The 504,861-nt window shown below is 44.9% G+C and overlaps 11 protein-coding genes, 3 long non-coding RNA genes and 6 pseudogenes across 60 annotated transcripts; 8 read left to right on the top strand and 12 right to left on the bottom strand.

Annotated features, from left to right (window-relative positions):
- Positions 1 to 14,606: 14,606 nt before the first annotated feature.
- Positions 14,607 to 36,303, top strand: ZNF28 (zinc finger protein 28). 8 transcript variants are annotated; one of them, XM_054672738.2, is made up of 5 exons: positions 14,607 to 14,852; positions 17,981 to 18,068; positions 25,659 to 25,785; positions 28,530 to 28,647; positions 32,132 to 36,303. In XM_054672738.2, exons 2-5 carry the CDS (start codon positions 18,054 to 18,056, stop codon positions 32,217 to 32,219), a joined length of 348 nt encoding a protein of 115 aa, XP_054528713.1. In that variant the 5' UTR covers positions 14,607 to 14,852; positions 17,981 to 18,053; the 3' UTR covers positions 32,220 to 36,303. The 8 variants fall into 8 exon arrangements, with proteins under 8 accessions (XP_054528713.1, XP_054528712.1, XP_063658299.1 ...); XM_024351977.3 differs by having other exon boundaries at positions 14,613 to 14,852; positions 32,090 to 32,344; XM_054672737.2 differs by lacking the exon at positions 28,530 to 28,647 and having other exon boundaries at positions 14,612 to 14,852.
- On the bottom strand, positions 23,051 to 25,321 carry LOC104003434 (polyadenylate-binding protein 2-like; annotated as a pseudogene).
- Positions 34,333 to 34,861, top strand: LOC134809123 (zinc finger protein 888-like; annotated as a pseudogene).
- A 10,540-nt stretch (positions 36,304 to 46,843) lies between the features above and the next one.
- On the top strand, positions 46,844 to 68,816 carry ZNF600 (zinc finger protein 600). Of its 6 annotated transcripts, XM_063802218.1 has the most exons (6): positions 46,851 to 47,078; positions 49,666 to 49,970; positions 51,906 to 53,072; positions 54,748 to 54,828; positions 58,907 to 59,033; positions 66,538 to 68,816. In XM_063802218.1, exons 4-6 carry the CDS (start codon positions 54,766 to 54,768, stop codon positions 68,721 to 68,723), a joined length of 2,376 nt encoding a protein of 791 aa, XP_063658288.1. In that variant the 5' UTR covers positions 46,851 to 47,078; positions 49,666 to 49,970; positions 51,906 to 53,072; positions 54,748 to 54,765; the 3' UTR covers positions 68,724 to 68,816. The 6 variants fall into 6 exon arrangements, with proteins under 6 accessions (XP_016789793.3, XP_063658288.1, XP_063658287.1 ...); XM_063802217.1 differs by lacking the exon at positions 49,666 to 49,970 and having other exon boundaries at positions 52,602 to 53,072; XM_054672735.2 differs by lacking the exon at positions 49,666 to 49,970 and having other exon boundaries at positions 52,602 to 54,433.
- A 2,635-nt stretch (positions 68,817 to 71,451) lies between these two features.
- On the top strand, positions 71,452 to 212,690 carry LOC104001134 (zinc finger protein 83). 5 transcript variants are annotated; one of them, XM_063802232.1, is made up of 5 exons: positions 185,312 to 186,444; positions 189,604 to 189,691; positions 206,053 to 206,179; positions 208,336 to 208,433; positions 210,350 to 212,690. In XM_063802232.1, exon 5 carries the CDS (start codon positions 210,427 to 210,429, stop codon positions 212,047 to 212,049), a length of 1,623 nt encoding a protein of 540 aa, XP_063658302.1. In that variant the 5' UTR covers positions 185,312 to 186,444; positions 189,604 to 189,691; positions 206,053 to 206,179; positions 208,336 to 208,433; positions 210,350 to 210,426; the 3' UTR covers positions 212,050 to 212,690. The 5 variants fall into 5 exon arrangements, with proteins under 5 accessions (XP_016789823.1, XP_054528714.1, XP_016789821.2 ...); XM_016934334.3 differs by lacking the exons at positions 185,312 to 186,444; positions 189,604 to 189,691; positions 208,336 to 208,433 and adding exons at positions 71,452 to 71,571; positions 73,867 to 73,954; XM_016934332.3 differs by lacking the exons at positions 185,312 to 186,444; positions 208,336 to 208,433 and adding an exon at positions 169,063 to 169,163.
- Positions 77,477 to 90,067, bottom strand: LOC107969563 (uncharacterized). The gene is made up of 3 exons (XR_001711527.4): positions 89,907 to 90,067; positions 89,484 to 89,544; positions 77,477 to 80,376 (listed from the first exon to the last, which is right to left on the bottom strand). It is a non-coding gene; the product is annotated as an uncharacterized LOC107969563 (long non-coding RNA).
- On the top strand, positions 99,238 to 122,480 carry ZNF611 (zinc finger protein 611). 2 transcript variants are annotated; one of them, XM_063802231.1, is made up of 5 exons: positions 99,263 to 99,317; positions 109,752 to 109,833; positions 111,502 to 111,628; positions 118,085 to 118,235; positions 118,771 to 122,480. In XM_063802231.1, the coding sequence occupies exon 5, from the start codon at positions 118,788 to 118,790 to the stop codon at positions 120,699 to 120,701; it is 1,914 nt and encodes a 637-aa protein (XP_063658301.1). In that variant the 5' UTR covers positions 99,263 to 99,317; positions 109,752 to 109,833; positions 111,502 to 111,628; positions 118,085 to 118,235; positions 118,771 to 118,787; the 3' UTR covers positions 120,702 to 122,480. The 2 variants fall into 2 exon arrangements, with proteins under 2 accessions (XP_003316675.6, XP_063658301.1); XM_003316627.7 differs by lacking the exon at positions 118,085 to 118,235 and having other exon boundaries at positions 99,238 to 99,317.
- Positions 130,276 to 184,939, top strand: LOC456265 (zinc finger protein 816). Of its 2 annotated transcripts, XM_063802222.1 has the most exons (5): positions 134,674 to 134,830; positions 150,447 to 150,518; positions 163,867 to 163,948; positions 169,037 to 169,163; positions 170,321 to 184,939. In XM_063802222.1, the coding sequence occupies exons 3-5, from the start codon at positions 163,886 to 163,888 to the stop codon at positions 172,054 to 172,056; spliced, it is 1,926 nt and encodes a 641-aa protein (XP_063658292.1). In that variant the 5' UTR covers positions 134,674 to 134,830; positions 150,447 to 150,518; positions 163,867 to 163,885; the 3' UTR covers positions 172,057 to 184,939. The 2 variants fall into 2 exon arrangements, with proteins under 2 accessions (XP_003316664.3, XP_063658292.1); XM_003316616.5 differs by lacking the exon at positions 150,447 to 150,518 and having other exon boundaries at positions 130,276 to 134,830.
- LOC134809124 (uncharacterized) lies at positions 134,092 to 136,238 on the bottom strand. Its single transcript, XR_010153954.1, has 2 exons — positions 135,414 to 136,238; positions 134,092 to 134,930 (listed from the first exon to the last, which is right to left on the bottom strand). It is a non-coding gene; the product is annotated as an uncharacterized LOC134809124 (long non-coding RNA).
- Positions 212,691 to 227,335: 14,645 nt separating the features above from the next.
- Positions 227,336 to 238,835, bottom strand: LOC748947 (zinc finger protein 816-like; annotated as a pseudogene).
- Positions 238,836 to 238,957: 122 nt separating this feature from the next.
- On the bottom strand, positions 238,958 to 307,889 carry LOC456264 (zinc finger protein 701). Of its 5 annotated transcripts, none has more exons than XM_063802246.1 (5): positions 251,798 to 251,885; positions 249,920 to 250,046; positions 249,750 to 249,751; positions 246,759 to 246,874; positions 239,173 to 241,533 (listed from the first exon to the last, which is right to left on the bottom strand). In XM_063802246.1, exons 1-5 carry the CDS (start codon positions 251,810 to 251,812, stop codon positions 241,404 to 241,406), a joined length of 390 nt encoding a protein of 129 aa, XP_063658316.1. In that variant the 5' UTR covers positions 251,813 to 251,885; the 3' UTR covers positions 239,173 to 241,403. The 5 variants fall into 5 exon arrangements, with proteins under 5 accessions (XP_016789835.2, XP_063658316.1, XP_063658317.1 ...); XM_063802247.1 differs by having other exon boundaries at positions 239,173 to 241,491; XM_016934346.4 differs by lacking the exons at positions 246,759 to 246,874; positions 249,750 to 249,751 and adding an exon at positions 255,556 to 255,613 and having other exon boundaries at positions 238,958 to 241,533.
- On the bottom strand, positions 260,286 to 260,673 carry LOC107969561 (large ribosomal subunit protein eL39-like; annotated as a pseudogene).
- Positions 260,330 to 297,108, bottom strand: ZNF808 (zinc finger protein 808). Of its 9 annotated transcripts, none has more exons than XR_002940814.2 (6): positions 296,982 to 297,062; positions 291,670 to 291,771; positions 281,341 to 281,422; positions 277,085 to 277,211; positions 268,651 to 271,596; positions 260,330 to 261,439 (listed from the first exon to the last, which is right to left on the bottom strand). XR_002940814.2 is itself a non-coding variant. In XM_063802175.1 (6 exons), the coding sequence occupies exon 6, from the start codon at positions 271,577 to 271,579 to the stop codon at positions 269,075 to 269,077; it is 2,505 nt and encodes an 834-aa protein (XP_063658245.1). In that variant the 5' UTR covers positions 271,580 to 271,596; positions 272,114 to 272,263; positions 277,085 to 277,211; positions 281,341 to 281,422; positions 291,670 to 291,771; positions 296,982 to 297,082; the 3' UTR covers positions 260,330 to 269,074. The 9 variants fall into 9 exon arrangements, 8 of the variants coding, with proteins under 8 accessions (XP_063658245.1, XP_063658246.1, XP_054528698.1 ...); XM_063802175.1 differs by adding an exon at positions 272,114 to 272,263 and having other exon boundaries at positions 260,330 to 271,596; positions 296,982 to 297,082; XM_063802176.1 differs by adding an exon at positions 272,143 to 272,263 and having other exon boundaries at positions 260,330 to 271,596.
- Positions 307,890 to 310,667: 2,778 nt separating the features above from the next.
- On the bottom strand, positions 310,668 to 371,734 carry ZNF578 (zinc finger protein 578). 4 transcript variants are annotated; one of them, XM_009436243.4, is made up of 6 exons: positions 371,466 to 371,734; positions 368,115 to 368,205; positions 333,719 to 333,820; positions 323,261 to 323,342; positions 320,393 to 320,519; positions 310,668 to 314,595 (listed from the first exon to the last, which is right to left on the bottom strand). In XM_009436243.4, exons 4-6 carry the CDS (start codon positions 323,321 to 323,323, stop codon positions 313,013 to 313,015), a joined length of 1,773 nt encoding a protein of 590 aa, XP_009434518.4. In that variant the 5' UTR covers positions 323,324 to 323,342; positions 333,719 to 333,820; positions 368,115 to 368,205; positions 371,466 to 371,734; the 3' UTR covers positions 310,668 to 313,012. The 4 variants fall into 4 exon arrangements, with proteins under 4 accessions (XP_009434518.4, XP_054528705.1, XP_054528704.1 ...); XM_054672730.1 differs by lacking the exon at positions 320,393 to 320,519; XM_054672729.1 differs by lacking the exon at positions 333,719 to 333,820.
- A 1,307-nt stretch (positions 371,735 to 373,041) lies between these two features.
- Positions 373,042 to 373,879, bottom strand: LOC104003441 (deoxyuridine 5'-triphosphate nucleotidohydrolase, mitochondrial-like; annotated as a pseudogene).
- An 11,443-nt stretch (positions 373,880 to 385,322) lies between these two features.
- Positions 385,323 to 401,350, bottom strand: ZNF534 (zinc finger protein 534). Its single transcript, XM_016934329.3, has 9 exons — positions 401,254 to 401,350; positions 400,160 to 400,292; positions 398,389 to 399,016; positions 395,563 to 395,768; positions 393,489 to 393,528; positions 393,323 to 393,404; positions 390,726 to 390,852; positions 389,599 to 389,727; positions 385,323 to 387,339 (listed from the first exon to the last, which is right to left on the bottom strand). Exons 6-9 carry the CDS (start codon positions 393,335 to 393,337, stop codon positions 385,625 to 385,627), a joined length of 1,986 nt encoding a protein of 661 aa, XP_016789818.1. The 5' UTR covers positions 393,338 to 393,404; positions 393,489 to 393,528; positions 395,563 to 395,768; positions 398,389 to 399,016; positions 400,160 to 400,292; positions 401,254 to 401,350; the 3' UTR covers positions 385,323 to 385,624.
- On the top strand, positions 393,500 to 398,917 carry LOC100615706 (developmental pluripotency-associated 5 protein-like; annotated as a pseudogene).
- A 9,222-nt stretch (positions 401,351 to 410,572) lies between the features above and the next one.
- On the bottom strand, positions 410,573 to 455,593 carry ZNF528 (zinc finger protein 528). Of its 4 annotated transcripts, none has more exons than XM_512870.9 (7): positions 431,072 to 431,209; positions 430,357 to 430,609; positions 427,262 to 427,329; positions 426,987 to 427,068; positions 422,973 to 423,099; positions 422,363 to 422,491; positions 410,573 to 413,858 (listed from the first exon to the last, which is right to left on the bottom strand). In XM_512870.9, exons 4-7 carry the CDS (start codon positions 426,999 to 427,001, stop codon positions 412,243 to 412,245), a joined length of 1,887 nt encoding a protein of 628 aa, XP_512870.3. In that variant the 5' UTR covers positions 427,002 to 427,068; positions 427,262 to 427,329; positions 430,357 to 430,609; positions 431,072 to 431,209; the 3' UTR covers positions 410,573 to 412,242. The 4 variants fall into 4 exon arrangements, with proteins under 4 accessions (XP_512870.3, XP_009434522.1, XP_016789820.1 ...); XM_009436247.5 differs by having other exon boundaries at positions 431,076 to 431,162; XM_016934331.3 differs by lacking the exons at positions 426,987 to 427,068; positions 427,262 to 427,329; positions 430,357 to 430,609; positions 431,072 to 431,209 and adding an exon at positions 455,511 to 455,593.
- Positions 431,317 to 433,778, top strand: LOC107969562 (uncharacterized). The gene is made up of 2 exons (XR_001711526.3): positions 431,317 to 431,530; positions 433,128 to 433,778. It is a non-coding gene; the product is annotated as an uncharacterized LOC107969562 (long non-coding RNA).
- On the bottom strand, positions 436,291 to 494,607 carry LOC468984 (zinc finger protein 610). Of its 11 annotated transcripts, none has more exons than XM_054672718.2 (7): positions 494,337 to 494,577; positions 482,875 to 483,112; positions 482,146 to 482,235; positions 481,589 to 481,670; positions 477,028 to 477,154; positions 476,457 to 476,585; positions 463,747 to 465,167 (listed from the first exon to the last, which is right to left on the bottom strand). In XM_054672718.2, exons 4-7 carry the CDS (start codon positions 481,649 to 481,651, stop codon positions 464,104 to 464,106), a joined length of 1,383 nt encoding a protein of 460 aa, XP_054528693.1. In that variant the 5' UTR covers positions 481,652 to 481,670; positions 482,146 to 482,235; positions 482,875 to 483,112; positions 494,337 to 494,577; the 3' UTR covers positions 463,747 to 464,103. The 11 variants fall into 11 exon arrangements, with proteins under 11 accessions (XP_009434523.3, XP_063658236.1, XP_063658237.1 ...); XM_054672719.2 differs by lacking the exon at positions 494,337 to 494,577 and adding an exon at positions 485,280 to 485,403; XM_003316595.5 differs by lacking the exon at positions 482,146 to 482,235 and having other exon boundaries at positions 494,337 to 494,607.
- Positions 494,608 to 504,861: the final 10,254 nt, after the last annotated feature.

Here is a 504,861-nt window from a genome sequence, read left to right as displayed (position 1 = left end):
AATATCCACCCCAGTCAGTTCTTAAATGGCTGAGACCACAGATGCACACCACCACGCCTGGCTAATTTTTTGTACTTTTGGTGAAGCATCTCCTACTCGAAACAACAGTGACTCAACCAGTAATGTACAGGTGAGGAATAAGACCAGAAAAGCTCAGTCAGAGTGACTCTGACCCCTGAAATACTTTGTCAAATAGTTTGTGGCTTTTCCTTTAGGAGAGGGTGATGCTCAGGTGTAATTTGAATTTTTAATAGATTCCTGTCCTACAAAAATGTAAAAAACAAAAATACCGGAAGGGAAAAAACAAGGGATTAGACTCAAATTGTCTTGAACCTATTCTTGTCTCTGTCCACACCCACTGCTTTTCCTTATCTCATCTCACAGCTTTAACCCACCTACCCATGTCCCCTGCAGGCCTCTCCACTGAGCTCTACAATCCTGTGTGCAGTTGTCTGCTCAGCTCCCTGCTGGGACATCAAACAGGCATCTCCACCTTCACGTGTCCATAAGTGACTTCCTAAACCCCCAAATACATTCCCTTGCAGTCTGCACATCTCAGATGAGGGTGACTGTGTACGTCCGGAAACTTAGCTGAACTTGACAGCATGTATTTTAAATATGGGAAATAAATTACTTTATTCGTAAGTGTTGTAATTTGTAATGTAAAGAGAAATTTGCATGTATACATGAAAGGACTGAGAAGATACATCACTTCTGAAATTCTTTTTTTGTGTGTGTGTTGGAGTTTGGCTCTTCTCGCCCAGGCTGTAGTGCAGGGCTTTATCTCTGTGGGTGGAGGATCATCCAGCTGCTGAGGCAAGAGACTGAAGGCACAAAGTGTTTCAGTATAATAGAGAAAATAGTTAGAATAAGAATAGTCATAATACAAATTAGATATAGAGATGATCATGGACAATTATCAATCATTATTATAAACATTATTAATCATTAGCTTTTAATATTACTCTTTGTTGCATTACTAATATAACCTAGGAATAACTGGCGGGTATAGGGTCAGGTGCTGAAGGGACATGGTGAGAAGTGACCTAGAAGGCAAGAGGTGAGCCCTCTGTCACGCCCGCATCAGGGCCGCTTGAGGGCTCCTTGGTCAAGCGGTAACGCCAGTGTCTGGGAAGGCACCCGTTACTTAGCTGACCGCGAAAGGGAGTCTCCTTTCCTTGGAGGAGTCAGGGAACACTCTGCTCCACCAGCTTCTTGTGGAAGGCTGGATAGTATCCAGGCCTGCCCAGTCATCCCGAGGCCTAAACCCCTCCCTGTGGTGCTGTGCTTCAGTGCTCACGCTCCTTGTCCACTTTCATGCTCCTCCCGTACTCCTGGCTCCTCTTTGAAGTTCATAGTAGATAGTGGTAGAAGAAATAGTGAAAGTCTTAAAGTCTTTGATCTTTCTTATAAGTGCATGGAAGAAAACGCTGACGTATGCTGCCTTCTCCCTCTCTCTCTGCTTCGGCTACCTAAGAGGGAAGGGCTCCCTGTCCTGTGATCACGTGATTTGCTTCACTTTGTCAATCACTTAGAAGATTCACCCTCCTTACCCTGCCCCCTTGTCTTGTATGCAATAAATATCGGCGCACCCAGCCATTCGGGGCCACTGCTGGTCTCCACGTCTTGATGGTAGTGGTGCCCTGGGCCCAGCTGTTTTCTCTTTATCTCTTTGCCTTCTGTCTTTATTTATTACAATCTCTTGTCTCTGCACATAGGGAGAACACCCACTAAGCCCCAAAGGGCTGGACCCTGTAGATCTTGATTCAATGCAACCTCCTTCTCCCAGGTTCAAGCAGGGAGGTGACTTCCAGGTCACAGATAAATGAGGCACAGATGGTTGCAATCTTTTGAGGTTTTTTTTTTGAGATGAAGTCTCATTTTGTCGCCCAGGCTGGAGTGCAGTGGTATGATCTCAGCTCACTGCATCAGCCTCCCACAGTGCTGGGATTACAGGCATGAACCACTGTGCTGGGCCCTTCTTTTGAGTTTCTGATTAGCCTTTCAGAGGAGGCACTCAGACATGCATCTATGTCAGGGAGCAGAGGGGTGACTTTGAATAGAAGGGGAGTCTGGCTCACTAAGCAGTTCCCAGCTTGACTTTTCCCTTTTGCTTAATGATTTGGGGGCTCACAGATTTATTTCCTTTCACACAGCCCATCATTCACCCCACCCCTGGTCCATGTTGCCTGTTCTGTGTGATTATTTTTGCGCGTTTGACTTCCGCTCTTTGGATCCTGGTGAGAACAAGGCCCCAAGGGGAGGGCAGAGCCAGAATGTGGGGCTGTGCTGGGCTCACCCCCTCTGAGTGGAGCTCAGCCCTGGCTTCAGATTAGAGTCTAGAGGCATTTTTCAAATAGAGCTTTTGTGCCGCTTTAGCAGGGATTCTTATTCTGACGGGATGGAACCCACCCTCAGTAATACCTGCAGTGGCGCAGGTGCTTGTCATCTGTGTGCAGCATTGAGCATGGAAGCTCTGAGTCCTCCATTTCTGAGGGCTGAGCTCAGCCTGTGATCCACAGAGAGGTGAGGGGCTGTCCTCTGGATGGGGATTGATCAGGGATGAGTGTGTGCCCGGAAGGGGAGATCAGTCCAGCCCAGCTCCCCACTGCTGCCTCGTGTGTGGTGGCTTCTCCAGGAGGGGAGTGAGATCTGAAGACCGGGGTCAAACACACTTATAGGTCTTCCTGTGGGACTTTCTTATCTCTGCATGATCTCTGGTGCAGTGGGCAGCAGAGGACCATCTTTCTACAGGGTGAGGTCTCCCCTGTCTGTGTGTTTTTGTCGCAGGAAGGGAGTGAGTCATTTCTACATGAAGTTTCATATTTTTTTCACATACGGGATTGATTTCTAAAGACTCATGTTACGTGAGGAAGCAGCTCAGAAGAGGAAAGGAAAGGAGCCAGGCGTGGCTCTTCCTCAGGTGAAGTGATATTCCTCTTTGGATTAATCTGTCTCTTTCCTTTTTGAAACACCAGGTATTTAGTAGCCAGTCATTTCTGAGTCTGAAGCATTTTGCCTGACAGGTTCACTCACACTCACCCATGCCTGCCCTCAGTTCCTCTCAGCTGCTCTGAGATTCCATCTCCTGTGACCCAGTGACATGAACTTGAGAAGAGGTTCCACTGGGCATGGTCCTGGGAAGGGCTCACACCTAGACATGTATGGACACGGGGTGTGGGCCCCACGGTGTCAGTGCTGCTGGGCAGCCTGGATTGTTCAAGGGTCATGTCTGGATGTCAGCTCTTCGTGGACCAGATCAGAGAAACTACATATGAAATACATACATTAATGTGCACAGATATCTGGTAAATTCTGGAAAAGGAGACCAATAAGGGGAGACATTTTGTATGCGATTTCTTAATGCATTTGAAGGCACACTAGTAGACAGGATGTTGGTCTGGGTGTGGTGGCTTATGCCTGTAATCCCAGCACTTTGGGAGCCAAGGCAGGTGGATCACTTGAGGTCAGGAGTTTGAGACCAGCCTGGCCCATGTGGTAAAACCTCATCTCTAATAAAAATACAAAAATTAGCTGGAAGTCATGGCTCATGCCTGTAATCTCAGCTACTCAGGAGGCTGAGGCAGGAGAATCACTTGAATCCGGGAGGTGGAGGCTACAGTAAGCCGAGATTGTGCCACTGCACTCCAGCCTAGGCAACAGAGCAAGACTCCATCTCAAAAGAAAAAAAGGAGAGAGAGAGAGAAAATGTCGCTCTGTAGCTTAGTTCTGGAGTACAATGGCACAATTTAGTTTACAGCAGCCTGAAACTCCTTGGCTCAAGTAATCCCCACTTCAGCCTCCCAAAGAGCTTGAATGATAGGCATGTGTCACCATAAGCGGCTAATTGTTTTATTGATTTATTTATTTTGAGATGGAGTCTCGCTCTGTTGCCCAAGCTGGAGTGTAGTGATGGGATCTCAGCTGACTGCAACATCTGCCTCCTGGGTTCAAGCAATTCTTCTGCCTTAGCCTCCCGAGTGGCTGGGATTACAGGCATGTGCCACCATGCCTGACTAATTTTTTTGTATTCTTAGTAGAGATGGGATTTCACCATATTGGTCAGGCTGGTCGGGAACTCCTGACCTTGTGTTTTTTCACCTTAGCCTCCCAAAGTGCTGGGATTACAAGCCTGAGCCACCGTGCCCAGCCAGTCTCTGCAGTTTTAATGACTTGGAATGGAATGGAAAGTGAAGATACACATCAGTGGTACAGGATGCTTTATCACATCGTTGATTTTACTTATTTTTTTGTTAGTTCAGTTTCAATCTGTCACTCAGGCTGGAGTGCAGTAGTGAGATATTTTCTCACTGTAGCCTCCACTTCCTGGATTACAGTGATTCTTTTGCCTGAGCCTCTAGAGTAGCTGGGATTAGAGGTGTGCACCACGACGCGTGTAACACCGTGATGTGATGTGTGTGCATGAATACGTGGATGGGTAAGCCCATGGTTTATGTAGAAAACACAACATTTGCAATAAGTTTTATTTTTTATAATAATTGTAATGATTTTAAGATTTTTCATTGTTGTCAACTATCACAATAATGAGTTAATAGTAAGAAGGGGCTGGGCATGGTGGCTTATTCCTGTAATCCCAGCACTTTGGGAGGCCGAGTCGGGTGCTCAGGAGTTCAAGACCAGCCTGACCAAAATGGTGAAACCCTGTCTCTACTAAAAATACAAAATCTAGGATGGGCGCGGTGGCACATGCCTGTAATCCCAGCACTTTGGGAGGCCAAGGCGGGCAGATCACGAGGTCAGGAGATCGAGACCATCCTGGCTAACACGGTGAAACCCCATCTGTAATAAAAATACAAAAAAAAATTAGCTGGGCGTGGTGGCAGGCACCTGTAGTCCCAGCTACTTGGGAGGCTGAGGCAGGAGAGTGGCATGAATCTGGGAGGTGGAGCTTGCAGTGAGCCAAGATCGCGCCACTGCACTCCAGCCTGGGAGACAGACCAAGACTCCGTCTCAAAAAAAACAAAAAACAAAAAAACAAAAATAAATACAAACTTTTAGCCAGGCCTGGTGGCAGGCGCCTGTTAATCCCAGCTACTCGGGAGGCTGAGGCAAGAGAATTGCTTGAACCTGGGTGGCAGGGGTTGCAGTGAGCCGAGATCACACCACTGCACTCCAGCCTGAGCAATAGAGTGACACTCCATCTCAAAAAAAGAGAAAACAGAAAAAACCTGTCATTATTATTATTATTGTTATTACAGGCATGAGCCACTGCGCTCAGTCTGTCTCTGTTTCCACAGACACATCTCTACCTACTCAGCCAGGGAATTCTTCACATCCATGGTCTCCTTCGTTGCTGCACTCCTCATAGACTTTACTCATTTTTTTTGTGTGTATGAAATTCTGGAATCTATACACGGCATATTGTTGAGTATATGCTTGAAACTAGGTATCAGAGGCCATTTAATTTAAGAGATGTAAAACTGCTTTCACCTTAGGCCACCATACTGCTGCTTTTTTGGATCTCGTTCATTCTTGTCCCTTGCCTGTATTGTAATTTGCATATTTAAGCTTGGGTCAATATTTTACCATTTGCTAAATTAGTTCCACTTTCCTCCGAGCTCAAGATTTGGTCTATCCTAGTGGAATTATATTCCCACAGACGTGCATGTACAAAGTTCGCTCCTACATGCCCATTACTTCCTGCCGTCCACCCTTGCCCTTCCTTTCCTGGCCTTGCCTCACATAATACATTGATCTGGATGCAAATACCAGCCTAATGACTTTGTAATAGTGAACACTCCAATTTCCCTGTGAGCCCCTCCCCTCCAACACTACTCTCACTGAGTAAGTCAAGACCTTATTCATCCACTGGACAAAATTATTGGAGGCTGCCTAAATCAACGTGTGCAGGGCATGATGACTCAGCACATGATCCATGAGGGATGGCTTTAGAACCACTGTCAGCAGCACAGCTCAGCCCTTGTGTCCCAGCTCAGCCCTTGTATCCCCCTTGTAGTATTTCATTCTGTTCTCCTTGCAGCATTTTTTGTGACTGGTTGTTTTCTGTACTTTCTTGGTGGACTATTGTGCTTAGAAACGTGTCGTGGGATCCTTCAGGCCCAGGATCAAGTTTGTCCCTCACTTACTGTATGTGCAAATTGGAGTCATGTACATGAACACTGGGGGCCTGCTGTACTTATATGAGAACTTATTTGAGAAATAATGTTAATTTTTCTCCAGATTTTTTGTTTGTTTGTTTTCTGAGATGGAGTTTCGCTCTTGTTGCCCAGGCTGGACTGCAGTGGTGCAATCTCAGCTCACTGCAGCCTCCGCCCGCAGGTTCAAGCTATTCTGCCTGAGGCTCCAAAGTAGCTGGGATTACAGGCATGCGCCAACACACCCAGCTAATTTTGTATTTGAAGTAGAGATGGGGTTTTTCCATGTCAGTCAGACTGCTCTCAAACTCCCAACTTCAGGTGATCCACCTGCCTAGGTCTTCCAAAGTGTTGGGATTACAAGCATGAGCCACCGTTCCCAGCTGCCTCCAGGTTTTTAAACAAGTTAGTGCTATCAGATGGCTTCACACATTGCAGCTTTTATACGACAGGCTGTAAACTGCCTTTGTGTAATAAGAGTTGTCAGCCTTCAGTGATATTGATGATGGCATGCTCCTTTTCCTGTCTCCGTCATTTCACTGTCCTGTCAGAAACAGCTTAGACTGGCTGGCCACGGTGGCTCACACCTCTAATCCCAGCACTTTGGGAGGCTGAGGTGGGTAGATCGCTTGAGGTGAGGAGTTTGAGACCAGTCAGTCCAACATGGTGAATCCTCGAATCTACTGAACACAAAAAAATGGATGGCTGGGTGCGGTGGCTCAAGCCTGTAATCCCAGTACTTTGGGAGGCCAAGACAGGCAGATCACCTGAGGTCAGGAGTTCGAGACCAGCCTGGCCAACATGGTAAAACCCCATCTCTACTACAAATACAAAAATTAGCTGGGTGTGGTGGCACATGCCTGAAATCCCAGCTACACAGGAGGCTGAGACAGGAGACTCACTTGAACCCAGGAGGCAGAGGTTTCAGTGAGCCAAGATCAGGCCATTGCACTCTAGCCTGGGCAATAAGAGTGAAACTCTTTCTCAAAAATAAATAAAGAAAAAATAGGGGGGAGGGGGGAGGGATAGCACTGGGAGATATACCTAATGCTAGATGACGATTTAGTGGGTGCAGCGCACCAGCATGGCACATGTATACATATGTAACTAACCTGCACAATGTGCACATGTACCCTAAAACTTAAAGTATAATAACATAAAATAAAATAAAAAAAGAAAAAAATAAAAATAAGGCTGAGCAAGGTGGCTCACGCCTGTGATCCCAGCACTTTGGGAGGCCGAGGCGGGTGGATCACAAGGTCAGGAGATGAAGACCATCCTGGCTGGCATGGTGAAACCCCATCTCTACTAAAAATACAGAAACAAAATTAGCCAGGCGTGGTGGCAGGCACCGGTGTTCCCAGCTACTCGGGAGGCTGAGGCAGGAGAATGGCGTGAACCTGGGAGGCGGAGCTTGCAGTCAGCCGAGATCCTGCCACAGCACTCCAGCCTGGGTGACAGGGGGAGACCCCATCTCAAAAAAATAAATAAAGAAATAAAAATAAAAATAAAGGCACTGGTCTTATTCATGAGTAGTCAACACCCATGATCAAATTATCTGAAAGGCCCCATCTGCAGGAACATCTTATTGGAGAATAAGAACTGTGAACATGGCTTTTGGCCAATACAAACATTCAGACCAGGGAGCCTGCATCATTTTTTTAATGTTTTTATTGTGCAATTTGTTTTATACAATGTTTGATCCCAGTTTATCAATTTTCCCAGTACACATTCTATGTTTTATGCATGGTGAACTAGATAACTAAGGGAAATGCGTATATATAGAATTGCTGTATGGCCTGGCTGTTATTTAACTGTAGTTGTAACATCGTAATTGAGCCCTCTGACACTGTTAGTCATTTCTTCTTTTCTTTTTTGAGAGAAAGTCTCTCTGTGTTACCCAGGCTGGAGTGCAATTGCATGATCTCGGCTCAGCGCAACTTCTGCCTCCCGGGTTCAAATGGCACTCCACTTGTTAATGTCACAAAGTGCCGCCGGGTGCAGTGCCTCATGCCTGTAATCCTAGGACTTTGGGGGGTTGAGGTGGGTGGATCACTTGAGGTCAGGAGTTCGAGACCAGCCTGGCCTACATGGTGAAACCTTATCTCTACTAAAAATGCAATCATTAGCCATGCATGGTGGAGCATGCCTGTGATCCCAGCTACTCAGGAGCCTGAGGCAGGAGAATTGCTGGAACTCAGGAGGCGGAGGTTGCATTTAGGTGAGATCACGCCATTTTACTCCAGCCTGGGTGACAGAGCAAGACTTTGTCTCAAAAAAATAAAAATACATAAAATTTAAAAAAATCACAAAGTGCCTGTTTTGTATGGGTGTACGTGATATTCCTTGGTGGATTATCCTGTCTCCTTTCTTTCTGAAAAGCCAGGTGTTACAGTAGCCAGTCTTTTCTGAGTCTGAAGCGTCCTGCCTGACACGTTTGCTCGCACTCACCCATGCCTTCTGTCAGTCCCTCTCATCTTCGCTTAAATTCCATCTTCTAGGCCGGGCGCGGTGGCTCACGCCTGTTATCCCAGCACTTTGGGAGGCTGAGGCGGGCGGATCATGAGGTCAGGAGATGGAAACCATCCTGGCTAACATGGTGAAACCCTGTCTCTACTAAAAATACAAAAAAATTAGCCGGGCGTGGTGGCGGGTGCCTGTAGTCCCAGCTACTCGGGAGGCTGAGGCAGAAGAATGGCGTGAACCCGGGAGGCGGAACTTGCAGTGAGCAGACACCGCAAGACTCCATCTCAAAAAAAAAAAAAAAAATCCGTCTTCTATAACTCAGTGACATGAATTTCCATAGAGGCTGCACTGGGCATGGTCCTGGGAAGGGCTCACACCAGACATGGATGGAGATGGGGTATGGGCCCCATGGTGTCAGTGCTGCTGGGCAGCTGGGATTGTTCAGGCACCACATTTGGATGCACGTTTAGCTCTTTGTGGACTGGATCCCAGAAACTACATATGAAAGTCATACATTAATGTGCACTGATATCTTGTACATTCTGGAAAGGAGACCAATAAAGGGAGATATTTTGTTTCTGATTTTGTAATGCATTTGAAGCCAATTTTTTTTTGTTTTTAGAGACAGGGTTTTGCTCTGTGGCCCAGTCTGGAGTGCAATGGTACAATTCTAGTTTATAGCAGCCTCAAACTCCTGGTCTCAAGTGATCCACACATTACCCTCCCAAGGAGCTAGGATGACAGGCATGTGTCACCATATCTGGCTAAGTCTTTCATTTTTTATTATGTGGCTATGGGATCTTGCTATTTTGTCCAGGCAGGAATACGGTGGTATAGTCAAAGCTCACTATAGCTTTGAGCTCCTGGCCTCAAGTGATCTTCCCATTTCAGCCTCCCATTTCAGCCTCCCAAATTGCTGAGATAACAGATATGAGACAGCCAGCCTGGCTGGACTCTGCACTTTTTTTTCTTTTTTAGGTGGGTGAGAATGGAGTCTTGCTCTGTCGCCAGGCTGGATTGCAGTGGCACAATATCTGTCAGCTCACTGCACCCTCCACCTCCTGGGTTCAAGCAGTTCTCCTGGCTCAGCCTCCCAAGTAGCTGGGACTACAGGTGTGCACCACCAGGCCCAGCTGAGTTTTTGTTAGTTTGTTTTTTGAGATGGAGCCTCATTCTGTCACCCAGGCTGGAGTGCCTTGGCGCGGTCTCGGCTCACTGCAACCTCCACCTCCCGGGTTCAAGCAATTCTCCTACCTCAACCTTCTGAGTAGCTGGGACTACAGGCATGCACCATCACACCCAGCTAATATTTGTATTTTTAGTAGAGATGGGGTTTTGCCTTGTTGGCCAGGCTGCTTTCAAAATCCTGACCTCATGATCTTTCCACCTCATCCTCCCAAAGTGCTGGGATTACAGGCATGAGCCAGCCCACCCAGCGCTAAGTTTTGTACTTTTAGTAGAAACAGGGTTTCACCACATTGGTCAGGCTGGTCTCAGACCTCTGAACTCAGGTGATCCATCCACCTTGAACTCCCAAAATGCTGGGATTACAAGCATTTGCCACAATTCCCAGTTTTGACTCTGCACTTTTAATGACTTAGAATGGAATGGAAAGTGGAGGTAACATCAGTGGTAGAGGATAATTTGTTCTATTATTGCTTTTAAAACAAGAAATCGGCCTCCCAAAGTGCTAGGATTACAGGCGTTGAGCAACCACTCCCGGACAAAGAAAGTTCACTTAGGCATCCCCTTTCCTGTCCAGCCTTCCACCAGTTCCCTTGGCTCAATGGGGAATCACTGCTGAGAGTACTGTGGCAAGTCAGCGTAAGTCCTACAGAAATGTATTCAGACACCATTATGAGATTTTAGATAAAATTCTTTGATGAATGTGCCTGTCGCCCAGACTGGAGCGCAGTGGTGCAATCTTGCCTCACTGCAGACTCTTTCCTCCAGGTTCAAGTGATTCTTGTGCCTCAGCCTCCTGAATACCTGGGACTAAAGGTGTGTGCCACTATGCCTGGATAAGTTTTTTGTATTTTTAATAGAGATGGAGTTTCACCATGTTGGCCAGGGTGGTCTGGCACTCCTGGCCTCTAGTGATCCATCTTCCTCAGCCTCCCGAAGTGCTGGGATTACAGGCATGAGCCACTGTGCCAGGCCAAATGATTTTGTTGTTGTTGTTTTGTTTTTTGTTTTGTATGTTTTGTGAGACAGGTGTCTGACCCTGTCAACAGGCTGGAACTTACTAGCACATTGCAACCTCTGCTTCATGGGTTCAAATGATTCTCTAGCCTCAGCCAACTGAATAGCTGCATTACAGGTAGGTGCCATCATGCTTGGCTAATTGTTATATTTTTAGTAGAGACGGAGTTTCTCCATATTGGCCAGGCTGGTCTTAGACTCCTGGCCTCAAGTGATCCTCCCTCCTCGGCCTCCCAAGTACTGGGATTACATGCGTGAGCCAAAGAGCTCGACATGATAAATGTTTTATTGTGGTATTTCATCCTGCAAGTCTTGAAATATTCCACATTTTCAAGGTAGGAAACAAGATAGCTTACTGTTTTTCATCCTCCTTGGAGCATTTTCTGAATGAAGACACGTGAGTCCTTCCCAGTTTTTCACTGTTACCAAGAATGCCACACTGGCTGCCTGTGAGTGTGCTGACTTCGCTACATGTATCTGGAGGGTTCCTGCAGGAGGGGCTATTGAGAAACTGACTGCTTCTTCTAGGACGTGGCATTTCCTCATTTCTTAGCTCTGGGAAGATTCCATCCGTACCCCCAGGTGTAAAAGCGCCCTCTCTGAGAACATGAGAGAGCACCATGTGCCCTGCAGCCTCTGCATTTCAGGCTCAAGCGATCCTCCCATCTCAGCCTCCCAAGTGGCTGGGACTACAGGTGTGCACCACCGTGTCTAGCTAATTTTTGTATTTTTGGTAGAAACATGGTTTCAACATGTTGCCCAGGCTTATTTTGAATTTTTAGTCCCGTTATTTCTAAGTCTCTGTTTTATAAATTTGTGTATAATTTCTTGGGATCATCCATGTTATGTCTTTGTATATCTGGTTATGTTCTGTTGGAACTTCAGCAGTTCAGAAATCAGCCAGCTTTCACGGTTTTTGGTGTCTGACTTCAGTGAGGAAGAACACTCTCCAATCAGACTGGCTAGAGATTCCTGAGACCTCTCCAGATTTTTCTTTATTTTCGTCTTTAAAGTTAGTTATTTCTTTTTTTGAGATGGAGTCTCTCTATGTCACCCAGGCTGGAGTGCAGTGGCACAATCTCAGCTCACCGCAACCTCTGCCTCCCAGGTTCAATTGATTCTTCCGTCTCAGCCTCTTGAGTATCTGGGACTACAGGCGCGCACCACCACACCTCGCTAATTTTTGTATCTTTAGTAGAGATGGGGTTTTACCATGTTGGCCAGGCTGGTTTCACAGTCCTGACCTCAGGTGATCTGCCCACCTCGGCCACCCAAAGTGCCGGGATTGCAGGCATGAGCCACCGCAACCAGTCATGGATAGCTTTAAATCAACAAAGTAATAAGTTGTGTTAGACTGTCAGCCAACCGGCAGGTAGACATATCTTTGTATTTACCTGGATGCCTATGTAAGAAAAACTTAAAGAGGAGGCATTTCCTTTGTTTTTGAGGACACCCTACTGTGGAACTGGTAATGTGTTTTTTTTGTTTTTTGTTTTGTTTTGTTTTGTTTTGAGACGGAGTCCCACTCAGGCATGAGCCACTGCGCCGGCCATATATATATATTTTTTATTATTATTATTTATTTTTTGTTTTTGAGACGGAGTTTCACTGTTGTTGCCTGGGCTGGAGTGCAATGGCGTGATCTTGGCTCACCACAACCTCCGTGTCTCCTGGGCTCAAGCGATTCACCTTCCTTAGCCTCCCGAGTAGCTGGGAATAGAGGCGCATGCCAACAGGCCAGGCTAATTTTTGTATTTATAGGAGAGATGGGGTTTCTCCATATTGGTCAGGCCGGTCTCCAACTTCCGACCTCAGGCCATCTGTCCTCCTCGGCCTTCCAAAACGCTGGGATTACAGGCTTGAGCCACCGTGCCTGGCCTGAAGTGGTATTTTTTAGAAAGTAACTAAACCTTTTTTCAGTTTAATGACCCAAGGATGTATTTCTGAAGGTCTTGGGAGCGATCCTTGTAAGGCAAACTACAAGGGAGATAGTACCTATATCTCAGTAGGAAATTAAATAATTCAAACATCAAATATTTCAAATTTAAAGCTACGGACATTTAAATAATTCTGAGCCTTGAGAGGAACGTGGTCATGCAACCTGAGTCCAGTGGTGTGCAGGCGCAACTTCTGAGTTTTACTGGCCAGGTGCGGTGGCTCACGCCTGTAGTCTCAGCACTTTGGGAGGCTAAGGTGGGTGGATCACTTGAGGTCAGGAATTAGAAACCAGCCTGGCCAACATGGTGAAACCCCGTCTCTACTGAAAATACAAAAGCATTAGCCAGGCATGGTGGCGTGTGCCTGTAATCCCAGCTACTCAGGAGGCTGAGGCAGGAGAGCTGCTTGAACCCGGGAGATGGAGGTCACAGTGAGCCAAGATTGCACCACTGCACTCCAGCCTGGGCAACAGAGCAAGACTCCATACCAAAAACCAAAAAAACACAAAACAAAAAAAAAAGTGCAATAAAATTTAGTTTCCTAATATAAATTTTAAAAAAAGTTTACCTGTAAATAATTAGGAAGACTAACCTGTTGGCATCATTGTCCCTTCTTATGGAGTGATAAACTAACCTTCCTTGAAGTGTATCAGTCCATCACCAATCAACTTGCTGCAGCCTATGCACTGGTCTTGAATGGAAAATGTGATTCTGGTAAAGCTTCTCTGTCTTTCCCTGTGTGTGAAACCTTAACGTCTCTACTTGGGAACACGGGCCCCCTTCATTTGGAGTTGACGTTTCCAGGTGGCTATCCTCAAGCTTTGTGTTCCAATAAACTCTATAATTAATTATGTATTCTAAATTTTATTATTTACTGCTGACGTCAGTTTCTGTCGGATTGTAGGAGCCTCACTAGAGACGGCATCTGTCGCCATGTTGTAAAACTCACACTTGCCAAAAAGACGTGGGTTAAAGTAATTCCCCTCTCTCTGCATGAAGCTAACTAGCTGACACAGATGGTAACCTCCATTACCAAGTACAGCCAGGATGAACTATGTGTGACCAAGGGTGTTGTTAACTAATCTTCCCTGAGGACTGATTAGTGTTTATCTTGAAAACACGTACTTAATGGGTTGCATAGAACAATGAAGTTTCTTTCTCTCTTTTCAACCTCTTAGCTGTTTGCCTCTATTTCCCAACACATTCTGGTCTAAGGCTTATTTATTAATAAAATGGTTCTTATTTCTTCCTGTTTTGTCATGAAGATGATTTCTCATTTCGGGGAAGATTTTTTTAGTTTTCAGTTGTATTTTCTCAACATTTAAAAAGCAAAGTAAAGAGTATTTCCTGGGCCAGGCACAGTGGCTCACGCCTGTAATCCCAGCACTTGGAGAGGCCAAGGCAGGCGGATCACTTGAAGTCAGGAGTTCGAGACCAGCCTGTCCAACATGGCGAAATCCTGTCTCTACACAAAATACAAAAATTAACCGGGCATGGTGGTGTGTGCCTGTAATGCCAGCTACTCCGGAGGCTGAGGCAGAAGAATCGCTTCAACCCAGGAGGCAGAGGCTGCAGTGAGTCAAGATCTCGCCACTGCACTCCAGCCTGGGCGACAGAGAAATAGCCTCAAAAAAAAAAAAAAGAAAAAAAAGAAAAAAAAAGGGGGGGAAAGAAAAAATGTAAATAAAAAGGAGAAAGTAACAGATCTCTTTTACAAATGTGCTGAGACAACTAACTGGATATCCACATGGAAAAGAGTAATGTTGTATCCCTGTCTCGCACAAGCAAATTTTATTTATTTTTATTTTTTTTTAGAGACGGAGTCTGGCTCTGTTGCCCAGGCTGGTGTGCAGTGGCTCGATCTCAGCCCACTGCAAGCTGTATCTCCCGGGTTCAAAAGCCTGAGAACATGGCCTGGGAGGAGGCTGAGACTCACAGGTCCCGCTGCGGCCCCGCCCTCTGCGGGTTCTAAAGGGCAAGGTCTCGCCGCTGCGCGCCCCGCCCACACCTCACCCGGGCCCCGCTCACCTCCTCGTTGGCTCCACCCAGGCCTGGTTTCTGTCCTGCGCGCGCAGATTCGCGCAGACCAGGAAGCGGATCCCGTGGAATGACGGTCACGCCGCGGCGGGCGGTGAGTTTTGCTCTGTGTGGTGTTAAGTCTGCGCTTCCCAGGTCCCCGGCACTTCTGTACATGGGATGTGGGGTCCCCATAGACCTGGAAGTTCTCCCCTTTCTTCCTTCACTCAGAGCAAATGGAGATGTTCTACTGGGAGTCCGGAAGCCCCTTCTTTTTAGGTTTAAAGTCGCCCTGAGGCTGGTCCCGTCCTCGGTCTTTCTGCTACAGGGCAATGTATACACTTCCTATCGCGTAGTTTTCCTGCTCAAAGCCTTTTTTTGACTCCTTCCGCACTGCTCTTTTTAAAGTCCTCACCCTAGAGGTGTATCTCCGCCCTGTGCGCCTCCCAGCCTTACCCTCCTGGGTTCCTGGAGCACAGCGCGGCGACCCCAGTCCCGGGAAGGCTGCGTTCTCTGTCTGGTCCTGGGATCCTGCGGATCCCACCCTTGTCCGAAGGCGGCGTCGCTCCCCACCTCCCTCCTCCTCTTGCTGGGCCCTGCTGCTCCCCAGATCTCCCCTCCGCAGTCACCGCTTCCCCTGAGCCTGCATTGGAGAGGTGCCTGGGGCTTGTCCTGTGACACGGGGTGTTCTTGCCTGCCCAGCTCCAGCACTTGGAAAATGCGCTTCTCCGAGATGCAGGAGTCTTACTCCAAACCCTCTTGTGATTGTGTGGGCCAAAGGGATCAGGAGACAGAAAGAGGAACTAAGAGAGCAGTAGAAAACCTGAGACAGAGAAAAGAAGAATGAGAAAGACCCATAACAGATGGCAAAGTAGAGGATGGTGAGGGATTTGCCAAGAGACAGCAAAAGTGATAAAAGATAAGAAAGCAGGAGGAGAAAAGCAACTGGAGAAATGTAGAGAAAAGCTAGATGTACAGAGAGATGAAGGACAGACAGCAAGGTAGGGAGAGGGGCAGAAATGTGGAGGCTCATCAGAGTGAGGGAGAGGAGGAGAGATGTGGAGCCAGGGCAGACAGAGCAGAGTGGTGCTGGTGGCAAGGAGAACAGAGGGAGAAGCACAGCAGGGAGGACACCTGGGGATCTGGGGTGCCCGATTGGGTCCAGGGGGTTATAACAGAGAAGAGAGAATTTAACAGGGAGAGCAGAGAGGGGAGAAGAGGCAGAAATCTATGGAGATTGAGGACGATCTAAAGATTGGGGAGAAGGACCAACAAGAGGTTAAATAAGTTGCAAGGATGGAGCCCAGCTAATTTTTGTATTTTTAGTAGAGATAGGGTTTCACCATGTTGGCCAGGTTGGTCTCAAACTTCTGACTTCAGGTAATCCACCCACCTCCACCTCCCAAAGTGCTGGAATTACAGGTGTGAACCACCTCAGCTGTCCACCTGTGTATTCTTGATTGAAAAAATTTGCTTATGTCTTAGTTCTACAGCTGACCCTGTTTCCCTGTTTTCAAGGTCAAGAGCTGTGTGTTTACACTGCTGCATTTTATAAATGTTACTGGGATTTTCTTGTAAGGAAGAATTCAGTGTTGGGAGTCAATTTCATCCGAACCTTTCAAAAGAATTTTCTGTAACCCAGGCATGTGAAAAATGCTTCTCTAATTTTAAGAATGGGATGATAAGACCAACCCATCCCATTAGCCCTTCCAGGCCACCATGTAAGAATTCAGGTACACCTTCTCACTCATCTCAGACCTTCTCAGGGTAACTTCGTGAAAATGTTTCCCACTCTGCGCCCCAGTGAACCTCCCTGCATCTTTGCGACGAAGGGCTAGACCAGAAAAGCTCAACCTAAGTGACCCTGACCCCTGAAATGATTGGCAAAATAGAGGCGGTGTCTGGGTGTGGCTTTTTTTCTGGGAGAGGGGAGTGCCCAGTTGTAATTAGAATTTTCAGTGGGATGCAGTACCCCAAAAATGAAAAAAAAAAAAGCAGAAGAATGGAAGAAACAGAGCGGTAGACTCAGAAACAGAGAGGATCTTCGGAGGCCTTTGTCTGTATTAGAATATCACGGCTACATCTAAAGCAGGTCATGTCAGTGCCTGGCAGGGAACCCTCCACCTGCTTCCCGTGTTCCCCAGGACAAAAGCCCAACTCTTCACTTTGGCTCCACAGCCCTGTGTTCAGGGTCCCTGCCAGTGTCCAGCCTCCTCCTGGGAGCTTGCCCTCATCTGACTCCCTCTGCCCCAGTCACATTTGCTTTTCTCTTTTTTCAAACATCAAAATCCTTCCTGTCTCAGGTTGTTGTCCCTGCTCTTATTCAATGTTTCTAAATGAAGATGGCACTGTCCCTTTCTCCTTCAGGTCTAGGCTCAGAGCTGTCTCCCATGCCCTCCCACCCCCATCTGAAGTTCCCTCTGCCCATCAGTGTCTATCACATTACTCAAGTCTTCTTATCTCTGTGTCAATCCCATCAGAAATGCACTTTTTTTTTTTTTTTTTTTTTCAGACTCACTCTGTCCTCCGGGCTGTGAGTGCAGTCTTGTGATCTTGGCTCACTGCAACCTGTATCTCCTGGGTTCAAGCAATTCTTGTGCCTCAGCCTCCCAAGTAGCTAAGATTACAGGTGTGTGCCACCACACCCTGCTAATTTTTGTATTTGTATTTGTATTTTATTTTTATTTTTGAGTCTACGTAAGCCCAGCTACTTTTTGTATTTTTAGTAGAGACAGGGTTTCACCATGTTGGCCAGGCTGCTCTTGAACTCCTGACCTCAAGTAATCCACCCACCTCGGCCTTTCAGAGTGTTGGTATTACAGGCATGAGCCACTGAGCACAGCCCAATTTTTGTATTTTTAGTAGAGAGAGGGTTTCTCCATGTTGGCCAGGCTGGTCGCGAACTTCTGAGCTCAAGTGATCCTTCCACCTCAGCTTCCTAAGTAGCTGGGACCACAGACACACAGACGCGCACCACCATACCTGGCTAAGTTTTTGTATTTATGGTAGAGATTTCCTGAAGGGGAGCTCACCCCAGCCCAGCTCCCCACTGCTGCAGCGTGTGTGTGGGCTTCTCCAGGAGGAGAGTGGGGGTTTTCCTGTAGGAATTTTTTGTTCGTGGTGCGGTAGGCAGCATAGGGGACCATATTTCCTCAAGGTGAAGTCTCGTTTGTATGTGTTGTTGTGTTACAGGGAGGGGATGTGTTGATTCTGAGCAATAAACAACATATTTTTAACATTCAGGATTGACTTCTAAAGAATCCTGGTACGTGAGGAAGAAACCCAGAAGAGGAAGAGGAAAGCAAAGGAGTCAGGGATGGCTCTTCCTCAGGTGAGATGATATTCTCGGTGGATTGTTCTGTCTCCTTCCTTTCAGAAACGCTGGGCCTTGGAGTTGGGAATCTTCGCTGAGTCTGAAGTGTCCTGCCTGATATGTTTGCTCACACTCACCCATGCCTTCCTTCAGTTCATCTCATCTTGCTTAGATTCCATCTCTTGTGACCCAGTGACATGAACTTGGGAAGAGGCTGCACTGGGCATGGTCCTGGGAAGGGCTCACACCCAGACATGGATGGAGACGGGGTGAGGGTCCCGTGGTGTCAGTGCTGTTGGGCAGCAGGGATTGTTCAGGGGCCACATCTGGATGCTCTGTCAGCTCTCTGTGGACCAGGATTAGAGCAGCTGCCAATGGGAGTCACGTATTAATGTGCACAAAGTACGTGGCAAATTCTAGAAAAGGAAACCAATAAGGGAAAATCTTTTCTCCCTGATTTTATACCACATTTTTAGTTAATTGAGTGAGTTACTGTGTTTCTGACTCCAAAAATCTTACTAATTAGAATGGAAAGTTCATACATAGATGAATAATACATTAATGATTCCTTCATTATTATTATTTTTTTTGAAGCGGAGTTTCACTCTTGTTACCCAGGCTGGAGTGCAATGGTGTGATCTCAGCTCACCGCAACCTCCGCCTCCTGGGTTCAAGCGATTCTCCTGCCTCAGCCTCCCGAGTAGCTGGCATTACAAGCATGCGCCACCATGCTCAGCTAATTTTGTATTTTTAATAGAGACGAGGTTTCTCCATGTTGATCAGGCTGGTCTCAAACTCCTGACCTCAGGCGATCCGCCTACTTTGGCTTCCTAAAGTGCTGGGATTACAAGCGTGAGCCACTGTGCCTGGCTTATTCCTTCATTATTTTAAGAACATGAAATCAATGTAAATAATAGGAGATTCATTCAACCATTCTTAGCACATCCAGCTCACGGAGACTATGGTGTTACTGTGGAGAGGCTTGTGAAACAGGTGCAGGTGTTTTTGGTAAAAATGGTTGCAATTTTTCTCTAATATTGGAGAGTACTGCTTTTTTATCTAAGAGGATAAAGCTGTATTCTCAGTCAACGTTTTATTATTATTATTATTATTATTATTATTATTTTCTGAAACGGAGTCTTGCTTTGTTGCCCAGGCTGCAGTGCAAGTGGCATGATCTCAGCTTACTACAACCTCTGTCTCCCAGGTTGAAGCGATTCTCTGTCTCATCCCACCTAGTAGCTGGGATTATAGCTGCGTGCCACCATCCCCAACTAATTTTTTTTTTTTTTTTTTTTTTTTTTGAGACGATGTTTTCACTCTGTCACCCAGGCTGGAGTGCTTTGGTATGATCTTGGCTCACTGCAAGCTCTGCGTCCTGGGTTCATGCCATTCTCCTGCCTCAGCCTCCCAAGTAGCTGGCACTACAGGCACCCGCCACCATGCCTAGCTAATTTTTTGTGTTTTTAGTAGAGACGGGGTTTCACCGTGTTAGCCAGGATGGTCTCGATCTCCTGACCTCGTGATGCTCTTGCCTCGGCCTCCCAAAGTGCTGGTATTACAGGCCTGAGCCACCGCACCTGGCTCGCCTGGCTATTTGTTTTGTATTTTTAGTAGAAACAGGGTTTCACCATGTTGGCCAGGCTGGCCTCGAACTCCTAACCTCAGGTGGTCTGCCTGCCTCAGCCCCCGAGAGTGTTGGGATTACAGGCGCAAGCCACCATGCCCAGCCCCACCAATTATTATTAAATATAAATGGTTATATTTCACCGTCACATGATGTACATATTTTGTGGTAAAACTCCAAGCAAAGCTGCAGCTTAGACCCTTGGCCATAAGGCATCTCCTTTCCCTGTCACATCCTCCACCCTCCTTCCAGCCTCACTGGGGAGCCGCTACTGTCAGTTCTGTGTTAGGTGTCAGAGCAATTCTTGTACACGTGTATTTCTGCATCGTTATGAGACTTTAAAAAAAATTCTGTTGTAAATTAAAGAAAAAATTTTATGTATTTTTTTTTTACTTTACGTTTGGGGCTACATGTGAAGGTTTGTTACAGAGGTAAACTCACGTCATTGGAGTTTGTTGTACCAATTATTTCATCACACCGGTATCAAGGCCAGTACACAATAGTTATTTTATTTTATTTTATTTTTGAGATGGAGCCTCACTCTGTCACCCAGGCTGGAGTGCAGTGGTGCAATCTCGGCTCACTGCAAGCTCCACCTCCTGGGTTCACACCATTCTCCTGCCTCAGCCTCCTGAGTAGCTGGGACTACAGGCACCCGCCACCACCCCCAGCTAATTTTTTTGTATTTTTAGTAGAGTGAAGTTTCACTGTGTTAGCCAGGATGGTCTCGATCTCCTGACCTCTTGATTCACCTGCCTCGGCCTCCCAAAGTGCTGGGATTACAGGCGTGAGCCACCGCGCCCAGACATTTTTTTTTTTTTTTTTTTTGAGACTGAATTATGATCTTGTTGCCCAGACTGGAGTATTATGGCATGATCTCGGCTCACTGCAACCTCCACCTCCCGGGTTCAAGTGTGTCTCCTGCCTCAGACTCTTGAGTAGCTGGGACTACAGGTGCTTGCCACTATACCTGGCTAATTTTTGTATTTTTAATAGAGACAAGAGTTTCGCCATGTTGGCCAGGCTGATGTTGAACTCCTGTCTTCAGGTGATCCACCAGCCTCAGCCTCCCAAAGTGCTGAGATTACAGGTGTGAGCCACTGTGCCCAGGCCCAATAGTTATTTTTTCTGCTCCTCTCCTTCCTCCCACTGCCAAAGTATCCTTTCCACCAAGGCGAGATTCCTCTTCAGTTAAACAAATCTTGCTACTTTTTATATTTTAAAAACCTTTATATATATAAATATATATATACACATACATACACACATATCTATACGTATACGTACATATATACACACACGTATACTTTGAAAGTCTGGGGAAAATGACAACTTTGTTATTAACATCTAATTTCTTGTGAGTCTTTGAAGGTTTTATTATTTTTTGGGCATATATATGCAAAAAAAGATTTTGTACTTTGAGTAATTCTGTTTTCATACATTTATTTTATTTTGAGACAAGGTCTGGCTCTGTTGCCCAGGCTGGAGCGCAGTGGCGTGATCTTAGCTCACTGCAACCTCCACCCTCAGGCTCAAGCCATCCCCCGACCTCTGCCTGTCAGGTAGCTGGGACCACAGATGTGTACCACCATGCCTGGTTAATTTTTTTTTTTTTTTTTTTTGGAGACAGAATCTTGCTCTGCAGCCCAGGCTGTAGTGCAGTGGTGTGATCTTGGCTCACTGCAGCCTCTGCCTTCCCGGTTCAAGCGATTCTCCTGCCTCAGGCTCCTGAGCAGCTGGGAATACAAGCGAGTGCCACCATGCCCAGATAATTTTTTGGTATTTTCAGTAGCGATGGGGTTTCACCTTTTTAGCCAGGATGGTTTCCATTTCCTAACCTCGTGATCTGCCCACCTCAGCCTCCCAAAGTTTTGAAATTACAGGCGTGAGCCACCTCGCCCAGCTTTTTTTTTTCTTTTTGAGACAAAGTCTCGGTTGCCCAGGCTGGAATGCAGTGGTGTGATCTCGGATCACTGCAGCCTCTGCCTCCCAAGTTCAAGTGATTCTCCTGTTTTAGCCTCCCAAGTAGCTGGGATTATAGTCACGTGCCATCACCCGTGGCTAATTTTTTTTGTATTTTTAAGAGAGACGGTGTTTCACCATTTTGGCCATGCTGGTCTTGAACTCCTGACCTCAGGTGATCTGCCTGCTTCAGCCTCACAGAATGCTGGGATTACAGACACGAGCCACCATGCCCAGCCCCACCAATTGTTATTAAATATATATTGTGATATTTAAACATCACATGATGTGTATGTTTGTTTAGTGGTAACGCTCCAAGAAAGCTGCAGCTTAGGCCCTTGGCCATAAAGTATCTCTTTTCCCTGTCACGTCCTCCACCCTCCTTCCAGCCTCCCTGGGGAGCCGCTACTGTCAGTTCTGTGCCAGGTGTCAGAGCAAGTCTCATACATGTGTATTTCTGCATCGTTATGAGGCTTTAGAAGAAATTCTGTAGTAACTTAAAAAGATGTTTTTCTTTTTTTTAAAGCCCAAACAATTTTTATTTTCAAAAATAACTTTATTCATGACACATATTAAAAAAAATTCCCACCCCTGGAAATGAGCTAAAAGAATAAACCAAATCCATCTTCCACCTCCCTGTTCCCACTTCCTCCCATTCCCTCCAAATAAAAGGGAAAAAAAGCCAAAGGAAAACACAACACAACAAAACAAAAAACTGAAAAACACAAACACTCCTAAACCCCCCAAAACAAGGTAGTGCATTTCCCCATGGGGAAGGGAAATTTACAGTGGAGCTGCTGGGAGCGGAACGGAGATCTTCTGGCTGCAGAAACCTGCAAACAAAGACACTCAACACAGAAAAAGAAACACAAAAGGAAACAAAATAGACCACCAGGCAATCTGGAGAGGCAGGGAGCCGGAGAAGAGGGGTGGGGTGGGTGGTAGACCTGGAGGGACAGGAGCAGGCAGGAGGGGACTGAAAGGCGAGGAGAAGACAGAGGAAAGGTAACAAGCAGAACTGTTTGTTGTCCTTCCAGAGCCCCGGGTAAAAAAAAAAACCTCCTGCCATCCACGCCCGCCTACCCTTGAGCAGCCCCTACGGGGGCGAAGTGGGGCAGGGAAACATGGGGAGCAGCTTGCACTGTTGAGACGTGTCCATGGCGAATCCCCAGAGTGAATAAGCCGCCCCCTGCCCCACTCCCTGGGCCTTCCCCTGCTCCCCAAAACAGGTCGCTCCTCAGCAGTTTGTTAGGGATTCTCTGTCCTTCCACAGTATATCTTTTTTAAAAAATATATATATATATTTTTCCATCAAGGTCATCTTCTGGTTTTTTTTGTTTTTTGTTTTTTTTTTTTTTGATTCTTTTTTTCCCCTTTCTTTCCTCTTTTTTTCCTCTCTCTCCTAATACACATTTTTTTTAGTAAGGGGAATACGGTGATGTCGCTCTAGCCCGGCCCCTGTAGACGCGCCCCCAGGACCTGCTGTTAAAACCACTGTAGAATGGGGAGCGGGGACTGCTGTAGCTGGTGGTCGGGGCGCGGTAGCGGGCTCGCGGAAGACCCCGGTCTGTTGTGCTGATGCCTGGTCTGTTGGTTCGTTTTGGGATCCCCTTGATTTGCCTTCCTCTAAATAGGGACTCCTCCAAGGCCAAGGAAGTCCTCACTGACTCTTTGAGAACTCTATATATGCAAACCCTTTGGGATGACCACTAAATTTGTCACAGAGTATGGTAACATGGTTGACTGAACCACAGCCGTGAAAGTGAGCTTCCGGCTCTTCTGCTGTTGCGCCGCAGTCCCCATTGCCAGCACTGATGGAACGGGCATCAGCCTCCATCTTCTCCTCAATGGACGTGATCACTGGGCCAGCATTGCCTGGAGGTAGACTCACATTCATCTGCTTCTCTGCGTCGTTCTGTAGCTCCTTTAGCTTCTCAGCTTCTTCGTCCACCTCCCTGACTCCAGCTTTGATAGCTTCCAGCACCGGGTCCTCAATGGCACCGTCCCCCGGGTCACCCTCGACCGGTCCCGGCTCCTCCCCCTCCTCTTGGCTGCCGGTGGCTCCTGAACGAGGCCCGGGTCCTGGAGCTCCCAGGCACGGGGCGCGGGGCTGGAGCGGCTCCTCTTCGGGCTCCGGCTGCAACAGCAGCTCCTCAGGCTCCAGTTCCTCAGATTCCAGGCCGTTCCCATGGTCCCCTGCGCCCCCCGGGGCAACCTCCCCCGCCTCCCCACCGGCCCCGGGCACAAGATGGCGCCGCCGCCCCGGCCCGGAGCCCGGACAGCCCGCAGGCCCAGTGCTACTGCCACCACTGCCACCGCCGCCGCCGCCGCCGCCGCTCAGACTGGGCTCCTTTTTTTCGCTCTGTCACCCAGGCTGCAGTGAAGTGGCATGATCTCCGCTCACTGCAACCTCCTCCTCCCGGGTTAAAGCGTTTTGCTGCCTCAGCCTCTCGAGTAGCTGAGATTACAGGCAGCCAACACCACGTCTGGCTATTTTTTGTATTTTTAGTAGAGAAGGGCTTTCATTATCTCGGCCATGCTGGTCTTGAACTCTTGACCTGGTTATTCGCCCGCCTCGGCCTCCCAAAGTGCTGGGATTACAGGCGTGAGCCACCGCGCCCAGCCCATAATAGTTATTTTTTCTGCTCCTCTCCTTCCTCCCACCCTCCACCCTCAAGTAGACGCCAGTGTCTATTTTCTTCTTTGTGTTCCAGTAAATATTTTAGTTTGATATTTCATCCTGCTAGTTGTGAATTTACATGTTGTCATGTTAGTAAACATGGCTAGCTTGCTCTTTGACATCTGCATTGGAAATTGGCTGAATGACAACACGTGTGTCCTTTGCAATTTTTCCCTGTATAAAGAGTGCCTTAGTGGCTGCCTCTGTGCACGCCTGCGTTACTACAGGTATCTGAAGATTCCTCCAGGTCAGGCAGTTGAAAGGGTGATTGCTTCTTCTGGGATGGGGCATTTCCTGTTTTCTTAGATCTGACAAGATTCCCCCCTGCCCGCAACTGCCCAAGTGTCCTTTTCCAGCAAGATGAGATTCCTCTTCAGTTAAACAAAACTTGCTACTTTGTATATTTTTAAAAACTTCATATATGTACATACACATCCACACACACATGCACACACATATACATACAAATACATACATACACACATATGTATATATTTTGAAAATCTTTTGTATTTTGAAAATCTGGGACAATTGACAACCCTTTGTATTCACATCTAGTGTTTTGTGAGTCTCTAGGTTTTATTATTTTGTGAAAATATAGAAACACAATTGATTTTTGTACTTTGAGTAATTTTGTTTTCATGTATTTTATTTTATTTTGAGATGGGGTCTCGGTTTGTTGCCCAGGCTTGAGTGCCCTGGTGGGATCACAGCTCACTGCAACCTCCACCCTCAGGGTCAAGCCATCCTCCCTCCTTAGCCTTCCAAGTAGCTGGGACCACAGGTGCCTGCCACCAGGTCCAGCTAATGTTTTGCTTTTTTTTTTTATTTTTTTATTTTTTTGAGACGGAGTTTCTGTTGCCCAGGCTGGAGTGCAGTGACACAGTCTGGGATCTCTGCAACCTGTGCCTCCCAGGATCAGGCAATTCTGCCTCAGCCTCCTGCGTAGCTGGGATTACAGACATGTGTCACTGTGCCCAGCCTGTCTCTTACTGTGGACATTGTCATCTTTTAAGACATCAGTCATGCTCTCTCTCATCTAGACAATGAATGTCACTTGGTGTGTCTATAAAAGTTTCAAACATTTTTATAACAGGAATCCAACACTGATTTTTTATTTATTTCTTGAATTTTTCACAAACTTAGGAATTTCATACTGAAAGTGTGTCTTGATCACTTCAAAAAGTATAATAAAAACATCATGTGGTGAAAAATCCCTCACTCGGATTTGTGAGAACACTCACTACAACTAAATCCATGCTTTCCCCCTCTCTTGTCATTTTCTGTAAAGATAAGAACTCCACCATAACCATTTGGTTAAAATGTGTTTTCATTTCAGGGTCTATTGACATTCAGGGACGTGGCCATAGAATTCTCTCAGGAGGAGTGGAAATGCCTGGACCCTGCTCAGAGGACTCTATACAGGGATGTGATGCTGGAGAATTATAGGAACCTGGTCTCCCTGGGTGAGGATAACTTCCCTCCTGGGGATGTGCCCTTGTGTATCTTTGTATTTTCTCTTGTTGCCTCTTGGGAGCCACATCCTTACTTGACTAAAATGGAAGCCGTATTGATTTTGAAATGAAAAGCTTCATGATGTAGCATCTGGACTTTCACTGTCCCCTTTGTTTAGAGGTTCTGCATTCTTCATGATAGCTCAGTGGAGCTTCCAGAAGTAAAGTAGGCTTAAAACCTTATGGCAGCCTGGTCGTGGTGCCTCACGCCTGTTATCCCAGCACCTTGGGAGGCCAAGGCGTGTGGATCACTATGGGTGAGGAGTTCAAAACCAGCATGGCCAACATGCAGAAACCCTGTCTGTACTAAAAATACAAAAGTTAGCCGGGCATGGTGATGCATATGTGTAATCCCAGCTCCTAGAGAGGCTGAGGAAAGAGAATTACTTGAACCCAGGAGGCCAAGGTTTGCATTGAGCTGAGAACACACCACTGCACTCCAGCCCGGACGACAGAGCAAGACTCTGTCTCAAAAAACAAAGACAAAAACAAACCTTATGGCAGACTTTAAAGATATCCAGTTCCCTGTTTGCTTCTCCTGTGCTTTCGATTCTGTAGTTCTTGGAAGAGAGCTCGATGTCCACATACTACATATTACAGTGCTCCGCAAGCATTCAGAATGAGGCAGTCAGTGGAGGAATTTGAGAAATATTTTCCTAGATTCATCTGTAATGTCTTCTTTCCTGCAGAAACATAGGGCTGGGACTCTAGAAAAGCTCCAGCATGTTATGGTCCTTTCTTTTTATAAGCAGGAGTCTCTTTCTGACCTGCTGTCTCCATGTTGGAGCAAGGGAAAGAGCCCTGGACTGTGGAGAGTTAAGTGAAAATAACAAAAAAATCCAGATGGGTGGGAATGTATTACAGGTGTAAACGCAGGTAAGAGCTCAGATGGGCAGAGTGGAAGCTCCACCTTCAAATAGTGTGTGGGGAAACTCTCTGCAAGTGGGAGAATTCTGTGGCAAAAGAAAAGTTTAAATCCTCACGTCTCTGAAAAGATATCTTTCTTTGCCCCCGCTTATCTCTCTGCTCTTTCTTTCTATTCTTTCTTTCTCTCTTTTTTTATGACAGAGTCTCACTCTGTTGCCCAGGCTACAGTGCACTGGTACGATCTTGGCTAACTGCAGCCTCTGCCTCCTGGGCTCAAAGGATGCTTATGCCCCATATTCCTGAGTAGCTGGAACTGCAGGCGCTCACCACCATGCCCAGCTAATTTTTGTGTTTTTAGTAGAGACGGTGTTTCACCATGTTGGCCAGGCTGGTTTCAAACTTCTGATCTCAAGTGACCCACTTGCCTCAGATTCCCAAAACACTGGGACCGTAGGCATGAGCTGCCATGCCTAACCATTGTTATTATTTTAAATAGTTTTGTCTTGTAGTTCTTTAGATATTTGGGCAGAGGTTATTGTTGCAGGTATGTTAAACATATTAAAGTTATAGCATAATAAAGAAACTTAAAATTACCATAACCTGGACGTGTGCAGTGGCTGACACCTGTAATCCCAGCACTTTGGGAGGCTGAGATGGGCAGATCACCTGAAGTCAGGAGTTCAAAACTAGCCTGGTTAACATGTTGAAACTTCGTATCTACTAAAGTTACAAAAATTAGCCAGGTGCCGTGGTGGGTGGCTGTAATCCAAGCTACTCAGGAGGCTGAGGCAGGAGAGCCACTTGAATCTGGAAGGCAGAGGTTGCAGTGAGCTGACATCGCACCGTTGCACTCCAGCATGGGAGACAGAGTGAAACTCTGTTTCAAAAGAAGAAAAAAAATTCTGTAACCTGCAAAAATGACTTCTTCTTCTCCACTAGAACATTTTTTTATTTGTCAGAATTATTTCTGTGTATGTTGCATTTTTGTTAACATATATGTACAGTGTTTTTCATGCCTTTTATTTTAAATATGAAAAAAGTTTAGTTATGAAGGTATACATATGCCAGTTTCTGTATCTGTCCTTTTATTAATTAATTACTTTATGTATTTATGAGACTGAGTTTTGCTGTTGTCACCCAGGCTGAAGTACAATGCTGCGATCTCAGCTCACTGCAACCTCTGCCTCTCGGGTACAACCGATTCTCCTGCCTCAGGCCCCTAAGAAGCTGGGATTACAGATATGCACCACCACACCCATCTAATTTTGTATTTTTAGTAGAGACTGTTTCTTTTTGTTGGCCAGGCTGGACTCGAACTCCTGACCTCAGGTGATCTGCCCAACTCATCCTCCCAAAGTGTTGGGATTACAGGCATGAACCACCATGCTTGGCCTATCTGTTTTTACTACCTTTACTGGAGAACTTTATTTATTTATTTATTTATTTATTTATTATTATTATTTTTGAGATGGAGTCTCACTCTGTCGCCCAGGCCGGAGTGCAGTGGTGTGATCTCTGCTCACTGCAACCTCCACCTTCTGGGTTCAAGCAATTCTCCTTCCTCAGCCTCCCGAGTAGCTGCAACTACAAGTGTGCACCACTACACCCAGCTAAGTTTTTTATTTTTAGTAGAGATGGGGTTCCACCATGTTGGTTGGCCAGGATGGTCTCGATCTCCTGACCTGGTGATCTGCCAGCCTCAGCCTCCCAAAGTGCTGGGATTATTGGCGTGAACCACCACACCAGGCCTGGAAAACTTTATATATGTTTGTGGGTTGGAGTTACTCTTTAGCCTTCTTTCATTTCTTTTTTTTTTTTCTTTGAGACAGATTTTCGGTCTGTCACCCAGGCTAAAGTGCAGTGGTGTCACCTCGGCTCACTGCAACCTCCACTTCCCAGGTTCAAGCAATTCTCCTGCCTCAGCCTTCCAAGTAGCTGGGACTACAGGTGAGTGCCAACACCGCGGGCTAATTTTTTGTATTTTTTTAGTAGAGACAGAATTTCAGCTTGTTAGCCAGGATGGTCTCAATTTCCTGACCTTGTGATCCTCCCACCTCAGCCTCCCAAAATGCTGGGATTACTGGCATGAGCCACCGCACCTGGCCTGTCTCAAGTTTTTAAAAACATGTTAGTGCTATTAGATGGCTTCAAGTATTGCAAGTTTTACAGTACAGACTCTTAACTTCCTTTGTTTAATAAGATTTGTCAGCCTTTGGTGATGTTGATGATGAGATGCTCTTTCTCCTGTCTCTGTCATTTCACTGTCCTGTTAGAAATAGCTTAGACTGGCCAGCTGTGATGTCTCACTTTTCTAATCCCAGCACTTTCAGAGACCAAGGTGGGTAGATCGCTTGAGGTCAGGAGTTTGAGACCAGTCTGGCCAACATGGTGAAACCTCGAATTTACTAAATGCCAAAAATGGGCTAGGTGCAGTGGCTCACACCTGTAATCCTGGCACTTTGGGAGACTGCGATCGGTTGATCACTTGAGGTCACGAGTTTGAGACAAGCCTGGCCAATATGGTGAAACCCTGTCTCTACTAAAAATGCAAAAATTAGCTGTGTATGGTGGCGTGCGCCTGTAATCCCAGCTACTTGGGAGGTTGAGGCAGGAGAATCACTGGAACCCAGGAGGTGGAGGTTGCAGTGCGCCAAGATCACGCTACTCTACTCCAGACCGGGAGACAGAGTAAGACTGGGCTGAGGAGGGAGAATCACTTGAGGTAGGAGAATCATGCCACTACACTCCAGCCTGGGTGATAGAGCATGACTCCATCTCAAGAACAAACAAAAAAGGAAATTGCTTAAACTGGGAGGCTTAAGACAAAGACATTGATTTCTCATGAATTTGGAAAGTGGGAAATCCAAGAGCAAGGTGCCAGCCAAATTGGTTCCTGGTGACAGCCTTCTTCATGGTTTAGCCCAGCCATCTTCCTGCTGTGTCCTAATACAGTGGAAAGAGGAACAGGCAACACGCTCTTTAATGTCTCTATAAATGCACTAGTCCTATTCATGAGTAGTCGACACCCATGCTAAATTCTCTCAAGGTCTGCATCTGCAGGAACATCCTATTAGAGAATACCACATCTACCAAAGCTTATTTGAGAAGTAGTTATTTATCTTATTTTATTTTTTTGAGATGGAGTCTCATCCTGTTGCCCAGGCTGGAACGCAGTGGCATGATCTCAGCTCACTGCAACCTTTACCTCCTGGGTTCAAATGTTTTCTGCCTCAGGCTACCAAGTACCCGGGATTACAGGCACCCTCCACCACACCCAGCTAATTTTTTTGTATTTTTAGTAGAGATGGGGTTTCACCATGTTGTTCAGGCTGGTCTCGAACTCCTGATTTACCTGCCTCAGCCTACCAAAGTGCTGGGATTACAGGCATGAGCCACCATGCCTGACTGTTAGTCAATTCTCATTCCTTATAATGCTGTATATTTTCTTGACCTCATATATCAGAAGGTAGTGATCTTAACATCTATTTCAGTTCTTATGTTGTGTGCTGGTGGTAAGTACAAGTTTTGGCTTTTTTCTTAAGAGGGAATTGTTTAGAATTCTTCAGTCTGTATAAATCTACTTGTTATTTTCTTGCTTGTTTTATCGTGGGTTGCAATATTTGATTAATTGATTTTTATGACTTTATATGTGAGTTTTCGGTATGTGGTATGCAATATAACTGACACTCCCCTAGATAATGTCACAAAGTGCCACAGGGTGCAGTGGCTCATGCCTGTAATCCCAGGTCTTGGGAGGCTGAGATGTGTGGATCACCTGAGGTCAGGAGTTCGAGACCAGCCTGGCCAACAGGTTTCACCAAACCCCATCTCTACTAAAAATACAAAAATTAGCCGGGCACAGTGGCATGTGCCTGCAGTCCCAGGTGCTCAGAACCTAAGGAAGAGACTCACATGAACCCCAAGGCAGAGGTTGCATTGAGCCAAGATCATACCATTGCACTCCAGCCTGGGTGACAGAGTGAGACTGTATCTCAAAAAAATAAAAATACATAAAATTTTTTTAAAAAGTCGGCTGGGTGCGGTGGCTCATGCCTGTAATCCCAGCGCTTTGGGAGGCTGAGGCGGGGGGATCACAAGGTCAGGAGATCGAGACCATCCTGGCTAACACAGTGAAACCCTGTCTCTACTAAAAATACAAAAAAGTTAGCTGGACATGGTGGTGTGTGCCTGTAGTCCAAGCTGCTGGGGAGGCTGAGGCAGGAGAATGGCGTGAACCCGGGAGGTGGAGCTTGCAGTGAGCCGAGATCATGCCACTGCACTCCAGCCTGGGCAACAGAGCGAGATTTCGTCACACACACACAAAAAAAGTCACAATGTGCCTGTTCCACATGGATATAGGTAATTTTGTAACAGTTATTCAGAAAAATATGGTATTAACATTTTCTTTTTTTTTTGAGATGGAGTCTCACTCTGTCATCCAGGGTGGAGTGCAGTGGTGCGATCTCAACTCACCACAATCTTTGCCTCCCAAGTTCAAGCGATTATCCTGCCTAAGCCTCCCAAGTAGCTGGGATTACAGGCACCTGTGACCACGCCGACAACTTTTTGTATTTTCAGTACAGATGGGGTTTTGCCACATCGGCCAGGCTGGTCAAACTCCTGATGTGAGGTGATCTGCCTGCCTTGCCCTCTAGAGGTACTGGGATTACAGGCATGAGCCACCATGCCCTGCCTTTTTTTTTTTTTTTTTTTTTTTTTTTTAGATGGAGGCTCATTTTGTCACCTGGGCTGCTGGAGTGCAGTGGTGTAATATTGGCTTACAGCAACCTTTGCCTTTGGCTTAACGCAATTCTTGTGACACAGCCTTCAGAGTAGCTGTGAGTACAGGCACGGGCCACCATACCTGGCTAATTTTTATAATCTTTTGTTATCTTGTCAGTGCTATGATTGTTTGACAATACAGAATTTCCATTGATTTTGGTTATCCTTACAACAGCTTGTTTTGGATTATTTACCAATATAGTATATTGTGTGGTTCTTTAGCATTTATTTGTATACACTAAATACGCTGTAAATATGAAGAATATATATTTTTCTTTTTTTGATGTGATAGTGATGTGTTTTTTGCAAAGTGTGATACACTTTAGGGTCACAGTGGAAAAACATTCCTTACTTTAGGCTCACACATGTTTGTGCCCTGTCAGTGTTTTGTCACGATATAGGAAATAGACTTTCATGGAATTGATTTGAAAGACATATAATCGCCCTTTATTTATTAAAGAATCTTACTCCTTTTGTGTTCCTAAACTTTGAAGATCATGTTTGGGAAGTTTAAAATAAGTATTGTTTTTTGTGTCATATTTACACATTTCAGTATTATACACCATCTGTACTTAATTGGAAACCTATTGGTATTTATATTTTGTAGATATCTCTTCCAAATGCATGATGAAGACATTCTTCTCAACAGGGCAAGGCAATACAGAAGTGATCCACACAGGGACATTGCAAAGACAAGCAAGTCATCACACTGGAGATTTTTGCTTCCAGAAAATTGAGAAAGACATTCATGGCTTCCAGTTTCAGTGGAAAGAAGATGAAACAAATGACCATGCAGCACCCATGACAGAAATCAAAGAGTTGACTGGTAGTACAGGCCGACATGATCAAAGGCATGCTGGAAACAAGCCTATTAAAGATCAGCTTGGATCAAGCTTTCATTCGCATCTGCCTGAACTGCACATATTTCAGTCTGAGGGGAAAATTGGTAATCAAGTTGAGAAGTCTATCAACAATGCTTCCTCAGTTTCAACAGCCCAAAGAATTTCTTGTAGGCCCAAAACCCATATTTCTAATAAGTATGGAAATAATTCCCTCCATTCTTCATTACTCACACAAAAACGGAATGTACACATGAGAGAAAAATCTTTCCAATGTATTGAGAGTGGCAAATCCTTTAATTGTAGCTCACTTTTAAAAAAACATCAGATAACCCACTTAGAAGAGAAGCAATGTAAATGTGATGTATATGGCAAGGTATTTAATCAGAAGCGATACCTTGCATGCCATCGTAGATCTCACATTGATGAGAAACCTTACAAGTGTAATGAGTGTGGCAAGATCTTTGGTCACAATACATCCCTCTTCCTTCACAAGGCGCTTCATACTGCAGACAAACTATATGAATGTGAAGAATGTGACAAAGTTTTCAGTCGCAAATCACACCTTGAAACACATAAGATAATTTATACTGGAGGGAAACCATACAAATGTAGGGTTTGTGACAAAGCTTTCACATGTAATTCATACCTAGCAAAACATACTATAATTCACACTGGAGAGAAACCTTACAAGTGTAATGAATGCGGCAAGGTTTTTAATCGACTGTCAACCCTTGCACGCCATCGTAGGCTTCATACTGGAGAGAAACCTTATGAATGTGAAGAATGTGAAAAAGTTTTCAGTCGCAAATCACATCTTGAAAGACATAAGAGGATTCATACTGGAGAGAAACCATACAAATGTAAGGTTTGTGACAAGGCTTTTGCATATAATTCATACCTGGCAAAACATAGTATAATTCACACTGGAGAGAAACCTTACAAGTGTAATGAGTGTGGCAAGGTTTTTAATCAACAATCAACTCTTGCACGCCATCATAGACTTCATACTGCAGAGAAACCGTACAAATGTGAAGAATGTGACAAAGTTTTCAGGTGCAAATCACACCTTGAAAGACACAGGAGGATTCATACTGGAGAGAAACCATACAAATGTAAGGTTTGTGATAAGGCTTTCCGGAGTGATTCATGCCTTACAGAACATCAGAGAGTTCATACTGGAGAGAAACCATACACGTGTAATGAATGTGGCAAGGTTTTTAGTACAAAAGCAAACCTTGCATGTCATCATAAACTTCATACTGCAGAGAAACCGTACAAATGTGAAGAATGTGAGAAAGTTTTCAGTCGCAAATCACACATGGAAAGACATAGGAGGATTCATACAGGAGAGAAACCGTACAAATGTAAGGTTTGTGACAAGGCTTTCCGGAGGGATTCACACCTGGCACAGCATCAGAGAGTTCATACTGGAGAGAAACCTTACAAGTGTAATGAGTGTGGCAAGACCTTCCGTCAGACATCATCGCTTATAATCCATCGTAGGCTTCATACTGGAGAGAAACCTTACAAGTGTAATGAGTGTGGCAAGGCCTTCAGTCAGATGTCATCCCTCGTATACCATCATAGGCTTCATAGTGGAGAGAAACCTTACAAGTGTAATGAATGTGGCAAGGTTTTTAATCAACAAGCACACCTTGCACAGCATCAGAGAGTTCATACTGGAGAGAAACCTTACAAGTGTAATGAGTGTGGCAAGACCTTCAGTCAGATGTCAAACCTTGTATACCATCATAGACTTCATAGTGGAGAGAAACCTTAAAAGTGTAATGAGTGTGGCAACACCTTCCATCACAATTCAACCCTTGTAAGTCATAAAGCCATTCATACTGGAGAGAAACTTTACAAGTGTAATGAATGTGGCAAGGTTTTTAATCAAAAAACAACCCTTGCACGTCATCATAGAATTCATACTGCAGAGAAACTTTACAAATAGGAAGAATGTGACAGAGTTTTCGGTTGCAAATCAAACCTTGAAACACATAAGAAAATGCATACTGAACAGAAACCACACAGATGTAAGGTTTATGACAAGATTTTTGAATATAATTCATACCTGGCAAAACATATTAGAATTCAAACTGGAGAGAAACCTTACAAATGTGATGAGTGTGGCAACACCTTTGGTCAAAATTCACACCTTGTAATTCAAAAGGCAATTCGTACTGGAGAGAAACCTTACAAGTGTAATGAATGTGGCATAGTTTTTAATCAACAGTCACACCTTGCAAGTCATCATAGTCTTCATACTGCAGAGAAATCTTACAAATGTGAAGACTGTGACAAAGTTGTCAGTCACAAATCACAGCTTGAAAGACAGGAGAATTCATACTGGAGAAAAACCATACAAATGTAAGGTTTGTGACAAGGCTTTCGGGAATGATTCACACCTGGCACACCATACTAGAATTCACACTGGAGAGAAACCTTACAAGTGCAGTGAGTGTGGCAAAGCCTTTAGTGGGCAGTCACCACTTATTCGCCATCAAGCAATCCATAGTATAGGGAAACTTGACTAATGTAATGATTGTCACAAAGTTTTCAGTAATGCTACAACCATTGCAAATCATTGGAGAATCCATAATGAGAGATCTTACAAGTGTAATAAATGTGACAAATTTTTCAGATATCGTTCATATAGCTATTCATCATCGAACTCATGCTGGAGAGAAACCTTATAAATGTCATGATTGTGGCAAGGTCTTCAGTCAAGTTTCATCCTATGCAAAACATTCATACAGGAGATTCATACAGGAGAGAAACTCACAAGTGTGATGATTGTGGCAAAGCCTTTGCTTCACATTCACACCTCAATAGACATCAGAGAATCCATGCTGGACAGAAATCTTACAAATGTCATCAGTGTGGTAAGGTCTGCAGTCCGAGATCACTCCTTGCAGACCATCAGACAATTCCTTTTGGAGACAGTTGTTTCAAATGCCATTAGTATAGCAAGCCATCAAGCATTAATTGACATTACAGTTAAATGAGCACTGACCTGAGTTTGAGTTGACTTAACATTGAGTTTTAGCATTAATTGACATTAAACTGTTTATGTTAAGAGGACTGGGCTGGGCACTGTGGCTCACGCCTGCAATGCCAGCACTTTGAGAGGCCAAGACTGGTAGGTCACTGGAGGTTAAGAGTTTGAGAACAGCCTGGCCAACAGACGGGAGCCACTTTTCCCAGCCTGTGTTTTCATTTCTATTCTTTCTTTCTTTTTTCTTTTTTTTGTTTTTGTTTTTGAGATGGAGTCTCTTGCTGTGTCATCCAGGTTGGAGTGCAGTGGCATGATCTTGACTCACTACAACCTCCGCCTCCCAGGTTCAAGCGATCCTCCTGCCTCAGTCTCCCGAGTAGCTGGAACTACAGGTGCGTGCCACCACACCTGGATAATTTTTTGTATTTTTAGTAGAGACTGGATTTCACCGTGTTAGCCTGGATGGTCTCGATTTTCTGATCTTATGATTCACCCACCTCCACCTCCCGAAGTGCTGAGATTATGGGCGTGAGCCACCGTGACTGGCTTGTTTTTTGTTTCTTTAACAAAAAGTTATGGGGATTTCTATGAGTATTGTGTTGAATCTAAATCACATTCGGTTATATAATCATTGAGCAATACTAATTTTTCCAATCAATATGGATTGTATGTGTATTTATATGTTTTTAATCATTTTGATCAATGTTTGTAGATTTCAAGGTACAAACTTCTCACCTTTATATGTTTATTCCTAAATATTTCTTACTTTAAGCTCTTTAGCAAATGGAAGTGGTTTTTAATTTTATTTTAAAATTATTTAATGTTAATGTATGGAAATTCAACTAATTTTTGGTGCTATTATTCTATTCTGCAAATACACTGAATATGTTTATTAGTTCCAGTTGTATTTTGGTTGACTGTGATTTTCTCCACAGATCATGTCATCTACAAACAAATAAAATTTGACTTCTTTCTTTCTGATTTGGATGAGTTCGATTTCTTTTGCTATTTCATTGTTCTGGCTGGGACAGCCAGCATTGATTGAATAGAAAGGGTGAGAGCATTCTTGCATCATGTGAGATCCTACAGGAAAAGCATTCCATTTTCCCTGATTGTTTATTTCCACTGTGGTCGTTTCATGGATTGTCTTTGTATTGTTGAGGTAAATTTCCTTCTCTAACTGTTTTGGGTAGGATTTCCATGATGATGTTGAATTTTGTGAAATGCTTTTTCTACATGTATTGAGATGATGTGGTTTTCATCTTTCATTATGTTCAAGTGGTATATCACATTGATTTGCTTGACTATGTTGAACCATCCTTGTATCTCAGAAATAAGTGGCACTTGCATATCTACAATCCTTTTTATATCCTCTTGAATACAGTTTGCTAGTACAAGGGGTCTTCACGAAGTTCATGAAAAAATACATGTTATGAGAAAATTGTGCATGATGTCACATTTTTTGCACCAAAATAAAATGGTACAAATCTGTTATAACATGTCTGAACAGGGTCTAGTTTGAAGCACTCAGAAGGGGAAAACATGAGTTTGAAAAAAGAAACAAAGCAATGTAAATTTTGCTAAAATTGAAACAAGAAGAAACATCAAATTTATGATGAGAGCAGATGCAGTGGCTCAGGCCTGTAATCCAAGCACTTTCAGAGGCCGAGACAGGTGGGTCACGTGAGCCCCGGTATTCAAGACCAGCCTGGACAGAATGGTGAAACCCCTGTCTCTACAAAAAATACAAGAATTAGCTGGGCATGGTGGCACATGTCTGCTGGTTCAGCTTCTGTGGAGTCTGCAGTGGGAGGATGGCTTGAGCCTGGGAGGTAGAGGCTGCAGGGAGCCGTGATCATGCCACTGTACTCCAGTGTAAGATGTAAGTGACTGTTCCTCCTCCCACTCTCACATATAAATTGTGTATTTAGTGAAAGGCTGATCAAAGACTCAAAGAATGTGATCATTTGTTATCTACCTGTGACCCGGAAGCCCCCCAGTTCCAGTTATTCCACCTTTCCAGACCGGAACAATGTATATGTTTTATGTATTGATTGCTGTCTCGTGTCCATAAAATGTGTGAAAGTAAACTGCAGCCTCAACACCTTGGGCACACATCGTCAGGACCTCCTGAGGTTCGTGTTAATTGGCCTTAGACTCCCCCTGTCCCCAGACCCAGGATGCATGTGTTTCCTCTTTTGTCATTTTTATTGGAGATGGGTCTCATTCTGTTGCCCAGGCATGAAAGCAGTGACAGCATCAGAGCTCACTGCAGCTTCAACCTCCTGGGTTCAAGGGATCCTCCCATTTCAGCCTCCAAAGTCGCTGGGACCACAGCCATGCGCCATTGCACCAGGCAAATTTTTGTGTTCCTAGTAGAGATGGGCTTTCACCATGTTGCCCAAGCTGGTCTCGAACTCCAGGGCTGAGGCGATCCAGCTGCATCGGCCTCCCAAAGTGCTGGGATTACAGTCATGAGCCACCAAGCCCGGCTTGTTTCTTAATTAAAAAAAAAAAAAAAAAAGCCAGGTGCTGTGGCTCACACCTGTAATCCCAGCACTTTGGGAGGCCACGACAGGCGGATCACCAGAGGTAAGGTATTTGAGAACAGCATGGCTAACATGGTGAATCCTCATCTTGACTAAAATATAGAAATTAGCTTGGTTTGGTGGTGAGTGCCTGTAATCCCAGCTACTCAGGAGGCTGAGGCAGGAGAATCGCTTGAATCCAGGAGGCAGACATTGCAATGAGCTGAGATGACGCACCTACACTCCAGCTGGGCTACAGGGTGAGACTCCACCTCAACAAAATAAAATTAAAATAAAGTAAATAACTGCTTCTCAAGTAAGCTTTGGTATAATCTTACGAAGTCACATCATTGTTTTCCAACTATGATATGTATTGAAAAATTTCTTCTTTGACCCCACATTTTATTATATATATATTTTTTAACCACTGTAAATTGTTTTTCTCTGAAATTTATTGTGTTTAGTTTACATTGAGGACTGCATGCTTTCTAGTCTGTGTCATATATTGGAAACATTTTCTGGTACCTGATAAATGATTCTAGTTTGTTTCAATGTGTACTTGATAAAGATATCAAGGAACTTTTTCTTTATGCTAACATCAAAATTTAGTTCACGTAGCCTATTATTCCATTTTCTTTATGTCATCTGACTAAATAGTGAGCTGTGAGCTTTTAAGTAAATGTGCCCTTCAAGTTCCTCTGGTCCATAATATTCTTTGCAGATGTTGAAGGATGGGCTGGATTGACCTGGAACCTTGTTCCAGCAGAGCCCATATGTTCATGACGAAAACATTTGCTCAGATCTCATTTGTACCGCTGCTTCTTTTTCAATGTTTTAAACACTTATAGCTATGTGTTCAAAATTGTGTTTATTTTGAACGTATTACAATCATTTTTCTCAGAAAATAATTATGTTTAGGATTCATGCCATCAAAACCTTAGACATTGAAAGAGACATTTCATTTGCTCAGGTATATAGAATGGTCCTGAAACTTTTTTCTTCCTTTTTTGAGACAAGAGTGTCACTCTGTCACCCATACTTGAGTGCAGGGACACGATCTTGGCTCACTGCACCCTCCATCTCCCAGGCCCAATGATCCACCCCAGTCCACCTCCCAAATAGCTGAGACCACAGATGCACACCACCAGGCCTGGCTAATTTCTTATACTTTTGGTAGAGACGCGGTTTCACCACGTCTCCCAGGTTGGTTTCAAATTCCTGGGCTCAATGGTCTACCCACTTCAGCCTCCCAAAGTGCTGGGATTACAGGGTGAGCCGCCATACCCAGCCCATCCTGGAATTTTCTAGAGAAGGAAGACCAACACAGCCTATTGGCGCTTCCAGACCATCACGTGGGAATCAGCCACACCTCCTTCTGACTCAACTCGGGGCTTCTCAGGATAACTTGGTGAAGTGTCTCCTGCTCATAACAACAGTGACTCAACCAATAATGTACAGGTGAGGAATAAGACCAGAAAAGCTCAGTCAGAGTGACACAGACCCCAGAAATACTTTGCCAAATAAGTGTGTGGCTTTTCCTGTAGGAGAGGGTGATGCTCAGGTGTGATTTGAATTTTAAATGGATTCCTGTCCTCCAAAAATGTAAAAAAACCCACAAATACCGGAATGGAAAAACAAGGGATTAGACTCAAATCGTCTTGAACCTATTTTTGTCTCTGTCCATACCCACTGCTTTTCCTTATCTCATCTCACAGCTTTAACCCACCTACCCATGTCCCCTGCAGGCCTCTCCACTGAGCTCTACAATCCTGTGTCCCGTTGTCTCCTCAGCTCTCTGCTGGGACATCAAACAGGCATCTCCACCTTCACGTGTCCATAAGTGACTTCCTAAACCCCCAAACACATTCCCTTACAGTCCTACATGTCTCAGATGAGGGTGACAGTGTATTTCTGGAAGCTTAGCCAAACTTGACAGCATGTATTTGAAATATGGGAGATAAATTACTTTATTTGTAAATGTTGTAATTTATAATATAAAGAGAAAGTTGCATGTATACATGAAATGACTGAGAAGATATATCACTTTTGTGTGTGTGTGTGTGTGTGTGTGGCAGAGTTTGGCTCTTCTCACCCAGGCTGGAGTTCAGTGGCTCAATCTTGATTCACTGCAACCTCCTTCTTCCGGGTTCAAGCGATGCTCCTGCCTCTGCCCCCCGAGTAGCTGGGATCACAGTGGACTTTCAAAATGCTTTTGGGTTGTGGGAGAAAAATGTTTGAAGTCCTTAACCCTATGGATCTCTGTCCCCAGGACCTCTCTGACCTCATCTCCTACCTGTGCCCTTCTCTCTTCCACTGCTCCAGCCACTCGGGCTGCTTTCCTTTGTTGGGAGGGTGATGTTGCTCCTGTCCCAGGGCCTTCACTTGAGCTGTCCCTCTGCCTGGGACTCTCTAGCCCCTCAGCTGCAAGTGATAAGCAGCCTTTCTGTCCCATGTGACATTGCAGCTTTGAACTCAGAAAATCTCAGACAGATCTCAGTTAATTTAGAAAGTGTATTTTGTGAAGGTTGAGGACGCATCTGTGACACAGCCTCAGGAAGTCCTGATGACATGTGCCCAAGGTGGACGGGGCACAGCTTAATTTTATACATTATATGGAGACGTGAGACATCAATCAGTATACGTAAGAAGTACGTTTTGAGGTAATAGTTCAAAATGCAATGAGTATAGCAAACCATCAAGGCGTACATTACAGTCAAATCAGCATTGACCTGAGGATGAGTTGATTTAACATTGAGTTCGAGCATTAATTGACATTAAAGTGTTTAAGAGGATTGGGCCGGGCCAGGTGCAGTGGCTCACGCCTGTAATCCCAGCACTTTGGGAGGCCAAGGTGGGTGGATCACGAGGTCAGGAGATCGAGACCATCCTGGCAAACACGGTGAAACCCTGTCTCTACTAACAATACAAAAAAAAAATTAGTTGGGCATGGTGGTGGGCACCTGTAGTCCCAGCTACTCGGGAGGCTGAGGCAGGAGAGTGGTGTGAAGCTGGGAGGCGGAGCTTGCAGTGAGCCGAGATCGTAACACTGCACTCCAGCCTGGGCGACAGAGCGAAACTCCGTCTCAAAAATAAAATAAATAAATAAATAAATAAAAAGAGGATTGAGCCGGGCATGGTGGCTCACATACATTGGTTTGTTCTGGAAAGGCGGGACAACTTTAAACAAAGCCAGAAGGACTTGAAGCAGCGAGGGTGCTTCCAGGTCGTAGATAAATGAGGCACAAATGGTTGCAATATTTTGAGTTTCTTTTTTGTATTTTTTGAGATGAAGTCTCGTTTTGTCGCCCAGGCTGGAGTGCAGTGGCACGATCTCAGCTCACTGCATCAGCCTCCCACAGTGCTGGGATTACAGGCATGAACCACTGTGCTGGGTCCTTCTTTTGAGTTTCTGATTAGCCTTTCGGAGGAGGCACTCAGACATGCATCTGTGTCAGGGAGCAGAGGGGTGACTTTGAATAGAAGGGGAGTCTGGTTCCCTAAGCAGTTCCCAGCTTGACTTTTCCTTTTTGCTTGGTGATTTGGGGCTCAAAGATTTATTTCCTTTCACACAGCCCAACCCTCACCCCACCTCTGGTCCACGTTGCCTGTTCTGTGGGATTATTTTTGTACCTTTGCCATCCACTCTCTGGATTCTGTTGAGAACTTGGCCCCACGGGGAGGGCAGAGCCAGAACGTGGGGCTGTGCTGGGCTCGCCCCCTCTGAGTGGAGCTCAACCCTGGCTTCACATTAGAGTCTAGAGGCATTTTGCAAATAGAGCTTTTGTGCCGCTTTAGCAGGGATTCTTATTCTGACGGGATGGAACCCACCCTCAGTAATACCTGCAGTGGCCCAGGTGCTTGTCATCTGTGTGCAACATTGAGCATGGAAGCTCTGAGTCCTCCATTTCTGAGGGCTGAGCTCAGCCTGTGATCCACAGAGAGGTGAGGGGCTGTCCTCTGGATGGGGATTGATCAGGGATGGGTCTGTGCCCCGAAGGGGAGATCAGTCCAGCTCAGCTCCCCACTGCTGCCTCGTGTGTGGTGGCTGCTGCAGGAGGGGGGCGAGATCTGAAGACCAGGGTCAAACATACACTTACAGGTCTTCCTGTGGGACTTTCTTATCTCTGCATGATCTCTGGTGCAGTGGGCGGCAGAGGACCATCTTTCCAGAGGGTGACGTCTCCCTTGTTTGTGTGTTTTTGTCACAGGAAGGGAGTGAGTCATTTCTAACATGAAGTCTTATTTTTTTTCACGTACAGGATTGATTTCTAAAGACTCATGTTGCATGAGGAAGCCGCTCAGAAGAGGAAAGGAAAGGAGCCAGGGCTGGCTCTTCCTCAGGTGAAGTGATATTCCTCTGTGGATTAATCTGTCTCTTTCATTTCTGAAATGCCAGGTATTGTAGCAGCCAGTCTTTTCTGAGTCTGAAGCATCTTGTCTGACACATTCACTCACACTCACCCATGCCTGCCCTCAGTTCCTCTCAGCTGCTCTGAGATTCCATCTCCTGTGAGCCAGTGACATGAACTTGGGAAGAGGCTCCACTGGGCATGGTCGTGGGAAGGGCTCACACCCAGACGTGGATGGACACGGGGTGTGGGCCCCGTGGTGTCAGTGCTGCTGGGCAGCCTGTATTGTTCAGGGGCCATGTCTGGATGTCAGCTCTTTGTGGATGAGATCAGAGAAACCACATATGAAACATATACTTTAATATGCACAGATATCTGGTAAATTCTGGAAAAGGAGACCTATAAGGGGAGATAGTTTGTATCTGATTTGATAGTGCATTTGAAGTCACACTAGTAGATCAACATGTCTCTGACTTCAAACTTTTTTTTTTAAAGAGACAGCATGTTGGTCTGGGTGTGGTGGCTCACACTTGTAATCCCAGCATTTTGGGAGTCCAAGGTGGGTGGATCACTTGAGGCCAGGGGTTTGAGACCAGCCTGTCCCACATGGTGAAACCTCATCTCTACTAAAAATATGAGTTGGGGGTGATGGTGCACGCCTGTAATCTCAGCTACTCAGGAGGCTGAGGCAGGAGAATCACTTGAATCCGGGAAGTCGAGGTTACAGTAAGCCGAGATTGTGCCACTGCACTCCAGCCTGGGCAACAGAGCAAGACTCCATCTCAAAAAAAAAAAAAAAAAGGAGAGAGAGAGAGAGATAATGTTGCTCTGTTGCTTAGTTTTAGAGTACAAAGGCACAATTTAGAGTTTACAGCAGCCTGAAACTCCTAGGTTCAAGTAATTCCGACTTTAGACTCCCAAAGAGCTTGAATGATAGGCATGGGTCACCATATGTGGGTAATTGTTTTATTTATTTATTTATTTATTTATTTTGAAATGGAGTCTCACTCTGTTGCCCAAGCTGAAGTGCAGTGATGCAATCTCAACTCGCTGCAACCTCTGCCTCCTGGGTTCAAGCGATTCTTCTGCCTCAGCCATCCAAGTAGCTGGGACTAAAGGTGTGCACCACCACACCTGCAAAATTTTTGTATTTTTAGTAGAGATAGGGTTTCACCATGTTGGCCAGGCTGTTCTCAAACTCCTGACCTCATGATCTCCCCTTCTTGGCCTCCTAAAGTGCTGGAATTAAAGGTGTGGGGCACATGTATGTCAGGCCTCTGAGCCCAGGCCAGGCCATGGCATCCCCTGTGACCTGCACGTATAAGCCCAGATGGCCTGAAGTAACTGAAGAATCACAAAAGAAGTGAATATGCCCTGCCCCACCTTAACTGATGACATTCCACCACAAAAGAAGTGTAAATGGCCGGTCCTTGCCTTAACTGATGACATTACCTTGTGAAAGTCCTTTTCCTGGCTCATCCTGGCTCAAAAACACCCCCACTGAGCACCTTGTGACCCCCACTCCTGCCCACCAGAGAACAAACCCCCTTTGACTGTAGTTTTCCTTTACCTACCCAAATCTTATAAAAGGGCCCCACCCCATCTCCCTTCACTGACTCTCTTTTTGGACTCAGCCTGCCTGCACCCAGGTGAGATAAACAGCCATGTTGCTCACACAAAGCCTGTTTGGTGGTCTCTTCACACGAATGCGCATTAAAGTGTACGGCCGTATTTTTCATATTTTTTTTTTATTTTGTTGTCCAGGCTGGAGTACAGTGCTGCAATCATACCTCACCATAGCCTTGATCTCCTGGCCTCAAGGGATCCTCCCATGTTGGCCTCCCAAATTGCTGGCATTCCAGGTGTGAGACAGCCTCCCTGGCTGGACTCTGCACTTTTTTGTGATAGAGTCTCGCTCCATCGCCCAGGATGGATTGCATTGGTGAAGAGGTGGGTTGCCCCTCTACACCTGTGGGCATTTCTCATCAGGTGGAATGAGAGACTTTGAAAAGAAAGAGACACAGAGACAAAGTATAGAAGAGAAAGTTACATGTATACATAAAATGAGTGAGAAAATACATTTCCAAAATTCTTTTGAGTTGAGATGTGAGAGAAAAATGTTTCAAGACCTCATCCCTAGATATCTGAGTCCCAGGAGCTCTGGGACATCATCTCCTGCCTGTGTCCTCCTCCCTACCTCTACTGTAGCCATGCAGGCTTCTTTTCTTTTTCTGGGACTCAGGTTGCTCCTTTCTCAGGGCCTTCACCTGGGCTGTCCCTCTGCCTAGGACTCTCTGGCCACTCAGCTGCAAGTGACAAGCAGCCTTTCTTCCCTAAGTCTTTGTTCTGATATCACTTTTTCTATGAAAACTTTTGTGTTCTCCCACAGCCCCCCATTTGACATGACAGCCCCACCTTCACCCCCACCTCTGGTCCATGTTGCCTGTTCTGTGTGATCCTTTTTGCTCCTTCGCTGTTCACTGGATCCTGGTGGGAACAAGTCCCCAAGCGGAGAGCAGAGCCAGAAGGTGGGGCTCTGCGGGGCTGGCGCCCTGAGTGGAGCTCAAACTTGGCTTCACATTAGGGTTTTCAGGCATTTTGCAAATATAGCTTCTATGCTGTTTTATCAGAGATTGCTATTATTACAGTATGGGACCCACCCTCAATAATACCTACAATGGTGCAGGTGATTCTCATCTGTCTCCAGCATTGAACATCAAGGCAGTTTCCTCCATGTTGAGAGCTGAGATCAGCCTGTGATCCACAGGGAGGTGAGGGGGCTGTGCTCTGCATGGGGTTTGGTTAGGGCCAGATCTGTGTCCTGAAGGTCTGTGTCCTGCTGCAGCGTGTGTGTGGACTTTTCCAGGAGGGAGCAAGACCTCAAAACAGGTCAAAATTACCCTTGTAGGTCTTCCTGTGGCACCTCCTTTTCTCCGCTTAATCTCTGGTGCAGTGGGCAGCAGAGAACCATCTTTCTCCCTGGTGAGGTCTCCCCTGTGTGTGTGTTTTGTCACAGGAAAGGAGGGAGTGATTTCTAAAAATTAAATCTCGTATTTTTTTTTACATACAGGATTGATTTTCCGAAGACTCATGTTACGTGAGGAAGACACCAAGAGGAGCAAAGAAAAGGAGCCAGGGATGGCTGTTCCTCAGGTGGAGTAATATTCCTCGGTGGATTCTTCTGTCTCTTTCCTTTCTGAAATGCCAGGTATTGTAGTAGCCAGTCTCCTGTGAGTCTGAAGCATTCTGCCTCACACGTTTGCTCACACTAACCCATGCCTTTTCTCAGTCCTTGTCATCTTCACTTAAATTCCATCTTCTATAACCTAGTGACATGAGCTTGGGAAGAGGCTCCACTGGGCATGGTCCTGGGAAGGGCTCACACCAGAGATGGATGGAGATGGGGTGTGGACCCCAAGGTGTCAGTGATATTGGGCAGCAGGGATTGTTCAGGGGCCACATCTGGATGCACATTTAGCTCTTTGTGGATCAGATCAGAGAATCTATATATGAAAGTCATACATTAATGTATGCACTGGTATCTGTGTACTGGTATCTGGTAAATTCTGGAAAAGGAGACAAACTAGGGGAGATATTTCTTTTTCTTTTTCTTGTTTTGAGACGTTCTGTCGCCCAGGCTGGAGTGCAGTGGCACGATCTTGGCTCACTGCACGCTCCACCTCCTGGGTTCACTCCATTCTCCTGTCTCAGCCTCCCGAGTAGCTGGGATTACAGGCACCCACCACCACGCTTGGCTAATTTTTTTGTATTTTTTAGTAGAGATGGGGTTTCACTGTGTTAGCCAGGATGGTCTCGATCTCCTGACCTCATGATCTGCCCTCCTCAGCCTCCCAAAGTGCTGAGATTACAGGTGTGAGCCACCGCGCCCGGTCTTGTTTTGTTTGGGTTAGGCGGGCTCCTGTAGTTCCAGTTCCTCGAAAGGCTGAGGCAGGAGAAGGGCGTGAACCCAGGAGGCTGAGCTTGCAGTGAGCCAAAATTGTGCCACTACACTCCAGCCTGGGCGACACAGCGAGACTCCGTCTCAAAAAAAAAAAAAAAAAAAGGAAAAAGAGCGAGAGAGAGATGAGGAAGAGGACCCTGCAGTTAGGGGGTGTTACTTTGTCGCCCAGGATGGCCTGGACCCCCAGGTTCAGGGATTCTCCCGCCGCTGCTTCCTGAGTAGCTGGGAACTCAGACTTCCGCCTCGTGCCCGCATCCCTGCTGCGTTTAAGCAGCAGGTGGTGACCTCACTCCTCCCTTCCCTGAGCACTCCGTCCCGCATCCCAGGCGGAGGCCCTGGGGAAGTCTCTGAAGCTGAGCACGGGGTGGACTCTCCCTCCTGAGTGAATGGAGAATAGAAAGGGAGAGGATTTCTGTTCTGTTCTGTGGGCCATCAGCATGAAATCGTATGTTCCGCCCCGGCAGGGCTTTGCATTTCACATTCTAGTTTGCATTCCCGTTCCAGACAATTCCAGGGCTTTTGAATCATGCCTCAGCCTTCCTGGCCGCTGTCGCCTCCAAAAACTCGAAAAACAGAGGCGCTGAGTGCGAGGCTGAGAAGCACAGGTCCCGCCCCGGCCCCGCCCCGGCCCCGCCCTCTGCCGGTTCTAAAGGGCAAGGTCTCTCCGCCTTGCGCCCCGCCCCTACCCCACCCAGGTCCAGCCAACCTGCCCGGGCCTGGCTTCTGTCCTGCGCGCGCAAACCCGGAAGCGGATCGCGTGGAGTTAAGGTCCTACCACGGCGCGTGAGTTTCGCTCTGCCTTGGATTAAGTCTGCACTTCCCACGTCCCCGGCGCTTCTGCCCCTGGGATGTGGGATCCCCACGGACCTGGAAATTCTCGCCTGTCTTCCTTCACCCAGAGCAAATTGAGACGTCCCGGTAAGAGTCCGGAAGTTGCTTCCTTTGGGGTTTGAAGTCGCTCGGAGGCTGGTCCAGTCCCCGGTCTTTCTGCTATAGGGCAATGTATACACTTATTATCGTGTATTTTTCCTGCTCAAAACATTTTTCTGACTATTCCCGCCCGGTGCTTTTTAAAGTCCTCACCCGCTAGGTGGATTCCTGCCCTGGGCGCCTCCCAGCCTCGCCCCAGTTGGCACCTGGAGCGCAGCGCCCCGGCCCCAGCCCCGGGGAGGCTGCGTCCTCTGCCTGGTCCTGGGATCCTGCAGGTCCCACCTTTGTCTTAGGGTGCCGTCGCCCACCACGTCCCTCCTGGTGCCGGGCCCTGCTGCTCCCCAAGTCTTCGCTTCCCCTGAGCCAGCGTTGGGGGGGTCGCAGGGGCTTGTCCTATGATACCAGGTGTTCTTTCCTGTCCAGCTCCACCCCCTGGAAAATGCGCTTCTACGGGATGCAGGCGTCTTACTCCAAACCCGCCTGTGATTACTCCAAACCCGCCTGGGCCAAAGGGATCAGGAGATAGACAGAGGGACTGAGAGAGCAGTAGAAAACCAGAGACAGAGAAAAGAAGAATGAGAAAGGCCCATAACAGATGGCAGAGTAGAGGATGGGTTAGGGATTTGCCAAGAGACAGCAAAAGTGAAAGAAAAAAAACTAAGAAAGCGGGAGGAGAAAAGCAACTGGAGAAATGTAGAGAAAAGCTAGATGTACAGAAAGATGAAGGACAGCAAGATAGGGAGAGGGGCAGCAAAGAGGGAGGCTCACCAGAGTGAGGGAGAGGAGGAGGGATTTGGAGCCAGGGCAGACAGAGCAGAGTGGTGCTGGTGACAAGAACAGATGGAGAAGCACAGCAGGGAGGACACCTGGGGATCTGGGGTGCTGGAGAGTGGGGACAGAGGGGTGTAACAGGGAAGAGAGAATTTAATAGGGAGAGCAGAGGAGACGGAGAGATAAGAGAAGAGGCTGTAATATATAGACATTGAGGACGATTGAAAGATTGGGGAGAAGGAACAACAAGAGGTTAAATAAGGACCGGGCGCTGTGGGTCATGCCTGTAATCCCAGCATTTTGGGAGGCCGAGGCGGGCGGATCACCTGAGGTCCGGAGTTCGAGACCAGCCTGATCAACAGGGAGAAACCCCGTCTCTATTAAAAATATAAAATTAGCTGGGAGCGGTTGCACATGCCTGTAATCCCAGCTACTAGGGAGGCTGAGGCAGGAGAATCCTTTGAACCTAGGAGGCGGAGGTTGCGGTGAGAGCCAAGATCGCACCGGTGCACTCCAGCCTGCGCAACAAGAGTGAAACTCCGTCTCAAAAAAAAAAAAAAAAAAAAAAAAGGTTAAATAAGTTGTGAGGATGGAGCAGAAGAGGTGGAAGAGGAGTAACAGAGGGAAGAAGGGGATAAATAGCAGGAGAGGAGAGGGGTACAAAATGAGGAGCACAATCCCAGGGAAAAAGAAAAGAAACCAAGAGCTAGAGAGAGAAGGGGAGAATGAGAGATATGTACAGAATTAGGGAGGGAAGCACAGTAATGAAGAAAGAGGGGCCGGGCGCAGTGGCTCATGCCTGTAATCCCAGCACTTTAGGAGACTGAGGCAGAGGGATTGCTTGAGTCCAGGAGTTCAAGACCAGCCTAGGCAAAATACCCCATCTCTTTCAAAAAGAAAGAAAAAATTAACGGGGCATGATAGTGTGCAGCTGTAATTGCAGCTATTCTGTAGGCGGAGGCTGGAGGATCACTTGAGCCCAGGAGCTCCAGGCTGCTGTGAGCAGAGATCATGCCACTGTACTCCAGCCTGGTCAAAAGAGCAAGACCCTGTCTCAAAAGAAAAAAAGGGTGGGGGACTTTGGGTACAGATAAGTGGGTGAGTTCATTGGATATGATTAGTTGTGACATGTTGACTTCTGCGTATATCATCTAATACCTTGTTTAAGTTATACAGATGAGATTTAGAATTTTAAAACTCCTGTCTATGAGACATGTACATTCTATAAATCTTGGTATCAGAGGTTAGCTTCCAGTTGGAATCCCAGTTATTCAGTTGTGAGTCAGTCTCTTCCCTTTTCCCAGGGTGGGGTAGGAAGTGGGACAGTGATGTGGGGGAAAAAAAATCACTTTCTCTTATTACATAATACTTTTAATTTATTACTTAGTTTATATTTTGAGACAGGGTCTGGCTCTATCACCCAGGCTGGATTACAATAGCGTTATCTACTCTAACTGCAGCCTCGACCTCCTAGGCTCAAGCGATCCTCCTTCCTCAGTCTCTCTAGTAGCTGAGACCACAGGTGTGAGACACCAAGCCCAGCTAGTTGTTTTTTTTCTTTGTTTGTTTGTTTTTTTGTAGAAACAGGGTTTCAGTATGTTTCTCAGGCTGGTCTCAAGATCCTGGGCTCAAAGTTTCCTCCTGTCTTGGCTTTGCAAAGTACTGGGATTACAGGGATGAGCCGCCATGCCAGGCCTACCTACTAATTATTATTATTATTATTTTTTGAGGTGGAGTTTTGCTCTTTTTGCCCAAGCTGGAGTGCACTGGCACGATCTTGGCTAATGACTATCTCTGCCTTTAGGGTTGAAGCGATTCTCTTGTGATACTTCCCCCGAGTAGCTGGGATTACTGGCATGCGCCACCACACCCTGCTAATTTTGGATTAGGAGGCTGAGGCAGAAGAATCACTTGAACCCGGGAGGCAGAGGTTGTGGTGAGCTGACATCGCACCATTGTACTTCAGCGTGGGCAACAAGAGCGAAACTCCGTCTAAAAAAAAAACCAAACAAACAAAAAACAAAAAAGAATGGAGCAAAACAGGAGAGGGGCATAAAATGAGCAGAAGTCCAGGGGGAAATGCAGAAAAGAAACAGATGGAGAGAGAAGGTGAGAAAGAGCTATGTATAGAATGACGAAGGGAGGCCGGGTGCAGTGGCTCACGCTTGTAATCCCAGCACTTTGGGAGGCCGAGGCGGGCGGATCACTAGGTCAGGAGATTGAGACCATCCTGGCTAACACGGTGAAACCCTGTCTCTACTAAAAAAACTAAAAATTAGCTGGACGTGGTGGCGGGTGCCTGTAGTCCCGGCTGCTTGGGAGGCTGAGGCAGGAGAATGACATGAACCCAGGAGGCGGAGCTTGCAGTGAGCCGAGATCGCGCCACTGCACTCCAGCCTGGGTGACAGAGTGAGACTCGGTCTCAAAACAAACAAACAAACAAAAGAATAATGGAGGGGAACAGTAATGAAGACGAAGGGGGACACTGGGTGCAGATGAGCGGTGAGTTGATTGGATGTGATGATGAAGTGATGACATGTTGCTTTCTCTGTTTATAAGGTAACAAATTTAAAATTAGTTTAAATTATACAGATGAGAATGAGAGTTGCCAAACTCCTGTGTCTAAGTGTGGTGCATTTTATAATGATGGCATCAGAGGCAGCTTCCCTCTGCAACCCCTCTTCAGCCAGAGGACAGTGACTTGACTCATTAGTTGTGGATCACCCTCCTCCCTTTTCATGGCTGGGGTCGGGAGTGGGGGAGAGAAGTAGGGTAAGAAGTGACTGACTCTGTTACTATATGGAACGTGATGAAAGGAGTATTAAAAGTGCTTTTGTTCTCTTTTTGTAATTTTTTTTTCTAGTTCCTCTCTTCATTAGTTTAGTTGTTTTTTTTGTGTGATTATTTATTTATTTATTTTTTATTTTTGAGATGGAGTCTTTCTCTGTCATGCAGGCTGGAGTGCAGTGGAGCGATCTTTACTCACTGCAACCTCCGGCTCTCGGGTTCAAGCAATGCTCTGTCTCAGCCTCCCGAGCAGCTGGGATTACAGGCAGCCGCCACCACACCTGTCCTGTCGATTTTTGTATTTTTAGTAGAGACAGGGTTTCACCATCTTGGCCAGGCTGGTCTTGAATTCATGACCTCGTAATCCACCCGCCTCGGCCTCACAAAGTGTTGGGATTACAGGCGTGAGCCATCACACTGGGCCTCATTAGTTGTTATTTTTTAATTTTACTTTAAATTTACTTATTTTTGCTGTTGTCGGTTTTTTTTTTGGATGCAGTTTTGCTCTTGTTGCCCAGGCTGAAGTGCAATGGCGTGATCTTGGCTCACCACAAACTTCGCCTCTGGGGTTCAAGTGATTCTCCTGCCTCAGCCTCCTGAGTAGTTATGATTACAGGCACGCACCACCATGGCCGGCTAATTTTGTATTTTCAGTAGAAACGGGGTTTCTCCATCTTGGTCAGGCTGGTCTTGAACTCCTGACCTCAGGTGATCCTCCCGCCTCAGCTTCCCAAGGTGCTGGGATTACAGGCATGAGCGGCTGCGTCCAGCCTTTAATTTTTATTTTTTTGAGACACTCTTACTGCTGTCCAGGCTGGAGTGCAGTGGCAGGATCACAGCTCAGTGCAGCGGCAACCTCCTGGGCTCAAGTGATTTTCCCACCTCAGCCTCCGGAGTAGCTGGGACCACAGGCACGCCCCACGAGGCCTGGCTAATGTTTAGATATATATATTTATTTATTGAGACTCTCTGTCACCCAGGCTGGAGTGCAGTGGCACGATCTCGTCTCACTGCAACCTCCGCCTCCCGGGGTCAAGCGATTCTCCTGCCTCAGCCTCCTGAGTAGCTGGGATTACAGGCATACACCCCTACGCCTGGCTAATTTGTGTGTTTTTAGTAGAGACGGGATGTTGCCATATTGGCCAGGTTGGTCTCGAGCTCCTGGCCTTGTGATCCACCCACTTCGGCCTCCCAAAGTGTTGAGATTACAGGTGTGAGCCACCTTGCCTGACCGCTGTTTTTTTTTTTTTAAGATAGAGTGTCACCCTATCACCTAGGCTGGAATGCAGTGGAACAATCTTGGATCATTGCAACCTCTGCCTCCCAGGCTCAAGTGATCTTGCGTCAGCCTCCCAGGTAGCTGGGACCACAGATGCATGCCATGATGCCTGGCTAATTTTTTGTATTTTTGATAGAGATGGGGTTTGTATGTTGCCCATGTTGGTCTCAAACTTCTCGGCTCCAGTGATTGGCCTGCCTCAACTACCCAAAGTGCTGGGATTACAAGGGTGAGTCACCACTCCTGGCTGGTCTTGGAATTTTCTAGAGGAGGAAGACCAAGGCAGCCTATTGGCCGTTTCAGGCCATCACATGGGAATCAGCCACACGTCCTTCCTCCTCACCTCAGAGCTTCTCAGAATAACTTGGTGAAATGTCTCCCGCTGTGAGCCTCAGTGAGCCCACGTGTAACATAGAGGTGAGGAATAAGACCGGAAAAGCTCAGTCAGTGGCACTGACCCCTGAAATGACTGACAAAATACAGTGTGTGGCTTTTCTTCTGGGAGAGGGTAGTGCCCAGTTTTAACTCGAATTTTAAATGAATTCCAGTTCTCCAAATATTTAAAAAAAAAAAAAAGCACAAGATGAGCAAAAACAGGGGATTAGACTCAAATCACCTTGAACCGTATCATCTCACAGCTTTAACCCACCTACACGACTCCATGTCCCCTGCAGGCCTCGCACCTGAGCTCTACAATCATGTGTCCACTTGTCTCCTCAGCTGTCTCCTGGGTCATCAAACAGGCATCCCCACCTTCAGGTGTCCATAAGTGACTTCCTAAATCCCCAAACACATTCCCTTGCAGTCTGCACATCTCAGATGAGGGTGACTATGTACTTCCGGAAACAGCCAAACTTGACAGCATGTATTTTAAATTTGGGAAATAAATTACTTTATTAGTAAGTGTTGTAATTTATAATATAAAGAGAAACTTAGATGTATACATGAAAAGAGTGAGAAGATACATCACTTCCAATTTTTGTTTGTTTGTTTTTTTGAGAGGAATTTTCACTCTTATGGCTGAGGCTGGAGTGCAATGCCATAATATCAGCTCACTGCAACCTCTGACTCCTGGGATCAAGGGATTCTCCTTCCTCAGACTCCCGAGTAGCTGGGATCACAGTCGACTTTCAAAATTCTTTAAGGTTGTGGGAGAAAAATGTTTGAAGACCATGTCCCTATGGGTCTGTGCCCCCAGGACCTCTCTGACCTCATCTCCTACCTGTGCCCTCCTCTCTTCCACTGTTCCAGCCCCATGGGTCGCTTTCCTCTTCCTGGGGCTGAGGTTGCTCCTGTCTCAGGGCCCTCACTTGAGCTGTCCCTCTCTCTAGGATGCTCTTCCCCTCGGCTGCAAGTGACAAGCAGCCTTTCTTTCCTAGGTCCTTCTTCTGATATCATCTTCTCCGGGTTTCCTTTGTGATCTCCCACAGCCCTCATTCGACACTGCGGCTGTGAAACCAGAAAATCTTACAGAGATCTCAGTTAATTTAGAAAGTTTATTTTGCCCAAGGTGGTTGGGGCAGAGTTTAATTTTATACATTTTATGGAGACATGAGACATCAATCAATATATGTAAGAAGTACATTGGTTTGGTCTGGGAAGGTGGGAGAACTTTAAACAAAGGCAGGAAGACTTGAAGCACGGAGTGGGCTTCCAGGTCACAGAGAAATGTGGCACAAACGGTTGCAATCTTTTGAGTTTCCTTTTTTTTTGAGATGAAGTCTCCTTTTGTCACCCAGGCTGGAGTGCAGTGGCACAGTCTTGGCTCACCGCAACCTCTGCCTCCTGGGTTCAAGTGATTCTCCTGCCTGAGCTTCCCAAGTAGATGCCCGGATCAGTTTTGTATTTTTAGTAGAGATGTGGTTTCACCATGTTGGCTGGCTGGTGTCCACCTCTTGACCCCAAGTGATCTGCCTGTGTAATCCCACAGTGCTGGGATTACAGTCCTGAGCCACTGTGCTGGGTCCTTCTTTTGAGTTTCTGATTAGTCTTTCGAAGGAGGCACTCAGACATGCATCTATGTCAGGGAGCAGAGGGGTGACTTTGAATAGAAGGGGAGTCTGGCTCACTAAGCAGTTCCCAGCTTGACTTTTCCCTTTTGCTTAGTGATTTGGGGCTCGAAGATTTATTTCCTTTCACACAGCCCATCATTCACCCCACCTCTGGTCCACGTTGCCTGTTCTGTGTGATTATTTTTGTGCCTTTGTCATCCACTCTCTGGATGCTGGTGAGAACAAGGCCCCAAGGGGAGGGCAGAGCCAGAACGTGGGGCTGTGCTGGGCTCACCCTCTCTGAGTGGAGCTCAACCCTGGTTTCACGTTAGAGTCTAGAGGCATTTTTCAAATAGAGCTTTTGTGCTGCTTTAGCAGGGATTCTTATTCTGACGGGATGGAACCCACCCTCAGTAATACCTGCAGTGGCCCAGGTGCTTGTCATCTGTGTGCAGCATTGAGCATCTTTGTCCTGCATTTCTGAGGGCTGAGCTCAGCCTGTGATCCACAGAGAGGTGAGGGGCTGTCCTCTGGATGGGGATTGATGAAGGATGGGTCTGTGCCCTGAAGGGGAGATCAGTCCAGCCCAGCTCCCCACTGCTGCCCCGTGTGTGGTGGCTTCTCCAGGAGGGGGGCGAGATCTGAAGACCGGGGTCAAACACACTTATAGGTCTTCCTGTGGGACTTTCTTATCTCTGCATGATCTCTGGTGCAGTGGGCGGTGGGGGACTTCTTTCTTCTGGGTGAGGTCTCCCCTGTTCATGTGGTTTTGTCACAGGATGGGAGTGAGTCATTTCTAACATGAAGTCTCATTTTTTTTCACATGCAGGATTGATTCTAAAGACTCATGTTATGTGAGGAAGCAGCTCAGAAGAGGAAAGGAAAGGAGCCAGGCATGGCTCTTCCTCAGGTGAAGTGATATTCCTCTGTGGATTAATCTCTTTCCTTTCTGAAATGCCAGGTATTGTAGCAGCCAGTCTTTTCTGAGTTTGAAGAATTTTGCCTGACACGTTCACTCACACTCAACCATGCCTGCCCTTAGTTCCTCTCAGCTGCTCCGAGATTCCATCTCCTGTGACCCAGTGATGTGAACTTGGGAAGAAGCTCCACTGGGCATGGTCCTGGGAAGGGCTCACACCCAGACATGGATAAACATGGGGTGTGGGCCCATTGATGTCAGTGCTGCTGGGCAGCCTGGATTGTTCAGGGGCCACATCTGGATGTCAGCTCTTTGTGGACCGGATCAGAGAAACTACATATGAAATACATATGTTAGTGTACACAGATATCTAGTAAATTCTGGAAAAGGAGACTAATAAGGGGAGGTATTTTGTATCTGATTTGGTAATGCAATTGAAGCCACACTAGTAGATCAAGATGTCTGTGATTCCAAACTTTTTTTTTTTTTAAGAGAAAGGATGTTGGTCCAGGTGCTCACACCTGTAATACCAGGAATTTGCGAGGCTGAGGCAGGAAGACCACTTGAGGTCAAGAGTTCGAGACCAGCCTGGCCAACATGGTGAAACTGCACCTCTACTAAAAGTACAGAAATTAGCTTGGGGTGGTGGTGCATGCCTGTAATCTCATCTACTCAGGAGGCTGAGGCAGGAGAATCACTTAAACCCAGGATGTGGAGGTTACTGTATGCCGAAATTGTGCCACTGCACTCCAGCCTGGGAGACAGAGTGAGACTCTGTCTCAAAAGAAAAGAGAGAGAGAGAGAGAAGGTGTCGCTCTGTGGCTTAGTTCTGGAGTACAATGGTACAATTCAGAGTTTACAGCAGCCTCAAACTCCTGGGCTCAACTAATCCCTGCTTTAGCCTCCCAAAGAGCCTGAATGATAGGCATGGGTCACCGTATGTATGTATATATGTATGTATCTATCTATTTATTTACTTATTTTAAGATGGAGTCTCGCTCAGTCCCCAAAGGTGGAGTGCAATGGAATGATCTCGGCTCACTGCTACCTCCATCTCCCAGTTTCAAGCAATTCTTCTGCCTCAGCCTCCTGAGTTGCTGGGACTACAGGACGCACCACCACACCCAGCTAATTTTTGTATTTTCATTTGAGACGGGGGTTTCACCGTGTTGGTTAGGCTGGTCTCGAACTCCTGACCTCATGATCTGCCTGTCTTGGACTCCCAAAGTGCTGGGATTAAAGATGTGCACTACTGTGTCCGGCCTTATTTTTTATATTGTATTTTTATTTTGTTGTCCAGGCTGGAGTGCAGTGGTGCAATCATAGCTCACTATAGCCTTGATATCCTGGCCTCCAGTGATCCTCCCACCTTGGCCTCCCAAATTGCTGGCATTCCAGATGGGAGACAGCCAGCCCAGCTGGACTCTGCACTTTTTAGAGATGGAGTCTCGCTCCGTTGCCCAGGTTGGATTGCAGTGGTGGGATCTCAGCTCCCTGCCCCTCTGCCTTCTGGCTTTAAGCAGTTCTTTTGCCTCAGCCTCCCGAGTATCTGGGATTACAGGCATTTGCTGCCTCGCCTGTTTAATTTTTTGTATTCCTGACCTTGTGATTCATCCACCTCAGCCTCCCATAGTGCTGGGATTACAGGCCTGAGCCACCACGCTTAGCCAAACTCTACACTTTTAATGACTTGGGATGGAGTGGAAAGTGGAGATAGGCATCAGTGGTACAGGATGCTTTCTTACATCATTGATTTTACTTTATTTTTTAATTTGTTTTGAGTTGAGTCTCTGTGGTCCAGGCAGGAGTGCAGTGGTGTGATTTGGTTTCACTGTAGCCTCTGACTCCCAGATGACAGTGATTCTGTTGCCTCAGCCTCTCCAGTAGCTAGGTTTACAGGTGGGCCACCACGCGTGTAACGGCATGATGTGATGTGTGTGCATGAATACGTGGGTGGATAAGCCCATGGTTTATGTAGAAAACACAACATTTGCAATAAGTTATTTTTTATAATAATTGTAATTATTTTAAGTATTTTTCATTTGCAATAAGTTTTATTTTTTATAATAATTGTAATGATTTTAACTATTTTTCATTTGGAAGGCTGAGGCAGGTAGATCACAATGTCAGGAGTTCGAGACCAGCCTGGCTAAGATGGTGAAACCCTGTCTCTGCTAAATATACAAAAATTAGATGGACGCAGTGGCAGGTGCCTCAAATCCCAGCTCCTGGGGAGGCTGAGGCAAGAGAATTGCTTGAACCTGGGTGGCCGAGGTTGCAGTGAGCTGAGGTTCTGCCACTGCACTCCAGCCTGTGCAATAGAGTGAGACTCCATCTCAAAAAAAAAAAAAGTAAGAAGTATTGGGAAGGATTATATGTATGCCTGTGTGTGTCCATTCAGCGACCTTGTAGGATGCTCCATGTTCTCACCCTGGGACCTTTATCACATTCTCTGCACTAGATAAACCCGTGTCAGTTAGTTTAAAGCTGTATCTGTTACTTCAGCGTTTATATTCAAATGTGAATCCCAGACATCTGGATTCAGTGCTTGTGTTGACATTTTTAGCTATTTGATTTGTGGTAATTTTCCTAGTATGTGTGATGCACTTGTCTCCAAGTACAGACCATTCTTCATGAGACAGTATGTTATTTTATGGCTTAAGACATGGGAAACACTTAGAACAGTGTATAGCACTTGGGAAGCATTCAAAAATGTTAGTCATGGCTATTGCTGTCATCATGACAGTTTTTGGTTTTTGTTTTTTTTTTTTTGGAGACAGAGTATTGCTCTGTCACCCAGGTGAAGTGCAGTGGCATGATATTGGCAAACAGCATCCTCCACCTCCCAGTTTCAAGCAATTCTCCAGCCTCAGCCTCCCAAGTATTGGGGATTACAGGCACCCACCATCACTCCCAGCTAATTTTTGTATTTTTAGTAGAGAAGGGGTTTCAGCATGTTCCCAAGCTGGTCTCGAACTCCTGACCTCGTGATCCACCTGCCTCGACCTCTCAAAGTGCTGGAATTACAGGCATGAGCCACTGTGCCTGAGCAATCATGACAGTTTTGAGATTCAGACTTTTCATTCAAAGCCGTTGGATTTTGTCCTCTCTGAAACACCGCTTGTATCTTAGCTCATCTAGAGACTTAATATCACCTGGTATGTTGAACGTAATATCTGACATGTCTGTAGAAAAAACCCTGTGTTTGTTTGTTTGTTTTTGAGAAGGAGTCTTGCTCTGTTGCCAGGCTAAAGTGCAGTGGTGTGATCTTGGCTCACTGCAACCTCCACCTCTCGGATTCATGCAATCCTCCTGCCTCAGCCTCTTGAGTAGCTGGGAGTACAGGCCTGCACCATGACACCCAGCTAATTTTTGTATTTTTAGTAGAGACGTGGTTTTGCCATGTTGACCAGGATGGTCTCGATCTCTTGACCACATTATCTGCCTGCCTTGGTCTCCCAAAGTGCTGGGATTACAGGTGACAGTCACCGCCCAGCATTGCTTTTTTTGTTTTGTTTTGTTTTGTTTTTTGAGATGGAGTGTCAGTCTGTTGCCCAGGATGGAGTGCAGTGGTGCGATCTTGGCTCACTGTAGCTTCCATCTCCCAGGTTCAAGTGATTCTCCTGCCTCAGCCTCCTGTGTAGCTGGGATTACAGGTGCCTGCCACCATGCCCGACAAGTTTTTATATTTTTAGTAGAGACAGGTTTTCACCATGTTGGCCAGGCTGATCTCGAACTCTTAACATCAAATAATCTGCCCGCCTTGGCCTCCCGAAGTGTTAGGATTACAGGTGTGAACCACCATGCCTGGCCCTGTGTTTCCTTTTTATTTTTATACTTTTTATGTTGTCTATGAAATTGAGACTTCCATAGTGACTTATGGCATCTTAAAATCTTTCAAAGAAAAGTACAATAAAATGCAACTATAGGGAAAAAATATTCAAAATACCTTAACATTTTGTCAGAACACAGTCTTTGATCAAATACTTATTTTCTCTTTTCTCATTTCCCGTGAAGGTGATAACTCAATCCTCCATAATGTTTTGTTGAAATGTGTGTTTCATTTTAGGGACGCTTGACTTTCAGGGATGTGGCTATAGAATTCTCATTGGCAGAGTGGAAATGCCTGAACCCTTCGCAGAGGGCTTTGTACAGGGAAGTGATGTTGGAGAACTACAGGAACCTGGAGGCTGTGGGTGAGGAAAATGATGTCCCGCAGACATGAGGAGTCTGCTCTTGTCTATCTTGGCTCTTCCTGGTTTTGTGTTCTCTTTTGTGATTTTGCCTCATACATGGTTTTTTTTTTTTTTTTTTTTGGTTGCTTTTTTGTTTTGTTTTTTTTTTGAGATGGATCTTCGCTCTTGTTGCCCAGGCTGGAGAGCAATGGTATGATCTTGGCTCACCATAACCTCTGCCTCCCAGGTTCAAGCAATTCTCCTGCCTCAGCCTCCTGGGTAGCTGGGATTACAGGCATGTGCACCACACCCAGCTAATTTTGTATTTTCAGTAGAGACAGGGTTTCTCTATGTTGGTCAGACTCATCTCTCATTCCTCATCTTATGTGATCCACCCACCTCGGCCTCCCAAAGTGCTGGGATTACAGGCGTGAGCCACCATGCCCAGCTCATTCTGGTTTTTGAGGAGCATCACAGAAGCGTCTCTCACTGGCACTGTGACAATGTTCATCCCATAAACTAATGATCATCTTCTCTAAGCAGCAGTCAGTGGTGTTGAAATTCCTCCCAGCGAGGATGTCATTTGGGCTCACAGCCTCATATGTATGAAGCTCTTGACTGAACTCTTGTTCATTTCACATTTTTCACACCAATGTGTGTCATTGTTCATTTTTAACAGGAAAACTTAATGTTCAGTTTGTTATAGGATCAACCCTGTAACAGATACGGTTTTCATCAAAATTATTGAGGGAGCTTGTGAGGTTGAATGAGGTTTCCATTGTTTAGTCCTACTGTCATTTCCTTAAGACACAGTGGCTTTCAACTTGTTCATTCCTACGTTCTGTTTTTTGTTTGTTTGTTTGTTTTGAGTCAGAGTCTCACTCTGTTGCCCAGGCTTGAGTGCAGTGGCGTGATCTTGGCTCACTGCAACCTCCACCTTTTGGGTTCAAGTGACTCTCCTGCCTCAGCCTCTTGAGTGGCTGGGATTACAGGCATGTGTCACCACACCTGAGTAATTTTTGGTGGTTCTATTACAGAAGGCGGTTTTGCCATGTTGGCCAGGCTGATTTTGATAGCCTGGCCTGATGTGATTCACTTGCCTTGGATTCCCAAAGTGCTGGGATTACAGGCATGAGCCACAGCCCCTGGACCCATCCAAGTTTGTTTTTAAGGCTGAATAATATTCCATTGTATGTGTATACCACATTTTGTTCATATATTTATCTGTCGATGGACATCTGGGTTGGTTTCTTCTCTTTACTATTATAAATAATATTGCCAGGCTGGGTGCAGTGGCACACGCCTGTAATCCCAGCACTTTGGAAGGCTGAGGTGGGTGAATCACCTGAGGTCAGGAGTTCAAGACCAGCCTGGCCAACATGGTGAAACCACATCTCTATTATAGTTTCTTCTTTTTTTTTTTTAGATGGAGTATTGCTCTGTCACCCAGGCTGGAGTGCAGTGGTGCAATCTCAGCTCACTGCAACCTCCACTCCCAGGTTCAAGCAATCTCCTACCTCAGCCTTCTGAGTAGCTGGGATTACAGACATGCACCACCATGCCGGGCTAATATTTTATATTTTTTCAGTAGAGACAGTGTTTCACCATGCTGGCCTGGCTGGTCTCGAACTCCTGACCTTGTGATCCACCCATCCATCCTCCTAATGAGCTGAGATTACAGACGTGAGCCACTGCACTCAGCCTGGCTCTGTTTTCACGAACACATCTCTACCTACTCAGCCAGAGCATCCTTCTTCACCCCCATGGTCTCCTACATTGCTCTACTGTACTCTTCATAGGGTTTACTTATTTTTTTTGTGTACACATTTCTGGAATCTACACAGGGGATTATTGTTGAGTATATGCTTGAAACTAGAAATCAGAGGCATTTAATTTAAGAGATGTAAAATTGCTTTCACCTCAGGCCACCATACTGCTGCTTTTTTGGATCACTTTCATTCTTGTCCCTTGCCCATATTGTAATTTGAATATTTAACCTTGGGTCAATATTTTACCATTTGCTAAATTAGTTCCACTTTCTTCCAAGCTCAAGATTTGGTCTATCCTAGTGGAATTATATTCCCACAGACATGCTTGCACAAAGTTCCCTCCCACATGCCCATTACTTCCTGCTCTCCACCCTTGCCCTTCCTTTCCTGGCCTTGACTCACATGATACATTGATCTGGATGCAAATACTGTTTCTTTCCAGCCTATTGACTTTGTAATAGTGAACACCCCAATTTCCCTGTGAGCCCCTCCCCTCCAACACTACTCTCACTGAGTAAGTCAAGACCTTATTCATCCACTGGACAAAATTATAGGAGGCTGCCTAAATCAGTGTGTGCAGGGCATGATGACTCAGCACATGATCCATGAGGGATGGCTTTAGAACCACTGTCAGCAGCGCAGCTCAGCCTTTGTGTCCCAGCTCAGCCCTTGTATCCCCCTTGATGTACTTCTTTCTGTTCTCCTTGTATTTTCTGTGTCTGGTCATTTCCTGTCCTGCCTGGGCTGACTATTGTGCCTAAGAACATGTCGTGGGATCCTTCATGCCCAGGATCAAGTCTTGTCCCTCACTTACCGTACGTGCAAACTGGGGTCATGTCCATGAACACCGCGGGCCTGCTTTTGTTATTTGAGAAATAATGTTAATTTGCCTCCAGGGTTGGTTTTTGGTTTTTGTTTGTTTGTTTTTTGAGATGGAGTTTTGCTCCTGTTGCCCAGGTTTAAGTGCAATGGCACAATCTCAGTTCACCACAACCTCCACCTCCCGGGTTCAAGGGATTCTCCTTCTGCAGCCTCCCAAGTAGCTGGGATTACAGGCATGCACCACCACGCCTGGCTAATTTTGTATTTTTAGTAGAGATGGGGTTTCACCATGTTGGCCAGGCTTGTCTTGAACTCCTGACCTCAAGTGATGTACCTCCCAAAGAGCTGGGATTACAGGCCTGAGCCACTGTGTCTGGCCTTTTTTTTTTTTTTTAAATGGAGTTTCTCTCTTCTTGCCCAGGCTGGAGTACATTGGTTCAATCTCAGCTTACCACAACCTCCACTTCCTGGGTTCAAGTGATTGTCCAGCCTCAGGGTCCCAAGTAGCTGGGATTATGCCTGGTGCAAGTCTGGCTAATTTTTGTAATTTTAGTAGACATGGGGTTTCTCCATATTGGTCAGGCTGGTCTCGAACTCCCAACCTCAGGTGATTCGTCCACCTGCTTTTTAAAACAAGTGAATACTATTAGATGGCTTCATATAAGTTTTATAGTACACACTCAACTTCCTTTGTTTAATAAGATTTGTCAGCCTTCAGTGATGTTGATGATGAGATGCCTCTTTTCCTATCTCACTCTTTTCACTGTTCTGTCAGAAATAGCTTAGACTGGCCAGCTTCAGTGGCTTAGGCCTCTAATTCCAGCACTTTGAAAGGCTGAGGTGGGTAGATGGCTTGAGGTCAGGAGTTTGAGAGCAGCTGGGCAAACATAATGAAACCTTGAATCTACTAAATTAAAAAAAATTGGACGGGCGTGATGGCTCACGCCTATAATCCCAAAAATTTGGGAGGCGAAGATGGGTGGATCACCTGAGGTCAGAATTTCAAGACCAGCCTGGCCAACATGGTGAAACCCCGTCTCTGGTAAAAATACAAAAATTAGCTGGGTGTGTTGGTATGCACCTGTAATCCCAGCTTCTTGTGAGGCTGAGACCTATAGGAGAATCATTTGAACCTGGGAGATGGATGTTGCAGTGAGCCATGATTGCGCCACTGCACTCCAGCCCGGGTGACAGAGTGAGACTCTGTTTCCAAAAAAAAAATTAGCCAGGCATGGTGGCATGTTATCTGTAGTCCCAGCTACTCAAGAGGCTGAGGCATGAGAATCTCTTTAGGTAGGAGGATCGTGCCACTGCACTCCAGCCTGGGTGATGAAGCATGACTCGGTCTCAAAAACAGACAAAAAAAAGAAATAGCTGAAACTTGAAAGCTTAAGACATAGAAATTTATTTCTCATGAATCTGGAAAATGGGAAATCCAAGAACAAGATGTCAGCTAGATTGGCTCCTGGTGAGAGTATTCTTCGTGGTTTAGCCCAGCCACCTTCCTGCAGTGTCCTGACATGGGGGAAAGAGGAGCAGGCAATGAGCTCTTTACTGTCTCTTTTTATAAAAGCAGTAGTCCTGGCCAGTCGTGGTGGCTTACGCCTGTAATCCCAGCAGTTTGGGAGGCTGAGACGGCCAAATCACATGAGGCCGGGAGTTTGAGACCAGCCTGACCAACATGGAGAAACCACGTCTCTACTAAAAATACAAAATTAGCCAGGCATGATTGCACATGCCTGTAATCCCAGCTACTCGGGTGGCTGAGGCAGGAGAATCGCTTGAACCTGGGAGGTAGAGACTGTGGTGAACCTAGATCACACTATTGCACTCCAGCCTGGGCAACAAGAGTGAAACTCTGTCTCAAAAGTAGACAAAGAAAGAAAAAATACAATTAAAAGCCCTAGTCCTATTCACAATTAGTCAACACCCATGACCAAATTCTCTAAAAGGCCCCATCAGCAGGAACACCCTGTTGGAGAATAAGAAATCTGATAGTGACTTTTAGCCAAGGTGAACATTCGGGCCAGGGAACATACATCATATTTTTTGTTCTTATTGTGCAATTTGTTTTATACAATATTTTCTCTGATCTCAGTTTATAAATTTTCCCAGTACACATTCTATGTTTTATATTTTACGCATAGTGAACTACATAACTCTGGGGAATGCACAAATGTAAAATTGCTGTATTGCCTGACTGTTACATGAGTGTAGTTGTGACATCATAATTGCACTTTTCTACACTATTAGTCAATTATTTATTTATTTATTTGAGATGGAGTCTTGCCCTGTCACCCAGGCTGGAGTGCAATGGCACAATCTTGGCTCACTGTAACCTTTGCCTCCTGGGTTCAAATGCTTCTTTTGCTTCAGCCTCCAGAGTAGCTGAGATTACAGGCATCTGCCACCACACCCAGCTGTTTTTTTTGTATTCTTAGTAGAGATGGGGTTTCCCCATGTTGGCCAGGCTGTTCTCGAACTCCTGACCTCGTGCTCCACATGTCTCCACCTCCCAAAGTACTGGGATTACAGGTGTCAGCCACCGTGCCCAGCCATTAGTCAATTCTTATTTCTTAAAATGCTGTGTATTTTCTTGACCTCATACGTGAGAAGGTAGTGATCTTAACATGTATTTCAGTTCTTATATTGTGTGCTAGTGGTTAAGTAGAAGTTGTGGCTTTTTTCTTAAGAGGAAATTGTTTAGAATTCTGCAAGCTGTATAAATGTACTTATTTGCTTGCTGGTTTTTATCATGGGTTATAATATTTTATTTTTATAATTTTACATATGGCTTTTTGGTATGTGGTATGCAATATAACTGACACACTCCACTCGTTAATGTCACAAAGTGCCACCAGGTACAGTGGCTCACACCTGTAATCCCAGAACTTTGGGAGGCTGACGCGGGAGGATTACTTGAGGTCAGGAGTTTGAGACCAGCCTGGCCAACCTGGTGAAACCCCATCTCTGTAGGGACCAGCCCCACAGGGTCGGTGGGTTTTGCTCTCTGTATGTGGAGACGAGAGACTGTAGAAATAAATACACAAGACAAAGAGATAAAAGAAAAGACAGCTGGGCCCAGGGGACCACTACCAGCAAGATGCAGAGATGGGTAGTGGCCCTGAATGCCAGGCTGCGCTGATATTTATTGGATACAAGACAAAGGGGCAGGGTAAGGAGTGTGAGCCATCTCCAATGATAGGTAAGGTCACGTGGGTCACCTGTCCACTAGACAGGGGGCCCTTCCCTTCCTGGCAGCCGAGGCAGAGAGAGGGAGAGAGAGAGATAGCTTACGCCATTATTTCTGCATATCAGACACTTTTAGTACTTTCCCTAATTTGCTACTGTTATCTAGAAGGCAGAGCCAGGTGTACAGGATGGAACATGAAGGCGGACTAGGAGCGTGACCACTGAAGCACAGCATCACAGGGAGATGGTTAGGCCTCCGGATAACTGCAGGTGGACCTGACTGATGTCAGGCCCTCCACAAGAGGTGGAGGAGCAGAGTCTTCTCTAAACTCCCCCGGGGAAAGGGAAACTCCCTTTCCCGGTCTGCTGAGTGGCGGGTGTTGTTCCTTGACACTTACGCTACCGCTAGACCATGGTCCGCTTGGCAACGGGCATCTTCCCAGACGCTGGCATCACTGCCAGACCAAGGAGTCCTCTGGTGGCCCTGTCTGGGCATAACAGAAGGCTCGCACTCTTGTCTTCTGGTCACTCCTCACTGTGTCCTCTCAGCTCCTATCTCTGTATGGCCTGGCTTTTCCTAGGTTATGATTATAGAGCGAGGATTATTATAATATTGGGATAAAGAGTAATTGCTACCAACTAATGATTAATGACATTCATATATAATCATGTCTATGATCTAGATCTAGTATAACTCTTGTTATTTTATATATTTTATTATACTGGAACAGCTCGTGCCCTCGAACTCTTGCCTTGGCACCTAGGTGGCTTTCTGCCCACACATCTCTACTAAAAACACAAAAATTACCCAGGCATAGTGGTGCATGCCTGTAACCCCAGGTACTCAGGAGGCTGAGGCAGGAGGATCACTTCAACCCAGGAGGCAGAGGTTGCAGTGAGCTGAGATCATGCCATGGCACTCCAAGCTGGAGTGCAAGACTCCATCTCAAAAAAATAAAAATACAAAAATTTTTTGAAAAGTCATTAAGTGCCTGTCCTGTGTGGATATAGGTAATTTTATGACATTTATTGAGAAAAATATTGAATTAACTTTTTTTTTGCTTTTTTTTTTTTGAGGTGGAGTCTCACTTTGTCACCCAGGCTGGAGTGCAGAGGTGCAATCTTGCCTCACCGCAACCTCTGCCTCCCAGGTTCAGGTGATTCTTGTGCCTCAGCCTCCCAAGTTGCTGTGACTGTCAGGCACGGGCCAGCACACCTGGTTAATTTTTGTAATCTTCTCTTCTCGGTGCTATACTTGTTTGAAAATATAGAACTTCCATTGATTTTGGTTATCCTTACATGAGTTTGTGGATTATTTACCAATATAGTATATTGTGTGGGTTTCTTTTTTTTTTTTTTTAGCATTTGTACACAGTAAATATGGTTTAAATATGAAGAATATATATTTTTCTCTTCATTGATGTGACAGTGATATGTTTTTTGCAAATTGTGATACACTTTAGGGTCACAGTGGAAAAATACTCCTTACTTTAGGCTTACACGTTTGTGCCCTGTCAGTGTTTTGTGATGACATAGGAAATAGACTTTCATAGAATTGATTTGAAGGACATGTAATTGCCCCTTGTTTATTAAAGAATCTTACTCCTTTTGTGTTCCTAAACTTTGAAGATGATATTTGGGAAGTTCAAAATAAGTATTGTTTTTTGTGTCATATTTACACACTTCAGTATGATTTACCATCTGTACTTAATTGGAAACGTATTGGTGTTTATATTTTGTAGATATCTCTTCCAAACGCATGATGAAGGAGGTCTTGTCAACAGGGCAAGGCAATACAGAAGTGATCCACGCAGGGACATTGCAAAGACATCAAAGTTATCACATTGGAGATTTTTGCTTCCAGGAAATTGAGAAAGAAATTCATGATATTGAGTTTCAGTGTCAAGAAGATGAAAGAAATGGCCATGAAGCACCCATGACAAAAATAAAAAAGTTGACTGGTAGCACAGACCAACATGATCACAGGCATGCTGGAAAAAAGCCTATTAAAGATCAGCTTGGATCAAGCTTTTATTCACATCTGCCTGAACTCCACATAATTCAGATCAAAGGTAAAATTGGTAATCAATTTGAGAAGTCTACCAATGATGCTCCCTCGGTTTCAACATCCCAAAGAAGTTCTCGTAGGCCCCAAATCCATATTTCTAATAACTATGGGAATAATCCCCTGAATTCTTCATTACTCCCACAAAAACAGGAAGTACACATGAGAGAAAAATCTTTCCAATGTAATGAGAGTGGCAAAGCCTTTAATTGTAGCTCACTGTTAAGGAAACACCAGATACCCCATTTAGGAGACAAACAATATAAATGTGATGTATGTGGCAAGCTCTTCAATCACAAGCAATACCTTACATGCCATCGTAGATGTCACACTGGAGAGAAACCTTACAAGTGTAATGAGTGTGGAAAGTCCTTCAGTCAGGTATCATCCCTTACATGCCATCGTAGACTTCACACTGGAGTAAAATCTCACAAGTGTAATGAGTGTGGCAAGATCTTTGGTCAAAATTCAGCCCTTGTAATTCATAAGGCAATTCATACTGGAGAAAAACCTTACAAGTGTAATGAATGTGACAAAGCTTTTAATCAGCAATCAAACCTTGCACGTCATCGTAGAATTCATACTGGAGAGAAACCTTACAAATGTGAAGAATGTGACAAAGTTTTCAGTCGGAAATCAACCCTTGAGTCACATAAGAGAATTCATACTGGAGAGAAACCATACAAATGTAAGGTTTGTGACACAGCTTTCACGTGGAATTCACAGCTGGCTCGACATAAAAGAATTCACACTGGAGAGAAAACTTACAAATGTAATGAGTGTGGCAAGACCTTCAGTCACAAGTCATCCCTTGTATGCCATCATAGGCTTCATGGTGGAGAGAAATCTTACAAATGTAAGGTTTGTGACAAGGCTTTCGCATGGAATTCACACCTGGTAAGACATACTAGAATTCATAGTGGAGGAAAACCTTACAAGTGTAATGAATGTGGGAAGACCTTTGGTCAAAATTCAGATCTTTTAATTCATAAGTCAATTCATACTGGAGAGCAACCTTACAAATATGAAGAATGTGAAAAGGTTTTCAGTTGTGAATCAACCCTTGAGACACATAAGATAATTCACACCGGAGAGAAACCATACAAATGTAAGGTTTGTGACAAGGCTTTCGCGTGTCATTCCTATCTGGCAAAACATACTAGAATTCATAGTGGAGAGAAACCTTACAAGTGTAATGAGTGCAGCAAGACCTTCCGTCTGAGGTCATACCTTGCAAGCCATCGCAGAGTTCATAGTGGTGAGAAACCTTACAAGTGTAATGAGTGCAGCAAGACCTTCAGTCAGAGGTCATACCTTCATTGCCATCGTAGACTTCATAGTGGTGAGAAACCTTACAAGTGTAATGAGTGTGGCAAGACCTTCAGTCACAAGCCATCCCTTGTATACCATCGTAGACTTCATACTGGAGAGAAATCTTACAAATGTACGGTTTGTGACAAGGCTTTCGTGCGTAATTCATACCTGGCAAGACATACCAGAATTCACACTGCAGAGAAACCTTACAAGTGTAATGAATGTGGGAAGGCTTTTAATCAACAATCACAACTTTCACTTCATCATAGAATTCATGCTGGAGAGAAACTTTACAAATGTGAAACATGTGACAAAGTTTTCAGTCGCAAATCACACCTTAAAAGACATAGGAGAATTCATCCTGGAAAGAAACCATACAAATGTAAGGTTTGTGACAAGACTTTTGGGAGTGATTCACACCTGAAACAACATACTGGACTTCACACTGGAAAGAAACCTTACAAGTGTAATGAGTGTGGCAAAGCCTTTAGCAAGCAGTCAACACTTATTCACCATCAGGCAGTTCATGGTGTAGGGAAACTTGACTAATGTAATGATTGTCACAAAGTCTTCAGTAACGCTACAACCATTGCAAATCATTGGAGAATCTATAATGAATAAAGATCTAACAAGTGTAATAAATGTGGCAAATTTTTCAGACATCATTCATACATTGCAGTTCATTGACACACTCATACTGGAGAGAAACCTTACAAATGTCATGACTGTGGCAAGGTCTTCAGTCAAGCTTCATCCTATGCAAAACATAGGAGAATTCATACAGGAGAGAAACCTCACATGTGTGATGATTGCGGCAAAGCCTTTACTTTATGTTCACACCTCATTAGACATCAGAGAATCCCTACTGGACAGAAATCTTACAAATGTCAGAAGTGTGGCAAGGTCTTGAGTCCGAGGTCACTCCTTGCAGAACATCAGAAAATTCATTTTTGAGATAACTGTTCCCAATGCAGTGAGTATAGCAAACCATCAAGCATTAATTGACACTAGAGTCAGTCCAGCATTGACTTGAGTTTGTGTTGACTTAACATTGAGTTCAACCCTTAATTGACATTCAAGTGTTTATGTTAAGAGGATTGGGCCAGGTGTGGTTTCTCACACCTGTAATCCCAGCACGGTGGGAGGCCAAGGCACATAGGTCACTTGAGGTCAGAAGTTTGAAACCAGCATGGCCAAGAGATGTCAGCCACTTTTCCCAGCCTGTTTTTTGATTCTTGTTTTCTGTTTTTCTTTTTTGAGATAGTACTTTTTAAAGAGATAGTACTTTTTTGATATAGTACTTTATAAAAGGGAGATCAGGCCAGGCACGGAGGCTCATGTAAGTAATCCCAGCACTTTGGGAGGCCGAGACGGGCCCATGACAAGGTCAGGAGATCGAGACCGTCGTGGCTAACACGGTGAAACCCCATCTCTACTAAAAATAGAAAATATTAGCCAGGCGTGGTGGCAGGTGCCTGTAGTCCTAGCTGCTTGGGAGGCTGAGGCAGGAGAATGGTGTGAATCCTGGAGACGGAGCTTGCAGGGAGCCAACATCGCGCCACTGCACTCCAGCCTGGGTGACAGTGAGAGTCTGTCGCAAAAAAAAAAAAAAAAAAAAAAAGGATATCAAAGCTGGATGGTGGCTCATCCCTGCAATCACAACACTCTGGTAGACTGATGTGAGTGGATCACCTAAGGTCAGAAGATCAAGAGCACCCTGGCTAACATGGTGAAACCCCATCTCTACTAAAAATACAAAAGTTAGCCGGGGGTGGTGGTGTGCACCTTTAGTTCCAGCTACTTGAGAGGCTGAGGCACAAGAGTCGCTTAAACCTGGGAGGTAGAGTTTGCAGTGAGGCAAAATCGTGCCACTGCCCTCAGCCTGGGCAGTAGAGTCAGTCTCCATCTCAAAAAAACCAGCAAACAAAAAATATTTAAAAAAACATTAAAAATGCTTTTGTTCTCATTGTTCAATGGACTTCCTTTTTTTTCCTTTCTGATTCCTCTTCATTTCTCTCTCTCTCTTTTTTTTTTTTTTTTTGCAGTTTGAGTTTGAGATAAATCTTAGTTTTAAAAATTTTATTTCTTTCATAGTATATAATCACATCTGAAAGATGCCTTTGCAGCATCGTATAATCAGCTCACATCATTCATTTCTGTACTTGTATATTTTCCTGTTATTTTCCAGTTGACCCCAGAATTCGTTAGATTAAAAAAAAAATACAATTTCAAAATAGTTGCTGTTTGAAATTAGTTGCATCCAGTTCAGATCGAAGTCTGCATGCGAAAGTCTTTGTTATTTATTGGAAGCGTTTCATACCCAGTACTTAAGTTTGATTGTTTCAGTGTGTACTTGGTATAGATGTCAGTGGCCTTTTAACTAAACATCAAAATGTACTTTAACCAGTTAGTCTGTTTTTCAGTTTTCTTTCCTTACGTCATTTGTTAAAATCTTGAGCTGGGAGCTATTTATTGCGTGTTTCCCTCAAGGCCCTCTGGTCCGTTCTGGAAAAATGTTGAAACATGGGCTGGATTGGCATAGAACTCTCCTCCAAAAGCACCCGTGTATTATTTTTCTTTTTTTTCCCCGAAATGGAGTCTTGCTCTGTCGCCTTGGATGGAGGGCAGTGGTGCGATCTCCGCTCACTGCAACCTCTGCCTCCCGGGATCAAGTGATTCTCCTGCCTCAGTCTCCTGAGTAGCTAGAATTACAGGCACCCACCAACATGCCTGGCTAATTTTTGTATTTTTAGTAGAGACAGGGTTTCACCATGTTTGTCAGGCTGGTCTCTAATTCTTGACCTTGTGATCCGCCTGACTCGGCCTCCCAATGTGCTGCGATTACAGACATGAGCCACCCCGCCTGGCCTCTGTTTTTTTTTTTCTTTTTCTTTTTCTTTTTCTTTTTTTGAGATGGAGTTTTGCTCTTGTTGCTCAGGCTGGACTGCAATGGTGCGATCTCGTGTCACTACAGCGTCTGCCTCCCGGGTTCAAGCGATTCTCCTGCCTCAGCCTACCAAGTAAGTAGTTGGGATTACAGGTGCCCTCCACCACTCCTGGCTAAGTTTTTGCATTTTTAGTAGAGACAGGGTTTCACCGTGTTAACCAGACTGGTCTCGAACTCCTGACTTCAGGTGATCTGCCCACCTCGACCTCCCAAAAGTGCTAGGATTACAGGCGTGAGCCACCGTGCCTGACCACTCATGTATTCTTGATTGAAACAGTTTGCTTATTTCTTAGTTCTACAGTTGACCTTCTTTCCCTGTTTTCAAGGTCAGTAGCTGTGTGTTCACACTTCTGCATTTTATAAATGTTCCTGTGATTTTCCTGTAAGGAAGAATTAACTGTCAGGAATCAATGGCATCAGAACCTTGCAAAAGAAGTTTCTTTAGCCCAGGTTTGTGAAAGAGGCTTCTCTAATTTTCCAGGATGAGGATGATAAGACCAACCCTTCCTATTAGCCCCTCCAGGCCCCCATGTAAGAATTCAGGCACACCTTCTCACTCCTCTCAGACATTCTTAGGGTAACTTGGTGAAAATATCTTCCAATCTGAGCCCCAGTGAGCCTCCCTGCAACTTGGCGATGAGGGGCTAGACCAGAAAAGCTCAACCCGAGTGACCCTGGCCCCTGAAATGATTGGCAAAATGGAGTGCGTGTCTGGGTGTGGCTTTTTTTTTTTTTTTTATTTTTTTTTTGAGGAGAGGAGTGCCCAGTTGTGATTAGAATTTTCAATGGGATGCAGTGCCCTCAAAATAAAAAACAAAAGCAGAAGAATGGAAGAAACAGAGGTAGACTCAGACACAGAGACCATCTTTGGGGCCTTTCTCTGTATGAGGATATCACAGCGAAATCTAAAGCAGGTCACCTCAGTCCCTGACAGGGAACCCTCCACCAGCTTCCCGTGTTCCCCAGGACAAAAGCCCAGCCCCTCACTGTGGCTCCACAGCCCTGTGTCCAGGGCCCCTGCCAGTGTCCAGCCTCCTCCTGGCAGCTTGCCCTCATCTCATGAATCCCTCTGCCCCAGTCACATTTGCTTTTCTCTTTTCCCAAACATCAAAACCCTGTCATTGTCCCTGCTCTTACCCTATGTACCCTGTCCATTTCTCCTCCAGATCTAGGCTCAGAGCTGTCTCCCATGCCCTCCCACCCCCGTCTGAAGTTCCCTCTGCCCGTCAGTCTGTATCATGTTACTCAGGTTTTATTATCTCTGCATCAATCACATCAGAAATGCGCTTTTTTTTTTTTCTGAGACTGAGTCACTCTATCGTCCAGGCTGTGAGTGCAGTCTCGTGATCTTGGATCACTGCAACCTCTGTCTCCTAGGTTCAAGCAATTCTTGTGCCTCAGCCTCCCAAGTAGCTGAGATTACAGGTGTCTGCCACCACACCTGGCTAATTTTTGTATTTTTACTTTTATTTTTGAGTCTTTGTCACCAAGACTGGAGTGTAGTGGCGCCATCTCGGCTCACTGCAACCTCCACCTCCCGGGTTCAAGCAATTCTCCTACCTCAGTCTCCCGAATAGCGGAGATTACAGACACTTACCAAGCCCGGCTACTTTTTGTGTATTTAGTAGAGAGAGGGTTTCACCATGTTGACCAGGCTGGTCTCGATCTCCTGACCTCAAGTAATCAGCACACCTCGGCCTTCCAGAGTGCTAGGATTACCGGATGACCCACCACGCCCGGCCCATTTTTGTATTTTTAGTAGATACAGGGTTTCACCATGTTGGCCAGGCTGGTCTCAAACTCCTCAGGTCAAGTGATCTTCCCACCTCAGCCTCCTAAGTAGCTGGGACCACAGACACACAGACGTGCACCACCATACCTGGCGAAGTTTTGTATTTTTGGTAGAGATGGGGTTTCACCATGTTGCCCAGGCTGGTCTCAAACTCCTGAGCTCAAGCGATCTACACGCCTTGGCCTCCCAGAGTGCTGGGATGACAGGCATGAGCCACCGCACCCAGCTCTGCATGTGGTTTCCTCAGGGCTGGGTCTGTGCCCTGAAGGGGAGCTCATTCCAGCCCAGCTCCCCACTGCTGCAGCGTGTGTGTGTGGACTTCTCCAGAAGGGAAGCGGGAGTTTCCCTGTAGGAGTTTATCGTCCATGGTGAAGAGGGCCGCAGGGGGGACTGTATTTGCTCAGGGTGAGGTCTCCTTTGTGTCCGAGCTCTGAGCCCAAGCTAAGCCATCGTATCCCCTGTGACCTGCACATATATATCCAGATGGCCTGAAGCAACTGAAGATCCACAAAAGAAGTGAAAATGGCCTTAACTGATGACATTCCACCATTGTGATTTGTTTCTGCCCCACCCTGACTGATCAAAGTACTTTGTAATCTCCCTCACTCTTAAAAAGTTCTTTGTAATCTCCCCCACCCTTCAGAAGGTTCTTTGTAATTCTCCCCACCCTTGAGAGTGTACTTTGTGAGATCCACACCCTGCCCGCAAAACATTGCTCCTAACTCCACCGCCCATCCCAAAACCTATAAGAACTAATGATAATCCCACCACCCTTTGCTGACTCTCTTTTTGGACTCAGCCCGGCTGCACCCAGGTGCAGCCTCATTATTTAAACAAAGCGTGTTTGGTGGTCTCTTCACACGGACGCCCATTACACTTTGTATGTGTGATTGTGTTCCAGGGAGGGGATATGTTGATTCTGAGCAATAAATTGACATATTTTTAACATTCAGGATTGACTTCTAAAGACTTTTGGTACGTGAGGAAGAAACCCAGAAGAGGAAGAGGAAAGCAAAGGAGTCAGGGATGGCTCTTCCTCAGGTGAGATGATATTCTCGGTGGATTGTTCTGTCTCCTTCCTTTGAGAAACACTGGGCCTTGGAGTTGGGACTCTTCTCTGAGTCTGAAGCATCCTTCCTGACAGGTTTGCTCACACTCACCCATGCCTTCCCTCAGTCCCTCTCATCTCGCCTAGATTTTATCTTTCGTGATCCAGTGACATGAACATGGGAGAGGCTGCACTGGGCATGGTCCTGGGAAGGGCTCACACCCAGACATGGATGGAGATGGGGTGAGGGTCCCGTGGTGTCAGTGCTATTGGGCAGCAGGGATTGTTCAGGGGCCACATCTGGATGCTCTGTCAGCTCTCTGTGTACCAGGATTAGAGCAGCTGCCAATGGAAGTCACGTATTAATGTGCACAAAGTACGTGGTAAATTCTAGAAAAGGAAACCAATAAGAAAAAATCTTTTCTCCCTGATTTTATACTACATTTTTAGGTAATTGAGTGAGTTACTGTGTTTCTGACTCCAAAAATTGTACTAATTAGAATGGAAAGTTCATACACAGACATGAATGATAGGTGTTTTATTCCATCATTACTTTAAGAATAGGAAATCAACCTAAATAATAGCAGGAGATTCATTCAACCATTCTTAGCACATTAAGCTCATGGAGACTGTGGGGTTACTGTGGAGAGGCTTGTGAAACAGAAGTTTTCGGTAAAAATGGTTACAATTTATTTTTTGAGACGGAGTCAGCCTCTGTCACCCAGACTGGAGTGCAGTGGCATGATCTCAGTTTACTGCAACCTGCACCTCCCAGGTTCAAGTGATTCTCCTGCCTCAGCCTCCCAAGTAGCTGGGGTTACAGGTATGTGCCTCCAGGCCCGGTTAATTTTTTTGTATTTTTAGTAGAGATGGGGTTTCATCATGTTGGCCAGGGTGGCCTCAAACTCCTGACCTCGGGTTATCCACCCACCTCAGCCTCCCAGAGTGCTGGGATTACAGGCACAAGCCACCGTGCTCAGCCCCACCAATTATTATTAAATAGATATTTTGATATTTAAACATCACATGATGGATATATTTGTTTTCTAGTAAAACTCCAAGCAAAGCTGCAGACCCTTTGCCACAAAGCATCTCCTTTCCCTGTCATGTCCTCCACCCTCCTTCCAACCTCACTGGGGAGCCGCTACTGGCAATTCTGTGTTAGGTGTCAAAGCAAGTCTCCTACACGTGTATTTCTGCATCATTATGAGACTTTAAAAATAATTCTGTAGTAAATTAAAAAAATAAAATGTTTTATATTTATGTTTTTACTTTAGGATTGGGGCTACACGTGAAGATTTGTTACATAGGTAAACTCATGTCATTGAGGTTTGTTGTACAGATTATTCTATCCCTCCAGTATCAAGCCCAGTACCCAGTAGTTTTTTTTTTTTTTTTCTTTTTTCTTTTTTTGACACTAAGTTTTGCACTTGTTTATTCAGGCTCGAGTATGATGGCATGATCTCGGCTCACTGCAACCTCAGCCTCCTGGGTTCAAGCAAGTCTCCTGCCTCAGCCTCCCGAGTAGCTGGGATTACAAACACATGCCACCACCACACCTGGCTAATGTTTGTATTTTTAGTAGAGGCAGGGTTTCACCATGTTGGCCAGGCTGATGTTGAACTCCTGATGTCAGATGATCGAAGCCTCTCAGCCTCTCAAAGTGCTGGGATTACAGGTGTAAGCCACTGTGCCCAGCCCCCAGTAGCTATTTTTTCTGCTCCTCTCCTTCCTCCCCCTCTCCACCCTCAAGTAGACGCCAGTGTCTATTGTTTTCTTTGTGTTTTAGTAAATATTTTACTTTGATATTTGATCCTGCTAGTTGGGAAAATTTACATGTTGTCAAGTTAGTAAACATGGCTAGCTTGCTCTTTGACATCTGCTTTGGAAATTGGCTGAATGACAACATGTGGGTCCTTTGTGATTTTTCCCTGTATAAAGAGTGCCATAGATGCCATAGTGGCTGCCTCTGCACATGCCTGCATTACTACAGATATCTGAAGCTTCCTCCAGGTCAGTCAGTTGAAAGGGTGATTGCTTCTTCTAGCATGGGGCATTTCCTGTTTTCTTAGATCTGCCAAGATGTCCCCCTACCCCAACTGCCAAAGTGTCATTTTCTAGCAAGATGAGATTCCTCTTCAGTTAAACAAATCTTTCTACTTTTTATATTTTTAAAATCTTTATATATACATATACATATGCACATACATATACGTACATATTTACACACACATATGTATGTATTTTGAACATCTGCTGGGCGTGGTAGCTCATGCCTATAATCCTATCACTTTGGGAGGCCGAGGTGGGTGGATCACCTGAGGTCAGGAGTTCACGACAAGCCTGGCCAACATGGTGAAACCCCATCTTTACTAAAAATACAAAAGTTAGCCGGGCATGCTGGTGGGCACCGGTAATCCCAGCTACTCTGTGGCTGAGGCAGGAGAACCGCTTGAACCCAGAAGGCAGAGGTTGCAGTGAGCCAAGATTGCATTACTGCACTGCAGCCTGGGCGACAGAACGAGACCCTATCTAAAAAAAAAAAGAAAGAAAAGAAAATCTGGGGAAAATGACAACTTTTTTTGTTAACATCTAGTTTCTTGTGAGTCTGTGTAGGTTTTATTATTTTGCGGACCTATATAAACAAAATGGATTTTCGTACTTTTAGTTATTCTGTTTTCATATATTTGATTTTATTTTGAGAGAAGGTCTCGCTGTGTTGCTTAGGCTGGAGCGCAGTGGCATGATCTTAGCTCACTGCAACCTCCTTCAGGCTCAAGCCATCTCCAAGCCTCAGCCTCCCAAGTAGCTGGGACCACAGGTGTGTACCACCATGGCCGGTTAATTTTTTTTTTTTTTTTTTTGAGATGGAGTCTTGCTCTGTAGCCAGGCTGGAGTGCAGTGGCGTGATCTCGACTCACTGCAACCTCTGCCTCCCAGGTTCAAGCGATTCTCCTACCTCAGGCTCCCGAGTAGGTGAGACTACAGTTGAGTGCCACCACGCCCGGATAATTTTTTGGTATTTTCAGTAGAGACGGAATTTCACCTTGTTAGCCAGGACTGTCTGGATTTCCTAACCTCGTGATCCGCCCGCCTTTGCCTTTCTAAGTGCTGGGATTCCAGGCTGGTCTTGAACTCCTGTCCTCAGGTGATCTGCCTGCTTCAGCCTCATAGAGTGCTGAGATTACAGGTACGAGCCACCGTGCTCAGCCCCACCAATTATTATTAAACATATATTGTGATATTTAAACATCACACGATGTATATGTTTGTTTGGTGGTAATGCTCCAAGCAAAGCTGCAGCTTAGACCCTTGGCCATAAGGCATCTCCTTTCCCTGTCACGTCCTCCACCCTCCTTCCAGCCTCCCTGGGGAGCCGCTACTGTCAGTTCTGTGCCACGTGTCAGAACAAGTCTTGTACACATGTATTTCTGCATCGTTATGAGACTTTGGGAAATATTCTGCAGTAAATTTCACTCCCGTCTGTGAGAAGAGACCACCAAACAGACTTTGTGTGATCAACAAGGCTGTTTATTTCACCTGGGTGCAGGCAGGCTGAGTCCAAAAAGAGAATCAGCGGGAGTGATAGGGGTGGGGCTGTTTTATAGGATTTGGGTACATAAAGGAAAATTACAGCCAAAGGGGGTTGTTCTCTTGAGGGCAGGGCCGGGGGTCACAAGGTGCTCAGTGGGGGAGCTTTTGAGCCAGGCTGAGCCAGGAGAAGGAATTTCACAAAGTAATGTCATCAGTTAAGGCAGGAACAGGCCATTTTCACTCCTTTTGTGATTCTTCAGTTACTTCAGGCCATCTGGATGTGTACCTGCAGGTCACAGGCGATATGATGGCTTAACTTGGGCTCAGAGGCCTGACATTCCTGTCTTCTTATATTAAATAAAAAATAAAACAAAATAGTGTTGAAGTCTTGGAGCGGCAAAAATTTTTGGGGGTGGTATGGAGAGAGAATGGGCAATGTTTCTCAGGGCTGCTTTGAGAGGGATTAGGGGCGGCGTGCAAACCTAGAGTGGGAGAGACTAAGCTGAAGGAAGATTTTGTGGTAAGGGGTGATATTGTGGGGTTGGTAGAAGAAACATTTGTCATATACAGTTATTGGTGATGGCCTGGATACAGTTTTGTATGAATTGAAAACTAAACAGAATAAGAGAAGGAGAAAAACAGGTATTAAAAGACTAAGAATTGGGAGGACCCAGGACATCCAATTAGAGAGTGCCTAAGGAGGTTCAGCATAGCCTTGCCAGCAAAGATTATTTATTTACTTTAAGAGTTAAGAGTGGTGGTTTGGGGATAGCACCAGGAGATACCAGCTGTGATGGCTTGGAGAAACAGTGTAAACTGGCAGTGTAAAGAAGAGCAGGGCATTTATGAGTAGTTGAGAAGGGTGAATAGACTAGACAGAAGTATGACTAGACAGAAGATATTAGGGATGACAAGTTTTTTGGGGCACATTCCAAGTTGCTCTGGTGTCTGGAATGATACTGGGGCCTAATAAAAAGGAGCATTCACACAGGAGCTCAAATGGGCTGTACCCCGTAGCATTTCAAGGACAGGCCCTAATTCTGAGAAGGGCAAGTGGTAATAGTATTGTCCAGTCCTTTTTAAGTTGGTGGCTGAGCTTGGTGAGGTGTGTTTTTAAAAGACCATTAGTCCATTCTGCCTTTTCTGAAGATTGAGGACGGTAAAGAGTATGAAGGTTCCTCTGAATACCAAGAGCCTGAGAAACTGCTTGGGTGATTTGCCTAATAAAGGCTGGTCCGTTATTGGAATGTATAGAGGTGGGAAGGCCAAACTTGTTGGGAGCAAGCCCCCCAAAAACAAAATCTCTGTAGCAGTGTAACATGTTCATAATGGCCCTAACACCCATGCTGGAAGGTTGTGGGTTTACGGGAATGAGGGCAAGGAACACCTGGCCAGCCCAGGGTGGAAAACCACTTAAAGCCATTCTTAAGCCACAAACAATAGCATGAGAGATGTGTGCCTTAAGGACATGCTCCTGCTGCAGTTAAGTAGCCCAACCTATTCCTTTAATTTGGCCCATCCCTTCGTTTCCCATAAGGAATACTTTTAGTTAATTTAATGTCTATAGAAAGAATGCTAATGACTGGTTTGCTGTTAATAAATGCGTGGGTAAATCTCTGTTCGGGACTCTCAGCTCTGAAGGCTGTGAGACCCCTGATTTCCTACTTCACACCTCTATATTTCTGTGTGTGTGTCTTTCATTCCTGTAGCACCACTGGGTTAGGGTCTCCCTGACCGAGCTGGTCTCGGCAAGTGGCGTACCTTCGTGGGGGCTCGAATCCAGGTTGAAGGGTCACCGGAGCAACAGTTGGAATGGAAAACTAGCTGGAGGACACCCAAGTACTCTTAAAGCAATCCCTGTGGTGAGTAACAACAGGAGCTCAGAAGCCTCAGGGTAACAGTGGGACAGGTGTGGGGTCTGGTTCGTTCCACCTTGGAACTTATTCACAGTTATGATGAGGAGGAAGTGACAGAAGAGGTTACAGAGCAGGTTTATTTGCCAGCTAAAGCTAAAGCGGCAAAAGAGGAAGAGGTTCATCCCTACCTTTCTGCACCCCCTCATTATTATTTTGAAGAAAATGACCTTCCAGATCTTTCTTTTCTGGAGAACACTGGGTGAAAAGGAGTTGCCCCAGTGACTGTTTGAGCAGTGCCTCAAGCAATCGCTCTTAGTTCTATTCAGGCAGGAATTCAGCAAGCTAGAAGAGAGGGTGATTTAGAGACTTGGCAGTTCCCTGTTCGAGTATACCCCCCAGATCAACAGGGAAATATTACAGCTACATTTGAGCCTTTTCTTTTTAAATTACTCAAAGAATTTAAACAAATTATAAATCAGTATGGACCAGGTTCTCCTTTTGTAATGGGACTATTAAAGAATGTTGCTGTTTCCAGTCGGATGATACCTACTGACTGGGACTGTCTTACTTGAGCTTATCTAACTCCTGCTCAGTTCTTACAATTTAAAACTTGGTGGGCAGATGAAGCTTCCATTCAGGCTGCTCGCAATGCCCAGGCCCAACCTCAAATTAATATAACTGCAGACCAGCTTTTGGGGGTTGGCGGCTGGGCTGGCTTAGGTGCACAACTGGTCATGCAGGATGATGCCACAGAACAGCTTAGAGGAGTGTGCATTAGAGCTTGGGAACAAATCACTTCATGTGGAGAACAGTACCCTTCCTTTAGTGCTATGAAACAGGGACCAAGAGAACCATACGTTGATTTTATAGCTTGGTTACAGAAGTCTCTTAAAAAGATGATTGCAGATTCAGCTGCTCAGGATATAGTGTTGCAGTTATTAGGTTTTGACAATGCTTTTTTCTTTCTTTCTTTTTTTGAGATGGAGTCTCGCTCTGTAATCCCAGTTGCCACGCTGCTCTGTGACCTATTAGAAGGAAAGCACATTTAGTTAATTATATCAAGGCCTGTGATGGTATCGGAGGTAATCTGCATAAAGCTGCCTTGTTGGCACAGGCAATGGCAGGACTGAGAGTGGACAAAGGAAATACTCCATTTCCTGGTGCTTGTTTTAACTGTGGGAAGCATGGTCATACTAAAAACAAATGTAGAAAAAATCAGCGAATCAGGCCACCAGACAGGGGAAAAAAGAAAACTGCTGATCCTGAAATATGTCCAAAATGTAAAAAAGGAAAACATTGGGCTAATCAGTGTCCCTCTAAGTTTGATAAAGATGGGAATACGATTTCGGGAAATGCCATGAGGGGCCTGTCCCGGGCCCCATTCTAAACCGGGGCATTTCCAGCTCAGACCATTCCCTCACCCCTGTACAATGTCTGTCCCCCGCCATAGCCGGTAATGCCACAGTAGATTTATGCTGCATAAAAGCTGTGAGACTTCTACCTGGGGAACCCCCGCAAAAGGTCCCAACAGGAGTCTGTGGACCCTTGCCAGCGGGTACAATCGGATTACTTTTAGGAAAGTCTCGTTTAGGTTTAAAAGGGGTACAAATACATACAGGAGTCATTGATTCAGATTACAATAGGGAAATTCAAATTGTTATACCTACTTATGTTTCCTGGAAAGCAGAGCCAGGAGAGCCCATAGCACAGCTCCTGATTGTGCCATATGTGGAAATGGGAAAAAGTGAAATTAAATGAACAGGAGGATTTGGAAGCACAAATAAACAAGGCAAAGCAGCTTATTGGGTCAATCAAATTACTGATAAATGTCCTACCTGTGAAATAACTATTCAGGGAAAGAAATTTAAAGGTTTGGTAGATACAAGAGCAGACATTTCAATCATTTCTCTACAGCACTGGCCGTCCACGTGGCCAATTCAACCCGCTCAATTTAACATAGTTGGAGTTGGTGAAACCCCTGAAGTATATCAGAGTAGTTCTGTTTGGCATTGTGAAGGGCCCGATGGACAACCTGAGACTATTCAACCAATTATAACTTCTGTATCTATAAATTTATGGGGAAGAGATTTATTACAACAATGCAGAGCCCAAGTTCTAATTCCAGAACAATTATATAGCCCTCAAAGTCAACATATGATGCATGAAATGGGGTATGTCCCTGGTATGGGACTAGAAAAAAATTTGCAAGGTTTAAAAATTTCCCGCCAAAGATTAGGATACCATTTTTGATGGCGGCCATTGTTAAGCCTCCAGAACCTATACCTTTAAAATGGTTCACAGATAAGCCAATTTGGATAGAACAATGGCCACTAAGTAAAGAGAAACTGGAGGCTTTAGAGAAATTAGTTACTGAACAGATAGAAAATGGCATATTGCTCCAACAGTTTCCCCTTGGAATTCTCCAGTTTTCATAATTAAGAAAAAATGAGGTAAATGGAGAATGTTAACTGACTTAAGAGCTATCAATTCAACTGTATAACCTATGGGAGCATTGCAGCAAGGATTGCTTTCTCTTGCTAAAATTCCAAAAATTGGCCTTTAATAGTCATAGATTTAAAAGACTGTTTCTTTACTATCCCCTTAGCTGAACAAGACTGTGAACGGTTTGCATTTACAATTCCTGCAGTAAACAACCTGCAGCCTGCTAAGCGTTTTTATTGTTTCACAGATGTGTCTAGTAATGGTAAAGCTTCTTAGTTTGGCTCAAAAAGTAAAGTTTTCAGACGCCCTATACTTCAGCTCAAAAAGCTGAGTAGCTGTAATTGAGTTATTGACTGCTTTTGATATGCCTATTAATGTGATTTCTGATTCTTCATACGTGGTTCATTCCACACAGTTAATTGAAAATGCTCAATTACAATTTCATACAGATGAACAACTGAAGACTTTATTTACCCAATTGCAAACAGCAGTTAGAAGTAGAATGCACCATTTTTGCATCAGTCACATTTGGGCTCATACATCTCTTCTAGGACCTTTGACTGAAGGGAATCAAATGGCTGATCGCTTAGTTGCTAATGCAATAGCTAATGCTAGACACTTTCACCATTTAACCCATGTTAATGCCTCTGGTCTCAAATGCAGATACAGCATTACCTGGAAAGAAGCTAAAAATATTATCCAGTGATGCCCAACTTGCCAAATGATACATTCCTCATCTTTTACAGGAGGGGTTAATCTTCAAGGATTGGAACCTAACTCGGTTTGGCAAATAGATGTCACACATGTTCCCTCGTTTGGGAGACTAGCTTATATACATGTATGTGTGGACACCTTTTCTCACTTTGTCTGGGCTACATGCCAAACAGGAGAGTCTTCTGCCTATGTTAAATGTCATCTTTTGCAGTGTTTTGTGGTGATGGGCATTCCAGCTTCTATAAAAACAGATAATGCCCCAGGCTATACTAGCCAAGTTCTCCTACATTTTTCTCTATGAGGAATATTAAACACATTACTGGTATCCCATACAATTCTCAAGGACAAGCCATAGTGGAAAGAATGAATCTCTCCCTAAAACAGCAGTTGCAAAAGCAGAAAGGGGGAGACAGAGAATATGGAACACCACAGGAGCAACTGAATCTGGCATTATTAACTTTAAATTTTTTGAGCCTGCCCAAAGGCCAGATGTTATCAGCAGCTGAACAGCATCTACAGAAACCAGCTGCAAAGACAGAAGCAGAAGAATGATTTGGCAGAGAGATCCAATAACAAAAATTTGGGAAATAGGTAAAATAATAACTTGGGGTAGAGGTTATGCTTGTGTTTCTCCAGGCCAAAATCAACAGTCAGTTTGGTTACCATCAAGACACCTGAAATCTTGTCATGGGCCAGATGCCAAGGAAGAGATTCCGGGAGGATCCTGAGGACCCCCCGGTTGCAGCCATGTCGAGGCTGGTGCTGAGGAGGACCCCAACTGTCACGAGCAACACCCATTGAATACAGCCACCCACCTGGAGACAGATCAAGAAGCTGTCACAGATCCAGGAAGACAACCTGAGGAAAGCAGGACAACCACTCACAGTGAATAATTTAATGGTAGCTATGATGGCAGTGATCACCATTTCTGTGAGTATTCCTTCAACAAAGGCTGACACAGAGAACCATTGTACTTATTAGGCATATTTATCAATCTTAGCTGGTAATAATGCCTGGATGTAAATCACTGTATGACACAGTTACACATGCTTTCTGATCTCAGTATTTACCATAATAAATCTGCTCCTGTAATTGAGGCATACAACCCCCAAAAACCTATTTGTAAACAGGATTGGACCCAGTTAGAAAAAATGAACGTATTTGTTTAGCAAGATTGCATTGCAGAACAGGCAGAGGTGCTGCACAATGATTCGTATGGAATCATTATTGACTGGTCCCCTAAGGGATATTTAGCTTGACTTGCACTTCTCAGTCTATGTGTCACGGTCACACTATGTTCAGCAGATCTGAACAAAATGGTCAGATGCTAGCAAAGATAAGAAGTGTGGGGAAAAGAAAGAGAGATCAGACTGTTACTGTGTCTGTAGAAAGAAGTAGACATAAGAGACTCCATTTTGTTCTGTACTAATAGAAATTCTTCTGTCTTGAGATGCTGTGAATCTGTAACCCTAGCCCCAACCCTGTGCTGGCAGAGACATGTGCTGTGTCAACTCAAGGTTTAATGGATTTAGGGCTGTGCAGGATGTGCTTTGTTTAAAAAGTGCTTAAAGGCAGTATGCTTGGTAAAAGTCATCCCCATTCTCTAATCTCAAGTACCCAAGGACACAATACACTGCGGAAGGCCGCAGGGACCTCTGCCTCAGAAAACCAGGTATTGTCCAAGGTTTCTCCCCATGTGATAGCCTGAGATATTGTCTCATGGGAAGTGAAAGACCTGACTGTCCCCCAGCCTGACTCCCATAAAGGGTCTGTGCTGAGGAGGATTAGTGAAAGAGGAAGGCCTCTGCAGTTGAGATAAGAGGAAGGCATCTGTCTCCTGCTCCTCCCTAAAAATAAAATGTCTTGGTGTAAAACCTGATTGTATGTTCTGTTTACTGAGATAAGAGAAAATCACCTTAGGGCTAGAGGTAAAACATGCTGGCAGCAATACTACCGTTTAATGCACTGAAATGTTTGTGTACGTACACATCAAAACACAGCACCTTTCCTTAAACTTATTCATAACACAGAGATCTTTGTTCACATGTTTTCCTGCTGACCCTCTTCCCACTATTACCCTATTGTCCTGCCACATCCCCCTCTCTGAGATGGTAGAGATAATGATCAATAAATAGTGAGGAAACTCAGAGACCAGTGCCGGCGCGGGTCCTCCATATGCTGAGCGCCAGTCCTCTGGGCCCACTGTTCTTTCTCTATACTTTGTCTCTGTGTCTTATTTCTTTTCTCAGTCTCTCATCCCACCTGACAAAAAAGACTCACAGGTGTAGAGGGGCTGGCCACCTTCACCTGGTATCTAATGTGGGGCTTTTCTCTAGGGTAAACGTACGCTTGAGCATGGTCATTGAGGACAAGTCAACGAGAGATTCCCAAGTACTTCTACGGTCAGCCTTGCGGTAAGCTCGTGGGCTCAAAAAAAGCCAGGGTAACAATGGGACAAGCTAAAAGTAAATATGCCTCTTATCTCAGCTTTATTAAAATTCTTTTAAGAAAAGGGGGAGTTAGAGTCTCTACAGAAAATCGAATCAAGCTATTTCAAACAATAGAACAATTCTGCCCATGGTTTCCAGAACAGGGAACTTTAGATCTAAAAGATTGGGAAAAAATTGGCAAAGAATTAAAACAGAGAAGTAGGGAGGGTAAAATCATCCCACTTATGGTATGGAATGATTGGGCCATTATTAAAGCAGCTTTAAAACCGTTTCAAACAGAAGAAGACAGCGTTTCAGTTTCTGATAGCCCTAAAAGCTATGTAATGGATTGTGAAGAAGAGACGGACAGAATCCCAGAAAGGAACGGAAAGTTCACATTGTAAATATGTAGCAGAGTCTGTAATGCCTCGGTCAAAGCAAAATGTTGACTACAATCAATTACAGGAGGTAATATATTCTGAAACATTGAAGTTAAAAGAAAAAGGTCCAGAACCATCGGGGCCATAGGGGCTAAAACCACGATGTCCACCTCCTCCTCAGCCGAGTGAGTGCTGGGGGAGGGAGCCTGAAACTAGGCTCACTGCAACTTGGCTCGCTGTGCCCATTATTGCCCAACTTACAGTTCACTATGGTGAAGGAGCAATTCAGACTCACCTTGCAGCATCCTGTCTGGGTCAAACAGTGGCTGCTCCCTAAGGAAAATTTGGGGGCGCTACATAAAATAGTTAAAAAACTACTTAAAAAAGGACATGTTTCACCCACTTTCTCTCCTTAGAATTCTCCTGTGTTTGTAATTCAGAAAAAATCCGGCAGATGGTGTATGTTAACTGACTTAAGAGCCGTAAATGCCATAATTCAACCCATGGGGCCTCTCCAACCCGGGTTGCCCTCTCCGGCCATGATCCCAAAAGACTGGCCTTTAATTATAATTGATCTAAAGGATTGCTTTTTTACCATTTTTCTGGTGGAGAAAGATTTTGAAAAATTTGCCTTTACTATACCAGCCATAAATAATAAGGAACCAGCCACCAGGTTTCAGTGGAAAGTGTTACCTCAGGGAATGCTTAATAGTCCAACTATTTGTCAGACTTTCGTAGGTCAAGCTCTTCAACCAGTTAGAGATAAGTTTTCAGACTGTCATATCATTCATTATGTTGATGATATTTTGTGTGCTGCAGAAACAAGAGACAAATTAACGGACTGTTACACATTTCTGCAAGCAGAGGTTGCCAACGCAAGACTGGCAATAGCATGTGATAAGATTCAAACCTCTACTCCTTTTCATTATTTAGAGATGCAGATAGAAAATAGAAAAATTAAGCCACAAAAAGTAGAAATAAGAAAAGACACATTAAAAACATTAAATGACTTTCAAAACTTGCTAGGAGATATTAATTACATTCAGCCAACTCTAGGCATTCCTACTTATGCCATGTCAAATTTGTTCTCTATCTTAAGAGGAGACCCAGACTTAAATAGTAAAAGAATATTAACCCCAGAGGCAACAAAAAAAATTAAGTTAGTAAAAGAAAAAAATCAGTCAGCACAAAGGTCCCTTAGCCCCACTCCAACTTTTGATTTTTGCTACTGCACATTCTCCAGCAGACATCATTGTTCAAAATACTGATCTTGTGGAGTGGTCATTCCTTCCTCACAGTACAATTAAGACTTTTACATTGTACTCGGATCAAATAGCTACATTAATTGGTCAGGCAAGATTACAAATAATAAAATTGTGTGAAAATGACCCAGACAAAATAGTTGTTCCTTTAAACAAGGAACAGGTTAGACAAGCCTTTATCAATTCTGGTGCATGGCAGATTGGTCTTACTAATTTTGTGGGAATGATTGATAATCATTACCCAAAAACAAAAATCTTCCAGTTTTTAAAATTGACTACTTGGATTTTACCTAAAATTACTAGACATAAACCTTTAGAAAATGCTCTGACAGTGTTTACTGATGGTTCCAGCAATAGAAAAGCAGCTCACACAGGGCCAAAACAGCGAGTCATCAAAACTCAATATCAATCGGCTCAAAGAGCAGAGTTGGTTGCAGTCATTACAGTGTTATAAGATTTTGATCAACCTATTAATATTGTATCAGATTCTGCATATGTAGTGCAGGCTACAAGGGATATTGAAACAGCTCTAATTAAATATAGCATAGATGATCAGTTAAACGAGCTGTTCAGTTTATTACAACAAACTGAAAAAAAAATTTCCCATTTTATATTACTCATATTTTAGCACACACTAATTTACCAGGGCCTTTAGCTAAAGCAAATAAACAAGCTGACTTACTGGTACCATCTGCATTCATAAAAGCACAAGAACTTCATGCTTTGACTCATGTAAATGCAGCAGGATTAAAAAACAAATTTGATGTTACATGAAAACAGGCAAAAGATATTCTACAACATCGCACCCAGTGTCAAGTCCTACACCTGCCCACTCAAGAGGCAGGAGTTAATCCCAGAGGTCTATGTCCTAATGCATTATGGCAAATAGATGTCACACATGTACCTTCATTTAAAAGATTATGATGTGTCCGTGTAACAGGTGATACTTATTCACATTTCATATGGGCAACTTGCCAGACAGGAGAAAGTACTTCCCATGTTAAAAAACATTTATTATCTTGTTTTGCTGTCATGGGAGTTCCAAAAAAAATTAAAACTGACAATGGACCTGGATACTGTAGTAAAGCTTTCCAAAAATTCTGAAATCAGTAGAAAATTACAAACACAACAGGAATTCCCTATAATTCCCAAGGACAGGCCATTGTTAAAAAAACTAATAGAACACTCAAAACTCAATTAGTTAAAGAGAAGGGGGAGACAGTAAGGAGTGTACCACTCCTCAGATGCAACTTAATCTAGCACTCTATACTTTAAATATTTTAAACATTTATAGAAATCAGACTACTACCTCTGCAAAACAACATCTTACCAGTAAAAAGAATAGCCCACATGAAGGAAAACTGATTTGATAAAAAGACAACAAAAATAAGACATGAGAAATAGGGAAGGTGGTAACATGGGGGAGAGGTTTTGCTTGGGTTTCACCAGGAGAAAATCAGCTTCCTGTTTAGATACCCACTAGACATTTAAAGTTCTACAATGAACCCATCAGAGATGCAAAGAAAAAAAAAAAAAAAGCGCCTCCACAGAGACGGAAACACCACAATCGAGCACCATTGACTCACAAGATAAACAAAATGGTGATGTCAAAAAAACAGATAAAGTTGCCATCCACCACGTAGGCGGAGCCGCCAACTTGGGCACAATTTAAAAGCTGACACAGTCACCGAAAAAAAGCCTAGAGAACACAAAGGTGACACAAACTCCAGAGAACACGCTGCTTGCAGCTTTGATGATTGTATCGACGGTGGTAAGTCTCCCCACGCCTGCAGGAGCAGCTGCAGCTAATTATACCTACTGGGCCTATGTGCCTTTCCCGCCCTTAATTCGTGCAGTCACATGGATGGATAATCCTATAGAAGTATATGTTTATAATAGTGTATGGGTACCTGGCCCCACAGATGATCGTTGCCCTGCCAAACCTGAGGAAGAAGGAATGATGATAAATATTTCCACTGGGTATCATTATCCTCCTATTTGCCTCGGGAGAGCACCAGGATGTTTAATGCCTGCAGTCAAAAATTGGTTGGTAGAAGTACCTACTGTCGGTACCACCAGTAGATTTACTAATCACGCGGTAAGTGGAATGTCACTCAGGCCACAGGTTAATTATTTACAAGACTTTTCTTATCAAAGATCATTAAAATTTAGGCCTAAAGGAAAGCCTTACCCCCCCAAAATCCCAAAGGATCAAAAGACACAAAAGTTTTAGTTTGGGAAGAATGTGTGGCCAATAGTGCGGTGATATTACAAAATGATAAATTCGGAACTATTATAGATTGGGCACCTCGAGGTCAATTCTACCACAATTGCACAGGACAAACTCAGTCGTGTCCAAGTGCAGAAGTGAGTCCAGCTGTTAACAGTGACTTAACAAAAAGTTTAGACAAACATAAGCACAAAAAAATTGCAGTCTTTCTACCCTTGGGAATGGGGAGAAAAAGAAATGTCTACTCCAAGAACAAAGATAATAAGTTCTGTTTCTGGTCCTGAACATCCAAAATTATAGAGGCTTACTGTGGCCTCATACCGCATTAAAATTTGGTCTGGAAATCAAGCTATAGAAACAAGAGATCGTAAGCCATTTTATACTATCGACCTAAATTCCAGTCTAACAGTTCCTTTGCAAAGTTGTGTAAAGCCCCCTTATATGCTAGTTGTAGGAAATATAGTTATTAAACCAGACTCCCATGTTGCCCATGTTGGTCTCAAACTTCTGGGCTCAAATGACCTGCCTGCCTCAACTTCCCAAAGTGCTGGGATTACCCAGCTGGGCCACGACTCCCATCTGATCTTGCAATTTTCCAGAGGAGGAAGACCAAGGCAGCCTATTGACCCTTCCAGGCCATCTCGTGGGAGTCAGCCACACCTATTTTCTACTCACCTCAGAGCTTCTCAGGATAACTTGGTGAAATGTCTCCCGCTGTGAGCCTCAGTGAGCCCCCCTGTAACATAGAGGTGAGGAATAAGACTGGAAAAGCTCAGTCACAGTGACAGTGACCCCTGAAATGACTGGCAAAATACAGTGTGTGGCTTTTCTTCTCGAGAGGTTAGTGCTCAGTTTGTTTGTTTGTTTGTTTGTTTTTGAGACTGACTCTCGCCCTGTGGCCCAGGCTGGAGTGCAGTGGTGCGATCTCGGCTCACTGCAACCTGCACCTCCCGGGTTCAAGTGATTCTCCTGCCTCAGCCTCTCGAATAGCTGGGATCAGAGTTGGCTTTCAATATTCTTTTGGGTTGTGGGAGAAAAATGTTCGAAGACCTTGTCCCTATGGATCTGTGCCCCCAGGACCTCTCTGACTTCATCTACCTGTGCCCTCCTTTCTTCCACTGCTCCAACCACATGGGCCACTTTCCTCTTCCTGGGGCTGAGATTGCTCCTGTCTCAGCCTTTGCTTGAGCTGTCCTTCTGCCTAGGACTCTCTGTCCCCTCAGCTGCAAGTGACAAGCATCATTTCTTCCCTAGGTGTTTGTTCTGGTATCACCTTCTGTGTGGAAACCTTTGTGATCTCACACAGATCTGCATTTGACATTGCAGCTGTGAGCCCAGGACTTCTCAGACAGATCTCAGTTAATTTAGAAAGTTTATTTCACCAAGGTTGAGGACGCACCTGTGGCACAGCCTCAGGAATTCCTGATGACATGTGCCCCAGGTGGACGGGGCACAGCTTAATTTTATACACTTTAGGGAGACACCAGTCAATATAGTTACAAGTACGTTGGTTTGGTCTGGAAAGGCAGGACAACTTTAAACAAAGCCAGGGAGACTTGAACTTGAAGCAGGGAGGGGGCTTCCAGGTCACAGATAAGTGAGGCACAAATGGTTGCGATCTTTTGAGGTTCTTTTTTTCTTTTGAGATGAAGTCTTGCTCTGTGGCCCAGGCTGGAGTGCAATGGCAGGATCTTGACTCACTCCAACCTCTGCCTCCTGCATTCAGGTGATTCTCCTGCCTCAGCTTCCCACGTAGCTGGGACTACAGGTGCATGCCACCACGCTCAGATAACTTTTGTATTTTTAGTAGAGATGTTGTTTCACCATGTTGGCCGGGCTAGTCTTGAACCCTTCACCCCAAGTGATCTGCCTGCCTTGGCCTCCCAAAGTGCTGGGATTACAGTCCTGAGACACTGTGCTGGGTCCTTCTTTTGAGTTTCTGATTAGCGTTGCCAAAGGAGGCACTCAGATATGCATGTATGTCAGGGAGCAGAGCGGTGACTTTGAATAGAAGGCGAGTCTGGTTTCCTAAGCAGTTCCTAGCTTGACTTTTCCCTTTTGCTTAGTGATTTGGGGCTCCATATTCATTTTCCTTTCACACAGCCCAACCCTCACACCACCTCTGGTCTATCTTGCCTGTTCTGTGTGATTACTTTTGTGCCTTTGCCATCCACTCTCTGGATCCTGGTGAGAACAAGGCCCCAAGGGGAGGGCGGAGCAAGAACTTGGGACTGTGCTGGGCTCGCCCCATCTGAGTGGAGCCCAACCCTGCCTTCACATTAGAGTGCAGAGCATTTTGCAAATAGAGCTTTTGTGTTGCTTTAGCAGGGATTCTTATTCTGACGGGATGGAACCCACCCTCAGTAATACCAGCAGTGGCACAGGTGCTTGTCATCTGTGTGCAGCATTGAGCATGGAAGCTCTGTGTCCTCCATTTCTGAGTGCTGAGCTCAGCCTGTGATCCACAGAGAGGTGAGGGGCTGTCCTCCAGATGGGGATTGATGAGGGATGAGGGACGAGTCTGTGCCCTGAGGGGAGATCAATCCAGCCCAGCTCCCCCCGGTTACCTCGTATGTGGGTGTTTTCTAGGAGGGGAGTGAGATCTGAAGACCTGGGTCAAATATACACTTGTAGGTCTTCCTGTGGGACTTTCTTATCTCTGCATGATCTCTGGTGCAGTGGGAAGCAGACGACCATCTTTCTACGGGTGAAATCTCTCCTGTCTGTGGGTTTTTGCCCCAGGAAGGGAATGAGTCATTTCTAACATGAAGTCTCATATTTTTTTTTTGTGGGGAGAAGAAAGAGAGATCAGATTGTTACTGTGTCTATATAGAAAAGGAAGACATAAGAAACTCCATTTTGATCTGTACGAAGCAAAACTGTTCTGCTTTGAGATACTGTAAATCTGTAAATTTAGCCCCAACCCTGTGCTCACGGAAACATGTGCTGTATTGAATCAAGGTTTAATGGATTTAGGGCTGTGTGGGCTGTGCCTTGTTAACAATATTTTTGCATGCAGTATGCTTTGTAAAAGTCATGCCATTCTCCATTCTCTATTAACCAGGGACACAATGCACTGCGGAAAGCCACAGGGACCTCTGCCCAAGTAAGCCTGGGTATTGTCCAAGGTTTCCACCCACTGAGACAGCCTGAGATATGGTCTTGTGGGAAAGGAAAGACCTTATATCCCCCAGCCCAACACCAGTGAAGGGCCTGTGCTGAGGAGGAGTAGTGAAAGAGGGAGGCCTCTTTGCAGTTGAGATAAGAGGAAGGCATCTGTCTCCTGCTCGTCCTGGGAAGGGAATGTCTAGGTGTAAAGCTGACCATTCTTTGTATTCTGAGATAGGAGAAAACTGCCCTGTGGCTGGAGGTGAGATATGCTGGCAGCAATACTGCTCTGTGACTCTTTGCTACACTGAAATGTTTGTGTAAAGTGAAACATAAATCTGGCCTACGTGCACATCCAGTGAAGGGTGCCAGCCCCTCCACACCTGTGAGTATTTCTCATCAGGTGGGACAAGAGACAGAGAAAAGAAATAAGACACAGAGATAAAGTATAGGGAAAGTACAGTGGGCCCAGGGGACCAGCGCTCAGCATACGGAGGACCCGCACAGTCTCTGAGTTTCCTCAGTGTTTATTGATCATTATTTTTACTATCTTAGTGAGGGGAGTGTAGCAGGGCAACAGGTGGGGAGAAGGTCAGCAGGGAAACATGTGAACAAAGGAATCTGTATCATGAATAAGTTCAAGGAAAGGAACTGTGCCCCGATGTTCACATAGGCTAGATTTATGTTTCTCTTCACCCAAACATATCCGTGTAGGAAAGAGTAACAGAGCAGTATTGCTGCCAGCATATCTCGCCCCCGCCCACAGGGCGGTTTTCTCCTATCTCAGAATAGAACTAATGGGAATGGTCAGCTTTATACTGAGACATTCCATTCCCAGGGAAGAGCAGGAGACAGAAGCCTTCCTCTTATCTCAACTGCAAAGAGGCCTCCCTCTTTCACTACTCCTCCTCAGCACAGACCCTTTATGGGTGTCAGGCTGGCAGATGGTAAGGTCTTTCCTATCCCATGAGGCCATATCTCAGGCTGTCTCAGTGGGGGTAAACCTTGGACAAAACCCAGGCTTTCTAGGGCAGAGGTCCCTGCGGCCTTCCACAGTGCATTGTGTCCCTGGTTAATTGAGAATGGCGAATGGCGATGACTTTTACGAAGCATACTGCCTGCAAACATGGTTAACAAGGCACATCCTGGCTGGGCATGGTGGCTCACGCCTGTAATCCCAGCACTTTGGGAGGCCGAGGCGGGTCAGGAGTTCGAGACCAGCCTGACCAACATGTTGAAAACCCGTCTCTACTAAAAATACAAAAATTAGCCGGGCGTAGTGGCCGGTGCCTGTAATCCCGGCTACTCGGGAGGCTGAGGCAGGAGAATCGCTTGACCCAGGTGGCAGAGGTTGCAGTGAGCCGAGATCATGCCACTGCACTGCAGCCAGCACGACAAAATGAGACTCCACCTCCGAAAAACAAAACAAATCAAGGCAAACCCTGCACAGCCCTAAGTCCATTAAACCTTGATTCAATACAGCACATGTTTCTGTGAGCACAGGGTTGGGGCTAAAGTTACAGGTTAACTGCATCTCAAAGCAGAAACAATTTTTCTTAGTACAGATCAAAATCGAGTTCCCTTTTCTACATAGACACAGTATCAATCTGATCTCTCTTTCTTTTCCCTACAATCCAGGCACAGTACATTTCCTTAAGCTTATTCATGATACAGATTCCTTTGCTCACGTTTCCCTGCTGACCTTCTCCCCACCATTACCCTGTTGCCCTGCCGCACTCCCCTTGCCAAGATAGTAAAAATAGTCATCAATAAATACTGAGGGAACTCAGAGAGCAGCGCTGGTGCAGGTCTTCGCATGCTGAGTGTGCCTGTCCTTTGGGCCCACTGTTCTTTCTCTATACTTTGTCTTTGTGTCTTATTTGTTTTCTCAGTCTCTCATCTCCACCTGATGAGAAATATCCACAGGTGTGGAGTGGCAGGCCCCTTTCATTTTTCACATTCAGGATTGATTTCTAAAGACTAATGTTACATGAGGAAGCAGCTCAGAAGAGGAAAGGAAAGGAGCCAGGGCTGGCTCTTCCTCAGGTGAAGTGATACTTCTCGGTGGATTAATCTGTCTCTTTCCTTTCTGAAATGCCAGGTATTGTAGTAGCAAGTCTTTTCTGAGTCTGAAGCGTCCTGCCTGACAGGCTCACTCGCACTCACCCATGCCTTTTCTCAGTTCCTCTCATCTGCTCTGAGATTCCATCTCCTGTGACCCAGTGACAAGAACTTCTTAAGAAGCTCCACTGGGCATGGTCCTGGGAGGGGCTCACACCCAGACATGGATGGACACGGGGTGTGGGCCCCTTGGTGTAATTGCTGCTGGGCAGCCTGGATGGTTCAGGGGCCACATCTGGATGTCAGCTCTTTGTGGACCAGATCAGAGAAACAACATGTGAAATATATATGTTAATGTGCACAGATAACCGGTAAATTCTGAAAAAGAGAACAATAAGGGGAGATATTTTGTATCTGATTTACTAATGCATTTGAAGCCACAATTTGGGGGCGGGGCCTGGTTAGAAGGTGGGGGCGGGGACTGGGGTGAGTCAAGAGGGAGGAGGCTGCCTGGAGGCCAGGCTGGACAGCGGGTCGGTGCTGGGGGGCCAGAGGTTTATCCTGGTCTTGGGGGCGGGGCCTGAAATGGGGTGTTGTTCTTAAGGGCAGGGCCTGGCAGCGATGCGTCGGGGCTCTTTCCTCAGCTGGGTCCATGATGTGGCCTGCTGTCATCCTCTTGATCTCCAGCACTCGATCCCCCGGGTTCTGATTGGTGGATTGTTTCTGATGTGCCGTCATATTACCCCTAATATCACAGGGAGGCTTCCTGCCCGTTTTCAGTTAACATTTCAAACAATCGAAGGTAAAACAACATTTGGTAGTGGGCCATTTTGTACTGAATGCTGAATCTTTTTTTCTCCAAAGTTGAAAATGGTTTTAAGGCAAAGTGCCTTTTTTGAGCAGGTGGAGTCGCGCGTCCTGCAGGCGGGGCAAGCTCCCCTCAGGCTGGGACAGGATGGGGTACAGGGGCAGGTACCTCGGTAAAGGGGTGGAGTAGGGCGCTGCTTACAACGGGGACTGATAATCTGAATGGCTTAGTAAACCAAGCAAGGTCCTGGGTTGTTTGAGCGGATAATGAAAGTAGAAAGGTGACATATAGAACTGCCTATTATACACAGAATGTGGAGGAAAATTTCTTATTTCATGGAAATAAAGCCAGAACTCCGAGCGGTGGGTCACACCTGTCATCCCAGCACTTTGAGAGGCCAGGGCCGGAGGATTGCTTGAGCCCAGGAGTGTGTGATCAGCCTGAGCAACATAGTGAGACCTCGTCTCTACTAAAAATAAAAAAACTCAGCCAGGTGTGGTGGTGCACACCTGTGTTCTCAGCTGCTTCGGGCACTGAGATTGAAACATCACTTGAGCCAGGGAGTTGGACGCTGCACTGAGCCCTGATCTCACTAGCACACTCTAACCTGGATGACAGAGCTGGACCCTGTCTCAAACAAACAAGCAAATAAGTGAGAGGCATAATTCCTCCTTCGAAAATAAAGTAAGAGATTTTCTTTCCTGTAGTCTCTTTTCTTAGGACATTTATTTAGAAAATGTGTAAATGAATTTTCTCTGTCTTCTGAAACAGTATTTTTTTTTTTGAGATGGAGTTTCGCTCTTGTAGCCCACGCTGGAGTGGAATGGCGTGATCTCCGCTCGCTGCATCCTCCGTCTCCCAGGTTCAAGAGATTCTCCTGCCTCAGACTCCCGAGTAGCTGGGATTGCAGGCATGTCCCACCATGCCCAGTTAATTTCGTATTTTTAATAGAGAAGGGTTTTTTCCATGTTGGTCAGGCTGGCCTCAAACTACGACCTCAGGCGATCCGCCCGCCTCTGCCTCCCAAAGTGCTGGGATTACAGGCGTGAGCCACCGCGCTCGGACAGAAATGGAATTTTTTTAGAAACTAACTAAACCGCTTTTTAGCTTAATGACCCAGGAATGGATTTCCGAAGGACTTGGGAGCTCTCTCTGAAAGGCAAACAACAGAGATAGCACTTGTGTCTCAGTAGGAAATTAAGTAATTCAAATATCAAGTGATTCCAATTTAAAGCTATGGACCTTTAAATAATTCTGAGCCTTGAGAGGAATGTGGTCATGCAACCTGAGTTCAGACGAATGCAGGCGCAACTTCTAGGAGTTTTTCTGTAAATAATTTGGAAAACTGGCCGTGAACAGTGGGTCACGCCTGTCATCCCAGCACTTTGGGAGACTGATTCTGGCAGATCACGAATTCAAGAAATAGAGATTATACTGGCCAACATGGTGAAATCCCGTCCCTAAAAAAAAATACAAAAATTAGCTGGGCATGTTGGTGCTTGCCTGTAGTACCATCTATTCGGGAGGCTGAGCCACGAGAATTACTTGAACCAGGGAGTCGGAGGTTGCAGTGAGCCGAGATTGCACCACTGCACTCCAGCCTGGCGACAGAGCGAGACTCCATCTCAAAATAAATAAATAAATAACAATAACAATAAAAAAAATTAGGAAGACTACAGAGCCCCAGTGATAAGACCTCCTCAGAGCATTGTCCCTTCTTATGTAATGATAAAGTAACTTTCCTTGAAGTGTATCAAATCATCACCAATCAAGTTGCTGCAGCCTATGCACTGGTCTTGAATGGAAAACGTGGTGATTCTGCTAAAGCTTCTCTGTCTTTCCCTGTGTGTGAAACCTTAACGTCTCTACTTGGGAACGCTGATCCCATTCATTTGGAGTTGATGTTTCCAGGTGGCTTTCTTCAAGCTCTGTGTTCACATTAACTCTGTACTTAATCATAAACTTTAAATTTTATTATTTACTGCTGACATCAGTGTCTGTCGTATGGTAGGAGCCTCACCAGAGAGGGCACCTGTCGCCATGTTGTAAAACTCACACTTGCCAAAAAGACATGGGTTAGAGTTTCTCCCCCTCCCTCAGGATGACACTAGTTAGCTGACACAGATGGTCACCTCCATTACCAAGTAGAGCCAGGATGAACTATGTGTGACCAAGGGTGTTGTCAAGTCCTCTTCCTTGAGGACTGATTAGTATTTATCTTGAAAATATGTCCTTAATGGGTTGTATAGAACAGTGACGTTTCTTTCTCTCTTTTCAATCTTTTAGCTGTTTGCCTCTATTTCCCATCACATTCTGGTCTAAGGTTTATTTATTAATAAAATGGTTTTTATTTCTTTCTCTGTTATCGTCGTGGAGATGATTTCTCATTTGGGAGAAGACTTTTTAGTTTTCAATTATATTTTGTCAACATTTAAAAAGCGAAGCAAAGAATATTTCTGCGGCATGGCACGGTGGCTCACGCCTGTAATCTCAGCAGTTTGGGAGGCGGAGGCGGGTGGATCACGAGGTCTAAAGATCGAGACCATCCTGGCCAACATGGTGAAACACCGTCTCTACTAAAAAAAATACAAAAAAACCCCCAAAAAATTAGCCAGGCGTGGTAGCGGGAGCCTGTGATCCCAGCTACTCGGGAGGCTGAGGCAGGAGAATGGCGTGAACCCGGGAGACGGAGCTTGCAGTGAGTCGAGATTGCGCCACTGCACTCCAGCCTGGGCGACAGAGTGAGACTCCGTCTCAAAAAAAAAAAAAAAAAAAGAATATTTCTGGCCGGGCGCGGTGGCTCACGCCTGTAATCCCAGCACTTTGGGAGGCCGACGCGGGCGGATCACAAGGTCAGGAGATGGAGACCGTCCTGGCTAACTCGATGAAATCCCATCTTTACTAAAAATACAAAAAATTAGCCAGGCATGTTGGCTCACGCCGTAACCCCAGCACTTTAGGAGGCTGAGGCAGGCAAATAACTTGAAGTGAGGAGTCCAATACCGGCCTGGTCAATATGGTCAACCCCGTCTCTACCAAAAATACAAAAATTAGCCTGGTATGGTGGCGCACGCCTGTAATGCCAGCTGCTCCCAAGGCTGAGGCAGGAGAATCGCTTGAACCCAGGAGGCAGAGGATGCATTTAGTCGAGATCTCGCCACTGCACTCCAGCCTGGGCGACAGAGAAGTACTCTGTCTCAATAATAATAATAATAATAACAATAATAACAATAATAATACAAGAAAGTAATAGATCTCTTCCATAAATGTGCTAGGACAATTATCTGGATATCCACATGGAAAAGAATAACGTTGGATCCCTATGTCACACAATCAAAAATTTTATTTGGGAAAGTTTTTTTTAAAAAAGAGAGAGAGACAAGGAAGGGAGACCGCGGCAGTGGGTGTTATTTTGTCGCTCAGGCTGGCTTGGAACCCGAGGCTCAGCGATTCTCCTGCCGCTGCTTCCTGAGTAGCTGGGACCTCAGGCTCCCGCCCCCGCGCCTCTGCTGTCTTTAAGCAGCAGGTGGTGACCTCACTCCTTCTCGGCCTGAGCACTCCGTCCGGCATTCCAGGCGGTGGCTTTAGGGAAGTCTCTGAAGCTGAGCACAGGGTGGAGTCTCCTTCCCGAGTGAATGGACAATAGAAAGGGAGAGGATAGCTATCTGTTCTGTGGGCCCTCAGCATGACATGGTACATACCGCCCAGGCAGGGCTTTGCATTTCACATTCTAGTTTGTATCCCTGTTCCAGACAATTACAGTGTAGCAGGACGAGCCGCAGACAAAACCTCTCAGACACCGAGTTGTAGAAGGAAGGGCTTTATTCAGCTGGGAGCATTGGCAAGCTACTGCCTTAAAATCCAAGCTCCCCGAGTGCACAATTTCTGTCCCTTTTAAGGGCTCACAACAGTAAAGATTTCAGATGAAAGGATAGTGACTGATTTGAGCAAGCAAGGGATACGTGACAGGGGCTGCATGCACCGGTGGTCAGGGAGAAAGAGAACAGGGCAGGGAGTTTCACAATGTTCTTCTATACAATGTCTGGAATCTATGCCTAACATCAGCTTCTAAATCATCAGTTGATTTTTAACTACTGGGTTTAGGCCAGGCGGATCCAGGCCTGGTTTCGGGCCTGGCGCGGGGCTGCCTGTCTTTGGTTTTACTTCCTGTTGTTTTTACTGACTATAAAACTATATAAAACAATGTCAGAGGGTCTCTCTCTTCTCTCAACAGGGCTTTTGTATCATGCCTCAGACTTTCTGGCGCTCTCGCCTCCAAAACCTGAAAACAGAGACGCTGGGAGCGAGGCTGAGAGACGCGCAGATCCCGCCCCGGCCCTGCCCTCTGCCGGTTCTAAAAGGCAAGGTCTCTCCGCCTCGCGCCCCGCCCCTACCTCGCCCAGGCCCCGCCCCTACCTCGCCCAGGCCCCGCCTACCTCCCACTTCCCGCCCAGGCCTGGCTTTTGTCCTGCGCGCGCAGATTAACGCAAACCCGGAAGCGGATCGGGTGGAGTGTAGGTCATATCGCCGCGGTGAGTTTTGCTCTGTGTTGTATTAAGTCTGCGCTAACTAGGTTCCCAGGGCTTCTGTCCCTGGGACGTGGGGTCCCCACAGACCTGGAAATTCTCCGGCGTCTTTCTTTGCCCAGAGCAAATTGAGACATCCCCGTGAGAGCCCGAGGGTCGCTTCCTTTTGGGTTTAAAGTCGTCCCGAGGCTGGTCTCGTCCCCGGTCTTTCTGCTATACGTCAATGTATACACGTTCTGTTGCGTAGTTTTCCTGCTGAAAACCTTGTTCTGACTCCTCCCGCCCCGCGCTTTTTAAAGTCTTCACCCGCGATGTGGATTCTTGCCCAGGGCGCCTCCCAGCCTCCCGCTCCTCGGCCCCGGGAGCGCCGCGCCGCAGCCCCAGTCCCGGGGAGGCCGAGTCCTCTGCCAGGTCCTGGGATCCTGCAGACCCCATCCTGGTCCTAAGGCGCCGTCGCGCTCCCCGACCTCGCACCTCCCTCCTCATGCCGGGGCCTGCTGCTCCCCAGGTCTCCCCTCCGCAGTCACCGCGTTCATTGAACCTGCACTGGGGAGGTCCCAGGGGCCTGTCCTGCGGCACGGGGTGTTCTTGCCTGCGGAGCTCCAGGCCCTGGAAAATGCGCTCCTCTGGGATGCAGGCGTCTTACTCCAAACCGTGTTGCGATTGTGTGGGCCAAAGGAATCAGGAGACAGAGAGCAGTAGAAAACCTGAGGCAGAGAAAAGAATAAGAAAGGCCCATAACAGATGGCAAAATAGAGGATTGGTGAGGGATATGCCAAGAGATGGCAGAAGTGGAAAAAAAAAAAAAAAAAAACCTAAGAAAGCAGGAGAAAAGCAACTGGAGAAATGTAGAGAAAGGCTAGATGTACAGAGAGATGAAGGATCACAAGGTAGGGGGAGTGGCAGCAAAGAGGGAGGCTCATCAGAGTGAGGGAGAGGAGGAGGGATTTGGAGCCAGGGCAGACAGAGCAGAGTGGTGCTTGTGTCAAGGAGAACAGAGGGAGAACCACAGCAGGGAGGACACCTGGGGATCTGGGGTGACACAGAGTGGGGACAGGGGAGTATATCGGGGAAGAGGGAATTTAACAGGGAGAGCAGAGGAGGCGCAGAGATGGGAGAAGAGGCAGAAACAGATGGAGATTGAGGACGATTGAAAGATTGGGGAGAAGGAGCAATAAGAGGTTAAATAAGGTTTGGGGAAAAAAAAAGAGAGATCAGACTGTTACTGTGTCTATGTAGAAAGAAGTAGACATAAGAAACCCCATTTTGGTCTGTACTAAGAGAAATTAGTCTGCTTTGAGATGCTGTTAATCTGTAACCCTAGCCGCAACCCTGTGCTCACAGAAACATGTGCTGTGTTGACTCAAGGTTTAATGGATTTAGGGCTGTGCAGGCTGTGCTTTGTTAAAATGTGTTTGCAGGCAGTATGCTTGGTAAAAGTCATCGCCATTCTCCAGTCTCGAGTACCCTGGGACAAAATACACTGTGGAAGGCCTCAGGGACCTCTGCCCAAGAAAGCCTGGGTACTGTCCAAGGTTTCTCTCCACTGAGACAGCCTGAGATATGGCCTCATGGGAAGGGAAAGACCTGACCATCCCCCATCCAGACACCCATAAAGGGTCTGTGCTGAGGACGATTAGTGAAAGAGATAGCCCTCTTTGCAGCTGAGATAAGAGGAAGGCCTCTGTCTCCTGCTCATCCCTGGGAATGGAATGTCTTGGTGTAAAACCCAATCGTACATTCTGTTTACAGAGATAGGAGAAAACTACCTTATGGCTGTAGGTGAGACATGCTGGTGGCAATACTGCTGTTTACTGCACTGAGATGTTTGTGTAAAGTCAAACATAAATCTACCCTACATGCACATCGAGGTACAGCATCTTTCCTTAAACTTATTTATGACACAGAGAGCTTTGCTTACATGATTTCCTGCTGACCCTCTCCCCACAATTACCCTACAGTCCTTCCACATCCCCCTCTCCGAGATGGTAGAGATAGTGATCAATAAATACTGAGGGAACTCAGAGACCTGGGCTGGCGCGGATCCTCCGTATGCTGAGTGCTGGTCCTCTGGGCCCACTGTTCTTTCTCTATACTTTGTCTCTCTGTCTTATTTCTTTTCTCAGTCTCTCATCCCACCTGATGAGAAATACCCACAGGTGTGGAGGGGCTGGCCCCCTTCAATAAGGATCAGACGCTGTGGCTCATGCCTATAATCCCAGCACTTTGGGAGGCTGAGATGGGCAGATCACCTGAGGTCCAGAGTTTGAGACCAGCCTGACCAACATGGAGAAACCCCATCTCTACTAAAAATACAAAATTAGGCAGGCACGGTTGCACATGCCTGTAATGCCAGCTACTAGGACGTCTGAGGAAGGAGAATCGCTTGAACCTGGGAGGCGGAGGTTGCAGTGAGCCAAGATCGCACCATTGCACTCCAGCCTGGGCAACAAGATGGAAACTCCGTCTCAAAAAAAAAAAAAAAAAAGGTTAAATAAGTTGTGAGGATGGAGCAGAAGAGGTGGAAGAGAAGCAATAGAGGGAAGAAGGGGATAAATAGCAGGAGGGGAGAGAGGTACAAAATAAGGAGCACAATCCCAGGGAAAAAGAAAAGAAAACAAGAGCTAGAAAGAGAAGGAGAGAATGAGAGATATGCACAGAATTAGGGAGGGAAGCACAGTAATGAAGAAAGAGGGGCCGGGTGCAGTGGCTCACGCCTGTAATCCCAGCACTTTAGGAGACTGAGGCAAAGAGATTGCTTGAATCCAGGAGTTCAAGACCAGCCTGGGCAAAATAGTCATTGCCCCCATCTCTGTCAAAAAAAAAAAAAAAACGAAAACAAAAACCAGGCATGATAGTGTGCACCTGTAATTTCAGCTACTCTGTAGGCAGAGGCTGGAGGATCACTTGAGCCCAGGAGGTCCAGGCTGCTGTGAGCAGAGATCATGCCACTGTACTCCAGCCTGGTCAAAAGAGCAAGACCCTGTCTTAAAAGAAAAAAAGGGTGGGGGACTTTGGATACAGATGAGTGTGTGAGTTCATTGGATATGATTAGTTGTGACATGTTGACTTCTGTGTATATAATCTAATAACTTGTTTAAATTATACAGATGAGTTTGAGAACTTTAAAATTCCTATGTGAGTCATGTACATTCTATAAATCTTGGTGTCAGAGGTTAGCTTCCACTTGGAATCCCTATTCAGCCCGAGGGCAGTGACTCACTCAGTTGTGAGTCAGTTTCTTCCCTTTTCCCAGGGTGGGGTAGAAAGTGGGGCAGTGATGTGGGGAAAAAGAAAAAAACAACTTTCTGTTATTACATAATACTTTTAATTAATTAATTAATTAATATTTTGAGACAGGGTCTGGCCCTATTGCCCAGGCTGGAGTACAATGGCGTTATCTACTCTAACTGCAGCCTTGACCTCTTAGGCTCAAGTGATCCTCCTCCCTCAGTCTCCTGAGTAGCTGAGACCACAGGTGTGAGACACCAAGCCCGGCTAGTTATTTATTTATTTTTTATTTTTTGTTTTTTTTTTTGTAGAAACGGTTTCAGTATGTTTCCCAGGCTGGACTGAAAATCCTGGGCTCAAAGGTTCCTCCTGTCTTGGCCTTGCAATGTACTGGGATTATAGGGATGAGCCACCGCACCTGGCCTACATACTAATTATTATTATTATTTTGCAGTGGAGTTTTGCTCTTGTTGCCCAGGCTGGAGTGCAATGGCACATTCTTGGCTAATGAGTATCTCTGCCTTTAGGGTTGAAGTGATTCTCCTGTGATACTCCCCCTGAGTAGCTGGGATTACAGGCATGGGCCACCGTGCCCTGATAATTTTGGATTAGGAGGCTGAGGCAGGAGAGTCACTTGAACCCAGGAGGCAGAGGTTGTGGTGAGCTGAGATCACATCATTGCACTTCAGCGTGGGCAACAAGAGCGAAACTCCATCTCAAAAAACAAAAAAAAGCTCTCCCTCTCCCTCTCTCTCTCCCTCTCCCTTTCCCTCTGCCTCTGCCTCTCCCTCTCCCTCCCTCTCTCCCTCTCCCCTCTCGCTTTCCACGGTCTCCCTCTGTTGCCAAGGCTGGACTGTACTGCCGTGATCTGGGCTCGCTGCAACCTCCCTGCCTGATTCTCCTGCCTCAGCCTGCTGAGTGCCTGGGATTGCAGTCACGTGCCGCCAAGTCTGACTGGTTTTTGTATTTTTGGTGGAGATGGGGTTTCGCCATGTTGGCCGGGCTGGTCTCCAACTCCTGACCTCGAGTGATCTGCCCACCTCGGCCTCCTGAGGTGCCGGGATTGCAGACGGAGTCTTGCTCACTCAGTGCTCAATGTTGCCCAGGCTGGAGTGCAGTGGCGTGATCTTGGCTCGCTACAACCTCCACCTCCCAGCCGCCTGCCTTGGCCTCCCAAAGTGCTGAGATTATAGCCTCTGCCCGGCCACCACCCCATCTAGGAAGTGAGGAGCGTCTCTGCCTGGCCACCCATTGTCTGAGATGTGAGGAGCCCCTCTGCCCGGCTGCCCAGTCTGGGAAATGAGGAGCACCTCTGCCCGGCCGCCATCCCGTCTAGGAAGTGAGGAGCGCCTCTGCCTGGCCGCCACCCCGTTTGGGAAGTGAGGAGCGTCTCTTCCTGGCCGCCCCGTCTAGGAAGTGAGGAGCCCCTCTGCTCAGCTGCCCTGTCTGGGAAGTGAGGAGTGCCTCTGCCTGGCCGCCCCGTCTGGGAAGTGAGGAGCACCGCTGCCTGGCCACCCCGTCTGGGAAGTGAGGAGTGCCTCTGCCCGGCCGCCCCGTCTGGGATGTGAGGAGCGCCTCTGCCTGACTGCAACCCTGTCTGGGAAGTGAGGAACGCCTCTGCCCGGCCACCCCATCTGAGAAGTGAGGAGCATCTCTGCCCGGCCGCCCCATCTGGGAAGTGAGGAGCACCTCTGCCCAGCCGCCACCCCATTGGGGAAGTGGGGAGCACCTCTGCCTGGCCACCCCGTCTGGGATGTGAGGAGTGCCTCTGCCCGGCCACACCATCTGGGAGGTGGGGAGTGCCTCTGCCCAGCAGCCGCCCCGTCTGAGATGTGAGGAGCACCTCTGCCCGGCCGCCCCATCTGGGAGGTGAGGAGCGCCTCTGCCCAGCAGCCGCCCCATCTGGGAAGTGAGGAGTGCCTCTGCCCGGCCGCCCCATCTGGTAGGTGAGGAGCGCCTCTGCCCAGCAGCCGCCCCGTCTGGGAAGTGAGGAGTGCCTCTGCCCGGCCGCCCCATCTGGGAAGTGAGGAGCGCCTCTGCCCGGCCGCCCCATCTGGGAGGTGAGGAGCGCCTCTGCCCAGCAGCCGCCCCGTCTGGGAAGTGAGGAGCACCTCTGCCCGGCCGCCCCATCTGGGAGGTGGGGAGCGCCTCTGCCCAGCAGCCGCCCCGTCTGGGAAGTGAGGAGTGCCTCTGCCCGGCCGCCCCATCTGGGAGGTGAGGAGCGCCTCTGCCCGGCCGCCCCATCTGGGAGGTGAGGAGCGCCTCTGCCCAGCAGCCGCCCCGTCTGGGAAGTGAGGAGTGCCTCTGCCCGGCCGCCCCATCTGGGAGGTGAGGAGCGCCTCTGCCCGGCCGCCCCATCTGGGAGGTGGGGAGCGCCTCTGCCCAGCAGCCGCCCCGTCTGGGAAGTGAGGAGTGCCTCTGCCCGGCCGCCCCATCTGGGAGGTGAGGAGCACCTCTGCCCGGCCGCCCCATCTGGGAGGTGGGGAGTGCCTCTGCCCAGCAGCCGCCCCGTCTGGGAAGTGAGGAGCGCCTCTGTCCGGCCGCCCCGTCTGGGAGGTGAGGAGCGCCTCTGCCCGGCCGCCCCATCTGGGAGGTGAGGAGCGCCTCTGCCCAGCAGCCGCCCCGTCTGGGAAGTGAGGAGTGCCTCTGCCCGGCCGCCCCATCTGGGAAGTGAGGAGCACCTCTGCCCGGCCGCCCGTCGGGGAGGTGGGGAGCGCCTCTGCCCGGCTGCCCTGTCTGTGAGGTGGGGGGCGCCTCTGCCCGGCCACCCCCTCGGGGAGGTGGGGGGTGCCTCTGCCTGGCCGCTGTGCAATCTTCCAAGTGTGAAGTTACAGCCTTTCTGCAGGTGTACCCAACAGCTTATTGAGAACTGGCCATGATGACAATGGCGGTTTTGTCAAAAAGAAAAGGGGGAAATGTGGAGAAAAGCAAGAGAGATCAGATTGTTACTGTGTCTGTGTAGAAAGAAGTAGACATAGGAGACTCTATTTTGTTCTGTACTAAGAAAAATTCTTCTGCCTTGAGATGCTGTTAATGTGTAACCCTACCCCCAACCCCGTGCTCTCTGAAACATGTGCTGTGTCAACTCAGGGTTAAATGGATTAAGGGCAGTGCAAGATGTGCTTTGTTAAACAGATGCTTAAAGGCAGCATGCTCCTTAAGAGTCATCACCACTCCCTAATCTCAAGTACCCAGGGACACAAACACTGCGGAAGGCCGCAGGGACCTCTGCCTAGGAAAACCAGAGACCTTCATTCACGTGTTTATCTGCTGACCTTCTCTCCACTATTGTCGTATGACCCTGCCACATCCCCCTCTCTGAGAAACACCCAAGAATGATCAATAAATACTAAAAAACAAAACAAAACAAAAAAGAATGAAGCAAAACAGGAGAGGGGCATAAAATGAGCAGAAGTCCAGGGGGAAATGCAGAAAAGAAACAGATGGAGAGAGAAGGTGAGAAAGAGCTATGTATAGAATGATGGAACAGTAATGAAGACGAAGGGGGACCCTGGGTGCAGATGAGCGGTGAGTTGATTGGATGTGATGATGAAGTGATGACATGTTGTTTTCTCTGTTTATAAGGTAACAAATTTAAAATTAGTTTAAATTATACAGATGAGAATGAGAGTTGCCAAACTCCTGTGTGTAAGTGTGGTGCATTTTATAATGATGGCGTCAGAGGCAGCTTCCCTCTGCAACCCCTCTTCAGCCAGAGGACAGTGACTTGACTCGTTAGTTGTGGATCACCCTCTTCTCTTTTCATGGATGGGGTGAGGAGTGGGGGAAAGAAGTAGGGTAAGAAGTGACTGAGTCTCTGTTACTACATGGAACGTGATGAAAGGAGTATTAAAGTGCTTTTGTTCTCTTTTTGTAATTGGTTTCCTTTTTTCTAGTTCCTCTCCATTTCATTCGTGTGGTTGGTTTTTTTGTGTGTTTTTATTTATTATTTTTTTCTTTTTGAGATGGAGTCTTTCTCTGTCACGCAGGCTGGAGTGCAGTGGAGTGATCTTGACTCTGCAACCTCCACCTCCCGGGTTCAAGCAGTGCTCTGCCTCAGCCTCCCAAGCAGCTGGGATTATAGGCAGCTGCCACCACACCTGTCTGACTTTTTATTTTTAGCAGAGACAGAGGTTCACCATCTTGGCCAGACTGGTCTTGAACTCATGACCCCGTGATCCACCCGCCTTGGCCTCCCAAAGTGCTGGGATTACAGGTGTGAGCCACCATGCTTTGCCTCATTAGTTGCTTTTCATTTTTTAAGTTTACTTTTAATTTACTTATTTTTGCTGTTGTCGGTTTTTTTGTTTTTTGTTTGTTTGTTTTTTGACTGAGTTTTGCTCTTGTTGCCCAGGCTGTAGTGCAATGGCATGATCTTGGTTCACTGCAAAGTTCGCCTCTGGAGTTCAAGTGATTCTCCTGCCTCAGCCTCCTGAGTAGTTATGATTACAGGCATGCACCACCATGGCCGGCTAATTTTGTGTTTTTAGTAGAGATGGGGTTTCTCCATCTTGGTCAGGCTGGTCTTGAATTCCTGACCTCAGGTGATCCTCCCACCTCAGCCTCCCAAGGTGCTGGGATTACAGGCATGAGCAGCTGCCGGGCCTTTAATTTCTGTTTTTTTGAGACACTCTTAATGTTTCCCAGGCTGGAGTGCAGTGGCAGGATCACAGCTCAGTGCAGCGGCAACCTCCTGGGCTCAAGTGATTTTCCCACCTCAGCCTCTGGAGTCCCTGGGACCACAGGCACACCCCACCAGGCCTGGCTAATGTTTAGATATATATTTTTATTTATTGAAACTCTGTCACCCAGGCTGGTGTGCAGTGGCATGATCTCGTCTCACTGCAACCTTCATCTCCTGGGGTTAAGGGATTCTCCTGCCTCAGCCTCCAGAGTAGCTGGGGCGACAGGTGTGCACAACCATTTCCTGCTAATTTTTGTATTTTTAGTAGAGACATGGTTTCTCCATGTTGGCCAGGCTGGTCTCGAACTCCTAACCTTGTGATCATGCCCTGGTCTCCCAAAGTGCTGGGATTATAGGTGTGAGTCACCATGCCTGGCCTCATTGTTTTCAAAGTATGGTATATTTTCAAATATTTCTCCTTTGACCCAAGATTTCATTAGATCTATATTTTTTAACCATTTTAAAATCGTTTCTCTATGAAATTGTGTTCAGTTTACATTGAGGTCTGTGTGCTTTCTAGTCTTTATCATATATCGAAAACATTTTCTACTACGTGATATATAATTTTAGGTTGTTTCAGTGTGTACTTGATAAAGATATCAAGGACCTTTTTTCCTTACCCTAACATGAAAATTTAGTTCAAGTAGCCTATTCCATTTTCTTTCCTCATATCATCTGAAAAAATGGTGATCTGTGAGCTTCTAAGTAAGTCCCTCTGGTCCATAATATTCTCTACAGATGTTGAAGGATGGGCTGGATTGACTTGGAACCTTGGTTTAGCAGAGCCCATGTGTTCATGAGAAAACATTTGCTCAGATCCCATTTCTACAGCTGCCTCTTTTTCAGTGTTTTAAATACCTGTTGCTGTGTGTGCACAGTTGTGTATATTTTGAACATTTTTCTCCTCATCTCCTACCTGTGCCCTCCTCTCTTCCACTGTTCCAGCCACACGGGCCGCTTTCCTATTCCTGGGGCTGAGGTTGCTCCTGTCTCAGGGCCTTCACTTGAGCTGTCCCTCTGCCTAGGACTCTCTTCCCCTCAGCTGCAAGTGACAAGCAGCCTTTCTTTTCTAGGTCCTTGTTCTAGTATCATCTTCTCCGGGTTTCCTTTGTGATCTCCCATTTGACATTGCCACTGTAAAACCAGAAAATCTTACACAGATCTGAGTTAACTTAGAAAGTTTATTTTGCCCAAGATAGTCGGGGCAGAGCTTAATTTTATACATTTTATGGAGACATGAGACATCAATCAACATATGTAAGAAGTACGTTGGTTTGGTCTGGGAAAGTGGGACAACTTTAAATAAAGGCAGGAAGACTTGAAGCAGGGAAGGGGCTTTTAGTTCACAGAGAACTGAGGCACAAATGGTTGCAGTCTTTTGAGTTTCCTTTTTTTTTTTTTTTTTGAGATGAAGTCTCGTTTTGTCCCCCAGGCTGGAGTGCAGTGGCACAATCTCAGCTCACCGCAACCTCTGCCTCCTGGGTTCAAGTGATTCTCCTGCCTCAAATTCCCAAGTAGATGCCCGGATCAGTTTTGTATTTTTAGTAGAGATGTGGTTTCACCATGTTGGCTGGGCTAGTCCCTACCTCTTCACCCCAAGTGGTCTGCCTGCCTTGGCCTCCCACAGTGCTGGGATTACAGTCCTGAGCCACTGTGCTGGGTCCTTCTTTTGAGTTTCTAATTAGTCTTTTGAAGGAGGCACTCAGATATGCATCTGTGTCAGGGAGCAGAGGGATGACTTTGAATAGAAGGGGAGTCTGGTTCCCCTGCAGTTCCCAGCTTGACTTTTCCCTTTTGCTTAGTGATTTGGGGCCCCAAGATTTATTTTCCTTACACACAGCCCAACCCTCACCCTACCCCTTCTCCACATTGCCTGTTCTGTGTGATTATTTTTGTGCCTTTGTCATCCACTGTCTGGATCCTGGTGAGAACAAGGCCCCAAGGGGAGGGCAGAGCCAGAACATGGGGCTGTGCTAGGCTCGCCCCCTCTGAGTGGAGCTCAACCCTGGCTTCACGTTAGAGTCGAGGCATTTTGCAAATAGAGCTTTTGTGCCGCTTTAGCAGGGATTCTTATTCTGACGGGATGGAACCCACCCTCAGTAATACCTGCAGTGGCCCAGGTGCTTGTCATCTGTGTGCAGCATTGAGCATGGAAGCTCTGAGTCCTCCATTTCTGAGGGCTGAGCTCAGCCTGTGATCCACAGAGAGGTGAGGGGCTGTCCTCTGGATGGGGATTGATGAAGGGTGAGTCTGTGCCCTGAAGGGGAGATCAGTCCAGCCCAGCTCCCCACTGCTGCCTCGTGTGTGGTGGCTTCTCCAGGGGAGAGGTGAGATCTGAAGACTGGGGTCAAATATACACTCCTAGGTCTTCCTGTGGGACTTTCTTACCTCTGCATGATCTCTGGTGCAGTGGGCAGTGGGGGACTTCTTTCTACAGGGTGACGTCTCCCCCGTTCGTGTGTTTTTGTCACAGGAAGGGAGTGAGTCATTTCTAACATGAAGTCTCATTTTTTTTTCACATACAGGATTGATTTCTAAAGACTCATGTTACGTGAGGAAGCAGCTCAGAAGAGGAAAGGAAAGGAGCCAGGCATGGCTCTTCCTCAGGTGAAGTGATATTCCTCTGTGGATTAATCTGTGTCTTTCCTTTCTGAAGTGCCAGGTATTGTAGCAGCCAGTCTTTTCTGAGTCTGAAGCATTTTGCCTGACACATTCACTCACACTCAACCATGCCTGCCCTCAGTTCCTCTCAGCTGCTCTGAGATTCCATCCCCTGTGACCCAGTGACATGAACTTGGGAAGAGGCTCCCCTGGGCATGGTCTTGGGAAGGCCTCACACCCAGACATGGATAAACATGGGGTGTGAGCCCGTTGATGTCCGTGCTGCTGGGCAGCCTGGGTTGTTCACGGGCCACATCTGGATGTCAGCTCAGAGAAACTACATATGAAATACATATGTTAATGTGCACAGATGTGTGGTTAATTCTAGAAAAGGAGACTAATAAGGAGAGATATTTTGTATCCGGCATGATATCAGCTCACTGCAACCTCTGCCTCCTGGTTTCAAGCAATTCTCCAGCCTCAGCCTCCTGAGTATTGGGGATTATAGGCACCTACCACCACGCCCAGCTAATTTTTGTACTTTTAGTAGAGAAGGGGTTTCAGCATGTTCCCAGGCTGGTCTCGAACTCCTGACCTTGTGATCCGCCCACCTCAGCCTCCCAAAGTGCTGGGATTACAGGCATGAGCCACTGCGCCAGTTTTTAGATTTGGACTTTTCTTTGAAAGCCATTGGACTTTGTCCTCTCTGAAGCACCACTTGTATCTTAGTTCATCTAGAGACTTAATATCACCCGGTATGTTGAACATAATATCTGGCATGTCTATAGAGAAAACCCTGTATTTTTTTTTTTTTTTTTTTTTTTTGTGAGATGGAGTCTTGCTCTGTTGCCAGGCTAAAGTGCAGTGGTGCGATCTTGGCTCACTGCAACCTCCGCCTCCCAGATTCAAGCGATCCTCCTGCCTCAGCCTCTTGAGTATCTGGGAGTACAGGCCTGCATCACAACACCCAGCTAATATTTGTATTTTTAGTAGAGACGTGGTTTCACCATGTTAGCCAGGATGGTCTCGATTTCTTGACCACATTATCTGCCCGCCTTGGTCTCCCAAAGTGCTGGGATTACAGGCGAGAGCCACCGCCCGGGATTGCGTTTTTTTTTTTTTTTTTTTTAGATGGAGTGTCAGTCTGTTGCCCAGGATGGAGTGCAGTGGTGCGATCTTGGCTCACTGCAGCCTCCATCTCCCAGGTTCAAGTGATTCTTCTGCCTCAGCCTCCTGTGTAGCTGGGATTGCAGGTGCCTTCTACCATGCCCGGCTAATTTTTATATTTTTAGGAGAGACAGTTTTTCACCACATTGGCCAGGCTGGTCTCGAACTCTTGACCGCAAATAATCTGCCCGCCTTGGCCTCCTGAAGTGTTGGTATTACAAGCGTGAACTGCCATGCCTGGCCCTGTGTTTCCTTTTTATTTTTATAGTTTTTATATTGTCCATAAAATCGAGATTTCCATAGTGACTTATGGGATCTTAAAATCTTTCAAAGAAAAGTACAATAAAACGCAACTATAGGGAAAAAATATTCAAAAATACCTTAACATCCTTTTGTCAGAACATAATCTTTGATCAAATAAATACTTATTTTCTCATTTCTCATTTCCTGTGAAGGTGATAACTCATTACTCCATAATGTTTTGTTGAAATGTGTGTTTCATTTTAGGGACGCTTGACTTTCCGGGATGTGGCTATAGAATTCTCATTGGCAGAGTGGAAATTCCTGAACCCTGCGCAGAGGGCTTTGTACAGGGAAGTGATGTTGGAGAACTACAGGAACCTGGAGGCTGTGGGTGAGGAAAATGTCCCTGCAGACATGAGGAGTCTGCTCTTGTCTGTCTTGGCTCATCCTGGCTTTGTATCCTCTTTTGTGATTTTGCTCCATACATGGGTTTTGTTTTTTGTTTTTTTGTTTTTGAGATGGCGTTTCGCTCCTATTGCCCAGGCTGGAGTGCAATGGTATGATCTTGGCTCACCATAACCTCCGCCCCTCAGGATCAAGCGATTCTCCTGCCTCAGCCTCCCGAGTAGCTGTTATTATAGGCACGCGAGACCACACCCAGCTAATTTTGTATTTTTAGTAGAGATGGGGTTTCTCCATGTTGGTCAGGCTCGTCTCTAACTCCTGACCTCAGGTGATCCGCCCACCTCGGCCTCCCAAAGTGCTAGGATTACAGGCGTGAGCCACCATGCCCAGCTCATTCTGGTTTTTGAGGAGCATCACAGAAGCGGCTCTCAATGGCACTGTGACAATGTTCATCCCATAAACTAATGATCATCTTCTCTAAGCAGCAGTCAGTGGTGTTGAAATTCCTCCCAGCGGGGACATCATTCGGGCTCACAGCCTCATATGTATGAGGCTCTTGACTGAACTCTTGTTCATTTCACATTTTTCACACCAATGTGTGTCATTGTTCATTTTTAACAAGAAAACCTATGTTCAGTTTGTTGTGGGATCAACCCTGTAACAGATATGGTTTTCTTCAATCTTATTGAGGAAGCTTTTGAGGTTGAATGTGGTTTCCATTGTTTAGTTCTACTGTCATTTCCTTAAGACACAGTGGCTTTCAACTTGTTCATTTCTATGTTGTTGTTCTTTTGTTTGTTTGTTTTGAGTCAGAGTCTCACTCTGTTGCCCAGGCTTGAGTGCAGTAGCATGATCTTGGCTCACTGCAACCTCCTCCTTTTGGGTTTAAGCGACTCTCTTGCCTCAGCCTCTTGAGTGGCTGGGATTACAGGCATGTGTCACCACACCCGACTAATTTTTGGTAGTTCTATTACAGATGGCAGTTTTGCCATGTTGGCCAGGCTGATTTTGATAGCCTGGCCTGACGTGATTCAGTTGCCTTGGATTCCCAAAGTGCTGGGATTACAGGCATGAGCCACAGCCCCTGGCCCCATCCGAGTTTGTTTTTAAGGCTGAATAATATTCCACTGTATGTGTGTACCACATTTTGTTCGTATATTTATCTGTCGATGGACATCTGGGTTGGTTTCTTCTCTTTACTATTATAAATAATGTCAGCTGGGTGAAGTTGCACATGCCAGTAATCCCAGCACTTTGGAAGTGGGTGGGTGAATCACCTGAGGTCAGGAATTCGAGACCAGCCTAGACAATGTGGCAAAACCATATGTCTATTAAAGGTACAGTTTCTTTCTTTTTTTTTTTTTTTTCAGACGGAGTATTGCTCTGTCACCCATGCTGGAGTGCAGTGGTGCAATCTCAGCTTACTGCAACCTCTGCCTCCTGGGTTCAAGCAATCTGCTACCTCAGCCTCCTAAGTAGCTGGGATCATAGATGTGCATCACCATGCCCGGCCAATGTTTTTTTTGTTTTTTTGTTTTTTTTTAGTAGAGACAGTGTTTCACCATGCATGCTGGCCAGGCTGGTCTTGAACTCCTGACAACATGATCCACCCACCCGTCTTCCTAATGAGCTGGGATTACAGAAGTAAGCCACTGCACTCAGCCTGGCTCTGTTTTCACAAACACATCTCTACCTACTCAGCCAGGGGATCCTTGTTCACCCCCATGGTCTCCTACATTGCTCTACTGTACTCTTCATAGAGTTTAGTTTTTTTGTGTGTGTGTGTTTGTATGCATTTCTGGAATCTACACAGAGGATTTTGTTGAGTACATGCCTGAAACTAGAAGTCAGAGGCATTCAATTTAAGAGATGTAAAACTGCTTTCACCTCAGGCCACCGTACTGCTGCGTTGTTGGATCTCTTTCATTCTTGTCCCTTGCCCATATTGTAATTTGCATATTTAACCTTGGGTCAATATGTTACCATTTGCTAAATTAGTTCCACTTTCCTCTAAGCTCAAGATTTGGTCTATCTTGGTGGAATTATATTCCCACAGACGTGCATGCACAAAGTTTACTCCTACATGTCCATTACTTCCTGCCGTCCACACTTGCCCTTCCTTTCCTGGCCTTGACTCACGTGATACATTGATCTGGATGCAAATACTGTTTCTTTCCAGCCTATTGATTTCACAATGCTGAACACCCTAATTTCCCTGTGAGCCCCTCCCCTCCAACACCACTCTCCCTAAGTAAGTCAAGACCTTATTCATCCACTGGACAAAATTATAGGAGGCTGCCTAAATCAACGTGTGCAGGGCATGATGACTCAGCACATGATCCATGAGGGATGGCTTTAGAACCACTGTCAGCAGCGCAGCTCAGCGCTTGTGTCCCAGCTCAGTCCTTGTATCCCCTTTGATGTACTTCTTTCTGTTCTCCTTGTATTTTCTGGTCTGGTCATTTTCTGTACTGCCTGCGCTGACTATTGTGCCTAAGAACATGTCATGGGATCCTTCATGCCCAGGATCAAGTCTTGTCCCTCGCTTACCTTACGTGCAAACTGGGGTCATGTACATGAATGAACACTGTGGGCCTACAGTCATTATTTGAGAAATAATGTTAATTTGCCTCCAGGGTTGGTTTTGTTTTTTGTTTTATGTTTTGTTTTGTTTTGTTTGAGAAAGAGTTTTGCTCCTGTTTCCCAGGCTGAAGTGCAATGGCACAATCTGAGTTCACTGCAACCTCCACCTCCCGGATTCAAATGGTTCTCCTGCCTCAGCCTCCCGAGAAGCTGAGATTACAGGCAAGTGCCACCACGCCTGGCAAGTTTTGTATTTTTAGTAGAGATGGGGGTTTCACCATGTTGGCCAGGCTGGTCTCGAACTCCTGACCTCAAGTGATCTACCTGCCTCAGCCTCCGAAAGTACTGGGATTACAGGCATGAGCCACTGTGCCTGGCCTTTTTTTTTTTTTTTTAAATGGAGTTTCCCTCTTGTTGCCCAGGCTGGAGTGCAGTGGTGCAGTCTCGGCTCACTGCAACCTCCACTTCTTGGGTTCAAGTGATTGTCCTGCCTCAGGGTCCCAAGTAGCTGGGATTATGCCTGGCGCGAGCCTGGCTAATTTCTGTATTTTTAGCAGAGATGGAGTTTCTACTAGTGACTCATCCACCTGCTTTTTAAAACAAATGAATACTATTAGATGGCTTCATATAAGTTTTATAGTACACACTCAACTTCCTTTGTTTAATAATATTTGTCAGCCCTCAGTAATGTTGATGATGAGATGCCCCCTTTCCTGTCTCACTCTTTTCACTGTCCTGTTAGAAATAGCTTAGACTGGCCAGCCGCAGTGGCTTTGGCCTCTAATTCCAGCACTTTGAAAGGCTGAGGTGGGTAGATGGCTTGAGGTCAGGAGTTTGAGACCAGTCGGGCAAACATAATGAAAACTTGAACCTACTAAATTAAAAAACATTGGACGGGCGTGATGTCTCACACCTATTATCCCAATATTTTGGGAGGCCGAGACGGGTGGATCACTTGAGGTCAGAAGTTCTAGACCAGCCTGGCCAACATGGTGAAACCCCATCTCTAGTAAAAATACAAAAGTTAGCTGGGTGTGTTGGTATGAACCCGTAATCCCAGCTTCTCGTGAGGCTGAGACATGAGAATGACTTGAACCTTGGAGTTGGATGTTGCAGTGAGCCATGATTGCACCACTTACTCCATCCCGGGTGACAGAGTTAGATTCTGTTTCCCAAAAAAAAAAAAAAATTAGCCAGGCATGGTGGCATGTGTCTGTACTCCCTGCCACTCAAGAGGCTGAGGCATGAGAATCTCTTTAGGTAGGAGAATCATGCCACTGCACTCCAGCCTGGGTGATGAAGCATTACTCGGTCTCAAAAACAGACAAAAAAAGAAATAGCTGAAATTGGAAAGCTTAAGACATAGAAATTTGTTGCTCATGAATCTGGAAAGTGGGAAATCCAAGAACAAGATGTCAGCTAGATTGGCTCCTGGTGAGAGCCTTCTTCATGGTTTAGCCCAGCCGTCTTCCTGCCGTGTCCTGATGTGGTGTAAAGAGGAGCAGGCAATCAGCTCTTTACTGTCTCTTTTTATAAAAGCACTAGTCTTTGCCGGGCATGGTGGCTCACGCCTGCAATCCCAGCACTTTGGGAGGCTGAGACGGCCAAATCACATGAGGCCGGGAGTTTGAGACCAGCCTGACCAACATGGGGAAACCACATCTCCACTAAAACTACAAAATTAGCCGGGAGTGGTGGCACATGCCTGTAATCCCAGCTACTCGGGTGGCTGAGGCAGGAGAATCGCTTGAACCTGCGAGGCAGTGGTTGTGGTGATCCTAGATCACGCTATTGCACTCCAGCCTGGGCAACAAGAGCGAAATTCTGTCTCAAAAATAAATAAAGAGGCCGGGCGTGGTGGCTCACGCCTGTAATCCCAGCACTTTGGGAGGCGAGGAGGGCGGATCATGAGGTCAAAAGATTGAGACCATCCTGGCCAACATGGTGAAACCCCTTCTCTACTAAAAATATAAAAATTATCTGGGCATGGTGGTGCATGCCTGTAGTCCTAGCTACTCTGAAGGCTGAGGCAGGAGAATCGCTTGAACCCGGGAGGCAGAGGTTGCAGTGAGCCAAGATTGCACCACCGCACTCCAGGCTGGGCTACACAGTGATACTCCCTCTCAAAAAATAAATAAATAAAAATAAATAGTAAAGAGAGAAAGAAAAAATACAATTAAAAGCCCTAGTGCTATTCATAATTAGTCAACACCCATGACAAAACTCTCTAAAAGACCCCAACTGCAGGAACACCCTATTGGAGAATAAGAAATCTGATAGTGGCTTTTAGCCAATACGAACATTCGGGCCAGGGAACATACATCATATTTTTTGTTCTTATTGTGCAATTTGTTTTATACAATGTTTTCTCTGATCTCAGTTAATAAATTTTCCTAGTACACATTCTATGTTTTATATTTTATGCATAGTGAACTAGATAACTATGGGGAATGCATATATATAAAATTGCTGTATTGCCTGGCTGTTACATAAGTGTAGTTGTGACATCATAATTACACTTTTCTACACTATTAGTCAATTCTTTCTTCCTTTGTTTATTTTTTTTGAGACGGAGTCTTGCCCGGCACCCAGGCTGGAGTGCAATGGTGCGATCTCAGCTCACTGCACCCTCCACCTCCTGAGTTCAAACGATTCTTTTGCCTCAGCCTCCAAAGTAGCTGAGATTATAGGCGCCCTCCACCAGGCCCAGCTGATTTTTTTGTATTCTTCGTAGGATGGGGTTTCCCCATGTTGGTCAGGCTGTTCTTGAACTCCTGACCTCATGATCCACATGCCTTGGCCTGCCAAAGTACTGGGATTACAGGTGTGAGCCACCGTGCCCAGCCATTAGCCAATTCTTATTTCTTAAGATGCTGTGTATTTTCTTTATTTTATTTCATTTTTGAGACAGAGTCTCGCTCTGTCGCCCAGGCTGGAGTGCAGTGGCGCGATCTGGGCTCACTGCAATCTCCATCTTCCAGGTTCATGCCATTCTCCTGCCTCAGCTTCCAGAGTAGCTTGGACTACAGGCACCAGCCATCATGCCCAGCTAATGTTTTTGTATTTTTTTAGTAGAGACGGGGTTTCACTGTGTTAGCCAGGATGGTCTCAATCTCCTGACCTCGTGATCCGTCTGACTCGGCCTCCCAAAGTGGTGGGATTACAGGCTTGAGCCAATGCGCCTGGCCTAATGCTGTGTATTTTCTTGGCCTCATACATCAGAAGGTAGTGATCTTAACATGTATTTCAGTTCTTATATTGTGTGCTGGTGGTTGAGTAGAAGTTGTGGCTTTTTTCTTAAGAGGGAGTTGTTTAGAATTCTGCAGGCTGTATAAATGTACTTATTTGCTTGCTGGTTTTATCTTGGGTTACAATATTTTATTAATTAATTTTTATAATTTTGCATATGGCTTTTCGGTATGTGGTATGCAATATAACTGACATGCACTACTCGTTAATGTCAGAAAGTGCCACCAGGTGCAGTGGCTCACACCTGTAATCCCAGAACTTTGGGAGGCCGAGGTGGGTGGATTACTTGAGGTCAGGAGTTTGAGACCAGCCTGGCCAACATGGTCCCCGTCTTTACTAAAAACACAAAAATTAGCCAGGCATAGTGGTGCATGCCTGTAGTCCAAGCTACTCTGGAAGCTGAGGCAGGAGAATCACTTCAACCCAGGAGGCAGAGGCTGCAGTGAGCTGAGATGGCACCACGGCACTCCAAGCTGGAGTGCAAGACTCCATCTCAAAAAAATAAAAATACAAAAAATTTTTGAAAAGTCACAAAGTGCCTGTTTTTATAGGTAATTTTATGACATTTATTCAGAAAAATATTCTATTAACTTTTTTTTTTTTTTTTTAGGTAGAGTCTCACTTTGTCACCCAGGCTGGAGTGCAGTGGTGTGATCCTGGCTCACTGCAACCTCTACCTCCCAGGTTTAAGTGATTCTTGTGCTTCAGCCTCCTGAATAGCTGTGACTACAGGCATGGGCCACCACACCTGGCTAATTTTTGTAATCTTTTCTTATCTTCTCAGTGCTATAATTGTTTGACAATACAGAATTTCCATTGCTTTTGGTTATCCTTACATGAGCTTGTTGTGGATTATTTACCAATATAGTATGTTGTGTGGGGAGTTTTTTTTTTTTTTTTTAGCATTTATTTGTATAGAGTAAATATGCTTTAAATATGAAGAGTATATATTTTTCTCTTCACCGATGTGATGGTGATATGCTTTTTGCAAATTGTGATACAGTTCAGGGTCACAGTGGAAAAATACTCCTTACTTTAGGCTTACACATGTTTGTGCCCTGTCAGTGTTTTGTCATGACATAGGAAATAGGCTTTCATAGAATTGTCTTGAAGGACATGTAATCTGTAATCACCCTTTATTTACTAAAGAATATTGCTCCTTTCGTTTTCCTAAACTTTGAAGATGATGTTTGGGAAGTTCAAAATAAGTATCATTTTTTGTGTCATATTTATGCACTTCAGTGTGATTTACCATCTGTACTTAATTGGAAACGTATTGGTGTTTATATTTTGTAGATATCTCTTCCAAACACATGATGAAGGAGGTCTTGTCAACAGGGCAAGGCAATACAGAAGTGATCCACACAGGGACATTGCAAAGACATCAAAGTTATCACATTGGAGATTTTTGCTTCCAGGAAATTGAGAAAGAAATTCATGACATTGAGTTTCAGTGTCAAGAAGATGAAAGAAATGGCCTTGAAGCACCCATGACAAAAATAAAAAAGTTGACTGGTAGCACAGACCAACATGATCACAGGCATGCTGGAAACAAGCCTATTAAAGATCAGCTTGGATCAAGCTTTTATTCACATCTGCCTCAACTCCACATATTTCAGATCAAAGGTGAAATTGGTAATCAACTTGAGAAGTCTACTAATGATGCTCCCTCGGTTTCAACATTCCAAAGAATTTCTTGTAGGCCCCAAAGTCAGATTTCTAATAACTATGGGAATAATCCCCTGAATTCTTCATTACTCCCACAAAAACAGGAAGTACACATGAGAGAAAAATCTTTCCAATGTAGTAAGAGTGGCAAAGCCTTTAATTGTAGCTCACTCTTAAGGAAACACCAGATAATCCATTTAGGAGACAAACAATATAAATGTGATGTATGTGGCAAGCTCTTTAATCACAAGCAATACCTTGCATGCCATGATAGATGTCACACTGTTGAGAAACCTTACAAGTGTAAAGAGTGTGGCAAGACCTTCAGTCAGGAGTCATCCCTTACATGCCATCGTAGACTTCATACTGGAGTAAAACTTTACAATTGTAATGAGTGTGGCAAGATCTTTGGTCAAAATTCAGCCCTTCTAATTGATAAGGCAATTGATACTGGAGAAAATCCTTACAAGTGTAATGAATGTGACAAAGCTTTTAATCAGCAATCAAACCTTGCACGTCATCGTAGAATTCATACTGGAGAGAAACCTTACAAATGTGAAGAATGTGACAAAGTTTTCAGTCGGAAATCAACCATTGAGACACATAAGAGAATTCATACTGGAGAGAAACCATACAGATGTAAGGTTTGTGACACAGCTTTCACGTGGCATTCACAGCTGGCTAGACATAGAAGAATTCATACTGGAAAGAAAACTTATAAATGTAATGAGTGTGGCAAGACCTTCAGTCACAAGTCATCCCTTGTATGCCATCATAGACTTCATGGTGGAGAGAAATCTTACAAATGTAAGGTTTGTGACAAGGCTTTTGTGTGGAGTTCACAACTGGCAAAACATACTAGAATTGACTGTGGAGAAAAACCTTACAAGTGTAATGAATGTGGGAAGACCTTTGGTCAAAATTCAGATCTTTTAATTCATAAGTCAATTCATACTGGGGAGCAACCTTACAAATGTGATGAATGTGAAAAGGTTTTCAGTCGTAAATCAAGCCTTGAGACACATAAGATAAGTCATACTGGAGAGAAACCATATAAATGTAAGGTTTGTGACAAGGCTTTTGCGTGTCATTCCTATCTGGCAAAACATACTAGAATTCATAGTGGAGAGAAACCTTACAAGTGTAATGAGTGCAGCAAGACCTTCAGTCACAGGTCATACCTTGTATGCCATCATAGAGTTCATAGTGGTGAGAAACCTTACAAGTGTAATGAGTGCAGCAAGACCTTCAGTCGCAGGTCATCCCTTCATTGCCATCGTAGACTTCATAGTGGTGAGAAACCTTACAAGTGTAATGAGTGTGGCAATACCTTCCGTCACTGCTCATCCCTTATATACCATCGTAGACTTCATACTGGAGAGAAATCTTACAAATGTACAATTTGTGACAAGGCTTTCGTGCGTAATTCACTCCTGTCAAGACATACCAGAATTCACACTGCAGAGAAACCTTACAAGTGTAATGAATGTGGGAAGGCTTTTAATCAACAATCACACCTTTCACGTCATCATAGAATTCATACTGGAGAGAAACCTTAGAAATGTGAAGCATGTGACAAAGTTTCCAGTTGGAAATCACACCTTAAAGACATAGGAGAATTTATACTGGAGAGAAAGCTTACAAATGTCATGACTGTGCCAAGGTCTTCCGTCAAGCTTCATCCTATGCAAAACATAGGAGAATTTATACAGGAGAGAAACCTCACAAGTGTGATGATTGTGGCAAAGCCTTTGCTTCACGTTCACACGTCATTAGACATCAGAGAATCTATACTGGACAGAAATCTTACAAATGTCATCAGTGTGGCAAGTCTTCAGTCCAAGATCACTCCATGCAGAACATCAGAAAATTCATTTTTGAGATAACCATTCCCAATGAAATGAGTATAGCAAACCATCAAGCATTAATTGACATTGGAGTCAATTCAGCATTAACTTGAGTTTGTGTTGACTTAACATTGAGTTCAAGCCTTTATTGACATTCAAGTGTTTATGTTAATAGGATGGGGCCAGGTGCGGTGGCTCCCACCTGTAATCCCAGCACGTTGGGAGGCCAAGGCACATAGGTCACTTGAGGTCAGGAGTTTGAAACCAGCATGGCCAACAGATGTGAGCCACTTTTCTCAGCCTGTTTTTTGTTTCTTATTTTCTATTATTTTTTTTGAGCCAGTACTTTTTTCAGTTAGTACTTTTTAAAAGGGATATATCATAGTAATTTTTAAAAGGTATATGAGGCCAGGCACGGAGGCTCATGCCTGTAATCCCAGCACTTTGGGAGGCCGAGGCAGGCAGATCACGGGGTCAGGAGATCGAGACTTTCCTGGCTAACAGGGTGAATCCCTGTCTCTACTAAAAATACAAAAAATTAGCTGGGCATGGTGGCTGGCGCCTGTAGTCCCAGCTACTCCAGATGCTGAGGCAGGAGAACGGCATGAACCTGGGAGGCGGAGCTTGCAGGGAGTCGAGATCACACCACTGGGCTCCAGCCTGGGCGACAGAGTGAGAGTCTATCTCAAAAAAAAAAAAAAAAAAAAAAGGATATCAAAGCCTCGGTACGTGGTGGCTCATCCCTGCAATCAGAGTACTTTGGTAGACCCATGTGAACCGGTCACCTAAGGTCACAATTTCAAAAGCACCCTAACATGGTGAAACCCCATCTCTACTAAAAATACAAAAGTTAGCCGGGGGTGTTGGTGTGCACCTTTAGTTCCAGCTACTTGGGAGGCTGAGGTATGAGAATTGCTTAAACCTGGGAGGTAGAGGTTGCAGCGAATCAAAATTGTGCCACTGTACTGCAGCCTGGGTGGCAGAGTGAGTCTCCATCTCAAACAAACAAACAAAAAATAACAAAAAAAAGACCTCAAAAATGCTTTTCTTCTCGTATAATAGACTTATTTTTTTTTTCTGGTTCCTCTTCATTTCTCTCTTTATTTTTTATTTATTTATTTATTTTGCAGTTTGAGTTTGAGATAAATCTTAGTTATAAAAGTTTTATTTCTTAATACATAATGACTTCTGAAAGATGCCTTTGCAGCATCCTATAATCAGCTCACATCATTCGTTTCTGTACTTGTATATTTTCCAGTTATTTTCCGGTTGACCCCAGAATTCGTTAGATTTTTTTAAAAAACAATTTCAAAATAGTTGCTGTTTTAAATTTGTTGCATCCGGTTCATATCAATGTCTGCATGCTTTCTAGTCTTTGTTATTTATTGAAAACCTTTGGTACCTAAACTTAAGTTGGATTGTTTCAGTGTGTACTTGGTAAAGATGTCAGTGGCCTTTTAACTAAACATCAAAATGTAGTTTAACCAGTTAGTCTGTTTTTCAGTTTCCTTTCCTTATGTCCTTTGTTAAAATCTTGATCTGGGAGCTATTTATTGCGTGTTTCCCTCAAGGCCCTCTGGTCCATTCTGGAAAAATGTTGAAACATGGGCTGGATTGGCATAGAACACTCCTCCAAAAGCACCCGTGTATTCTTTTCTTTTCTTTTTTTTTTCTTTTGAAATGGAGTCTTGCTCTGTCGCCTTGGATGGAGGGCAGTGGTGCGATCTCAGCTCACTGCAACCTCTGCCTCCCGGGATCAAGTGATTCTCTTGCCTCAGTCTCCTGAGTAGCCGGAATTACAGGCACCCACCAGTATGCCTGGCTAATTTTTGTATTTTTAGTAGAGACGGAGTTTCATCACGTTTGTCAGGCTGGTCTCAAATCCTGACCTTGTGATCCACCCGACTTGGCCTCCCAATGTGATGAGATTACAGGTGTGAGCCACCGCTCCCAGCCTCGGTTTTTTTTTGTTTGTTTGTTTTTTGTGTTTTTTTTTGACATGGAGTTTTGCTCTTGTTGCTCAGGCTGGACTGCAATGGTGCGATCTGGTGTCACTACAAGGTCTGCCTCCCGGGTTCAAGTGATTCTCCTGTCTCAGCCTACCGAGTAGTTGGGATTACAGGTGCCCTCCACCACTCCTGGCTAGGTTTTTGCATTGTCAGTAGAGACAGGCTTTCACCGTGTTGGCCAGGCTGGTCTCGAACTCCTGACTTCAGGTGATCTGCCCACCTCGACCTCCCAAAGTGCTGGGATTACAGGCGTGAGCCACCGTGCCTGACCACTCATGTATTCTTGATTGAAACAATTTGCTTATGTCTTAGTTGTACACCTGACCTTCTTTCACTGTTTCCAAGGTCAATAGCTATGTGTTCACAACTCTGCATTTTATAAATGTTACTGTGATTTTCTTGTAAGGAAGAACAAGCTGTCAGGAGTCAATGGCCTCAGAACCTCGCAAAAGAAGTGTGTTTCTTTTTTTTCTTTTCTTTTTTTTTTGGAGACGGAGTTTCGCTCTTGTCCCCCAGGCTCGAGTGCAGTGGCACGATCTCAGCTCACTGCAACCTCCGTCTCCCGGGTTCAAGTGATTCTCCTGCCTTAGCCTCCCAACTACCTGGGATTAGAGGCATGTGCTACCACTCCCAGCTAATTTTGTATTTTTAGTAGAGACGGGGTTTCTCCATGTTGGTCAGGCTGGCCTCAAACTCCTGACCTCAGGTGATCCACCCGCCTCAGCCTCCCAAAGTGCTGGGATTACAGGCTTGAGCCACCGTGCCCGGCAAAAGAAGTTTCTTTAGCCCAGGTTTGTGAAAGAGGCTTCTCTAATTTTCCAGGATGGGGGTGATAAGATCAACCCTTCCCATTAGCCCCTCCAGGCCCCCATGTAAGAATTCAGGCAAACCTTCTCACTCATCTCAGACCTTCTCAGGGCAACTTGGTGAAAATGTCTTCCAATCTGAGCCCCAGTGAGCCTCCTTGGAACTTGGCGATGAGGGGCTACACCAGAAAAGCTCAACCCTAGTGACTTTGACCCCTGAAATGATTGACAAAATGGAGTGCGTGTCTGGGTGTGGCTTTTTTAAAATTTTTTTGAGGAGAGGAGTGCCCAGTTGTGATTAGAATTTTCAATGGGATGCAGTGCCCTCAAAATGAAAAACAAAAGCAGAAGAATGGAAGAAACAGAGGTAGACTCAGACACAGAGACCATCTTCGGGGCCTTTCTCTGTATGAGGACATCACAGCGAAATCTAAAGCAGGTCATGTCAGTCCCTGGCAGGGAACCCTCCATGGGCTTCCTGTGTTCCCCAGGACAAAAGCCCAACTCCTCACTGTGGCTCCACAGCCCTGTGTCCAGGGCCCCTTCCACTGTCCAGCCTCCTCCTGGCAGCTTGCCCTCATCTCATGACTCTCTCCGCCCCAGTCATATTTGCTTTTCTCTTTTCCCAAACATCAAAACCCTTCCTGTCTCAGGTCGTCGTCCCTGGTTTTACCCTATGTACCCTGTCACTTTCTCCTTCAGGTCTAGGCTCAGAGCTGTCGTCCATGCCCTCCCACCGCCGTCTGTAGTTCCCTTGTCCATCAGTCTGTATCACGTTACTCAGGATTCATTGTCTCTGCATCAATCACATCAGAAATGCATTTTGTTTTTTGTTTTTTTTTTTTGAGACACAGTCACTCTATCTTTCAGCCTATGAGTGCAGCCTCTTGATCTTGGCTCACTGCAACCTCTGTCTGCTGGGTTCAAGCAATTCTTGTGCCTCAGCCTCCCAAGCTGAGATTACAGGTGTCTGCCACCACACCTGGCTAATTTTTGTATTTTAACTTCCATTTTATATTATTTTTGAGTCTGTCTGTCACCAAGACTGGAGTGTAGTGGCGCCATCTCGGCTCACTGCGACCTCCACCTCCCGGGTTCAAGCAATTCTCCTACCTCAGTCTCCCGAATAGCAGAGATTACAGACACTTACCAAGCCCGGCTACTTTTTGTGTATTTAGTAGAGACAGCATTTCACCATGTTGGCCAGGCTGGTCTCGATCTGACCTCAAGTAATCAGCACACCTCGGCCTTCCAGAGTGCTGGGATTACCAGATGACCCACCACGCCCAGCCCATTTTTGTATTTTTAGTAGATACAGGGTTTCACCATGTTGGCCAGGCTGGTCTCAAACTCCTCAGGTCAAGTGATCCTCCCACCTCAGCCTCCTAAGTAGCTGGGACCACAGACACACAGACGTGCACCACCATACCTGGCGAAGTTTTGTATTTTTGGTAGAGATGGGGTTTCACCATGTTGCCCAGGCTGGTCTCAAACTCCTGAGCTCAAGCGATCTACCCGCCTTGGCCTCCGAGAGTGCTGGGATGACAGGCATGAGCCACCGCACCCAGCTCTGCATGAGGTTTGGTCAGGGCTGGGTCTGTGCCCTAAAGGGGAGCTCATTCCAGCCCAGCTCCCCACTGCTGCAGCTTGTGTGTGGGCTTCTCCAGAAGGGGAGTGGGAGTTTCCCTGTAGGAGTTTATTGGCCATGGTGAGGAGGGCAGCAGGGGGGACTGTATTTCCTCAGGGTGAGGTCTTTAGTTAGGCCTCTGAGCCCAAGCTAAGCCATCATATCCCCTGTGACCTGCACATATACATCCAGATAGCCTGAAGCAACTGTGAAAATATCCTTAACTGATGACATTCCAATTTTGTGATTTGTTTCTGCCCTACCCTGACTGATCAATGTGCTTTGCAATCTCCCCCACCCTTAAGAAGGCTGTGTAATTCTCCCCACCCTTGAGAATGTACATTGTGAGATCCACACCCTGCCCGCAAAACATTGCTCCTAACTCCACCGCCTATCCCACAACCTATAAGAACTAATGATAATCCCACCACACTTTGCTGACTCTCTTTTCAGACTCAGCCCGGCTGCACCCAGGTGAAATAAACAGCCTCGTTGCTCACACAAAGCGTGTTTGGTGGCCTCTTCCCACAGATGCGCATGACACTTCACATGTGTGGTTGTGTTCCAGGGAGGGGGTGTGTTGATTCTGAGCAACAAACAACATATTTTTAACATTCAGGATTGACTTCTAAAGACTCTTGGTACGTGAGGAAGAAACCCGGAAGAAGAAAGCAAAGGAGTCAGGAATGGCTCTTCCTCAGGTGAGATGATATTCTCGGTGGATTGTTCTGTCTCCTTCCTATCAGAAACCCTGGGCCTTGGAGTTGGGAATCTTCTCTGGGTCTGAAGCTTCCTGCCTGACACGTTTACTCACACTCACCCATGCCTTCCCTCAGTCCCTCTCATCTCGCTTAGATTCCATCTCTGGTGACCGAGTGACATGAAGTTGGGAAGAAGCTGCACTGGGCATGGTCCTGGGAAGGGCTCACACCCAGACATGGATGGAGACGGGGTGAGGGTCCCGTGGTGTCAGTGCTGTTGGGCAGCAGGGGTTGTTCAGGGGCCACATGTGGATGCTCTGTCAGCTCTCTGTGGAGCAGGATTAGAGCAGCTGCCAATGGAAGTCACGTATTAATGTGCACAAAGTACGTGGTAAATTCTAGAAAAGGAAACCAATAAGTGAAAATCTTTTCTCCCTGCTTTCATGTGGGGAAAAGAAAGAGAGATCAGATTGTTACTGTGTCTGTGTAGAAAGAAGTAGACACAGGAGACTCCATTTTGTTCTGTACTAAGACAAATTCTTCTGCCTTGAGATTCTGTTAATCTATGACCTTACCCCCAACCCCGTGCTCTCTGAAACATGTGCTGTGTCCACTCAGGGTTAAATGGATTAAGGGCGGTGCAAGATATGCTTTGTTAAACAGATGCTTGAAGGCAGCATGCTCCTTAAGAGTCGTCACCACTCCCTAATCTCAAGTACCCAGGGACACAAACACTGCGGAAGGCCGCAGGGACCTCTGCCTAGGAAAGCCAGGTATTGTCCAAGGTTTCTCCCCATGTGATAGTCTGAAATATGGCCTCGTGGGAAGGGAAAGACCTGACCGTCTCCCAGCCCGACACCCGTAAAGGGTCTGTGCTGAGGAGGATTAGTATAAGAGGAAGGCATGCCTCTTTGCAGTTGAGACAAGAGGAAGGCATCTGTCTCCTGCCGTCCCTGGGCAATGGAATGTCTCAGTATAAAACCCGATTGATTGTATGTTCCATGTACTGAGATAGGGGAAAACCGCCTTAGGGCTGGAGGTGGGGCATGTGGGCAGCAATACTGCTCTGTAAGGCATTGAGATGTTTATGTGTATGCATATCTAAAGCACTGCACTTGATTCTTTACCTTGTCTATGATGCAGAGACCTTTGTTCACGTGTTTATCTGCTGACCTTCTCTCCACTATTATCCTATGACCCTGCCACATCCCCCTCTCTGAGAAACACCCAAAAATGATCAATAAATACTAAGGGAACTCAGAGGCCGGGGGATCCTCCGTATGCTGAACGCTGGTCCCCTGGGGCCCCTTATTTCTTTCTCTATACTTTGTCTCTGTGTCTTTTTCTTTTCCAAGTCTCTCGTTCCACCTAACGAGAAACACCCACAGGTGTGGAGGGGCAACCTACCCCTTCACTTTCATACTACATTTTTAGGTAATTGAGTGAGTTATTGTGTTTCTGGCTCCAAAAATCGAACTAATTAGAGTGGAAAGTTCATACACAGACATGAATGATAGAAGGTGTTTTATTCCATCATTATTTTAAGAATAGGAAATCAACCTGAATAATAGCAGGAGATTCTTTAAACCATTCTTAGCACATTGAGCTCATGGAGACTGTGGGGTTACTGTGGAGAGGCTTGTGAAACAGGTGTTTTTGGTAAAAATGGTTACAATTTATTTTCTGTGATGGAGTCAGCCTCTGCCACCCAAGCTGGAGTGCAGTGACATGATCTCAGTTTACTGCAACCTGCGCCTCCCGGGTTCAAGTGATTCTCCTGCCTCAGCCTCCCAAGTAGCTGGGGTTATAGGCGTGTGCCACCACGCCCGGCTGATTTTTTTGTATTTTTAGTAGAGATGGGGTTTCACCATGTTGGCCAGGGTGGCCTCAAACTCCTGACCTCGGGTTATCCACCCACCTCAGCCTCCCAGAGTGCTGGGATTACAGGCATGAGCCACCGTGCTCAGCTCTACCAATGTTTATTAAATATATATTTTGATATTTAAACATCACATGATGGATATATTTGTTTTCTAGTAAAACCCCGAGCAAAGCTGCAGACCCTTTGCCACAAAGCATCTCCTTTCCCTGTCATGTCCTCCACCCTCTTTCCAAACTCACTGGGGAGCCGCTACTGTCAGTTCTGTGCCAAGTGTCAGAGCAAGTCTTGTACACCTGTATTTCTGCATCATTATGAGACTTTAAAAATAATTCCGTAGTAAATTAAAAAAATAAAATGTTTTATAGTTATGTTTTTACTTTAGGATTGGGGCTACATGTGATGGTTTGTTACATAGGCAAACTCATGTCATTGGAGTTTGTTGTACAGATGATTTTATCACACCGGTATCAAGCCCAGTACCTAGTAGCTTTTTTTCTTTTCTTTTTTTTTGACACTGAGTTTTGCTCTTGTTTTTTGAGTCTGGAGTATGTTGGCATCATCTCGGCTCACTGCAACCTCTGCCTCCTGGGTTCAAGCAACTCTCCTGCCTCAGCCTCCTGAGTAGCTGGGATTACAAGCACATGCCTCCATGCCTGGCTAATGTTTGTACTTTTAGTAGAGACAGGGTTTCACCATGTTGGCCAGGCTGATCTTGAACTCCTGACCACAGGTGATCCAACCCCCTTGCCCTAGCAAAGTGCTGGGATTACAGGCGTGAGCCACTGTGCCCAGCCCCATTAGCTATTTTTTCTGCTCCTCTCCTTCCTCCCCCTCTCCACCCTCACGTAGACCCCAGCGTCTGTTGTTTTCTTTGTGTTTTAGTAAATAATTTACTTTGATATTTCATCCTGCTAGTTGTGAAAATTTACATGTTGTTATGTAAGTAAACATGGCTAGCTTGCTCTTTGACATCTGTATTGGAAATTGGCTGAATGACAGTATGTGGGTCCTTTGCAATTTTTCTCTGTATATAGAGTGCCATAGTGGCTGCGTCTGAGCATGCCTGCATTACTACAGATATCTAAAGATTCCTCCATGTCAGGCAGTTGAAAGGGTGATTGCTTCCTCTAGGAGGGGACATTTCCTGTTTTCTTAGATCTGACAAGATTCCTCCCTGCCCCCAACTATCAAAGTATCCTTTTCCAGCAAGATGAGATTCCTCTTCAGTTAAACAAAACTTGCTACTTTTTATATTTTAAAAATCTTTATATATATATACACACACACACACACACACACATATACGTACACATTTACACACATATATGTATATATTTTGAAAATTTGCTGGATGTGGTGACTCATGTCTGTAATCCTAGCACTTTGGGAAGCTGAGGTTGGTGGGTCACCTGAGCTCAGGAGTTCAAGACAAGCCTGGCCAACATGGTGAAACCCCATCTTTACTAAAAATACAAAAGTTAGCCGGGCATGGTGGCAGGCACCGGTAATCCCAGCTACTCTGTGGCTGAGGCAGGAGAACCACTTGAACCCAGAAGGCAGAGGTTGCAGTGAACCAAGATTGCATTACTGCACTGCAGCCTGGGCGACAGAACGAGACCCTGTCTAAAAAAAAAAAAAAAAAAAAGGAAGAAAGAAAAGATCTGGGGAAAATGACAACTTTTTTTATTAGCATGTAGTTTCTTGCGAGTCTCTGTTTTATTATTTTGCGGACCTATATCAACAAAATGGATTTTTGTACTCTGAGTTATTCTGTTTTCATATATTTGATTTTATTTTGAGAGAAGGTCTCGCTGTGTCGCTTAGGCTGGAGAGCAGTGGCGTGATCTTAGCTCACTGCAACCTCCTTCAGGCTCAAGCCATTTCCCAACCTCAGCCTCCCAAGTAGCTGGGACCACAGGTGAGTTCCACCATGGCCGGTTAATTTTTTTTTTTTTTTTTTGAGATGGAGTCTCACTCGGTAGCCAGGCTGGAGTGCTGTGGCGTGATCTCGGCTCACTGCAAACTCTGCCTCCTGGGTTCAAGTGATTCTCCTACCTCAGGCTCCCAAGTATGTGGGACTACACGTGAGTGCCACCACGCCCGGATAATTTTTTGGTATTTTCAGTAGAGATGGAATTTCACCTTGTTAGTCATGATGGTCTGGATTTCATAACCTCGTGATCCGTCCACCTCAGCGTTTTAAAGTGCTGGGATTACAGGCATGAGCCACCTCTTCTGGCCTTTTTTTTTTTTTTTTTTTTTGAGACAAAGTCTCTGTTACCCAGGCTGGAGTTCAGTGGCATGATCTCAGATCACTGCAAACTCTGCCTCCCAGACAATTCTCCTGTTTTAGCCTCCCAAGAAGTTGGGGATTATAGTCCAGTGCCACCACCCCCAACTAATTTTTTTTGTATTTTTAGTAGAGATGGGGTTTCACCATTTTGGCCCAGCTGGTCTTGAACTCCTGCCATCGGGTTGTAGCAGGATGAGCCACAGACAAAACTTCTCAGACACTGAGTTGTAGAAGGAAGGGCTTTATTCAGCTGGGAGCATAGGCAAGCTACTGTCTTAAAATCCGAGCTCTCTGAGTGAACAATTTCTGTCCCTTTTAAGGGCTCACAACACTAAAGATTTCACATTAAAGGGTAGTGATTGATTTGAGCAAGCAGGGGGTATGTGACAGGGGGTGCATGCACTGGTGGTCAGAGTGAAACAGAACAGAACAGGAGGTTTCACAATGTCCTTCCATACAATGTCTGGGATCTATAGATAACATCAGTTGCTAGGTCAGGGGTGGAATTTTAATTACTAGGTTTAGGCCAGGCAGGCCGAGGCCTGGTTTCAGGTCTGGTTTTAGGTCTGATGCCTGGCACCGGGATGCCTGCCTTTGGTTTCACTTCCTTGTTTTTTTCTTAAAACAGGTACTGAGTATAAAACAATATAAAACAATATAAGAGGGTCTCTCTCTCTTCCCTCATTTCCCCCCTTTGAGAGTCTCACTTTTTATTAGTGGGAATTCTCACTCTTATTTTTGCTACTTATGTCTTTTTGTGTAACAGATTGATAGTGATTCATATAGTACACTTGTGCTGAAGCATTTTGGTGAACTAAAATAGTGATGAAGCTTTTTATCGTTTGAAGAAGTACAGGTAGCAAACAAGGCAGCAGTAAGCAGGTTTCTATTACTATAATAACTCCTATTATAAGAGTTTTAAATCCTCCTAGTGCTGGGAACTACTTTCTAAACATGGCATCAGGGTTGAATCCATGCTACACTTGTACGGGCACATGTGTCAGTTTTGTCTTTTTTTTTTTTTTTTTTTTTGAGACGAAGTCTTGCTCTGTCGCCCAGGCTGGAATACAGTGGGTTGATCTCGGCTCACTGCAAGCTCCCCCTCCCAGGTTCACGCCATTCTCCTGCCTCAGCCTCCGGAGTAGCTGGGACTACAGGCACCCACCACCACACCCTGCTAATTTTTTGTATTTTTAGTAGAGACGGGGATTCACCGTGTTAGCCAGGATGGTCTTGATCTCCTGACCTTGTGATCCACCCACCTCGGTCTCCCAAAGTGCTGGGATTACAGGCTTGAGCCACCACGCCTGGCCCGTTTTGTCATATTTTAAACTATGTCTTTAACTACTTGCCTTTGATTATCTATGTGTAGACAGTAAGTAGTAAGGATAAATTTCTTTTTTTTTTTTTTTTGAGATGGAGTCTTGCTCTATCACCCAGGCTGGAGTGCAGTGGCATGATCTCAGCTCACCGCAAGCTCCACCTCCCAGGTTCATGCCATTCTCCTGCCTCAGCCTCCCGAGTAGCTGAGACTACAGGTGCCCACCACCACGCCTGGCTAATTTTCTGTATTTTTTTTTATAGTGGGATTACAAGCGTAAGCCACCAGGCCTGGCCTATTTTATTATTATTATTATTATTATTTGAGACAGTCCTGCTTTGTCGCCCAGGCTGGAGGGCAGTGGGGTGATCTCGGCTCACTGCAACCTCTGCCTCCCACGTTCAAGTGCTTCTCCTGTATCAGCCTCTAGAGTAGCTGGGACTACAGGAGCCCACCACCACACCCTGTTAATCTTTGTATTTTTAGTAGAGACAAGGTTTCACCACATTGGCCAGGTTGGTCTCCAAACTCCTGAGCTCAAGTGATCCACCCACCTTGTCCTCCCAAAGTCCTGGTGTGAGCCACCTCACCCATCCCCTCTTCACTAATTTTTAATTTACCTAATGAATTCTGATTTTGAACCCATGTATTGAGTTTTTTCATTTAGTTACTCTATTTTTAGCCCAAGAGTTTCTGTGTAGTTCTTCATAATTGCTGTATGTTGGTTGACGTTTGAATTTTCTTCATGCATTGCTTTTATAGTTTCTTGAAGCTGTCTCTTATTTCAATGCATTTCCAACTTTTTGGTGGATGTGGGTAACGGGGTCTCACTATGTCCCCCAGGCTGGAGGGCAGTGGTGCGATCTTGAGTCACTTCAACCTCTGCTCTCCAGGGTCAAGCGATCCTCCCACCTCAGCCTGGTGAGTAACTGTGGATGTGTCCTCTCTAGGTTTTTGCTTCTCATCTCTGAACTGAAGTTGATTTAAGTGTGTGTGGATGTGGTCTGAAGTGTGCAGGAGAGATTAATGGAGAAGCCCAACATGGTGAAACCCAGTCTCTACTAAAAACAGAAAACAATTAGCCAGGCGTGGTCGCACTGGCCTGTAATGGCAGCTACCTGGCAGACTGGGGCAGGAGAACTGCTTGAACCCGGGAGGTGGAGGTTGCAGTGAGCCGAGATAGCGCCAGTACACTCCAGCCTGGGTGACAGAGCTAGACGCTGTCTGAAAAAACAACAGCAACAACAAACAAACAACTAAAAAAAAAAAGGTTATTCTGTAAATAATTAGGAAGACTAAGCAGCCCCAGAGTTAAGACCTTTCGGCATCATTGTCCCTTCTTATGGAGTGATAAAGTAACCTTCCTTGAAGTGTATCAACCCATCACCAGTCAAGTTGCTGCACCCTATGCACTGGTCTTGAATGGAAAATGTGTTGATTCTGGTAAAGCTTCTCTGTCTTTTCCTATGTGTGTAAAATCTTAACGTCTCCACCTGAGAACGCTGATCCCATTCATTTGAAGTTGATGTTTCCAGGTGGCTATTTGCAAGCTTTGTGTTCAAACTCTGCACTTAATCATATATTCTAAATTTTATTATTTACCTCTGACATCAGTGTCTGTCGTATTGTAGGAGCCTCACCAGAGAGGGCACCTGTCCCCATGTTGTAAAACTCACACTTGTCAAAAAGACATGGGTTAGGGTTTTTCCCCCTCCCTCGGGATGAAGCTAATTAGCTGACACAGATGGTCACCTCCGTTACCAAGTAAAGGCAGGATGAAGTACGTGTGACCCAAGGGGTTGTCAAATCCTCTTCCCTGAGGACTGATTAGTGTTTATCTTGAAAACATGTGCTTAATGGGTTGTATAGAACAGTGACGTTTCTTTCTCTCTTTTCAACCTCATAGCTGTTTGCCTCTATTTCCCATCACATTTGAGTCGAAGGTTCTTTATTAATAAAATGGTTTTTATTTATTTCTCTGTTGTCGTGGAGATAATTACCCATTTGGGGGAAGATTTTTTTTGTTTTCAATTATATTTTGTCAACGTTTAAATAGTAAAGAGTATTCCTTAGGCTACGCAAGGTAGCCCACGCCTGTAGTCCCAGCACTTTAGGAGGCCAAGGCAGGTAGATTACTTGAAGTTCGGAGTTTGAGACCAGCCTGGCCAACATGGTGAAAGCCCGCCTCTATCAAAAATACAAAAATTAGCCGGGCATGGTCGCGCGTGCCTCTAATACCAGTAATACTCCGGAGGCTGAGGCAGGAGAATCGCTTCAACCCAGGAGGCAGAGGTCGCAGTGAGCAGAGATCACGCCCCTTCACGCCAGCCTGGGCGACAGAGGGAGACTCCCTCAAAGAAAAAGAAAAGAAAAACGTGAAAAAAAAGTAATAGATTTCTTCCACAAATGTGCTGGAACAACTAACTGGATATCCACACGGAACAGAATAATGTTGGATACCTATGTCACACCATCAAAAATTTTATTTAAAAAGGTTTAAAAAGCGAGAGAGAGAGAGAGACGGAGAGAGAGGGAGACAAGGAAGGTGGCCTTGCGGGAGGGAGTGTTACTTTGTCGCCCAGGCTGGCCTGGACCCCAGGGCTCAGCGATCTTCCTGCTCCTACTTCCTGAGTAGCTGGGACCTCAGGCTCCCGCCTTCGCGCCTGCATCCCTGCTGTGTTTAAGCAGCAGGTGGTGACCTCACTCCTCCCTGGCCTGAGCACTCAGTCCCGCATCCCAGGCAGTGGCTTTAGGGAAGTCTCTGAAGCTGAGCACAGGGCGGACCCTCCCTCCCGTGTGAATGGAGAATAGAAAGGGAGAGGATTTCTGTTCTGTTCTGTGGGCCGTCAGCATGAAATCCTATGTTCCGCCCACGCAGGGCTTTGCATTTCACATTCTAGTTTGCATCCCCGTTCCAGAAAATTCAGGGCTTTTGAATCATGCCTCATACTTCCTGGCCACTCTCGCCTCCCAAACCGGAAAAACAGAGGCGCTGGGAGCTAGGATGTGAACACACAGGTCCCGCCACGGCCCCGCCCTCTGCCGGTTCTAAACCGCAAAGTCCGCTTCGCGCGCGGCCGCTACCCGGCCCAGGCCCCGCCCACCACCTCGCGGGGCCGCCGAGGCCTGGCTTCCGTCCTGCGCGCGCAGATTCTCGCAAATGTGGAAGCGGATCGCGTGGAGTGACGGTCACACCGCGGCGGTGAGTTTCGCTGTTTTGTATTAAGTCTGCACTTCCCAGGTCCTCAGCGTTTCTGTCCCTGGGACGTAGGGTCCCCACGGATCTGGAAATTCTCTCCCGTCTTCACCCAGAGCAAATAGAGACATCCCCGTGAGAGTCCGGAAGTCCCTTCCTTTTGGGTCTAAAGTCGCCCTGAGGTTGGTCCCATCCCCTGTCTTTCTGCTATAGGGCAATATATACACTTCCTATCGCGTAGTTTTGTTTTGTTTTCTTTTTTCTCAAAATCCTTTTCAGACTCCTCCCGCCCTGCGCTTTTTAACGTCCTCACCCGCGAAGTGGATTCCCGCCCTGGGCACCTCCCAGCCTTGCCCTTGTCGGCCTCCGAAGCGCAGCGCCGCGGCCCCTGTCCCGGGGAGGCCGTGTCCTCTGCCTTGTCCTGGGATCCTGCAGACCCCACCCTTGTCCTCAGGCGCCGTCGCCCCCCACCTCCCTCCTCGTGCCGGGCCCTGCTGCTCCCCAGGTCTCTCCTCCGCAGTCACCGCTTCTCCTGAGCCCGCGTTGGGGAGGTGCCCGGGGCCTGTCCTGTGACACGGGGTGTTCTTACCTGCCCAGTTCCAACCCCTGGAAAATACGCTCCTCCGGGATGCAGGCGTCTTACATCAAACCCTCCTGTGATTGTGTGGGCCAAAGGGATCGGGAGACGGACAGCAGTAGAAAACCCGAGACAGAGAAAAGAAGAATGAGAAAGAACCATAAGAGATGGCAAAGTAGAGGATGGGTGAGGGATTTGCCAAGAGACAGCAAAAGTGAAAAGAAAACGATAAGAAAGCAAGAGAAAAGCAAGTGGAGAAATGTAGAGAAAAGCTGGATGTACAGAGAGATGAAGGACAGCAAGGTAGGGAGAGGGGCAGCAAAGAGGGAGGCTCATCAGAGTGAGGGAGAGGAAGAGGGATTTGGAGCCAGGGCAGACAGCAGAGTGGTGCTGGTGGCAAGGAGAACAGAGGGAGAAGCACAGCAGGGAGGACACCTGGGGATCTGGGGTGCTAGAGAGTGGGGATGAGGGTATAACAGGGAAGAGAGAATGTAACAGGGAGAGCAGAGGAGGCGCTGAGATGGGAGAAGAGGTGGAAATATTTGTGTTAGGGTAAACTGAAGAAAGGAGAGAATATGAGAGAAACAGAATTGTTTATTTTAGGTACGCACTGGCTCAGTGGATTCATATCCAAAAAGCTGAGCACTGAACAAAGACAGAGCGGGGTTTTTATAAGTGGCCTTACAAAAGCAAAACAAAAGCAGTTAATTATACAGTGACAGGTCATGTAATCTATAGCATAACATATCTTGTGACCTTGCGTAGCCGGTGGCCTTGTAGCTGCATCAAAGGAAAAACAAGAACTGACTAAATACAGACATTTGTAAAACATAATAATGCTTAAGAAGCCTGGAAAAAGAGTAACAGTAAAATAATCTCTCTCTTTTTTTTTTTTTTTTCCTTCAACCTTGCTCTGGAAGGTGGGGGTGTCTGGAGCCCATTCGTTTAGACTTGGCTATTCGGACAGCGTTATCCTGTAACCGTTCTTGATGTGAGCTTGACAGGCAGAGGAAAACTTGTTCTTTTCTTTTTATTTTTAAGCCTTGCCTTGCCACATTGTGGGCCTTAGCTTTTACTTTTCTTGGAGTGAATAAATGCAGTACTTATTATTTTTAAATTTCTGTCCATATAGAGATAGAGGATGATCAAAAGATTGGGGAGAAGAGCAGCAAGACGTTAAATAAGTTACAAGGATGGAGCAGAAGAGGTGGAAGAGAAGGAATAGAGTGAAGAAGGGGATAAACAGCAGGAGAGGAGAGAGGTACAAAATGAGGAGCAGAACCCCGGGGGAAAATAAAACAAGAGCTAGAGAGAGAAGGGGAGAATGAGAGATACGTACAGAATCAGGGAAGGAAGCAAAGTAATGATGAAAGAGAGGCTGGGTACAGTGGTTCATGCCTGTAATCCCAGAACTTTAGAAGACTGAGGCAGGGGGATTGCTTGAGTCCAGGAGTTCTAGACCAGCCTGCACAACATAGTGAGATCCTTATCTCTGCCAAAAAAAAAAAAAAAAAAAAAATTAATTGGGTATGATGGTGCGCACCTGTAATCCCAGCTACTCTGGAGGCCAAGGGAGGAGGATCACTTGAGCTCGGGAGGTCCTGGCTGCAGTGAGCCAAGATCATGCCACTGCACTGCAGCCTGGTCAACAGAGTGAGACCCTGTTTCCAAAGAAAAGAAGGGGCGGGGGGACTTTGGGATCAGATGAGTAGGTGAGTTTATTGGCTATGATTAGTTGTGACATGTTGACTTCTGTGTATATAATCTAATAATTTAAAACTTGATTAAATTATAAAGATGAGATTGAGAATTTTAAAATTCCTGTCTATGAGACGTGTACATTCTGTAAATCTTGGCATCAGAGGTTAGCTTCCAGTTGGAATCCCTATTCAGCCAGAGGGCAGTGACTTATTGAGTTGGAAGTTACTCTCTTCCCTTTTCCCAGGGTGGGGTAGGACGTGGGGCAGTGAAGTGCAACAAAAATCACTTTCTGTTATTACACAATACTTTTAATTTAATTAATTAATATTTTGAGACAGGGTCTGGCTGTATCACTCGGGCTGGAGTGCAGTGGCGTGATCTCCTCTAACTGCAGCCTTGGCCCCCTGGGGTCAAGTGATCCTCCTACCTCAGCCTCCTGAGTAGTTGGGACCTCAGACATGAGCCACCAAGCCCGGCTAGTTATATATATATATATATATAATTTATTTATATATATAATTTATTTATATATAATTTTTATATATAATTTTTATATATAATTTATCTATATATAATTTATATATAATTTATATATAATTTATCTATATAAATTATAATTTATATATCTATATAAATTATATATCTATATATATAATTGTAAAACGGGGTTTTAAATTCCCAAGCTGGTCTCAAAATCCTGGGCTCAAAGGATCCTCCTGCTTTGACCTCCCAAAGTACTGGGATTACAGGGTTGAAGGGTTGAGGCACTGCGCCTGGCCTACATAGTACTTTTTTTTTTTTTTTTTTTTTTTTGAGATGGAGTTTTACTCTTGTTGCTCAGGCTGGAGGGCAATGTTGCAATCTCAGCTTAGTGCAACCTCTGCTTCCTGGGTTCCAGCAATTCTCCTGCCTTAGCCTCCTGAGTAGTTGGGATTACAGGCATGCGCCACCACTCTGGGCCAATTTTGTATTTTTAGTAGAGACAGGGTTTCTCCATGTTAGAGAGGCTGGTCTCAAACTCCTGACCTCAGGTGATCTGCTCACCTCGACCTCCCAAAGTGCTGGGATTACAGGTGTGAGCCACTGCACCCAGCCCATAGTACTTTCTAAAATGGACATCAAAGCCAGGTGTGGTATCTCATGCCTGTAATCCCAGCACTTTGGGAGACCGAGGTGAGAGAATCACCTAAGGTCAGGAGTTCAAGAGCAGCCTGGCCAACATGGTGAAACGCCGTCTCTATGAAAATACAAAACTTAGCCAGGCATGGTGGCGTGCACCTATAGTTCCAGCTGCCCAGGAGGATGAGGTACAGAATCACTTGAACCTGGGAGGTAGAGGTTGCAGAGAGCTGAAATCATGTCGCTGCACTGCAGCCTGGGTGGCATAGCGAGTCTCCATCTCAGAAAAACAAACAAAAATAAAAATAAAAAATAAAAGGGGTATCAAAAGTGCTTTTGTTCTTGTTGTGTAATAGATTTCTTTTTTTTTTCTTTCTGGTTTCTCATTTATTTATATATATACATATGTAATTTTTTTGCAGTTGGAGTTTGAGAAAAATCTTAGTTTTAAGAGTATCTTTTTTAATACTTAATCACTTCTGAAAGATGCCTTTGTGGCATCCTATAACCAGCTCACATCATTCCTTTCTGTACATGTATATGTTCCAGTTATGTTCCCGTTGACCTCAGAGTTTGTTAGATTTTTTTTTAAAACAATTTAAAAATAGTTTCGGTTTGAAATTAGTTGCATCCAGTTCAGATCGAGGTCTGCATGCTTTCTAGTTTTTATTATTTATTGGAAACCTTTGGTACCTCATACAGAAGTTTGATTGTTTCAGTGTGTACCTGGTAAAGATGTCAGTGACCTTTTACCTTAACATCAAAATGTAGTTTAAGCAGTTAGTCTGTTTTTCAGTTTTCTTTCCTTATGTCATTTGTTAAAATCTTGAGCTGGGAACTATTAAGTGCATGTTTCCCTCAAGGCCCTCTGGTGCGTTTGGACAAATGTTGAAAGATGGGTTGGATTGGCATGGAATGCTGTTCCAGAAGCACTCCTGTATTTTTTTTTTTTTTTTTTTTTGACAGTTACACTCTTGTTCCCCAGGCTGGAAGTGCAATGGTGCCATCTCAGCTTGCAGAAACATTTGCCTCCAGGATTTAAGTGATTCTCCTGCTTCAGCCTCCTGAGTAGCTGGGATTACAGTTGCCTGCCACCATGCCTGGCTCATTTTTTGTATTTTTAGTAGAGACAAAGTTTCACCATGTTTGCCAGGCTGGTCTCGAGCTCCTGACCTCAGGTGATCCGCCCACCTCGACCTCCCAATGTGCTGGGATTACAGGCATGAGCCACCGTGCCTGACCACCCATATATTCTTGATTGAAACAATTCGCTTACGTCTTAGTTCTACAGCTGACTTTCTTTCCCTGTTTTCAAGGTCAATAACTGTGTGTTCACACTTCTGCATTTTATGAATGTGACTGTGATTTTTTTTTAAGGAAGAATTAAATGTCAGGAATCAGTGGCATCAGAACTTTGTAAAGGAAGTTTCTTTAGCCCAGGTATGTGAAAGATGCTTCTGTAATTTTCAAGGATAGGGGTGATAAAGACCAACCCTTCCCGTTAGCCCTTCCAGGCCCCCATGTAAGAATTCAGACACACCTTCTCACTCATCTCAGATCTTCTCAGGGTAACTCGGTGAAAATGTCCCCGCTCTGAGCCCAGTGAGCGTCCCTGCAACTTGGAGATGAGGGGCTAGACCAGAAAAAGCTCACCCCGAGTGACCCTGGCCCCTGAAATGATTGGCAAAATAGAGTGTGTGTCTGGGTGTGGCTTTTCTTCTGGGAGAGGGGAGTGCCCAGTTGTAACTAGAAGTTTAAATGGGATGCAGTACCCTAAAAATGAAGAAAAGCAGAAGAATGGAAGAAACAGAGCGGTAGACTCAGACACAGAGACCATCTTCGGGGCCTTTCTCTGTATGAGGACATCACAGCCAAATCTAAAGCAGGTCATGTCAGTGCCTGGCAGGGAACCCTCCACCGGCTTCCCGTGTTCCCCAGGACAAAAGCCCAACTCCTCACTGTGGCTCCACAGCCCTGTGTCCAGGGCCCCTGCCAGTGTCCAGCCTCCTGGGAACTTGCCCTCATCTCATGACTCCCTCTGCCCCAGTCACATTTTTTTTTCCCAAACACCAAAACCTTTTCTGTCTCAGGTCATTGTCCCTGCTCTTACCCTATGTCCCTAAATGATCACTGCATTGTCCCTTTCTCCTCCTTCAGTTCTAGCCTCAGAGCTGTCTCCCATGCCCTCCCACCCCCATCTGAAGTTCCCTCTGCCCATCAGTCTCTATCACGTTACTCAGGTTTTATTATCTCTGCATCAATCATATCAGAAGCACTTTTTCTTTCTTTCCTTTTTTTTTTTTTTAAGACAGAGTCTCACTCTATTGTCCAAACTATGAGTGCACTCTTGTGATCTTGGCTCACTGCAATCTCTGTCTCCTAGCTTCAAGTGATTCTTGTGCCTCAGCCTTCCAAGTAGCTGGGATTATAGGGGTGTGCCACCACACCTGGTTAATTTTTGTATTTTTATTTTTTTTATTATATTTTATTTTTGAGTCTCACTCTGTCACCCAGGCTGGAGTGTAGTGGTGTGATCTCGGCTCACTACAACCTCCACCACCAGAGTTCAAGCAATTCTCCTGCCTCAGCCTCCCGAGTAGCTGGGATTACAGATGCCCACCAAGCCAGGCTACTTTTTATGTTTTTAGTAGAGATGCAGTTTCACGATGTTGGCCAGGCTGGTCTCAAACTCCTGACCTCAAGTGATCCACCAGCCTCGGCCTCCCAGAGTGCTAGGATTACAGGCATGAGCCCTGCACCCAGCTCAATTTTTGTTTTTTTAGTAGAGACAGGGTTTCACCATGTTGGCATGGCTAATCTCAAACTCGTGACCTCAGGTGATCCACCTGCCTTGGTCTCCCGGTGTACTGGAATTACAGACGGGAGTCACTGTGCCTACCCAGAAACACCCTTCTGCGTGGATTACTTTATGTGTTGTGTCTCCCTTACTTGAAGGATGCACAATTACCATCTTGGCCACAGGACAACAGCAGCACCTACTCTGGGGTTGCAGTTTAGATGCTGAGGTGTCCTCAGGGAAGACTGAGGGGCTGGGGCAAATGTGAGGATGTTCCCACATTTCTTCTGGAAATTTCAACTCTAATTGATCTAAACTTCCTGTGGCAATTTGTTTTAGTCAAAATAAGAGGAGAAGGCCTCACTAAGGTCAGAAAAGCCCTACAGACCAGACCCTGCATCTTCAGCCAGTCCTGAGGCATCTCCATTTTTGTCATCTGTGTCAACTGCCTCACTCCAGCTCCCAGGTCTTCCATGCTCTGCACATCACCAGGACCCAGTTTGGCCATTATGGGCAGGGACTTTGCCACCAGCAGGTGATGCGCTCAGAGTGAGGGTCCTGGATTCCCTTCAGGAAGGGTGGGGAGAAGGTCAGGGACCTGAGGGGCATGAAGGACACACTCCTACACAACTAGTTCTGTTCTGGAGGAGCTGGAGGCTCCGTGACTTCAGGAAGATTCTTCCAAGAATCAGAGTGCAAACAGCACAGTGAACTGCAGCCCAAGGGCCACCTCCTCCTGCCAGGCCAGTGGCGATGATGCTCTAGTGGCTTTTCCTTGCCTGTCACAACACGTGAGCATACACACACACACACACACACACACACACACACACACACACAGAGTCACAGGGCAGCTGAGGAGCTGGGGATCAAGTCAAGATGCCATAATGTAAATGTGGGGCTGGGTGTGGTGGCTCACCCCTGTAATGCCAGCACTTTGGGAGGCCAAGGCGGGTGGATCACTTGAAGTCAGGAGTTTGAGAGCAGCCTGGCCAACATGGTGAAACCTCATCTCTACTAAAAATACAAAAATTAGCTGGGTGTGGTGGCACATGCCTATAATCTCAGCTACTCAAAAGGCTGAGGCAGGAGAATCACTTGAACCCGGAAGGTGGAGGTTGCAGTAATCCGAGATGGTGCCACTGTACTCCAGCCTGGGCAACAGAGAGAGACTCCATCTAGAAAAAAAAAGAGAGACAGAGAGAGAGAGAAGGTGTCGCTCTGTGGCCCAGGTCTGGAGTACAATGGCAAAATTCTAGTTTACAGCAGCCTTGAACTCCTGGGCTCAAGTGATCCCCACTTTAGCCTCCCAAAGAGCTAGAAGGATAGGCATGTGTCACCACACATAGCTACATCTTTTCTTTTTCTTTTTCTTGTTTTTTGAGATGGAGTCTTGCTTTGTTGCCTAGGCTGGAGAGCAGTGGTGCAATCTCAGCTCAGTGCAACCTCTGACTCCTGGGTTCAAGCAATTCTGCCTCGGCCTCCTGAGTAGCTGGGACTACAGGTATGCACTGCCATGCCTGGGTAATTTTTGTGTTTTTAGTAGAGATGGGGTTTCACCATGTTGGCCAGGCTGGTCTTGAACTCCTGACCTTGTGATCTGCCCACCTCAGCCTCCCAAAGTGTTGGGATTTCAGGCATGAGCCACCACTTCCAGAATTATTTTTTATATTGTATTTTTATTCTGTCCAGGGTGAAGTGCAGTGGTGCAATCATAGCTCACTATAGCCTTGATCTACTGACCTCTAGGGATCCTCCCATCTTGGGAGAATACATGGATGGATAAGTCCATGGTTACGTAGGAAACACATCATTTGCAATAAGTTTTTTTTTATAATTTTAATAATTTTAAGTATTTTTCATTGTTGTCAACTATCACAATAATGAGTTAATAGTAAAAACAGGCCAGGCACGGTGGCTCATGCCTGTAATCCCAGCACTTTGGGAGGCTGAAGAGGGTGAATCATGAGGTCGGGAATTCAATACCAGCCTGGCCAAGATGGTGAAACCTCGTCTCTACTAAAAATACAAAAATTAGCTGGGTGTGGTGGCAGGTGCCTGTAATCCCAGCTACTTGGGAGGCTGAGGCAGAAGAATTGCTTAGACCTGGGCAAACGAGGTTGCAGTGAGCTGAGATTGTGCCACTGCACTTCAGGCTGGTTGACAGAGTGAGACTCTGTCTTAAAAGGAAAAATAGTAAGAAGGATTGTACAGTATTATATTCATGCCCTATGTGTCCATTCAATGACCTTGTAGGATGCTCCATGTTCTTACCCTTGAACCTATTTCATGTTCTCTCCATTAGATAAACCTGTGTCAGTTTAGTTTTGAAGCTGTATCTGTTACTTAGGTGGTTATATTCAAATCTGAATCCCAGACATCTGGATTCAGTGCTTGTGTTGACATTTTTAGCTATTTGATTTGTGGTAATTTTCCTAGTATGTGTGATGCACTTGTCTCCAAGTACAGATCTTTCTTCATGGGACAGTATGTTATTTTATGGCTTAAGACATGGGAAGCACTTAGAACAGTGTATAGCACATGGGAAGCATTCAAAAATGTTAGTCATGGCTATTGCTGTCATCACAACAGTTTTCAGTTTCGGACTTTACTCTCTTTTCTTTTCTATCAAATTCATTGGACTTTATCCTCTCTAGACACCACTTGTATTTCAGCTCATCCAGGTAATGAATATCACCTGTTATGTTGAACATACTATCTGTAGAGAAAACTCTGTGTTTGTTTGCTTTTTTTTTTTTTTTTTTTTGAGAAAGTCTCACTCTCACCCAGGCTGGAGTGCAGTGGTGTGATCTCAACTCACTGCAGCCTCCGTCTCCTGGGCTCGTGATTCTCCTACCTCAGCTTCCTGTGTAGCTGGGATTACAGGTGCCTGCCACCATGCCTGGCTACTTTTTATATTTTTAGTAGAGAAGAGGTTTTACCATGTTGGCCAGGCTGGTTTCCAACTCTTGACCTCAAATGATCTGCCCGGCTTGGCCTCCCAAAGTGTTTTGATTACAGGCATGAGCCACCACGCCAAGCCCTGTGTTTCCTTTTTATTTGTATATTTTTTACATTGTCCATAAAACCGAGACATCCACAGTGACTTAAGGGATCTTAAAATATTTTGTGGAAAAGTACAATAAAACACAACTGTGGAGAAAAAATGTGCAAAAATACCTTAATGTGGGTTTGTCAGAACACAGTCTTTGATCAAATTAGTACTTATTTTCTCTTTTCTCATTTTGTGGGAAGGTGATAACTGACTCCTCCATGATGTTTTGTGGAAATGTGTGTTTCATTTTAGGGACATTTCACTTTCAGGGATGTGGCTATAGAATTCTCTTTGGAGGAGTGGAAATGCCTGAACCCTGCGCAGAGGGCTTTATACAGGGAAGTGATGTGGGAGAGCTACAGGTACCTAGAGTCTGTGGGTGATGAAAATGTCCCTGCAAACATGAGAAATCTGCTCTTGTCTATCTTGGCTCTTCCTGGTTATGTGTTCTGTTTTGTGATTTTGCCCCATGCCTGCTTTCTTGTTTGTTTGTTTTTGAGACAGTTTCCCTCTTGTTGTCCAGGGTGGAGTGCAGTGGTGTGATCTCTTCTTACCACAACCTCTGTCTCCAAGGTTCAAGCAATTCTCCTCCCTCAGCCTCCCAAGTAGCTGGGATTACCAGCATGTGCCACTACGCCTGGCTAATTTTGTATTTTTAGTAGCGACAGGACTTCTCCATGTTGGTCAGTCTGGTCTCGAACCCCAACCTCAGGTGATCCACCCGCCTCAGCCTCTCAACGTGCTGGGCTTACAGGTGTGAGCCACTGTGCCCAGCCCCCATACATGCTTTTGATGTACGTGTCATTGTTTTCTGCAGTGATGACCCTCCTATCAGTCATGGATAGCTTGTTAGGCACTCCCCTATGGAGTGAGTTTGCATAAAAACAGAAAATTCATGAAGAACACTTTGACTATTATGATTGAACATCATCCTGCTCTAGGCAGAGGCGCCCTGGAAACCCTGAGCAGAATTGTCAGCGTGGACCAGGATATGAGATAGAAAGCATCACACTGACTGATAAGTGTTTCCAGCTGTCATGCTTTCTTTTATTTATTTATTTATTTATTTATTTTTTTTGAGATACAGTCTCCCTCTGTCACCCATGCTGGAGTGCAGTGGTGCAATCTGTGCTCATTGCAACCTCCACCTTCTGGGTTCAAGCAATTCTCCTGCCTGAGCCTCCCTTGTAGCAGGGATTATAAGCATGCTCCACCATACCTGGCCAGTTTTTGTATTTTTAGTAGAGTCAGAGTTTCACCTTGGTGCCCAAGCTTGTCTTGAACTCCTGACCACAGGTGATCCACCCACCTTGGCTTCCCAAAGTGCTGGGATTACAGGCATGAGCCACCATGCCTGAGCCATTCTGGTTTTTGAGGAGCATCATAGAAGTTTCTCTCAGTGGCACTGTGGCAATGTTCATCCCATAAACTAATGATCGTCTTCTCTAAGCAGCAGTCAGTGGTGTTAAAATTCCTCCTACTGAGGATGTCATTTGGGCTCACAGCCTCCTATGAGGCTCTTGACTGAACTGTTGTTCATTTCACGTTTTTCACACCAATATGTGTCACTGTTCATTTTTAACAAGAAAACCTTTGTTCAATTTGTTGTAGAATCAACCCTGTAACAGATATGGTTTTCATCAATCTTATTAAGGGAGCTTGTGAGGTTGAATGAAATCCCTATATTTTAGTGTTCATTTCTTTTTTTTTTTTTTGAGATGGAGTCTTGCTCTGTCACCCAGGGTGGAGGCAGTTGTGTGATCTCAGCTCACTGCAACCTCGGCCTCCTGGGTTCAAGTGATTCTCCTGCCTCAGCCTCCCGAGTAGCTGGGATTACAGGCATGTACCACCACACTTGGCTTAATTTTTGTATTTTTAGTAGAGACAGGGTTTCACTATGTTGGCCAGGCTGGTCTTGAACTCTTTACCTCAGGTGATACACCCACCTTGGTCTCCCAAAGTACTGGGATTACAGGCGTGAGCCATGCCTGGCCTACAAAGATATTTTTGATGAAACATTTTTGTTGAGTTGGTGTCTCCATGAGGATATGAGGGCCTGGCATTTGCTAGTCTGTCACCTTCACTTTTCATGTCTCATTTATTCCAGAGATTGTGTTTAAAAGTCCAGGGATATGACTTCAAATAATATAGGAACCAGGAAAAGAGACACCCTTGTTTTTACATAAGAAACAAGATTTACCCTCCAGTTTTTTTTTCTTTTTTCTTTTTTTTTTTTTTTTTTGAGATGAAGTCTCACTCTGTCACCCAGGCTGGAGTGCAATGGTGCAATCTCAGCTCACTGCAACCTCTGTCCCCCAGGTTCAAGTGATTCTCCTGCCTCAGCCTCCCAAGTAGCTGGGATTATAGGCGCCTGCCACCATGCCTGGCTAATTTTTATATTTTTAGTAAGACGGGGTTTCACCATCTTGGCCAGTCTGGTCTTGAACTACTGATCTTGTGATCTACCTGCCTCGACCTCCCAAAGTGCTAGGATTACAGGCTTGAGCCACCGAGCCTGGCCTTATCCTCTAATTTTCATATGCAACCATTTTAGTTAGCGCATTATTGTTTTTCTTCACTAATTTGACCAATCACATATGTAGGCAACAATCTCCATCTGGGTCTGTTTTGTTTTGTTTTGTTTTGTTTTGTTTTTTGAGACAGAGTCTCACTCTGTCACCCAGGTTGTAGTGCAGTGGTGCAATCTCGGCTCACTGCAACCTCCGACTCCCAGGTTCAAGCAGTTCTCCTGCCTCAGCCTCCCGAGCAGCTGGGATGATGGGCACGTGCCACCATGCCCAGCTAACGTTTTGTATTTTTTTAGTAGAGATGGGGTTTCAGCATGCTAGTCAGGCTGGTCTTGAACTCCTGACCTCATGATCCACCCACCTCCACTTCCCAAAGTGTTGGGACTACAGGCATGAGCCATCCCCTCTGGCCTGGCTCTTTTTTCACAAACCGATCTCTACCTACTCAGCTAGGGGATCATTCTTCACGCCCGTGGTCTCCCCCATTGCTGTACTCTTCATAGAGTTTACTCATTTTTTCATGTGTATACACAATTCTGCAATCTACAAGGGGGATTTTGTTGAGTATACATTTGACACTGGAAATCAGAGGCCATTTAATTTAAGAGACGTAAAACTGCTTTTACCTCAGACCACCATACTGCTGATTTTTTGGATCTCTTTTTCTTTTTGAGACAGAGTCTCACTCTGTCACCCATGCTGGTGTGAAGTGGCCACATCTCAGCTCACTGCAACCTCCACTGCCAGGGTTCAAGCAATTCTCCTGCCTTAGCCTCCTGAGTAGCTGGGATTACAGGCATGCACCACCACACCCGGCTAATTTTTGTGTTTTTTTTTTACTTCTCAATTTGTCTGTCTTTAATATTCAAAAGCAAAATGCCCCTCACCAACTTCCAGCCCAGTCTCACTCATGCTTTGTTGTGTGAACTGCTGGCTGATTTTGATTGTTTTTTTTGTTTGTATTTTGTTTTTTTGATTGTATCTTCTTCCTTTATTTTTTTTCTTTTTTCTTTTTTTTTTTTAATTGATCGTTCTTGGGTGTTTCTCACATAGGGGGATTTGGCAGGGTCATAGGACAACAGTGGAGGGAAGGTCAGCAGATAATCAAGTGAACAAAGGTCTCTGGCTTTCCTAGGCAGAGGACCCTGTGGCCTACCGCAGTGTTTGTGTCCCTGGGTACTTGAGATTAGGGAGTGGTGATGACTCTTAAGGAGCATGCTGCCTTCAAGCATCTGTTTAACAAAGCACATCTTGCACCACCCTTAATCCATTCAACCCTGAGTGGACACAGCACATGTTTCAGAGAGCACGGGGTTGGGGGTAAGGCCATAGATTAACAGCATCCCAAGGCAGAAGAATTTTTCTTAGTACAGAACAAAATGGAGTTTCCTATGTCTACTTTCTACACAGACACAGCAACAATCTGATTTCTCTATCTTTTCCCCACATTTCCCCCTTTTCTATTCGACAAAACCGCCATCATCATCATGGCCCGTTCTCAATGAGCTGTTGGGTACACCTCCCAGACGGGGTGGCGGCCGGGCAGAGGGGCTCCTCACTTCTCAGAAGGGGCGGCCGGGCAGAGGCACCCCCCACCTCCCTCCCGGATGGGGCGGCTGGCCGGGCGGGGGCAGGCTCCTCACATCCCAGACGATGGGCGGCCAGGCAGAGACGCTCCTCATTTCCCAGACGGGGTCGCGGCCGGGCAGAGGCTGCAATCTCTGGCACTTTGGGAGGCCAAGGCAGGCGGCTGGGAGGTGGAGGTTGTAGCTAGCCGAGATCAGGCCACTGCACTCCAGCCTGGGCACCATTGAGCACTGAGTGAACGAGACTCGGTCTGCAATCCCGGCACCTCGGGAGGCCGAGGCTGGCAGATCACTCACGGTTAGGAGCTGGAGACCAGCCCAGCCAACACAGCGAAACCCTGTCTCCACCAAAAAAATACGAAAACCAGTCAGGCGTGGCGGCGCGCGCCTGCAATCGCAGGCACTCGGCAGGCTGAGGCAGGAGAATCAGGCAGGGAGGTTGCAGTGAGCGGGAGAGGGAGAGGGAGAGCGAGAGCTGTATTGTTAGTAGAGACAGGGTTTCACCATGTTGATCAGGCTGTCCTGAACTCCTGGCCTCATGATCTGCCTGCATCGGCCTCCCAAAGTGGTGGGATTACAAGCATGAGCCACTGCACCTGGCCTGAATGTCGTTCATTCTTGTCCTTTGCCCGTATTGTAATTTGTATAGTTAACCTCTGGTCAATATTTTACCATTTGCTAAATTAGTTCCACTTTTGTCCAAGCTCAAGATTTGGTCTATCCTAGTGGAATTATATTCCCACAGACATGCATGCACAAAGTTCCCTCCTACATGCCCATTACTTCCTGCCCTCCACCCTTGCCCTTCCTTTCCTGGCCTTGCATCACATGGTACATTGATCTGGATGCAAATACTGTTTCTTTTCAACCTATCGATTTTGTAATGCTGAACACCCCAATTTCCCCATGAGCCCATCCCCTCCAACACCACTCTCACTGAGTAAGTCAAGACCTTATTCATCCACTGGACAAAATTATAGGAGGCTGCCTAAATCAACGTGTGCAGGGCATGATGACTCAGCACATGATCCATGAGGGATGGCTTTAGAACCACTGTCAGCAGCGCAGCTCAGCCCTTGTGTCCCAGCTCAGCCCTTGTGTCACCCTTGATATATTTCTTTCTGTTCTTGTATTTTCTGTGACTGGTCATTTCCTGTACTGCCTGGGCATACTATTGTGCTTAAGTACATGTCGTGGGATCCTTCAGGCCTAGGATCAAGTCTTGTCCCTCACTTACCGTACATGCAAATTGGGGTGAAGTACATGAACACTGTGGGCCTGGTGTCCTTATTTGAGAAGTAATGTTAATTTGCCTCCAGGTTTTTAAAACAAGTTAATGCTATTAGATGACTTGAAGTAATGCAAGCTTTATAGTACAGATTCTGAACTTCCTTTGCTTAATAGGATTTGTCAGCCTTCGGTGACGTTGGTGATTAGATGCCCCTTTTCCTGTGTCACTCATTTCACTGTCTTGTCAGAAATAGCTTAGAGTAGCTGGCCGTGGTGGCTCATGCCTGTAATCCCAGCACTTTGGGAGCCCAAGGTGGGTAGATCACTTGATGTCAGAAGTTTTAGACCAGCCTGGCCAACAGAGGTTAGCCACTTTTCCCAGCCGGTTTTTTGTTTCTTTGACAAAAACTGATAGGGATTTGTATGGGCGTTGTGTTAAATCTAAATCATGTTGGGTTGTATAATCATTTAACGAGATTAAGTTTTCCAGTCTATCAATATTGGTTGTATCTCTCTGTTTTTAATCATTTTGATCAATGTTCATAGATTTCAAGGTAGAAACTTCTCGCATTTTTACGTTTATTCCTAAGTATATCTTAGTTTAAATTCTCTAGAAAATGGAAGTGTTTTCTTAATTTCCTTTTAAAATTTTTTATTGTTAATGCATGGAAATTCAACTAATTTTGGTGCTAATATTGTACTCTGCAAATCCACTGAATGTTTATTAGTTCCACTTGTATTTTGGTTGAGTCTTTGTGACTTTCTACACAGAGGATCATGTCATCTACAAACAAATAAAATTTTATTTATTTCTTTCTGATTTGTATGAGTTTGATTTCTTTTGCTATTTCATTGCTCTGGCTAGGACAGCCAGTATTGATTGAATAGAAAGGGTGAGAACGTTCTAGCATCATGTGAGATCCTACAGGAAAAGCATTCCATTTTTCCTGATTGGTTATTTCAGCTGTGGTCATTTCATGGATGGTCTTTTATATTGTTGAGGTAAATTTCCTTCTCTATTTTGTTTAGGGTTTCTATGATGACCGGATATTCCTAAGTCTTCGCACATCAGGGCCACAGCCCCAACCTCACAGGAAACAGGTGATCTTTTGAAAGGCTTAAGGCCCAAGAGTTCATTTGAGGGCTTTTTAACCTGTGGATTTGGTCTAGAGCCATATCAGAGGGTTGTGTCTGTGTGAGTGTGCAAATGTGTGGTGCTTTCCAAGTTCAGTTGACATTGGTAATTTTTTTTTTTTTTTTTTTTTTTGAGATGGAGTCTCACTCTGTTACCCAGGCTGCAAGGCAGTGGCATGATCTCGACTCACTGCAGCCTCCACCTCTCAGCTTCAACCAATTCTCCTGCCTCAGCCTCCCTAGTAGCTGGGATTACAGGCACACACCACCAGGCCTGGTTAATTCTTTGTATTTTTAGTAGAGATGGGGTTTCACCATGTTGACCAGGCTGGTCTCGAACTTTTGACCTGAGGTGATTGGCCCACCTCAGCCTCCCAAAGAGCCGCCGTGCCTGGCCTAATAATTTTTTATTTTATTTTATTTTTTTGATTTGGAGTCTCGTTCTGTCACCCAGGCTAGAGTGCAGTTGCGTGATCTCTGTCTCCAGAAAAAACAAAAAACAAAAAGATAATATTTGCATCGTTATTGGCTCATTTTTGAGTACTTGGGAAAACAGCTTTCAAAAGCTTAAGGTTTTTAAATACATGTGACTTTCTATATTTTTTTTCTGATGTTCTGTTTATAGCATTTTGTGTGTGTGTGTGTGTGTGTGTGTGTGATGGAGTTGCACTCTTCTTGTGTACCCTGGAGTGTAGTGGTGCGATCTCAGCTCACTGCAACCTCTGCCTTCTTGGCTCAAATGATTCTCCTGCCACAGCCTCCTGAATATCTGAGATTACAGGCATGCGCCATCACCCTCGGCTAATTTTGTATTTTTTTAGACACAGGGCTATACCATGTTGGTCAGGCTGGTCTCGAACTCTTGACCTCAGGGGATCCACCCACCTTGGCTCCCAAAGTGCTGGGATTACAGGCATGAGCCACTGTGCCCAGCCATTTGTTTAGTTTTTTGAGATGGAGTCCAGCTCTTTCGCACAGTCTGGAATGCAGTGGTGCAATCTCCACTCACTGCAACCTCTGCTCCCTGGGTTTAAGTGATTCTCATGCCTCAGTCTCCCGAGTAGCTGGGATTACAGGCTCACACCCAGTTTTTTTTTTGTATTTTTGGTAGAGACGGGGCTTATAGGTTTGAGCCACCACACCTGACCATCCCCATTTTTATATGTACAATTTAATCATTGACTACAGTCGTTCTGTTGTGTTATGAAATAATAGGTCTTATTCTATTTTTTGTACCCATTATCATGTTCTATTTATTAATTATTTCTAATTAAAATAAACTTTTTTGCCATGCACGGTGGCTCACGTCTGTAATCCCAGCACTTTGGAAGGCCAAGGTGGGTGGATCATCTTAGGTCAGGATTTGGAGACCAGCCTGGCCAACACGGTGAAACCCCGTCTCTACTAAAAATACAAAAATTAATCCAGCATGATGGTGAGCACCAATAATCCCAGCTACTTGGGAGGCTGAGGCAGGAGAATCATTTGAACCCAGGAGGCAGATGTTGCAGTGAGCCGAGACCGTGCCATTGCACCCCAGCCTAGGCAACAAGAACCAAACTCAATCTCAAAAATAAATAAGTAACTTAATTAATTTTTAAAACATAAAGATGAGGTTTTGCTATGTTGCCTAGGCTGGTCTCCAACTGTTGGGCACTAGCCATCCTCCTGCCTCAGCCTCCCATCATGCTCGGATTACAGGCACGAGCCACCATGCCTGACGACATTATGCTTTTTTAAACTTGCTAATATTCTAGATATGCTAATTTCCCTTCTAAATGTAATCATATTTTAGCCAATTACTAGTGTTTGATAGATGAATTCTTCCATAGCTAGGGATGTGGGAGAAAAACATAGTTCATAGTACATGTTAACTTACAGATATTGTCATAAAATTATTACATGCAGAAATGAGATTTACAATTTCATTTTATTTTTATTTTTTTGAGACAGAATCTCACTCTTTTGCTCAGGCTGGAGAGCTGTGGTGAGATCTTGGCTCACTGCAACCTCTGCCTCCTGGATTCAAGAGATTCTCCTGCCTCAATCTCCTGAGTAGCTGAGATTACAGTTTTGTGCCACCTTACCCAGCTAATTGTTGTATTTTTAGTACAGATGGGGTTTCACCATGTTAGCCAGGCTAGTCTCAATCTCCTGACCTCAGGGTCATCCACCTGCCTCGACCTCCCAAAGTGCTGGGATTACAGGTGTGAGTCAATGTGCCCAGCCAATTTTATAACTTAGTTATATTTTTTCAGGGCCCAAGTAAAACAGAATAACTTGACTGCAATGTATTCTTAGTAATATTTCATGATCTTTCTCTATATGAAAATAAATCCTAACATTTAAAGACTGCATATTTTATAGCCTTTGTTGTTCCCACCTGATAGAACACTCAGGAGAGAATAACAAAGAAAACACCTAAAATAGATTACAATTGGATGGGTGTGGTGGCTTGCCTGTAACCCCAACACTTTGGGAGGCAAAGGTGGGTTGATCGCTTGAGTCCAGGAGTTGAAGGCTAGCCTGAGCATCATAGTGGGACCACCCCTCTACAAAGTACTAAAAAATTAGCCGGGCTTGGTGGTGAGGGCCTGCAGCTCCAGCTAGTTGGGAGGTGTGGCGGGAGGATTGCTTGAGCACCAGAGGTTGAGGGGGCAAGGAGCAGTGTTCCTGCCACTGCATTCCAGCCGGGGTGACAGAACTAGGTCCTGTCTGAAGGAAAAAGAAAAAGTACAACTTGAAGATAAAAAGTACATTTTCTAATTTTTTCAGAAGGCACATAGAGTGAATTTAATATTACAATACATTTAGAAATTATTGATGTTAGCATATTATGTTGTCAACAACATTTATCATAAAAGTAGTTATATTGCAGGGAAGAACTGTAAAAAAAAAAAAAAAAAGTATTTGAGAATGAGGTGTAAGCTCTGATTTTTTTATCTTGTCCAAATTCCTATGTAAAGAGTCTAGGGGGTCATGCCTTACAAACCACAAAACATATGACAAAGAAGAAAGTCAAAATATTTGACCTCGAAACATGTTTCTGTGCCATATTTTGAAATGGTCCTTCAAAGGTATCCTTTGTGAGGGGTTCATGTGCGTCTGCAAAGAATCTCTGTTAACATAGCTAGATCTTTTTCTTCTAGGCCCTACCAATCCTGAAGAGAATAACTAAAAATCTAACACCTTTTAAAGGTCTGAATAAAAAACATTTATCATGTATTTTCTCTGAAGGCAGCCAGCAGAGGACTTCAAAAGAACCTTGGTCTCCAACATCTTTTATCTTAACCTGAACATTTCCTCTCTATTGATCCCAGGTATTTTTAGACAAACTCAACCAATTCTAATCAGAAAATGTTTAAATTTACCTGTAGCCTGGAAGCTCTCACTTTGAGTTGTCCCACCTTTCTGAACAAAATTATTGCATCTTTTAAATGTGTTTGATTGATGTCTAATGCCTCCCTAAAATGTCTAAGAAGAAGCTGTTCCCCATCACCTTGGACATATGTTCTCAGGACCTCCTGAGAGTTGTGTCATGGGCCATGATTATTCACATTTCGTGCAGAATAAATATTTTAAAATATTTTACCGAGTTTGACTCTTTTCCATGACAAATATAACTCATTTTAAGTGTGTTGTAAATAAAGTTTCGGTGCTGCAAAAGAAATAGCACTCAAATATAAAATTTTCTTTTTTTCTTCTCAGAAAGGCAATTTACTTATATAGAAGGTTGTGCCCTCACAGAGGGAGCAATGGTGAGTGCGTACCTGAACAAGGGAGGGGAAGGGGTTATTTCTGATGCACATGGCCCTTGCTGCTGTGTCATTCCCCTGTTGGCGAGGGTTAGACCACACAGGCTAATCTAATTCCAATTGGCTAATTTAAAGAGAGTGACAAGGTGAGTGGTTTGGCAGGAAAAATGTTATGGAATGAGGGTGGAGAATGAGTCAGGGTGGAGCAGATAATCGGAGTGAGTCAGGGTGGGGCAGGTGATCAGAATGAGTCAAGGTGGAGCAGGTGATTGGAATGAGTCAGGGTGGAGCAGGTGATCTAAAAAGGTTGCTTTATGAGGAAGTTTAAAAGTAGAAGGCAAATAATTGAACATACTGACTTATTGATTCTTTGAAAAGAAATTTAGAACTCATATCTAACATTCCCTTCTCTTGCATTTTCCTTACAGCTCTTTCTCTTCAAACTTCTTTAACATGTCTTGGCTTAGTCATTCTCTTTGATTTTCCAAAATAAGAAGAAGCTTCTTTGGATAAGGTGGAGGATAGTTAAGGGAGATTTTAGTAACTGACATTTTTATGAGCCTCTGCACCAACCCACGGATGCATGGTGTGACAGAGCACCTGCCAAGAATAAGTACACCCATTACGGCTGTGAGGGAAGTAAGAATTGAGGCTACTATTCTTTTCCATCTACCGAACCACTTTTCTAGCCATCCTGAAAAGGGGTCATTTACCCCTGAGTTGTTCACTAACTTATTGGACAGAGCAGTCAGACCTTGCAATGTCTTTGTTTTACTTTCAATGGGCGCAGTGTTGTTTGGGATGAAGGTACGACACTGAGTTTTAATTATGATGCAAACTCTTCCTTTCTATGCTAGTATCATGTCAAAGGCTATCCCATTTTCCCAAGACATCTGGCTGGTAGCCCCTAATTGCTCAGCTATTCCTTTAACAGCATCTCTAGTGTAGTTAATAGACAGCTGTTGGTTGTCATAGATTAGTTTATCCAGTTTACATTTTATTAATTGTCACCCACCAAAACATTGACTCAAATCCTGCAGCTATTTGATTTTGGGCTTTAAATTGATCTAGTATTCCCTATGGGACTCTAATTGTGTCTAAATAGACGTGAGAGTCAAAAGACCCATAAGGGACTTCTTTTGCTTTATGGTGTCTCATTTTTCCTCTCTCTGGTTGATGAAATGCCAGGGCGAAAGGGATAGCCAATTGGACTAAAGCATAAGTGCCACTTCAGTTACTCGGTAAAGTGTCCAGTAAAGGCCCACCATAATACCACTATGCATCTGCTCAGGGATGAGTAAAGGGTGACTGATTGGTAAACTTTTGAAAAATTTTAAGCTCTCTGCATCCCTTCAGGTCTCCAAGGAATGTTGTTTCCTCCTTGTCATGAGGGACACAAAGTGAACTTAGTGTTGGGAGTCGGAAGCTGGATGGCCCTGGAGGGCTGACCCACAGGGTGGCGAACTTTGGGATGTAGCAGACAGAGAGAGCTTGGCACGACTTGTTACCCCAGGATGTAGAATCCCGGAAAAGAGCTAGCATCCAGCCCACACCTGGTCTACTGGAGGACAGCCCTCGTGGAAAGGGGACAATCTGGGCCTCTGGCCTGCCATGTGCACAAGCATAACAATTGCCTTTGTTCAACATGCAGAGGGAATATTTGATCCATTTTAGCCAGGCATTTACATCTTTATACCCTGTTTCAATAGTTATGGTTTGCCTTAGGTCTCCTATTTCTACTACTGAGAACTTGCTTTTGTCATTTGGCACGAGGCATGTCATAGTTTGATTTCATAGATTTGGGAAAGGGGCAGCTGTAGGAGGTGGAGGAGGGAGAAAAAAGCACACCTTAAAGAAGCCTATAGGATCCTTTCCAGTGACCTCTGCTCCTAAACCATAGAAATGCTCTAAAGTCGGGTTAGAGTTGCTAGTGGTAGGAATAGTAATGGATATAAGCACTGGGAAAGGAAAGGAAAAGATAGACTAAACTTTCCTTAGCTTTAATTTGGTAGGGCTTGATCCAGGAACAGTGGCCCATGATTCTGATGATAATGGCACCTGCTTGACTCGGGTGTGATGTGTCCCTCCCTTTCTGCTGTATGAGCAACAGTCTCAGTGGTTAGCAGCACAAGATAGGGTCCTTCCTAGGCTGGCTCGAGTTTCCATTCTTTCCATCCTTTGATGGGAACGTCATCCCCAGGCCGATGCTGATGTACTGGAAACTCCGAAGCTGGCGCCTGTGCTGAAAGACCTCTTGTTTTAAAGGAAGAGAAGGTGGAGGATAAACCAAGTATATAATTTCTAAGAAATTTATCGTTTGTTTTAAACGTGGGGACATCAGCAGTGGACTTTATAATCCTTGGTGCCTTCTTGCTGAGAAATTTTCTTTAGCACCTATTTTTATTAGTTTTTAGACCAAAGAAAGCCAAATACCATTTTATATTTAACACTTCATGTATGATTTTTATACCAGATAAGCTAAATTTCACCTTTATATTAGTATTTTATTAATGTTAAACTTAATTTTAATAAAACCTTGTAGACATATTTATCCAATGTTAATGTCTGACCATAAGGTAAGATTTTTATAGACTCTTTAACCTTTTATAATTTTTGTTAAAGAGCATGTTAGTGCTTTAAGAAAAACCGGTTGTGCTTTTATTTTAATATCCAGTTCACAGAAAAACTGGATATTACCCCTTTAACTTTTGCCAGTATGTTTACACACAGAATTTCCTTTACAATTAACATTTCGAAACTTGCTTAAACCTTTAAAACAAATTTTTTTAACCTTTTAATGTAGGTAAAAATCCACATTCTTCTGCCTCCTTATAATCCTTTTACCAAAAGTATATTTTACTTTCCTTACACACCTTGCACATAAACTGTTTCTTCAATAGTTTTACAATCAGGAGGACTAATTACTTTCAAATTATATGACATTTCTTGCATAAATTCCCTCTTATAACTTTTCTTTTTTCACAACTTTGACAGACAATTCTTCAACATGCCTCAACTTTCTGAATTGTTGCAAACATCCCTTTCTTTAAACCACCAGTGAATTTATTTTAGGACAAGAATTTACCATATAACATTCTTTTTACATAAATTCTCCTTCCTCCTTTTTTTTTTTTTTTCAAAGATGATAACCATTCTTTTCCAAAGTGAACTTCCTTCATGTCTGTGAACTAGACTGCCTAAGGTCACAAGATTAGAAGTTAGGATAATACATGTTACAATGTTAACTTTTAGCAAACTTGACTTTTGTTGAAAACGTTGTAAGTTTGGGATTTCAATTCTTTGCTACTAATAAGACCTTGTTCAGTCCATATTAACTTAGAATTGGTAGAGATGGCCTCCTTCCTGATTCTGTAAGTACTTAAAGGTTTGGCTGAGTGCAAACAGCTTGCACATTTCAGCAGTACAATTATTAGGCAATTTTCCTAACTCTGCTTCTGCAAGAGTTTCTTTATCACTTATTGAATACCCATTGTGTCTTTTTCCCTCAGTCACCTGGGAGAAACCCTGTATAGTCCTGTCTGGAAGGGAGTTCCTCCTAGGCCTGGTCGGACCTTTGCATGGTAAATAATTAAGATTTAGATCCCCTGTTAGAAAACCTGCCGGGTTAATGGAATTTTCAGTGGTTAATGTTAAATCATCTTTTTCTACCAGAATAGCCTCATACTTGAAGATTCTTGAGTCAGTAAGCTACCATTTTGCCTTTTTTTTTTTTTTTTTTTTTTGACTTAGGATAGTTCTTCCTTGATGAGGTGTGCTCACAATGAGGTTTCCTCTAAAAGTTATTTTTCTATTTCTTCTGTTAGCAAAGCAGTTGCCGCTACAGATTGAATGCATTTGGGCCATCCGCAGTTTACTGGGTTAAGGATTTTTGATAGGTAAGCTACGGGTTGTCAGTGGCCTCAGTGCTTTCAGGATATGCCATTGTTTACACTGACAACAGGGTGGTATTGGAGTGTTATAGGGTCATGGAGAAGACCTTCAATTATCAATTATAGGTTTTAAATTTACCCTGGCTTTTAAAGGAATAGGGTATACTGTTTTCTCTCTACTACTACTCTCTCTCTCTCTTTTCTGACTCTCTGTCTCTTTCTCCCTCTCTCTTTGACTCCCTTTTTGTCTCTCTGTCTCTTTCTCTCTCTCTCTTTGACTCTCTGTCTCTTTTTTTTTTTTTTTTTTTTTTGAGATGGAGTCTTGCTCTGTTGCGCAGGCTGGAGTGCAGTGGCGCGATCTTGGCTCACTGCAAGCTCCACCTCCCGGGTTCACACCATTCTCCCACCTCACCCTTCCAAGTAGCTGGGACTACAGTCACCCGTCACCATGCCCGGCTAATTTTTTTTTTTTTTGTATTTTTAGTAGAGACGGGGTTTCACTGTGTTAGCCAGGATGGTCTCAATCTCCTGACCTCGTGATTTGCCCACCTCAGCCTCCCAAAGTGTGGGGATTACAGGTGTGAGCCACCGCACATGGCCAAGGCAATTTACTTCTATAGAAGGGTGCGTCCTTATAGATGGAGCAATGGTGAGTGCACACTTGGGCAAGGGACGGGAAGGGGTTCTTACTCCAGACGCATGAGGCCCCTGCTGCTGTGTCATTCCCCTATCGGCTAGGATTAGACTGCACAGGCTAAGCTAATTCCGATTGGCTAATTTAAAAGGAGTGATGGGGTGAGTGGTTTGGTGGGAAAAATGGTTATGGAATGAGTCAGGTTGGAGAATTATTCAGGGTGGAGCAGGTAATCAGAATGAGTCAGGGTGGAGCAGGTGATTGAAAAAGGTTGCTTTATGAGGAAGTTAAGTTTAAAAGTAGAAGGCAAATAATTGCACATACTGACATATTGATTCTTTGAAGAGAAATTTAGAACTCATATCTAACAAGTACAGCATAAAATAACAAATGTAAGGAACAACTGGGCAATTTATATGCACTGTTACAAGGTCAGTGCTTTTTTTTTTAATCACTTTTTTTCTTATTGAGACGGAGGAGGGAACTCTGGGGTAGAGGGTCTTACTTTGTTGCCCAGGCTGGCCTGGACTTCCCAGCTCAGCGATCCTCCTACCCCTGCTTCCTAAGTAGCTGGGACTCCTGGCTCCCACCACCCCACCTACATCCCTGCTGTGTTTAAGCAGCAGGTGGTGACCTCACTCCTCCCTAGCCTGAGCCCTCTGCTCCACACCCCAGGCGGTGGCTCTAGGAAAGTCTCTGGAGCTGAGCACAGGGTGGATTCTCCCACCCCAGTGAATGAAGAATAGAAAGGGAGAGGATTTCTAATTGGTTCTGTGGGCCGTCAGCGTAAAATTGTACATTTGGCTGAGGCAGGACTTTGCATTTCGCATTCTAGTTTGCATTCCTGCCCTAGACAACTTTGGGGTTTTGGAATTAAATTGCTAAAATTAATTTCAATAGTAAGGAACTTTCCTGGATCTAATTACCACCCCATGTTCACTTCTCAGGGAGGTACTATTTCCCTGACTCCTGAGCTGTTCCAGCCTCACTGGTGGGTTTCGCCTTCAAAACCTGGAAAACAGAGACACGGAGAGTGAGATAGAGGGAAGCTCAGGCCCTGACCCCTTCATTCCCCTGCGAAGCCCTCACAGCCCAGGCCTCTTCCCCCCCACCCCCCCACCCCCCCCCGCACCAGGCCCCTTGTCCTTCATGCCTCACCCTGGCCTCACTCAGGCCCCACCCACTTAATCTGCATCCCTTCATGGCCTTGCTCAGGCCCGGCTCACCTCCTGGGGTTCCACCCCCCAGTCCTGGCTTTTGTCCTGCTCTGATTGGCACAGACCCAGAGGCAGATGGCGTGGACTTAAAAATTCGTGTTAATTGGCCTTAGATTCCCTACCCCTAGACCCAGGACCCAGTGCTTCCTTCTTCTTCTTTTTTTAATTGGAGATGGGGTCTCACTTTGACACCCAGGTTGGAGAGCTGTTACAGGATCAGAGCTCACCGCAGCATAAACCTCCTGGGTTCAAGGGATCCTCCCACTTCAGCCTCCAGAGTAGCTGGGACCACAGCTGCATGCCACCGCATAGGGCAAATTTTTGTGTTCCTCATAGAGACGGGCTTTCTCCATGTTGCCCAGGCTGGTCTCGAACTCTAGGGCTTAAGGGATCCAGCCGCATCGGCCTCCCAAAGTCTTGGGATTACAGGCATAAGCCACCACACCCAGCTTGTTCTTAATTAAAAAAAAAAAAAAAAAAAATAGGCCTGGTGCAGTGGCTCACACCTGTAATCCCAGCAGTTTGGAGGCCGAGGCTGGTGGATCACCTAATTTCAGGAGTTCGAGACCAGCCTGGCCAACATGGTGAATCCTCATCTCGACTGAAATACAGAAATTAGCTGAGCATGGTGGTGCTTGCCTGTAATTCCAGCTACTAGGGAGACAGGCAGGAGAATCGCTTGAATCCGGGAGGCGGAGGTTGCAGTGAGCCGAGATCGCATAACTGCATTCCAGCCGGGCAACAGAGCGAGAGTCCGTCTCAATAAAATAAAATAAAGTAAAATAAACAACTGCTTCTCAAATAAGCTTTGGTAGAATCTTACGAAATCACATCATCATTTTCAAACTATTATATGTTTTGAATTTTCTTCTTTGACCCCACATTTCATTAGATGTATATTTTTTAACCATTTTAAAATTGTTTTTCTCTGAAATTTATTGTGTTCAGTTTAGATTGAGCACTGCATGCTTTCTAGTCTTTATTATGTATTGGAAACATTTTCTGGTACCTGATAAATGATTTTAGGTTGTTTCAATGTGTACTCAATAAAGATATCAAGGAAATTTTTTCTTTACACTAACATCAAAATTTAGTTCAAGTAGCCTATTACTCCATTTTCTTTCCTCATGTCATCTGATTAAATGGTGAGCTGTAAGCCTCTAAGTAAACATTTTCCTCAAGTTCCTCTGGTCCATAATATTCTTTGCAGATGTTGAAGGATGGGCTGGATTGACTTAGAACCTTGTTCCAGCAGAGCCCATGTGTTCATGAAGAAAACATTTGCTCAGATCTCATTTCTACCACTGCCTCTCTTTCAGTGTTTTAAACACCTATAGCTAGGGGTTCACAATTGTGTGTATTTTGAACGTATTACTGTCATTTTTCTGGGAAAATAATTGCATGTTTAGGATTCATGCCATCAGGACCTTAGACATTGAAAGAGACATTTCTTTTGCTCAGGTATATAAAAGATGGTCCTGGAATTTTTTTTTTCCTTTTTTGAGACAGAGTGTCACTCTGTCAACCATGCTTGAGTGCAGTGATACGATCTTGGCTCACTGCAACCTCTGCTTCCCAGGTCCAAGTGATCCTCCCTGGTCAGCCTCCCAAATAGCTGGGACCACAGATGCACATCACCATGCCTGGCTATTTTTTGTACTTTTCATAGAGACAGGATTTCACCGTGTTGCCCAGGTTGGTCTCAAACTCCTGGGCTCATGTGATCTACCCCCGTCAGCCTCCCAAAGTGCTGGGATTACAGGCATGAGTCACCACACCCGGCCCATCCTGCAATTTTCTAGAGAAAAAACCAACACATTCTGTTGGCCCTTCCGGTCCATCACATAGGAATGAGCCACACCTCCTTCCGACTCAACCCAGAGCTTCTCAGGATAACTTGGTGAAATGTCTCCTACTCTGAACCTCAGTGACCCCCATCTGTAATATACAGGTGAGGAATAAGACAAGAAAAGCTCAGTCAGAGTGACACTGACCCCTGAAATGATTTGCCAAATAGTGTGTGGCTTTTTCTATATGAGAGGGCAATGCTCAGGTGTAATATGAATTTTAAATAAGTTACTGTTCTCCAAAAATATAAAAAACAGAAGTACCGGAATGGAAAAAACAGGTAATTAGACTCAGATCATCTTGAACCTCTCCTTGTCTCTGTCCACACCCACTGCCCTTCCATATCGTGTCATTTCACAACTTTAACCCACCTACACAACTCCATGTTCCCTGCAGGCCTCTCCCCTGAGCTCTACAATCGTGTGTTCAGTTGGCTCCTCAGCTCTCTGGTGGGATATCAAACAGGCGTCTCCACATGCAGATTTCCATAGGTGACTTCCTAAACCCCTGAACACATTCCCTTGCAGTCCTACATGTCTCAGATGCGGGTGACAGTGTTCTTCTGGGGACTTAGCCAAACTTGACAGCATGTATTTTTAAAATGAGAAATTAATTCCATTATTTGTAAATGTTGTAATTTATAACGTAAAGAAAAGTTGTGTGTACACATGCAAGGAGTGAGAAAATACATCATTTCCAAAATTCTTTTGAAGTGTGGGAGAAAAATATTTCAAGACCTCATCCCTATGGATCTGTGCTCCCAGGACCTCCCTGATCTCATCTCCTGCCTGTGTCCTCCTCACTCCCTCTGCTCCAGCCACGCAGGTTTCTTTCCTTTTTCTGGGGCTGAGGTTGCTCCTGTCTCAAGGCCTTCACCTGGGCTGTCCCTCGGCCTAGGACTCTATGTCCCATCAGCTGCAAGTGACAAGCAGCCTTTCTTCCCTAAGTCTTTGTTCTGACATCACTTTATCTACAGTAACCTTTGTGATCTCCCACAGCCCCCATTTGACATTGCAGCCCTACCTTCACCCCCACCTCTGGTCCATGTTGCCTGTTCTGTGTGATTCTTTTAGCTCCTTCGCTGTTCACTGGATCCTGGTGGGAACAAGTCCCCAAGGGGAGAGCAGAGCCAGAAGGTGGGGCTGTGCTCAGCTGGTACCCTCTGAGTGGAGCTCAACCCTGACTTTACATTAGGTTTCTCAGGCATTTTGCAAATACATCTTTTATGCTATTCTATCAAAGATTGCTATTATAGGATGGGACACACCCTCAATAATACAATGGCGCTGGTGATTCTCATCTGTGTCCAGCATTGAACATCAAGGCAGTTTCCCCCATATTGAGAACTGAGGTCAGTCTGTGATCCACAGGGAGGTGAGGGGGCTGTGCTCTGCATGGGGTTTGGTTAGGGCCAGATCTGTGCCCTGAAGGTCTGTGCCCTGCTTCAGCGTGTGTGTGGACATTTTCAGGAGGGAGCAAGATCTGAAAACGGGTCAAAATTACCCTTGTAGGTCTTCCTGTGGGGCTTTCTTATCTCTGCATGATCTCTCATGCAGTGGGCAGTAGAGGACAGTCTTTATACCGGGTGAGGTCTCCCCTGTGTGTGTTTTGTCACGGGAAAGGAATGTGTGGTTTCTAAACATTAAATCTCAGCTGGGTCTGGTGGTTCACCCCTGTAATCGTAGCTCTTTGGGAGGCTGAGCTGGGCAGATCTCAAGGTCAGGAGATTGAGACTCTCCTGGCCAACATGATGAAACCCCATGTCTACTAAAAATACAAAAATTAGCTGTGCATCGTGGAGTATGGCTTGAATCCCAGCTACTTGGGACACTGAGGCAGGAGAATTCCTTGAACTGGGGAGGCAGAGGTTGCAGTGAGATGAGATCATGTCACTGAACCCCATCATGGTGACAGAGCTGGACTCCATCTCAAAAAAAAATTAATTAAATATCATATTTTTTTCTCACACAGAATTAATTTCCAAAGACTCATGTTACATGAGAAAGCCACCAAGAAGACCAAAGAAAAGGAGACAAGGATGGCTCTTCCTCAGGTAAAGTGATATTCCTCAGTGGATTCTTCTCTCTCTTTTCTGATATACCAGGTATTGTAGTAGGCAGACTTCCGTGAGTCTGAAGTGTCCTGCGTCACAAGTTTGCTCGCACTCACCCAAGGCTTTTCTCAGTCCCCGTCATCTTAAATTCTATCTCCCTTTATTGCCCAGGCTGGAGTTCACTGGAGCAATCTGGGATCACTGTAACCTCCACCTCCCAGGGTCAAGAGATTCTCATGCCTCAGCATCCCAAGCAGCTGTGATTACAGGTGTCCACCACCACTCTGGGCTAATTTTGTATTTTTTAATAGAGACAGGATTTCACCATGTTGGCCAGGCTGGTCTCAAACCCCTGACTTCACTTAATCTCCTTGACAATTTTTCACTGTTACTAAGAATAACACACTGGCTGCCTGTGAGCATGGTGACTTCACTGCAGATATCTGGAAGTTTCCTGCAAGTTGGGGCATTGAAAACTGATTGCTTCTTCTTGGATTTGCCATTTCCTCTTTTAGATGTGGGAAGATTCCATCCCTACCCCCAGCTGCAGAGGTGCCCTCTCTGACTAAGACTATGCAAAATTTCCCACTCACTTAAGCAAAGCTTACTACTGTGGTCTTATCACCATGATTCTTACCACCATGGTCTTACCACCGCAATTCTCCTGCCTCAGCCTCCTGAGTAGCTGGGATTACAGTCGCACACCACCACACCCCGCTAATTTTTTGTATTTTTAGTAGAGATGGGTTTCACTATGTTGGCCAGACTGGTCTCGAACTCCTGACCTCATGATCTGCCCGCCTCAGCCTCCCAAGGTCGTGGGATTACAGGCGTGAGTTACCGCCCGCCCAGCCGAGAAATATCTTGATAATATTACAGGAGCTTCCTCTTGGGTGACAGTTAGCTCTTCTTTTGGCTGTTGTTAGGATTCTTTCTCTATCTCTGAATTTTGACAGTTTTATTATGATGTTGTTTGTTATAGGTCTCTTACTTAGATTTATCCATGTTGGATATTCTTAAGGTGTTGAATTTGTTTCTTTTGCATCCTGAAATTAGAAATTTTTGCCATTATGCCTTCCAACAAGCTTTTCTGTTCCTTCCTTCTTCTCACTCACTTCTGTGACTTCTGGTACTCTTTTTTTTTTTTTTTTGAGATGGAGTCTTGCTCTGTTGAGGTATTGCTCCTCACAAGAGAGCATTAGCTGTGGGATCTGCATGTCAACCCTGACCTAAACCACGTATGAATAAAACATACACTGACACACAGATAATTCTGTTTTGCTAGTTCTGCTGTGTTTCCGACCAGTAGCCTTAAGCAACTGTCTGAACGTTTTTATATACTGTTTCTGTTGAGCTGACAACTATTGTCCCGTGATGAAACCTTAGCTTGACTCAACTTCCCCCAGAAGGTGGTAACCTCGAGTGGGCACCAATGACTTACTGATTACTCACTGGCTTGACCACAATATCCTTCTTTGCCTTCGTTTTCGGGGGTCGCGTTCCTCATGCTTCCATCGCAGCTTTCCTCAAGAGGGCGGTCCTCACCCTTCCTTCGCAGGTTGCCTCAAGAGAGGCTTGAACTGTGGGGGGTCTGTTTCTGCAGATCCCTGACTTTCCTCACACAGGACATCAACTGAGGTATTGCTCCTCACAAGAGGGCATTAGCTGCAGGGGTCTGCCCACGGACCCTGGCCCAGACGGATGAATGAAACGTACACCGACACGTAGATATTCTGCTTTGCCAGTCCTGCTGGGTGCCCAATCGCCTGCACACCAAGAGAGGTTTGTCACTGCAGCCGGCCCTGAGCAGCTCGCACTCCAGGCATTTATTTAGAATAGAATTAACAACAGAAGTTTGAGTAAACACACTTGAGGATAATTAGCATGGTTAAGAGAGTAGTTTCATGAATGATTAAAGCTCAGGTACTGTGGTCTGAAGTAAATACCATTAAGGGGCAATTTCCCTGGTCAGCCTCCCCCTAGAGGGCCATCTGGCTCAAAGGTTAGTTAATGGAGGTAGGGTAAACAGACTTAACTGGGGAAGCCTCTATTGTCCCTAGTATTTACCCTATGACCTAATGCTCTAAGGTAAGAACCGGGTGCCTTCAGCCTGTTCAATTATTACAAGCTATATAACCTTTCGGCCTTCCAAAAGGTTTGTGACTATTCCCTATAACTTTCCCTAATATTTCTCTTTAATATTTCTGCCCCTATCTTGAGTAAATCCCAACACTGTCACCCAGGCTGGAGTGCAGTGGTGCAATCTCGGCTTACTCCAGCCTCTGCCTCTGGATTCAAGCGATTCTCTCACCTCAGCTTCCCAAGTAACTGAGGTTACAGGTGCGCACCACCAAACCTGGCTAATTGTTGTATTTTTGGTAGAGATGAAATTTCACCATGTTGGCCAGGCCGGTCATGAACTTCTGACCTCAGGTGATCCCCACACCCTGGCTTCCCAAAGTGCTGGAATTACAGGCGTGAGTGCTGAAATTACAGGCATGAGCCAGAACCTGGCCTGGGACTTTCATAATGTGTAGGATGGTGTCCTTGATGGTGTCCTGTTAGTCTGTTTAGACTCCCTTCATTTTTCTTTATTCTTTGTTGTTGTTTCTTTTCCTATTCACTACTTTTTTTTTTTTTTTTTTTTTGAGATGAAGTTTCACTCTGGTTGCCGAGGGTGGAGTGCAATGGCATGAACTTGGCTCATTGCAACCTCCTCTTTCATGGTTAAAGCAATTCTCCTGCCTTAGCCTTTTGAATAGCCGGGATTACAGGCATGCATCACCATACCCGGCTAATTTTGTATTTTTAGTAGAGACAGAGTTTCTCTATGTTGATCAGGCTGGTCTTGAGCTACCAACCTCAGGTGATCCCCCCGCCTTGGCCTCCCAAAGTGCTAGGATTACAGTCATGAGCCACCATGCCTGTTTTTTTTTTTTTAGACAGAGTTTTTCTCTTGTTGCCCAGGCTGGAGTGCAATGATGCAATCTCGGCTCACTGCAACCTCCACCTCCCAGGTTCAAGTGATTCTCCTGCCTCAGCCTCCTAAGTAACTGAGATTACAAGCATGCACCACCACATCTGGCTAATTTTGTATTTTTAGTAGAGACGGGGTTTCTCTATGTTGGTCAGGCTGGTCGCGAATTCCTGACCTCAGGTGATCCGCCTGCCTTGGCGTCCCAAAGTGCTGGGATTACAGGCATGAGCTACTGTGCCTGGCCCATGCCTGGCCTTTTTTAAAAAATTATTTTATTATTTTTTGAGACAGTCTCACTCTGTCACCCAGGCTGGAGTGCAGTGGGGAGCCCACCACTACACCCAGCTAATCTTTGTATTTTTAGTAGAGACAAAGTTTCACCATATTGATGAGGCTGGTCTCCGAACTGCTGACCTCAAGTGATCTACCCACCTCAGCCTCCCAAATTCCTGATATGAGCTACCTCACCTGTCCCCTCTTCACTAATTTTTAATTTACATAATGTATTCTGATTTTGAACCCATGTATTGAGTTTTTCCATTTAGTTACTGTATTTTTAGCCCGAGAGTTTCTGTGTAGTTCTTCATAATTTCTGTATGTTGGCTGACCTTCTCATTTTCTTCATGCATTGCATTTATGATTTCTTGAAGTTGTCTCTTAATTCAATGAGCTTCCAACTTTTGGGAGGGTGGGGGTGATAGGGTCTCGCTGTGTCCCCCAGGCTGGAGTGCAGTGGTGCAATCTTGGATCACTTCAAACTCTGCTCTCCAGGCTCAAGCAATCCTCCCACCTCAGCCTGGTGAGTAGCTGTGGATGTGTCCTCTCTAGGTCTTTGCTTATAATGTCCCGACTGAAGTTAATTGAAGTGTGTGTAGGTGTGATTTGAAATGTGTCCAGGAGAGCATTAATGGAGAAGCCCATGATTTTTTTTGAGACAGTCTCCCTCTGTCGATAGGCTGGAATGAAATGGCACTATCTCGGCTCACTGCAACCTCAGCCTCCCGAGTTCAAGTGATTCTTCTGCCTCAGCCTCCTGAGTAGCTGGGGCTACAGGCGCACACCACCATACCAAGCTAATTTTTGTGTTTTTAATAGTGTCAGTGTTTCAGCATGTTGGCCCAGCTTGTCTTAATCTCTTGACTTTGTGATCCACATGCCTCAGCCTCCATAAGTGTTGGGATTATAGGTGTGAGCCACCATGCCAAGCCAAGCCCATGGTTTTAGTAGAAAACACATTATTTGCAATATATACATACATATATTTTTATTTCGAGAAAGACTTGCTCTGTTGCCCTGGCTGGAGTGCAGTGCTGTCATCTCAGCTTACCACAACCTCTGCCTCCAGAGTTGAAGCAATTCCCCTGCCTCGGCTTCCCAAATAGCTGGGATTACAGGCACATTCCCCCACCATGCCCAGCTAATTTTTCTATTTTTAGTAGATATGGGGGTTTCACAATGTTGCCCAGGTTGGTCTCAAACTCCTGACCTTAAGTGATCCACCTACCTTGGTATCCCAAAGTGACAGGATTATAGGTGTGAGCCCCCATGCCTGGCTATATATATATAGAGAGAGAGAGAGAGAGAGAGAGACGGAGTCTCACTCTGCAGCCCAAGCTGAAGTGCAGTGGCACAATCTCAGCTCACCGCAACCTTTGCCTCTGGAGCTCAAGCTATACTCCTACCTCAGCCTCCCAAATAGCTGGGACTAGAGGCATGTACAACCACACCCAGTTAATGTTTTTGTGTTTTTAGTAGAGACTTGGTTTCACCATGTTGCCCTGGGTGGTCTCGAACTCCTGAGCTCAGTTGATACACCCACCTCAGCCTCCCAAACTGCTGGGATTTCAGGTGTGAGCCACCGTGCCCAGACATATATTTTTTATATTTTCCATAAAACTGAGACTTCCACAGTGACTAGGAGATTTCAAAATCTATCATGGGAAAATACAATAAAATGCAACTGCACAGAAAGAAATGTTCAAAAATACCTTAATGTGGGTTTGTCAGAACACCGTCTTGGATCAAATCAATACTTATTTTCTCTTTTCTCATTTTGTATGAAGGTAATGACTCCTCCCTAATGTTTTGTTGAAATATGTGTTTAATTTTAGGGATGCTTGACTTTCAGGGATGTGGCTATAGAATTCTCTTTGGAGGAGTGGAAATGCCTGAACCCTGCACAGAGGGCTTTATACAGGGCCGTGATGTTGGAGAACTACAGGAACCTGGAGTCTGTGGGTGAGGAAAATGTCCCTCCTGATGTGAGGAATCTGCCCTTGTCTATCTTGGCTCTTCCTGGTTTTGTATTCTCTTTTGTGATTTTGCTGCATACATGCTTTTGATGTACATGTCATTGTTTTCTGCAGTGATGATCCTCCTGTCTGTCATAGACAGCTTCTTAGAGACTCTCCTATGGAGTGGTTTTACATAAAAACAGAACATTCATGAACCCTTTGACTAATAGAATTGAACGTCATCCTGCTCTAAGCAGAGATGCCCCTGGTAGCCCTGAGCAGAATTGTCAGGGTGGCCCAGGAGATGAGCTAGAAAGCATGACAGTGACTGACAAGTGTTTCCAGCTGTGATTCTGCTTTTGTTTTGTTTTGTTTTTTGAGACAGAGTCTCCCTCTCTTGCTCAGGCTGGAGTGCACTGTTGTGATCTCAGCTCATTGCAACTTCCGCCTCCTGCATTCAAGCAATTCTCATACCTCAGCCTCCCAACCTAACTGGAATTACAGATGCAAGTCACCATACCTTGCTAATTTTTGTATTTTTATTAGAGATGGGGAATCACCATGTTGGCCAGGCTGGTCTCAAACTCCTTGTCTCAAGCAATCTGCCCACCTCAGCCTCTAGCCAAGTGTTGGGATTACAAACCTGAGCCACCACCCTTGGCCTTTTGTTCTGGTTTTTAAGGAGCATCACAGAAGCATCTCTCACTGGTACTGTGACAGTGATCATCACATAAACTAATGATCATGTTCTCTAAACAGCAGTCACTGCTGTAGAAATTCCTCTTAGGGAGGACATCATTCAGGCTTACTGCATCATATATATGAGGCTCTTGACTGAACTCTGTTTGACATGGAATTTTGCTCTTGTTGCCCAGGCTGGAGTGCAATGATGTGATCTCTGTTCACTGCAATCTCTGCCTCCTAGGTTCAAGAAATTCTCCTGCCTCAGCATCCTGAGTAGCTGGGATTACAGGCATCCACCACCATGCCTGGCTAATTTTTGTATTTTTAATAGAGACAGGGTGTTCTTAAACTTTGAAGATCATATTTGGGAATTTTAAAATAAGTATTGCTTTTTGTGTAATATTAACACATTTCAGTATTAAATATTATTTACCATCTGTACTTAATTGGAAACCTATTGGTCTTTATATTTTTTAGATAGCTCTTTAAAATCCATGATGGAGTTCTCATCAACAGGGCACGGTAATACAGGAGAAGTGATCCACACAGGGACATTGCAAAGATATAAAAGTCATCACATTGGAGATTTTTGCTTCCCAGAAATCAAGAAAGATATTCATGACTTTGAGTTTCAGTGGCAAGAAATTAAAAGAAATGGCCATGAAGCACCCATGACAAAAATCAAAAAGTTGACTGGTAGTACAGACCGATGTGATCAAAGACATGCTGGAAACAAGCCTATTAAAGATCAGCTTGGATCAAGCTTTTATTCACATCTGCCTGAACTGCACGAATTTCAGACTGAAGGGAAAATTGATAATCAAGTGGAGAAGTCTATCAACAATGCTTCCTTGGTTTCAACATCCCAAAGAATTTCTTGTAGGCTCAAAACCCATATTTCTAATAGGTATGGGAAGAACTTTCTCCATTCTTCATTATTGACACAAATCCAGGAAGAACACGTGAGAGAAAAACCTTTCCAATGTAATGAGTGTGGCAAAGCCTTTAATTATGGCTCACATTTAAGAAGACATCATGTAACCCATTCAGGAGAGAAACAATATAAATGTGATGTATGTGGCAAAGTGTTTCATCAAAAGCAATACCTTGCATGGCACCATAGAGTTCATACTGGAGAAAAACCTTACAAGTGTAATGAGTGTTCCAAGACCTTCGGTCACAAGTCATCTCTTACACGCCATCGTAGACTTCATACTGGAGAGAAACCTTACAAGTGTAATGAGTGTGGCAAGACCTTCAGTCAGACGTCATCCCTTGTAGGGCATCGTAGACGTCATACTGGAGAGAAACCTTACAAATGTGAAGGATGTGACAAAGTTTACAGTTGCAGATCACAACTTGAAACACATAGGCGAATTCATACTGGAGAGAAACCATACAAATGTAAGGTTTGTGACAAAGCTTTTAGGCATAATTCATGCCTTTCACGCCATAACAGAGTTCATACTGAAGAGAAACCTTACACATGTAATGAATGTGGCAAGGTTTTCCAGCGTGATTCATACCTTGCACAACATCAGAGAGTTCATACTGGAGAGAAACCTTACACATGTAATGAATGTGGTAAGGTTTTTAATCAAAAAGCACACCTTGCATGTCATTATAGGCTTCATACTGGAGAGAAACCTTACAAGTGTAATGAGTGTGGCAAGACCTTCAGTCAGAAGTCATCCCTTGTGGGCCATCGTAGACTTCATACCGGAGAAAAACCTTACAACTGTCATGAGTGTGGCAAGACCTTTGCTCGAAATTCATCCCTTCTAATTCATAAGGCAATTCATACTGGAGAGAAACCTTACAAGTGTAATGAATGTGGCAAGGTTTTTAATCAACAATCAAACCTTGCACAACATCAGAGAGTTCATACTGGAGAGAAACCTTACAGGTGTAATGAGTGTGGCAAGACCTTCAGTCATATGTCATCCTTTGTATACCATTATAGACTTCATACTGGAGAGAAACCTTACAAGTGCAATGAGTGTGGCAAGACCTTCAGTCATATGTCATCCTTTGTATGCCATCATAGACTTCATACTGGAGAAAATCCTTATAAGTGCAATGAGTGTGGCAAAGCCTTTAGTGGGCAGTCATCACTTATTCATCATCAAGCAATCCATGGTATAGGGAAACTTTACAAATGTAATGATTCTCACAAAGTCCTCAGTAATGCTACAAGCATTGCAAATCATTAGAGAATCCATAATGAAGAGAGATCTTACAAGCGTAGTAAATGTGGCAGATATTTCAGACATTGTTCATAGCTTGCAGTTCATCAGTGAACTCATACTGGAAAGAAACGTTACAAATGTCATGATTGCAGCAAGGTCTTCAGTCAAGCTTCATTTTATGCAAAACACAGGAGAATTCATATGGGAGAGAACCTCACAACTGTGACAATTGTGGCAGTCATTTTTTTTTTTTCTTTTTTCAGATGAAGTCTTACTCTTTTGTCCAGGCTGGGGTGCAGTGGCGTGATCTCGGCTCACGGCAACCTCCACCTCCCAGGTTCATACGATTCTCCTTCCTAGCCTCCTGAGTAGCTGGGACTACAAGCATGCTCCACCAAGCCTGGCTAATTTTTATGTTTTTAGTAGAGACAGGGTTTCACCATGTTGGCCTGGTTGCTCTCAACTCTTGATCTTGTGATCCGCCTGCCTCGGCCTCCCAAAGTGCTGGTATTACAGGCATGAGCCACCACGCCCAGTGTGGCAATGTCTTTACTTTACATTCACACCGCATTAGACATCAGGGAATCTATACTGGACAGAAATCTTACAAATGGAATAGGTGTGGCAATGTCTTTAGTCTGAGGTCACTCCTTGCAGAACAGTAGAAAATTCATTTTTGAGATAATTGTCCCAAATACAATTACTATAGAAAATGACAAACTTTAATTGACATTAGAGTCAATTCTGCATTGACTAGAGTTTGAGTTGACTTAACATTGAGTTCAAGCATTAATTGACATAAAAAGTGTTTACGTTAAGAAGAATGGGCAGGGTGTAGTTGCTCACACCTATAATCCCAGCACTTTGGGAGGCCAAGGCAGACAGATCACTTGAGGTCAGCAGTTTGAGACCAGCTGGGCCAACAGACCTGAACCAGTTTGCCCAGCCTGTTTTTTCTTTCCTTCTTTCTTTCTTTTCTTTTCTTTTTTTTTTTTTTTTTTTTTTTTTTTTGAGACAGAGTCTTTCTCTTGTCGCCCAAGCTGGCGTGCAATGGCACAATCTTGGTTCACTGCAACCTCCACCTCCTGCATTCAAGCAATTCTCTTTTCTAAGCCTCCCAAGTAGCTGGGATTTCAGATGTGTGCCACCACACCACATAGTCCCTCTCCACAGAGATGGTTGAGAAGGCTGATGGAAAAGCCAGATACTTGTTCTACAGCTTTCCCTGACACTAGTATATCATCCACATACTGGAGCATAGATATACACTTTGGGATGCTCATCTTTTCTAACACCTCCTCAAGAATTTGGCCAAACAAGTTAGGAGAATCTGTAAATCCTTGGGGTAAGACTGTCCGGCAGTATTGTTGTTTTCACCCAGAGTGAGAATCTTCCCATTCAAAAGTGAATATATCCTGACTATCTTCAGCTAAAGGACATGCCCAGAAGGCATCTTTCAGGTCTATTTCTGTAAACCACTGATGGTCATATGGAATTTTGCTGAGAATAGTATATGGATTGGGAACAACAGGATGAGTGGTTTGAACAGTTTGATTAATGGCTTGAAGATCTTCTACAAGCCAGTATCACCAATCTGACTACTTTACAAGTAATATTGGAGTAGTATAGGGAGACATGCACAGTTCAAGTAGCCCATCTCAGATAAGGCTCTCAATTAGAGGTTTTAAACCTAATCTACCTTCTAAGGGAATTGGATATTGGTTTCTTTTCACTGTTTCCCTGGGAGTTTTTAACTTTATGTGAATTGGAGGAACTTGTAGCTTCCTTCAATTTCCCTCCCTTGACCACTCATTAGCATTGATGTAGCTTTCTTCTGCTGTAGTAAACAGGTTTAATGAAGTGAAGAATCCTTCTGGGCTTACATGCAAGCCTATACCTAACTTTGCCATTAGGCCACTTCCTAACAAGTTTGTCCCAGCCTTAGGAAGTAGCAAAAATTTAACATTGGTTGATCGGGTTTCAAATCTGACTTCTGTTTTTTCTGAGACTTTGGCTTTAAATCCTTGCCCTTTGACTCCTAAAACTTGAAGTTCTTCTAATAAACAATTTATATTAGAGGGCACAAAACAAACAGAGGAGTGGGAAGCTCCTGAGTCTATTAGAAAAGTAATAAGTTCGGCTGGGTGCCATGGCTTACACCTGTAATCCCAGCACTTTGGGAGGCCGAGGTGGGCGGATCACCTGAGGTCGAGAGTTCGAGACCAGCCTGACCCACATGGAGAAACCCCATCTCTACTAAAAATACAAATTTAGCCAGACTTTGTGGCACATGCCTATAATACTAGCTACTTGGGAAGGCTGAGGCAGGAGAATCACTTGAACCTGGGAGGTAGAGGTTGCAGTGAGCCAAGATCACGCCATTGCACTCCATCCTGGGCAACAAGAACAAAACTCTGTCTCAAAAAAAAAAAAGAAAGAAAGAAAAGTAACAAGCTCATGTTTTGGTCCCACCTTTAAATTTACCACAGGCTCTCAGTGGGACTGGAGATAGAAAAGACAGAGCCCTTGACTTCCTTATTCTTTAAATTCCTTAAGTGGGATTTTTTTTTCTCCTTTCTCCACTCAGGACATTCTCTTTTGAAATGACCTAATTTTCCACACTTGTAACATTTGTCTTGTCCCTCTCCCTTTTCAGTTTTTGGAGTCTTAGGGTACTGGGTTTGCTTTCCCTTTTTACCTGTCTTTGAGTTCTGTGGCCCCCCTGTCTCATATCTTTTGTGAGGCCTGGCAAATGGAAGCTTAAGCTTGGCCTCTGGTGCATTCTGTCAGAAAATTTTTCTTTTTGCTTTGGTTTTTCTTCATCCCTCCTTACATATACTTTTTGAGCTTATTCTAAGAATTCCCGTATAGACTGTTTTTTCCAGTTTTCTAGTTTCTGTAACTTTTTTGCAATGGCTTGCTAAATGGCTACCAATGGCTAGCTATTGGTAACAAAATGTAGCTTTAACATTTCTTGCCTGCTAGGGTCTTCTGGATCCAAATGTGCATATTTTCTCATTTGTTCTCGTAGTCTTTTTAGAAAGTTTATAGGGCTTTCATCTTTTTTCTGTTTTATCTAAAATGCTCAGGAAAGATTCTGAGCACAGGGCACTGACTCCTGAATTCCTTTAATTATCATTTCCCTTATATCTTTCATGAATTTTTAGTGGACTGTGTCGTTATCCCATTGAGGATCTTGGGTCGGGAATTTCTGGTCTACAATGGGAACGTTTTGGCTGGATAGGTATTTACGTTCCCAAACTCTCATAGCAGTCCTGCAAATCAACTGCCTTATATATAATACTCCAATATTACCTGTAAAGTTGTCAGATGTGTCATACCGGCTCATACAAGATCTTTTGTATTATTTTATAAAACGATACAAAAGCTGCAAAGCCACCAGCCTGCGTGCTTCCCATGGAGAAGTTGGGACTTCCTGACAACTGCACAAACTCACGTGGGGGATTTCAATATCCCAAAGCACGCAGATTCCTGGTGTGGCTGGACTTGGTGCTGGGGTGCTGCGAAAGCCAGGTTTGAAGCAGAAAGACAAAAAAACCACTCACCTGTGTCAGCCTCGAGTGCTGAAGAACAACCGTGTGTGGGCCTTCAACCCTGTCTGGGTGGGTTCTGGACAGTGGGTGGGGACCCGGCGGGAGAAGGGAAAGGTCGTTGAGGGGGCAGGGCATGAAAACTGTTGCTGGAGCTGGGCAAGAGGGTGGAGGCTGCTTTGGAAGCTGGGCCTGGTTAGAGGGTGGAGGTGGAGGTAGGGCCTGGAGTTTCAAGCTTCAGCCATGCATAGACTAGTCAGCTTCTGGTGTGTGACTAGAACAGGGCTTGTTCCCTCAAGCTTCAGCTGTGCATAGACTGGTCAGACTCCGTAGTGACTAGAGCAGGCAGTCTTCTTTAGCAGCAGCTTGATCTCATCTCAGGATCAGCCAAGTTGGATGATCTGGGTCCTGCTGGCTTGTCTACTTGTCTTGAGCTGCCAGTTTCAGCTGACTGTGGTGGATCTAAGGCACAACACCTGCAACTTTAACAGCAGTGGGACTGGACAAGATTACAGTATAGGGCTTATATTGTATGAGTCTTAGAGAAGTTGGATTCTACATAGCTGGTGGCCTTGTAGCTGTGTCAAAAAAAAGAACTGGCTAAATACAGACATTTGTAAAACATAGTCATGCTTAAGAGACTAGGGAAATGAGTAACAGTAGAAGAATTTGTCTTTCTCTCTCTCTCTCTTTTTTTTCCCTTCACTTTGTTCTGGAATTTAAAAAGTGTCTAGAGCCCATTCCTTTAGCCTTAGCTTTTTGGACAGCGTTATCTTATAACTTTCCTTGAAGTGAGCTGCTAAGCAGAAGAAAACTTGTTTCTTTTTCTTTTTAACCTTTACCACAATTCTGTGGGCCAAAGGGATCAGGAGACAGACATACAGCAGTAGAAAACCTGAGACAGAGAAAAGAAGAATGAGAAAGACTCATAACAGATGGTAAAGTAGAGGAGGGGTGAGGGATTTGCCAAGAGGTGACAAAAGTGAAAAAAAAAAAAGATAAGAAAGCAGGAGGAGAAAAGCAACTGGAGAAATGTAGAGAAAAGCTAGATGTACAGAGAGATGAAGAACAGCAAGGCAGGAAGAGGGGCAGCAAAGAGGGAGGCTCATCAGAGTGAGGGAGAGGAGGAGGGATTTGCAGCCAGGACAGACAGAGTAGAGTGGTGCTGGTGGCAAGGAGAACAGAGGAAGAACAACAGCAGGGAACACAGCTGGGAATCTAGGGTGCCAGAGAGTGGGTACAGAGGGGTAGAACAGGGAAGAGATAATTTAACAGGGAGAAAAGAGGAGGTGCAGAGATGGGAGAAGAGGTGGAAATATACGGAGATTGAGGATGATTGAAAGACTGGGGAGAAGGAGGAACAAGAGGTTATATAAGTTCCAAGGATGAAGCAGAAGAGGTGGAAGAGAAGGAATAGAGGTAAGAAGGGAATAAACAGCAGGAGAAGAGAGGGGTACAGAATGAGGTGCAGAATCCCAGGGAAATAGAAAAAAAAAGAGCTAGAGAGAGAAGGAGAGAATGAGAGATATTTACAGAATTAGGGAGGGAAGCACAGTAATGAAGAAAGAGGGGCTGGGCACAGTGACTAATGCCTGTAATCCCAGCATTTTAGGAGACTAAGGCAAGGGGATTGCCTGAGTCCAGGAGTTTGAGACCAGTGTGGGCAACATAGTGAGACCCCCCCATCTCTTCCAAAAAACAAAAATTAACAGGGCATGATGGTGCACACCTGTACTCACAGCTACTCTAGAGGCCAAGGCAGATGAGTGAGTGAGTTCATTGGATATGATTACTTGTGACATCTTCACTTCTGTGTATATAATAAATAAATTATTTAAATTATACAGATGAAACTGAGAATTTTAAAATGCCTATCTATAAGACATGTACATTCTATAAATCTTGGCATCAGAGGTTAGTTTCCACTTGGAATCCCTATTCAGCCACAGGATAGTGATTTATTCACTTGAGAGTCACTCTCTTCCCTTTTTGCAGGGTGGTGTAGGAAGTGGGGTGGTGAGGTGGGAAAAAAATCACTTTCTGTTATTACATAATGTGGGAAATGAGAGGACTGGAGAGATCGATGGGTGAAACATAGGGGTTTTATTAAGGTGCACACCAGCTCAGTGGACTCACATCCAGAAAGCTAAGCCCAGAACAAAGACAGAGCTGGGCTTATATAGGCAAGCTTACAGAAGCAGGACAAAGATAGTAAATCATACAGTGACAGGTTATGTAATCTATACCATAACTGCTGCCTTGGTATAACTTGTGGCCTTGCTTAGCTGTGACCTTGCAGATGCATCAAAAGAAAAACAGGAACTTACAGAGTTTGCTAAATACAGACATGCAGACATTTGCAAAAATAGTCAAAATTAATGATTCTGGGAAAGGAGAGACAGTAAAGGAATTTGTTTTCTTAACCATGTGTAGTTGGGGGGGATGTATCCAGTTTCTTAGACTGGGTCACCACAAACCTTTCTATGGCCTTTCATGTTACTATCCTTGGAGTGAGTTAGCTCAGCAGAGGAAAATTTGCTTTCTTCTTTAATTTCTGCCTCAATAATACTTTTAATTTAATTAACTAATTAATTAATATTTTGAGATAGCATCTGGCTCTATCACCCAGGATGGAGTGCCATGGAGTGATCTCCTCTAACTGTAGCCTTGACCTCTGGGGGTCAAGTGATCCTCGTACCTTGGCCTCCCGAGTAGCTAGGACCACAGGCATGAGCCACCAATCCCAGCTAGTTTTGTTGTTGTTGTTGTTGTTTGGAGAAATGGGATTTCACTGTTTCCCAGGCTGGTCTCAAATTCCTTGATGCAAAGGATCTTCGTGCCTTGGACCCTCAAAGTACCAGCATTACAGGGATTAGCCACCACACCTGGCCTACATATAATTTTTTAAAGGAATATCAAACCATGGTGGCTCATGCCTGTAATCCCAGCACTTTGGGAACCTGAGATGAGCAGGTCACCTAAGGTCAGGAGTTTAAGACCAGCCTGGCCAACATGGTGAAACCTGGTCTCTACTAAAAATACAAAACTTAGCTGGGCGTGGTGGCATGCACCTGTAGTCACAGCTACTCAAGATGCTGAGGCATGAGAATCACTTGAACCTGGGAAGTAGAGGTTGCAGTGAGCCGAAATCATGCCACTGCCCTGCAGCCTGGGTGGCAGAGCAAGTCTCCATCTCACAAAAACAAGCAAACAAACAAAAAATAAACAAAATCAAAAACAGGAACATGAAAACTGCTTTTGTTCTCTTGTGTAATAGATTTACTTTATTTTTTTTTTCTGTTTCCTCTTCATTTTTCTATTTTTCTTTCTTTATCCTTTTTTTGGCGGGGGGGCAGAATCTCACTCAGTCACCCACACTGGAGTGCAGTGGCATGATCTTGGCTCACTGCAACCTCTGTCTCCCGGGTTCAAGTGATTCTTTTGCCTCAACCTCCTGAGTAGGTGGCACTACAGGTATATGTCAGCACGCCCAGCTAATTTTTGTATTTTCAGTAGAGATGGAGTTTCACCATGTTGGTCAGGCTGACCTTAAACTCCTGACCTCAGGTGATCTGCACATCTTTGCCTCCCAGAGTGCTGGGATTACAGGCGTGAGCATCTGTGCCTGGCCAAGATAAATCTTAGTTTTCAAAATTTCTTTTTTAATACATAATCACTTCTGAAAGATGCCTTTGTTGCATCCTGTAATCAGCTCACATCATTTTTTTCTGTACATGTATGTTTTTCAGTTATTTTCCTGTTGACCCCAGAATTTGTTATATTTTTTGAAACAATTTCAAAATAGTTTCTGTTTGTGTCTGGTTCAGATCGAGATGTGCATGCTTTCTAGTCTTTATTATTTATTGGAAACCTTTGGTACCTAATGCAGAGGTTTGATTGTTTCAGTGTGTACCCGGTAAAGATGTCAGTGACCTTTTACCATAACATCAAAGTGTAGTTTAACCAGTTAGTCTATTTTTCAGTTTTCTTTCCTTATGTCATTTGTTAAAATCTTGAGCTGTAAGCTATTAAGTGCATGTTTCCCTCAGGCCCTCTGGTCCATTCTGGACAAATGTTGAAAGATGGGCTGGATTGGCACGGAACGCTGTGCCAAAAGCACCCCTTTTTTTTTTTTTTTTTTTTTTTTTTTTTTTAAGATGGAGTTTTGCTCTTGTTGCCCAGACTGGAGTGCAATGGTGAGATCTCAGCTCACCACAACCTCCTCCTCCCGGGTTCAAGCTATTCTCCTGCCTCTGCCTCCCAAGTTGCTGGGACTACAGGTGCCTGTCACCACGCCCAGGTAATTTTTTGTATTTTTAGTAGAAATGGAGTTTCACCATGTTGGCCAGGCTGGTCTCAAACTCCTGACCTCAGGTGATCCACCTGCCTCGACCTCCCAAAAAGCTGCAATATCAGGCATGATCCATCGCACCCGGCCACCCATGTATTCTTGATTGAAAACATTTGCTCATGTCTTAGTTCTACAGCTGACCTTCTTTCACTGTTTTCAAGGTCAATAACTGTGTGTTCACACTTCTGCATTTTATAAATGTTCCTGTGATTTTCTTGTAATGAAGAATTAAATGTTGGGAGTCAGTGGCATCAGAACCTTGCAAAAGAGGTTTTTTTAGCCCAGGTATGTGGAAGACACTTCTTTAATTTTCAATAATGGGTGTGATAAAGACCAACCCTTCCCATTAGCCCTTCCAGGCCCACATGTAAGAATTCAGACACATCTTTTCACTCATCTCAGACCTTCTCAGTGTAACTCAGTGAAAATGTCTTCACTCTGAGCCTCAGTGAGCCTCCCTGCAACTTGCAGATGAGGGGCTACACCGGAAAAGCTCAACCTGAGTGACCCTGGCCCCTGAAATGATTGGCAAAATAGAGTGGGTGTCTGGGTGTGGCTTTTTTTCTGTGAGAGGGGACTGTCCAGTTGTAATTAGAATTTTAAATGGGATGCAGTACCCTAAAAATGAAAAAAAAAAAAAAAAGCAGAAGAATGGAAGAAACAGAGTTGTAGACTCAGACACAGAGACCATCTTCGGGGCCTTTCTCTGTGTGAGGACATCACAGCGAAATCTAAAGCAGGTCATGTGAGTCCCTGGCAGGGAACCCTCCACCAGCTTCCCGTGTTCCCCAGGACAAAAGCCCCACTCCTCACTGTGGCTCCACAGCCCTGTGTCCAGGGCCCCTGCCAGTGTCCAGCCTCCTCCTGGGAGCTTGCCCTCATCTCATGACTACCTTTGCCCCAGTCACAGTTGCTTTTCTCTTTTCCCAAACATGAAAACCCTTCCTGTCTCAGGTCATTGTCCCTGCTCTTACACTATGTACCTAAATGATGACAGCACTGTCCCTTTCTCCTCCTTCAGGTCTAGGCTCAGAGATGTCTCCCATGCCCTCCCACCCCCATCTGAAGATTCCACTGCCTGTCAGTCTCTCATGTTACTCAGAAATTTTTTTTTTTTTTTTTTTTTTAAGACAGAGTTTTGCTCTTGTCACCCAGGCTGGAGTGCAATGGCACAATCTCGGTTCACCACAACCTCCACCTCCCAGGTTCAAGCAATTCTCCTGCCTCAGCCTCCCGAGTAGCTGGGACTACAGGTGCATGCCACAACACCCAGCTAATTTTTTGTATTTTTAGTAAAGATGGGGTTTCACTGTGTTGACCAGGATGGCCTCAATCTCCTGACCTCTTGATCCACCCACCTCAGCCTCCCAACGTGCTAGGATTACAGGAGTGAGCCACCATGCCCGACAGTTGCTCAGGATTTTTATCTCTGCATCACTCACATCGTTAATCCTTTTTTTTTTTTTTTTTCTATTTGAGACAGAGTCTGACTCTGTGGTCCAACCTGTGAGTGCAGTCTCTTTTTCTTGACTCACTGCAACCTCTGTCTCCTGGGTTCAAGCGATTTTTGTGCCTCAGCCTCCCAAGTAGCTAGGATTACAGGTTTGTGCTACAAAGCTGGCTAATTTTTGTATTTTTATTTTTAGTTTATTGTATATTTGAGTCTCACTCTGTCACCCAGCTGGAGTGCAGTGGCATGATCTCGGCTCACTACAACCTCCACCACCCAAGTTCACTGGAACCTCCACTCCTAGGTTAAAGCGATTCTCCTACCTCAGTCTCCCCAGTAGCTGGGATTACAGATACCCACCAAGCCTGGCTACTTTTTGTGTTTTTAGTACAGACAGGGTTTCACCATGTTGGCCAGGCTGGTCTTGCACTCCTGACCTCAAGTAATCTGCCCATCTCAGCCTTCCAGAGTGCTAGTATTACAGGCATGAGCCATGGTGCCCAGCCCAATTTTTGTATTTTTGGTAGAGACAGGGTTTCACCATGTTGACCAGGTTGGTCTTGAACTCCTGAGCTCAAGTAATCCTCCCACCTCATTTTCCTAAGTAGCTGGGACCACAGACACACAGACATGCACCACTAACCCAGTTCATGATAGACCCTTGGACTTTACTGTTATGGAAAATGTATATAAAGAAATATCAGTGTGTCAAAACATTATGTCTGTCACAAGCTGGTGAAAGAAAAATAAAAATTACTAAGCCAAAGAGAAAAGTCAAGCTAGGAACTGTGTCAGACAAACTTGCCTCCCGTTTTATTCCTAAACAAGATAGCTACAAGGATTTTTAAAAAGTTACAGAGAGGCTGATCACCTGAGGTCGGGAGTTCGAGACCAGCCTGACTGACATGGAGATACCCGGTCTTTACTAAAAATACAAAATTAGCCAGGTGTGGTGGTGCCTGCCTGTAATCCCAGCTACTCAAGAGGCTGAGGCAGGAGAATCGCTTGAACCCAAGAGGCGAAGGTTGCAGTGAGCCGAGATTGGGCCACTGCACTCCAGCTTGGGCAAGAGCAAAACTGTCTCAAAAAAAAAAAAAGAAGAAAGAAAAGCTACAATACTCCCCTCACAAACTGGAAGCCTCAAGCTCTTCACCCTAAAATAGTTCTGTTGAATTTCACCCTGGCAATGTAAACTGATAGCTTATCTGCACAGGTGTGGGACAGAACCCGTCCCTCTGCACACCTGAGTCAAATGCCTATCTGACTGTTTCCCCTGCCCTATTTATGTAAAAATTCAGAGTCAATGAGCCAGATTAAGGCATAAGTGACTATTCCTCTACTCCCTCTCATATATAAATTGTGTATTCAGTGAAAGGCTGATGAGTCACTCAAAGAATATGATAATTTATTATCTACCTGTGACCCGGAAGCCCCCCAATTCCAGTTTTTCCACCTTTCCAGACCGAATTAATGTACATCTTATATGTATTGATTGATGTCTCATGTCTCTGTAAAATATGTAAAACCAAACTGCAGCCTGAAAACCTTGGGCACCTGTGGTCGGGACCGCCTGAGGCTGTGTCACAGGTGCATTTTTAACCTTGGCAAAGGAGATTTCTAAATTGATTGAGACCTGTTAGATACTTTTGGTTCACAAGCTCATGAACACAGAAAAAAAAGAATAGGAAAAAAACTAGCACAAAATCAGTTCCAAAATGATCGCGATGCCGCCATTGCACTCCAGCCTGGGCAACAAGAGAGAAACTCCATCTCAAAAAACAGTAAAAGAAAAGAAAAGAACTAGGTGTAATGGAAAACACGAAATCAGTTCCAAAATCTGAACTCCTTCATATTTATTCAACATAGGGAAATGCTCTTCAACTTTGTGTGGTTAGATTCCATTTATGAATGATATATTTCTAATATTTGATTAAAATAAAAACCCATGCTATGTAATTTTAGCCAATTTAAAGCTGCAAATAATAAATGATCAATTATATACATACATGAAACTTCCTAATATTTCGCTTAGTATTGCTATTGCTATGTTCTTGAGGCAGACGCTCCGTCTGTCAGATAGATACATTACCAGAGCTTGGTGTCTTCCATATTTGTGCTTAGGACTCTGTGGTGCATGAGTGTATAAACTTAAGCAGGAACCTAGGAGAGCTAGAGCGTGGGGGCGGTGCCTGGAACAAGACTGGGGCGGGGCAAGAGGGAGGAGGCCGCCTGGGGGCCAGGCCATACAACGGGAAAGGGCAGAACCAGAGGGTTATCGTCATCTTGGGGGCGGGGTCTGGAGGGGGTGTTGTTCTGAAGGGTGGGGGCCTGCAAGGGTCGGGTTCGGGCTCTCTCCTCAGCTGGGCCCCGGATGTCGCCTGCTGTCATCCTCTTGCCCGCCTGGACTAAATCCTCCGAGTTCTGATTGGTGGATTGGTTCTGATGTGCCGTGATATTACCCCTAATATCACAGGGATGTTTCCTGCCCATTTCAAGTTAGTGTTTCAGACAATCGAAGATAAAACAACATGTTGTAGTAGGCCACCTGTACTGAACGCTGAATCGTTTTTCCTCTTAAGTTGAAAATGGTTTTAATGCAAAGCGCCTTGTTTGAGCAGGCAGAGTCCTGCAGTCGGGGCGAACTCCCCCCTCAGTCTGGGGCAGCGCAGTGGGGAGGGCAGGGACCTCAGTAAAGGGGTGGAGTGGGGCGCTGCTTGCAGAGGGGACTGAGAATTAGTCAGTAGAACTGCTTGAACCCAGGAGGTGGAGGTTGCAGTGAGCTGAGATTGCACCACTGGGCGACAGAGCAATACTGCCTCTCAAAGAAAAATAAAAAAGAGTTTTCCTGTCAATAATTGGGAAGACTAAGCAGCCCCAGAGATAAGACCTCATGGGATCATTGTTACTTCTTATGGAGTGATAAAGTGACCTTCCTCGAATTGTATCAATCCACAACCAATCAAGTTGCTGCAACCTATGCACTGGGCTTGAATGAAAACTGTCATGATTCTGCTAAAGCTTCTCTGTCTTTCCCTGTGTGTGAAACCTTAACGTCTCTACTTTGGAACGCCAATCTCATTCATTTGGAGTTGGTGTTTCCAGGTGGCTATCCTCAAGCTTTGTGTTCACATAAACTCAGTACTTAATCGTATATTCTAAATTTTATTATTTACTGCTGACGTCAGTTTCTGTCAGATTGTAGGCGCCTGACCAGAGAGGGCACGTGTCGCTATGTTGTAAAACTCACACTCGTCAAAAAGACATGGGTTAGGGTTTTCCCCCTCCCTCTGGATGAAGCTAATTAGCTGACACAGATGGTCACCTCCATTACCAAATAGAGCCAGGATGAAATATGTGTGACCAAGAGTGTTGTCAAGTCCTCTTCCCTGAGGACTGATTAGTGTTTATCTTGAAAACATGTACTCAATGGGTTGTATAGAACAGTGAAGTTTCCTTGTCTCTTTTCAACGTCTTAGCTGTTTGCCTCAATTTCCCATCATATTCTGGTTTAAGGCTTATTTATTAATAAAGTGGTTTTTATTTCTTTCACTATTATCATCGTGAAGATGATTTCTCATTTGGGGGAAGATTTTTTTTGTTTTCCATTATATTTTCTCAAAATTTAAAGAGTAAAGAAATGAATATTTTTTGGGCCAGGAAGTGTGGCTTATGACTATAATCCCAGCACTTTCAGAGGCTGAGGCAGTCAGATCACTTGAAGTCAGAAGTTCAAGACCAGCCTAGCCAATATAGTGAAACCTCGTTTGTATCGAAAATACAAAAATTAGCCGGGCATGGTTGTGCGCACCTGTAATGTCAACTACTCCAGAGGCTGAGACAGGAAAATCGGTTCAACCCAGGAAGCAGAGGCTGCAGTGAGCCCAGATCTCGCCACCGCATTCCAGCCTGGCCAACAAAGCAAAACTCTGCCTCAAAAAAAAAAAAAAAAAAAAAAAAGAACAGAAAAAACTAAATATATAAAAGAAAATAAGCCGGGCGCGGTGGCTCACACCTGTAATCCCAGCACTTTGGGAGGCCGAGGCGGGCGGATTACTTGAGGTCGGAAATTTGAGACCAACCTGACCAACATGGAGAAATCCCATCTCTACTAAAAATACAAAATTAGCAGGGCATGGTGGCACATCCCTGTGATCCCAGCTACTTGGGAGATAGAGGCATGAGAATCGCTTGAACCTGGGAGACAGAGATCGCGCCATTGCACTCCAGCCTGGTCAACTAGAGCAAAACTCCATCTCAAGAAACAAAAAAAGAAACTGATAGATCTCTTACACAAATACGCTGGGACAACTAACTGGATATCCACGTGGAAAAGAATAATGTTGGATCCCTATGTAACATCATCAAACATTTTATTATAAAAAAGAAAAGAGAGAGAGAGACGAGGAAGGGAGCCCTGCGGGAGGGGGTGTTACTTTGTCGCCCAGGCTGGCCTGAACTCCCAGGCTCGGCGATCCTCCCGCCGCTGCTTCCTGAATAGCTGGGACCTCAGGCTCCCGCTCCCGCGCCCATATCCCAGCTGTGTTTAAGCCGCAGGTAGTAACCTCACCCATCCTTGGCCTGAGCACTCCATCCTGCATCTCAGGCAGTGGCCTGAGTCTCTAAAGCTGAGCACTGCGTGGACTCTCTCCCAAGTGAATGGAGAATAGAAAGGGAGAGGATTTCTATTCGGTTCTGTGGGCCGTCAGCATGAAATTGTACCTTCCGCCCAGGCAGGGCTTTGCATTTCACATTCTAGTTTGCATCCCCGTTCCAGATAATTCCAGGGCTTTTGAATCATGCCTCAGCCTTCCTGGCCGGTCTCGCCTCCAAAACCCGAAAAATGCCTCTGCGCTGGGAACGATGCTGACTCACAGGTCCCGCCCTGGCCCCGCCCACTGCTGGTTCTAAAGGGGAAAGTCTCTCGGCTTCCCACCCCGCCCCTACCTCGTCCAGGCCCCGCCCACCTCGCGGGCCCCGCCCAGACCTGGCTTCTGTACTGCGCGCGCAGATTCGCGCAAACCCGGAAGCGGATTACGTGGAGTGAAGGTTACGCCGTGGCGGTGAGTTTCGCTCTTCCATTAAGTCTGCGCTTACCAGGTCCCCGGCGCTGCTGTACCTGAGACGTGGGGTCCCCACAGACCTGGAAATTCTCTCCCTTCTTCCTTCACCCAGGACAAATTGAGACGTCCCCATGAGAGTCCGGATATCGCTTCCTTTTGGGTTTAAAGTCGCCCTGAGGCTGGGCTGTCCCCGGTCTTTCTGCTGTAGGGCGATGTATACACTTCCTGTCGCGTAGTTTTCCTGCTCAAAACTGTTTTCTGACTCCTCCCGCCCCTCGCTTTTTAAAGTCCTCACCCGAGAGCTGGATTCCCGCCCTGGGCGCCTCCCACCCTCGCCTTCGTAGGCCACTGGAGCGCAGCGCCGGGGCCCCAGTCCCAGGGAGGCCGCGTACTTTGCCTGGTCCTGGAATCCTGCAGACCCCAACCTTGTCTTAAGGCGCCGTCTCCCCCCACCTCCCTCCTCGTGGCGGGCCTTGCTGCTCCACAGGTCTCTCCTCCACAGGTCTCTCCTCCACAGTCACCGCTTCCCCTGAACCCGCGTTGGGGAGGTACCCGGGGCCTGTCCTGTGACACGGGGTGTTCTTGCCTGCCCAGCTCCAGCCCCCGGAAAACGAGCTCCTCCGGGAGGCAGGCGTCTTATCCAAACCCTCCTGTGATTGTGTCGGCCAAAGGCATTGGGAGACACAGCAGTAGAAAAGCTGAGACAGAGAAAAGAATGAGAAAGACCCATAACAGAGGGCAAAGTAGAGGATGGGTGATGGATTTGTCAAGAGACAGCAAAAGTGAAAAGAAAAAAAAAGAAAGCAGGAGGAGAAAAGTAACTGGAGAAATGTAGAGAAACCTAGATGTACAGAGAGATGAAGGACAGCAAGGTAGGGAGAGGGGCAGCAAAGAGGGAGGCTCATCAGGGTGAGGGAGAGGAGGAGGGATTTGGAGCCAGGGCAGACAGAGCAGAGTGGTGCTGGTGGCAAGGAGAACAGAGGGAGAAGCACAGCAGGGAGGACACCTGGGGATCTGTGGTTCCACATAGTGGGGACAGGGGGTATAACAGGGAAGACAGAATTTTAACAGGGAGAGCAGAGGAGGCACAGAGATGGGAGAAGAGGCGGAAATATATCAAGATTGAGGACGATAGAACGATTAGGGAGAAGCAACAGCAAGAAGTTAGGTAAGTTTCGAGGTTGGAGCAGAAGAGGTGGAAGAGAAGTAATAGAGGGAAGAAGGGGATAAACAGCAGGAGAGGAGAGAGGTACAAAATGAAGAGCAGAATGCCAGGTAAAAAGAAAAGAAAACAAGAGCTAGAGAGAGAAGGGGAGAATGAGAGATATGTACACAATTAGGGAGTGAAGCACAGTAATGAAGAAAGACGGGCTGGGCGCAGTGGCTCACGCCTGTAATCCCAGCACTTTAGGAGACTGAGGCAAGAAGATTGCTTGAGTCCAGGAGTTCGAGTCTAGCTTGGGCAACATAGTGAGACCCCCCATCTCTACCAAAAAAAAAAAAAAAAAAAACAACCGGGCATGATATTGTGCACCTGTAGTCCCAGCTACTCTGAAGGCCGAGGCAGAAGGATCACTTGAACCCAGGAGGTCCAGGCTGCAGTGAGCCGAGATCATGTCACTGCACTCCAGCCTGGTCAACAGAGCAAGACCTGTCTCAAAAGAAAAAAAGGGGCGGAGGACTTTGGGTTTAGACGAGTGGGTGAGTTCATTGGATACGATTAGTTGTGACATTTGACTTCTTTGTATATAATCTAGTAACTTAAAACTGCTTAAATTACACAGATGAGACTGAGAATTTTAAGAATCCTATCTATAAGACATGTACACTCCATGAGTGTTGGCCTCAGAGGTCAGCTTCCACTTGGAATCCCTATTCAGCCAGAGTGGAGTGACTTATTCACTTGTGAGTCACTCCGTTCCCTTTTCCCAGAGTGGGGTAGGGAGTGGGCAGTGAAATGGGAAAAAAATCCCTTTCTGTTAACACATAATTTTTAACTTAATTAATTAACTAATATTAAGAGACAGGGTCTGGCCAATTGCCTGGGCTGGAATGCAGTGGCATGATCTTTAACTGCAGCCTGGTCCTCCTTCGCTCAAGTAATCCTCCTACGTCAGCTTCCTAAGTAGCTGGGACCACAGTGATGAGCCACCAAGAAGCCCGGCTAGTTTTCTTTTTCTTTTTCTTTTTTTGTAGAAATGAGGTTTCACTGTGTTTCCCAGGCTAGTCTCAAAATCCTGGGCTCAAAGTATCCTCCTGCCTTGGCTGCCCACAGTACTGAGATTACGGGAAAGAGCCACCGCACCTGGTCTACATAGTTTTTTTTTTTTTTTGAGTTAGAATTTCCCTGTTGTTTCCCAGGGTGGAGTGCAGTGGCGTGATTTCGGCTCACCACAATCTCAGCTTCCCAGATTCACGCGATTCTCTTGCTTCAGCCTCCCAAGTAGCTGGGATTACAGACGCCCACCAAGCCCAGCTACTTTTTGTATTTTTAGTACAGATGGGGTTTCACCATGTAGTCCAGGCTACTCTCGAACTCCTGACGTCAAACAATCTGCCCGCCTTGGCCTTTCAGAGTGCTAGTATTACAGGCATGAGCCACTGTGGCCAGCCCAATTTTTGTATTTTTAGTAGAGAGAGGGTTTCAACATGTTGGCAGGCTGGTCTCTAACTCCTGAGCTTAAGCGATTCTGTCTCCTCAGCTTCCTAAGTAGCTGGGACCATAGACACACAGACGTGTACCTTCATGCCTGGCTATGTTTTTGTATTTTTGGCAAAGATGGGGTTTCACCATGTTGTCCAGGCTGATCTCAAACCCCTGAGATTAAGCGATCCACCCGCCTCGGCCTCCCAGAGTGCTGGGATGACAGGCATGAGCCACCGCACCCAGTTTCTGCATGGGGTTTGGTCAGGGCTAGGAGCTCATTCCAGCCCAGCTCCCCACTGCTGCAGCGTGTGTGGACTCCTCCAGAAGGGTGCGGTGTGGGCTTCTCCAGAAGGGTGCGGGAGTTTTCCTGTAGGAGTTTATTGTCTCTGGTGCAGTGGGCAGCAGAGGGGACCATATTTCCTCAGGGTGAGGTCTCCTTTGTATGTGTTGTTGTGTTACAGGAACGGGGTGTATTGATTCTGAGCAATAAACAACATATTTTTAACATTCAGGATTGACTTCTAAGGACTCTTGGTACATGAGGAAGAAACTCGGAAGGGGAAGAGGAAAGCAAAGGCGTCAGGAATGGTTCTTCCTCAGGTGAGATGATATTCTCGGGGGATTGTTCTGTCTCCTTCCTTTCAGAAACCCTGGGCCTTGGAGTTGGGAATCTTCTCTGAGTCTCAAGTGTCCTGCCTGACAGGTTTGCTCACACTCAACCCATGCCTTCCCTCAGTCCCTCTCATCTCACTTAGATTCCATCTCTTGTGACCCAATCACATGAACTTGGGAAGAGGCTGCACTGGGCATGGTCCTGGGAAGGGCTCACACCCAGACATGGATGGAGACGGGGTGAGGGTCCCGTGGTGTCAGTGCTGTTGGGCAGCAGGGATTGTTCAGGGGCCACATCTTGATGCTCTGTCAACTCTCTGTGGACCAGGATTAGAGCAGCTGCCAATGGAAGTCACGTATTAATGTCCACGAAGTATGTGGTAAATTCTAGAAAAGGAGACAAATAAGGGGAAATCTTTTCTCCCTGATTTTATACTATATTTTTAGGTAATTTAGTGAGTTACTTTGTTTCTGACTCCAAAAATCTTACTAATTAGAATGGAAAGTTCATACACAGACATGAATGATACAAGGTGTTTTATTCCATCATTATTTTAAGAATAGGAAATCAACCTGAATAATAGCAGGAGATTCTTTAAACCATTCTTAGCACATTCAGCTCGTGGAGATTGTGGTGTTAAGAGGCTTCTGAAACAGGTGTTTTTGGTAAAAATAGTTACTATTTTTCTCAACTATGGGAGAAGCACTTTTGTATCCTAGAGGATGGAGCCATATTCTCATTCCACCTATTATTATTATTGTTGTTGTTGTTGTTTTGAGACGGAGTCTTGCTCTGTCACCCAGGCTGGAGTGCAATGGCCTGATCTTGGCTTACTGCAACCTCTGCCTTCTGAGTTCAAGTGATTCTCCTACCTCAGCCTCCCGAGTAGCTGAGATTACAGGTACATGCCACCACACCCGGCTAATCTTTTTGTATTTTTAGTAGACACAGGGTTTCATCATGTTGGCCAGGCTGGTCTCGAAGTCCTGATCTCAGGTGATCCTTCTGCCTCAGCCTCCTATAGTGCTGTGATTACAGGCGCGAGCCACGGTGCCCAGCCCCACCAATTAATAATGAATATATATTTTTATATTTGAACATCACATGATGTATATATTTGTTATTTATTTATTTATTTTGAGAGAGTTTCACTCTTGTTGCCCAGTCTGGAGTGCAATGGCGTGATTTTTGCTCACTGCAACCTCCACCTTTTGGGTTCAAGTGATTCGCCTTCCTCAGCCTCCTGAGTAGCTGGTACTCCAGGCATGCGTCACCATGCCCGGCTAATTTTGTATTTTTAGAAGAACTGAGGTTTCTCCATGTTGGCCAGGCTGGTCTCAAACTCCCGACCTCAGGTGATCCGCCTGCCTTGGGCCTCCCAAAGTGCTGGGATTACAGGCATGAGCCACCATACCTGACCAATGAATATATTTGTTTTGTGGTAAAACTCTAAGCAAAGCTGCAGCTTAGACCCTTGGCCATAAAGCATCTCCTTTCCCTGTCACGTCCTCCACCCTCCTTCCAGCCTCACTGGGGAGCCGCTACTGTCAGTTCTGTGCCAGGTATCAGAGCAAGTCTCGTACACGTGTATTTTTGCATCATTATGAGACTTTAGGAAAAAACGGCAGTAAATTAAAAGAAATTATATTTTTCATGCACGTCCATGTGAAGAGACTACCAAACAGGCTTTGTGTGAGCAATAAAGCTGTTTATTTCACCTGGGTGCAGGTGGGCCGAGTCTGAAAAGAGAGTCAGTGAAGGGAGATGGGGTGGGGCCATTTTATAGGATTTGGGTAGGTAAAGGAAAAAGGGGGGTTCTCTGGTGGGCAGGGGTGGGGGTCACAAGGTGCTCAGTAGGGGAGCTTTTGAGCCAGGATGAGCCAGGAGAAGGAATTTCACAAGACAATGTCATCAGTTAAGGCAGGAACCGGCCATCTGGATGTGTACATGCAGGTCACAGGGGATATGATGGCTTAGCTTGGGCTCAGAGGCCTGATATTCCTGTCTTCTTATATTAATAAGAAAAATAAAACGAAATAGTGGTAAAGTGTTGGGACGGTGAAAATTTTTGGGGGTGGTATGGAGAGAGAATGGACGATGTTTCTCTGGGCTGCTTCGAGCGGGATTAGGGGTGGCGTGGGAACCTAGAGTGGGAGAGACTAAGCTGAAGGAAGGTTTTGTGGTAAGGGGTGATATTGTGGGGCTGTTGGAAGAAACATTTGTCATTTAGAATTATTGATGATGGCCTGGATACAGTTTTGTATGAATTGAAAAACTAAATGGAATAAGAGAAGGAGAAAAACAGGTATTAAAGGACTAAGAATTGGGAGGAACTAGGACATCTAATACTAGAGAGTGCCTAAGGAGGTTCAGCATGCTTTGCCAGTAAAGATTATTTACTTTAAGAGTTAAGAGTGGCGGTTTGTGGACAGCACTAGGAGCTATCAGCTGTGCTGGTTTGGAGAAACAGTGTAAACTGGCAGTGTAAAGAAGAGCAGGGCATTTATGAGTAGTTGACAAGGGTGAATAGGAGCATGACTAGACAGAAGATAGTAGGGATGACAAGTTTTTTGGGGCACAGTCCAAGTTGGTCTGGTGTCTGGAATGAGACTGGGGCCTAATAAAAAGGAGCTCAAATGGGCTGTACCTTGTAGCATTCTGAGGACAGGCCTGAATTCTGAGAAGCGAAAGTGGTAAAAGTATTGTCCAGTCCTTGTTAAGTTGGTGGCTGAGCTTCGTGAGGTGTGTTTTTAAAAGACTTTTAGTCCGTTCTACTTTTCTTGAAGACAGAGGACCATAAGGGATATAAAGGGTTCACTGAATACTAAGCCTGAAAAACTGCTTGGCTGATTTGACTAATAAAGTCTGGTCTGTTATCAGACTGTATAGAGGTGGGAAGTCCAAACTGAGGAATTATGTCTGACAGAAGGGAAGAAATGACTGCAGTGGCCTTCTCAGACCCTGTAGGAAAGGACTCTACCTGTCCAGTGAAACTGTCTACCTAGACTAAGAGATATTTTAGTTCCTGACTCAGGGCTTGTTGAGTAAAGCTAATTTGCCAGTCCTGGGTGGGGGCAAATCCTTGAGCTTGATGTGTAGGGAAGGGAGGGGGCCTGAATAATCCCTGAGGAGTAGTAGAATAGCAGATGGAACACTGAGAAGTTATTTCCTTGAGGATAGCTTTCTACAATGGAAAGGAAATGAGAGGTTCTAAGAGGCAGGCTAGTGGCTTGTCCTATAGTATAGCCTGCCTTTGCTGGTGTGTGGTGATTAGGCCTGGTGGAACTGCCATCAATAAATCAAGCGTGATCAGGTGAAGAACAGGAAAGAAGGAAATATGGGGAAATGGGGTGAATGTCAGATGGATCAGAGAGATACAGTCATGGGGGTCAGGTGTGGTATCCAGAATAATGTGGGAGGCCAGATTGAAGTCCGGGCCAGGAACAATGGTAATTGTGGGACTTAATAGTGAGTGAGTACAGCTGAAGGAGCCGGGGAGCAGAAAGTATATGCATCAGGTATGAGGAAGAAAATAGATTTTGGAAGTTATGAGAAATGTAGAGAGTAAGTTGAGCATAGTTTGTGATTTTGAGGGCCTCTAAAAGTATTAGGGCGGCAGCAGCTGCTGCACGCAGACATGATGGCCAGCCTAAAACAGTAAGGTCAAGTTGTTTGGACAGAAAGCCTATAGGGTGCTGTTCTGGCTCTTGTGTAAGAATTCTGACCACACTAACTATGCCTAGGAAGGAAAGGAGTTGTTGTTTTGTAAGGGATTGAGGTTTGGGAGATTAATTGGACACGATCAGCAGGGAGAGCACGTGTGTTTTTATGAGAATTATGCTGAGATAGGTAACAGATGAGGATGAAATTTGGGCTTGACTGAAGTAATGGGGTCTGTCTGTGAAGCTTTGCGGCAGTACAGCCCAGGTAATTTGCTGAGCCTAATGGGTGTCAGGGTCAGTCTAAGTGAAAGCGAAGAGAGGCTGGGATGAAGGGTGCAAAGGAATAGTAAAGAAAGCATGTTTGAGATCCAGAACAGAATAATGGGTGGTGGAGGGAGGTATTGAGGATAGGAGAGTATATGGGTTTGGCACCACGGGGTGGATAGGCAAAACAATTTGGTTGATAAGGCACAGATCCTGAACTAACCTGTAAGTCTTATCTGGTTTTAGGACAGGTAAAATGGGGGAGTTGTAAGGAGAGTTTATAGGCTTTAAAAGACCATGCTGTAACAGGCGAGTGAAAACAGGCTTTAATATTTTTAAAGCATGCTGTGGGATGGGATACTGGCATTGAGCGGGGTAAGGGTGATTAGGTTTTAATGGGATGGTAACGGGCATGTGAGTGGTTGCCAGGGAAGGAGTAGAGATGTCCCATACTTGTGGGTTAAGGTGGGGGGATACGAGAGGAAGACGTGAAGGAAGCTTTGGGTTGGGGAGAAGGGTGGCAATGAGATGCGGCTGTAGTCCAGGAATAGTTGGGGAAACATAATTTGGTTAAAATATCTCGGCCTAACAAGGGAACTGAGCAGGTGGGGATAACTAAAAAAGAGTGCATAAAAGAGTGTTGGCCAAGTTGGCACCAGAGTGGGGGAGTTTTAAGAGGTTTAGAAGCCTGGCTGTCAATACCCACAACAGTTATGGAGGCAAGAGAAACAGGCCCTTGAAAAGAAGGTAATGTGGAGTGGGTAGCCACCGTATTGATTAAGAAGGGGACAGACTTACTTTCCACTGTGAGAGTTACTTAGAGCGTCTGTGATGGTCCTGTAGGCTTCTGAGGCAATCGGGCAGTGTCAGTCTTCAGCCACTAAGCCAAGAAGATCTGGGAAGGAGTCAGTCAGAGAGCCTTGGGCCAGAGTTCCAGGGGCTCTGGGAGTGGTTGCCAAGTGAGTTGAACAGTCCGATTTTCAGTGGGGTCCCACACAGATGGGACACAGCTTAGGAGGAATCTGGGGCTGCAGGCATTCCTTGGCCTGGTGATCAGATTTCTGGCACTTGTAGCAAGCTCCTGGGGGAGGAGGTTCTGGAGGAATGCCTGGCCGCTGCGGTTCAGGCGTTTGGAAGTTCTTGTGTGCTGGAGATGTGGCTGGGGTTTGTCTCACAGTGGAGGCAAGGAATTGCAACTTTTTTCTATTATTGTACACCTTGAAGGCGAGGTTAATTAAATCCTGTTGTGGGGTTTGAGGGCTGGAATTTAATTTTTGGAGTTTTATTTAATGTCAGGAGCAGATTGGGTAATAAAATGTATATTGAGAGCAAGACAGCCTTTTGACCTTTTAGGGTCTAGGGCTGTAAAGTGTCTTAGGGTTGCTGCCAAACGAGTCATGAACTGGGCTGGATTTTTATATTTGATGAAAAAGAGCCTAAACGCTATCTGATTTGGGATAAAGAAAAAGGAGCATTAACCTTGACTATGCCTTTAGCTCCAGCCACCTTTTTAAGAGTAAATTGCTGGGCAGGTGGGGGAGGGCTAGTCACGGAATGAAACTGTAAGCCAGACCGGGTGTGAGGAGGGGAGGTGATAAAAGGATTATAGGGTGGAGGAGTGGAGGCTGAGGAAGAATTGGGACCCAGCTCGGCCTGGCAAGGAGGGGAGATGTCAGATGGGTCTGTAGAAAAGGAAGATTAGAAAGACTCAGCGATGCTTGGGGTTGGGACTGAGGGAACAGGTGGGAGGGAAAGAAGGAAGATTTGGGACGAGTTGCACTGGGCACAGAGACTAGGGAGGGACCGATGTGTAAAAGAATGCCTGGACGTCAGGCACCTCAGACCGTTTGCTATTTTATGACAAGAATTATTTAGATCTTGCAGGATAGAAAAATTGAAAGTGCTGTTTTCTGGCTATTTGGAACTACTGTCGAGTTTGTATTGGGGTCCAGCAACATTGCAGAAGAAAATAAGATGCTTAGATTTTAGGTCAGGTGAGAGTTGAAGAGGTTTTAAGTTCTTAAGAACACAGGCCGGCCGGGCGCGGTGGCTCACGCCTGTAATCCCAGCACTTTGGGAGGCCGAGGCAGGCAGATCACCTGAGGTCAGGAGTTCGAGACCAGCCTGGCCAACGAAACCCCGTCTCTACTAAAAAAAATTACAAAAATTAGCCAGGCTTGGTGGCGCATGCCTGTAATCCCAGCTGCTTGGGAGGCTGAGGCAGGAGAATCACTTGAACCTGGGAGGCGGAGCTTGCAGTGAGCCGAGATCGCGCCACTGCACTCCAGCCTGGGCAACAGAGCAAGACTCCCTCTCAAAAAAAAAAAAAAAAAAAAGAACACAGGCCAAGGGAGAAGGAGGAGGAATGGAGGGTGGAAGATTGCCTATAGTGAAGGAGGCAAGCCCAGAGAAAAGAGAGAGTAGAGACACGGAGGGAAGGGGTTTGGGGGTTCTTACCCTCCAGAAAAGCGGGAAAGGGGTCGGGGCACAGAGATATGAGGTCAGGGCATGGAAATAAGGGATTGGGGCACAGAGATATAAGAGGTTGGGGCACAGAGATATATGAGGTTGGGGCATGGAAATAAGGGATCGGGGTGCAGAGATATAAGGGGTTGGGGTACTTGCTTCTCCCCTAGGAAAGTGGGACTTGCTGCTAAGGGTGAAGGAGAAGGGGTTGGGGTTTCTTGCCCCCCAGAAAGGCGAAGAAGGGGTGGAGACACAGAAGGGGTTGGGGTACTTACACATTCCCTAGAAAAGCGGGACTTGCTGCTAAGGGTGAAGGACCAAGGCAGGCGTCCCTGCGTGGTCTGACACCTCTGAAACCTGGGTGAATAATCAGAGAGGCATCCCTGCAATGATTAAACAACCAAGGGAAGGCTGCCTTCCCTAGTCCGTGACCGGCGCCCGAGTTTTGGGTTCACGGATAAAACATGTCTCCTTTGTCTCTACCAGAAAATGAAAGGAATTGAAATTAAGAGAAGGGAGAGATTGAAGTGTGGTGCCAAGATTGAAAGGAGACAGAGGTTGAGGGATAGTGAGGGAGGTTGGAGAAGAGAGTAAAGAGGCCACTTACCGGATTTAAAATTGGTGAGATGTTTCTTGGGCTGGTCGGTCTGAGGACCTGAGGTCATAGGTGGATCTTCCTCACAGAGCAAAGAGCAGGAGGACAGCGATTGATCTCCCAAGGGAGGCCCCTAATCTGAGTCATGGCACCAAATTTCATGCGTGTCCGTGTGAAGAGACCACCAAACAGGCTTTGTGTGAGCAATAAAACTATTTCACCTGGGTGCAGGTGGGCTGAGTCCAAAAAGAGAGCAAAGGGAGATAGGGGTGGGGCCATTTTATAGGATTTGGGTAGGTAAAGGAAAAAGGGGGGTTGTTCTCTGGCGGGCAGGAGTGGGTGTCACGACTTACTCAGTGGGGGAGCTTTTGAGCCAGGATGAGCCAGGAGAAGGAATTTCACAAGACAATGTCATCATTTAAGGCAGGAACAGGCCATTTTCACTTCTTTTGTGGTGGAATGTCATCAGTTAAGGAAGGAACCGGCCATCTGGATGTGTACGTGCAGGTCACAGGGGATATGATGGCTTAGCTTGGGCTCAGAGGCCTGACAATATTCATTTTTTTACTTTAGGTTTGGGGCTACATGTGAAGGTTTGTTACACAGGTAAACTCGTGTCATCGGGGTTTGTTGTACATAGTTCATCACCTTGACATTAAGCCCAGTACCCAATATTTATTTATTTATTTAGTTGAGACTGAGTTTTGCTCTTCTTGCTCAGGCCAGAGTATACTGGCATGATCTCAGCTCATTGCAATTTCTGCCTCCCAGGTTCAAGGGATTCTCCTGCCTCAGTAGCTGGGATTACAGGTGCCTGCCATCATGGCTGGCTAATTTTTGTATTTTTAGTAGAGACAGAGTTTCACCACGTTGGCCAGGCTAGTCTTGAATTCCTCACCTCAGGTGATCCACCCACCTGGGCCTCCCAAAGTGCTGGAATTACAGGCATGAACCACAACACCTGGCCCCCAATAGTTTTTTTTTTTTTTTTTTTAATGCCTCTACTTCCTCCCACCCTCCACCCTCAACTAGACTGCAGTGTCATGCTCGTCTGTGTGAAGAGACCACCAAATAGGCTTTGTGTGAGCAACAAGGCTGTTTATTTCACCTGGGTGCAGGCAGACTGGGTCTGAAAAAGAAGTCAGCAAAAGAAGATAGGGGTGGGGAAGTTTTATAGGCCTGGGGTAAGCAGTGGCTAGTTAGTTACAGTTAAAGGTGGTTATCTATTGTCAGCAGAGGAGGGGGTCACAGGGTGCATTGTGGGGAGATCATAAGACTCATTGTCCAGAAGAATTTCTCGAGGTTGATCGATCAGTTGGGGCAGGGCAGGAACAAGTCATAATGGAAAGTCATAAGGTTGGTCAATCAGTTAAGACAGGGGCTGGCTGTTTCACTTCTTTTGTACTTTTCGGTTGCCTCAGGCCATCTGGATGTATACCTGCAGTCTTGGGCTCAGAGGCCTGACATTCCTGTCCTCTTATATTAATAAGAAAAATAAAACAAAATAGTGGTGAAGTAAGTGTTGGGGTGGCAAAAATTTTTGGAGGTGGTATGGAGAGATAATGGATGATGTTTCTCAGGGTTGCTTCGAGTGAGATTAGGAGCTGCGTGGACACCTTAAGGAAAATTTTATAATGAGTTACAAGGAATAGGGATTTAGGCTGTGGGGAGATCTTGGTGCAGGGGATGGTACTGTGGGGTTGTTAAAAGTAGCATTTGTCATATAGAATGATTGGTGATGGTCTGAATGCGGTTTTGTATGAATTGAGAAACTAAATGGAAGACACAGGGCCTGAATAAGAGAAGGAGAAAAACAGGTACCAGGGGACTAAGAATAGGGAGCAGCCAAGACACTCAGTTAGAAAGTGTCCAGATGGGTCCTGGGTAATTATTTGCCTGGTTGGCAAATTTCTGGGTTCTATCCTTGAGTTTATGTTGTCATATACCAGACCAGACTGATTTACGTAAAAACAATACTCTTCATTTAAAAATATACAGAGTCCTCCTTTTTCAGCAGTGAGTAAGTCCAGGCTTCAGCGATTTTGGAGGACAACTGGGGCTAAGAGTTGACTTGGCCTGAAGGACTGATAGAGTTTGTGATATATCTGTAATGCTAGTAGAAATGTCATTTGAAAGGCTTTGGAAGGTCGTGACAGAAGTTGAAATGCCTGCTATTCCAGCTCCAAGGGCAATAGTGGAAGCAGAAAGTCCTAACCCTACAAGTAGAGGGATTAGAGGAATAACTCTTTTTTGTGTGTTTGGTATCATGAGTGGGATAGGAAGTTGTTCAGTCCCATTTGCAAATTGAATTTTGGGAATAAGAAAAACGAGTGTACGTGCACCTGTCCAATTAGCAGGCAGACGCATGTGAGTGGAGGAGCCGCAGAAGAAGAGGCCTTTTGCAAGGTAAAATTGGAAATGCAAAGTGAAAAGCTGAGAAAGAGTACCAAAAGAGGTGTCTTTTACCCAGACTCAGGGATCCAGCTAGGGCGGCAGCCATCAGAGGTTGTAATGGGGACTGATGGGGCAACTGTGTAGAGGGGGAGGTTCAATATTCATGGTGTATGAGAAAGCGTTGAGTGTCTACAAGCAAACTTTCACTGTTATTTATGGGGCTGGATATAAGTAAATAAGAAGAGGGCCTGGGAGGAGAGTCTGAAGAGCAAGGGGAAGGTAGCCAAGGATGGAGTGAAATACAGGGTAAATGTTTTCCTAAGCAACAGTAACTGCTAATGTTTTTAAGTTTGCCAGTATTGATAGATGTCTTATCTGTAATATGGAGCTGGAAGGCCCCAATTGTTTCAGTGATATGTGTAGTTGGGCTTTGGAGATGAAGAGTGAAGCAGCAATGAGAAGGTGAAAAGTTACCCAGGGGAATTCCAGTGGGTCTTTGCTGAGAGATGCATAACAGAGTGACCACAGAAATAGTAGCTTGTGTTGTGGGGAGTCCAAATATGGGAGGAGTAGACTTGACATAAGGAGAATGCGGCCTTGAGAAGAGTTTTTATTAAGGAGGCATTAATGATGGAGGACACTTGCATAGGGGGGAAACCTCTTTCAGCCCATGTAACAGCATGGTGGTGCAAGATATGGAAGGTATATTTTGAGTCAGTATAAATATTGATGTGTAGTCCCTTTGCAAGAGTGAAGGCCTGAGTTTAGGCAATGAGTTCTGCTTGCTGAGAGGCAGTGGGAGGGGGGCAGAGTGGTAGCCTCAATGATAGATGTGGAAGATACTATAGCATAGCCTGCCTTTGCTGGTGAGTGGCAATTAGGCCTGGTGGAACTGCCATCAATAAATCAAATGTGATCAGGATGAGGAACATGAAAGGAGGGGGAAATGGAGTGAATGTCAGGGGGATCAGAGAGATATAGTCATGGGGGTCAGGTGTGGTATCTGGAATAATGTGGCAGGCTGGATTGATGCCTGGGCCAGGAACAATGGTAATTGTGGGAGACTCAACAAAGAGTGAGTATAGCTGAAGGAGCCAGGGAGCAGAAAGTATATGCATCAGGTGTGAGGAAGAAAATAGATTTGGGAAGTTATGAGAAATGTAGAGAGTGAGTTGAGCATAGTTTGTGATTTTGAGGGCCTCTAAAAGTATTAGGGTGGTGGCAGCTGCACGGAGACATCATGGCCAGCCTATAACAGTAAGGTCAAGTTGTTTGGACAAAAAGGCTACAGGGTGCAGTCCTGGTCCTTGTGTAAGAATTCCAACTGCACAACCCTGCACTTCGGCTGTGTGTAGTGAAAAGGGTTGGGATGAGTCAGGGAGAGCTTGTGTGGGAGCAGTCTCTAGAGCTGTCTTCAAGGAACGGAAAGAGGAGTGGGGAAAGGATTTAGGATCTGTGCAGTCAGCTAGGTTTCCCTTTGTGAGTTGATACAATGGTTTTGTTAGGACAGCAAAGCCAGGTGTCCAAAGGTGAAAGTATCCAACCATGCCCAGGAAGGAAAGGAGTTGTTGTTTTGTAGAAGGGGTTGGGGTTTGAGAAATCAGCCAGACACAGTTGGCAGGGATAGCATGCATGTTTTCATGAAGAATTATGCTGAGGTAGGTAACGGATGGGGAAGAAATTTGAGCTTTGGTGGGGGATACCTGATATCATTTGGAGAATAAATGTTGAAGGAGTAGGAGGGTATCCTTTTGCGAAGACTCAAAGTAGGGACTACAGAGTAGAAGATCATCAATGTATTGAATAAGGTAGGAAGAGGAGGAGTGGAAAGAAAGTAAATCATGAGAAAGATCTTGGCTGAAGTAATGAGGGCTATCCCAGAAGCCTTGTGGCAGTACAGCTCAGGTAAGCTGCTGGGACTGATGAGTGTCAGTGTCAGTCCAGGTAAAAGCAAAGAGGGGCTGGGATGAGGGGTGCAGGGGAATAGTGAAAAAAGCATCTTTAAGATCAAGAATGGAATAGTGAGTTGTGGAGGGAGGTATTGAGAACAAAAGAGTGTACAGGTTGGGCACCACAGGGTGGATAGGCAAAACAATTTGGTTTAAAAGGCACAGATCCTGAACCAACCTGTAAGACTTGTCCAGCTTTTGGACACTTAAAATGGGGGAATCATAAGGAGTTTTTAGACTTTAGAAGCTCATGCTGTAGCAGGCAAGTGATAACAGGCTTTAATCCCCTTAAAGCCTGTTGTGGGATGGGATACTGGTGTTGAGCAGGGTAAGGGTGATTAGGTATGGGTGTGTGATCAGTTGCCAGGGAGGGAGCAGAGGTGTCCCATACCTGTGGGTAAAGGTGGGGGGATACAAGAGGAAGACGTGAAGGAGGCTTTGGGTTGGGAAGAAGGGCAGCAATGAGATGTGGCTGTGGTCCAGGAATAGTCAGGGAAGCAGGTAATTTGGTTAAAATGTCTCAGCCTAATAAGGGAACTGGGCAGGTGGGGATAACTAAAAAGGAGTGCTTAAAAGAATATTGTTCAAGTTGGCACCAAATTGGGAAGTTTTAAGGGGTCCAGGAGCCTGGCCATCAATACCCACAACAGTTATGGAGGCAAGGGAAACAGGCCCTTGAATAGAAGGTAATGTGGAGTGGGTAGCCCCTGTATCAATTAAACAGGGGATGGACTTAAATGCTCCACTGTAAGAGTTACCCAAAGCTCAGCATCCCTGATGGTCCAGGGGGCTTCTGAGGCAATTGGGCAGTGTCAGTCTTCAGCTGCTAAGCCGAGCAGATCTGGGAAGGAGTCAAAGAGCCATGGGCCAGAGCTTTAGGGGCTCTAGGAGTGGCTGCCGGGTGAGCTGGGCAGTCTGATTTCCGTGGGTCCCTGCACAGATGGGACATGGCTTGGGAGGAATCCCTGGCTGCAGGCATTCCTTGGCCCAGTGGCCAGATTTCTGGCACTTGAAGCAAGATCCTGAGAGAGGAGGTCCTGTAGGAATGCCTGACCACTGCAGCTTAGGCGTTTTGAAGTTCTTGTGTGCTGGAGCTGCAGCTGAGTTTTGTCTCACAGCAGAGGCAAGTAATTGTAACTCAGAAATGCATTGCCATTTGGCTGCCTCCTCTCTATTATTGCACACTTTGAAGGTGAGGTTGATTAATTCCTGTTGTGGGGTTTGAGGACTGGATTCCAGTTTTTGAAGCTTTTTTCTAGTTTTTCTAATGTCAGGAGCTGACTGGTTGATAAAATGCATATTGAGAATGAGACAGCCTTCTGACCCTTCAGGGTCTAGGGCTGTAAAGTGTCTCAGAATTGCTGCCAGATGAACCATGAACTGGGCTGGGTTTTCATCTTTACCTTGGGTCGTTTAAGTTTGTCATAATTAACAGCTTTGTAAGCTGCCTTTTTAAGCACTTCAACTAGGCAGGAAATCATAATCTTGCCTAGCTATACCTGGGGAGCCTGTCTGGTATTCCCATTAGGGATCTTCCTGGGGAACTACCCAGATGCCTTGTTGAAGGTTTGGCTCATGAGGCCTGCAGGTGTCAGTGTGGGACTGGGCTAGGGTATAAACTCTATCCCACTCATCTGGGGAAAGGGTAGAAGTTAGGATGACATTTAAGTCACTCCAGGTTAAGTTGTAGTATTGGGTTAAATACTGGAATTCCTGTATATATTTAGTGGTGTCTCACGAGAAGGGGCCTAAGTGTTGATTAATTTGGGAAAGGTCAATAGAGAAAATGGTACATGCACTCTGACGATGCCCTCAGCTCCAGGCACTTCTCAAAGAGGAAATTGTTGGGCAGGTGGGGGAGTATTTGCTGCAGAACGAAATTGTAAGCCGAACTGGGTGTGGGGAGGGGAGGTGACAGCAGGGTTACAGGGTGGGGGAGTGGAGGCTGAGGAAGAATTGGGACTTGATTCAGCCTTCTGAGGAGTGGCCTGGGGAGGGGGAGAGAGCTAAGAGGGGTCTTCAGAAAAGGAGGATTCAGAAGACTCAGCGGCAGTTGGTGTTGGGACTGAAGGGACAGGCAGGAGGGAAAGAAGGATTTGGGACTAGTCACATTGGGAGCAGAAGCTAGGGAGGGAGTGAAGTGAAAAAATGCCTGGACATAAGGCACCTCAGACCATTTACCCATCTTATGACAAAAATTATTTAGGTCTTGTAGGATGGAGAAATCAAAAGTGCCATTATCTGGCCATTTAGAGACATTATCAAGTTTGTATTGGGGCCAAACAGTGTTGCAGGAGAAAATAAGATGCTTAGGTTTTAGATCAGGTGAGAGTTGAAGAGGTTTCAAGTTTTTAAGAACACAGGCTAAGGGGGAAGTAGGAGGAATGGAGGGTGGATGGTTGCCCATAGTAAAAACGTAAGTTTAGAGAAAAGAGGGGTAGAGACACAGAGAGAGTGGGGTGGTACTTGCCACCAAGGTGGAGGATCAAGGCAGGTGTCCCTGTGGTGATCGAACAAGTCTGAAATGTGGGTGAATAATCAGACAGGCATCCCTGCAGTGATTAAACACCAAGGGAAGACTGTCTTCCCAAGTCCGTGACCAGCACTGGAGTTTTGGGTTCATGGATAAAACATGTCTCCTCTGTCTCTACTAGAAAAGGAAAGGAACTGAAATTAAGGGAAGGGAGAGATTGAAAGGTGCTGCTGAAATTGAAAGGAGAAAAAGGATGAGGGATAGTGACAAAGTTGGAGAAGACAGTAAAAAGACCACTTACCCAATTTGAAATTGGTGAGACGTTCCTTGGGCTGGTTGGTCTGAGGACCTGAGGTCATAGCTGGAGCTCCTCATGGAGATCAGGACAGGGGATCAGTCTCCCGAAGGAGTCCTCCTGTCCCAGATCTCACCAAATGTCACATACGTCCCTGTGAAGAGACCACCAAACAGGTTTTGTGTGAGCAACAAGGCTGTTTATTTTACCTGGGTGCAGGCAGGCTGAGTCCAAAAAAGGAGTCAGCAAAGGGAGATAGGGGAGTGGCAGTTTTATAGGACTGGGGTAAGCAGTGGAAAGTTACAATTAAAGGTGGTTATCTATTGTCAGCAGAGGAGGGGGTCACAAAGTGCATGGTGGGGAGGTCATAGGACTCATTGTCCAGAAGAAGTGCATGGTGGGGAGGTCATAGGACTCATTGTCCAGAAGAAGTGCATGGTGGGGAGGTCATAGGACTCATTGTCCAGAAGAAGAATGTCATGAGGTTGATCCATCGATCAGTTGGGGCAGGGCAGAAACAAGTCATAATGGAAAGTCATAAGGTTGGTCAATCAGTTAAGACAGAAGCTGGCTGTTTCACTTCTTTTGTGCTTTTTGCTTGCCTCAGGCCATCCGGATGTATAGTGCAGACTTGGGCTCAGAGGCCTGACGCCCAGTGTCTGTTGTTTTCTTCTTTGTGTTTAGTAAATATTTTACTCTGATATTTGATCCTGCTGGTTGTGAAAATTAACATGTTCTCATATTAGTAAATATGGCTACCTTCCTCTTTGATGCCTGCATTGGAAATTGGCTGAATAACATGTGGGTCCTTTGTGACTTTTCTCTGTATAAAGAGTGCCATAGTCACTGCCTCTGTGCTCACCTGCATTACTACAGATATCTGAGGATTCCTCCAGGGAAGGCTGTTGAAAGAGTGATTGCTTCTAGGATGGGTAATCTCCTGTTTTCTTAGAACTGAACAGATTCTCCCCTGCCCTCAACTGCCAAAGTTCCTTTTCCACCAAGATGAGATTCCTCTTCAGTTAAAGGAAACTATATACACACACACACACACACACACACACACATAGATATACACACACATATATACATATACACACATACGTATATATTTTGAAAATCTTTTGTATTTTGAAAATCTGGGGAAAATGACAACCCTTTGCATTCAACTCTAGTTTTTTGTGAGTCTGCGTAAATTTTATTATTTTGTGGACATATATATAAAAAATGTATTTTTGTACTTTGAGTAATTTTGTTTTCCTGTATTTTGAGATGGGGCCTCGCTTTGTTGCCCAGGCTGAAGCTCAGTGGTGCAATCGTAGCTCACTGCAACCTGTACCCTCATGGTAAAGCCATCCTCCCACCTCAGCCTCCCAAGTAGCTGGAACCACAGATGCCTGCCACCATGCCCAGCTAAATTTTTTTTCTTTTTTTGAGATGGAGTTTCTGTTGAACAGGCTGGAGTGCAGTGGTGTGATCTTGGATTACTGCAACCTCTGCCTCCCGGGATCAAGCAAGTCTCCGGCCTCAGCCTCCCATGTAGCTGGGATTACAGGCATGTGCCGTTGAGCCCGGCTATTTCACTGTGGACGTTGTCATCTTTGGAGGCATCGCTCATGCTCTATCTCATCTAGATACTGAGTGTCACTTGGTGTGTCAATAAAAGTTTCTAACTTTTTTTTTTTTTGAGATGGAGTCTCACTCTGTTGCCCAGGTTGGAGTGCAGTGGCATGATCTTGGCTCACTGCAACCTCTACCTCCCGGGTTCAAGCAATTCTCCTGCCTCAGCCTCCTGAGTAGCTGGGACTACAGGCATCTACCACCACATCCGGCTAATTTTTGTATTTTTAGTACAGACAGAGTTTCACCATATTGTCCAGGCTAGTCTCGAATTCCTGACCTTGTGATCCACCTGCCTCAGCCTCCCAAAGTGTTGGGATTACAGGCGTGAGCCACAGCACCTGGCCAAAAGTTTCTAACATTTCTATAATGGGAACCAGGCATCTATTTATTTGAGTGTTTCTTGGATTCTTCACAAACATAAGAAATTTATACCAAGAGGGTATTATGACCTCTTCAAAAAGTATAATCAGACACCACTGGGGAGACATCATGTGGTGAAAAATCCCTTACTCAGATTTGTCAGAACATTCTCTACAATTAAATCCTTGTTGTCACTGCTCTCCTCATTTTCTGTAAAGATAAGAACTCCTCCCATAACCATTTGCTTAAAATGTGTTTTCATTTCAGGGTCTATTGACATTCAGGGACGTGGCCATAGAATTCTCTCAGGAGGAGTGGAAATGCCTGGACCCTGCTCAGAGGACTCTATACAGGGACGTGATGCTGGAGAATTATAGGAACCTGGTCTCCCTGGGTGAGGATAACTTCCCTCCAGAAGTGGGGATGTGCCCTTGTGGATCTTTGTATTTTCTCCAGTTGCCTCCTGGAGCCCCATTCTTGCTTGACTAAAATGGAAGCCGTATTGATTTCAAACTGAAAAGCTTCATGATGTAGCATCTGGACTTTCACTGTGCCCTTTGTTTAGATGTTCTGCATTCTCTTTGTTTAGATGTTCTGCATTCTTCGTGATAGCTCAGTGGGGGTTCCAGAAGTAAAGTAGGCATAAAACCTTATGGCTGGCAAGGCGTGGTGACTCATGCTTGTAATCCCAGCACTTTGGGAGGCCAAAGCTTGTGGATCACTTCAGGTCAGGAGTTCGATACCAGCCTCACCAACATGGCAAAACGTCATCTCTACTAAAAATACAAAAATTGGCTGGGCGCAGTGGCTCACGCCTGTAATCCCAGCACTTTGGGAGGCTGAGGAGGGCGGATCACAAGGTCAGGAGATCGAGACCATCCTGGTGAACACAGTGAAACCGTGTCTCTACTAAAAATACAAAAAAAAATTAGCCGGGCGTGGTGGCGGGCGCCTGTAGTCCCAGCTACTTGGGAGGCTGAGGCAGGAGAATGGCATGAACCCAGGGGACGGAGCTTGCAGTGAGCCGAGATCGTGCCACTGCACTCTAGCCTGGGAGACAGCCAGGCTCCATCTCAAAAAAAAAAAAAAAAAAAAAACACAAAAATTATCCAGGCGTGATGGCACATGTCTGTAATCCCAGCTACTAGAAAGGCTAAGGTAAGATTGTCACCCGAACCTGGGAGGCAGTGGTTGCAGTGAGCCGAGAATGCACGACTGCACTCCAGCCCTGGTAACAGAGCAAGATTCTGTCTCAAAAAACAAAAACAAAACAAAACCTCATGGCAGACTTTAAAGATATCCAGTTCCCTATTTGCTACTCCTGTGCTTTTGATTCAGTAGTTCTGGGAAGACAGCTCAGTGTCCACATATTACAGTGCTCTTTAAAGATTCAGAAGGAGGCAGTCAGTGGAGGAATTTGTGAAATATTTTCCTAAGTCCATCTGCAATGTCTTCTTTCCTACAGAAACATAGGGCTGGGGCTGTGGAAAACTTCCAACATGTCATGTTTCCTACTTTTTATAAGCAGGAGTCTCTTTCTGACCTGTTGGAGCAAGGCAAAGAGGCCTGGACTGTGTAGCATGAAGTGAAAATAAGATGGGTGGGAATTTTTTTTTTTTTTTTTTTTTTTTTTTTTTGAGACAGAGTCTCGCTCTGTCACCCAGGCTGGAGTGCAGTGACATGATCTCGGTTCACTGTAACCTCCACCTCTGGGGTTCAAGCAATTCTCCTGCCTCAGCCTCCCAAGTAGCTGGGACTGCAGTCACATGCCACCATGCCCAGCTAATTTTTGTATTTTTAGTAGAGACAGGGTTTCACCATGTTGGCCAGGCTGGGTTTGAACTCCTGACTTCAGGTGATCCACCTGCCTGGGCCTCCCAAAGTGTTGGGATTAGAGGCATGAGCCACTGCTCCCGGCCTACTGTCACTTCTTAACATATTAATCTTTGTATTTCTGACCACCTCAATATCCACAGTACTCTCTCAGTCCCCATGCTACTCTCACCATGTAAGGAAAGACACTTGCTTATCCATAGGACAGCTTTCTCAGGACACAGCCTAAACCAATGTCTGCTCTGTACGATGGTGGACATACCGCTGTCTAGGAAGGATTACCAAGTGACATGGTCAGCAACACAACCCAGTTCTTGTAGCTCCCTTGAAATGATTCCTTTCTATGCATCTATTTGCCGTGTCGTGTTGTGCAGGTTTGTTGTGTGGGTATATATGTGCCATGGTGGTTTGCTGCACCCATCAACCCATCATCTAGGTTTTAAGCCCTGCATGCATTAGGTATTTTTCCCAATGTTCTCCCTCCCCTTGCCCCCTACCCCCTGATAGGCCCTGCTGTATGTTGTTTCCCTCCCTGTGTCCATGTGTTCTAATCGTTCAACTCCCACTTATGAGTGAGAACATGCGGTGTTTGGTTTTCTGTTCCTGTGTTAGTTTGCTGAGAACGATGGCTTCCAGCTCCATCCGTGTCCCTACAAAGGACATGATCTCATTCTTTTTTTTCTTTTTCTGAGATGGAGTTTTGCTCTTGTTGCCCAGGCTGGAGTGCAGTGGCACAATCTCGGCTCACCACAACCTCCGCCTCCCGGGTTCAAGCTATTCTCCCACCTCAGCCTCAAAAGTAGCTGGAATTACAGGTATGCACCACCATGCCCGGCTAATTTTGTATTTTTAGTAGAGACTGGGTTTCACCATGTTGATCAGGCTGGTCTCCAACTCCCAACCTCAGGTGATCTGCCCACCTCAGCCTCCCAAAGTGCTGGGATTACAGGTGTGAGCCACTGTGTCCTGCCAATCTCATTCTTTTTTTATGGCTGCATAGTATTCCATGCAGTATATGTGCCACATTTTCTTTATCCAGTGTATCCTTGATGGGCATTTGGGTTGGTTCTAAGTCTTTGCTATTGTAAATATTGCTGCAAGAAACATACATGTGCATGTGCCTTTATAGTAAAATGATTAATAATCCTTTGGGTATATACCCAGTAATGGGATTGCTGGGTCAATACTGCATCCACTTTTAAGAAATGTCTGGATCTGCAGCCCAAGATCAAATCCCATTGACCTCACTTACTTTCAGTGTAAATTGGTGGACCTACTCTATTTGAAAAGCAATAATTTTCTCCAAGTTTCTTTTGGCAAGTTGGTGTTGGTAGACGGCTAGGAATATTGAACAGTTTTTGTAAAGATGGAAAAGTTACTTTATTTAAGAAAAGATTTGGCTGGGCGCAGTGGCTCACACCTGAAATCCCAGCACTTTGGGAGGCCAAGATGGTTGGATCACCTAAGGTCAGGAGTTCGAGACCAGCCTGGCCAACTTGGTGAAACCCCGTCTCTATTAAAATACAAAAGTTAGCTGGGCATGGTGGCAGTCGCCTGTAATCCCAGCTACTCAGGAGGCTGAGGCAGGAGAATCGCTTGAACTCGTGTGGCGGAGGTTGCAGTGAGCCGAGATCGTGCCATTGCACTCCAGCCTGGGGCACAAGAGTGAGACTTTGTCTCAAAAAGGAAAAAAAGAAAAGATTTATCAGTCTCTGTCATGTTTATTAGATGGACCTTTTCATCCATCTAACTTTTCATGTCTTAACCACATCAGCCTGCCATAAGAAATACTGTAGACTGAGATGCTTACATCCTAAACTGCAGGAAATAATTTCTCATAAACCTGTAAGCAGTGAAGTCCAAGATCAAAATGCATAAAAACACTTCCTGGGTGGTGCCTTCTTTCTATTTTACCCCAGTCTGCTTTTTTTTTGAGATGGAGTTTTGCTAATTTTTGTATTTTTAGTAGAGACAGGGTTTAATCATGTTGGTCAGGCTGGTCTGGAACTCCTGACCTCAGATGATTCACTCACCGTGGCCTCCCCAGTTGCTGAGATTACAGGCATGAGCCACCGCACGTGGCCCCAGCCTGCTTCTTGCTGTGTCTATCATATGTCAGAGTGAGAGGAAGCAAGTACTCTAGTGGTTTTTCTTATACAGGCACTAATCCTGTTCATGAGAGCTTCCTCCTCATGGCCTAATTGTTGCCCAATGTCCCCACTTGCAATAACATAATATTGGGGAATAGGATCTTTTGGTCAGTGCAAACATTTAGGCCATGGGTGCCTTCGTTGTGTTGTATACCTTTTTATTTTTCAGTTTGCTCCAAAGAATGTTTTCTCTGACCTTAGTCAATAAATTTCCTAAGTACAAAATTCTTTCAACTATTAGACAGCCATGTTTTCCTTCTATTGCAGTATGCTCAGGCTTCATGTTGGAAAAAATCTCAATTTTGGGGAGCTAACCTAAATTTTTGCAATGTAAGTGGTTTGGCCATAGGTTTCTTTATACTAGGCTTTTCTGCAATTAGTTTGAATTATGTGCAGTCACCCTTTCTCTATTAGAAAATATCTGTTCCTTTTGTTTTCCAAAAAGTTAAAAATCATGAATGGGAGTTTTATAACTTTCTTTAACATAAGTATTACTCTTAGTGTACTATTACACATTTCAATAGGAGATATTTATTGACTATCTAATTAATTGGAAACTGTGGGATCCTTATATCTTGTAGGTATTTTTTCTAAATGTGAGATCAAGGAATTACCACCAAAAAAGGAGAGTAATACGGGAGAAATATTCCAGACAGTAATGTTGGAAAGACATGAAAGCCACGACATACAAGATTTTTGCTTCAGAGAAACCCAGAAAAATGTGCATGACTCTCAGTGTCTGTGGCAACATGATGAAAGACATTATAAGCGAGTGTGTGTGACCTGTAAGGAAAGTCTCATTGGTAGAAGAGACATGCTTGGAAGAAAGGATGATGCACAGAAGCAGCCTGTTAAAAATCCGCTTGGATTAAACCTGCAGTCACATCTACCAGAACTGCAGCTATCTCAAGCTGAAGGGAAAATAGATAAATACGATCACATGGAAAAATCTCTCAACAGTAGTTCCTTAGTTTCCCCACCCCAACGTATTTCTTCTACTGTCAAAACCCACATTTCTCATACATGTGAATGTAATTTTGTGGATTCATTATTCACACAAAAAGAGAAAGCAAATATTGGGACAGAACACTACAAATGTAATGAGCGTGGCAAGGCCTTTCATCAAGGCTTACATTTTACTATACATCAAATAATCCATACTAAAGAGACGCAATTTAAATGTGATATATGTGGCAAGATCTTCAATAAAAAATCAAACCTTGCAAGTCATCAAAGAATTCATACTGGAGAGAAGCCATATAAATGTAATGAATGTGGCAAGGTCTTCCATAATATGTCACACCTTGCACAGCATCGCAGGATTCATACTGGAGAGAAACCATATAAATGTAATGAATGTGGCAAGGTCTTTAATCAACTTTCACACCTTGCACAACATCAAAGAATTCATACCGGAGAGAAACCTTATAAATGTAATGAATGTGGAAAGGTCTTCCATCAAATTTCACACCTTGCACAACATCGGACAATTCATACTGGAGAAAAACCTTACGAATGTAACAAATGTGGCAAGGTGTTCAGTCGCAATTCCTACCTTGTACAACATCTGATCATTCATACTGGAGAGAAACCTTACAGATGTAACGTATGTGGAAAGGTCTTCCATCATATTTCACACCTTGCACAACATCAGAGAATCCACACTGGAGAGAAACCTTACAAATGTAATGAGTGTGGCAAGGTCTTCAGTCACAAGTCATCCCTAGTAAATCACCGGAGAATTCATACTGGAGAGAAACCTTACAAATGTAATGAATGCGGCAAGGTGTTCAGTCGCCATTCATACCTTGCCCAACATCTGATAATTCATACCGGTGAGAAACCTTATAAGTGTGATGAATGTGACAAAGCATTCAGTCAAAATTCACATCTTGTACAACATCGCAGAATTCATACTGGAGAGAAACCCTACAAATGTGATGAATGTGGCAAAGTCTTCAGTCAAAATTCATACCTTGCATATCATTGGAGAATTCATACTGGAGAAAAACCTTATAAATGTAATGAATGTGGGAAGGTCTTCAGTCTAAACTCATCCCTAGCACATCATCGGAAAATTCACACTGGAGAGAAACCTTACAAATGTAACGAATGTGGCAAAGCTTTTAGTATGCGTTCAAGCCTCACTAATCATCATTCGATCCACACTGGAGAGAAACATTTCAAATGTAATGAATGTGGCAAACTCTTCCGCAACAATTCATATCTTGTACGTCATCAGAGATTTCATGCCGGAAAGAAATCTAACAAATGTAATTAATGTGGCAAAGTGTTCAGTTAGCATTAAAGCCTTGTAAGACATACAATCATTTATACTGGAGAAAAACTTTGGAAGTATAATAAATGTAGCAGAGCCTTTAGTTTTTGTTCAAGGCTTAATAACCGTTAGCTAGACCATAGAGGACAGAAACTTTACTAATGTATTGAATGTGGCAAGGTCTTAAGGTAAAATCTGAGATCAGGATTTTTCAAAGAATTCTTGCTGGTGAGAAACCTAACAAATGTAATGAATGTGGCAAGGTCTTCTGGCACAATTGTCACATTGTACAATATTGCAAAAATTCATGCTTGAGAGAAACAGAAACACTGAGAGTGGGAAACCATTATGACTTCAAACATTCATCAACATCAGAGAATCCATACTAAAGAGCATTTATAATAATTATATGTGATAGAGATTTTCCGCAGGCCAAAGTCTTACTAGGCATCAAAAACTTTTTTGATGAAACCATACAAATGTAACGTGCATGCTTAAGCTTTTACCCAGGGATCAAAAGCGGAACATCACAGGGTTTATACTGGAGAGTAACTACACAAAGATAATGAATGTAATAAGCCTTTCAGTGTAATATTCATGATTTTGTCGTGAGAGATCCACTCAATAAAAACCAGGCAAATGTAGTGAATCTGGAAAGGTTACTAATCTAAGATGCATCCTCAGGGTTCATTAAAAATTCATAGTGGAGGGCCGGCCCCAGTGACTCATGCCTGTAATCCCAGAACTTTGGGAGACTGAGGCAGGTGGATCATGAGGTCAAAAGATTGAGACCATCCTGGCCAACCAACATGGTGAAATCCTGTCTCTACTAAAAATTCAAAAATTAGCTGGGGGTGGTGGCACACACCTATAGTCCACACTACTTGGGAGACCGAGGCAGGAGAGTCACTTGAACCCGGCAGGCAGAGGTTGCAGTGAGCCGAGATCACACCACTGCACTCCAGCCTGGTCGACAGAGTGAGACTCTGTCTCAAAAAAAAAAAAAAAAAATTCATAGTGGGGCCTGGGCATGGTGGCTCACGCCTGTAATCCCAGCACATTGGGAGGCTGAGGTGGGCGGACCATGAGGTCAGGAGTTTGAGACTGGCCTGGCCAACATGGTGAAACCCTGTCTCTACTAAAAATACAAAAATTACCCAGGTGTGGTAGTGCGTGCCTGTAATCCCAGCTACTTGGGAGGCTGAGGCAGGAGAATCACTTGAACCTGGGAGGAGGAGGTTGCAGTGAGCCAAGGTCCTGCCACTGCACTTCAGCCTGGGCAACAGAGTGAGACTCCATCTCAAAAAAAAAAAATAAAAATTATAGTGGAACAAGCCCTTACAAATGTAATGATATGGTAAATTATTCACAAACTGTAATCCATCTGAGAGCTCACAGGAAGTCTAATTCTCTTTTTTTGTTGTTGTTGTTTTTTTGTTTTTGAGATGGAGTCTCACTCTGTTGCCCAGACTGGGGTGCAGTGGTGAGATCTCGGCTCACTACAAGGTCTACCTCCCGGGTTCACGCCATTCTCCTGCCTCAGCCTCCCGAGTAGCTGCGATTACAGGCGCCCGCCACCATGTCCGGCTAATTTTATGTACTTTTAGTAGAGACGGGGTTTCACCGTCTTAGCCAGGATGGTCTCTATCTCCTGACCTCGTGATCCACCCGCCTCAGCCTCCCAGAGTGCTGGGATTACTGGCGTGAGCCACCGCGCCCAGCCAATAGGAAGTCTAATTCTCTACCATAAATCTTTTATATTACATTCTGCAGAATAATTACAATTCAAAATATGTTAAAAATCATGACATATGTCAAAGACTCAAGGACATTTGGAAATGGCCAGTTACTTTCAGGTCATGAAATAATGTATTATATTATTGAAGGAGAAAGACTTCTTTACCAATGTTGACTTTCAAGCTGACATTTGAAATGTTTTTATGATGTCTTTCTTAGTCATTTCATGATCTATAGGCAGGAATACGAAACAATGGCCTACTTCATTAGGTGAAATCATTTCTCTCCATGTTCCTGTGAAATAGGGATACTATCTTTTGAAATTAATTACTGGCTGAATATTGGCTAATCCCAGCACTTTGGGAGGCAGAGATGGGTGGATCATTTGAGGTCAGGAGTTCGAGACCAGCCTGGCCAGCATGGTGAAACCCCATCTTTACTAAAAATATAAAAATTAGCCAGATATTGTGGCTGGCACCTGTAATCCCAGCTACTCGGGAGACTGAGGCAGGAGAATTGCTTGAATCTGGGAGGCAGAGCTTGCAGTGAGCTGAGATCATGCCACTGCACTCCAGCCTGGGTGACAGGCGAGACTCCATCTAAAAAAAAAAAAAAAAAAAAAAGAAAAACACAAAAGGAAACAGAACCAGACGGAGATTGTTGCCTATGTATGTGCTTCTGTGATGCTCCTCAAAAACCAGAATGGGCCGGGCATGGTGGCTCATGCCTGTAATTCCAACACTTTGGGAGGCTGAGGCAGGTATATTACCTTAGATCAGGAGTTCGACACCAGCTTGGGCAACAAAGTGAAACCGCATCTCTACTATAAAAATACAAAAACACGCCGGGCATGGTGATGCATGCTTGTAATCCCAGCTACAAGAGAGGCTGAGGCAGGAGAATCACTTGAATCCGTGAGGCGGAGGTTGCAGTGAGCCTAGATTGTGCCACTTCACTCCAGCTTGGACAACAGAGTGAGACTCTGTCTCAAAAAAAAAAAAAAAAAAAGGAAAAAAAATGGCTGAATTAAGATTTGTAAGGGGCTGAGAATAATGTAAAGCTGTGATATCAGTCATATTATTGCATACAGGGCATTCTTCACAGAGAGGGCCAGTGTGGATTATAGGAAAGAAATGCTCTACTAACCAATCATGAAATAGAGCAGTCCAAGACCTTAAGAGGCTGCAGTTTTTATTGGAGGAGATTAATACGTTAATAGGAAGTGATTACATATACAGTAGAGGTAATGCAGGGGACATGTGAGCCCCATCTCCATTGAATGGCAGTAGCTGTCATTTAGCAAGATTGAGGAAAAATTTCTCTTAATCTTGAACTTGAAAAGAGCAGTTACCACAGAGAAGAGGGATTTTTAGCTTTTTTTTTTTTTTTTTTCTATTTGTAGAGACGGGGTTTCACTATGTGTCCCAGGCTGGTTTTGAACTCCTGAGCTCAAGTGATCCTTCTGCTTGGCCTCCCAAAAGTGCTGGGATTACAGGTGTGAGCCACTGTGCCTGGTCCAAAAAGGAGAGTTTATTTAAAAAAAAAAAACCCACAATAGCATGTCCTTGATTAGGAATCCTATTAAACTGTCGGCATTACATTCTCTATTGTTTGTTTTTTGAGACAGTGTCTCACTCTGTCACCCAGGCTGGAGTGCAATGGAGCAATCATGGCTCACTGCAACCTCTGCCTCCTGGGTTCAACCAATTCTCCTGCTTCAGCCTCCCTAGTATATGGGACTACAGGTGTACCACCACTATGCCCAGCTAATTTTTGTATTTTTTGGTAGAGATGGGGTTTCACTGTGTTGGCTAGGCTACAGTTTCTATTGTTTTATTTAGAATGTATCACAGATGTCATGTGTTAACAACATTTAATTTTTTTATAACTGAGTTAATTATGTTCCATCTACCTGCATAGCTTTATCTCACCTCTATAGGATCCTTCATGTCTAAACACAAACAGTGCACCATCAGGTTGCTAAGGCTGAAGGAGCTACAATTTTTTTTTTTTTCTTAGACGGAGTCTCACTTTGTTGCCCAGGCTGGAGTGCAGTGGCACGATCTCAGCTCACTGCAAGCTCTAGCTCACTGCAAGCTCCGCCTCCCGGGTTCACACCATTCTCCTGCCTCAGCCTCCCAAGTAGCTGGGACTACAGGTGCCCGCCACACCATGCCCGGCTAATTTTTTTGTATTTTTATAGAGACAGGGTTTCACTGTGTTAGCCAGGATGGTCTCGATCTCCTGAGCTCGTGATCCGCCCGCCTCAGCCTCCCAAAGTGCTGGGATTACAGGCATGAGCCACCATGCCCAGCCTACAATTTTTTTTATGATGGAATTAAACATCATACAATTTGAGAACATACAATCACACCTTCCACTTCAGTTATCCTCTCTGCAGTCAGCCTTAGGATACTTATATGAACATGATGAAAATCCCATAGCAGTGCAGTTTCACACTCTGACAAACCTGCATCCCTATTGATAAGTGGGACTTGTATTCTTCCAAATGCCTTTCTCTTACGCCCCAAATGAACACATGGCATGCATTTTACTTTACATAGAGCAAAAATACATACAGAGTAAGGATATAAAAAGTACTGTGAAATAAAAGTAAATATGGGGAATACGAATAAAAATAACACAAAATTTAGCTGGGCGTGGTTGTGCACGATTGTAAGCTACTCGGGAGGCTGAGGCAGGAGAATCGCTTGAACCCAGGAGGCGGAGGTTGCAGTGAGCAGAGATCGCACTGCTGCACTCTAGCCTGGGTGACACAGCGAGAATCTGTCTCAGCAAAAAAATATATATATATATAAAAAATCTATATTATATATAGATTATATATATTACATATATAATATATATTTTATATATTATATTTTATATATTATATATATTTTATATATAATATATATTACACATATTATATATTTTATATATAATATATTACATATTGTATATTTTATATAATATATATTACATATTGTATATTTTATATAATATATATTACATATTGTATATTTTATATATAAAATATATATTACATATATTATATATTACATATATATTTTATATATTATATATATTACATATATATTTTATATATAATATATTACATATATTATATATTATATATATAATATATATTTTATATATAATATATATTTTATGTATATATTTTTATATATTTTATATATTATACATTATATATATTTATATATAATATATATATATATTTTATATCTGTCTCTCTCTCTCTCCAGTTGCATCCATGTTGTTGAAAATGACAGGATGCCATACTTTTTGACGGCTGAACATTACTTCATTGTGTATAAGTATACACACAATATACTGATTTCTTTTATTTCTTGTATTTAGCCTAGTGCTGGGTATATATACCCAGCACTGGGCTTGCTGGATGATATGGTAGCTCAATGTTTAGTTTTTTAAATAGCTTATTTGCCTTATCTCTTTGCTTTCCCCCTGTTCCCACTAGCCAGACTCCTTCTCCCTAATTAGGACTCCACAGTAAATCCAAATATATTCTGAAGGCTATCTATGTTACAGGTTTTCTTACCACACCTGACAGAAAGAAAAACAAAGAAAAGGTATAAAATAACTTACAGGGCCGGGTGCGGTGGCTCAAGCCTATAATCCTAGCATTTTGGGAGGCCAAGGCACGCAGATCACCAGGTCAGGAGTTAAAGACTAGACTGGCCAATATGGTGAAATCCCATCTCTACTAAAAAGACAAAAAAAACTTAGCTGGGAGTAATGGCTTATGGCTGTAATCCCAGCTACTTGGGAGGCAGAGGCAGGAGAATTGCTGGAACCCAGGAGAAGGAGGATGCAGTGAGGCAAGATCGTGCTACTGCACTGCAGCCTGGGTGACAGACTGAGACTCCGTCTCAAAAAAAAATAATAAAAATAATAAAAAATAAAATACCTTATAATTGGCCAGGTGTGGTGGCTCATGCCTGTAATCCCAGCACGTTGGGAGGCTGAGGCAGGCAGATCACTTGAGGACAGGAGTTCAAGACCAGCCTGACCAACATAGTGAAATGCCGTTTCTACTAAAAATACAAAAATTAGCCGGGCATGGTGGCCCACACCTGTAATCCCAGCTACTCAGGAGGTTGAGGCAGGAAAATTGCTTGAACCTGGGAGGCGGGGGTTGCAGTGAGTCGAGATCGCACCACTGCACTCCAGCCTGGGTGACACAGTGAGATTGTCTCAAATAATAACAAACAAACAAAACACCTTATAATTTGCAAATAAAAAGTATCTTTTCTAGTTACTTGCAGAATGCACGTAAAGTGAATTTAAAATTCTGCCGTGATAAAAGTTCATCTTATCAATTGGGTCACTCTTGCCATATCCAACTTATACAGGAGGTAAAAATAAACTATTTAGGCAGATAGTAAGGGCAAAAACTCCTCTGCAGAGCTTCCCTTCTAACAAAAAGCTGCCCAAAATATCGTTTTGTTCTAACAAAGAGCAGCCCGAAAAATCGATCTGCAAACATGTGTAAGCAAGCTGGAAGCTTGCATGGGGGAAGTCAGCAGCTGCGCCAATAGAAAAGGGGCTACCTTGGGGCTGGGCATGTCCACCATGGAAGCTCCGTCTTTCCTTTTTTGTTAGCACGTGTACAGTAAGAAAGAAATGGGTGACATGGCACAGCTCAGGCAAAGAACCTGCATAATAAAAGATTGGGGAGGGGGCTGCCAGAAATTCATGCCGTATGCAAACGTCACATCTGGTCCTATGTAGATAAGACACTACCTCCCCACCAGCTCATCTATAAAACGCCTACGTTTTGCCACGAATCTGCAAACCATTTTTCCAGGACCTCTCTCTGTAGCAGAGAGCTACTGACTTTCTTTCGCCTATTGAACTTCCACTCTTAACGCCACTCTTGGGTGTCCGTGTCCTCGATTTCCGTGGCCATGAGACAACGAACCTCAGGTATTACCCCAGAAAATGAGGCTGCCTCACAACTAAACCAAAGTCAAGAGGACAGATGAAAAATGAACTCAGGACACAAACATTGCTTCAAGAATGTGATTCTCTGAAGTATGGCTGCTGAAACTTCCTGTTGTAACCAGAAACTCCTGAAACCAGCTTTTTTTTTTTTTTTTTGGACAGTCTTGCTCTGTCACCAGGCTAGAGTGAAGTGGCACAATCTCGGCTCACTGCAACCCACGACTCCCTGGATCGAGCGATTCTCCAGCCTCAGCCTCTGAGGTAGCGGGGATTACAGGCACGTGCCAAGATGCCTGCTAATTTTTGTATTTGTAGTAGAGACAAGGTTTCACCATGTTGGCCAGGATGATCTCAAACTCCTGACCTTGTGATCCACCCGCCTTGGCCTCCCAAGGTGCTGGGATTACAGGCATGAGCCAACGTGCCAGCCGAGATTTTTCTTTTAGCTGCTAAAATAAATTACCTGGGACTTTAAAAATAGTTTGTGAACCAAGTATCTGAGACAAATCTCAATCAGTTTAGAAAGTTTATCTTGCCAACGTTAACTGCATGCCCACGACACAGGCTCAAGAAGTCCTAATGTCATGTGCCCAATATGGTCTAGGTAGAGCTTACATTTTAGGGAGTCATGACGTATCAGTAAGTGTCAGATGTACGTTGGTTAAGTCGGGAAAGGTGGAACAACCCAAAGCGGGGTGGGGGGGTGGATTCCAGGACATAGGTAAATAAGAGACAAATGGTTGTTTTCTTTTGAGTCTCTGATTAGCCTTTTGTACTTTGAGTAATTTTGTTCTCACATATTTTATTTTATTTTGAGATGAGGTCTTGCTCTTTTGCCAGATACTCAGGAGGCTGAGGCAGGAGAATCGTCTCAACCCGGGAAACAGAGTTTGTGGTGAGCCAAGATCACACCATTGCACTCCAAGATGTGGTTGGGGAGAAATCCACAAATTTTGGTGATCAGAACTGAGGCATTCCGTGCTCAGTGGCATGAGAGAGTAGGAAAAACACTTTTTTTTTTTTTGTATTTCTTTTTTTTGGCGGGGGGTGGAGTCTTTCTTTGTTGCCCAGGCTAAAGTGCAGTGTCGGAATCTCGGCTCACTGCAGAGTCCACCTCCCGGGTTCAAGAGATTCTTCTGCCTCAGTCTCCCGAGTAGCTGGGATTATGGGCACCCACCACCACACCCGGCTACTTTTGGTATTTTTAGTAGAGATGGAGTTTCACCATGTTGGCCAGGCTGGTCTCAAACTCCCGACCTGAAGTGATCCGCCCTCCTCAGCCTCTCAAAATGATGGGATTACAGGCATGAGCCACCGCGCATGGCCTTTTTTCCTACTTCAAATAGGCAAGCCAACTATTCGAACAAGCAGAGAGGGCTCCGTGCAGTATCCCGGGCCCCGGTTGCAAAGGAGGAGCAGCCCAGGTTTTCCGATCTCTTGATTAGGTGTTCCAAGTACAGGAAATGGGATGGAACCTGGTAGGTCAAGGGGTAGGTGTATGGAGGCCTCAGATCTTATCTATAGCGACAGAGAATGGAGCGTCAGAAGGAGTCAAGTACAGAATGAGAGACCACAGGGGAAGGAGACCCCTTTGACACAGCCCTCCCTGTTCCAGAGTCAAGAAACCAACGAGGTCACAGAAGCCAGATGACACGGTGTTGCCCATCAGGATAAAGACTCTGCCTTTGTCTCTGAGCTGCAGCATCACTAGAGGACAAAAAAATCAAACTACTACACGTCTAAAGGGCAGAGGGGCTGGCGTGGTGACTCACACTTGTAATTTCAGCACTTTGGGAGGCCGAGGCAGGCAAAACACCTGAGGTCAGGAGTTCGAGACCAGCCTGGCCAACATGGCACAACCCTGTCTCTACCAAAAATGCAGAAATTAGCCTAGTATGGTGGTGATGCATGCCTGCAGTTCCAGCTACTTGGGAGGCTGAGGCAGGAGAATCACTTGAACCCAGGTGGCAGAGGTCGTAGTGAGCTATTGTGCCACTGCACTCCAGTCTATGCAACAGAGTGAGACGCTGTCTCAAAATAAAGAAAGAAAGAAAAATAAAATAAATAACAGAGACATAAGAGGGGGCAAAGAAAGATGTCCACTCAGAGATCTCAGGATTTAAACTTTTCTTTTCCCGCCGAATTCTCCCACTTGCAGAGAGATTTGAGGGTGGAGCTTCCACTCTGCCCATCTGAGCTCTTATTTGTGTTTACACCCATAATACATTCCCACCCATCTGTATTTTTTTTGTTATTTTCAATTCACTCTCCACAATCCAGGGCTCCTTCCCTCACTCCAACACGGAGATAACAGGTCAGAAAGACTCCTGCTTATTAAAAAAAAAAAAAAAAAAAAAAGGAAGATGGCGTGCTGGAGCTTTTCTAGAGCCGCAGCCCTATGTGTTAGTAACAAAGAAGACATTACAGATGGATCGAGCAAAATATTTCACAATTTCCTCCACCGACTGCCTCCTTCTGAATGCTTAGGGAGAATGGTAATATGTAATATGTGGACAATGAGCTCTCGTCCAAGAACTACTGAATCAAAAACACAAGAGTAGCAAACAGGGAAACGGATATCTTCTTGTTTTTTTTAGACGGAATTTCACTCTTGTTGCCCAAGGTGGAGTGCAATGGCGCGATCTCAACTCACCGCAACCTCCGCCTCCCGGGTTCAAGTGACTTCTCTCACCTCAGCCTCTCGAGTAGTTGGGACTACAGTCATGCCCCACCACCCCTGGCTAATTTTGTGTCTTTAGTAGAAACAAGGTTTCTCCATGTTGGTAAGGCTGTTCTGGAACTCCCGACCTCTGGTGACCCGCCTGCCTCAGCCTCCCAAAGTGCTGGGATGACAGGCGTGAGCCATCGCGCCCGGCCAGAACTGGATTATCTTTAAAGTCAGCCAGATGGTTTTGTTTTGCTTTTTGAAACAGAGTCTCGCACTGTCACCTGGGCTGGAGTGCAGTGGCAGGCTCTTGGCTCACTGCAACCTTCTGCTCCTGGGCTCAAGCGATTCTTTTTCCTCAGCCTTTCTAGTATCTGGGATTTCAGGTGAGTACCACCATGCTCGGCTAATTTTTGTACTTTTAGTAGAGACGGAGTTTCATCATGTTGGCCAGGCTGGTCTCAAACTCCTGACCTGAAGTGATCCACTAGCCTCACCCAAAGTGCTGGGATTACAGTCGTGAGCCTGGGCTACAAAGCCAGAGCCCATCCCAAATATTAATTAATTAAATTAAAAGTATTATGTAATAACACCAATTTTTTTTTTCCCACTTCACTGCTCCACTTCCTACCCAACTCTGGGAAAAGGCAAGAGGGTGACTCACAACTGAATAAGTCACTGCTGTTTGGCTGAATAGGGATTTCAGGTGGAAGCTAACCTCTGATGCCAAGATTTACAGGTACATGTCTCATAGACAGGAGTTTAAAAATTCTCAACCTCATCTGTATAATTTAAACAAGTTTTAAGTTATTAGATTATATACAAAGAAGTCAACGACTAATGATATCCAGTGAACTAACCTACTCATCTTTACCCAAAGTCCCCCGCTCCTTTTTTTCCTTTGAGACAGTGTCTCACTCTGTTGACCAGGCTGGAGTGCAGTGGCATGATCTCGGCTCACTGCAGCCTGGGCCTCCTGGGCTCAAGTGATCCTCCTGCCTCGGCCTCCAGAGTAGCTAGGATTACAGGTGTGCACCATCACGCCCGGTTAATTTTTTTTTCGTCAGAGATGGGGAGGTCTCATTATGTTGCCCAGGCTGTGCTCGAACTCCTGTACTCAAGCAATCCCCTTGTGTCAGTCTCCTATAGTGCTGGGATTAGAGACGTGAGCCACTGCGCCTGGCCCCTCTGTCTTCATTACTGTGCTTCCCTCGCTAAATCTGTACATATCTCTCATTCTCCCCTTCTCTCTCTAGCTCTTGTTTTCTTGTCTTTTTCCCTGGGCTTCTGTGCCTCATTTTGTGCCCCTCTCCTCTCCTGCTGTTTATCCCCTTCCTCCCTCTATTACTTCTCTTCCACCTTTTCTGCTCCATCCTCGCTACTTATTTAACTTCTTATTGCTCCTTCTCCCACAATCTTTGGATTGTCCTCAACCTCCATAGATTCCGCCTCTTCTCCCATCTCTGCGCCTCCTCTGCTCTCCCTGTTACATTCTCTCTTCCCTGTTCTGCCCCCCTGTCCACACTTTATGGCACTCTAGACCCACAGTAGTCCTCCCTGCTGTGCTTCTCCCTCTGTTCTTGCCACCAGCACCACTCTGCTCTGTCTGCCCTGGCTCCAAACCCCTCCTCCTCTCCCTCACTCTGATGAGCCTCCCTCTTTGCTGCCCCCTCTCTTCCTTGCTGTTCTTCATCTCTCTGTACATCTAGCTTTTCTCTACATTTCTCCAGTTGCTTTTCTCCTCCTGCTTTCTTTTCTTATCTCAGGTTTTCTACTGCTCTCTCTCTCCTGATTCCTTTGGCCCATACAATTACAGGAGGGTTTGGAGTAAGACGCCTGCATCCCGGGGGAGCTCATTTTCCAGGGGCTGGAGCTGGGCAGGCAAGAACACCCCGTGTCACAGGACAGGCCCCGGACACCTTCCCAACGCGGGCTCAGGGGAAGCGGTGACGGCGGAGGAGAGACCTGGGGAGCAGCAGGGCCCGGCACGAGAAGGGAGGTGGGAGATGACGGCGCCTTAAGACAATGGTGGGGTCTGCAGGATCTCAGGACCAGGCAGAGGACGCAGCCTCCGCGGGACTGGGGGCACGGGCGCTGCACTCGAGGGGCCGTCGAAGGCGAGGGTGGGAGGCGCCCAGGGCGGGAATCCACCTCACCTGTAAGGACTTTAAAAAGCGCGGGGCGGGAGGAGTTAGAAAAAGGTTTTGAGCAGGAAAACTACCCAATACAAAGTGTATACATTGCCCTATAGCAGCAAGACCAGAGACCGCACCAGCTTCAAGGCGATTTTAAACCCAAAAGGAAGTGAACCCCGGACTCTCAAAGGGAAGTCTCAGTTTGCTCTGGGTGAAGACGGGCGAGAATTTCCAGGTCTGTGGGGACCCCACGTCCCAGGTACAGAAGCGCCGGGGACCTGGGACGCACAGACTTAATATAAAACAGAGAGAAACTCACGCGCTGCGGTGGGACCTTCACTCCACGCTCTCCGCTTCCAGGTTTGCGCTAATCTGCTCGCGCAGGACAGAAGCCAGGCCTGGGCGGGGTCCACGAGGAGGTGGGCGGGGCCTGGGCAGGCCGAAGCGGGGCGCGAGGCGGAGAGACTTTGCCCTTTAGAACCGGCAGAGGGCGGGGCCGGGGCCGGGGCGGGGCCGGGGCGGGGCCGGGGCGGGACAGAGTCAGTCTTGAGCCCAGCGCCTCTGTTTTTCGGGTTTTGGAAGGGAGACTGGCCGGGAAGGCTGAGGCATGATTCAAAAGCCCTGGAATTGTCTGGAACGGGGATGCAAACTAGAATGTGAAATGCAAAGTCCTGCCTGGGCAGAACTACGATTTCATACTGAGGGCCCACAGAACAGAACAGAAATCCTCTCCCTTTCTATTCGCCATTCACTCGGGGTGGGGGAGGGCGGGTCGGCGGTGGGGGCAGAGTCCACCCCGTGCTCAGCTTCAGAGACTTCCCTAGGGCCACCGCCTGGGATGCGGGACGGAGTGCTCAGGCCAGGGAAGAGCGAAGTCACCACCTGCTGCTTAAACACAGCAGAGATGCGGGCACTGGGGAGGGAGCCTGAGGTCCCAGCTACTCAGGAAGCAGCAGCGGGAGGGTCGCTGAGCCTGGGGTTCCAGACCAGCCTGGGCGACAAAGTAACACCCCCTCCCGCAGGGCTCCCTTCCTCGTTCTCTTTTTAAAATAAAATTTTGATTGTGTGATGTAGGGATCCAACATTATTCTTTTCCATGTGAATATCAAGTTTGTTGTCCCAGCACATTTGTGGAGGAGATCTATTACTTTCTTTTTTTAATTTCCTTTTTTTTTTTTTTTAAGACAGAGTATTTCTCTGTCGCCCAGGCTGGAGTGCAGTGGCAAGGTCTCGGCTCAGTGCAGCCTGTACACCCTGTGTTGAAGTGATTCTCCTGCCTCACCCTCCGGAATAGCTGGCATTACAAGCGCGCCAGCATGTCCGGCTAATTTTTGTATAATTGGTAGAGATGGGGTTTCACCATGTTGGCCAGGCTGGTCTCAAACTCCTGACTTGAAGTGATCTGCCTGCCTTGGCCTCCCAGAGTGCTGTGATTACAGGCGTGAGCCACCATGCCTGGCACAAGAAATACTCTTTACTTCACTATTTAAATGTTGAGACAATATATTTGAAAACAAAATGATCTTCCCCCAAATGAAAAATCATCTCCACGATAATAAAGAAATAAAAATCATTTTATTAATAAATAAGCCTTAGACCAGAATGTGATGGGAAATAGAGGAAAAGAGCTAAGAGTTTGAAATCAGAGACGCTTCAGTGTTCTATACAACCCATTAAGGACATGTTTTCAGGATAAACACTAATCAGTCCTCAGGGAAGAGGACTTGACAACACATTTGGTCACAAATAGTTCATCCTGACTCTACTTGGTAATGGAGGTGACCATCTGTGTCAGCTAACTAGCATCATCCTGAGGGAGGGGGAGAAACCCTAACCCACAACTTTTGGCAAGTGTGAGTTTTACAACATGGCGACAGGGGCCCTCTCTGGTGAGGCTCCTACAATCCGACAGAAACTGATGTCTGCAGTAAATAATAAAATTTAGAATATATGATTAAGTACAGAATTTATTTGAAGGCAAAGCTTGGAAATAGCCACGTGGAAACATCAACTCTAAATGAATGGGATCAGCGTTCCCAAGTAGAGACGTTAAGATTTCACACACAGGGAAAGACAGAGAAGCTTTAGCAGAATCACCACGTTTTTTATTCTGGGCCAGTGCGTAGGCTGCAGCAAGTTGATTGATTACGGATAGATACACTTCAAGGAAGGTTACTTTATCACTACATAAGAAGGGACAATGATCCGAGGAGGTCTTATCTCTGGGGCTACTTAGTCTTCTTAATTACTTACAGGAAAACTCTTAGAAGTTGCACCTGCATTCCACTGGACTCAGGTTGCCTGACCACATTCCTCTCAAGGCTCAGAATTATCTCAAAGTCCATAGCCTTAAATTGAAGTTATTTGATGTTTGAATTATTTAATTTCCTACTGAGATAAAGGTACTGTTTCCCTTGTTGTTTGCCTTTCAAAGAGAGCTCCCAAGTCCTTCAAAAATACATCCCTGGGTCATTAAGCTGAAAAAAGGTTTAATTTCTAAAAAAAAAAAAAAAACAAAGTTAGCCGGGCATAGTGGTTCCTGCCTGTAATCCCAGCTACTCGGGAAGCTGAGGCAGGAGAATCGCTTGAACTCGGGAGACGGAGGTTGTGGTGAGGCGAGATCGTGGCTTGCACTCAAGCCTGGGTAACAGGAGAAAAACTCTGTCTAAAAAAAAAAAACCTCAGAAGACAGAGAAAATGCATTTACAAATTTTCTAATTGAATGTTCTAAGAGACAAAAGGAAAGAAAAATCTCTTCCTTTACTTTTAAAGGAGGACTTATACCTCTCATTTATTTGCTTGTTTGAGACAGGGTCTAGCTTTTTCACCCAGGCTGGAGTGTGGTGGAAAGATCAGAGCTCACTGCAGCCTCCAACTTGCTGGCTCAAGTGATCCTCCCACCTCAGCGCCCCGAGCAGCTGGGACCACAGGTGTGGACTAACACACCTGGCTGGTCTTTTTGATTTTTAGTAGAGATGAGGTCTCACTATGTTGCCCCGGCTGATTTCGAATTCCTGGGCTTAAGCGATCCTCCCTCCTTGGCCTCTCAAAGTGCTGGGATTACAGGTGTGAGCCACCGCTCCGGGCCCTGAGTTTATTTCCATGAAATATGAAATTATCCTCCACTCCTGGGTGTAATAGGCAGTTTTGCACGTCACCTTTCAGTTTCCATTATCCACTCAAACAACCCAGGACCTTGCTTAGTTTAATAATCCCTTCTAATTGCCAGTCCCCGCGGCAACCAGCGCGCCACTCCACCCCTTTACCGAGGTCCCTGCCCCTCTCCCCCACCCTGCCCCAGACAGAGGGGAGCTCGCCCCGCCTGCCGGATGCGTGACTCTACCTGCTCAAAAAAGGCGCTTTGCATTAAAACCGTTTTCAACTTAAGAGGAAAAACGATTTAGCGTTCAGTACAGGTGGCCCAACACAATATGTTGTTTTACCTTCGATTGTTTGAAATACTAACTTAGGGGCCAGGCGCGGTGGCTCGCGCCTGTAATCCCAGCACTTTGGGGGGCTGAGGCGGGCGGATCACGAGGTCAGGAGATCGAGACCATCCTGGCTAACACAGTGAAACCCCGTCTCTACTAAAAATACAAAAAATTAGCCAGGCATGGTGGCGGGCGCCTGTAGTCCCAGCTACTCGGGAGGCTGAGGCAGGAGAATGGCGTGAACCCGGGAGGCGGAGCTTGCAATGAGCCGAGATCGCGCCACTGCACTCCAGCCTGGGCGACAGAGCAAGTCTCCGTCTCAAAAAAAAAAAAAAAAAATATATATATATATATATATATAAACTTAAAATGGACAGGAAGCATCCCTGTGATATTAGGGGTAATATCACGGCACATCAGAAACTATCCACCAATTAGTACCCGGAGAATCTAGTCCTGCAGGGCAAGAGGATGACAGCAGACAACACCTGGGGTCCAGCTGAGGAGAAAGCCAGGACGCGCCCCCTCGAGACCCTGCCCTTCAAAACACCACTTCCAGACCTTGCCCTCAAGATGACGATCACCCTCTGGCCCGGCCTCCAGGCAGCCTCCTCATTCTTGCCCCGCCCAGATTCTGTTCAAGGCCCTGCCCCTTCTAATCAGGTCCCACCCCAACGGCCACCTACACACTCTCATAGCCAGGTGTGGCTGTGATCTATCAGCCTTGGCCTCCCAAAGTGCTGGGATTACAGGCATGAGCCACGCCACCTGGCCCAATCTTCTTAACATAAACACTTTAATGTCAATTAATTCTTAAACTCAAGGTTAAGTCAACTCAATCTCAAGTCAATGCCTATTTGGCTCTAATGTCAATTAAAGCTTTATGATCTTCTATAGTCACTGTATTTGGAACAGTTATCTCAAAAATGAATTTTCTGATGTTCTGCATGGAGTGCCCACAGACTGAAGACCTTGCCACACTTAAGACATTTGTAAGATTTCTGTCCAGTATGGATTCTCGGATGTCTAATGAGGTGTGAACGTGAAGTCGAGACTTTGCCACAATCATCACACTTGAGGTTTCTCTTCTGTATGAATTCTCCTATGTTTTGCATAGGATGAAGCTTGACTGAAGACCTTGCCACAGTCATGATATTTGTAAGGTTTCTCTCCAGTATGAGTTCGCTGATAAACTGCAAGATATGATCAATGTCTGAAAATTTTACCACATTTATTACACTTGTAAGATCTCTCTTCATTATGGATTCTCCAGTGATTTGCAATGGTTGTAGCATTACTGAAGACTTTGTGACAATCATTACATTTGCAAAGTTTCCCTACACCATGGATTGCTTGATGATAAAAAAGTGACGACTTCCCACTTAAGGCTTTGCCCCACTCATTACACTTGTAAGGTTTCTCTCCAGTATAAACTCTCTGATGTTGTGCAAGGTTTGATTGTTGATTAGAAACCTTAGACAGTATGAAGTCTATGATGACATGCAAGGTGTGCTTTTCTCCTAAAAACCTTGCCACATTCATTGCATGTGTAAGGTTTCTTTCCAGTATGAATTGCCTTATGCATTACAAGGGCTGAATTTTGAGCAAAGGTCTTTCCACACTCGTGAAATGTGTAAGGTTCTCTCCAGTATGAACTCTCTGATGTTGTGCAAGGCATAAATCATGGTGGAAAACCTTGTCACAACCCTTACATTTGTAAGATTTCCCTCCAGTATGAAGTCCATGATGTGCAAGGTTTGCTTTTCTACTAAAAGCCTTGCCACATTCGTTACATGTGTAACATTTCTCTCCAGTATGAACTCTTATGGCATGAAAGGCATGAATTATCCCAGAAAGCCTTGTCACAAACCTTACATTTGTATGGTTTTTCTCCAGTATGAATTCTCCTGTGTGTTTCAAGTTGTGATCCTCAACTCTAAACTTTGTCACATTCTTCACATTTGTAATGTTTCTGTCCAGTATGAAGTCTATGATGACACTGAAGGGATGACTTCTGATTGAAGGTCTTGGAACACTCATTACACTTGTAAGGTTTTTCTCCAGTATGAACTCTATGGTGCCATGCAAGGTATTGCTTCTGATGAAAGACTTTGCCACATACATCACATTTATACTGTTTCTCTCCTGAATGGGTTACGTGATGTCTCCTTAAACGTGAGCTATGATTAAAGGCTTTGCCACACTCATTACATTGGAAAGGTTTTTCCCTCATGTGTACTTCTTGTATTTGTGTGAATAATGAAGAATAGAGGAAATTCTTCCCATACTTAATAGAAATATGGGTTTTGAGCCTACAAATTATTTGGGATGTTGAAGCTGAGGAAGCATCATTGATAGACTTCTCCACTTGATTACCAATTTTCCCTTGGGTCTGAAACATGTGGAGTTCAGGCAGATGCGAATGAAAGCTTCATCCAAGCTGATCTTTAATAGGCTTGTTTCCAGCATGTCTTTGATCACGTCGGTCTGTACTACCAGTCAACTCTTTGGTTTCTGTCATAGGTACTTCATGGCCATTTCTTTCAATTTCTTGCCACTGAAACTCAAAGTGATGAATATCTTTCTTGATTTCTGGGAAGCAAAAATCTCCAATGTGATGACTTTCATGTATTTGCAATGTCCCTGTGTGGATCACTTCTCCTGTATTACCATGCCCGATTGATGAGAACTCCATCACGGATTTTAAAGAGCTATCTAAAAAATATAAAGACCAATAGGTTTCCAATTAAGTACAGATGGTAGGCCAGGTGCAGTGGCTCACACCTGTAGTCCCAGCACTTTGGGAGGCCGAGGCAGGTGGATCACGAGGTCAGGAGTTCGAGACCATCCTGGCTAACATGGTGAAACCCTATCTGTACTAAAAATACAAAAAATTAGCCAGGTGTAGTGATAGGTGCCTATAGTCCCAGCTACTTGGGAGGCTAAGGCAGGAGAATGGTGTGAACCCTGGAGGCAGAGCTTGCAGTGAGCTGAGATCATGCCAGTGCACTCCAGCCTGGGTGACAGAGCAAGACTCCATCTCAAAAAAAAAAAGTACAGATGGTAAATAATAGTTAATATTGAAATGTGTAAATATTACACAAAAAGCAACAGTTATTTTAAACGTCCCAAAAGTGATCTTCAAAGTTTAAGAACACCTTATCTCTACTAAAAATACAAAAATTTGCCAGGCATGGTGGTGGGCGGCTGTAATTCCAGCTACTTGGGAAACCAAGGCAGGAGAATCACTTGAACCCAGGAGGCGGAGGTTGCAGTGAGTGGAGATCACGCCATTGCACTCCAGCCTGGGCAACAAGAGCAAAATTCCATGTCCAGAAAAAAAGAGTTCAGTCAAGAGCCTCCTATATATGAGGCAGTCAGCCTGAATGATGTCCTCCGTAGGAGGAATTTCTACAGCAGTGACTGCTGCTTAGAGAAGATGATCATTAGTTTATGTGATGAACACTGTCACAGTGCCAGTGAGAGATGCTTCTGTGATGCTCCTCAAAAACCAGAACGGGCCAGGTGCGGTGGCTCATGCCTGTAATCCCAGCACTTTGGGAGGCCAAGGTGGGCAGATCACCTGAGGTCGGGAGTTTGAGACCAGCCTGACCAACATGGAGAAACCCTGTCTCTATTAAAAATACAAAAATAGCCGGGCTTGGTGGCACATGCCTGTAATCCCAGCTGCTAGGCAGGTTGAAGCAGGAGAATCGCTTGAACCTGGGAGGTGGGGGTTGCAGTGAGCCGAGATCGCACCATTGCACTCCAGCCTGGGCAACAAGAGTGAAACTCTGTCTCAAAACAAAAAACAAAACACAAAAAAACAGAACAAAAGGCCAGGTGCAGTGGCTCATGCCTATAATCCCAACACCTGGGTGGAGGCTGAGGCAGGAGGATTGCTTGAGACCAGGAGTTCAAGACCAGCCTGGCCAACATGGTCATATCCCATCTCTAATAAAAATACAAAATTAGCCAGGTATGGTGACATGCACCTGTAATTTCAGTTAGATTGGGAGGCTCAGGTACATGAATTGCTTGAGCCCAGAAGGTGGAGGTTGCAATGAGCTGAGATCACGACACTGCACTCCAACCTGTTCAGCACTCTGTCTCATAAAAACAAAATGAAACAACAAAAAACACAAAACCAGAACCACAGCTGGAAACACTTGTCAGTCAGTGTCATGCTTTCTATCTCATATCCTGGGCCATGGTGACAATTCTGCTCAGGGCCTCCAGGGGCATCTCTGCCTAGAGCAGGATGATGTTCAATCTTATTAGTCAAAGTGTTCTTCATGAATTTTCTGGTTTTATGTAAAACCGCTCCATAAGGGAGTCTCTAAGAAGCTGTCCATGACAAATATGAGGGTCATCACTGCAGAAAACAATGACATATACATGAAAAGCATGTATGGGGCAACATCACAAAAGAGAATACAAAACCAGGAAGAGCCAAGATAGACAAGGGCAGATTCCTCATGTCTGGAGGGATATTTTCCTCACCCACAAACTCTAGGTTCCTGTAGTTCTCCAACATCACTTCCCTGTATAAAGCCCTCTGTGCAGGGTTCAGGCATTTCCACTCCTCCAAAGAGAATTCTATAGCCACATCCCTGAAAGTCTAGTGTCCCTAAAATGAAAGACACATTTCAACAAAACATTAGGGAGGAGTGAGTCATCACCTTCACATGAAATGAGAAAAGAGAAAATAAGTATCGATTTGATCCAAGACGGTGTTCTGACAAAGCCACATTAAGGTATTTTTGAACAGTTTTTTCTGTATAGTTGCATTTTATTGCACTTTTCCTTGATAGATTTTAAAATCCCCTAAGTCACTGTGGAAGTCTCAGTTTTATGGACAATATAAAAAATATATGGCCGGGTGCAGTGCCTCAGGCCTGGAATCCCAGTACTTTGGGAGGCCAAGGCAGGTGGATCACCTGACCTGAGGAGTTTGAGACCATCCAGGGTAACATGGTGAAACCCCATCTCTACTAAAAGTACAAAACTTAGCTGGGCGTGGTGGCACCTGCCTGTAATCCCAGCTACTTGAAGGCTGAGGCAGGAGAATTGCTTGAACACAGGTGTGGTGGTGTCCGCCTCTAGTTACCTGGGAGGCTGAGGCAGGAGAATTGCTTGAGCCCCAGAGGCGAAGGTTGCAGTGAGCTGAGATTGTGCCACTGCAACTCAGCTTGGGCTGCAGAGTTAGACTCTGTCAAAAAACAAACAAACTATATATATATATGGCCGGGCATTGGGGCTCACACCTGTAATCCCATCACTTTGGGAAACCAAGGTGGGTGGATTACTTAAGGTCAGGAGTTCAAGAACAACCTGGCCAACATGGTGAAAACCTGTATCTACTAAAAATATAAAAATTTGCTAGGCACGGTGGGGGAAAGCGCCTGTAATCCCAGCTATTTGGGAAGCTGAGGCAGAAGAATCGATAGAACTCTGGAGGCAGAAGTTGCAGTAAGCCGAGATCACACCACTGCACTCCGGCCTGGGCAACGGAGTGAGACTCTCAAAATAAAATATATGTATATATATACTGAAAATAATGTATTTTCTACATAAAACACGGGCTTGGCCAGGCGTGGTGGCTCACACCTATAATCCCAGCACTTATGGAGGCCGAGATGGGTGGATCAGGAGGTCAAGAAATCAAGAGCATCCTGGCCAACATAGTAAAACCCCGTCTCTATTAAAAATACAAAAATTAGCTGGGCAAGATGGTGCTTGCCTGTAGTTCCAGCTACTCAGCAGGGCGAGGCAGGAGAATCTTTTGAAATCAGGAGGTGGAGGTTGAAGTGAGCCTAGATGGCGCCACTGCACTTTAGCCTGATGACAGAGTGAGACTGTCTCAAAAAACAAACAAACAAAAAATCATAGGCTTCTCCATTAATGCTCTCCTGTACACACTACAAATCACACCCACACACACTTAAATTAACTTCAGTTAGGAGATTATAAGCAAAAACCTAGAGAGGACACATCCACAGATACATGCCAGGCTGAGGTGGGAGGATCGCTTGAGCCTGGAGAGCAGAGGATAAAGTGACCCAAGATTGCACCACTGCCCTCCAGCCTGAGGGACACAGTGAGACCCCGTCACCTCCAACCCAAACAGTGTTGGAAACTCATTGAGTTAAGAGACAGCTTCAAGAAATCATAAAAGCAATGCATGAAGAAAATGAGAAGGTCAACCAACATATGGAAATTATGAAGAACTACACAGAAACCCTAGGGCTAAACATAGAGTAACTAAGTAGAAAAACTCAATACATGGGTTCAAAATCAGAATTCGTTATGTAAATTAAAAATGAGTGAAGAGGGGACTGGCAAGGTGGCTCACACCAGGACTTGAAAGCCGAGGTGGGTGGATCACCTGAGGTCAGGAGTTTGCAGAACAGCCTGGTCATTATGGCAAAACCCTGTCTCTACTGAAAATACAAAGATTAGCTGGTTGTGGTGGTGGGCTCCTGTAGTCCCAGCTACTCTAGAGGCTGAGGCAGGAGGAGCACTTGAGCATGGGAGGCAGAGGTTGCAGTGAGCTGAGATCGCCCCACTGTACTCCAGCCTGGGCAACAGAGCAAGACTGTCTCAAAAAAAATAAAACAATAAAAAAAAACAGGCCAGGCACGGTGGCTCACGCCTGAAATCCCAGCACTTTGGGAGGCCAAGGTGGGTGGATCACCTGAGGTCGGGAGATCGAGACCAGCCTGACCAAAATAGAGAAACCCCGTCTGTATGAAAAATATAACAATTAGCCAGGTGTGGTGGTGCACACTTGTAATCTCAGCTACTTGGGAAGCTGAGGTAAGAGAATCACTTAAACCCAGGTGACAAAGGCTGGAGGTGAGCTGAGTTTGCACCACTGCACTCCAGCCTGGCAACAGAGCAAGACTTCATCTCAAAAAAAATTTTTTTAAGTACCAGAAGTCCCAGAAGACAGTGAGAGGAAGAAAGGAATAGAAAAGCCTGTTGGAAGATATTAATGGCCAAAAATTTCTAATTTCAGAAGCCAAAAGAAATTATGGCCATCGTGGTGAAACACCATCTCTATTAAAAATACAAAACTTAGCTGGGAGTGGTGGCACCTGCCTGTCATCCCAGCTACTCGGGAGGCTGAGGCAGAAAAACTGCTTGAACCCGGGAGGCGGAGGCTGCAGTCAGCCAAGATCGTGCCATTGCACTCCAGCCTGGGTGACAAGAGCAAAACTCCGTCTTAAAAAAAAAAAAAAAAAAGCAGGCATGTGAAAGAACGTTTCTGTTTTATCCTAAAAAAATGCATAATGTGAACAAAACACCAGGGCAAAAATAAAGAACTAAAGAATACAAAATAGCTCTCAAAACACATGAAAAGTATGCTCAGCAAAGTATTAAAATCTATTTTAAATATACAAGTCCATGATTAATGACATCTACTCAGACTCTCAAGGAATAGAAAATATAAATAAAAAGGGCTTTCATTTTCACCGAATACAAAAAAGAACATGGTGGTAAGACCACAGTAGTAAGATTTGCTTAAAAGAGTGAGAAATTTCTCATGTTCTCAGTCAGAGAGGGCACCTCTGCAGCTGGGGGTCTGGATGGAATCTTCCCAGATGTAAAAGAGGAAATAGCAAATCCAAAAAGAAGTAATCAGTTTTGCAGGAATTCTCCAGATATCTGCAGTGAAGTCACCATGCTCACAGGCAGCCAGTGTGTTATTCTTGGTAACAGTGAAAAACTGTCAAGGAGATTACATGAAGTCAGGGGTTTGAGACCAGCCTGGCCAACAGGGTGAAAACCTGTCTCTACAAAAAATACAAAATTAGCCAAGCCTGGTGGTGGACACCTGTAATCCCAGATACTTGAGAGGCTGAGGCATGAGAATCGCTTGACCCTGGGAGGTGGAGGTTGCAGTGAGCCCAGATTGCTCCAGTGAACTCCAGCCTGGGCAATAGAGGCAGATGGAATTTAAGATGAGAGGGACTGAGAAAAGGCATGGGTGAGTGCGAGCAAACTTGTGAGTTAGGACGCTTCAGAATCACAGAAGACTGGCTACCACAATACCTGGTATTTAAGAAAACAAGGAGACAGAAGAATCCACCGAGGAATATCACTTTACCTGAGGAACAGCCGTCCCTGGCTCCTTTTCTTTGCCCTTCTTGGTGGCTTCCTTACATAGCATGAGTCTTTGGAAATCAATCCTGTGTGTAAAAAAATATGAGATTTAATTTTTCTTTTTTTTTTTTTTTTTGAGATGGAGTCTAGCTCTGTCACCAGGATGTGGTTCAGTGGCATGATCTCAGCTCACTGCAACCTCTGCCTCCCTGGTTCTAGTGATTCTCCTGCCTCAGCCTCTTAAGTAGCTGGGATTACAGGCATGCACTGCCAGGCCCAGCTAATTTTTCTATTTTTACTAGAGATGGGGTTTTACCATGTTGGCCAGGATGGTCTCGATCTCCTGACCTTGAGATCTGCCCACCCAAGCCTCCCAAAGAGCTGGGATTCCAGATGTGAGCCACTGCACCCAGCTGAGATTTAGTGTTTAGAAATCACTCCCTCCTTTCCTGTGACAAAACACACACACAGGGGAGACCTCACCAGGGAGAAATACGGTCCTCTGCTGCCCACTGCACCAGAGATTATGCAGACATCAGGACATCCCACAGGAAGACCTACAAGGGTAATTTTGACTTGTTTTTGGATTTTGCTCCCCTGCTGGAAAAGTCCACACACACGCTGCAGCAGGACACAGATCTTCAGGACACAGATCTGGCCCTAACCAAACCCCATGCAGAGCACAGCCCCCTCACCTCCCTGTGGATCACAGACTGATCTCAGCTCTCAATATGGAGGAAACTGCCTTGATGTTCAATGCTGGACACAGATGAGAATCACCAGCGCCACTGTAAGTATTATTGAGGGTGGTTCCCATACTATGATAGTAGCAATCTTTGATAAAACAGAACAAAAGATATATTTGCAAAATGCCTGAAAACTGTAATGTGAAGTCAGGGTTGAGCTCCACTCAGATGGCGCCAGCCCAGCACAGCCCCACCTTCTGGCTCTGCTCTCCGCTTAGGGACTTGTTCTCACCAGGATCCAGTGAACGGTGAAGGAGCTAAAAGAATCACACAGAACAGGCAACATGGACCAGAGGTGGGGGTGAAGGTGGCGCTGCAATGTCAAGTGGGGGGCTGTGGGAGATCACAAAGGTTTCCATAGAGAAAGTAATATCAGAACAAAGACTTAGGGAAGAAAGGCTGCTTGTCACTTGCAGTTGAGGGGCCAGAGAGTCCTAGGCAGAGGGACAGCCCAGGAGAAGGCCCTGAGATAGGAGCAACCTCAGTCCCAGAAAAAGGAAAGAGGCCTGTATGGCTGGAGCAGAGGGAGTGAGGAGGACACAGGCAGGAGATGAAGTCAGAGGGGTCCTGGGAGCCCAGATCCCTAAGGATGAGGTCTTGAAACATTTTTCTCTCACACCTCAAAATAAATTTGGAAATGATGTACTTTCTCACTCCTTTCATGTATACATGTAATTTTCTTTTTACATTATAAATTACAACACTTACAAATAATGTAATTTATTTTCCATATTTAAAATACATGGTGTCAACCTCAGCTAAGCCCCCAGAAGTACACTGTCACCCTCATCTGAGATGTGTAGGACTGTAAGGGAATGTGTTTGGGGGTTTAGGAAGTCACTTATAGACACGTGAAGGTGGAGATGCCTGTTTGATGTCCCAGCAGAGAGCTGCGGAGACAACTGGACGCAGGATTGTAGAGCTCCGGGGCGAGGCCTGCAGGGGACACGGAGCCATGTAGGTGGGTCAAAGCCGTGAGATGATAAGGTTCAAGGTGATTTGAGTCTAATCCTGTTTTTCGGAGGACTGGAATCCTTTAAAGTTCAAATTACAACTAAGTACCTCCCTGTCCTACAGGAAAAGCCACACACTCCATTGTGCCCATCATTTCAGGGGTCAGTGCCACTCTGACTGAGATTTTCTGGTCTTCTCCCTCACCTGTATATTACAGGTGGGCTCACTGAGGTTCACAGCGGGGGACGTTTCACCAAGTTATCCTGAGAAGCTCCGAGTTTTGTAAGAAGGAGGAGTCGCTGATTTTCATGTGATGGCCAGGAAGGGTCAACAGGCTGCGTTGGCCACCCTTCTACAAAATGCCAGGACTGGCTACGTGTGGTGGCTCACTCCTGTAATCCTAGCACTTTGGAAGGCCAAAGCAAGCGGATCAGTTAAGCCGAGGAGTTTGAGACAAACCTGGCAACATGGTGAAACCCGTCTCCTGGATAGAGGAGAATCGGCCTCCCAAAGTGCTGGGATGACAGGCATGAGCCACTGCGTTCAGTCTACATATACATTTTTTTTTTTAATTAAGAAATAAGGCGGGCATGGTGGCTCAATCCTGTAATCCCAGCACTTTGGGAGGCTGATGCTCTTGGATCGCTTTAGCCCTGCAGTTGGAGCCCAACCTAGACAACAAGGCAAAACCCGGTCTCTACCAAGAACACAAAAATTGGCGCGGTGTGGTGGCGCGCGGCTGTGGTCCCAGCTACTCTAGAGGCTGAGGTGGGAGGATCCCTTGAGCCCAGGAGGTTGACGCTGCAGTGAGCTGTGATCCGGTCACCGCTCTTCGGCCTGCGCAACAGAGTAAAACCCCATCTCCATCAAAAAAAAAACAAAAACAAAAACAAAAACAAAAACCATATGGGTCCTGGGTCTAGGGAGGCAGGGAACTTTCCAAAACTAGACTAAAAGGAAAAACCCCATCTTCCCACCCAAAGTAACAAAGGATCAAAGGCTACTCTCCCTAACACCCTCCCCCTTCCACCAGGTCGCAGGTGGAAAGAGAAAGAGCCCAGGAGTGGCCAAGTCCAAGCACCGGCCACCCCTTCATCTGCATAGGGCACCCATCTGCTCTGGCCTCAGGCCAATTCACCTCAGTATTTCCCTGGCCAAGGGCCAAATTCTTCATCCAGATAAGGGGTAGCCCATAGGGACCTCAAAAAAAAAAATACTTTAACCTCCAAAAACTTTGTAAATGGGGCCCTGGAGACGCTGGCTTGGGCCCACTCCCACCCTGTGGAGTGCTTTCTTGGTTGAGTAAATTTCTGCTTTCGCCGCTTCATTCTTTTGTTACTTTGTGGGTTTTTTTTTTTTTTTCTTCAATTCTATGTTTAATATCCATCTACCTGGAAACTTCACATTCCAGGCCTGCCTTCCGGGAACAACAGGGCGAGGGTGGAAAAAAAGGGTTGCCTCCAGGAGAAGCACGTTTTCCTGGGGTTGGAACTGGGGAGAAGCAGGGCCCGGCACGAGGAGGGAGGTGGTGGGCGATGGCGCCTTCGGACAGGGGTGGGGTCTGCAGGATCCCAGGACCAGGCAGAGGACGCCGCCTTCCCGGGACTGGGGCTGCAGCGCTGCCCTCCAGGCGACGATGACAGCAAGGCTGGGAGGAGCCCAGGGCGAGAGTCCAACTCGCTGGTGAGGACCTGAAACAGCGCGAGGCTGGAGGACGGGTCGGGAAGGGTTTTGAGAAGGAAAGTTTCGCGACAGGAGGTGTCTGCACGGCCCCACTGCAGAAAAGACCGGGACGGGACCAGCCTCAGGGCGACTTTAAACTCAAAAGGAAAAGACTCACGGACTCCCACCCGGACGTCTCAATTTGCTCTGAGTTGAGAAAGAGGGGCCGGAATTTCCAGGTCTGTGGGGACACCCACGTCCCCGGTATAGCAGTACCAGAGAACTGGGAAGCGCAAACTCAACGGGGCAACCTTCAGTCCATGCCATCAGCTTCCGGGTCTGTGCCAATCAGCACAGTACAGAAGCCAGACCCGCGGGAGACCCCCGAGGAGGTGGGCGGGGCCTGGGTCAGGCCAGACGGGAGGCGAAGAGGTGGGCGGGGCCTGAGTCAACCAAAATACTACTGGAAATAATCAACACATTCAGTGGATTTGCACAATGCAATAGCAGCACCAAAAATTAACTGAATTTCCATAAACAATAAAAAATTTTAAACGAAAATTAAAAAACACTTCCATTTGCTAGAGATCTTAAAGTAAGAAATACTTAGGAATAAACATAAAAAAACTGAGAATTTCACACCTTGAAATCTACAAACATTGACCAAAATGATTAAAAACATATATATACAACCCACATTGATGGTTTGGAAAAATCAATATTGTTATTATATAAGCCAATGTGATTCAGATTCAACATAATACCTATAAAAATCCCTATTGGTTTTTGTTAAAGAAACAAAAAGCAGGCTGGGAAAAGTGACTCATGTCTGTTGGCCAGGCTGATCTCAAACCCATGACCTCAAGTGATCTATCCACCTTGGGCTCCTAAAGTGCTGGGTTTACAGGCGTGAGCCACACGCCTGGCCCAATCCTCTTAACACAAACACTTTAATGTCAATGCTTCAACTGAATGTTTTAAGTCAACTCAAACTCAAGTCAATTCTGAATTGACTCTACTGTCAATCCTTGATGGTCTGCTATGCTCACTGCATTTGTAACTATTACCTCAAAAATGAACGTTATGATATTCTGCAAGGAGTAACCTCGGACTGAAGACCTTGCCACACATAGGACGTTTGTAAGATTTCTGTCCAGTATGGATCCTCTGATATCTAATGTGGTGTGAACGTGAAGTAAAGGCTTTGCTCACAATCATCACACTTGGGAGGTTTCTCTCCTGTATGAATTCTCCCGTTTTGCAAAAGATGAAGCTTGACTGAAGACCTTGCCACAATCATCACATTTGTAAGATTTCTCTCCTGTATAAGATCACCAATGAACTGCAAGTTATGAATCATGTCTGAAAAACTTGCCACATTTATTACACTTATAAGACCTCCTTCATTATGGATTCTCCAATGTTTCGCAATGGCTGTAATATTACTGAAGACTTTGTGACAATCATTACATTAGTCAAGTTTCCCTATACCATGGATTGCTTGATGGTGAGTAAGTGTTGACTGACCACTAAAGGCTCTGCCATACTCATTACACTTGTACAGTTCCTTTCCAGTGTGAATTCCAGTATGTTGGGCCAGGTGTGAATCACACCCGAAATCCTTGTCACAAACCTTACATTTGTATGGTTTCTCTCCAGTATGAACTCTCCTATGTATTTCAAGGAGTGATTTGAAATTGAAAGCTTTTGTCACGTTCTTCACATTTGTAAGGTTTCTCTCCAGTATAAAGTCTATGATGACATGCAAGGTTTGACTGTTGCCTAAAAACCTTGCAAATTACACTTCTAAGATTTCTTTCCAGTATGACGTCTATGATGACGTTCAAGGTTTGATTTTCGATTAAAAACCTTGCCACATTCATTACACTTGTAAGGTTTCTCTCCAGTATGAAGTCTACGATGACATGCAAGGTTTGATTTGTGATTAAAAACCTTGCCACATTCATTACACTTGTAACGTTTCTCTCCAGTATGAATGACCTTATGCATTACAAGAGATGAATTCTGAACGAAGGTCTTGCCACACTCATTACACTTGTAAGGTTTCTCTCCAGTGTGAATTACAGTATGTTGTGCCAGGTGTGAATCACGTCTGAAAGCCTTGTCACAAACCTTACATTTGTACGGTTTCTCTCCAGTGTGAATTCTCCTATGTCTTTCAAGGTGTGATTTGCGACTGAAAACTTTGTCACATTCTTCACATTTGTAAGGTTTCTCTCCAGTATGAACTCTATGATGACGTGCAAGGTTTGATTGTTGATTAAAAACCTTGCCACATTCATTACACTTGTAAGGTTTCTCTCCAGTATGAATTGCCTTGTGAACTAACAGGGCTGAATTGTGACTGAATGTCTTGCCACACTCATTACACTTGTAAGGATTCTCACCAGTGTGACATCTATGGCATGCAAGGTATCGCTTCTGATGAAAGTCCTTGCCGCATACATCACATTTATACTGTTTGTCTCCTAAATGGATTATCTGATGTTTTTTTAAGAGTGAGCTACCATTAAAGGCTTTGCCACTCTCATTACGTTGGAAAGATTTTCCTCTTGTGTGTACTTCCCGTTTTTGTGTGAGTAATGAAGACTGGAGGAAATTATTCCTATACTTATTAGAAATACGAGTTTTCGGCCCACAGGAAATTCGTTGGGATGCTGAAACTGAGAAAGCATCGTCGATAGCCTCCTCAACTTGATTACCAATTTTCCCTTCGGGGTGAAATATGTGCACTTCAGGCAGATGCGAATGAAAGCTTGATCCAAGCTCATTTTTAATAGGTTTGTTTCCAGCATGCCTTTGATCATGTCGCTCTGTACTACTTATCAACTTTTTGATTTTTGTCATGAGTGCTTCATGGCCATTTGTTTCATTTTCTTGCCACTGAAACACAAAGTCATTAATATCTTTCTCAATTTCCTGGAAGCAAGTATCTCCAATGTGATGACTTGCATGTATTTGCAATGTCCCTGTGTGGACTACTTCTGTATTGCCTTGTCCTGTTGATGAGAACATCTTCATCATGCATTTGGAAGAGGTATCTACAAAATATAAACACAAATAGGTTTCAAATTAAGTACGGACGTTATACAATACTGAAATGTGTAAATATTACATAAAAAACAATACTTATTTTAAACTTCCCAAACATGATCTTCAAAGTTTAGGAACACAAAAGGAGTAAGATTCTTTAATAAATAAAGGGTGATTGCATGTGCTTCAAATCATTTTTATGGAAGCCTATTTCCAATATCATGACGAAACACTGACAGGGCACAAACATGTGTAAGCCTAAAGTCAGGAGTGTTTTTCTACTGTGACCCTAAAGTGTATCACACTTTGCAAAAAACACATCACTGTCACATCAAAGAAGAGAAAAATATATATTCTTCATATTTATAGGGTACTTAGTGTATACAAATAAATGCTAAAAAACCAGACAAGGTACTATTTTGGTAAATAATCCACAACAAGCTCCTGTAAGGATAATCAAAATCAATGGAATTTCTGTATTGTCAAAGAATCATAGCACTGAGAAGATAAGAAAATATTACAAAAATTAGGCAGGTGTGGTGGCCCACGCCTTTATAAAGTCCCAGCTACTCAAGTGGCTGATGCACAAGAATTGCTTTAAGCCAAGAGGCAAAGGTTGCAGTGCGCCAACATCGCACCGCTGCACTCCAGCCTGGGTGACAAAGTGAGACTCCATCTCTAAAGAAACAAGGCAGGGCATGGTGGTTCACGCCTGTAATCCCAGTATTTTAGGAGGCCGAGACAGGCAAATCACCTGAGGTCAGGAGTTCGAGACCAGCCTGGCCAACATGGCAAAATCCCTTCTCTACTAAACATACAAAAAGTAGCCAGGTGTGGTGGTGGGCACCTGTAATCCAAGCTACTTGGGAGGCTAAGGAAGGAGAATTGCTTGAACCCGCGAGGCCAAGATTGTGGTGAGCTGAGATTGTGCCACTGCACTCCACCCTGAGTGGCAGAGTGAGACTACATCTCAAAAAGAAAAATGTTAACATCGTATTTTTCTAAATAACTGTTACAAAATTATCTATATCCATGTGGAACAGGCACTTTGTGACTTTTTAAAAAAAATTTTGTACTTTTATTTTTTTGAGATGGAGTCTCGCTCTGTCACTGGACAGAGTGCAATGGCATGATCTTGGCTCACTGCAGCCTCTGCCTCCTGGGTTCAAGCAAGTCTCTTTGCTCAGCCTCCTGAGTAGCTGGGATTACAGGCATGCACCATCATGCCCGGCTAATTTTTGTATTTTTAGTAGAGATGGGGTTTCACCATATTGGCCAGGTTTGTCTCAAACACCTGACCTCAGGTGATCCACATGTCTCAGCCTCCCGAAGTCCTGGGATCACAGGCATGAGCCACTGTGCCCAGCAGCACTTTGTGACAGTAACAAGTGGAGTGTGTCAGTTATATTGCATATCACATACTGAAAACTCACAGGTAAAGTCATAAAAATCAGTTAATAAAATATTGATAAATATTTTCTGGCTTGATTAAAACAAGCCATAAAAATCAGTTAATAAAATATTGATAAATATTTTCTGGCTTGATAAAACAAGCCAGAAAATAATAAGTACATGTACGCAGCCTGCAGAATTGTAAACAATTCCCTATTAAGAAAAAAGCCACAACTTGTACTTACCACCAGTACACAACATAAGAATTGAAATACATGTTAAGGTCACTACTTTCTGATGTATGAGGTCAAAACTATACACAGCACTATAAGGAATAAGAATTGACTAATGTCCGGGCACGGTGGCACATGCCTGTAATCCCAGCACTTTGGGGGTCTGAGGCAGGTGAATCACGAGGTCAGAAGTTCGACACCAGCCTGGCCAACATGGTGCAACCCCATATCTACTAAAAATACAAAAACATTAGCTGGGCATGGTGGTGGGTACCTGTGATCCCAGTTACTTGGGAGGCTGAGGCAGGAATCGTTTGAACCTGGGAGGCAGAGGTTGCAGTGAGCCAAGATCATGCCACTGCACTCCAGTGTGGGCAACAGGATGAGACTCCATCTCAAAAAATAAAATAAAATAAATAACTACTTCTCAAATAAGCTTTGGTAGATTTAGTATTCTCTAATAGGGTGTTCCCGCACATGCGGACTTTCAAAGAATTCAGTCATGAGTGTTTACAACTCGTTAATAGCACTGGTACCTTTAGGAAGAGACATTAAAGAGCTCATTGCCTGTTCCTCTTTCCACCAGGTCAGGACATGGCAGGAAGATGGCTAGGGTAAACCGTGAAGAATGCTCTCACCAGGAACCAATTTGGCTGGCACCTTGCTCTTGGATTTCCCACTTCCCAAATTCATGAGAAATAAATTTCTGTGTCTGAAGCTATTTCCCTTTTGTTAGTTTTTGAGATCCAGTCACACTCTATCACCCAGGCTGGAGTGAACTGGCAGGACTGTCCTACCTCAGGTGAGTCTCCCTCCTCAGCCCAGAGTCTCACTCTGTTGCCCGGGCTGGAGTGCGGTGGCATGATCTTGGCTCACTGCAACCTCCACCTCCCGGGTTCAGGTGATTCTCCTGCCTCAGCCTCCCAGGTAGCTGGGATTACAGGCACATGCCACCATGTACAGCTAATTTTTGTATTTTTAGTAGAGACGGAGTTTCACCATGTTGGCCGGGCTTTTCTCAAACTCCTGACCTCAAGTGATCAGCCCGTCTCAGCCTCCCAAAGTGCTGGGATTACAGGTGTGAGCCACTGCACCTGGCCATTTTTAGCATTTAGTACATTCGAGATTTCACCATGTTGGTCAGACTGGTCTCAAACTCCTGACCTCAAGTGATCTACCCACCTCGGCCTCCCAAAGTGCTGGAATTAGAGGTGTGAGCCACTGCTGCTGGCCAGTCTAAGCTATTTCTAACAGAACAGTGAAATGACAGAGACAGGAACAGGATCATCTCATCATCAACATCACCGAAGGCTGACAAATCTTATTAAACAAAGGAAGTTAAGAGTCTGTACTGTAAAACTTGCAATACTTGAAGCCATCTACTAGCACTAACATGTTAAAACCTTGAGACAGGCCAGGCACGGTGGCTCACACCAGTAATCCCAGCATTTTGAGAGGCTGAGACAGAAAGTTCATGAGGTCAGGAGATTGAGACCATCCTGGCTAACAAGGTGAAACCTCGTCTTTACTAAAAAATACAAAAAATTATCCCGGCATGTTGGCACTCGCCTGTAGTCCCAGCTATGTGGTGGGCTGAGACTGGAGAATTTTTGGAACCTCGGAGGTGGAGGTTGCAGTGAGGGGAGATCACACCACTGCACTTTAGCCTGGGTGACAGACCGAGACTTTGTCTCAAAAAAAAAAAAAAAAAAAAAAAAGAAATGAAAGAAGGCTAAAAAGTAACTCCAACCCACAAACATATATAAAGTTCTCCAGTAAAGGTAAATAAAAAACAGATAGACCAGGCGTGGTGGTTCATGCCTGTAATCCCAGCACTTTGGGAGGGCGAGCCAGGCAGATCACCTGAGGTCAGGAGTTCGAGTCCAGCGTGACCAACACAGAGAAACTCTTCCTCTACTAAAAATACAAAATTAGCTGGGTGTAGTGGTGCATGTTTGCAATCCCAGCTACTCAGGAGGCTGAGGCAGAAGAATTGGTTGAACCTGGGAGGTGGAGGTTGTGGTGAGCCGAGATAGCAGCACTGCACATCAGTATGGGCGACAAGAGCAAAACTCTGTCTCATAAATACATAAATTATTTAATTAATAAGAGGACAGATACAGAAACTGGCATACATGTACCTTTTGTTCAGAACTAAATTTTTTAAAATAAAAAGGCATGAAAAAACACTGTATATATACGTTAGCAGAAATGCAACATACACAGAAATAATTCTGACAAAAAAAAAAAAATTTCTAAAAAGGCTGGGCGCGGTGGCTCACGCCTGTAATCCCAGCACTCTGGGAGGCCGAGGTGGATGGATCACAAGATCAGGAGATCGAGACCATCCTGGCTAATACAGAGAAACCCCATCTCTACTAAAAATACAATAAAAAATAGCCGGGTGTGGTGGCAGGCGCCTGTAGCCCCAGCTGCTCGGGAGGCTGAGGCAGGAGAATGGTGTGACCCCAGGAGGTGGAGCTTGCAGTGAGCTGAGATCGTGCCACTGCACTCCAGCCTGGGCTACAGAGCGAGACTCCATCTAAAAAAATAATAATAATAATTCTAGAGGAGAAGTAGTTTTTGCAGGTTATGAAATTTTATTTATTTATTTATTTATTTATTTATTTAATTTATTTTGAGATGGAGTCTCACTCTCTCTCCCATGCTGGAGTGCGACGGTGCGATCTCAGCTCACTGCAACCTCTACCTCCCGGGTTCAAGCAACTCTCGTGCCTCAGCCTCCTGAGTAGCTGGGATTACTGCCACCCACCACCGTGCCTGGATAATTTTTGTAATTTTACTAGAGACGAAGTTTCACCATGTTAACTAGGCTGGATTTGAACACCTGACCTCTGGTGATCTGCCCACCTCGGCCTCCCAAATTACTGGGATTATAGGCATGAGCCACTACACCTGGCCAGGTTATGAAAATTTTAGGTTTCATTATTATGCTATAACTTTAAGATTTTTTTCTTTTTTTTTTTTTTTGAGACAGAGTTTCGCTCTCGTTGCCCAGGCTGGAGTGCAATGGCACAATCTCGGATCACTGCAACCCCCGCCTCCCAGGTTCAAGCAATTCTGCCTCAGCCTCGCGAGTAGCTGGGATTACAAGTGCCCGCCACCACACCCGGCTAATTTTGTATTTTTAGTAGAGACGGGGTTTCTCCATGTTGAGACTGGTCTTGAACTCCTGACCTCAGGTGATCCACCCGCCTTGGCCTCCCAAAGTGCTGGGATTACAGGCGTGAGCCACCGCGCCTGGCCAACTTTAAGATCTTTAACATACCTGCAACAATAACCACTTCCCAAAACTACTTCTCCTCTAGAACTTTTTTTATTTTTGTCGGAATTATTTGTGTATGTTGCATTTCTGGTAACATATATGTACAGTGTTTTTTTCACGCCTTTTTATTTTATCTATACAACACACTTCATTTCTGTTTACTGAAAGAAATGGGCACGGCGGGGCGCGGTGGCTCACGTCTGTAATCCCGGCACATTGGGAGGCTAAGGCGGGTGGATCACGAGGTCAGGAGATTGAGACTACGGTGAAACCCTGTCTCTAATAAAAATACAAAAAATTAGCCGGGCGTGGTGGCGGGTGCCTGTAGTCCCAGCTACTCGGTAGGCTGAGGCAGGAGAATGGCGTGAACCCGGGAGGCGGAGCTTGCAGTGAGCCGAGATCGCACCACTGCACTCCAGCCTGGGTGACAGAGCGAGACTCCGTTTCAACAAAAATAAAAGAAATGGACACTAACGTAGTTGTTATATTCACACTGGAATCATGTTTAAACCATTTACATGTTTACAAAGAACTAAAAGACAAAACTGTTTAAAATAATAACAATAGTTGAGCTTGGCGGCTCACGCCTGTAATCGCAGCGCTTTGGTGTAGGGTCCAGCCCTGCGGGCTTAGCGGGTGTTCTCTTCTTATGCGGAGATGAGAGATTGTAATAAATAAAGACATAAAACAAAGAGATAAACAGAAAGCAGCTGGGCCCGGGGGACCACTACCATCAAGACGCGGAGACCGGTAGTGGCCCCAAACAGCTGGGTGCGCTGATATTTATTGCATACAAGACAAGGGGGCAGGGTAAGGAGGGTGACTCTTCTAAGTGATTGATAAGGTGAAGCAAGTCACGTGATCACAGGACAAGGGGCCCTTGCCTTTTAGGTAGCCAAAGCAGGGAGAGAAGGCAGCATACGTCAGCGTTTTCTTCTATACACTCTGTCGCCCAGGCTGGAGTGCAGTGGTGCGATCTCGGCTCACCGCAAGCTCTGCCTCCCGGGTTCACGCCATTCTCCTGCCTCAGCCTCCCAAGTAGCTGGGACTACAAGCGCCCGCCACCACACCCAGCTAATTTGTTGTATTTTTAGTAGAGACAGGGTTCCACCGTGTTAGCCAGGATGGTCTCGATCTCCTGACATCTTGATCTGCCCGCCTCGGACCCCCAAAGTGCTGGGATTACAGGCAAGAGCCACCGCGCCCGGCTCTTCTATGCACTTCTTTTTTTTTTTTTTTGAGATGGAGTCTTGCTCTGTCACCCAGGCTGGAGTGCAGTGGCGCAATCTCGGCTCACTGCAAGCTCTGCCTCCCGGGTTCACGCCATTCTCCTGCCTCAGCCTCCCTAGTAGCTGGGACTACAGGTGCCCGCCACCACGCCCGGCTAATTTTTTGTATTTTTAGTAGAGGCGGGGTTTCACCATGTTAGCTAGGATGGTCTCGATCTCCTGACCTTGTGATCCACCCGCTTCGGCCTCCCAAAGTGCTGGGATTACAGGCGTGAGCCACCGCGTCCGGCCTCTTCTATGCACTTCTAAGAAAGATCAGACTTTAAGACTTTCACTATTTCTTCTACCACTATCTACTATGAACTTCAAAGAGGAACCAGGAGTACAGGAGGAGCATGAAAGTGGACAAGAAGCGTGAGCACTGAAGCACAGCACCACAGGGAGGGGTTTAGGCCTCGGGATGACTGGGCAGGCCTGGATACTATCCAGCCTTCCACAAGAAGCTGGTGGAGCAGAGTGTTCCCTGACTCCTCCAAGGAAAGGAGACTCCCTTTCGTGGTCTGCTAAGTAACGGGTGCCTTCCCAGACACTGGCGTTACCGCTTGACCAAGGAGCCCTCAAGCGGCCCTGATGCGGGCGTGACAGAGGGCTCACCTCTTGCCTTCTAGGTCACTTCTCACAATGTCCCTTCAGCACCTGACCCTATACCTGCCAGTTATTCCTAGGTTATATTAATAATGCAACAAAGAGTAATATTAAAAGCTAATGATTAATAATGATTATTGTCCATGATCATCTCTGTATCTAATTTGTATTATAACTCTTCTTATTGTAACTATTTTCTTTATTATACTGAAACACTTTGTGCCTTCAGTCTCTTGCCTTGGCACCTAGGTAATCTTAGGTCCACACTTTGGGAAGCCAAGGCAGGTGGATCACTTGAGATCAGGAGTTTGAGACCAGGCTGGCCAACATGGTGAAACCCTGTCTCTACTAAAAACACAAAAATTAGCTGGGCATGGTGGTGAGCGCCTACAGTCCCAGCTACTCAGGAAGCTGGGACACAAAAATCCTTTGAGCCTGGGAGGTGGAGGCTGCTGTTAGCCAAGATCATATCACTGCACTGTAGCCTGGGCAACACAGTGAGACTCTTTCATAAAATAAGAAAAAGAAAGAAAGGAAGAGCAGACGGGTAAGTGGAGGCAAAGAAAGATGTCATTTCAGAGATCTCAGGATTGAAACTTTCCTTTTCCAACAGAATTCTCCCACTTGCAGAGAGTTTCCCCACACACTATTTGAAGGTGGAGCTTCCACTCTGCCCATCTGAGCTCTTACCTGCGTTTACACCTGTAATACATTCCCACCCATCTGGAGTTTTTTGCTATTTTCACTTCACTCTCCACAGTCCAGGGCCCTTTCTCCTGCTCCAACACGGAGATAACATATCAGCATGAGACTCCTGCTTATAAAAAGAAAGTACTAAGACGTGCTGGAGCTTTTGTAGAGTTCCAGCCCTATATTTCTGTAGGAAAGAAGACATTACAGATGGATCTAGGAAAATATTTTACTAATTGCTCCACTGACTGCCTCCTTCTGAATGCTTGGAGAGCACTGTAACATGTAATATGTCGACATCAAGCTCTCTTCCAAGAACTACTGAATCGAAAGCACAGGAAAAGCAAACAGGAAACTGGATATGATTAAAGTCTGCCATAAGGTTTTTTTTTTTGTTTTTTGAGAGAGAGTCTTGCTCTGTTGCCCAGGCTGGAGTCCAGTGGTGTGTTCTCAGTCACTGGAACCTTGGCCTGCCGGGATCAAGCGATTCTCTTTCATCAGCCTTGCTAGGAGCTGGGATTACAGGCATGCACCATGACGCCCGGCTAATTTTTGTGTTTTTAGTAGAGACGGGATTTCTCCATGTTGGCCAGGCTGGTCTTGAACTCCTGACCTGAAGTGATCCACACGCCTCAGCCTCCCAAAGTGCTGTGATGACAGGTGTGAGCCACCATGCCTGGCCTGCCATAAGCTTTTATGCTTACTTTACTTCTGGAACCCCCACTGAGCTATCATGAAGAATGCAGAACATCTAAAGGGGACAGTGAAAGTCCAGATGCTACATCATGAAGCTTTTCATTTCTAACTCAATACGGCTTCCATTTTAGTCAAGCAAGGATGTGGCTCCCAAGAGGCAACAAGAGAAAATACAAAGATCCACAAGGGCACATCCCCACTTCTGGAGGGAAGTTATCCTCACCCAGGAAGACCAGGTTCCTATAATTCTCCAGCATCACGTCCCTGTATAGAGTCCTCTGAGCAGGGTCCAGGCATTTCCACTCCTCCTGAGAGAATTCTATGGCCACGTCCCTGAATGTCAATAGACCCTGAAAGGAAAACACATTTTAAGCAAATGGTTATGGGAGGAGTTCTTATCTTTACAGAAAATGAGAAGAGGGGAAAGCATGGATTTAATTGCAGAGAATGTTCTGACAAATCCAAGTAAGGGATTCTTCACCACATGATGTCTTCCCAGTGGTGTTTGATTATACTTTCTGAAGAGCTCAGGATACCCTCTCAGTATGAACTGCTTACGTTAGAAATAAATAATTAGCCAGGTATGGTGGCAGGCATCTGTTGTCCCAACTACTTGGAAGGCTGAGGTGGGAGGACGGCTTGACCTTGATGGTGGAGGTTTCAGTGAGCTGCGATTGCACCAAGGCATTCCAGCCTGGGCAACAAAGCAAGACTCTCTCTCCAAATAAAATAAAATACATGAAAATAAAATTAATCAAAGTACAAAATTCTATTTTGTATATGTTCAAAAAAAAAATAAAACCTACACACACTCACAAAAACCACGTTAATACAAAGTGTTGTCATTTGTCCCAGATTTTCAAAATATATACATGTGTGTGTGTATGTATGTATGTGTATGTATATATGTGTGTGTATATGTATGGGTATGTGTGTATATATATAAAGGTTTTAAAAATACAAAAAGTAGGCCAGGCACAGTGGCTCATGCCTGTAATCCCAGCACTTTGGGGTGCTGAGGCAGGTGGATCACAAGGTGAGGAGATCAAGACCATCCTGGCTAACACGGTGAAACCCCGTCTCTACTAAAAAATACAAAAATTAGCCAGGCGTGGTGGGGGGTGCCTGTAGTCCCAGCTACTCAGGAGGCTGAGGCAGGAGAATGGTGTGAACCTGGGAGGCGGAGCTTGCAGTGAGCGGAGATCATGCCACTGCACTCCAGCCTGGGCAACAGAGCAAGACTCCGTCGCGAAAAAACAAACAAACACAAATATATATATATATATATATATATATATATATATATATATATATGCAAATTTTGTTTAACTGAAGAGGAATCTCATCTTGGTGGAAAAGGATAATTTGGCAGCTGGAAGTACTGCTCCCGTATTTGAGAAAAATTGTAACCATTTTTACAAAAAACACCTGTTTCAAAAGCCTCTCCACAGTAACACCACAGTCTCCATCAGCTTAATTTGCTAAGAATGGTTTAATAAATCTCCTGCTATTATTTAGGTTGATTTCATATTCTTTAAATAATGATGGAATAAAACCCCTGTATCATTCATGTCTGTTTATGAACTTTCCATTCTAATTAGTACAATTTTTCGAGTCAGAAACACAGTAACTCACTCGATTACCTAAAAATGTGGTATAAAATTAGGGAGAAAAGATTTTCCCTTATTGGTCTCCTTTTCTAGAATTTACCACGTACTTTGTGCACATTAAGAGGTCACTTCCATTGGCAGCTGCTCTAATCCTGGTCCACAGACAGTTGACAGTGCATCCAGATGTGGCCCCTGAACAATCCCTGCTGCCCAACAGCACTGACACTGCGGGACCCTCACCCCATCTCCATCCATGTCTGGGTGTGAGCCCTTCCCAGGACCATGCCCAGTGCAGCCTCTTCCCAAGTTCATGTCACTCAGTCACAAGAGATGGAATCTAAGTGAGATGAGAGGGACTGAAGGAAGGCATGAGTTGAGTGTGAGCAAACCTGTCAGGCAGGACACTTGAGACTGAGAGAAGATTCCCAACTCCAAGATCAGCATTTCTGAAAGGAAGGAGACAGAACAATCCCCCGAGAATATCATCTCACCTGAGGAAGAGCCATCCCTGACTCCTTTGCTTTCCTCTTCCTCTTCCGTGTTTTTTCCTCACGTACCAAGAGTCTTTAGAAGTCAATCCTGAATGTTAGAAATATGTTGTTTATTGCTCAGAATCAACACATCCCCTCCCTGTAACACAATGACACATACAAAGGTGCCCTCACTCTGAAAAAATATGGTTACCTCTGCTGCCCACTGCACCAGGGATAATAAATTTCTATAAGAAAACTCTCGCTTCCCTCCTGGAGAAGCCTTCACACGCTGCAGCAGTGGGGAGCTGGGCTGGAATGAGCTCTCTTTCAGGGCACAGACCCAGCCCTGACCAAATCCCACGCAGAGGCTGGGTGTGGTGGCTCATGCCTGTCATCCCACCGCTCTGGGAAGCCAAGGTGGGTACATCGCTTGAGCTCAGGAGTTTGAAACCAGCCTGGGCAACATGGTGAAACCCCATCTCTACCAAAAATACAAAAACTTAGCCAGGTATGGTGGTGCACGTGTGTGTGTGTCTGGTCCCAGCTACTTAGGAAGCTGAGCGGGAGGATCAGTAGAGCTCAGGAGTTTGAGACCAGCCTGGCCAACATGGTGAAAACCTGTCTGTACTAAAAACACAAAAATTGGGGCTGGGTGCAGTGGTTCATGCCTGTAATACTAGCATTCTGGAAGGCTGAGGTGGGAGGATTACTCAAGGTCAGGAGTTCGACAGCAGCCTGGCCAACATGGTGAAACCCCATATCTACTAAAAATACAAAAAGTAGCTGGGCTTGGTGGACATTGGTAAGCCTAGCTACTCGGGAGGCTGAGGTTGGAGGATCGCTTGAACCTGGAAGGTGGAGGTTGCAGTGAGCCAAGATCGCACCACTGGACTCCAGCCAGGGCAACAGAGTAAGACTCAAAAATAAAATAAAATACAAATACAAAAATTAGCAGAGTATGGTGGCACACACCTGTAATCTCAGCTACTTGGGAGACAAAGGCACAAGAATTGCTTGAACTCGGGATACAGAGGTTGCAGTGAGCCAAGATCACAAGACTGCACTCACAGCCTGGAGGACAGAGCGAGACTCTTTGGAAAAAGAAAAAAAGTGTGTTTCTGATGTGACTGACACAGAGATAATAAAACCTGAGTAACGTGATAGAGACTGATGGGCAGAGGGAAGTTCAGTTGGGGGTGAGAGGGCATGGGAGACATTTCTGAGCCAGGACCTGAAGGAGAAAGGGACAGTGCTGTGAGCATTTAGAGAAATAGGGTAAGAGCAGTGAAAAGACCTGAGACGGGAAGGGTTTTGATGTTTGGGAAAAGAGAAAAGCAAATGTGTCTGGGGCAGAGGGAGTCATGAGATGAGGGCAAGCTCCCAGAAGGAGGCTGGACAGTGGCAGGGGCCCTGGACACAGGGCTGTGGAGCCACAGTGACGAGTTGGGCTTTTGTCCTGGGGAACACAGGAAGCCCATGGAGGGTTCCCTGCCAGGGAATGACATGATCTGCTTTAGATTTAGCTGTGACATCCTCAGAACGGGGACATTTTCACCGAGTCACGCTGAGAAGGTCTGAGATGAGTGAGAAGATGTACCGGAATTCTTACATGTTGGCCTGGAAGGGATAATGGAAAGGGTTGGCCTTATCAAAACTATCCTTGAAAATTAGAGAAGCCTCTTTCACATACCTGGGATAAAGAAACTTCTTTTGCAAGTTCTGATGCCACTGATTCCCAACATTTAATTCTTCCTCACAAGAAAATTACAGTAACATTTATAAAATGCAGAAGTACAAAGACACAGCTAGTTACCTTGAAAACAGGGAGGCTGAGTGCGGTGGCTCACACCTGTAATCCCAGCACTTTGGGAGGCCGAGGCAGGCGGATCACCTGATGTCGGGAGTTCGAGACCATCCTGACCAACATGGAGAAACCCCATCTCTACTAAAAATACAAAAATTATCTAGATGTGGTGGCGCATGCCTGTAATTCCAGCTACTCAGGAAGGCCGAGGCAGGACAATCGCTTGAAACCAAGAGGTAAAGGTGGCGGTGAGTAGGCCGGGCTCGGTGGCTCATGCCTGTAATCCCAGCACTTTGGGAAGCCGAGGCGGGCAGATCACCTGAGGTCAGGAGTTCAAGACCAGCCTGACCAATATGGAGAAACCCCATCTCTACTAAAAATACAAAATTAGCCTGGTGTGGTGGCACATGCCTGTAATCCCAGCTACTAGGGAGGCTGAGGCAGGAGAGTCGCTTGAACCCGGGAGGCGGAGGTTGCAGTGAGCCGAGATCGCACCATTGCACTCCAGCCTGGGCAACAAGAGCGAAAGTGCATCTCAAAACAAACAAGCAAACAAACAAACAAAAAGCAGGGAAAGAGGGTCAGCTGTAGAACTAAGACATAAGCAAACTTTTTCAATCAAGAATACTTGGGTGACCAGGTGCGGTGGCTCACGCCTGTAATCCCAACACTTTGGGAGGTCGAGGCGGGTGGATCACCTGAGGTCAGGAGTTCGAGACCAGCCTGGCCAACATGGTGAAACCCTGTCTCTACTAAAAATACAAAAATTACCTGGGCTCCATCCTCACATCTTATTTAATCTCTTGTTGCTCCTTCTCCCCAATTCTTCGATCGTCCTCAATCTCCATATATTTCCGCTTCTTATCCCATCTCTGCATCTCTGCCGCTCTCCCTGTTAAATTCTCTCTTCCCTGTTGTACGCCCCGTCCCCACTCTCTAGCACCCCAGATCCCCAGGCGTCCTCCCTGCTGTGGTTCTCCCTCTGTTCTCCTTGCCACCAGCACCACTGTGCTCTGTCTGCCCTGGCTCCAAATCTCTCATCTCTCTCTCTCTCACTCTGATGAGCCTCCCTCTTTGCTGCCCCTCTCTACCTTGCTGTCTGTCCTTCATCTCTCTGTACATCTAGCTTTTCTCTACATTTCTCCAGTTGCTTTTCTCCTCCTGCTTTCTTATCTTTTTTTTTTTTTTTTTTCACTTTTGCTGTCTCTTGGCAAATCCCTCACCCATCCTCTACTTTGCCATCTGTTATGGGTCTTTCTCATTCTTCTTTTCTCTGTCTCAGGTTTTCTACTGCTCTCTGTCTCCTGATCTCTTTAGCCCACACAATCACAGGAGGGTTTGAAGTAAGACGCCTGCATCCCGGAGAGGCTCATTTTTCAGGGGTTGGAGCTGGGCAGGCAAGAACACACCGTGTCACAGGACTGGCCCCGGCACCTCCCCAACGCTGGCTCAAGGAAAGTGGTGACTGCTAAGGGGAGACTTGGGGTGCAGCAAGGCCCAGCATGAGGCGGGAGGTGGGGTGCGACGACGCCTTCGGACAAGGGTGGGGTCCACAAGATCCCAGCACCAGGCAGAGAACGCGGCCTCCCTGAGACTGGGATAGCGGCGTTTGCGCTTCAGGCGCCTACAAGGTTGAGACAGGGAGGCGCCCAGGCGGAAATACACATCTCGGGTGAGGACTTTGAAAAGCGCGGGGAGGGAGGAGTTAAAAAACGGTTTTGAGCACAGAAACTACGCGATAGGAAGTGTATACATCGCCCTGTAGCAGAAAGACTGGAGACGGGAACAGCCTCAGGGCGACTTTAAACACAAAAGGAAGCGACTTCCGGATTCCCAGGGGAACGTCTGCATTTGCTCTGGTTGAAGGAAGACGGGCGAGAATTTACAGGTCTGTGGTGACCCCACGTCCCAGGTACGGAAGTGCCGGGGATATGGGGAGTGCAGACTTAATACAACACAGAGCAAAACTCACCGCCGCGGTGCGACCTTCACTCCACGGGATCCGCTTCCTGGTCTGCGCGCATCTGTGCGCACAGGACTAAACCCAGGCCTGGGTGGAGCCAACGAGAAGGTGGGCAGGGCCTGATCGAGGTAGAGGCGGGGCCCCAGGCGGAGAGACCTTGCCCTTTAGAACCGGCAGAGGGCGGGGCCGGGGCGGGACCTGTGCGTCTCTCAGCCTCGCTCCCAGCGACTCTATTTTTCGGGCTTTGGAGGCGAGAGCGGTCAGGAAGGCTGAAGCACGATTCGAAAGCCCTGGAATTGTCTGGAACGGGGATGCAAGCAAGAATGTAAAATGCAAAGCCCTGCCTGGGCGGAACGTACAATTTCATGCTGACGGCCCACAGAACAGAACAGAAATCCTCTCCCTTTCTATTCTCCATTCACTCAAGAGGGAGAGTCCACCCTGTGCTCAGCTTCAGAGACTTTCCTAGGTCCACCGCCTGGGATGCGCGACGGAGTGCTCAGGCCAGGGAGGAGTGAGGTCACCACCTACTGCTTAAACATAGCAGGAATGCGGCCAGGTGGGCGGGAGCCTGAGGACCAGCGGCGGGAGGATCGCTGAGCCTGGGGGTCCAGGCCAGCCTGGGCGACAAAGTAACACACCCCTCCCGCAGGGCTCCCCTCATCGTCTCTTTTACTTTTTAAAATAAAATTTTGATTGTGTGAGATAGGGATACAACATTATTCTTTTCCATGTGGATATCCAGTTAATTGTCCCAGCACATTTGTGGAAGAGATCTATTACTTTCTTTTTTCTTTTCTTTTCTTTTTTTTTTTTTTTTTTTTTTTGAGACGGAGTATTTCTCTGTCGCTCAGGCTGGAGTGCAGTGGTGACATCTCGGCTCACTGCAGCCTCTGCCTCCTGGGTTGAGGCGATTCTCCTGCCTCAGCCTTCGGAATAGCTGGCATTACAGGCACAGGCCACCATGCCCGGCTAATTTTTGTATTTTGGGTAGAGACGGGATTTCCCCATGTTGGCCAGGCTGGTTTCTAATTCCTGACGTCAGGTGATCCGCCCGCCTCAGCCTCCCAGAGTGCTGGGATTACAGGCCTGAGCCTGCATGCCTGGCCAGGAAAACTTGTAGAAGTTGCGCCTGCATGCCACCAGACTCAGGTTGCGTGACCACGTTCCTCTCAAGGTTCCGAATTATTTAAAAGTCTGTAGCTTTAAATTTGAAATAGCTGATGTTTGAAATATTTAATTTCCTACTGACATACAGGTACTATCTCCCTTGTTGCTTGCCTTTCAGGAAGAGCTCCTAAGTCCTTCAGAAGTACATCTCTGGGTCATTATGCTGAAAAAGGGTTTAATTACTTTCTAAAATATTCTACTTCAGGCCGGGCGCGGTGGCTCAAGCCTGTAATCCCAGCCCTTTGGTAGGCTGAGGACGGCGGATGGCCTGAGGTCGGGAGTTCGAGACCAGCCTGACCAATATAGAGAAACCCCGTCTCTACTACAAATATAAAAATTAGCCTGGCGTGGTGGCATGCGCCTGTAGTCCCAGCTACTCGGGAGGCTGAGGCAGGAGAATCGCTTGAGCCCAGAAAATGGAAGCTGTGGTGAGCCATGGTCATGACATTGTACTCCAGCCCAGGGAACTAGAGTGAAACTCAGTCTCAAAAACAAAACAATAATAATAATAATAATAATAATAATAATGATAAATACAGCTGGACAAGGTGTCTCAAGGCTGAGCGAGACTCCGTCTTAAAAAAAAAAGAAAAAAAAAAGAAAACTACCAGTTACACAGTAGGGCGACCTCAAAAACAAAGGGAATTGCCTCCTCTTAAAGTTTCTCTCACATAGGTGCTTAGGTAAAAACTAAGGTATGTCTACCTGCCAGTTGGCTGACAGTGTAACAAAACTCATTACTTTGTTGATTTAAAGCTATCCTTGGCCGGTTGCGTTGGCTCCCGCCTGTAATTCTAGCACTTTGAAAGGCCGACGTGGGGGCATCACCTGAGATCAGGGGTTCGAGACCAGCCTTGCAAACGTCATGAAACCCCGTCTCTACTGAAAATTCAACAATTAGCCGGGGGTAGTGGTGCATGCCTGTAATCCTAGCTACTCAGGAGGCTGAGGCAGGAGAATCGCTTGAATCCAGAAGGCGGAGGTTGCAATGAGCCGAGATTGTGCTATTGCACTCCAGCCTGGATGACAAAAGTGAAGCTCCATCAAAAAAAAAAAAAAAAAAAAACACCTATCCTTGGTATTTTAGTGCGCAAGTACGTGAAAGCATGACTGTAATTATCTTAGAAGCATACATTGTCATGGGACATTGGGTCATCTGGACATTGTGTTTATGCAGGAGTTTGTCCTTGTAGGTATGATTAAACTGCTTTTCTTAACTGTAAACATCTTAAGACTGTGAGTCATGCGTGAGCAGTAAGGAATGTGTCTTGCTAGTTTTAATGGACTTGAACTTTGTCACCCTAGCTCCCCTAGGATCCTGTTTAACAGTTTATCCACTTATGCACCAGAGTCCTAAGCACAATTATGGAGACACCATTCTTTTGTAATGTATCTGACAGACTGAGCTTCCGCCCCAAGAACATAGTAATAGCAATACTAAGTGAAATATTACAAAGTTTTGTGTATCTATGTAATTATCTATTATTTGCATTTTAAATTAGCTAAAGTTATACAGAATGGGTTTTTATTTCAATCCAATACTAGAAATATATCTTTCGGCCCAGCATAGTGGTGCATACCTGTAATCCCAGCACTTTGGGAGGCTGAGGCAGGTGGATCACCTGAGGTCAGGAATTCAAAACCAGCCTGACTAACATAATGAAACCCAGTCTCTACTAAATACAAAAGAATTAGCCAGGCATGGTGATGCATGCCTGTAATCCGAGCTACTTGGGGTGCTGAGACAGGAGAATCCGTAGTACCTGGGAGGCAGAGGTTGCAGTGATCCAAGATCACACCATTGCACTCCAGCCTGGGCAACAAGAGTGAAACTCCGTCTCAAAAAACAAAACAAAACAAACTATATATATATATATATATATATATATATATATATATATAATCTTTCACAAATGGACTCTAATCCCACAAAGTTGTAAAGCATTTCCCTATGGTGAATAAATATGAAGGAGTTGAGATTTTGGAACTGATTTGTGCTTTCCATTACACTCGTTTTTTCCTTATTCTATCTTGATTTTTTCTGTGTTCATGAGCTTGTGATCCAAAAGTATCTACTAGGTCTCAATGAATTTAGAAATCTATTTTGCCAAGGTTAAAATGCACCCATGACACAGCCTCAGGAGGTCCTGATGACGTGTGCCCAAGGTGTTCAGGCTGCAATTTACAAATTTAGGGTGACATGAGACATCAATCAATACATATAAGATACACCTTGGTTCGATCTGGGAAGGTGAAATAACTGGAATTGCGGGATTCCGGGTCACAGGGAGATAACAAATGATCACATTGTTTGAGTCTTCGATCAACCTTTCATTGAATACACAATTTATATGTGAGAGAGGGTGGAGGAATAGTTACTTATGCCTTAGGCTGGCTCAGTGACCCTGCATTCTTACATAAAAAATAGGCCAGGGGAAGCAGTCAGATAGACATTTGACTCAGGTGTGCAGAGGGATGGGTTCTTTCCTACACCTGTGAAGATAAGCTCTCAGTTTACATTGCCAGGGTGAAGTTCAACAGAACTCTTTTGGGGTGGAGATCTTGAGGCCCACAGTCTGTGAGTGGAGTATGTAGCTTTTTTGTTTAGTCCTTGTAGCTATATTGTTTAGGAATAAAATGGGAGGCAGGTTTGTCTGACACAGTTCCCAGCTTGACTTTTCTCTTTGGTTAGTAATTTTGATTTTCCTTTCTCAAGTATTGTGACAGACATAATGCTTTGACACACTGATATTGTTTTTTATTTTATTTTTTCAGATGGAGTTTTGCTCTTGTTGCCCAGGTTGGTGTGCAATGACGTGATCTCGGCTCACAGCAACCTCCGCCTCCCAAGTTCAAGCAGTTCTCCTGCCTCAGCCTCCTGAGTAGCTGGGATTACACAGGCATGTGTCACCATGCCCTCCTAATTTTGTATTTGTATTTATTTATTTTTTTGAGACGGAGTCTCACTCTTTTGCCCAGGCCAGAGTGCAGTGGTGCTATCTCGGCTCACTGCAAGATCTGCCTCCAGGGTTCATGCCATTCTCCCCCCTCAGCCTCCCGAGTAGCTGGGACTATAGGCCCCTGCCACAGCGCCCGGCTCATTTTTTCTATTGTTAGTAGAGACGGGGTTTCACTGTGTTAGCCAGGATGGTCTCGATCTCCCGACCTCATGATCCGCCTGCCTCAGCCTCCCAAAGTGCTGGGATTACAGGCGTGAGCCACCGCACCCGGCCTAATTTTATATTTTTAATACAGTTTCTCCATGTTGGTCAGGCTGTTCTTGAACTCCTAACCTCAGGTGATTCACCCGCCTTGGCCTCTCAGTGTTGGGATTACAGGCATGAGCCATCACTCCCAGCCGCTGATATTGTTTTATATAGATTTTTTCCCTAACAGTAAAGTCCAAGGGTCTTTCATGAACTGGGTTAGGGGAGATGAGAAGATTCCCAGGAAACTCCTGGTCTCAGGCAATCCTCCCACCTCAGCCTCCCAAAGTGCCAGGACAACAGGTGCGATCCACTGAACCGAGTGGAGTCTCCATCTCAAAAAACGTTTAACAAAGCAAAACAGAAATTTAGGTAATCTATTATGTCATTTAAAATTTTTTTTGAAATGAAAGGTCTCACATGTTTATTACTGAACCCACCCAACCAACGCGTTCATAACAGATTTAGAGAGAAAAATATATATTCCCAATAAAACATGTCCAAGTCTCCAGATGGTAGTGACATTTTCAGCTTGAGTAACGTGATTATGATGCTCACACAGCATAAATATGTGTGCCATCTCACGTGCAATTCCTTATAGACCCAGCTTGGTTCTTCTCCAATGTCTCCTTTTACAGTTGGACCTGATTTTATTGCCAGTTTTCATTCGAATCCACTGGGAAATCGGACGATTTTACTTTTGGTTGTTGGCCAGAAACCGCTTAATCCTGAAAGTCTTGTGAGAAGACATGACAAGAAGTGGAGTCAAGCACACACCACGATGGTGGAGAAAGGAGGAGAGGGGGCTAGACCTTTTTGTTTGTTTGTTTGTTTTAGACAGAGGTTTGCTCTTGTTGCCCAGGGTGGAGTGCAATGGCAGGCTCCCGGCTCATCGAAACTTCCGCCTCCCGGGTTCAAGCGATTCTTCTGCCTCAGCCTCTTGAGTAGCTGAGATTACAGGTGCCCACCACTGTGCCCAGCTAATCTTTGTATTTTTAGTAGAGACGGGGTTTCATCATGTTAACCAGGCTATTATTGAATTCCTGACTATTGTTTCTCCTGGTTGCTGTTAGTTCTCTTCACTGCAGCACGAACAAGATTAACTTTTTTTCTGTAAAACTGATGTGGATGGTCTGCCTGCCGCTTCATGCATCACTTTCAACATTGTCTTGTCACAACTCAAAATGAGTTATTCATTTACAAACTGTTTATTTCTTTTGGGCATCAACTCTATAGCCTGTTCATAAACTATCAATGACTTCATTATTCCTGTACCCAAACTTTACAATAAGTATTCTTTTTTAGACAGCATCTTGCTCTGTCAACCATGCTGGAGTGCAGTAGCATGATTACAGCTCACTATAGTCTTGACATCCCAGGCTCAAGCCATCCTCCCACTGCAGACTCCACAGTAGTTGATACTGCAGGCATGTGCCATCATTCCCAGCTAATTTTTGTATTTTTTGCAGAAACGGGGGTCTCACCATGTTTCCCAGGCATACCACTTACTGAAAAGCCTTATGTAAAATCATAAAAATTAATTAATAAAATATTGTAACCCATGATAAGACTAGCAAGGAAATAATAAGTACATTTATACAGCCAGCAGACCTCTAAACAATTCCCTCTTAAGAAAAACGCCACAACTTCTACTTACCACCAGCACACACTATAAGAACTGAAATACATTTAAGATCACTACCTTGTGATGTATGAGTTCAAGTAAATACACAGCATTATAAGGAGTAAGAATTGACTAACGACAGGGTGCGGTGGTTCAGGCCTGCAATCCCAGCACTTTGGGAGGCAGAGGAGGGCAGATCACGGGGTCAGGAGTTCGAGACCAGCCTGGCCAACATGGTGAAACCCCATCTCTACTAAAAATACAAAAAAATTAGCTGGGCACGGTGGAAGGCAACTGTAATCCCAGCTACTCTGGAGGGTGAGGCAGAAGAATCATTTGAACCGAGGAGGCGTAGGTTGCAGTGAGCCGAGATCATGCCATTGCACTCCAGCCTGGGTAACAGGGCAAGACTCTGTCTCCAAAAAAAAAAAAGAATTGACTAACAGTGTCAGAGGGTTCAATTATGATATCACAACTACAGTTATATAACAGCCAGGCGATACCGCAATTCTATGTACATGCATTGCCCTTAGTTATGTAGTTCACTATGCATGAAATATAAAACACAGACTGTATACTGGGAAAATTTATAAACTTGGATCAGAGAAAACATTTTATAAAACAAATTGCACAATAAAAACATAAAAAATATGATGCAGGCTCCCTGGTCTGAGTGTTCATATTGGCCAAAAGCCATGTTCAGAGTTCTTATTCTCCAATTGGATGTTCCTGCAGATGGGGCCTTTGAGAGAATTTGGTCATGGGTGTCGACTACATGTGAATAAGACTGGTGCTTTTATTTATATTTTTTCTTTCTTTATTTATTTTTGAGATGGAGTTTTTCTCTTGTTGCCCAGGCTAGAGTGCAATGGCATGATCTTGGCTCACTGCAACCTCCACCTCCAGGGATCAAATGATTCTACTGCCTCAGCCTCCCATGCAGCTGAGATTTCAGGCATGTTACACCACACCCAGGTAATTTTTGTACTTTTAGTAGGGAAAGGGTTTCACCATGTTGGCTAGGCTGCTCTCAAACTCCTGACCTCAGGTGATCCACCAGTCTCAGCCTCCCAAAGTGCTGAGATTAACTGACTGGTCTCAAACTCTGGACCTCAAGTGATCTATCCACCTTGGCCTCCCAAAGTGCTGGCATTAGAGGTGTTAGCCACCGTGGCCAGCCAGTCTAAGCTATTTCTAACAGGACAGTGAAATGAGGGAGACAGGAAAAGGAGCATGCCATCATCAACATCAGGGAAGGCTGACACATCTTATTACACAAAGGAAGTTTAGAGCCTGTAGCATAAAACCTGCAATATGTGAAGCCATCTAATAGCACTAATTTGTTTTAAAACCCTGGAGGCAGCCAGGCACCGTGGCTCATGCCTGTAATTCCAGCACTTTGGGAGACTGAGGTGGGTGGATCACCTGAGGTCGGGAGCTTGAGAGCAGTCTGACTAACATGGAAAAACACCATCTCTAATACAAATACAAAATTAGCTGGGTGTGGTGGTACACGCCTGTAATCCCAGCTACTTGGGAGCCTCCGGCAGGAGAATCGCTTGAGCCTGGGAGGCAGAGGTTGCGGTGAACCGAGATTGCGCCTTTGCACTCCAGCCTGGGCAACAAGAACGAAACTCCGTCTCAAAAAAAAAAAAAAATCTGGAGGCAAATTAACATTATTTCTCAAATAAGTACAGCAGGCCAGTGTGTTCATGTACATGACCCCAATTTGCACATACGGTAAGTGAGGGACAAACTTGATCATGGGCCTGAAGGATCCCATGTTTTTAAGCACAATAGTCTGCCAAGAAAGTACAGAAAATGACCAGTCACAGAAAATACAAGAACAGAAAGAAGTATGATGAGTTAATGGGTGCAGCACACCAACATGGAACATGTATACATGTGTAACAAACCTGCACGTTGTGCACATGTACCCTAGAACTTAAAGTATAATAAAAAATGTATATATATATATATATATATATATATAAAGAGAAAAAAAGAACAGATAGAAGTACATCAAGGAAGATATAAGGGCTGAGCTGTGCTGCTGACACTGATGCTAAATCCATTCCTCATGGATCATGTGCTGAGTCATCATGCCCTGCACACACTGATTTAAGCAGCCTCCTATAATTTTGTCCAGTGGATGAATAAGGTCTTGACTTACTCAGTGAAAGTAGTGTTGGAGGGGAGGGGCTCACGGGGAAATTGGGGTGTTCACTATTACAAAATCAATAGGCTGGAAAGCAACAGTATTTTGCATCCAAATCAATGTACCATGTGAAGCAAGGCCAGGAAAAGGAGGGCAAGGGTGGAGGGCAGGAAGTAATGGGCATGTAGGAGTGAACTTTGTGCATGCACATCTGTGGGAATATAATTCCACTAGGATAGACCAAGTTTTGAGCTTGGAGGAAAGTGGAACTAATTTAGCAAATGATAAAATACTGACCCAAGGTTAACTATGCAAATTACAATATGGGCAAGGGACAAGAATGAACGAGATCCAAAAAATCAGCAGTATGGTGGCTGAGGTGAAAGCAGTTTTACAGCTCTTAGGTAAAATGGCCTCTGATTTCTAGTTTCAAGCATATACTCAAAAATATGCCTTGTGTAGATTCCAGAATTTCATACACACACAAAAAATGAGTAAAGTCTACGAGGAGTACAGCAATGTAGAGACCATGGATGTGAAGAAGGATCCCTTGGCTGAGTAGGAAGAGTTGTGTCTGTGAAAACAGAGGCAGGCCAAGCACAGTGGCTCATGCCTGTAATAATAATAATATTAATAATTATGACGTTTTTAAATTTTTTTTTTGAGGAGTGTCACTCTATCACCCAGGCTGGAGTGCAGTGGCACGATCTTGGCTCACTGCAACTTCTTCCACCCAGGTTCAAGCAATTCTCTTGCCTCAGCCTCCCGAGTAGCTGGCATTACAGTCACCTGCCACCAGGCCTGGCTAATTTTTAGTTGAGATGGCGTTTCACCATTTTGCCTAGGCTGATCTCAAACTCCTGACCTTGTGATTCACCCACCTGGGCCTCCCAAAGTGCTGGGATTACAGGCGTGAGCCACCTCACCTGGCCAATCCTTACTAATAACTCATCATTGTGATAGTTAACAAAAATGAAAAATACTTACAATCATAACAACTATAAAAAATATACCTTATTGCAAATCATGTGTTTTCTACATAAACCATGGGCTTATCCAACCATGTATTCATGCACACACATCACATCCTGCCGTTACAAGCGTGGTGGCGTGCATCTCTAATCCCAGCTACTCGAGAGGCTCAGGCAACAGAATCACTGTAATCCGGAAGGTGGAAGCTACAGTGAGCCAAAATCTCACCACTGCACTCCATCCTGGGTGATAGAGGGAGACTCAACTCAAAAAAAGAAAAAAATAATAAAATCAATGATGTGATAAAGCACCCTGTACCACTGACGTGTATCTCCACTTTCCATTCCATTCCTGAAGGGGTGGGCTGCCCCTCCACCCCTGTGGGCGTTTCTCGTCAGGTGGAACGGAGAGATTTGAGAAAAGAAAGAGACATAGAGACAAAGTACAGAGAAAGAAAAGTTGGCCTACAGGACCAGCACTCAGCATACAGAGGACCCGCGCCTGCACCGGCCTCTGAGTTCCCTCAGTATTTACTGATCAGTATCTCTACCATCTCAGAGAGGGGGATGTGGCAGGACAATAAGGTAATAGTGGAGAGAGGGTCAGCAGGAAAACCTGAACAAATGTCTCTGTCATAAACAAGGTAAAGGAAAAAGTGCTGTGCTTTTGATGTGCATATACATAAACATCTCAATGCCTTAAAGAGCAGTACTGCCTCCAGCATGTCTCACCTCCAGCTCTAAGGCAGTTTTCTCCTATCTCAGTAGATGGAATATACAATCGGGCTTTACAAGGAGACATTCTATTGCCCAGGGACCAGCAGGAGACAGGTGCCTTCCTCTTATCTCAACTGCAAAGAGGCCTTCCTCTTTCACTAATCCTCCTCAGCACAGGTGTCGGGCTGGGGAATGGTCAGGTCTTTCCCTTCCCATGAGGCCATATCTCAGGCTATCACATGGGAGAAACTTTGGACAATACCTGGCTTTCCTAGGCAGAGGTTCCTGCGGCCTTTCACAGTGTTCTGTGTCCCTGGGTACTTGAGAGTAAGGAGTGGTGATGACTTTTAACAAGCATGCTGTCTTCTAGCATTTGTTTAACAAAGCACACCCTGAACAGCCCTTAATCCATTTAACCTTGAGTTGACACAGCACATGTTTCTGCGAGCACAGGGTTGGGGCTAGGGTTACAGATTCACAGCATCTCAAGGCAGAAGAATTTTTCTTAGTACAGAACAAAATGGAGTCTCTTATGTCTACTTCTTTCTACATAGACACAGTAACAGTCTGATCTCTCTCTTTTCCCCACAATTCCAAGTCATTAAAAGTTCAGATGCTGCCGGGCATGGTGGCTCATGCCTGTAATCCCAGCACTTTGGGAGGCCGAGGCGGGCGGATCACGAGGTCAGGAGTTCAAGACCAGCCTGGCCAATATGGTGAAACTCTGTCTCTACTAAAAATATAAAAACTAGCTGGGCGTGGTGGCACACGCCTATAATCCCAGCTACTCGGGAGGCTGAGGAACGAGAATCGCTTGAACCTGGGAGGTGGAAGTTGCAGTGAGCCGAGATCACACCACTGCACTCCAGCCTGGGCGACAAGAGTGAGACTCTGTCTCAAAAAAAAAAAAAATAAATAAAACAAAGTTCAGATGCCGGGAGCAGTGGCTCACGCCTGTAATCCCAGCACTTTGGGAGGCCGAGGCGGGCGGATCACGAGGTCAGGAGATTGAGACCAGGGTGAAACCCCGTCTCTACTAAAAATACAAAAAATTAGCCAGGCGCGGTGGTGGGCGCCTGTAGTCCCAGCTACTTGGGAGGCTGAGGCAGGAGAATGGCGTGAACCCAGGAGGCGGAGCTTGCAGTGAGCCGAGATTGCACCACTGCACTCCAGCCTGGGCGACAGAGCGAGACTCTGTCTCAAAAAAAAAAAAAAGAAAGAAAGAAAGAAAGAAAATTCTAATTACAACTGGGCACTCCTATCCTCAAAAAAAAAAAAAAAAAAAAAAAAAAGCCACACCTAGACTCGCACTCCATTTTGCCAGTCATTTCAGGGGTCAGAGTCACTCGGGTTGAGCTTTTCTGGTCAAGCCCCTCATCGCCAAGTTGCAGGGAGGCTCACATTTTCACCAAGTTACACTGACAGGGTCTGAGATGAGTGAGAAGGTGTGTGTGAAGTCTTACATGGGGGCCTGGAGGGGCTAATGGGAAGGGTTGGTCTTATCACCCATATCCTTGAAAATGAGAGAAGCATCTTACGCATACCTATGCTAAAGAAACTTCTTTTGCAAAGTTCTGATGACATTGATTCCCGACAGTTAATTCTTCCTTACAAGAAAATCACAGTAACATTTATAAAATGCAGAAGTGTAAACACACAGTTATTGACCTTAAAAACAGTGAAAGGTCAACTGTAGAACTGAGACATAAGCAAATTATTTCAATCAAGAATACATGAGTCGTCAGGCACGATGGCTCACGCCTGTAATCCTAGCACTTTGGGAGGTCAAGGTGGGCAGATCACCTGAAGTCAGGAGTTCGAGACCAGCTTGGCCCACATGGTAAAACCCTGTCTCTACTAACAATGCAAAAAATTAGCCAGGAGTGGTGGAGGGCACCTGTAATCCCAACTACTCGGTATGCTGAGGCAGGAGAATCCCTTGAACCCGGGAGGCAGACGTTGCAGTGACACCAGATCGCACCATTGCACTCCAGCCTGAACAACAAGAGCAAAACTCCATCTCAAAAAAAAAAAAAAAGAGGCAGGGCACGGTGGCTCATGCCTGTAATCCCAGCACCTTGGGAGGCTGGGTCCGGCGGATCACGAGGTCAGGAGTTTGAGACCAGCCTGACAAACATGGTGAAACCCCGTCTCTACTAAAAATACAAAAATTAGCCAGGTGTGCTGGTAGGTGCCTGTAATTTCACCTACTCAGGAGACTGAGGCAGGAGAATCACTTGATCCCGGGAGGCAGAGGTTGCAGTGAGCTGAGATCGCACCACTGCACTCCATCCAAGGCGACAGAGCGAGACTCCATTTAAAAAAAAACAAACAAACAAAGGAAAAGAATACATGGGTGCTTTTGGAGGAGCATTCTATGCCACTCCAGCCCATGTTTCAACATTTTTCCAGAATGGTCCAGAGGGCCTTGAGGGAAACACGCAACAAATAGCTCCCAGCTGAAGATTTTAACAAATGACATAAGGAAAGGAAACTGAAAAACAGACTAACTGGTTAAAATACATTTTTTTATTTATAATTTTTTTTTAATAGACGGAGTCTCACTCTGTCTCCCAGGCTGGAGTGCAATGGTGCTATCTGGGCTTACTGCAAGCTCCACCTCCTGGGTTCACCCGCCATTCTCCTGCCTCTCAAAAAAATTAAAAAATAGAAAATAAGAAACAAGACCGGGTACGGTGGCTCATGCCTGTAATCCCAGGACTTTGGGATGCCAAGGTGGGCAGATCACCTGAGGTCGGGAGTTTGAGACCAGCCTAATATGGAGAAACCCCGTCTCTACTAAAAACAGAAAAAATTAGCCGGGTGTGGTGGCACATGCCTGTAATCCCAGCAACTAGGGAGGCTGAGGCAGAGGAATCACTTGAACCCGGGAGGCGGAGGTTGTGGTGAGCTGAGATCACACCATTGCACTCTAGGCTGGGCAACAAGAGTGACACTCCATCTCAAAATAAATAAATAAATAAATAAGAAAATAAGAAACAAAAAACAAGATGGCAAAAGTGGCCGACATCTGTTGGCCATGGTGGTTTCAAACTTCTGACCTCAAGTGACCTATGTGCCTTGGTCTTCCAACGTGCTGGGATTACAGGCCTGAGCCACCACACCTGGCCCCATCCTCTTAACATAAACACCTGAATGTCAATTAAGGCTTGAACTCAATGTTAAGTCAACACAAACTCAAGTCAATGCTGAATTGACTCCAATGTCAATTAATGCTTGATGGTTTGCTATACTCACTGCATTGGGAACAGTTATCTCAAAAATGAATTTTCTGATGTTCTGCAAGGAGTGACCTCAGACTGAAGACCTTGCCACACTGATGACATTTGCAAGATTTCTGTCCAGTATGGATTCTCTGATGTCTAATGAGGTGTGAATGTGAAGTAAAGGCTTTGCCACAATCATCACACTTGTGAGGTTTCTCTCCTGTATGAATTCTCCTATGTTTTGCATAGGATGAAGCTTGACTGAAGACCTTGCCTCAATCATGACATTTGTAAGGTTTCTCTCCAGTATGAGGTTGCCAATGAACTGCAATGTATGAACAATGTCTGAAAACCTTGCCACATTTATTACACTTGCAAGATCTCTCTTCATTATGGATTCTCCAATGATTTGCAATCGTTGTAGTGTTACTGAAGACTTTGTGACAATCATTATATTAATCAAATTTCCCTACACCATGAATTGCCTGATGGTGAATAAGCGTTGACCGGTCACTAAAGGCTTTGCCACACTCATTACACTTGTAAGGTTTCTCTCCAGTATGAATTCTCCTATGTCTTTTAAGGTGTGATTTGCGACTGAAAACTTTGTCACATGCTTCACATTTGTAAGGTTTCTCTCCAGTATGAATTCTATGATGACGTGAAAGGTGTGATTGTTCATTAAAAGCCTTCCCACATTCATTACACTTGTAAGGTTTCTCTGCAGTGTGAATTCTAATATGTCTTGCCAGGTATGAATTACGCACGAAAGCCTTGTCACAAATTGTACATTTGTAAGATTTCTCTCCAGTATGAAGTCTACGATGGTATACAAGGGATGACCAGTGACGGAAGGTATTGCCACAGTCGTTACATTTGTAAGGTTTCTCACCACTATGAAGTCTACGATGGCATAGAAGGGTTGCCTTCTGACTGAACGTCTTGCTGCACTCATTACACTTGTAAGGTTTCTCACCACTATGAACTCTGCGATGGCATACAAGGGATGACCTGTTACTGAAGGTCTTGCTGCACTCATTACACTTGTAAGGTTTCATTCCACTATGAATTCTAGTATGTTTTGCCACATAGGAACGACACACGAAAGCCTTGTCACAAACCTTACATTTGTAAGATTTCTCTCCACCATGAAGTCTACGATGCCATACAAGTGATGACTTGTAACTGAAGGTCTTCCCACACTCATTACACTTGTAAGTTTTTTCTCCAGTGTGAATTCTTGTATGTCGTGCCAGCTGTGAATTCCACGTGAAAGCTGTGTCACAAACCTGACATCTATATGGTTTCTCTCCAGTATGAATTCTCTTATGTGACTCAAGAGCTGATTTCTGACCGAAAACTTTGTCACATGCTTCACATTTGTAAGGTTTCTCTCCAGTATGAAGTCTGTGATGACGTGAAAGATGTGATTGTTGACTAAAAGCTTTCCCACATTCATTACACTTGTAAGGTTTCTTTGCAGTGTGAATTCTAGTATGTACGGCCAGGACTGAATTACGCATGAAAACCTTGTTACAAACCGTACATTTGTAAGATTTCTCTAGAGTATGAAGTCTACGATGGTATACAAGGGATGCCCAGTGACGGAAGGTATTGCCACACTTATTACACTTGTAAGGTTTTTCACCACTATGAAGTCTACGATGGCATAGAAGGGATGACCTGCGGCTGAAGGTCTTGCGACACTCATTACACTTGTAAGTTTTCTCTCCAGTGTGAATTCTTCTATGTCGTGCCAGCTGTGAATTACACGTGAAAGCTGTATCACAAACCTTACATTTGTATGGTTTCTCTCCAGTATGAATTCTCTTATGTCTCTCAAGGGTTGATTTCTGATTGAAAACTTTGTCACATTCTTCACATTTGTAAGGTTTCTCTCCAGTATGAAGTATATGATGACGTGCAAGGCTTGATTGATGATTAAAAGCCTTACCACACTCATTACACTTGTAAGTTTTCTCTCCACTATGAATTCTAGTATGGTTTGCCAGATAGGAATGACACGCAAAAGCCTTCTCACAAATCTTACATTTGTAAGGTTTCACTCCAGTATGAAGTCTTTGATGGCGTGAAAGGTGTGATTGTTGATTAAAAGCCTTGCCACATTCATTACACTTGTAAGGTTTCTCTCCAGTATGAATTGCCTTATGAATTACAAGGGCTGAATTTTGACGAAAGATCTTGCCACACTCATTACACTTGTAAGGTTTTACTCCAGTATGAATTCTACCATGGCATGTAAGGGATGACTTGTAACTGAAGGACTTTCCACACTCTTTACACTTGTAAGGTTTCTCTCCAGTGTGACATCTACGATGGCATGCAAGGTATTGCTTGTGATTAAAGAGCTTGCCACATACATCACATTTATATTGTTTGTCTTCTAAATGGGGTATCTGGTGTTTCCTTAAGAGTGAGCTACAATTAAAGGCTTTGCCACTCTCATTACATTGGAAAGATTTTTCTCTCATGTGTACTTCCTGTTTTTGTGGGAGTAATGAAGAATTCAGGGGATTATTCCCATAGTTATTAGAAATATGGATTTGGGGCCTACAGGAAATTCTTTGGGATGTTGAAACCGAGGGAGCATCATTGGTAGACTTCTCAAGTTGATTAGCAATTTCACCTTTGATCTGAAATATGTGGAGTTCAGGCAGATGTGAATAAAAGCTTGATCCAAGCTGATCTTTAATAGGCTTGTTTCCAGCATGCCTGTGATCATGTTGGTCTGTGCTACCAGTCAACTTTTTTATTTTTGTCATGGGTGCTTCATGGCCATTTCTTTCATCTTCCTGACACTGAAACTCAATGTCATGAATTTCTTTCTCAATTTCCTGGAAGCAAAAGTCTCCAATGTGATAACTTCGATGTCTTTGCAATGTCCCTGTGTGGATCACTTCTGTATTGCCTTGCCCTGTTGACAAGACCTCCTTCATCATGCGTTTGGAAGAGATATCTACAAAATATAAACACCAATACGTTTCCAATTAAGTACAGATGGTAAATCATACTGAAGTGTGTAAATATGATACAAAAAACAATACTTATTTTGAAATTCCCAAACATGATCTTCAAAGTTTAGGAACACAAAAAGAGTGAGATTCTTTAGTAAATAAAGGGCAATTACATGCCCTTCAAATCAATTCTATGAAAGTCTATTTCCTATATCATGACAAAACACTGACAGGGCACAAATATGTATAAGCCTAAAGTAAGGAGTATTTTTCCACTGTGACCTTGAAGTGCATCACAATTTGCAAAAAACATATCACTGTCACATCAAGGAAGAGAAAAATATATATTCTTCATATTTAAACCATATTTACTGTGTACAAATAAATGCTAAAAAAAAAACCACACAACATACTATATTGGTAAATAATCCACAACAAGCTCATGTAAGGATAACCAAAAGCACTGGAAATTCTGTATTATCAAACAGTTATAGCACTGAGAAGATAAGAAAAGATTACAAAAATTAGCCAGGTGTGATGGTCCGTGCCTGTAGTCACAGCTACTTAGGAGGCTGAGGCACAAGAATCACTTGAACCCGGGAGACAGAGGTTGCAGTGAGCCGAGATCACACCACTGCACTCCTGCCAGGGTGGCAAAGTAGACTCCGCCTCAAACAGAAAAAAAAAAAGAAAAAAGTTAGTACAATATTTTTCTAAATAAATGTCATAAAATTATATATATCTACACAGAACAGGCACTTAGTGACTTTTGAAAAAATTTTTGGGCCGGGTGCGGTGGCTCATGCCTGTAATCCCAGCACTTTGGGAGGCCGAGAAGGGCGGATCACAAGGTCAGGAGATCGAGACCATCCTGGATAACACAGTGAAACTCTGCTTCTACTAAAAACACAAAAAAATAGCCAGGCGTGGTGGCAGGCGCCTGCAGTCCCAGCTACTCGGGAGGCTGTGGCAGGAGAATGGTGTGAACCCAGGAGGTGGACTTTGCAGTGATCCGAGATCATGCCACTGCACTCCAGCCTGGGCGACAGAGTGAGACTCCATCTCAAAAAAAAAAAAAAAAAAAAAAAAAAAAAAATTTTTTTTCCATTTTTATTGTTTTGAGAAGGAGTCTTGCACTCCAACTTGGAGCGTCATGGTGTAATCTCAGCTCGCTGCAACGTCTGCCTCCTGGGTTGAAGTGATTCTCCTGCCTCAACCTCCTGAGTACCTGGGATTACAGGCACACACCACTACACCTGGCTAATTTCTGTGTTTTTAGTAGAGATGTGGTTTCACCATGTTGGCCAGGCTGGTCTCAAACTCCTGACCTTAAGTAATCCACCCCCCTTGACCTCCCAAATGTCTGGGATCACAGGTGTGAGCCACAGCACCTGGTGGCACTTTGTGACATTAACGAGTGGAGTGTGTCAGTTATATTGCATACCACATACTGAAAAGCCATATGTAAAATTATAAAATTAATTAATAAAATATTGTAACCCATGATAAAACCAGCAAGCAAATAAGTACATTTATACAGCCCGCAGAATTCTAAACAACTTCCTCTGAAGAAAAAAGCCACAACTTCTACTTAACCACCAGCACACAATATAAGAACTGAAATACATGTTAAGATCACTACCTTCTGATGTATGAGGTCAAGAAAATATACAACATTTTAAGAACTAAGAATGGACTAACAGCTAGGCAGGGAGTACAGACACATGCCACCATGCCTGGCTAACTTTTTTTTTTTTTTTTTGGTGGCAAATGGAATCTAACTCTGTCACCTTGGCTGAAGTGCAGTGGCATGATCATGGTTCACTGCACCATCCACCTCCCAGGTTCAAGTGACTCTCCTGTCTCAGCCTCACAAGAAGCTGGGATTACAGGTGCATACCAAAACGCCCAGCTAATTTTTGTATTTTTACTAGAGACGGGGTTTCACCATGTTGGCCAGGCTGGTCTCGAACTTCTGACCTCAGGTGATCCACCCGTCTCGCCCTCCCAAAATTTTGGGATTATAGGCATGAGTCATCATGCCCAATTTTTTTTAATTTAGTAGATTCAAGGTTTCATTATGTTTGCCTGACTGGTCTCAAACTCCTGACCTCAAGCCATCTACCCACCTCAGCCTTTCAAAGTGCTAGAATTAGAGGTGAAAGCCACTGAAGCTGGCCAGTCTAAGCTATTTCTGACAGAACAGTGAGATGAGTGAGGCAGGAAAAGGGGCATCTCATCATCAACATCACTGAAGGCTGAAAAATCTTATTAAACAAAGGAAGTTGAGTGTGTACTATAAAACTTATATGAAGCCATCTAATAGTATTCACTTGTTTTAAAAAGCAGGTGGATGAATCACCTGAGGTTGGGAGTTCAAGACCAGCCTGACCAATATGGAGAAACCCCATCTCTCCTAAAAATACAAAAATTAGCCAGGCTTGTGCCAGGCATAATCCCAGCTACTTGGGAGCCTGAGGCAGGACAATCACTTGAACCCAGGAAGTCGAGGTTGCAGTGAGCCAAGATTGCACCATTGCACTCCAGCCTGGGCAACAAGAGGGAAACTCAATTAAAAAAAAAAAAAAATAGCCGGGACACAGTGGTTCATGCCTGTAATCCCAGCACTTTGGGAGGCTGAGGTAGGTAGATCACTTGAGGTCAGGAGTTTGAGACCAGCCTAGCCAACATGGGGAAACCCCATCTGTACTAAAAATACAAAATTAGGCAGGTGTGGTGGTGCACGCCTGTAATCCCAGCTACTCAGAAGGCTGAGGAAGGAGAATCGCTTAAATCCAGGAGGTGGAGGTTGTGGTGAACTGAGATTGTGCCATTGCACTTCAGCCTGGGCAACGGGAGCAAAACTCCATCTCAAAAAAAAAAAAAAAAAAAAAAAAAAAAAAAACCAACCCTGGAGGAAAATTATCATTATTTCTCAAATAACAACAGGAGGCCCACAGTGTTCATGGACATGACCCCAGTTTGCACGTAAGGTAAGTGAGGGACAAGACTGAATACTGGGCATGAAGGATCCCACGACATGTTCTTAGGCACAATAGTCAGCGCAGGCAGTACAGAAAATGACCAGACCAGAAAATACAAGGAGAACAGAAAGAAGTACATCAAGGGGGATACAAGGGCTGAGCTGGGACACAACGGCTGAGCTGCGCTGCTGACAGTGGTTCTAAAGCCATCCCTCATGGATCATGTGCTGAGTCATCATGCCCTGCATACATTGATTTAGGCGGCCTCCTATAACTTTGTCCAGTGGATGAATAAGGTCTTCACTTACTCAGGGAGAGTAGTGTTGGAGGGGAGGGGCTCACGGGGAAATTGGGGTGTTCAGCATTACAAAATCAATAGGCTGGAAAGAAACAGTATTTGCATCCAGATCAATGTATCATGTGAGTCAAGGCCAGGAAAGGAAGGACAAGGGTGGAGAGCAGGAAGTAATGGGCATGTAGGAGTGAACTTTGTGCATGCACATCTGTGGGAATATAATTCCACTAGGATAGACCAAATCTTGAGCTTGGACGAAAGTGGAACTAATTGAGCAAATGTTAAAATATTCACCCAAGGTTAAATATTCAAATTACAATATGGGCAAGGGACAAGAATGAAAGAGATCCAAAAAAGCAGCAGTATGGTGGCCTGAGGTGAAAGCGGTTTTACATCCTTAAATTAAGTGACTCTGATTTCTAGTTTCAAGAATATACTCAACAATATCCCCTGTGTAGATACCAGAAATGCATACACACAAACAAACAAGTAAACTCTATGAAGAGTACAGTAGACCACGGGGGTGAACAAGGATCCCCTGGCACAGTAGGTAGAGATGTGTTTGTGAAAACAGAGCCAGGCTGAGTGCAGTGGCTCATGTCTGTAATACCAGCACATGGGGAGGATGAGCGGGTGCATCAGGTCAGGAGTTCAAGACCGGCCAGGCCAGCATGGTGAAACACTGCCTCTACTAAACAAACACAAAACATTAGCCAGGCATGGTGGTGCATGTGTGTAATCCCAGCAACTCAGAAGCGTGAGGTATGAGATTGCATGACCTGGGATGTGGAGGTTACAGTGAGCTGAGATTACACCACTGCACTGCACTTGAGCCTGGGTGACAGAGCAATATTCCGTCTTAAAAAAACAAAAACAAAAAAAAAAACTGTACCTCTAATAGAAATGTGGTTTCACCAAGTTGGCCAGGCTGGACTCGAACTCCTGACCTCAGGTGATTCACCCACCTCAGCCTTCCAAATTGCTGGGATTACAGGCATGAGCCACCGCACCCAGCCAGGCAGTATTATTTATAATAGTAAAGATGTGCATCGACAGATAAATATGTGAGGAAAATGTGGTACACACATACAATGGAATATTATTCAGCCTTAAAAACAACTCGGATGGGCCAGGGGCTGTGGCTCATGCCTGTAATCCCAGCACTTTGGGAATCCAAGGCAGCTGAATCACGTCAGGCCAGGCTATCAAAACCAGCCTGGCCAACATGGTGAAACCGCCATCTGTAATAGAACCACCAAAAATTACCCGGGTGTGGTGACACATGCCTGTAATCCCAGCCACTCAAGAGGCTGAGGCAGGAGAATCACTTGAACCCAAAAGGTGGAGGTTGTAGTGAGCCAAGATCATGCCACTGCACTCAAGCCTGGGCAACAGAGCGATACTATGAGAAAAAAACAACAACAACATAGAAACGAACAAGTTGAAAGGCACTGTGTCTTAAGGAAATGACAGTAGAACTAAACTACTGAAACCTCATTCAACCTCACAAGCTCCCTCAATAAGACTGATGAAAACCATATCTCTTACAGGGTTGATCCTACAACAAACTGAACATAGGTTTTCTTGTTAAAAATGAACAATGACACATATTGGTGTGAAAAATGTGACATGAACAAGAGTTCAGTCAAGAGCCTCATACATATGAGGCTGTGAGCCCGAATGATGTCCCCGCTGGGAGGAATTTCAACACCACTGACTGCTGCTTAGAGAAGATGATCATTAGTTTATGGGATGAACATTGTCACAGTGCCATTGAGAGCCGCTTCTGTGATGCTCCTCAAAAACCAGAATGAGCTGGGCATGGTGGCTCACGCCTGTAATCCCAGCACTTTGGGAGGGTGAGGTGGGCAGATCACCTGAGGTCTGGAGTTAGAGACGAGCCTGACCAACATGGAGAAACCCCGTGTCCACTAAAAATACAAAATTAGCTGGGCGTGGTGGCGCATGCCTGTAATCCCAGCTACTCAGGAGGCTCAGGCAGGAGAATCACTTGAACCTGGAAGGTGGAGGTTATGGTGAACTGATATACCATTGCTCTCCAGCCTGGGCAACAAGAGCAAAACTCCATGTCAAAAAAAAAAAAAAAAAAACAGCATGGATGGGGCAAAATCACAAAAGAGAATACAAAACCAGGAAGAGCCAAGACAGACAAGAGCAGACTCCTCATGTCTGCAGGGACATTTTCCTCACCCACAGCCTCCAGGTTCCTGTAGTTCTCCAACATCACTTCCCTGTACAAAGCCCTCTGCGAAGGGTTCAGGAATTTCCACTCTGCCAATGAGAATTCTATAGCCACATCCCTGAAAGTCAAGCGTCCCTAAAATGAAACATACATTTCAACAAAACATTATGGAGGATTGAGTTATCACCTTCACAGAAAATGAGAAAAGGGAAAATAAGTATTTATTTGATCAAAGACTGTGTTCTGACAAAAGGATGTTAAGGTATTTTTGAATATTTTTTCCGTATAGTTGCATTTTATTGTACTTTTCCTTGAAAGATTTTAGGATCCCATAAGTCACTATGGAAGTCTCGATTTTATGGACAATATAAAAACTATATAAATAAAAAGGAAACACAGGGCCGGGTGAGGTGGTTCATGCCTGTAATCCCAACACTTCAGGAGGCCAAGTTGGGCAGATTATTTGAGGTCAAGAGTTTGAGACCAGCCTGGTTAACGTGGTGAAAACCTGTCTCTACCAAAAATATAAAAATTAGACCGACATGGTGGCAGGCACCTGTAATCCCAGCTACACAGGAGGCTGAGGCAGGACAATCACTTGAACCCAGGAGATGGAGGCTGCAGTGAGCCAAGATCGCACCACTGCACTCCATCCTGGGCAACAGACTGACACTCCATCTAAAAAAAAAAAAAAAAAAAAAGCAATTCCAGGCAATGGCTCTCGCCTGTAATCCTAGCATTTTGGGAGACCAAGGCAGGTAGATAATGTGGTCAAGACATCAAGACCATGCTGGCCAACATGGCGAAACCACATCTCTACTGAAAATACAAACATTAGCTGGGTGTTGTGGCACAGGCCTGTACTCCCAGCTACTCAAGAGGCTGAGGCAGGAGAATCACTTGAATCCAGGAGGCGGAGGTTGCAGTGAGCCGAGATCACACCACTGCACTTTAGCCTGGCAACAGAGCAAGATTCCATCTCAAAAAAAAAAAAGCAAACACAGGGTTTTTTCTACAGACATGTCAGATATTATGTTCAACATACAAGGTGATATTTAGTCTCTAGATGAACTAAGATACAAGCGGTGTTTCAGAGAGGACAGAGTCCATTGGCTTTGAAAGAAAAGTTCAAATCTAAAAACTATCATGATCATCGGTCAGGCACAGTGGCTCATGCCTGTAATCCCAGCACTTTGGGAGGCCGAGGCAGGTGGATCATGAGGTCAGGAGTTTGAGACCAGCCTGGGAACACGCTGAAACCCCTTCTCTAGTAAAAACACAAAAATTAGCTGGGTGTGGTGGTGGGTGCCTGTAATCCCTGATACTTGGGAGGCTGAGGCTGGAGAATTGCTTGAAACCAGGAGGCAGAGGTTGCAATGACCCAATATCATGCCACTGCACTTCAGCCTGGGTGACAAAGCAATACTCTGTCTCCAAAAAAAAAAAAAAAACTGTTATGATGACAGCAATAGCCATGACTAACATTTTTGAATGCTTCCCAAGTGCTATACACTGTTCTAAGTGCTTCCCATGTCTTAAGCCATAAAATAACATACTGTCCCATGAAGAAAGATCTGTACTTGGACACAAGTGCATCACACATACTAGGAAAATTACCACAAATCAAATAGCTAAAAATGTCAACACAAGCACTGAATCCAGATGTCTGGGATTCACATTTGAATATAAATGCTGAAGTAACAGATACAGCTTTAAACTAAACTGACACGGGTTTATCTAGTGCAGAGAATGTGATAAAGGTCCCAGGGTAAGAACATGGATCATCCTACAAGGTCGCTGAATGGACACACACAGGCATACATATAATCCTTCCTAATACTTCTTATTTTTTTTCTTCCAGATGGAGTCTCACTCTATTGCACAGGCTGGAATACAGTGGCACAATCTCTCAGCTCACTGTAACCTGTGCCACCCAGGTTCAAGCAATTCTCTTGCTTCAGCCTCCCCAGTAGCTGGGATTTGAGGCACCTGCCACCACATCCATCTAATTTTTGTATATTTAGCAGCGACAGGGTTTCACCATCTTAGCCAGGATGGTCTTGAACTCCTGACGTCATGAGCTACCCACCTCAGCCTTCCATAGTGGTGGGATTACAGGTGTGAGCAACCGGGCCCGGCCCCATCTTACCATTAACTCATTATTGTGATAGTTGACAACAATGAAAAATACTTAAAATCATTACAATTATTATAAAAAATAAAACTTATTGCAAATGTTGTGTTTTCTACATAAACCATGGGCTTATCCACCCATGTATTCATGCACACACGTCACATCATGGCGTTACCCACGTGGTGGCCCACCTCTAATCCCAGCTACTGGAGAGGCTGAGGCAACAGAATCACTGTCATCTGGGAGTCAGAGGCTACAGTGAAACAAAATCACCCCACTGCACTCCTGCCTGGACAACAGAGACTCAACTCAAAACAAATTTAAAAATAAAATAAAATCAATGATGTAATAAAGCATCCTGTACCACTGATGCCTATCTCCACTTTCCATTGCATTGACAGTCATTAAAAGTGCAGACTTTAGCCAAGTGCAGTGGCTCAGGCCTGTAATCCCAGAACTTTGGGAGGCCGAGGTGAACAAATCATAAGGTCAGTAGTTCGACCAGCCTGACCAATACGGTGAAACCCCATCTCTACTAAAAATACAAAATAATTAGCCAGGCGTGACAGCGAATGCCTGTAATCCCAGATACTCAGGAGGCTGAGGCAAAAGAATTGCTTGAAGCCAGAAGGCAGAGGTTGTAGTGAGCTGAGATGCCGCCACTACAATCCAACATGGGCAACAGAGCGACACTCCATCTCAAAAATGTGCAGAGTCCAGCCAAGCTGGCTGTCTCCCATTTGGAATGCCAGCAATTTGGGAGACCAAGAGGGGAGGATCACTTGAGGCCAGGATATCAAGGCTAAAGCAAGCTTTGATTGCACCACTGCACTCCAGCCTAGACAACAAAATAAAAATACAATATAAAAAATAAGGCCTGACATGGTGGTGTGCACCTTTAATCTCAGCACTTAGGGAGTCCGAGATAGGCAGATCATGAGGTCAGGAGTTCCAGATCAGCATAACGAACATGATGAAACCCCGTCTCAACTAAAAATACAAAAATTAGCTGGGTGTGGTGGTGCATGCCTGTAGTCCCAGCAACTTGGTAGGCTGAGGCAGAAGAATTGCTTGAAACTGGGAGGGGGAGGTTGCAGAGAGCCGAGATCGTACCACTGCGCTCCAGCTTTGCTGACTGAGACTCCATCTTAAAATAAATAAATACATACATAATATACACACATACATATGGTGACCCATGCCTATCATTCAGGCTCTTTGGGAGGCTACAGTAGCGATTAGTTGAGCCCAGGAATTTGAGGCTGCTGTAAACTCTGAATTGTGCCATTGTACTCCAGAACTAAGCCACAGAGCGACACCTTCTCTCTCTCTCTCTTTTTTCTTTTGAGACAGAGTCTCGCTCCATCTCCCAGGCTGGAGTGCAGTGGCACAATTTCGGCATACAGTAACCTCCACCTCCTGGACTCAAGTGATTCTCCTACCTCAGCCTCCTGAGTAGCTGAGATTACAGGCATGCACCACCACATGCAGCTAATTTTTGTATTTTTAGTAGAGATGGGGTTTCACCATGTTAGCCAGGCTGGTCTCGAAGTCCTGACCTCAAGTGATCTTCCTGCCTTGGCCTCCCAAAATGCTGGGATTACAGGTGTAAGCCACTGCACTGGGACCAACATCTTGTCTCTTAAAAAAAAAAAAATGTGGACACAGAGACATCTTGATCTACTAGTGTGGCTTCAAATGCATTACCAAATCAGATACAAAATATCTCCTCTTATTCGTCTCCTCTCCCAGAATTTACCACATATCTGGGCACATTAACATACATATTTCATATGTAGTTTCTCTGAGCTGACATCCAGATGTGGCCCCTGAACAATCCAGGCTGCCCAGCAGCACTGACATCAACGGGCCCACACCCCATGTTTATCCATGTCTGGGTGTGAGCCCTTCCCAGGACCATGCCCAGGGGAGCCTCTTCCCAAGTTCATGTCACTGGGTCACAGGAGATGGAATCTCAGAGCAGCTGAGAGGAACTGAGGGCAGGCATGGGTGAGTGCGAGCGAACGTGTCAGGCAAAATGCTTCAGACTCAGAAAAGACTGGCTGCTACAATACCTGGCATTTCAGAAAGGAAAGAGACAGATTAATCCACAGAGGAATATCACTTCACCTGAGGAAGAGCCATGCCTGGCTCCTTTCCTTTCCTCTTCTGAGCTGCTTCCTCACGTAACAGGAGTCTTTAGAAATCAATCCTGTACGTGAAAAAAAGTAAGACTTCATGTTAGAAATGACTCACTCCCTTCCTGTGACAAAACCACATGAACCGGGAGATGTCACCCTGTAGAAAGAAGTCCCCCACTGCCCACTGCACCAGAGATCATGCAGAGGTAAGAAAGTCCCACAGGAAGACCTACAAGTGTATGTTTGACCCCGGTCTTCAGATCTCACTCCCTTCATGGAGAAGCCGCCACACACGAGGCAGCAGGGGGGACCTGGGCTGCACTGATGCCCCCTTTATGGCACAGACTCATCCCTGATCAAAGCCTCCCCCCTCCAAAAAAAAGATCTGGGCATGTACTTGGGAAGCTGAGGCAGGAGAATCACTTGAACCCAGGAGGCAGAGGTTGCAGTGAGCCAAGATCGTGCCACTGCACTCCAGCCTGGGTGACAAAATGAGACTTCATCTCAAAAAAAAGGAAACTCAAAAGATTGCAACTACTTGTGCCTCATTTCTCTGTGACCTAAAAGCCGCCTCCCTGCTTCAAGTCTTCCTGCCTTTGTTTAAAGTTGTCACGCCTTCCCAGACCAAACCAATGTACTTCTTACATATATTGATGTCTCATGTCTCCATAAAATGTATAAAATTAAACTCTGCCCCAACCACCTTGGGCCAAATAAACTTTCTAAATTAACTGATCTCTGTAAGATTTTCTGGTTTCACAGCTGCAATGTCAAATGGGGGCTGTGGGAGATCACAAAGGAAACCCGGAGAAGATGATATCAGAAGAAGGACCTAGGAAAGAAAGGCTGCTTGTCACTTGCAGCTGAGGGGAAGAGCATCCTAGAGAGAGGGACAGCTCAAGTGAGGGCCCTGAGACAGGAGCAACCTCAGCCCCAGGAAAAGGAAAGTGACCCATGGGGCTGGAGCAGTGGAAGAGAGGAGGGCACAGGTAGGAGATGAGGTCAGAGAGGTCCTGGGGGCACAGACCCATGGGAACATGGTCTTCAAACATGTTTCTCCCACAACCCAAAAGCATTTTGAAAGTCGACTGTGATCCCAGCTACTCGGGTGTCTGAGACAGGAGAATCCCTTGATCCCAGGAGTCAGAGGTTGCAGTGAACTGAGATCGTAGCATTGCACTCCAGCCTGGGCCACAAGAATGAAAATTTGTCTCAAAAAAAAAAAAAAAAAAAATTGGAAGTGATGTATCTTCTCACTCTTTTCACGTATACATCTAAGTTTCTCTTTATATTATAAATTACAACACTTACTAATAAAGTAATTTATTTCCCAAATTTAAAATACATGCTGTCAAGTTTGGCTAAGTTTCCAGAAGTACACAGTCACTCTCATCTGAGATGTGCAGACTGCAAGGAAATGTGTTTGGGGGTTTAGAAAGCCACTTGTGGACACCTGAAGGTGGGGATGCCTGTTTGATGTCCCAGGAGAGAGCTGAGGAGACAACTGGACACAGGATTATAGAGCTCAGGTGCGAGGCCTGCAGGGGACATGGAGTCGTGTAGGTGGGTTAAAGCTGTGAGATGATAAGGTTCAAGGTGACTTGAGTCTAATCCCCTGATTTTCCTCATCTTGTGCTTTTTTTTTTTTTTAAATATTTGGAGAACTGGAATCCCTTTAAAATTCGAGTTAAAACTGAGCACTACCCTCTCCCAGAAGAAAAGCCACACACTGTATTTTGTCAGTCATTTCAGGGGTCAGTGTCACTCTGACTGAGCTTTTCCAGTCTTATTCCTCACCTCTATGTTACAGGTGGGCTCACTGAGGCTCACAGTGGGAGACATTTCACCAAGTTATTCTGCGATGCTCTGAGGTGAGGAGGAAGGAGGTGTGGCTGATTCCCATGTGATGGCCTGAAAGGGCCAATAGGCTGCCTTGGTCTTCCTCCTCTAGAAAATTTCCAGACCAGTCAGGATTGGTGACCCACCCTTGTAATACCTAACTAGATATCTACATGGAAAAGAATAATATTGGATCTCTATGTCACACCATGAAAAATTTTATTTAAAAACGGTTAAAAAAAAAAAAAAAAGGCCGGGCGGGGTGGATCACTTCTGTAATCCTAGCAGTTTGGGAGGCTGAGGCGGGCAGATCACAAAGTCAGGAGTTCAAGATCATCCTGGCCAATATGGTGACATCCCGTCTCTACTAAAAATACACAAATTAGCCAGGCGTGGTGGCGGGGGCCTGTAGTCCCTGCTACTCAGGAGGCTGAGGCAAAAGAATTGCTTGAACCCAGGAGGTAGAGGTTGCAGTGAGCTGAGATCATGCCACTGCACTCCAGCCTGGGTGACAGAGCGAGACTCCATCTCAAAGAAAAACAAACAAACAAACAAACAAAAATTCCAGGACCATCTTATATACCTGAGCAAACGAAACTTCTTTCGAGTTGTAAGATTCTGATGGCATTAATCCCAAACATATCATTACTCACTCCCAGAAAAATGTTCAAAATACACACAACTGTGCACGCATAGCAATAGGTGTTTAAAACACTGAAAAAGAGGCAGCTGTAGAAATGAGATCTGAGCAAATGCTTTTCTCATGAACACATGGGCTCTGCTAAACCAAGGTTCCAAGTCAATCCAGCCCATCCTTCAACATCTGTAGAGAGTATTATGGACCAGAGGGACTTGAGGGGGACACTTACTTAGAAGCTCACAGATTACCATTTTTTCAGATGACATAAGAAAAAAAAATGGAATAGGCTACTTTAACTAAATTTTCATGTTAGGGTAAAGAAAAAAGGTTGTTGATATCATTATCAAGTACACACTGAAACAACCTACTAACATATATCACATAGTAGAAAATGTTTTCGATATATGATAAAGACTAGAAAGCACACAGACCTCAATGTAAACTCAAAAAAATTTCATAGAGAAACAATTTTAAAATGGTTAAAAAATAAAGATCTAATGAAATCTTGGGCCAAAGGAGCAATATTTGAAAATATATCATACTTTGAAAACAATGAGGACAGGCATGGTGACTCACATCTATAATCCCAGCACTTTGGGAGGCCGGGGCAGGAAGACCACAATGTTAGGGGTTCGAGACCAGCCTGGCCAACATGGAGAAACTATGTCTCTACTAAAAATACAAACATTAGCAGGGCATAGTGGGGCACACCTGTAACTCCAGCTACTCAGGAGGCTGAGGCAGGAAAATCGCTTGACCCCCAGGAGGCGGAGTTTGCAGTGAGACGAGATCGTGCCACTAGACTCCAGAATGGGTGACAGAGAGTCTCAATAAATAAATACATATATCTAAACATTAGCCGGACCTGCTGGGGTGTGTCTGTGGCCCCAGCTACTCCGGAGGCTGAGGTGGGAAAATCACTTGAGCCCAGGAGGTTGCCGCTGCACAGTGCTGTGATCCTGCCACCGCACTCCAGTGTGGGAAACAGTAAAAGTGTCTCAAAACAATAACAAAGGCCGGGCGTAGCGGCTCATACCTGTAATCCCAGCACCTTGGGAGGCGGAGGTGGGAGGATCACCTGAGGTCAGGAGTTCAAGACCAGCCTGACCAAGATGGAGAAACCCCGTCTCCACTGAAAACACAAAATTAGCCGGCCATGGTGGTGTGTGCCTGTAATCATAACTACTCAGGAGGCTGAGGCAGGAGAATCACTTGAACCCCAGAGGCAAAGGTTGCAGTGAGCAAGATCGCACCATTGCACTTCACCCTGGGCAACAAGACCAAAACTCCGTCAAAAAAAAAAAAACAAAAAACAAAAAACCACCACAACAAAAATAAGTAAATTAAAACTAAAATTAAAAAATAAAAAACAATTACTGAGGCCAAGTGTGGTGGCTCACGCCTGTAATCATAGCACTTTGGGAGGCCAAGGCGGTGGATCACAAGGTCATGAGTGCAAGACAAGTCCCGCCTAGATGGTGAAAACTGTCTCTACTAAAAATACAAAAATCAGACAGGTGTGGCTGCAGGTGCCTATAATCCCAGCTGCTTGGGAGGCTGAGGCAGAGAATTCCTTGAACCCAGGAGGCAGAGGATGCAGTGAGTCAAGATTGCTCCACTCCACTCCAGCCTGCATGACAGAGAGAGACTCCATCTCAAAAATTAAAAAAAAAAAAAAAATGAAATGAGGAGGAACTAGAAAAAAGGAAACCAATTACAAAAAGAGAACAAAAGCACTTTTAATATTCCTTTCATCACGTTCCATATAGTAACAGACTCAGTCACTTCTTACCCTACTTCTCTCCCCCACTCCCGACCCCAGCCATGAAAAGGGAAGAGGATGATCCACAACTAATGAGTCAAGTCACTGTCCTCTGGCTGAAGAGGGGTTGCAGAGGGAAGCTGCCTCTGATGCCATCATTATAAAATGCAGCACACTTACACACAGGAGTTTGGCAACTCTCATTCTCATCTGTATAATTTAAACTAATTTTAAATTTGTTACATTATAAACAGAGAAAACAACACGTCATCACTTCATCATCACATCCAATCAACTCACCGCTCATCTGCACCCAGGGTCCCCCTTCGTCTTCATTACTGCTTCCCTCCATCATTCTATACATAGCCCTTTCTCACTTTCTCTCTCCATCTGTTTCTTTTCTGCATTTCCCCCTGGGCTTCTGCTCATTTTATGCCCCTCTCCTGTTTTGCTCCATTCTTTTTTTTTTTTTTTTTTTTTGAGACAGAGTTTCGCTCTTGTTGCCCATGCTGAAGTACAATGGTGCGATCTCAGCTCACCACAACCTCTGCCTCCTGGGTTCAAGTGATTCTCCTGCCTCGGCCTCCTAATCCAAAATTAGCAGGGCATGGTGGCCCATGCCTGTAATCCCAGCTACTCAGGGGGTAGTATCGCAGGAGAATCGCTGCAACCCTAAAGGCAGAGATACTCATTAGCCAAGATCATGCCATTGCACTCCAGCCTGGGCAACAGGAGTGAAACTCCACCTCAAAAAACTAAGAATAATAATAATAATAATTAATATGTAGGCCGGGCGCGGTGGCTCATCCCTGTAATCCCAGTACTTTGCAAGGCCAAGACAGGAGGAACCTTTGAGCCCAGGATTTTGAGACCACCCCGGGAAACATACTGAAACCCTGTTTCTACAAAAAAACAAACAAAGAAAAAAAAACCTACTAGCTGGGCTTGGTGTCTCACACCTGTGGTCTCAGCTACTCTGGAGACTGAGGGAGGATCGCTTGAGCCTAAGAGGTCGAGGCTGCAGTTAGAGTAGATAAAGCCATTGTACTCCAGCTGAGCGACAGAGCCAGACCCTATCTCAAAATATTAATTAATTAATTAAAAGTATTATGTAATAACAGCGATTTTTTTTTCCCACCACTTCCTACCCCACCATGGGAAAAGGGAAGAGTGACCCACAATTGAATGTCACTGCCCTCGGTCTGAATAGGGATTCCAAGTGGAAGCTAACCTCTGATACCAATATTTATAGAACGTACATGGCTCACAGATAGGACATTTAAAATTCTCAAACTCATCTGTATAATTTAAACAAGTTATTAGATTTTATAGACAGAAGTCAACATGTCACAACTAATCATATCCAATGAACTCACATACTCATCTGTACCCAAAGTCCCCCACCCTTTTTTTTTTTTTTTTTTTTTTGAGACAGGGTCTTGCTCTTTTGACCAGGCTGGAGTACAGTGGCATGATCTCTGCTCACAGCAGCCTGGAGCTCCTGGGCTCAAGTGATCCTCCAGCCTCCGCCTACAGAGTAGCTGCAATTACAGCTGCACACTATCATGCCCCGTTAATTTTTTCTTTCTTTTTGAAAGAGATGGGGTGTCTATTTTGCCTAGGCTGGTCTTGAACTCCTGGACTCAAGCAATCCCTCTGCCTCAGTCTCCTAAAGTGCTGGGATTACAGGCATGAGCCACTGCGCCTGGCCCCGCTTTCTTCATTACTGTGCTTCCCTCCCTAATTCTGTGCATATCTCTCATTCTCCCCTTCTCTCTCTAGCTCTTGTTTTCTTTTCTTTTTCCCTGGGATTCTGCTCCTCATTTTGTACCCCTCTCCTCTCCTGCTATTTATCCCCTTCTTCCCTCTATTACTCCTCTTCCACCTCTTCTGCCCCATCCTCACAACTTATTTAACCACTTTTTTTTTTGAGAAAGAGTTTCACTCTTGTTGCCCAGGCTGGAGTGCAATGGTGCGATCTCGGCTCACCGCAACCTCTGCCTCCCAAGTTCAAGCGATTCTCTGGCCTCAGCCTCCCTAATAGCTGACATTACAGGCATATACAACCGCGCCCAGCTAGTTTTGTATTTTTAGTAGGGATGGGGTTTCTCCATGTTGGTCAGGCTGGTCTCGAACTCCGGATCTCAGGTGATCCGCCCGCCTAAGCTTCCCAAACTGCTGGGATTACAGGCATGAGCCAAAGCGCCCGGTCCTTATTTAACCTCTTGTTGCTCCTTCTCCCCAATCTTTTGATCGTCCTCAATCTCTATATATTACCGCCTCTTATCTCTGCGTCTCCTCTGCTCTCCCTGTTAAATTCTCTCTTCCCTGTTACGCCCCCCTGTCCCCACTCTCTAGCACCCCAGATCCCCCGGTGTCCTCCCTGCTGCGGTTCTCCCTCTGTTCTCCTTGCCACCAGCACCACTCTGCGGGTTTGGGGTAAGACACCTGCATCGCGGAGAAGCGCATTTTCCGGGGGGTGGAGCTGGGCAGGCAAGAATACCCGGTGTCATAGGACAAGCCGCTGGGACCTGCCCTACGCTGGTTCAGGGGAAGCGGTGACTGCGAAGGGAAGAATTGGGGAGCAGCAGGGCCCACCACGAGGGGGGATGTAGGGGGCGACGGCGCCTTAAGACAAGGGTGGCACCTGCAGAATTCCAGGACCAGGCAGAAGACGCAGCCTCCCCAGGACTGGGGACACAGCGCTTCGCTCCAGGGGCCGAAGACGGAGAGGCTGGGAGGCGCCCAGGGCGGGAATCCACCTCGCGGGTCGGGGACTTAGAAAGAACGGGGTGGGTGGAGTCAGCACAAGGTTTTGACCAGGAAAACTAAGCGATAGGAAGTGTATACATTGCCCTATAGCAGAAAGACCGGGGTCGGGACCAGCCTCGGGACGAGTTCAAACCCAAAAGCAAGCAACTTCCGGACTCTTACGGGGACATCTCAATTTGCTCTGGATGAAGGAAGACAGGCGAGAATTTCCAGGTCCGTGGGGACCCCACTTTCCAGGGACAGACGCGCCAGGGACCTGGGAAGCGCAAACTTAATACAAGGCAGAGCAAAACTCACGCGCCACGGTTCGACCTTCACTCCACGCGATCCGCCTCGGGGTTTGCGCGCCCAGGACAGAAGCCAGGCCTGGGCGGGGCCGGCGAACAGTCTGGCGGGGCCTGGGCGGGGTAGAGGCGGGGCGCGAGGCAGAGAGACCTTGCCCTTTAGAACCGACAGAGGGCAGGGCCGGGGCGGGACCTGTGCATCTCTCCGCCTCGCACCCAGCGCCTTTTTTTTTCGGTTTTTGGAGATGAGAGCGGCCAGGAAGGCTGAGGCATGATTCAAAAGCCCTGGAATTGTCTGGAACGGGCATGCAAACTAAAATGTGAAATGCAAAGCCCTGCCGGGGCGGAATATACGATTTCATGCTGATGGCCCACAGAACAGAACAGAAATCCTCCCCTTCTATTCTCCATTCATTCAGGAGGGAGGGTCCACCCTGTGCTCAGCTTCAGAGACTTCCCTAGGGCCTCCGCCTGGGATGCGGGACGGAGTGCTCAGGCCAGGCAGGAGTGAGGTCACCACCTGCCTAAACACAGCAGGGATGCGGGCACGGGGCGGAAGCCTGAGGTCCCAGCTACTCAGTTAGCAGCGGCGGGAGAATCGCTGAACCTGGGGGTCCAGGCCATCCTGGGCGACAAAGTAACACCCCCTCCCGCAGGGCTCCCTCCCTCGTCTCTCCCTCGCTCTTTTTCTTTTCTTTTTCTTTTCTTTTTTTTTTTTTTTTTTTGAGACGGAGTCTCGCTCTGTCACCCAGGCTGGAGTGCAGTGGCACGATTTTGGCTCACTGCAAGCTCCGCCTCCCGGGTTCACGCAATTCTCCTGCCTCAGCCTTTGGAGTAACTGGGACTACAGGCGCCCACCACGACGCTCGGCTAATTTTTTGTATTTTTAGTAGAGATGGGGTTTCACCATGTGAGCCAGGATGGTCTCGATCTCCTGACCTTGTGATCCGCCCACCTCAGCCTCCCAAACTGCTAGGATTACAGATGTGATCCACCCCGCCCAGCCTTTTTTTTTTTTTAACCCGTTTTTAAATAAAATTTTTCATGGTGTGACATAGAGATCCAATATTATTCTTTTCCATGTAAATATCCAGTTAGTTGTCCCAGCACATTTGTGAAAGAGATCTATTACTTTCTCTTTTTTTTACTTTTTTCTTTCCTTTTATTTTTGAGACAGAGTATTTCTCTGTGGCCCATGCTGGGGTGCAGTTGCGAGATCGTGGCTCACTGCAGCCTCTGCCTCCTGGGTTGAAGCTATTCTTCTGCCTCAGCCTTTGGAGTAGCTGGTATTACAAGCGCACACGACCATGCCCAGCTAACTTTCATATTTTTGGTAGAGACGGGGTTTCACCATGTTGGCCAGGCTGGTCTCGAACTCCTGACTTCAAGTGATCCGCCTGCCTCGGCCTCCCAAAGTGCTGGGATTACACTCGTGAGTCACCATGCCTGGCCTAGGAAATATTCTTTACTTCACTTTTTAAATGTGAGAAAATATAATTGAAAAACAAAGAGTCTTCCCCCAAATGAGAAATCATCTCCATGACGATAATAGAGAAAGAAAGAAAAACTATTTCATTAATAAATAAGCTTTAGACCAGAATGTGATGGGAAATAGAGGCAAACAGCTAAGAGGTTGAAAAGAGAGAAAGAAACTTCAGTGTTCTATACAACCCATTAAGGACATGTTTTCAAGATAAACACTAATCAGTCCTCAGGGAAGAGGACTTGAAAAGCCCTTGGTCACACATAGTTCATCCTGGCTCTACTTGGTAATGGAGGTGACCATCTCTGTCAGCTAACTAGCTTCATCCCGAGGGAAGGGGAGAAACCCTAACACTAAGCCTAATACAAAAATTAGCTGGGCATGGTGGCAGGCGCCTGTAATTTCTCTCTATTTTTAGTAGAGACAGGGTTTCACCAAGCTGGCCAAGCTGGTTTTGAAATCCTGACCTCAAGTGATCCGGAAGCCTCGGCCTCCCAAAGTGTTGTGATTACAGGCTTGAGCCATGACAGTCAGCCAGGAAAACTCCTAGAAGTTGCACCTGCATTCCATTAGACTCTGGTTGCATGACCACATTCCTCTCAAGGCTCAGAATTATTTAAATGTCCATAGCTTTAAATTGGAATCATTTGATGTTTGAATTACTTAATTTCCTACTGAGACACAGGTACAATCTATCTTGTTTGCCTTTTTTTTTTGAGACGGAATCTCGCTTTGTCACCCAGGCTACAGTGCAGTGGCACAATCTTGGCTCACTGCAACCTCTGCCTCCCAGGTTCAAACAATTTTCCTGAGTAGCTGGGACTACAGGCATGTGCCACCATGCCCGGCTAATTTCTTCGTATTTTTAGTAGAGACAGGGTTTCAACATGTTTGTCAGGCGGTCTCAAACTCCTGACCTCGGGATTGACCCACCTTGGCCTCCGAAAGTGCTGGGATTACAGGCGTGAGCCACTGCGCGCAGCTGTTGTTTGCCTTTCAAGGAGCTCCCAAGTTCTTCAGAAATACATCCCTGGGCCGGGCGCAGTGGCTCACACCTGTAATCCCAGTACTTTGGAAGGCCGAGGCTGGAGGATCATCTGATATCAGAAGTTCAAGACCAGCCTGGCCAACATGGTGAAACCCCGTCTCTACAAAACTATAAAAATTAGCCAGGCATTATAGCCTGTAGTCCCAGCTACTCTGGAAGTTGAAGCAGTAGAATCTCATGTACCTGGGAGATGGAAATTGCAGTGAGCCGAGATCACACCATTTAACTCCAGCCTGGGCAACAAGAGCGAAACTCTGTCTCCATTGGAAAGGAAAGAAAAGAACAGAAAAGGAAATAAAAGAAAATTAAACAAAAGAAAAGAAAGAAAACATACTACCTCAGAAAACAGAAAATGCACTTGCAAATTTTCTAATAAATGTCCTAAGAAAAGAGATGAAAGGAAAGAAAATCTCTTTCTTTAATTTCAAAGGAGGAATTATACCTCTCATTTATTGGCTTGTTTGTTTGAGATAGGGTGTAGCTCACTCACCCAGGCTGGAGTGTGGTGGCAAAAACAGGGCTCACTGCAGCCTTCAACTCCCTGGCTCAAGTGATCCTCCCACCTTTTTCATCATGCATTTGGAAGAGATATCTACAAAATATAAACACCAATACGTTTCCAATTAAGTCCAGAGGGCAAAACATACTGAAATGTGTAAATATGACACAAAAAACAATACTTATTTTGAACTTCCCAAACATGATCTTCAAAGTTTAGGAACACAAGAGGAGTAAGATTCTTTAATAAATAAAGGGCAATTACATGTACTTCAAATCATTTCTATGGAAGCCTATTTCCAATATGACAAAACACTGACAGGGCACAAACATGTGTAAGCCTAAAGTAAGGAGTATTTTTCCACTGTGACCCTGAAATGTATCACAGTTTGCAAAAAACATATCACTGTCACATCAATGAAAAGTATAGATCCTTCATATTTACACAATATCTACTGTACACAAATCCTAAAAGACCACACAATATACTATATTGGTAAATAATCCACCAGAAGCTTATGTAAGGGTAACCAAAATCAATGGAAATTCTGTATTATCAAATAATCATAGCACAGAGAAGATAAGAAAAGATTCCAAAAATCAGCCAGGCGTGGATGGTGGTCACCTGTAGTCCCAGCTACTCAGGAGGCAGAGGCACAAGAATCACTTGAACCTGGGAGGCAGAGATTGCAATGAGCCAAGATTGTGCCACTGCACTCCAGCCTGAGTGACAGAGCGAGATTCCATCTCAAAAAAAAAAAAAAAAAAAAATGTTAATACAACCTTTTTCTGAATACCTGTCATAAAATTACCTATATCCATGCAGAACAGGAACTTATTGAAATTAACAAGTGCAGTGTGTCAGTTCCATTACATATCATATACTGAAAAGCCATATGTGAAATCTTAAACATTAATCAGTAAACTATTCTAACCCATGATAAAACCAGCAAGCAAATAATAAGTACATTTATACAGCCTGCAGAATTCTAAACAATTCTCTCTCAAGAAAAAAGCCACAACTTCTACTTACCACCAGCACACACTATAAGACTGAAATACATGTTAACATCACTACCTTCTGATGTATGAGTTCAAGTAAATACACAGCATTAAAAGGAATAAGAACTGACAGTGTCAGAGGGTGCAATTACGATGTCACAAGTACAGTTACATAACACCAGGCAATACAGCAATTTTATATATATTCATTGCCCTTAGTTATCTAGTTAACTGTGTGTAAAATATAAAACACAGAATGTGTACTGGGAAAATGTATCAACTGAGATCACAGAAAACATTGTATAAAACAAATTGCACAATAAAAACATCAAAAATATGATGCAGGCTCCCTGGTCTGAATGTTCTTATTGGCCAAAAGGGATGTTCAGAGTTCTTATTCTCCGATAGGATGTTCCTGCAGATGGTGTCTGTGAGAGAATTTGGTCATGGGTGTTGACTACACGTGAATACGCCTACTGCTTTTATTTTTATTATTAATTAATTAATTTATTTATTTATTGAGATGGAGTTTCCCTCTTGTTGCCCAGGCTGGAGTGCAATGGCGTGATCTTGGCTCACCACAACCTTTGCCTCCCAGGTTCAAGCAATTCTCCTGCCTCAGCCTCCCGAGTAGCTGAGATTACAGCCACACGCCACCACACCTACACACTAATTTTGTAGTTTTATAGAGACCAAGTTTCTCTATATTGGTCAGGCTGGTCTCGAACCCCTGACCTCAGGTGATTCGCCCACATCAGCCTTCCAAAGTGCTGGAATTACAAGTGTGAGCCACCGAACATGGCCAGGACTACTGCTTATATAAAGGGAGACATTAAAGAGCTGATTGCTATTTCTTTTTTTGTTTTTTGAGACCAAGTCACACTCTGTCACTCAGCTTGCAGTGTAGTGGCATGATTCTCCTGCCTAAAGAGATTCTCCTGCTTCAGCCTCCTGAGTAGATGGGACTACAGACGCATGCCACCACCCTCGGCTAATTTTTCTTTTTTTGGGGGGCGGGGAGACGGAGTCTCACTCTGTCACCCAGGCTGGAGTGCAGTAGTGTGACCATGGCTCACTGCAACCTCTGCCTCCCAGCCGGGTCCAAGTAATTCTCCTGCCTCAGCCTCCGGAGTAGCTGAAATTAGAGGCGTATGTCTACATGGCCAGCTAATTTTTGTATTTTTGGTAGAGACGGGGTTTCACCATGTAGGCCAGGTTGGTCTCGAGCTCCTGGCCTTCAGTGATTTGCTCCCAAAGTGCTGGGATTACAGGAATGAGCCACCACGCCCAACTTTGATGTTCCTTACTTTTTCTTTCTCTCTCTCTTTTTTTTTTTTGTCAGATGGAGTCTAGCTCTGTTGCCCAGCCTGGCATGCAGTGATGCAATCTCGGCTCACTGCAACCTCTGCTTCCCGGGTTCAAGTAATTCTCCTGCCTCAGCCTCCTGAGTAGCTGGGATTACAGGCATCTGCCACCATGCCTGGCTAATTTTTGTATTTTTTAGTAGAGATTGAGTTTCACTGTGTCGGCCAGGCTGGTCTTGAACTCCTGACCTCATGATCCACCCACCTCTGTCTCCCAACGTGCTGGGATTACAGGTGTGAGCCACCATGCCTTGATGTCCCTTTTAAAAACTACCATGGGTTGAGAGTGGTGGCTCACGCCAGGAATCCCAGCACTTTGGGAGGCCGAGGCAGCGGGTCACTTGAGGTAGGGAGTTAAAGACCAGCCTGGACCAACATGAAGAAACCTTGTCTCTACTAAAAACACAAAATTAGCCAGGCGTGGTGGTGCATGCCTGTACTCCCAACTACTCTGGAGGGTGAGGCAGTAGAATTGTTTAAAGCCAGGGAGCGGAGGTTGTGGTGAGCTGGGATCATGCCATCGCACGCTAGCCTGGGCAAAAAGAACAAAACTCCCTCTCAAAAAAAAGGGGGGGGGGGCTATGTAGGCCAGACATGGTGGGCCATCCCTGTAATCCCATCTGTAATCCCAGTAATTTGGGAGGCCAAGGCAGGAGGACCCTTTGACCCCAGGGTTTTGAGAACAGCCTGGGGAACATAGTGAAACCACGTTTCTACAAAAAAAAAAAAAAAATATATATATATATATATATATATATAAAAACTAGCTGGGCTTGGTGGCTCATGCCTCTGGTCCCAGCTACTCAGAAGGCTGAGGTAGGAGGATCACTTGAGTCCAAGAGGTAGAGGCTGCAGTTAGAGGATCATGCCACTGCACTCCAGCCTGTGTGATACAGTCAGACCCTGTCTCAAAATATCATTTAATTAATTAAATTAAAAGTATTATGTAATAACAGACAGCGACTTTTTTCCCACTTCTCTACCCCACATCCTCCCAATCCTAGGAAAAGGGAAGACAGTGATTCACAACTGAATAAGTCACTTCCCTCTGGTTGAATAGGGATTCCAAGTGGAACATAACCTCTGATGCCAAGATTTATAGAATGTACATGTCTTATAGACACCAATTTTAAAATTCTCAATCTGTATAATTTAAACAAGTTCTTAGTTATTAGATTATATACAGGGAAGTCAACATGTCACAAGTAATCATATCCAATGAACTCATCCACTGATCTAAACCCAGTCTCTCGCCCCTTTTTTTCTTTTGAGACAAGATCTCGCTCTGTTGACCAGGCTGCAGTGTAGTGGCATGAGCTCAGTTCACTGCAGCCTGGACCTCCTGAGCTCAAGTCATCCTCCTACCTCCGCCTCCAGAGCAGCTGGGAGTACAGGTGCACACGATTATGCCCCGTTATTTTCTTTTTTTTTTTTTTTTTTTTGGCAGAGATAGGGGTCTCACTATGTTGCCCAGGCTGGTCTCGAACTCCTGGACTCAAGCAATCCCCTTGCTTCAGTCTCCTAAAGTGTGGAGACTACAGGCGTGAGCCACTGCGCCCAGCCCCTCTGTCTTCATTACTGCACTTCCCTCCCTAATTCTGTATATCTCTCTCATTCTCCCCTTCTCTCTCTAGCTCTTTTCTTTCTCCCTGGGATTCTGCTCTTCATTTTGTGCCCCTCTCCTCTTCTGCTGTTTATCCCCTTCTTCCCTCTATTCCTTCTCTTCCGCCTCTTCTGCTCCATCCTCACAACTTATTTAACCTCTTGTTGCTCCTTCTCCCCAATCTTTCAATCGTCCTCAATCTCCATCTGTTTCTGCCTCTTCACCCATCTCTGCGCCTCCTCTGCTCTCCCTGTTAAATTCTCTCTTCCCTGATATACTCCCCTGTCCCCACTCTGTGTCACCCCAGATCCCCAGGTGTCCTCCCTGCTGTGTTTCTCCCTCTGTTCTCCTTGACACCAGCACCACTCTGCTCTGTCTGCCCTGGCTCCAAATCTCCTCTCCCTCACTCTGATGAGCCTCCCTCTTTGCTGCCCCTCCCCCTACCTTGCCGTCCTTCATCTCTGTGTACATCTAGCCTTTCTCTACATTTCTCCAGTTGCTTTTCTCCACCTGCTTTCCTAGGTATTTTGTTGCTTTCTTTTTCCACTTTCGCCATATCTTGGCATATCCCTCACCAATCCTCTATTTTGCCATCTGTTATGGGCCTTTCTTATTCTTTTTTTCTCTGTCTCAGGTTTTCTACTGCTCTCTGTCTGTCTCCTGATCCCTTCGGCCCACACAATCGCAGGAGGGTTTGGAGTAAGACGCCTGCATCCCGGAGGAGCGCGTTTTCCAAGGGCTGGAGCTCGGCAGGCAAGAAGACCCCGTGTCACAGGACAGGGCCCTGCGTCCTTCCCGGTGTGGGTTCAATGGAAGAGGTGACTGCGGAGGAGAGACCTGGGGAGCCGCAGGCTCTGGCACGAGTAGGGAGGTGGGAGGAGGGGGGACGGCGCCTTGGGAGAAGGATGGGGTCTGCAAGATCCCAGGACCAGGCAGAGGACGCGGCCTCCCTGGGACTGGGGCTGCGGAGCGACGCTCCAGGGGCCGACGAGGGGTGGCTGGGAGGCGCGCCCCGGGCAAGAATCCACCTCGTGGGTGAGGACTTTAAATAGCGCGAGGAGGGAAGAGTCAGAAGAAGGTTTTGAGCAGAAAAACTACGCAATAGAAAGTGTATACATTGCCCTATAGCAGACAGACCCGGGACGGGACCAGCCTCCAGACGACTTTAAACCCGAAAGGAAGCGACACCCGGCCTCTCACTGGGCTGTCTCAATTTGCTCTGGGCGAAGGAAGACGGGCGAGAATTTCCAGGTCTGTGGGGACCCCACGTCCCAGGGACAGAAGCGGCGGGGACCTGGGAAGCGGAGACTTAATGCAACACAGAGCAAAACTCACCATGGCGACGTGACCTTCACTCCACCCGATCCGCTTCCGGGTTTGCGTTAATCTCCGCGCGCAGGACGGAAGCCAGGCCTGGGCGGGAGGTGGGAGGAGGTGGGCGGGGCCTGGGCGAGGTAGGGGCGGGGCGCGAGGCGGTGAGACCTTGCCCTTTAGAACCGGCAGAGGGCGGGGCCGGGGCGGGGCCGGGGCGGGACTTGCGCGTCTTTCAGCCTCGCTCCTAGCGTCTCTGTTTTCAGGTTGTGGAGGCGAGAGCGCCAGAAAGTCTGAGGCATGATTCCAAAGCCCTGGAATTGTCTGGAACCGGGATGCAAACTAGAATGTGAAATGCAAAGCCCTGCCTGGGCGGCACGTACGATGTCATGGTGACGGCCCACGGAACAGAATAGATGTCCTCTCCCTTTCTATCTCCATTCACTAGGGAGGGAGAGTCCACCCTGAGCTCAGCTTCAGAGACTTCCTTAAAGCCACCGCCAGGGGTGCGGGACGGAGTGCTTAGGCCAGGGAGGAGTGAGGTCCCCACCTGCTGCTTAAACACAGCAGAGGCGCGGGGGCGGGAGCCTCAGGTCCCAGCTACTCAGGAAGCAACGGAGAGAATTGCTGAGCCTGGGATCCCAAGCCAGCCTGGGCGACAAAGTAACACCCACTGCGGCAGGTCTCCCTTCCTAGTCTCTCTCTCTCTCTCTTTCCCTTTTTTTTTTTTTTGAGACAGAGTCTCACTCCGTCGCCCAGGCTGGAGTGCAGTGGCGTGATCCCAGCTCACTACAACTTCCGCCTCCTGGTTTCAAGCGATTCTCCGGCCTCAGCCTCCCGAGTAGCTGGGACTACAGGCATGCGCCACCATGCCCAGTTAATTTTGTATATTTAGTAGAGACAGGGTTTCACCATGTTAGCCAGGCTGAACTCCCGACCTCAGGTGATCCGCCCACGTCGGCCTCCCAAAGTGCTGGGATTACAGGCGTGAGCCACCGCGCCCGGGCCTTTTCCCTTTTTAAAAAAAAAAAACAAAAAAAACAAAACTTTTTTAAATAAAATTTTTGATGGTGTGACATAGGGATCCAACATTACTCTTTTCCATGTGGATATCCAGTTAGTTGTCCCAGCACATTTGTGGAAGAGATCTATTACTTTATTATTATTATTATTATTATTATTATTACTATTATTGAGACACAGTATTTCTCTGTTGCCCAGGCTGGAGTGCAGTGGCGAGATCTCAACTCAATGCAGCCTCTGCCTCCTGGGTTCAAGCGATTCTCCTGCCTCAGCCTCGGGAGCAGCTGGCATTACAGGCGCGTGCCACGATGCCCGGTTAATTTTTGTATTTTTCATAGAGACAGGGTATCACTACGGTGACCTGGCCGGTATCGAACTCCTCACTTTAAGTTATTTGCCTGCGTCAGCCTCCCAAAATGCTGGGATTACATGCGTGAGCCAACATGCCTGGCCCAAGAAATATTCTTTACTTTGCTTTTTAAATGTTGACAAAATATAATTGAAAACTAAAAAATATTATCCCAGATGAGAAATCATCTCCACGACGATAACACAGAAAGAAATAAAAACCATTTTGTTAATAAATAAACCTTAGGACCGGGCATGGGGGCTCACGCTTGTAATCCCAGCACTTTGGGAGGCTGAAGCGGGCGGATCACGAGGTCAGGAGATGGAGACCACGGCGAAACCCCGTCTCTACTAAAAATACAAAAAATGAGCCGGGAGGCCGGGCGCGGTGGCTCACGCCTGTAATCCCAGCACTATGGGAGGCCGAGGCGGACGGATCACGAGGTCAGGAGATCGAGGTCATCCTGGCTAACATGGTGAAACCCCGTCTCTACTAAAAATACAAAAAAATTAGCCAGGTGTGGTGGCGTGCACCTGTGTCCCAGCTGCTGGGGAGGCTGAGGCAGGAGAATGGCGTGAACCCAGGAGGCGGAGCTGGCAGTGAGCCGAGATAGCACCACTGCACTCCAGCCTGGGTGACAGAGCAAGACTCAGTCTCAAAACAAACAAACAAACAAACAAACAAACAAAATCAGCCGGGCGTGGTGCCCAGCGCCTGTAGTCCCAGCTACTCGGAGAGGCTGAGGCAGAAGAATGGCATGAACCCTGAAGGCGGAGCTTGCAATGAGCCGAGATCGCACCATTGCACTCTAGCCTGGGCGACAGAACGAGATTCCGTCTCTAAATAAATAAATCAATAAGCCTTAGACCAGAATGTGATGGGAAATAGAGGCAAACAGCTAAGAGGTTGAAAAGAGAGAAAGAAACTTCACTGTTCTATACAACCCATTAAGGACATATTTTCAAGATAAACACTAATCAGTCCTCAGGGAAGAGGACTTGCCAACACCCTTGGTCGCACATAGTTCATCCTGGCTCTACTTGGTAATGGAGGTGACCATCTGTGTCAGCTAACTAGCTTCATCCCGAGGGAGGGGAAGAAACCCTAACCCATGTCTTTTTGGCAAGTGTGAGTTTTACAACATGGCGACAGGTGCCCTCTCTGGTCAGGCGCCTAACATACGACAGAAATTGATGTCAGCAGTAAATAATAAAATTTAAAATATATGATTAAGTACAGAGTTAATGTGAACACAAAGCTTGAAGAAAGCCACCTGGAAACATCAACTCCAAATAAATGGGATCACCGTTCCAAAGTAGAGACGTTAAGGTTTCACACACAGGGAAAGACAGAGAAGCTTTAGCAGAATCACCACGTTTTCCATTCAAGACCAGTGCATAGGCTGCAGCAACTTGATTGGTGATGGATTGATACACTTCAAGGAAGGTTACTTTATCACTGCGTAAGAAGGCACAATGCTCTGAGGAGGTCTTATCGCTGGGGCTGCTTAGTCTTCCTAATTATTTTTTTATTTTTATTGCTGTTTATGTGTTTATTTTGAGATGGAGAATCGCTCTGTCGCCAGGATGGAGTACAGTGGCGCAATCTCGGCTCACTGCAACCTCCGACTCCCTATGCTCATGGCTCAGCCTCCAGAATAGACGGTACTAGAGGCATGCACCAACATGCCCAGCTAATTTTTGTATTTTTATTAGGGACGGGGTTTCACCATGTTGGCCAGTATGATCTCTATCTCCTGACCTCGTGATCTGCCAGCCTCAGTCTCCCAAAGTGCTGAGATGACAGGCGTGAGCCACTGTGCATGGCCAGTTTTCCAAATTATTTACAGGAAAACTCTTAGAAGTTGCGCCTGCATTCCACTGGACTCTGGTTGCATGACCACATTCCTCTCAAGGCTCAGAATTATTTAAATATCCATTGCTTTAAATTGGAATCACTTAATGTTTGAATAATTTAATTTCCTACTGAGACACAAGTGCTATCTCTGTTGTTGGTTGCCTTTCAAAGAGAGCTCCCAAGTCCTTCGGAAATACATCCCTGGGTCATTAAGCTAAAAAACGGTTTAGTTCTTTTCTAAAAAATTCCACTTCTGGTCGAGTGCAGCGGCTCACACCTGTAATCCCAGCACTTTGGGAGGCAGAGGCGGGCGGATCGCCTGAGGTCAGGAGTTTGAGACCAGTCTGACCAACACGGAAAAACCCTTCTCTACTAAAAATACGAAATTAACCAGGCGTGGCGGCACATGCGTGCAATCCCAGCTACTCGGGAGGCAGAGGCAGGAGAATCGCTTGAACCCGGGAGACGGAGGCTGCAGTGAACGGAGATCACGCCATTCCACTCCAGCGTGGGCTACAAGCGCGAAACTCTGTCTCAAATAACATACCGCTTCAGAAGACAGAGAAAATTCATTTACACATTTTCTAAATAAATATCCTAGGAAAAGAGACTACATGAAAGAAAATCTCTTCCTTTATTTTTGAAGGAGGAATTATGCCTCTCACTTATTTGCTTGCTTGTTTGAGACAGGGTCTAGCTCTGTCATCCAAGTTGGAGTGTGCTGGCAAGATCAGGGCTCAGTGCAGCGTCCAACTCCCTGGCTCAAGTGATGTTTTCTTTTTTTTCTTTTTTTTTCTTTTTTGAGACGGGGTTTCACTTTTGTTGCCCAGGCTGGAGTGCAATGGCTCGATCTCGGCTCACCAAAACCTCCACCTCCCGGGTTCAAGCGATTCTCCTGCCTCAGCCTCCCGAGTAGCTGGGATTGCAAGCATGGGCCACCATGCTCAGCTAATTTTTTTGTGTTTTTAGTAGAGACAGAGTTTCTCCTTGTTGGTAAGACTGGTCTCGAACTCCCGACCTCAGGTGATCTGCCAGTCTCAGCCTCCCAAAGTGCTGGGATTACAGGCGTGAGCCACTGCGCCCGGCCTCAAGTGATGTTTTCATCTCAGTGCCCCGAGCAGCTGAGAACACAGGTGTGCACCACCACATCTGGCTGATTTTTTTTTTTTTTTTTTTTTTTTAGTAGAGACGAGGTCTCACTATTATGCCCTGGCTGATCACACACTCCTGGGTTCAAGCAATCCTCCCGCCTCGGCCTCTGAAAGTGCTGGGATGACAGATGTGACCCACCGCTCCGAGTTCTGGCTTTATTTCCATGAAATATGAAAATTTCCTCCACCTTCTGTGTATAATAGGCAGTTTTCCATGTCACCTTTCTATTTCCATTATCCACTCCAACAACCCAGGACCTTGCTTAGTTTACTAAGCCATTCTAATTGTCAGTCCCCTTTGTAAGCAGCGCCCCACTCCACCCCTTTACCGAGGTACCTGCCCCTGTCCCCCGTCCTGCCCTAGCCTGAGGGGAGCTCGCCCCGCCTGCAGGATGCGCGACTCTACCTGCTCAAAAAAGGCGCTTTACATTAAAACCATTTTCAACTTCAGAGAAAAACCGATTCAGCGTTCAGTACAGTTGGCCCACTACAATATGTTGTTTTACCTTCGATTGTTTGAAATGCTAACTTAAAAAGGGCAGGAAGCATCCCTGTGATATTAGGGGTAATATCACGGCACACCAGAAACAATCCACCAATCAGAACCCCGGGGATCCAGTCCTGGAGGTCAAGAGGATGACAGCAGGTCACGTCATGGGCCCAGCTGAGGAGAGAGCCCCCGACCCATCGCAGCCAGGCCCTGCCCTTAAGAACAACACCCCATTTCAGGTCCCGCCCCCAAACGAGGATAAACCTCTGGCCCCGCCCGGTCCCGCTGTCCAGAGCGACCTCCAAGCAGCCTCCTCCCTCTTGCCCCACCCCAGGCCCCGCCCCCACCGTCTAACCAGGCCCCGCCCCCAAAGTGATTTCAAATGCATTACCAAGTCAGATACAAACTATCTCCCTTTATTGGTCTCCTTTTTCAGAATTTACCAGATATCTGTGCACATTAACATGTATTTCATATGTTGTTTCTCTGATCTGGTCCACAAAGAGCTGACATCCAGATGTGGCCCCTGAACCATCCAGGCTGCCCAGCAGCAATGACACCAAGGGGCCCACACCCCGTGTCCATCCATGTCTGGGTGTGAGCCCCTCCCAGGACCATGCCCAGTGGAGCTTCTTAAGAAGTTCTTGTCACTGGGTCACAGGAGATGGAATCTCAGAGCAGATGAGAGGAACTGAGAAAAGGCATGGGTGAGTGCGAGTGAGCCTGTCAGGCAGGACGCTTCAGACTCAGAAAAGACTTGCTACTACAATACCTGGCATTTCAAAAAGGAAAGAGACAGATTAATCCACCGAGAAGTATCACTTCACCTGAGGAAGAGCCAGCCCTGGCTCCTTTTCTTTCCTCTTCTTGTGATACCCTACCTTGTTTGTTTGTTTGTTTCTTTGTTTGTTTTTGAGACGGAGTCTCTCTCTGTCGCCCAGGCTGGAGTGCAGTGGCCCGATCTCCGCTGACTGCAAGCTCCGTCTCCTGGGTTCACGCCATTCTCCTGCCTCAGCCTCCCGAGTAGCTGGGACTACAAGCGCCCGCCACCACGCCCGGCTAATTTTTTATATATTTTTTTAGTACAGACGGGGTTTCACCATGTTAGCCAGGATGGACTCGATCTCCTGACCTCGTGATCCGCCCGCCTCGGCCTCCCAAAGTGCTGGGATTATAGGCGTGAGCCACAGCGCCCGGCTACCCTACCTTGTTTTAACCTAAGTGACTCTCCTAGAGAGAGAGCCGGACAGACTCCATTTTAGCTTCTTCACTTGCAGTGCCCTTTATCCCCCTTAAGGGACTAAATAGTGCAAGCTGACTCCAAGCACATCCAGGAATGCACCTGCTGATAAGATATTCAGGCAGGCTGTACAAGCAGCCCCTGGGAATGTGCTCGGTGGAAGATACCTAAAAGCCGCTGCATTTATCTCTTAGTGATAGTTCAAGCCCCTGTGCCTGGTACTGTTTGTTTTTCTGTAACTATCTCTGTAACCATTAATTTTTTGCTTTTTGCCTATTCTGTTTCTGTAAAATTGCTTCGGCTAGGCTATCCCCTCCCCTTCTTAGACCAAGGTATAAAAGAAAATCTAGCCCCTTCTTCAGGGCTGAGAGAATTTTGAGCGTGAAGCCATCTCTTGGTCACCAGCTAAAAAAGGACCCCTGAATTCGTCTCTAAGTATGGTGTTTCTCTAACTCGCTCTCTTACAACATTCTGAGCTGCTTCCTCATGTAACACGAGTCTTTAGAAATCAATCCTGTATGTGAAAAATGAAGGGGGCCTGCCCCTCCACACCTGCGGATATTTGTCATCAGGTGGAGATGAGAGACTGAGAAAAGAAATAAGACAGAGAGACGAACTATAGAGAAAAAACAGTGGGCCCAGGGGACCAGCACACTTAGCATGCGAGGACCTGCACCGGAGCTGATCTCTGAGTTCCCTCGGTATTTATTGATCACTGTTTTTACTATTTTCGCAAGGGGAGTGCGGCAGGGCAACAGGGTGATGGTGAGGAGAATGTCAGCAGGGAAACATATAAGCAAAGGAATCTGTATCATTAATAAATTTAAGGAAATGTACTGTGCCTGGATTGTGGGGAAAAGAGAGATCAGATTGTTACTGTGTCTATGTAGAAAAGGAAGACGTAAGAAACTCCATTTTGATCTGTACTAAGGAAAATTGTTTCTGCTTTCAGATGCTGTTAACCTGTAACTATAGCCCCAACCCTGTGCTACAGAAACATGTGCTGTAATGAATCAACATTTAATGGATTTAGGGCGGTGCAGGATGTGCCTTGTTTTGTTTTTTGTTTTGTTTTGTTTTTTCCGAGGGGGAGTATCATTTTGTTATGGAGGCTTAGTGCAGTGGCATGATCTCGGCTCACTGCAACCTCTGCCACCCAGGTTCAAGCGATTCTCCTGCCTCAGACTCACGAGTCGCTGGAATTACAGGCGCCCGCCACCACGCCCAGCTAATTTTTGTATTTTTAGTAGAAACGGGGTTTCACCATGTTGGTCAGACCGGTCTCAAACTCCTGACATTGTGATCCGCCTGCCTCAGTCTCCCAAAGAGCTGGGATTACAGGTGTGAGTCACCATGCTCGGCCAGGATGTGCCTTGTTAACAATATGTTTGCAGGCAGTATGCTTGGTAAAAGTCATCGCCATTCTCCAATCTCAATTAACCAGGGACACAATGCACTGCAGAAAGCAGCAGGGAGCTCTGCTCAAGAAAGCCTGGGTATTGTGCAAGGTGGACAATACCTTGCACAGTGTCCAAGGGGGACCCACTGAGACAACCTGAGATATGGCCTCATGGGAAAGGAAAGACCTTACCATCCCCCACCCGGACACCAGTAAACGGTCTGTGCTGAGGAGGAGTAGTAAAAGAGGGAGGCCTCTTTGCAGTCGAGATAAGAGGAAGGCTTCTGTCTCCTGCTCATCCCTGGGAATGGAATGTCTCCCTGTAAAGCTGACCATTCCCATTGGTTCCATTCTGAGACAGGAGAAAACCACCCGGTGGGTGGAAGTAAGATATGCTGGAGGCAATACTGCTCTGTTACTCTTTGCTACACTGAGATGTTTGGGTGAAGAGAAACATAAATCTAGCCTATGTGCACATCCAGGCACAGTACCTTTCCTTGAACTTATTCATGATACAGATTCTTTTGCTCACTTGTTTCCCTGCTGACCTTCTCCCCACCTGTTGCCCTGCTACACTCCCCTCGCTAAGATAGTAAAAATAATGATCAATAAACACTGAGGAAACTCAGAGGCTGGCGCCGATGTGGGTCCTCCGTATGCTGAGCGCCGGTCCCCTGGGCCCACTGTTCTTTCTCTATACTTTGTCTCTGTGTCTTATTTCTTTTCTCAGTCTCTCATCCCACCTGATGAGAAATACCCACAGGTGTGGAGGGGCTGGCGCCCTTCACTGGATGTGCACGTAGGCCAGATTTATGTTTCACTTTACACAAACATCTCAGCGTAGCGAAGAGTCACAGAGCAGTATTGCTGCCAGAATATCTCACCTCCAGCCACAGGGCAGGTTTCTCCTATCGCAGAATAGAACCAATGGTCAGCTTTACACCGAGGCATTCCATTCCCAGGGATGAGCAGGAGACAGAAGCCTTCCTTTTATCTCAACTGCAAAGAGGCCTCCCTCTTTCACTACTCCTCCTCAGCACAGGCCCTTTACAGGTGTCAGGCGCGGGGATGTAAGGTCTTTCCATTCCCACAAGGACATATCTCAGGCTGTCTCAGTGGGGGGAAACTTGGACAATACCCAGGCTTTCTAGGGCAGAGGTCCCTGCGGCTTTCCGCAGTGCATTGTGTCCCTGGTTAACTGAGAATGGAGAATGGCATGACTTTTACCAAGCATACTGCCTGCAAACATATTGTTAACAAGGCACACCCTGCACAGCCCTAAATCCATTAAACCTTGATTCAATACAGCACATGTTTCTGTGAGCACAGGGTTGGGGCTAAAGTTACAGATTAACAGCATCTCAAAGCAGAAGAATTTTTCTTAGAACAGATCAAAATGGAGTTTCTTATGTCTCCCTTTTCTACAAAGACACAGTAACATTCTGATCTTTCTTTTTCGCACAAAAAAAAAAAAAAAAAAAGACGAGCTTTCATGTTAGAAATGACTCACTCCCTTCCTGGGGCAAAAACAGACAGGGGAGACCTCACCCTGTAGAAAGACGGTCCTCTGCTGCCCACTGCACTAGAGATCATGCAGAGATAAGAAACTACCACAGGAAGACCTACAAGTGTATATCTGACCCTGGTCTTCAGATCTCACTCCCCTCCTAGAAAAGCCCCCACACACGAGGCAGCAGTGGGGAGCTGGGCTGGACTGATCTCCCCTTCAGGGCACAGACCCATCCCTAATCAAACCGCATCCAGAGGACAACCCCTCACCTCTCTGGATCACAGGCTGAGCTCAGCCCTCAGAAATGGAGGATACAGAGCTTCGATGCTCAATGCCGCACACAGATGACAAGCACCTGCGCCACTGCAGGTATTACTGAGGGTGGGTTCCATCCCGTCAGAATAAGAATCCCTGCTAAAGCAGCACAAAAGCTGTATTTGCAAAATGCTCTGCACTCTAATGTGAAGCCAGGGTTGAGCTCCACTCAGAGGGGGCGAGCCCAGCACAGCCCCATGTTTTGGCTCTGCCCTCCCCTTGGGGCCTTGTTCTCACTAGGATCCAGACAGTGGATGACAAAGGCACAAAAGTAATCACACAGAACAAGCAAGATAGACGAGAGGTGGTGTGAGGGTTGGGCTGTGTGAAAGGAAAATGAATATGGAGCCCCAAATCACTAAGCAAAAGGTAAAAGTCAAGCTAGGAACTGCTTAGGAAACCAGATTCGCCTTCTATTCAAAGTCACCGCTCTGCTCCCTGACATACACGCATATCTGAGTGCCTCCTTTGGCAACGCTAATCAGAAACTCAAAAGGACCCAGCACAGTGGCTAGTGTCTGTAATCCCAGCACTCTGGGAGCCTGAGGTGGGCGGATAACCTGAGGTGAGGAGTTTGAGGCCACCCTGGCCAACATGATGAAACCCCATCTCTACTAAAAATACAAAAAATTAGCTGGCCGTGGTGGAACATGCCTATAACCCCAGCTACTTGGGAGGCTGAGGCAGGAGAATCACTTGAACCCAGGAGACGGAGGTTGCAGTAAACTGAGATCATGTCACTGCACTCCAGCTTGGGTGGCAGAGGCTGACTCCATCTCAAAAAATAAATTGTAACCATTTTTACCAAAAACACCTGTTTCACAAGCCTCTCCACAGTAACCCCACAGTCTCCATGAGCTTAATGTGTTAAGAATGGTTGAATGAATCTCCTGCTATTATTCAGGTTGATTTCCTATTCTTAAACTAATGATGGAATAAAACACCTTCTATCATTCATGTCTGTATGAACTTTCCATTCTAATTAGTACGATTTTTGGAGTCAGAAACACACGAACTCAATCCATTACCTAAAAATGTAGTATAAAATCAGGGAGAAAAGATTTTCTGTTTTTGGTTTCGTTTTCTAGAATTTACACGTACTTTGTGCACATTCATACGCGACTCCCATTGGCAGCTGCTCTAATCCTGGTCCACAGAGAGCTGACAGAGCATCCAGATGTGGCCCCTGAACAATCCCTGCTGCCCAACAGCACTGACACTGCGGGACCCTCACCCCGTCTCCATCCATGTCTGGGTGTGAGCCCTTCCCAGGACCATGCCCAGTGCAGCCTCTTCCCAAATTCATGTCACTGGGTCACAAGAGATGGAATCTAAGTGAGATGAGAGGGACTGAAGGAAGACATGGGTGTGAGCAAACCTGTCAGGCAGGACACTTGAGACCCAGAGAAGATTCCCAACTCCAAGGCCCAGGGTTTCTGAGAGGAAGGAGACAGAACAATCCCCCGAGAATATCATCTCACCTGAGGAAGAGCCATTCCTGACGCCTTTGCTTTCCTCTTCCTCTTCCGGGTTTCTTCCTCACGTACCAACAGTCTTTAGAAGTCAATCATGAATGTTAAAAATGTTGTTTATTGCTCAGAATCCACACACCCCCTCCCTGGAACACAACCACACATACAGTGTCACACTCGTCCGTGTGAAGAGACCACTAAACAGGCTTTGTGTGAGCAACGAGGCTGTTTATTTCACCTGGGTGCAGGCGGGCTGAGTGTGAAAAGAGAGTCAGCAAAGTATGGTGGGATTATCATTAGTTCTTATAGCTTTTGGGATAGGCGGTGGAGTTAGGGGCAATGCTTTGCAGGCAGGGGGTGGATCTCACAAAGTCCATTCTCAAGGGTGGGGAGGATTACAAAGAGCCTTCTTAAGGGTGGGGGAGATTACAAAGTAATCAGTCAAGATGGTGCAGAAATAAATCACAATGGTGGAATGTCATCACTTAAGGGTATTTTCACTTCTTTCGTGGATCTTCAGTTGCTTCAGGCCATCTGGATGTATACGTGCAGGTGACAGGGGATAGGATGGCTTAGCTTGGGCTCAGAGGCCTGACACAAAGGAGACCTCACCCTGAGCAAATACAGTCCCCCCTGCGGCCCTCCTCACCATGGACGATAAACTCCTACAGGGAAACTCTGGCTCCCCTTCTGGAGAAGCCCACACACACATGCTGCAGCAGTTGGGAACTGGGCTGGAATGAGCTCCCCTTCAGGGCACAGACCCAAAGTTGAGGAAACCCCACGCAGAGGCTGGTTGCAGTGGCTCATGCCTGTCATCCCAGCACTCTAGGAGGCCGAGGTGGGTAGATCACTTGAGCTCAGGAGCTTGAGACCAGGGGTGGGAGGGCATGGGAGAGAGCTCTGAGCCTAGACCTGAAGGAGGAGAAAGGGACAGGGTACATAGGGTAAGAGCAGGGATGATGACCTGAGACACGAAGGGTTTTGATGTTTGGGAAAAGAGAAAAGCAAATGTGACTGGGGCGGAGAGAGTCATGAGATGAGGGCAAGCTCCCAGGAGGAGGCTGGACAGTGGAAGGGGCCCTGGACACGGGGCTGTGGAGCCACAGTGAGGAGTTGGGCTTTTGTCCTGGGGAACACAGGAAGCCGGTGGAGGGTTCCCTGCCAGGGATTGACGTGACCTGCTTTAGATTTCGCTGTGATGTCCTCATACAGAGAAAGGCCTTGAAGATGGTCTCTGTGTCTGAGTCTGCACCTCTGTTTCTTCCATTCTTCTGCTTTTGTTTTTCATTTTTAGGGCACTGCATCCCATTGAAAATTCTAATCACAACTGGGCACTCCTCAAAAAAAAAAAAAAAAGCCACACCCAGACACGCACTCCATTTTGCCAATCATTTCAAGGGTCAGGGACACTCAGGTTGACCTTTTCTGGTCAAGCCCCTCGTCGCCAAGTTGCAGGGAGGCTCACTGGGGCTCAGATCGGAAGACATTTTCACCAAGTTACCCTGAGAAGGTCTGAGATGAGTGAGAAGGTGTCTAAAGTCTTACATGGGGTCCTGGAAGGGCTAATGGCAAAGGTTGCTCTTATCACCCCCATCCTTGAAAATTAGAGAAGCCTCTTTCACAAACTTGGGCTAAAGAAACTTCTTTTGCAAGGTTCTGATGACATTGATTCCTGACAGTTAATTCTTCCTTACAAAAAACTCACAGGAACATTTATAAAATGCAGAAATGTGAACACACAGCTATTGACCTTGGAAACAGTGAAAGAGGGTCAGCTGTAGAACTAAGAAATAAGCAAATTATTTCCATCAAGAATACATGAGTGGTCAGGCACAATGACTCACGCTTGTAATCCTAGCATTTTGGGAGGTCGAGGTGGGCAGATCACCTGAAGTCAGGAGTTCAAGACCAGCCTGGCCAACATGATGAAACCCTGTCTCTACTAAAAATGCAAAAAATGAGCCGGGAGTGGTGGAGGGCACCTGTAATCCCAACTACTCAGTAGGACGAGGCAGGAGAAATCACTTGAACCCAGGAGGAAGACATTGGAGTGACACCAGATCGCACCATTGCACTCCAGCCTCAGCAACGAAAGCAAAACTCCATCTAAAAAAAAAAAAAAAAAGAGTCTCGACGCGGTAGCTCATGCCTGTAATCCCATCACAGTGGGAGGCTGAGTCGGGTGGATCGCGAGGTCAGGAGTTTGAGACCAGCCTGACAAACATGGTGAAACCCTGTCTCTACTAAAAATACAAAAACTAGCTGGGTGTGCTGGTGGGTGCCTGTAATTCCAGCTCCTCAGGAGACTGAGGCAGGAGCATCACTTGATCCAAGGAGGTAGAGGTTGCAGTGAGCTGAGATCGCACCACTGCACTCCATCCAAGCTGACAGAGCGAGACTCCATTTCAAAAAAAGAAAAGAATACATGGGTGCTTTTGTTTTGTTTTTTTTTTTTTTTGAGACGGAGTCTCGCTCTGTCGCCCAGGCTGGAGTGCAGTGGCGCGATCTCGGCTCACTGCAAGCTCCGCCTCCCGGGTTCACGCCATTCTCCTGCCTCAGCCTCCCGAGTAGCTGGGACTACAGGCGCCCGCTACCACGCCCGGCTAATTTTTTGTATTTTTAGTAGAGACGGGGTTTCACCGTGTTAGCCAGGATGGTCTCGATCTCCTGACCTCGTGATCCGCCCGCCTCGGCCTGCCAAAGTGCTGGGATTACAGGCGTGAGCCACCGTGCCCGGCCCATGGGTGCTTTTGGAGCAGCGCTCTATGCCACTCCAGCCCATGTTTCAACATTTTTCCAGAATGGACCACAGGGCCTTGAGGGAACACGCAATAAATAGCTCCCAGCTCAAGATTTTTAAAAATGACATAAGGAAAGAAAACTGAAAAACAGACTAACTGCTTAAACTACATTTTGATGTTTATTTAAAAGGTCACTGACATCTTTACCAAGTACACACTGAAACAATCAAACTTAAGTAGTAGGTACCACAGCCTTCCAATAAATAACAAAGACTAGAAAGCATGCAGACCTCGATCTGAACTGGATGCAACTAATTTCAAACAGCAACTCTTTTGAAATTGTTGTAGGAAAAAAATCTCACGAATTTTGGGGTCAACCGGAAAATAACTGGAAAATATACAAGTACAGAAACGAATGATGTGAGCTGATTACAGGATGCTGCAAAGGCATCTTTCAGAAGTCATTATGTATTAAGAAATAAAACTATTAAAACTAAGATATATCTCAAACTCAAACTGCAAAAAAGAAAAAATAAATAGAGAACTGAAGAGGAACCAGAAGGAAAAAAAAGGGAAGTCTATGACACAACGAGAACAAAAGCATTTTTGATGTCTGTTTTTTCATTTGTGTGTTTGTTTGAGATGGAGACTCACTCTGCCAACCTCGCTGCAGTACAGTGGCACGATTTTGATTCGCTGCAACCTCTACCTCCCAGGTTTAAGTGATTCTCATGCCTCAGCGTCCCAAGTAGCTGGAACTAAAGGTGCACACCCCCACCCCTGGCTAACTTTTGTATTTTTAGTAGAGATGGGGTTTCACCATGTTAGCCAGGGTGCTCTTGAACTCTGATCTTAGATGATCCACTCACTTCAGTCTTCCAAAGTGCTGTGGGATGAGACACCCCGGGTTTGATATCTTTTTTTTTTTTTTTTTGAGACAGACTCTCACTCCGTCGCCCAGCCTGGAGTGCAGTGGCACGATCTCGGCTCCCTGCAAGCACCGCCTCCTGGGTTCACACCATTGTCCAGCCTCAGCCCCCTGAGTAGCTGAGACTACAGGTGCCCACCACCATGCCCGGCTAAGTTTTTGTATTTTTAGTAGAGACGAGGTTTCACCGTGTTAGCCAGGACGGTCTCAATCTCCTGACTTCGTTATCTGCCTGCCTTGGCCTCCCAAAGTGCTGGGATTACTGGCGTGAGCTGCCACACCCAGCCTGATATCCCTTTTAAAACTACTATGGTATATCCCTTTAAAAAAGTACTATCTCAAAAAAGTACTATCTCTTTAAAAAGTACTATCTCAAAAAAAAAAAAAAAAAAAAGGAAAAGAAGAAACAATGCCAGGTGCGGTGGCGTATGCCTGTAATCTCATCACTTTGGGAGGCTGAGGTGGGCGGACCACCTGAGATCGGGAGTTCGAGACCAGCCTGACCAACATGGAGAAACCCTTTCCCTACTAAAAATACAAAAAATTAGCCAGGCGTCGTGGCATATACCTGTAATCCCAGCAACTAGGGAGGCTGAGGCAGAGGAATCGCTTGAACCCAGGAGGCGGAGGTTGCTGTGAGTCAAGATCGCACCACTGCACTCTAGCCTGGGCAGCAAGAGCAACACTCCATCTCAAAAAATAATAATAAACAGGCTGGGAAAACTGGCTCACATCTCTTGGCCATGCTTGTTTCAAACTCTTGACCTCAAGTGACCTATGTGCCTTGGCCTCCCAATGTGCTGGGATTACAGGCGTGATCCACTGCACCTGGCCCCATCCTCTTAACATAAACACTTGAATGTCAATTAAGGCTTGAACTCAATGTTAAGTCAACACAAACTCAAGTCAATGCTGAATTGACTCCAATGTCAATTAATGCTTGATGGTTTGCTATACTCACTGCATTGGGAACAGTTATCTCAAAAATGAATTTTCTGATGTTCTGCAAGGAGTGACCTCGGACTGAAGACCTTGCCACACTGATGACATTTGTAAGATTTCTCTCCAGTAGGGATTCTCTGATGTCTAATGAGGTGTGAACATGAAGTAAAGGCTTTGCCACACTCATCACACTTGTGACATTTCTCTCCTGCATGAATTCTCCTATGTTTTGCATAGGATGAAGCTCGACTGAAGACCTTGCCACAGTCATGACATTTGTAAGGTTTCTCTCCAGTATGAGTTCACTGATGAACTGCAAGGTATGAACGATGTCTGAAAAATTTGCCACATTTATTACACTCGGAAGATCTCTCTTCATTATGGATTCTCCAATGATTTGCAATCGTTGTAGTGTTACTGAAGACTTTGTGACAATCATTACATTAGTCAAGTTTCCCTACACCATGAATGGCCTGATGGTAAGTGTTGACTGGTCACTAAAGGCTTTGCCACACTCATTACACTTGTAAGGTTTCTCTCCAGTATGAATTCTCCTATGTCTTTTAAGGCGTGATCTGTGACTGAAAACTTTGTCACATGCTTCACATTTGTAAGGTTTCTCTCCAGTATGAAGTCTATGATGACATGCAAAGCTTGATTGATGAATCAATCAAGTGATTGTGAGCCTTACCACACTCATTACACTTGTAAGGTTTCTCTCTGCTATGAATTCTAGTATGGTTTGCCAGATAAGAATGGCACATGAAAGCCTTGTCACAAACCTTACATTTGTAAGGTTTCTCTCCAGTATGAAGTCTATGATGACGTGAAAGGTGTGACTGTACATTAAAAGTCTTCCCACATTCATTACACTTGTAAGGTTTCTCACCACTATGAAGTCTACGATGGCATGGAAGAGATGACCTGTGACTGAAGGTCTTGTGACACTCATTACACTTGTAAGGTTTCTCTCCAGTATGAATTATCTTGTGTCTCTCAAGGTTTGATTTCTGACTGAAAACTCTGTCACATTCTTCACATTTGTAAGATTTCTCTCTAGTATGAAGTCTATGATGACGTGCAAGGCTTGACTGATGAATAAAAGCCTTACCACAGTCATTACACTTGTAAGGTTTCTCTCCAGTATGAAGTCTATGATGACGTGAAAGGTGTGATTGTTGATTAAAAGCCTTGCCACATTCATTACACTTGTAAGGTTTCTCTCCAGTATGAATTGCCTTATGAATTACAAGGGTTGAATTTTGACCAAACATCTTGCCGCACTCATTACACTTGTAAGGTTTTATTCCAGTATGAAGTCTACGATGGCATCTAAGGGATGACTTGTAACTGAAGGACTTTCCACATTCATTACACTTGTAAGGTTTCTCACCAGTGTGACATCTATGATGGCATGTAAGGGATGACTTGTAACTGAAGGACTTTCCACATTCATTACACTTGTAAGGTTTCTCACCAGTGTGACATCTACGATGGCATGTCAGGGATGACTTGTAACTGAAGGACTTTCCACATTCATTACACTTGTAAGGTTTCTCACCAGTGTGACATCTACGATGGCGTGCAAGGTATCGCTTCTCATGAAAGACTTTGCCACATATATCAAATTTATATTGTTTTTCTCCTAAATGGATTATCTGATGTTTCCTTACAAATGAGCTACAATTAAAGGCTTTGCCAGTCTCATTACATTGGAAAGATTTTTCTCTCATGTGTACTTCCTGTTTTTGTGTGAGTAATGATGAATGGAAAAAATTATTTCCATAGTTATTAGGAGTATGTGTTTCAGGCCTACAAGAAATTCTTTGGGATGTTGAAATTGAGGAAGCATCGTTGACAGACTTCTCCACTTGATTAGCAATTTTCTCTTCGGGCTGAAATACGTGGAGTTCAGGAAGATGCGAATGAAAGCTTAATCCAAGCTGATCTTTAATAGGCTTGTTTCCAGCATGCCTTTGATCATGTCGGTCTGTGCTACCCATCAACTCTTTGATTTTTGGCATGGATGCTTCATGGCCATTTCTTTCATCTTTTTGTGACTGAAACTCAAAGTCATGAATATCTTTTTCAATTTCCTGGAAGCAAAAATCTCCAGTGTGATAACTTTCATGTCTTTGCAACATCCCTGTGTGGATCACTTCTGTATTGCCTTGCCCTGTTGACAAGACCTCCTTCATCATGCGTTTGGAAGAGATATCTACAAAATATAAACACCAATACATTTCCAATTAAGTGCAGATGGTAAATCATACTGAAGTGTGTAAATATGACACAATAAAAAATACTTATTTTAAACTTCCCAAACATGATCTTCAAAGTTTACGAACACAAAAGTAGTAAGATTCTTTAATAAATAACAGACAATTACATGTCCTTCAAATCAAGTCTATAAAAGCTTATTTCCTATATCATGACAAAACACTGACAGGGCACAAACATGTGTAAGCCTAAAGTAAGGAGTATTTTTCCACTGTGACCCTACAGTGTATCACAGTTTGCAAAAAACATATCACTGTCACATCAAGGAAGAGAAAAATATATACTCTTCATATTTAAACCATATTTACTGTGTACAAATAAATGCAAAAAAAAAAAAACACCACACAATATACTATATTGGTAAATAATCCACAATAAGCTCATGTAAGGATAACCAAAAGCAATGGAAATTCTGTATTATCAAACAATTATAGCACTGAGAAGATAAGAAAAGATTACAAAAATTAGCCAGGTGTGCTGGCCCGTGCCTGTAGTCACAGTTACTCAGGAGGCTGAGACAGGAGAATCACTTGAACTGGGGAGGCAGAGGTTGCAGTGAGCCGACATGTCACCCCTGCACTCCACACTGGGCGACAAAGTGAGACTCTGCCTCAAACAGAAAAAAAAAAAGGAAAAAAAAAAAAACTTAATACAATACTTTTCTCAATAAATGTCATAAAATTACATATATCCACACAGAACAGGCACATAGTGACTTTTGAAACCATTTTTTGTAGTTTTATTTTTTTGAGACAGAGTCTTGCATTCCAGCTTGGAGTGCCATGGTGCCATCTCAGCTCACTGCAACCTCTGCCTGCTGGGTTGAAGTGATTCTCCTGCCTCAGCCTCTTAAGTACCTGGGATTACGGGCACACACCACTATGACTGGCTAGTTTGTGTGTTTTTAGTAGAGACCGGGTTTCACCATGTTGGCCAGGCTGGTCTCCACCCCCTTTGGCCTCCCAAATTTCTGGGATTGCCGGTGTGAGCCACTGCACCTGGTGGCACTTTTGACATTAACGAGTGGAGTGTGTCAGTTATATTGCATACCACATACTGAAAAGCCATATGCAAAATTATAAAAATTAATTAATAAAATATTGTAACCCATGATAAAACCAGCAAGCAAATAAGTACATTTATACAGCCTGCAGAATTCTAAACAATTCCCTCTTAAGAAAAAAGCCACAACATCTACTTAACCACCAGCACACAATATAAGAACTGAAATACATGTTAAGATCACTACCTTCTCATGTATGAGGTCAAGAAAATACACAGCATTATAAGGAATAAGAACTGACTAACGGCTGGGCACGACGACTCACAACTGTAATCCCAGCACCTTGGGAGGCTGAGGCAGGTGGAGCACGAGGTCAGGAGTTCGAGAACAGGCTGGCCAACATGGGGAAACTGCATCTCTACTAAGAACACCAAAACATCAGCCGGGTGTGGTGGCGGGTGCCTGTTATCTCAGCTACTTTGGAGGCTGAGGCAAAAGAATGTTTTGAACCCAGGAAGCGGAGGTTGCAGTGAGCCGAGATCGTGCCATTGCACTCCAGCCTGGGTGACAGGGCAGGACTCCATCTCAAAAAAAAAAAAAAAAAAAAAAATTGACTAATAGTGTAGAAAAGTGCAACTATGATGTCACAACTACAGTTATGTTCGTATTGGCTAAAAGCGATTATCAGATTTCTTTTTTTTTTTTTTTTTTTGAGACAAGAGTTCCACTCTTGTTGCCCAGGCTGCAGTGCAATGGTGCAATATCAGCTCACCACAACCTACGCCTCCTGGGTTGAAGCAATTCTCCTGCCTCAGCCTCCTCAGTAGCTGGGATTATAGGCATTCACCACCACACCCGGTAATTTTGTATTTTTAGTAGAGATGGGGTTTCTCCTGTTGGTTAAGTTGGTCTTGAACTCCCAGCCTCAGGTGATCCACCCACCTCGGCCTCCCAAAGTGCTAGGATTACAGGCGAGAGCCACCGCGCTCGGTCCACTATCATCTGATAGTGGACCAATAGAACCAATAGGATGTTCCTGCAGATGGGGCCTTTTAGAGAATTTGGTCATGGGTGTTGACTAATTGTGAATAGGACTAAGGCTTTTAATATCTTTCTTTCTTTTTCTCTCTTTCACTTTCTCTTTCTCTCTCTCTCTATTTCTTTTGTGATGGAGTCTTGCTCTGTCACCCAGGCTGGAGTGCAGTGGTGCAGTCTCGGCTCACTGCAACTTTGCCTCCCGGGTTCAAGTGATTCTCCTGCCTCAGCCTCCCAAGTAGCTGGGACTACAGGCATGCACCACCACGCACAGAAAATTTTTATATTATTAGTAGCAATGGGGTTTCACCATGTTGGCCAGGATGGTCTCGATCTTTTGACTTCGTGATCTGCACTGCGCGGCCTCCGAAAGTGCTGGGATTACAGGCATGAGACACCGTGCCCCGCCTCTTTATTTATTTTTGATTCAGAGTTTCACTGTTGTTGCCCAGGCTGGAGAGCAATGGTATGATCTCGGCTCACCATAACCTCCACCTCCCAGATTCAAGTGAGTCTCCTGCCTCAGCCACCCGAGTAGCTGGGATTACAGGCATGTGCCACCACTCCCGGCTAATTTTGTAGTTTTAGTAGAGATGTGGTTTCTCCATGTTGGTCAGGCTGGTCTCAAACTCCCGACCTCGTGTGATTTGGCCGTCTCAGCCTCCCAAAGTGCTGGGATTACACTCATGAGCCAGCTCGCCCAGCCAGGACTAGTGATTTATAAAAAGAGACAGTAAAGAGCTGATTGCCTGCTCCTCTTTCCCCCATGTCAGGACACAGCAGGAAGACGGCTGGGCTAAACTACGAAGAAGGCTCTTACCAGGAGCCAATCTAGCTGACATCTTGCTCTTGGATTTCCCACTTTCCAGATTAATGAGAAATAAATTTCTATGTCTTAAGCTTTCCAGTTTCAGCTATTTCTTTTTTTGTCTGTTTTTGAGACCGAGTCATGCTTCATCACCCAGGCTGGAGTGCAGTGGCACGATTCTCCTACCTAAATAGAGTCTCGTGCCTCAGCCTCGTGAGTAGCTGGGACTACAGACACATGCCACCATGCCTGGCTAATTTTTTTGTTTTGTTTTGTGGCAAACGGAATCTAACTCTGTCACACAGGCTGGAGTGCAGTGGCGTGATCATGGCTCACTGCACCATCCGCCTCCCAGGTTCAAGTGATTCTCCCATCTCAGCCTCTCAAGAAGCTGGGATTACAGGTGCATACCAACATGCCCAGCTAATTTTTGTGTTTTTACTAGATACGGGGTTTCACCATGTTGGCCAGGCTGGTCTCGAACTTCTGACCTCAAGTGATCCACCCATCTCGGCCTCCCAAAATATTGGGATTATAGGCGTGAGCCATCACGACCATCCAGTTTTTTTCAATTTAGTAGATTCAAGGTTTCATTATGTTTGCCCGACTGCTCTCAAACTCCTGACCTCAAGCCATCTACCCACCTCAGCCTTTCAAAGTGCTGGAAATAGAGGCATAAGCCACTGCGGCTGACCAGTCTAAGCTATTTCTAACAGAACGATGAAATGAGTGAGACAGGAAAAGGGGCATCTCATCATCAACATCACGAAAGGCTGACAAATCTTATTAAACAAAGGAAGTTTAGAGTCTGTCCTGTAAAACTTATAATATATGAAGCCATCTAATAATATTCACTTGTTTTAAAAAGCAGGTGGATGAATCACAAGTAGAAACTCCATCTCTACTAAAAATACAAAAATCAGCCAGGCTTGCGCCAGGCATAATGGGCAGGTGGATCAAGAGATCAGCAGTTCAAGACCAGCCAGGACAGTATGGTGAAACACTGTCTCCACTAAAAAAATACAAACAAGTATTAGCCGGGCATGGTGGTGAACATCTGTAATTTCAGCTACTCAGAAGGCTGAGGTAGGAGATTGCTTGACCTGGGAGGTGGAGGTTGCACTAAGCTGAAATTGCACCACTGCACTCCAGCCTGGGTGACAGAGCAATACTCCATCTTAAAAAAAAAAAAAAAAAAAAAAAGAAACTGTACCTTTAATAGAGATGTGGTTTCACCATGTTGGCCAGGCTGGTCTCGAACTCCTGACCTCAGGTGATTCACCCACCTCAGCCTTCCAAAGTGCTGGGATTACAGGCATGGGCCACCGCACCCAGCCTGGTAGTATTGTTCATAATAGTAAAGAGAAAAAACCAACCCAGATATCCATCGACAGATAAATATATGAGGAAAATGTGGTATACACATAAAATGGAGTATTATTCAGCCTTAAAAACAAACTCAGTTGGGGCCAGGGGTGGTGGCTCATGCCTGTAATCCCAGCAGTGTGGAATCCAAGGCAAGTGAACCACGTCAGGCCAGGCTATCAAAAGAAGCCTGGCCAACATGGTGAAACTGCCATCTGTAATAGAACTACCAAAAATTACTAGGGTGTGGTGACACATGCCTGTAATCCCAGCCACTCAAGAGGCTGAGGCAGGAGAATCACTTGAATCCAATAGGTGGAGGGTGCAGTGAGCCAAGATCAAGCCACTGCACTCAAGCCAGGGAAACAGAGTGAGACTCTGACTCAAAAAAAAAAAACAACATAGAAACTAACAAGTTGAAAGCCACTGTGTCTGAAGGAAATGACAGTAGAACTAAACTATGGAAACCTCATTCAACCTCACAAGCTCCCTAAATAAGATTGATGAAAACCATATCTCTTACAGGGTTGACCCTACAACAAACTGAACATAGGTTTTCTTGTTAAAAATGAACAATGGGCCAGGCGCAGTGGCTCACGCCTGTAATCCCAGCACTTTGGGAGGTCGAGGAGAGTGGATCACAAGGTCAGGAGATCGAGACCATCTTGGCTAACACGGTGAAACCCCGTCTCTACTAAAAATACAAAAAAAACTAGCTGGGCATGGTGGCGGGCACCTGTAATCCCAGCTACTCAGGAGGCTGAGGCAGGAGAATGGCTTGAACCCGGGAGGCGGAGCTTACAGTGAGCCGAGATCGTGCCACTGCAGTCGGCCTGGGTGAAAGAGCGAGACTGTCTCAAAAACAAAAACAAAAACAAAAACAAAAAAAAAATGAACAATGACATATATTGGTGTGAAAAATGTGAAATGAACAAGAGTTCAGTCAACAGCCTCATACATATGAGGCTGTGAGCCCGAATGATGTCCCCGCTAGGAGAAATTTCAACACCACTGACTGCTGCTTAGAGAAGATGATCATTAGTTTATGGGATGAACATTGTCACAGTGCCAGTGAGAGACGCTTCTGTGATGCTCCTCAAAAACCAGAATGAGCTGGGCATGGTGGCTCACACCTGTAATCCCAGCACTTTGGGAGGCCAAGGTGGGCGGATCACCTGAGGTCTGGAGTTAGAGACGAGCCTGACCAACATGGAGAAACCCCATCTCTACTAAAAATACAAAGTTAGCTGGGTGTGGTGGCGCATGCCTATAATCCCAGCCCCTCGGGAGGCTGAGGCAGGAGAATCACTTGAACCCGAAAGGTGGAGGTTATGATGAGCCGATATACCATTGCTCTCCAGCCTGGGCAACAAAAGCAAAGATCCATCTCAAACCAAACAAACAATCAAACAATCAAACAAAAAAACCACGTATGGGGCAAAATCACAAAAGAGGATACAAAACCAGGAAGAGCCAAGACAGACAAGAGCAGACTCCTCATGTCTGCAGGGACATTTTCCTCACCCACAGCCTCCAGGTTCCTGTAGTTCTCCAACATCACTTCCCTGTACAAAGCCCTCTGCGCAGGGTTCAGGAATTTCCACTCTGCCAATGAGAATTCTATAGCCACATCCCTGAAAGTCAAGCGTCCCTAAAATGAAACACACATTTCAACAAAACATTATGGAGGATTGAGTTATCACCTTCACAGGAAATGAGAAAAGAGAAAATAAGTATTTCTTTGATCAAAGACTGTGTTGTGACAAAACCACGTTAAGGTATTTTTGAATATTTTTTTCTCAATAGTTGCATTTTATTGTACTTTTCCTTGAAAGATTTTAAGATCCCATAAGTCACTATGGAAGTCTCGATTTTATGGACAATATAAAAACTATATAAATAAAAAGGAAACACAGGGCTGGGCATGGTGGTTCACGCTTGTAATACCAATGCTTCAGGAGGCCAAGGTGGGCAGATTATTTGAGGTCAAGAGTTCGAGACCACCCTGGCCAATGTGGTGGAAACCTGTCTCCACTAAAAATATAAAAATTAGACGGGCATTGTGGCAGGCACCTGTAATCCCAGCTACACAGGAGGCTGAGGCAGGAGAATCACTTGAAGTCAGGAGATGGAGGCCGCAGTGAGCCAAGATCACACCACAACACTCAATCCACGGCAACAGACTGACACTCCATGTAAAAAAAAAAGCAATGCCAGGCATGGCTCTCACCTGTAATCCCAACATTTTGGGAGACCAATGTGGGCAGATAATGTGGTCAAGAAATCGAGACCATCCTGGCCAACATGGCAAAACCATGTCTCTAATAAAAATACAAAAATTAGCTGGGTGTCGTGGTGTGGACCTGTACTCCCAGCTACTCAAGAGGCTGAGGCAGGAGGATCGCTTGAATCCGGGAGGCGGAGGTTGCAGTGAGCTGAGATTGCACCACTGCACTTTAGCCTGGCAACAGAGCAAGACTCCATCTCAAAAAAAAAAAAAGCAAACACAGGGTTTTCTCTACAGACATGTCAGATATTATGTTCAACATACGAGCTGATATTTAGTCTCTAGATGAGCTAAGATACAAGTGGTGTTTCAGAGAGGACAAAGACGAATGGCTTTCAAAGAAAAGTCCGAATCTAAAAACTATCATGATTGGTCAGTCTCAGTGGCTCATGCCTGTAATCCCAGCACTTGGGAGACCGAGGTGAGTGGATCACGAGGTCAGGAGTTCAAGACCAGCCTGGGAACATGCTGAAACCACATCTCTACTAAAAATACAAAAAACTTAGCCAGGCGTGACAGCGAATGCCTGTAATCCCAGATACTCCGGAGGCTGAGGCAAAAGAATTGCTTGAAGCCGGAAGGCAGAGGTTGCAGTGAGCTGAGATCCCGCCACTGCAATACAGCCTGGGCAACAGAGAGAGACTCCATCTCAAAAAAGTGCAGAGTCCAGCCGGGCTGGCTGTCTCCCATCTGGAATGCCAGCAATTTGGGAGGCCAAGAGGGGAGGATCACTGGAGGCCAGGATATCAAGGCTGTAGCAAGCTATGATTGCATTACTGCACTCCAGCCTGGACAACAAAATAAAAATACAATATAAAAAATAAGGCCAGACATGGTGGTGCACACCTTTAATCCCAGCATTTGGGGAGTCCAAGACAGGCAGATCACAAGGTCAGGAGTTTGAGACCAGCCTAAAGAACATAATGAAACCCTGTCTCAACTAAAAGTACAAAAACTAGCTGGGTGTGGTGGTGCATCCTGTAGTCCCAGCAACTTGGGAGGCTGAGGCAGAAGAATTGCTTGAAACCCAGAGGGAGAGGATGCAGTGAGCCGAGATCCTGCCATTGCACTCCAGCTTTGGTGACTGAGCGAGACTCCATCTTAAAATACATACATACATATGGTGACCCATGCCTATCACTCAGGCTCTTTGGGAGTCTAAAGGAGGGATTAGTTGAGCCCAGGAGTTTGAGGCTGCTGTAAACTCTGAATTGTGCCATTGTACTCCAGAACTAAGCCACAGAGCAACACCTTCTCTCTCCCTCTCTTTTTCTTTTGAGACAGAGTCTCGCTCCGTTTCCCAGGCTGGAGTGCAGTGGCAAAATTTCAGTGTATGGTAACCTCCACCTCCTGGGCTCAAGCGATTCTCCTGCCTCAGTCTCCTAAGTAGCTGAGATTACAGGCATGCACCGCCACACACAGCTAATTTTTGTATTTTTAGTAGAGATGGGGTTACCCATGTTGGCCAGGCTGGTCTTGAACTCCTGACCTCAAGTGATCTTCCTGCCTTGGCCTCCCAAAGTGCTGTGATTACAGGTGTGAGCCATTGCACCTGGACCAACATCCCGTCTCTTAAAACAAAACAAAAAGTTTGGAGACAGAGACATCTTGATCTACTAGTGTGGCTTCAAATGCATTACCAAATGAGATACAAAATACCTCCCCTTATTCGTCTCCTTTCCCAGAATTTGCCACATTGTCTGGGCACATTAACATATGTATTTCATATGCAGTTTCTCTAATCTGGTCCACAAAGAGCTGACATCCAGATGTGGCCCCTGAACAATCCAGGCTGCCCAGCAGCAATGACATCAACGGGCCCACACCCCATGTTAATCCATGTCTGGGTGTGAGCCCTTCCCAGGACCATGCCCAGTGGAGCCTCTTCCCAAGTTCATGTCACTGGGTCACAGGAGATGGAATTCTTTTGAGCAAATGAGAGGAACTGAGGGCAGGCATGGGTGAGTGCAAGCAAACGTGTCAGGCAAAATGCTTCAGACTCAGAAAAGACTGGCTGCTACAATACATTACTACAATACAATATAATACTACTACATTTCAGAAAGGAAAGAGACAGATTAATCCACAGAGGAATATCACTTCACCTGAGGAAGAGCCATGCCTGGCTCCTTTCCTTTCCTCTTCTGAGCTGCTTCCTCACGTAACATAAGTCTTTAGAAATCAATCCTGTATGTAGAAGAAAAATAAGACTTCAGGTTAGATATGACTCACTCCCTTCCTGTGATAAAAACACAGGAACGGGGAGACATCACCCTGTACAAAGAAGCCCCCCCCCACTGCCCACTGCACCAGAGATCATGCAGACATAAGAAAGTCCCACAGGAAGACCTATAAGTGTATGTTTGACCCCAGTCTTCAGATCTCGCCCCCCTCCTGGAGCAGCCACCACACACGGGGCAGCAGTGGGGAGCTGGGCTGGACTGATCTCCCCTTCAGGGCACAGACCCATCCCTGATCAAACCGCATCCAGAGGACAGCCCCTCACCTCTCTGTGGATCACAGGCTGAGCTCAGCCCTCAGAAATGGAGGACTCAGAGCTTCCATGCTCAATGCTGCACAGATGACAAGCACCTGCGCCACTGCAGGTATTACTGAGGGTGGGTTCCATCCCGTCAGAATAAGAATCCCTGCTAAAGCGGCACAAAAGCTCTATTTGCAAAATGCCTCTAGACTCTAATGTGAAGCCAGGGTTGAGCTCCACTCAGAGGGGGCGAGCCCAGCACAGCCCCACGTTCTGGCTCTGCCCTCCCCTTGGGGCCAAGTTCTCACCAGGATCCAGACAGTGGATGACAAAGGCACAAAAATAATCACAAAGAGGCCAGGCGCAGGGGCTCTCGCCTATAATCCCAGCACTTTGGGAGGCCGAGGCGGCTGGATCACAGGGTCAGGACTTCAAGACCAGACTGGCCAACATGGCGAAATGCTTTCTCTACTAAAAATACAAAAATTAGCTGGGCATGGTAGCGGGTGCCCATAATCCCAGCTATTCAGGAGGCTGAGGCAGGAGAATTGCTTGAAGCCAGGAGACAGAGGTTGCAGTGAGCCGAGATCCCACCACTGCACTCCAGCCTGGGTGACACAGCAAGACTCCATCTCAAAAAAAAAAAAAAGTCACACAAAACAGTCAATGTGGACCAGAGGAAAATAAATCTTGGGGCCCCAAATCACTAAGCAAAAGGGAAAAGTCAAGCTGGGAACTGCTTAGGGAACCAGACTCCCCTTCTATTCAAAGTCACCCCTCTGCTCCCTCACATACATGCCTATCTGAGTGCCTCCTTTGAAAGGCTAATCAAACTCAAAAGAAAGACCCAGCATAGTGGCTCAGGACTGTAATCCCAGCACTGTGGGAGGCCGAGGCAGGCAGATCACTTGGGGTCAAGAGGTCGACACCGTCCCAGCCAACATGGTGAAAAGACATCTCTACTAAAAATACAAAAATGATCTGGGCATCTACTTGGGAAGCTGAGGCAGGAGAATCACTTGAACCCAGGAGGCAGAGGTTGCAGTAAGCCAAGATCGTGCCACTGCACTCCAGCCTGGGTGACAAAATGGGACTTCATCTAAAAAAAAAAAAAGGAAATTCAAAAGATTGCAACCATTTGTGCCTCAGTTCTCTGTGACCTAAAAGCCCCTTCCCTGCTTCAAGTCTTCCTGCCTTTGTTTAAAGTTCTCCCAACTTCCCAGACCAAACCAATGTACTTCTTACATACACTGATTTATGTCTCATGTCTCCATAAAATGTATAAAATTAAGCTCTGCGCCGACCACCTTGGGCAAAATAAACTTTCTAAATTAACTGAGATCTCTGTAAGATTTTCTGGTTTCACAGCCGCAGTGTCGAATGAGGGCTGTGGGAGATCACAAAGGAAACCCGGAGAAGATGATATCAGAAGAAGGACCTAGGAAAGAAAGGCTGCTTGTCACTTGCAGCCGAGGGGAAGAGCATCCTAGAGAGAGGGACAGCTCAAGTGAAGGCCCTGAGACAGGAGCAACCTCAGCCCCAGGAAAAGGAAAGCGGCCCGTGTGGCTGGAGCAGTGGAAGAGAGGAGGGCACAGGTAGGAGATGAGGTCAGAGAGGTCCTGGGGGCACAGACCCATAGGAACATGGTCTTCAAACATTTTTCTCCCACAACCCAAAAGCATTTTGAAAGTCGACTGTGATCCCAGCTACTCGGGAGTCTGAGGAAGGAGAATCCCTTGATCCCAGGAGACAGAGGTTGCAGTGAGCTGATATCATGGCATTGCACTCCAGCCTCAGCCATAAGAGTGAAAATTCCTCTCAAAAAAAAAAAAAAAAAAAACAATTTGGAAGTGATGTATCTTCTCACTCTTTTCACATATACATGTACGTTTCTCTATGTATTATAAATTACAACACTTACAAATAATGTAATGTATTTCCCATATTTAAACTACGTGCTGTCAAGTTCAGCTAAGTTTTCAGAAGTACACATTCACTCTCATCTGAGATGTGCAGACTGCAAGGGAATGTGTTTGGGGATTTCGGAAGTCACTTATGGACAGCTGAAGATGGGGATGCCTGTTTGATGTCCCAGGAGAGAGCTGAGGAGACAACTGGACACAGGATTGTAGAGCTCAGGGTTGAGGCCTGCAGGGGACATGGGTAGGTGGGTTAAAGCTGTGAGATGATAACCTTCAAGGTGATTTGAGTCTAATCCCCTGTTTTTGCTCATCTTGGAGAACTGGAATTCATTTGAAATTTGAGTTAAAAATGACAACTACCCTCTCCCAGAAGAAAAGCCACACACTGTATTTTGTCAGTCGTTTCAGGGGTCAGTGTCACTGACTGAGCTTTTCCGATCTTATTCCTCACCTCTATGTTACAGGTGGGCTCACTGAGGCTCACAGCGGGAGACATTTCACCAAGTTATCCTGAGAAGCTCTGAAGTGAGGAGGAAGGAGGTGTGGCTGATTCCAATGTGATGGCCTGAAAGGGCCAATAGGCTGCCTTGGTCTTCCTCCTCTAGAAAATTCCAAGACCAGCCAGGAGTGGTGACCCACCCTTGAAATCCCAACACTTTGGGTAGCTGAGGCAGGCCAATCACTTGAGCCGAGAAGTCTGAGACCAACACGGGCAACATAGTAAACCCCATCTCTAACAAAAATACAAAAAATTAGCCAGGCCTCGTGGTATGCATCTGTGGTTCCAGCTACTTGGGAGGCTGATGCAAGATCACTTGAGCCCGGGAGGCAGAGGTTGCAGTGATCCAAGATTGTTCCACTGCATTCCAGCCTGGGTGATAGGGTGACACTCTGTCTTACAAAAAAAAAAAAAAAAGCGGCCAGGCGAGGTGGCTCATTCCTGTAATCCCATCATTTTGGCAGGCCAAAGTGGGCAAATCACAAGGTCAGGAGTTCAAGACCATCCTGGCCAATATGGTGACATCACGTCTCTACTAAAAATACACAAATTACCATCCTGGCTAACACGGTGAATGCCTGTCTCTACTAAAAATGCAAAAAATTCTCTGGGCGTGGTGGTGGGTGCCTGTAGTTCCAGCTTCTCCGGAGGCTGAGGGAGGACAATGGCATGAGCCAGGGAGGCGGAGCTTGCAGTGAGAGGAGATGGCGCCACTGCACTCCATCCTGGGCGACAGAGTGAGACTCCATCTCAAAAAAAAAAAAAACACAAATTAGCCAGGTGTGGTGGCAGGCACCTGTAGTCTCTGCTACTCGGGAGGCTGAGGCAAAAGAATTGCTTGAACCCGGGAGGTGGAGGTTGCAGTGAGCTGAGATCATGCCACTGCACTCCAGCCTGGGCGACAGAGTGAGACTCCATCTCAAAGAAAAACAAACAAACAAAAATTCCAGGACCATCTTATATACCTGAGCAAAGGAAACTTCTTTCGAGTTTTAAGGTTCTGATGGCATCAATCCCAAACATATCATTACTCACTCCCAGAAAAATGTTCAAAATACACCATGTGCACACATAAGAATAGGTGTTTAAAACACTGAAAAAGAGGCAGCTGTAGAAATGAGATCTGAGCAAATGCTTTCCTCATGAACACATGGGCTCTGCTAAACCAAGGTTCCAAGTCAATCCAGCCCATCCTTCAACATCTGCAGAGAATATTATGGACCAGAGGGACTTGAGGGGGACACTTACTTAGAAGCTCACAGATTACCATTTTTTCAGATGACATAAGAAAAGAAAATGGAATAGGCTACTTTAACTAAATTTTCATGTTAGGATAAAGAAAAAAGGTCCTTGATATCATTATCAAGTACACACTGAAACAACCTAACATCATATATCACATAGTAGAAAATGTTTTCGATATAGGATAAAGACTAGAAAGCAAACAGACCTCAATGTAAACTGAACACAATTTCACAGAGAAACAATTTTAAAATGTTTAAAAAATATAGATGTAATGAAATCCTGGCTCAAAGGAGAAATAGTTGAAAATATATCATACTTTGAAAACAATAAGGCCGGGCATGGTGACTCACACCTATAATCCCAGCACTTTGGGAGGCCAGGGCAGGAAGACCACAAGGTTAGCAGTTCGAGACCTGCCTGGCCAACATGGCGAAACTATGTCTCTACCAAAAATACTAAAATTAGCAGGGCATAGTGGTGCACAAGCACTTTGGGAGGCCAAGGTGGGCGGATCATGAAGTCAGGAGTTTGAGACCAGCCTGGCCAACATGCTGAAATCTGTCTCTACTAAAAGTACAAACATTAGCTGGGAGGGTGGTGGGCGTCTGTAATCCCAGCTACTCAGGAGGCTGAGGCAGGAGAATCGCTTGACCCCGGGAGGCGGAGGTTGCAGTGAGACGAAATCGTGCCACTGCACTCCAGCCTGGGTGACAGAGAGTCTCAACAAATAAATATATATATCTAAACATTAGCCAGGCCTCGTGGGGCGTGCCTGTGGCCCCAGCTACTCCGGAGGCTGAGGTGGGAAAATCACTTGAGCCCAGGAGGTTGCTGCGGCACTGAGATGTGATCCTGCCACTGCACTCCAGCCTGGACAACAGTAAGAGTGTCTCAAAAAAATAAAAATTAAAGGCTGGGCGCGGCGGCTCATGCCTGTAATCCCAGCACCTTGGGAAGCTGAAGCAGGAGGATCACCTGAGGTCAGGTGTTCAAGACCAGCCTGACCAAGATGGAGAAACCCCATTTCTACTGAAAATACAAAATTAGCCGGCCATGTGCTGCGTGCCTGTAATCATAACTACTTAGGAGGCTGAGGCAGGAGAATCACATGAACCCCACAGGCGAAGGTTGCAGTGACCGAGATTGCGCCATTGCACTCCAGCCTGGGTGACAGAGCGAGACTCTGTCTCAAATAAATAAATAAATAACAACTAATGAGGCCGAGCGCGGTGGCTCACGCCTGTAATCCCAGCACTTTGGGAGGCTGAGGTGGGCGGATCACGAGGTCAGGAGATCGAGACCATCCTGGCTAACACGGTGAAACCCCGTCTCTACTAAAAATACAAAAAATTAGCCGGGCGCGGTGGCGGGCGCATGTAGTCCAGCTACTCGGGAGGCTGAGGCAGGAGAATGGCGTGAACCTGGGAGGCGGAGCTTGCAGTGAGCCGAGATTGCGCCACTGCACTCCAGCCTGGGTGACAGAGCGAGACTCTGTCTCAAATAAATAAATAAATAACAACAAATGAGGCCGAGCGTGGTGGCTCATGCCTGTAATCGCAGCACTTTGGGAGGCCAACGAGGGTGGATCACGAGGTCATGAGTTCAAGAACCATCTTGCCAAGATGGTGAATCCTGTCTCTACTAAAAATACAAAAATCAGACAGGTGTGGTTGTGGGCGCCTATAATCCCAGCTGCTCGGGAGGCTGAGGCAGAAAATTGCTTGAACCCGGGAGGCAGAGGTTACAGTGAGTCCAGATCGCTCCACTCCACTCCAGCCTGCGTGACAGAGAGAGACTCCATCTCAAAAAGAAAAACAAAAAGACAACTAAACTAATTAAATGAGGAGGAACTAGAAAAAAGGAAACCAATTACAAAAAGAGAACAAAAGCACTTTAATACTCCTTTCATCACGTTCCATATAGTAACAGACTCAGTCACTTCTTACCCTACTTCTCTCCCCCACTCCCGACCCCAGCCATGAAAAGGGAAGAGGATGATCCACAACTAATGAGTCAAGTCACTGTCCTCTGGCTGAAGAGGGGTTGCAGAGGGAAGCTGCCTCTGACGCCATCATTATAAAATGCACCACACTTAGACACAGGAGTTTGGCAACTCTCATTCTCATCTGTATAATTTAAACTAATTTTAAATTTGTTACATTATAAACAGAGAAAACAACATGTCATCACTTCATCATCACATCCAATCAACTCACCGCTCATCTGCACTCAGGGTCCCCCTTCCTCTTCATTACTGCTTCCCTCCATCATTTTATACATAGCCCTTTCTCACTTTCTCTCTCCATCTGTTTCTTTTCTGCATTTCCCCCTGGGCTTCTGCTCATTTTATGCCCCTCTCCTGTTTTGCTCCATTCTTTTTTGTTTTTTTTTGAGACAGAGTTTCGCTCTTATTGCCCACCCTGAAGTACAATGGTGCGATCTCAGCTCACCACAACCTCTGCCTCCTGGGTTCAAGTGATTCTCCTGCCTCGGCCTCCTAATCCAAAATTAGCAGGGCATGGTGGCGCATGCCTGTAATCCCAGCTACTCAGGGGGTAGTATCGCAGGAGAATCGCTTCAACCCTAAAGGCAAAGACACTCATTAGCCAAGATCGTGCCATTGCACTCCAGCCTGGGCAACAGGAGTGAAACTCCACTTCAAAAAACTAATAATAATAATAATAATTAGTATGTAGGCCGGGCGCGGTGGCTCATCCCTGTAATCCCAGTACTTTGCAAGGCCAAGACAGGAGGAACCTTTGAGCCCAGGATTTTGAGACCACCCCGGGAAACATACTGAAACCCTGTTTCTACAAAAAAACAAACAAAGAAAAAAAAACCTACTAGCTGGGCTTGGTGTCTCACACCAGTGGTCTCAGCTACTCAGGAGACTGAGGGAGGAGGATTGCTTGAGCCTAGGAGGTTGAGGCTTCAGTTAGAGTAGATAACGCCATTGTACTCCAGCCTGGGCAATAGGGCCAGACCCTGTCTCAAAATATTAATTAATTAATTAAAAGTATTACATAATAACAGAAAGTGATTTTTTTTTTTTTACACATCACTGCCCCACTTCCTACCCCACCCTGGGAAAAGGGAAGAGAGTGACTCACAACTGAATGTCACTGCCCTCAGGCTGAATAGGGATTCCAAGTGGAAGCTGACCTCTGATACCAATATTTATAGAATGTACATGACTCACAGATAGGACTTTTAAAATTCTCAAACTCATCTGTATAATTTAAATAAGTTATTAGATTATATACACAGAAGTCAACATGTCACAACTAATCATATCCAATGAACCCACACACTCCTCTGTACCCAAAGTCCCCCACCCTTTTTTTCTTTTGAGACAGGGTCTTGCTCTTTTGACCAGGCTGGAGTACAGTGGCATGATCTCTGCTCACAGCAGCCTGGAGCTCCTGGGCTCAAGTGATCCTCCAGCCTCTGCCTACAGAGTAGCTGAAATTACAGGTGCACGCTATCATGCCAGGTTAAATTTTTTTTTCTTTTTTTTTTTGACAGCGATGGCGGGTCTCACTATTTTGCCTAGGCTGGTCTTGAACTCCTGGACTCAAGCAATCCCTCTGCCTCAGTCTCCTAAAGTGCTGGGATTACAGGCTTGAGCCACTGCGCCCGGCCCCTCTTTCTTCATTACTGTGCTTCCCTCCCTAATTCTTTACACATCTCTCATTCTCCCCTTCTCTCTCTAGCTCTTGTTTTCTTGTCTTTTTCCCTGGGATTCTGCTCCTCATTTTGTACCCCTCTCCTCTCCTGCTATTTATTGCATTCTTCCCTCTATTACTTCTCTTCCACCTCTTCTGCTCCATCCACACAACTTATTTAACCACTTTTTTTTTTTTTGGACGGAGTTTTGCTCTTGTTGCCCAGGCTGGAGTGAAATGGTGAGATCTCGGCTCACCACAACCTCCGCCTCCCAGGTTCAAGCGATTCTCTGGCCTCAGCCTCCCTAATAGCTGGCATTACAGGCATGTGCAACCGCGCCCGGCTAATTTTGCATTTTTAGTAGGGACGGGGTTTCTCCATGTTGGGCAGGCTGGTCTCGAACTCGGGACCTCAGGTGATCTGCCCGCTTCAGCCTCCAAAACTGCTGGGATTACAGGCATAAGCCACCGCGCCTGGTCCTTACTTAACCGCTTGTTGCCCTTCTCCCCAATCTTTCGATCGTCCTCAATCTCTATATATTACCGCCTCTTATCTCTGCGTCTCCTCTGCTCTCCCTGTTAAATTCTCTCTTCCCTGTTATACCCCCCTGTCCCCACTCTCTAGCACCCCAGATCCCCAGGTGTCCTCCCTGCTGTGTTTCTCCCTCGGTTCTCCTTGCCACCAGCAAAACTCTGCGGGTTTGGAGTAAGACTCCTGCATCGCGGAGAAGCGCATTTTCCGGGGGGTGGAGCTGGGCAGGCAAGAATACCCCGGGCAAAGGACAAGCCCGTGGGACCTGCCCAATGCTGGTTCAGGGGAAGCGGTGACTGCGGAGGGAAGACTTCGGGAGCAGCAGGGCCCGGCACGAGGAGGGACGTAGGGGGCGACGGCGCCTTAAGACAAGGGTGACACCTGCAGGATTCCAGGACCAGGCAGAAGACGCAGCCTCCCCAGGACTGGGCCCGGGGCGCTGTGCTCCACGGGCCGAGGCTGGGAGGCGCCCAGGGCGGGAATCCACCTCGCGGGTGAGGACTTTAAGAAGCACAGGGCGGGAGAGTCAGAAAAAGGTTTTGAGCAGGAAAATTACGCTATAGAAGTGTATACATTGTCCTACAGCAGAAAGACCAGGGACTGGACCAGCCTCCGGACGACTTCAAACCCAAAAGGAAGCAACTCCCGGACTCTTACGGGGACATCTCAATTTGCTCTATGTGAAGGAAGACAAGCGAGAATTTCCAGGTCCGTGGGGACCCAAAGTCCTAGGGACAGAAGCGCCGGGGACCTGGCAAGCGCAGACTTAATACAAGACAGAGCGAAACTCACGTGCCGCGGTAGGACCTTCACTCCAAGAGATCCGCCTCGGGGTTTGCGCGCGCAGGACAGAAGCCAGGCCTGGGCGGGGCCCGCGAACAGTTTGGCGGGTCCTGGGCGGGGTAGGGTCGGGGCGCCAGGCGGAGAGACCTTGCCCTTTAGAACCGGCAGAGGGCGGGGCCGGGGCGGGACCTGTGCATCTCTTGGCCTGGCAGGCAGCTCCTCTGTTTTTTGGGTTTTTGGAGGTGAGAGCGGCCAGGAAGGTTGAAGCATGATTCAAAACCCTGGAATTGTCTGGAACGGGCATGCAAACTAAAATGTGAAATGCAAAGCCCTGCCTGGGCGGAACATATGATTTCATGCTGATGGCCCACAGAACAGAACAGAAATCCTCTCTCTTTCTATTCGCCATTCATTCAGGAGGGAGAGTCCACCCTGTGCTCAGCTTCAGAGACTTCCCTAGGGCCTCCGCCTGGGATGCGGGACTGAGTGCTCAGGGAAGGGAGGAGTGAGGTCACCACCTGCTGCTTAAACACAGCAGGGATGCGGGCACGGGGCGGAAGCCTGAGGTCCCAGCTACTCAGGAAGCAGCGGCCAGAGAATCGCTGAACCTGGGGGTTCAGGCCAGCCTGGCGACAAAGTAACACCCCCTCTCGCTGGGCTCCCTTCCTCGTCTCTCCCTCCTTTTTTTTTTTTTTTTTTTTGAGACAGAATCTCTCTCTGTCGCCCAGGCTGGAGTGCAGTGGCACGGTTTTGGCTAACTGCAAGCTCCAACTCCCGGGTTCACGCCATTCTCCTGCCTCAGCCTTTGGAGTAACGGATTTGAGGTGACCGCCACGACGCCCAGCTAATTTTTTGTATTTTTAGCAGAGATGGGGTTTCACCGTGTTAGCCAGGATGGTCTCAATCTCCTGACTTCGTGATCCTCCCTCCTCAGCCTCCCAAACTGCTTGGATTACAGATGTGAGCCACCCCACACGGCCTTGTTTTTTGTTTGTTTTACCGTTTTTAAATAAAATTTTTCATGGTGTAACATAGGGATCCAACATTATTCTTTTCCATGTGGATATCCAGTTAGTTGTCCCAGCACGTTTGTGAAAGAGATCTATTACTTTTTCTTTTTTTACTTTTTTCTTTTATTTTATTTTTAAGACAGAGTATTTCTCTGTGGCCCATGCTGGGGTGCAGTGGCGAGATCATGGCTCACTGCAGCCTCTGCCTCCTGGGTTGAAGCTATTCTTCTGCCTCAGCCTTTGGAGTAGCTGGTATTACAAGCGCACACGACCATGCCCAGCTAACTTTCGTATTTTTGCATATTTTCTAAATAAATGTCCTAAGAAAAGGGACGAAAGGAAAGCAAATCTCTTTCTTTATTTTCAAAGGAGGAATTAAACCTCTCATTTTTTGACTTATTTGCGATAGGGTGTAGCTCACTCACCCAAGCTGGAGTGTGGTGGCAAAAACAGGGCTCACTGCAGCCTTCAACTCCCTGGCTCAAGTGATCCTCCCACCTTTTTCATCATGCATTTGGAAGAGATATCTACAAAATATAAACATCAATACGTTTCCAATTAAGTCCAGATGGTAAATCATACTGAAATGTGTAAATATGACACAAAAAAATACTTATTTTAAACTTTCCAAACATGATCTTCAAAGTTTAGGAATACAAAAGGAGTAAGATTCTTTAATAAATAAAGGGCGATTACATGTCCTTCAAATCATTTCTATGGAAGCCTGTATCCAATCTCATGACAAAACTCTGACAGGGCACAAACATGTGTAAGCCTAAAGTCAGGAGTGTTTTTCCACTGTGACCCTAAATCTACTGTATACAAATAAATGCTAAAAGACCACACAATATACTATATTGGTAAATAATCCACAAGAAGCTTATGTAAGAGTAACCAAAATCAATGGAAATTCTGTATTGTCAAATAATCATAGCACAGAGAAGATAAGAAAAGATTCCAAAAATCAGCCAGGCGTGGTGGCGGTCACCTGCAGTCCCAGCTACTCGGGAGGCTGAGGCACAAGAATCCCTTGAACCTGGGAGGCGGAGATTGCAGTAAGCCCAGATTGTGCCACTGCACTCCAGCCTGGGTGACAGAGCAAGACTCCATCTCAAAAAAAAAAAAAAAAAATGTTAATACAATTTTTTTCTGAATACCTGTCTTAAAATTACCTATATCCATGCAGAACAGGGACTTATTGAAATTAACTAGTGCAGTGTGTCAGTTCCATTACTATCATATATGGAAAAGCCATATGTGAAATCTTAAATATTAATCAGTAAACTATTCTATCCCATGATAAAACCAGCAAGCAAATAATAAGTACATTTATACAGCCTGCAGAATTCTAAACAATTCTCTTAAGAAAAAAGCCACAACTTCTACTTAAAATCAGCACACACTATAAGACTGAAATACATGTTAAGATCACTACCTTCTGATGTATGAGTTCAAGTAAATACACAGCATTAAAAGGAATAAGAACTGACTAACAGTGTCAGAGGGTGCAATTGTGGTGTCACAGGTACAGTTACATAACACCAGGCAATAGAGCACTGTTATATATATGTATTGCCCTTAGTTATCTAGTGAACTGTGCGTAAAATATAAAACACAGAATGTGTACTGGGAAAATGTATAAACTGAGATCACAGAAAACATTGTATAAAACAAATTGCACAATAAAAACATCAAAAACCTGATGCAGGCTCCCTGGTCTGAATGTTTATATTGGCCAAAAGGGATGTTCAGAGTTCTTATTGTCCAATAGGATGTTTCTGCAGATGGTGTCTGTAAGAGAATTTGGTCATGGGTGGCCGGGCGCAGTGGCTTACGCCTGTAATCCCAGCACTTTGGGAGGCCAAGGTGGGCAGATCACGAGGTCAGGAGATAGAGATCATCCTGGCTACCAAGGTGAAACCCCATCTCTACTAAAAGTACAAAAAAATTAGCCGGGATTGGTGGCGGGCGCCTGTAGTCCCAGCTACTCGGGAGGCTAAGGCAGGAGAATGGCGTGAACCCGGGAGGCAGAGCTTGCAGTGAGCCAAGATCGCACCACTACACTTCAGGCTGGGCAATACAGTGAGAAAAAAAAAAAAAAAAGAATTTGGCCATGGGTGTTGACTACACGTGAATAGGACCAGTGTTTTTATTTTTATTATTTATTTATTTATTTAATTTTTGAGACGGAGTATCCCTCTTGTTGCCCAGGCTGGAGTGCAATGGCGTGACCTTGGCTCGTCGCAACCTTTGCCTCCCAGGTTCAAGCAATTAGACTGCCTCAGCCTCCAGAGTAGCTGGGATTACAGGCATGCGCCACCACACCCAGCTAATTTTGTAGTTTTATAGAGACAAGGTTTATCTATATTGGTCAGGCTGATCTCCAACCCCTGACGTCAGGTGATTCGCCCGCATCAGCCTTCCAAAGTGCTGGCGTTACAAGTGTGAGCCATGGCACATGGCCAGGACTACTGCTTTTATAAAGGGAGACAAAGAGTTGATTGCTATTTCTTTTTTTGTTTTTTGAGACCAAGTCATGCTCTGTCACTCAGGCTGCAGTGTTGTGGCATGATTCTCCTGCCTAAAGAGATTCTCCTGCCTCAGCCTCCGGAGTAGATGGGAGTACAGACGCATGCCACCACCCTCGGCTACTTTTTCTTTTTTTAGGGGGGGCAGACGGAGTCTCACTCTGTCACCCAGGCTGGAGGGCAGTGGTGCGATCGTGGCTCACTGCAACCTCTGCCTTCCAGCCGGGTCCAAGTAATTCTCCTGCCTCAGCCTCTGGAGTAGCTGAAATTAGAGGCGTGTGTAAACATGGCCAGCTAATTTTTGTATTTTTGGTAGAGACGGGGTTTTACCATGTAGGCCAGGCAGGCAGTCTCCAACTCATGACCTTCAGTGATTTGCTCCCAAAGTGCTGGGATTACAGGCATGAGCCACCATGCCCAGCTTTGATATTCCTTACTTTTTCTTCATTTTTTTTTTTTTTTCAGACGGAGTCTAAATCTGTTACCCAGGCTGGTGTGCAGTGCAATCTCAGCTCACTGCAACCTCTGCCTCCTGGGTTCAAGCAATTTTCCTGCCTCAGCCTCCCGAGTAGCTGGGATTACAGGAGTTTGCCACCACGCCTGGCTAATTTTGGTATTTTTGTTTGTTTGTTTTGAGACGGAGTCTTGCTCTGTCACCCAGGCTGGAGTGCAGTGACGTGATCTCGGCTCACTGCAAGCTCCGCCTACCGGGTTCACGCCATTCTCCTGCCTCAGCCTCCCGAGTAACTGGACTACAGGAGCCCGCCACCACGCCCGGCTAATTTTTTGTATTTTTTAGTAGAGACTGGGTTTCACCGTGTTAGCCAGGATGGAAATTTTGGTATTTTTTAGTAGAGATTGAGTTTCACTGTGTTGGCCTGGCTGGTCTCGAACTCCTGACCTCGTGATTCACCCACCTCTGTCTCCCAAAGTGCTGGGATTACAGGCGTGAGCCACCGCACCCTAATGTCCCTTTTAAAAACTACTATGGGCTGGGCGTGGTGGCTCATGCCTGTAATCCCAGCACTTTGGGAGGCCCAGGCAGCGGGTCACTTGAGGATGGGAGTTAGAGACCAGCCTGGACCAACATGAGGAAACCTCGTCTCTACTAAAAACACAAAATTAGCTGGGCGGGGTGGTGCAAGTCTGTAATCCCAGCTACTGAAGCTGAGGCAGTAGAATTGCTTGAAGCCAGCAAGCGGAGTTTGTGGTGAGCTGACATCATGCCATCGCACTCCAGCCTGGGCAACAAGAGTAAAACTCCCTCTAAAAAAAAAAAGGCGGGGGGGCTATGTAGGCCAGATGCCACGGGCCATCCCTGTAATCTGTAATCCCAGTAATTTGGGAGGCCAAGGCAGGAGGATCCTTTCAGCCCAGGATTTTGAGACCAGCCTGGGAAACATAGTGAAACCACGTTTCTACAAAAATAAAAAAATACGAAAACTAGACGGGCTTGGTGGCTCATGCCTCTTGTCCCAGCTACTCAGAAGGCTGAGGTAGGAGGATCGCTTGAGCCCAAGAGGTCAAGGCTGCAGTCAGAGATCACGCACTGCACTCCAGCCTGGGTGATAGAGCCGTACCCTGTCTCAAAATATTATTTAATTAAATTAAAAGTATTATGTAATAACAGACTGACTTTTTTCCCACTTCACTAGGCCCTCCTCATCCTAGGAAAAGGGAAGACAGTGATTCACAACTGAATAAGTCACTTCCCTCTGGCTGAATAGGGAATCCAAGTGGAACATAACCTCTGATGCCAAGATTTATAGAATGTACGTCTTATAGACACCAATTTTAAAATTGTCAATCTCATGTGTATAAACAAGTTTTTAGTTATTAGATTATATACATGGAAGTCAACATGTCACAACTAATCATATCCAATGAACTCACCCACTCATCTAAACCCAAAGTCTCTCGCCCCCCCCCCCTTTTTTTTTTTTTAGACAAGGTCTCGCTCTGTTGACCAGGCTGCAGTATAGTGGCATGATCTCAGCTCAGTGCAGCCTGGACCTCCTGGGCTCAAGTCATCCTCCCAGCTTGGCCACCAGAGCAGCTGGGAGTACAGGTTTATTTACTTATTATTATTATTATTTTTTGGCAGAGATGGTGTTCTCACTATGTTGCCCAGGCTGGTCTCGAACTCCTGGACTCAAGCAATCCACTTGCCTCAGTCTCCTGAAGTGTGGAGATTACAGACTTGAGCCACTGCGCCCAGCCCCTCTGTCTTCATTACTGCACTTCCCTCCCTAATTCTGTATATCTCTCTCATTCTCCCCTTCTCTCTCTAGCTCTTGTTTTCTTTTCTTTCTTCCTGGGATTCTGCTCTTCATTTTGTACCCCTCTCCTCTTCTGCTGTTTATCCCCTTCTTCCCTCTATTCCTTCTCTTCCGCCTCTTCTGCTCCATCCTCACAACTTATTTAATCTCTTATTGCTCCTTCTCCCCAATATTTCAATCATCCTCAATCTCTATTTCTGCCTCTTCTCCCATCTCTGCGCCTCCTCTGTTCTCCCTGTTAAATTCTCTCTTCCCTGATACACTCCCGTGTCCCGACCCTGTGGCAGCCCAGATCCCCAGGTGTCCTCCCTGCTGTGTTTCTCCCTCTGTTCTCCTTGACACAAGCACCACTCTGCTCTGTCTGCCCTGGCTCCAAATCCCTCCCTCTCTCCCTCACTCTGATGAGTCTCCCTCTTCGCTGCCACTCTCCCTACCTTGCCATCCTTCATGTCTCTGTATATCTCGCTTTTCTCTACATTTCTCCAGTTGCTTTTGTCCTCCTGCTTTCTTAGTTTTTTCTGTGTTTTGTTTTTCACTTTTGCCATCTCTTGACAAAAGAAAGAGACAAAGTATAGAGAAAGAAAAGTGGGCCCAGGGGACCGACGCTCAGCATACGGAGGACCCACGACGGCACTGGTCTCTGAGTTCCCTCAGTATTTATTGATCACTATCTCTACCATCTCAGAGAGGGGGATGTTGCAGAACAATAGGGTAATAGTGGGGAAGGGTCAGCAGGAAAACTTGTGAACAAATGTCTCTGCATCATAAACAAGGTAAAGAAAAAAGTGCTGTGCTTTTGATGTGCATATACGTAAACACCTCAATGCCTTAAAGAGCAGTATTGCTGCCCGCATGTCTCACCTCGAGCCCTAAGGCCATTTTCTCCTATCTCAGTGAATAGAACATACAATCGGGTTTTACATGGAGACATTCCATTCCCAGGGATGAGCAGGAGACAGACGCCTTCCTCTTGTCTCAACTGCAAGAGGCATGCCTTCCTCTTATACTAATCCTCCTCAGCACAGACCCTTTATGGGTGTCGGGCTGGGGGATGGTCGGGTCTTTCCCTTCCCACGAGGCCATATTTCAGACTGTCACATGGGGAGAAACCTTGGACAATACCTGGCTTTCTTAGGCAGAGGTCCTTGCAGCCTTCCACAGTATTTTGTGTCCCCCGGTGCTTGAGAATAGGGAGTGGTGATGACTTTTAACAAGCATACTGCCTTCAAGCATTTGCTTAGCAAAGCACAACCTGCATAGCCCTAAATCCATTAAAATTTGAGTCAACACAGCACATTTCTGGGAGCACAGGGTTGGGGCTAGGGTTACAGATTAACAGCATCTCAAGGCAGCAGAATTTTTCTTAGTACAGAACAAAAGGAAGTCTCTCATGTCTACTTCTTTCTACGGAGACACAGTAACAGTCTGATCTCTCTTTTCTTTCCCCACAGGACAGCCCCTCACCTCTCTGTGGATCACAGGCTGAGCTCAGCCCTCAGAAATAGAGGACACAGAGCTTCGATGCTCAATGCTGTGCACAGATGACAAGCACCTGCGCCACTGCAGGTATTACTGAGGGTGGGTTCCATCCCGTCAGAATAAGAATCTCTGCTAAAGCAGCACAAAAGCTCTATTTGCAAAATGCTCTGCACTCTAATGTGAAGCCAGGGTTGAGCTCCATTCAGAGGGCGTGAGCCCAGCACAGCCACATGTTTTGGCTCCGTCCTCCCCTTGGGGCCTTGTTCTTACTAGGATCCAGAGTGGATGACAAAAGCACAAAAGTAATCACACAGAACAAGCAAGATAGACCAGAGGTGGTGTGAGGGTTGAGCTGTGTGAAAGGAAAATAAATTTGGGGCCACCAGATCACTACTCAAAAGGGAAAAGTCAAGCTAGGAACTGCTTAGGAAACCAGACTCGCCTTCCATTCAAAGTCTGACTCTCTTTTTGGACTCAGCCCACCTGCACCCAGGTGAAATAAACAGCCATGTTGCTCACACAAAGTCTGTTGGGTGGTCTGTTCACATGGATGTGCATGAAATTTTGTGAAGAGACCACCAAACAGGCTTTGTGTGAGCGACATGGCTGTTTATTTCACCTGGGTGCAGGTGGGCTGAGTCCAAAAAGAGAGTCAGTGAAGGGAGATAGGGGTGGGGCCGTTTTATAGGATTTGGGTAGGTAAAGGAAAATTACAGTCAAAGGGGGGTTGTTCTCTGGCGGGCAGCGTGGGGGTCACAACGTACTCAGTGGGGGAGCTTTTGAGCCAGGATGAGCCAGGAGAAGGAATTTCACAAGACAATGTCATCAGTTAAGGCAGGAACAGGCCATTTTCACTTCTTTTGTGGTGGAATGTCATCAGTTAAGGCAGGAACCAGCCATCTGGATGTGTATGTGCAGGTCACAGGGTATATGATGGCTTAGCTTGGGCTCAGAGGCCTGACACCCAGAGACACAATACACTGTGGAAGTCTGCAGGGACCTCTGCCTAGGAAAGCCAGGTATTGTCCAAGGTTTCTCCCCATGTGATAGTCTGAAATATGGCATCGTGGGAAGGGAAAGACCTGACCATCCCCTAGCCCGACACCTGTAAAGGGTCTGTGCTGAGGAGGATTAGTAAAAGAGGAAGGAATGCCTCTTTGCAGTTGAGATAAGAGGAAGGCATCTGTCTCCCACTCATCCCTGGCAAAGGAATGTCTGGGTGTAAAGCCCAATTGTATATACCATCTACTGAGATAGGGGAAAACCGCCTTAGGGCTGGAGGTGAGACATGCTGGCAGCAATACTGCTCTTTAAGGCATTGAGGTGTTTATGTATATGCACATCAAAAGCACAGCACTTTTTCCTTTACCTTGTTTATGATGCAGAGACATTTGTTCACAAGTTTTCCTGCTGACCTCTCTACTATTACCCTATCGTCCTGCCACATTCCCCTCTCTGAGAAACGCCCAATAATGATTAATAAATACTAAGGGGACTCAGAGACTGGAGCCGGCATGGGTCCTCCGTATGCTGAGCGTCGGTTCCCTGGGCCCACTTTTCTTTCTCTATACTTTGTCTCGTCTCTTTATTTTCTCGAGTCTCTCGTTCCACCTGATGAGAAACGCCCACAAGTGTGGAGGGGCAGGCCACCCCTTCATATGAGTTCAAGTGAATACACAGCATTATAAGGAATAAGAACTGACTAACAGTGTCAGAGGGTGCAATTGTGGTGTCACAGGTACAGTTACATAACACCAGGCAATAGAGCAATTTTATATATATGCATTGCCCTTAGTTACCTAGTTAACTGTGCGTAAAATATAAAACATAGAATGTGTACTGGGAAAATTTATAAACTGAGATCAAAGAAAACATTGCATAAAACAAATTGCACAATAAAAACATCAAAAACCTGATGCAGGCTCCCTGGTCTGAGTGTTTATATTGGCCAAAAGGGATGTTCAGAGTTCTTATTGTCCGATAGGATGTTCCTGCCGATGGTGCCTGTGAGAGAATTTGGTCATGCGTGTTGACTGCATGTGAATAGGACTCGTGCTTTTATTTTTATTATTTATTTATGTATTTTTTGAGACGGAGTTTCCCTCTTGTTGCCGAGGCTGGAGTGCAATGGCATGATCTTGGCTCACCACAACCTTTGCTTCCCGGGTTCAAGCAATTCTCCCGCCTCAGCCTCCTGAGTTGCTGGGATTACAGGCATGCGCCACCACACCCAGCTAATTTTGTAGTTTTAGTAGAGACAGGGTTTCTCCATGTTGGTCAGGCTGGTCTCGAACCACCAACTTCAGGTGATTTGCCTGCATCAGCCTTCCAAAGTGCTGGGATTACAAGTGTGAGCCACCGCGCACGGCCAGGACTACTGCTTATATAAAGGGAGACATTAAAGAGCTGATTGCTATTTCCTTTTTTGTTTTTTGAGACCAAGTCACACTCTGTCACTCAGGCTGGAGTGTAGTGGCATGATTCTGCTGCCTAAAGAGATTCTCCTGCCTCAGCCTCCCAAGTAGATGGGACTACACACGCATGCCACCATCCTTGGCTAATTTTTTTTTTTTTTTTTTTTTTGGGGGGAGACAGAGTCTCACTCTGTCACCCAGGCTGTGTGGTAGTGCCATCATGGCTCACTGCAACCTCTGCCTCCCAGCCGGGTCCAAGTAATTCTCCTGCCTCAGCCTCCGGAGTAGCTGAAATTAGAGGCGTGTACCACCACGTCCCACTAATTTTTGTACTTTTGGTAGAGACAGGGTTTTACCATATAGGCCAGGCTGGTCTCGAACTCCTGACCTTCAGTGATTTGCTCCCAAAGTGCTGGGATTACAGGCATGAGCCACTATAACCGGCTTTGATGTTCCTTTTTCTTTATTTTTTTTTCCGATGCAGTCTAGCTCTGTTGCCCAGGCTGGTGTGCAGTGGCGCAACCTCGGCTCACTGCAACCTGTGCCTCCCAGGTTCAAGCAACTGTCCTGCCTCAGCCTCCCGAGTAGGTGGGATTACAGGCATCTGCCACCACGCCTGGCTAATTTTTGTATTTTTTTAGTAGAGATGGGGTTTCACTGTGTTGGCCATGCTGGCCTCGAACCCCTGACCTCGTGATCCACACACCTCGGCCTCCCAAAGTGCTAGGATTACTGGCGTGAGCCACGGCGTCCTGATGTCCGTTTTAAAATCTACTATGGGCTGGGCATGGTGGCTTACGCCTGTAATCCCAGCACTTTGGGAGGCCGAGGCGGGCAGATCACCTGAGGTTGGGAATTAGAGACCAGCCTAGACCAACATGAAGAAATCCCATCTCTATTAAAAACACAAAATTAGCTGGGTGTTGTGGTGCATGCCTGTAATCCCAGCTACTCCGGAGGCTGAGGCAGTGGAATTGCTTGAAGCTGGGAAACAGAGGTTGTGGTGAGCTGAGATCATACCATTGCACTCCAGCCTGGACAATAAGAGCAAAACTCCCTCTCAAAAAAAAAAAAATAATAATAAAAAGTTCTATGTAGGCCAGATGTGGTGGCTCATCCCTGTAATACCAGTAATTTTGGAGGCCAAGGCAGGAGGATCCTTTGAGCCCAGGATTTTGAGACCAGCCTGGGAAACATAGTGAAACCCCGTTTCTACAAAAAGAATATAAAACCCAGCCGGTCTTGGTGGTTCACACCTGTGGTCCCGGCTACTCGGGAGGCTGAAGTAGGAGGATCACTTGAGCCTAGCAGGTCAAGGCTGCAGTTAGAGGAAATTACGCCACTGCACTCCAGCCTGGGAGATAGAGCAGGCCTGTCTTAAGGAATTAATTAATTTAATTAAAATTATTATGTAATAACAGAAAGTGATTTTTTCTCCCACTTCACTTCCCCATTTCCTACCCGACTCTGGGAAAAGGAAAGAGAGTGACACACAACTTCATAAGTCACTGTCCTTGGGCTGAATAGGGATTACAAGTGGAAGCTAACCTCTGATGCCAAGATTTATAGATTGTACATGTCTTATAAATAGGAAGTTTAAAATTCTCAATCTCATATGTATAATTTGAAACAAGTTTTAATTATTATATTATATACACAGAAGTCAACATGTCACAACTAATCATATCCAATGTGAAAGGTGCTAGAAGCTCAGGGCCCTTGTTCACCAGAAGCAAGGAGTCCCCTGACCACTTCTTCCAAACATATTCTTTTCTCTTTAATTCCCGCGTTCCTTCTCCTTTGTTCAGTCCAACAGGGTCCACGGCAACGTGGCACCCATACACAGGGATAGGAGGACATGAAGGAAGAAGGTCTGCTGGAGCAGAAGAAGTGAAATTGATCAGATGAATGGGGACACCAGGAGGAGTCTGCCGCAGCCGATATAAGGTCAGTGCCCTAAAGAGGTACCGAGAGTGATATAAGGTCCAAGGTATAACCCCAGGCTAACCCACCTGCCCTGGGCTGAGTTGCTGGACACGCCTGTGAGTGCTCAGAGTCACACACATGAATGAGGGGGTCAGGCACCACGGTGCCTTTATTCATTCATTTCTCAAACTCAATTCCCTGCAAATCCTGACTCTTTCATAGGCCAAAGGATGCTACTCATATTTGTTTGGTGCCGAGTTATTATTATTATTATTATTGTTATTATTATTATCTTTTGAGATGGAGTCTCGCTCTGTCACCCACACTGGGGTGCGGTGGCATGATCACAGCTCATTGCAACCTCTACCTCCCAGGTTCAAGCAACTCTCTGCCTCAGCCACCCGAGTAGCTGGGATTATAGGCAAGTGCCACCATGCCCGGCTAATTTTTGTTATTTTTAGTAGAGACGGGGTTTCACCATCTTGGCCAGGCTGGTCTTGAACTCCTGACCTTGTGATCCACCTGCCTCGGCCTCTTAAAGTGCTGGGATTACAGGCGTGAGCCATTGCGCCTGGCCAAAATTATTATTTTTTTAAAATCCTTATATCTGCACCTTGGAAGTAAACTGCAATATCCAGCACAACATTGTCAGACAGAGCTGCTGTATGGTTATTTAGCTTCATTACTGCCTGGCTAATGTTTAATATGCTTCATCCTTTACAGCTGGAAGAAGGATGTTCTCTGTATTTAACCAGCGATAGTGCATTCAGAGGTAGACAGCTTTTATGGACTATTTGCCCAGGAATTTTCAGTAAACAACTAAGTTGAGGCCCTGATTTTATTTCGGTCAGTATGTGCATATATTCACTTGCAATTACCCAGAAAGAAGATAAACTGGTTAACAAGAAACCTACTGCTATGTCAGATGCTGGAAATCAATCTTTAGCTACATAATATTTACAGGAAGCATTTTAAGATTCATAATCGACTGGGCACGGTGGCTCACGCCTGTAATCCCAGCACTTTGGTAGGCCGAGGCAGGTGGATCACGAGGTCAGGAGATCAAGACCATCCTGGCTAACATGGTAAAACCCCGTCTCTACTAAAAATACAAAAAATTAGCCAGGCATGATGGCAGGCACCTGTAGTCCCAGCTACTTGGGAGGCTGAGGCAGCAGAATGGCGTGAACCCAGGAGGCGGAGCTTGCAGTGAGCCGAGATTGTGCCACTGCAATCCAGCCTGGGAGACAGAGCGAGACTGCATCAATAAATAAATAAATAAATAAATAAAGATTAAAAAATCATAATCCACTTTTTCAGTCTGTCTATTATATTTCATTAGTCAATTGGAAGTGGCGTATGAGTTTTATCTGGAAAAAATATTTTCACATTTTCTAATTCCTTTGACAAAGAAGTTTTTGTCTGTTAAGGAATGAGAATGCTATTTGGCCATTACCTACTTTTAGAATTCCAACTAACCCTTCAAATATCTTTATTTAGATCATATGCTCTCAAACTATCTTATTGTTTTACTGACACAATGGTAAAACTGGTTTCCCAAAATGTCAAAACCATAATGGAATCTCTATGGTCAGTGCTTTAAAAAAGTACTGGGAACGAGAAGTTTCTTTTTTCCTTTTTTTTTTTGAGACGGAGTCTCGCTCTGTCTCCCAGTCTCCCAGTCTCCCATGCTGGATTGTAATGGCACAGTCTCGGCTTACTGCAAGCTCTGACTCTCGGGTTCCCGCCATTCTCCTGCCTCAGCCTCCCAAGTAGGTGGGACTTCGGGGGCCCGCCACCAAGCCCAGCTAATTTTTGCTATTTTTAGTAGAGACGGGGTTTCACCGCGTTAGCCAGGATGGTCTTGATCTCTTGACCTCGCGATCCGCCCGCCTCGGCCTCCCAAAGTGCTGGGATTACAGGCGTGAGCCACTGAGCCCAGCCTTGGGAAAGAGAAATTTCTGAATCAGGTTAACATGGGGCACAATTTGTTTATTGAAGAAAAACTTTATGTGAAGTTGCTTGAAGTTTTACTTAATCTGTGTCTCAGGTTAGTTGTCAGACATTAACTAAGCTTCTGCAGGAGGTTACCATGCATAACCCATGGTTTCCACAGACAGGCACTCTTGATTTGAAAAATTGGGACAGAGCAAGAGAAGGATTAAAATGGGCTCATCAATAGCCGGGCACAGTGGCTCATGCCTGTAATCCCAGCACTTTGGGAGGCTGAGGTGGGCGGATCACCTGAGGTCGGGAGTTCGAGAACAGCCTGACAAATATGGTGAAACCCTGTCTCTACTAAAAATACAAAAATTAGCCTTGCATGGTGGCCGGCACCTGTAGTCCCAGCTACATGGGAGGCTGAGGCAGGAGAATTGATTGAACCCGGGAGGCAGAGGTTGCAGTGAGCTGAGATCATGCCACTGCACTCCAGCCTGGGAGACAGAGCAAGACTCCGTCTCAAAAAATAAATAAATAAATAAAATAAAATAAAATAAAATAAAATGGGCTCATCAAACAGGTCTTAAAGTTGATCATCTGTTTTCTCCACTTGGAGTTTAGTTCATACTGTCCTTCTGCCGTTATCTCCTTCTTATTCTGCTGGACAGAAGGAGTCATGTTCTGAGTCTAAAAATCTGAAAGAATCTGTTGTCCCACCCACAGCACCAATTGAAAATAAAAAACAGGAGAGGGAGTATAAAAATTGGCCTATACTGCCCCATCCAGTTGCAAAAACATCTGTATCGCCTCCTTCGGCAGCAGCAGAAATAGCAACCCCAATAGAGAGAATTTGATGCTCTGCTGCCATAGCTGGAGAGCTCTTAGGACCCTGTGCTTTTCCTATCTCCATAAGGCCCGATACAGATAGCCCATAGCAGCTTATTCATGAACACACCCCACTAGAGTTTAAGTTGTTGAAGGAATTAAAAGCTAGTGTAGTTAATAATGGAATACAGAGCCCATTCACTTTAGGATTGCTAGAATCTGTATTTGGTGCTATGCACCTTCTACCCTTTGATGTAAAGCATTTGGCTTGCACTTGTTTGTCTGCTAGTGTATACCTGACATGGAATTTAAATTGGCAAGAAATGTGTGCAGACCAAGCTAGACAGAATCGTGCTGCTGGACAGAGACATTACAGAGGATATGCTGTTAGGTCATGGCCCTTATTCAGACCTGGAACATCAAATGGCACTCCCAGACGCTGCTTATCAGCAGTGTGCACTGGCCACTAAACATGCCTGGGCCACAATTATAGAAGAGGGAGTCCCAGTACAATCCTTTTTAAATATTGTGCAAGGGTCTCAGGAACCTTATGCACAATTTCTTGCAGGATTTCAAGAGGCAGTCAAGTGTCAGATTCCTCACACCACTGCTGCAGAAATGTTAACCTTAACCCTAGCTTTTCAGAATGCAAATGCAGATTGTAAACGTGCACTGGCACCTGTGAGATGTACAAAAACTTGGGAAATTTTCTCAGAGCTTGTCAAGATGTGGGAATTGAGCTGCATTGCTCTACAATGTTAGCACAAGAAATGGCTAATTTGGCAGTTGATAAGTCTAAAAAGAGCCAATGGTCAAACCCTAAAATGGAAAAAAAAAAACAAAACCCTAAAATGGGAAAATGTTATAACTGTGGAAATAACTAGACATTTTAAAAAGGAATGCCGTCAGATCTCAAGAGAGAAAGGACCTTACAATGTGGTTCCCCACTACTACCAGGAAAAAACGCCAGGACTCTGTCCTCACTGTAACAAAGGAAATCACTGGGCTAATCGGTGCCACTCAAAATTTCATCAGAATCGTACACCCCATCAGGAAATGAGAAGGGGGCATGGACCCAGGCCCCTCAAACAATAAGGGCATTCACAGTTCAGACCACAACCACACTTCAGGGGTGGGTCCCAGAAGAAACATTGATTCCCTCACCCCAGGAACACCAGGAAGTCCAGGATAACATCTCCCTGCCAGAGAAAGAATTGTATTAGTTGGAGGAGACAAACCTACCAAAGCTCCCCCTGGCATTTAGAGACCTTTACCAGCAGGATACATGGGACTAATTTTAGGAAAGAGCCATGTTAACTTGCGAGGCATCACTGTAGTCCTTGGAGTAGTTGACTCCAATTATGAAGGAGAAACTCAAGTAGTTTTAATGTCACAAGATCTTCAGGTTTTTGAACCAGGAGAATATATTGCTCAATTGTTGCTTATTCTCTGCAAATTACACCCTTCTCCATGAAAAGAGAAATGAGGAAAGAAAGGGTTTGGGAGCACAACTACATGGGAAATCTATCCCAACCCATAACCTCTAATAGACCTACCTGTGTAATACAAATTAAAGAAAAGAAATTTTATGGGCTAATGGACATAGGAGCTGATGTGTCAGTAATAACCAGTAAGGACTGGCCCCTACCATGGCCTCTTAGACTAACCTCCACATCCCTAGTGGGAGTAGGAGCAGTTCAAAGTGTTTGACAGAGTGCTGAGATTTTACTTTGTCTTGGTCTGGATGGACAGTCATATACTTTTCAGCTCTATGTTGCAAATATAGATATCAATTTATGGGGTTGAGACTTACGGCATGGGATAGGAGACTTACAAGTGAAAATTTGATAACCCAGGATTTAAAATGTTGAAGAATATGGGATATCAGAGTGGGAAAAGTTTAGGGAAATTCCTACAAGGAACTCCTAACCCGATATCAGTAACTGGAAAAACAGATAGAAAAGGGCTAGGACATCAGGATTTCTGATGGGGGTCATTGATATTTCTCCTCTGCCAACTGCCTTACCATTAGAATGGCTCAGCAAAACACCTGTATGGGTGGATCAATGGCCCTTAACACAGGAGAAACAAACTCAACTTCAGCAGCTAGTAAAAGAGCAATTGGATGCAGGACATATAGTGAAGTCAGCTGTAATTCACCAGTGTTTGTTATCTCAAAAAAGCCCAGAAGATGGTGACTGTGGCATGATTTGAGAGCTGTTAATGCACAAATTAAACCAATGGGTGCATTACAGCAAGGTCTGCCAGCCTCAGCAGCCATTCCAAGATACTGGCCTCTTGTAGTAATAGATCTTAAGGATTTTTTTTTTTTTTTACTATACCCTTACATAAGAAGGATAAGCCTCAATTCCCTTTCTCTGTGCCTTCTATTAATCAAAGAGAACCTGTTTCTCGCTATCAATGGAAAGTTTTACCTCAAGGCATGCTTAACAGTCCTATACTATGTCAGCATTTTGTAGGAAGGGCATGAAAGGAGCCTTGGAATATGTTTCCTACTGCTTACATCATTCATTATATGGATGACATTCTTTTGGTCACTCCCACAGATCAAATCTCACATGAGTTATTCCAAGGAACAAAGCAGGCTTTAACTAAATGGAATCTCAAAATAGCTCCAGAAAAGGTACAATTTCCCCATACCATTACTTAGGCACTATTGTTACTGAAAGAAGTGTACAGCCTCAGAAAGTAGTTCTCTGTAAAGACAGGTTACAGACTTCAAATGATTTTCAACAGCTAATAGGGGATATTAATTGGCTGCACTCAGCCAGGCGCGGTGGCTCACGCCTATAATCCCAGCACTTTGGGATGCTGAGGCGGGTGGATCATGAGGTCAGAGGTTTGAGACCAGCCTGACCAACATGGTGAAACCCCGTCTCTACTAAAAATACAAAAAAATTAGCTGGGCGTGGTGGCTGGCGCCTGTAATCTCAGCTACTCAGGAGGCTGAGGCAGGAGAATTGCTTGAACCCGGGAGGTGGAGGTTGCAGTGAGCCGAGATCACGCCACTGCACTCCAGCCTGGGTGACAGAGAAAGACTCTGTCTCAAAAAAAAAAAAAAAAAAAAAGAAAGAAAAGAAAGAATAAATTTCTTCTGGTGTGAAAACTCACGTTAATAAATGCAGCAGTGATTTTTTTGATTCTCCATTGCTCCCACAAGAACAGAAAACACACATTAGGGAAAAATCTTATGAATGTAATGAGCATGGAAAAGTCTTTAGAGTGTCTTCAAGCCTTGCTAACCATGACATAATCCTGGATCCAGATAAACTTTACAAATGTAATGAGTGTGGTAAAGTCTTTAGGAAAAATTCATACATTGTACAACATCACAGAATTCATACAGGAGAGAAACCTTACAAACGTAATGAATGTGCAAGGTCTTTAATTGCAATTCACATCCTGCAGAACATCTGAGAATTCATACTGGAGAGAAACCTTACAAATGTATGGAATGTGGCAAAGTCTAGTCGCAATTGACACCTTACAGAGTATTAGAGAGTGAATACAGGACAGAAACCTTACAAATGTAATGAATGTGGCAAGTTCTTTAGTTGCAATTCAAACCCTACACAACATCGAAGAATTCATACTGGAGAAAGTCTCAGAAACATAATGAATGTGGCAAAATATTTAATGAGTGGTTAGACCTCACTGCCCATCTTGTAATTCATACTGGAGAGAACCTTACAAATGTAAAAAAATTTGGCAAAGTCTTCAGGTATGAGTTATCCCGTATCAATCATCAGAGAATTCATACTGGAGAGAAACCTTACAAATGTAATGAGCGTGGTAAAGTCTTCAGGAATAATTCATACCTTTCATGACATCAGAGAATTCATACTGGAGAGAAACCTTACAAATGCAATGAATGTTACAAAGTCTTTACTCAGAGTTCACACCTTGCAGAACATTGGATAATTCATACCAGAGAAAAGCCTTAAAAATGTAATGAATGTGGCAAAGTTTTTAGTCAACTTTCATACCTTGTATGACATCGAAGAATTCATACTGGAGAGAAGCATTACAAATATATTGAATATGGCAAAGCATTTAGTGACTATTCAGGCCTTATTGCCCATCTTCTAATCCATAGTGGAAAGAAACCTTACAAATGTCATGAACGTGGCAAGGTTTTCAGGCATAGGTTATCCCTAAGCAATCATCAGAGAATTCATACTGGAGAGAGGCCTTACAAATGTAATGAATGTGGCAAGGTCTTCAATCAAATTGCACACCTTGCACGACATTGGAGAACTCATACTGGAGAGAAACCTTACAAACGTAATGAATGTGGTAAGATCTTTAGTCACAATTCACACCTTACAGAACACTGGATAATTCATATGGAAGAGAAACCTTATAGATGTAATGAATGTGGCAAGGTCTATAGTAGCTATTCATACCTAGCACAATGTTGGAGAATTCATACAGGAGAGAAACTTTACAAATGTAATAAATGTGCCAAAGAATTTGGTGGGCATTCAAGCCTCACTACCCATCTGTTAATCCACACTGGAAAGAAACCTTATACATGTAAGGAATGTGATAAGGACTTCAGGAACAAGTTCTCCTTAACAATTCATCAGAGAATTCATACTGGAGAGAGACATAAATGTAACGAATGTGGCAGAGCCTTTAATCAAATTTCACACCTTGCAAAACATCAGATAGTTCATACTGGAGAGAAATCTTACAAATGTAATTAATATAGCTAAGCATTTAGTGTGCATTCAAGCCTTGCCTTTTATAAAATAATCCATAATGCAGAGAAACCTTAAAAATGTAGTGAGTGAGACTAGGTTTTTAGACAAAAGTTCCACCTTACAAGTTATCACAGAGTCCATTCTGGAGAGAAACCTTACAAATATAATGAGTGTGGTAAGGTCTTCACTCAGATTTCACATCTTGCAAATCATCACAGAATCCATACTGAAGAGAAACATTACAAATGCCATGTATGTGGTAAGGTCTTTAGTCACAAATCACAACTTACACAGCATCAGATAATTAATTCATGAGACAATCATTACAAACCGAGTATGGCAAACTTTTCATCATGAGCGTTAATCAACATCAGAGTCCATAGTAAAGAGAAACCATGTAAATGTAGTGTACAAGACACAGGCTTTGTCGAGGCCTGCCACATCACTAGACATCAAAAGATACATCTTTGAAAATACCTCACAGATAGATTTTGTATGCTGAGGCTATAACTCAAGGAATATTACTAGAGTACATCAGAAGACTTATGCAAAAAATAGTTACTCAGTCTCTGGTTCTCTTATATTAATCTATGACACTGAATGCTGAAGAAATATTATACAACAAAATATGTTTATCCTCATGACATGATGTGTACCAAAGGTTCAACGGCATGTGGAAATGATCAGTTATATTCAGCTTATAATTTTTTAAAAAATTATTTGGGAGGTTTTTTGAAAAGGCTTCTTTACTCTTTATGACTTTAGCCTGAACTTTGAAATCTTTTCATGGCATGGAGGTGAGCAGAGAATAATGTAAAACTATGATGCCAGTCATTATACTTATTGTGTTCAACGTATCCTTTTCCTTACAGAATGGCTTAGTGCTTCTATGCTCTACCAAATAACCTCAAAATAGAGCATGCCATGGCCTTAGGAAAATAGGATTTTTGTGGAAAAGAGTAATGGGTTCTTAGGGACTGATTGTGCCATAGAAATCATCCAGGGGAAATGATGCCACCTCCTCAACTGAATAGCAATAGCTGTTGTTTAGCAAAAACTGATGAACTATAGTCTTATTTTTGAAATGGAAGAGAAAACAGTTATATCAGAGTAGACAGTTTAATGAAAACTACCAATATAGCATGTTCTTGAATAGAATTCACATTTAACTGTTGGTAATATAATGTGCAACTTTGATTTAGAATGTGCATAGTTCTCATGTTTTATGTAATAAAGTTTAAATTTTCCTAAGTATGAATGAATCATGTTATGTCTACCAACACTGTTTTATCCCACCACAGGAAGATACTTTATAGCAGACAATAATAATGCACCATTAGGGTTTTCACCTTGTTGGGCAGGCTGGTCTCGAACTCCTGGCCTCAGGTGATCTACCCGCCTTAGCCTCCCAAAGTGCTGGGAATACAGGCATGAGTCACTGTGCCTGGCCACCATATTATTATATTTCTATGTGCCTTTTTGTGTGTGTGCCAAATAAGACCCATGACATGCACCTTCATTTATATGAAGTATACCAATATAGTAATATGAAAAATAAGATGTAAAAAGGTATGAGGTTAAGGGTAAAAATATTGTAATAATGTCTTTTTTGTCCTTGTGATTAGTGACATTAATCTGAAAATACTAATCTTCATACATTTTCTCAAGAATGAACACACAAAATGAGTATTGTTTTCCTTTGGCAGACTGACTAGAAATTTCATATATTCACCTTCATACCTTTTTTTTGGTAATTTTAACTTTTGCCCACTGTACTGGAACTTGTCTAAAGTCTACCTGAGGTTTGGTTTGGATATTGATAATGATGATGCCATACACTCAAATGGCCTGAAAATTTTATTACATAATGAGGCTTTATGGAGAAAGCAGGGTAGACTTCTCTAGCTGGTTCAAATGCAGCTTCAGAGAACTGGAATAGATGACTGGCTTGGGGTACCATGATTGTTAAAGGATAGGGCTGGGGTTGGAGTACCCACTTATGGTTTGAACTTCCAGCTGGTGCAAAAGGAAGGGGCACTCAGGCTTTATTATCAGCTTGACAAGATGGGCAGAATACAAAGAGGGAGTGCAGAGGTGTAAAATGTGTTAGTAATTGTATTAGGGTTCTACAGAGAAACAGAACTAATAGGATCTGTGTATATATAAAAGGGAGTTTATTAGGGACAACTGGCTCATACAATTGTAAAGTTAAGTTCCACAATAGGCTCTCTGCAAACCAGGGAAGAGAAAAGCTGGTAGTCGCTCAGTTAAAATCCAAAAGTCTCTGAACCAGGGAAGCCAACAGTATTACAGCCTTGTATTAGTCCATTCTCACATTGCTATAAAGAAATATCTAAGACTGGGTAATTTATAAAGAAAAGAGGTTTAATTGGCTCACAGTTCTGCAGGGTGTGCCGGAAGCATAATGCCAGCATCTCTCTGACTTGTAGGGAGGCCTTAGGAAACTTAAAATCATGAAGGAAGGTGAAGTAAGAGCAGGCACTTCACATGGCCAGAACAGGAGGAAGTGGGTGGGTGTAGGTGCCACACATGTTTAAACAACCAGATCTCACAAGAACTCACTATTGCAATGGTAGTACAAAGAGGAAGATGGTGTCAAACCACGTGAAATGCCCTCCATGATCAAATCACCTCCCACCAGGCCCCACTTTCAGCACTGGGGATTACAGTTCAACATGAGTTTTGGATAGGGACACAGATCCAATCCATATCAGGCTTTCAGTCTATGGCTAAAAGCCTGGAAGCCCTTGGGAAGCCACTAGTGCAAGCCTCAGCGTCCGAAGGCCAAAGAACCTGGAGTCTGATTTCCAAGGGTAGGAGGAGTGTAAGCAAGTGTCCAGCATAGAAACAAGAAAGAGCCAGAAGACCCAGCAAGTCAATTTATTCTACCTTTTGCCTGTTTTGTTCTAGCTGTCTGGCAGTCAACTGGATGGTGCCCACCCACACTGAGGGTGGGCCTTCCTCTCCCAGTTTACTGACTCTAATGTCAATCTCCTCTAGCAATATACTCACTGACATATCCAGAAACAATACTTTATGAACCATCTAGGCATCCCTCAATCCAATCAAACTGACAACCAAGATTAACCACAAGTCTACCCCTCATCAACTTGGCACCCATACACATCTCCTTAAATCATAATCTCCAAATATAGACAATAATGTCATAATTATGCCTCAGCAGTTCTTTTGGAGTGCAGCGCACCTCCTCATGGGTCACATCACCTCTAGGAGCCACTGAGACTTGAGTCTAGTTACAGGTCTAGAGGCAAAGAAGGGTGGTGGGGGTGGATCCTGAGAAGAATCAGCATTGCCTTGCCTCGCATCTGCCTCAGAGGAGGCCATTGTTGTTTCCTCAGGCAATGCATGGTGAATGTCCTCAGAAAAAAGGTACAAAGGCTGAAAGCAGCCTGGGTGGGGAAGAAGATGTTGCCACCATGAGGGGTAGGGAGGCCATTTTCTCTCGCAAAAAGGGCTCATCAGGGTTTAAGAGCTCAGTGTTCCCAGCTTCATCAGGATCCTCCCACACATCCCCATGTCAAGTTACATGCTCCCAATCTTTCCCAATCAATGCCCTTACTTTATAGATACCTGGTGAGGCTGAGTGTGCACCAATTATTGTAGGTCATCCACTCACATAAGAGCTTGTGTCTGATTTTTGGCAATTTCAGCCTTTTGTCTACAAAACAGTCGCACCCAGGGTACCCTTAGAAGCTTTGAGGCTAAGTATGATATATTCTAGATCTGGGAGGTATCATCTCTGAGCTTATCCATTTCTTTCATCATTTTTTACCAGTGAACTTAGGAAAGCAACTTCATTATGTTCTTTGGTTCTCCAGAAATGTTGAAAAGTATCATGCATAAAGTCACTAAACTCCTTGCCTCTCAGGAGCACTGAATCATGAGTATCAAATACATTTATTTTGCACAAGTCTCTGAACAATGCATACCAAGGACTATCAGTGTTCTCTGTACTATTAGAAGTAGAGACCTTAGCATTTTTAGTTGTAATAAGATTAGAGAGCCAACTCCAGAAGCCCCTAAACCAACTAAGGAAATTCATCCTTAAAATTTTGTTCCTCTAGGCTGGACACAGTGGCTCACACCTGTATTCCCAGTACTTTGGGAGGCCAAGGCAGGTGGATTGCTTGAGCTCGGGAGTTCGAGATCAGCCTGGGAAGCATGGCAAAACTGCATCATACAAAAAAGGCAAAAATTAGCCAGGTACGGTGGTGCACACCTGTAGTCCCAGCTGCTTGGGGAGCTGAGGCAGGAGGATGGCTTGAACCTCAGAGGTGGAGGTTGCAGTGAGCCAAGATTGCATCACTGCACTCCAGCGTGGGCAAAAGAGTGAGACCCTGTCAAAAAAAGAAAATATATATATATATATATATATTCCTCTAGAACCACTCCAGGTACCAAAGTCTGTATTAGTCAGGGTTCTCTATAGGTACAGAACAAATGGGATACATGTATATATAAAAGGGAGTTTATTAGGGAGAATTGGTTCACACAATTACAAGGCAAAGGTCTCATGATAGGCTGTATGCAAGCTGGAGAAGAGAGAAGCTGGTAGTGGCTCAGTCCAAGTCTGAAAACCTCAAAACCAAGGAAGCCAATGATGCAACCTTCAGTCTGTGACCAAAGGCTCAAGATATCCCAGGAAGCTGCTGGTTCAAGTCCCAGAGTCCAAAGGCTGAAGAACCTATAATCTGATGTCTAAGGGCAAGATAAGCATAAACAAGCATCCAGCATGGGAAGAAGAAAGAGAACCAGAAGACTCAGCAAGCAAGGTTATCCCACCTTCTCCCACCTGCTTTGTTCTAGCCACACTGGCAGCCAATCGGATGGTGCCCACTCACATTGAGGGTGGGTCTTCCTCTCCTAGTCCACTGACTCAAATGTCAATCTCCTCTGACAACACCCTCACAGACACACCCAGAAACAATACTTTATCAGCCATCTAGATATCCTTCAACTCACTCAAGTTGACACCTAATATTAACCATCACATTACTCAGACATCACAAAATGAAGTCTAACTCTTTAGGATAACACTGAATGTTTACTCTTGAAACTCCAGACTTGGTTAGGAGAGACTTCAATTTTCTTCATGGTAATAGCTTATTACATTCCTCTTGTGGCTGGACACATAGGTCCCATTGCACAATATGACTGTTGAAAATGCTTGTGAAATACTGTTTAGTAAAATTGCCTAAGATATTTTTCATATCAGTTCAGTGAAAATTATTGTGAAGTGTTTATTTACATAATATAATTTATCATTATCTAATTGTTATATATAATAAATAGGACTCTACTAGAAGAGCATTTTTCCAAAAGCTACGGAAATGTCATTTTTGATTATGGTATTAAGCAAAATGTTCTCTGGTTCTTTAATTGTAATAAAATTATTTTTTGTTTTGTATACAATTTTAAAAAGTTTCCTTTTCCATATGTTGCAGTCTACATTCTATGTTTCATGCATTTCTTCCCTTTGTTACTGTAGTGAAAAGTTTAGGGGGCACATAAATGAAGCTGTTATTTGGAGAAAAAAAATATGCATGAGTATGCACATAAGATCATGGCAGGTATAAACTGGGTTTATTGTAAATACTAAAAAAAGAAGGAAATACTTATACTATATTAGAAGATTTGAAATCACATGAAATGATTCCAACCTTTTTATTTTTTTTTCCAGATGTTTTAGGCATTCTATCTTTTTTTGCCTTTCTACATAATTTTTTGGATAATCTTGTTAGTATCCACAAAACACCTTGATAGGAAATGTATTAATGTTGTATATCAATTTGGTTAATTTCATATTGTTTCTATGCTGAGTCTTCCAATAAATTGACATTATATATATCTCCATTTGAGTGCCTTTGATTTCTTTCATCAGCATTTTGTAGTTTGTTTTCTTTCTTTCTTTCTTTCTTTCTTTTTTTAAGAGTTGGGGTCTCACTCTGTTTCCCACAGACTGGAATGCAGTGGTTTGATCATGCTCACTGCCATCTCAACTGACTGCCCTCAAGTGATCCTCCCACCTCAGCCTCCCAAGCAGGTGGGACTACAGGTTTGTGCCACCACGCTCAGCTAAATTTTTTATTTATTTTATTTATTATTTTTTTTTTGAGATAGTGCTTTGCTCTTGTTGCCCAGGTTGGAGTGCAGTGGTGCGATCTCAGCTCACCACAACCTCCACCTCCCGGGTTCAACAAGTTACTAACAGATATGATCTACAAAAGTAAATTGAGGTGCGGTGGTTCATGCCTGTAATCACAGTCAGCATTTCGGGAGGCTGAGGCCAGCGGATCACTTGAGGTCAAGAGTTCGAGACCAACCTGGGCAACATGGCAAAACCCCGTCTCAACTAAAAATACAAAAATTAACCAGGTGTGGTGTAATGCACCTATAATCCCAGCTATTTGGGAGGCTGAGGCAGAAGAATCACTTGAACCCAGGAGGCAGAGGTTGCAGTGAGCCAAGACTGTGCTACTGCACTCCAGCCTGGGCAACAGAGCGAGACTCTGTCTCAAAAAAAAAATAATTAATCGAGAGAGGGTTGCCTGGGAAAACGTGAAATGAGTTCAAGGATAACAACATGGAACTTCATGAAAGGTTATTATATATTGATTATATATGCACACATTATATATACACACATGCAAACACATACTACAGCACTATGCTTACTATTATTTAACTCAGTGTGAGAGTGTAGGAAAAATTTAAGGCCATGGAAACTACTGTAGAGATAATTTCAAGTGTTAAATATAAAACCTATTGATTAAATTATGATAAGTGTTTCATAAGAGCCATGGGCTTGCTCATCCATGCACTCATGTAGACATACATATACACACGATTAAATTAACTTATATAACAGTTGTCCACAAGTGAGTTTTTCGACAACTTCTTAAAAATCACCGTTTTTGTTTGTGTCCATTTCAGCATGTATGGAACAACGAAATGTATCAACTGTTCATTAACATTTGGTTCATCAACATTTTTCTATTTTAAGCTAGTAAAAAATGGTATAAACATTTTAAAAAAATAGAGAAAACTGTTGGGGAAAGGGCTTACAGGGTGCCTGTATAAACTGGCCATAAAAATATGGAACAATAAGTTACAGAAAGCCACAAGAGGCCTCTGAGGAGGAAAGCCTCCTAATTGCCATAATGTTCCCATGCTCTGAGCAAGACCTGCTCTCTTATCTGTAAACATTGTGTTCAAGGAGAAAGATACTCCTTTGAAGCACTGGAATGTGGCCAGACTTGCTGGCTCCTAGTTAAGCCCACTCCCCACAGCTGCTCTCTGATAAGTTAAAGAATAAATCAGTAGTAAAATTTATGCTGCTTCAGCACAAAGAAAATTTACCTAAACCGCCACTGCTATAGATTAGGTGTATGACACATCACCTCCCTTTCACCGTTTCACCCCTCAACATCTGCTTCTCAGATCTAAGTGATTGTACACAATAGTGTGGAGACCAGAGATCAGGGCCTTTTGCAGGCTCCTACCTTGAATCTGGTCCCGTCGCCCCCGCCTTTATGCACTCTTAACTTGTCTCTTCTCATTCCTTTGTCACCATTGGACTTTGAGTACCCTAAGGGTGGTGTTGAGGCTGGTCCCCAACAGCTTGGCGCCCAACCATGGGGCCCGAGAGAATCTGGTAAAGGAACGCTCAAGCGTGTGAAACGGAGGGCCGACAGATGGAGGACTCCTGAGGATGAAAAAGTTTTTAAGCTCTGCAGGTAAGCGAGGCACTCAGAGAAAGCCAGGGGCACAAATGGGACAAACTGAATATAAGCACGCCACGTATTTGAGCTTGCTACAGCAACGCTTGAAGCATAGTGGGGTAAAAGTTGATAAGGAAAATCTTATGGATTTGTTTCATGCTGTGGAACAGTTTTGTCCTTGGTTGCCTAAAGAGGGAACTTTGGAACTGAAAGACTGGAAAAGAGTTGGAAAGGACCTTAAAAGAACAAAGGGAGAAGGAAAGGAAATTCCTTTTCCTGTTTGGTCAGTTTGCTCATTGGTGCGTGTGGCACTGGAGCCTTTTCAGACAGATGATGAGGCTGAGTCAGAGGAGGAGAGAGAGGAGTTTGATAATCAGAACTCTGAACCGCCTCTACCAAGTACTAGCCAAAAGGAGAGTCCAGAGGTGATTTATGCCAATCCCCTCCAGTTTCCCTAAACCTACTCAGAAAATTGTTCAGCCCACGGCTTCTCCAGAGGAATGCCCAGAATGGCCACCTCCTCCTCAGCCCAGTGAGTGCTGGGGAAGGGAGCCCGAGACTCGGCTCACCGAGACTCGGCTCACCGAGACTCGGCTCTCCGTGCCAATTATTACCTGCCCCGCAGTTCATTATGGGGAGGGGGCAATTCAGGCTCACCCTGCAGTTTACTACTGTCTGGGTCAAATAGTGGCCGCTCTGCAAGGAATAGTTGGGGGAATTTCATGAAATAGTTAAAGAACTACTAGAAAAAGGCCATGTTTCACCCACTTTCCTTGGAATTCCCCAATATTTGTAATTAAGACAAAGTCCAGCAGATGACACATGCTGACTGACTTGTGAGGGGTCAAAGCTGTAATTCAACCGATGGGAGCTTTACAACCTGGGCTCCCATCCCCCACCATGATCCCTAAAGACGGGCTGCTTGTTATTATAGATTTAAAAAGACTGCTTTTTTACAATTCCTTTAGCAGAGGCAGATTTTGAAAAATTTTCCTTTACCATCCTTGCTGTTAATAACAAAGAATCTGCAGCCAGATATCCTTGGAAGGTTTTATCCCAGGATATGTTAAACAGTCACACAGTTTGTCAAACTTTTGTGGGCAGAGGTATCCAGCCTGTTAGATAGAGATCAATTTCCAGATTGTTACATCATCCATTACATGGATGACACACTATGTGCAGCAAAAAATAGAGATCAACTTATTCAATGTTATTCATCTTTACAAAAGGCAATTACAAATGCTGGATTGCTTATAGCACCTGACAAAATTCAAACAACGACTCCTTTTCAGTATTTGGGGATGCAAGTACAGGATAGAGCCATTAAGCCGCAAAAGGTTCAAATTAGAAAAAATTCTTTAAAAACCTTCTTGAAATGAAAATCATTTTGAAATGATTTTCAAAAATTGTTAGGAGATATTTATTGTACTTGGCCCACCTTAGGAATTGCTACTTATGCTATGTCTAATCTCTTCTCAATATTGAGGGGAGATTCCGACTTACACAGTAAAAGAGGACTAACACCCGAGGCCATGAAAAAGTTAAGAGTAATTGAAGAAAAAATTCAGCAAGCCCAAGTCATTAGGGTTGACTCAGACTTGCCTCTACAATTCATTGTCTTCCCTACTTTGCACTCCCTAATGGTGATTATTATTCAAAATGATTATTTAGTTGAATGGTCCTTTTTGCCACATAATACCATAAAAACACTTACAGTATATTTAGATCAGATGGCAATTTTAACCGGACAGGCTTGTATATGAATTGTTAAACTTTGTGGCACTGAGCCCAATAAAATTATAGTTCCAATGAATAAAAATCAAGTTAAACAGGCATTTATTAACTCAGTTACATGGCACGTTAATTTAGCGGAATTTGTTGGATGTATTGATAATCATTATCCTAAAAATAAAACTTTCCAGTTCTTAAAATTAACTACATGGATTCTTCCAAAAATTACTCAGGATGCCCCTTTGGAAGAAGCTGTGACTTTACTGATGGCTACAGTACTGGGAAAATGGCATATGTGGGACCTTGTGATAAAGTTATCCATACTAACTTTTCCTCAGCCCAAAGAGCTAAATTACAGGTGGTGATTACAGTATTAGAAGATTTTAATCAGCCAGTTAATATTGTTTCAGATTCAGCTTATGTTGTGTAAGCTACTCTGCATATTAAAACTGCCTTAATTAAATATATTATTGATGAACAGCTTTATCAATTGTTCAACTCTGTACAAGCAGTTGTGCATGCCTGGGAATTTCCTTTCTATATAACTCATGTCCTAGCACATACCAATCTTCCAGGACCCTTGACTAAGGCTAATTAGCAAGCTGACTTGTTGGTTTCCCCCTCACTGACTGATGCCCAAAATTTTGACTCACCTCAGTGCCAGGCAATTACCACATCAAAGAACTGGTGTTAAGCCTCAAAGGTTGGCACCTGACAAGACCTGGCAAATGGACATCACCCACGTTCCTACATTTGGCAAACTTTCTTATGTCCATGTAACCAGAGATACATATTCTCATTTTATATGGGCTACTTGCCAAACTGGTGAGACTGCAGCACATATAAAAAGACGTTTAGTTTCCTGTTTTGTTGTCATGGGAATTCCAAAAAAATTAAAAACAGACAATGGACAGGCTACTGTAGTGGAGCATTAAACACAGTACAAGCATCCCCTATAATTCTCAAGGGCAAGTGATTGTTAAGCGAGCCAATCGAACCTTAAAAATGCAATTACATAAACAGGAGATGGGGGAGATAGGGAATATTCCACCCATCATATGCAATTACAATTGGCTCTTGTTACCTTAAATTTTTTGAACATCTCCCAGGATCAGGTTACTACAGCAGCTGAGCAGCATTTAACAAGACAGAAGATAAATGTTCATGAAGGAAAACCTGTGTGGTGGAAGGACTTTAAAACAAAGACCTGGGAAAGAGGGAGAGTTATAACATGGGGAAGAGGGTTTGCTTGTATTTCCCCAGGAGAAAACCAGCTTCCAGTTTGGGTACCTACAAAACATCTTAAACTCTACCATGAGCAAAATTCCAAAGAAAAGGATTTTGGAACCAAGATCTCAACCCCCCAGCACACCTGATGGCTCAAATGAACATTTCAGCTGACCACATGAAGACAGACAAAACCCATCAAGCGAGCCCACTGACTTGGGACAGATCAAGAGGCTGACCCAGCTTGCAGAAGAAAATCTGAAGGCACAACAAAAACCACTAAACTCGAGTAACCTCATCGTGGCTATGATTGCGGTAATTGCTATGACAGTAAGTCTCCCTGTGGCTACAGCAGACCAAAATTATACCTATTGGGCATATGTCCCATTCCTGCCTTTAATTAGGTCTGTCACTTTGTTGGAACCCCCGGTTGAGGTTTATGTTAATAATAGTGTTTGGATGCCTGAGCCTACAGATACTCATGGGCCCTCTCACCCAGAGGAGGAAGGAATGTTAATAAATGTGTCCATGGGTTATCAGTACCCCCTCTTTGCATAGGGCCAGCTATCGGTTGCCTAAAAGGCTATCAACAACATTGGCTAGTTAAGACTCCAGGTCATAATCAAAGACCAGTATCCTATCATTTACTTTCTGGATGGAGCCTGGCTCATTCACAGAGTTCAGTCCAACTGGAACAATTTAAGACCAGAAAAGAGAGGTGCCAACAATCTCAACAGTGGTCAAAGGATTTAGAAATATTGATTTGGAAAGATTGCATTGCTGATCACGGTGTGCTACTGCAAAATAATTCCTATGGAATCATCATTGATTGGTCCCCTAAGAGGACTTTTGCAGTTAATTGTACCAATCAGAATGATAGATGCAAGACAAAACTAAAACAGGATCTATACTATCAAAGAGATGATACTACTTACACTGAAAAGTGTGCTCATTTTCCCATAATTTGGACCAATTTTGGTACGGCCGGACCACATCCAAAAATAATTAATTCAATAATAGGCCCTGAACACCCTGAACTATGGAAGTTAATGATGGCCCAATCTCATATTCGAGTTTGGAAGGAAAATATTATCTTGATGGAGAAGGTGAGACACTTCAATTTGTGTATCAGTTTTCTTCCAACAGAACAGTATCCATTCAGAGTTGTGTCAAGCCTCCTTTCATGTTGATGGTCAGAAATATTCATCTATGACCTAATTCTAAAATTATTAAATGTCAAAACTGTTGCCTTTTCACCCGTATTGATTCCACGTTTTGTGTGAAAACATCTGTGTTGCTGGTAAGGGCCAGAGAAGGAGTTTGGATACCAGTTTCCCTCAATAGACCATGGGAAGCCTCTCCTTACATTCATATCATCACAGAAATGTTAAGGGGAGTGCTGCTGGAATTGCTTTACATTCCTCTGTTCAAACTGCAGAATATGTAAATAATTGGCAAAATAATTCCTCAAAATTGTGGAATTCTCAGACTCAAATAGACCAAAGAAAATTGGCACATCAATGATCTTAGACAGACTGTTAATATGGATGGGAGATTGTATAATGAGCTTAGAGCATCTATTGCAAATGTAATGTGATTGGAAATACTTCTGATTTCTGCATAACTCCCCATTCACATAATACTACTGAATATCACTGGGAAAAAGTTAGACATCATCTGGAAGGAAGGGATGGAAATTTAACATTGGGTATAGCCAAATTAAAGGAACACATTTTTGAAGCATCTCAGGCTCATTTAACTCTCCTGCCTGGAACTGACATCCTAGCTGGAGCTGCTGATGGACTTTCAAATGTGAATCCTCTTAAATGGATTAAGACTATTGGAGGATCAACTATTGCAAATTTTACTTTAATGTGTATCTGTTTATGCTGTTTGCTTTTAGTCTGCAGATGGGGAAGATGCCTCTGGAGAGAGACCAGACACCACGAACAAGCCATGATGGCAATGGTGGTTTTAAAAAAGAAAAAATGGGTGGTGTTGAGGCTGGTCCCCAACAAAAACTATATCACTACTATTAATATAATTCAGAACAAATACCATGCCATCATCTCAATTGATGCAAAAAAAGCATTAGGAACAATTCAACACCATTTCCAGATTAATACACGTAACAAATTAGGGATAGAAGAAAACCTTACGACACTGATTTTGGAAAGGATTTACTGGATATAATACCAAAAGCACACGCAAGAAAAGCAAAACACTAAAGGATCTATATCCAACTTAAAGCTTTTGCACTTCAAAGGAATCAATCAAAAGAAGGAAAAGGCAAACCTACGGAATGGGAGAAGAGTTGTAAATCACATATCTGATAGGCATTAATAGATTATCAAGTAACTTCTACAACTCAACACCAAAAATAAATAACCCAATTAACGAATGGGCAAAGGAACTGAATAGATGTTATTCTAAAGAAGATGACAATATGGCCAAAAAGCACATGATAAGATGCTCATCACCACCAAACATAACACAAATGCCAATCAACATTACAATGAGGTATCACCTCACACCCATTAGGATGGCCATCATCAATAAAAAAAAAGTGTTGGAGAGGATGCTGAGAAACTGGAACATTTGTGGACAGTTGGTGGGAATGTAAAATGGTATACCCATTACTGAGGTCAGTAAGGGGGTTTCTCAAAATATTAAAAACAGTACTACCATATAATCCAGCAATCCCGCTTCTGGGCATGGGTGTGTGTAGATATTTTATACATCTATATACATACACACACGTTTATATATTTGTGTGTGTATATACACACACAAGTACATATTTGAAAATATACATCTGGCCAGGCACGGTGGCTATGCCTGTAATCCCAGCACTTTGGGAAGCTGAGGTGGGTAGATCACGAGGTCAACAGATTGAGACCATCCTGGCCAATATGGTGAAACCCCGTCTCTAATAAAAATACAAAATTAGCTGGGCATGGTGGCACGCACCTGTAGTACTTGGAAGGCTGAGGCAGGAGAATCATTTGAACCTAGGAGGCAGAGGTTGCAGTGAGCCAAGATCGCACCACTGCACTCCAGCCTGGCGACAGAGTAAGACTCCATCTCAAAAAAAAAATATATATATATACACACACACACACACAAACACACAGACATACATATATACACGCGTGTATATATGTATATATATACACACACGTCTCAAAATATATATACACGCACACACACACACACACATATACACACATATCTATATATACACACTCATACCCAGAAGTGAGACTGCTGGATCATATGGTAGTATATATATGTGTGTGTGTGTGTGTGTGTGTGTGTGTGTGTGTGTGTGTGTACATACACATTAAAGACTTGAAAGCAGGCCCTCAAAGAGATATTTGCAAATCCCTGCTCATCACAGCATTATATACAATAGCCAAGAAGACAGAAAAACCAACATGCCTGGATAAAGAAAATGTGTTATACACATGCAATGGAATATTATTCAGCTTTATAAAAGGAGAAAATCCTGTCATATGCTACAACACGGATGAACCTTGAGGACATTACACTAGGGAAAATAAGACAGTCACAAAAGGACAAATACTATGTGATTCCACTCACATGGGATACTAAAGTAGTCAAATGCATATAAACAACGTAGAAAGATGGGTTGACAGAGGCTATAGTGAGGTCAGAAGGGATATAGTGTATTCTGGGTATACAGTTTCAGTTTTGCGAGATGAAAAACTTCTAGATATGTTGCACAGTAACGTGAACATACTTAACATTACTGAACTATAAACAGGCAAATAAACTTTACTAAAAGACATAACAAAGAAAGCATCATGGACCGGAAAACCCAATTCTTATTAGCGGATGTGGTGACACAAAGACCTCTCTGACTAGGAATCCACAGCCATTCAAACACAAAAGAAATATATGAGTTTTTAATGACTGTGCCCTGTGAAAGGAGAACCATCATAATTTTGAAAAGAAAAACAAAATGGAGGGGTTTTCCAAATATGTAAGAACCTCTTATGACAAATATCTGTAATTTTACAACAAATCAAATACTTATGATATACACAAAAATTCAAATTAAACACAAATGTAAACAAAATTTTAAACAACAAAACTTTATTCCTAAATGAAACTTAGTACTTCATAATCATGCAAGGCCTTCCAAATCAAGATGAAACAAACAAAGGCACAACAAAAATCAGAAGGTATAAATGAAAGATTTGTCCTACAATTAAAAAATGTATAACCTAAAATAAAAGACATCAGGGCATATGAAAGGAATAAAAACCACAGAAATTAAAACAGATACTAAAATACATGGAAAGAAAATTGAGCAAAGCATGAAAATTCATTTTGTATATACACGTCCCCAAAATAATAAAACCTATGTAGACTGACAATAAATTGAAAAATGAAAATACAGACGGTTGTCATCTTTCCCAGATTTTCAAAATATATATATATAAACATAGTAGCAAGTTGTTGGTTTTTTTTTTAATGAGGGCAAAATTTCACATGTTCTTGATAGGAGAGGTACCCCTGCAGCTGGGGATAACAGGGGAACCTTGCGAGATCTAAGAAAATAGGAAATGCCCCATCCTAGAAGAAGTATTACCCAAGTCTTACCATTTTCACCTGAAACATCTGTTTCACAAGAGTCTCTGCAGGAATACCACAATCTCCATAGGATGGATGTACTTAGAATGGTTTAAAGAATCTCTTGCTGTTAAATATTTACTACAAATGGAGTATAAAATCAGGCAGAAAAGATTTCCTCTTCCTAATCTCTTCTTCCAAATTTTATCAGGCAGTTGTGCACATTAAGACTTCCACGAGCAGCTTCCATAATCCAGTCTACAGAGCTGGCAGTGCCTCCAGACCTGGCCCTTAAACAATCCTTCAATTCCTGCTGCCCGAGAGCAGTGACACCATGGGGCCCACACCCCGTCTCCATCCATGTCTGGGTATAAGCCCTTCCCAATGGAGCCTCTTCACAAATTCCACAGCACCAGTCACTGTGAGATGGAATTTAAGTGACATCAGAGGGACTGAGGGAAGACATGGGTGAGTGTGAGCAAACATCACAGGCAGGATGCTTCAGACTCAGAGAAGACTGACATCTCCAATGCCCGATGTGTACAGGGAAAAGCTCTCCTCAAATTGTGCTTTTCCTCTACTCTCACACCACAACAATCATCAACATAGAAGACCTCTGTGACTAAATGTATGTGGGTACTTTCCCCACACACCAAGCAGCAGACACTAGCTGGGTATCTTCCAATTTAATTCCAACGCTGTCTACTGTGTACATTAAGACTGGAGACAGTGTCAGATCCCACGAGTTGATGGCTCAGTCTCCAAGACTGCCTCCATACACATCAGTCGCAAGTCCAGGCCTTCAGAACTTATGACCACCCAGCTTCAAATTGGGGTTCACACGACCCCCTCTTCAATTAATTTGCTAGATTGGCTCACAGAACTCAGGGAAGCACTTACTTACCTTTACCAGTTTATTATAAAGGATACTGCAAAGGATACAGATGAAGAGGCACCTACAGCAGGGTATGGAGGAAGGAGTGCAGGGCTTCCATGATGCCCCTGGGCTTACCACCTCCAAGAACCTCCACGTGTTCAGCCATCCAGAAGCTCATCGAACTTTGCCCTTTTGGGTTTTTATGGAAGTTTCACGACATCAACATTCTTCCCCCCAGGGTACAGGGTGGGAAGCTCTCGGAGGAGGGTCTTAAGACCCACAACTAGAAAGGCTGGGGAGCATCACAGTGAAAGAAGGCAAAAGAAGGTCAGAGGCCTACCCCTGAGGCTTAACACATCCAACATTACAACAAAAGATTGTAACAAGGGCTATGGAGGTTATAAGCCAGGAACCGTCGATGGAAACCAATATATATCATAACACCACACATGGCATTTCAGAAAGGAAGGAGACACAGAACAGTCCACTGAGAATATCACTGTACCTAAGAGGCATTCCTGACTCCTTTTCTTTCCTCTTCCTCCTCTTCTAGGCTTCTTCCTTAGGAGAGATGAAAGAGACTTTAGAAGCTAATCCTGAAAGAAAAAGAAAAAGAAAACTTTTTAAAAAACAAGTTAATCCTGAGTGTTCAAAATATGCTGTTTACTGCTCAAAATCAACACACCCCCTCCCTGTGCCACAACCACACACACAGGAAAGACCTCGCCCTGTGGAAAGATGGCCCTCTGCTGCCCACAGCACCAGGGATGATGCAGACAAGAAAGTCCTACAGGAAGTACAAGTCAGTTTTTGAGTTCTTCAAAGCTTACTCCCCTCCTGGAGAAGCCCACATACATGCTGCAGCTGTGGGGTGCTGGGCTGGACTGAGCTCCCCTTCAGGGCACAGATCTGGCCCTGACCAAACCCCATGCAGAGCACAGCCTCTCCCCTCTCTGTGGATCACAGGCTGATATCAGCTTTCAGAATGGAAGACACAGCACCCTGATGTTCAATGACTACAGATTAGAATCATGTGGGACACTGCGCTTGAACCTAAATGCATGGGAATCTCTGGAAAGGAGGCACAAGAGATATATTTGCAAAATGTCTCAGCATTCTAATGCGAATCCAGGGTTGAGCCAAACTCAGAGGGAGCAAGCCCAGAACAACCCCTACCTTCTGGCTCTGGTCTCCCCTTGGGTCCTTGTTGTCACCAGGATCCAGACAGTGGACAGCAAAGGAGCAGAAAGAAACATCTAGGGGAGGCAATATGGGCCAGAGCAGGTGAGGTTGTGACAGGGTCACATAAACCTTCACTGAGAAGGTGATATCAGAACCCAGGCCTAGAAAAGGAAGGATGTTTGTCACCTGCAACTGAGGGGCTAAAGAGTCCTAGGCAGAGGGACAGCCCAGGTGAAGGCCCTGAGACAGGAGCAACCTCAGCTCCAGGAAAAGGAATGAGGTCTGCGTAGCTGCAGCAGAGGGAGCAAGGCCGACACAGGCAGGGGATGAGGTCAGAGAGGTCCTGGGGCGCAGATCAGATAGGGTGGAGGCTTTAAACATTTTTCTCCCTCAACTCAAAAGTATTTTGGAAATGCTAGTTCCTCACCCATTTTAAGCAATAATGTAATTTTTTCTTTATATTATTCCTTAAAACACTTTCAAACAAGGAACTATGTCCTAGATTTTAAATATATGCCAATATGTTCACCTATGCTCCCAGAAGTATGGGGTCACCCTTATCTGAGATGGGTAGGACTGCAGGGGAGTGTACATCGGAGAACTCAGGAAGTCACTAGTGGACACGTAAATATGGAGATGCCTGTTGGATGTCCCAGAAGAAAGTTGAGGAGACAACTGGACACAGAATTCTAGAAATTAGCAGAGAAGTCTATGAGGGATGGAGACGTAAAGGTGGGGTTTAAAACCATGAGATGAAATGATAAAGAAAGGCAGTGGCTGGGCGTGGTGGCTCACGCCTGTAATCCCAGCACTTTGGGAGGCCGAGGTGGGTGGATCACGAGGTCGGTGGATCACGAGGTCAGGAGTTCGAGACCAGCCTGACCAACATGGAGAATCCATCTCTACTAAAAACACAAAAGTTGCTGGGTGTGGTAGCACATACCTATAATCCCAGCTACTTGGGAGGTTGAGGCAGGAGAATCGTTTGAACCTGGCAGGCAGAGGTTGCGGTGAGCCAAGATCACACCATTGCAATCCAGCCTGGACAACAAGAGCAAAAGTCCATCTCAAAAAAAAAAAAAAAAAAGGATAGAAAGGCAGTAGACGTGGACAGAGAGGAAAAGTGGTTGGAGGACTAAGCTGTGGGTCACTCCCACATTCAGAAAACAGTGAGTCAGGACACATCAGCAGAGAAAAACGGTAAGAGATGAAGATGACATCAAGAAAATTAAAACAAAGAACAGGGACAGATCCTTCCCAGTCAATACTGAGTAGAAAGCACGGGGCTTGAGACAGGTAAGTGAGCCTGTTACAAATATCTTCCCTTCACTGAGACAGGAAAAAACCAAACTGTTTTCATTGCTCTCGTGCTCAACACAGGATACTTTACTTCTGGTCAAGAAAATGTGTGGTTTCCCTACACTGACCCGTTCCTTGCAGACTTCCACCTGGGAATCCTAAAATTTAACTCAATTCTTACACTATCTACAAGGAGATAGTGTCAGATCCTATAGGTGAAAAGCTCAGTCCCACAAGACTACCCTCCACCTTAGAAGCTGTACACAAGTAGTAGTTTTCACCTCTACTTCCGACTGACCAGATAAACACCATGGTTCCCAAATCCTTTCCTGCATTCAACTAATTTTCTAGAACTGCTATTCTATCTGTCTATCTGCAACCTTTGTAATATCCTTTAAAACAAATGAGTAAACCCAACTAAAACGTTTCTGAGTTCTGTGAGCTACTCTGGCAAATTAATAAATACTGAAGACTGGGTCATGGGAATCCTCAATTTATATCCAGTAGCTTAGAAGTTCAGGTTCCAATCTGGGACTTGTAACCGACATCTGAAGTGGAGAAGTCTTGTGGACTGAGCCTTTAATCTGTGGGATCCGATGCTTACCCCAGGTACAGCTGTCAGAAGTGAGGTAAATTATGGGACACCGAGTTGATGTCTGATGGAGAACTGCTTGTTAGTGGGGAGAAATCCCCACACATTCGGTGACCACAGGTGAAGTATTCTGGGTTCAGTGTTTACTACCGTGTTGAGTTTCAGAGGAGGAAAGAATCAATCAATCGTTTTTCCTCTGGAAGAGCACATTTTCCAGCGGGTGCAATTTGGAACGGAAAAACACTTGAGTGTCAAAAGCCAGGCCCCGTCACCTCCCTCAATGCGGGGTAAGGAATGTGGGTTGTGAAGGGGAAACCTGGGGAACAGAAGGGCCCAGCCCAAGGAGGACAAGGTTAGGGGTGGATTAGGAGAGGGGTGGAGTTTCCAAAATCCCAGGGCCGGGCAGAGGACACGGCGCTGATGCATCGAGACTGCGGGACCGAGCTCCAAGAGGCCAGAAGGGCGAGGCTTGGAGGACCCACTGGGCATGAATACACCTCATGGGTGAGGGCTTTTACATGACGCGGGACCGAAAGAGTGGTCAGTAAAGGGTTTTAAGCAGGTAAACGGGACGAAAAGCGTCTACGTGGCCCGAAGGCAGAGAGCTTAGGGAAAGGACCAGCAGCCTCCAAACGATTTTAACCTCCGAATTTCTTGGCGACGTATTAATATACCTAGGATGGAGGAACGGCGGGAGGATTTTAAGATCCGTAAGAACCCCTCCGCCAACACCAGGTACAGAAGCGCTGGAAGCGGATCTAATCTAGACAAAGGGAAACTCACCCGCTGCTCCAAGACCGGCTCCCCACGCGATCGGCTTCCGGGTCTTCAGGAAACTGAGCTTGCGAGTTCACGCCCCATGATTCACTTCCGGGTTTCCAGGAAACCGCGCGCAGCTGAGGCCAGGGATGGGCGAGACCCGAGAGAAGAGAGGGTGGGGCGGTGAGGGGCGGGGTCTGCGCTGCCTTCGGCCTGTCTCTGGGCGCGTCTGTTCTCCAGGTTTTTGAGGAAAGACCCTATCGGTGACCAGCAGCCAAGCAGTCTGGGACCTGGGATCTCTATGAGAGGGTCCAAGTAGGGGACAGTGATTGGACCTAAGATAGTTCCTGCAATTAAAGTTAATTTTAGTATTTTAATTTAAAAGCCCTGGAATTGTCTGGGAGAGGAAGCGAACTAGAATATAAAATGCAAAGCCCTGCCTGGGCGGAACATGCAATTTGATGCTGTCGTCCCACAGAACAGAGTAGAAATCCTCTCCTTTTCTATTCCCCCTACACTCTGGAGGGTGAGGATCAACCCAGTGCTCAGCTCCTGACAATTTCCCAGGGACAACGCCTTGGGCATGGAGGGTTAAGGCCAGGGATAAGTTAGGTCACCAAATGTTGCTTTTAAAAAGGAAAGCTAAAACTTGTAGATGATAGATATAAATGACTCTTAAACTTTTAAACAATAGATATAAATAGCTGTCCCTTATACCTGTTACTCTATTCCAAACTTCAGATGAATTAACCTCAAACATCTCTGAGATAAACTTTATTGACATCATAATGTCAATAATTTCGATATCTAGAGTGAATTTCAAATTTATACGCACTCTGAATGTAAATAGAAAAGACGATTTTTGGCTGGGTGTGTTGGCTCGTGTTTCTAATCCTAGCACTTTGGGAGGCTGAGATGGGAGGATCACTTGAGGCTAAATGTTCAAGACTAGCCTGGGCAACAGAGTGAGTCCCAGTCTCTCTTACAAAACACACACAGGGCAAGGCACGGTGGCTCGCGCCTGTAATCCCAGCACTTTGCGAGGCCGAGGCGGGCGGATCACCTGAGTTTGGGAGTTCGAGACCAGCCTGACCAACATGGAGAAATCCTGTGTCTTCTAAAAATACAAAATTAGCCGGGCATGGTGGCGCATGCCTGTAATCCCAGTTACTCGGGAGGCTGAGGCAGGAGAATTGCTTGAACCCGGGAGTTGGAAGTTGCGGTGAGCAAAGATCGGGCCATTGCCCTCCAGCCTGGGCAACAAGAGTGAAATTCCGTCTCCAAAAAAACAAAACAAAAACAAAAAAAAAGAAACACACACGCACAAAACAAAAACATACTTTTTTTTTTTAAGTTGCTGAAGGGGTATCATTTCTTGAGTTAAATAATACAGGATTTTTTTTTTAAAATCTGTAATTGATGTACATTTAAGACACTGTTTACATCAGGACACCACAAAGTAGATTTACATATAACCATCAACTGCAGAAAAACAAAGTTTCTTTGTGATCCAAACACAAAGAAATGCTTTTTTTAAATGATCTCTTCTTTAATCATAAAAAAAAGCAGTACTTTTAGAAGGTAAAGCTAGTAAGTTTACAGAAGTGTAAAACACCAAAACACTTTAAGCAAAAACTCTTTGTTTTTAAGAAAAAGGTATGACTTCTCGTTTTCTGTTCTTGGCATAAATTTTAATTCTTTCCGGTAGAGCCAAAACCTCCTGAACCCCTTTTGGTGTCATCCAAAGCTTGAACTTCTTCTATTTCTGGATAAAAAAATCCGTTCACAAATGAGCTGTGCAATTCGATCACCTTTTTTTGACTTCAAACTTTTCTTTGCAAAAATTAAAGAGTACAACACCAACATTTCCTCTATAATCTTCATCTGTGACACCAGCTCCTACATCAACAAAGTGTTTTGCAGCCAAGCCAGACCTTGGAGCTACTCTCCATAACATCCAGAAGGAAGCGCTGTCTGAATGTCCGTTTTCACAAGGGCCTTCTCCATAGGTGATGGTGTGTAATCACAGGCACTGTACAGATCGTAGCCCGCGTGCCCGGAGAGCCAGGCAACGCGGAGCTGCATGCCGCCCTCCTCCGCGGGCTGGGCCCGCTGGCTGGGTGAAACGGCGGGTGTCTTAGCTCCACGGCAGCCTCTGCTCAGGCGGCCAACGCTGGACAGCGTCCGGGGCGTCCGGCGCCGCACTGCGCGGCCGAGGGGCTGGCCCGGCCCTGAGAGTCCCGTGGCCTCCGCCCTCTGCCGTGAGCCTCGCGCGTTTTGCATCGCCAAGCGAAGCAGAAACGGAAGGAAATGGTAGCAGAGCGAGGGGCGAGGGCAGAGGGGAGTCATTTCCCACAAAGTTTGGGTCGGTTGGCTCCTCGGCACCTCCGGACGCGCGCCAGGCTTCCACCCTGGAGACGCGCGCCAGGCTTCCACCCTGGAGACGCGCGCGTCCCAGGCCAGAGGTGAAAAATCTATGGGTAGAAAATTATAAACAGTGATGAAAGAAGTGGAAAGGTTACACAAAAAAGTAAAGGCTACCCATCTTTATGGGTGGGAAAAATTAATATTGTGTATATGATCATACTACCAAACGCAATGTACATATTCAACACATTCTCTTTCAAAATATCAAAACACATTATTCACAGAAATAGAAAAAAATGAATCCTACGGCTGGGTGCGGTGGCTTGTGCCTGTAATTCCAGCACTTTGGGAGGCCAAGATGGGCGGATCACCTGAGCTCAGGAATTTGAGACCAACCCGGGCAACATGGCAAAACCCATCCCTACAAAAAATACAAAAATTAGCCAGGTGCGGTGGCATGCACCTGTGGTCCTAGCTACTCAGGAGACTGAGACACGTGAATCGCTTGAGCCTGGGAGGCAGAGGTTGCAGTGAGCTGAAATCGCACTACTGCACTCCAACCTGGGCAACAGAGACCTTGTCTAAAAAAAAAAAAAAAAAAACTCCTAAAATTCATAGGGAACTACGGAAGATACAAAAAAGCCAAAGCAATTCTGAGCAAAACGAACCAACCTGAGGGGTATTACACTACCTGACTTCAAAATATACTAGAAAGTAATGGTATCCAAAACAGCTTGCTACTGGGATAAAAATAGACACATAGAGCAACAGAACAGAATAGAGAACAAAGAAACCCACATCTTTGCAGCCAGCTGATTTTTGACAAAGAATATACATTGGGAAAAAAGACAGTCTTCAATAAATGGTGCTGGAAAACTGGATCTCCATATGCAGAAAAATAAAACTCGACCCCTATTTCTCACCATACACAAAAATAAAATCAGAATGGTTTGACATAAATGGAAGATCTGAAACTATAAAACTATAAGAAAACAATAGGAAAACTCTTCAGGGCATTGATCTGGGCAAAGATTTTTTAGGTAAGCCCTCAAAAACACAGGCAACAAGGGCAAAAATAGACAAATTGGATTATATTAAACTAAAAAGATTCTGCACAGCACAGGAAACAGTCAACATAGTGAAGAGACAAGTGACAGAATTAGAGAAAATATTTAGTCTATCCTTTTGACAAGGAATTAATAAGTTGAATATATAAGAAACTCAAACACCACGATAGCAATTTTTTTTTTTAGACGGAGTCTCACTCTGTAGCCCAGGCTGGAGGGCAGTGGTGCGATCTTGGCTCACTGCAACGTCTGCCTTCCCGGGTTCAAGCAATTCTCATGCCTCAGCCTCCCAAGTAGCTAGGATTACAAGCACACACCACCACGCCTGGCTAATTTTTGTATTTTTAGTAGAGACAGCGTTTCACCACTTTGGCCAGGCTAGGCTTCAACTCCTGACCTCGTGATCCGCCTGCTTCAGCCTCCCAAAGTGCTGGGATTACAGGTGTGAGCCACCGCACCTGGCCACAAACAAATTTTTAAAGCCAATTAAAAAATGGACCAACTATCTGAAAAGACATTTCTCAAAGGGAGACATACAAACGACCAACAGGCCTACGAAAAAATGCTCAACATCACTAATCATCAGGTAAATGCAAATCAAAACCACAGTGAGATATAATGTCATCTCAGTTAGAATGGCTATCATCAAAAATACAAAAAAAATAACAAATGCTGGTGAATATGCAAAGGAAGAAAATGCTAGTACACTGGTTGGTGAGAATGCAAATTAGTATAGCCATTATGGAAAATAGTATGGATGTTCCTCAATAAACTACAAACAGAACTACCATATGATCCAGCAATCCCACTGCTGGAAAGAGAGAGAGATAGAGAGAGAGAGAGAGAGAGAATGAGGATAGAAATCCGGATATCAAAGTGATATCTGCACACCCATGTTTACTGTAGCACTGTTCTCAATAGCCAAGATATGGGATCAACTTACATTTTCATCACGAACAAATGGATAAAGAAAATGTATATATAGACAATGGTATACTGTTCATCCTTTAAAAAGAATAAAATCTTGTCATTTGCAGCAGCAACATGGGTCAAAGTGGAGGTCATTATGTTAAATAAAATAAGCCAGGTACAGAAAAGACAATTATCTCATACTCTCACTCGTATGTGGGAGCTAAAAAAGTTAATCTCATGGAGGTAGAGAGTAGAATGGTCATTACCAGAGAGTGGGGAGGGTTAGCACAGGCATGAAAAGAAGTAGGTTAATGGGTACCAAAAAAAACCAGAAGGAATAAGTTGTCATCTCCAGTAACATAGTAGGGTGACTATAGTGAACAATAATTTATTGTATATTTCAAAGTAGCTAGAAGAGTTGAAAGGTCGTCAAGAGAAAGAAATAAATGTTTGAGGTGATGGATATTTAAATTATCCTGATTTGATCATTATCTATGTTATGTGTGTATCAAAATATCACATGTACCATATAAATAAATACCATTGAAAATGTTAAAAGAATGATGTTAAGGTTGAATAACACTACTGAATTGTACACTTAAAAAGTTAAGAGACTAGAGCTCACGTTGTGTTCTTACCTGATTATATAAAACGTTCTCCCAAATAATGCCCAAATAATGCAATTTTCAGGCACAGATGGTAACACTAGACAATTGTTTTTATTTTTGTAGAGATGAGGTCTCACTCTGTCATCCAGGTTGGAGCTCAGTGGCACAATCATAGCTCACCGTATCCTCAAACTGCTCGGCTTAATAAATCTACTCAACTCAGCCTCAGATTCACAAGTAGATGAACACCATGCCGGGCTAATTTAAAAAAATAATTTTTTTTTTTTGAGACGGAGTCTTGCTCTATTGCCCAGGCTGGAGTGCAGTGGTGTGATCTTGGCTCACTGCAACCTCCAACTCCTAGGTTCAAGCACTTCTCCTGCCTCAGCCTCCCAAGTAGCTGGGATTACAGGCTAATTGTTTTGTATTTTTAGCAGAGATGGGGTTTCACCATGTTGACCAGTCTGGTTTCAAATCCTGACCTCAAGTGATCAGCCCACCTCGGCCTTCCAAAGTGCTGGGATTACAGGTATGAGCCACTGCGCCTGGCCAAAAAATTTTTCTTTTTAGAGATGAGGTCACGCTATGCTGCTCAGACTAGTCTCAAACTCCTAGCCTTAAGAAATCCTCCCATCTCAGCCTAACCCTAAACAATTCTATTAAACCTGTAAAGAAGTATTAACAGCAATTATATACAATTTGTCCCAGAAGGCAGAAGAGGAGGGACTACTTCCCAACTTAATTTATGAAATCATTATTATGGTTTGCCAAAACTAGGCAAAGGAATTAGAAAAAAAAAAAGTCTAAAAACTAAATTTCACATGAAAAAAATCGCAAAATTCTTAAGAAAATATTAGCAATAGGAATCAACAATATATAAAAAGATTTGTACTCCATGATTTAATGGGGTTTATTTGAGGATGGAAGGCTGTTTAATCATTTAAAATTCAATCAGTGTTCTGTCTACTACACTGCGTTATGAGAAGAAAAAAATAAAATTTAATCAATGTAATCCACGATATTAACATGATAAAAAGATTTTAAAAATCATAGGACTCTATCAATAGAGGCAGAAAAAAACACAACAAAATTCAACACTTGTCTATGGTCTGACTTTCAAAACTGATAATAGAGCAAAACTTTTTCATCTTCCTGAAGAACACCTACAAACCTTAGGGAAAATGTCACTATTAGTGTTAAAACAAAAAGAAAAACAAAAAACAAAACTGAATGCTTCAACACAGAGGTTGAGAATGAAACAAGTATGTCCACTCTTTTTGCCATATCATTAGAAATTGTACCCAGTGAAATAAAGAAATAAAAACAAATGTAAGAGACCAGAAAGGAGGATAAAATAGTATAGCCATTAACAGAATATATTAGTTATAATAGGATGAATAATGTTCTCCCAAATGATGTCCATGTCCTCATCAACATGATCTGGGTTACTTTATGTGTCAAAAGAGGGTTCACAAATGTCATCTAGTTAAGGATCTTGAGATGAGATTTTGTACTGGTTTTTCTTATAAAGGTGATATCATCACAAGGGTCAGTATAAGAAAGATGCAGGTGGAGTTAGAGTCACTTAGTAGTTGGTGATATGGTGAAAACATCAGGACAGAGATAAAGATATAAGATGATCTGCAACTGACATTGAAGGTGGAGGAAGTGGACCGTGTGGCAAGGAGAGATGCAGTCTCTGCAACCAAGGAAGGGTTAGAAAACAAATTCTTTCCTCAAGATTGAAGAACAATCACAGCATTGCAGATCTATATTAGGCTTCTGACATCCAGAACTATAAGACAATAAATTGCACGTCTGGGTGTGAGACAGGATCTTGCTCTGTCACCCAGTCTGGAGTACAGTGGTGCAATCATAGCTCACTGCAGCCTCCATCTCCCTTGCTCAAGCGATCCTCCCACCTCAGCCACCTGAATAGCTGAGACATCAGGCATGTACTACTACACTCAGCTAATTTTATAATTTTTAGTAGAGATGAGGTCTTGCTATGTTGCCCAGGCTGGTCTTGAAGGCCTGAGCTCAAATGATTCTCCTGTTTCAGCCTCCCAAAGTGCTGGGGTTACAGGCACGAGCCACCACACTCAGCCAAATTTGTGGGATTTTTTTTAAAGCACTCACTTTATGGTAATTTGTTATAGCAGCAATAGGGAACCAATAAAATGATGTATGTAGAAAAGCCAAAAAAGTATAAAAAATCTCTAGAGTGAGTGAAATTTTAGGGTCTCAGGATGCACCGTTGACATACAAAAATCTCTTTTTTAGGTGGGGACAAATCTGAAGGGAGAATGTTGGGTGTCAGTTTCCATGGTAATAGCGGCACTAATGTCATGTTTCCCTGTAATATCCTCTGGTGGGAATAGGAATATCATCCAGTGAGAAGAGGCAGAATGGCCTTGAGATTGAGCATGGAATAATCTCCTTGTCACAAACTGTAATTGGCATGTGGTGGGGGATGACTTTTTGTTATTTATCATTATATTTTCATTTACTTCAACAAATGCTGGTTACCCTCCACACACTTGATTTCAAGCACCTGAAGAGAGCAAACACCCACATTAAGAGATTTTAGTTGACCATCTTATATCAACTTGGTACCTCCATTGAATTAGAGATTTAAAGGAACACTTCTTTTTCATAATTATAGAGAACCTAGATCATATCAGTTATTGTCTTATGTGCATTTTCATGTCACAAAATTTTGTCTCAAAAGAAAACTTTCATTTATATATTCCCTGTGTTTTTCAGAGGAGTAACACAGGTAAGAAATGGAAATTATACATATAATAAGGATTACAATGTATGGAAGGAAAAATATAGAAAAATTCTTGTTTTCAGAGGATCATGGCAGATGGCAGGGCAGGACTAACTTGCAGCTTCCACTCAGATGGACAGCAGTGTGTGGAGTCCTGCATCATGAATTTTTGCTCCAGAATGACTGCAAGAGTAAATTAGGAAGCCAAGAAAACCCACAGGACCTCTGAAGGAAGTTGATTGCTCTTGCTCCCACAGGACCCAGGAGACACCCCAAATACTGTGAGTGCCCAAACTGTGTAAGTGGGAAAGGAAGATCGTCTGCCAAGAACACAAACCCTCACTGGCAAACCTGAAGGTCTAGATCATGGGAGAAGATTCTGACCTTACCTGGAACTCAGTCAATTTAGAGAACTGAGGCTGGGTGCTATGGCTCACACCTATAATCCCAGCATCTTGGGAGGCTGAGGCAGGTGGATCACTTGAGGTCAGGAGTTCGAGACCAGCCTGACCAACATGGTGAAACCCCATCTCTACAAAAAATACAAAAATTAGCCAGGCATGGTGGCATGTGCTTGTAATCCCAGCTAGTCAGGAGGATGAGGCAGGAGAATCGCTTGAGCACTGGAGTTGGAGGTTGCAGTGATCAGAGACTGCACCACTGCACTCCAGCCTGAGTGACAGAGCAAGACTCTGTCTCAAAAAAAAAAAAAAAAAAAAAATCAGCTGAGTGAAAAACAGGGGTAGCGGGAAAAGCTCTCTGGGTCCCCTAGCAAGCCATTTTCTGCCTTGCCTCACAGGGGTCCTTGGGGAGGGCTGCCAGAGGCACTGGGAAAAGGCCACAGGGAGAAGGAAACCTCCAGTTGAACTTTGTAACAATTCCAACTGAATGAGAAGTCTCCTGGCCAAAACTCACGGAAGAGCGTGAATCCACTGTGCAGACTCCACAGGCTGGGAAGCACGAAAGCCTTACTTGCTTTTGTAGTTGGGAGGCTGGTAGCCTGGGGCAAGTTCTCAGCCCTGCTTGCCCACTGCCTGGAAACAGACTTCGTGCTGTTGGGACATGGGGGCATGGTGGGAGTGACACTGGCCTTTTGGGTTGTGCAGGAGCTGGGTGAGGCCTATGACTACCGGCTTTCCCTCACTTCCCTGACAATCTGCATGACACTGCAGAGGCGGCCATAATCCTCTTAGAAACATAACTCCATTGACCTGGGAACCACAACCCCATCCCCCACAGCAGCAGTACCACGACCTGCCAAGGACAGTCTGAGCTCAGACACACCTAGCCCTGCCCCCAACTGATGGTCCTTCCTTACCCACCCTGGTAACTGAAGACAAAGGGCATATACTCTTGGGAGTTCTAGTGCCCTGCCCCCACCTAATCCTCCCCATACTACCACAGCTGATGCTCTCTTGAAAGCACCACCTCCTAGCAGGAGGCCAACCAGCACAAAAATAGTACATTAAACAACCAAAACTCAGGACCCTCACAGATTCCATTTCAGCCCCCTGCCACCTACACTGGAGCAGGTCCTGGTGTCCACAGCTGAGAGACTCATAGACAGTTCGTATCACAGGACTCTGTGCAGACAACCCCCAGTACCAGCCTGGAGCCTGGCAGACCTGCTGGGTGGCTAGATCATCCAGATGGGAGATAACAATCACTACAGCTCAGCTCTCAGGAAGCCACATCCCTAGGAAAAGGGGGAGAGTACTACATCAAGGGAATACCCCATGGGACAAGAATCTGAACAACATCCTTAAGCCCTAGACCTGCCCTCTGACAGAGCCTACCCAAATGAGAAGGAACCAGAAAGCTAACTCTGGTAATATAACAAAACAAGGTTTTCTAACATCCCCCCAAAAATCACAGTAGCTCACTAGCAATGGATACAAACCAAGAAGAAATCCCTGATTTACCTGAAAAATAATTCAGAAGGTCAGTTATTAAGCTAATCAAGGAGGCACTAGAGAAATAAAATGATACAATAAATGAGGGGAGAAATTTCAGTTAAATAGATAGCATAAATAAAAAACAACAAAAACCTCAGGAAACAATGGATGCACTTACAGAAATGCAATATGCTCTGGAAAGTCTCAGCAATAGAATTAAACAAGCAGAAGAAAGAATTTCAGAGCTCAAAGACAAGGTGATTTTTTTGTTTGTTTTTTGAGATGGAGTCTCACTGCATCACCCAGGCTGGAGTGCAATGGCGCAATCTCGGCTCACTGCAACCTCCACCTCCCAGGTTCAAGCAATTCTTCTGCCTCAGCCTCCTGAGTAGCTGGGGCTACAGGCACTCACCACCATGCCCAACTAATTTTTGTATTTTTAGTAGAGATGGGGTTTCACCATATTGGCCAGGCTGCTCTTGAACTCCTGACCTGGTGATCTGCCCACCTCAGCCTCCCAACGTTAAGATGAGGTTTCTGAATTAACTCAATCCAACAAAGACAAAGAAAAAATAAGAAAATATGAACAAAGTCTCCAAGAAGTCTTGGATTATGTTAAACAATGAAACCTAAGAATAATTGGCATTCCTGAGGAAGATGAGAAATCTAAAAGTTAAGAAAACATATTTAGGGTAATAATTGAGGAAAACTTTCCCAGGCTTGCTAGAGACCTAGACATCCAAACATAAAGAAGCTCAAAGAATACATGAGAAATTCATCGCCAAAAGATAATCACCTAGGCACACTGTCATCAGGTTATCGAAAATTAACAACATTCCCATTCTGTGTGCTCAGACTTAAGAGAAAATGCATGTTTTCTCTTCCATTTCAAAAATAAGACTACTGTTTTCCATCTTTGCTAAACAGGAACTATTGCTATTCAATTGAGGAGGTGACCACCCCTTCCCCTCCATGATTGCTACCACGCAATCAGTACCTAACAACAATTATTCTCTTCCCATAAAAATGCCATGCCTTTAATGGCATGCTCTATTTTACAGTTATTTATTAGAGCACAGAAGTACTGCACCCTTGTCAAGAAAAGAGTGGGCAGACTGCAATAAGCGTGACTGCTTCAAGCAGTCATCATTTTATGTTATTCTCTAGCCATGTCCATGCTGTCTAAATCAGACAATATTTAATATAAAAAGACAGTGTTCTTCTTCCAGGGAGCTGAATAGAAGTGATCCTCAGCTAATGAAATCAGCCCTGTCATCCTATTGATTCTTTCACTTGATTCTTTCCCAGAGACCACAGTGAAAGGCCTGTAGGAGGAGGTATATGTCAAGATCTCAAAGTTCAGGTTGAAAGTTATAAAGAGGAAAGTAGCTTTCTGCTGAGACCAGCTCAGTCATGGGGACCCTAACCCAGCGGTGCTAGAGGAATTAAAGACACACACACAGAAATATAGTGTGGAGTGGTAAATCAGGGGACTGACAGCCTTCAGAGCTGAGAGCCATGAACAGAGTTTGACCCACATATTTATTGAGAGCAAGCCAGTGATAAGCATTGCTTCTATTGATTATAGATTACATAAAAGCATTCCTTATGGGAAACAAAGGGATGGGCTCTGGTTAGTTATCTGCAGCACGAACATGTCCTTAAGGCACAGAATGCACATGCTATTATTTGTGGTTCTGGAACGCCTTAAGCGGTTTTTCTGCCCTGGGTGGGCCAGGTGTTCTTTGCCATCATTCTGGTAAACCAACGACCTTCAGCATGGGTGTCATGCCCATCAAGAACATGTCACAGTCCTACAGAGATTTTGTTTATGGCCAGTTTTGGGGACTGTTTCTGGCCAGATTTGGTGGCCTGTTCCCAACACTTTTAGGAAAAAAGAAAATAATAATTAAATCCTTTTCATGTTCTATAGTAATGGTCCTTGGATATCCTCAGCATATACAATCCATCTGTGTTGTTTTATCCAAGAAGTATATTTTGATTTCTAGTGATTTGGCAGGCCTCAGGAGAGCCTGTGCCACATACATTACATTTATATGATTTCTCCTTAGTATGGAACCTCTGATGTTCATTAATGCTAGAACTCATGACCAGCTTTCCGTACAGTTTGTAAGGACTCTTTCATGAATAAATTATCTGATGCCGTCCAAGGTGTGAATTGTGACTAAAACATTTTACCACATATGTTGCATTTGTAAGGTTTCTCTCCATCATGTGGTGATTTGTATTTGTAAGGTTTCTCTCTATGTGGTGATTCGCAAGACGTGAATTTCAATTTGAGACCTTGCCACATTCATTACAGTTGTAAGGTTTGTCTGCAGTATGGATTACAAGATGGGCAGTAAGGCCTGAACATTATCTAAATGCTTTGCCACATTTGCTGCATTTGGAAGGCTTCTCTGCAGTATGAATTCTATGGTGATTTGTTAGGGAATACTTGTGACTGAAGACGTTTCACATTGTTTGTTTATATTTCTAGATAGGGTCTCACTCTGTCACCCAGGCTGGAGTGCAGTACTGCAAACATGACTCACTGCAGCCTCAAGCTCCTACGCTCAAATGATCCTTCTGCCTCAGCCTCCCAAGTAGCTGGGAATACATGCATATACCAACACACCTGGCTAATTTTTTATTATTTGTAGAGATGGAGTTGTCCTTATGTTACCCAGGTTGGTCTCAAACTCCTGGGTTCAAGCAATCCTCTCACCTTGGCCTCCCAAAGTGCTGGGATTATAGGTGTGAGCCACCATGCCTGGAGTACATTCTATATATTCATATGATTTCTCAAGCTGGGTGCAGCAGCTCATGCCTGTAATCCCAGCACTTTGGGAGGCCAAGGCAGATGGATCACAAGGTCAGGAGATCGAGACCAGCCTGGCTAACACGGTGAAACCCTGTCTCTACTAAAAATACAAAAAATTAGCCAGGCATGATGGCATCATGTGCTTGTAGTCCTAGCTACTCGGGAGGTAGAGGCAGGAGAATTGCTTGAACCCAGGAGGTGGCGGTTGCAGTGAGCTGAGATTACACCACTGCACTCCAGCCTGGGCATCAGAGCGAGACTCTTGTTTTGGGGGGAAAAAAAAAAAAAAAAGACTTATCTCCACTACGGATTACAAAATGAACAGTAAGACCTGAACACCTTCTCAATGCTCTGCCGCATTCATTACATTTGTAACGCTTCCTTCCAGTATGAATTCTTTTTTTTTTTTTTTGAGACGGAATCTCACTGTCACACAGGCTGGAGTGTAGTAGCACATTCTTGGCTCACTGCAACCTCCATCTCCTGGGTTTAAGTGATTCTCCTGCCTCAGCCTCCTGAGTAGCTGGGATTACAGACACCCACCACCACACCCAGCTATTTTTTTTATTTTTAGTAGTGATGGGGTTTCAACACATTGGTCAGGCTGGTCTCAAACTCCTGACCTCAACTGATCCATCTGCCTCAGCCTCCCAAAGTGCTGGGATTACAGGCGTGAGCCACCGCACCCAGCCTCCAGTATGAATTATTTGATGTGCAAGATGTGAATTGTGACTTTGACTTTGCCATATTTGCTACATTTAAAAGGTATCTACAGTATGAATTTTCCAATGTTGTGCCAGATGTGCATTTTATTTGAAGATGCTGTCATTCATTTGTAAGGTTTCTCTCCAGTATGGATTCTGTGATAGTTTACAAGGTGTGTATTTTAAGTGAATACCTTGCCACACTTGTTATATGTTTAAAGTCAATCACCAGTGTGAATTCTCTTGATGAGAGGTTAGGGAAAACATGTGCCTGAAGACCTTCTTGTATTCTTTATATTTCTATGGTTTCCTTCCAGTATGGATTAATAGATGGGTAGAGAGGCATGATTTCATATGAAATTATTTGCCATATTTATTACTTTTGTGAGGCTTCATAATTTTTTTTGTTTTGTTTTTAAAGAAAGAGTTTTGCTCCTCTTGCCCAAGCTGGAGTGCAATGTTGCAATCTCGGCTTACCACAACCTCCACCTCCCAGGTTCAAGCAATTCTCCTGCCTCAGCCTCCTGAGTAGCTGGGATCACAGGTGCCTGCCACCTCAGTCAGCTAATTTTGTATTTTTAGTAGAGATGGGGTTTCTCCATGTTGGTCAGGCTGGTCTCGAACTTCTAACCTGAGGTGATCTGGCCACCTTGGCCTCCCAAAGTACTGGGATTAAAGACGTGAGCCACCACGCTTGGCAGCTTCAGTCATTTTTTTTTTTTTTTTTTTTTGAGATGGAGTTTCACTCTGTCACCTAGGCTGGAGTGCAGTGGCTCACTCGGCTCACTGGAGGCTCTGCCTCCCAGGTTCATGCCATCCTCCTGCCTCAGCCTCCTGAGTAGCTGGGACTACAGGTGCCTGCCACCACACCCAGCTAATTTTTTTTTTTTTTGTATTTTTAGTAGAGATGGGGTTTCACCGTGTTAGCCAGGATGGTCTCAATCTCCTGACCTCGTGATCCACCCGCCTCGGACTCCCAAAGTGCTGGGATTACAGACGTGAGCCACCGCGCCCTGCCAGCTTCACTAAATTTTTAAGGCTTCTCTCTGGTATGAATACTGCAATGTTGTACTAGGATGGAATTTTTACTAAAGACCTTGCCACCTTCATTACAACTGTAAGGCTTCACTCCAGTATGAATATTCCTATGTTGTGCAAGGCGTGAATTCCGACTGAAGACCTTGCTACATTCATTACATTTGTAAAGCTCCTCTCCAGTATGAATTTTCCTATGTCGCGCAAGGTGTGAATTCCGACTGAAGACCTTGCCACATTCATTACAACTGTAAGGCTTCTCTCCAGTATGAATATTCCTATGTCGCGCAAGGTGTGAATTCCGACTGAAGACCTTGCCACATTCATTACAACTGTAAGGCTTTTCTCCAGTATGAATATTCCTATGTCGCACAAGATGTGAATTCCGACGGAAGACCTTGCCACATTCATTACAACTGTAACGCTTCTCTCCAGTATGAATATCCCTATGTTGTGCAAGGTGTGAATTCTGACGGAAGACCTTGCCACATTCATTACATTTGTAAAGCTTCTCTCCAGTATGAATTTTCCTATGTCGTTGAAGGTTTGAATTCTGACTGAAGACCTTGCCACATTCGTTACATTTGTAAGGCTTCTCTCCAGTATGAATTCTACAGTGATAGGTTAGGGAAGACTTGTGCCTGAAGACCTTGCCACAGTCTATACATTCGTAAGGTTTCTCTCCAGTATGGATTAGAAGATGGGCAGTGAGATCTGAACACGTTCTAAATGCTTTGCCACATTCATTACATTTGTAACGCCTCCCCCCAGTATGAATTTTCCTATGTCGTGCAAGGCGTGAATTGCCAATAAAGACCTTGCCACACTCATTACATTTGTAAGGTTTCTCTCCAGTATGAACTTTCCGATGCCTTGCAAGGAGTGCAATTCGACTAAACCCCTTGCCACATTCATTACATTTGTATGGTCTCTCTCCAGTATGAACTGTCTGATGAGTGGTTAGGGAAGACTTATGCCTGAAGACCTTGCCACATTCCTTACAATCATAAGGTTTCTCTCCAGTATGGATTACAAGATGAGCAGTAAGACTGGAACACACACTAAATGCTTTGCCACATTCACTACATTTGTAAGGCTTCTCTCCAGTATGCATTTTCCTATGCTGTGCAAGGTAGGCATGGTGACTAAAGACTTTCTCACATTCTTTGTTATTGTAAGGTTTCTCTCCAGTATGAATTCTCTGATGTTGTGCAAGGTGTGAATTCTGATTGAAGACTTTGCCACATTCATTATATTTGTAAGGCTTCTCTCCAGTATGGATTCGTTGATGTCGTGCAAAGTTTGAATTGCTACTAAAGATCTCGCCACAGTCACTACATTTGTAAGTTTTATCTGCAATGTGGATTACTTGACGGTTAGTAAGGCTTGAAGACACTCTGAAGACTTTCCCACGCTCATTACATCCATAAGGCTTTTCCCTAATGTGTACTTTCTGTTCTTGTGGGAGTAATGTAGAAAAAAGAAAATCATTTCTGTAGTTATTAAAAATATGGGTTTTGACACTGGAAAAACTTATTTGAACTGGTGAAACTGAAGAATTGTCACTGATAGATTTCTCAACATGCTTACATCCATAAATATCCCTTACAGCTTGAAATGGCTGCCATTCAGTCAGATGTAACTGAAGAGTTAATCCACGTTGATTTTTAAGTGACTTGTTTCCTGCATTGCTTCCCAATTTAGAACTCTTTTCTAGAAAAGCAAGAAAATTTTGGAACTTAATCCCGATTCTGGCATGTTTAAAGTCTGACAGAAAACAAGATTCTGCATCACTTCACTCAGACATTGAAAGTATCAGCATACTTTGTTTTTATTGAGATGGAGTCTCACACTGTCACCCAGGCTGGAGTGCAATGGCATGATTGCAATTCACTACTACCTCTGCCTCCTGGGTTTAAGCAATTCTCCCTCCCAAGTAGCTAGGATTACAGGTGCCTGCCACCATGCCTGGCTAACTTTTTTTTATTTTTAGTAGAGACGGGGTTTCACTATGTTGGCCAGGCTGGTCTCAAACTCCTGACCTTGTGATCCACCTGCCTCAGCCTCCCAAAGTGCTGGGAATACAGGCATGAGGCACTGTGCCCGGCCAGTATCAGCATACTTTGTATAACATGTTGGTAATGCAGAAAACACAAGGGAGTGAGGTGATTTACTGAAGCATCTGGAATCTGCAGGAGTTAGGGGAATTAAGGGAGAGCTTGAGAGAGATTATAAGCTGACAAATACACAAGAGTAACTAACAGCTTCTGTGAAAAAGCAGGGATAAGCCTCTTAAGGAAAATAAGATATTTAAGAGCAGCAGTGTAGATATGTGTAATAGTACTTTCACAAAGTCAGGAAAGATACATCCCAGAAAAGAATGGAGTGTTCCCACACCCTTACAACAACTAAGGTCTCCCACTGCGCATTATAAAAAATAACTGAAAAAAGTGGTTGTTTTACCAAACCTAAACCAAAAACTACCATACAAGGCCTATGAAAAGATGAGAAAATATGGCTACAATAAATAAATAAATAAATAAAACTCCAGACACCAAACTAAAAGATAACAGAAATAGAAAACTAAATAAAATCAGAAAAACAGTATGTGAAAAGAATGAGGATAACAAACACAGGGGAAATCATTAAAAACAAGAGAACAGAAATTCTGGAGCTGAAATACAGTAACTGATGTAAAAATCCATTAGGGGGTTTAACAGCAGACAGCAAAAGGAATGGAAAACAATGAGCAAACTGAAAGACAAGTTATTCAAAAGTATCAGTTCCAAAGACCACAAAGAAAACATGATGAAGAAAACCTTACAAACCCTAAACATTTTTGAGAGACTATAAGGTGGAACAATATACAAACTATTGGAGATTCATACGAAGATGACAAAGGATGAAAAGCCACAACTGAAGAAATAATGTTACAACATCACACATCTGAGGAAAGAACTGAATATACAAATTCAAGAAGCTTGACCATTACTAAAATTAACCCAAAGACATTCACACAGGGACATAATATAAGGAAATTATCAAAAGTCAAAGAGAGACAGAGACAAAGTTTGATAGCATCAACAAAAAAAGAGACTTGACATATAATAGGAAACTGTAAAAGTCTATGTGTATTTTTCCAGCGGGTATCTTCAGGGTAGAAGGCAGTGAAGTGATACTGAAAGTGCTTAAAGAAAAATAAGGGCCGGGCACGGTGACTCATGCTTGTAATCCCAGAACTTTGGGAGGCTGAGGTGTGTGGATCATGAGGTCAGGAGATTGAGAACACCTGGCTAACACGGTGAAACCCCGTCTCTACTAAAAATACAAAAAAAATTAGCCAGGCATTGGTGGCGGGAGCCTGTAGTCCCAGCTACTTAGGAGGTTGAAGCAGAAGAATGGCGTGAACCCAGGAGGCAGAGCTTGCAGTGAGCCAAGATCATGCCACTGTACTCCAGCCTGGGTGACAGAGTGAGATGGTCTCAAAAAAAAAAAAAAAAAAAAAAAAAAAAAGAAGAAAAATAAGAAAAACATCAATGAAGAATACTATATTTAGCAAAACTCATCTACAAAAATAATTCAGGCTTTCCTAGATAAAGAAGAACTGAAAAAGTTAATTAGAACTCAAAAATCATTATGTGAGGCTGGGCACAGTGGCTCATGCCTGTAATCCCAGCACTTTGGGAGGCTGAGGTGGGTGGATCACTTGAGGTCAGGAGTTCAAGTACAGCCTGGGTAATATGGCAATACTCCATCTCTACTAAAAATACAAAAAACTAGATAGGCATGGTGGTGTACACACACAGTCCCAGCTATTCAGAAGGCTGAGGTGGGAGAATCACGTGAGCCCCAGAAGGTGACGCTGCAGCCAGCCATAATCATGCCACTGCACTCCAGCCTGGATGACAGAGTGAGACCCTTCTCAAAATACAAAAATTATGGGGCCTCCACTCTGCCCACCTGAGCTCTCACCTGCGTTCACACCTTTGATGCACTCCCTGCCATCTGGATTGTTTACTATTTTCACTTCACTCTGCAGAGTCCAGGGATCTCTCTTTTGCTCCAACATGGAGGTAACACTCAGGTCAGGAAGACAGATTCCTACTTACAAAAAGAAAGAATAAATGTGTGCTGTGGCATCTCCAAAGTCCAAGCCCTATATTTAGGTAGGAGAGAGCATATTACAAATTAATCAAGAATAATATTTCACAAATTCAACCACTGACTGCCTCCTTCTGAATGCTAAGGGAACACTGTAACATGTAGACATCAAGCCCTCTTTCAAGAACTACTGAATCAAAAGCGCACAGGTAGAAAACAGGGAACTGGATATTTTTTAAGTCTGTCATAAGGTTTCATGCATACTTCAGCCCTGGTGCCATCAATGATCAATCATGAAGGAAGCAGAATATCTGAAGAAAGGGGACATTTCTTTCTTTTTTTTTTTTTTGAGACAGAGTCTCACTCTGTTGCCCAGGCTTGAGTGCAGTGGCATGATCTCAGCTCACTGCAGCCCCTGCCTCCCAGGTTCAAGCGATTCTCCTGCCTCGGTCTCCCGAGTAGCTGGGACTACAGGCATGTACCACCATGCCTAACTAATCTTTGTATTTTTAGTATGAATGGGGTTTCACCAGGTTGGTCAGGCTGGTGTAAGGGGACATTTCAAGTTCAGAAAGCATAATGCTTTTCATTTCTTTTTTTCTTTTTTTTTTTTTTGAGATGGAGTCTCGATCTGTCACCCAGGCTGGAGTGCAGTGGTGCGATCTTGGCTCACTGCAAGCTCCGCCTCCCGGGTTCACGCCATTCTCCTGTCTCAGCCTCCCGAGTAGCTGGGACTACAGGCACCCTTTTTTGTATTTTTACTAGAGATGGGGTTTCACCATGGTCTCGATCTCCTGACCTCGTGAACCATTTGCCTCGGCCTCCCAAAGTGCTGGGATTACAGGTGTGAGCCACTGCGCCCGGCCTGCTTTTCATTTCTTAGTCAACAGGTTTCAATCTCAGTCAAGCAATGCAGGGGCTCCCAAGAGACACACAAGAGAAAATGCAAAAAGATATACCAGAGCAGAAGCAGGCTTCTGGAGGGACATTATCCTCACCTAGGGAGATCAGGTTCCTGTAGTTCTCTAACATCACGTCCCTGTATAAAGCTTTCTGCCCAGGGTCCAGGCATTTCCACTCCTCCTGAGAGAATTCTATGGCCACATCGCTGAATGACAGTTGCCCCTAAAAGGAAATCCACATTTCAAAAACAGGGTACGGAGAGAGTACTTATCTTCAAACAGAATGAGAAGACAGTTGTAAGGACTGACTCCACTGAAGTGAGCACTGTGACAAATCCACATTAAAGGATTCTTGAGCTAGTTATGTGTCTGTGATTGTGTTTTATTATACTTTTCCATAAGGAGTGATGACATTCTTTAAATCAGAGTAGATGTCTCCTTTTGTGGATAATACAAGCAATACAAACAAAAAATTAAACCAGGGTTGTCTCTATAGAAATGTTAGGTATTATTGCCGGGCACGGCGGCTCATGCCTGTAATCCCAGCATTTTCGGAGGCCAAGGCGGGTGGATCACGAGGTCAGGAGATCAAGACCATCTTGGCCAACACGGTGAAACCCTGTCTCTACTAAAAATACAAAAAATGAGCCAGGCGCGGTGGCGGGGGTCTGTAGTCCCAGCTACTCAGGAGGCTGAGGCAGGAGAATGGTGTGAACCCGGGAGTGGGACATTGCAGTGAGCTGAGATTGCGCCACTGCACTCCAGCCTGGGTGACAGAGTGAGACTCCGTCCCCCACAAAAAAAAAAAAAGAAAGAAATGTTAGGTATTATTTTTGACACATCAAGTGACATTTAGTATCTACCTGAGATACAAGTATAGTGTCTTCAGAGATGACAACGTCTACAGTGCTTTCTTTCTTTCTTTTTTTTTTTTTTTTGAGATAGGATCTCACTCTGTTTCCCAGACTGGAGTGCAGGGGTGTGATATCCACCCACTGCAATCTCTGCCTCCCAGGCTCAAGCGATCCTCTAACCTCAGCCTCCCGAGTAGCTGGGACTACAGGCTCACACCACTATGCCCAGCTAATTTTTGTATGTTTTGTAGAGATAGAGTCTCACCACATTGTCCAAGGTTGTCTCAAACGCCTAAGCTCAAGTGATCCTCCCACCTCAGCCTCCAAAAATGCTGGGATTACAGGCATGAGCTACCACATCCGACCTATAGTGGTTTTTAAAAATGGTCAAAATCTGGGCCGGGCACAGTGGTTCACGCCTGTAGTCCCAGCACTTTGGGAGGCCGAGGCAGGTGGATCATGAGGTAAGGAGTTTGAGACCAGACTGGCTAACATGGTGAAACCCCATGTCTACTAAACACAAAAAATCAGCCGGGCATGGAGGTGTGCACCTGTAATCCCAGCTACTCAGGAGGCTGAGGCAGGAGAATGGCTTGAAGCCAGGAGGCAGAGGTTGCAGTGAGCCGAGATTGCATCATTGCACTCCAGCCTGGGTGACAGGGCGAGACCCTGTCTCAAAATAAATAAATAAATAAATAAAATAAATAAATAAAAAATGGTGAAAATCTGAAAACTGCGATGATAACAATAGCAATGGCTGAATAGAGAACACTTCCCATGTGATAGGCACTATTCTCAATGATTTACATGAACTAACTGGTATAGCAACAAAAGCCAATGAAAGAATAATCTGCTCCTATCTTACTAAAAAGACAACTCTTTCACATACACGCTAGCTTGCCCCAGGTGTGAGAACTGAAACAGCAGAGTAAGCAGCAGATCACAGGTGTCTGAGCATGAGAATCAAACCTAAAGAATCAGACAGTTAAGTAACAGATCAGCATCAAAAGTAAATTGACAGTTACCTAATTCAGTAAATTTAAAACAACTTCAAGGATTAAAAACATGGAATTGCCTAATAGTTCATTATATATGCATATATATAATCGATATCCCCATAATACATTACTATAATGTTCTTATAGCCATTGCCTCATTGCCTCTTATAGCCACTATCAGGTATGATGCCTCATATCATCATACATGATAATGTAGAAAAATTTGAACATCCTGATAAATAGATGTAATTTCAACTGATAAAAATATATATATAATGATGACATGCTATTTATAAAAACTATAGGTTTGCTCATCTGTGCACTCATGCAAACACATCACATGTACACACTTACACATATATATACTAACACTCATATACACTAGTACACATATACATTTATATGGCCGAGATCACAAAACCACACTCCAGCCTGGGCAACAGTGCGAGACTCTGTCTCAAAAAAAAAAAAAAAGGAATTCCACATGCAGCTTCTCTAGTCTTAGTCCACAGAACACTCACAGTGCATCCAGATGTGGCCCCTGAACAATCCCTGCTGCCCAACAGCACTGACACCACAAGGCCCACACCCCATCTCCATCCGTGTCTGGGTGTGAGCCCTTCCCAGGACCATGCCCAGTGGAACCTCTTCCCCAGTTCATGTCATTGGGTCATAGGGAACTGGAATCTTAAGTGGAAGTGAAAGGGACTGGAAGAAGCCATGGGTAAGTGCAATGAAATGAGTCAGGCAGGATGCTTCAGAGTCAGAGATTAGCAACTCCAATGCCTGGCATTTCAGGAAGAAACAGAGACAGAACAATCCACTGAGAACACTACCTTACCTGAGTAAGGGCCATTCCTGACTTCCTTTCTTTCCTCTTCCGAGTTGCTTCCTTGCATAATACGTCTCTTTGAAAGTGAATCCTAGTATCAAAAATAATGCTGCTTAGGGCTTAGAATCAACACACCCACTTCCTGTGCCATAGCCACACAAAGGGAAGACCTCACCTTCTGGAATGATGGTCCTCTGCTGCCTACTGTTGATCTCCTACAGGAAAATCAACAAAGTGAGTTTTTTACTCCCTTCCTCAAAACTCTCTCCTGTTTCATGGTGAGCGACACACACACTGCAGCAGTGCGGAGCTGGGCTTGACTAAGCTCCCCTTAAAAGCACAGACTTGGCTGGGTGCGGTGGCTCCCACCTATAATCCTAGCACTTTGGGAGGCCGAGGTGGGCAGATCATGAGGTCAGGAGTTTGAGACCAGCCTGGCCAACATAATGAAACCCTCGTCTCTACTAAGGATACAAAAAATTAGCTGGGCATGGTGACACGGGCCTGTAATCCCAGCTACTCAGGAAGCTGAGGCAGGAGAATCCCTTGAACTTGGGAGGCAGAGGTTGCAGTGAGCCGAGATCGCACCATTGCACTCCAGCCTGGGTGACAGGGTGAAACTCTGTCTTAAAAAAGAAAAAGAAAAAAAAAAGGCCATGTGTGGTGGTTCATGCCTGTAATCCCAGCACTTTGGGAGGCCAAGGCAGGTCGATCACGAGGTCAGGAGTTCAAGATCAGCCTGGCCAAGATGGTGAAACCCCGTCTCTCCTAAAAATACAAAACTTAGCTGGGTAGTGGCAGGCACCTATAATCCCAGCTCTTAGGAGGCTGAGGCAGGAGAATTGCTTGAACCCAGGTGGCAGAGGTTGTAGTGAGCCAAGATTTTGATACCGCACTCCAGCCTGGGTGACAGAGTGCGACTCTATCTCAAAAAAAAAAAAAAAAAAAGCACAGACCTCACCCTGACCAAAGCTCATGCAGAGCACAGGCCCCTCAGCCCTCTGTGGATCACAGTGCTCAATTCTAGATACAGACTATAGTAGAATCCTTTTATCGATGTGCACTATGTTCCAAGAGCCCCAGTGGATGCCTGAAACCTCCATCAGTACTGAACCCTATTAATTCCACTTAAAGACTCCATGTTACAGCTTCTCACTGGCATATCCAAATTGTCAGCATCAAGGCCGGGCGCAGTGGTTCACTCCTGTAATCCCAGCACTTTGGGAGGCCGAGGCAGGTGGATCACCTGAGGTCAGGAGTTCAAGACCAGCCTGGCCAACATGGTCAAACCCTGTCTGTACTAAAAATATAAAAACTAGACGGCTGTGGTGGTGGACACCTGTAATCCCAGCTACTCAGGAGACTGAGGCAGGAGAATTGCTTGAACCCAGGAGACAGAGGTTGCAGTGAACCAACACAGTGCCACTGCACTCCAGCCTTGGCGTCAGAGCGAGACTCTGTCTCAAAAAAACCCAAAAAAGCAAATTGTCAGCATCAATACTCATGTGCCTGGAGGGCATTGTTAAGGGAAAAAAAAAAGGGTTACATGAAAAAAAAAGCACTGAGATACCATAAAAGTGGATCTCATCCAAAAGACCATTGGCCAAGTACGGTGGCTCATGCCTGTAATCCCAGCACTTTGAAAGGATGAGGCGGGCAGATCACCTGAGGTCAGGAGTTCGAGACCAGCCTGGCCAACATGGTGAAACCCCATCTCTACTAAAAATACAAAATTAGAGAGGCATGGTGGCGTATGCCTGTAATCCCAGCTACTCGGGAGGCCCAGGCGGGAGAATCGCTTGAATACGGGAGGCAGAGTTTGCAGTGAGCCGAGATCACGCCATTGCACTCCAGCCTGGGCAACAAGAGCAAAACTCAGTCTCAAGGAAAAAAAAAAAAGACTATTAAGTGACTAACGAGCAGATACAGTCTAAAGTCAGCCCTTGGTATCTCTGGGGTACACATCAATGGATTCAACCAACTACAGACTGAATAATTACAAAAAATGAAAAAAAAATAGCAAAGTGCCAGGATTACAGGCATGAGGCACCGCGCCCGGCCTAGAAGCCTCCAAGCGGTTTTAACACGCAGGGAAGCGACCTCCAGACTCTCTAGAGAACGTCTGAATTTACTTGGAGTGGATAGAGCGGTGCCGGGACTTCAAGGTCTGCATGAGCCCTCAGATCGCGGGTGTAGAAGCACACAGGAACTGGGCAGCCTAAATTTAATCTAGACAAAGGCAAACTCACGGGTGGCGGCTAGACGGTCTTTGCACGCAGTCGGGTGCCGGTTCTACAGGAAAAAGCGCGCGAAACGTTCACTCCACGATCTCGACTTCCGGGTCTGCAGGAAATTGCGCGCGCATCGTACAGGCCGGGCCGGGGGCCGAGGGCAGGGCCGGGACAGGGCGGGCTCAAGGCGGGGTCTATGCTTCTGTCAGTCTGACTCAGCGATCCTGTTTTAGGGTTTTGGAGGCGAGATCTGCTCAGCAGTCTGGAAACAGATCTTGCTGGGGCAGAGCAAAATCGGTTGGTGATTAGATTAGATCCACGAGAATTCCTGTTATTACAATAAATTTTAAGTCCCAACTACTCTGGAAGCAGAGAGAGAAGAGAGCGTGAAAAGAAAGCAAAAAGAAAGACAAGGGCGGGTGCGGTGGCTCACGCCTGTAATCCCAGCACTTTGGGAGGCCAAGCCGGGCGGATCACGAGGTCAGGAGATCGAGACCATCCTGGGCAACATGATGAAACCCCCGTCTCTACTAAAAACACAAAAATTAGCTGGGTGTGGTGGTGGGCGCCTGTAGTCCCAGCTACTCGGGAGGCTGAGGCAGGAGAATCACTTGAACCCGGGAGGCAGGGTTGCAGTGAGCCGAAATCGTACCACTACACTCCAGCCTGGCGATGGAGTGAGACTCCGTCTCAAAAAAAAAAAAGAAAAGAAAAGAAAGAAAGAAAGAAAGAAAATAAGACTAGAGAGAAATAGTGCAACAAAGAAAAGAATGTAGGTGTCTGTGCCTGTGTGTGAGAAAAAGGGAGAGACAAGAAAGGACGAAAGAAAGACATTTATTTTTTTTGTTTGTTTGAGAGAGAGTTTCGCTCTTGTTGTCCAGGCTGAAGCTCAATGACGAGATCTCGGCTCACTGCAACCTATGCCTCCCAGGTTCGAGCGATTCTCCTGCCTCAGCCTCCCGAGTAGCTGGGATTACAGGTGCGCACCACCACACCCGGCTAATTTTTTGTATTTTTAGTAGAGACGGGGTTTCACCATGGCCAGGCTGGTCTTGAACTTCTGACCTCAGGTGATCTGCCCGCCTCGGCCTCCCAGAGTGTTGGGATTACAGGCGTGAGCCACTATGCCCAGCCAGAAAGACAAATTTTAGGAATTAAGACACTTTGGAACTATCTGTGAAGGGGATGGAAGCTAAAGTGTGAAATGCTAAACCCTGCCAGAGTGGAATGCGCAGTATCATGCCAATGCCCCATAGAATAGAAATACTTTTTTTTTTTTTTTTGAGATGGAGTCTTGCTCTGTCGCCCAGGCTGGAGTGCAGTGGCACAATCTCGGCTCACCACAAGCTTCGCCTCCCAGGTTCACACCATTCTCCTGCCTCAGCCTCCCGAGTAGCTGGTACTACAGGCACCCGCCACCATGCCCGGTTAATTTTTTTTGTATTTTTAGTAGAGACTGGGTTTCACCGTAGTCTCTATCTCCTGACCTCATGATCCGCCCGCCTCAGCCTCCCTAAGTGCTGGGATTACAGGCGTGAGCCACCGCGCCCGGCTAGAAATTCTTTTCATTTACATTCCCCATTCACTCCAGAGGGTGAGGTCAACCCTGTGCTCAATTCCAGAAACTTTCCTAGGAACACCACCTTGGGCATAGAGAACTAAGGTCAGTGTGAAGTCAGGTCACCAACTCTTTCTTTTTAAAAAAGCCAATAACTTTAAAAATAGGTATAAATTATTTAGTTTAAGACTTTTTTTTTTTTTTAAGACAGGGAATCACCCTGTGACACCCAGGCTGTAGTGCAGTGGCACAATCATAGCTCACTACAACCTTGACTTCCTGGGGTCATGGGCACCTCCTACCTCAGTCTCCTGAGTAGCTGGAAGTACAGGCCTGTGACATTGGACTGTGCTAATTTTTTAGTTTTATATATTATTATTACTTTGTAGAGATGGAGTCTCACTTTGTTGCCCAGCCGGGTGTCCAAGTTCTGGCCTCAAGTTTTCCTTCTGTCTACACTCCCAAAGTACTCGAATTATAGGCATGAGTCACGGTGCACAGGAGGTAAGGACCCCACATCAGGACCTCAGGTAGTTTTGAAACACAAATACGTAAGATCCACAAGCAGGACTATTGGCTAGAGACAGTGGGGTCACCTGAAGAAGTTTTCTTTGACCTGAATAGCAACTTCTCACCTAGGTCACTGGGATCCCGGACTATGGCACTGTTCCAGGCAGGCCTGGTTATCCTGCTTGAGGCAGCAATCCTCTTGAGCCTAGTGAAATGCAACTGGCTGTACCTCAGTGACGTCGCGCTGAGATTCTGCCAGTCAAGATATTACTTCAATCTCCTGAGACAAGCCTCTACCTCCAGATTCAGGAAGGTCAGTGCACACATAAATTGACTAGCTTTATTAAAGGGGATACTGGGTTGGTGGGGAGACTGCAAGACAGCACTCAAGTGGGGTTGAACTGGCCCAGTTGTGTCTGACTTCTCACTTGTAGTTCCCAAGAATGAATATAAAATGTGCTAGAAAAGCAACATCCTGAGATGAAGGACAGGATCCTGTCCATCCTTACCAGAGAAGGACAGGATCTGTTCCGTCCCCCCAGAACAGGATGCCCTTCATTGTTTTAGGCCAACGTGCCATGCATCCCAGGAGCATGAAACCTGGGCCGGGCCGCCTTTCAGGCTCCCTCAGCTGTGATGCGGGAGGAACACACACAGAGACTACATCTGCACTGGGTGGTTTTCCTGAGCCTTTGGGAACAGCATGCATGAACCCCAGGCATCTGCTGTCCCTTGCTGCCAATCTGTAAGTAACAAATTCACTTCATGTAACTTACTGTGTGTTCATGGGACTATCTCTCACTCAACTCCGACACGTTGGTAACCAGTGTGCAGTGAACCTGCTTCACAAGTAAGGCTGTGAAGAAATTGTAATCTTCATACATTTGGTGGGAATCAAAAATACTGATGAACGCTTAGGCCCGGCTCACACGGGAGCATAGTTTTGGTTGTGAGGGTTACAAGTTGGGAACAATCCCAGACGTAGAAATATCCCACCATGGGTGAAACTTCCTGAAAGATCCAGAGGTGTTCCAGGTCCAGATGCGGCTGCTGGAAGCCATGTTTGGCCCAGACTGATCTCAAATCCCTTACATCGAGCAGGTGAGCAAGGTGATGCTCATGCTGAAGGCTCTGGAGTCTTCAGACCTCACCGAGGTTGTCGTTTACGGCTTCTGTTTATCCAAGTGCCAGACCAAGTGGATGCCCCAGTCCATGGCTGAGTGGCACTGCCAGCGCCAGGAGCGAGGGATGCTCAAACTTGCGGAAAGCATGAATGCCGTCAAACTACGCCCTTGGGTGAAGTGAGCCAGCTTCCAGCCAATGCGAAGAAAGCCAAGATGTAGAGATCAGATTGTGGCCATAGCTGGAATGGTAACTCCAGATTGGTTTAAACACCGCTCCAGCCTGATGAATTAAAAACAACAACAATAAGAAAAAAAACGCCAGGTGCAGTGGCTCATGCCTGTAATCCAGCACTTTGGGAGGCTGAGGTGGGTGGATCACCTGAGGTCAGGAGTTTGGGAGCAGCCTGACCAACATGGAGAAACCCCGTCTACTAAAAATAAAAAATTAGCTGGGTGTGGTGGCACATGCCTGTAATCCCAGCTACTTGGGAGGCTGATGCAGGAGAATCGCTTGAACCCGGGAGGCAGAGGTTGCGGTGAGCCAAGATTGCACCATTGCACTCCAGCCTGAGCAACAAGAGCGAGACTCTCTCTCAAAAAAAAAAAAAAAGAAAGAAAAAAAGAAAAGAAAAGAAAAAAACATCTGTCTAGGGGTTTCTGCCTTTGTTCCAAGTCTTGTGAATATCTCTTTTGACAGTTGCCAATAAAAAAAGTAATTTTTCAGAAAAACAAGACTGCAGATGGTATGGAAAACAGTGTCATTGGACACTTCCTCAACTCAAGATCACCCACCAATTTAAAAAGGATCATCATACATTCTGGTGAAAGACATAAAGATTCCCCCAGGGGTAGGGGATGAGGCAGGGAAGTCCACTCTTATCACTACTATTCCACACGGTGTGAAAAGTTCCAGCCAGTGAAATAAAGGAAGAAAAGGAAATAAAAGTGACAGGCTGGATGTGGTATCTGAGGGCTGTAATAGCAGCACTTTCGGAGATTCATGAAGAATCACAGAACTGTGGACCCATATTAGATACATGACCTACAGAATTGTAAAAGAATAGATTTTTGTTCTTTTAAGCCAATCACTGTGTGGTAGCAATGAGGAAGGAGAGTGGCTTGAGGACAGGAGAAAAAAAATAGTGTACTCTCAGAAAATATGATGGTTGCACAGGTCATCCCCGTAACCTGTGTTACTGAATATGTTCTCATATCCTCAACCCTGTAACCTGTGTGACTGGCTGTGTCAAAGAGGAGTTTGCAAATGTGGTCTAGTTAAGGATCTTTAGATAGACATTATCCTGGATTATATGGTCAAAGTGATAGAATCACAAGGTTCCATATCAGAAGGATGCAGGTAGACCCTGAGGGACAGACAGTTGTGATGTGTTGAAAATAGAGGGATAAAGAGATTTTATCTTGCCTTTAAAGGTGGAGGAAGTGGGCCGGGTGTGGTGGCTCATGACTGCAATCCCAGTACTTTGGGAGGCCGAGGCGAGCAGATCACGACGTCAAGAGATCAAGACCATCCTGGTTAACACGGTGAAACCCCGTCTCTACTAAAAATAATAAAAATATTAGCCCGGTGTGGTGGCACGCGCCTGTAGTCCCAGCTACTTGTGAGGCTGAGGCAAGAGAATCGCTTGAATCAGGGAGGTGGAAGTTGCGGTGAGCCAAGATCGCGCCACTGCACTCCAGCCAGGGACACAAGAGCGAAACTCCATCTCAGAAAAAAGATGGAGGAAGTGGACCATGAGTCAAAGGATGTAAGTGGCCTCTGGAACCTACAAAGGATAAGGAAAAAAAATTCTTGCCTGGAGATTCATGAAGAATCATAGAACTGTGGACCCATATTAGATATGTGACCTACAGAATTGTAAAAAAATAAATTTTTCTTGTTTTAAGCCAATCACTGTGTGGTAGCAATAAGAATCTGGTGAAATAATTTTATGTAGAAAATTCCAAAAAATCTACAAAAATCTCTAAACAAGGGAAATGTAAAGGTGGCAAGGTATAAGATCAACATACAGCAATTTTTTTTTTTTTTTTTTTTGAGACGGAGTCTCACTCTGTCGCCCAGGCTGGAGTGCAGTGGCACGATCTCGGCTCACTGCAAGCTCTGCCTCCCAGGCTCACGCCATTCTCCTGCCTCAGCCTCCAGAGTAGCTGGGACTACAGGCGCCCCGCCAACACGCCTGGAGAATTTTTTGTATTTTTAGTGGAGACGGGGTTTCACCGTGTTAGCCAGGATGGTCGCGAACTCCTGGCCTTGTGAGCCACCCGCCTCGGCCTCCCAAAGTGCTGGGATTACAGGCGTGAGCCGCCGCGCCGGCCAACATACAGCAATCTTGTATATTTCACTGGCCAGGCATGGCAGCTCATCCCTGTAATCCCAGCACTTTGAAAGGCCAAGGCAGGTGGATTGCTTGAGCTCAGGAGTTTGAGACCAGCATGGGTAACATGGCAAAACCCTGTCTCTACAAAACACGAAAATTAGCTGGCCGTGGTGGCACGCACCTGCAGTCTCAGCTACTCAGGCAGCTGGGGTGGGAGGGTCACTTAAAGCTGCAGGACAGAGGTTCCACTTAGCTGACATCGCTCCACTGCACTATACCTGGGTGACAGAGTAAGACGTTATTTCAAAATAATAATAATAATAATAATCTAGCATATTTCTTTACATATGAAAGCTGGTATTAAAAATAAAATACCATGTATGATTGCTCCATTAACAATATCGGTCAGCTGGGCATGGTGGCTCATGCCAGTAATCCCAGCACTTTGGGAGGCCAAGGCGGGCAGGTCACCTGAGGACAGGAGTTCGAGACCAGCCTGGCCAACATGGTGAAACCCCATGTCTATTAAAAATACAAAAATTAGCCGGGAGTGACGGCACGTGCCCGTAATCCCAGCTAATTGGGAGGCTGAGGGAGGAGAATTGCTTGAACTCAGGAGACAGAGGTTGTAGTGAGCCGAGATCACACTACTGTACTCCAGCCTGGGCAACAGAGTGAGACTGTGTCTTAAAAAAAAAGTCAAAGAAATACGTGCCAAACAAAACATTCATAGAACCATTATGTTAAAACTACAAAATGTTGATGAAAGAAATCAAAGACACCAAATACAGACACATATACAATATACATTTATTGGAAGACTCCACATAAAACAATATGAAAACAATATGAAATTATACCAAATTGACACATAGGGTTAACACATTTCCTAATCAGGGCATTCTGCAGATACTAACAAGGTTATCCAATTATGTAGAAAGGCAATGAAACAAAAAAAAACCAAACCCCAAAATCTAAAATAGCTAAAACATCGGAATAATAACAGAAAGACTGGAATCACTTCATGTGATTTTAAGTCTTCTAACATAGTAAAAGCATTCTTTTCCTTTCTCGTATTTACAGGAATCCTAGTTCGTACTTCCCATTGTCTTGTGTGCATACTAATGTCACAACATTTTCTTTCCAAACAACAGCCATATTTATGTAGCCCGTAAATTTTCACTCAAGTAACACATGGAAGAAACGTATTAAACATGGAATCTGGACTGCAATTTATAAAACATTTTTAATGTAACTCATATAAAGAAGCACAAAATAAATTTTTTTTGACACAGTGTCTCCCTCTGTCATCCAGGCCGGAGTGCAGTGGTACAATCAAGGACGACAGCAGCCTCAGCCTTCTGGGATCAAACGATCCTCCTGCTGCAGTGCCCCTAAGTAGTTGGCACCACAAGTGTACATGACCACACCCGGCTATTTTTAAAATTTTTTTGTAGACATAAGCTCTTGCTATGTTGCCCAGGCTGGTCTTGAACTTCTGGGCTCAAGTGATTTCTCCCACCTTGGCCTCCCGAAGTGCTGAGATGACAGGTGAGCCACCCCCACTCAGCCCGAAAAAATTGTTTCATACCATAATCTGACAATGATATTTCCACAACTTTTGGCAAAATGCTCTTCTAGCAAAATCATATTTATTGTATAATAAATATAATTATATAATCAATAAACAATAAACAAATCATGTTGATTTTATAATAAACACTTTTGTACAATAATTTTCATTGAACTAGGATAAAACGTATCTCAGGCAACTTTTGTGGGGAAAAGAAAGAGAGATCGGATTGTTTCTGTGTAGAAAGAAGTAGACATAGGAGACTCCATTTTGTTCTGTACTAAGACAAATTCTTCTGCCTTGAGATGCTGTTAATCTATGACCTTACCCCCAATCCCGTGCTCTCTGAAACATGTACTGTGTCAACTCAGGGTTAAATGGATTAAGGGCGGTGCAAGATGTGCTTTGTTAAACAGATGCTTGAAGGCAGCATGCTCCTTAAGAGTCATCACCACTCCCTAATCTCAAGTACCCAGGGACACAAACACTGCGGAAGGCCGCAAGGACCTCTGTCTTGGAAAGCCAGGTATTGTCCAAGGTTTCTCCCCATGTGATAGTCTGAAATATGGCCTCGTGGGAAGGGAAAGACCTGACCGTCCCCCAGCCCGACACCCATAAAGGGTCTGTGCTGAGGAGGATTAGTATAAGAGGAAGGCATGCCTCTTGCAGTTGAGACAAGAGGAAGGCGTCTGTCTCCTGCCCGTCCCTGGGCAATGGAATGTCTCAGTATAAAACCCGATTGATTGTATGTTCCATGTACTGAGATAGGGGAAAACCGCCTTAGGGCTGGAGGTGGGGCATGTGGGCAGCAATACTGCTCTGTAAGGCATTGAGATGTTTATGTGTATGCATATCTAAAGCACTGCACTTGATTCTTTACCTTGTCTATGATGCAGAGACCTTTGTTCACGTGTTTATCTGCTGACCTTCTCTCCACTATTATCCTATGACCCTGCCACATCCCCCTCTCTGAGAAACACCCAAAAATGATCAATAAATACTAAGGGAACTCAGAGGCCGGGGGATCCTCCGTATGCTGAACACTGGTCCCCTGGGCCCCCTTATTTCTTTCTCTATACTTTGTCTCTGTGTCTTTTTCTTTTCCAAGTCTCTCGTTCCACCTAACGAGAAACACCCACAGGTGTGGAGGGGCAACCTACCCCTTCATCTGGTGCCCAACGTGGAGGCTTTTCTCCAGGGTGAAGGTACGCTCGAGCGTGGTCATTGAGGACAAGTCGATGAGAGATCCCGAGTACCTCTACAGTCAGCCGTACGGTAAGCTTGTGCGCTCGGAAGAAGCTAGGGTGACAATGGGGCAAACTAAAAGTAAAACTAAAAGTAAATATGCCTCTTATCTCAGCTTTATTAAAATTCTTTTAAAAAGAGGGGGAGTTAGAGTCTCTACAAAAAATCTAATCAAGCTATTTCAAACAATAGAACAATTTTGCCCATGGTTTCCAGAACAAGGAACTTTAGATCTAAAAGATTGGAAAAGAATTGGTAAGGAACTAAAACAAGCAGGTAGGAAGGGTAATATCATCCCACTTACAGTATGGAATGATTGGGCCATTATTAAAGCAGCTTTAGAACCATTTCAAACAGAAGAAGATAGCGTTTCAGTTTCTGATGCCCCTGGAAGCTGTGTAATAGATTATAAAGAAAAGACAGGGAAAAATTCCCAGAAAGAAACAGAAAGTTTACATTGCGAATATGTAGCAGAGCTGGTAATGGCTCAGTCAACGCAAAATGTTGACTGTAATCAATTACAGGAGGTGATATATCCTGAAACATTAAAATTAGAAGGAAAAGGTCCAGAATTAGTGGGGCCATCAGAGTCTAAACCAAGAGTGCCAAGTCCTCTTCCAGAAGGTCAGGTGCCCGTAACATTACAACCTCAAACACAGGTTAGAGAAAATAAGACCCAACTGCCAGTAGCTTATCAATACTGGCCACCAGCCGAACTTCAGTATCGGCCACCCCCAGAAACTCAGTATGGATATCCAGGAACGCTCCCAGCACCACAGGGCACCATACCCTCAGCCGCCCACTAGGAGACTTAATCCTACGGCACCACCTAGTAGACAGAGTAGTGAATTACATGAAATTATTGATAAGTCAAGAAAGGAAGGAGATACTGAGGCGTGGCAATTCCCAGTAATGTTAGAACCGATGCCACCTGGAGAAGGGGCCCAAGAGGGAGAGCCTCTCACAGTTGAGGCCAGATACAAGTCTTTTTTGATAAAAATGCTAAAAGATATGAAAGAGGGAGTAAAACCATACGGACCCAACTCCCCTTATATGAGGACATTATTAGATTCCATTGCTCATAGACATAGACTCATTCCTTATGATTGGGAGATTCTGGCAAAATCGTCTCTCTCACCCTCTCAATTCTTACAATTTAAGACTTGGTGGATTGATGGGGCACAAGAACAGGTCCGAAGAAATAGGGCTGCCAATCCTCCAGTTAACATAGATGCAGATCAACTATTAGGAACAGGTCAAAATTGGAGCACTATTAGTCAACAAGCATTAACGCAAAATGAGGCCATTGAGCAAGTTAGAGCTATCTGCCTTAGCGCCTGGGAAAAAATCCAAGACCCAGGAACCGCCTGCCCCTCATTTAATACAGTAAGACAAGGTTCGAAAGAGCCCTACCCTGATTTTGTGGCAAGGCTCCAAGATGTTGCTCAAAAGTCAATTGCCGATGAAAAAGCCCGTAAGGTCATAGTGGAGTTGATGGCATATGAAAACGCCAATCCTGAGTGTCAATCAGCCATTAAGCCATTAAAAGGAAAGGTTCCTGCAGGATCAGATGTAATCTCAGAGTATGTAAAAGCCTGTGATGGAATCGGAGGAGCTACGCATAAAGCTATGCTTATGGCTCAAGCAATAGCGGGAGTTGCTTTAGGAGGGCAAGTTAGAACATTTGGAGGAAAATGTTATAATTGTGGTCATATTGGTCATTTAAAAAAGAATTGCCCAGTCTTAAATAAACAAAATATAACTATTCAAGCTACTACAACAACAGGTAGAGAGCCACCTGACTTATGTCCAAGATGTAAAAAAGGAAAACATTGGGCTAGTCAATGTCGTTCTAAATTTGATAGAAATGGGCAACCATTGTCGGGAAACGAGCAAAGGGGCCAGCCTCAGGCCCTGCAACAAACTGGGGCATTCCCAATTCAGCGCTTTATTCCTCAGGGTTTTCAGGGACAACCCCCACTGTCCCAAGTACCTCAGGGAATAAGCCAGTTACCACAATACAACAATTGTCCCCTGCCACAAGCGGCAGTGCAGCAGTAGATTTATGTACTATACAAGCAGTCTCTCTGCTTCCAGGGGAGCCCCCACAAAAAATCCCCACAGGAGTATATGGCCCACTGCCTGAGGGGACTGTAGGACTAATCTTGGGAAGATCAAGTCTAAATCTAAAGGGAGTTCAAATTCATAGTGGTGTGGTTGATTCAGATTATAAAGGCGAAATTCAATTGGTTATTAGCTCTTCAATTCCTTGGAGTGCCAGTCCAGGAGACAGGATTGCTCAATTATTATTCCTGCCATATATTAAGGTTGGAAATAGTGAAATAAAAAGAACAGGAGGGTTTGGAAGCACTGCTCCGACAGGAAAGGCTGCCTATTGGGCAAGTCAGGTCTCAGAGAACAGACCTGTGTGTAAGGCCATTATTCAAGGAAACTAGTTTGAAGGGTTTGTAGACACGGGAGCAGATGTCTCTATCATTGCTTTAAATCAGTGGCCAAAAAATTGGCTGTTACAGGACTTGTCGGCGCAGGCACAGCCTCAGAAGTGTATCAAAGTACGAAGATTTTACATTGTTTAGGGCCAGATAATCTAGAAAGTACTGTTCAGCCAATGATTACTTCAATTCCTCTTAATCTGTGGGGTCGAGATTTATTACAACAATGGGGTGCGGAAATCACTATGCCCGCTCCATTATATAGCCCCACGAGTCAAAAAATCATGACCAAGATGGGATATATACCAGGAAAGGGACTAGGAAAAAATGAAGATGGCATTAAAGTTCCATTTGAGGCTAAAATAAATCAAAAAAGAGAAGGAATAGGGTATCCTTTTTAGGGGCAGCCACTGTAGAGCCTCCTAAACCCATACCATTAACTTGGAAAACAGAAAAACCGGTGTGGGTAAATCAGTGGCCACTACCAAAACAAAAACTGGAGGCTTTATATTTATTAGCAAATGAACAGTTACAAAACAGACATACTGAGCCTTCATTCTCACCTTGGAATTCTCCTGTGTTTGTAATTTAGAAGAGATCCAGAAAATGGCATATGTTAACTGACTTAAGGGCCATAAACGCCGTAATTCAATCCATGGGGCCTCTGCAACCTGGGTTGCCCTCACCGGCCATGATCCCAAAAGACTGGCCTTTAATTATAATTGACCTAAAGGGTTGCTTTTTTACCATCCCTCTGGCGGAGCAGGATTGCGAAAAATTTGCCTTTACTATACCAGCCATAAATAATAAAGAACCAGCCACCAGGTTTCAGTGGAAAGTGTTACCTCAGGGAATACTTAATAGTCCAACTATTTGTCAGACTTTTGTAGGTCGAGCTCTTCAAGCAGTTAGAGACAAGTTTTCAGACTGTTATATCATTCATTATGTTGATGATATTTTGTGTGCTGCAGAACCGACAAATTAATTGACTGTTGTTATACATTTCTGCAAGCAGAGGTTGCCAACGCAGGACTGGCAATAGCATCTGATAAGATACCAACCTCTACTCCTTTTCATTATTTAGGGATGCAGATAGAAAATAGAAAAATTAAGCCACAAAAAATAGAAATAAGAAAAGACACATTAAAAACACTAAATGATTTTCAAAAATTGCTGGGAGATATTAATTGGATTCGGCCAACTCTAGGCATTCCTACTTATGCCATGTCAAATTTGTTCTCTATCTTAAGAGGAGACTCAGACTTAAAAAGTAAAAGAATGTTAACCCCAGAGGCAACAAAAGAAATTAAATTAGTGGAAGAAAAAATTCAGTCAGCGCAAATAAATAGATCCCTTAGCCCCACTCCAACTTTTGATTTTTGATACTGCACATTCTCCAACAGGCATCATTGTTCAAAATACTGATCTTGTGGAGTGGTCATTCCTTCCTTACAGTACAGTTAAGACTTTTACATTGTATTTGGATCAAATAGCTACATTAATTGGTCAGACAAGATTACGAATAATAAAATTATGTGGAAATGACCCGACAAAATAGTTATCCCTTTAACCAAGGAACAAGTTAGACAAGGCTTTATCAATTCTGGTGCATGGCAGATTGGTCTTGCTAATTTTGTGGGAATTATTGATAATCATTACCCAGAAACAAAAATCTTCCAGTTCTTAAAATTGACTACTTGGATTCTACCTAAAATTACCAGATGTGAACCTTTAGAAAATGCTCTAACAGTATTTACTGATGGTTCCAGCAATGGAAAAGCGGCTTACACAGGGCCAAAAGAACGAGTAATCAAAACTCCATATCAATCGGCTCAAAGAGCAGAGTTGGTTGCAGTCATTACAGTGTTACAAGATTTTGACCAACCTATCAATATTATATCAGATTCTGCATTCCTTCTTCCTATGAAAGGAGGTAGTTAACTTGCCTTAGGTAGATAGCAAGAAAAGGGTCTCTGGAGAGTCCCTGGCCCATGGGTCAGTGCCTCATCCCCACCTAACAGAAAAAGCAGCCTGGGAAAAAATTCAAGGTGCAGGGACCGATAAGGGAACTAGCACAAGGTGTTATGCCTACGGCTGCACAGATGGAAAAGGCCCATTTGGATAAAAGCTTGCGCAGCCCTCCATCTCACTCAGCTAAGGGAGCAGGCCTGGCACAGAAATGCCTTTTGCCTTTGTAGAGTCAGTGGGCTCCCAGGCAAAAGTTTCTTCTCCCTTTGTGGACATGGGCACAGTGGGCTCCAATAAGCTCAGGTGGGCACTCTATTTTCCTTTATTGGACTGTAAGTCTGGCTTCTATGAATCATCACTTCAGCCCCTAATTGGTCCTGGGCCAAGCTTTCACTTCAGCTTCTAATAGGTCCCAGGCCAAGCTGAGGCGTGCATTCTCCAAGACAGCCCGCAGACTAAGCACATTCCTTCCCCTTTCCATTCCATAAAAACCCCAATATGGACCTCATAGTGAGTACTCCTGTTCAGGAGCCCCTCTCTGCTGGCAGACAGCTTTCTCCTCTTGCTTATTAAACTTCCGCTCCAAACTCACTTTTATGTCCACACTCCTTTTCTTGGAGGTAGGACAAAGAACCCGAGGTGTTATCTCAAATGAGAGACTGTTACATCTTGGTGCATTGCTGAGACTACATTATGATGCCCATCTGGTCAACTGATAATAAAGACTGAGTGCTCCCTCATTTGTCACCAGGTATTAGTTCAAACCACAAGTAAGTACCCACACCCCAGCCCGACGCTTCAACAATCATAACACCCAAAGTAGTCACCTATCCCAGTTTTCTCATGACATTTTTGGACCAACTGGGGAAGTCTAACCTGCTTTCCTCAGAAAGTCTTATTATGTAATAAACATTCTCAGACCACTTCAGTACATAGCATCATCATTCTCAATACCCAAGCCAAACCTTAGGTGGACGTCAAACAAGTTCTAGTGGAGGCCAGGTACATGGCTCATGCCTGTAATCCTAGCACTTTGGGAAGCTGAGGTGGGTGGGTCATTTGAGCCCAAGAGTTGGAGACCAGCTGGGCAACATTGTGACCAAAAAACACCCCAAAATTAGCTGGGTGTGGTGGTGTGCGCCTGTAGTCACAGCTATTCATGAGGCTAAAGTGGGAGGATCACTTGAGCCGGGGAGGTTGAGGCTGCAGTGAGCCCTAACTGTGCCACTGCACTCCAGCCTGTGCAACAGAGACCCTGTCTCAAATTAAAAAAAAAAAAACTTTTTTTTAAGCTTCTAGTGGAGTGGGCAAAAGTTCAAATTACCACGAAGGTTGTGGGGGTAAATATGTGAAGTTCCTAGTTAAAATACCAAAGCAAAACACAATTCCATTCTGTGTGTCCACCCTTACGAGGAAATTTATGAACATTAGTAATTTCAAATTATGTCACTGAGCACAAGGACAAAAAAAGAGATTGTGTTACACTATTTTTAACCTTATCCTCACACTTTTATCTCATAATATTTGTCATATTTGTATTTTTGCTACATAAAAATGAAAGTGTGGGCCAGGCACAGTGGCTCACGCCTATAATCCCAGCACTTTGGGAGGCCAAGGTGGGTGGATCACCTGAGGTTGGGTGTTTGAGACCAGCCTGGCCAACATGGTGAAACCCTGTCTCTACTAAAAATACAAAAAAATTAGCCAGGCCTGGTGGCGGGTGCCTGTAATCTCAGCTACTCGGGAGGCGGAGGCAGAAGAATTGCTTGAACCCAGGAAGTGGAGGTTGCAGTGAGTCAAGATCGCGCCATTGCACTCCAGCCTGGGTGACAAAGCGAGACTCTCAAAAAAAAAAAAAAAAAAAAAAGAGAGAGAGAGACAATGTGTGCCATGGGTCTAATTTAGCACACAAGAAAAAGGCACATAGAAATATAATGATACGCTAAACATTTGCCAAGGGCTATGAACACATTTGAGGGTATAGGATGCTGGAGTTGCACTGCTTTGGGATTTTCACTGTACCCACAGAAGCATTCTAGGGCAGAGCACAGATACAATAATTCAAGTACTAAGTATGATTACTCATATTCACACTTACCTAAGGATATGTACCCAAAGGACATGTTTCATTTCACAACCAGAAAACTTGCTCTGGATGCTCCAATCTTAAAATCCCAATGGTGCATTACTGTGTGCTACAGAGTATCCATCCTCCTGAGGTGGGATGAAATTATGACGGTAGAAAACACATGATTCATTCATACTTAGGAAAAATGAAACTTTATTACTACAAACATGAGAGCTGCATACATTCTAAATCAAATGGTTGCAACTTATAATACCAAGAATTAAATGTGAATCCTACTTAAGAATATGCTGATCTGGACAGGCGCGGTGGCTCACGCCTGTAATCCTAGCACTTTCAGGCTGAGGCAGATGGATCGCCTGAGGTCAGGAGTTTGAGACCAGTGTGGCCAACGTGGTGAAACCCCATCTCTACTAAAAATACAAAAATTAGCTGGGTATGGTGGTACACGCCTGTAATCCCAGCTACTTGGGAGGCTGAGGCAGGAGAATTGCTTGAACCCGGGAGGCGGAGGTTGCAGTGAGCCGAGATCGCGCCACCGCACTACAGCCTGGGTGACAAGGGCGAAACTCTGTCTCATCTAAAAAAAGAATATGCTGATCCAGTCATTTTGATTAAACTCTCAACTGTGATATAACTGTTCTCTATTCCATTTCAAAAATGAGGCTGGACACTGTGGTTCATGCCTGTAATCCCAGCACTTTGGGAGGCTGAGGTGAACATATCACTTGAGGTCAGGAGTTGGAGACCTGCCTGGCCAATATGGTAAACACCGTCTCTACTAAAAATACAAAAATGAACTGGGTGTGGTGGCGCACGTCTGTAGTCTCAGCTACTTAGGAGGCTAAGGCAGAAGGACTGCTTGAACCCAGGAGGCGGAGGGTGCAGTGAGCCAAGAACACACAACTACACTCCAGCCTGGGCAACAGATTGAAACTCTATCTCCAAAAAAAAAAAAAAAAAGTCTATTTCTCATCAGTCTTTGCTAAACAGCAGGTACTGCTGTTCAATGGAGAAGGTGGCTACCTTTTTCCTTGCATTATTTCTACCATATAATCAGACACTAGCAACCTATTACTCTCTTCCCACTAATAACCTATGCCTTAAGATTACAGCATACTCTATTTCATGGTCAGTTGGTGGACACTGAAGCTCTGTGCACTTATGTCAGGAGAAAGTGTGCTGACTGCAACAGTATGACGACGGTCATCAGTTTTATGTTACTCTGCCCACCTCCATGCTCTCTAAATCAGACAATATTTAATCTCAAAAGACAATGTCCTTCATCAGGAAATTGGATAGAAATAATCCTCAGCTAATGAAGTCAGCCCTGTCATCCTACTGATTCTTTCCCAGGGACCACAGTGAATGGCCTGTATGGAAGGCACATGAAGAGACTTCAAAGTCACAAAGAGTAAAGTAGCCTTTTCTATAAGCTCCAAATAATTGAATGCTTTATAGCCTGAATAAAACTGGTCATTTACAAGCCGTTGCACCTTTGATATACATCACGTCATGAGATTCAACATATTTTGACTTAGCATTATTCTGCATTATGCAATATCATAGATTAGTATCAGAGAACCAGAGACAGAGTTACTTCTTGTGTAAATCCTATCGTGTTCTATAGCAATGGTCCTTGAATAATAGCCCAAGTACACACAATTCATCTGTGTGCTTTCATCCTCCACAGTGATGTGGTGATGTCTAGTGATTTGGCAGGCCTTGATAAAGCCTGTCACATACATTTCATTTATATGATTTCCACTTAGTATGAACTCACTGATGTTGATTAATGCTAGAACTCATGATGATGGTTTTCCCATACACAGTTTGTAGGGACTCTCATGAATGAACTCTCTGATGCTGTGCAAGGTCAGAATTGTGACTGAAGACCTTACTGCACAGGGTGCATTTGTAAGGTTTCTCTCCAATGTGAATTCTACGGTGATTGGTGAGGGAAGACTTGTGAGTGAAGATCTTGCCACATTCTTTACACTCATGAGATTTCTTTTCAGTATGGATTGCAAGATGGGCAGTAAGGCCTGAACACCCTCGAAATGCTTTGCCACATTTATTACATCTGTAAGGCCTCTCTCCAGTATGAATTATTTGATGTCTTGTAAGGTATGACGCTTGATTAAAGACCTTGCCACATTCATTACATTTGTAAGGCTTTTCTCCTGTATGAATTTTCTGATGGCATACAAGGTTTGAACTGCGACTGAAGACCTTGCCACATCTGTTACATTTGTAAGGCTTCTCTCCAGTATGAATTCTATGATGACTGGTTAGAGAAGACTTGTACCTGAAGACTTTGCCACATTCTTTACATTCATAAGGTTTCTCTCCACTATGGATTAGAAAATGGGCAGTAAGGTCTGAAAACTCTCTAAACGCTGTGCCACATTTATTACATTTGTAAGGCTTCTCATCAGTATGAGTTTTTCGATGTCGTATAAGGTCTGATTTCTGACTAAAGATCTTGCCACACTGACTGCATCCATAAGGTCTCTCTCTAGTATGAATTCTCTGATGAGAGGTCAGGAAACACTTGCGCCCAAAGACCTTGTCACATTCTTTACATTTGTAAGGTTTCCTTCCAGTGTGAATTAACTGATGGGTTATGAGGCTGGAACGCACTGAAAATGCTTTGCCACACTCTTCACATTTGTAAGGTTTCTCACCAGTATGAACTGTTTGATGTTCTGCTAGATATGAATGGCGACTAAAGACCTTGCCACATTTATTACAACTGTAAGGTTTCTCTCCAGTATGAATTTTTTGATGTCGTACAAGGTGTGCAATTTGATTGAAGACCTTGTCACATTCATGACATTTGTAAGGCTTCTCTCCCGTATGAATTCTTTGATGTTGTGCAAGCTTTGAACTGCTTCGAAAGACTTTGTCACATTCATGACATTTGTAAGGCTTCTCTCCAGTATGAATTCTTTGATGTTGTGAAAGGTTTGAATTGCTACTAAAGAGCTTGCCACATTCATGACATTTGTAAGGCTTCTCTCCAGTATGCATTCTTCGATGTATCACAAGCTTTGAACTGCAACTAAAGACCTTGCCACATTCACTGCATTTGTAAGGATTATCTGCATTATGGATTACTTGGTTAGTAAGGCTTGCAGATGCTCTAAAGACTTGGCCATGCTCATTACATTTATAAGCTTTTTCCCTAATGTGTGCTTTCTGTTCTTGTGGAAGTAATGGCGCATGATCAAAATTATTTCTATATTTATTTAAAAGGTGGGATTTGACACTGGAAGAAATTTTTTCAAGCGGTGAAACTGAGGAATTGTCACTGATGGGTTTTTCAAAATGCTTACACCCAGAAACTTTCCTTTCAGCTTGAAATAGCTGTAGATCACTCAGATGTAACTGAAAAGTGAATCCAAGTTGATTTTTACAAGGCTTGTTTCCTGCATTACTTCCCAATTTAGAGCTCCTCTCTAAAACAGAAAGAAAAAAGTGGAACTTCAACCCATGATAATGGCATCCTTCATGTCTGACAGAGGGTCTAGATTCTGCCTCACCTGACTCAGACATTGGTAGGAGTATCAGGGTATTGTGTATATCATGCTGGCAGTGCAGAAAACACAAGGAACTGAGGTGATGCATTGCAGCAGTGGGGAATCTGCAGAGTCGAGAGAATTATGGGTAAATCTGAAAGAGATTATGAGCAGAGAAATACAACAGAAACTGAAAACTTCTGGGAAGAAGCAGGGATGAGCCTCTTAGGGAAAATCAGAAATCCAAGAAGAGCTGTATAGACATTAATAATGGCACTTCCACAAGCCAGAAGAAACACATCCCCAGAAAAGGACTGAGTGTTCCCACATGTAGGAAGCTGAAGGCCCAAGAGATGTGACCAGCTCAACATTCCACTGGAGGCTATATGATCAAACAACAAACTATCATGAATGCAGGATGTGGGCAAACTCACGACTGCGCCTGACACCAGAAGGTTTGCTGAAGGTAATCACTCTCTGGTGCCATGCTCATTGAAATTATCTACTGGGACATCTACAGTCTATTGTTCAAAGAATGCAGTCTTGCAAACCTGATGTAAATCAAGCCGCTGACCAATAACCACCCCCTCCCCCTGCCACCGTCTCCTTTACTCAATAAAATACAAAGGGCTCTAAAGCTCAGGGCCCTTGTTCACTAGAAGGAGCCCCCTGACCCCTTCTTCCAAATATACACCTTTGTCTTTTATTCCAATGTTCACCCCCTTTGTTCAGTCCCCCAGGGTCTGTGCAGGTGGCAACTGGTGACCCAGAACAGGGACTTCGAGGATGTCAGACAAGTGGCCTCCGAATATAGGACTTTGAGGACATGAACAAAGAAGGTTCTGCTGGAGTAGAGGAACTGAAATTCACAAGGTGAATGGGGAACCCTGGATGAGTCGGCTGGCAGCAGATGTAAGGTCAGTGCCCTAAAGAGGTACTGGGAGCGATATAAGGTCAGTGCTCTAAAGTACTGGGAATGGGAAGTTTTCTGAATCAGGGTAACATGGGGCAGAATTTGTCTGTTGAAAAAAACCACTATGTGCAGTTGTTTAAAGTTCTATTGAGACAGTCTGGAACTCAGGTTAATTCACAGACATTAAGCCTCTCTGCAGGAGATTATTATGCATAGCCCATGGTTTCCACAGGCAGGCACTCTTGATGTGGAAAATTGGGACACAGCAGGAAAAGGATTAAAAAAGGCTCATCAAAAAGGTCTTAAAGTTGATTCTTCTGTCTTCACGTGGAGTCTAGTTCGTACTGTTCTGCCATTATCTCATTATTCTGCTGGGCAGCAGACTGAGTCTAAAAATCTCAAAGAATCTGTTGTCCCATCCACAGATCCAATTGAAAACAAAAAACAGGAGAGGGAGGATAAAAATTGGTTTTTACCACCCCCTCCAGTTGCAGCAACGTCTGTACCACCTCCTTCAGTAGCAGAAATAGAGACCCCAGTACAAAGAATGTTACACTCTGCTGCCATAGCTGGAGAGCCCTTAGGACCTTGTGCTTTTCCTATTTCCATAAGGCCTGATCCAAACAATCTACATCAGTTTATTCATGAAAATACCCCACTAGAGTTTAGTTGTTGAAGGAATTACAAACGAGTGTAGTTAACAATGAAGTACAGAACCCATTCACTTTAGGATTGCTAGAATCTGTATTCGGTGCTACGTGCCTTCTACTCTTTGATGTAAAACTTTTGGCGCAAACTTGTCTGCTACTGCGTATCTGACAGGGAATTTAAATTGGCAAGAACTGTGTGCAAACCAGGCTAGACAGAATCGTGCCGCTTGTCAAGGAGACATTACAGAGGATATGCTATTGGGTAATGACCCTTATTCAGACCTGGAACATCAAATGGCACCCCCAGCTGCTGCTTATCAGCAGCGTTCACAGGCTGCTAAATGCGCCCGGGCCACAATTCCAGATGAGGGAGTCCTAGTACAATCCTTTTTGCATATCATGCAAGGGTTGTAGGAGCCCTATGCACAATTTCTTGCGAGATTACAAGAGGCAGTGAAGCGTCAGATTCCTCATGCCACTGCCGCAGAAATGCTAACCTTAACTTTAGCTTTTGAGAATGCAAACGTGGATTGTAAATGTGCACTGGCACCTGTAAGGTGTACAAAAGACTTGGGAAATTTTCTCAGAGCTTGTTAGGATGTAGCAACTGAGCTTCATTGCTCTTCAATGATAGCTGAAGCATGGCTAATTTAGTAGTTGACAAATCTAAAAGGAGCCAAGGGTCAAACCCTAAATTGGGAAAATGTTGTACCTGCGGAAAAACCAGACATTTTAAAAAGGAATGCCACCAGATCTCAGGACAGAAAGGACCTCACAATGCAGTGCCGCCCCCAACCCCCAGCAGAAAAACGCCAGCACTCTGTCCTCGCTGTAACAAAGGAAATCACTGGGCTCATCAGTGCCACTCAAGACTTCATCAGAATGGCACCCCTCCTGCTGGGAAATGAGAAGGTGGCCTGGACCCGGGCCCCTCAAACAATGAGGGCATTCTCAGTCCAGACCACAAGCCCATTTCAGGGATGGGTCCCAAGAGAAACATTGATTCCCTCACCCCAGGAACACCAGGAAGTGCAGGATTAGATCTCCCAGTCAAGAGAAATAACAGTAGTTGGTGGAGACAAACCTATCAAAATTCCCACTGGCATTTGGGGACCTTTACCAAGAGGATACATGGAACTAATTTTAGGCAAAGGCCGCCTTAACTTGCAAGGCATCACTGTAGTCCCAGGAGTGACTGACTCCGATTATGAAGGAGAAATTCAAGTAGTTTTAATGTCACAAGATCTTTGGGTTTTTGAACCAGGAGAATATACTGCTTAGCTATTGCTTATTCCCTGCAAATTACACCCATCTTCACAAAAGGAGAAATGAGGAAATAAAGGGTTTGGGAGCACAATTACATAGGAAACTTATCTATCCCAATCCATAGCCTCTAATAGACTTACCTGTGTAGTACTAATTAAAGGAAAGAAATTTTATGGGCGAATGGACACAGGAGCTGATGTGTCAGTCATATCCAGTAAAGACTGGCCCCCAGCATCGACTCTCAGACTAACCTCCACACCCCCAGTGGGAGTAGGAGCAGCTAAAAGTGTTTTCAACAGAGTGCTGAGATTTTACCTTGTCTTGGTCTGGATGGTCAGTCAGGTACTTTCCAGTCTTAGGTTGCAAATACAGCCATCAATTTATGGGGTTGAGACTTACAGCATGAGATATGAGACTCTTACAAATGAAAACTTTGGTAACCCAGGATTTAAAATGTTGAAGGACATGGGATATGAAAGTAGAAAAGGGTTAGGGAAATTCCTACAAGGAAACCCTAACCCGTTCTCAGTAACTGGAAAAACAGAAAAGGGCTAGGACGTCAGGATTTCTGATGGGGGTCATTGATATCTCTCCTCTGCCCGCTGCCTTACCATTAGAATGGCTTAGTGAGAAACTTGTGTGGGCCCCTAACACAGGGGAAGCTAGATCAACTTCATCTGTTGGTAAAAGAACAATTGAATGCAGGACATATAGAGAAGTGAGTGAGCCCCTGAAATTCACTGGTATTTGTTATTCCAAAAAAGCCTGGAAGACAGTGACTGCTGCATGATTTCAGAGCTATTAATGCACAAATTAAGCCAATGGGTGCATTACAGCAAGGTTTACCTTCCCCGGCGGCCATTCCAAGAGACTGGCCTCTTGTAGTAATAGATTTTAAGGATTGTTTCTTTATTATACCATTACACGAGAAGCATAAGCCTCAATTTGCCTTCTCTATGCCTTCTATTAATCATAGAGAACCTGTTTCTTGCTATCAGTGGAAAGTTTTACTTGAAGGCATGCTTAACAGTCCTACATTGTGTCACCATTTTGTAGGAAGAGCATTAAAGGAGTCTCAAAATATGTTTCCCACTGCGTATATCACTCATTTTATGGATGATATTCTTCTGGCCACTCCTACAGATCAAATTTACATCAATTATTCAGAGATGTAAAGCAAGATCTTGTTAAATGGAATCCCAAAATTGCTCCAGAGAAAGTGCAAATAACTTCCCCATACCATTACGTAGGAAATATTGTTACGAAGAGGAGTGTACGGCCATAGAAAGCAGCTCTTGGTAAAGACACATTATAGACTTTAAATGATTTTCAACAAATACTAGGAGATATTAATTGGCTACGCCCTATGCTAGGTATTGCCACCTATCAACTTACACATCTTTACCAAACCCTGCAAGGAGATTCTTCCTTAAATTCCCTGTGCCCCTTAAGAGGCTGAAGAGGAATTATAGCTTATAGAGCAAATGCTTCAGCAGGGACATGCCTCCCGGCTACAGCCACAAAAACCTTTGTTTTTGTTTATTCTCTCTACCCCCCATCTCCAACAGAACTTTTAGGTAGGCCAATGCTTAGACAAATCTGTAACAGTAATACATAAATACAAAGGGGAGATGTAGGGAACCGATGGCCTGAGAGACATGACCAACTCAGCGTTCCACTGGAGGCTATATGACCAAACAGCAAACTGTTTATCATGAGTGCAGGATGTGGGCAAACTCATGACTGAGCCTGCCACCAGAAGCTTTGCTGGAGGCAATCATTCCCTGGCGCTGTGCTCATTGAGATTATCTACTGGGACATCTAGAGCCTATTGTTCAAAGAATGCAGTCTTGCAAGCCTGCTGTAAATCAAGCCGATGACCGACAATCACCCCCACCCTTCTCCCTCTTTTACCCAATAAAATGTGAAGGGCTCTAAAGCTCAGGGCCCTTGTCCATTAGAAGCAAGGAGCCCCCTGACCCTTTCTTCCAAATATACTCTATTGTCTTTGTCTTTTATTCCCACATTTGTTCCCTTTGTTCAGTCCCCCAAGGTCCATGCAGGTGGCACCCACACCTTTTACAACAGGTTGATTTGTAAAGGTCTCACCCTGTACAGTTCTTACATAAAAGAACTGGAACAGCCAGTGCAGTGGCTCATGCCTGTAATCCCAGCACTTTGGGAAACCAAGGGGGGATGGATAACTTGAGGTCAATAGTTAGAGACCTCTGGCTGGGCATGGTGGCTCATGCCTATAATCCCAGCATTTTGGGAGGCCAAGGTGAGCGGATCACCTGAGGTCAGGAGTTCAAGACCAGCCTGACCAACATGGTGAAACCCCGTCTCTACTAAAAATACAAAAATTAGCCAGGCGTGATGGTGTGTGCCTAGTCCCAGCTACTCAGGAGGCTAAGACAAGAGAATTGCTTGAATCTTGGATGTGGAGGTTGAAGTGAGACAAGATCATGCCACTGCACTCCAGCCCCTGGGTAACAGAGAAAGACTCCATCTCAAAAAAAACAAAAACAAAAACAAACAAACAAAAAAACCTGGGAGAAGTGGTTGTTTTAGCAAACCTAAAATAAAAATTACAAGGCCTACATAAGGACATTGAAATAAACAAACAAACAAAAAAAAAACAAATCTCCACAAACCCAACCTAGAAAAAGGCAGCCCTCTGATTACTTTACAAATTTTGAAAGCAACTGTCTTAAGATGCTTAACCAGCTGAAACATAAATGAGATAGACAACTAAATGAAATCAGGAAAACGATGCATGAAAAGGAGTATCATGGAGGGTGCCTGTAATCCCAGCTACCTGGGAGGCTGATGCAGGAGAATCGCTTAAACCCGGGAGGTGGAGGCTGCAGTGAGCCAATATCATGCATGGCACTGCACTCCAGCCTGGGCAACAAGAGTGAAACTCCGTCTCAAAAAAAAAAAAGAGACTTGATCATTCTAACTAAAATTAACCCAAATACATTCACACAGAGACATACTATAAAGAAATTATCAAGAGTCAAAAAAAGACAAAGACAAAATCTTGACAGCAGCAACAAAAAAGAGACTTGTCAGACAATACTAAACTCTGTAAGATTATATATATTTTCCAGCAGACATCTTCAGGCTAGAAAGCAGTGAGGTGATATATTGAAAGTGCTTAAAGACAAATAGGCAAAACAGCAATGAAGAATACTACACTTAGCAAAACTCACCTGCAAAAATAAAGGTGAATTTTAGACTTTCCTAAAGAAGAGCTGAGGAAGTTAATTAGTATTCTAGACCCGTCCAAGAAGAAATGCTAAAACGAGCATTCAAGATGAAATGAAAGCACTCTAGACGGTATCTTTAACCCATATGAAAATATAAAGGTCATCACAGGCAGGGCGCAGTGGCTCATGCCTGTAATCCCAACAACTTGGGAGGCTGAGGTGGGTGGATCACCTGAGGTCAGGAGTTCGGGACCAGCCTAGCCAACATGGTGAAACCCCGTTTCTCCTAAAAATACAAAAACTAGCTGGGCGTGGTGTCTGTAATCCCAGCTACTCGGGAGGCTGAGGCAGGAGAATCGCTTGAACCCAGGAGGCAGAGGTTGCAGTAAGCCAAGATCCTGCCATTGCACTCCAGCCTGGGCAACAGAGCAAAACTCCATCCCCCAAAAATAAAAATAAAAAGCTCATCATAAAAGGTCAACAAATGATCAAACACAGAAACAAGTATTATTGCACTTTTCATTTGTAACTTGACTTTTAATTCTTTCCTACAATTTAAAAGACACAATCAGGCCAGGTACAGTGGCACACCTGTAATCCCAGCACTTTGGGAGGCCGAGGCAGGTGGATCACTTGAGGTGAGGAGTTGGAGAGCAGCCTGGTAAATATGGCAAAAACCTGTTTCTACTAAAAATACAAAAATTAGCCAGGGGTGGGGATGGGCGCCTGTAATCCCAGCTACTCAGGAGGCTGAGGCAGGAGAATCACTTGGACCAGAGAGGCAGAGGCTGTAGTGAGCCGAGATCAGCCTGGGAGATAGAAGGAGACTCCATCTCAGAAAAAAAAAAAAAAAAAAAAAGACACTCTCATGTAAAAAGCATTATAAACATTATAAACATATGTTAATGGGAACAGAAAATATATAGGATTAATTTCTGCCAGTAATAACAGAAAGTGAGAGCAGAGTTGTTAAGCAGAGCTTTGTGTACCTAATCAAAGATAAGCTGTTAACATTTAAAATAGAATGTTTTGGGCCAGGTGAAGTGGCTCACACCTGTAATCCCAAGCACTTTGGCAGGCTAAGGGAGGGCTAATCACATGAGGCCAGGAGTTCGAGACCAGCCTGCCCAACATGGAAAAATCCCATCTCTACTAAAAATACAAAAATTAGCCAGGCGTGGTGGTGCATGTCTGTAATCCCAGCTACTCCAGAGGCAGAGGCATGTAACGTTGAAATTAACTAAAGAAAAAAATGCATTTTTATTTTTTTTGAGACAGGGTCTCACTCTGTCACCCAAGCTAGGGCGCAGTGGTACAATCTCGGCTCACTGCAACCTCCACCTCCTAGGTTCAAGCGATTCTCCTGCCTCAGCCTCCTGAGTAGCTGGGATTATAGGCACCTGCCACTACACCCAGTTGATTTTTGTATTTTTAGTAGAGGCAGGGTTTCACCATGTTGGCCAGGCTGGTCTCGGACTCCTGGCCTCAAGTGATCTGCCTGCCTCAGCCCCACAAAGTGCTGGGATTACAGGTATGAGCCACCGTGCCCAGCCAAAAGAATAAAAACTTAAAGATCCACAAATATTTGCCAATTAAACAACACACCTTACTGGTTACTGTGGCTTATGCCTATAATCCCAACACTTTGGGAAGCTGAGGCAGGCAGACTACTTGAGCCCAGGAGTTCAACACTAGCCTGTATAACATGGTGAAACCCCAACTCCACAAAAAATACAAAAAATTAGCTAGGCATGGTGGCGTACACCTGCAGTCCCAGCTATTCAGGAGGCTGAGGTGGGAGAATCACTTGAGCCCAGGAAGTCGAGGATGCAGCAAGCCGTAATCATGCCACTGCATTCTGGACTGGGTGCCCAGGAGTTCAACACTAGCCTGTGTAACATGGTGAAACCCCATCTCCACATAAAATACCAAAAATTAGCCAGGCATCGTGGCGTACACCTGTAGTCCCGGCTATTCAGGAGGCTGAGGTGGGAGGACCACTTGAGCCCAGGAAGTCGAGGATGCAGCAAGCCATAATCATGCCACTGCATTCTGGACTGGGTGACCCAAGAGAGATCCTATCTCCAAAAAATAAATAGGAAAATAAAGAAAAATGTCTGTTCAGAACTCACAAGATTTCAACTTTGGTTTTCCCACAGAATTCTCCCATTTGCAGAGAGTTTCCCAAACGCTATGTAATAGTGTGGCTTTGCAGGTTACAGTGGCTCATGGCTGTAATCCCAACACTTTGGAAGAGCGAGCCAGGGAGATCCCTTAAGTCCAGGAATTCAAGGCTGCAGTGAGCTATGATTGCCATCACACTCTAGCCTGGATGACAGCGTTAGACCCTGTCTCAAAAAACAAAAATTATGGGGCCTCCACTCTGCCCACCCGAGCTCTCACCTGTGTTCACACCTTTGATGCACTCCCTGCCGTCTGGATCGTTTGCTATTTTCTCTTCACTCTGCAGAGTCCAGGGATCTCTCTTTTGCTCTAACATGGAGGTAACACTCAGGTCAGGAAGACAGATTCCTATTTATAAAAGAAAGAATAAATGTGTGCTGTGGCATCTCCCAAGTCCATGCCCTGTATTGAGGGAGGAGAGAGGATATTATAATTAAATCATAAATAGTATTTCACAAATTCATCTACTGACTGCCTCTTTCTGAATGCTTAGGGAACATTGTAACATGCGGACATAGAGCCCCCTTCCAAGAACTATAGAATCAAAAGCACAGGGGTAGAAAACAGGGAACTGGATATTTTTAAAGTTTGTCATAAGGTTTCATGCATACTTCGGCCCTGGTGCCACCAATCATGAATTGTGGAGGGAGGAGAATACCTGAAGACAGGGGACATTTCAAGTCCAGAAAGTGTAATACAGTTTTTCAATTCTGAGTCAACAAGGTTTCAATCTCAGTCAAGCAATGCAGGAGCTCCCAAGAGGCATATAAGACACAATTCAGAGATCCACCAGGGCAGATCCCGGCTTCTGAAGGGACATTATCCTCACCCAGGGAGACCAGGTTCCTATAATTCTCCAACATCACGTCCCTGTATAAAGTCCTCTGCGCAGGGTCCAGGCATTTCCACTCTTCCTGAGAGAACTCTATGGCCACATCCATGAATTTCAAGGGTCCCTAAAAGAAAATCCACATTTCAGCAACAGGGTATGCACACAGTACTCATCGTCACAAAGAATGGGAAGACAGTCGTTAAGGACTGACTCCACTTATGTGAGCACTGTGAAAAATCCATATTAAGGTATTCTTGAGCCAGTTACGTGTCTGTAATTGTGGTTTTATTATATTTCTCCATAAGAAGTTAAGACATTCCTTAAATCAGTGTAGATGTCTCATTTTTGGACAATACAAAAAACAATTAATCCAGGGTTCTCTCTCTCTATAGAAGTGTTAGGTATTTTTACACACCAAGTGATATCCAGTATCTACCTGAGATTCAATTCAAGTGGTGTCTTCAGAGATGACGATGTCTACAGTGTTTTTTTCTTTTTTTTGAGACAGGGTGTCACTCTGTCACCCAGACTGGAGTGCAGTGGCACAATCTTGACTCACTGCAACCTCTGCCTCCTAAACTCAAGTCATCCTCCAACCTCAGCCTCTGGAGTAGCTGGGGCTACAGGCTCATGACACCATGCCTGGCTAATTTTTGTATTTTTTATAAATATGGTGTCTCACCATGTTGCTCAGGCTGGTCTTGAGCTCCTAATCTCAAGCCATCCTCCCACCTTGGCCTCCCAAAGTCCTGGGATTACAGGTGTGAGCCGCCACACCCAACCTACTGTAGTTTTGGGGTTTTTCTTTTTTTTTTTTGAGATGGTGTTTCGCTCTTTTCGCCCAGGCTGGAGTGCAATGGTGTGATATTGGCTCACTGCAACCTCCACCTCCCAGGTTCAAGTGATTCTCCAGCCTCAGCCTCCCAACTAGCTGGGATTACAGGTGCCTGCCACCACGACCAGCTAGTTTTTTGTATTTTTAGTAGAGACGGGGTTTCACCATGTTGGCCAGGATGGTCTCAATCTCTTGACCTCCTGATCCACCTGCCTTGGCCTCCTAAAGTGCTGGGATTACAGGCGTAAGCCACTGTGCCCGGCCCCAACCTACTGTAGTTTTTAAGAATGGTCAAAATCTTGGCCAGGTGTGGTGGCTCATGCTTGTAATCCTAGCAATTTGGGAGGCCGAAGCAGGTGGATCACCTGAGGTAAGGAGTTCGAGACCAGCCTGGCCAACATGGTAAAACCCTGTCTCTACTAAAAATAGAAAAAAATTAGCCAGATGTGGTGATGAGTGCCTGTAATCCCAGCTACTAAGAAGGCTGAGACAGGAGAATCTCTTGAACCCGGGAGGTGGAGTCTACAGTGAGCTGAGATCATGCCACTGCACTCCAACCTGGGCAACAGACAAGAGTGACACTCCAACTCAAAAAAACAAATAAAATAAAAAATGACCAAAATCTGAAAACTGTGATGATAACAATAGCAATGGCTGAACGGAACACTTCCCATGTGATAGGCACTATTTTAAATGCTTTACATGAACTAACTGGAGGATCACAAGGCAGGCGATCACAAGGTCAAGAGACTGAGAGCATCCTGGCCAACATGGTGAAACCCCATCACTAGTAAAAATACAGAAATTAGCTGGGTGTGGTGGCAGGCGCCTGTAATCCCAGCTACTTGGGAGGCTGAGGCAGGAGAATAGCATGAACCCGGGAGGCGGAGGTTGCAGCGAGCCAAGATCTCGCCACTGCACTCCAGAATGGGTGAGAGAGCGAGACTTCACCTAAAAAAACAAACAAAAGAAGAAAGAATAATCTGTTCCTATCTTACTGAAGAGACAACTCTTTCACATGTATTCTAGGAAACTCGCCCCAGGTGTCAGGACTAACAATGGCAGTGTAAGCACTGGATCCCAGGTGTCTGGACATTAGAATCAAACCTAAAGAATCAAACAGTTAAGTAACAGATCAGGATCAAAAGAAAATTGACAATTACCTAATTCAGTAAACTTAAAACAAGTTCAAGGATTAAAAACACAAAACTGCCTAAAAGGTCATTATATCTGCATATATATAATATATTATATGTCCCCATAATACATTATTATTCTTATAGCTATCAGCTCATTAGCATGATAGTATAGAAAAATTTTAACCTGGTAAATATTTAAGATGTAATTTCAACTGAGTAAAAAACATAAAATTTATATAGATGACATGCCATTCATAAAAACCACTGTTGTGCACTCATCCACACACATCACATGTACACACTTACACACTCATATACACTAGTACACATACACACTTATAGACATCAGTTGAAATAAGAGAAGTTGTCTCTCACTGACTTTTTTTTTTTTTTTTTTTGAGATGGAGTCTCGCTCTGTTGCCCAGGCTGGAGTGCAGTAGCACAATCTTGGCTCACCACAATCTCCACCTCTCAGGTTGAAGCGATTCTCCTACCTCAGCCGCCCAAGTAGCTGGGACTACAGATGTGCGCCACCATGCCTGGCTAATTTTTCTACTTTTAGTAGAGATGGGGTTTCACTATGTTGGTCATGCTGGTTTCAAACTCCTGACCCTCTCATCTGCCCGCCTTGGCCTCCCAAAGTGCTGGGATTACAGGGGTGAGCCACTGCACCCTGTCCCAGTGACCTATTTTTTACATATTTTTCATCATTAGTTTGGTTCGCAATTTTTAGACACAGGGTCTCAATACATTGTCCAAACTGGATGGCAGCGGCTATTCACAGCACACCATAACCTTGAACTCCTGGCATCAAAGGATCCTTCCTCATTAGCCTCCCAAGTGGGAAACTAAAGGCATGCACCATTGTGCCTACCTGTAAGTACTATTTTTCCCAATGTGTATTTCAGCATATTTGCAACAATAAAAATGTCTAAATTGTACCAACTTATTTTATAAACATATGGTAAGTACTTAAAAATGGGAGACCATGTAAAACCACAGAAACCTGAACTCCAATCTCTACTAAATATCCATATTCAAAAACATAATATTTTTAAAATTTTAGACAGGATCTCACTAGGTGTCCAGAATAGTCTCAAACTCCTGGGCTGAATGGATCCTCCCACCTCAACCCCTCAAGAAGCTAGAATTATAGGCACACATCACTGCTTCTGGCCTATAAATGAAGCTTCGTCCATTAAAATATTGTTATTTAGGTATTAACAAAATTTAATTAAGTTTACTAATTTATTCCATTAATAAAAAGGTGATATGTTACAGGAAATTTATTAATGTATTAATTTAACATATTAAGGGCAAAGAAAATACCTCAGCACCCTATACCTTAAGAAATCATTGGATATGGCTGGGGGTGGTGGCTCAAGCCTGTAATCCCAGCACTTTGGGAGGCCGAGGTGGCCAGATCACTTGAGGCTGACATTCAAGATCAACCTGGCCAACATGGCGAAACCCCATCTCTACTAGAAACACAAAAATTAGATTAGAGTGGTGGTGCACACCTGTAATCTCAGCTACATGAGAAGCTGAGGTGGAAAAATCCTTTGAATCAGGGAGGCGGAGGCTGGAATGAGCAGGGATCATGTCACTGCACTCCAGCCTGGGCAACGTGTGAGACTCTGTCTCAAAAAAAAAAAAGAAAAAAGAAAGAAAGGAACTTTGACGTGCAGCTTCTCTAATTCTAGTCCACAGAACACTGACAGAGCATCCAGATGTGATCCCTGAACAATCCCTGCTGCCCAGCAGCACTGCCACCACGGGACCCACACCCCGTCTCCATCCATGTCTGCTGAGAGCCCTCCCCCGGACCATGCCCAGTGCAGCCTCTTCCCAAGTTCATGTCAATGGGTCACAGTGAACTGAAATCTCAAGCGGAAATGAAGGGACTGGAAGAAGCCATGGGTAAGTGCAAGCAAACGTGTCAGGCAGGATGCTTCAGAGTCAAAGATTAGCAACTCCAGTGCCTGGCATTTCAGGAAGAAACAGAGACAGAACAATCCACTGAGAACATTACCTTACCTGAGTAAGGGCCATTCCTGACTTCTTTTCTTTCCTCTTCCGAGTTGCTTCCTTGCATAATATGTCTCTTTGGAAGTGAATCCTGAATGTCAAAAATATGCTGCTTAGGGCTTAGAATCAACATACCTCCTTCCTGTGCCATAGCCACACACAGAGGGAAGACCTCACCCTGAGGTAATCCTCAAACTTTGACTTTCTACATAGGTCTGATTTATCCTAACTGAGCAAACAGATGTTAATAATTTTGGAAATCACCCATTATGTGGTTAAGGTACCTCGTCTGTTGAGTGGATTCCTTCTGAGATTTTTTCACTTTATTCTCCCTTTCTTAAAATTTGTGAACCTAAAAGAAAAAAAAAAAAAAGCAATTCTTCATGTGGTAATAAACTGTGATTCCTAAAATCATACTTTGATCAAGCACTTATTTTAAAAATACAAAACGCTCTCAGAAAAGGAAAGAGGGCTGTGTAGTTGCAGTAGAGGGAGCGGGAAGAACAGAGGCAGGAGATGAGGTCAGAGAGGTCCTGGGGAAGCAGATCAGGCAGGGCTGAGCTCTTCAAATATTTTCTCCTACACATCAAAAGAAATTTTGAAACAATCTATTTCCTCACTCATTTTAAGTAAACATGTCACTTATTCTGTACCTTAGAAATTAAAACACAAATAGTATCTCATATATTTTAAGCACATTCTGACAGGTTTAGTTAATCCCCAGAAAGTAGAAGGTGTCTGTCATCTGAGCTATGCAGGACTGTAGGGAGAACATGTCTGGGGGAGTTCAGGAAGCCTATTTTGGACACGTGGAGGTGGAGATGCCTGTGGATGTCCCAGCAGAGATGTCGAGAACATGACTGGACACAGGATTTTGGAATTCAGGGGAGAGGGGTGGGTGAAGAGGGAAAATGGAGACATGGTGGTGGTGTTTAAAACCACAGATGAGATCAAAAGGAAAAGCAGAGGGTGTGGGCAGACAGAACAGGTTTAAGGACTAAATTGGGTGACATTTCCATATTCAGAGAAGACACTTCAGGAGACAGCAGCAGAGGAAACTGATAAGATACGAAAGTAATGAGAAAAATTGTAAACAGATTTTTAAAAATACAAGCAATGTCTTCAAAGCTGCGAAAAAAAAGAGTGATCAGCTGTGAAACATGCTGCTGAGAGAAAAAGACAGGAGGACAGAAAATTCAAAGTCAGATTTAAGCAGGGTAAAGTGCTCATGCCTCTAATCCCAGCATGCTGGGACTTCTTTGTAGGAGGATGGCTAGAAGTCAGGAGTTCAAGACCAGCCTGGGCAATGTAGTGAGACTTTGTCTCAAAAAAAAAAATTTTTTTTTAATCAGCCACGCAGAGGGACAGGCCCATAGTCCTATCTACTCTGGAGGCTAAGACGGGAGGATTGCTGGAGCCTAGGGGTTTGAGGTTATGGTGAACTATGACTGTGCCACTGCATGCCAGCTTGGGTGACAGAGCAAGACCTTGTCTCTAAAAATTAAATGAATAAATAAATAACTAGATTTAGAAACAGAGAAGTCACTGGTGACTCAGATAAAAAAAGGAGCAGTGGAATGGTTGGTGTCAAAACCTGATTGGATGGGGTCAAGCAAGAAATGGAGGAAAGAGTGAGAGAGCGCCTAAACAAGATTTTGGTATATTGTGCTCTTACATGGAGCACAGAAAAGGCATGCTTATTGCAAGTAAAAATGTAGCTAATACTTTGTTTTTTCTTCTGAGGATGAAATAGTGGAAAAAATAAAGGCGTGTGTGTGTGTTTTAATGGGCAACAACTCCATCTGGGTATGCTGACCAAAATAATTCCCTTGAAGTAAAATCTGATGACACTGTGGAGGAGGGATGCCATGGCATCAGGAGAGAGTGAATGGGGCTGGCCTGTGGCACACAGTCTCAGCATCAGCAGCAGCCAGGAGCAGGGACAGACAATTCCGTCACTACTAAGAATACAGTCCTAGAGACAGGTGAGTGGGCCTGTTGGAAAATTCTTCCCCTTACTGTTTGAGACAGGAAAAAACCACACTGTTTTTACTACTCTCACACCCAAAAGAGAATCCCTCACCTTTAGTGATCAAAATGTGTCTGGTTGTTCCTACACTGACCAGTTAAACTGAGTAAAATTACAGAACACCCAGGTGCTGTCTGACGAAGAACTGCTTGTTGGTGACAAGTAATTCCCATATTACTTTGGTGACCAGGGATGAGGCATTCTGTGTTGAGCACTCTTTATTGTGTTCACTGTGAACACAAAAACACACTGGTTTTTCCTAACTTATACACTCACACCCTAGTCCATCCCAAGAAAAGAGAAGAGTGCCTTATAAATAGTGTTCCAATTCTCATCTTCATGTGTGGTTTTTTGTTTTTTGAGATGGAGTCTTGCTCTGTCACCTAACCTGGAGTGCAGTGACACGATCTCGGCTCACTGCAACCTCTGCCTCCCGGGATTAAGCGATTCTCCTGCCTCAGCCTCCCGAGTAGCTGGGATTACAGGCGCAGGCCATCAGGCCCAGCTAATTTTTGTATTTTTACTAGAGATGGGGTTTCACATGTTGGCCAGGCTGGTCTCAACTGCTGACCTCAAGTGATCCGCTCACCTCAGCTTCCCAAAGTACTGGGATTACACGTGTGAGCCACAGCCCCTAGCCTCATGTGTTCTAAACAAATTTTATATTATAGAAAAATTAGTATGTCACAATTCAATCATAATTTCCAATCAACTCACCACTCATCTGTAACCAGGGTCCCCCTCTTTCCTCACTAGTTTCCCTGCCTCATTCTGTACATATCTCTCATTCTCATCTTTCTTCCTAGCTCTTTTTTTCTCTATTTTCTCCTAGGATTCTGTTCATTTTGAGTCCCTCCTCTTCTCTTTGTCCTATTCTTCCTTCTATTCCTTCTCTCCCACCTGTTCTGATCCATTTTTACAACTTGTTTCACCTCTTATTCCTCTTTCTGCCCAATCTTTCATTGTCCCTAATCTCCATATATTTCTGCCTCTTTCCTCCCACATCTCAGCTCCCCTTGGGCTCTCCCTGTTAAATTCCATCTTCGATATTACACACCCCTGTCCCCACTCTCTGGCACCCTTAGATCCCGGGCCTCCCCCTGCTGTGGTTCTCCCTGTTCTCCTTGTGACCAGCTGCCCCCTCTGGCTGTCCCAGCACCACGCTGCTCTGTCTGACCTGGCTCCAAAACCCTCCTCCTCTCCCCCCTCTCTGTCTGAGAAGCCTTCCCTATCTTGTTGAATTTCGTCTTTCTACAGACCCAGGATTGTCTATATTTTTACAGTTACTTTTCTCCCCTGCTATTTTCTCGGCACCTTCTTTCACTGTGCCTCTGCAAACCCCTCACTCACCTTCTACTTTGCCTTCTGTTAATGGGTCTCTCATTCTTCATTTCTCTTTCAAAATTTCTCTATTTCCTCTGCCTCGTTCCCATCTCTTTTTCTCCACACATTCACAGGGAGGGGATTGGAATAAGATGCCCACTTCCGGAAGAGCTCATTTTCGGTGGGCTGGAAACTGGCTCGAGAGAACACTGGATGTCAGGAGACTGAAGTCACCCCCCACACTCGGGGTCAGGAGAACCGGTGGCTGGAAAAGGGAGGCCTGGGGAACAGAGGGTCCAGATTAAGGAGGAAAAAGGCAGGAGTGGGTCAGGAGAGGGGTGGAGTCTGCAGAAACCAGGTCTGGGCAGAGGACGAGGCCTCTCGTGCCCTGTTGGGGCGCTGAGCTCTAGGGGCAAAGAAGGGCGAGGCTGGGGGAAGGGAGAGTGAGGATTTTACGTGGTGCGGGGCGTATGTAGGGGTTACTAAAGGATTTGAAGCAGGTAAACCCCACGATAGGAGGTGTCTACGTGGGTAAATGACAAAAAGACCGGGCACATGACCAGCCTCCAAGCGATTTTAACACGCAGAAAGCGACTCCCAGACTCTCAAAGGATGTCTGAATGTACTCGGGGTGGAGGGAGCGGTGCCGGGATTTCAAGGTCTGCATGCCCCTCAGCTCCCGCGTATAGAAGCGGAGAAGAACTGGCTAGCCTAGACTTAATATAGACAAAGGGAAACTCACGCACTGCTGCGAAAACAGCTTCTCCCTGCGATCGGCTTCCGGGTCTACCGGAAACTGCGCTCTAGGCGTTCGCCCCCCGCGGTCCGCTTCCGGGTTTGCACGAAATTGCGCGCGCATCCTAGAAGCCGGACGGGCTGGGACCAGGGCGGGCCGGGACCAGGGCGGGCCGGGACAAAGCCTGGGCCGGGCCTGCGCTTCCATTCGCTTGACTGGCTGCGCTTGTTTTCAGGGTTTTGGTCTGAAAACGGATCTTACCTGCGCAGAGCAAAATCGGTTGTAGATTATATCCACGAAAATTCCTTCTATTAAAATGAATTTCAAGTCCCACCTACCCTGGAAGCAGAAAGAGAGAGAAGAGAGAGAGTAAAGAGAAAGAGAAAAGAAAGAGAAGTTGAAAAAGAGAAAGAAAACCAAGAAAGAAAGAGAAAAAAACCGAAAATAAATGGACAAGAAAGAAAAGTAAGGAGGGAAGGGAAGGGAGGAAGGGAAGGGAAGCTTTAGGAATTGAATTAACACACTTTGGAATTGTCTGTGAAGGGGATGATGCAAGCTAAAATGTGAAATGCAAAACCCTGCCAGGGTAGAATGTTCTGTTTCATGCCAGTGCCCATGGAAGATAAATACTTTTCATTTATCTTCCCCATTCACTCTAGAGGGTGAAGGTCAACCCTGTGCTCAATTCCAGAGACTTTCCCAGGGACATCGTGTTGGGCATGGAGGACTAAGGGCAGTGTGAAGATAAGTCACCGTTTCTTTAAAAAAAAAAAAAAAGCCAGTAACTTATAAAAATAGCCGTAAACGACGTAGTTTTCTGTTGTTGTTGTTTTGAGACAGCGTCTCCCTCTGTCCCCCAGGCGGGAGTACAGTGGCAGGCACTCAGCTCACTGTAACCTCCGCCTCCTGGGTTCAAGTGATTCTCTTGCCCCAGCCTCCAGAGTAGCCACCACGCCCGGTCCAACTTAGTTTTTTAATACTTTTTAAAATTTTAAGACAGGGTCTCTGCCACCGAGGCTGAAATGCAGTGGCGCAATCATAGCTCACTGCAACCTTGACTTCCTGGGGTCCTGGGCAGGTGACCTCCTGTCTCAGCCTGCCGAGTAGCTGTGAGTAAAGGCCTGTGCCTCTCCACTGTGCTAATTTTCTACTGTTTGTTGCTTTGTTTTTAATAGAGATGTAGTCTGGTTTTGTTGCCCAGGCTGGTCTCCAGCTTCTAGCCTCAAGCAGTCTTCCCATCTGCTCCTACCAAAGTGCTCGGATTATAGGCATGAGTCACCTTGCATGGGAGATAAGGACCCCACATCAAGCCCTCAGGTTATTTTTGAAACACAAATACATAAGACCCACAAGCAGGCCCATTGGCTGCAGACAGTGGGGTCACCTGAAGAACTTTTCTTTGATCTGAGTACCAACTTCTCACCTAGGTCACTGGGATCCCGGACTATGGCACTGCTCCAGGCAGGCCTGGTTATCCTGCTTGAGGCAGCAATCCTCTTGAGCCTAGTGAAATGCAACTGGCTGTACCTCAGTGATGTTGCCCTGAGATTCCGCCAGTCGAGATATTACTTCAATCTCCTGAGACCAGCCTCTACCTCCAGATCCAGGGAGGTCAGTGCACATATAAATGAACTAGCTTTATTAAAGGGGATATCTGGGCCAGGCGTGGTGGCTCACGCCTGTAATCCCAACACTTTGGGAGGCCGAGGAGGGCAGATCACCTGAGGTCGGGAATTAGAGACCAGCCTGGCTAACATGGTGAAACGAAGTCTCTACTAAAAATACAAAAAAAAAAAAAAAAAAAAAAAATTAGCCAGGCATGGTGGCACACGCCTGTAGTCCCAGCTACTCGAGAGGCTGAGACACAAGAATTGCTTGAATCTGGGAGGTGGAGGTGCAGTAAGCCAAGATTGCGCCACTGCACTCCAGCCTGGGAGACAGAGCGAGACTCCGTCTCAAAAAATATAAAAATAAACGGGATATCTGGATTGGCGGAGAGACTGCAGGACAGCATTCAAGTGGGGTTGAATTGGCCCAGTTGCATCTGACTTCTCACTTGCAGTTCCCAAGAATGAATATAGAATGTGCTGGAAAAGCAACATCCTGAGAGGAAGGGACCGGTGAGAAAAGGACAGGATGTGTTCCAGATCCCCAGAACAGGATCCCCTTTGTTGCTTTAGGCCAACGTGCCATGCATCCCTGGAGCATGAAACCCAGGATGGGCCGCCTTCCAGCCTCCCGCAGCTGTGATGCAAGTTGAACACATACAGAGAGACTGCATCTGCACTGGGTGGTTTTCCTGAGCCTTGGGGAGCAGAATGCATGAATCCCAGGCGTCTGCCGATCTGTATGTAACAAATTCACTTCATGTAACTTACTGTGTGTCCGTGAGATTATCTCTCACTCAACTCAGACACATTGGCAACCCGTGTGCAGTGAACCTGCTTCACAAGCAAGGATGTGGAGAAACTATTTTCGTACATTTTGTGGGAATCTGAAATACTGCGGTCAGTGTGGAAAGCAGTATCATGGGAAACTTCCTCAACTCAAGATCACCTACCAATCCTTACAGAATCAGAATCATCATACAAACTGGTGAAAGCATAGTTTCCCCTAGAGGTTGGGATGAGGGCAAGAATGTCCCCTCTTATCACTACTATTCCACACAATATGAAAGGTTCCAGCCAGTGAAATAAAGGAAAAAGAAATAAAAGTGACAGGCTGGGTGTGGTGTCTGAGGCCTGTAATCACAGTGCTTTGGGAGGCTGAGGAAGGAGGGTGGCCTGAGGACAGGACAAAAAAAATAGTGTACCAACAGAAAATATGTTGGTTGTGCAGGCTAATACCTTTCCCAAAGGAAGGTAGCTGCATCCCTATAACCTGTGTTACTGGATATGTCAAAAGGGAGTTTGCAAATGTGGTCTAGTTAAGGATCTTTAGATAGACATTATCCTGAATTATATGGTCAAAGTGATAGAATCACACGGTTCAATATCAGAAGGGTGCAGGTGGATGCGAACGGACAGAGACAGTGGTGATGTGTTGAAAATAGAGGGATAAAGAGATTTTTTTCTCACCTTTAAAGATGGAGGAAGTGGACCATGAGTCAAAGGATATAAGTGGCCTCTGGAACTTACAAAGGGTAAGGAAACAAATTCTCCCCTGGAGATTCATGAAGAATCACAGAACTATGGACCCACATTAGATATGTGACTTACAGAATTATAAAAGAATACATTTTTCTTGTTTTAAGCCAATCACTGTGTATAGCAATAGGAAACTGATGAAATGATTTTATGTAGAAAATTCCAAAAAAATCTACAAAAATCTCTAGAACAAGAAAAATGTAAAGGTAGCAAAGTACAAGGTCAACCTACAAAAATATCGTATATTTCATCAGCCAGGCATGGTGGCTCGTGCCTGTAATCCCAGCACTTTGGGAGGCCAAGGCAGGCAGATCACTCAAGCTCAGGAGTTTGAGACCAGGCTGGGTAACATGGTGAAACCCCATCTCTACAAAACACAAAAATGTAACAGGCCATGGTGGCACATGCCTGCAGTGCCAGCTACTGGGGAAGCTGAGGTAGGATGACTTAAGCCTGCAGGGCACAGGTTGCAGTAGCTGAGATTGCCCCACTGCACTCCAGCCAGGATGACAGAGTAAGGCCCTGTCTCAAAATAATAATCATCTTGTGTATTTCTATACACTAGCAATTTACACATGAACCCTGATATTAAAAATAAAATACTATGTATGATTGCTCCATTAAGAAAAAGGTCAAAGAGGCCGGGTGCAGTGGCTTACGCCTGTAATCCCAGCACTTTGGGAGGCCAAGGCAGGTGGACTACGAGGTCAGGAGATCGAGACTATCCTGGCTAACACGGTGAAACCCCATCTCTACTAAGAAAATACAAAAAAATTAGCCAGGTGTGGTGGCGGGTGCCTGTAGTCCCAGCTACTGGGGAGGCCGAGGCAGGAGAATGGCATGAACTCAGGAGGCGGAGCTTGCAGTGAGCTGAGATCGCGCCACTGCACTCCAGCCTGGGCAACAGAGCGAGACTCTGTCTCAAAAAAAAAAAAAAAGTGGGGGGTCAAAGAAATACATGTGAAACAAAACATTCATAGAACTGTTATGTTACAACTACCAAATGCTGATAAAAGAAATCAAAGACAGCAAATAGAGACATATACCATATACATTTATTGGAAGACTCCATGTAAAACAATATGAATTACACAAATCTGACACATAGGGTTAATACCTTTCCTAATTAAGGCATTCTGCAGATACTAACAAGGTTAGCAGTTATGTAGAAAGACAAAAAACCCAAACACCTAAAATAGCTAAAACATCTGACCAACAACAACAAAAGATTGGTATCATTTCATGTGATTTCAAGTCTTCTAATACAATAAAAGTATTTTTTCCCTTTCTCATATTTATAGTAAACCTAGTTTGTACTTGTCATTGTCTCGAAGCAAGAACCTGTCCCAGAAAAAAAAAAAAAGAAAGAAAATTTCCATTCAAAACTAACAGGATTTAGGCCAGGCATGGTGGCTCACACCTGTAATCCCAGCCCTTTGGGAGGCTGAGGCGGGCAGATCAAATGAGGACAGCAGTTCGAGACCAGCCTGGCCAACTTGGTGAAACCCTCTCTCTACTAAAAATACAGAAATTAGCCAAGGATGGTGGCAGGCACCAGTAATCCCAGCTACTCAGGAGGCTGAGGCAGGAGACTAGCTTAAACCTGGGAGGCAGAGGTTGCAGTGAGCCGAGATTGCGCCACTGTACTCCAGCCTGGGCAACAGAGTGAGACTCTGTCTCAGAAAAGAAAAAAAAAAAAAAAAACTAACAGGATTTATACTATTGGTTTTCCACAGAATTCTCCCAGTTGCAGAGTTTCCCAAACACTATTTATTAGTGTGGCTTTGCAGGGTGCAGTGGCTCACACCTGTAATCCCACCAGTTTGGGAGGCAGAGGAAGGAGGATGACTTGAGCCCAGGAGTTCCAGGCTGCAGTGAGCTATGATTGCCACTGCACTCCAATCTGGCTAACAGAGCAAGACCCTGTCTCTCAAAAAAAAAAAAAAAAAAAAAAAAAAAAAAATATATATATATATATATATATATATATATATATATATATATATACAGCTTCCACTCTGCCCATCTGAGCTCTTACCTGTGTTCACACCTTTGATCCATTCCCTCCCATCTGGATTTTTTGCTATTTTCCCTTCACTCTCCAGAGTCCAGGGCTCTCTCCTTTGCTCCCACATAGAGATAATACTCAGGTCAGGAAGACAGATTCCTGTTTATAAAAAAAGAGAACCAAGGTGTACTGTGGCACCTTTAAAACTCAAGCCCTGGGCTGGGTGCAGTGGCCCAGGCCTGTAATCCCAGCACTTTGGGATGCCAAGGCAGGCAGATCACTTGAGGTCAGGAGTTCGAGACCAGCCTGGCCAACGTGGCAATATGCTGTCTCTACTAAAAATATAAAAATTAGCCAGGTTTGGTGGCGGACGCCTGTAATCCCAGCTACCTGGGAGTCTGAGGCAGGAGAATCACTTGAACCCGGGAGGTGGCGGTTGCAATGAGCTGAGATAGCACCACTGCACTCTAGCCTGGGTGACAGAGCGAGGCTCCGTCAAAGTGAAAGGAAAGAGAGAGAGAGAAAGGGAGGAAGGAAGGAGAGAAAGAGAAAGAAAGTCTATGGTTTCCAAAACATACTTCTGTTTCCATTAATTTATTAGGAATGCTCTTCCATCTGGCTGTTGATCTGTGTCCTGTGTAACATCCTTTATAACAAATGGTACACCTCAGTAAATTGTTTCTTCAAGTTGTGTAAATCACTCTAGCAATAGCAAATTCTGGGGGCAGTTTTGTGCAACTGAGCCCTCAGCCTCCTGTGAGATCTAATGCTAACTCCCTATAAATGGTGTCAAATTGAGTTCAATTAGAGAACACCCAGTTTTTATCTGATGAAAAATAGCTTGTTGGTGGGAAGTAATCCCCACACATTTTGATGACCGGAGATGAGGCATTCTGTGTTGAGCATTCACTATTGTGTTGATTGTGAGAGTAGAAAAAACACTTTGGTTTTTCCTCCTATCTTATACACTCACCCACACCCTACCCCATCCCAGAAGTGAAGATAGTGACCCACACCTGAATGAGTCAAGTCACTGCCGTCTGGCAGAATAAGGACAGCAAATGGAAGCTAACCTCTGATACCAAGAATTATGAAATGCACATGCCTTATAGACAGTTTTCCAATTCTCATCTTCATCTGTATATTTTAAACAAATGTGATGTTTATTATAGAGAAATTAATCATAATATCCAATCAATTCATCATTCATCTGGACTGAGTGTCCCCCTCTTTCCTCATTACTGTGTGTTTCTCTACCTACCTCTCATTCTCACCTTCTTTTCCTAGCTTTTTTTTCTCTTTATTTTTCCCCTAGGATTCTCCTCATTTCAAGCCCTTCTTCCTTCTCCTGCTCTTCCCTCTATTCCTTCTCTTCCACTTGTTCTGCTCCTTTCTCACTTCTTTCACCTCTTATTCTTCTTTCTGCCCAATATTTGTCTCCAATTTTCATATAGTTCTGCCTCTTTCTTCCCCCCGTCTCTGCTGCCCCCTAGCTTCCCCTGTTAAATCCCCTCTTCCCTGCTATATCCACCTGTCCCCTCTGGCATCCCCAGATCCCAGTTCTCCCCAGGCTGTGGTTCTCCCTGTGCTCTCCTTGTCACCGGCTGCCCCTCTTGCTCTCCCAGCACCATGCTGCTCTGTCTGCCCTGGCTCCAAATCCCTCCTTCTCTCCCCAACTCTCCATCTGAGGAGCCTCCCCTTTTCTGCCCCTCTCCCTATCTTGCTGAACTTTCTCTCTCTAGAAACCCAGTTTTTCTCTAAATTTCTCTAGTTGCTTTTCTCCCCCTGCTCCTTTCTCAGCATCTTCATGCACTGTCTCTGCAAATCCCTCATCCACCATCTACTTTGCCATCTGTTTTGTTTTGTTTTTTGTTTTTTGAGATGGAGTTTTGCTCGTCGCCCAGGCTGGAGTGCAATGGTGCGATCTTGGCTCACCGCAACCTCCGCCTCCCGGGTAAAAGCGATTCTCCTGCCTCAGTCTCCAGAGTAGCTGGGATTACAGGCATTCGCCACCATGCCTGGCTAATTTTGTATTTTTTAGAGACAGGGTTTCTCCATGTTGGTCAGGCTGGTCTCAAACTCCTGACCTCAGGTGATCTGCCCGCCTCAGCCTCCCAAAGTGCTGGAATTACAGGCGTGAGCCATTGCACCCAGCTGCCGTCTGTTTATGGGTCTCCTTCATTCTTCTTTCCCATTTCACCATTTTTCTATTTCCTCTCCTCCACACATTCATAGGGAGGGGACTGCAGTCAGATCCCCACCTCAAGAGCACATTTTCTGTGGGATGGAATTTGGGACAAGAGAAACCTTAACGTCCTGAGATAGAAGTCACGTCCCCACACTCAATATCAGGAGAAGGGGAGGCCTGGGGAGCAGAAGGGCCCCCGATCAAGGAGGAAAAAGGCAGGAGAAAGTCAGGAGAGGGGCAGGGTCTGCAGGATCCCAGGACCAGGAAGAGTTCACGGCCTCCCTGGGACTGGGGCTGCATCGCTGCGCTCCAGGAGCCGACGAGGGAGCGGAGCGGATGGGAAGCGCCCAGGGCGGGAATCAACCTTGCGGTGAGGACTTTAAAAAAGGTGCGGGCCAGTGCAGGGGACACTGAAGGACTTGAGGCAGGAAAACTCCGCGATAAGAGCTGTCTATATGGCCCTGTGGCAGAAGCACGGGCGACACGACCCCATGGAACTGGGTCCATTAAACCTCTGTCTTCATAAATTACCCAGTCTCGGGTATTTCTTTATTAGCAGTGTGAGAACAGACTAATACAGTAAATTGGTAATGGTATAGAGTGGGGTGCTGCTATTAGGATACCTCAAAATGTGGAAGCAAATTTGGAACTGGGTAACAGGCAAAGGCTGGAACAGTTTGGAGGGCTCAAAAGAAGACAGGAAGATGTGGGAAAGTTTGGAGCTTCCTAGAAAATGGTTGTTGAATGGTTCTGACCAAAAAGTCCAGGCTGAAGGTGGTCTCAGATGGAGATGAGGAACTTTATTGGAACTGGAGCAGAGGTGAGCTGCAGGGGCGGAGCCCTCATGGAGAACCTCTGCTAGAGCAGTGCAGAAGTAAAATGTGGGGTTGGAGCCCCCACACAGACTACTCACTACTCGCCTAGTGCAGCTGTGAGAAAAGGGCCACCCTCCTATAGACCCCAGAATGGTAGATTCACCGACAGCTTGCACCATGTGCCTGGAAAAGTAGCAGACACAACACCAGCCTGTGAAAGCAGCCAGGAGAGGAGCTGTACCCTGCAAAGTCACAGGGGCAGAGATGGGTTCCCTGCAAGACCATTGGAACCAACCTCTTGCATAAGTGTGACCTGGATGTGAGACACGGAGTCAAAAGAGATCATTTTGGAGCTTTAAGATTTGACTGCCCTGCTGGATTTCAGACTGGCATGGGGCCTGTGACCTGTTTTGGCCAATTTCTCCCATTTGGAACGGGCATTATTTACCCAATACCTGTGCCTCCATTGTACCTAGGAAATAACTTAACTTGCTTTTTATTTTACTGGCTTATAAACAGAAGAGACTTGCTTGTCTCAGATGAAACTTTGGACTGTGGACTTTTGAGTTAATGCTGAAATAAGTTAAGACTTTGGGGGACTGTTGGGGAGGCATGATTGGTTTTGAAATGTGAGGACATGAGATTTGGGAGGGACCAGGGGCAAAATGATATGGTTTGGCTGTGTCCCCACCAAATCTCATCTTGAATTGCAGCTCCCATGATCCCCACATGTGGGAGGGACCCGGTGGGAGGTAACTGAATCATGGGGGTGGGATTTTCCTGTGCTGTTCTCATGATAGTGAATAAATCTCATGAGACCTTATGGTTTTATAAAGGGCAGTTTCCCTGCACGGGCTCTCTCTTGCCCGCCACCATGTAAGACATGCATTTGCTCCTCCTTCACCTTCTGCCATGATTGTGAGGTCTCTCTAGCCCTGTGGAACTGTGAGTCCATTAAACTTCTTTTTCTTTATAAATTACCTAGTCTCGGGTATGTCTGTATTAGCAGCATGAGAACAGACTAATACAACATCCCAGGCTGCTCACCTATCCCTCTTCTCCAATTTGGACCAGCTGGGGAAGTCCATCCTGCTTTCCCTAGAAAGCCTCATGTAAATGTTTATGTAGTAAACATTTGCAGACCATACCAGTGTATGGCATCATCATTCTCAATATCTAACACAAACTTCAGGTGGACTTCAAACAAATTCCAGTACAGCAGTCAAAAGTTCAAATTATTGGTCAAGCATGGTGGCTCACACCTGTAATCTCAGTACTTTGGGATGCTGAGGCGGGTGGATCACGAGGTCAAGAGATCAAGACCATCCCAGCCAACATGGTGAAACCCCGTCTCTATTAAAAATACAAAAATTAGCTGGGCGTGGTGGTGCAGGCTTGTAGTCCCAGGTACTCATGAGGCTGAGGCAGCCGTTTGAACCCAGGAGGCAGAGGTTGCCATGAGCTGAGATTGCACCACTGCACTCCAGCGTGGTGACAGAGTGAGACTCTGCCTCAAAAAAAAAAAAAAAAAAAAAAGTTCAAATTGCCAAAAATGTTATAAGGGGAAGTATATGAAGTTTCTAGTTAATCTACAAAAGCAAAACAAATTCCCATTCTGTGTGACCATTCTTAAAATTTGTGGGCCAGGCGCAGTGGCTCACACCTGTAATCCCCGCACTGTGGGAGTCCAAGGCGGGTGGATCATGAGGTCAGGAGTTTGAGACCAGCCTAGCCAATATGGTGAAACCCTGTCTCTACTAAAAATACAAAAATTAGCCGGGCGTGGTGGTGCGCGCCTGTAGTCACAGTTACTTGGGAGGCTGAAGCAGAAGAATTGCTTCAACCTGGGAGGTGGAGGTTGCAGTGAGCCGAGATCGTGCCACTGCACTCCAGCCTGGGCGACAGAGTGAGACTCTGTCTCAAAAAAAAAAAAAAGAAAATTTATGAACATTAATATTTTCCACTTACGTCACTGAGCACTACTAGGAAAAAAAAAAAAAAGACATGCACTACTAGGAAAAAAAAGACATTGTGGTACAGTATTTTCACTCTTATTAACATACTTTCTTTCATTTAATAGTATTTGTCGCCAGGCGCAGTGGCTCGCGCCTGTAATCCTAGCACTTTGGGAGGCCGAGGCAGGCAGATTGCCTGAGTTCAGGAGTTCGAGAACAGCCTGGGCAACATGGTGAAACCCCGTCTCTAATAAAATACAAAAAATTAGCTGGGCGTGGCAGCGTGCGCCTGTAGTCCCAGCTACTAGGGAAGCTGAAGCAGGAGAATTGCTTGAACCCGGGAGGCGGAGGTTGCAGTGAGCCGAGATCGTGCCACTGCACTCCAGCCTGGGTGACAGAGCAAGACACTGTCTCAAAAAAAAAAAAAAAAAATAGTATTTGTCATATATTTGTATTTTTGCTTCATAAAAATTAAGGTGCATGCCATGAGTCTTCCTTGGCACACAATAGGCACGTAGAAATATAATGAACAGTGAATGTTTCATGGACTTTTGAGGGTGTAGGCTGAAGTGGCACAGAAAGAATAACTCAAGTATTAAGTATGATTAGTGTAAATTATACTTACCCAAGGATATGCACCACAAGTGTGTGCATATGTTGATTTCACACACACACAAAATTGTTCTGGATGCGTCAACCTTAATGGTGCATTTTTTTAAAATGCCTATTTTACACTAAAGTTAGAGTGATTAGACACATATCACTGCTACATAACTCAGTGTGAAGACAAAACCAAACTGCAGAGTATTTACTATTAATGTTGCATTACTGTGCAGTATATTCTTCTAAGGGGGGACTAAAACAATTGGTAGAAATGATGTGATTCATTCATACTTAGGAAAATTTTAATTAAAGCATGAGAACTATGTACATTCTAAATCAAACAGTTGGAAATTATGCCAACAGTTAAATGTAAATGCTACTCAAGAACATGGCATACTGGTAGTTTAAATTCTCTAATCAACTGTTCTCTCTTCCATTTGAAAAATGACCACTATGTATTTTTTTTTTTTTTTTTTTTTTTTTGAGACAGAGTTTTGCTCGTCACCCAGGCAGGAGTGCAATGGTGCGATCTTGGCTCACTGCAACCTCTGCCTCCCGGGTTCAAGCGATTCGCCTGCCTCAGCCTCCCGAGTAGCTGGGATTACAAGCATCTACCACCACGCTCAGCTAATTTTTGTATTTTTAGTAGGGATGGGGTTTGGAGATATTGACCAGGCTGGTCTCAAACTCCTGACCTCAAGTGATCCACCCACCTTGCCTCCCAAAGTGCTGGGATTACAGGTGTGAGCCACCGCGCCCAGCCAAAAATGACTACTTTTTAATCATTCTTGCCTAAACAGTGATTGCTATGCAGTCCAAGTGCCCACCATCTCCCTTGCATGATTTCTATAGATATGCTCTATTTCATGGCTAGTTGGTAGAGCACAGAAGCACTGTGCCATTCTGTCAGGAAAAAAGTGCTCAGCAACAGTATGATGATTGCCATCATCATTTTATATGATTCCTCCCCACCTCCATGCTCTCTAAATCAGACAATAATAAGAAAACGCACTGTTCTTCTTCCTCGGGAAACTGATAGAAATGATTCTCAGCTAATGAAGTCATCCCTGTCATCATACTGCTTCTTTTTGTTTTTTTGTTTTTTTTTTTAAGACGGAGTCTCACTCTGTCCCCCAGGCTGGAGTGCAGTGGCGTGATAGCTCACTGCAAGCTCCACCTCCCAGGTTCACACCATTCTCCTGCCTCAGCCTCCCGAGTAGCTGGGACTACAGGCAGCTGCCACCATGCCTGGCTAATTTTTTGTATTTTTAGTAGAGATGGGGTTTCACCGTGTTAGCCAGGATGGTCTTGATCTCCTAACCTCGTGATCCGCCCGCCTCGGCCTCCCAAAAGTACTGGGATTACAGGCGGGAGCCACCGCGCCCAGCATCCTACTGATTCTTTTCAAGAGACCACAGTGAAAGGTCTGTAAAGAAGTCACATGAAGTGATTTCAGAGTTGAGGATGAAAGTCATAAAATGTAAAGTAGCCTTTTCAAAAAACCCCATATAATTAGGTTTTTTAATTGCCTAAATATAACTGACCATTTCCACATGCCCTTGGACCTTTGACATGCATCACATCATGAGATTCAACGTATTTGGAGCTGTGACTTTTCTGCAGCATGCAGTATCATAAATATTGGAGAACTAGAGACTGAATTCGCTTGTGTAAATCTTATCATGTTCCATAGTAATGGTCCTTGAATAATAGCCTCAGCATACATAATCCATCTGTATGGTTTCATCCAAGATGTATGTTTTGATATCTAGTCATTTGGCAGGCCTCAAGAGACCTGATTCACATACATTGCTATGATTTCTCTTTAGTATGGAATCTCTGATGTTGATTAATGCTAGAACTTAGCATGAAGAGTTTGCCATACTCAGTTTGTAAGAACTCTCTCATGAATGAATTCTCTCATGCTGTGCAAGGTGTGAATTATTACTAAAGATCTTACCACACACATTTCATCTGTACGGTTTCTGTCCAGTATGGATTCTGTGATGATTTACCAGGTTTGAATTTCGAGTGAAGTCCTTACCACATTCATGACATCTGTATGGTTTCTCCCCATTATGAATTCTCTCATGTTTTTTTAGGTATAACTTGTGGCTGAAGACCTTGCCACATTCATTGCATTTGTAAGGCTTCTCTCCAGTATGAATTTGCCTATGTTGTGCAAGGTGTGAATTGTGACTAAAGACTTTGTCACATTCACTGCATTTGTAAGGTTTCTCTCCAGTATGGATTCTGTGATGATTTGCAAGGTTTGAATTTCGAGTGAAGTCCTTGCCACATTCATTACATCTGTAAGGTTTCTCTCCAGTATGAAATCTCTGATGATTGCTTAGGGATAATCTATGCCTGAAGACCTTGGCACATTCTTTACATTTGTAAGGTTTCTCTCCAGTGTGAATTAGTAGATGGGCAGTAAGGCCTGAACAGTCTCTAAATGCTTTGCCACATTCATTACATTTGTAAGGTTTCTCTCCAGTGTGAACTCTTTGATGTCGTGTAAGGCACGGAAGTCGACTAAATACCTTGCCACAGTCACTGCATTTGTAAGGTTTCTCTCCAGTATGTATTCTCTGATGTTGTGCAAGGTGTGAATTGTAACTGAAGACTTTGCCACATTCATTACATTTGTAAGGTTGCTCTCCCGTGTGCATTCTATGATGATTGGTTAGACAAAACTTGTGCCTGAAGACCTTGCCACATTCTTTACATTCATAAGGTTTCTCTCCAGTATGGATTCTTCGATGTCTGGTAAGGTGTGCATTTCGACTGAAGACCTTGCCACATTTATTACATTTGTAAAGTTTCTCTCCAGTGTGAATTACAAGATGAGCAGTAAGGCCTGAACCCCCTGAAAATGCTTTGCCACATTCCTTACATTTGTAAGGTTTCTCTCCACTATGAATTTTCTGATGTCGTGCAAGGTGTGCATTTCTATTGAAGACCTTGCCACACTCATTACATTTGTAAGGTTTCTCTCCAGTGTGGATTCTGTGATGATTTGCAAGGTGAGAATTTTGAGTGAAGACTTTGCCACACTCATGACATTTGTAAGGTTTCTCTCCAGTATGGATTCTCTGATGTCGTGCAAGGAGTGAAATTCGATTGAAGAGCTTGCCACATTCATGACACTTGTAAGGCTTCTCTCCAGTATGAATTCTTTGATGTTGTACAAGGTTTGAACTGTTACTGAAGACCTTGTCACATTCATTACATTTGTAAGGGTTATCTGCAGTGTGGATTACTTGATGGTTAGCAAGGCTTGAAGACACTCTAAAGGCTTTGCCATGCTCATTACATTCACAAGGTTTTTCCCTTATTTGTGCTTTTTGTTCTTGTGGGAGAAATGGAGAATCATCAAAATCATTTCTGTATTTATTTAAAATGTGGGATTTGACACTAGAATAAATTTTTTGAAGTGGTGAAACTAAGGAATTGTTGTTGATAGGTTTTTCGACATGTTTACATCCAGAAATATTCCTTTCAGCTTGAAATAGCTGCAGTTCACTCAGATGTAACTGAAAGGTTAATCCAAGTTGATTTTTAAGAGACTTGTTTCTGGCATTGCTTCCCAATTTAGAGCTGCTCTCTAAAAAAGAAAGAAAAAAGTGGAACTTCATCCCATGACAATGGCATGTTCAGTGTCTGACAGAGAGACTAGATTCTGCCTCACCTGACTCAGACATGGAAAGGAATATCAGCATACTGTGTGTATCATGCTGGCAGTGCAGAAAACAAAAGGGACCGAAGGATGCACTGGAGCAGTGGGGAACCTGCAGGAGTCAGGTGGATTATGGGTGAGTTTGAGAGAGATTATGAGCAGAGAAATACAACAGAAATTGAAAGCTTTTGAGAAAAAGCAGGGATGAGCCTCTTAAGGAAAATCAGAACTTTTAGAGCAGCTGTATAGTCATTAGTAATAGTACTTCCACATGCCAGAAAAAAACACATCCCCAGAAAAGGAGTGGCTGTTCCTATACCCTTTATAGCAGGCTAATTAGTAAAGGTATCCTCCTGCACAACTCTTACACAAAATAACTGGGAGAAGTGGTTGCTTTACCAAACCTAAACCAAAAATTACGAGGCCTACAAAAGGACAGGGAAATATGACTAAAATTATGATCAATCAATCAATCTCCACAAAACAAGCCTAAAAATAGGCAGCCCTCTGAATTACTTGACAAGTATTTAAAGCAACTGCCTTAAGATGCTTAATGACAGAATTGCTCTCTCCCTCTCCCTCTCCCTCTCCCCTCTTTCCACGGTCTCCCTCTGATGCCGAGCCGAAGCTGGACGGTACTGCTGCCATCTCAGCTCACTGCAACCTCCTTGCCCGATTCTCCTGCCTCAGCCTGCCGAGTGCCTGCGATTGCAGGCGTGCGCCGCCACGCCTGACTGGTTTTCGTATTTTTTTGGTGGAGACGGGGTTTCGATGTGTCGGCCGGGCTGGTCTCCAGCTCCTAACCGCGAGTGATCCGCCAGCCTCGGCCTCCCGAGGTGCCGGGATTGCAGACGGAGTCTCGTTAACTCAGTGCTCAATGGCGCCCAGGCTGGAGTGCAGTGGCGTGAACTTGGCTCGCTACAACCACCTCCCAGCCGCCTGCCTTGGCCTCCCTAAGTGCCGAGATTGCAGCCTCTGCCTGGCAGCCACCCCGTCTGGGAAGTGAGGAGCGTCTCCGCCTGACCGCCCATCGTCTGGGATGTGAGGAGCCCCTCTGCCTGGCTGCCCAGTCTGGAAAGTGAGGAGCGTCTCTGCCCGGCCGCCATCCCATCTAGGAAGTGAGGAGCGCCTCTTCCCGGCCGCCATCACATCTGGGAAGTGAGGAGCGTCTCTGCCCGGCCGCCCATCGTCTGAGATGTGGGGAGCACCTCTGCCCTGCCGCCCCGTCCGGGATGTGAGGAGCGTCTCTGCCCGGCCGCCCCGTCTGAGAAGTGAGGAGACCCTCTGCCTGGCAACCGCCCCGTCTGAGAAGGGAGGAGCCCCTCCGCCCGGCAGCCACCCTGTCTGAGAAGTGAGGAGCGTCCTCCCTCCTCGTCCGGGAGGGAGGTGGGGGGGTCAGCCCCCCGCCTGGCCAGCCGCCCCGTCCGGGAGGTGAGGGGCGCCTCTGCCCGGCCGCCCCTACCGGGAAGTGAGAAGCCCCTCTGCCCGGCCAGCCACCCCGTCCGGGAGGGAGGTGGGGGGGGTCAGCCCCCCGCCCGGCCAACCGCCCCGTCCGGGAGGTGAGGGGCGCTTCTGCCCGGCCACCCCTACTGGGACCCAGTGAGGAGCTCCTCTGCCCGGCCACCACCCCATCTGGGAGGTGTACTCAACAGCTCATTGAGAACGGGCCATGAAGACAATGGCGGTTTTGTGGAATAGAAAGGGGGGAAAGGTGGGGAAAAGATTGAGAAATCGGATGGTTGCCGTGTCTGTGTAGAAAGAGGTAGACATGGGAGACTTTTCATTTTGTTCTGTACTAAGAAAAATTCTTCTGCCTTGGGATCCTGTTGATCTGTGACCTTACCCCCAACCCTGTGCTCTCTGAAACATGTGCTGTATCCACTCAGGGTTGAATGGATTAAGGGCGGTGCAAGATGTGCTTTGTTAAACAGATGCTTGAAGGCAGCATGTTCGTTAAGAGTCATCACCACTCCCTAATCTCAAGTACCCAGGGACACAAACACTGCGGAAGGCCGCAGGGTCCTCTGCCTAGGAAAACCAGAGAACTTTGTTCACTTGTTTATCTGCTGACCTTCCCTCCACTATTGTCCTGTGACCCTGCCAAATCCCCCTCTGCGAGAAACACCCAAGAATGATCAATAAAAAATAAAAAAAGAAAAAAAAAAAAAAGATGCTTAATGAGCTAAAAAAGATAACAGAGACAGATAACTAAATAAAATCAGGCAAACATTACATGAAAAGAAAAAGAATACCAATCACAGGAGAAACTACTAAAACCAAAAGAACAGAAATTCTGGAGCTTAAATATGATAACTGAAGTAATATTTCACCCAGGGATTCAACAGCAGACTGCAAAAGGAACAGAAAACAATGAGCAAATTGAAAGATATGTTATTCAAAAGAATCAGCTCCAAAGAGCAAAAAGAAAAAATGATGAAGAGAACCAACCCTAGTACATTTTTGAGATACTATCAGGTGGAACAATATACAAACTATTGGAGATTCACAGGAAGACAGAGGATTCGAAATCACCATTGTAGAAATAATGTTCAAACATCCCTAATCTAAGGAAAGAAATAAATATACAAATTCAAGAAGCTGGGTCAACTAACTAAACTAAAATGCTAACTAAAACGAACCCAAGGACATTCAGAGACATACTATACAGAAATTATCAAAAGTCAAAGACAAAGAAACAGTCTTGATAGCAGCAACAAAAAAGACTTGTCACATAAAGGGAAACTGTATAAGATTATGTGTATTTTTCAACAGAAACTTTGCAGGCTAGAAGGCAGTGAGAGGAAATGTTGAAAATACTTTTTAAAAAAAAGCAAAAATATCAACCAAGAATACTATATTTAGTTAACATTCACCTGCAAAAATAAGAAATTTAGATGTTCTTAGAAAATGAAGAGCTGAGGGAGTGCATTAGTATTCTAGACTCACCCAACAACAAATGCTAAAGGGACTCCTTCAATATAAAATAAAATGTCTCTAAATAGTATCTTTAACCTTAATGAAAATAGAAAGTTCACCATTAAAGGCCAATAAATAATCAAATATAGAGATATTTATTATTACTCTTTTCTTTTGTAACTTGACCTTTAATGGTTTTTGTTTGTTTTTTGAGACAGAGTCTTGCTCTGTCACCCAGGCTGGAGTGCAGTGGCGTGATCTTGGCCCACTGCAACCTCCACCTCCCAAGTTCAAACAATTCTCCCACCTCAGCCTCCCAAGTAGTAGCTGGGATTATAGGCATGCGTTACCCCACCTGGCTAATTTTTGTATTTTTAGTAGAGACAGGGTTTCGCCATGTCAGCCAGGCTGGTCTCGAACTCCTGACCTCAGGTGATCCACCCGCCTCAGCCTCCCATAATTCTTTCCTAGCAATTAAAAGACAAAATCATTTAAAAAGCACTATATATGTATAGATTTTCCTTAAGAATCCCTGCTTTTTCTCAGAAGCTTTTTTGATATATGTTAATGGGACCATAACATATATCAAAATAATTTCTGCCATTAATAACAGAAAGTGAGAGCAGAGTTGTGAAGTAGACTTTCTATACCTAAAGTTACACTGTTAATATTTAAAAATAGAATGTTTCAATTTCACAGTATTTGAAGTAGCTGCAATGCTAACCACAAAAAGAAAATCTATCCGACACACACAAGAGATGGGATTCAAGTATGTTACTATGATGAAACAAGCAAAATACTACAGAAGGCAGTAAGAAAGACACGTAGGGAAAAAAAATCTACAAGATTTAAATAATCTACAGATAATAATCTAATATGTATTCTTTTGTTTTTAATAGTTACTATGTTTGATATTCTCCTTCTTTTCATGTAATGTTGGCCTGATTTAACTTTGCAATCAGAAGAAAACAAGATTTACTAAATCCTATCTGCAAGAAACTCCCTTTAATTCTAAGGAGACACACAGGCTGAAATGGAAAGGATGGAAAAATATTTTCCATGCAAACAGGAACCAGCAGAAAGTACAGGTAGCAGTGTTAATATGAGAGAATAGACTTTTATTCGAAAACCATAAGAGACAAAGATTATTATAAAATGATGAAAGACTCAATTCACCAAGAAGATACAACAATTATAAATATATAAACACCAAGTGTCAGAGCTCCTAAGTACAGAATGAGGCTGGATGCAGTGGCTCATGCCTGTAATCACAGCCCTTTGGGAGGCTGAGGCAGGAGGATTACTAGAGCCTAACAGTTTGAGATAAGCCTGGGCAACACACTGGGACCCCATCTCTATTAAAAGTAATAAGTAAATTTAAAAAAACTAAGTATAGAATGGAAACTTGATAAAACTCTAAAGAGAAATAGCTCCACAATATTATAGTTGAATTCAATATTCCAGTTTTGAAAATGGATAGAACCAGAAGAAGAATAAAGAAACAGAGGATTCTGGTTGGGAGCAGTGGCTCATGCTTGTAATTCCAACACTTTGCAAGGCTGAGGTGGGAAGATCACTGATCCTAGGGGTTCAAGTCCAGCCTGGGCAACACAGCAAGACCCTGTCTCCACAAAAAATTTTTTAAAATTAGCCAGGCATGGTGGTGCATGCCTGTAGTCCCAGCTACTTGGGAGGCTGAGGCAGGAAGATCACTTGAACCCAGGAGATGCAGGATACAATGAGCTATAACTGTACCACTGCACTCCAGCCTAGGCAAAAGAGCAAGAATATATCTAAAACAACGGAACAAGAAAGAAGGCAAAAATACATAAAACGCACTACAAGACAGACAATGATTGTGAATGAAAGAAAACAATTGCCAGAGTCAAAAGGAAACTTACTAAATGTAACAAAATATTTGCAAATCAAACCTCCAATAAGATGTTAATATCTAAAATATATGTAACTCATACAAATAAAAAAAGATTTCATTTAATATTATTATTGAATAAAAGTAAATGAAAAATTAAGAAATAAGGAAAAGAATGGAATACACATTTTTCCAGAGGTGATATACAAATAACTAGCAACCATATTAAACATGCAAAATACCACTAATCATTGGAAAAATGCAAATAAAAAACACAATGAGCTATCATCTCACATCCAATATGGAATGTTTATTGTTAAAAAAACCCAAAAAACAAAAAAACAGTAAATCACAAGTGGCAAAAATGTGCAGAAATGGGAGACTTATGTCCTGTTGTTGGAAATGTATAATGGTGCAAAGAAGTATGGGCCAGGTACGGTGGCTCACGCCTGTAATCCCAGCACTTTGGGAGGCTGAAGCAGGTAGATCACCTGAGACCAGGAGTTGGAGACCAGCCTGGCCAACATGGTAAAAACCTGTCTCTATTAAAGAAGTACAAAAATTAGATGGGTATGGAGGCACACGCCTGTAATCCCAGCTACTCGGGAGGCTGAGGTACAAGAATCACTTGAACCTGGGAGACGGAGGTTGCAGTGAACTGAGATTGTATACCACACTCTATCCTGGGTGACAGAGTGAAACCCTGTCTCGAAAAAAAAAAAAAAAAAAAAAAAAAATAAGTATGACATTTTCTCAAATAATCCAAAATCAAATTACCAGTATAGGCAACAATTCCTCATCTGGGTATATATACAAAAGAACTAAGATAGCAGCTTAAAGAGATATTTAGAAACCCATGTTCATTGAAGCATTATTAAAAATATCAGAGCCGGGTACAGTGACTCATGCCTGTAATCCCAGAACTTTGGGAGGCTGAGGCGGGTGGATCACCTGAGCTGGGAAGAGCACTTCTGCCCTCAAAGTCAAGGATGCAGCGACCTAAAACTGCACCACTGCCATCTAGCCTGGGCAGCAGAGTGAAACCCTGTCTCTAAAAAAATTAAAAATGAGGCCAGGCGCGGAGGCTCACGCCTGTAATCCTAGCACTTGGGGAGGCCGATGCAGAAGAATTGCTTGAACCCAGGAAGCGGAGGTTGCAGTGAGCCGAGATCGCGGCATTGCACTCCGGCCTGGGTGACACAGCGAGACTCTATCAAAAAAAAAAAAAAGAAAAATGAAAATAAATTCCCAATTTATACATTCTAATAAACGTAACTGACAAAAATATTATTTAATATCTTAATCAGGTAAAGGAAAGGAATAGAAATATTTATACTACCCATTCCAAAACTCCTGGAGTGTATATAAGTGTTACATAAACTCCTAGGCAAAAAAATAAAATAAAATAAAGGTCCTCAAAAATATATAAATCAATGGCCATTCCCTGATACAACATCCCCACACATATAAAACAAAGAAGACAAAGAGTACCATATGGAACTGTTGACTAAATACAAATAAGTCAAGTTCATTTATTTTTTATTTTCTTCTTATTTTTTTTTCTGAGACAGGGTATCACTCTGTACTAAGGCTGGAGTTCAGTGACGCCATCATGGCTGGCTGCTGCCTTGACCTCCTGGGCTCAGGTGATTCTCCCACCTCAGCCTCCTGAGTAGCTAGGACTACAGGTGTGCACCACCACAGCCAAATTTTTATATGTTTTGTAGAGACAAGTTCTTGCCATGTTGTCCAGGCTGGTCTCAAACTCCTGGGCTCAACCAATCCACTAACCTCAGCCTCCCAAAGTGCTAGGATTACAAGTGTGAGCCACTGTGCCTGGCCCCAAGTTCATTTCTAATACATGGAAAGGCCCAAAATAAAATCAGCAGTGGCTTTAGTCTTACAACCAGATGCATCATTCTAGTGAGCTATTCTGTCACGAGGACTCGGGCATCCAATAAAGGATCTTTCTTTCTTTTTTTTTTTTTTTTTGAGACAGAGTCCCGCTCTGTCACCAGGCTGGAGTGCAGTGGCACGATCTTGGCTCGCTGCAACCTCCACCTCCCGGGTTGAAGCGATTCTCCTGCCTCAGCCTCCCGAGTAGCTGGGACTACAGGCATGCACCACCACACCCAGCTAATTTTTTTTTATATTCTTAGTAGAGACGGGGTTTCACCATGTTGGCCAGGATGGTTTCGATCCCCTGACTTTCTGATCCGCCTGCCCTGGCCTCCCAAAGTGCTGGGATTACAGGCGTGAGACACTGCCCCGGCCTAAAGGATCCTTCTGTCAACTGTCTTTCCCATTCTGCTGAGTAAAAATCTCAGAAGAGCCACCTACTCCCGTTACACACACCACTCAAGTATGGACAAAGCACAACTGAAGAATGGCTGAGGAACCTTGTAAAATAAGAAATGCATACATTGGTCTCTTCGTTGGCTCCTGACACAGAGCTCCTAACTCCTTGGAATGTTCTGGGTGATAGGAATGTGATTTGTTCTAATGAGGCAACCTCTGTAGGTTCCCTCGACCGGGCTGATCATCAGAAAGACCAGGCCATGATTACAAGCATGAAAGTGTCAGCCCTATCCACTATCCTCCAGGAAGGGAAGAGGGGCTGGAGACTGAGATAATATCAATCACACCTATGTGATGAAGCCTCCATAAAAAATCCCTGAACTAGAAGAATCACTTGAACCGAGAGGCAGAGATTGCAGTGGGCTGAGATTGTGCCACTTCACTACAGCCTGTGACACAGCAAGACTCTGTCTAAAAAAAATAAAAAATAAAAAATAATTCCTGAACTATGGGGTCACGAGATCTTCCAAATGCTGAAGACACACAGGTGCCTGGAGGGTGGCACACCCAGTGAATCTTCCCACGTGCCTCCCCCTGTGAATCTCCTCATCCGGCTCTTCATCTGTATCCTTCAAAACATCCTTCAGCGTGAGGCAGTGAACCTAAGAAAGTGTTTTACTGAGTTCTGTGGGCCACCCTAGCAAAGTAATCAACCCCAAGAAGGGGCTTGAGGGAACCCCAACCTGTAGCTGGTTGGTAAGAAGGAAAGGTGACAACCTACTACTTGCGATTGGTTGCTGAGGTAGGGGACACGTTTGGGAACTCAACCCTTTGCCTGTGGGATCTGACTCTAATTCCAGATAGATAATACCAGAAAGGCATCACAGAAAACTATTAGATGGCCACTGAAAAACTGGTTGTTGGTGCGGAGAAATCCCCACCCATTCGGTTGACCAGAAGTGAAGCGCCCTCTGCTGAGTAGCATTTGAGAGTAGAAAAAACACCGTATTTTCCCTATCTCCACAAGACCTGAAGAGGCAAAGAGGGGTTGAGACGCCTTCATGCAATCTTTGAGCCCCACGTGCAAAAAAAAAAGAGCAGCCAATGTTTTCCTATGTTCTGATGAGGTCTTCCTCATATAGGAAATTGTGTGGACCATACACAGGTCAAGGAGGCAGGTCTATGCAGACCCCAGGTTTGATGTATAAACTTAGCATCAGATAAAATCACTACAGAAACAGAGACCACGGGAAAAAGAGACCCCTTTGACACAGCCCTCCCTATGTCCTTCAGAATGATGGAATCAAAGAATTCTCATAAGCCGTATGACAGGGTGTTGTCCATCATGATAAAGACTTTGCCTATGACACAGCAAAAGAAATAATTGGCAGAGTAAACAGACAACCCACAGCGTGGGAGAAAATCTTTGCAAACTATGTATCTGACAAAGGACTAACATCCAGAATCTACAAGGAACTCAAACAAATCAGCAAGAAAAAAACAAACAATCCTATCAAAAAGTGGGCTAAGGGCCGGGCACAGTCTCTCACCCCTATAATCCCAGCATTTTGGGAGCCCAAGGCGGGTGGATCACCTGAGGTGAATAGTTTGAGACCAGCCTGGCCAACATAATGAAACCCCGTCTCTACTAAAAATACATAAATTAGCTGGGCTTGGCAGTGGGTACCTGTAATCCCAGCTACTCAGGAGGCTGAGGCAGGAGAATTGCTTGAACTCGGGAGGTGGAGGTTGCAGGGAGCCGAGATCATGCCATTGCACTCCAGCCTGGGCGACAGAGCAAGACGCTGTCTCAAAAAAAAAAAAAAAAAAAGGGGGGGCGGTGCTAAGGACATGAATAGACAATTGTCAAAAGAAAATACAGAAATGGCCAACAAACATATGAAGACTCAACATCACTAATTATCAGAGAAATGCAAATTAAAACTATAATATAATACCCTCTTACTCCTGCAAGAATGGCTATAATCAAAAAATGAAAAAATACTACATGTTGGTGTGGATGTGGTGAAAGGGACCACTTTACACTGCCGGTGGAAATGGAAACTAGTACAGCCACTATGGAAAACAGTGCGGAGATTCCTTAAAGGACTAAAAGTAGATCTGCCATTTGATCCAGCAAAACCACTCCTGGGTATCTACCCAGAGGAAAAGAAGTCATTATACAAAAGAGACTTGCACACACGTTTATAGCAGCACAATTCACAAATGCAAAAATAGAGAACCAGCTCAAATGCCCATCAATCAACAAATGGATAAAGAAAATGTGGTATGCGTATAATATGGAATACTATTCAGCCATAAAATGGAACGAAATAATGGCATTTGCAGCAACCTGGATAGAATTGAAGGCCATTATTCTAAGTGAACTAACTCACTTAGGCAGTCCAGGTGGGAAGAATAGTTGAGGCCAGGAGTTCAAGACAAGCCTGGGCAACCTAGTGAGACCTCATCTCCACAAAACATTTTTTAAAAGTTAGCAAGATGCAATGGCACATGCCTACAGTCCCAGTGACTTGGCAGGCAGAGGTGAGATGATCATATGAGCCCAAAGACTGAGGGTACACGGGCTACGATCACACCACCACTACACTCCAGCCTGGGCAACAGAGCAAGAACTTGTCTCAACAAAACAAGACAAAACAAACTTCAATCAGAACTCACAGGATTTAAACTTTTATTTTCCCAAAGAATTCTCTCACTTGCAGAGCGCTCCCAAACAGAAACTCAAAGTGTGGTTTTGCAGGGTACAGTGGCTCATGCTTGTAATCCCACCACTTTTGGAAGCAGAGGAAGGAGGATCACTTGAGACCAGGAGTTTGAAGCTATGAGTTAAGCCACGATTGCCACTGACGATTGCCACTCTACGACAGCCTGGGTGACAGAGCAAGACCCTGTTTAAAAAAAAAAAAATTATGGGGCCTCCACTCTGGCCATCCAAGCTCTTACCTGTGTTCACACCTTTGATGCACTCCCTGCCACCTGGATTGTTTGCTATTTTCACTTCACTCTGCAGATTCCAGGGATCTCTCCTTTGCTCCAACATGGAGATAACACTCAGGTCAGGAAGACAGATTCCTATTTAAAAAAAGAAAGAATATCAAGACTATCCTGGCTAACACGGTGAAACCCCATCTCTACTAAAAAATACAAAAAAAAAAAAAAAAAAAAAATTAGCCGGGCGTGGTGGCGGGTGCCTGTAGTCCCAGATACTCAGCGTGAAGCTTGCAGTGAGCCAAGATAGCGCCACTGCACTCCAGCCTGGGCGACAGAGCGAGACTCTGTCTCAAAAAAAATAATAATAATAAAAAGAAAGAATAAATGTGTACTGTGGCATCTCCAAAATGCAAGCCCCATGTCTAGGTAGGAGAGAGGATATTATAAATGAATCAAGAATAGTATTTCGCCAGGCACGGTGGCTCACGCCTATAATCTCAGCACTTTGGGAGGCCGAGGTGGGCGGATCACGAGGTCAGGAGTTCAAGACTAGCCTGACCAATATGGTGAAACCCCATTTCCACTAAAAATACAAAAATTAGCCAGGCGTGGTGGCACGTGCCTGTAGTCCCAGCTACTCGGGAGGCTGAGGCAGAATTGCTTGAACCCGGGAGGCGGAGGTTGCATTGAGCTGAGATCCTGCCACTGCACTCCAGCCTGGCAACACAGGGAGACTCTGTCTCAAAAAAAAAAAAAAAAAAAAAATAGTATTTCACATGAATTCATCCACTGCCTCCTTCTGAATGCTGAGGGAACATTGTAACATGCAGACATCAAGCTCTCTTACAAGAACTAATGAATGATAAGCACAGGGGTGGGTAACACAGAACTGGATATCTTAAGTCTGTCATAAGGTTTGACGCATACTTAAGCCCTGGTACCACTCAATGATGAATCTCGAAGGGGGCAGAATTCTGAAGAAAGCAGTTATTTTAAGTCCAGAAGGTATTATGGAGCTTATTGTTTCTGAAAAATACAGCATTATAAAGCATTATGGAGGTTTTCATTTGTGAGTCAACAGGGTTTCAATCTCAGTCAAGCAATACAGTGACTCCTAAGATGCTAAGAGGCACACGACAAAATGCAAAAATACACCAGGGCAGATCTTGACTTCTGAAGGGACATTATCCTCACCCAGAAAGACCAGGTTCCTGTAGTTCTCCACCATCACTTCCCTGTATAAAGTCCTCTGAGCAGGGTCCAGACATTTCCACTCCTCCTGAGAGAATTCTATGGCCACATCCCTGAATGTCAAGTGTCCCTAAAATGAAAAACACATTTCACCAACAGGATATCACACAAAATGAGGAGACAGTTGTAAGGACTGACTTGATTGAAGTGGATGTTCTGACAAATCCACGTTAAGGTATTTTTTTAGCTAGTTATATGTTTCTAATTGTGTTTTAATATACTTCTCCATTAGAAGTTATGACATTCTTTTTTTTTTTGAGATTGAGTCTCACTCTGTCGCCCAAGCTGGAGTGCAGTGGCGCGATCTCGGCTCACTGCAACCTCCGCCTCCCAGGTTCACGCCATTCTCCTGCCTCAGCCTCCCGAGTAGCTGGGACTACAGGCGCCCGCCACCACGCCCAGCTAATTTTTTTTTTTTTTGTATTGTTAGTAGAGATGCGGTTTCACCATGTTACACAGGATGGTCTCGATCTCCTGACTTCGTTATCTGCCCGCCTCGGCCCCTCAAAGTGCTGGGATTACAGGCATGAGCCACTGCGCGCCCAACCTGATATTCTTTAAATTAGTATAGATTTCTAGGCCGGGTGCGGTGGCTCACACCTGTAATCCCAGCACTTTGGGAGGCCAAGGCGGGTGGATCATGAGGTCACGAGATCGAGACCATCCTGGCTAACATGGTGAAGCCCTGTCTCTACTAAAAATACAAAAAAATTAGCCAGGCCTAGTGGCGGGCGCCTGTAGTCCCAGTTACTCGTGAGGCTGAGGCAGGAGAATGGCGTAAACCTGGGAGGCAGAGCTTGCAGTGAGCCGAGATGGTGCCACTGCACTCCAGCCTGGGCAACTGAGCGAGACTCCGTCTCCAAAAAAAAAAAATTAGTAGAGATTTCTAATTTTGTGGACAACATAAGAAATACAAAAAATTAACCCACAGTTATTTCTATAGAAGCGTCAGATACTATATATGTAATTTTTTTTTTAGATGGAGTCTCACTTTATTGCCCAGGCTGGAGTGCAGTGGCACAATCTTGGCTCACTGCAACATCCGCCTCCCAGGTTCAAGTGATTCTTCTGCCTCAGCCTCCCGAGTAGCTGGGACTACAGGCACCCACCACTATGCCCAGCTAATTTTTCTATTTTTAGTAGAGACAGGTTTTCACTATGTTGGTCAGGCTGGTCTCGAACTCCTGACCTCAGCAATCCTCCCGCCTCGGCCTCCCAAAGTGCTGGGATTACAGGCATAAGCCACCTCACCCAGCCAGGATGAAGCTTTTGAACACCTCCCATGTGACAGGCACTTTCTAAATGTTGTACATGTACTAACGGCTATAACAACAAAAGCCCATAAAAGAACAATCTGTTCCCATCCTATTGAAGAGACAACTCTTTCTCAGACATTCTAAGAAACTTGCCCCAGGTGTGAAGGCTAAAAATGGCAGAGTAAGCGCCAGATCCCAGGAGTCTGGGCATTAGAATCAAACTTTAAGAATTAGGCCAGGCGTGGTGGCTCATGCCTGCAATCCCAGCACTTTGAGAGGCCAAGGCAGGTGGATCATTTGAGGTCAGGAGTTGAAGACCAGCCTAGCAAACATGGTGAAACCCCATCTCTACCGAAAATACAAAAATTAGCCAGGCGTACTGGTGGGCACCTGTAATCCCAGCTACTTGGGAGGCAGAGGCAGGACAATCACTTGAACCCGGGAGGCAGAGTTTGCAGTGACCTGAGATGGTGCCACTGCACTCCAGCCTGGGTGACAAAGCGAGACTCCAGCCTGGGTGACAAAGAGAGACTCCATCTCAGAAAAAGAAAAAAAAAAAGATCAAACAATAAAGTAACAGATCAGCATCAAAAGTAAATTGACAGACAATGACCTAATTGAGTATAGTTAAAATAAGTTCCGGGATTTAAAATCAAGAAACTGTCGCACATGTATCCCCATAACAGGTTACTATCCTTACAGCCATAGACTCACTATCATAACAGTGTAGAACAATTTTAAGGTCATGAAAATATATAAGATGTAATTTCAACTGTTAAAAGATATAAGACGTATATAAACTGATGATGCGCCTTTGATAAAAACAATAGACTTGCTCATCTGTGCACTCATCCACACACATCACATGTACACACTTATTCATATACATATATACATTCACACACATATACTCTAGTAAACATATATGTGACACCTGAAAGAGTTGTCTGTCAATAACCTCTTTTTTAGATATTTGTCTTTGTTTGTTTTTTAATGTGTCCAGGTTGCAGTGCAGTGGCTTATTCATTGCACACTACAGCCTTGAATTCCTGGCCTCAAATGACACCCTCTCCGAGTAACTAGAATGACAAGCGTGCACCACTGTGCCTGGCTGTCGTTGTTTTTGCAAATGTGCATTTCAGCATGTTTGCAACAATAAAAATGTATAAACTGTGCTCAATTCACTTTATAAACATTATTTCAAACTATTTCAAAAAGTCAGACCATGTAAAAACATAGAAACGAGAATTCCAATCTCTATTAAATACCCATACTGAAACATATGTTTCAAAAATTGAGATGGGGGTCTCACTATGTTGTCCAGAGTGGTCTCAAACTCCTGTGCTCAAGGAATTCTCCAGCCTGGGCCTCCGGAGAAGATGGAATTCCAGCCCCGGCCCATAAATATTAGGTTGGTGCAAAAGTGATCGCGGTTTGCCATTACTTTTGCACTAACCTAATTTTGTCCACTAAATATTTATTTAGGTGTTAGCAAAAGCCCAATGGAGGCTGAAACATCACAATCAGCAGTAAACATCAGATCGATTTCCTCTCATTTAAGGCACAGAAAAGGGGGCAGGCCTGTGAAAAGAGGGCGAGGCTTGGGGGACCGGAAAGACGTGCATCCATCTCGCGGATGAGAACTTCACGCAGCGCGGGCCGTGTCCAGGGGTCACTGAAGGATTTGAAGCAGGCAAACTCCGCGATAGGAGCTGTCTACATGGCCCTGTGGTGAAAGACCGGGGACAGGACCAGCCTCCGAGCGATTTTAACACTCAGGGAAGCGACCGCCAGACTCTCATTAGAACGTCTGAGTTTAGTCGGGGTGGAGGGAGCGATGCGGGGATTTCAAGGTCTGTGTGACCCCTGAGATGCCGGGTACAGAAGCGCAAGGGGACTCAGCATCCCAGATTTAATCTAAACAAAGGGAAACTCACACGCCGCAGCATGACCGTCACTCCACGTAATCTGCTTCCGGGTCTCCAGGAAACTGCGCGCGCAGCTGAGAGGAGAGGCGAGGCGAGGCCAGGCCCGGGTGGCATTGGGCGGAGCCTGCGCTTCCCTCCGCCTCGCTCCCAGCTCGTCTCGTTTTGGAGGCTAGACCTGCCGTGGAGACTGGAGGAACTCAGCTATCTGGAAACAGATCGTGCCCCGGCAGAGGGAAAGTCTGTTGATGATTAGATCCAGGAAAATTCCTGCTATTAAAATTAATTTTAAATCGGCTGTAGGAGCGCTCGCATGTGGTCCTAGCTACCCGGATGCTGAGGTGGGAGGATCGCTTGAGCCCATGAGGTGGAGGCTGCAGTGAGCCGAGGTCGCCCCGCTGCACTCCCGCCTGGGCATGAGAGAGAAACCTTGCGCCTAATAAATACATAATCATAAATAACAAATTGGAAATAAATAATTAAAATAAATAAATATAAATGAATAATAAATAAACACTAGTTTCCGGAATTTTAAAGTCCTTGAATTGTTTATGAAGGGGATGCAAATTAAAATATGAAAGGCAAAACCCTGCCAGGGCGGAATGTGCAATTTCCTTTTTTTTTTTTTTTTTTTGGAGACAGAGTTTCGTTCTTTTGCCCAGGCTGGAGTGAAGTGGCGCGATCTCGGCTCACTGCAACCTCCGCCGCCTGGGTTCAAGCGATTCTCCTGCCTCAGTCTCCCGAGTAGCTGGGATTACAGGCACCCGCCACCACACCGGGCTACTTTTTTGTACTTTTAATAGAGACAGGGTTTCTCCATGTTGGCCAGGCTGGTCTTGAACTCCTGACCTCGTGATCCGCCTGCCTTGGCCTCCCAAAATGTTGGGATTACAGGCGTGAGCCACCGCACCCGGCCAAGTTTTTTTTTTTTTTTTTCATATTTATATTAATCCTAGTGTATACCTGCCATTGTCTTACGGACATACTCAGGTCACAACTTTTTTTTTTTTTTTTTTTTTGAGATGGTCTCCCTCTGTCTTTCAGGCTGAAGTGCAAACAGCTCACTGACTGCAGTCTCGACCTCCTGGCATCAAGTGATCCTCCCATCTCAGCCTCCCAAGTAGCTGAGACTACAGGTGCATGCCACTATGCCCAGTCTCCTGTCACAAAATTTTGTCTCCAAACAGCACCCTCATTTGTTTGTACCCTAAAGTTTTCACCAGAGCAAAACAGGGAAGAAATGTATTAAACATAGAATTTGGAGGCAATGTAGGAAAAAAAGTAAAAATATATATACATATAAAAAATATAATTTTATTACAATTGAAAATGACCCATAGAATATATTGCATAATACCATAATCTGAAAATGACATATCCACAGTTTTTGGAAAAATGCTCTTCTAGTAAAATTATATTTATCGTATAATAAATATAGATTACAAAATTGTCATTATGTAATATATTACAAAATTGTCATATTGTATAAATATTATGAAACTATATGGTAAGTCACATTTATTATAAACACTTCCACACAATAATTTTCACTGAACTACTGTAAAAAAAACAAAAACAAAAACCTTAGGCAATTTTACTAAACTATATTTCACAAGCATTTTCAACAATCATATTGTGCAATGAGACCTGTATCTGTATCCATAAAAGGAATATAACATATTACCATGAAGAAAATTGGGGGTATTTCCTAACCAAGATGGCAGCAGTTTCCAGAGGAAGCATTCAGTGTTGTACTAGAATTGACTGCATTTTGTGATGTCTGAACACCAGCACCTTTTACACCTCTGCACTCCCTCTTCCTATTCTGCCCATCTGGTCAACTGATAATAAAGCCTCAGTGCTCACTCCTTTGGAACCAACTGGAAGTTCAAACCTAGTGTATACCAGCCATTGTCTTATGGACATACTCAGGTCACAACTTTTTTTTTTTTTTTTTTTTGAGATGGTCTCCGTCACCCAGGCTGAAGTGCAATAGTACAATCACAGCTCACTGACTGCAGCCTCGACCTCCTGGCATCAAGTGATCCTCCCATCTCAGCCTCCCAAGTAGCTGGGACTACAGGTGCATGCCACCATGCCCAGTCCCATGTCACAAAATTTTGTCTCCAAACAGCACTCTCATTTATTTGTCCCCTAAAGTTTTCACCAGAGCAAAACAGGGAAGAAATGTATTAAACATAGAATTTGGAGGCAATGTAGGAAAAAAATGTAAAAATATATATACATACAAAAAATATAAAAATATACATGCTAGGTGTGAATTGTAACTAACTTTCCAGTATGGGTAGTGGGTATCCCCGCCCCAGCCCTACCCTTTAGCAATCATGACACCCCAAGCCAGTCACCTATCCCAGTTCTCTGAAGCCACTTTTGGACCAGCTGGAAAAGTATACCCTGCTTTCCCCCACAGAGCCTCATTATATAATAAACACTCTCAAACCATATCAGTGTATGGGATCATCATTCTCAAGATCCAAGCCAAACCTTAGGGGGACTTCAAACAAGTTCCAGAAGAGTGGTCAAAAATTCAAATTACCAAAAGAATTGTGAGGGTGACTATATGAAGTTTCTAGTTAATGTACCAAAACAAAATTCCCTTTCTGTGTGTGACTTAAAAAGAAGATGGGTGAACATTAATATTTTCAAATGATGTCACTGAACACTAGAAGTACAAAAAGAAATTGTGTTACAGTATTTTTGTTTGTTTGTTTTTGAGACGGAGCCTTGCTCTGTCACCAGGCTGGAGTGCAGTGGGGTGATCTCAGCTCACTGCAACCTCTGCCTCTTGGGTTCAAGCGATTCTCCTGCCTCAGCCTCCCAAGTAGCTGGGATTACAGGTGCACACCACCACGCCCAGCTAATTTTTTTTTTGTATTTTTAGTAGAGACAAGGTTTCACCATGTTGGCCAGGATGGTCTCAATCTCCTGACCTCGTGATCCACCCAACTCAGCCTCCCAAAGTGCTGAGATTACAGGCGTGAGCCACCAGGCCCGGCCATGTTACAGTATTTTTGCCCTCAACCCATACTTTATTTCCTAATATTTGTCATATTACTATATATTTTTGCTGCATGAAAATGAAGGTGCACACCATAGTTCTTATTTGGCACACAAGAAAGAGGCATGTAGAAACACAATACAGGGCATACTCTTTAACACTCACACACATTTGAGGGTGTACAAGGCTGAAATTGTACTATTAACAAAGTGATTTTGACTTTACCCACATAAACATCCTACACCAGAGTACAGAGAAACGAACTCAATTACTAAGTATAATTACTCAAAATCATACTTACTTAAGTATATGCACCCAAAAGCGTATGTTGTTTTATGTCTCACACACATACACACACACACACTTTTCTGGCTGCTTCAACCTTAAAATCCTAATGGGTTATTATTCTCTACTATAAAGTATCCTCCTGAGGTAAGATTAAACAATGCTGGTAGAAAGGATGTAATTCATTCACACTAAGAAAAATTTAAACTAGGCCGGGCGCTGTGGCTCACACCTATAATCCCAGCACTTTGGGAGGCCAAGGCCAGTGGATCACTTGAGGTCAGGAGTTTGAAACCGGCCTGGCCAACGGAGGGAAACCCCGTCTCGACTAAAAATACAAAAATTAGCCGGGCAGTAGTGGCGCATGTCTGTAATCCCAGCTACTCAGGAGGCTGAGGCAGGAGAATTGCTTGAATCCGGGAGACGGAGGTTGCAGTGAGCCAAGATCATGCCACTGCACTCCAGCCTGGGTAATACAGCGAGACTTGGTCTCAAAAAAAAAAAGAAAAAACTAAAAAAAAAACTTTAAACTTTATTACTTAAAACATGAGAAGTATGTACATTCTAAATCAAAGAGTTACAAATTACGGTGCCAGCAGTTAAATGTGAATCCTACTCAAGAATATGCTATACTGGTAGTTTTCATTAAATGCTCTATTCTGATATAACTGTTCTCTCTTTATAGATTATTTATATATGTTATTAACTTTACATTTGTAGGGTTTCCTTTCAGTGTGGATCAAGAGATGAGTGATGAGGCTTCAATGCAAACTAAATTCTTTGCCACATTTATGATATTTGTAAGGTTTTTCTCCTGAGTCCTCCAATGTTGTGCTAGGTGTGAATTCTAACTAAAGATTTTGCCACATTCATTCCATCTGTAAGGTACGCAGTGAATTCTCTCCAGCATGAATTTTCCGATGTCGTGAAAGGTGTGGATTTTGATTGAAGACCTTGCCACATGCATTACACTTGTAAGGTCTCTCTCCAGTATGAATTCTCTGATGGTTGGTTAGGTATAATTTGCGCCCAAAGACTTTGTCACATTCATTACATTTGTAAGGTTTCTCTCCAGTATGGATTAGAAGATGGGCCATAAGGCCCGGACGCTTGTGAAATGCTCTTCCACATTCGTTACATTTGTAGGGCTTCTCTGTACTATGAATTATTTGATGCCGTGCAAGGTATGAAAGCAGACTAAAGACCTTGCCACATTCATTACATTTGTAAGGTTTTTCCGCCGTGTGACTTCTCTGATGATTGGTTAGAGAAAATTTGTGCCTGAAGTTCTTGCCACACTCATTACATTTGTAAGGTTTCTCTCCAGTATGGATTACACGATGGGTAGTAAGTCCTGAACACTCTCTAAAAGCTTTGCCACATTCGTTACATTTGTGAGGCTTCTCTCCAGTATGAATTCTTTGATGTCGTGCAAGGTTCGAATTGCGATTAAACACCTTGTCACATTCACTACATTTGTAAGGCTTCTGTCCAGTATGAATTCTCCAATGTTCTACAAGGTGTGAATTGCGACTGAAGACCTTGCCACATTCAGTACATTTGTAAGGTTTCTCTGCAGTATGGATTACTTGATGGTTAGTAAGGCTTGCAGGGACTCTAAAAACTTCACCATCTTCACTACATTCATAAGATTTTCCTCTAATGTATGCTTTCTCTTCTTGTGGGAGTAATGGGAAATCAATAAGATCATTTCTATATTTATTAAAAATGTGTGTTGTGAAACTAGAAGAAATTTTTTGAAGTGGTGAAACTGAGGAACGATGGTTTGTAAACTTTTCAACTTGATTACTTCTGTAAATTTTCCTTCCAGCTTGAAACAGCTGCAATTCAGACAGATGTGACTCAAGGGTTAATCCAAGTTGATTTTTAATAGGCTTGTTTTCTGCATTGCTTCCCAATACACAGCTCCTCCCTAGAAAAGAAGAAAGAGTAGAACATGAACCCATGATTCTGGCATGTTTACAGTCTGGTGGAGGGACTAGAATCAGCCTCACCCAACTCAGACACTGGAAGAAGTATCGGCATACTTTGCATGTCACATTGTGAGAGCTGAAAACACAAGGGGGTGACGTGATGCACTGGAGCAGTGGGGAATCTGCAGGACTCGGGAGGATTATGGGTGACTTTGAGAAAGATTAAGGGCAGAGAAATAGAACAGAAACTGAAAGCTTCTCAGAAAAAGCGGGGATGAGCCTCTTAGAGAAAATAAGACATTTAAGAGCAGTTGTATAGACATTAGTAATAGTATAATATATGCATAAAGCTAGGAGAGACACAATCCCAGGAATGAGGTGTTCCCACACCCTTTACAACAGGCTAATTGGGAAAGGTCTCCCTGTCACACCTGTCACAATTCTTTTTTTTTTTTTTTTGAGATGGAGTCTCTCTCTGTTGCCCCAGGCTGGAGTGCAGTGGCACCACCTCAGCTCACTGCAACCTCCGCAAGCAATTCCCCTGCATCAGCCTCCCAAGTAGCTGGAACTACAGGCGCACACCACCACGTTCGTCTAATTTTTTCGTATTTTTAGTAGCGACGGGGTTTCACCATGTTGGCCAGACTGGTCTCAAACTCCCAACCTCAGGCAATCTGCCTGCCTTGGTCTCCCAAAGTGTTGAGATTACAGGCGTGAGCCACTGTGCCCAGCCTATCATTAAACATCTTAAAGCAAACTTGCAGGCTAGAAGGCAGTAAGATGATGATATGTTGAAAGTGCTTAAAGAAAAAAAAAATATGGCTGGGTGCAGTGGCTCATACCTGTAATCCTACCACTTTGGGAGGCTGAGGTGGATTGATGACCTGAGGTCAGAAGTTCAAGACCAGCCTGGCCAACATGGTGAAACCTCGTCTCTGCTAAAAACACAAAAATTAGCTGGCTGTGCTGGCACATGCCTGTAATCCCAGCTACTTGGGAGGCTGAGGCAGGAGAATCACTTGAACCTGGCATGGGGGAAGGCAGGGCGTGGAGGTTGCAGTGAGCCAAGATCGCGCCACAGCACTCTAGCCTGGGCGACAGAGCAAGACTCCTTCTCAAACAAACAAACAAAAAACCAAGAATACTATATTCAGCAAAACTTGCTTGCAAAAATAAAGGAGAAATTTAGACGTTCCTGAATAAAGAAGAGCTGAGGAAGGTAATTAGTACCTTGGAACTGTCTGACAAGAAATGCTAAAGGGAATCCTTCAAAAGGAAATAAAAGGACCCCAGACAGTACTTCTAACCCAAATGAAAATATAAAGTTCTCCATTAAAGGTCAATAAATGATCAAATATGGAAACATAGTATCCTGAGAGTGACACTGTATGAGAAAAAAATTAAAAAAGAAAACAAAAAAACATGCATTATTGTACTTTTCATTTGTAATTTGGCTTTTCTTTCCTAGCATTTCAAAGGCAAAATTATTTGAAAAGCGCTAAAATGTGTTAATGGGAATATTACATACATAGAAGGAATTTCTAGCACAATAACAAATAGCACAGCTATAATGTAAGGCTTTCGGTACATAATCAAGGTTAAGCTGTTAACATTTTAAAATAATGTTTTATTGTTACAATGTTTTATGTAACTTCAATCTTAACCACGAGAGGAAAATCTACAAACATACACCAGAGGAGATGAGAAGGGGATCAAAGCATGTCACAATTAAAAAACCAACAAAATACAAAAGCAGGCAGTAAGGGAAAAATGAAGGACAAAAAAATCTACAAGATGTTACAAAATCTACAGCTAATATGTGACAAGATGGCACTATTAAGGCCTTCTCTGAGTATGTGAAATACAAATGATTTCCCATTGGAATCAGAACAAAACAGGATCCAACTAAATCCTACACGACAGACTCCCTTTAACTCTAAAGACATAAATTGGCTGAAACTGAAAGGATGGAAAAGGATATTCCATGCAAATAGTAACCAGCAGAGCGCAGATGTGTCTATATTAAAATCAAAGAGAACAGACGTTTACTCAATAACCAGTATAAGAAAGAAAAGTTATTATACAATGATGAAGGGTTCAATTCACCAAGAAGATATAACAACTATAAATATATAGGCACCAAATATCACAGCCCCTAAGTATAGGATGGAAACATTCACGAAATTCAAAGGAGAAACAGATAGCTCCACAATATAGTAGTAGACTTCAATACTTCATTTTCAAAAATGGATAGAACAAGGTGACCAGGGAGGGTGGCTCACACCTGTAATCCCAGCACTTTGGGAGGCTGAGGCAGGAGGATCACTTGAGGCCAGGAGTTTGATACCAGCCTGGCCAACATGGCAAAACCCCCATCTCTACTAAAACTACAAAAATTAGCTGGATGCGGTGGTGCATTCTAGTAATCCTAGCTACTCGGGTGGCTGAGGCATAAGAATCGCTTGAACCTGGGAGGTGGAGGTTGCAGTGAGCTGAGATCACACCATTGCCCTCCGGCCTGGGTAGGCAACAGGGTGAGACTATGTCTCAAAAAAAAAAAAAAAAAAAAAAAGGGATAGAACCAAAGAGAAGGGGGTTCTGTCTCTCGGCTTTGGAGCCCCACTCACTCTGTCTCTGTACAGGGGAGCTGCTTCTTTCTTTCTTCCCCCTTCTTTCTTGCCTATTAAACTCCCTGCTCCTTAAAACTAAAAACTAAAAATAAATAAATAAAAATCAAAGAGAAGAATAAAACAGGACTCAAACATCACTATAGCCTCATTAGATATGACAGACGTATACAGAACACATCACCTAAAAACAGCAGAATACAAATTTTTCGGAAGTGCCCATGGAACAGTTTCCAGGATGGACTTCATGTTATGACACAAAACAAACTTTTAAACACTTAGAAGTCTACAAAGTATTGATTCCCATTATAATGTAATAAAACAAAATTAACAGAAAGAAATGTAAAACCCACAGATATGTCCAAATGAAACAACACATCTAAAAAACCAATAGGTCAAAAAAGAAACCACAAACTAATTTTTAAAATATCTTGATAGAAAAGGAAAGGAAAACAGAACACACCAGAACTTATAAAATGCAACAAAAATGTGTGTTTACATTAAAAATAAACAAATGGCCAGGCATGATGGCTCACATCTATAATCCCGGCACTTGGGAGTTTGAGGCATGAGGAGTACTTCAAGCCAGGAGTTGCAGACCGGCACAGGCAACAATACAAGACACCATCTCTACAAAATTTATTTATTTATTTATTTTTGAGATGGAGTCTCGCTCTGTCGCCAGGCTGGAGTGCAGTGGTGCGATCTCGGCTCACTGCAACCTCCGCCTCCAGGGTTCAACTGATTCTCCTGCCTCAGCCTCCCCAGTGGCTGGGACTACAGGCGTGTGCCACCATGCCCAGCTAACTTTTGTATTTTTAGTAGAGACAGGGTTTTACCATGTTGGTCAGACTGGTCTTGAACTCCTGACCTCAGGTGATCCACCCGCCTCGGCCTCCCAAAGTGCTGGGATTACAGGCGTGAGCCATAGTGCTGGCTTATTTATTTTTTAGTTAGCAAGGCACAGTGCCATGCACCTGTAGTCCTAGCTACTCAGGAGGCTGAGATAAGAGAATTACCTTAGCCTAGGAGTTTGTGGTCGAAGTGAGCTATGATCGCACTACTGCACTCCAATGTGGGAGACAGAGTGAGACCTCATCACTAAAATAAATAAAGTTACATGTAAACAATCTAACTTTATACTTCAATGAAGTATTTAAAAAACCAAACTAAATAGAAAGGTAGCAGAAAGAAAAAATTAAGATTAGAAAACAAAGAAAACAGAATAGAGAAGCACTAAAGTCATGAAACTGCAAGCTCATCCTTTGAATGGTAAGAAAATTGACAGATGGGCATAGTGTTTCACGCCTGTAATCCTAGCACTTTGGGAGGGCAAGGCGGGAGGATCACCTGAGCTCAGGAGTTCGAGATCAGCCTGAGCAACATAATGAGACCTCTGTCTCTTTTGAAAAAAAATTTTTTTTAATTAAAATAAATTTTAAAAAGATTGACAAACCCCTAGCTAGATAAACAAACAACAAAACAAAAATGAAGCGTAAGCCTCAAATAAGTAAACTTAGAAATGGAATAGAGGACATTACAAATAAAACTGAATTGTAGAAAACGAGACTGTGGCCGGGCGCAGTAGCTCACGCCTGTAATCCCAGCACTTTGGGAGGCCGAGGGGGGTGGATCTCCTGAGGTCAGGAGTTCAAGACCAGCTTGGCCATGGTGAAACCCCATCTCTACTAAAAATACAAAAAATTAGCCAGGCCTGGTGGTGCACGCCTGTAATCCCAGCTACTCAGGAGGCTGAGGCAGGAGAATCGCTGGAACCTGGGAGGCGGAGGTTGCAGTGAGCCGAGATCGCGCCAGTGCACTCCAGCCTGGGCAACAAGAGCGAGACTCTGTCTCGGAAAAAAAAAAAAGAGAGAGAAAATGAGATTGTACAACTGTGTCCCAACAATGGATGAATTTCTAGATACACACTGCTCACCAAGACTTACTCATGAAGAAGTAGAAACACTAAGACGAGTAACAAATAAGGAGATTGAATTAGTTATCAAATAACTACTAACAAAAACAAGTAATGAACCAGATGACTTCACTGTAAACTCTATCAAATACTGAAAAAGGATTTAACACCAACACTCTTACAAATGTTCCATGTGATGGACAAAACACTCCCTCACTCATTCAATGAGGCTAGTGTCACCTTGACAGAAAAGGCACACAAAGGCTCTAAGAAAACTACAGAGCAATATTCCTCATCAATCTAATGCAAATATCCACAACAAAATGCTAGCAAGCAAGTTCAGCAGTATATTAAAATGGACCACACACTATGATCATGTGAAAGTCACTCCTGGAATGCAAGGATGTTGCAACTTAGGAACATCGATCCCTGCAATACTCCACAAAAACAGAATAAAAACAAAAACCCACTTGATAGGCTCATCGGATGCAGAAAAAACATTTGAAAAACATCAACAACTACTGATGATAGAAACACTCTACACATTAGGAATACGAGGAATCTACTTTACATACAGAAGCCTTATATAAAAAGCCAAAAGGTAACATCATACTCAGTGTTGAAATAATGAAGGCTTTTCCTTCATAATTAGGAAAAAATAAAAAGAAAGCCCGTGTGGCATTATTTCTATTGAGAATATAGCTGTCCCTTGGTGTCCAGGGAAGACTGGTTCCAGGAACCCCTGTGTGGTGTTATGGTATACATATATATTTGTTTTCATCTGCAGTTCCTGGCTCATAACTCCCATAGCCTTTGCTACAGTCTTCTGTTATAGTGTTGGGTATGGTAGGCCCCGGGGCAGAACTCAGGAAACAGAACCTCTCCAACCTTTTCCTGCCCTCCATTCACCTGCCTCAAGGCAGGACTCTAATCTCCCATCTTTCTGATTATAGGTCTTAAGACCTCCCGAGAGAGGGTCCTGCTTTATGTCTGGGGGAAAGAATGCTGACATAATAAGGTTTCTATAAAAATCTAAGAGGACTGCATTTAGAGAGCTTCCAGATGGCTGAACACATGGAGCTTCCTGGATGCTGGTCGCAGGGAGGGCACAGAAGCTCCACACCCCTTCCCCCATACCTTGCCCTACAGGTCTCTTCATCTGTATCCTTTTCAATAGCCTTTATAATAAACTGGCAAATGTAAGTAAGTGTTTCTGTGAGCTCTGTGAGACAATCCAGAAACTTTATTGAGCCCAAAGAGGGGCCACAGAAACCACAATTGGAAGCTAGTTGGTCAGAAGTTCTGGAGGCCCAGACTCGTAACCGGTGGGAAATGGGGGAAGTCTTTGACACTGAGCCCTCAACCTGTGGGATCTGACACTATCTCCAGGTATAGTGTCAGAACTGAACTGTAGGAAACCCAGCTCTTGTCCGTTGCTTGGTGTGTGGGAAAAAACTCCTATACCGTCGGTCACGGAAGTCTTATTCTGTCTTGACAGATTGTTGTGGTGGTGTGAGAGCAGAGGAAAAACATGGTTTGAGAGTTTTTCTTAAAACACTCTCAGATATCAAAATCTGTGGATGCCTAAGTTCCTTACTGCAGGCCTTCCATACCTGTGGTTTCTATATCTGCAGATTCAACTAACCATGGATTGAAAATAGTCTGCCCTATATATCCATGGGATCCACATGTGCAGATTCAATGACCTGTGGATTTCTGATCTGCAATTTTGTGGAATCTGTAGATGCAAAACCTCCAAATATGGAGGGAATAAGCTTAACAAGGACGGGAAAAATTTGTACACAGAAATCTACAAAAAATTGCTGAAACAAAGTAGAGAAGACACACACAAATGCAAAAACAGCCCATGTTTATGGATTGTAAGTCTTAAGGTTAAGATGTCAATAGCCAAAGAGATCTACAGATTCAGTGAACTCTTTAGCAAAATCCCAATGAAGTTTTCTTCATAAATAAACTCATCCTAAAATTAATATGAAATCACACATGTGCCTCAATAGCAAAACAAACTTGAAAGAAAGAAAGCTGGAGGCGTTACACTGCATGATTACAAAACTTATTACTAAGCTACCTTCATCAAAATAGAACTGTACTGCCATGAAGGCAGACATATAAGCCAATGGACTGGAACAGACAGGCCAGAAACAAACCCTCAAATATTTGGTCAAATGATGTTCAGTAAGGCTGCCAAGACCATGTAATGAGAAAGGACAGTCTCTTTATCAAATAGTGCTGAGGAAACTGGATATCCACAAGAAAGGAATGAAGTTGAACTCTTATTACACCGTTTGCAAAAATTATCTGAAAGTCAATTCATGACCTAAAACTAAGACCTAAAACCATAAAACTCCTAGAAAAAATCAGGTGGAAAGCTTCATAACGTTGGATTCAATAATGCTTCCCTGGATAGAACACTGATAACACAAGAAAGAAGGTAAAAATACATAAAATGCACTACCACAAGACCTACAACTATTGTGGATGGAAGAAAACAATTACCAGAGTGAAAAGGAAACCTACCATATGTGAGAAAATATTTGCAGATCATACCTCTGATAAGATTTTATATATCTAAAATACATAAAACTCCTACAAATCAGAAAACCAGTAACCTGATTAACAAATAGAAAAAGGAGGCCAGGCGCAGTGGCTCACGCCTATAATCCCAGCACTTTTGGAGGCTGAGGTGGGTGGATCACAAGGTCAGGAGATCGAGACCATCCTGGTGAACATGGTAAAACCTCATCTCTACTAAAAACACAAAAATTAGCTGGGCATGGTGGCTCACGCCTGTAGTTGTAGCTACTCAGGAGGCTGAGGCAGGAGAATCGCTTGAACCCGGGAGGCGGAGGTTGCAGTGAGCCAAGATCGCGCCACCGCACTCCAGCCGGGCGACAGAGTGGGACTCCGTCTCAAAAAAAGAAAGCAAAAGAAGCATTCTTTGTTCCTAAAAAAAATGGAAATTTCTTTATATGCTACAAAATGGATGAACCTGAAAGACACTCTGGTAAGTGAAATAAGCCAGTCATACAAAGACAAAAAGACAAATAATGAAGTTATATCATGTAACTTCATTATATAATAAAGCTTCTACAAAAACCCAAAAGGACTGGGTTCAGAGAGCTTCTGGACAGCTGAACACCCCGAGGCTGACAGGAAGGTGAGCAGGAACTCACACACATGCCAGGAGGGTGGCACAAGCCAACTCCAGGACACAGAAGCTCTTGTGCTGGGGACCCTTCCAGACCTGACCCTATGTTCTTTCCATCTGTTAATTTATCCTTCTCTATCTATTTGGAATAAGGTCTTGCTCTGTGTCAGCCAGGCTGCAGTGCAGTGGCGCGATCACAGCTCACTGCAGCCTTAAACTCCTGGGCTCGAGCAGTCCTCTTGAGTAGCTGGGACTACAAGGTGTGTACTACCATGCCTGGCTAATTTTTTAATTTTTTTTTTTTTTTGAGATGGAGGCTCGCTCTGTCTCCCAGGCTGGCGTGCAGTGGCGCCATCTCCGCTCACTGCAAGCTCCACCTCCCGGGTTCAGGCCATTCTCCGGGCTCAGCCTCCCAAGTAGCTGGGACTACAGGTGTCTGCAACCACGCCCAGCTAATTTTTTGTATTTTTAGTAAAGACGGGGTTTCACCGTGTTAGCCAGGATGATCTCGATCTCCTGACCTCGTGATCCGCCCGCCTGGGCCTCCCAAAGTGCTGGGATTACAGGCGTGAGCCACCGCACCCGGCCAATTTTTAAATTTTTTGTAGAGATAACGTCTCATTATGTTGCTGGTCTCAAACTCCTGGGATCAAGTAATGCGCCCACCTCAGCCTCCAAAAATTCTTGGGTTACAGATATGAGGCACCATGCCGGGCCCGGATCCTTTAAAATACACTGTGGAATAAACCCTGTAAATGTTAAGTATGTATTACCATGAGATCTGTGAACCACTCTAGCAAATTAATCAAACCCAAAGAGGGAGCCATGGGAACCCCAACTTTTGAAGCCAGTTGGTCAAAAGTTCCAGAGGCCTGGACTTATGACCCGTGTCTGAAAGGGGGCAGTATTGGAGACTGAGCCCTCAACCTGTGGGATGTGACACGCTCTCCAGGTACACAGCATCAGAATAGAATTCAAGGGCACCCAGCAAGAAGCCACTGCAGAACTGATTGCTTATTGGTGGAAGTAAAACTCACATTTGGTGACATAAGTTGTCTGTGTTTATTGTTGTGTGGTGCAAGACCAGACAGAGGAAGATATGGTTTGAGTTTTGCCCCTCAGTCTTAAATAACAAATTACGGCAAGTCGATGTAATGGTATTTCTGAGATTAAGATGGCAACAATTTTAAAACAGCATATTCTTAAGATATAAAAAATTTCCATATTATACACTGTAATAAATTTAATTGGCAAAAGTGTTGTTCAATAGTAGCTACTAAGTCAGGTACAACAAAGGAAAACAAATATTTAAACTCCTTTCAAAAACTTCTGGAGTGTCAGTTTTAGAGAATCTCCTGCTGAGGCATACCCTGTGCATAAAAAAAAAACACACTCAAAAATATATAAATCAATGGCCATTCCCTGATACTACAGCCCTACAGATACAAAATAATAAACACAAAGAGTATTATATGAAATATGGAACTGCTGACTAAATATACAAAAACCAAGTTAATTTATAATACATGGAAAGGTACAAGATGAAAGTAACAGTAGTTTGAACAAATGATGGTAGTGTTAAAACCAGAAGCATCTGGTTGCTATTTTGTGCCATGTTCCCCATGGGGACCTAGGGATCGAATACAGGGTCTTTCTGTTGACTATCTGCCCCACTCAGCTGAGTAAGCATCTCAGAAGAGCCACCTACTCCCCTGTGACACACACCAGTAAAGTGTGGATGAAGCACAACTGAAGAATGGCTGAGGGGCCTTGTGGAATAAGAAGAAATGCATACATTGGTCTCTTCCCCGGTTCCTGACACAGAGCTCTGAAGACCTTGAGATGTCCTGGGTGGTTCGAGTGTGATCTGCTCTAATGAGGCAACCTTTGTGGGTTCCTTGGATGGGGCTGATTACCAGAAAGACCAGGCCATACTCAGAAGCATGAAACTGTCAGCCCCACCCACTAGCTTCTAGGAGAGGGGCTGGAGATTGAGTTAATATCAATCACGCCTACGTGATGAAGGCGCTCGTGAACTATGGGGTCACAAGAGGTTCCAAATGCTGAAGACACACAGGCGCCTGGAGGGTGGCACACCCAGTGAATCTTCCCACGTGCCTCGCCCTGTGAATCTCCTCATCTGGCTGTCCATCTGTATCCTTAGAAACATCCTGCATCATGAACCAGTGAACCTAACGAAGTGTCTCACTGAGTTCTGTGAGCCACCCGAGCAAAGTAATCAACCCAAGAAGGGAGTCGAGGGAACCCAGCTTACAGCTGTGTTGGTCAGACAGAAAGGTGACAACCTACTACTAACAAATGGTGGCTGAGGTGGGCGACAGGCTTGGGAACCCAACGCTTAGCCTGTGGGATCTGATTCTAACTCCAGGTAGACAGTGTTAGAAATGAATTATAGAAAACCCAGTAAAGATCCAGTGAAAAATTGCTGATGGGGAGAAATCCCCACACATTTTGGTGACCAGAAGTGAAATGCTCTGTGCTGAGTGGCATGTGAGAATAGGAAAATCACTGGCTTCTTCCCATCCAAATAGACCTGAACAGGCAGAGGGGGCTGGAGGCACCTGTAGTTTCCAGGGCCCAGATGCAAAAAAGAGTAGCTCATGTTTTCCCATTTCCTGATTACATCTTCCCAGTACAGGAAATGGGGTGGACCATGAATAGGTCAAGGGGGCAGGTCTATGAAGACCTCAGCTTTGGCCTATGGGGACAGAAACTGAGCATCAGATGGAATCAAGTACAGAAAGAAAGACCACAGGAGAAAGACACCCCTGGCAACAATGCTCCCTGTGTTCTTCAGAATCATGGAACAAAAGTTCACAGAAGCCACATGACAGGGTGCTGTCCATCAGGATAAAGACTTTGCTTTTGTCTCTGGGTGGCAACACCACTCGAGGGTGAAAAAGATGAAACTATTATGCATTTATAGAGCGGAGTGACAAGAGAGAGCAAAGAAATATTTCCATTCAGAATGCCTAGGATTTAAACTTTTCTTTTCTCACAGAACTCTCCCACCTTTGGAGAGTTTCCCACACACTCTTTAATAGTTAGTATGGGCTGGGTGTGGTGGCTCACATCTGTAATCCCAGGACTTTGGGAGGCTGAGGTAGATCACTTGAGGCAGATCACTTGAGGTCAGGAGTTTGAGACCCGCCTGTCCAACACGGTGAAACTCCGTCTCTACTAAAAACACAAAAATTAGCTGGGTGTGGTGACACATGCCTGTAATCCCAGCTATTGGGGAGGCTGAGGCACGAGAATCACTTGAACCTGGGAGGCAGAAGTTGCAGTGAGCTGAGATCACACCACTGCACTCCAGCCTGGGCAACAGAGCGAGACAAAAAAAAAAAAAAAAAAAAAGTATGGCTTTGCAAGGTGCAGTGGCTGTAATCTACAACTTTGGGAGGCCAAGGCAGGAGGATTGCTTGAGTCCAGGAGTTTGAGGCTGCTGTGAGCTATGATTGCCACTGCACTACAGCCTGGGTGATAGTGGAACACCCTGGCTCAAAAATAAAAAAATAAAAACTATGGCCTCCACACTGCCCATCAGAGCTCTTACCTGTGTTCACGCTTCTGACACATTCCCTTCCATCTGTATTTTTTACTATTTTAACTTGACTTTGCAGAATCAAGGGCTCTCTCCTTTGCTTCAACATGGAAATAATACTTAGGTCAGGAAGACAGATTCCTGTTAATAAAAAGAAAGAAACAAGATGTGCTGGGGCATTTCCAAAACCCAAGCCCTGTGTTTAGGTAAGAGAGGGGATATCGCAAATGGATCAAGAATAATATTTCACAAGTTCACCCACAGACTGGCTCCTTCTGAATGCTTAGGGAATATGCAATATGTAGACACTGAGATCTCTTCCAAGAACTACTGACTTGTAAGCACAGGGGAGAAAACAGAGAACTGGTTATCCGGTGCCACCCAATGATGTATTATGAAGGGGGCAGTACATCTGAAGAAAGGACGCATTTCAAATCCAGAGAGCATAATAGAGCTTTTCATTTCTGAGTCAACAAGGTTTCTACCTCAGTTAAGCAATTTAGGGGCTCCCAAGAGGCACGCAAGAGAAAATGCAAAGATAGATTAGAGCAGATCCTGGCTTCTGGAGGGAAGTCATCCTCACCTAGAAAGACCAGGTTCCTGTAGTTCTCCAACATCACGTCCCTGTATAAAGCCCTCTGTCCAGGGTCCAGGGATTTCCACTCCTCCTGAGAGAATTCGATGGCCACATCCATGAATGTCAAGTGTCCCTAAAATGAGGACCACATTGTTTACAACACTAAAAATGTATAAATTGTACTCAATTTAGTTGATAAACATTTTTGAATATTAAGCTATTAAAAATGGCAGATCATTAAAAAACATAGAAACTTCAATTCCAATCTCTAGTAAATGTTCACATTCAAAAATATGTAGTAGTTTTAAAAAATCAGATGGGGTTTTACTAGGTTGCCCAGAAAGATCTCAAACTCCTGGGTTCAAGGGAAGAGTTTAATCCTGCCCCAGCCTCCCAAGATGGGATTATAGGCATGCACCACTAACCCTGGCCTATAAATACACTTTTGTCCTTTAAAATTTACATATGTAGGTATTAGCAAAAGCCCAATGGAGTTTATTGATTTATTTCATTAATAAAACAGTGATACATGATACAAAATTTAAGAATATTATACACTAATTTAACAAATAGGCTGGGCGCAGTGGCTCACGTCTGTAACTCCAGCACTTCGGGAGGCCGAGGCGGATGGATCACCTGAGGTCAGGAGTTTGAGACGAGCCTGGCCAACATGGTGAAACCCTGTCTCTACTAAAAATACAAAAATTAGCCAGGCATGGTGGCGGGCGCCTGTAATCCCAGCTACTTGGGAGGCTGAGGCAGGAGAATTGCTTGAACCTGGGAGACAGAGGTTGCAGTGAGCCGAGATCGCACCACTGCACTCCAGCCTGGGCGACAAGAGCAAGACTCCGTCTCAAAAAATAAACAAACAAATAAAGGTCATAGAAAATATCTCAGCAGGACATACCTTAAGAAATTACTAGATAATTAATACTCAGGCCAAGAATGAAATTGGAAAACAAACAAACAAAAAAAACATGATATTAAACAAGAACATCTCATAAAACATCATAATCAACAGTAAACGTGGGATGCATTTCCTCTAATTTAAGGCCAGAAATAGGGCACTGGTCCGTGCTGCAGCCAATTACCACTGCACAGGATGCCTGAGCAGGGACCAGAAGCAGAGGAAAAAAAACAGGAAAAAAAAAGTGGGAGTAGGAGGCAGGAAAAAGCAGGATCTGTTAGAACTAACGAATGACAGGATTGTAACCATAACAAAGAATGCCATTTAGGTGTATTAACTAATACGAATATATTGAAAACAAGTTTTGGCCGGGTGCGGTGACTCACACATGTAATCACAGCACTTTGGGAGGCCAAGATGGGTGGATCACCTGAGGTGGGGAGTTCGAGACCAGCCTGATCAACACAGAGAAATCCCGTCTCTACTAAAAATACAAAATTAGCCAGGCGTGGTGGCACATGCCTGTAATCCCAGCTACTCAGGAGGCTGAGGCAGGAGAATTGCTTGAACCTGGGAGACAGAGGTTGCAGTGAGCCGAGATCACGCCATTGCACTCCAGCCTGGGCAACAAGAGTGAAACACTCCATCTCAAAAAAAATAAAAAAAGAAAACAAGTTTCCTTCTTCAGCAGCACTAATTATAAATGACACACACACACACAAGAAACATCCTACCTCTCCCTCAGCAAATATACACATGGCCCCTAACTAAAAGACACTCCAGACCTGTGTAAGAAATTCGCAACTCTACTAAAAGAGTAATGTCAGCAAGACACAGGAATGCGAAGCCACAGACCTTTCTGTCCCCCTGGAGACAAAAATTAAACAATACACAGACCAATTGGCTTTGTGAGAAATCCAGAAGGTCCTTAGCAAGTTCCTGCACCCCAAAGAAGCACCAAGTCAACCTGCTGGGAGCCCAGTGGGAAAATGCATGAACACGTTAGCCTGAGCCCCTGCTCAGGCACGACGCGCCATCATCCAGAGGAAACCACAAACTCCAGATTTCTCCTGAGGGACAACGTTCTGTCTTGGTTGAACAGAAGCACCGAAGTAACAGGGCCCCAGATCAGGAAGCCACTGAGAACAAAGGCATCAGCATAAATCAGAGCCCGCAGTTACACGGGCAGATACTAGGTGGTGGTGCGGACCCCAGCTTCCTATGGCCTCACACAGGCTGCAGAGCAGGTGCAGAAAGGGAAGCTCCTGAGCAGAACCTGGCCACCCTCTTCAGTGAGGAGGTGACAAGCAAAGTCCAGAGAGGATGCATCCTAGACAAAGCTCAGGACCTCCAGAGACTCCTCCTGAGCTGAATGGCACACATGGTCCCTGAACCACGCCAGGCACAAAAAACAAGAGAGGTGACTGATTTCTTTCTTTTTTTTTTTTCTTTGAGACAGTCTCGCTGTGTCGCCCAGGCTGGAGTGCAATGGCGCAATCTTGGCTCACTGCAAACTCCATCTCCCGGGTTCAAGTGATTCTCCCGCCTAAGCCTCCCAAGTAGCTGGGATTACAGGTGTGCACCACCACACCAGGCTAATTTTGTATTTTTAGTAGAGACAGAGTTTCACCATGTTGGTCAGGCTGGTCTCGAACTCCTGAGCTCAGGTGATCTGCCTGCCTCAGCCTCCCGAAGTGCTGGGATTACAGGCGTGAGCCACTGCACCTTGCCAAGTTGACTAATTTCTAATTCAGAGAACGTTCACATGAGGATATAAAGGAGCAAGGAATCCATCTTCCTAACATGAAAACATGCAAATTTTCACAACTTTTGGTATAAAATATTACAACGAAACAATCACTGAGGATTTTATTTAAAATACCATAATGCTGTATAAATATATTTCTTTTGGAGTTTCGCTCATTTCCAAGGCTGAAGTGCAATGGTGCGATCTTGGCTCACTGCAGCCTCCGCCTCCCGGGTTCAAGCGATTCTCCTGCCTCAGTCTCCCAAGGAGCTGGGATTACAGGCATGCGCCACCATGCCCGACTCATTTTCTGTTTTTAGTAGAGATGGAGTTTCTCCATGTTGGTCAGACTGGTCTCAAACTCCCAACCTCAGGTGATCCACCCACCTTGGCCTCCCAAAGCGCTGGGATTACAGGCATGAGCCACAGCGTCCAGCCTTATAATGCTGTATAGGTTTTTTTTGTTTTGTTTTGTTTTTGAGACACAGTCTTGCTCTGTCGCCCAGGCTGGAGTGCAGTGGCGTGACCTTGGCTCACTGCAACCTCCGCCTCCCAGGTTCAAGCAATTCTCCTGTCTCAGCCTCTGTGGTAGCTGGGATTACAGGTGCCCGCCACCAAGCCTTGCTAATTTTTGTATTTTCAGTAGAGACAGGGTTTCACTATGTTGGCCAGGATGGTCTCAAACTCCTGACCTCAGGTGATCTGTCCGCCTCGGCCTCCCAAAGTGCTGGGATTACAGGCGTGAGCCACCACGCCCGGCCAATGCTGTATAAATATATTTCTACAGGACATGCTCTCACTCTTGACACAGAGCTGACAGCAGTGGGTCGCCAGTGAGACGCAGGGAGGGTGGGAAACTGCACAGGGCAGGGCAGGGGAGGCTTCGTATTTGATGGCCTAAGCTGCATGTGTGGTGTCTTCCTATAAAACAAATATATACATAATTTGATGTTTAACATAAAAAAATAACTAATTGCTGGAACAAGAATGAATATAATTTCCACCTCTTTAATGACAAAAAATTTATGCTCTAATCTCTGTGCAAAATTATAGCTTTTTTCACCTAACACAGATGCTGTACAAGACTCCCTGCAGGAACACCAGTCTCCACGGGAGGGGCATGCTGAGAAAGAAGAGAGAATGTCCTCTCTGAACCAAGCCAGACGTTAGAAAGTAGGAAAGGTGTTTAGCTTCAAATGTAGTAAAAATCAGACAGAAAAGATTTCTCCTTCCTGAACTCCTTTTCCAGAATTTACCAGGTACTTGTGTGCATTAATATGTGACTTCAGGCCAGGCGCGGTGGCTCACGCCTATAATCCCAGCACTTTGGGAGGCCGAGGCAGGTGGATCACGAGGTCAGGGGTTCGAGACCAGCCTGACCAACATGGTGAAACCCCGTCTCTACTAAAAATACAAAAAATTAGCTGGGCGTGGTGGCGGGTGCCTGTAATCTCAGCTACTCAGGAGGCTGAGGCAGAATTGCTTGAACCCGGGAGGCAGAGGTTGCAGCGAGCCGAGATCGTGCCACTGCACTCCAGCCTGGGTGACACAGCAAGACTCTGTCTCAAAAAAAAATACGTGACTTCCATTGGCAGCCTCTCTAATCCTGGTCCACAGAGAGCTGACAGTGCATCCAGATGTGGCCCCTGAACAATCCCTGCTGCCCAACAGCACTGACACCACGGGACCCTCACCCCGTCTCTATCCATGTCTGGGTGTGAGCCCTTCCCAGGACCACGCCCAGTGCAGCCTCTTCCCACATTCATGTCACTGGGTCACGAGAGATGGAATCTAAGCGAGATGAGAGGGACTGAGGGAAGGCATGGGTGAGTGTGAGCAAACGTGTCAGGCAGGATGCTTCAGGCATTTCAGAAAGAAACAGAGAGAACCATCCACCGAGAATGTCACTTTACCTGAGGAAGAGCCATCCCTGACTCCTTTGCTTTCCTCTTCTGGGCTTCTTCATCACATAGCATGACTGTTTATAAGTCAATCCTAAATGTCAAAAATACACTGATTACTGCTCAGAATCAACACATTCCCCTCCCTATGCCACAACCACACACACAGGTTAGACCTAATCCTGGGGAAAGATGTCCTCTGCTGCCCACTGCACCAGAGTTGATGCAGGGACAAGAAATTCCTACAGGAAGAACGAGTGAAATTTTTACTCTTTTATTCAGGACTCGCTCCCCTCCTGGAGAAGCCCGCACACACGCTACAGCAGTAGGGAGCTAGGCTGGACTGAGCTGCCCCATTCAGGGAAGAGACACAGCTGTGACCAAACTCCATGCAGAGCACAGCCCCTCCTCCCCTCTCTATGGATCCCAGGCTCACGTAAGCCCTCAGAAATGGAGGACACAGAGCCTTGGTGCTCAGCGCCAGAGACAGAACACACTGGAATCCCCGTATCCATGAGGATATGTTCCAAGATGCCCAGTGGATGCCTGGAACCTCACACAGTACTGACCTCTATTTACTCCACTTAAATTATGCATGTGACCGCTTCTCACTGGCACATCCAAATTGCCAGCATCAATATTCACGTGCTTGGGGAATACTGTTAAGTAAAATAAGGGTTAAACAAAAGGACTGAGATACCCCAAAAGTGGACCAGATCAAAAAGAAGACTATTCACTGACTAATGAGCAGATAGAGTCTACACTCAGCCCTCAGTATTTCTAGGGTCCAAATCCAGGGATTCAACCAACGACAGACTGAAATAATTACAAAAAAAAAGGAAAGAAACCAAAAAGTAACAAACAATGAAAATAATACAAGAAAACAACAGAGTATAACAACTACATAGCATTTATAAATTTCATTAATCCATTATAAATAATCCATTATAAGTGATCAAGAGATGACTTAAAGTCTATGGGAGGACGTGTGTAATTTATATGCAAATACAGTCATGCACTGCTTAGTAATGGGACCTGTTCTGAGAAATGTATTTTCAGACCATTTCATTACAGACTGCACTTACATAAACCAAGATGGTGTAGTCTACTACACACCTAGGGTATATGGTATAGCCTATTGCTAAAAACCTGTACATCATGTTATGTACTGAATACTACAGGCAACTGTGACACAATGGTATGTACTTGTAAACAAAAACATGTCTCGACATAGAAAAGGTACAATAATAATATGATATAAATGTTTAAAAAATGGTACAGCTGTCTAGGGCACTCACCATGAATGGCGCTTGCAGGACTAGAAATTGCTCTGGATGAGTCAGTGAGTGTGTGGTGACCGAATGTGATGGCCTACGACATAACTGTGTACTACTGTAGATTTTATAAATACCGAATACTCGGCCAGGCGTGGTGGCTCATGCCTGTAATCCCAGCACGTTTGGAGAACGAGGCAGGCAGACTGCTTGAGTCCAGAATTTCGAGACCAGTTTGGGCAACATGGCAAGACTCCTGTGTCTACAAAAAAAAATACAAGAAATAAGTCAAGGCATGGTGGAACACATCTGTAGTCCCAGCTACCCAGGAGGCTGCGGTGGGGCGATCACCTGAACTTAAGAGGTTGAGGCTGCAGTGAGCCATAATCGCACCACTGCATTCCGGCCTGGGCGACAGTGTGAGAGGCTGTCTCAAAAATAGATACATACTTACTGTATATTTAGGCTACACTAACATAAAAAATATTTTTTCTCAATAACAAATTAACCTTAGCTTACTATAACTTTTTGACTTTATAAACTTCTAAATTTAACTTTTTGACTTCTACAATAACATTTAGCTTAAAACACACGTTATATAGCTGTACAAAAATATTTTGTCTTCCTGTCTTTATTCTATAAGCTTTTTCCCATTTAAAATCTTTTTCCCCATTAAAACTTTTTTGTCAACAACCAGGACACAAACACATACATTAGCCTAGGCCTACACAGGGTGGGGACCATCAATGTCACTGTCTTCCAGTGCCACATCTTGTCCCACTGGAAGGTCCTCAGGAGCAATAACATGTATGGAGCTGTCGTCTGGGATAACAATGCCTTCTTCTGGATACCTCTTGAAGAACTTGCCCGAGGCTCTTCTAGGAGGGAAGGCACTCCTTTCAGAAATATGTCTGTGGTGTGAATCTGAAAGTCAGCTGAGGGCCTGGTGCAGTAGCTCACACCAGTAATCCCAGCACTTTGGGAGGCCGCGGCAGGCAGACCTTGAGGTCAAGAGATCAAGACCATCCTGGCCAACATGGTGAAACCCCATCTCTACTAAAAATACAAAAATTAGCTGGGAGTGGTGGCACAGGCTTGTAGTCCCAGCTACTCAGGAGGCCGAGGCAGGAGAATTGCTTGAACCCTGGAGGTGGAGGTTCCAGTGAGCCGAGACCGCACCACTGTACTCCAGCCTGGTGACAGAGCGAGACTCGGTCTCAAAAAATAAAAAAATAAATCAGCTGATTAGGAAACGAGAGAGGAAGAAAAATATCTATGGTGGTTTACTTGCTTATTTTTTCTTCCTAAATGTTCTTGTGAGCAGGTAATGCACCATAAACTTTCCTTTCTATTAATAAACACCTTTTGGGGTTGGGTGTGGTGGCTCACGCCTGTAACCCCAGAACTTTGGGAGGCTGAGGCAGGCGGATCACACCAGGCCAAGAGTTCGAGACTAACCTGGCCAAAATGGTAAAACCCTGCCTCTAGTAAAAATACAAACGTTAGTCTGGGCCCCGTGGCTCACACCTGTAATCCTAGCACATTGGGAGGCCGAGGCGGGCAGATCACGAGGTCAGGAGTTCGACACCAGACTGACCAACATGGTGAAACCCCGTCTCTACTAAAAATACAAAAATTAGCTGGGCATGGCGGCGCATGCCTGTAATCCCAGCTACTCAGGAGGCTGAAGCAGGAGAATCGCTGGAACCCGGAAGGCAGAGGTTGCAGTGAGCCGAGCCTGGGCAACAGAGTGAGACTCTATCTCAAAAAAAACAAAAAAACAAAAAAACAAAATACAAACATTAGCTGGGTGTAATGGCAGGCACCTGTAATTCCAGCTACTCAGGAGGCTGAGGCAGGAGAATCACTTGAACCCAGAAAGCGGAGGTTGCAGTGAGCCAAGATCACACTACTACATTCCAGCCTGGGTGACAGAGTGAGACTCTGTCTCAAAAAATAAAATAAGCTGGCCGCAGTGGCTCACGCCTGTAATCCCAGCACTTTGGGAGGCCAAGGCGGGTGGATCACGAGGTCAGGAGATCGAGACCATCCTGGCTAACATGGTGAAACCCCGTCTCTACTAAAAATACAAAAAATTAGCCGGGCGTGGTGGCGGGCGCCTGTAGTCCCAGCTACTCAGAAGGCTGAGGTGGGAGAATGGCGTGAACCCGGGAGACGGAGCTTGCAGTGAGTCGAGATCGCCCCACTGCACTCCAGCCTGGGCGACAGAGCGAGACTCCATCTCCAAAAATAAAAATAAAAATAAAATAAAATAAGATAAATAAATATAAACACCTATTGGTGTTGGAGTTCATGTTTTCAAACTTTTTAAGAAGCTTGTTGAGGTCTGTACAAGTTTCTGCTAAACCCTTCACTGTGAAAGTTCCTGGATTTTTTTTTTCTTTTCCTTCACTTTCCTATCCTCTCACCTCTTCTTCAGCTATGTGTTCTCGTATCAGTTCCAACCACCTATTCGTCCATTCCTCATGAACCACCTCTGGGAGCATCACAGTGTCATCCTCACCCACACCCAGGTTAAAGCTGCCTGGCAACGATCTAGGTTTGTTTCCCCCAGCATCACCACAGACACAAGGAATGCACTGCACTATGACGTCATGGCTGCTCTGATGTAGCTAGGCAACAGGAACTTTTCATCTCCAGTGTAACAGTGTAATCTTACGGAACCACCATCATAGATTTGATTGTTGATCAAAATGTCATTATGCAGTGTATGGCTGTACTGTGCAACTTTACATAAGGGACTTGAAGATCACCTGATTTTGGTATCCTCAGGGGTCGTGGAAGTAATCCCTCTGATACTGAGGGATGACTGTACTGCCTAGATATACCAGAAAAGGAGATGATTCGAGTCCTGGGCAAAATAGCATGGGACTGGCCGGGTACAGTGGCTCACACCTGTAATCCTAGCACTTTGGGAGGCCAAGGTAGGTGGATTGCCTGAGCTCAGGAGTTCAAGACCAGCCTGGGCAACATGGTGAAACTGTCTCTACTAAAAATACAAAAAATTAGTGGGGTGTGGTGGTATATGCCTGTAATCCCAGCTACTTGGGAGGCTGAGGCATGAGAATCACTTGAACCTGGGAGGCAGAGGTTGCAGTGAGCCGATATTGCACCATTGCGTTCCAGCCTGGGCAATGGAGACTCCTCAAAAACAAAAGAGAGTGGGACAGTGCTAGATTTCAGCACACTACTCGGAATGGTAAGAAATTTAACAGTTGTGCATTCTTCATTTTTGGAACATTCTGTGTAATATTTTCAGACCATGGTTAAACTCGAGGATCTGGAACCACAGAAATCAAACCAGCAGATAGGGAGCAACTACTGTAGCATCAGCTTTAAATATTAGGCCTGGCCTCCACCTGAGTATTGAAATCAGAATCTCTGTAAGGAGGCACAAGAGATGTTTCTGCAAAATGCCTCAGCTCTCAAATGTGAGACTAGGGCTGAGCTCCACTCAGAGGGGTTGAGCCAGCACAGTCCCCACCTTCTGGCTCGTCTCTCCCCTTGGGTCCTTGCTGTCACCAGGATCCAGACAGTGGCAAGAAAAGGGAAAGAAAGAAACACACAGAGCTTCAAAATGGAGGAGAGTTGGGGTGGGATCAGGCTGGAGTGTTAAATCGGGGGCTATAGGGGGGTCACAGAATCCTAAGAAGGTACTACCAGAACAGAGGCCTGGGGAAGGAAGGGTGTTTGTCACCTGCAGCTGAGGGGCCAGAGAGTTCCAGGCAGAGGAGCAGCCCAGATGAAGTCTCTGAGGCAGCAGAAACCTGGGCCCCCTGTTATGTAGGTTTCAAATGGTTCCACTTACATAGTTTGCTACATGAATGACTTGTGTGCTGCGATAAGAACTTGGAGTGTGTTCCTCCTTCCTTCACGAGTGATGCATCACCCCTTAGCAGCCCCCATAAATGAGAAATGGAGTAAACTTCCCTCCCACCCCAGAGAATGTGATTGGATTCCCCCCTCCCCTGGAGAATGTTATATGGCACCTTCTCAGACCCCATATATGAGATTCTGACCTCGACTACTGGAATTCAAAATACACAGAAATTCAAGAGGTTGACAGGCACTGTGAGACCAGAGGCTGCGACACACTCGGCTGTCAGGGGCCTCTCTGAAGACCTGTAGCCTATACTGAGACATGGCTGTATGCCAGCTGTTCTCCAATGATCACACCGTTAGCCTTCAAGGTGACCTCCGAAGCCTCGACCAACACCAGCACTGCCCTCTAGCGGGAATGTATGGACATGACCTGTTTTTGCGGGTCTCCACTGGGCTGGATGCCATTTCTCCCAAGAAACTGCTTGTATCAAGGTACAACTGAAACATTAACTGTACTTTCCATACAGGCCTATTTCCATCCTAACTGAGCAAATACATTTTTTTTTTTTGAGACAGTCTCACTTTGTCACCCAAGCTGAAGTGCAATGGCATGATATCGGCTCGCTGCAACCTCTGCCTCTCAGGTTCAAGCAATTCTCCTGCCTCAGCCTCCTGGAGTAGCTGGGATTACAGGCACCTGCCACCAAAGCCGGATAATTTTGTGTGTGGGTTTGTGAGACAGGGTGTCACTCTGTCACACAGGCTGGAGTGCAGGGCGTGATCTTTGGCTAACTGCAACCTCTGCCCCCTGGGTTCAAGCGATTCTCCTGCCTTAGCCCAAGTAGCTGGGATTACAGGCATGTAAGTAAACATGTGATTTATTGTTTGTATTATAAATGAAAACACAAATAAGAAAATATCTCCTACATTTTAAATACATTTGACAGGTTTACTTAATTCCCAGAAAGTACAGGGTGTCCCTCATCTGATATGTGCAGGACTGCTGGGGATACATGTTTGGGGAGTTCAGGGTCTCTTTTGGACATATGAAGGTGGAGATGCCTGTGGATGCCCCAGCAGAGATGTCCAGAACACGAGTGGACACAGGATTCTGGAATTCAGGAGAGAGGGGTGGGTGGAGAGGGAAAATGGAGACAGGCAGGTGGTGTTTGAAGCCATAAGACGAGATCATAAGGAAAGGTAGAGGGTGTGGGCAGAGAGAACAGGTTTAAGGACTAAATTGTGGGACACTCCCATATTCACAGAAGACAGTTCAGGAGACATGAAGGTGATGACAAAAATGTTAAACAGGGCCAGGCGCGGTGGCTCACGCCTGTAATCTCAGCACTTTGGGAGGCCAAGGTGGATGGATCACGAGGTCAGGAGTTCAAGACCAGCCTGACCAACACAGTGAAACTCCATCTCTACTAAAAATACAAAAATTAGCCAGGTGTGGTGGCACGGGCCTGTAGTCCCAGCTCGGGACTACTCAGGAGGCTGAGGTGGGAGAATCACTTGAACCCGGGAGGCAGAGGTTCCAATGAGCCGAGATTGCGCCACTACACTCCAGCCCGGGTGACAGAGTAAGACTCCGTCTCAAAAAAAAAAAAAAAGTTAAACAGATTTTTTAAATTATGAAGAATCTCTTCAAAGCCAAGAAAAAAGAAGAGGGAGTGATCGGCTGTGCAAATTGCTGCTGACAGGGAAAGAAAGATGAGGACAAAAATTTAAAAACTACTAAGCCTGGTGCAGGGGCTCATCCCTGTAATTCCAGAGATTTGGGAGCACAGAAGGGGGGTACTTCCTAGAGGAAGAAATGTAGTTAATATAATATTTTTTGTTTTAAAGATGGAAGAGCAGAAGGAAAATAAAACCTTTATTTTATGTAGGAATGTGTTTTAATGAATGATGCCTCCATCTGGGTACATTTTGGGAGGCTGAGGTGGGAAAATCACTTCAGCTCAGGAGTTTAAGACCAGTCTGGACAACACAGCAAGACCCCAACTCTACAAAAATCAAAATATTAGCATGGCACAGTGGCACGAACCTGTAGTCCCGGCTACTCGGGTGGCTGAGATGGGAGAATCGCTTGAGGCCAGGAAATTGAGACCAGCCTAGGCAACATAGCAAGACCCCAGCTCTATAAAAAACCAAAATATTAGTGGCATACTGGCATGGGCCTGTAGTCCCAGCTATTCAGGAGGCTGAGGTGGGAGAATTGTTTGAGCCCAGGACGTCGAGGTTGCAGTGAGCTGTGATTATGCCACTGCACTCCAGCCTGGGAGACTGGGAGCAAGACCCTGTCTCAAAAATAAATAAATAAGTAAATAAATAAAAATATTAGCCAGGCATAGTGGTGCATGCCTGTAGTCCTACCTACTTGGGAGACTGAGGCAGGAGGATCATTTGAGCCTAGGAGTTCAAGGTTACAGTGAGCTATGATTGCCTCACTGCACTCCAGCCTGTGCAATAGAGTGGGGCCCCGTCCCTTAAAAAAATAAATAATTAATTAAAAATAAATTTAGGGGCCACACACGGTGGCTCATGCCTATAAACCCAGCACTTTGCGAGGCCGAGGCGGGCAGATTACAAGGTCAAGAGATTGAGACAATCTTGGCCAACATGGTGAAACCCCATCTCTACTAAAAATACAAAAATTAGCCAGGCATGGTGGCGTGCGCTTGTAATCCCAGCTACTCAGGAGGCTGAGGCAGGAGAATCACTTGAATCCGGGAGGCAGAGGTTGCAGTGAGCCGAGATCGTGCCACTGCACTCCAGCCTGATGACAGAGCGAGACTCTGTCTCAAAAAGAATAAAAAATAAAAATTTTTAAAAATAAAAATAAGTTTAGAAACAGGTCGCAGGAGCAATGGAATGGGTGGATGTGATAACTTGATTGGATGGAGTCAACCAAGGACTAGGGGCAAGAATTGAAGAAAGAATATAAACAAGATTTTAGTGTACTGTGATCTTAAATAGAGCATGCAAGAGGGGTACTTACTGCAGGGAGAAATGTAGTAAATACAGTATTTTTTGTTTTAAAGATTGAAGAATGGAAAGAAAATAAAGGCTTTAGTGAGTATGTGAGTGTGTGTGTTTCAATGGACAACACCTCCATTTCAGTATGCTGACCAAAATAATTTCCTAGGCCAGGAGCAGTGGCTCCCGCCTGTAATCCCAGCATTTTGGGAGGCCAAGGCGGGCAGATCACCTGAGGTCAGGAGTTCGAGACCAGCCTGGCCAACATGGTGAAACCCCGTCTCTACTAAAAATACACAAATTAGCCAGGCGTGGTGGCGTGTGCCTGTAGTCCCAGCTACTTGAGAGGCTGAGGCAGGAGAATCGCTTGAACCCGGGAGGCAGGGGTTGTTGTGAGTGGAGATTGCGCCATCACATTCCAGCCTGGGTGACACAGTGAGACTCCGTCTCAAATAATAATAACAATAATAATAATGATAATAATAATTTCCTAGACAAAAAAATTAACAACACCATAGAGGAGGGATGTCATTCCATTCTGAGACTGTAAGTGGGGCTGGCACATGGTGCACAGTCTCAGGATCAGCAGCAGCCAGGAGCAGGGACAGATCATTCCATCACTATTGAGTAGACATCACAGGCCCTGAGACTGGTGGGCCAAGCCTCTTCCCTTTACTGTTTGAGGTAAGGAAAAAAGATAACTGTTTTTACTACACTCATATTCAGCACAGAATACTATGCCGCCCATCACCAAAATGTGTGTTTTCCCCCATGTTTGAGACGGAGTTTCACTGTCGCCCAGGCTGGAGTGCAGTGGCGCGGTCTCAGCTCACCACAACCTCTGCCTCCAGGGTTCAAGCAATTCCCTGCCTCAGCCTCCTGAGTAGCTGGGATTACAGGCACAAGCCACTACGCCCAGCTAATTTTTTATTTTTCACCACGTTGGCCAGGCTAGTCTCAAACTCCTGACCTCAAATGATCTGCCTGAATCAGCCTCCCGAAATGTTAGGATTACGGGCATGAGCCACCGCGTCCAGCCCATGCTGACCAGTTCTGTGGCACGCTCGCAGCTGTGTGTCCCACAGGTTAAATCAATTTTGATACTGTCTACTTGGAGATAGGCACAGATTCCATGGGTTAAAGGTGCAGTCCCACAAGGCTGCCCCTCAGTTGAGATGCAGATAAAAAGCATGGTTTCCAGCCAGGATCGGTGGCTCACGCCTGTAATCCCAGCACTTTGGGAGGCCAAGGCGGGTGGATCACCTGAGGTCGGGAGTTCAAGACCAGCCTGACCAACATGGAGAAACCCCATCTCTATTAAAAATACAAGATTAGCCAGGCATGGGGCAGGCACCTGTAATCCCAGCTACTGGAGAGGCTGAGGCAAGAGAATCGCTTGAACCCGGGAGGCAATGGTTGTGGTGTGTGGGGATAAGAAAGAGAAATCAGACTGTTACTGTGTCTATGTGGAAAGAAGTAGACATAAGAGACTCCATTTTGTTCTGTACTAAGAGAAATTAGTCTGCCTTGAGATGCTGTGAATCTGTACCCCTAGCCCCAACCCTGTGCCCGCAGAAACACGTGCTGTGTTGACTCAAGGTTTAATGGATTTAGGGCTGTGCAGGATGTGCTTTGTTAAAAAAGTGCTTGCAGGCAGTATGCTTGGTAAAAGTCATCACCATTCTCCAGTCTCGAGTACCCAGGGACACAATACACTGCGGAAGGCCGCAGGGACCTCTGCCTAGGAAAACCAGGTATTGTCCAAGGTTTCTCCCCATGTGACAGCCTGAGATATGGCCTCATGGGAAGGGAAAGACCTGACCGTACCCCAGCCTGGAACCCATAAAGGGTCTGTGCTGAGGAGGATTAGTGAAAGAGGAAGGCCTCTTTGCAGTTGAGACAAGAGGAAGGCATCTGTCTCCTGCTTGTCCTTGGGCAATAGAATGTCTAGGTGTAAAACCCGATTGTATGTTCTCTTTACTGAGATAGGAGAAAACTGCCTTAGGGCTGGAGGTGAGACATGCTGGCAGCAATACTGCTCTTTACTGCACCTAGATGTTTGTATACATGCACATCAAGGCACAGCACGTTTCCTTATTTATGACAGAGATCTTGGTTCGTATGTTTTCCTGCTGACCCTCTCCCCACTATTACCTTTGTCCTGCCACATCCCCCTCTCCGAGATGGTCAATGATATTGATAATGATCAATAAATACTGAGGGAACTGAGACCAGTGCCGGCGCGGGTCCTCCGTATGCTGAGTGCAGGTCCCCTGGGCCCACTTTTCTTTCTCTGTACTTTGCTCTATGTCTCTTTCTTTTCTGAGTGTTTCATTCCACCTGACAAGAAACACCCACAGGTGTGGAGGGGCAGGCCACCCCTTCAGTGGTGAGCCAATATCGCGCCAGTGCACACCAGCCAGGGCAACAAGACCGAAACTCCGTCTCAAAGAAAAAACACCATGTTTACTAAGAGCCCCTCCTTTTTTTTTTGAGACAGAGTCTCACTGTTGCCCAGGCTGGAGTGCAGTGGTGCGATCTTGGCTCACTGCAACCTCCACCTCTTGGGATCAAGAGATTCTTGTGTCTCAGCCAAGCAGCTGGAATTACAGGCACACGCCACCATGCGCAGCTAATTTTTGTATTTTCAGTAGAGACGGGGTTTCACCTTGTTGGCCACGCTGGTCTTGAACTCCTGACCTTAAGTGGATCTGCCCACCTTGGCTTCCCAAAGTGCTGGGATTAGAAGCAAGAGCCACTGCGCCTGGTCCCAAAGCCCCTCATTTTGATTAGTTTGCTAGGAAGGCTCTTCCATCTGGCTGTTCATCTGTATCCTTTGTAATATTGTTTGTAACAAATGGGTGACACTAAGCAAAAAGTTTCCCTGAGTTCTGTGAACCACTCTAGCAAATTCACAAAATGTGAGGAAAGGGTCATGGGAACCCCCGGTTCATAGTTGGTTGGTCACAAGGTTCAAGTCCCAACCCAGGACTTGCAAGTGGCACCTGAAGTGGGAGCATGCCTGTGGAACTGAGCTCTCAATCTGTAGAATCTGAGGCTAACTCCACATAGATAGTGTTAGTGTCAAATTTAGTTAAATTACACAACACCCAGGTGGTGTCTGATGAACTGCTTGTGGGTGGGAAGTAATCCCCACACATTTTGGTGACCAGAGATGTGGCATTCCGTGTTGGGTCTTCACTATTGTGTTGATTGTAAGCGTAAGAAAAATGCTTTGGTTTTTCCTCCTGTCTTATCCACTCACCCACACCCGAATGAGGCAAGTCACTGCCCTCTGGCTGAACAGGGATTGTGAATGGAAGCTAACTTGTGATGTCAAGAATTATAAAATGCACTTCCCTTATAGGCAGGAACTTTGCAAGTCTCATCTTCATCTGTACTTTTGAAATAAATTTTGTGCTTATTAGATTACAATTAGAGAAATCAGTATATCACAATTTAATCATAATAGTCAATCAACTCATCGCTCATCTGCACTCAGGTTCCCCCTCTTTTGTCATTAGTATGTTTCCCTCCCTCATTCTGTACATCTCTCTCATTCTTACCTTCTTTCTCCTGCTTTTTTTCACTTCATTTTTCCCATAAGAATTGGCTTATTTTTCTGCCCCTCTCCTGTCCTGCTGTTTCTCCCCCTCTTTCCTCTATTCCTTCTCTTCCATTTGTTCTGCTCCATTCTGGCAATTTGTTTTACCCCTTGTTCCTCTTTGTGTCCAATTTTTGATTGTCCCCAATTTCCATTCTGCCTGTTTCTTGCCCTCCCTATCTCTGCTTCCTCTCTGTTCTCCCTGTTAAATTTCCTCTTCCCTGCTACACTCTCTTGTCCCCACTCTCTGGCCCCCCCGGATCCCAGGCCTCCCCATGCTGTGGTTCTCCCTCTGCTCTCCTTGTCATCAGCTGCCCCCTCTTGCTGTCCCAGCACCATGCTGCTCTGTCTGCCCTGGCTCCAAATCCCTCCTCCTCTCCCCTACTCTGTCTGAGGAGCCTCCCCCTTTCTGCCCCTCTCCCAATCTTGCTTCATCTTCATCTCTCTGGAGACCCAGCTTTTCTCTACATTTCTCCAGTTACTTTTCTCCCCCTGCTACATTCTCGGTTTCATTCACTGTCTCTGTAAATCTCTCGGCTACTCTCTGCCGTCTGCTTATGGATCTCCCTCATGCTTCTTTTTCAAAATTTTTCTATTTCCTGCCACTCTTTCACCATCTTTCCCCACACATCCATAGGCAGGGGAGTACAATAAGGTGCCCACCTCCGCCAAGAGCACATTTTTAGTGGGATGGAATTTGGGACGAAGAATCCTGAATGTCCTAAGACAGAAGAAGTCACGTCCCCACACCCGGGGGTCGGGAGTAGCGATGGCTGGGAAGGGGAGGCCTGGGGAGTAGGAAGGCCCGGATCAAGGAGGAAAAGGGTGGGGCTGAATTATTAGAAGTGTGGGGTCTCAAGGATCCCAGGACCCAGCACAGAACGCGGCCTCCCCCGCCGGGACTGGGGCTGCGGCGCTGCGCTTCAGGGGCCGGGGGCGAGCTTGGGAGGCTCCCCGGGCGGGAATCCACCTTGCGGTAAGGACTTTTAAAAGCGCGGGGCAGGACGTTGGGTCAGTAAAGAGTTTTAAGCGGAAAGGAGTCTCGAAAATCCGTGTTTACCTGGCCCAAGGCAGAAAGAGCGGGGACAGGACCCGTCGCCGAGCGATTTTAACACACAGGGAAGCGACCGCCGGACTCTCACGGAGACGCCTGAATTTACACGGGGTGGAGGGAGCGGTGCGGGGATTTCAAGGTCTGTGTTGACTCTCAGATCCCGGGTACAGAAGCGCGGGGGCGCTGGGAAGCCCAGATTGAATCTAAACAAAGGGAAACTGACGCGCTGCGGTGTGACCTTCTACCCACGCGATCCGCTTCCGGGTCTGCAAAAAACTGCGCGCGCGCAGCGGAGAGAGCGGACCGGGACGGGACGGGGCGGGGCTTCCCTAGGCCACGCCTCCAGTGCCTCTGTTTTCCGGGTTTTGCTGGCAGTGAGGCTGGAGCAGCTCAGCCCTCTGCAAACTGGGATCCTGCCGGAGCAAAGCAACGTCAGTTGAGGATTAGATCCAGGAAATTTCCTGCTATTAAAATGAATTTTAAGCCGGCCGTGGTGACAGGCACCTGTAGTCCCAGCGACTAGAGAGGCTGAGGCTGGAGGATCGCTTCAGCCCAGGAGTTCGAGTCTACACTGAGCTATCATGGCCACTGCACTCCAGCCTGGGCGTAGTGTAGACCCAGTGCTATACTCAGTGTAGACTCTGTCCTAAAATAAATAAGTAAATAAAAACTAATTTTAACAATTTAATTTAAAAGGCCTGGAATTCTGTGTGAAGGCGATGCAAGTTAAAATGTGAAATGCAAAGCCCTGCCTGGGTAGCATGTGCAATTTCATGCTGACGGCCCACAGAACAGAATAGAAATCTTCTCCCTTTCCATCATCATCTCTGATCTCCAGCACGGGTGAAAGATGTAGGCTGGGAGGTTAAGCCCGTCTAGTGTTTTCACGTTCTTCTGCCTGCTTTTATTCTGACTGTGCTGGCAGCTGATTAGATTGTGGCCACCCAAATTGAGGTGGGTCTGCCTTTCCTAGTCCACTGAGTCATCTCTAGAGTGCTCATCTCTAGAGAGTTTCCGAGGGACAACGCCAAGCGCGTTGGAGGGTTAAGGCCAACCTGGGAATCCGTATTTACCTGGCCCAAGGCAGAACGAACGGGGCATCTCCGTGAGAGTCTGGCGGTCGCTTCCCTGTGTGTTAAAAACGCTACAGGCACATGCCACCATACCCATCGTTAGGCGATGGGTCCTGTCCCCAGAGGGATGTTAGGCCACCACCAACTTTTTTTTTTTTTTTGAGACGGAGTCTCGCTCTGTCACCCAGGCTCACTGCAAGCTCCGCCTCCCGGGTTCACGCCATTCTCCTGCCTCAGCCTCCTGAGTAGCTGGGACCACAGGCACCCACCACCACGCCCGCCTAATTTTTTGTATTTTTAGTAGAGATGGGGTTTCACCGTGTTAGCCAGGATGGTCTCGATCTCCTGACCTCGTGATGCACCCCCCCGCCCTGGCCCCCCAAAGTGCTGGGATTACAGGGGTGAGCCACTGCGCCCGGCCCAACTGTTGCTTTTAAAAAAACCAATAACTTTAAAAAATAGATGTAAATTACATAGTGTGTGTGTGTGTGTGTGTGTGTGTGTTTGAGACAGAGTCTTGCTCTGTCACCCAGGCTGGAGTGCAGTGACACGGTTTCAGCTCACTGTAGCCTCTGCCTCCCCAGTTCAAGCGACTCTCCAGCCTCAGCCTCCCAAGTAGCTGGGGCTACAGGCTTGCACCACAGTGCTTGGCTAATTTTTGTATTTTTAGTACAGACACGGTTTCACCATGTTGGACAGGCTGGTCTCAAACTCCTGACCTCAGGTGATTCTCCTGCCTGAAAGATTGGTATAATTTCTCTGTTAAATCATCTTATATGTTTCATCTTACATTCTGTTTAGATTTTCTGTCTCTACTACTGTCAAAATTGGTAGAGTACATTTTCCTAGAAAATTTGTTTCATCTGTGTTTCCAGTCAATATTCATTCAATTTTATAAATTACTTTATTTTATTTTATTTTTGAGACAAAGTCTCACTCCAATACCCAAGCTGGAGTGCAGTGGCGCAATCTCAGCTCACTGCAACCTCCAACTCCTGGGTTCAAGCAATTCTCCTGCCTCAGCCTCCCAAGTAGCTGGGACTACAGGCACGTGCCACCATGCCTGGCTAAGTTTTGTATTTTTAGTAGAGACGGGATTTCACTAAGTTGGTCAGGCTGGTCTTGAACTTCTGACCTCGTGATCCACCTGCCTTGGCCTCCCAAAGTGCTGGGATTACAGGCGTGAGCCACCAAGCCCGGCCTAAATTAGTTATTTAAAAAACTAATACACTTTATTTTGGAAGATTTATGGATTTATATTTAAAAAATTCAAAAAAGGTAGACAAGTTCCATATACCCTGACCCGTTTTCCCTATTATTAACATCTTATACTAGTTTTGTATGGGTTTTACAGTTTATAAACCATTGTTGATATACTACCATCAACTTATTCATAATTTATTCTGATTTCTTTGGTTTTAACTCATGTTCTTTTCTGCAGGGAGCTGAAGGCTCGTGGGATGTAACCAAGTTTATGGAGTTTAATCTGGCAAACAGTCTTGAAAACAGTGACTCCATAGCTGGAGAACTCAATTTAGGACTCTTTTAGCAAGCACAAATCAAAGACTATCTGTCATCAGTGGGTTAAGACAGTCATTCATGCATAAGTTTTTCACTACACTTACATACAACTTTTCTTCACTTTCTGAGAAGGGCACAGCATTTTTACCTTTTAATTTAACAAATACCATTTAATTAGGTTTAAAGTTCTCCTTTAAAGAGTAATGTGTGGTTTTACATGCCTAGCTTTTAATTACTCTTTAACTAATTCATGGGCCCTCTGTAATCTCTCTCCCTTCAGAGGTTACTATTTTACTTAAATTGAATTTGGAAAGCTACGTCAGGGATAGAAGAGAGGTAACAACAGTGGCCATTATTAGAAAAGAGGTTTTTCAAATTCTTACATTTTACTTAAATCTTAGCAGAGAATCATAGCCTGGGACGTAACACATGAAATTTTGCTACGGGCAGCGCACAGAGCCAGAGGGCAGCGGTGCAGGTCCTGGGAGGCAGCCATGTTGTACTTGCTTAGGCTTTGCCTGTGTCTGCGCCGGTCCCTCCCTCCTTTGCCAGGGGGATGTTGCCAGCCTGGGCAGGCCTTGTCGGCTTGGTTGCCGGGAGCTCTTCTGCTGCTGAGCCTTTTCTTCCACCTACTGCCTGCTTGGCTGCGCAGTTTCGGCTTCTAATGCGTTTTTTCTTATCTTTTTATAAACATACACCTGATTGCCTTGCCGATTTTGCATTACTGAGCAGGTTAAGAGCTCTCCTTCTAATGTTGCCTGCTTAACACAGGGACTGATAGCTGTAGCGTATCCTCTGTCCTTTGTCCTATCTATTGGAAGAGGAGGCTTAGGTAAGACTTCCATTTCCTCTTTGTTATTTTGGCCTGATGATACTGGGGCTGAGGGAAGAGGAGGTGATAAGGCAAGTGATGTTTTCTCCTCCGTCCTCTTTTTAGGCTCTTCTGTGTGTAACTGAGCAAAGGCTGATCTAATTAAAGCCCGTAACATTAAAGATTTTATTGGACCTGATGCCTTTGCGCCTGATGTTAAGATTTCTCCTCACTTGTTCTCAGAGTTCTACGTCTAGCATTCCTTCCTCCAGGAACCATGGGCTTTGTACTCCGTTACTGACCACACTAGTTTTTAATTTCTTCAACAACTTAAATTCTAGTGGGGTGTGTTCATGAATAAACTGCTGTGGATTATATGGATCAGGTCTTACAGAAATAGGAAAAGTGCAAGGTCCTAAGGGTTCTCCAGCTATGACAGCAGAGCATAAAATTCTTTGTATTAGGGTCTCTTATTTCTGCCACCGAAGGAGGTGGTACAAATGTTTCTGCAATTGGAGGAGGCTGTATAGCCCAATTTTTATCCTCCTTCTCCTGTTTTTTATTTTCAATTGGAGCTGTGGGTAGAACATATTCTTTCAGATTTTTAGATTCAGCGTGCTGTCCCACAGAATAAGAAGATGATAATGGCAGAAATACAGTACAAACTGAACTCCAAGTGGAAAAAACTGAAGAATCAACTTTAAAACCTTTTTGATGAGCCTGTTTCAATCCGTTTCCTGCTCTATCCCAGTTTTCCACATCAAGAGTGCTTGCCTGTGGAAACCATGGGTTACGCATAATAGCTTTTTGTGGCTTCTGCAGGAGGTTAGTTAGTGTCTGCAAATTAACCTGAGCTCCAGACTGTCTCAACAGAAGTTTAAGCAACTGCAAATAATGTTTTTCTTCAATAGACAAATTATTCCCCTTGTTACCCTGATTCAGAAAACTTCCCATTCCCAGTACTTCTTTAAAGCACTGCTCCCAGTACCTCTTTAGGGCACTGACCTTATATCCGCTGCTTGCAGACTCTTCCCGGGGTCCTTGTTCACCTTGTCAATTTCAGTTCCTCTGCTCCAGCAGACCTTCTTCATTTATGTCCTCATAGTCCCGAGTTTGGATGCCACTGTCGCTGTTCAGGGTGCCACTTCGTGATGCCACTTATAAAGCACCCAATTCTGTCCCTGTTCAGGCGCCACTTGTAACCCACATGGACCTAGGGGGATTGAACAAAGGGGGCGAATGTGGGAATAAAAGACAAGAGAGTATATTTGCCTCTAGTGGACAAGGGCTCTGAGCTTTACACAGCCCTCTGTATTTATTAGGCAAAAGAGAGAGTGAGAAAGGCAGGGTGATTGTCAGGTAATTATCAGTCAGCCGTTTGGTTCACAGCAGGCTTGCAAGTCTGCATCCTTTGAATAATAGGTGCTAGATTTCTCATTAGATAACTTCAAGGAGCCCGGTGCCAGGGAGACATGTCCCTCAGCAAACCTTTTGGTGGCAGGGAAGTGTGAGTTTGCCCATATCCTGCATTCTTGATAAACAGTTTGCTGTTTGATCATATAGCCTCCAGAGGAATGCTGAGTTGGTCACGTCCCACGGGCCTTCGGCTCCCTGACCTTTTCTCTGCCAGGATCCTGTCCAGGCCACCACATTAGATTTAGCCATTATGTGTCTTTAGGCTCCCCTTGGCTCTAACAGATTCTCAGACTCTTGTTTTTTATAACCTGGTCAGCTTTGAGGAGTACTGGTTAGGTAGCAGGGCTGTCAATGTGTTATTGGGGACTGCCACTCTATTGGGATTTGTCTGATGTTTTCCATGATTAGACAAAGGTTAGGTATACTGGGGAGAAAAACCAATGAGAAGTGCCATTTTTATCACATCCTATCAAAGGTGTATACTATTAACATTACTTAATCCCCTTTGGATGTTGACCTTGATCACCTGTCTGAGGCTGTGTCTGTCAGGTTTCTCAGCTATAAAAATCCTCACATTCTCTCCCTGCCATATTGTATTGTTTAAAAGGAAGCAGCACTGTGCAGCCTGCATTTGTGGAGTTTGGAGTTACGTGTATTCCACCTCCTTGGAGGTGGAGTGTCTACAAGAGTTATTTGGAATTTTTCTGCATAGGAGTTGGGTCTCTTATCTCCCAATTATTTATTTAATCATTCATGTATATCAGAAAGTGCCATTTAATGTTTCAGACTATCAATTATTGACATCACATTCTTCATTTCACTCTTAGTGCATTAATAGATCCTTCTTGGTCTCTTCATGGTATCCCATTTGCCTTCCCATAATCTAGAAGGGGTCTGGAAGCATGTGGTTCTCAGAGTCAGGAAAGAGTTAGATTTTGAGCAGAACTCAAGCAGAAGGTCGTGTGAGGTGTACAATTTGCTGAGAGTCCCTCATGGCTCAGACCTCAGCGTGTCCTGCACTCTCCACCTGAGCCCCTGTCTGCTTCCAGGGTCCATGGAAATAAAAAAGCCTCTTCTAAATACTGCATTAGTCTCTTTGGAGATGCTCACTAGACACTGTAATTGTTTCTGGTAATTGAGAATGGAAACAAATTATTAGAAAAAATATTTTTGACTTTCCTAGCATGCACTGCAATTTTGCTAAAGGTAAACTAATAACTGTGGTTCTTTGGGGAGGTGAGGTCGCAGAATCACAAACCTTTATCTCAGGGCCTGGCTGTCTCCCTCTCACAGATATACTGGCTGTTATAACCTTCACACTGAGCCCACCATCCTGGGAGCAGAAAAGAGTCTGGTGAGTATTTTCTATTTTGTTCTGAGAGGCGCACCTGTGAAGGTAAGGAGGCCTTCAGGAATCTGGAGAAGTGCTTATGTCAGAAAATTCTTCATAAAAACTGGTCCAGCTGGGTGTGACGGCTCACACCTGTAATCCTAGCACTTTGGGAGGCCGAGGCAGGTGGATCACAAGGTCAAGATCGAGACCATCCTGGCAAACATTGTGAAACCCCATCTCTATTAAAAATACAAAAATTAGCTGGGTGTGGTGGCGCGTGCCTGTAGTCCCAGCTACTTGGGAGGCTGAGGCAGGAGAATCACTTGAACCCAGGAGGTGGAGGTTGCAGTGAGTTGAGATCATGCCACTGCACTCCAGCCTGGGTGACAGAGTGAGACTCCATCTCAAAAAAAAAAAAAAAAAAAATTTAAACTAGTCCAGAGCTACATCCCAATGAGTTGTTGAAATAATCTGGAGCACTTGGTCCTCCCGTCTATACAAATCCCTAATACCTCTGACAGTAATTTAATGTAATCCACACTTGTGGTGATGGTTGATGTTTTATTCTATACTATTATCTGATATTTAAATCACACTGCAATTGTAGTTGTGAAGTTTATCCAGCCTACAAAAATTACAAACATGATTTTCAGGATAATAGAGGTGTCAGTATAGAGCCTCTTTTCATGTCATGATGAATAAATATAACTATGTGACAATTATATCAAAAAACTGAATGTCTGAGAGGCAATGGCTGCAATACAAATAACTTATTTTTTTTCTGAAAGGTGGGCATATTATATGCTTCATGGATACAGTACTATCCACAGAAAATATCTGAGGTCTGCTGATTATAGTGAAACTATTATCCCTCTTGGCCTTAGGCAATATCTGTTTGTAGAAAAGTTAGCATTATGATGAGTTTCAGATGAAAAAAATCTGGGAATTGGCAGTTTGCAGGTTCAGATGTATCTTGTGATAGTTCTCTGTTAAAAAGAAAAGAAAAAAAAAATCTGGTGGATGGTGGCTCATGCCTGCAATCCCAGCATTTTGGGAGACCAAGGTCGGAGGCTCCCTTGAGCCCAGGAGTTCTAAACCAGCCTGGCAACATAGCAACACTCTGTCTCTACTAAATAAATAAATATTAGCCAGGTATGGTGGTGCACGGCTGTGGTCCCTGCTACTTGGGAGTCTGGGAGGCTGAAGCAACAATGGATTGTGTTCACGCCACTGTACTCCAGCCTGGGCCACAGAGAAAGACCCCATCTTAAAAAAAAAAAAATCTAGATGCCACTTTTAGTGTTTGTCTTTTCCTCATTTTTTTTTTTTTTTTTGAGATGGAGTCTCACTCTGTCACTGAGGCTGGAGTGCAGTGGCGTGATCTCGACTCACTGCAACCTCTGTCTCCTGGGTTCAAGTGATTCTCTTGCCTCAGCCTCCTGAGTAGCTGGGATTACAGGAACCCACCAACACACCTAGCTAATTTTTTTGTATTTTTAGTAGAGATGGGGTTTCACCATGTTGGTCAGGCTGGTCTTGAACTCCTGACCTCATAATCTGCCTGCCTCGGCCTCCCAAAGTACTGGGATTACAGGTGTGAGCCACTGCCCCCAGCCCAGTCAATTTCTTTTTTTTTTTTTTTTTTTTTGAGACAGAGTCTCACTCTGTCACCCAGGCTGGAGTGCAGTGGCACGATATTGGCTCACCGCAACCACCACTTCCCGAGTTTAAGCGATTCTCCTGCCTCAGTCTCCCAAGTAGCTGGGACTACAGGCGCCCGCCACCACGCCTGGCTAATTTTTTGTATTTTTAGTAGAGACGGGGTTTCACCATGTTGGCCAGGCTGGTCTCGAACTCTCAAGCTCAGGCAATCCACCCGCCTCGGCCTCCCAAAGTGCTGGGATTACAGGTGTGAGCCACCATGCCCAGCCCAGTCAATTTCAATAATTACATTATTCCTAAATTAAATATGCCTTCATTATTAATCCATTATATGATATGTAATCAGTAATAATTTAACTTCAGTCTTATGGTATTTTGTCTCAACATGTTTCAGAAACCCATTACTTAGCCTAACATATTATGGTACAAAGACCTCCATCACTTTAAAATGGCAAAGGACATCAGTGAAAATAAGTAGTCATGCATCACATAATGATGTTTTGGTCAACTACTGACCACATATACAATGGTGGTACCCATAAGATTACAATGGAGCTGAAAAATCCCTAATGCCTAGTGACACTGCAGCCATGGTAACATCACAGCACAATTACTTTATTTTTAAAAAATAAATTTAGTATAGCCTAAGTGTACAGTGTTTTTTGTTTTTTTTCTTTTTTCTTTTCTTTCCTTTTTTTTTTTTTTTTTGAGATGGAGTCTTGCTCGGTCACCCAGGCTGGAGTGCAATGTCATGATCTTGGCTCACTGCAACCTCCGCCTTCTGGATTCAAGTGATTCTCTCACCTCAGCCTCCTGAATATCTGAGATAACAGGCATGCGCCGCCACGCCCGGCTAATTTTTTTGTAATCTTAGTGTTCACGAGGTTTCACCATGTTGGTCAGGCTGGTCTCAAACTCCTGACCTTGTGATCCAGCCATCTCGGCCTCCCAAAGAGTTGGGATTACAGGCGTGAGCCACCGTGCCCAGCTGTGTACAGTGTTTCTAAAGCCTACAGTAGTGTGGAGTGTGTCCTAAGCCTCTACATTCACTCACTACTCCTCACTGTCTCACCCAGAGTAACTTCCAGTTCTGGAAGCTCCACTCATGGTAAGTGCCCTATATAGGTGCACTTTGTTTCTTTTATATGGTATTTAATGTGGGGTGATCTTGGCTCACCACAGCCTCCACCTCCCAGGTTCAAGCAATTCTCCTGCCTCAGCCTCCCGAGTAGCTGGGATTACAGGCAGGCACCACCATGCCTGGCTAATTTTGTACTTTTAGCAGAGACAGGGTTTCTCCATGTTGGTCAGGCTGGTCTTGAACTCCCAACCTCAGGTGATCTGCCCACCTCAACCTCCAAAAGTGCTGGGATTATAGGCATTAGCCACCACGCTCGGCCTTATATGGTATTCTTATGGTAACTTCTCTATGTTTAGTCACAGAAATACTTTCCATTTTACTACAATTGCCTACAGTATTCAGTAGTGTAACCTGCTGTACAGGTTTATAGCACTGTGCCTGTCAGGAAAAAGGTTTGCTGAACACAGTAAGTAGGATGACTGATACATAGTTTTGTTATTCTCTGCTCACCTCCATGCTGTCTAAATCAAACAATATTTAACCTGAAAAGGCAATGTCCTTCTTCCAGGAAACTGGATAGAAATGCTCCCCAGCTAATAAAATCAGCCCTGTCATGCTGTTGATTCTTTCCCAGAGACCACAGTGAAAGGCCTGTAGGAAAAGCACATAATGAGAGTTTTAAGTTTAGGCTGAAAGTCATAAAGAGTAAAGTAGCCTTTCCAAAACTCCCAAGGAATTAAATATTTTAATAACCTGAATTAAAATCGCAATTTCCACATACCCTTGCATCATGAGGCTTGGTATCTTTTGGCTTGTAATTTTTCTGCAACATGCTATGTCATATATTAATACGGAAGTACTAGAGACTGAGTTATTTCTTCTGTAAATGCTCAGTGCTCTCATGTTCGATAGTTATGGTCCTTGATTAATACCCTTTGCATCCACAATCCACAATCCATCTTTATGGTTTTGTTTTGTTTTTTCCCGAGACAGAGTCCCACTCTGTTTCCCAGGCTGGAGTGCAATGGCCCAATCTCAGCCCACTGCAACTTCCACCTCCTGGGTTCAAGTGATTCTCCTGCCTCAGCCTCCCCAGTAGCTAGGATTACAGGTGCATTCCACCATGCCCAGCTAATTTTTGTGTTTTTAGTAGAGATGGGGTTTCACCATGTTGGCCAGGTTGGTCTTGAACTCCTGACCTCAAGTGATCCGCCCACCTTGGCCTCCCAAAGTGCTGGGATTACAAGTGTGAGCCACTGCGCCCAGCCTATGGTTTCCTCAAAGATGTATGTGTTGACGTCCAGTGACTTGGTGGGGCTGGATAAAGCCTGTGTCACATACATTTATATGATTTCTCTCTAGTACGACACTCTGGCGCTGATTAATATAAGAACTCATAATGAAGAGTTTGCCATACTCTGTAAGGACTCTCGTGAATGAATTATCTGATGCTGTGGAAGGTGTGAATTGTGATTAAAGACCTTACCACGCATGTTGCATTTGTAAGGTTGCTCTCCAGCATGGATTCTGTGATGATTTGCAAGGTTTGAATTCTGAGTAAAGACCTTGCCACATCTTTTTTGTTTGTTTTTTGAGACAGAGTCTCACTCTGTCACCCAGACTGGAGTGCAGTG

Source organism: Pan troglodytes, chromosome 20 (genome assembly GCF_028858775.2).
Source record: "Pan troglodytes isolate AG18354 chromosome 20, NHGRI_mPanTro3-v2.0_pri, whole genome shotgun sequence".
NCBI classification, from domain to species: domain Eukaryota; kingdom Metazoa; phylum Chordata; class Mammalia; order Primates; family Hominidae; genus Pan; species Pan troglodytes.
The sequence above is the reverse complement of the archived record's forward strand: the minus strand, read 5'-3'. Positions and strand labels throughout refer to the sequence as shown.

Coding starts and splice junctions, on each gene's coding strand:
- ZNF28 (XM_024351975.3), top strand. Junction 25,786..32,089: donor TAGGAACCTGGTCTCCCTGG/GTGAGGATAACT, acceptor TATATTTTGTAG/ATATCTCTTCCAAATGCATG.
- ZNF600 (XM_016934304.4), top strand. CDS start 54,766: ATGTTATGTGAGGAAGCAGCTCAGAAGAGGAAAGGAAAGGAGCCAGGC. Junction 54,829..58,906: donor CAGGCATGGCTCTTCCTCAG/GTGAAGTGATAT, acceptor GTTTCATTTTAG/GGACGCTTGACTTTCAGGGA. Junction 59,034..66,537: donor CAGGAACCTGGAGGCTGTGG/GTGAGGAAAATG, acceptor TATATTTTGTAG/ATATCTCTTCCAAACGCATG.
- LOC104001134 (XM_016934334.3), top strand. Junction 206,180..210,349: donor TAGGAACCTGGTCTCCCTGG/GTGAGGATAACT, acceptor TATATCTTGTAG/GTATTTTTTCTAAATGTGAG.
- ZNF611 (XM_003316627.7), top strand. CDS start 109,771: ATGTTACGTGAGGAAGCAGCTCAGAAGAGGAAAGGAAAGGAGCCAGGC. Junction 109,834..111,501: donor CAGGCATGGCTCTTCCTCAG/GTGAAGTGATAT, acceptor GTTTCATTTTAG/GGACGCTTGACTTTCCGGGA. Junction 111,629..118,770: donor CAGGAACCTGGAGGCTGTGG/GTGAGGAAAATG, acceptor TATATTTTGTAG/ATATCTCTTCCAAACACATG.
- LOC456265 (XM_003316616.5), top strand. CDS start 134,568: ATGCCTCATACTTCCTGGCCACTCTCGCCTCCCAAACCGGAAAAACAG. Junction 134,831..163,866: donor GTGACGGTCACACCGCGGCG/GTGAGTTTCGCT, acceptor TTTCTCACACAG/AATTAATTTCCAAAGACTCA. Junction 163,949..169,036: donor CAAGGATGGCTCTTCCTCAG/GTAAAGTGATAT, acceptor GTTTAATTTTAG/GGATGCTTGACTTTCAGGGA.
- ZNF808 (XM_024351954.3), bottom strand. Junction 271,597..277,084: donor CAGGAACCTGGAGGCTGTGG/GTGAGGAAAATG, acceptor TATATTTTGTAG/ATATCTCTTCCAAACGCATG.
- LOC456264 (XM_024351985.3), bottom strand. Junction 241,534..249,919: donor TAGGAACCTGGTCTTCCTGG/GTGAGGATAACT, acceptor TATATTTTGTAG/ATACCTCTTCCAAATGCATG.
- ZNF578 (XM_009436243.4), bottom strand. CDS start 323,323: ATGTTACGTGAGGAAGCAGCTCAGAAGAGGAAAGGAAAGGAGCCAGGC. Junction 320,520..323,260: donor CAGGCATGGCTCTTCCTCAG/GTGAAGTGATAT, acceptor GTTTCATTTTAG/GGACGCTTGACTTTCAGGGA. Junction 314,596..320,392: donor CAGGAACCTGGAGGCTGTGG/GTGAGGAAAATG, acceptor TATATTTTGTAG/ATATCTCTTCCAAACGCATG.
- ZNF534 (XM_016934329.3), bottom strand. Junction 389,728..390,725: donor CAGGAACCTGATCTCCCTAG/GTGAGGATAATG, acceptor TTTTGTAAGTAG/GAATCTGTCTTCCTGACCTG. Junction 387,340..389,598: donor CATCAAAGGTGTGAACGCAG/GTGAGAGCTCAG, acceptor TTGCTTTTCTAG/AAAAGAGTTCTAAATTGGGA.
- ZNF528 (XM_512870.9), bottom strand. Junction 422,492..422,972: donor TAGGAACCTGGTCTCCCTGG/GTGAGGATAATG, acceptor TTTTATAAATAG/GAATCTGTCTTCCTGACCTG. Junction 413,859..422,362: donor CATCAAAGGTGTGAACACAG/GTGAGAGCTCGG, acceptor TTTCTGTTTTAG/AGAGGAGCTCTAAATTGGGA.
- LOC468984 (XM_009436248.5), bottom strand. CDS start 460,047: ATGCCACCCGGGCCTGGCCTCGCCTCGCCTCTCCTCTCAGCTGCGCGC. Junction 455,640..456,692: donor CAGGAACCTGGTCTTTCTGG/GTGAGGATAATG, acceptor TTTTTTAAATAG/GAATCTGTCTTCCTGACCTG. Junction 445,388..455,510: donor CATCAAAGGTGTGAACACAG/GTAAGAGCTTGG, acceptor TTTCTTTTTTAG/AGAGCAGCTCTAAATTGGGA.